The sequence below is a fragment of the Triplophysa rosa genome, linkage group LG7, assembly GCF_024868665.1.
Source record: "Triplophysa rosa linkage group LG7, Trosa_1v2, whole genome shotgun sequence".
Classification (NCBI taxonomy): domain Eukaryota; kingdom Metazoa; phylum Chordata; class Actinopteri; order Cypriniformes; family Nemacheilidae; genus Triplophysa; species Triplophysa rosa.
The window spans coordinates 4,934,938-5,451,476 of NC_079896.1; the positions used below are offsets into that span (position 1 = coordinate 4,934,938).

The following is a 516,539-nucleotide window of genomic DNA, read 5'->3' on the forward strand; positions in this document are numbered from 1 at the left end:
TGGACCCCAATGTAATCCATGTCAGTCAAAACTTTATTTATTTAATTATTTATTTGTTCGTATTTAGACTGAATTAGAAATTGTAAGACCACATCTAGCAAACTGTGTTACATCAAAAATGTTGTGGTCCTGTGTTTTTTCTCTCACATGATCTTTTCCAGGTTGGAGCTAGGTGTCAAAACAATATCATGACCCAATATATTTTATTTATTAAATAGTAACATAAGATACAGGTTTAATGGTTAGAGAGTCGGACTCGTGACCAGAAGGTTGCCGGTTCGAATCCCTTGAGCAAGGCACCTTACCCCTACTTGCTCCCCGGGCGCTGCAGTGATAGCTGCCCACTGCTCCGGGTGTACATGTGTTCACCACTTGCTGTGCATGTGTTCACTTCTCTCTGGATGGGTTAAATGCAGAGGTCACATTTCGGGTATGGGTCACCATAGCTGACTAATATGTCACTTTCACTTTTTTTTTTTTTAATTAAAGTCCCAGTGCAATCAAAAAATACAATTTTTATTTTTTCATGAAATATTGCAGCGTTTATAGTAAATAGCTTATCAATGTAGGTAATTTTATTTTAGAAATTCCTGTAGGCCCTACCCTCATAATCTTCAGTTAAAATCTGAAAATGCACTTCCGCCCTGAAATGACCATCCATCTCAATTGATGTAAATTAGGCGGCTTGGGCGGAGCATCCGTTAACTCCTCCCCTTCAACTGTCAGTCTGATGCTAGTTTCATTTCAAAATGCAACAGCTGTTTTTTTACATGCTATCAATTCGCTGTAAAAACCGCAAGCCACGCCCACTAATTTTCTCCTTTGAAATTCCTTTTCACGTCAGAATACGGAAGTAAAAACGATCGCAACTTCCGGTTCACGGGGACTTTTTGATTGATTTATTGTACAGTGACCTTAAATACGTTTTGAGCCACAGATACCTTCCTCTGATGTTCCCCTATAAAGGCACAAATCTTTGACTTTGTGACTTTTGAGGAGTGTCCATTTCACATTAGAGACAGAGATGAGCCTTCCAACAACGCTGGACATTGTATTGAAAGAGCTACTGGCGTTTAACAGATTTCCAGTGTCCCGTTGTCTGCGGTGGGTTAAATATAGTCCTGGAAGTGTGTGTGTGTCTCGGGTCAGTGGGGGTTAGGTGGATACACTTCACTTACTGCAGCTGTTTAACAACACTCCATCTATTTGGGCCATGGAATGCTGCCCGAATTTAGCAGGACACGTACGCCATAGCAGGGAAACTACTGGTGTCGACACATATACATATGTTGTTTAGAAGTCATTGATCTCGTAATTATTCGAGAAAATATTATAAATAAATACAGATGTATCTTCTTTAGAAAATGTGAGTGGTGTTTGTCTATATCAACAAGGTAAATTATTTTACTGTAATTAAGAGTGATAGAAATATAGAGATGCTTGTCTTAGTAAATGGTGTGACGTCACTAGATTGACAATATGGCTGCCATGTGGGTTCATAGTCACATGAATTCTTTCTTCCATCCCACTATAGAAAGACAAAACGGCTGTGTTCTCATCACGGGATGCAACACGTTGGGTTTTGCCTGTACTGTATATATTTGTGTTTGAGTGTGTGTGTCACAGTGAGATGTAAATTAGCACCTGTCAGCGCTGTCAAACCACTGCACAGTTCCGCCTGGCTAGACTAATTACTTTAATGGAATGTTTCCGTGGCGGACGTGATGGTAACCTGTGGGTAAACATGCCCTCATGACACTGGACTGGACACCCGGTTCAGTTAAAAGTGCCTCGCTCGAAGTCGTCTGGAGTGGGATTAGAGCACCAGAGAAGAATTCATTTATTTCATGTTAGTGAAGACTTAACTTGCGTTGGTCACATTCTTTCCCTTCATTAAGAATTCAATTATGTTTGAGATTTACAAATGTTTTAATTATAATTGTAGATCTGATGATCACTTGTGTTTCGTTATTTGTGGGATTTAACTTTATAAGATTATCCAACAATCTCGTGGCAATTCACAAGTATTTTACAAGGTAGCTAATATGCATAAATTAGTAGGCTACATCATGATCCGCTAATAATGATTACATTTCAGGACGGGGTTAGGGGTGGAGCTTCATTTTTCTTTTTTAATAATCCCACACTTTGTTACGAATCACATCGTACAATAATTATGAAACAACCCTGTTTTTGTGTGAAATCAGGTTAGAGTATATTTGCCATCCATACATGCTTTGTTTATTGGTTGCATTAAGATAAACTGTTTATTAAATACTTTTTACAAACAACCATTAAAACTTCCAAAAAGAAACTATACACTCATTTGTACCTGATACTTAGAAAGATGTAGCAATTGTTTTTTACATTTTGGAGAATAAAGGGTCAAAAAGTTCAAAAGATAATTTTGACGTATAAGAAAACTGGCTCACAATTATAATTACATCACTGTATACAATCTGGTTTCTATTTAATTTGCATCATCTCTGTTGAAGTAAACACAAACACAAAATACATGCCTTTGGGGAAAGAACTGTGAATTTTATGTTTTTCCATTTATTATTTTACAATACTTCTGAACTTTAGAACTCAACACATTTAAAGGGATAGTTCTGTCATGAATTACTCACTCTCTAGTTGTTCCAAATCTGTATAAATGTCTTTGTTTGGTTGAACACAGAGAAAGATATTTGGACAAATGCTTGTAACCAAACAGTTCTTGGACCCCATCGACTACCATAGTAGGAAAAATGACAATGGTAGTCAAAAGTGCCCCAGAACTGTTTCTTCCTACATTCTTTAAAATATCTTATTTTGTGTTCAACAGAACAAAAACAAAATTATAAAGTAATTTTTCCCACTATGGTAGTCAATGGGGTCAAAGAACTGTTTGGTTATTAGCATTCTTTCAAATATCTTTCTCTGTTTTCATCAGAACAAAAAAAATGTATACAGATTTGGAACAACTCAAATGTGAGTAAATGATGACAAATGACAGAATGACTCCAAATACACAATGAAAAAAAGAAGGTTTCCCACGGGGCATCAGTTTGGTTTAACATGACCCGGCCAAGTGACCTGGAATAAGTATATGCCAGGATGTAAGACAAGTTGTTCCATCAGTTTGTACACTTACTTCTTGTATTTCTGTTTCTTTAACATTTTTTGCATATCTGCTTATACAAACATCAATCTAAGATTAAGAGTCTTGTTGATATGTTGCAGAGTTTAGTATGCTTTGCCTCAGCAGTATAGCTCAGTTGACCGTACATCTTCACCTTATTTAAAATACAATCACCTGTGTCCTGCGCTGCAGGAAACCTAATAGTGTTTCATATTAATGCTCATCCCGTTCCCCATCAGTTCAGTCAGTTCATGTGCTGAATTGAGCTGTACGGGTGGAAACATCTCTTCATAATGAAAAGTGTGACTGAGGTCAAATACAACAAGAGATTCATCAAAAAGTGCTGTGAACCCCTCACCTGTTCTTCTGTAACCATGGAGACGGACTGATAAGAGACTGCTTTATTTTAATGCTGACCATATATTGTTTCTGTGTTAGGAGCTCCTAACTGTGTTATCACAGACACATGTGCTGAGAGAGAAACAGCTGATCTTTAGTAGAGAAAATCAAAACAAATGTCTGTCTGTCCATCCCTCTGTGAAATATTCTATACATTTTGCTTGGAGTTAAAGGAACAGTTCACCCATACTGAAAATTCTGTCATCATTTACTCACCCTTGTGTCATTCCAATCATGTATGACTTTCTTTGTTTTGAATTCCTTTAAAGTACATTTTTACAGTCCATGCTCTCCTTTGATTGCAAAGCTAATTTTGCAACAATATCATGTTGTTTTTTGAGTCATGCGTTTCATGTACTGTTTGTATGTGGGTGTACACCCACAGAGACTCTTTGACTTGGTGACGTATTCCAAACCATAACATATGAACTTTCCTGCAGCATGTAAAAAAGCATGTTTGCAAAAAATGCTTATATTACAATATCACACATCCCTTATGTAGTCTCATAGTGTTGTGCTTAATTTCCATATTTTGATCCCTTAAATTAAATTATATCATATATCTTTATATCATCAAAATTAAATTTAACTTAAATATAACTTATTAACTTCTGTTTGTTAAACAAATATGATTTTTATATGTACATTTTTTATTTAAGCGCTCAACTCAAATATTTTTAGTCAATGTCACATAAACTTTTCATTATAATATCTTTTCCAAGACATTAAGTTAACAGAGCCGAACAAAAGTTCAAGTTTAAAATATATATAACAAACTCTTTTAAATCTCAAAGATGAATAAACGTTAAACTTGCAGTAAAAATGCAGTGTAACTCTGCACATATATTTTTTGACAATACATTTATATAGTCCCAGATTGAATGGACTAAAGGGATATTTCACCCAAAAATGAAAATTCTGTCATCATTTACTCACCCTCGTCTTGTCAAACCTGTATGACTTTCTTCCTTCAGCAGAACACAAAATAAGATATTTTGAAGAATGTTGTTAACCGGCACCCATTGACATGCATTGGTTTTGTGTCCATACAGTAGAAGTGAATGGGTGTCGGTGCTGTTCGTTTACCAACTTTCTTCAAAATATCTTCTTTCGTAGTCACACAGGGTTGAAATGACATGAGGGGGAGAAAACTATGACAGAATTTTCATTTTTGGGTGACATGAAAAAACATGTTTTAAAATTGTATTGAATGTTGAATGAACTTGGACAAGTAGCAAAATTCTTTTTTTCAGTGACGTATTTGGCAAATAGAGTTTTGCCAGTCTTGCAGAGACAGACTCTGTTGCCAAAATAATGCCAAAAATCTAAACATGAGTTGTTCATGAACGAATGAATACAAAACATGTAACTGATAATTACAAAACCTTTTTTATAAAGCAGCAATTATTGCATTGACCTCTCAATACAAAAGATTTTGTATCATTTTGAAAACTAAAAGAAATGAACAACGACTAACACGCTCAGAGCTCGAACTTCAGCTCTGTTCCTCAACTTTCAGTTCATTAAACAGCAATGTGCTGAACTTCACCGGGGTCTCTAGTAACAAGCAGCTCTGTGGTCTCACGCTGTGATGGGAATCAACTTCAGTGCTGGAACGCTCCGTCCAAACGGGAGTCTACTGCTGCGAGATGGGCATCGGCCAACACAAACCACATTGGTACATTTATTTAGCAGGACTTCTTGAAATGAATGATTCTGTGGTATTCGACTGATCTGAACTGACCTCTTCAGTACACAGCAGGACTGGACAATATGGTGCACGCTTCATGGCACCCTTGTGTCCCGTTTATGTTTGTAACAACTGAAGAGTGAATGAAGATGGATAAAGATAGCAGAACCGAACCAAATGAGATTTCCTAAAAAGTCTCCTCTCATACATTGAAAACAACCGCACATGCACAAACACAGACCTTGACCTGGTGGCCACAAGGACCAATGTTCTGCCTCTTCAAAGCATCCGTACGGGGCACAAACATCAGGTTCTGTGTAATAATTACAATCCCTCACAGACTTTCTGATCGCTTTTGTTTTATTGTTTGTGTGCAAGTAGAGTCATCTATATTAAACTGGTTGTTTTGTCATTTAATGATGCACTTAATGAAAATATTTAGAAAGAAATGGTATACATATTTACAATAATAACACAATTTAACCACAAATGACAAACCACAACAGCCACTGCGCCACTGAGAAATATTGTGAAAAAACAGCACTCAAAAAAGATGGCATTGAAAAGTTGTTTGGTTCATGCATAAGATATTAATCATTTTAAATGATTTAATTTGTTTACAATACAGCAATAAAAGCCAAAACACCAAGTCAGAAATGGCCATTTGTTGGATCAGCCTGACTGAATTATCATTATCTTTATTTGATTGATCTGATTTTCACCCAGACTGTTCAGTTTTCAGCGATCTAATAAATGGATTAATATCCGTGACAGAACGGGATGTTTCTGAAGCAATGACTTCTTATTAGAGTTTCTTCAAAATACAGATAGCAAAGTTGGGAAAGCTATGGTGAGATTTTGGGGGTTTGTGTCCTGATTACGATTCGTTCCCAAAATACACTGGAGAACGAGGTGTGAATTTGTAAAAGGGGTTCATAACAACATGGAAAGACAAGCTGCTCGATACAAAACCCAGGAGATGATTCCTCAACTACAGAAGAGTGTGGGTACAACGGTCACAAAAACTGGCAAATTGTTTTGTGCGTCAGGGGAAATCACTCAAAATAATGAACAAACAGCCAAACTGCGTTAGTGAAGATGAGAGAGATGGATGTCAATCCCATTGCCCATCGATTGATCTTTGTGGAAAGTCTTGTAGCACTGAATAGATTTGAATGTTCCTTCATCTCTTAAATACTTTTTACACAGGCATAATTTAGCATCCCAATCACATGATTTCTTAGCTTATATTATTTTATCGTTTGGGCCATGAAGGTGACAGGTACAGTATCATGTGGTAGAGGTCTGTGTCACGCTCTTTTGACTGCTGTTACTTCGTATGGCACCAGTGCCCAAATGATTCCTAGATCTCCACTGCCTCTTACAGCCACAGTTTGACGCCGTAACACAGCGTTCCATGAGATCCCGGAAGAGATGGCCGGCGAAAAACATGTAGATCCAGGGGTTGCAGCAGCTGTTGAGGCTGGCCAGAAGCATGGCAATGATAAACGCCAAAGCTGACAAGACAAAAAAGTAGTATCAATGTTTCAACATTTGCAAAATAATTTACATGAGAATATAAAACATCATGGTTATGCACTGCCCTGTATTTGTAAATAACGCTTCCTAGAGTATGTGACGTTGTCATGTTTTTTACTTGTAAAGAAAAATGTAACCTTGATATCTTTAATGTTGACTGAGTATGGCCATGAAGATTTAATTCATAGTGACATTAACGATGAAATCACACTATGATGCTCCTAATCTCTGACGAGACTTTAGTCTGTATTTCAAACACATGCTTCTCTTCTTTTGCACTTATGTTGTAAGTCATCTGCTAATGTCATTCGCAGACATTGTCAGAGGTGTCATACCATGCGCTCTGGCGACACCTGCTGGTGCAACACGCGTACATGCAGTGAAAAAGATTCCAACGAAAAGCACACGATGTGTAGCATCATAGTAAATATAGATTTGTTTGCTTTGAATTTCTATACATTGTCATGGGTTATATGATATTCTCCCCAAAAGATGAAAGCATACATATATCCAAACGAGGGTGTTCAAATATGTTTAGGTAAATTATATTACCTCAACAAAAATTTGAGTGAAACATTTAACAACAAAAAAAATAATTCTTAGTATTTGGAATATTGCCTGTTTGTTTTTTTAGACATCTGAATCAGATATATGTTTTTAGTCTTGTTTGTTGGTTCATAAAGGGTCGCCCTGATCTTGCAAACTACTTAACTTAGCTTACAGTCACTCCAAAAGGTATTTCAGAGCTAATACACTTTTTTGACCTATGAATTGCCATTTACAGTTGTTTTCTACAAGCAATTACTATGAGCAATTTATTTAAGATGTATTCATTTTATTGCAAAACATAAAACCAGATAGTATACCTGGAAATAAATTATTTTAGACCTTTTCTCAGAGCAAGTGCACTTTCCTCAACAATTCAGGCAATTACCTTTAACCACCTGGTGCCAAAGTGATTTCTAGAAGGCAGATGTTCTCACACAGCAACCAGAGTAACCTTAACTTTTTACAGAAAGATATTTAATCGATTTGAAATTATAAATAGATAAATACAATAAATGTCCACGATGAAGACATTATGACTACTGTACCTTTTAACTTAGGGAAACATGACTATAGTTTTGATGTGAGCTCCACTAAAAATGACATTGGGGCCAGTATATTAAAACAAAAAGCAAAAAATGTATCTGAACATTATTGACAAAAGGTCTATTATCATTATCATTTTAATATGTTGCTTAAATGCAACCAAATAATAAACGCTAATTTATTTTATGTCCAAAGGCTTTTTTGGGGCCACTGTACGTTCGGCGGTGGGCAGGGGCGGTCTGACCAGTAGGACATTCTATCAAAGTCCAGAACGGCCGTCCCACTGACGTGACCAGGGGCGGTCTGGCCTTCTGGAGTATCGGAACTTATCCCGGTAGGCTGCTAATGTACGGGTCAGGAAAGGACACTTGGGCCGGACAGATGGACGTTATTAACGCGAATGCACGCACGTTACGTACCGATGTGGGCCAAAAACTCCAGGGCCGTTTTTGCCTCCTATTCCGCCCCTGGCGGTGGGACACATTTTTAAAAACATTTTATTGCCTGTTGATGTAAGCCTCACATTTACACAACATTTGCAGAACTAAAGCGCCCTCTTGCGTTACCTTCTCTTGGAGCCATCGGATCCCAGGCTGACCACATCTGAACGAAGAAGAACGGTGTCCAGCAGATAATATAAGCCAGGACGATCACAAACGTCATTTTCACTGTCCTGATCTTGGCCTTGGATATCAGTTTGACGCTACTGACGCGAGAGAGCGCAGGTCCTTTAGCGGGGCGCGGGGTCAGCGACAGACACTGTTCCCTCCGGGTCTTCAGTTTAAAATTTTGCCATATCTTATAACTTATCAGACCGTAACAAACACTTAGGATGGCCACAGGAATGACATAGATGGTTAGACTAATCCACGTAACGTACGCCTTCGCGCCCCAGGGCTGAATAAAATCTCCCCAGCAGTCGTACACCCCGTCACCAACCTCTTTGAGCGAGAAGATGTACACCTGGGGCGCGCTGAAAAGCAGGCTCATAATCCATGATGCGATCACGTAAAAACGGTCATTTCGACGACGCAGGGACCGCAGCGGCTGCCATATAGCCAAACACCTGTCTGTCGACATCAGCACCAGCATATAGGTCGACGCAAACATGCCAACCACCTGTAAGTACTTCACCAAGCGGCACAGTATATCCGGACCATAAAAGCGAAAAGTGATGTCCCAGATAAGTTGAGGGAGTACTTGAAAAACCGCCACCACCAGGTCAGCTATGCTCAGGTGCTTCATAAAATAATACATCCGCGACTGGCCGTGTTTGCTTGTATGAATAGCCAGAAGGACGCACAGGTTGCCAGCGAGCGCAAACAGTAGGATTAGAACTAGGACCGTTACTTCGACTTTAGCCACTTCTTCGTTACGCTTCAGGGGGTTTGTTGTTTGATTCAATCCAGCGCTGTCGTTTCCTCTGCTGGAGTTCACAAGAGAATCGTTGAAGGACCGGAAAAGCGCGTCTTTTAGGGGACTCTCCATCGTGCGTAAAATGCGCCTCCGAGCGCACTGCTCCCACGGGCCACGCACGCGGCTCTAAACTCTGTACGTTTGACACATTTGTTTAAGGATGTAGTAGTGTGCAACGAACAACTCCATATGTCGATGGTTCAAAAAGGAACAACGCTAGTCGTGTTTAACGGATCGCTGCAAAATGAAATAACGATACATTAGGTGCAGATATAATGGAGCAATAAAATAAATATATGGATGCTCACAAACACAAAATAGGGCTTTATGTTTATATTACTCACTTGATAAGCAACATGACTAGTAGTGTAGAATGAATTTATACAAAATATATTTCAAATATTTAGCAATGCCTTTCTATATGCATCTTCCAAAATTAAGGTAGGTCAGGAGCGCAGTGTGTTGTCTTACTCAGAGAGCAAAAAACCCTTACGAAAAATCAACCAAGATTTTATTCAAAGTAAAATTATTTTTTTGGCACATTGGTTACCATGTATAAACACAATTTTACAATAAATACCATGGTTAAATGATTGTTGCTGTAGCAACACCATTTACAATTTGTGTTGGTTTAATAGTAATCTTTTATAGAAACCATGGTTAAGTTTCGTAAGGACGAACGAAAATTAACATGAATTAAGAGATGGCAATCGAAAATCACCTACCTGAAAATCCTCCAAGTTCTGTATGTCTTGGTTTTGAAATGAGGTTTATGTAATGCAAAGCTATAGGATTTACTTGATCTTTAAGTGGTGCTCGGACACAGCAGCCGTCTGCACACGCACAGAATGCACAGGGTTGTTTTATCAGTGTACGAGGTGGATTTCACCAGTCTGGTTGCGCTTACACATTTCTACCACTGAGTGCCTTTGTGTTGCGCTGGAATATTTACATACATCTTTTCGCCATGCGTGTCATGTTTGGTATTTATACACAATAATGTGTTAACGATTAATGTGTTCACACCAAAATAGTTTAATAACATATTAAAGATTTACACATTTTAAAATGTCTTTCTTTCTTTCTTTCTTTCTTTCTTTCTTTCTTTCTTTCTTTCTTTCTTTCTTTCTTTCTTTCTTTCTTTCTTTCTTTCTTTCTTTCCTAATAACAGTAATTGTGATGCACTTTTGCTATGCACTTTCACATGTAGAACACTTAAAATCACTTATTAACCCTTCATTGCACCACAGTCCTGAGATTTCTCAAAATACAGGTACGGAAAAAGTATGCTAACCAATAATAAATGTGCAAATGTTTACACAGGGAACAATATTTATATGACGTTAATCCTCAATCAACCAGCCTGCTAATTTTGGCGCTTTGCAATTTTCACTGTATCAAAGTGTAAGTTCACTTCCATTGCACTGATTGCGGTTAATGATGTCATGACAGCAGTGTCAACATTACCCGGTGTACCAGATAGGTGTTTCCCTTTACTCTATTGGGTTTGGTGGAGCTGTATCAAAATTCAAAGAAATGTTGCTTCATTGAGTACATTGCGGCCATAAATAGACAATTGCTTGGATGGTTGAACTCACCCACTATATTGGGTGTGATCAGTATTAATTTTTTCCGAAAAAAAAGAGTTAAAAATGACACAGTGATTTAAAAAATCTCTTGATCACTGGTCGCATTTAAAATTATTGTTACAGTTTTAGTCCAAATCTTCATATTTTATGCTGCATAGCAATGGGCTGAAATGTTTCGCAATCTGTATTTGACTTAGGGGACGGCAATTTGGGAATAGCGTACATTTCAAAGGAAAGAGATTTCCCCCACAGATAAAGAGATTGACTTAACAATAGTTCAGAAGTTGTGGGAACGATTCACTTTGTCTCTCCCTTATTCCCCGTGCTGTTAAATGTTTTCATAAACAGCTTCGCATTTCAAAAGAAATCGAAGAAAGCCACTTTTCATGCAGTATTTGACAAATGTAGCACTTTGGGTATAAATGCTCTGTCCCTCCATAGCATACAAATGCAAATCTCGAAGCATTATGCCTCAGTAAAGAGAAGCGAGATTTTCTTATATCGTATTTCTTATATTTCGTATATTTTTGTGTTGTACACTGCGTGCAGGCCATAACCGGGTGCTGTTTTTTACTTTAGAAAGTGAGGGCTAACACACACACTGGCTTCTGTTCATTATGTCAACGCAAAGAGAATAGACAGGATAGAACCAACTTGCCAGAAATACGGTATAATTACGCAAGTGTAACTGTAATCTACGGAGTCCTTTGGGTTATGATGGTCATCATTTTCTTAAGTGGGAGAAAAACGCAATGTAGCAAGAATATTTATTTTCTTGAACACTAATGTTCAGACTGCTGTAAGCCTTGATAAACACAATCAATGAATCCATCTTCACCCAACCCATAACTGTCTGGTTCAGCACAGATATCACATGTGCAAAAGAAGACTTCAAAGCATTATCTCTTCTGAGGAAAGACTCATTGGCTGCAGCTTGACCTCCTTATGGGAACCTCACAACATCTTTTAATTATCACCTTCAAAAATGTGATGAATGACTTTCAGTAAAATCCAGGTTTTTCCTCTCATGGCCTCATCAGCTGAACTATATGTCTGAATGATATCAGCTGCACTTTGATCTACAGCAGACATGGGCACCAGACATACAGGTTCATTTACTGCACACTGATCCAGTCATTTACAAAACAATCCATGTATTTGCATATTTAGTTGAATTTATATATTCCCATTTGTTTAGATACACAACACGCAGTCCATATATACAAGGCCCACAATTATGTCTATCCTTAGTGGAACATGGTTATAGTTTATAGTAAATTAAAAAAGTATGTATTTCGGTAAAATGACCCTTTTTGTTTCATTCTGTGAACTACTAACAATATTTCTCCTAAATCTCAAATAAAAATGTTGTTTCGTTCTATTAGCGTTTACTTGCAGAAAATGAAAACTAGAGAAACAGGTCAGAATAACATTTGTTATAATATTTGTATATTTTTAGGAAAAGATTAATACATTTTTTTATGTGTTAACCTCGAGTGTTGTCAGTCTTTCACATTGCTGTTGGATGACTTTATGTCACTCCTGAGTTTTGATTTCGTTGTAATTCAACAGACACTGGAATGGCTTATACATTTAGAATTGCTGATAAAATCAAACATTCCAACATTTGGAATGGTCTCTTAATTTTTTTTCCGCGGTTGAATACATATTCAAAAGTAACTGCAAAAATTGTTTGGTAAAAAAATGTAAAGTTTCATTGTAAACCAAAAGCCATTAACACTTATCTTAAATGCATACATTGGTTATTGTACAATACTATATATTGTGAATATTGCATAATGTTTATTTAAGATATATTTATGTTTTATTTGTATACAGTATTGCTTATTTTAACGCAGTATTGTACATTGTGTGTATAAATCACACATACTGTTTGTTCATTTAGACTGCGAGGGCTAAGGCTAGTCCTAGACTAAAATGAATGTGTGACCTGTTTTAACTGAATATAATTTGCCCAGAAATATCTTAAATATATCAGTGCCATTGTTTTGTCTCAAGATGCAGCCCAGTAACGTATTATTCTAAGGCATTTTTATAAAAGCGACATAAATATCTTAATTCAACTAAGGCATAGTCCTGGCTTAAACTAAGCCGTGTCTGTGAAACCGGGCCTTAATGTGTTAAACTAGCAACAACAGCTCATAGGAAAATCTGGGGGCCTAAATCAGCGGCCGTAACAGATCCCAGCATGACATCAGTTTAGAGAGAGGGCATTATGGGAAGACTCCTGGCACTGAATCTTCAGTGGTGATCCTCTGATTTAAAAGTAATCTTGGTTTATGCAGATCTTATCATCACAATGTTAGTGTGTTCTATTATTTATTAATGAGTAGGTTTGTAAGTTTGCATGTTAAAATCTAAACCTCAAAGTTCAGGATGAGTGCATTATGTCATAGAAAGGTTATGCATTCCTCTTTTTCATTTATCAGATGTATCATATTGGAGAAGCCCTGAAAAAGTCAAGCCAGACAGGATTGCATGCACAGAATTGAATCACAGTTTAGGGTTTCTGTTTCTTTCTGTTTGAGATTTGCTGTAATTTACTGCCAAAGCTGGATTACAGCCAGGAGCGTCCTACAACACTCTTTCAAAACAAATATCTCTAAACAAGCATAACTCTTTTGGGGTTTTGACATTTAAAACTTTTTTGTAAACATCACCGAAACCCTGCCATTGGAGGATTCTGAGATATGTAACTTGAACATTCCAAAATAAACTGTGTTCAGATAAGGTTGTTTATGTTTGCTGTTTTTCTTTTTTCTTTTCATCATCATATACTTTTCATCAAACATAACAGTTTGCTAGCCCTTCGGGAATTTCAGACTTTTAGAAACTCAAATAGCCACATTTGATGTGCTGCATACAGTCATGTTTATACACCAGACAGACTCAAGAATTGACACTGTAACAAAAAGCCCAACAAAGTCATACTGATAAATCAAGCTTCATCTTTAATGGAAACATTAAAGGGGATTTCTAAATAATTAGACAGTTTTAAAATCTGTACTGTATAATGAAGGCTAGTAATTTGTTATAAGACTACATTATATGTATAGTGGTAATGTTGAAGTGATTTGGAATCAAGCCAATGAATCCCTTGTCATGCTTTAAACTGATACACACGTGTTTACTTTCATAACATGAAACAGAAATAAAGTTGAACAGAAACAGCCTCAAGAATGATACATCAGAAGAGAATGAGGAACGAAACGAATTTGACCTTCCCTGATGCATTTCACACTTAATCATTTGTTGGTTGCCCAGCAGATTCATCCCCACATTCTCATGGCTTCAAGCTGTTTCAACAATAACTCTACAATTTATAAATCAGTCCGTGAGATACCTCAAGAACTGTTAGCTAAAAGCAACAGAAGCATGACCTGACAGTAAAGGGAAAACCTATGATGTAATGTTGAAATATTTGTGGAAACCCAATGCTTGACCTGACTGTGTTTAATCAGAGCTGAACTTATGAAGACTCATAAAACTGAAACACATTTCAAATATTTAATTAATATAAATAATTAAATACCCAAATTCACTAAAATATAGGAATTAAAACTATTCAAGCTTTCATTCCTATTGAAGCTCATGGCAACACCATACAACAAATTTGGCAGTGACAATTTGTATCTCTGGATACCACAATCACATAACATGAACATGGCCACAACCACCTATTAAGTTGTATTTAGTTTTTAGATTTTCGCAATTCCTAGCATAATTAGAAAAATGTTAACATTGAAAAAAAAAACGAAGCCTCCTGAAAAAACAAGAGAAAGTCAGAAATAAGTGGAAAAAAATGAATAAGTCTGTTCTGACGTGCAAGTGCATTTTAAAGCAGTAGTAGATGTGTCTACATGCAGTCAGTGTCCATTTATCTATAATGGACATTCAGTTTTAACTCACCCCCACATTCAGTAAAAAGCACAATGCCCCTCTGCAAATGCCAAAGAACAAGTGAAATCTAATTACTGAATGTTTCTCCTTTGACAATGAATGAAGTAATTGTGTTCTTACACTTTCTGGTAAAAAACATGTAGTTGTGTGACTCATACTCTGAGGTTTCAATCTGTTCTTTGTTTTAAAGTACCAATCGCAGATCCATAGGTGCTTGGTGAGTCCAAACCCACACACTTACTTGATTTACTGCTTAAGTGTACTACCGCTGTGCGTAAAATGTCAATCAACACAAAAGTTATCTTTCTATTCAGTAGTTAGAAGTGTTTCATATTGAGCTGTATAAGTTCTGCATTACAAGAGCAAATGAATGAATCTTGGAGAAAAAGACCTAAAAATCCCACAAATGTCTCCTTTAAAGTTTAAGAAGAGATCTCAACAGTATCACAAACTGAGCTCAGATTTGCCAGGTCTGCAATGAAAAGTCAATATTATTGAAAATTTCCATGTGAACGCAAACAGTTTTCATCAAATTTGACCCAAATCCAGATTTCTTTCAATTCTATATTCATTTACACCTTCAAACTGTTTAAAAGTAACAACTGTCTAAGAAATGTTATGAAAAACCTCACAGAAGTTGATACTTAACCAAAAATTGTCAGTCCCTGTTTATTTATATTGAATGGATGGATACAAAACCAATGCAAGTCAATGGGGACCAACGTTTTTCTGTTACCAACATTCTTCAAAATACCTTCTTTTGTGTTTTGCAGAAGACAGTTAGTCATACAGGTTTGAAATGACAAGCGGGTGAATAAATGATGACATATTTTTCATTTCATTTCAATTTTCACATTCATTTTTCAACGACTGAGAGCTCCTTAAAATCTCTTTATGAAAAGCTATTAAAGAAAACTTCAGAGTAATTACATTTTCGTCCAGAATTTTATCTTTACTGTCAAATATATACAGTACATAGTGTAGCAAGGCATTTACATTCTTCCTTTGGAGAACACTCTGTGTGTTTGTGAGCAACATTTTCAGAGAGCAATGGTGGACAGTCATCTCATTTGGCCATCTAAAGAGCTGTAATCTGTTTAGGAACAATAAACGTGTTTCTGAACCGTTGGACATAGGTAGAGGTAACAGCTTGACCTTTAGCGAATGCTATCTATAGCTGCCCGAGGAATCACAGAAGACTGCATTCTATTATACATTGTGCAAAGCTGAAATTATTTTTAAGATTTTATTTGATCAAACCTTGCTTGAATAAGTAACGCATTTCCACATCTTAAGTTTGACAACCGCAATTCGCAAAGCTAGCCAAACACCAGATGTGGCAAACCTATAACCTGGCACTTTGCACTTTGATAATTAAAAACTATTCCGTTCTTCTAGAAGCAATTCCACACTTGCATCTTGACATGCGCCTCAGGCTTCCAATTTATCTCTCAGGCTTGCTTTTCAGTAACAGTAAAATGCGAAATCATCCACTGTATTTCCTACCGAGTAGCTCAACTGAAAATCGATACTGACCCTCTCATACTTTCCTGCAGAGACATTTGATGAATCCTCTTGGAGATTGGAGATCTTTTGAGAGTAGAATCAGTCATTCTTGGGCAGTTGTGCTTTTCCGCATGAGGTGGATGTAATAGAGAAGGAAATAAAGAAGTGTGTATTTCATTCAGTCACATTGATGACAGGAGTGATATATCTTCAGAATGTAGTGGCAGATGTGAATGGATGACGGTGAAGTAATCTGAATGGAGGAAGATAAATTGCAAACGTTAGAGTCATACAGAGGTAGAGGGAAACAAAAAGCAGAATTTGTAGTTGTTTATTGGTTTGGAGGAGGTATTAAATCAACAGAATATTGATAACAGCCTACAATTATTTTATTTTTTATAAAAAAATTAATGGTTTAATACATTTTTTTTACCAAAATTGCTGAAAATTACAGTGGTGCTTATCTGTGCAAAACTTGAAAGGGATACTCCGCCCAAAATGAAAATTCTGTCATGAATTATTTCCGTCCAAGGTGTTCCAAAACTGTAGGCTATACATTTCTTTGTTCTGTTGAACACAAAGAAAGATATTTAGAAGAATGTTAGCAACTGACATTTCTGGGACATCATTGTTTTTTTGAATGCAAATAAGATATTTTGAAGAATTTAGGCAAGCAGTTCTGGGGCACCTTTGACTGCCATTTTAATTTGTTCTACTATGGTAGTCAATGATATGCCAGAAATGTCAGTTGCTAACAACTCACCGGAATTCATAATACTTTGACAAGGTCACTAATTCTTATGAATTCATATGATCTCATTTGTACATTTTAGTAGAGATTGCTTTTGCGCCAGTGACGTTAGGGTGGGGCTCAGTGTTGGGTAAGTTACGCTCAAAAAGTAATTAACTACTAGTTACTAATTACATATTCAATAGTGTAATTAGATTACTGTACAAATTACTCTCTCCAAAAAGTATTTAGTTACTTATTACTTTCTATATCCTATATCAACCTTGATTAATTAAGTGATTCAAGGATAGGCATGAAAGGGCTCTTTCAATTCATTCAAATAAATAATATTGAAGTACATAAAGTACTCTTATTAACTGACCAAAGTATTACAAATGTGAGAATTATACATTAAAGCACAGATTTTAAAGTTAGACTTTGAATTTTGATGTCAATTCCACTATTGCACACACATATATTACACAAAGTATTTAGTGTAATTTCATCAGAAGTAACTGTAATTAAATTACAGAAAAACAAGAGTAATCCCTTACTTTACTTTTCAAGGGAAAAGTAATTAAATTACAGTAACTAATTACTTAGTAACTAGTTACACCCAACACTGGTGGGGCTTCAGCATTGCATTTTTATAATAATAGTTTTAATACGTTTAATACATTTAAATAGGCTACTTAAAATTCCCTTGAGATCACGTTGTAAGGTCTCTTTAATTCTCAAAACATAAAAAATACAATACTGAGTGAAAAATAATTAAACACCTCTCCTTCCTTTGATTCGAGGTATGATTCATTCATTGAGATTAGTCATTTGTCAAAATACAAGCAATAATCACAGTATACACAACAGATTACCACTAAATAAATAACAGCAATCCAATAATTATTGAAGTGGTATTTGTCTTTTAATTAGTGTTGCTTACTAAAAAAAATTACACATAGCCAATTAATTTTAGGAAAACAACAGGTTTTGAATACATTTTTGAAGAAAATAGTAACCAAGCATAACACATCACAATTAATCTGAAGAGTCTTTGATTTAGTGTTTATACTGTCAACACACATTTTCATGTTCAACTTCCTAAAGAACAAAGAACTACACAGGCAAAGCTTTGATTACAAAGTACAAATTGGTGGGTTGATTTTAGACCTAAAAGGGCAGACATCTATATGTTTAGCACCTGTGTAGATCAAACAGTATTGATGAGACGTGTTCCTGAACAGTATGTACGCTCTGAAGGTCTTTCTAAATTTTCAAACAGTTACTAAAACAGTTACTTTTATAGGTGCTTTGCTTCTCCGTTACAGCAATCTGTTATACTGGTTTGTGTGTGTAATAGATGCTAACTTTGATTCACAGCGCTCATTGTTCTTTAAAGGCATAACAAGAAAGATCGGGAAGTATATTACACATCACTGTGCATGCTGTAAATCAAATCTTCATCACAAATGGTTCGGCAAATGATCTGTCCTGCATTTAGACTTAACCGAGATGCCAAACCTTGAACTTCCTGTGATTCATCAGCAATTAGTTTTGAGGTACAGAGGTAAAACGAGAAGTTATAAATCCATCCAAGGACGTGCTGCTGAATCTGTAATAAAAAGTTGAGAAGAGAATAACAATGGAGAATGTGTTAAAGGGGTCATATGGTGAGAAAACGTGTTTTTATGTGTCTTGGGTGTGTTATAAGTTGCCCATGCATGTATTAGACACGTAAAATTGCAAAATTAAAGTGTCGGAACAAAAGATGCTATCTATCTAAAGGCGAGTGCTCACCCAGACCTGCCTGAAACGCCTCGTGTAACCACACCCCCACAAATCCACATCAGTTCGGGGTATGAGTTGACTAAGACCGCCCAAATGTTCAAATGCAAGACCGCCCAAATGCAACACTCAATATTGACGCTTTAGCTAGAAAACCCTATGCCTTCCAGTAGAACGATCCAATCGTCAATCGATAAAGCGATTCTCTGGGGCGGGGCTTATGTGAGGTGCTTGCCAGCCTGTGCGCATGCTGAAGTGACCTCGAAAAAGCCGCAATTTAAACTTAGCAAACCAAAGCTATGGTATAATTATTGATCGGAAATACGCTATTTAATTGTGATTTTTGACAACAATTTTAGAAATATCTGCCTTCCACCATTCAAGTAGATAGCACTGTTGACTTGCTATGACGTAAATAACTACCCAGAGGCGTTGCAAACATGGCCGCCGAGTGGCACGACTTACGTAAACGGACTTTGATTTTACTCACCCTAATGCCGTCCCAGACCCTAATGACTTCTATTCTTCAACTGAACAAAAATTAATTTTTGTATTTAAAAATAAATTTTTTACCCCATTTGATGCATTTAGAGAGAACTCAAAATGAAGCTCCAAAAATCACACATCCATTGTAAATGCTTTTATCTATAAAATATTTTTATTGATTGGTGTTGCTGAAAACTTTCAAATTTTCTTATTTTTATGCTGATTGTCAGATTATATTACACACAAACATTACGATAAATTATTATTATTCAAAAATATTGTTATTTTTCATTCCTTAGTTTGCTATTTACTTGGAATTACTCACATTCCTCAATGGTTTTTTTATGATTGCTTTCAGTTTTGGAGTTTTAAATCAGACATCTGATGAGGATGCAAACATCACTGATACAACAAGTCATAACATCCCCGAGGATTACAATAGCAGCAGTTTAGAGAAAGTTACGTAATGCATCGATGAATCATGCCGTAAATGACACCTCATATAACTTAAACCGTCACTCAGTGTCACAAGGTCAGGTCCAGTCAATCTTGGCAGAAACTATGCCTCATTTTTTCCCAGCAACCTTTTTTCTATCATATGACAAAAATGTTGTAATTCAGCTTGACTAGACGATACCAATGACTAGGTCTAAGCAACAGAGTAAAACAGCTTTAAAAGTTTATGTACAGTGGTAATTTAGAAGACACTGCCTTCAAAATTGCAGTAGTTTGTCTGGCTCAAGGATAGAATAATGATAAAAACACAAGCACACACATGAATGAGGCGCAGCAGGTATATGTGCTTTATAGGGTGTTCGTCTTATGTAATAAAAGTAACCTTGCATGCAACCCACATCTTGTGCAAATGTAGACCGTGCTGGTATTGCATTTCTTCATTAATTGGTTTCTGCTGCTGTAAGATATTCTGTTGTCAGAAACTGGAGCTGAATTTTAATGGAACAACGATGATGTCCAAGGCTGATTTAAAATTTCATCATTTGCAACATAGCAAAGTTACACAGCGTTTACCATGAATTAGCATTTTCTCCGAGGCTGTGTTTGCTTATTATCATTATACAAAAAGATGCTTACAGCATAATGAAGTCTATTTAAAAAGCGGTGTCCTGTTAAAAATGTTCACCTTGGCAGACAACGTCTGTAATTAATTACATTCATAAGTTATTTTGTTTCACAAAGAACCATCCAGTCAAAGGTTCTTTAAAGAACCACCTCTTTCTCATCTTTTTATAATCTGAAGAACCTTTTTTTTTACACAAAACCTTTTGTGAAACAGTAAGGTTCTTTATAGAACCATTTAGACAAAAAAGTTTTTAGACAAAAAACATTTAGACAAAAAAGTGTAGATATTTTCAGATACTCTTAAGATTTTTCACCCTGCGGGGTTGTCCCATATAGAAGCTTTGTGGACCGATATAGGAAATTAAATGTGATACAAAACATATTTTGAACATTACAGAAAGTTTGTTTTAAGTGTTATTAGTGCAAATTATTATTCAATGTTTTAAAAATGTAACTTTGGGGTCGATAGGTTGGATGAGAGTGTGAAAACGTGCAAATTTGTTAAACCTTTGCTTTAGAGGTTAGAAATAAACATGATATTCTTTACGCATGTAGAAGCCATCACCATTAAAACAAAACTACACTTTTATGGTTACAACTCATGGTGGTTTTTCATGGTTTGGGGCTATGGGGATACACAACGCTCTGGGTTTTAAAATCCAGCTGTGATGATACATGATACTATTATTGATAACAGTGCCTAGAAGGAAATAGATCAAAATGATTGTTTAATAGAAAATGATCATGGACTCTCTAATGAAATATGGCAAACTATTTTTTCAATGTATTTAATAATTAAAATACATTGCATTTAAATATGAAGCTGTATGTATTTTTATGTATCAGCGTGTTTAACAGCTCTGCACCAGTGTGTAGCAGAGGGGATTACTTAAAAAATTCATGGTCACTAAGAATAGCTGATCTATGTATCTTCACGGCCATTATTCAAATGTATTTCAGCAATTGCATGAATATAAATCAGCCGTTTTTCACTTTCCATGTGTTTATGTTTATTGTATATCATTATCTCGTTGAGATAATTGTGCACTGAATAATATCAGTCAGATTTTTTTTTTTTCAAATTTGCATGGACAATAATGAAATAAAGTATCTTCTACAGCACCTTATACTATATGTTATGCAAAGCATGCACTATAAAAATGCTGAACATTGCTATTTGTGTCACTGTTAATCTATTGATTTATTATTATTATTATCTTGCCCTGATCAAAATATTTTTTAAGCAGGTCCATTTTTTTATAATTTTTTATGCTGGTTAGTGCTGATCAAAAAGGAGCCTAGAATGGCAACACGCATGCTGGAGACTAAATAGAAAACATTACTGGTGCATAGCAATGCTGGGGCCTGATGTATAAACGTTGATATGTAATATTTTCATGCACATAAGGTTATAAAGTTATAAACTTACTGTAAATATGTGCACACCCAATGGAAAAACTGAAGGAAATGCTGTCAAACACACTGAAACTGACTCTTTCACACACACACACACACACACACACACACGCGCACACACACACACACACAACAAGAATCCTACTTACCCCTATATGGAAGTGGCTTTTCAAGGCTAATGTAGCACTCCTCTTCCATTTTCACATATAATTCAGCATCCCATCCACATAATAATCCAGAACTGTGTCTGAAGTTGCTGGTGCATTCTTTCTGTGAAGAAATCATCACACAAAGCACAGACAACAAAGCAAACCTTAAAGTGAGCTCAAAATGACCTTATGCTGTTAAATATGAAATGCAAGACAGTTTAGATCCTTCTGACCTGCAAGGCCCAGTCAAGTTTTGCTTTAAAGCTAACAAATGGATAATGTCAACGTCTAATAATGTCAAAAGTGTAAGGGTGTGTTTGTGTGAGGGTTAGGTGTAGGGATGGGGGAAGGTGATAGAAAATATAATTATCCTAGTATGCAGACAATGAAAGTCTATATGAGTGTGCGTTTCTGTTGCAAAGTGTTCTTTAATGTAAATTAAATTAACAAATGAAAAAACTGAGAAAGAACAGAGCAATGCAACTTTTTATGTTGATTCACGATATAATCAAGTTTGAATTACCCTGCCACAAAGCAAAGCGTTCGGTAGGAATGAGGATTTAAAGACATCCCACTTGCTTTAATATCAAAGTATGGAGAAGCACACTCTAAATGATTAAACCAGAAACACATCTAATACACATTGCTCTGTGTGTTTGCTATTGATTTAATCCAGATCATGATACGCATTGTATTTTCCTAGAATAAATCCAAATTCTGTTTTACTGACATAAACCAGGGTTCATTGAGCAGGAAGAGACCATTGCTTCATTTGATCGTGTAGGTCAATACCAATGAAATTATCCAATATCCAATGACATTCCAATAGCTGACCTTTTAACCTTCTGCTTCATCTGTGCATGAAGGTTTTAAGAGATTTGTATATGAGTTGATGAGCATGCAGGAGCCATGGATGCTCATGGTCCAGTGATGGCTCATCTGTAAACGATTTGAAAAAGATTCCCAATAAAAGCAGACATAATTACTACTGAAGGTTAATTTGACTTTAAAGGTGTTTTTTATGTGTGTTTGCTTAACAACTTGAAAAACAACGTAAATGAGTATATCTTTGAACACTTTAAACAGCTGGATTTATTTAGCTGTGAGCCAGATCACTATGATTTTGTGCGGAAAATCTAATTTATATTTTAACAAACGGACAAAGGTCTAATATGGGAAAAGATTGTCATGTTGCGTGAGATTTGTTTTCATCCGAGTTTAATTATTGTTTATATCCCGGGAGAGATTTCATTTGTTTAACATCCTGTTGGCAGATTGGCAGTGTTTATTTTCATCAGTCCCATTATTGCATCACAGATTTACTTACTCTATAACACCTTGGGTACAAGACTTAAATTTGTTTGAAAGAGAGGTGAAGAAACATTTTGGGGCGGCTTCCTGGACATGGATTATTTTAAGACAGGATAGGCCTTAGTTAAATTAGAATATTTATGTCGCTTTTATTAAAATGCCTTAGATAAAAATATTACTTTCTATTACTTACTATTAATTTATTTTCAGTTAAGACAGCTCAAACTTACATTTTAGTCTAGGACAAGTCTTAAGCCTTGTCTGTGAAACCGGGCAAATAGTTCTTATACTTTCTTTCATAAAACAAGACTAAATATCTTAGGTCACTTTTCTTGTTATGTAAATGTATCGTAATTTAAGAAGTTTTAAGTCGTTTTGCTAGAAAACAAGACCAATGTAATTTCTTGCATTGTTGCTGTGCTAATGCCAATGAGACCCTTCTTGCTCATTTTGAAGTGTTTTAATTTTGATTAAAGTAAAGTTTAACTCAAATTGAAAACAGTACTAATAGTAAAGTAGTATTTAGTAGTAATTCAATCTACAGTAAGTTACTGGCAAACCTGCTGCAATACTTAGAAACAAAAATGTATAGGATAATGCAATGTAAGTAGCTTTGGATAAAAGCGCCAAATGCATAAATATAAATGTAAATGTAAAATACAGCAAAGTTTTACAGTGCATTTTGTCAAAGGTTCTTTAAAGAACCATCTCTTCATACCTTTTTATAATCTTTTTTGCCACAAAGAACCTTTTGTGAAACAGAAAGGTTCTTCGGATGTTAAAGGTATTTTATGGAACCATTTAGACAAAAAAGGGTCTTTTATGGCATCGAAGAACCTTTTGAAACACCTTTATTTTTAAGAGTGTAGGCTTAAGGCCTTGTCAGTAAACTGCCCCTTTGTACTACGTTTACATATATATAATTCTCTTTTAGTATTATACTGTAGCATTTCCAGTCAAATAGGTGTTATTTCTATGCTATTTTTATGTTTTGTAAGATTTGTAAAAAAAAAAAATGCAATAAATGCCGGTCAAAATGAGTTCCCCTTTTTTAAAATAGGAAATAAATTCTGATTCACACATATACATCAACCTGAGTATCATCTTCAAATGTCACAAGCATGTCTTACTTTAACAGTCATGCAATCCCCATGTTAAGTGTTTTTAAGTGGACCCCAGTGAAAAGACTTGACTGATTCTAAGTTTAATGTACAATAAGGAAAGTTTGCTATTTTGTGTAAATGTTTTTTGTAATGTAAAAAAAATCTTCAGATAGCAGTTAAAAGTTATGTTTATATCTGGGTGTTAAAGGGTGTAGATTGTTTTAGTTTTGAGTAGTGTTGAATTGTGAGATCAGTATCTGGGATCACAGACCTGCTTTATCACCATTTTGCTTCTGAGCAAAGCAATTAACCAACGTCCTCCATGCAGCAATTAGTTTGTCGTAACTTGTTTCGGATTAAAAGCATCTGCTAGATGGTACGTAACTAACGGTTCTGAAGAGGTCACAGCTTTTTATAGATTTGTAAGTGCAGCGGTTCATGTAAGTCTAAAATACATTATTTTTTGTTTAATTAGTTTGTTGTAGCTGGGTAAGTTATCGAGGGTGTCACGACCTCTTTTAATCTAAAAGCTATATGTTTGTGTCAATGAGAATAAATCACAAATGAAGTCTGGATATGTTGACTTTCAAAAAAAAAATCATTTTAAGTCATCATTTAGGGGATGTCTGAAGTCAACTGAAAAACAAAGAAGCTCTTTTGCCCTAATGTTCAAAATGTCATTTTGTAAAGTCATTGATTAAGGTTGCATAATTTACTAAAGTATTTTACAAGGTAGTCATTATTAAAATGAGAGCACACAAACAGTTTGTTTTGTCTTTGTGAAATAGCACATTCACTGCAGTTGCTGCGCAGTTCAGTTTAGATTCCACTTCATAAAATTAGGCTCAAAAAGGGACAAACACAACCGTTGGGTTGTAAATGCCTAATGCATAAACCTGTGCTGGGTTATTTCAACCCAAAATGCATTGTTCGGTCAAATTTAACCCAACAGTAGGGTTCATGCCCTTTTGACCCAACGCTGGGTTAAAACAACCCATACATGCATGCAAATGTAAAACATTTAAGTGTTTTAAGAGTGAATTATTAATGAATTAATATCACTTTAATTCCTGAATAAAAACAGCCTGGATAACAATACAAAACTTGTCTCTTATGTCAAGTGCAATTGAAAAGTTGGTTACCCCTGGGCCCGGGTCAAGCCTGCTTCTGTGTAATTGGGATAAATGAGAAGCAGTGGCTAGAAGCTCATCAGTCATTGTCAACGTGCCGCCCGCCCTGATAGGATGTCGATATCAAGCCTTAGAGTCAAGCCATGGGGACGAGGGTGGTTTTAATTTCTAGAACCACAGCACCAGCAATTTCAATGGTGGATGCGATACATACTGAACCACAGACATACTAAAACAATGCAACGCTTTTAAAATGGTGAGTTTAATGAGTATGCATGTACGTCTCATTGTTGTCTTAAAGGTGATACTGTACATGCAATTTTCTCAATATTGCATTGCTTTCTCCTGTCCAAGGCAGTGTAAGTATAAGGCAAGGGTGCCTTCAAATTTATAGAATTCACACACTTTGAAACGGAAAAAGATATGAATGCATTCAGTAATTGCTTTAATCCCACTTTGCAAATATGGATTATGAATTAAACAAGCGAGACAGTGAGAAAAGAGAAAGACTGTGAAAGTGACTTTTCAAATCGGATTTAAAATGAATGAGGCAGCAGCTTCTATGTAGATCAAAACACAATAGCGGTGGAAGGTAGTTAGTATGGAAATGCAGACGTCTATAGGAAAGACTTTCAGACACAAGGCGCTGTCGATTTTACATCAGTAAGAGTTGTACTTTGCATCTTTGTGGCCAGAAATTTTTAAAGAATTATATTTCTTTTTTTGTATTTGGACTTAAGTTGATAACACTTTAGTTTACAATAAAATTGTAAAATTTGTTTGTTAACATTAGTTATGCATTAGCTGACATGAAAAAGCAATAAACAATATATTTTATTAATAATACATTTTATTAACAAAATAGGCATTTTAGCCTATTAATGTTAATTCAGTCTAATAGTTATGATAAAAACTTAAATAATGGCAAGTGTTAGCATATTATTTAATATCCTAAATTGTCAAAACTTGTGACAATAGCTGCGTTTCCATTACCCTTCAAATTGCAATACGCCCAATGGAAACAAGTACATTTTGCAAAAACTCCCATATTGCAACAGTTTTTACACTCACATAATGTTTTTTCAGGAAATTCGAAAGGAAAATTTTGCAAGACTGCAACAGAAACAGTTTCTGGTTCACAACCCATAAAACCCAAAGATTTTGGCAAAAATAACTTCTCGCAAAAAAAATTACATGCGCATAACATTGTTTCATGGAGATGCCGTCATTTAGCCATTTTTAATTTTTGACATTTAGAAAATGTCACATAAGTTTTGCACATATCTGTAATGGAAACCTGGCTAGTGTTAGTATTTCAATTTTGCCATAGTGAAAATTTGCACGTTTTCTTAATGAAACGCTGACATTTGACATCTGCGCTCTAACAAACACTTTAGACATAAATAAGCGACACAGTGCAACACAGTGTGTGGCTGCCCAAAGCTGTTGTTTGTTTACATGCTTATATATTAGACATTTCGTTTGTATCACATAAATCAATACTAACTTAACAAATCAATCTTCCCTGCAGAGACAGACTCACAGTTCTTCAGCATTCAGAAAAGATCCTCAGCCTCAAATAGTCAACCGTAAGGCACGATCTCTTACTAATGCATAGGTAGTTATTGCATGACATGGGGAAGATTAATAAAGCCCTATAGCAACCATTGCAATCCATCATCCAAACATCGTCGCCCATAAGGGTTCTTTGTCAATATAACAGTGTTGACATCTCATTAACTAGCCTTAAACAAAAGGGGGCGGAGTCAGGATAAATATCCCCTCAAGAGCCTGCCTACCACAGATACATTCAGCCCTGTTTAGCATGCAAGACGTCTTGGAGGAACCTAGGCGGCCAATAACAAAGATATTACAATCCGCTCCTTATCTCTGGCCGTATCTGTGAAAAACAACTGCACTGGCACTTCACACCATAAGCCTTCTGCTCAGAGGAAATGAAAAAGGGTTGACTGTTAAACAATGTGACCCGTTCAATTGTTTCCATCATCTATACATAATTCCATAAGAGAAACAATGGGGGACATGCATGATGTGGTGGGCAATGGGAGAACGGCACTGTTTACTTACAATGTGTGCATGGAAACGCTCAAGCATGTTGAATGTGCATATGTGCAGCCTTTGCCTTTTATATAAAATCTTTGCGATTTAAATAATATCTCATGCTTCACAGCAGAACAGAGATTAAAAAAATCTCTGCTGGTTTAGATGCCATTTAGGATCATTTTCAATCATTTCAATTTAATTCAACAATTTGGCATTGTGGCGAAGTTTTTTCCATCGTATAGTGACAAAAGCAGTTTTATCACAAATATTTAATTACATTTTTTAGACCACTTGATGTTTCTTATCCAAGGACACACCTTATGTCTTATGTCTAAAAAGTCTATATACGCATCAATCGTCATTTACAGTCATTTAAAAGTATTGAAAATTATTTTTCTAATGTATTTTATGTCTTAAACAATAGTCTGGCAACGCAAGCATGCCTAAATATGCCCTGTTGCATAATAATTTTGAAAGGTTGTCCTTTCCAATAAATTAATCTTTATTAAAGTTCGGATAACTGTTTGGTGATGCTTTTTTAAATCGAGTTTTAAAAATGAATCCATTGCCTACCTTTACACTCTATCCCTCTGACTAATTCAATAAAAATGGGTTTAGAATTGAGTTAATCTCAATCTTTTAAAGCAAAGGTCATTCTTTTATGGTTTAAGAAATGAATTGAGAGACGTGCAATATAGAAAGAGAGAGAGAGAGATGTGACGTTGAGTCATCGGCCCACCTGACAGCGTCACCCGGGGCAACCGCGATCAGCCAATTATGTTCTCAAGCATGCTGACATGGAAACACCTGCTCAACATTAGTTTGTGATAGGGAGTGAAGTGTGACATTGCAAAACATTTTTGTCTGTCATTTTCCTAATGTAATTAAAAACTGGAGAATCTAAAGCAACTCGAAGAAAGGAATTAGATTCCTTTCATTCTTTTAGACAGCAATGAGATTATGGAAAGCAAATAGAACGTTTTTCTCTTAATACTAAGTGTCATAAGTGAGCATTTCAGGCTCGACTATGTTTCCAAGTCTGCAATCAGAAAAAGATTCAGCATGAACTCAAATATTTTTCGTCAAATACATTTTTCCAATACAAAATTACATGCACTCTGCAGAAAACCTAGCAGGATGCGGGCGATCGAGGTGTACTATGCAGCAACATTGCTCAGATAATGGTATATCTCACAGCTTCTGCCTTCTCATTCTGTTGTTCCCTACACTGCCTTGAAGAGACATGCGGTTTGCTTCTCAGCAGTGTGCCGTGGTAATCATTCACTGCCCTACACGGCCTGCTGAGGACGACGCGCTGAGTTCTGGATGTCCGATGTCTGTTCGCACAATCAGAAAGCTATGCATGCATGCATAATGCTCGAAACGCTTTAACCTAGGTTATGAAAAGATATTAAAGTAAATTTGTACTCGTTTTACATGCGTTCTGGCTGTCTGGGATGCAAATTGTACATGTGGAAGTGAGGTTTTAAAGTGAGATGAAGTATTGCTATATACTGTAATGATGATATTCACAGCTTTGCATGATTAGGATTCGTGACCAGAAACATAAGGTCTGTGATGAATGTTATTGTAAGATATGTTTCTACACTCAAAAAAAAAGTCGTTGAACGAACTTAATTAAATTAAGGAAAACTTTTCCACGAAATTGAATTACATTTCTCCAACAAAATCTAATTTGTTTGAAACGATTCTTTATAATCTTGTTGTATGAACTTAATTTTTTTAGTAGTCTTGATTAAATTAATTTATGTGTCATATACATGCATATTTTACATAAAACCAATATAAAAAACCTAATTTTATCAATTAGATTATTTCAAAGCACTCACGATTTTTTTATATTATACATTTTTAACATTAATTAGACATTACTTCATTTAACTTCAATAAGAAGATATTGAGTTAGTAGAACTCAACATAAATGCAAATAAAGGATCGTAACCGCTAACCAAAGGCAACGCTTTTCTGAACAATGGTAACCACAAAACTCAAAAATATAACAAACTCTTCAAAACCTTAAAGATAAATGAACATTAAACACGAACAAGTGTTTCTTTGTAACTGAAAAATGCATAAAATAACACTTATTTATGAAAATAACTCTCAAAATGCAGTTATATGCAAAGTATGCTGGGAAATATAAATCCTCTGCCCAATTGTAACTGTTTTATGTTAACACAACACAACTCCTTTATGTTGTCCCAACATGAATGGATTCAGTTATATGACTAAACATAAAAAAATCATGTTGTGACCAAATTTTCCAAAAGTTGTGCTGATTTAACTTAAGCAAGTTAAGTAAATTGAACAAGCAGCAAAAATCTTTTTTTGAGTGATTGTCATTTGAATTTGCTTATATTGGTTTATTTTGTTCTCAATTAGAAAAATGAACTGCTGCGCCAGTCTTTATTTTGAGAAATGACAACGTGGATGTGGCAATTACGATCCGACAAACGCTCTTTCAGACATCCAATCAGCATTTTTTGTTCAATTGATTTGCTTTTGTTTTGCAGCATGCGTCAAACCACAGGTACGCTAATCAGATAAACGCAGGAGGAGAGGTGTGATTTGATTTGACTGTCTTAAACGTGAACCTTTTTAAAAGCGCACAACCACATTCTGGTCTATAGGTTTGTGGTCATGTGGAAAACCAGGACAAAAAGTGCTCTCTGTGTTTGAATTATTTTCTGCTTAGAATCATGTGTGGCAGGAGCTGTGGTCAAATAAGTTCAAAATGTACCTAAACGAAAACTATATCAACAGACGTGGCAACACAGAGCCTCTATAACAACAACACAAACAAATAAATAAAATCTTCAATAGAATTCCCAGTCTGAATCCCATGAAAAGCAGCATTTTGCTTTATTATAAGGTTATAAAGCAGCATTAAAGCAGCATTATAAGGTTATAAAAATGCAATGTCATATAAGGCTCAATCTTTGTGTCAGCTTCGTACAACCCAGTTGACATTTGAATTCTCTTTGATTCATGGCAACATTTTAACCAAGTTACTTGTAGACACGTCATTCTCCTCCCTGAAACCGGGATTTCATGGGCCATATCTTGCTATTGCAGAGCACAATAACATCATTACAATACAGAAATCTATATGCACTTGAATTGGAGGAAGAAGCGTTGAGAAATGACAGTATAATTACTACAGAGGCAGGACTTACTGTTCATTTACTTCAAATCCAGTAAGCTGCTATCTTGTCTATGATGAAAGTGGACGTGGAACAGGTCTACAAAGGACAAAAAAGACCATACAAGCATTTTACAACCAAGCATTATATTCCAAGTCCGCTATGTGATAGATAGCCATATGTTATATTTATGTGAGAAACAAGTAAAATCATTATCTTGCCAGTTATGGTCATCGTTCGGTATGAAAAATTGACATCTTTTGTGCGCCTGTTTTCTCTTCTCTCCGTTTCACGTTTTAATTGGTTTTCTGGTGCTTCTTGTTTCTGTCTTGTTATCTGCCGAGATTTCTGTGTGTTTAAGCCATTTGTGTATCCATTCCATTGTTCCAGTGGGGTTCCAATAACAGTTTGTGTCCCTGTTGGCTGTGACAAGAGTTTGTGCTTGATCTCGGAGTTACTTTACTTCGCCCTTCACTAAATAAATAATGATAAATATTGCATTTCTGGGACATCGACTACCATAGTAGTAAAAAATAACATGGTAGACAAAGATGCCCCAAAACTGTTTGCTTTTCTAGATTCTTGAAAATATGTTATTTTGTGTTCAATAGAACAAAAAAATACAATATTTTTTTCTGTTATGGTAGTCAATGGTGCCTCAGAACTGTCACTTCCAGATATCTTTCTTTGTGTTCATCAGAACAAAGAAATTATCCAGGTTTGGAACGACTTGAGGTTGAGTAAATGATTATTTTGGGGTGAACTTTCCCTTTAATGGCCTACAGAAGCAAGTAAGTCATGAGGGCGATTAAATGATGACGGGTAACACAGGCATATATAGTTCAATTTATTTTTTCTACCCTTATGAGCAGTCCAGTAATGGCCCTTAGGCAATCCCCGTTGCTTCTAAAGTATCTTACAGTTATCTTGTTCAGTCATATTCAATTAAAATAAAAAAAGCACATGAAGACAACAAAACATTAAAATATGACTAAGGAAAAGATACTTTTTGGTAAAGTGAAAAAGATAAGTTGCATGAAAGGTTAGGAAATAAAGGGGGGAAATCAAAAATAGCTGAAAATTGCAGCAGACGTTTTATCATGAAAATGTCACACACTCATTAAGCCAATTGTGAAGCAGAGAGGCCAGTGGACCATCCTCACAGAAAGATGGACTAGATATGTCAGGACGGGTTGTTTTAAACCCCCAAACTCACAGTACGTGTTTAACGTATAAAGCTATTACTTGTCACACCCCATTTTACTTTGCCACGCTATGAATGATATCACAAATCGCGGACAATAAGAGGACATGTAATATAAACATTCGGCTTTGAACAATAAGCATCTCTCTAGCCTCAAACAGCCTCCTAAAACAACATTGACTTAAATGTCCAACTTTTTTCCTTTCCTTGTTAAACATCTTCTTCGAACCGTAAAAACAATAAAGATAAAGAATCTTATCTTGAATGAAAGTTGAGTAACAAGTAATAAGCGGATTTCTTACCTGAACACTGCTTGCATTTTCTCTAATAGAAAAACCATATGGTTTTTGCTAAGAAACACCAATGAAACCCAATAATAAAGATTTTCAGAAGAAACACTTTCAGGAATGGAAACAGCTTTCCGAGATAATGGTAATGATCTCAACAGGTTGGCGATCTAAAAACCTTTTGTTTATAATTAAAATAATGGAGCTTTTTGGATGCTGTGATCCTATATGCCCTTTTCACAATGACGTCACTTAACTTCCGCCTTTTTGCAAAGCAGTGTATCTTAACATCCGTCTTGCAACAAACAAGAAGAAGAAGAAGAAGAACTTCCGTTTTGCGGTCGCGCTGGAATTTAACATCAGTGAGAAAAAAAACTGACAGAACACGTATTCAAGTACTTATCCTAGCACCTTCGCTAACACAAAAAGAAAACAAAACACTTACCTTCATAATCAAACAGGTACTGTTCAACGAAGAATTTGTTTCCTTTCCCTAGCTTTGATCTTGTCGTTAGCGAAAATTTGTCTGCAAGACGTTGTACATCATCTAGTATTTGTGGCAGATGTGCAAGCCACTTGGTAAACTCCATTCTGAGGCGCTAGCGGAAGTAACTTCTTCTTCTTGAGTTTTACTGGCGGTTGGCAAATCAGCTTATAGGTGCATTACCGCCACCTTATGAACTGGAGTGCTAGCGGAAGTAATGATACACTGCTTCGCGGCAGAAAGGAAGATGCGTGAGACAGTTTGAAATGGTAGGTTTATGACATTATATAATCTTGGCAAACTGAGAAGAAAATATGGCTCGGATGTGGATGTTTTCGTTTTTTTCCATCAATTGTCCTATGCTGCGATAAAAGTCTACACTTACTAGAAAAATGTTTGATTTGAAAATGAAATTTCTTTTCAGAGAAAGACCAAAGAAAGTCATGCCGTATTCTGTACATGCATGGATTTGGAACAACATAAGAGTGGCTTGAGGGTGAGCAATACATATTATATCATTAACAAAAGACGAGAACTATCTATGGCTTCATAAGGGGAAGATTGTGTGCTCATTCTAAGATGTTATCAATTCATCTGCATTCAAGCATCTCCAGCTCTCTCAGGGTAAAAATGGCCACATTTCTCCCACAGAATTTATCAGATCAGATTTATTCCCCATTTCTTGTGTCCATTGATTCAATTAGCAGGATCAAAAGACCAGTGCCCTGTTCTTTTATCCTCAGGCAGATTTCCTATACTTGCATCTAATGAGAAAATGTTCTTTCACGCCCTTTGAGAACTAGGTGTTTAAATGGCATGTGTCGTGTGTTTTAAATGTTTGTCATATTTACAGATAATTTATAGGGATGTCAATCAAATCAAATATTTAACCGCGATTCATTTTGTGAACATTCAGCTCCATCTTAAAAAGAGAAAACAAATTATGTTAACGTGGACAAGCATGATTTCCTTATAGTGTTGATTTTCCATTAAAGTGTGAAGCTATAGAGGGAAGAGCTCCTTTAAATAGCCAACAGGCATAACACAAAATGACTGTGGGTAATGTTTAAATAACATAAATTCAATTAATCTCCTTAACTAAAGAGTTGAATTTAACAGCCATAACCATTGGGTTTTTTCTAAGTAAATGAGATGTGTAATTGCTTTATTGCCTGCATGCCAACTTCAATGCACAAATTGAATTTATGAATTGAAATTAATGAGGTGAAAATGCTTTTTTTTAAGTAATTAAAATGCAATGTGAGTCTTACAGACTCATAGTCAGACAATCACTAACATGCATTAATATCCAGTTAGTCTGACTTAAAAACCAACAGGAATTGTTATTTAACCACAAATGGCATTGTTGAATGATAACAGTTGGAAAACTGCAGAAATCGTATTTACGGTTTGGGAATACCTGAGAGATGGGAAACTTGATTGGTCTTGCATTAGTTGGAGAGATGCCAATATAATGCAGCGTTATAATAATATTTTGGACAAAGCTCAAAGTTGGAGGGCATGTGAAGAGCAGAGGCGTGAACAGCATTTCTGTCATGTTGTTATGCTCCACTCCCAGGTTTTCATGTAAGTACATGATGAGCTGTCCTTGTTGACCATACTAAGGGAGTTGACAGATAATTAAACTCACATCACATACTCTATGGCTCATGACTTGAGGTGATAAACAAAAAATACAATTCACTTAAAAATGAAGTATTTAACAATATTTATAAACAGTTATTAACAATTATTAATAAACAGTAAATGATTAAGCATTAATAATTGTATGTTTATTTAATTACAATTAGTTCATACTTAAATATATTAATAATTCAATAAATTAAACAATGTACAGTAGAATTTGCTATATGATGTTAATATGTTCAAGTTATAAATGAATAAATAAACTAATAATTATTAGTGTATTGAATTCAACACAGTTTAATTGTATAAAACTGTAAAAATTTGTTCTGTGAACTGAACAAGTTTACAATTTGCTATTTATATCAGTTAGTAACTGTCTGGGCCTGGAGTGGAATTGATTTAGTTTATCTGTTTTTTTGGATCTGAAAGCTTAAAACTTTCTAGGCCACCGCTTTGACAAATATAAATTATTTTATTGTCTACAAGATGCATATCTGCCAATTACATTCTCTGTTTATTTAAAAGTAAGTTTACTGTTTGTTGTTGCAGAGTGAGGACATTTGAAAGATCCAAAACTTGAAACTTTCTGTGTATATTATTAAACCAGGTAGCAAGTAAATTCTTGTTTATGTTTTTGAAAGGGTGTAGCTGGATTATATCTAATTCCAAATGATAATGACTAAAAGTTCTCTAGATACTATTTTCATGTTTCAGCATGAAATGAAGTGTTCATTTGCAAAAAGAGAAAAAAATATATTTTTTACTATTTTCAAAAACAAAAATCTATCTTTTATTGTGTTATCAAGCTTTTATTGTGTTCTATTGTGTTAGTTAGCTGGATTTTGAGTTGATATTACTTGGAATGCAAAAACAAACATGATTTTTAAATTTAAAACTTTTAAAAACAGAGTTATACATTTTTGCAAATGAATTTTTCAAATAATATATATAATTTAATAAAATTATATTTCAAATATCTTGAATAATATCTTAACAATAAAGCAATAAGAGTTTTAAAGTCTATCATGGTTCCCTTTCTGTCGGTCTCTCGTCGTTGTGTCGAGACAGAATGGGGTTTGAACTTGAGAACCTATCATCTCTGATTGTGAGATCGCCTTAGCGCACAGCTGGCCGCGGACAAGAGGAAGTACACCTTGCCCCCAGTGAGCCTCCTTGCACAGGTCCTGTGCAAGGTCAGGTCCTGTGCAAGGTCAGGGAAGAGGAGCATCAAATCCTGTTAGTTTTGCCCTATTGGCCCAACCAGACTTGGTTCTCAGAGCTGACGCTTCTGACGACGACTCCCCCTGGCCGATTCACCTGATGAAGGACCTTCTTTCTCAGGGGAAGGGCATGGTCTGGCACCCGAGACCAGACCTTTGGAACCTCCATGTCTGGCTCCTGGACGGGATGAGGAGATCCTGAGTGACTTGAACCTGCAATACTATCACTCAGGCCAGAGCTACAGCCACTAGGCGCCTGTATGCCTACAAGTGGCGCCTCTTCTCATGCTGGTGTTCTTCCTGCGAGAAGATCCGCAGATTTGTGCGATCGGTGTCGTACTGTCTGTCCTCCAGGAAAGGTAGAGAGCAACCTCTCCCCTTCCACCCTCAAGGTGTATGTTGCCATCGCTGAACATCACACGCTTTTTGCCGGTAAGTCTCGGTCAGCACGACCTGGTCATCAGATTCCTGAGGGGCATGAGGAGGCTGAATTCTCCCCATCTGCGCTCCGTACCCTCTTGGGACCTCAGCGTGGTCCTCGAGGGCCTGAGAAGGGCCCCGTTGAGCCCCCGGGAGAAGCCGCTATACTTCATCTCACGATGAAGACGGCTCTCCTAGTGGCGCTTGCCTGCATCAAGAGGGTAGGGGATCTGCATGCGCTCTCTCTGTCCAACGAGTGCCTAGAGTTCGGGCCGGGCGACTCCCACATGGTTCTGAGCCCGGCTACGTGCCCAAAGTTCTCACTGCTCCCTTTAGGGACCAGGTGGTGAACTTGCAGGCGCTCCCCCCTGAGGAGGAAGACCCACCCCTGCCGTGTTGTGTCCAGTACACGCCCTGCACCTCTACTTGGACCACACGCAGAGCTTCAGAAGCTCTGAGCAGCACTTTGTCTGCTCTGGAGGACAGCACAAGGGGAGAGCTGTCCCCAACAGAGATTGGCGCACTGGATCGTGGTCACCATCACTCTGGCGTTCCGGTCCCATGATCTCCCTTGCCCACTTGCAGCGAGAGCTCACTCCACCCGGGGTGTAGCCTCCTCATGGTCACCGGCTCAGGGCGCCTCTCTGGCAGACATTGCAGAGCTGCGGGTTGGGTAACACCCAACAATTTTGCACCTTCGGTGGTCGTACGCCTGCAAAGCGCCTTCTCCCTTCATCAGGCGAGTCAGTGCGCTATTCAGCTTCCCTACGTTCCCCACCAGGCGAAGTACAAGCATCCCATCCATCACTAAGCACTTCTTTGGTTTACGAGCGAGGCGGAGCGGCCCGTATACCAAGCCCAGTATAGGCAGAGTTATCCCTCACGACGTGAACCCCTGAGCTAGGGCTCCACATGCAGTGACTTCCCCCTTGGGTCGTCCCGTCTAACGTTTCCTCACTCTTGGTTTCCCTGTTGGTGAACCTGTGACCTCCCCTCGGTGGACTCCACCGCTTCTGTGCACCCCTGGTTGGGGCCCCGCACTACTACTCCCATGAGATCTCCCGTGCGGCTATCTCGTCTCTAGGAAGGCCACCGCCTGTACGGCTGTTGGTAAGAGCCTCTCGTCGTTGACACACTCGAACTGATGCCTTACTACACCACTGGAGGGTTACGATTCGCAGCAGCGCTCACTTGTGACTCGCCCAGGCCAGTCAGTGTCGCTCCTCTGGAAGTCATGACGCGGCTCAGCGCCGTGCTGTTTCGTATAGGGACAACATTCTGTCTCGACACAACGTCGAGAGACCGACAGAAAGGGAACACATGCCACATCCTTCATGCCACAACGCTTCGACGTCCGCTGCAGCGACTGGGAGATGCCTCTCAGGTTCCTCAGCTCAAAAGGTGGGTGAATGAATGGGCATTAGGGATGTAACGATTCACTCAGCTCACGATGCGATGCGAGTCACGATTCTGATCTTACGATGCGATTTTTTCACGATTTACGATTTATTTTTACAAAATGAGTTGAAACAAATTAGAAATGAACAACTTCCCTTGCATTATTTCTTAAATGCTTCACGTTTCTTTGTATAATAAAATAATGTTTTATTTCAAATAACAAAACTAAACTGCAATTTTATAACAAATTAATAATAGAAAAAGTCTCTTTAATATAAACAAACTAATACTGTCTGAGTTTTTCTTGGATTTTTTTGCATTTAAGAAATATCAGCATGTCCACGTTTAGATTTGCAGTGAAAATAGCGGCCCCTGCTGTTCAAAAAATGTATTGCTATTCAGTTTACACCTCAACCGATTTGAATCGTCACTAATTATAACCGATTTTCAACCGGCTCATGGTGAATCGTTACATCCCTAATGGGCACGCCATCTTCCTTTTATACCCTTATGCACGGGGCGGGGACTGGCATGCCATGCCATTCGCCAAGTTCATTGGCCTTTTAAAAGTACAATCAGAGATGATGGGTTCTCAAGTTAAAACCCCGTTCTGTCTTGACACAACGTCTCATTCCCTCCATCAGGGAACCGAGGTTACAGTCGTATCCGAGGCATTTTACTGAGTATAAGAACATCTGCTTGAACAGATACTATAGGAATAATGGCATGTTGTGTCAGCATTCATTCCTCTACTGGGTATTGCTACTCTCAGACATAATTAAGAGCCCTTTGAAACACTTTGGCACATTACACTGACTCTCTCTTTATGAAATGACTCTGTCAAAACTTTAGAAACCTAAAAGCAGCAGTGACAAGAATACAGAGTGACACATGCAGCCCAAATACTGATGCACTTCAGTAAACAGATACAATTTAATTGCACAAGAAAGAAATTATATAAACAAGTGCATTTCCAAAATTATGCATGACCTTTAATGTGAATTAACATCAATTTGCTTTCGTTTAATAGATTTTTAATAGTTAATCCCAATCACTGTTTTATTGTAAATAGATAAAGTAATTTCTTGTTGAGGTTACAAAAGTGCAGCGTTACCACAGATGTAGTTCATAACATTAACTATGCACATCAAGTTTTATCAAGTTTGACAAGAAGCTGTCCAAATATGTACATTTGCATTCATTAATTTGGCAAGACGCTTTTATCCAAAATGAAAATGAAAGAGCACTGTCAATAGTTTTGTAAAACCTTACAAATGTATTTTTGTACATTTTTATTTTACCCTATTATTTTATGTTCAAAATCAAAACTAAAAGACTCATCAAACCTGTCTGGCTGGAAAGCTGAGAAAAGGTTTTATAATATTCAGCAATACTCTATCATGGCCAATGCACTGGATGAAAGTGTTCCATTGTGTGCATGCATTCACAGGGATATATTTAATAAAAAGTGTATTTAATTATTATATCAGAGATTTATTTGTTGGATTACTTCCTCCTTTACTTAGGTGTGTTAAGGGATATTAAATATTTAATAGAGCACATAAAATGACACTTTAATAAAACATGCCAATATAAACGTTGGTGATAGATGTTAAAGAACGGCCACAAAGTTAATAACAAAAATAATCTTTCCTTATGTTTTGTAACTAACTATCCACCCATCCTCCAAAACAGCGTGACCTCTGCAGGAGGGCTGTAAATGAAACATCACAAAGCTGGACATCACATTTGGCCACTACAGTGAGTCCCAATTTTCATAAAACAAATAACACAATTTAAACTGTACAAATGCAGTCCATTCATCCCAAATCGACCATTTAAAGATTGAAATATGCAATATGAAACATTTGAATAAATGAATAAAGCAGCAAAACTAGCAGAGGCTTGAATATGAAACTCAACATAAGTAAGGCTCAGCCGCCCCCTTATGGATTGTTTCATGCAACGATTTCCATCCAGTTCATTGAATAAAGTGCAAAAACATTTTCAACTCACTTTTTCAAACTTTTCTGCATCACAGTCACATGTCAAACATCCAAAAATACAACTCTGTCATCATTTACTCACCCCTAGTGTCTTACGAAACCTGCTTGACTTCCTTTTTTCTGTCTTACAGCAGATAAAGCTAGAATGAAGAATGAGAGCATTACACGTAACAGAGTTTGCTCATTTCCATACAATGGCATTGAATGGTGACCTCAGCTGTCAAGCAGGATTTTCAAGGCCAGATTTCAAGTGCATAATGACTTAAATCACTTACACAAAAGTGTTGTAGTTTAATATTTATGCATTTAGTAGAACTTTTAAAATGCATTCAAGGTCCTATGATACACATTTGACCAAATCACATACTGTAAATAACCTTTGGTGTAGTTATCACCATGCTTTAAGATGAGTCACTATTGTGGCTTTGAAAGAGTACAAATTTAGCTCACAATTAAAAAAGGCTTACATGGTGCTTTTTCCCTTTTTTGGAGGTTCACCACTTCTAGTCCCCATTCACTTTCAGTTTATAAGACACCAATTAGGACATAGGCTCCCTTCCTACATTTAAATGACATCGATCAGCGGCATTTATCAAACTTTATATCTAAAATGACTTCCTCTTCGTCATCAGAAATGTAGGACAATAAACCAGCACATACACCTATAATCTCCAAAAAATGCATGAGTAATGAAACCATTATACACAAATACCTAACATGGTTCACAACAAAAGATTTCTCAGGAAAACTCAGAGAGATGGACAATATCTCTCCACATATTTAAAACTAGAGTGTAATGAATATATTCCCTAAATAAAGATATAACAGCACATATTTGTAAACAGTGCCTATAAGTTCATGTAAAAAATATGGAGTATGTGGAGGTGCTTTCCAACATTTGATATCTCATATTCTTGAGAGTGTCATGAAATGTTGCTAAAGATATTGTGTGACTTCTGCATTTTCCACCCCTCGAGACAAAAACGTCAAAAGACCTCACTCATTCATTTTGTGTTTTATTTTATACATTTTTGGTTTTACAATAATGAAAATATCATTATACAAAGAATTAATATGCGGCCAAAGATGTTTTGATCTACTGTACAAAACTGATTTTAAACGACTTCAGATGTTATCTTTTATGTTTTTTATGATCAAGTTACCATAGTAACTTTTTTACACGGTGTATCTTTATGTGTTATCATATTAAGTCATCATGACTAACTTTCATGCTGTTTCTAAAACTGAAACGCTCAGGCTGAATGTCATGAATTTGATCTAAGCAGAAGACACGCCCGCTCCCTTCTGCTTTGTCGTAGCTGTGTGTTTCGTAATAAGCACTGACGTAGTTTTACTTTTGTTACAGAGGAGTATATGAGCGCTGAAACCAGCGGTTCTGCTCACACAGACACTCGTCATGTTCTGGACGGCTGCTCTTCTGCTGGGACTCATCGCACTTCTGCTGATGTACTCAAGACGCCGGAGGTAACACTATTTGCGATTTAACAAATGTGTTGCTAGATCTTTAAAAATACAGAAACTACAGGATAAAATATATTGTTAATACTTTAAACAAGGTTTCTATTGTTTTCATTTGTCTGCATTTTTTTATGTGATAACAATGAACAATGTTTCTACAGCATTCGTTAACTTTTGTAAATGCTAATTTCAACATAGTACATTTTAAAATCACGTGTATCTGTAAATTAAAATTAGCAAACAAAGAACAACTGTTACAATGAACAACTAACACTAATAAAACAAGATTAATAAATGCAGTAAAATACATTGTATATGTCTTGGCTCATGTTATGCATTAGTAATGTTATTGTAAGTTGTTGTCAATAAAATATTTGATGCCACTAACAAACAGATGATTTTTATTGACTTTAAAAATTTGAAAAACAAATTGGAAACATGAGAAAACCTCATTTTATGCCTGAAACCTAAAAACGTTGCTCAGGTGTATATATTCACCAAGCTAATGTCTACCTGTTTTCAGACAAAGAAATGAACCTCCTCTTGATAATGGGATAATCCCATGGCTTGGCCATGCACTCGAGTTCGGAAAAGATGCCGCTAAATTCCTGACACGGATGAAACAGAAACACGGAGACATCTTTACGGTAAGCTCCTATTATAGTACAAGTATTGCTATCGTCTCAGAAGTCCTCTACAGGACAACAAAACTGACTATTGGATCCCAGTGGACAAGTCACAATAGCACCAGACATTTAATTTTAAAGTTTGCAGACGGTTATCTGATTCTCATGTGTTTATCTTATGTTAAATAGCTTCCGTCAGTTTCTACAATATCGAGCTAACTTAGTGTAATATCTTTATTTCTACATTAAAAACACCTTTATTATTTTTAGCACTAACCTGACTAATGTGCTTTCAACCAGGTGTGTGTGGCCGGAAAATACGTCACAGTTCTGTTGGATTCAAACAGCTATGAGACCGTCCTGAAGGATGACTACTCTCTGGATGCGACCGGCTATGCAAAGCTCCTAATGAAGAAAATCTTCGACCTGTATCTGCCCAATCACAACCCAAAATCTGAGAGGAACAGAGCACACATGTATTGTTCTGATCCATGCATACAGTATCACTTTCATTTCTGTATGATAAATTCATTCTCACTAAACCGTGCATGCGTGTGTGTGTGTGTGTGTTGAGCAGACATTTTCAAGGGACCGGTCTAACCCAACTGCGCAGCTCAATGCACAACAACCTCCAGCTGCTTTTGACCTCTCCAGAAACAGGCCTCAACACAGCCGAATGGAAAAAAGATGGACTCTTTAGTTTTTGTTATAGTTTGCTTTTCAGGTATGCCTGTAACCTCTGAACTATACAATCCTCAGACTGCTATTTAAATGAGGAATGAAAATTCTGTTATTATTTACACCCTCTTGTCATTTTAAACCTGTATGACTTTCTTTCTTCTGCAGAACAAGACATTTTGAAAAATGTTGGTAACAGAAAAACGTTGGTCCCCATTGACTTGCATTGGTTTTGCCAAACAATAGAAGTCAATGGGGACAGTTTTTGGTTACCGACATTATTCAAAATATCTTCTTTTGTGTTTTGTAGAAGAAAGACAATTACACAGATTTAAAATGACAACAAGGTGAGAAAATGATGACAATATTTTCATTTTGAAGGTGAACTATTCATTTAAGGTAGTAAACTCTGACATCATTGTATTTTGCATATTCATGTTTATGTCTCCATAAGATGCCTTTAGTCTGTCTAGCGTCCCTTGGGTCATGCTGTAATGTCTGACATCTGTGACGCTACCTGAAGTTAAACTAAAAGGAACCAGAATATGTGTGATAGATTTAGCAGTCAGGAAAAACCTGCTTTAGTGTACAAAACAGTTTTGGGGTTTTTAGTGTTAAATTTCATGTAAATCCTCATACCTCTCGCTTTTCATCTGTCTCTGTCTCCGCAGGGCTGCCTATCTCACTGTGTTTGGCACACAGAACAATAGTGCTGAGCTAACAGAAATTTATGAGGAGTTCCGCCGGTTCGACAAGCTTTTACCTAAACTGGCGAGAGGCACCCAGAACAAAGGCAGGTTCATTTGAGATTACTTGGTTTATTGTCTTTGTCAATCAAAATTTCTTGTTTTTCTTCTAAACTTTGTGCATATTCACACGTTCATTAGAGGAAACAAAAGTGGCAAACTCGGCGCAAGGGAGGCTGTGGGAACTCTTAACTCCAGCAAGCGCAGACAGAAATGCAAAGGACCTGTCGTGGCTTCAGAGCTTCATACAACACCTTCAGGAGGAAGGCCTGGACTCTGAGACTCAGAGGAAAGCAATGCTTCTTCAGCTATGGGTCACACAAGTGAGTCCCTCCCTTTTCTATTTGTCTCTCTCACTTTTATATATACGCTTTCATGTTGCAAAATATTTTTTGCACGGCCTATAGACGATTTCAGTGGTAACAACATAAACAAATGTTATGTGGCCCAAACTTAACTTCCGGTACCTCGACAAAGAATCAAAAACTGTTGAGTAGTTTTCATTTAATTTAATAAAACAAATATACAATAAAATACTAATATAAGTTACTGTTAATATAAATTAAATATAAAATAAATTGTCATATTACTAGCGAATCAAAAACTGTTGAGTAGTTTTAATTTAATTTAATAAAATAAATATACAATAAAATACTAATATAAATTACATTAAATATAAAATAAATTGTATTACTAGCCACTAGCGCATTTCCCAAAAGCATTGTTAGCCAACTATGGTCGCAAGTTCTGTCGTTCCAGCATAGTTTAACGATTTAAGTGTTTCCCAAAACCATCGTTCCAACGATCAATCGCAAGCAGCATCGCAAAGTTGCGTGGTTGGAACTACAGGTCTTGAGCTGTGGTTAGAAGCAATCTTTCCGTTCTTTATTATTATGACATGTAGACTTACATGCATCAAGCTTTTGATCAAAGTAAGCAAGCAACATGCAGTGCATTCCATATCCATCATTCTAAATATATACAAATTCAATTTTACATCTTTTAGTTTGTCAAGAAAATAGAAGTCATTTTTTTTAAAAGAGCGCATGCGTGTGCCCTTGCGTGCTCTAGGACCCCGGGGAATCCCTTGGCGGAATGACGTAGGAGGAAACTTATAAACGAATGAAATATCGTGAAATAAAACGGTAGATCACAAAAACGGGATAACAAAAGTAGGCCTTAAATGCAACGTGTGTTATTTACAGCAAGAATTTGTCATGAATTCGATCTGAACGTATTTATTAGTAGACGTCATTACTCCACCACCTGTGTGGCGTCATCAAGTAGTTTGCTGAACCAACTTGGTTCAAACAATTGATCTATGAATATAATAATATCATGTATATAATTATTTATATTGAACCAAAACCTGAAATATCAACAATATCATGGCAAATCGTTATTTTACAATTTTAATATCAAATCTTTTTTGTATGTTTAAGCGCAATCTGCTCTCGCTCCAGTGACGGTAGGCGGGGTTAGGGGTGGAGCTTTATTATTGCTTTCTAATCATACATTTTTGTACGACTCACTTACTATTTAATCACTCAAAACTACTACTAGACATTCTGATGATGGCACACTAATACCTTGTAGGGCTGCACGATAATTTATCGTGATACCACGAAATCCTATTGAAATCAAGCTGGCTGTGATATGCAATGTGTTGGTTTTTTTTATGCGTAGCTTGTCCGTGAAGCACGTGTCTGGGATCAGTAGGAAATTCTGCTCGATCTAAAAGCAGTGCGAGTTTGAGTCGCTTATAATGTCCATTTGAAAAAGCAACGCCCGTCAAACATGATGATTATAAATATACTTTATTATCATAAAAATACCTGATGAGGCTTGAGTAACAGTGATAAAAAGATGTCCATAGGCGTTTCCTAGATTCTAGAACGTGTTATGGTCTTCTTCTGCAGTGCGTATTTGGAGTTTCCGCACGAGCGCGCCCTCTGGCTTTCGGATGCAGCAGCATTTTCCCGTACTTCACTCAAAAGCTGTGCATAAATCACGTGATATTTATTGTCGGTTTATCGCGACAGCCCTAGGCTGTTTGAGGGTGCCGTATGAGATATTAGCATAAACAAAAGAGCATGACAGCTCTGGAATGCACAAATATGTGGTTTGCACTTACAGAGTACAGTTGGCCACATGAAAGGAAATCTGACAAGCTGCCCAAAGCACACCTGAGACTCCACAGCCTGAGGCTAAAACACACTTACACAATGTTTTCCTCTGTTATTTATAAAAAGAATACAAAGGAGTTTTTGTTCCCGCATAGAATCTGAAATGAGTTTAAAGGATTAAATTACATGCAGATTGGATAAACCAGGAACAGAATGTAAAACATTACCTGTTGCTAAACTGGTGGAACATGGTTGCGAGTTCAGACTTTCAATTGTCTGGCTTGACTGCAACGTGAGTTGCTTTGGATAAAAGTGTCTGCTAAATGTAAAATAAAAAGAAATGCAACAAGGTACAGTTAGCGTAATAATTGCTTTGGATCTATAATTCCTCGCTTCTAAAGTGTCAGTCTAAATGAGGCAATACTTTCGGTGTCAGTGCTTTCGTTTAACCACATTGGGGCAGTATAACTAAGCACAAAAAGAAAAACATTTAATTATATATTACTTTACTGTAAAATGCAATCTTAAATCTCAACAAAAAAACTGTGATTAATCTATTTGTCATGCTGAATCCCCTTTGTAAATCAAAGCAAATAAGGTCATAGGTTTTATTCCCACATACATAAACCAGAAAAATCGCTATGAATAAAACTGTTAACCAGGTGCTTAAATGTTGCTGATGAAACTAGCTGATGTCATTATTTACTCACCCTCTTGTCATTTCAAACCTGTATGACTTTCTCTCTTCTGCAGAACACGATATATATATATATATTTTAATGTTTTATGTTGTATGTATGTAGGATGCATTATGTTGGTAGCCGAACAACAGCGGTACCCATTGACTTGCATTGGCTTTGTCAATACAATAGAAGTGAATGGGTACCGCCTGTTGTTCAGTTACCATCATTCTTCAAAATATCTACTTTTGTGTTCTGCAAAAAAGTCATACAGGTTTGAAATGAAATGATGATGAGTAAAACATGACAGAATTAAAATTTTTGGGTGAACTATCCCTTTAAATATGATGCGATCATATATGATCTGATTAACATGATCTCCATTAAATAGGAATTTATTATTTCACAAGAAACAGAGCACTTGGGACTTTCCACTCATATAAAATATTTCTAGATGCTTTCTCACAGTATCAGCAGGGTTTTGACAGACAGGTTCAGTATTTACAGCCTGTCTCAAAGTCTTCACCTCTCATTGACCTCGTCTGTCACTGAGTTTCTGCTTCTTCACACACACTGACTGCGGTTCTTCTTATGGCTGTGACTCGAAGAAGCACTACACTTGAGGTTACACCCTGCTGCATATTTACATGAAATGTAATACATTTTGACATATCAACATGACTCACAAGTCTGCTGACAGCCACTATCTAAGAGTCTTTAAGAAAATTAAACAAGCTGGGTTTTTAAACTAGACAAAGCTAACCGTAAACAGTGTGCAACATCTGCTGTTTTACCACACAGAATTGCAGAAAGATTGTTTTCTAACATGTTTTTGAAACACTTTGTTTGTCATTGGTTAAACAAACACCGAGTCCCACCTCAAACTCAAACAACTGGTTGAGCCAACAGCCCAATGTAGGGCCGGTCGAGATTCTCAAACAAACAGAGCAATCTATTAATGGCGCCACACAGTTGACCCTTAAAGGAACAGTTCGCCCAAAAATGTAAATTCTATCATCATTTACTCACCTTCAAGTTGTTCCAAATCTGTAAAAATGTCTTTGTTCTGTTGAACACAAAAAAAGATATTTGGAAGAATGATTGTAACCAAACAGTTCTTGGCCACCATTGACTACCGATAGTGGAACAAATTGCTTTATAAATTTCTTGTTCTGTCGAACATAAAAGAAGATATTTGGAAAAATGTAGGAAAGCAAACAGTTCTGGGGCACTTTTGACTATTATTTTGACTTATTTTCCCTACTTTGGTAGTCAATGGTGGCCAAGAAGTGTTTGCTTTCCTACATTCTTCAAAATGTCTTATTTTGTGTTCAACAGAACAAAGAAATTCATACAGATTTAGAACAACTTGAGGGTGAGTAAATAATGACAGAATTTTTATTTTGGGTTGAACTGTCCCTTTAATGTATAACATATTTTCACAGTACCCAGTTTGGCATTTCCAGCTTGTTATATTGTAATTTGTTTCTGTAAAATAAAAATGATTTATAATTAAATGCAAGTCATTTAAAGTATGTTGATGTCCTCAGGGAAACGCTGGCCCAGCGGCATTCTGGGTCGTGGGCTTCTTACTCACCCATCCCGAAGCTCTAAGGGCAGTCAGAGAGGAAATCAGAAGTGTGCAGCATCTCGCTCCGGGAGAGAGAGACACACACACTCCTGTGTTTGGTAGGTGACATCACCCGAGATTTAAATGTGTCAGACTGCAAGAACACAATCTCCTAAACAAGCACATGCCATAAATCTGATCTGCATATGATATCTATTTCCACACCGATTTAAGAAGTTCTATTAAGTGAATTACTAAATGAAAAGACAAATAAATAAACATGTCATTTTTACAGACAGTGTTCTTAAAGAGACACTGCGTCTAACTGCAGCCGCACTCATCACTAGAGAAGTCATGCAAGATACAAAGATTTCTTTAAGTGACGGACAGGAATACCAACTCAGGCGGGGCGATCGGCTGTGTGTTTTTCCTTTCCTTAGCCCTCAAATGGACCCACAGATCCACCAACAGCCAGAGGTACAGATTTCAGATTCAATCTTAAAGACTCGACCAACCAAATCTGATAAATAGAGTGTCACATCATTTTCAAAGAACTTATTTCACAAACAGCTTCTTCACAAAAAAGCTTTTTGACGTGACGTTGATGTAACATTGCTGACATCCATCACTGCGATAGAATTACATGCTGCACAGGTCAAAGGGCAAATCTAGCAAAATATCTAGAATGGACTATTTGAGTACCGTCATGCATGCAAAGAAGGTAAACAGGGGTAGCATCCGGCATTTACATGGGGCTTGGCGAGCCAAAAGGCTAACAATGCACACCATGGCACTTTTTATTGGCACTGTGAACTAAAGAACTGCTTCCAAGTCGGGCACACTGATTATTAATGAGTGGATTAACAGCACAGCACGATGCAAGCGAACACCAGACGTGTCTTATAAACACATCACACTAACGTAACGTATCGTTTCTCAATGTGTCATCAATCGTGTGCATTGAGACAGGCACTGTAAATAACGCTAGGAGGTGTTTCATTTCCATGCAAAAACACAATCATCAAAATGGTCAGAAAGGATGCCGTGCAAACAGTAATCCTGTTTTTCCCTGATGTTTCAGATGTTCATTTTTGAACGCTTCCTTAATGAAAACATGACGGAGAGGAAGGACTTCTTTAAGGATGGAAGAAGAGTAAAGTATTCCATCATGCCTTGGGGCACAGGAGAAAACAAGTGTCCGGGACGTGATTTTGCAATTAGCGCAATTAAAGAGTGAGTGACGCTATTCTACACTTACGTCACATAGATTTACTTATATACTTGTACTCCTATCTTGTAGCAAAATAATTTGAAATAATGATTATTGGAATTATTCTCTAATTTTCTATTCTCTTTAGGTTCGTGTTCACAATCTTGATTCGATTTGATCTGGAACTGTGCGAAGATGCAACCATGCCGTCGGTAGACACCAGCAGATATGGCTTTGGTATGCTACAACCAAGAGGAGATCTAGAGATTCACTACAGAACGAGATTTTGACATGCCAAATCTGATACACTGTATTAACTTTTCCTGATGTAAATACAATTTTCAATGAATGTCTTATTTATTGCATTAAATATAAATACAACATTCTGCAAGTTATGTACTATCTCTCATGGGCTGTCATTTCTATGCCATTGGATGCTTTTATCCAAAGTGACTTACATGGCATTCAAGCTTTAAATATTTTATCAGTATGTGCATTCCCAGGGGTTTAAACCCAAGACCTTGGTGTTGCTAGTGCCATGGTTTCATGCAGTAGAGATACATGAGATAAACAGAACACACACACAAATTTAAAGAAAAATAAATTTTGATTTTGAAATGACTACTTTAAAGACATTCATTGGGCTTGGGACAGTTACAAGAAAACATGAGGGTGAACATGAAATACTTATTTACCTTAAAAAGGTTTACCCAAAAATGAAAATTCTTTCATTGTTAACTCTTCCCAGTGTACTTTCTTGCTTCTGCAGAAGCTAGAAAGTACACATTGGTAACATTGTTAGAAAGTACTGCATTGGTAACCAAACAACAATGGCCCCCATTGACTTCCATTGTATGGACACAAAACCACTGAGACATTTCTCAAAATATCTTCTTTTGTGTTCCACAGAAGAAAGAGTCTACAGAAATGTGGAGATTAAAGATCTTTGTTGGGCTGTACGGTCCTATAAAAACGTTCACTTACCCTTTCTGTTCCACAAAAATACAAACTTTGAATGTGATTCAAAGTTTCTTTGGGGAACTAAAAATGGCCATTTGAAGACTCCTTTCTAGCACCTTTATTTTTATTGCTTCATCTCAGATCAATGAAAAAATAGGGCCTGAATGGCTCAACTCAAACATTACTTAACACCTTCACAGATGGTTCCAGAACATTACCAAAAAGCAGGCATGCCCTCTAACGCAAAATGGGCTAAGGACAACATTTTTATAAATAAAACCTACACCAAACCCCAACCCTAACCATAACTTACCCCTAAAATCAGAAGGAAATGATAAGTGAAAAACAATGGTCTAGAAGCACCTAACCCTGGTTGGAAGATTAAACTTAAAATAAACTGTAAACTTATTTCTGAAATCTGATTGGTTGATTTAAATGTTGTCCCAGGGTCAACATGATGTTGCCCTAAGGATATCAACCACATGGCAAAAACAGGAGAGCCATAGCCCTCTCTCCAGTCGCCATTTTCACGCAGGTTACTCTCTTAGCGACACACAAGGCGAGCCTCCAGGAGTCTTCTGCTTTCGGGTGGCAAGGGTTAAACGCGCCGTCTCTCTGCCATTGGGCGGTGAGGCTGTGGAGATCTAGTCATCTGCAAGCAAAGCAGCTGTCGCGTTCGACTTCACGCAAGAGACGCTGAAAACCAGTGAAGGAAAACAGTGTGGATTCACCACGGGACTTGTTGATCTCTTTCCTTAAGAAAAAAAAACGGGCGAGATGTACATGTTTGTAAGATGAAAGCTGTATACTGGCTTTATTTAAACCGTGACGTTCCTGCGTTTTCCCTATTTATATGCTTCATTTAACAGCAATGTCAGCTAGCCTATGAGCCATCGCATATTATGGTATGTATTTTTGCTAGCTTTACATAATATTTGTATGATTGCCAGATGTTATTGATGATCTTAATGAAAATAATAATCTGCTGATTGGAAAGTGACGATGTGCAGATGCGATAAACGCTGTTTGAATGCAGTTTATGCATTTCTCCTCAATGAAATTATTAAAGTGACTTGTTTTGTTGTGACGCGCCGCATGTCTTAAGATTTTTTAAATGCATGATGCATGATCAATACCCTCGAAAGCCACTCCTACAATGTTAAAATCGCATTTAATATGTTTGCACTTCAAGATGTTGACGAAGAATGTGACCTCAAACGATCTGCCGCACGTATTTAGTGACTTTTTCCTTTAAAGGATTTCTATCAATGAAATCATGTAAGCGCAGCTGCATTGACATCGATGTCAACGATGACTCCTTGATGCAGTTAATAATATTTCTTCCGAGAAAAGACGCGCGACGCTTAACCTAATCTATTTTACCAAGCGTTGTATTGTAATATTTGCTAAATCTGAACGTCTAACGATCATGTCATCATGTTTTTCATCTGTTTTGCCTGGAACACGCTGATGTGTTGATGCAGCTGTACGGGCGGGCTCCAGCGGATCTCGCACTTAACTCTTTAGTTACAAGGTATGGAAATTCAATATCTTACATTTAATGTTGTTCTCAAATAGATTGACTCTTTATACTGTAGTACATTAGCGTGAAGCAACAGAGTTCTTCAAGGACAGTTCAATGTTGACATGCTTATATTTGACAGCCTGATCACTTTTTACAGAATTACAGGTGGATTTCAAACGTTGTGATGCAGCTGAATGCATTGCTTGGTTTGTTTTTTTGAGAGGTAACAGACGAATAAGGGTTTAACTTCGGGACCTTTGACTCGCGAGCAGCAGTCGATTCAGCACCGCTCAAGTGGACAGCGACTTCTTGAGCGTTCAATATGTCTCTGCGGGTACGTTTCAGTTTTGCTTTCCCTAAATATGATTTACCCCAGCAATAACCCTTTTTTCTCAACAGCTCAAATAGAATGGATCCACTCGGAAAACGACAGGCAACACTGCCTGTCGCCTGGACACGTTTATAGGACAGTCACATGATTTCAGACGAACGAAATGGATAAGCCATCCGCGGGAATGAGTAAAGTTGGCTCTCGGTCGACAGCCTCTCTCCCCCCGGAGCCTGCGGATATTATTCGAAGTATGTCGTGCTACCGGCGGGTCAAACTGAACGTCGGCGGTCTGCCTCATGAGGTTCTATGGAGAACCCTGGACCGACTGCCACGCACGCGGCTGGGAAAATTACGCGACTGCAAAACCCACGAGGCACTCATGGACATATGCGACGACTACAACTTGGACGACAACGAGTACTTTTTCGACCGGCACCCAGGAGCGTTTACGTCTATACTAAACTTTTACCGCACTGGGAAGTTGCACATGATGGAGGAAATGTGCGCCCTGTCCTTCAGCCAAGAGTTGGACTACTGGGGTGTGGATGAGATCTACCTGGAGTCGTGTTGCCAGGCGCGCTACCATCAAAAGAAAGAGCAAATGAACGAGGAACTTAAAAGGGAGGCAGATACTCTGAAAGACAGGGAAGGAGAAGAGTTCGATAACACATGCTGTTCAGAGAAAAAAAAGAAACTCTGGGACCTACTAGAGAAACCGGGATCATCCGTAGCGGCCAAGGTAAACATCACTCCATATCCTTGACAGCATATCACTATATAGGCTCCTGATAAATAGGCAAAGGAAGTGGGGAAGTGAGGCATGCATTAGCTCAGAGATAAATAAGACACTTTAAATGGCCATACAACATTAATTTTCCAGCGGGCTCACCATTCTGTGTCAAACATCATCAAGTGCAACTAAAAAAAAAGCAACCTCCACATAACTGTTGGAAGCATATATCAACATTCAATTAGCTTAAAAGGGCAACGTAAAAGTGCATCTCAGGCTTCTGGACTCAAACCAAATTGCAGCAGTTGTGTGATCAATCACAATCTTTTTGCTTCTCTGAATTCAAATTTCCTTGTAAACGTTCAGAGCATGCACGTGTAAAGCTGTAAGCTGCTGTTAGACGCTGGACGGCCATTAATACCTGAAACTTTCACATTACTCATTTTCTTGCAACAATTGCACATGTTAGAGGTGCATCGGTTATCTGCCGACTAGCTCTCTATGTTTTGCTTTGTCTATGTGCTGACCAGGGGCGTAGCTACATGGTCATGATCTGGCCACCTCTGTTGTGCGAAGCAGTTTTAAGATGCGTGTCGGAGTTTACGAAGTGCTGCGCAGATCATTTAGCGCATGCACTGAAAGTAACGCGAGAATATCTCGCGAAACGCGAAACGCGAAAGTCTCTCGCGTTAATATGATGTCATACGCTTACGCACTGACGCAAACAGTCTGAGCGCTATTAGCTGAACAGCTGCTAACCTCTTCGCTTCGTGACAGTGTACTGTCTGCGTATCATGGAAGTTCATCGCGAGCAGAAGGCTCAGGGTAGGGTTGCACCAGCCATTCGTAAGTTCTTTCTTAAACGTGAACGTAAAGTCCACACTAGAGGCTTAGTAACTACTACTAGCTAGTTTGTAACTAAATCTGTATGTTATTCGGTTGCACCATTTGGTCTTAAGGCAGAACTAGTTCTTAAGCTCTCCGTAAAGTAATGCGTAGTCGCATAATATGACGTTTACCTTCAACAGTCCAATAGCAGCCTGTAAATTCGTGAGAAAAAGTTTTGTTGAAATGTTGTGAATTTCAAAACATTCTGGATTTAAACTTATTTTACCTCACATAACGGTAAAAACGGTATAGACTACCTTTCATGAATAACATTTAAAAGTAGATTAATAAACAAATGCTGTTTAAAACAATACAGCCTACTTAATGCAATAATAAATGACATGCAATATGGGTGATTTCATTTTACTGCCAATTAAATAAAAAGAAGATTATTTCATTTTGACGTGCACAACACAGGCAGATATACACACATGGAGGCGCGCTAGGACGGTTCGTGTTAGAGCCGTCAAAAATTAAATGTCATCACATAATGTTCTCTATTTTAAAAGGAAAGTGACTGTAAATGTCAGCATTATCATGTGTGTAAATCATTGAAGAATGTCGAGTGAAACAAGAGCTTATTCCGTTAGTTCAGAGAGTATGCTATTTTATTCCTACAGTTATTCCTGATAGGAGGCTTCCGTAGATATTTACGTAACATTATGCTTCAACTAAGTTGAATGGTGCAACTCAAAAATATTTTGTAGTGAGTAAGCTGTAACTTAGTGCCCGTTTAAGTCAAAACTACAGGCTACGTTGTAACTTACGCACAGCTGGTGCAGCCGGTGTAATGAAATCAGTATCAGAAACCGGTGTAAAAAATGCTAACTTACTGCAAATCATAGCTAGCAAATTATTTTAAAATAATGTTAGCACATGAAAGCATTGCAAATAATTTGTTTACGTTCTTCGTGTATGTTTTTGACCAGCAAACTATGTGTAATGAAGAATTGGTGTAAATTACAGTAGAAGTTAAAGAATTTCTGTCTGTAAGGATTTTTTGGTCACCCTAATAAAATCACTGGGTCTTACCTGGCCACCTCTAAAAAAAAGTTCTGGCTACGTCCCTGGTGCTGACCTTCTGTTTTTATTTGTTCTAGTTCTATACTTGTGTACCTGTGTGCTAATAGTCACATGGGATTGGGAGGGATATTTCAGTGCGAGACTTGTCCTTCCTGTTACCAGGCAACAGACAGATGACTCTATCACTTAAAAAGGAAGAAGTATAAGTCACTCAAAGGACAAAGTTGGTGTTTGCGAGCGTGTGCGTCTCACGGCTGAAGTGGACACGTGCGGCTTTTGTGCATGTGCGCATGTGGGTCAATGGCTTGCACTAATATTTTCGTCCGGATCTGTTCAATAATGCATAAAAAATGTGAATCATACACAATACTTAATCCTACCAGTTTTACATTTGTGAATTAAAATGAATTTTATTTCGAAATATCATTAAAGCTTTTTATGATTACAAGATTGGTAACTTTGGTTCATACATTGGATTTCTTGATTCTATCATTTCCCATATCCTTGTTTGTCATTGACCCACATACTGAGGACAGAAATCTGTATTTGGAGCAAAGTGTCACGCTTCTTTTGGACTCTCCGTCTTCCTTCTCTCCCTCCCTCTTTTATCATGCTTCTTTGCTGCACCTCTTGCTAAATGTCAGGCAAATGTCACATTAATTATCCTCCATGAGACTGTGTGTCCCATTCTGTTCTCCACCCCTCCTCTTCTTCCCACGTTCTCACTGGAACCGAGCTCTGTCTACATCTGTCACAAATCAGATTTCGCTGCATGGTCCTACCACACAATAAGATTATGTCAGACCACTGTCATATTGTTGCAAATTACCGTCTGGTCAAATTTGAAAGCTAGAATTCGGTTTGTCGCTAATATTGCCCTGCCTTATTTACTGGACACTGTTGATAAGATTTAGGTGGACAATAAGTCTCATGGTCATAACATTGTGGTGACGTGGAGAGGATGTTGGTAATTAGCACACTGTAAAAATGCTGGGTTGTTTTCAACTCAGTGTTGGGTAAAAAAGGGAAAACCCGGCTGTTGGGTTAAATTTACCCAGAAAATGGTTTATATTTGACCAAACACAGCACAGGCTATTTTACAACCCAGTGGTTGGGTTCGTCCCTTTTTGACCCAACGCTGGATTGAAAATAACCTACTTAGAGTGCTCATAAAGAGATAAATATAGATTTTAGGTAATATCATTTAGACTTGACTTTGATTCAGTGGCATTGGTGGTGAGATAGGATAATTTGGGACATTTTTATAAACTCATTTACACCCCAAAAAATGAGTTTCTAACACATTTTAAAATTAACACGATGATGCACGAAATCTCGTGTTATGTCCACGATTACCCTAATTCACACCCAAGTATAAACCAAGCAATGATGTACAATTTATGCATTTTAAACATGACCGTGAACGACAACCGGTGACAAATCTGTCGGTATTAGACTACTTACCAGAATGACAAATCACCCAAGATTAATTCCATTTAAAAGTGGTGCTGTGAGTTCAGACTATAAGCACAAACGGGTCATAAACTTAATTAGCAAATGTTCTTTTCGAAGAAATCTAATTTTTGATTTAGCCTGTCACGTTCACTGAAGACCCACAGTAAAGCTCAGTGCCTATAAGGATGTGGCTGCTTTCTGATTCTCACAGATGTCACAAACCAACACTTTTATTTACTGTGTCCATTTGAAATACAGGGCAGTAATCACTTACAGGACTGTAGTTGTTTACTGCCAATGCCCTTCCAGAAACCATTAAAGCTTGGAGATATTGAGAGTTACCTTGTGGTTTTTAAAGCCCTGCACATTAGCACTATACAGTATACAGGTATACTGTGTAATACAACACTATCTATATATTCAGATTATTTTCTCTCAAATGTATTTATTGTAAATTCTTGGAATCTATTTTAATTATGTTCATTCATTCTTATGGGAAATACAGATAATAAGTCGCCCGTTCCGTCAATGCAACATTTATGAGGATATCTGTCTAGAGCCTGTAAAGGTGTCTCATGTCAGGATAGCTGACCCCAAAATAGAACATATTTGTGATTTACGGACCAGAGCTGGGATAAATTTCTTTGCAACATCATTTAAATGAAATTCATAACACAATGGACTTTTTTTGTTAAGACTGAATGATTTGATGGTGAAATGCATTTGAATTTTGCAGCTAATGACTTCTAAACCTCCACTCTGTCTGTTAATCCCACAGTCAACACACAATAGAAAATGAAAGAGTAATTTTTATCATTTATTAAACCCAGAAAAGTCTAAGTGGTTTATTGAATAATAGTTACTAGATTGCTGAGAGCACCACTTAAGCAGATACAATGTAGCATACAATATGTACACTGCACGCACTGATAAACCTGAGAAGTGCTAATGTAATATATACAGTACACGTTATGTTGTTATTTCCCGAACCAAAGCAAAAAAGAGAAATGAAAACATTGTTATTTCGTTCTGTTAAAAGCATAGTTCACCCAAAAAATAAAGTCATACTTGAAATTAGAAGAGGGTTAGTAAATGATAGCAGAATTTTCATTTCTGGGTGAACTATCACTTTAAGAAAAAGCTATAGGTTTTTTTTAAAAGACAATGAATGTTGCTCTAATGTTGATCATACAGAAAATAAAAACAAGCCTAAATCAAAGACAATCCTTAAATCGTAATGTTCTGATTTTGTATTAATAGCACTATGAATTTTAGAAAAAAATGTGCTACAAACTTTAAATATGAACTTGAATGACCTCCTTTTTACACTTTCGTTTATTTTGTTGCAATTGTTTTATTTAATATAGTACATCATCCAACACATATCCCGTGTATAAAAAGCGAATGACTACTTTTATACTTCAACTGCAATAATCAACCAAAAGCTTTCTAAAATTAAATATCAGCCTTTAACATCATTGAAAAGGAAAAAGAAACACTGGCAGATTGTCAAGCACAAACTATACTCACTGCTGGCTCAAGCACATCATCTGTACTGGGTTCAGTTCTAGGTTTTGATGTTGTAATTTAAAACACCCGTTTTGATTATTTTAAGTCTATTTGATTCCAACCTGCTGTTGTGCATTAGATTCCTGTCTTTGTGACCTATTTCCGAAATGGATGTCCCAGTACTCTCGCTTGAACAGGATTCAAAACACTTATGCTGTTCTCGTTGAGCAGTCTCTTCTCTCCAGAACAACATTTTGTTGCTCTAAAATTACAGTAGGCCTGCTTTTTAAAAACTAAAGTATCATATCTCAAATTCCTCATTGATTTTATGACTCTGTATCCAAATAAATGTGGAGAGCTTAGCCCATACGGTTAAAGTTGGCTTTAGTTTGCAGGTTTTGATGAAAGATTGAGATGTTGTTGAGATCTTTCCTGAAAAGGGTAAAGTGGTAGGGACCACTGACCTTAGCAAAGACTTAAAACCCCAGCAGTTCTCTGTTGGATAACAATTTGCATTGGATAGCTTTGTTACATTACGTGATGAAATAAGTAGAAATGTTTATTTAATTAAGTTAAAGTGTTTAACTGTACATCTTTAGAATACGGTTCTAAGCATTACCATTAAAAACAACATGTAGTAAAATAGCAAATAGCTTAAGGTGGTTGATGCTAATCTCAAGCTTATTTTAATTTACTCAAACGTTTATGTTTATTGAAATCAAATAAAATATTGGCCTTAAATTTATTGTAAAAACTTAAACTAAATGAAAAATGTAAATGCTGCCTTAGAAATAATCTAAAATTGTAATAATTAACAAAAAATAAAATAAAAAATAAATTAATCTTATAAAGCAACATAAAAATAAACAAATAATAAAACAGTTATCATACAACTTCTAACATTACCAAGATAAATAAATGCTGTAAAAGTTTATCTATGTTAAGTATTAGGTATCGCTTTGACTTCTGTTAACATATACATCCTCACTGTAAAGGGTTACAAGATTTAGGTTGAAATCTTAGTAAACTTGCACTGAAGTCATGAGAGCTATGTGGTAAAAATGTATGTGTCTCATATATATTAATTTGCACAGTGAGTGTATTATTTTAAATTAGGGTCCATGTTACAATGTACTAAGCATTGAGTGAGAGTTATACAGCAGACGTTTAATCTGAAATTATTTTGCAATAGAGCTGGCAATTATGCATTGTTTTTATCATTAATAATAACTAATTATTTTGATAACTTATATTAATACTATAGATGGCATCCTGCCAGTATTATGCTAAAATTCCTTACTGGTCCTGGCAGCTTTTTTTTTTATAAAGCCCATCATATCACCTGGTCCTAACCTGTGGTTGCTTGTGATTAGGATAGCCTAATTACTCACACACAGAACTTCTAGTGGGAACTTTCTTATTATGAATCACATTATGATGAATCACAACAGTGTTTTATGAATCATCTAATGCGCAGTCAGCCTTGGATATAAATGCTTCCAGGAGCCATTTGGCTTGTTATTGTGCAATCAGGTCTAATCGCCCTACTGCACCAGATTGACCTTCTTTGTGACAGATTATTCTTCATATCTCTTTAAGAATAATACGTTTAACCAGTGACAATTTAAGTAAAGCTGCGCAATATGTAAAAATGTGCTGTTGACTTTCCTAAGTAGATGACATGGCGCTCGGGTCCGTCTTATTAATACCAAGTCATATATCTGCAAATATAATAAATCATTCTTTAATTAAACCTCATTAGAAGGTCATTTGTAGCATTTTAGGAGACCAGACCGTCTTAGTATCTAATGAATAGAGAAAAGTAATTATTTTTCAGATTCATCAGAGTAAGTTGTTGAAATGAAATGTAACTGGAACGCCCTAGAGAAATTAACCACCATCCACCAAGAGCGTAAAATAGTTATGAATCAGTCGAGCTTTAAAAAGCCGTCTCTCTCCCTGCTCCTGTCACACACACACAGTTCACAAAAACATGCCGCCAGTCGGGAATGCAGGTGGCTCATGTCAGTGTATTTACATGAACAGAAGTGACTTTTTTAGAGCATAGTGTCTGGCTTTGACATTCAAGAACAGGTTCGTACCGGAGTTTCTAAAGATACTTTCCAATATGAGAGGCATGCAAAAATGTTGAAGTGGAGAATATATTTTATTTATACACATGTGGGACAATTTTCTCATCTTTGCATACAAAATGAGTGTGGTACCTTGACATGACTTCACAAAGCTTTATGAAATACTAGAGGCCGACATGTGGTGTTTTACCCCCTAAGCATAAACAACAAAAGACCTGTAACGTTTATTAATTCATCATGAAAATGCCTCAGTCTCAAAAGGTCTATACATGTGTTAATCCATCCCTAATCACAGCATTCCCATTCACCTACACAATTGGCAGCAGAGCCTCTGTTGCCATGGCAAACTGCATCGGTTTCTAGGGCAATGGCTTGTCTCTGTGTTGAAGTAAGAGTATGTAGTGTGCAGTGAGTACAAAATGAAGATTACATTGATTTCCTCATTGAAACTTGCCAGTGCGATCAGCATGGCTTGCGCGCTGAGAAATACCGTATCTGAAAACTAAAAGACCGTGGTCTCGCATTCTTTCTCTATAGTGATTGCTTGTCCTTAAGGGGAGCTAATGTAATTTTGGGAATTTATACCAACAGTAGGGGCTAAGAACAATCAAAATGATCTTTTGAATAAGTTTCTTTTGTAACTCATGATTTTTTAATTCATAGCTTTTTGTCATGGACTGGCAGAAGAACCCAAATGCAGGCAGGCGGTGAAGGGGTTAACACAAAACTTTATTAAATCAAAACAAAACACCCACGAGGGGGTAACAAAGACAGGACTAAAAATGAAACGGAAACTATGAACTAAGGCACAAAAAGGAGGAATACAAAACAAAACACTTCCCACGAGGGGGCAAAAGACTAACAAAATAAACTCGACACAACGTCTTAAAAACACGGAGGAGAAAAATAAGGCAGGACACCAACTCACAGATGACAAACAGGCAAGGAACAGGATCTCGGACAAGAGCACGACCACGGTACAGGAACACACAGTACAGGCACCAAACACATACAATGCACGAGCACAAGACAAAGAAACAAGAGGGTATTTATAGGAAACACAAACGAGGGATAACGACATGGGGCAGGTGTGGAGACATTAAACACTCAGGGAAGATAACGAGGAAACGAGAGGAATGGGGTCAATGACAAGACACTGGAGAGAACGTATATTATTGTCAAGACTGGACAATAATATGTTTCTCTCCACACATAACCAAAGACTTTGTCATGGCTCTGCTACAGGACCAAGAAAAACATGACTAAGGAAGCAGAGCCATGACAGAAGCCCCCCCTTTAATGAGCACCTCCAGGTGCTCACCAAGGGGTAAACGGACAAGACAAGGCAGACCGAGACAAAGACAAAAACCAGACAAACATGGTGAACATGACAAGGGGTAGACAGGACAACAAGACACAGGATGGGGTGGATAACAAGAACATACAAACACGGGAGGGGGGTGGGGCAAAACAAGATTCAATAGGAGGTAGTCCAAAAGGTGGGGGATACATCCCACCCCGGGACCGGCCGGCTGACGCGGCTGGACGGCCGGCTGCACCGGACTGGACGCCGGCTGCACCGGCGTGGACGCTCCTCCGCTGCGCCTCTCCCTCCTTCTCCGCACCACCGGATCCATAGCCGACCTTGGCGAATCCGTGGGGACCGGAGGGAGTTCCGCAGCGGAGGAATCAGCCGACGTCATCCCCGGATCCCCTCCCTCCGCTCGCACCGGCGCCACCAGAGTGAACGGGGACCGTGGAGCTCAAGCCGGAGGGTACCGAGTCCCCCCGGGCAGCGGCAGTCAGGTCGAGGCCCTCCGGCGTGATCGACCGCGAGGTGGAAGTCCCACGTGGAACCCCACCCCCGGGATCGTCCCGGTTGGCCACGAACCTGACCATTGCCGCGAACCCTAGGGGACCCAGCAGCCTCTTCTCAGACGGGGTGAGGCGCTGAGTGAGGCAGCAGTTGAAGATCGTCTTCAACTCTGCCTCGTTGAACTCAGCCCTCTCAGCCACCGCCGAGAATGCCCCGGCGAACTCCCGATTCCCGTAGTTCCCCTGGCGGAAACCTAACAGCAAGCGGGCTTGAGCGGACCGTGAGGACGACGCCGTGCCGTCCATCTTGCTGCCCGCTGGGTTCTGAATTGGCTCGTGCATTCTGTCAGGATGCAGGTAGAAAGAACCCAAATGCAGGCAGCGGCGTGAAGGGGTTAACACAAAACTTTATTAAATCAAAACAAAACACCCACGAGGGGGTAACAAAGACAGGACTAAAAATGAAACGGAAACTATGAACTAAGGCACAAAAAGGAGGAATACAAAACAAAACACTTCCCACGAGGGGGCAAAAGACTAACAAAATAAACTCGACACAACGTCTTAAAAACACGGAGGAGGAAAAATAAGAGCAAACACACAAAACTCACAGATCAGCGAACTCAGGCATAGACAGGAACACGGTACAGGAACACGGAACAGGAACACAGGAAGCACAGGAACACAGGCAAGCACAGGAACACGGCAACACAGGAACAGGCAAGGCACAGGAACACAGGCAACAAGGAACACGGACAAGGAACACGGCAAGCACAGGAACACGGACAGGAACACGGACAGGAACAACATGTACAGGCACCAAACACATACAATGCACGAGCACAAGACAAAGAAACAAGAGGGTATTTATAGGAAACACAAACGAGGGATAACGACATGGGGCAGGTGTGAGACATTAAACACTCAGGGAAGGATAACGAGGAAACGAGAGGAATGGGGTCACTGACAAGACACTAGAGAGAACGTACACTATTGTCAGATGGACAATAATATGTTTCTCTCCACACATAACCAAAGACTTTGTCATGGCTCTGCTACAGGACCAAGAAAAACATGACTAAGGAAGCAGAGCCATGACAGCTTTTTATTTATTTCCCATGTATCCTCGTATATAACAAATCAAATTACTGCGCCTGTTTATGGGATTATACTTAACATTCCCATACAGTCGATGCATTAGATCAGTATAACTAAGAGTCTAGGGCTGAATAAAAATGTGTACAGTAATATATAGCTAAATAATGCGATATATATGATACAATAAAGTTTAAGTTTGTAAAATAAATTTATACTATATTCATATATTTAAAATTGGTATTTTATTTTGAAAATTATTATTTCTGATTATTGATCTTGATACATCTTACACACGTCAGACACAGTCTCTCTGCTCTTTGCTCAATACATACACGTGCAATATTTCAATATATTGTGCAGGCCTATAAGAGATATTTTATATTATATTTGTATATTATTTTTCTGTCTCCATTAAATCTCATTAAAATCATCCTATTGTATGAATAGACTATTGATACGGTATAGCATTGTTACACTAACATGAAACAAATTAGGTGCGACAACTGTACGTCGGCAGTGGTTCATATTCGCAGTCGGCCCTGGTCGACCTGTACTCTGTGTCCCTGATGACAACATGTCAATACTATGCTGTCTCAATACTGCGCCATGTTAACAGGGGTTGACTCATGGTTTCTCTGTGGCATCTGTGTCTAAGGATGACACTCCTGTCCAGACTGTTTCCAATACTGCTTCATCGTCTGAGCCTGTTCATTGCAATATGACTTAAAGGAACAGTTCACTTTCAAAATGAAAATTCTGATTCTGATTTAATTCTCATTTAATCCCCCTGTTGTCATTTTAAACAAAAATGTTGGTAACCAAAAACCGTTGGTCCCCATTGACGTCTATTGTATGGACACAAAACCAATACAAGTCAATGGGGACCAACGGTTTTCTGTTACCAACATTTTTCAAAATATCTTCTTTTGTGTTCTGCAGAAGAATGAAAGTTATACAGGTTTGAAATGACAAGACGGCATGTAAATAATGGCAGAATTTTCATATTGAAGGTGAACTATTCCTTTAAGTTACATTTCAAACTCATTTACAAAAAATAATTTTAACAGAAATACACATTTAAAATATGAAATTTCTTTCTTAAAAATGAACCATCTGAAAAATGAACCAAAAATAATGATGACTCATATATAATGATAAATAATGATAACCCCTTATATAGATTTCCATCCAAACAAATGCTCAGGGCTGCGTTTCCCTATAACGTTGTCTCTAAGCACGCTACGAAGACTCTTTTACGGTACACCTTAACTACAGTTATACCTTCTCTAGACGTGTTTCCTGAACTATACCTTAGGAGGTTACTTTCTTACGTCCCGCGTTACCAGGTGCTGTCCATGGAGGTGGTGCTGAATTAATGGATATCGATCGTTCGACAATCAATTATTGTATAAGATAGCCTACCTTTGATTATACCTGTGTTTGGTAACCCCTAATTTATATTATCATAATATATGTTGCTATAGTGTCATTATTTATTCAATAAAAACACAGAAGGTGGAACATATAATCATCAGCTATAGCAGGAAAAACACCTGAATTTAGGGGCTGCTCCGTTGAGTTTGTCTCGACAAAGTTAAACCAACAAGATCCAAAAGCTGCCGAATTTGCTGCCGTGGCAGGTTAACTTTTCTATAATTATAATTGCAGCATAAATTGTAGCCAGGTTTTCACGGATTAAATGCACTAAAATGCTCTGCGGATGGCGCCGTCTTTGATTTAGCAAAAACCTTTGCTGTATCGCTGCAGTTTGACTAAACTTCCTACCACAATCTTTCTCTTTAAATATATTCCAAATTCTTTGGTTTGCCAACTGATACACCTTTAGATAATATCAATAAAAAGCTAACAACCATCAGTTATAATCAATTATATTCTTTGCATCGAAACACGTCAATATACAGTCAATGGGCAGTCGTGGCCTAATGGTTAGAGAGTCAGACTGGTGACCAGAAGGTTGCCGGTTTGATCCTCAGGGGCGGCGGGTAAGGACTGAGGTGCCCTTGAGCAAGGCACCTTACCCCTACTTGCTCCCCGGGCGCTGCAGTGATAGCTGCCCACTGCTCCGGGTGTACATGTGTTCACCACTTACTGTGCGTGTGTTCACTACTCTCTGGATGGGTTAAATGCAGAGGTCACATTTCGGGTATGGGTCACCATATCTGACTAATAGGTCACTTCACTTCACATTTATACCGGTATATTTACCTTTATAATTGTATAGACTGCGATGTAAAGAAGCTTTTTTTTTCACAGTGGCTACTACGGAGTGAACTCTTAACAGTGATAAGGTATAGCTAAGAGCGCTCCAAACCAACCTTCCGAACGTATGACTTACAGAAGGCATACTTAACTAAGAACGTTTCGAGAATCGGGAAACACATATTAACGATAAGCTACAGCTTAAGGTAAAACTTAAGAACGACATAGCGTTAAAGGGGTCATGACACGGCTAAAACAAATATTATTGTTTGTTTTAGATGTAATGCAATGTGTATACATGATTTAAGGTTCAAAAACGCTGTATCTCTGAAAAGCGAGTTGGGCTATGATTGGCCAGTTAACCAGTGCGTAGTGATTGGTCAAATACTGCAAGCGTGTGACGGAAATGTAACGCCTCTTACCATATTTGGAACATCAGGTTCCAAAGCAATTGTACTGACAGGTACGCCCACCTTACTTGCGTATACATTTGGGCGGTCTTAGTCAAATCAGACCACCAACTGACGTAGATTTGTGGGGGTGTGGCTACACAAGGTGTTTCAGGCAGGTCTGGGTGAGCATTTACCAATAATTTAATTATATAAAAATGTTTATACATTTTTATATTTTTCTTAAATATATGCATGTATTTGTATGTTTTTATAAATACAACATTAATATGCACAGCACACAGACATATTATGTAAACACAAACTTTTATGGATTAATCGCATTAATCGCGATTAATCGATTGACAGCCTTAATCAAAACAAGCAAGAACTGCATGCACAATACTACCGTGCCATTCTTATACTGCTGAATCATTTCAAACAAAGACCCGCCGAACAGGAGATGTGAGACACATACAAATCATTTGCAGACAAAAAGCAATTCCAGCTAGTTTTCCTAAAAAGCTAGTTTGGCTAAAACAGCACCAGCCAGACATATTGCTTTTAACAGATTCTACAACTGTCACAGAGACAGGTGTGATTTCCCAGGACATCTATTTCTGTGATATCTGTCAAGTAGTATTTTGTGTGTGCTAATTTATGTGCGCTATTCCAAAAGCAAGTCTTACAGCACCTTTAATTGCCTTACATGAACTGCCACCTCCAGAAATGTATGCCTTTGCATAATGCATAGGCCAGCTGATTTCATAATGTGTAAATTGTCAAGGAAAATAAACAGAAGCGGCCTATCCGGTAGCAGCTCTTAATTAAATCATATGAAAACTCTTTTTTTCTTCAGAAAACCTTATTACTGAAAGTTGGAGTGACAGCGGACCTATAATAATGTAACATCTTTTTCTGTTGACATGAAATATTCTTAATCGGCCATCATACCCTTTTCAAATTATATGAGCCTCAAGTCGTATAGGATTTGATATATTAATTACATCTGACTCTCTATTATGGCCTTCATTAACATAATGTTGAATATACAGAGAAATATCAGAACATTAGAAACAGACCTCATCCCCCATTGACTCCCACAGTATTTATTTTCACTACTATGGCAGTAAATGGGGGATGAGGTCTGTTTGGTTACTGACATTCTTCCAAATATCTTCCTTTGTGTTCAGCAGACCAAAGACATTTATACAGATTTGGAACAACCTGAGGGTGAGTAAATGATGACAGAATTTTTGTTTTTGAGTGAACTATCCCTTTAAAGATGATATTTGTTTAATATGACACCTGGTTTCAATAGCAGATGCGTCTCCTATGCAAGCAATTATGAAACGATTAGAAAGTTCCGGCGCACATGAGAAGGCTAATCTTGAGAGAGATAATCAAAGACGGATGCGGTAAGAGTATCACAGAGGAACATGATGTCTCTTTTTCTATTGATGTCTTTCCCGGGCGGTTAACGCGCCGTTGAGAAATGAGTTTGACTTGTGTGTGATAATGAAATAAGGTGTACGTGTTAATTTGGTCTGGGAAGAATTTGACGTTCATATTCAAATTCATCTGAAACTTTTTGACCTTTGGTGAAATCTGTGATGCTGCTAAGATCTCTTTTCAAACAAATGTGAGATTATAAGGACATTTTTCACAGAAAGAACATCTGAGAAATGAGGCAAAATGCTCAATTTATTCTCAATTACATCTCACTGCTGTCGAGGAGAAACAAACTGATGTACTGAATAGATCTCAGCAGTGATCGTATGGGATATGAAACGGACAGGCTTGTTAAATCTCTTCCTCATATCTCAAAGGTCCAGTCATAATTTTCTTTTATCTTTTCACAATTTGGTTTCTTCACGGTCCGAGAACATCCATCCGTCTCTCCCTGTTGCATTAAAATTCCTTTCGAATGAGCAGCAGGCCAATACATCACAGAAACGGCACAACTAAGGGAAGCAACGTTCAAACCGTTTCCCATGTTGTCATTTCATTCTGTTTCCGACACTTTGCTTGTCACATTTAGTGGTGACAGGTGGCTCTCACTGTGCAATGTTATTGTCACTGCGATCAATAGATACGGCCGTAAAACACACTGCACAAGGCCTGCTGAAGCACGGAGGCCATCTTTAGTGCGGACCCTTCTCTGGGTGTCAGAGATTGAATTGCTGCCGAAATGGATCTGACAAGGAAGCAAAGGTCAGGGGTGTGAAATGAATGGCATGGAGGAAGTGCAAAGGTTTATCAAAATGAGAGTGTGATTCTGAGGCTTGTACAAGAGAATGAGAGACTGAGCCTAAAAGTTTTTCTAATAAAAGGCCTTTATTTTTGCAAGAACCATAGGGAAATAATGCCTCATTAGCAGCTGTTTCTATGGGCCGTTATGCGTAACTCCTCCACCATACTGGAATGGTTTGTGAATATTTGAGCGCAAGTTGACTGTGTGTCTGTAACCGCAGTTATATGCATATATGAATATCAAATGTTACGCGCTGTTTTAAAGACCCAAACGTTACAATTGCTAAACTAACGCAATAAAAAAACAAAAGCATAACTGTAGTTCAAAAGAACTGTAATATGAAATTAATACAAAACCAACATATTCTGTAAAAGGTTATTCCATTTCCTGATTTACAAATGCAGCGTTGTTGCAAATTTTATGTTAACTGTAAGTGACGACAACAGCTGAAATACTGACCATACCAAAATGGTAGACGTGTTGGCATATCTATGATATTAACTTGCTGCTTTTTCAAACAAAATTTCTAAGCAATAGTGAGAGAAACGGGTAGATTTTCTTGAACCATGAGAAAATTTCAATAACTACACTACCAGTCAGACGTTTCAGATCACTTTTTCACATACTATTTATAATATGCCTAACACAGTATTCATATTTTTTAATTTCAGACCAAATGTAAGCTCGTCAGCACTATGGAATAACCCAAAGGGAACTATGAGAATGATGGTGCAACTAAAACATCGTACATCGTACAAATTTTTTTTATCAAGCAGCTTCTGAGATACTTTTTAAACAACATCAAAAGACTTCCCATCTATTATGTGGATTGGATTCTCTTATTGGCTGCTCTTTTTTAATTATTCAGTCAAAGTTATCCATTTTAAATATTTTTTTAAAATAAGATTTTAGTGTGAAATGAAAAAAAGGTCATATTTACATGATTATACTTTTTTCTACGAAATTCATTTTGCGTTGTGTTCACACTAAACGCGAAGCATTGCGTTCATCGCTCTTTATTACTCGCGGGAATAGTTCGTTATTTTTGTGCGAGTGACATGAAAAACATCACGCGACGGGGTGTGTCAAAGGTGTCAATGAGTTCTTCGCGCAAATTTCTTGCTTGAGCTAAAATGTTTCACGTTCGCGTCGTTGCATTGACTTTGTATGTAATTTACTCGCGCAAATCGCTTGATTCGCATTTGGTGTGAACGCAGCATTAGACATTTAAGCATACAGCACACATTCAGATCAAAACCAGTTTAAGTTGAGAAAATTTTCACTCAAGTGTTCTAAAACTTTAGACCGGTACTGTAAAAAGGATATATTACCCATCAACATGCAGTGGTAATGCATTGAAATGCATTTACACATTACACACAACAGATAAGATCTTTATCCTGAACTAGTCAGTAGGTCACATGAACACTCATCCTGACAAGCTTGTGTAATCTAAGTTCCGTGTGTGGTAAATGAGAACCTCTTAATTACCTTCCCTTAACTAAAGTGTAATCCTGCATGCTATCTCTTTTCCGGAAGCTGTGTTTAAACTTTAAACATTCGCATCAAGACTCGGCTTACGTGATCCGCTCTGTTGCTGCAGTAGCTGACCTCTGACTGTCGGGTTGGGTGTGTATGCTGTGCTACGTTACATTCATTATAAAGTGCGTTCTGTGTTTTTTACCTTGTACACAAACTGCTCTTTACATCACAACTTCTAATCTTTTGTTTGTTGTGATTTTGTTTTTGTAAATGCTTTGGTCTCTTTTTTCCACAGACACACACTTGCGAACACAAACACACACACACACACACATTCTTTTCTCTCTGCAATGCTAAAAAGCGTGTCGTCATTGTCACCATAGCAACTGTGTCTTGTGCGACGCTTGAACGCACAGCTGTCTCTGCCAGGATAAGCAGTGAAGTGTGCGTGTGTGTTTACTTAGTGTACCCGATCTTTGTTTTGTGTTTGATCATTTGTGTCTACGTCTCTTATGATGTATTGTACATTTAATATACTAACAGGTGTTTGTGCATATACGCATGGGTGTGTCTCAGGGTCCGCTTTGAATGCCATTTGCGCATACGTGTATTTGTGATAAATATATGGCCAATTGAATGTTTGTATGAGCATCACTTCACACACACACACACACACACACACACACACACACACACACGCACGCACGCACGCACGCACGCACGCACACACACACACACACACACACGCACACGCACACGCACACGCACACGCGCACACGCACACACACACACACACACACACACACACACACACACATGTCTGGTTTATTATCTCCGTGGGGACAGTCCATAGGCGTAATGTTTTTTATACTGTACAAACTGTATATTCTATCCCCTAACCCTAAAGATCATTGAACACTTTTTGCAATTTTAGATTTTTAAAAAATATTGTTCTGTACAAGCTTTTTTGCCATGGGGACCTCAATTTTGGTCCCCACGGTCACACGAGTCCCCATGTGTTGGTGTGCATTCAGGTTAAGGTCCCCACTGGGATATAAAACATGAACACACACACACACACACACAGGTGTTAAATATTAGGACTAAACCGGAATAGTAAAAGAACTATTGCTTATGTTTAGGGTTAAGGGTACCACAAAGTTTTTGCAACGTATATGCAAAGTATATTTACATCGTCTCAAATTATGATCAGATTTGATGTCAAGAGCCTGGGGGACACAACATACTGTTTTATAGACATGGATTGAACGAGCCAATAGGCAGCCAGAACACCTTAGTCATTCCTTAGCAACCACCAGAACACCCTGGCAACCACATGGCATTGCTATTACAGTAACCACACACAACACTAGACTTTTCTGTGACTCTCTACTCACATTTTCTTCTGAAAACATACAAATCATACAAATTTGATAAAATATCCTAATAGCATAAAAATAAGAGCATGTTATATCCCAGTGCGCCATCCGCCAGGTCACTGTCTGAGGCGTGTGCGCGTTTGTGTGTGTTCAGAAAGCTTTCCGGTAGGATCCCGAAGCTGCCCGAATGGTGCTATTAATAACCGTGTTAGGGGCTGGGCAGGTTTATATATAGACTCTGCGACTGGATTTTCCTTCTCATTGCAAACAAATGAATAATGAAGGAAAAATAATATAGGGCTCTGCCAAGAACCAGTCGCTCAGGTCAGCCGGCTTTCTGTGTGTGTGTGTGTGTGTGTAAGGAGGACCCAGCTACAATTCTCTGTTGTCTCTCTATCTCAAGAGCTATCCACACAACAGCTGAAGGTCCTTTCCAGGATCGACCAGAACTGTTTTGAGAGACGTAAAGAAAATGAGAACACCGAAGTGTCTTCTTAGCAGTTCTTGAGGGATGGTATTTAGGGCTTGACGATTCATCAAGGATTCTGAAATGACTTGTTTGTATTTATAGCCGTGAAAATGCGTAACGCGTGTTCGAGTGCTTTGTCACGGCATCGCTCGGTGGAAAATGCAGAAGACACGGTCTCCGCTGGTAACCATGGCGACAGTGTCACTTTCAGAGGGATGTGAAGGGAGCTTGGACAACACTATCAGAATCCCATCCCATCTCTCCTCTCCTTCTCTGTTTACACACAACAATGGGCAGTGGGGTCTGTCTTGTTTTTTTTATTTCATTTTCACTGCATCAAACATTCACAAAAAATGCTAAATGAATGTAATAATCATTGGATTTATTTTCTTTTTTGAGAAGATAAACTTGATATAATGATGTAACGCTGGGGAATTGTGGGTGTCTACAGACTGCTTCTAGGAAGTGGTTGCTTGATGGCCTCCCAGGTGAAAAAAAGTGCACTAAAACACACTTAAATGTATTTAATGTGCTCGATTTTCACGCACTTATTTTGTGTACTCAACTGCGCTATTTTGAGACGTCATGAATAGAAGTATAGCCTACACTGAAGACTTTATTTTAAGTATATTAAGTACAAACTCAATGTGTGAAAATAGACCACTAAGTACACTTATGGAAGTGTACTAAGTGTAATTAAATGAAATGTAGTTTAGTGCACTATTTTTTCCCTGGGGTAAGTAAAAAGAGGCCAGCCTAACACCGTGTCTACACCGGACGCAATCCTGGGATTGTCGCGCCACATCGCAACAAAATGTAAAATTATAATGGGTTCTTATGCGTTCTATTGTCGCTTGTCGCGTCGTATTCGCTGCGCCGCATCCGTTGTAGACACGGTGTAAGTCTCTGATATCCCACAGACATATTGTATCCGACCATTGTGTCCTTCACGGTCTAAGTAAAGAAGGATGTATTTCAAGGCTAAATTTCGGTTAGAAATGTCTTTGACGTGTCCTTAACCTTCAAGAGATACAGCCTCTGGTGCTCATTTGGGTGATGCAAGTTTAAATCTATCTTGCAATAGTTTTTTCATCTTTTCACCGATCTTCACCCCACATTCTCTACAAACAGTGAATACAAGCTTTATAAGCTACCATGTAAACAGCATAAAATCCTGAAGTGGACTTGCTGCTGTGAACTGTCTGACCTCTGTATGTTTGTAAGTACCATGTTTTGAGGAAATACAAATAGATGCAATGATGACAAATGTTGCTAGGTCAGATAATGCGATGTTCATATAGAAATCTTGCTCAGATTTACCCATTTTGCTATGTTAAAATTTGTTTTGAAACACTAAAGTAGTACTCATTGCTGTCTATGTTGTTTACTTTTTCTCACATATTGCAAACGTTGTTATTTTGGAAATTTACTGCCATAGTGGGGAAAATAAGTACTACTGTGGGAGTCATTGGGGGACGAGATGTGCGCGGTTAATGACATTCTTCCAAATATCTTTGTGTTTAGCAGAACAAATAAATGTATACAGGTTTGGAACATGATGAAATGATGACAGAATTTTTTTGAAAATTTTTGGGTGAACTGTCTGTTTAAAGGTTCTTTATGGAACCATTTAGACAAAAAAGGTTCTTCTACAGCACCGTGAAGCACCTTTATTTTTAAGAGTGTATTAAAGACATCTCATTTGTGATTTCTCTTTTTGGGATGACAGGAAACTGAATTTCCCTTTACAGGATGTCCTGCTGCGCACAGCAGCTTTTGCTAGCGGGCTTGTACGCATACAAGTTTATTTGTCGTGCGTGTCCCAGGAGAGCATCATTTGTACGTTCTTGTACGAGCACACTTCTGGATGTGATAATGAGCCACTCACCTGTGATGACGCAGAAATCCCGGGATTCCTCCTTTTGCATCCTTTCCGTCTCTACGCGGGGAGCTGACCCTGTTACGCTCCGCTCAGCATGAGTGTGTACCTGCATTATTTACAGATTATCACTTGGTCAATGGCTCAATTGATTGCGCATGGGGAATTTGTGCCGAGCCCTCTTAAAATGCATTCACAGTTTAATGTCTAAGCAGCTGTATTTTTCATTGTCACTGCGCTGGACTGTCCTTTCAAGCTGCCCTTTTCACAGAATGCATTTATACGCATACACACGTTTACACACGTTCGGGTTAAAGACTGAGGAAATGACCTATAAATGAGGCTTTCTTACCTCAGGGGTTCAGAATCACTTTGTTCTGTAGTAAAGCACGATGGAAAGATGTCATTGCTAGAGAGGTGCTCTTTCTCTGGCACAGAAGACTTAATGGAGTTCTCGGTTGGCTCTTTTGATCATCAGGTTTGTCTCGGATGTTTCTCATAAAAAGCCTGTAGAAGATATACAAATAGACACAAATGAGACAATTTCTGGTATAGTAAGTGAAGACAGAAAATGAATATGTATATTTTGTTCCAATTCAAGGGGATATACAGTAGTTCACACAAAAAGAAAAATTCTGTCATGAAGTACTCAACCTCAAGTTGTTCCAAACCTGTATAAATTTATTTGCTCTGTCGAACACAAAGAAAGATATTTGGAAGAATGTTAGCAACTGAGATTTCTGGGGCACCATTGACTACCATTAAAATGGTTGTCAGAGGTTCTCTAGAACCATTTGCTATTTTCTTTTGTGTTCAACAAAACAACAAAATATATATAAAATATTTTTTATTGTATAAAAATATCTGTATGGTTACAAGCATTCTTCTAAATATTTTTAACAGAACACATTTTGGGGTGAACAATCCCTTTAAGACAATGTTGAAATCTATTCTGGATCTGGAAAGCAAATTTCTGTCTTTATCTCAGTAATGTATAGGAAACATAAGATATAAGATATGAAAGAAATGTCTTATCATTTTCTTTCATAAGGGACTTCTTGAAATGTTATTCTACTCTAAATGCATATTGTCTCTGATAATGGAGTTTAAGGACCAGAACAACAGACACTACCAAACACTTTGGACCAATATAAAATGTAAATCTTTACTACCAAATTCATAGCAATGACATTTTAGTCTTTTAATTGAGGCTCTAAAGAAAATAGGAGGGTGTTAGAAGTGCTGGTGTGCATTCGTAGGTATTGTTGCTGTTGATATCAATGTGGAAATAATGAGCTATGGCAGGTTTATAAATAAAGGGCTAATCTTTGCTGTTATGGCGATATATAATCTGCCTAACGTTTCTAACTTTTCCCTCATGACTCACATGACTGGAAGGTATCATCTCTTCTTAGACACCTTAATAAACCTGCACCTACAAAGGTGCTGAGTCACAAACACATGACCTTCCATACCATTCATAGGAAGGATGATTTGACTATCCTATATATACTGTAACAGAGATGATCAGGCTGAAATAGAAGGAAGGACGAGGTATATAATTATGTTACAAGATCATTCATACCAGTGTTGTCAAACCAGGTTTTCCAGTGTAAAACCAGTGTTTCTAGGGTAAAAGTTAACCACCACTCCAACATCGGTACATCTACCACCTACAGACATACACAACAAATGTCAGTTGCAGTTATTTAGGCAAACTGGTTCATCTAGACCCTACTACTTACAACTTTTTTTCTTTCATTTTCTTCATAAGTGCATAGTCAGTCTTAATTAAAGTCAATCTAAAATTCTGGGTTATTTTAAACCCAACATTGGGTCATAATGGGACAAACCCAAACCGTTTGATATTAAATGAACATATGCTGGATTGTTTTAACCCCAATTTCTGTGGTTTTAACCCAATTGTTGGGTCAACTATAAACATGTTTTGGGTCGATTTAACCCAGCGGTTGAGTTCATCTATTTTTGACCAAACGCTGGGTTGAAAAATAAGCCAGTATTAGTGTGTATATAAAGCCAACACTAAGCAAGGTCTAAGCAATTGCTGCATTTCTCTTTTAGTTAGTTAAAAGAGAAGTCAAACTATCACTACACCATTAAATCTTAAACAACATCATCAGTAAGTCAGATTTTTATAAGATACTGACAGACACACAAGTCTCAAGGTTTTTTAATAATGGATTTTGCATGTTTTGTCTTACAGATCTTGGCCATCATCTCTATTCTTTTCATTGTGCTCTCCACTATTGCTTTGTCCCTGAACACCCTCCCGGAGCTGCAAGACACAGACGAGTTCGGTCAGACAACAGATAATCCACAGCTTGCCCATGTGGAGGCAGTGTGCATCGCTTGGTTTACCATGGAATATATTCTTCGCTTCCTTTCCTCACCAAACAAGTGGAAATTCTTCAAAGGTCCCCTCAACGTCATCGACTTGCTGGCAATTTTACCGTATTACGTCACCATATTTTTGACAGAGTCCAACAAGAGCGTGCTGCAGTTCCAGAATGTCCGACGGGTAGTGCAGATCTTCAGAATCATGCGAATACTGCGCATCCTCAAACTGGCACGTCACTCCACTGGGTTGCAGTCCTTGGGTTTCACACTGCGACGGAGTTACAATGAGCTCGGCCTGCTTATCCTCTTCTTGGCCATGGGGATCATGATCTTTTCCAGTCTAGTTTTCTTTGCAGAAAAGGATGAGGATGACACCAAGTTCAAGAGCATCCCTGCCTCTTTCTGGTGGGCCACTATTACCATGACCACTGTGGGATATGGAGATATTTACCCCAAGACGCTTTTGGGTAAAATAGTTGGTGGACTCTGCTGCATAGCAGGAGTGTTAGTCATTGCCTTGCCCATTCCCATTATCGTTAACAACTTCTCAGAATTCTATAAAGAACAGAAAAGACAAGAAAAGGCTATCAAGAGACGTGAGGCTCTGGAGCGGGCCAAACGCAACGGCAGCATAGTGTCTATGAATGTTAGAGAAGCATTTTCGCGTGGTGCAGAGCTTCTAGATGTGGTGGTGATGGATAAGGGCGAAAGAACCCAGGACAACCATCTCTCACCCAGTCGGTGGAAATGGTCATCTAAGCGAGCGACGTCTGAGACCAGCTCGAATCGTTCCTTCAACCCAGACCAAGGTTCCCCAAACAAGGCGACGGCTTCAAGTCCACAAAGGCTTAACGCACAGAAACTGGAAGAAATGTACAACCAGATGGCTAAGACTCAGTCACAACCCAACCTAAACACTAAAGACAGATGTACATCTCGAGCAGGACATAGAAAAGATGAAATTGAGTTGGGGGCTTTGCCTGGTCCCGGAGACCCACTTAACGGAGGTCGTGAAGGAGTGGTGGACATGAAAAGTCTGTCCAGCATCGACAGCTACATAAGCTGTGCAACAGACTTTCAAGAGAACCCGCGATTTCCCTACAGTTCAGCCGGGGGCTTGTCCTTCCCAGAGAGCTCACGTTTCTCCCACAGCCCTGGTTCTGGCCTCTCCGGTCGAGTCCGTGCTAACCCAAGTCTACAGCCCACCATGGAGCACGAGACCATGCTCACACCACCGTGTTCAGGTGCTAAACCCCCTAACACAGAAGATTTACGCCAACAAAGCCTGCTTGGAAATGCTCATAAAATGCATTCAGTTAGGGTGAATCATCGCAACTGTGGGGAAACCAGCCCCTTGGGTGGTCCTCGGTCTGACAGCTCTATTCTTTCTGACCACTCCATCCTAAGTCCTGAGGTGTCGGTCTACACAACAGCCAGCAGCAGGACTCCACCTAAGACACCCGAGAAGAAGGGATCCACCGGTGCGGTCTTCACTTTTCACGACGCCTCCATCAGCAAGTACATTGACGCTGACACAGATGATGAGGAGCACTTGCGTGAAAGCGGCCCATCAGATCGCTTGCTGGGTGGCCTGAGCTCCAAGTCTCGGCTCACCAGTGCTTACCAGGGAGGTACCAACCACTTGGAAGCCGCCCAGAGGCTGTTAGGTCAGAACTGCCTATTCCCATTAGGAAGTAGCCCAGGTAATGCCTACGAGAACCATGTGGCGTCCGAAAACTCACGGAGACCCAAAGGGGACAGGGGATATTCCAGCAGTTTTGATAAGGGCCTCTGAGGCCTCAGGGTTGTGAGCTGGACTTCAGATGGAGTCCAGGAAAGGAAAGAAGGCCAAGTTCAGTCAAGGACATTGGAGGAAGCAAAGACTAAAGTGCAATGGAGGAATAATTTTACAGGCATTTGACCAGGGGGCCCACTCTGGTGACTTTATGCGGGAGAGTTACGTTACATCATTAATAACAGAGGTTATGTTACATCATTAAGGAACAGGATCTTGAGGATGTACCACTGCCTACACCTCTTGCCCTTTTTCATCTTCTGTAAACAAGCCTGCATTGGTGGGTCCCTGGGGTAGAAAAAGGCCAGAACAGATCTGGCGTACAGTTGTTAGTGACAAGAACTGGATTCATTCCAAAGCTTACCAAGCTGAAGACTGGACACTTACCGAACATTAAAGCGTCGATGTGTATGAAAAATCGAGGGGGACGGTCCTTCACTGCCCGTGTCAGCTAGTCACTGTCCAGAACCCACCTTAAAGTTTAGCATTAGAGTACGTTACACCCTGTTTTCTAGTGCACCCAACCCTTGTCCTCTAACAAACTAGCCTTACTGCAGTTATGGGTCTGCATACAGTATGAGCGGTTGTGTGCAAGAATGATATGATATAGGGAGGGCTGATGGTATGATAATGTGCACGTGTACGTAACTTACATTCCTGCACACATACTCGCTCTTCAAAATATATTCACATAGTTTGTGATTCTAACTTGCTTTATTTTTATATAGACAAGAAAATTATCTCTAGAAATAATGTTTTGTTTCATATTCATCAGTATAAGAATAAAATGTTTCATTAGAAGAGTCCAATATCTGTTTAAATTCACCACCCCCTTGCATTTAATGCATGTTTCTTGTATAGTCAAGATATAATTTGTTTAAAAGTTACAGAAGATGATACACCTCATGCAGTGTATTACGTTTTAATGCCCATGCCTTTCACATAGGATCACATATAAAAAAAACAGCACATGCACATTGGCAGCCCAAACAGAAGCAACAAGGAGAAATATGAACGGACAACGCATACCTCTCCCTATTGTTACCAGTTATTGCAAACCTGAAAAAGTGAAACGACTGAAAACTTCAGGTCAATTCAACACTTCGGTCAGATTGAACAATTTCATAGCAGTGGATGCTGTAACACACACGAATATTTCTGAAGAAATGAGAATAGATATATATTTCTAAAGTATTTTCTAGATGATCAAATGAAGTGTGGTAGGGGGTCTCATGTGAGAATGTTTATTTTGAAATGCTAATTTAGTACAAAGTCTTATGGGACCTTTTGTGCCCTAAATTGTTATTCAGGCTCAAAGTACATTACGTGACCAAGATCACTCAAAGTATGAAAACATTCATCACTTTTGATAAAGAGCTCTATAACACAGTATGTAACGCATGGCCATGTTTACATCATAGCTCTGATCCCTTCGCACCGCACAAGATTATTATTCTTAAAACATCCTAATATCCCTATCACCGTTCTGTAACCATACACAGTCCAGCATGTATTCACAGGTATGTAGACCATGTCCTGAAGACGACCATATCCAGTTTCCATGGTGACCACAAGCCCTCCCTGTCAGCACCAGTTTTAAAAACCGGGAAAGAGAGGGACAAATTAGATCAAAAATGCATCAGTGTCAACAAATACGATCACAGAAAGTCACAATGTCAGAACGGGCTAGTCTCTGGGAATTTCTATGTATATGTGTGTTATTTGGGGGTACAAACTCAGCCTCTCCTGAGACTCGCGAGTGTGTAAGCTTCCATCCTTGTCTCAACGATTTAGCTGAGTGAAACTGAAGTGTGAACGGAATACCAATTTCTGAGAGGAAGGTTGACATGTCGGTTAGGAAGAGAAACAAAAGAAGAAATGAAATGTAGCGTCCCTTTTTCTGCTCAATGTGGAATAATTCGTGATCGTTACGATCTGTACGGCAGAGAGATGAAGCTGCGTGCATGAAGAGCTTAGGTCGCCTGCTCTGCTTGTGGTCTTTCATTTAATGTGCACAGTACAGCATCTGTTATCCTTCGAAGCGTGAGACCCACATCCATTGCTCTCTTCAACATTATCACAACAAATTATTATAAACGAAATTTAAAACTCTTCTGTGTGTGTTAAGCTGTGCCCTGAGGTCAACATCAACCCTGTTTTTTTGTAATGATCATTGGGTGAATCTCACAAAGAAATATAACTGCATTATTATATAAAGCCATTATTTTCATGACAATTAAGCGTCTTTCACCATCATATGCCCATGTGTATGTACAATCTGGATGTTTTGCTGTTTGTAATTGTGTTTCTTTGTAATTCTTCGATTCTCAAACTTGATTCAGGTTACAGTAACAGAGTAATGAAACCGGGAACATTTTTTTTTTCTTGTTACAGCAACAAGGTGCCATATTGTCATGTAAATAACAGTATTTTATGTATGTATGTTATGTAGATGAGACATTATTTCTATATATACAGCTGGGAAGAAATTAAGAGAGCATTTCAAATTTATATTTAATCGGAATTTCTAGATGTATTGAGGCCATTGCAGTCTGTTGAATTTCAACAAAATCAAACCTCAGGAGCGACATAAAGTCACCCAACAGCAATGTGAAAGACTGACAGCATGACAAGACACACGAAAACTCTGATAATTATCACATAAAAAATATTTTTAAACATTTCCTTAATACATGTACAAATATTACTGTTATATTGCTTAAACGTGAATATGACCTTGTTTTTTCCAGTATTTGAGGTATTTTGATCTTTTCTATTATTTTCACCTGTTTATCCAGTTTTCATTTTCTGCAAATAAATGCAAAAAGAAACAATATTTTTATTTGTAATTTGGGAGAAATGTTGTTAGTAGTTCACAGAATGAAACAAAAATTACCATTTTACCTAAACACATACCTATAAATAGAAGAAAAAAAAACTGATTTTGAAATGGTCTCTTATTTTTTCCACGGCTATATATGGTTTTGTGAGATTCACTCCCATAGTCCATGTTAATTGGCCAATCAGAGATGTAAAAGATTAGCATATGTTGTGTTATTGTTGTTCATCAGTCATCATTCTGTCATGTCCCATGAGCAACACCCACAGTGCAGTGTGCTTAGACAATTTACAAAGATTAGAGTCTAATATATATAGTTATATATACTGTATGGGTGATTATTTTGGGGAAATTTTTTAGGCACCAGGCCACAAACAGTGATGACAATCAGTAATTTGAGTCCAATGTCAGTGTCTTACTGAAAGATTTAATGGCATTAAAGGTGTGTTGTCTAAAATACCCACTCACACATCAGTAACAGGTCGAAATTCATCATGGTTCGTTAATAAAATCTTTCGAATTAAATGGCATTATAACGCGTCAAACTGTGACAAACTGACGATGCTTCCAGCATCAACATGGACACATGCTAATTTTAACATGGCATTAAAAAAAACAAAAAACAATGATTCTAAATTGATTTTAGTTTTAGTTTACAATCAAAGATTTCATTCAGTTTTGATTTCATGGTTATTCAAAGGATTTTTTGTCATGACAACGGGTTTGTATGCATCTCATTTAAAATGGAAAGCACAATTAGGTGACTTCTTTCATTTATTGCATTCCTGTTGTTTTCTTCTGAGGTTGTACAATAACAGTGGTATAAAATTTAGGGAAGCATTTCACAATGAAAAGAAATAACATGAACATCCACACCGAGTTTCCAGGGAATTAAAATAAAAAAGGGAGAGTACTGTTTACAATCCCTCCCTCCCCCTAAATCTTCTACAATGTTGTTTGTAGGTCTAAAGGCTGTTTGTTTTGTAAACTTTCTACCTGTTGACTTTCTATGCCGTCATTTCTGTACGTGTGTTATGTTGTTTAATGCATGTTGTACTTCTCAAGTTGTAACTTGTTCTGTATGTGATTAAAAGGTAATTCCTTGTCTTGTATAGGAAAAAGAGCCAAAAATGCGTCAAAATGTACTGGAATCATTTGATTTCTTTGCAGTATGAAGAGATTGCCCCTCCCCCTTTGGTCGGCTGGAAATCAAATAAATGATACAGATTATTAATTATACCTGGAATGTATTATTCATTAATTGTCTACAATTGAACAATATATACAGTGGCCCAAAGCACATTTGGACACTAAGGCCGCATAGTTAAAGGAGATAGTTCACCCCAAAATGAAAATTCTAAACGCATTCCAAACATCTGTAGAACACAAAAGATATTTTGAACAATGTTGGTAACCAAACAACAGTGGCCCCATTGACTTACGTTGCATGAACATAAAACCACTGAGACGTTTCTCAAAATATCTTCTTTTTTAAGAAAAAGTCATACAAAGATGTTGAGGTACATAAGGGTTAATAAATGACAGAATATTTATTTTTGGTTGAACTATCCCTTTAAATGTCATACAATTTTCAAATTAGTTTCAAAATAATTTACAAAACGTTTTTGCTATTGCCAGGACTGTGTGAACTTGAGGGGAACCGGTTTCATAAATACACTATAAATGGCCTCGGGACTAGTATGTAATTGCAAAAATTGGCAAAGAAATGAAATTCATGCATGTTTACCTGTAAGTGTACTTTAAGGGGCGGTTCCCGGACAGAGATTATCTTAAAACAGGACTAGGCTTTCGTTCAATGAGCAAATTTAAGTCGTTTTAACAAACATTACTCCCTAAAACAGCTTTTTGAGACAACGCAAAGGCACTGATATATTTTAAGACATGTCAGTGCAAGTTGTTTTCAGTCCTAGACATTGATTTTAGTCTAGGACAGGACTAGTCTAATCACTGTCTGGGAAACCACCCCTAAGTGTCCAAATTCTTTTTTGGGGCCACTCTACGTCTACTCAAAGCAGTGATTTTCTTTTTACAGCTGTTAAAATGCATTATTACCTCCTAATCTGAATGAAGGAACAACTATTAGCCTCACTAAGAAGTCATTTATGAATACATTTCACTACTGGTGGTGACTAACATTAAATCTATTCTTGATAACACACTTTGTTGAGGTATTATCAACTGTGATCGTGAATCCAAAATCGTCTTGTATCTGCACATTGCACCATGAATTGACCCGGTTATGGCAGATTAAAGTGTGTGTGTTAGATGAAGAGAAAACTGTGTACAGTAGGGCAGGAACAGGAGTTTTGACGGCGGATCCGTCGCCATACCCCTCTGCACTGAGAGTTCCCAACGGCCTGCCATTGCAGAGATAATGTCCTAAGAGTAAGAGAGAGAATGTAAGATTGAAAGAGTGATTAAGAGCGAAAAAAAAGACAGATAGAGTGCGTGATAGGCTACATTGTGTTGTAGTTAGACACAGTTTCAACTGCATTCACAACAATAATGTTTAAATTACAAATAGCCTATTGGTTGTTACAACAACATTTTAGTCTTATTCTCAAAAATGATGAACTGGCAACAATATTAAAAGCCCCAATGTTGTTAACTGTGTAAATTCTGCAAAGATTAAACAGGTGACCTCTTACTTAAAAAACATTACACGACTCTGGAGTGTTTGAAACGAGTGCACTATCTTATTAGGAGAGTCTCAAACCAGCACAAGAGGTTTAATAACCGAGCTCTTGAATAACTTGCATAATTTGAAATGTCTGTGGTTCCCTACAGTGGCAAAAGATACAGAGTGTGCCTGGCCTATTCACTGATCTGCAGCTATCACATTTCGGGTAAACGTGATTTTTACCAAGTAGGACATGAAAATGGCTTTGGGGGATAGTATAAATAGCTCTGGTGAGTATAGACAGGTGAAATTAAAGTAACAGAAGTTAATATAAGGTCATATTTCCTACAGCGTTCAGCGTCATTACATCATTTTGACTCGTCCATCAGATCGTGAAACAACAAGATCGCGCTTACAAGCTGCACGTGAATGCATGTCATAGCCATGCGGTTAAATAAAAACCGTGCTGTTTTGAAAGTATAGCCACAAAGTTTAAACTTTAGACAAGCTGTTTTAAAAAGCATGATAAAATCGCTTACTACCCTCATTTTGATGAATTAAATTCAATCTTGAGTTTGAACTTCGCCGTGCTGATGACGCAACGCACGTATGGCAGCCGCGCGCAGTCGCGCACGACATGTATACTGTACAGAGGCACGACGTGACGTTGTTTACGTACGCTATTTCAAATGAACAGTTTTCAAAATTAGTTAACTCCGTATTTTTCAAAAATCATGTTTTTTATTATGTTATCGTGTTTTCATTGTGTTTTATTGTGTTAGTTAGCTGTATATTTTTTTAGTTATTATGGATTAAACCAAAACAAACCAACTGCAGTTTGATTGATATTAATTGGAATGCACAATAAAAACATGATTTTTGATTTTTTTTATCTCATTTTGGAAATAAACAATATAGTAGGTTTTAAAGTTAATTATGTTGATTTTTATTTTATTATTTTCTAACAGTAGTCTAATGAAGAAACACAGTCAATTTTTTTACTGTAAATACTGTCGCTATACTTGTAGTTTATATGAACAATTATTGATGCCTTTAAATTATTCATCAGTGCCTTGACCACTGACTACCATGGTAAGTGAATTTATATGTACACACTATTTGTTGCTTTATTTCACACGGGAAGAGTCTCCCTTTTTAATATTTCCCTCTTCAACAGCATGATACAAATTTTGTAGTTGTTTATTGTGTTCTGTTGAACTTGGAACATTCTTTAAAAAACGTTTTTTTAGGCCTGTCTGCTCTTACTTAACCGGGCCGGAGCTCTCGCCGTCCCCTGTGCAGTGGTGTTGACCCTGTGGCAGAGCTGGCGGCTGGCACTCCACACACACCTGATGCCCCTCCTTCAGGTACCTCATCCAGCGGGTGTGCGGACTGATGCTTCGCTGACAACCCACCGTCAGAGAGGTGATCTCAAACTCCACACAGTACCTGATACACATAAATGCACATTAAAATACACTTACAGCTTGTAAATATAACATTTTTTAAATTCACAGTGATCATGATCTTGAATTGCACAGTAACCATTTCCTTGTTCGTAACAACATTGTATGGTGGTACCATGATACATGATACATCGATAGTATCTGATGATAATATCTTCTTACATGCTGTAAAACTGAAAGACTACCGTATTATCAGAATACCATGGTACTACCAAAAACATGGCATTGTCATAGTACATGTCCAAAAAATTTTTTTGTTGTGGATTCGAAGATTTTACCCCATGATGTTGTTTGTGTATGAAATCTCCCTCTTTTTCCGAGCATTTCCATAGCCACCAGTGGTGATGAGAGCTGGGACTGTAAAAAATAGAAGACAGAGAAGTAGGTCAAAGGTTATATAAGAGAGCTTTTAATGCATACTTGTGCTCACATACATCCCCGTAATCTTATAAGAAGGTCACACTCATGATTCACAAATCAATAATTATTTTTAATGGCTGTATGACCTCTTCGGTATACCGTATGGTATCATTCCTTATGTTAGGGGCTTGTGCTGAAACTTAGTCACATTATTTAGTTGTGGAGCTGCTCTGTTTTTTTCCAGAGATATTCTGTCTATAATGTTGAAAATGCAAGGATGTTAAGGCTTACCAAGTGATTGCAGACATGTACCGTGCTGGTCTTGATACTCAGCGCAGCCTGCAGTCTGCTGTAAGGTTGGACAGAGTTCTCCACCATTACGTGCCTCCTGGATCACCCGCCTCAGTCTGGTGCGCACAGTGTGCTTACACGCCTCCAAACAGCCAGACCATACTCTCCATTCACTCACCACACATGGTACGGCTATAACACACACACATGCTGGGTTTCCATGTTTTATGGGGTCTTTTTGTAGACATAATGATTTTTATACTGTACAAACTGTATATTCTATCCCTAACCCTGTAAAAAAAGTTATTTTGCAAAATGTATTTTTTAAAATAAGTCAAAAATGTAATTACAGAAAAAGACCGCAAATTGACAAGAAAAATTAGGAAACGTATAATTTTACAGGGAAAAAACATATTTCACAGTATATTTTTGGGGTCCTCCAGCTGCCAGAAAATAGCATTTTTTACAAGATTTTTTTACAGTTTATTTTTGAAAATACAGTAAAAAAAACAAATTTGCAAGATTTGCAAGAAAATTGGAAAAACATGTTATTTTCCGGTTTATCTCTGGATAATTTTTACAGTAAACGTAACCCTCACATCATTTATAAGCAGTTTTCTTCATGGGTAAAAACGACCAGTATTATTTTGTGGGAACAATTTTTGGTAGTGTTTTGGTAAACGTAGCGTTTATCAAGAACACACACACATAAGGATTATAAAAAGGAATGTCAAAAATGGGAAAGAGAATACGATTAAAACTTGACTGTGTCCCACAGTGTCATGCCTTTAAATCCAAAACTTTTTCATGCAGCTATTTGGACCTCATAATAATTGAGGGAGATTAAATATTTATACTAAATTCATTAGTCACACCACAGGACACTTGAAATGAAAATGCAAAAAAAGGTTAATAAAAATGACCAATTCAGCAAAACTGAACCACAATTTAGTCCAAAAGCTGTACATTTCATTCCAGAGTTGCCTAAATGTGTTGGTTAAATAATAACCTTTTTATCATTTTAATTAATGCTACACAGCAAAATCGCCAGTTTTAAAAAGGGTCAAATTAACTCTCACAGTGTGGATTATATATACACTGTGAGTGTTAATTTGACTTTTTTTAACACTGGTGATTTTACTGTGTAGCTGAAAAATGTGAAATGCAAGAAACCTGGACAGGCAAGGTCGTAGTCATGACAACAGTCCAACGTCGTCTTGCATGCCTGGTCGCAGTAACATTCCCCATAGGAGGGATCTTCTCTCCAGCCTTCAGTAACACAAGAGCGATTTTGTCCAACGCAACAGAGTCCCGCGTCCTGACAGCCTCCGTTGCTCTGGGACACCAGCGTTACCAGCAGAGCAAGATAAAAAGTTATCCATGAGGGGCTAGAGCTGCCCGCTGCCATGATAATGGCCAGCCTGAATATGAGACTTCCCTTATCTGAGGAACTCATGCATGTAATTGACTTCTATATGTTCCGGCACCTCTGAGCTGGATCGTTTATTGGCCCAGTTTTTTTATGGCATGCTTTGTTTCTCTATAGTAAGGTTACTTATCAAAGTTTTAGCTTTTTATATGACAACGCGTCCACAGGCCTATACAAATGACAAGCTGTTATTCAGCCATCTAATCATATAAAGTATACTGGAATGGTTTGCATGTACAGCTTGGCTCTGTGATTCATCAGGGTTATTGTCTTTGTAGTGGAGGAGCCTCTTCTGTTTTTCCTTAACTGAGCAGCACTGCCCATTGATGCTGAAACATGTGAAAAGAGAGGATTACATTCATTTCTATAGCTAGAGGCTGTTCATGCACAAAGAGCAATACCATAGGCACTGCTGTAATGTCGAACCCTGATTCATATACATATACCCGTGCAGAATTTCTCAAATATCATTTAGTGTTTTTAATTTACAGTCTAATAAAATGCATCAAAGTATGAATCTGTAGAATGAATGAAGATAATAGATAAAATAATCTTGATTTGGGCAAACTCGATGAGAAAGTTTTTATAGCAAATCTGAGCTGACATTGTGGAGACCTCTTCTAAAACTCTAATGGAGACATTTGTGAGATTTCTGGCTGTTTTCTCAGGAGAAATATCTGAAATATAGGAGACTCCTCCAAAAGTTTGATTTTGCTCTCTATTTAATCGCAATACTGTGTATATTTAAAGGGACAGTTGGGTGGTCATGTGATATTCCTTTATGTCATTCTGGGCTCCTGTCTGCGGGCTGTCAAAGGCCCTATTCCAAGCCATAGAGGGTTGACAGATGCTAATAAAAGATTTGATGGGGGCACTGGGATATCTTTTCACCCTGGAGTTCACTAAATAGGACGAGGTGTTGTGGGACATCAATGGACAATCTAATGAGGATACGAGCATACGCAATGGACATGGTCTACTTGCTGAAGAATGAGAAAAAATCCTTACAGGTTAATAATAATGAACATTTCACATTCCTCCAACCGTATAAGGAATATGTTCAATACTCCTTTTCTGAAAATGGGAGCAAAGATGTCTTTGCTGCTCTTTTGATAGATCTTCTTTATAGTCGTCAGAGAGGTGTTGTTTCAAATGAGCAGTAGGCAATACAACCACAATGTGCTCACACAAGCTTCTTGGGATATAAACCAGTATTTATCTGACTCTCTGCTACTTGGGTCTTTGTGGCCACTTAGCATAAAGTTCTTTACTAAGCCTTACAAACACAGTAACTTGGCTAGTTTAAAAGGTGTTGTTTTATTAGCAAGAATGATTAAGAAACAACATTGCCAAATCATTAAAGCAGAGGTAACATGCTATATCATGCATTCTGACTTCTTTACACTGTTAAACTTGCTGGCTTCTCAAGCTTAACATGGTCAACTTGTCAAAAAACGAGTTGTATTAAACTGTTTTTATACTGTAATAAGGTAAAAAATGACATGTTTTAACAGTGAGGTCCTTAATCATGCATCAAAGTCATATTTCTCTGTAAATTATTCCCACTGCTACTTTTGTGTCTTCAGCATATTTTGGAAAATAATTATGAATTGTTTTGAATGATCACATAAAATGGTGCCAAAAGTAGCTATAGTTCACGATGCATTGTAATAATATGAATCGCAACTCAATTAATGTCAAATACTTTGAACACACATTGAAAAGCTTTCTGTAATGGTGTTTGCATGCATTTATTCTTTCAGCAACCACCACACAAACAAGCAGTGCAGTGACATCAGGTCCTGGGTCTACAGGTGATAAAATCGTTTAGAAATATGTTTCCATCCAAAGTTACGAATTTTACTTTTGTGCAAATTTGGAATATGGCATGAAAGTTAACATTTGCAATTAAAGCACTGTTTCCATCCAGTGGGTCGAAACAACGAAATCTTACTTTCCTGATAAACTGATGCCAGATCACTAAGGAAACGTTTCTCCAATAAAGAAATGTTGTGTTTTTTTATAAATTATACATAAATTGCTTGCGCCCCAATAAACGCGGTTTTCGGAGGCGGATATCTGCTCTTCACGAACGCAATCGTATATACTGTAAGACAGTTATGAGCTGTAGTATGGAACCATTTTCAGGACAGAATTTGACTGAAGCTTTTTAGAACAACATTCCAGATGTTGTGCAACGAGCCAGGACCGTCCAGAGACCATTAGTCCCATGCATAGAGACAAAGTCAAATTATTTCTTTAAAGAGCATCAAATAATTTATTCAGTATATTTGTTTCTATCTTAGTTTTTGCACATTTCTTATCTTTTAGCAACCACCATACAAACAAGCAATGCAGTGACATCAGGCATTGGTGCTACAACTGGTACAATCTCCACTACTGTTACCGGTATGTTATAGAATACCCACAATCAGACCTTAACAGAGAACAATACAGTTTGTATCATTTTATAGTAATATAAGCAGGGGTTTAAAATTGCATCATGATACATCAATCTGATTAATGCAGATATCTTGTTTTGCTGATTTTACAAGATGTGTTTTAGTAAGCAAATCTGTGCTATATGATTTCTTTTGACATCGATTAGGGTAGTTGTGAGTTGGACGATCTATAAAATTGTTATTTGTTCAGGTCATAAAGAAGATTAGTAAACGTCTTAGACTAAAACCTGAAACCATCAATACTGCAAACTGCAAAGTCATATTTCTCTGTAAATTATTCCTGCTGCTACATTTGTCTTCAGCATATTTTTGAAAAAAATTATGAATCATTTTAAATAATCAAACAAAAAGGTGGCCAAATGTATGATTCATTATGAATTGTAATAATTATATGAATCGTAATTAAATGAATGTCAGATACTTGCCCCAAGTCAGTATGCTGGAAAGTATTTTTTTCTTATACTTCACAAGAGTTTTAGTATTGAATACTCTATTTTTCCTTTAACAGGCATTGTACAGTGGCCTCGTAAGTATAGTGTTTCTCACATGTGAACGAATACCATAAGTGTTAAACGAAAGAATCTCAATCAAAGTTTGTGTATATTTGTGTTTTTCTGCAACACCAGAAATTTTCTATCCATTTGGTTTGGAGGCAGGAGACGTTGTTATTGCTAACGAAACCTCTGTTCCAGTTAACCTATGCAGACCATTTTGATTTTTTGGGCGCACATATAACCAGACCTATGTGAGAATTCAATTCTATTATTTGAATTCTAAATGTATATAAACAACGCCGTGATAAGCTTTAATAATTTGTTGTTGATTTGATTGATTTATCCGAATGCAGGTTAACAATAACAGACTTTTTAATTTCGGATGGTAATTCCTCCTTTATTTTGATGAACTGTGGTGAGTCATTGGTGACATAAGTGTAATAGACTTTCCAGTGGAGGTAAAAGAAACTTCTGTTTCAGTAACAAAATATTCAAGTTTGATTATCTTTATCGTTTCAGTATGTACAGTATAATATTTGTTTTTATTATTTTAAAAACATTACTTTGTCATACCTGGATCAAACCATGGCATCCTCATCCCCAATCTCAAAACAACAAGTAATGTTAACATTCCAGGACGTTGGGCTTTCTCTGCGAACCAAGGTAGGTGTGTCATCAAATGTATGTATTTGTGTCTTCAGAAAAATTTGAAAAACAATGATAAATTGTTTCAAAACAATCAAATGAAATGATAGGCACATTTGTGATTCATGAAACATTGTAATTGTAAATGTTGGAAGAATTGTAATCAAATCATTGTCAAAGGACATAACAGAGGTATTGTGTTCTTCTGTAATTCAACCTGAGGGAGGGGCTGTAATGTTGACTGTCAGGCTCTGCAATCACATAAATGTGATTTTTAAAAATATACAAATATACAAAAACAGAATTGAATACTCTCTGCTTTTCTTTAAACAGGTATTGTACAGTTTGCAGGTAAGTGGAACTGGAAGTAATGTTTCTCACAACCTAAACACACAGTGTCAAGTAAACATCATATTATCAGAGTTAGATGTAAACATCTCCAATGTTTGTACTTTTGTTTGCTTCTTCTCTTTGCAACACCAGAGACTTTCTATCCAGTGCAGGAGACGCTCAAACTGTTAATAAGTTTGTTCTAGTTAACCTATCCGGACCATTTTTGTTTTTTAGCCGCAGATACAACCAGATTTATGTAAGAATTCTGTTCCATTCTTAACAGTCTAAATGTAAATGACTGCAGCTATGATAAACAACTGTAACATTGCTGTTTGTCTGGTGGATTTTGATCGGTTTCACTCAAGGTTAACAACAAAGGATTCCTGTCATTCAGGCGAGAGATATCACATGCTGGCCACCTCCCTTTTCCTTACGCAGGTGAAGATTTAATCGCTCCACTATGGACTGATCTCGATAATTATGGATATGGTGCAATCTACTATCAGGAGTACACAACTGGAAATGTGCTCGCACGTGCCACTAAAGATATAAAACGTTATTACCCGGCTTCAATTCTACTTGGGTCTTTGAAGAAATTTGGGACGTTGAAACATTGGATCCAAATGTATTTTTACATCACTCAGCCCCAGTAAGAAACCTTTACAAAACTAGTAAATAATAATGTAGCTGTGCTCCGAACGGCTGTGACAATCAGTGTTTTGAATCTTTACATGCAATCTCGTTTCAAGTGGTTTTAATTTCAGACGGAGCTTTTCCTTTTATTCTGATGAACTATGGTAGTATTGGTGCGTTTTATTGTCCAGTGCAGGTAAAAGAAACTTCTACATCACAGTAACAAAATCTCTCTATATATACTTATTCATGTGTAGGCCTGGTACATAGAATTTATTTTTATGATTCAAAAAGGCTGGTTATGACACAATTTCGACCACACATTACTTTATCATTCCTGGGTCAACTAATTGGAACCTCGTCCCAAACCTCAAGAACACAAGTAATGTAAACGTACCTGGTCGATGGGCTTTTGTGGCAAATAAAAGTAGGTGTTTTATCAAGATCTATGTATTATCATCAATATGCATATTTTAGTTGTTTTATTATAGTTTTGTGTGTGTGTTTGTGTGTGTGTATCTTTCTATTAGATACTGTGATTGGACTTCAAATGAAAGTCACCTCATAATTGAACCTGAGTGAAAACGTAAATCACACTAACTGGGACTATTCAGGGAGGTTTCCCGGACAGGGATTATCTTAAACCAGGACTAGGCCTAAGTCTTTAAGTAGTTTTTTTTTACAAACATGTATTACAAAAAACAAACATTACTTGTGTGCATTTTGAGACAACACAATGGCACTGATGTATTTTAAAGGGGTCATATGGCGGAACTACGTGTTTTTCTGTGTTTTTGGTGTGTTATTATTTGCCCATGCATGTATTAGACACGTAAAATTGCACAAATGAAAGTGTGGGAACAAAAGATGCATTCTATCTAAAAGCGAATGCTCACCCAGACCTGCCTGAAACGCCTCGTGTAACCACACCCCGGCGAATCTACGTCAGTTTGTGGTATGAAGTGACTAAGACCGCCCAAATGTATACGTAAGTAAGGTGGGCGTACCTGTCAGTACAATTGCTTTGGAACCTGATGTTCCAAATATGGTAAGAGGCGTTACATTTCCGTCACACGCTTGCAGTATTCAACCAATCACTACGCACTGGTTAACTGGCCAATCATAGCACACATCTGCGCATTTCAGAGAGGCGGGGCAAAGAGGAGAAACAAACATGCACGGTATGTGGAAAATACAGCGTTTTTTAACCTTAAATCGTGTATACACATTGCATTACATCTAAATATAATATTCGTTTTAGCCGTGACATATGACCCCTTTACACCCTGTCCAGGAAACCGCCCCTCAATGTATAATATACTGGCAATAGACAGCCTTGCAAATGTAAAATGCAAGAAATGTTAAACTGTCTATCCATCTTTGTTTCAGCTAAAATACGAGCTGTTAAGACGCAAGCTGATAAGCGATGTGCAGCTGACGGCACGTAGAGTCCAGAAGATAAATCTGTAAAATGATCTGCATTAAAACCAGTTTAACAGGACAACTTTCTTTTTATCATATTGATTTATCGATTGTTTTAAACAATTTTTTTCCAAAATTTCCAATACTATTTTTAAACAAAAATCTCTGTTCACTTGAAACAATTACTTTTGTTCCTCCGCTTTTTTTTTGAGTTATCAAATGTCTTTGATTACTCAATGTGAAAAATTTAGCCTCGTCTTTAAACTTCAGGTTCATTTAGAGCTAAAGGTTCACTAGAACTAAAGTGAAAACAGATTTTTCTTGCACATTTATCTTTTAATCGCCCAAAATACTTATTATGGCATGTAAATTGCAGAAGGATAACGTTAAAATGTTTATCTATATCTTCTTGGAAAGTAGCTAACAGCTAACACTGAAGCGCTGGTTAAATTGAATAAAATCTATGAAACCCCTGCATGATTTTTTATGTTCTGGCTTAAAACGTAAATAATGATAGAAGTCATTCAGGTTGGGTCATTTTTCAATGCACTTTCCTTGATGTTTTGATACTTCTGCACTCAAAATCTGCATAGCTCTTCACGGTTCACAATTATCGCAGTCTTAAATCTCGATTTAAGTCTATACTTTACCTCAGCAATCCCCAAGAAACCTCAAACAGCAGAGATACTGCAGTTGATTATTGCTTTTTGTCTCCCCCTACAGGGAGAATGTTGAACTGGCACTGCTTCTACTAGAGCCCCTGTACTGTGTACTAGAGATGCACCGATATGTAAATTTTGGCCGATAACCGATAATTCTTTAACACTGGAAGCCGATAACCGATATATTGGCCGATATACAGTATCTAAATATGAATATAAAATTCACTGCAGAAAACAAGGTAACCATTAGTTCTCTTTTTTCACCTGAAAATCATGTACCAAGCCTACTTTACACTAGTTAACAATTCTTTAACCTTCAAACTTTTCTGGTACATTTTTTTATTTAATAAACAAATTCTAGATGTTTTTCCAGAGCAATCCAGAAAAATTGTGTACTGTTAGTAGCCACATGACTAACAGGTCTCAAGACCGAAAGCATTCAGACAGCAGTCTGATTCAAACAATCTGCTTTTGTTCCTATAATTTACACATTCATAAATATCTACATACTTTACCTACATCAACAATGTTTTGCTAATAGCAGTAAGTGAATGATCACGACAGAAAGACAGCACTGTACTGTATTTTAACTGTGAGCAGCGTGCAGCTGAAGAAGTTTAACAAGAGGAAATGATTTATCGGCTATATTATATCGACCTAAATTTTCTATACTGCTGTACACAGTAGGGATGCACGATAAATTATCGGGCATATCGGTAGATAAATGGTAATTTTTTATGTTAACTGTACCGGCCCATACCGATGTGGCTGATAATTTATCGTGCATCCCTACTGTGTACAGCAGGCATTGAATGTTATTCTCATAAATCAGCTTCTAGTGTGCATTCTCAGGCCGAGCTCACTGCCCCTTCATGGCCAGATCGCAAGAACAAGCATTGTCACCAACCGTGACAACCTCATCATCACCATGCCACGGTCTGCTCCTTTATGGCACCACATGACTCATGGCATTTGGAAATGATTACTTGTCATTATCTTGTCTTTGCAGTTTTCATGGTGACATCACTTTAAGGGTCCATATACATTTATCTACTTTACTATTTACGTTCAACGGTATGTCAATGTCATGTCATGTCAATACGTACATCAAATTCCACAAATTTAACACCATTTTAACCATCACCCCCAAAACACAGACAAGTTTTTGTTGTGCAAGAGGCACATCATTTTACTCGTACTCCATGAGGAAAAAGATGTAACTGGCAGAGTGGGCGGGGTCAACACTGAGAGGAGGATACATGAGTTTAACTGACAAGACTGTAGATTATCGTGCTTGAAACGTACATTCATCACATCTCTCTCTCACGCACGCACAGATGACGCTAAACACCACCACACGCTCTACACTAAAGTCACAAATCGTTTTTGTTTTGCGTTATGGTCGCCATACTAACTTAAAAAGCACTGGAGAAAAACCACCACAGCAGAGACGTGTTTGATAGCTTCATCATATCCTTCAGTGGGGTTTATTCTGCACTTCACAACAGCGCTAACAACAACCCAACTCACTGGGTTCCTATAATACAACATTTAAAATAATAATAATAATAAGAGAAACATAAAAGAAAAAAGGCATGACACTGAAAATATGACTTCCTCAACAACAAAGAAAAGTCTGTCTACTCAAGTCAAGCGTCACGAGTATCATTTAACAATTCAACAACGAAAATGAAACCACCACTTCACTGGATATGATGAAAACTTAGAACTTTTTCAAAGCCTTAGCGTTTAAAAGAAACCAATCGCGGCATGTGTACAATGAAACAACATCAAACCTCTAAACGTTGTGTTTAGAGTATTTTCACTTTGATTTAGATTTCATTTAGAACATTTAATACGATTTAGGCTCTTGTGAGCAGCCAATCGAAACTCTGCTTCTGACTTTTCTCTAGTGTTTCGCAGACAAAGCGACCAATCAGATGAATCGGTGGATTTTAGACTGTGCCGTCTAGAGTCTTTCCGATGGTGCTTGAGTTAGCCGGTTTCAGTAACGGGTCGCCCTCTATGTCTTGTTTGCTGCACCTACAGATAGGAAACAAGCAAAACAATTTTTTTTTAAATATTAATAATAAAAGATTCCCTGTTTTGGGAAAAATAACTGTAATAACTGTATGTAAAGCCAGCATGAAATGTCATTTGCAATGGCCCTTTCTACCCGATACTGACCCTGATATCTGTCCATTAGCTGTGCGATCACTCAACTGTTGGTCGAGCTCAGACAGAAGCTTCAAGATGTTCAGAGCAGCCTGTTCAAAGAGAAGAACAGTTCAGTAAAAAAAGAAAAAAACATGTTTTTTTTACATGGTTGTATATTAAACTTTGAAGCATCATATAAATAACATGCAGCTGCAGAAAAAAAATAAGAGATCACTCAAAATCAGTTTTTCTGATTTTAAAATGTACTATTTATAGGCATGTGTTTAGGTGACGTGATCCTTCTTGTTTTATTCTGTGAACTACTAACAATATTTCTCCCAAATTTCAAATAAAAATATCGTTTCTATTTGCATTCATTTGCAGAAAATGAAAACTGGAGAAACATGTCAAAATAACAGAAAAGATGCTGTGTGTTTATTCAGACCTCAAATACTGCAAAGTTCATATTCACTTTTAAATATTACAACAGTAATATTTGTACATGTATTTAGGGGAAGTTCAAAATTGTCTTATGTGATAACCAAATTTTTTATCACAGTTTTCATGAGTCTTGTCATGCTGTCAGTCTTTCACATTGCTTGCTGTTGGATGACTTTGTCCCTCCTGAGGTTTGATTTAGTTAAAATTCAACAGACGGTGTCGGAGCCTGTGGCTGTGTGGACAGTTAGGCACAAGCCGCGTGAGTGTGCCCTTGGAGTAGTGTTGTCAAAAATATCGATATTTCGATAAGTATCGATACTGAAGAATCTGAAACGGTTCCAATACCCATGTCCCACGTATCGATATCAGCTACGCGTTCCCGCTCTCTTTCTCTTTTCCGACAGTGAGTTAACACGCTGCACGTGAACGCATAACAACAGAGCCCCGCCTCCTCTCATAGACTTGACTCGTTTGTGGCAGTTAAATAGTGTTAATGTCAGAAAAGATGGCCAGTCTCAGTAACACATCTGGCGTGGTGCACGCTCGTTACGCTTCCCGTGTTTACCATAGCGATCCATGTATGTGCGCTGATCAATAATTTTATCCACTCGTTTCATTCGCCCTGGTTATATGTTGTTTATGTTAGTACAGAGTCTCCGCAACAGTTCTCATGTTTAATGCACGCGTTTCTGTCTATGTGCGCTCATCAATGATTTCATCCACTCGTCTCGTTCGCTCCGGTTAATTTGATGTTTGAAATAATGCTGGTGTGAGTAAAGTCTCCACAACAGTTCTCGCGTGTGATACACGTTTGCGCTCTATGTGTGTGCGCTGTTCAATGATTCATCCACTCGTCTCATTTGCTCCGGTTAAAAGTTGTTAATGTTAGAAAGATGCGGAGTCTCTGCAACAGTTCTTGCGTTTAAGTTTGCGTTTCTGTCTATATGTGCGCTGATCAATGATTACAGTATGGGCCTATGTGAATAAAAGCCAATTTAGCCAAGTCAAAATGTAGGCTATTAACTAACATTAACGAACAATGAATGAGCAATATATTTGTTCAAGTATTTATTAATCTCTTTTAAATGTTAGTTAAAAAATACAACTATTCATGTAAGCTCCCCTGTTGAAAAATCCAGTATATGCTGGGTAAGGTATGTTTTGATCGATGCTGGTTTGATCTTAAACCAGCTAAGAACCATCTTAAATCAGCATATGACCATCTTAAACCAGCACATGAACAGTTTAAACCAGCACAAACCAACATAGGCTGTTTTTTCAACAGGGTCTGATCCATTAATACTGACAAATACAACTTTGATTTTAAATGGTAAATGTATTTGTAAAATTAACATTAGATTAACAATTAATAAATAATGTAAAAATATATACCTCATTGTCTAGTCTTGTTCAATTTAACTTCAAATAAAAATTAAAAAGCCCTATATTGCTATTGCTTATTAGGGCCTTATTGCTATGGCAGTTTATTCCCCGTGGTATCGAAAATGGTATCGAATATCGATATTTTTTTTGGTATTGAATCGAAGTTAGAAATTCCAGTATCGTGACAACACTACCTTGGAGACCTGAGTTCGAGTTCCGGCTCGGCGTCCTGTCCCGATTCTACACCATTCTCCCCTCCCAATCACTTTCTGTCTCTATCCTCTAATTAATAAAAGGCAAAAATCCTCAAAAATATAACTAAAAAAAAAAAATGTCAACAGACACTGAACTGGAATGGCCACAATACATCTAGAAATGATGATTAAATGAAAATGTGGAATTTTTCAGCGACTATACATGTACATGAGCAGTAATTATTTAGTACTATACTATCAAAGTACTGTTTTGAACATGTTGAGGTTTGAGTAACGCTTACCATGTCGTGGCAGGACTCCACGTCTTTGCCGATGCCATGGCTGATCAGAGGTGGCTGAGAGGAGCAGTTTATCAGAGACACAAACTCGTTCTTGTTGTTTTTGGGGAAGTCTTTGTATTCAACCTGTGGCAGATTTAGAATTAAGATTCAGGGCGACTGCATAAACTATGTATGGGCACATGCGTGTGTGTTCATTATTACATCACATACATGTAAGCCCTGTACGTTAGCCAAGTAGCCGAGCTGTTCGGATGGTCTGGTAAGAGGCCCGTGGGGTCTGTGTGCCAAGCTGTTGTTGGTCTTCAGTATACTCTCTGCAGTCGGGGATGTGCCAGCGTATAGGAGCTCGTTGGCAATCATGGCTGTTACCGTGGCTTTGGCTGGGTTAGGAGCTACTGGGCGACCGTATTCTTTGGCGTGGGGTCCCTGGTTGGCACCCACTGCCTGTGCCACCTCGGGTACCATGGGTAAAATTCCGGCAGGGAGCTGCTGATGGCTGAAGAAGGGCATTCGGAAATCTTCCTCCTTGTTGACTACATAGAAATGAAAAAGTGAATACAGAGATGAAAATGCCTTAAAATAACAAAACTGAGTTTTAATCTGTATAATTATTATGCAATTCCTATTGTCCAGTTTTGAAAAATCACCTACCAAGGCTTGCCTTCTCCACAGAGCCTGGCTCAAAGAAGGTCACTTTTCGTCCATCTCCAGGTTTCTTAGCAGGTGGCTTTACAAAGATAAAAAAACATTTATATACAGTGGTGGTCGAAATAGAGTAAAGAGATGAACTATACGCTATATTTTACAACAAAATGCTCAGATAAACAAAAGTTTTTATCACCTTCTCCTCGGTTTTCAGTGCCGGTTTGGGGGGTTGTGGCTGAGGCACTTTGAAGCCAAGATGCTCCAGCATCTTCTCGGCTGCATTTCGCTTGGCCACTTTTTTACTAGGACCCATTCCCTCAGCAGTCTGCCCCGCAACAGACACCTGAGAGAGACAAGAGAGAGATAGGTCAAATTACTTTTACAGGAACATTTTTAATACAAATAAAACGTTGCAAGCTGTACAAGAAAATGATGTCAGGAGGTGCATGCTGTTATAACAAAATGTTCCCAGTGTAAACTGTTGGCTGTGCTCATCTCTGGTAGAGAACCTGCATGACAAACTCTCTGCGTCGGGGCAGTCCTCTCTCGGTCACCAATGTATACTCAGGCTCTTTTTCCTTCTTGGCTTGTTGGATTTGAGCTAGCCTGCTGATGGGGTTCATGCCCTGACCGTACTCTGGGCTGGTCTGAAGCTGAGGGGTTAGACAAGACAATGCACATTACACATTATAATCTGATAATCAGTGGATTTAGATTTAGAAAAATGTGATCTAAAGACAAAGTAAGGCTGTGTTCACACTTGCCTTCTTTTTTGATAAGAAAAAGTTGACAATGGCACTTGGTTAAAATGGTTACAAATAGCAGCCGGCAATGTTCAAAGATAGCATTTGTGCACGAAAGCAGCTTAGAGAGACAGGCTTCATAGGCAGCGTAACGGAAGTCTATTCGAATTATAAACGGAGAGCGTCTTTCTAATAACCAATCACATATTTAAAAACTACAATACTCATTTCTCGCTAGAAATACAATCAGAAGTTATTGAAAGTGAAAATTAAACTTACATTTATACAATACTATGCTCCAACGGGTGTTTTGGCCGGCATTTTATTTTTTCGAGCTGAATTCTTCTCGCTCGACGTAGGGCTTTTTTTTCCAGAAAAGTTGAACTTTTTTCAACCTCAATAGACAATCTGAGCTGCAGAAAGACGCTGGCGCTGCCGTTTAAAAAAGCGCTCAAGACTGTTTTTGAAAACATGGTTTACTCCTTAGGATTATAATGTAAAACAGACGCTAACAGCTTCAAAAAAGAAGTAAAGCGTGAACACGGCCTTAAGAAAGACAGATTTGGAACCTCTCAGTAAAGGACTTGGTATGGCTGGGTTTTGGACGTGAGTTCAATATGTGTAATAAGGAATATTTGAGTAATGTCAGAGATTTGACCAAAATGCTTCTATTTCATATCAATAGTCATATCAATTACCTCAATACTTATTTTTAGATTTAGTGAAATGAATCTCTTTAGTATGCTAGTTCACCCAAACAATAACTTTGATGTAAGCCATCAAACACATCTTCCACCTTAATAATGGATTTGCTTTTCTTTTTAATGCGTAGTGGCATCTTGTCCATGACAGGAAGTTGGGGTAGTTTGCGGAGCTCCTCCAGCACAGCGATGGCAGCCAGCTTTTTGGAGATTTTCTTGCTCTTGCCCTCCCCCTCGCCTGAGAACTCGCCCACTATAACTTTTACCATAAAGCTTTTCATGTGAGGAGGCCCCGCCTCTTTCAGCACCTAAGCGGACAGAGAGCTGGAAATAAGAAACTGTTCATAAGGATGTAATTGCTGAGCCGAAAAAATCTTTCTCTCTTTTCTCTTGAGATGTTTTGCACACAGCATCTTGGGTCCATCACATACCTCGAAATTCACAGACATGTTGCGTTTCAGAGCAATCTCAAACACTTGGCTGATCTCCGATTTGTTGAGGTTTTCTTCTTCTTCTGGTTCCTCTGTCATCTACGAGAAACAAAGCGAATCATCATTCGGATCACGTCTGACATTGCTGTATTTTTAGAAGAACAATCAAATGAAGACAAAATGAAGATAAATCCACTGGTTGTTTACTAGATGTTTCAGAGTAGCTTTCTGAAAAATCATTGTTTTACCGTACAGTAATTACATCATACACCATTAACATGTTTGTAATATGAGCTCGTACCTCTGCCACTTGCTGCAGTATTGGCTCTTTTTGCAGATATTTGATGGCTTTAGCAGCAGCGTCGTGTTTGGCTGCCTGTCTCGTGCGGCCCTTGCCGTGGAACTGCTGTCCGCCGACAGACAGCTCCATATGATACAGTACAGGCCCCACCGGGGGAAATGGGTAGTAATAACTTCAAGAGAAGAGATCACATAGCAAAGGTCAAGATTCAAAGCATTGTTCAGTCATTTATACAAAAACACAGCATTTTTCGCTTTTTTTCTAACTGAACACATAATTGAATATTCAATATAAGATAATTCAGCGTGCAATATTGAAGCTCCATTGTACCTTGCTATATTCAGTTAAATCTGAGTATTATGAAACCGAATTTGTTCAAAAGCACATGGAAATAAAAATAGAGTGTGCATACTGATGCATGGAGCGAGCATACGGGCCTGGTGCTCTGATGTTGTAATTGAATGCTGGTCTCATCCCCTGGTAGGTATCTATAGGTTTATAGATGGGCTTCTTGCCCAACTTCATACAAAGTGCATTTAGCTCCACAGTGTGGGTTACGCTGTCTGCAGAGAGAAGAATACTGATGAAAGGCAAGTACATACAAAAACAGTCCTACATAAGCAAAAAACTGTTATTCAACTGGGATCTTAAAGAAACAGTTTACCCAAAAAAAGAACAAAATCTGACAATTAAGATGGAATCTGGATTCACTTTTTTTGTGTGAACTGTCCCTTTAAATAAGATGGGAGTAAATACGCGTTTTACGACGTACACTCTGAGCCCTTGTAGATCCCACCTGGGTTCTTGCCTGGGTGGCGGGGGGTTCTGTGACTGGGTTTTGGCAGGGTGGTTTGGGTGAGAGCTCATGATGCTGCAGAGTGCTGGGCTTTTTTTATACTGGTCCCCTCTGCATCCCAGTGCTGGTCCCCCAGAGTTAACCGCACTGAGAAGATCTAACCAAGAGACACCATCAGCAACTGGGAAGAGTCCGTTTATATAGCAGGATATTGGAAAGGATATTGTAGAATATTACCTTGGAGTGGGCTGGTCCTGTTTCACTGAGTAGCTTGTATTCAGGTTGGATCTTATTGTAACGGGCTAACTCATTCACCAAACACATCGGGGTCTTCTCTTTAGGGTTTGCCATGTTAGAGACTTGAACAGAAAAGTTAAATATTTAATCAATAAGGAAACACATAAACCCATGACCCTGGTGTTGCCAATGCAATGTATGACCTGTCAAATGTGCTACAAGAACGCATGTTGATAATTAAATGTCCCTAAAATTTTCTAAACATTTGAACACCCACCTGTAGGGTTGCAAAAGGGAGTGGCTGAGGCAGATGGCAGGGCGGAGTTTCTAAGTGGGTGACTGGCACTCTCTGAAGGTAAGGAAGCCGTGGCACATGGAATACTGAACCTGGGTTGAGGCGGAGCCAGCTGTAATGGGGTGGCACTGGGTGAAGGGTTGACAGGTGCGTGAAACTGAAGCTGTGACATTCTGATTGGTTCATAGGAGGCGGGTTGATTAAATAACCAGGTATAGACTTTGCAGTCAGGAGAACACAATTTTATTATGAACAGAGAGAGGAGACAGTGTCGGTTTGAAGAATGAAAGATGACTGCAAAGTTCTACCTGCAGAGACAAAAAGAACATAAAACAACCATGAATAGTTATCAGATCTACATACATGCTTAATTAGAAAATGTTAGAATAGAAACTTTGAATTCAGTAGACAAGGAAAATGTACATTATATATTTGTTTCTCTTATTAGAGATGTGTTATATTCAGCCAAAAAAAGGGGAAAGGTTTTCTTGGAGATCAATTATAAAGAAAAAAATGTTTCATGAGATCTACACAAAACTGTAGAAATATGTTAATGTAGTCGCTCTTTCATAGCTCGGGAAATTTAGGAGGTATCAAATAGTTTCAGATGTTTCTGTTAAAATTTCTTAGGAGAAACAAAAATGGAAACAAATGAGGTCATTATTACAATACATTAAAGGTATGAAGATGTAAAACTATCTGGATTTAGGTATGTTTGATGAGAAATATTTCATATTAAAATATTAAACGAATTACATTGGACTGCAGACTTAGCAAAGCTGAAGCATTATTGAAGTCTCATCTGAAACTGAAAAATGGAGACATTTGTAAGAATTTCTTTATTTTTTTCTTTAAGAAAAACCTGAGACCTGGAGACCTAAGCATGTGAACATTTGATCTCCATTAAATCTCACTGATGTCTAGGAGAAATAACTAAGATACTACAGTTTTTCTTCCATATGGGTGTCACAGTTCAAAATGCACATAAATTCGGGATCGATCAAAACCCAATTATAAAACTGACACATTGAATGGTGAAAATTTTATTCATCAGTAGATTTTTAATTTCTATTCTTACATGAACTAAGTTCATAAATCTTAATATATGAATATTACAATACAGCTCTGCCTTGCAATGTAATGTAATGTATTACTGTACTACACTGTAAATAATAAGCACGGTAAAGTAAAAATTACAGTAACATGGCAACAAGCTTTGATAGGTTGTCCATTCCAGTAAACCTGATCAATAATACAAGAACAAAAGACAGGAGTTGTGAAAAATATCAAGTGAATCTTTAAAACATGCATTAGTATAACAGTACAAGCCACTGTCAATTAGATTCAATTAATTATTGCATAAACTATAACATCAGTACATGCCAGCTAATGTTATAATAAACCCTGGTTTATTATACATTAGCATGCCCCGTCTGTCCTTTGACATGGGCATTTAAACGATTATAGGCGTAACAGTATGAAACAAACACAGACAAGCCAGTCATTCGAACAGAAAAATATTAGTTGTCAAAAAAACTAGACTCCCCCCAAACGTTACACCTGCAAAGCATAAAGCCGTCGTTTATACACACTAACAACCACGCCACATGCAAATTATCCGTGCAAAGGTCATATAATATGTGCATTTTACTGCTACAACCTCTTGTGACAATATGTGTTAGCGGTCGATTTGAAAGGCTCGCGCTAACACAGCACTAGCTCGCACATCCTCGCAAACTCCGCCCGAATAAACCTCACCTCGGTTTATTTCGCTCCTGTTGCAATTTACTCCATGAGTTAAAATGTTAAAGAGTACTGTCTGTTCGATTTAGTCCTGGTTTAGGGGTGTTCTGGACTGGTTTAGCATGAAATTACGGGAGAGAGGTAGAGAGTGTGAACATAAACACGGCAAACACTAAAGAGAATAGCGCGATGTGTTCCGCCCCTGACAGGAAATGACATCACGCCGTTAATTTGTGGGGTTAACATTGTGGAAATAGATTTATTAGTGAATCATTCTTAATTAAGTAAACTTTTAGATATTCCTTGAAGTATTTAATAAATCGGGTTTTATAAATAATCTGCCTGCAGAGTCGGGTTTTGTGGATTGGCCTTGTTACAGTGGTGGGTAGAGGGGCTGGCATATTCAATTCTTTCATAAATATGAACATGACAAGTCTTGACTCTATTGAAATGTTGTTTATTGGTGAAATTAACACAAACTTGTCCTTTTTAATGCAGCAGTGTCCAAACAAACATTGCAGGGGAAACCAGCACACAAGCTTTGTCTGTACAAAATGAAAAAGTACAATTACACAATTAATAAAATAACTCTGCTTATTTTTGCTTTTGTATAAAAAGAGAATATTTGTAAAATGCTACCGTGTACAATTACAACATAATCTGTGTGTATAAACTAAAGTGGTCGTAACTTTAGGGAATATTATATTTAATACCAGTGCCTGAGGTGCAGTTAAAAGTGTATTTTTTTTAAAAACATGTATTTTAACATCACAACCATTATGAGTATTTAAAGACCTCTAATTGTCTCTGGTGTAACAAATCCATATCAGTAACTGATGCATTAGTGACTTAATTTCAGCACGTCATATGTACCTAAATAAATGTCTAAAGCCTTTATTTCTCACACACACACACGCAAACAAACCAACAGACACAATTATTGCTGAAGCATTTCTGACAGAGTACGTAATACTCTATCAGATCTTTAGTCATGATAGGAAAGATTTGGTAGGAGAATAGTCTTGCATAAATAAGAGTCCTGAGAATTGGGTGTAAAAGTTGAAGGTTTAAAGGTTGAAGGCCTGTCGGATGTTGAGAGTGTCCCTCATCATCAGGTCTCGGAGTCTCCACAATGCATCTGCCATCGTGGTATGAGCACCCTTGCTCTTCAGCCAGTGTGTAGGGAGACGGCTCTCTTGTTCGCGGGTAAGCCGGCAGTCTTTTCTTTGTGCTGAGGGAAATCATAAGAGAGTTTCAAAGTCATGTTGTTAAGAACACGGTGTATCATGATCTCGCTGCAAGTTAAACTATTTTTGTTAACAGTGTCTTGGTGTTTTCAGTCCCTTGAAAAACAAACGACAGTGGGCAGCAGCTGTGAAACTAGCACCATAAAAGAAGTCCATATGACCCTGTATTTATAGTAGTTTGAAGTCATACAAAGTGTAACTTTTGCAAAAACACTTTACAGAACTTGTGTTTTATCAAATGGAATTGAATGCATAAATCCATTTTTACCCTTAAGGCTCTGGTCCCACTTGCTAATAGTGGATGAATCGGCACTGAGTCCCTCTATATATTTCAGGTAAGCTTCAGAATGCAGCAGACGCTGAGGTTTTGGAGGCGGGGCAACAAAAATAGGTGGGGTTGGCTGATGCTGGCCTGGTTGACCTTGGACTGGATATGGAGGTGGAGCCTGTTGTCCTGGCCCATAACCCACCATCTAGAAATACAAAAAGAGAAGTAAGGACAAGAAAACTCGCATCTACTTTAGTGTCGATGCTAGAGATCTATACAAATCTGATCATTACCTGCATGCCATAAGGGTTTCCGGGACCAGGACTTCCAGCCATACCATTCATTACACCTGAGAAAGCAAAAAAACAGTGTGAAAAAATGCTTTACTATTTAATGCTCAATGGCACTGAATATTGCAGTCATTCATATGAGCGAATATAATCGATAAGTAGCCGTTGTTTATGTTTCTAACAGCATATAGTGTGAGAAACCACAGATTCAGTAGAGAAATCTTGACGAATCTTGTGTTCGTTTTTGTTGAGAAAAATAAGTCAGAATGTTAGTGGTGTGTGATGTGAATATTCTCACCCTATAGTCAAGTAAAAAACCAGACCATGCAGATATACAAACAGAATATGTACTGATATAAAGATAAATCAATTTTTGATCATCGAAAATTTTATATTTCACTATATATCTATAGTGCTGATACACATATAATGTCACAACTATTTATAACAATTTAAAGCAAGAAATGCAGTAAAAATCACATAAACAATGCGTGTTTTCTACACCTTTTAAGTAAAAAATCAAATCAAATAGGTGTATACCTCACAAATACATATAAGTATTAACTTAAAATATTTACTGACTTTTATTTTTACTAAAACATTTTAAAGCAGGTAAAATGACATGCTGCAACTTCTGCAAAGGATGAATTTCATACCACCAATTAAATATCTTAATATCAAATATATAAAAAATATGTTGCCCAGCCTCAAATCAATGTTCTCAAAACTCAATTTTGACCATTTTTTTTCATATTTGATCAATTTGCCTTGTTACTTATCAGATTATCTTCATCTTAATCAGGCTGGTGGTGTTTTCTGATTAATCAGGGTGCTTCTTACCCGGAAGGGGCATACCAGGGTACCCGGCCATGCCTGGTGGAAGGTAGTGCTGGGAGGGCAGCAGGGGCACCCCCATGGGATGAGGTGGTGTGCCACCCATGCCCATCATGCCCTCAGAAGGACCCTGCATGGGCATGTAGGGCAGGCCATAATTTCCCATCATGCCTTGGGTGAGGAGGAGATAGCACAAAAGATCCATGCATTGATGACATGCAGCTAACAAATCATGCACTACAAAACAACAGTCTTGTCATGTCAAAGAAAGTGCACGAATTGAAATGGGGTTAATCCAGGCTCATGGTGCACAAAAGAGCATCTACGTATTTAAGGGGTTAATATTAAAAGGTTGTCATGCAAGTATATAAAGACTGTGACAATATTCAAAAACACAAGAAATGCAAGTTTAAAATACAAACGGAGAAATGAACTACACCAGCACAAATGGGGCATGCTGTAGTGGTGGGAAAGGGCAGTGACATGACTGAGGAACGTTGATGGGCAGAGGTTTAGATGGTTTGAATGGGTGAGAATTGTCAGGGGGGCCCGGCTGCTGCATCGATCTCTTTCAGCAAGGGCTGGGGCAATTTGGCGTTACCTGGCACAGGTGGCATGGCCTGGTTTAGCATCCCCATAGCACTTGGGGGAGGTACCACCCCCATCATTGTGCCGACTGGAGTACCTGCTCTTGGGGAAGCCTGCTGCTGCTGTTGCTGAAGGACCCTCTCTCGTTCCTGATGCTCCACCAGTTTTGCGGCTCTTTCTTTAAATAAATCGAGATGTGATTTAGAGACCTGTCGATCAAACCATTTTGGCTAAGAGATGCCGTAACCTCACTGGATGATGTTTGGGCTTACCTTCATATTCTGCCTTCTTAGTAGTTTCCAGGTTCCTCCATTCTGTGCCCACCAGTCGGCTCAGCTCTCCGAAGGAGTAATCAGGGTGACGGGCTTTAATAAGAGACCTCACCTCACTGCTGAACAGGATGTAGCCACTCATGTTGATCTTACGCTTGGCTCCTTCTTTCTTGGACATGCCCTTAATCTTTGGTGTGGACTGCAGATTGCACACCGGATAAGAAAGAGTATGTTGGCTGAAGTTAAATGTGTAAAACCTGATAAAATTATTAGACATTTTCAACAAGAAATCTTTTCTGAATAAATCGTTAGTGATGTTTGCTGGTGCATAACTAGCCTAGAGTGTTCTGGATGGGTTTTAACACATTGCTACGCAGTTGCTAGGGTGTTGCCAAGTCAGAAAAACCCACCTAAGTCTCTGATATTCTAGTTTTTTTCGATGATGGATGTAAAATGTCATTTGTTGAAAATACCTGTGGTGGTGTATAAGGCATATCTATGTCATTTAATACAGATGTCTGACTCGGAGGCATTGAGGGCGTCGCTGCTGCCTCTTCATCATCATCATCCAGATCTTCCATATCTTCATCTAGGTCCTCCATGTCTGCAAACTTGGCCTCCAGTTCCTCAATCTTTTTATTCAGAAGGGGAGACGGCTCCTTTTGAGGCACGATTGGCTTTCTGAAAATGAGTTTAGATTACGATTTTTATTTTGCTTATTTTCCTTTAACTGTGACACTGTTGTGTTGAGACATACCCCACCCTCTCACCCCCTAAACAAACCTAAAGAAGTTGAATAACTTTAATCATCAGATTAAATTCATCTCCAGGTTATGAAAAAGAAAGCACAATATAAAGCAATCACACATACGCCACAACACGAGGACAACATGTAGGAAAGTAGTAGATACCTGAAGTAGAAGATCTCATCATCTACCACTTTAGCAGAAAGTGAAAAACGTTTAAGGCCTTTAAACTTCTTCATCTGCTTTTCGCTCTCAATGTAGCGACTCTCAAACATGAGCACATCTTCCTCTGCAAACTCAGTGGGTCTGCAGGACAGGAAATCCTTGAAAGACAACACCACGCATTTCCCTGTCAAAACAGACAGAAATGATTTCAAACAGGGGTGCACAGGAAGTCACCATGCAATCAAACAGGAAAATTCTAAGTGTTTTACACAGTGTGTCAGTGATTATTATAAATGATTTATCCGTGCACACCATTATTTTAAAAAAATTCATTTGCACTTGTAATCTTTTATCAAAAACGTTAAGCTCATCTCCCTCTCTCAACAACAACTCTTCACCACATGATGTCAGCAACAAAACAGAGGTAGGACTATACTCGCTGTCCAATGGGCAGGCATTTTTAGCCCTCCCCTCCAGGCCCAATTTACAACAAACCAATCAAAAAGGGAAGGGCAAAATAAAGCCCCGCCCTACATTTTTTTCTAATTTCAGAAGCCGTTTCACTCGGATACACGTCACGATACGGAAAAGAAGTCAATCGCAACTTCCGTTTCATGGTTACTTTAAGCACTTTGTGTAAATCTTGTCTGTCGGACCGGCTTCCACATAAAACATTTGCTACTGGATTTGCATACTTGTTTGACTTGGTTCTTTTCTCAGTCCAAGAGATCTCCTGCAGCTTCAATTCATACAGTATTCATACAGTAAAATTGCTTATTGCTTCCAATGTAAAGTGTTTTAAACATTATTTTATAAGGCAGGTTGTTGTATTGAGCGCTAAAAGATACACCAGTGTACCTGAAATACATGTCATAGGGCAGGTTTCCTCCAGATTGCTGAGGAACACTTCACGCTTGTAGAACATCTTTGTTGGCTCGTGTTCAGTCTCCTCAGGGTGGATGAAGATGGGTCCAAAGAAGAACGCTGCTTCATCTCGCACCCACATCTTCTCGATCCTGTCCATATAAACCAAGCAATTCATTTCACTAAAGCTTCGAACTACTCGCAGGCTTATTTCAATTTTCAGTAAACGAAAAGTTATTTGTGTTCAATAAGGAAGATCTTGCCCACCTGCCAACTCGAGGGCGCACTAGCCTGTGGGAGCGTATATAGACACAGTCGCCCACTTTAAGCCATATATCGTTGTAGCGAAGCTGCTCATAGTACTGACAACCCGGCTCCCCATTGGGCACTTCGACTTGGACGTCTTCTCGTTCCTGTGAACGTTAAGCACGAGTGTGTGAAGCGAACAAGCAAAAGAAGAGGCCTCCAACACAATTCAATCATTCAATTCTTACCTTCTCAATAAAACCGTCTCCATCAGGAAGGTCCAACAATTTGTCTTGATCACGTTTAGCAGTCATGAACATGGAGGCCACCCTGACCACGGGTAACGCAACATCTCGAGGGACTAGTTTCACAGAGCTTGCTGGCATGGACCACACCTTGATCTTCTTAAAGGTTTTGGTCCTGGCAGTGTACCGAGACTCGCAGACGTAAACATCTTCTGGTTTGAATCCTTCTGGTTGCGATTTAAAATAATCCTAAATGAAGAATGACACATACTAGTGACTCGATTGCAGCGTTATAGAGACACACAAAAGAATCCAACACCACATATACATACATCCTGACCGAGTGGATCGTGGCACTCACCTTTACAAACAACACAGCACATTTCCCCAGGATCTTGCTGAAGGGCACGCGGTTATAGTAGTCACTCTTGAACACCTCCTTCTCCAGGAATTTACGTGTTGCGAGGTGGAACGTCTCCGCTGGGCGATAAAACCAGCCACCGTACATCCACTGCTCACCTGCATAAAACAACCAATCACCAATAAATAGCCAATTATTACAAATACAGAAGAGGCTGGAAAATGGGACAATGTCTATAAACAAAGAAAATTAAAACTGAGACTAATAAAGGCAATATAAGAATGTTGCGCACCGGCTTCGTCCTTCCAGAGTTTCTCAATGCACACAATGTGAGGTTGCAAATTGGCTTCAGTAGGCTGCACATATACACAGTCTCCCACACTGTAGGTGTTGTTCTCAAAACTGCAGTCCTGACTGTATGTGCTTTGAGAATCCAATGACCACTGGCTTCCTGCGGGTCCCTCTGTTTTGTTCTCATCCGGAAGAGCTGCGAATCGTAATAGCAAATTACTCATTGATATGCATTCATGCAGTCTACCACTGCCAGGCATATTATACTGAAGAACCGTCCACTTAGACGGTGTGAGTCACCCATGTGTAAAGCTACCAATAATATTTACGACACTTCTGGGCAGCTACATCAGTCATATGAGACCAAGTCCTAACTACTTGAACAGGGAAAAACAGATAAAAACGTGTTTTGATCCCAATATTAAATCTGAACTATAAACTTTCTTAAGCTCAAACTGCACTTCAAACATAAATGACAAGTACTGCGAGTTTTGTAGTGCAATTTGAGAAAAGTTAAGAACGTTTATAGTACAGATGGTCATCATAGCATCATGATATGCATCAGGGGTCAGCTGACCAGCTCCCAAAGACCTGAAGTCCCAAAGACATGTCAAAAGCAGACCTTTCTTATCCTCCTCTCGTTTCAGTTGGTCTTCTTCTATCTCCTGGGGCAGTTTCTCTCGCTTCTCCTGGTCCACATCTGAATGCAGATGTTTGGATGTGTAGCTCAGCGCCGGACTGAGCAAGATTTCACCGTTCTTGCACAGCTCATCACGAATTTTCACAAAGAACTGCTGAAGCTCCACCGAATCCTCGAAGATCTCAGAATCAGTCCTGAAAGCAGACAGTAGCCCCCTTAGACACTTTCAAGCTTATGCTGACTTTTACATCAAATTTAATTTTGTTAGATCTTAAAGAAACAGTCAAAAATGGAGATTCTGATGTCATTTACTGACCCCTAAACTTCATTGGGAAAACAAAAATTTTGTTTAATAGCGTCAACTAATTTTCATACTCTTCAATGCTTACCTATTGAGCCGTCTAGCTTTCTCCAGCACCTCAAACACATGCTCCTGAAACACATCCAGTCTCCGGTAGCGCCCGTGTTCCAGGTTATGGCGAATGATCTCTAAACTGAGTGGAGGGTCCTCTGGGTCAGCAGGGTCCACAGCCGGCACCTCCGCCAAGGAGTCGCTGTAGCACCGCCCCTCATCATCCTGGTGCCCCATCATCGAAACAAAGAGATTACGAACGAGCTCGCGCACAAGAGGACCGACTGCCACGGTACCCAGCGTGCCTTCATCTCCTTCCTCTTCATCCTCAATGCGTCGACGGGCATCTAGAAAAGCTCGATGGAGCAGCAAAGCATCGCGGTATATGAGAGACTCTGGCTCGTTGTAGGTGCAAGCGTTGTTGAACATGAGGATGAAATCTTCCGCCAGAGAATCGATGTCTTGGTAGCGACCCTGTACCATGTAGCTGCGTATCCGCTCCATGTCGATGGGCCGCTTGATGGCGGCATAATAGTCAGGCAGCTCAGAGCGTGACGGTAGACGTAGAAAAACGGCACTGAGCCGACGCCCACGGTTGTCTGTAAAGTTGCGAACAGCTTCGTAGAGATCAGTGAGCTTTTGCTGAAGCGGTGTGGTCTGTGTGCGGGCCTTTTTAGGGGAGGCCGCAACTCCACTACGACCTAGAAAATAAAGTAAAGTAATGTAAAAAATTACAAAATCAAACTTGTGAAAAGTTTTGCATGATCTCAATAGGCCACAGAACGTACGAAGCTTCAGTTTTGGGGAGCCCATGTCATCCTCCTCTGGAGCAGGTCCAAGCTCCTTTTGTTTATCCTTAACAATCTTTTCCAAGATGTTTGCATCATTGTAAACCTGCAGGCAAAAATGGAAAATGTGAATGATGCATTTAAACTTTTTACTATATTGGCAGGATTTAAACATCCACATGTCAAACTCACATCCACATGCATTTTAAAATAACAGATTCAGTTTTGGTTTGGCTCTCACATAAAATTTCCCCCCAGCATTCCACATGAAGTTTTAAATAACAGATTCAATTTTGGTTTGGCCCTCACATAAAATTTCCCCCCCAGCATTAGGTTAAAGTCATGTGAGGATGCCCACCTGAGACCCCTCCTCGTTATAATGGCGGGCGTTGCGAAACATAAGCTTCAAGTCGTCCATGAGCGCATCCTCGTTTTTATAACGCTCAGTGCGGATGTTGTGCTCGATGGTGCGCAGGTCCAGTGGCTCTTGGATGATTTTGTAGTAGTCTGGATAATCTTTCTTGGAGGGCTTTACCATAAAGAGATCACAGAGGCGTCGTCCGGTGCCGGCTTCTCGTGCCTCAGTCACTGCAGCATACAACGCCTTCATTCGGTTCTTTTTGGTGTTCTTCTTATGGCTGTAAGAATGAGGATATAAAACAGGTGTAAAGAGAAATGCATTGAATTAAAAGTATTTATAGCCTTCAAATTACCTTTTTCTTTTACCACTTCCTGGGTCAGACACTGCAGTAGAAACATCTCCTTCATCCTCCACCCGAATCTCCTTTTTCTTCAGCTACAAGACAAATTCACCAACAACTTCACTAAAAAAGCTCTGCTTTTCTCGTTATATGTGAATAGCGTCAATTAAAGATTACATGTTTTATATGATAGAAAGCTGGAGTTATCAAAGCAGACCCACCTGCATTATCTGCTGCAGTCTATGTGCACGTTTGTATACGGTGGAGTGGGGCATGTTGAAGCGTTTAGCTTTCTCAAACATGAGCGAGAGGTCACTCTCCATCTGCTCAACTCCCTCATAATCCCCATTCTTCATTTTTTCCCTTTAAGGAAAAGCATGGATTGGTTCAGAGTTTGGACTGTGCAGATTTGAATCAAATCTATAAACGTACATTTCAGAGAGGGATTCTGGGACATTCCTACCTGATCTGCTGTAGGGAGACAGAGTTTTTGATCTGTTGGTAGTAGTCTGGGTATTCCCTGCGTGAGGGGAGCTGAAGAAACGGTTCGGCGAGAAGCTGCCCCGAAACGCTTCTGGCTCCACGCACAGCCTGGTACAGCAGGAGGATTGGGTCACCTGAACTGAGACCGCAGTCAGCCTCCATTTCTGCAGCGTCATAACGCACAGAGCCTGAAACCACGACGAAGAGAAGTACAGAGATAAAAGAACATTAGGCTTGGTTGTTTTTCATGCATATGGATCTTTAAGAGAATGCACTCTTATTTTTGTTATTTATGTCTTAACGACCTTGTGGAATTAAACTTTGAGTGTTGGAGCTTTTCGTAAACATCTTATTATAATAATACAAGTCAAAACAATCTACGCATCCACACACAGTATGCAATGTAACACAAGACAAAAAATAGAAAATCAGAATTCATGGTACAAACTAAAAGCTGTTGGCTTGCATCAAAGTTACCTGAAAGCAGGGAGTCTTCATCACTTTCAGACCCCGCCTGAAGCGCCATGGTGATGGCAGAGAGGCGGTCTCCTTGAGCAGACCTCCGATTTCTATAACTCACATAAACAACATTTAGGATGTTAAAATATATTTCTTCAATGTGACCAAATAAAGAACAGAGAAGTTACCTGATGCGGAGGCTGGATTTAGTGGGTTCAGCCTGCTCGATCTCTGCTTTTCTCTGGGCAAAAACCTTCTTAATTGTGTTTGCATCCTTAATACAAAAAAAACAAGCTTACATTACAGAGCTTAGTACAAAAACGTATGACGTATTTCAAAGAATGAATAGCTACTGAACAATATGAAGTGTAGCAACCTTGAAAACCTGTGAACCGGGCTCGTTGTAGGTTTTGGCATTTTTGGTCAAAAGATCGATGTCCTTTGCCATGGCACTGATAGATTTGTAATGACCCGCCTGAATCAGAACACAAAAATTAGCTTTTGAATAATTTAAAAAATTTAATTTAAAAATTTAAATCCGTCCATACAGACAGCTGGCCCATACAATTAAAATTTCCAAGAAACAATGTTTGTGCGTTTCTCAGGAGGTTTTGGTCAGTTTTGTGTGTTAGAAGTCTCCGGTAAACGCTTCTAACAATCTATTTATAGTTAGTTTGGATCCCATTTGTTGTTTTGATTTCTTAATATTACTTTATAAATCAATATGTTATGAAAGGTTTTACTATATACTGTATATACAGTATATATATATATATATATATATATATATTCATTCTAGCCTCAACATATGAAATAATGTCCAATCAGCATCAAAAACACACACCATTAAACAATATAAATAGCAATTTCCACACACCTGTATTCTCTGAGCCACGGCGCGGAGATCTATCGGTTCCTTTATAACAGCATAGTAGTCTGGGTAATGCTGAACACAAAGTTAAATAACAAAGTTTTAACAGTAATAAAGTAATAGTAATAAACTGCTAAATAAAATGTTCCCTTGGTCTAAATATATATTTAGATCTTACCAATTTAGAGGGAAGTTTCTGGAAGAGCTCACTAACAGTCCTTCCTGAAGAATCAGTGCATGACACGATGGCCTCCAAAAGCTGTTCCAATATGGCTTTCAGATAGCTTGGTGGTGTCTGATCACACAGAGAAACATCAATATCACCTCTCATTTACTAACAGAGAATGTCCGGGTGAAATGTCAAACCTCATCCTCCATGGAAGCGCTTGGGTTCTCCCCGTCTTCACCTTCCTCATCATCTTCTGCCTCCTCTCCATCACCCGCCTGTAGCAGATCGTTCTTTATGGATTGGAAGACATTAAAAAGCCTGCAGGCAGCCCTATACTCTGCGCTGTCTGTCTGTTGTCCAAAAGAGATACACAGGTGCATTGAAGTTTGGGTAATACATTACACACAAAATGATGAATAGCTGAAAAAGATATGGCAAATACTGCAAAATAACAGTCTTACCTTATAGTACAACTTGGCATTGTTAATAAGCAGATGAAAGTCAGCCGAGAATTGTTCTACATCCTGGTACTCCTCTGCCCTGAGCTTCTGCTGTATCTTCATCATGTCTATGGGTTGACTCACCACCTCATAATAGTCTGGCTGGTTCCTAGACAGGAAAGATGGTGTTTAGATTGGTGTTTACTGTATGTATTAAACTCAGTTTGGATTCATTTGCCAAGCGTTTAATGATCACTCTATATACCTCCTTTTTGGTGCCCGAGCAAACAGCTCACATATCTGTCTGCCCTGGTCATCCTTGTAATCTCTGACAGTGTTGTACAATTCATGGCAAATAGCAATCTGAGAAATGATAAAAGCATCACTCATCATTCTGACAAAATCAGTCATTTTATGGATGAAAATTTGGTGCTCAACACAATGCTAACTAAAGACTATGTTCTCACCTGATCAACAGAAGGGGCAGTGGACGCTCTCCTCCTCTTCCATCCACTGACCGGGGTGGATGACGTAGCATCGTCAAAGTCTCCTCCACTGTCACTGCTGGAGGGAGAGGTGGCCCGCCTTCTTTTGGACCCCATTGAAACGGTACCTGTAAAACACAACCATGTGATGTGGTTTACAAAACCACGGCTCAGATTGTCAGATTAAACTCTCTATAACACTGCTTGCAACAACACCAGGGTACGGCATGAATGAATTACATAATAATCAAATAAAATATACATTTCCTGTAGATTTTATAGATCGTTACAACCATTCACAGTAGTATTAAGCTTTAAGAAAATCCACATAAGCAATAATACAATGCTTACAGTGACCACATAAGCCACTATTCACAAAATAACCAGTATTTGACCTGTTAGGTGTCCAAACTTCCGCTTGTCCCCTCTCTTTCTCACATATACACTCTTTAAAAGTGCTGTGTTTATGTCACCTTATAACACAATGTTGCTACAATATATGTATGGTTAAGTACAGTAAGCCTAGCTGCTAACCTTCCGGTCTCGAACAGCCAATCCACGCGCGTACTTCAGTCAAACAAAAGAGCGGTGTCAACGGTGAGCTCGCGGCTCATTCGCTTTGCTTTGTTAAGCTTACTGAGATGATCGACGTATTTGGCGACAAAGGTTTACCACATAAGCTCTCTTACCCGTATTAAAATCTCGACTTTCTTGGTGTAATTAAGAAGTGTACCTCGGTTACAACGGAGTGCCAACTAGCTAGCAAGAAACGTTTACGCCTAGCAAACAAAGAAGTACCGCCTCCTTCGTCATTCGACACCGGAAGAGAATTTGGCGGAGCCCCGCCCCATGTTTAGTAGGGTTGCGCTAGGGGGCAGAACGACTTTACGCTGATTTGATTTTACTCGAGACGAATGTTGAGTTAAATTGTTGCTCATCGTGAAGAAAGAAATAACAAAGTAGTTTCAAAGAAAGAAAAGTAGTTTCAAAGAAAGATGTAAGAGCCTTTACATTATCCGTTGCTTTTTTTGTAGTTCCGCTAACGTTACAATCTGAAATGTATCATCCCACATGATTAAATACTGATACAGTAAACTGTCGTAAACACCACAGTTTTTAGGTAACACTAACGTTACTTCAATATTGTTTCATGTGTCGTATCGTAGTAATTATACACTATTGTTAGTATAACTTACAAAGCCATTAAATGTTAAAAGTGCAAGTTTTGTAAGCATGATGTAAAATCATGACGTGAAAGAGCACATCTACATTTTTTTCTATATTATGTGTGTGTATTCTCTATCGTGTTACCGGGAAATGTTTGACATTTTAATTGGTGACAGTTAAATCGGTGTTGTGTTTAGGAATGGTTGGGATCAGGAAGTTTACTGCCTTTTGTGTGGCAAGCCCCAGTCCGGTCTTTCTGATCATCTAAGAACAGCATGCATGAAGGAGAATGTTGATGCTCAGCTTATTGATCAAGAAGTGCTGAGGGCCAAAGAATCGCAGATGAAGTGGTCAAAAGAGGGAAGAATTATTAACATTGCAGAGGTGAAGAAGATTGTGAAGAGGGACGCTTCGTTCCGTGACTTGGCCGAGTATTTTGAGAAACAGGGATTTTTCATAACGAATCAGGAAAGGTAAAAGTATTCTGTGGATGGAAAGGGTCCTAATGTTAATGAATTACATAATGCAGTTTCTACTTTAACTCTTGTCTTTAGCTATCATATGTCGTTTATTTCCCATTAATGTATTTTGAGATTTTAGAAGGTCATTTATGTTGACCATACCATTTTTTAATGTTCCGTAGTTCCTCCAAGAAGGAGGTGATTGCTCTGGCAAAGGCCGAAATTGAAGATGTTTATAAAAGACTTGTTGAAAAAAAACGTGTTGCTAGTAAGAACCAGACAACCTTCCGCAATTATTGTGTGGCCACATTGATGTATATGCACAACCAGTCTCCTAAGAGCATTGTTGAATTCAAGGTGAGCAAGTGCTTCTTAACTTTTGCATCTCGACACACTGATTTGGATAAAGTCTTACTTGTCTACAGTTAAACAGTGACGGATTTTAGATTGTTCTTCGATTGTGCACATGGTGAGGCTTTTTTTGTTGAAATTTTTACATTTCATTCTTTATTTTGTTCTGTTTTCACAGGTACAGGATTGGAATAATAGAAGACAGGAAGGAGACAAAGTCCTTTTACAGCTTCCTAAAAAACACACTTTTAAACTCAGCAAGACAGAAGACATGGTAAGCGATTACACACTTACCAATTTATTAACAGGTCAGGCAGTATTAAGTGAATGTGCATTTTAATATGCCTCTTATGCCAAAGTTTTTAGACTGTTACTTCTGTAACATACGGCCTGGGTATTTGAAGAACAGCTACAACAAGAAATATGAGAACTTCTTCTTGACCTCATCAGGAGTTCCCCTTTCGAATCCCACTGCAGATGTGGATCACCTATGGAGGAAGTGAGTATTCACGTGAATGCAACAGCGCTCATATGCTTGTATGATTTATAACCTTATTGTCCAATTAATGGGAACAGATATGGATCAGTGGCGCAGAGAAGAGGATCCCCAACAGATGCAATGCCAGAGGAGCAACAGAGTGCTGAATGTATCTCACCTTTAAGTTTATGGTTTGCCTTCGAGGATAAGTTTCCTATCACATTGCATGGAAAAGCTCCTACACAAAAGCAGGCAACAGAAGCAGGTTTTGTGAAAAACCGTAGATTGTATTTCCAATGGAGAGGTGTGCAGTATAAACAGCGTGTGCAATATGTACTGGGTAAGATCTTTTTTTTTGCATCTTGTTGATTGCAACAAAGGCGTATTTGTATTTAAACATATCTGCCCAACTTGTACCAGAGCGCTTCACCAGGGAGACTGATGCCAAACCCAAGCCATCTCAAATCCAGCGCATCATTGATACGACCACATGGACCACTAACATTCCGACCGTGGATGACGTTCTGCTGGCATGGATCCCTCTTGCCCGTACGTCTCCTGCTCAGATTGAAACTGATGTGTCCACAAGAAACTCAGTCACCGAGCAGTACGTGGAAGAGCCGGCTACTGAAAATGAGAAAGGTCCGTAAACATATTTCGACTACACAGGCCTTTGAATAAGAGACATGGTGAAAGTGTTTAGTTTAGTTTTTTTAGTTTACTTTAGTTTTTATAAATTTAGTCTCCGAGCAGCAAAGGGAAGAACTTGTTATCAAAAACAAGGAAGGTACGTAAACAGATTTGGACTTTACAGTCCTTTACATCGTTTACAGTCAATGAATGTTTATGCTCAAAAACATGTTTTTACAGAGGTTGAAAATGATGCATCTGAAATTAGTTTAGTCTCCGAGCAGCAAGGGGAAGAGCTGTCAATTAAAAAAGAGGAAGGTACGTAAACAGATTTGGACTTACAATCCTTTAAATATTTTGAATACATGCATGTTTTTGCTCAAAAGATGTTTTCTTTACTTTTGTACAGAGGTTGATGATATATTTGCAATGATTTCAATCAGCAAGCAGCAGTGGAAAGAACTTGCTGTTAAAAAAGAGGAAGGTGCGTAAAAGTATAGACTTTACATTCATTTACATTATTTAAACCGTGAATAAATGCTCATGCTCAATAGCCTGTTTCTTTACTCTTCTACAGATGTTGAAGATAATGTGTCCTTACTAAATTTAGTCACAGAGCAGCAGTGGACAGAGCTGGGTATCAAACAGGAGGAAGGTGCATAAACATATTTAGACATATTTGGTCTTTTGAATAGTTATGAAATTATGATACAGTAACTGAAAGTGTATGCTCAACGTTACGTTTGTACAGAGATCATGGCCACAATGGAGTTCACTGCAAACCAGAATCAGTGTGACCACAGTGAAATAGTACCCAAACCAGACGCAAAGAGAAGAAGAATTTCACAGAGCCTTCATTCTTGAGGCAACCACCCAGTCAAGTTAAAACTGGTGACAATAGCCAAGTTTTAGATTTACCTTAAACTTTCTCAGTGAGTTCTTGTGGGTCTATGCTGTACAAAGATCATCCAGGGTGATGAATAATCTTCCTTGCTTGGTGACTTGTGTATATATCATATTGTGTTCTTGTGTATATATCATAAATAAAGATTGTGTTCTTAAATGCATTCTTCAGAAGTGACGAGCAAATGACTAACGTTGGTGGTGTGCACGACCTAAAAACAAAAATATACCTATAGTATACCTTTACATTTGGTCATTAGCTCAGTGTCATAGATTAGGATGATGTACATGGGAGGTCATGTGTGGTTTTTCACCGTTGAATCACATTTGGAACTGCAACTAAAGTGAAATAAGTAAGTTCTGTTTCTGTAGCTCAATTTGGTAGAGCATTATGTTTGCAGCACAAACATTCGATTCCTGAGGAAAACTGAATACCTTGAATGCTCGTTTTTAAGGTATCTTTGGATGAAAGTATATACAAATCAATCTAAATAATTATATAATAGTACAGAAATTAGCAGAAAAACATGCATATAAAGTTTATTGTAAATGTATTTTTAAGTATAATTTATTACTATTTGAAGTAATTTGGCCATTGCGTGTGATAAACCTCATTCCCAGTATCTTGCATGAAATCCTCATGGTTTTGTGAAGTCACTCGTGTGATAGTATGAGGTTTGTGTGAGAGACACTCCTCCAGACGTCAGGGTCGATCCCGCAACTCTTGCATCGGAGGAGAATTGCGGATAGACAAAAACGCCAGAAGAGGATCATCGGGAACAGACCATCAGGTATACCCTTTGAAGTTTTTTTAGTGAATGATTTACATTTAGCGACAGAATTTGTGTTTTTACCAATGCGTTACGTACTTTCATAAATGGCTTTATACAATATCCACATCGCGCATCAGGGGTCTATAGATAACAGGTAGGCTAATTTCACTACACGAATCGATTTGAAAAAAATACAGACGTTTACATGTACATCGCATAGGCTACGTGCTTTCGTGTGCTCTAGCGCTTGTGCTTTAGGAAAAGTCGTTTGTTTAAAGCGCATTGGCCAAATGACCTCGGCAGTGTTGTCGGTGAAAATCACCGCAGCGTTTGCCACGTCGATTTAAAAGAGATATTTGCTTTATCTGTTAGTTCATGTTATTGTTATAGCTTACTACCTCGCTGTTTGTTCCTAAAATATGTTAAGTGCAGGTGGCAGCAGACTGCATGCGCATCGATGCGCAGTGGACACACGCGAACAGTACGTGTCCGTTGACATAATTTATTGCTTATTCAATATAGCCTATATTCGGACCACTGACAAGTACTGGTAAGATTGCTTTGCATTACTTTACTTTTGTCTATGCAAAGGCTGCTTTGTGTAATATTGCGGTTGATTTTTAATTGTTGTAGCCACCTAAAAGACGTAGGCTATTGTGCTGAAATGGTATTTGGTGCAATGGGAATGGAGCGTAGTATGGCATATCACCATATGTTCCTTCAGTTGTTAAAGCAGCGCGATTGCTTGTGGGTTCGAATCCCATGAAACACACGTCTATATATTGAATGCACTGTAAAAGTTTAATGGATTGTTACGTTTTCGCAAATGCTGCTTGTCATATTGACTGCTCACTTAATCATATTTGTTTCCTTCTGCGATCTGTTTATTTCCTTTGTCTTGTGATGTGGTGATGTTTCATGCAATTCATCTGTCGGAAAATATCAATAAGTAGGCTATTTGTCAGTTGAAGAGTGTAGTGTCTGCCTAGAGAAATATTGATTGTCATGTAAATCAATTTAGATCCTTTATTAACTTCAAATAAGCACACTTGTGAATGTAGAGATTTTGAGAGGTTTTTCTTGTAGATTTTCTTCTGATAGGATTTTTTTGTTCGTTTCAAATTAAAATTTTATATGACAAAATTGTTGCAGTGTTTTTACCTTTAAAGTAATATGAATGGTTTGTCTGATTACCCATAAACCTTTGTTTTCTGATTCACTGGTAATGATTGATATGTTCTGTCTTTTTTAGATTCTCAGAATTACAAACCAACTGTACGATGCCTTTAGGAGAGGATGAAAATGGATGGAAAAAGAAGACAACTGATATCAAGGGGAATTACGATTTCAAGGAGGTCTTGGGAACGTGAGTGTTTGTGTTTTCTCATGGTTATTTGAACAATTAATTCAAGGGCTTCTTTACTTTTTTATTTTCGGATACATGTGGGCTTTTAAGCAAATCTTTATTTATAGTTCATACCTTCAGTATGCGTTGAAAGACATCAAAGCCCCATGAAACTCATCACTGCAGGAAAATCACATCTATTTTTTTTAATGCTGTATGGACTCATGACAACACAGACTTTGAGTTATGCCAACTATGTGATCAACAAGTAAGTCCATCTGTAGCTGTATATTTGCCCTCAAAAGATGTCATTTGTTTTAGATGATTTAGAATCACAATATGTCGTGTTGGCATTCATTATAACTGAGACACATCAGAAACAGAACTCATCTATGTACGGTATTTGGGGGTAGATTCATTTTTTCTCACTTTGCAGACTGTGAATAATAACAACTCAGAGCAGCACTTTGGTTGGCTGTCAATACCGGGAATTACAGTACATGCATTTACATTGACTTTTAAATTATTTCTAAATTACTTAATACAAAAATCATTTATGAGTGTCAGTTAAGCCATGGGTTAAGTTAATGAGTAACTAAGACTATAGAGATTAAGACACATTTTTTGATTTTATTTGTTGTTTTCAATTGGCAGTTCACTTAAAGTGATAGTTCACACAAAAATGAAAAATCTGTCGTCATTTACTCACTCTCATGTCATTTCAAACCTGCATGAGTTTCTTTCTTCGACAGAACACAAAAGAAGATATTTTGAAAAATGTTGGTAACCGGCACCCAATTACTTGCATTGGTTTTGGAATGTGAATGGGATCCGGCACTGTTTAGTTACCAACTTTCTTCAAAATATATATTTTTTGTGTTTTGCAGAAGAGAGAAAGTCATAAAGGTTTGAAATGACAAGAGGGTGAGTAAATGATGACAAATGTTTCATATTTGGATGAACTATCCCTTTAAAGGTCACGTAGCCTAATTTTCTATATTTTAATAAAACATATTGTCTATATACAGTATAATGTATAAAATAGATAAATAGATCGATTTAATAGATTAAATAAATAGATTTGGACATATAATTAGAAAAGTGCATAAATGTAATGCAGATTAAATATCGCTTGTCATGCTACGGGAAACATGCTGTTACTGCAATGCATGTCATGTCAACTGGCCATTAACTGCATCCTAAATGCAAGTTGACTAATGCAGTCTTGTCATAAAAATAGAAATACAGCTTCAACAATATATGCCATTATGCAAATTAAACAAATCAGATGTCAAACAGTTACCCTGTATGTTTACAAAATAGCACTATTCCCATGTTTGTTTTGATGTAGTGGGAGACTCGGCGATGCTTCGCCACATTACTCATCCGGAGTCAACATTCAGTCTACGTTGACCTTAAGTGCACTAACCTTTTTATACCGCAGACATATTTATACAGCAGACTGCGTAGGTGGAGTGCGTACGTTAACAGTTACATTTGCTGCATCCCTTGCGACTCATAACAGAGGGTGGTAGAGAGCCAGCGAGATATGTGGACAGATGGACCGAGTGGTCTGCCGTGCCGGATTTTAGTGGCACTTGTGCAACATCTTTCACGAGGCACGTGAGAGGGGGATGTTGGGCGGGAAGTAGCCCACCGACCTTCAAGGCACAGCTTGGGGGAAAGACACCAGTGTTAATCAGTGATGGAAACCTTCGGACGCCTGTGCAGACGCATGCACTATTCATCGGGGGTTACGATGAGTGTCTGTCCTCTCCCGTGGTCAGAATGACTGCTCTTTCAGATGGCATAACGTAATCATTTGGGCACGCTTACTTCAGCTTGAGTTCACATGGCCAGCCTCATGAAAATCTCCTTCTTTGGAAGCCTGCATTGCTTTGTGCTACACTAACCAGAGACACATTCTTTACGCCACTGTGAAATATCCTTCGATGGTTGTCAGTGTTGCACCAACAATCCTTAAAGCCTCTGTATTAAAGTTCCAAAAAATAAATGTGCCGAGGTTGAGACTGGGCTGGACTAGAGCAGTTAATTGTAAGTGCTGCAATGGAGCTATCCATGGCAATAATCCATTTTTGAATCAGCTTTTTTGTATGCAAACACAATGTATTCTACAGAGAGCTGAATGAATTGAAGCGGAGTGTGTAGTAGGCAGGATTGCTGCAACTGGGACCTGTCTGCCCCATCAGCAGAAACACGGAGAGAAAGAGACCATATGCACACATCCTAAACTTATCTTCTTGAGGTTTGTAATACCGATAGCAATGCAGAAGCATTCTGTAAATATTGGAGTGATATGCATGATAGGCTTTAGGATGATGGGGCATTAAATGGGTTATAAATCAAAAGTTATTAATTGTCTGATCTGATTATTCTCGCACATAATGCGAGACGGAAAGTGGAATAAATTCTCTATGTAGGGAAATTTGTAATCTATCTTTGTTTTTCCTTGTGAGAATTAGAGAGTAATGTCTCTGTTGCAGCTTTGACTATAGCCTGACAGAACTGCTCTGTTCAGAGGATTTGACTGAACTGTATATGTTGACAGAAAGCCTCTTTTTTAAAGAAGATTATGGAATTGGTTTACCCGTGAATTCTGTGAGCGGAATCAATTGATTTATTCTGAAGATATTGCATTCTGATCTGGGTAATCTGTGCACCTGGATTTTATCGAGGACGGTAAATATAAATGTTTCTAAACTGATGAGAATCAATGAGAATAAAGTTTCATTTTAGTCTGTGATGAAAATGGAAAAAATATATTTTACAAACAGGCTTGAATCATGATGTTGGTATTAATGTTGGTTTATACATTAATCAAAAATGTTGTAGGGTTGTCAAACGATTAATTAAAGTTTGTGTTTACATAATATATGTCTGTGTACTGTGCATATTAATTGTGTATTTATAAACACAATAACATACACATACATGAAATATTTAGATGTGTTTATTTTTTTCTTTATATTTACCAATAATTGAAATTATGTATAAACGTGCATTCATTTTTATATTTTATATTGTTCTTAATATACATGTTTGTGCATGTTTTTGTGTTTATAAATACAAAATTAATAAGCACAGTACACAGACATATATTATGTAAACACAAGCTTTATTCTGGATGAGATTAATCACAATTAATCATTTGACAGCCCTATAGTTTGTACCGTTTTCAAGGTTATTTAATAATTCTAAAAATGTAATTTCTCTAATTGCAAAAATGTAAAGGTTTCAGTTTACTTAAGATTACTTTCACAGACAAGGCTTAGCCCTAATCCCAGACTAAAATGCATGTTTAAGTTGTTTTAACTAAAATAAATATCTTTGAATATGTCAGTGTCATTGTTTTGTCTTAAGATTCAGACCTGTAATGATTTTTCGAATGTATTTTTTTTAACAAAAGCTGTGTAAATATCCAACTTTGTTTAAGGCTTAGTCCTGGCCTAACCTAAATGTGAGAAGTCATACATCAAAAAAATATGTTGTTTCTAAAGTATTTTACACAAATATTAAGACAAAAATAGATCATGTTTATATACGAGGAACAAAATGTTAAGCGTGGTGAATTATTTAGCAGGGTTAGGTTAACTATCATATGAGATCGTTTTTTTGTTGTTAGTAAAAGCAGAATCTAGTCTGATTGCTAATAGAGTCTAAAATGATTGAAACAGCTGCACAAACAACTTGTGACAACATTTGTTCTGGTCGGAGTGGATGAATGAGTAGCAAGAAGAAAATCAGCTTTCACAAACGTTTCATTATGACTATTGGCTCCATTGCCACTAACAGGACATGAATGGATTAATAACCATAATTATGCAGCTTTGTTTACAAGAGAGAAGGACAAAAAGTGAGTTCGTGCTCTGTTAAGATTGGCTGCGTGTTTTTTAGGTTCAGAGAGACTCCAAAGCTATGTGTAGCAATAATAAGCCATTTTTTACTAAAATATTTTTTACAAACTGTAAGAAAAAAACTATTAAAGCAAATCCATGTATACAATTGGCCAGGGTGTGTTGATTTTCAATTTAGGAGCAGGTGCAGACATTTGTAAATTGAATGTGTTCCGGTTTCATCCGCTTTGAGTTATTTTTAGCTGTACAAAACATGCAGCTTTTTATGCTGCTTGATGTCGCAAACTGGTATTTCTTATCAGATTTTATATATTAATTATATAATAATAATATTGTCAACACACAGGTTTGTTACTAAACAGTTGTACTTACTGTATAGCGGCTAAACCAGCACATTTTAAAAAATTACCTTTAAAATATTCTGCATTTCAAAATAAGGTGGACACCTACACTCTTAAAAATAAAGGTGCTTTCTTCACAGCGATGCAATAGAAGAACCATTTTTGGTTTCATAATGAACCATTCAGTCAAAGGAACCATTTCTTTCTTACCTTTTTATAATCCGAAGAACCTTTTTTTCCGCAAAAAGGTTCTTCGGATGTTAAATGTTCTTTATGGAACCATTTAGACAAAAAAGGTTCTTCTATTGCATCGTGAAGCACCCTTATTTTTCAGAGTGTACCAGAGAATGCTAAAATACTAGTAATCTTCTTGGGCCATCATCTTCTTTCATCATTTATTCACCCTCCTGTCAATCCAAACCTGTCTGACTTTCTTTGTTCTGCAGAACACAAAAGAAGATATTCTGAAGCACATTGGTAACCAAACAACACTGGCCCCCATTGACTTCTATTGTATGGATACAAAACCACTGAGACTTTTCTCGAAATATCTTCTTTAGTGTTCCACAGAAGAAAGTCATACAGTAATGACTTGAGGATGAGTTAATGCAAGGATTTTCATTTTTGCGTGAACTAAGCCTGGAATGTAAAAATGTTCTTATTCAATATATGAAATATCCTGTATTTCATTGACTCTTTTATTACACGTGTATAAATAATCGTCTTATTCAGAGACACAAACACCCACACTGTCCTTCTTGTATCATTTCCCAATCTCCGTTCTCCACATCTCTCATCCTCTTTACCCACAGGAAGTCATGGGAGGCCTTAATTACACCATCTCTCACTGCAACAGCGCTGCGCTCGCTCTCTCTGTTTCCCCTCTCTCTCTCTTTTTTTCTTCTCGACCTCCTTTTTACCCACCAACAACCCCCCCCCACCCTCCACTTAAGGCGCCTCGATAACACTGTGATTTGAGTCCATCAGAAAGTTTGTTGACAGCTGCTGCTCTGTATGAATGTTCCTTCTCAATAAACAACCCTGCTGTGACCATGAGTCACTAGCTTTGGCTTCCAGGTCACTGTAGAGTTCCATTTCATTTCAACAATAATAACAAAATATCACAATTTTAATTGAAATAGTCATCTCAGTCCTATATCTCCCGTTTCTTTCCCTGAAAAATATGTGAGATGTATTTGATTGAGCAAGTTGGTTACACAATGCTAGGATGTAACTAGGGCTATAGGGTGGTATGCAGTTGAATGATTGAAGTCGTACGTTGCTGAGGGGTTGCTATGGTGTTTTTGGTGGTTGCTAAGGCATTGTTCTAGATAAGTGGTTGCATATTAGCCAATATCTATAAAGCCTATACCCGAATTTTCTAGCATATTTCTTAGATATGATTGGAGATCCCTCCTTCTAAGACATTTAGGCAAAAAGCGTATGTCTAATGACTTAATGATTTGACTGCATCATGACAATAAATATAAAGCAATATCACCCAATGCACTTTGAACGGATGCTGTATATATTTCCATGTAGGTGATGTTATTTTTAAACACTTATAAAACAAGGATCAGTGAAACTGTTTGACATGATAATAAGAGCACTTATTAACACAATGTGACATTTTAGCCTTGCAAGAGAGGAAAAGAAGTTTCCTCTACTGTAATGTATTCTTTGTTTTTATCTCTTTTCCTCAGAGGCAAATTTTATGTTTAATTACTCCCTCTGTGATTAAGAAGGCTGTTTAGGGAGTGTGTGTTTGGGACAGCTAGATTATACACGACACTGTTTTAACACACAGACTCGCTATTTAAGCCAGTAAATGAGAATTAATGCGTTTGTCTACATCTCAGGGTAAAAACTAAAAATGATACTAAAAATAGACGAACACGCACTCAAATGCTGATACACACAAAATGTTGCATGGGTGAATAAACAGCTTGTTATGGTTGTCTTTTTTGGTTTCTTCATGTTCACCTTTGTGCGAGATGAGTCTCTCTAGAGGGTACAACCTCAAAAAAAAAAAAAAATTTATGTTGTCCTGATGAGTCTGACCTGCAAAAAATATCAGCCATTCACAATATTTCTGTTGCACAAACAGCAAAGCAATACAACTTTTGAAAATGTGTTGATGTTGGTTACACAATAGTCAGAGTTGAATTATACATACCATCATCTTTTTTTCAGCATTTTTCATAAATGATCATGAGCAACATCTGTGAACGAACTATTCCAGTTTTGTTATCTTATGTATGGAAGGTTTTTTTGGGGGGGGGGTTGTTTTTCTTGGCTATTCAAAATCTAGGTCTGGCAAACTGCTGTGGCAGCTCATATTTTACCTGCTTACCTGCGGGTAACATTATTTGCTAACATTATTTGGTTCCCAGAACATTCCCGATGTTTGTTTTTGGTTTCCAGAACGTTATTTTTAAGGTTTTGTTTTTTGGTATACAGGAAAGTTTTCTTAACAGGAAAAGAATGTTAGAAATCTAGAATATTATTTATATATTCATATAAATAAAATACCCAAATGCGAATCAAAAATGAATGTTATGGGAATGTTCTGTGTTTGCTGGGAACTTGTGGTGGTCCAATGTGGGTAGGATTTTTCGTACAGTATGTTGACTAATAACCATGCAGGCTCACTATCCTAATCTTTATTATGCTAGCTAAATATACAACAGCACTAACTAGTTCTTTTCTCTCCACCAGGGGAGCGTTCTCTGAAGTTTTCCTGGCCGAGGAGAAGAAGACCCAGCGACTCGTAGCAATTAAATGCATCCCTAAGAAAGCTTTGGAGGGAAAGGAGAACAGCATTGAGAATGAGATTGCTGTGCTACACAGGTCAGAAGCGACTCTCTCTAGAGCTTGTATGGTCATAAGAGATAGGTCTATATACTGTATATTTAAAACACAGTTTGCCTTAGTGGCCTTGTGGCACGTGTGCTCTGAAAAATTGATTCAGGAGATTTGGCTTTGAATCTGGTTTAAGAGATCTCTTTGTTTTCCTCTCAAAAAGTAACAAAATGAGCTAAATTTAACAGTGTTGTTTCTGCATTGCATTAGCAGAGCAAAGGTCATGGGTTTGAATCCCAAAGAACACACATACTGATTAGTATATCTTGTACTTTAAATACACTGTAAGTTGCTTGGATAAAAGCATTTTTGAGAACACTTTGATCACAGGGGCCAGTAACGGATAACACTGCGAGTTTTGTTTTTAGAGCGAGGAGCCGTCATGCAGTTAAGATGGGACCTTGACACTGTTGAGAACAAGCGGCAGTCAAGAAGCTGAAAGATCCGTTCGATTGCTCTCAGAGAGCAAAAAAGCTAAAGTGCTATCTGTGCGAGAAAAATGTGCTATTGCCTTAGAAATCATGGAAGTGTGCACCGGAAATGTCAAGAGTGCTGGAGAATAGTCCTATTTTTAGTGTCTCTGTTGCCAGGGTAACAGCACACGCAGCGGCAAAGATGGTATGGTGGTTCCCCGCAGCATTATTGTGAGAAAGACACAGAGGAGCGATAGTGAGAGACGAAAACAGAAAGAAAAGAGTTACCAGAAAGAGAATTCCACTACTGGTGTGAAAAACTGTAATTGCAGTGAAAGTAAGAGACTGAAGGAGTGAAGATGAAACGGGAGATAAAACAGAATATTGAATTAAAGGCTGATGAGAGCTTTGCTGCATGCGGCCGTGATGGTGTATGAAAGAGAATGAGACGGGGAAATAAAAATAAGAAAGTGGGACGGAAAGCCATAATGAAGAGAGAAAACCAAGATCTATTGAACTTTACCGAGAGCTTCCAAAGATGTTAGCATATCACATTTCCTTACAGACAGAAAATCAATCACATTAAAATATCAATGCGCTAACCAGTGCAGGTTGCATGCAATAAAATAATGTATGTTAAAGGAATAGTACGCCTAAAAAAAGGAAAATTTGACCCTGCTGCAATGGGATTAATGATAGAATTGTACATTTTTGGGTAGTTTTATCTTAAAGTTGCAATACGTTTTGACTCTCTGTCACCATCTCTGATTGAAACATAAACGTACTTTATGTGGGTTGAAGTCAGATGACATGAAACTCACATTTCCCATGAAATAGTACCTGACAGCTTAAAATATAAATGTATTATTGTAAGCTTACGTTGGGGTAAGGTAAGGAGATCCACCCAAAAATGAAAATGTTTGAAAGAATGCTGGTAACCGAACAATGGCGGTACCCATTGAATTGAATTGGTTTTGTGTCCATACAATGGAAGTCATTCGGTAACCAGCTTTCTTTAAAATATCTTCTTTTGTGGAAGAGAGAAAGTTATGAACACTGATTATTATGTACCAGTTCAATAACTGATTTTTTTTTAATCCAGAAAAACTATTTGTAGCTTTAAAGGGATACTTCACCCAAAAATGAAAATTCTGTCATCGTTTACTCACCTTCAGATTGTCCAAACCTGTATACATTTCTTTGTTCTGCTTAGGACACGGGAAGATATCTGGAAGATGGTCAAATCTCACCCCCATTGACTCCCATAGTATTTATTTTGCCTATACCGTGGCAGTAAATGGTGGGTGAGAGCTGACATTCTTCCAAATTTCTTCAAAGAAATGTACACAGGTTTGGAACTATCTAAAGGTGCGTAAATGATGACAGAATTTTAATTTTTGGGTGAACTATCCCTTTAAGTAAAGAAAGTACACAGAATATGCACTTCGTTTTAGATTTCTTCTGGTTAGATTTTGCTCCAGACTGTTTTCCAGTTATTTCCTCTGTTTATTAATCACTGTTTTTTTTCTCTCCCTTGCTTTTCTCCAGAATAAAACATGAGAATATTGTTTCACTGGAGGACATCTTTGAGAGTCAATCACATTTGTACTTAGTCATGCAGCTGTAAGTGTCTCAGCACTCACTTTTACATTAACCATAATGGCATTTGTACTAAAACAGTACTATTAGATAATGTTTTAATGAGGCACGGTTTCTTCTGAATGCTTATTTTATTATAGCTAAGGTGTCATTTATAGTGTGTATGTGCGTTCGTGTGTGTGTGTGTGTGTTTACAGGGTATCGGGGGGAGAGCTGTTTGACCGGATCGTTGAAAAGGGCTTCTACACCGAGAGAGATGCCAGCAAACTTATTCGCCAGATTTTAGATGCAGTCAAGTATCTCCATGATATGGGCATTGTGCACAGAGATCTGAAGGTAATGCTGAGATTTCCTTTCATTTTCACATTTGTTCTTCTTACAAGTCATAATGTGACAAACCTCTAGATGTAAAATTGCTTCTGTCCTCTTTACGTCACGAAGGGACATAACAACCAATTATAAAATATTATGTGTTTGATACAGCTAAACGAGTTGGATTTTGAACCAATAAAAACTGGTGTACTATGTATGCTATACACTTAGTGGTATGGTTGTATGCAATGACAAAACCGCCTGGTAAGGACCCAGTGTTTGTGTAAATGTTATCATAAGATCATTTTTAAATCTTTACTGTAGCTCGGTGGTTACAGCATGGCGCTAGCAACGCCAAGGTCATGGGTTCGATCCCAGGGGATTGCACATACTCAGATTTAATGTATAGGTAATGCAATGTAAGTCGCTTTGGATAAAAGCGTGTGCCAAATGCATAAATGTAAATGTAAAGAGCAATGTGGAGATTTTAGCGGCATCTAGTGGTGAGGTTGCGAATTGCAACCAATGGCTCACTCAACTTCCCCCCTCTATCTTTCGAAGCACTATGGTGGCTGACACTGCACAAGATGTTGTCACATTTTCACCTCTTTGCCGAAGGAGATAAAGTATTTACGAAACACGCTCTGTAGAGCAGTTTGTCCATTTAGGGCTGCTGTAGAAACAACATGGTGAATTCCATGTAAGGGGACCCGCGGTGTATGTAGATAGAAATAGCTTATTCTAATTAAAAATTAATTAAAAACATAACGCTTCATTATGTAAGGTCTTTATACACCTCTGAAGACATAGTTATTTTTATTATGTTGCATTTCTGTCAATTGTTCCTTCAAAAACTTACATACTGGACCTTTAAGAGAGCATCTTCAGTCGCATACATCTCAAACGAAGTCCACCAACTATTGCAGATTACTTTCTGTACCATCTGACTCGATTTAATTCAATTCAGGGGAAGTGAAGTTCAGCTCGGATCAATTCTTTCTTTTTTTGCACAGCCAGAGAATCTGTTGTATTACAGTATGGAAGAAGACTCCAATATCATGATCAGTGACTTCGGCCTGTCTAAGATCGAGGATTCAGGAAGCGTGATGTCAACCGCCTGTGGCACGCCTGGATACGTGGGTACGAGCGAGGGCTATTTTTGTTCTGATCTGTCAAGCCGAGTTCTGTAATCTACATTTTTAGCTTCACTTCCTTTATAAAAGCCACTGAAGTGTCTCTTTGATGCCCTTATTTTGTACAAAACTCAAACTAAATAGAAGGTTTGCTGAAATATTCTCTCTTTTAGCTCCTGAGGTCTTGGCCCAAAAGCCATACAGTAAAGCTGTAGACTGTTGGTCCATAGGAGTGATTTCTTATATTTTGTAAGTCACATTACATATACAGTATCTGTAAATATGTTTACATAAACAACAGCGGTCTAGAAATCAAGTGTTTTATAGTTTAGTCTGCTTTTGTATTTCTTTTGCAGATTATGTGGATATCCTCCATTTTATGATGAAATCGATGCCAAACTGTTTGAACAGATTTTAAAAGCAGAATATGAATTTGACTCGCCTTACTGGGACGACATCTCTGACTCAGGTAGTTCAGTCATGTTCAACAGTTTTGGCTTGAAAAATTATGGTTTGATAAAACAATTCTGAAGGCAAGAACACAAAAGAAGATATTTTGAAGAGCACTCACAACCAAACGACACTGGACCCGATTCCATATGAACACAAAACCGAAGAGACATTTCTCAAAATATCTTCTTTTGTGTTTCACAGAACAAAGAGTCATATACAGTTTTTGAACCACATGAAGAAGAATAAACAATGACAGAATTGTATTTTTGGGTAGGCCCTAATGTTCAAAGCGGTGTACTAGGAGGTTTGGATAGTAGGAAAGTTTTGAATATTGTTTGACAAACATATTTTCGATTATATCTCTTCTCAGCCAAGGATTTCATCAGTCACTTGATGGAGAAAGATCCATGTTTGAGATACACATGTGAACAGGCTTTACAGCATCCCTGGTAAGATTACGTAGAAATAAGTGTTCTGCAATTTTTTGCCTTCATTTCTTTTAACTATTATAATATCATGTTGCATCTTTCAACACAATTGCATTAGTAACCCACCCTTCCTCTGATATTAAAGGATTTCTGGAGATACAGCTCTGGACAGGAACATTCACGAGTCTGTTAGTGCACAGATCAAGAAGAACTTTGCCAAAAGTAAATGGAAGGTATCTCCATTTATTATAGAGATTTATACTGAAACATATCTGGCTGGTGTTGAAATAGAACTATAATTGCATCTAAATGTTCTCAGATGTGTATGTGAACTTTTTTGAGGCATGTTATTGCTGCTCGTGCCCTTCCAGCAAGCGTTTAATGCGACAGCGGTGGTCAGACACATGCGGAGACTGCAGCTGAGCACCAGCCTAGAGGGGCCGAGCCAAATCAACACCACCAGCTCATATCACAGACACCTGCTCCTCCCCGCAAAAGAGCTCGAGCAGGAGGAAGATGAAGAGGAGGAGGAGGAAAAGAATGGTATGGTTTAGCCATTGAGCTGTTGCTAATAGGTTTCCTTTATAGCCGTGTGAAAAAAGTTTTCTTTAATAAGCAATGGCATGTTTTAAAGACCTTGTTTTATTCCAGCAGTACCTGTTCTGGCCTGTAGGTGGGGCTGTTTTCAATCAGCAGAATCTGATTCAGAGTTTTCTCAGGTTTTAATCTTGTTACTCCATAATGAAACAATGTATTTACAAAGAAAATGCAGATAAAAATTCTACCCGTAAGTTAAATTTGTATAGACCCAACTCTACTTTAGACCCAAACTCTCACCAATACAGCTAAACATTGCACATCACATGATATACATCCTTCTTATTAAAATTATTTAATAACACAGAGAACACAGAGAAATATATTTGGACAAATGCTTATTACCAAACAGTTCTTGGACCCCATTGACTACCATAGTAGGATAAATTACTTATAAATACATTTTGAAGAATGTTGGACAGCAAATAGTTCTGGGGCACTTTTGACGTCCATTGTATTTTTTCCTACTATGGGAGTCAACGGGGTGCAAGAACTGTTTGGTTGCAAGCATTCGTCCAAATATCTTTCTCTGTGTTCAACCAAACAAAGAAATTTAAACCGATATGAAACAGCTAGAGAGTGAGTAATTCATAACAGAATTTTCATTTTTTGGTTGAACTTTCCCTTTAAACATTCTATAATAGTGTTCAATTTCATATAGGGTTATCACAGTTTCAGATTTTTACTTCACAGTTATCGTGGCCAAAATAATTCACAGTAACGATAATATAGCAATATCTATTTGAAAGGTTTTTGATGAATAAGTAACGCTATCAGCCAAAAATTATCTTTATTTTTTTGTATGATTTTTTTCTGGCCAAAAAAAATCACATTTCAAATTTGAGTGTATAGGGATTAGAGAGAAAGAGTTTGTAACAATTGTGGCTCTTAAGGCAAAATTTTAAACGGATGCTGAAGTATTTACGTTGTTATTATTATACAGTAGGGCCTATGTGTAGGAATAATGCAGTATCAATAATCGTGGTTTTTAATATCACGGTTGTTCTCAATATATTCCGGTATATTGTGGCACACAGAAGGGTGCTTGTTGTCTGGAGATGCATGCCATTGTATAAACTCTGATGATTTTATGTTTAGGTTCTCCCACCACAGACGGACGTCGGGGTAGTGCCGATAGAGAGAGTCTCAGAAGCTGTGCTTACTGCTGTCGACCAACCAGCAGGATCTGAAATAGATCTCTGAACCCAGCGGAACCCACAAATGCACTTCTATCGCACCAGTCTGACCCGGAACACAGAGAGAAGTTTCCTGGTAACATGCACTTGATGGAGCTAGTACTGATGGTGGGAAACTCAAATCAGAAATGAGACCTGTGGCTTTAAACAGTCAAACAGAAATTAACTCCTCTGTTTTAACCCTCGTTTATTTTGTCTGATTTATATTTACGTAGCACGACCAAAGAGAGTTTTAGTTGTGTATGGGTTATAATGTAAGTTCATTATTTTTTTAAAGAGTCACAAGAAGGCATAACACTTTCAGGTGTCGTCCCCGTAGCATTTTGGACTTTCTTGGAAAGCCACTAGTTGTAATGTCCAAATAAGCCCAACTTTTATAAAGATTTGCTTAGGCAATTTAAGATCAATTTAAAGTCACGTTGTCTTGTTTTTAATCTTTTCTCGCCTTAATCCGATGTGTTCTTTGTTTTGTGAGTTCTGTTGGATGTAGTTGTTTGAATTCTTGATTTTGTGCTCTGGTTTAGACTGGTTGTCTAGTGCAGAGTTTCTTAGGCTGGGTGCATTTTTGACACCCAGATAAACTACAGTCACAAACCTGGGTAATCTCTCTTTTCAATATTTTATTTCAGTCTAATTTTAGACTGTGGGCCAAAAACAACCCACTCTCTGAGTCCGAAGCAAGCCAAACCCAAGTGAGCTGCCTATTCTGAAAGAATTTTTACAGCACCTGGCACAAGTTAACTCACCAGGTTTTGGAACAAAGCAGTCTTTTATTTATATTATTTATTGATATATGATTATGAGTTTTTCCAGGTTGAGGTGAGGGGAGTTTGGACGTGGTGGTGAAATATTGTGGTGGGATGCATGTCGTGTGAGCTGGTCGTTTTGTAAAGGTTCTTTTGTTGGGTTTCTGGCCATAATCTGTACTGTTCTCATGTACAGAAGACGTCTAATGTTTGCATGACCTCGTAAATATGTTTACAAGAGCGATGAACAAAATAAAAATATACACATTACTGTCAGTAAAACTATGCGGATGAGCAAAATATGACAGATAATATTGCTCATAAAGTGATGTAGATAGAGGCATATGATATTTTGGCACTTGACTGAATCTGTATCTTTTGTCTTTTCTTTGTGGAATATAAATGTTATATTTTAAAGCGAAAATGCACATTTAAGAATATTTGGAGTGCGGGCCTAAACTGGATTTCTTCTAAAATAACAATGCAAGACCGTTTATTACCTTGTTTATCAGTATATCATATTTGTGCCAATGAGAGCACTACTTGAAGCCAACTGTAACCTTCTTTGCAAATTCACCCCTCAAAGTCATTTTTCTTGCAAAACTTGACTTAAAAATAGTAGTTATGATAAATATTGACATCTAAAAAATTCTGTTTCAACTCATAGTTTGTTGAAATATGGACATACCCAACCACTGGCTTAAATTAACCCAGAATTTGTCCATATTTGACCCAACCATGTTGAAACAACCCAGCATTGTTTTGAAGCGTAAACATACATTTTGTCAGAATATATATATATACTGTATATATCTCATCTTGTTTCACGTGAACGTATGCACACTTGGCGATTTCGCAAGGAAGAGGAGACACAAATACAGTATGTGTATTTTCCATGGAAGATGATGTATACATGTATTGTGTATCTTTTTTTGTAAAAGCTACAATGTATCGATGCAATGCATCATGTGTTATCGATGAAGTCGATAAGCAAGAGCCAATGATTTGTACCCTTGAAGATAAACAGGCCGTAGCACGTTATGAATAAACACTCCTTGTCTATGCATTGTGTGTCCGGTAAAATCTTTGCGTACAGTGCAAATAAAGGGCACATTAAAGTGCTATGCAAAGGGAATGCGATCAGTACTTTCAGATTCAAATGAACTCTTCAAACAAACAAAAACAGACTTCCAACTGTATGTCTCAAAATCCCTTTATTTAAAGACTACATATATAAAACACATTTACAAGCGAATTCTGTGTCTTTACTCCAGCACATCTGTGAGGTAAAAAATATGTGAGTCATGTCATCATATGATTCGAAAAGATGTTCACTTGAAATATTTTTAAACAGCTGATCAAAGTGAGAATTCTATTTGAATGCTTATGTTTGAAATATAAAACAAGAGTACTGTGTAGTGTGTACTATATATATACTACCCACTATTCATTTTAAATAGAATGTGAAATACTGTAGTATGCAAAGTCAAAAATTTAATGCTTTCGTATTGGTGCAACTTACTATGTCTTAATCAAAATAGTGTTTAAAACAATTTTGTAATACTGACTCAAAAAGTATATTACGCTTGACCCAAGCGTGCAGAAAAATGCATCATCATTTGTTATCATAATCTTCATTCAAACAAGTGTCCTGGTTGAATATACTGTTCTGTTCCCAGATGTTCACAGGCATCTGACGTTAACGTTAATGTAAACTGATGTTCAGTTGATGCTCCTTCTCCACAGTGCTTATGACGGCGGTGCTCTTCAGATTCTCTTTAACTCTGATGAACTCAGGTGCAGCCTGTGACATCTCACTCTGCTTTTCTGCCTCTCTCTCAAGCTGAGAACAAGTAAATCTTCGGTTATAGAAATCACATTTAGATGAGGGGTTTGTAGAGTATATTTGTATACAGTGTTTTTAAAAGAAGTGGAAAGATCACCAGATTTTGGATTTGGTATTTTACACACACATACTGTATATACATATATGTATCATTTAATGTTATGTTAACAAAATAAAGCATGTACTTTTTGATGATGTGGGATCACTGTATAGCTAGATGTAGCTATGAGGTACACGAAGACATTTCAATTTTATTTCTTTTAGAATGTGTACATTTAAAGTGATTTTTTTGTCATCATTTACTCGCCCTCTCTTATCATTTCAAACCTGTATGACTTCCTTTCTTCTGCAGAACACACTAAAAATATATTTTGAAGAATGTTGTTAACTGGCACCCATTCACTTGCATTGGTTTTGTGTCCATACAATAGAAGTGAATGGGTGCCGATGCTGTTCGGTTACCAACTTTCTTCAAAATATTAATTTTTTATATGTTTTGTGAAAGAAAGTCATACAGGTTTGAAATGACAAGAGGGTGAGTAAATTATGACAGCCTTTTCATTTTTATTCCTTTAAGTACAAGGCTAGATGACAAAATAACCAAACCATAAGCCCGCAGGAAATATCCAGGGCCGGGTTTCCCTATAACGATGTATCTTAGCTATTAAGGATGCTCTCTAAATGCTCGCTGCAATTCCACGTGCGTTTACCAAAATTGCACTTGGACGCGCGAGAACGAGTTCTCAGTGCTACTTAAGAGTCGCTGTCCATTTTCAAAGTGCTGAAATATAACCTTATATGGAATCGTATCCTGAACGTTTCACCTAATAATCGTCATCTGATGTAGATAAGCAATGAAGACACGTCTATATAAAGCACCTACCTACAGGCTGAGGCACTAACAAAATGGCTGAACAAAAAAACCCAAGAAAAGACACCTTTCAAAAAGATGAAATAAATGTCCTTCTAGAGGAGGTGGAGAAGAATAAAGACGTTATTTTCTCCAGATTTAAAGGGCACCATACAAATAAAGAGCAACAAAACATCTGTGAGGACATTGCTACCAATGTTTTCTATATGTAGTTATGACTCATCCCACTGTACAATGTCTTACGCAGGTCCTGGGGAACTGAATAACCCAAATTAATAAAACAATGTTGTTGCAATGTTTTTGATGTCCATGTGTTTGTTGAACCACACAAGGCCTACGGCCCTATGAAATAACATAGGGCCTAATGTGATTACTGAAATTGATGATAGGCAGTAGGATATGTGAACATTATCACAGCCTGATAACCTTCACATGGTTTCTTCAAGTAAGTTAGGATAGTATATAGAGTTTACAGCTCAGACTTGCAAAGCAAATCATAGCTGCACTACAGCGTGTTCTTCAATTGAGGGTCAGAGAAAGACAAAGACAGAGATGACCACGAAGTAGATTGGTGACATTAAATGCCTTTATCAGACAGCATCAAATCCCCTTGGATATCCTTGATGATATGGCTATTAATAAGGAGATACCGTCTTCCAAGAGGACAAAAAACCCAACTGCTGAATAGCATTGGACCTCAACTGATGCGTGCCACCAGGAGAAATGTTGCCTTGTCTCCTGACGTCCAACTCTTATCAGCCTTGAGATTTTATGCAACAGCAGTTTTCTCCAGGTACTTGGAGATGGCATCAGTGTCAAGAGCAGTTCAAGCGGTCACCACAGCATTACTTCCACTTGCTGTGGAACGCATTAAATTCCCAGAATCAAGACAGGACATCACAGAAATACAAGAGTAATTTTAAACGCATCATCACATTTCACAGGTCACCGGAGTGATCGATGGTATCTTGATCCCGATCCTTACACCATCTGTGGATGGCCATGTATATATATGCCGCAAAGGTTATGCAGCTGTCAACTGCCAGGTGATCTGTGACCATAAGGGTTTGATCACAGACATTGTGGCAAGGTGGCCCGGAAGCACACACTGGACTCCTTCATGTTCACCAATTCATCTGTGGGTCAGGAGGCACAAAACTCAGTGAAGATGAGAGTGCCCTTTCTTAACAGGGAGGAAGATGAAGAGGTGGTGGATGAGGAGGAGGACGAAGATGGCATGGGACCACACGATGGCCAACCAAGAAATGCACAATACATGACAGATTTTTTCGAGTTTATCCCTATTTTTCCCAATCTTTGAAGCATATTTCCTACATTACTTCTTTTATTCATTTTTTGTTCAGTCATTTAATTTAGATGTGTATGCCCTCGTTAAAAAAAACGAGTAATACATTGTACAATAAAGTACAATCAAAACCTTATATTATAATTGCATTGCACTTGAATAAAGTTAAATGTGTAATATGCCGATTGTCCTGCAGGTGACCTCAAAAGACAGAGGTCTTACGATGCACTTAGGCTTTACGATTACTCCAGAACACTCGTAGATCTATGATGATTTTCAAGTGCTACTTAAGTTACCATGCTTTTGGGAAACAGACCGTAATATTAAGATTACTCGTACGATCATTTTTACGATCAACTTACGATGCTTTTGGGAAACCCAGCCCAGTGTAATTTGGATGCATTTCCATTGCACAATGACCCCATCAGCATAACTCAAACACTATTATGCTATATATCAGCTATATAAATAGTAACTTCATCGTTTACCTTCTCTAATCTCGTTTGCCTCTTAAATAACTCCTGCTTCAAGGGAGACTTTTCCACATCCTGTTTTTTCTGCTGCTTCAGAGCCTGAATTCTGTTCCTTTGTTCCAGAACCTTCTGTAACTCGGGCTTCTCCTCCATCACTCCTCTGTTAGACCAGAGAAGAGTTGGTATCATACATTTGTGAAGATTTGTGGACTGAATTTATCATTTATCTGGTTCCAGGTTGAATTTTGCTAGTTTGTGAAAACTAGTCAACCAGTACGGCCTTTCTAGTGAAGGTGGTTGACCAAGGAAGCTTTGTTTGTGTTACTGACTAGAGCGACCAAGTTTGTCAACCTGGGGGGATTGGAGCCACTAGGGGGCCTCAAGATGACTTTTCTATAATTTTTTCTAGAGTTTGGATATTATTTAAATATACATTATTCTAGTTATGCAAAGGTCTTAATAGTAAGGGCACGGAACTTAAAATGTTGAACTTACCATTAGCTTTACCGCCATCTGCTGGCTTAAACATGTAGATGCAAAGAAAATATAAACGTAGCTAAAGGATTTGAAGCTTAAAAAGAAACTGGAACTGGGAAAGGTGATTAATAAAGTCTGCGACTAATCTTTTTTTCATGGCTTGTAGTCCCAATGTGCCTTGTTGAACAATATGAATATGCTTTCTGGTCAAATGTGGGTCAGTTTGCACCTCTTCTGTGTAATGTTCAGCTCTCTGTGGAGTTCCCGGTGGCTTTTGGATGCTTTGATGGGATTGGGGATCTTTTTGGGCCTGATGAGCTCATCATAGTAACCGCTGTGCGTTTGTTTGGGAAGCAGATGCCTGTGGTCAAAATCCTCTTCTGCACCCCACCTCTGATCAGAGTCCATCACAAATCCAAAATCAGATACTGGATCTGAAGGAGGTGGAGGGAGAGAACAATTCATTTTATAAGACCACTGACACTCGCATTTACTGTACTGTGTTCTGGTACCTTGTGTGTTCAGTACAAAATAAAGAATATCTAACTTGATTCACCAGGTCCCATAAGTGGTTGAGCACAGCCGGAATTCAGATTCTGATGGTTATGATCTGCCTTTGGGATAAAAACAGAATATGATTCATTATACATTTACCACAAGGACATTATAAAAAATTTGAGCTGTTAAATGATTAATCGCGATTAATCGCATCCAGAACAAAAGTTTGTGTTTACATAATATTTATCTATGTACTGTGCATAATAATTTTGTATTTATAAATACAAACACATACACATGAATACATATTTAGTTAATATTTAAATATATTTATTTATATTTATCAATAATTGAAATTAGAAATAAATGTTTATAAATTTTTAGATTTTTCTTAAATATATGTATGTATGTGTATGTGTTAATAAATACAAAATTATTATGCACAGTACACAGATATATATTATGTAAACACAAACTTTTATTCTGGATGCGATTAATCGCGATTAATCGTTTGACAGCCCTATAAAAATTCATAACAAAAGTATTTGGAACATTTCATTTTATTTTGCTTTTCACTAAAATTGTGTTGTCCTGTAAGGGGGAAACAGATAAAATACCGTGGTACCAACACAACCGTGTTTTACTATAGTAACCAAAGTTTTTTTTTTGTTTAATTTGTAATAATACCTAAATGTTACCAGGGTTTTACTCTAGTAACCGTAGTTTTTTGTTTTCATTTGATAAAAAACCATAGTACCAACAAATGTACCATGGTTTTACGTTTAACTGTGGTATTTGTAGTAAATGGTTGTACAAATGCTATTTAATCCACCAAAAAAAAAACAAGGTGATGGTGCTGTAAAATTCCTATTAATACAGTATACCATGTATACTCATTTATTTCGGACTATGACATAAATATTAAAAATTGTTTTCAGAACCATGGAATCACCTTGGTGTCATGCAAAAAAAAATGTCATAATACCCAGCACTTTACTATGAGTGGATCTTTGATATGTCTCATAATTATTCATCCAAACGTTGGATAATAATCTCTAAAGCTGTTGATGAAGAGGACAATAGGCCTGTGTGTTGAGAGAAAGTTGCACTAAGACAAGCGAGGCATTGTGGGCATGTGTGTGTGTGTTAACACCACGCCGGGTTGATCATGTTGGACTAAAATGGTTTTGGGACCAGCTGGCGTTTAGCCACCTCATTACAGGCCCTGCCAAACAAACTCTCCATTTTCTTTCCATAATCTGTTTGCTGTCAGGCTATTGTTGCAGGAAAGGCACGAGGAGTTCGTGGATTAAATCACTAGGAAAGTAAACCAGAGGTGAAAGAAAGCATTGATATCAGGCTAATGGTACAGAGTGTAACCAACTATACTATAGTCCTTTAAAAGGGTAAACACTGTAAAAACAGATTTATATCCTCTGATGTGGGTTCTGCCTGGGCGATAATCCAATAAACCCAAAAGTCCATGCAGGTTTAGTTTCTATAGCAATGCACTTAGATTTGATACATTCCTGAGACTGTTAACCAGAGTTAAAATACACTTAACACTCAACATTTTTGTGTTTTTATTGCATTTACAGTATGTCTTTTTCAATGACATATGTCTGATGCTCAAACTTTGTGATTGGAAGTTCCATGAAGAAACTTTGTGAAAAGGAGATAAAAAAAGAAAGGAAATTTGTCAGCTCAAAATAACTAACTCAACCTTTAATTAGTAGTAAATGAATCACATATTTTACAGTAAATACCTGTTTTTATGTTCAATCACAGTATAAACAATTGTAAACACAACTGATCCATATACATATAACACTTAAACAGACTTGAGATATGCATATCAGAATGCTTTCAGTCATACAGTAGCTGGTCAATACAAGATGAATTTGTGATATAGCGACAGACAGGTTCCCCTAACTTTAAAGTGGATTAGAATATTCTTACTTTCTTTCCATGGGTCACTCCCATGATTCCAAAGGTGCAGACCACTCACTGAAGCAGGGTCGGTCCAGAAATGTCTTCTGTAAGTAAAGGATTCCACCTGTCTTCACTGAAAGCAAGAGGAGAGATGGGATGGGGTCTCACCAACTGATCTCACAAACTAAACCAACACACACACACACACACACACACACACACGGCTCTCGCAGCCAGCTGAGCACGACCCCAGAGCGCATACAGAGCATGCCCCGACTACTACAGTTCAGCAGAGGATAGGGTGCATGAAAGAGTTAAAAGTAAAACAATAAAAAACAAAGAAAAGAAATCAAATAAAAAATATTGAAATATTTGGGGCATCTTAGATTTATTTACAGAACATTCTTTTCTACACAGTTAGATGCATATAAAGCTGTGACCCGAGCTATATTCCAAGTAATAAGTCCATTTCGTTGCTGTCCTTCTGAAACCTCGGATGTCCCAATTCACTGTTTTTTTCAGGAAATGGAAAAAACACTGTTGAGTTGTCAAAGTTGACAAGCACTTTTTAATACTTTCTATTGGTTAAATATTTGCAAAACCCAGTGAAAAACATAAAGGGTGACAAAATATAAAAACCACGAAATATGGAGAAAAGAGGTTTTAGAAGGAGAGCAGCAATATGACACTTTTACAATGTGAGCAAAATGAAATTTAAGCATTCAAATAGAACATTTATTTGTGTGTAGATTATTTAATTGTTTGCGTCCATTTCAAAATGTCCCAAACGTGGTGATCACTGAGTTATCTTGTAGATCTCTAGACTTTGGGAAAGCAGTCCATGATCTCCCCCATCTCTGGCCAGTCTCCATATGCATTGTTCTTCAAATCATTTTGAATTAGCTAAACATTAACAGAAAAACAAAACACAGTTTAAAATACAGTAAACCAACTTTGTTCACAACAGAAGATCTTAAAAAAGATACTGGTAATGTCTCTGCGTACTTGACTAAATGCCGATTATTTAAAAATGAAGGCGATTATATGTTCATTTGTCTTCTTTTTTTTGTGTGATGTGAAGTTATGAAAATCAAATTATAAATCTAATATAAAACACATAGAATTAATGCTAAAACTTTAACTGAATTTGCTAAAAAATACAGATTAAAACATTTGAGTTGAATGAACTATAAAACAAGTTGAGCAAACATACTTTTTAATGTTTGAGTCGAGTTAGGGCCAACTAACAAATAACACTTTGGAGACAGAAATTGAGTGAACGTAAAATTTCTGTGGAACTAGTTTTTGAAAAAAAAATGCAAAAGTGAAGTGCAGTTTATGTCCAAACCTTTTCAAAAGGACTAGCTTTCTTCATTCCATAAGTACCTGCAAATACCCAGCTATCCATAGGCTTCAGGGATCTGATCATAGTGCTTCCTAAACCAGCGAATATATCTTTAATCTCATCAGTCAACCTGGAAAATTCAAAAGTGCAGAAACAAGTCTGACCATGCTGGGACAATTTTGACATTTTTTGATGCGTGCGAAGGCTGTCAGATTTACTTTGTCTCGGGGTTGATGTGTGATGCCACAAGAATGATATTTCCTGGCTTTATTAACTTTAGATAGTCAAGCAATTCCTCGGGACCTTGAAGATGTATTGAATATTAGACTGAGCAAAAGTGTTTGCAAATGTGGAGATGTTACATTTTGCTCGCATGCAACAATTCACCATAAGACCTACCTACAGATTTCAAATTAAAGTAATTACTTCTTAAAATCTTCCCGGTTTGACCTAGGGTGACGAGTCAAGACAAGAAATGTACAGTCATTTACAAAATTGTCTGCAAAAGTAACAGTTTTAAATGAAGAAGCTAAAATACAGTTTGTACATAATTAAATAGATGTGCATGAATGATTTTTGAATTGTCAGATTGAAAATATTTTTGCAAAGTAAAAAAGTATTCAAAGCTGACCGTTTATTGTCACAATGTTGAGTCCTTGTCCTGAATTGTCCCTTACACCACCCATGATGCTACAGGGAAGAAACAGGGTATAGTTCACCCAAAAACAATCCAACATCATTATTTACATACCCTCATGACATTTACCAAATATGTGAGTGTAAATAAATGATGATAGAATTGTAATATTTGTAAAAACTGTTCCTTTATCTCCAATGTTTTTTTAAATAATTGCATCGTAAATAAACAATATGATGTTACACTCCTTACATAGTGTTGTTAAAGCAGATTTTTGGAGGGACCACGTTGGCTGCTCCGCTGCGAAGGTGAAAGGGGAAATGATCTAAGGAGCATTCCTTATGTGGACAGCAACCAAACTGAGATTTAAACAGACCTGCCCAGAGAAATAAAACGAAATCAGTACGATTCTTAAAGCAATCATACACAAATTTCTTTATATGACTGTCTCAAAAGTCAAAACACACAAACCCATGCACAGTATCCTACCTCGATTATCACAGTCTGTTTCTGAAGACTCTATTGAGCGACCATCAACTCCATCTGCAATACAAAACAATTCTAACTTTACGCAAGCTAAAAGATTTAAGTTATAAAAGTATATTGAAGTAATGTTATGTAATATCAAGCTGTAATGTCACCACCGTGTACATTACATGACCGTTTTGCAGCTTCTTGCATTGACCACCAGATTAAGATGATTATCATTGTTGTTAAAACATAGAGAAGATCTGAAAGAAATACAGAAGTACTGGAAACACATTTGTACACACACAGAGACTTCAAAGAAACTGATGTTTGTTTACCTCGAGATCTCATCTTTGATACAGCAATAGGTTCTTCTTTAGTGTCTGCTGGAAGACATTAAAATCATTGAAAATGTAACTGCTGGAATTAACGTGAGGAGATGTTAAAAGCCATCAGGACAAAAGCTCTGTAAAACACCCCGAACAGGATCTGGCTCAATGTTTGCGCACCTTAAACAACGTTTAAGCCAACTTTATGTTTCTATTTGAGGACTGTCAGGGAGACAGATGACATGTCTGTATGATTTTACAGTGTTGTGCTGATCCCTACTGACAATCCTTGAGAAAACACTGCACACAGGAAATATAAACACATAGTCTTTTATTTCTGCTCAGTAAAACAAACATTTTGTTCAACGTTCACATGCAGTTAAGAAGGTGATGCTCCTTTGTTACTCCATACGAAAATAGCGATAGATTTCAGTTGTTATTAAAAATACTTATTTCAATAGAAACACGCACAGGGCTCTGGTGCAAGGTTGCTTTGTCAACACTGTCAAACACAGCCACTGGTGAACACCAGATGTAAAACTGAGAGTTGTACGCCGACTGACCTTTCTCTCTTTAACAGATTATTACATATGCTACAGAGTTCAGTAAACGTATTTCAGTGAGACACAAGGGATATGCAAACTCAGCAGATGGTACAGTGTATAGTTGATAGGACTAGTCTGCACCAAAGGAATATTCAGATTGTGCTTCTGGTATTAGTGGCACTTGATACAATATCCAGTGGGACAACCCTGAGATGTTCCTATAAGGTCAGCAGGCAAAGATGTGCTAACGCACTCACGCACGCACGCACAATAAATAAAAAGGAAGAACAATTTCAAAAGGCTTAAAGACTTTGGTACAAAGTATCTTGCATAGAAGAAAAAACGCAGACTTCCTTCTTCAAGGAGTGTTGTAAAACTACATCCAAGTAACTTTATATTTCTGCAAACAAATATTTACTTTATAACCACCTTAAAAGGTATTTCACATATAAACCATAAATTTAAGAAATATTTTAAAATATTGGAATCAAGAAGGAAAATCTTATATATACAGTGACTCATAACATCCTTCAAAACAACACACAGAACCAGATTTGTTTATAAATCCTTATTTTAGAATTCGCTTCCTATGTCCTCTAAATGTGTAAATGCTGAGATACTTAAGACCTCCGCCCCATTAAACCAGCTAAATTTAACTGGTTGGTGGACGTACTGTATCTGTGTTGAAAAATGGTGGAACAATGATAAATATTTCATTAGCTCCTTTGGTTTGTAAATGGCCTGATCCCATGTGATGCTTATGGCCCTAAAATGTCACAGTTTTAAAAGGAAAGAGAAACTTGAGGAATACATTGTGCGCTGATTCATTCCAAAAGATCCTGGGGAAAGAAAAGTTTGAGTAAGAAATAAGAATGAATAAGAAGAAAATAAGGCCATTATACATGTAACTAATCACTTATACAAACCTCATCTGAGTCACTATCCTCCTCTGCTGCAGTGGCTGCATTTTGCTCTTCTTGATGACGCAGCACTGAGTACCTATATGTTGCATTACTGAAAGAGAAAACAATACATGTCCATTTATACATTTTTTAATCTTTAGATAGGGTGTTACCAAACAGTGACTGCAGTGTCCCATGGTGTAACATGCAATAGGGGAGAGGCTTGTTGTCAAACTCTTTTACATCATATTTCGCAGGGGTGGTTTATTTTTAGAGGTCGATTTCTGTAAGGGCACAACACTACTGAAAGCATTGAATATTTCCACTCTTTCCTTTTCAGGAAAAAAGTATTTGTGACAACACGTCCCTTTATCAGGGTACATCCAACTAAACGGGGCATGTTGTCACAATGGGAACATGCCTGTAAATAGATCATTTTAAGCTCTATTTAAATAGTTCAACAGTTACAAATCACAAAACATTTCGAGACATACAGGAAATACATGAAAACGTAAAATACAAGTAAAATCAAATAAAACACGTGACAATTTGCCCGCTTGACCCGAGAACACAGTTTAACCTTTCAGTATAAATGTGCCTACAATGTATGCCAATGCTGTGCTCAGCTTTTGACCCAATAGTTATTATATAAACATACCAACATCGACAAATTTCGTTTAATTTATTTTAACCTATAACCTTGATGTTATTGCTAGTGTCATTTAATCGCGTAATTTAACCTACCTCCGCGTACAGCAGTATTTCCTAACGATAAAGACAGCAGCGACGACTGCAGCTACTACAACGAACACAACAGATGCTATCACTCCAGGATGAAGTCTTACTGCCTAGTTAACAATGTGAAAAAACATTAAGTATGCAAACTGAAGTTGATGAGTTTTAGCGATGATGCAAATAAGGCGATGAGGAACCTGTTGATCGGTTGATGGCTTCTCTGAACTTCGCGCTTGCCTAGATTCGCTGTGTCCTGATGACGGTAAGGCGATGGCTAACTCTTCAAGAACACTGTATATAATCATAGATAATAACATATTTACGCAGTTTAACTTCAACGACTTTCTCGCCATGGTTGTTTACTTCCTGGTTATTTCAGCTGTTGCGTGACGTAAGGGACAACGGACATTTGATTGGTCGATATTGCGGCAACGTCAAGACTTCCGTCAACATTACGTCGTAAACACAGTGAGGTCATTTATTAAAAAAAGAAAAGAAATGTAAAAACAACAAAGGGATATTATGAATATTTTTTATTGTTTTGAGAAACGTACAGACCTGTACATAGAGTAAAGTCATATGACAAATTCACTTGACACATCAAATTCCCATCAAAATCATTGTAAAGTTAAATAGTTAGGCCTATATACTGTAAAGCACTTTAAATAATATTATTATTTAGTTGGAGTTTGAAAGAAAAACACATTCAGCAATATAGTTCTTTCAGTTATGATATCATATTTTTCTAATCTAATAACTTATTCAACTGTAGAGCACATTTATGTGAACAAACTGCTTTGATTTAATTTCATATTACAAACAATTCAAATAACTGTACATTTTAAATTCTATATATTAATCTCCTGTACATCTGTTGATCTAGTTCATTTAAAATCAGAGCAACTCGTAATATTTCCCAGACTGTGGATCAAAATAGCAATTGAGGCAGGGATCATACATCAAATTGAGAAACTCTTCCTCTCCACTGTTGTTGTGTAACTTAGACCCTGTTGATGGAGAAAACGTTACATGTAGAATAAAAACTAAATTATAGGAGAGCAGTGCTAATAGTCAGAAAAGCTATTTTGCTTTATAATTGTTTTACTATAAACTATAAAATAAAATTGCAACCAGTTAATTATTTTATTATATCATTTATGTGACTATACAATTACTCCAAAAAATGTAACTAAATATATTTTAAAAACCTATTTGAAGCAAATCTTCTGATGTTTTACCTCTTGTTGACACCTTGCTGTGGTCTCCTTTGCCACCTGCCATCTGTTGATTTGGATGAACAATCGGAGGGCTAATGACATCCATCCATTCTCTACAAAAGGATAAAACCGTAAATCATCTAAAAATGCATCATTTCTTAAAAAGGCCTATATCATAACATGTTAACAGACCAGCCCAAATGTTGAAGGTGCGGAGCATTGGTTTAGCATGAGAAAATAATGAGAAGAGCAAGAGAGGATATGTCATAGCTCCTTCAGATGTCTCCACTGTTCGGCTTTATTTTTTTTTTCTTACATGCGACATCGAAATGACTTGGAGTCTTTAAGCATGCATGTCTTTAGAGGGTAAGGTTTTGGCTAAGATCCCATACAACACTTTGAGGACCAGTTGGCAAAAACTAATAATTATTTACATTTAATTCTGCAATGAACATTTTAAATTGATCAGTTTGCATTATAATGATGTTATGGTGTTAGTGAATGTACTGAATGATACTTTCTGCATTCCTGTACAGCCATTGATAGTACCTCTTATTGAGAATGAAAGACCCCCCCCTCACTCTGCCTGTCGTTCTGTTTCATATTCTCTCATTTACATGACACTTTTGAAGACCCCATGTGGTGTTGATGGACAGGCTCCCCAGTGAGATGGGAGGGAGGTGGATGATGACCTCCCAGCGAGCTCGGCTACGGCGGTGACAGCTAGGTGACACAGACAAGCCTCTGAGCACATGCATAACTCGGCTTTACTCATTGTCCATGACAACCATGCTTAATTAATCATCGAGGCGTGCTTTTGTGGGCAGCTTCCCTTGACAGCAAAGTTTGGCGTAGGAAATTGAGATCCACTGAGAGCCACAGATAGTGAGATTGTAATATGAATGTACTCAAATTTGCCATTTTGGGGTTTAATGTATTGTTCTGTATATTCAGTAAAACAGAAATGAGGATACTTTTGTCAAAGATGTAGTGTTTAGATGGTCTGGGTGTTTTGTCATGTCTGGTACCCGGATTAACTGACACCAAATTTTGTGGAGTGCACAGCCTGTTCTTCTTTTTGTTCTCCGGTGTTCAAAAGTTTTTATGGTATGGAACTGATGGATTAACTTGCTATCAGGAGCCCTGCTTAGAGTTATGCCTTACAGTTATGATTTAGGGAGACAAAAATATACCTTTGTGGACTCTTACCTTGGATTGGAGTGAAGAAGAGGCATCATTTCTTTCTGGTAGTGTTGGCCCTGTTCAACTGGCTGTGGATACGTGTGGGAAAAGGTTTTACAGTTTAGCTTTTATCCAATGCAACTTACAGTACATTACAAGATATACATTTTATTAGTACGTGCATTTCTTCAAACCCGTGCACTGAAAATGCAATGCAAGATTGAGCAACAGACATGCAAAATGTCATTCAGTATTTTTGTGTTATTGTGTATGTTTTGTTTATGTGCTTCCTGATGGTGGCAGTATTGCACCGTTTTTCCTAATCTTTCAGTTGACTCATTTGCAGCTTCAGAGCACCAGGCCCACCAGACATGATTAGCATTTGCAGTTTATTTATGTAATCAACAACAATTGATGGATCGGGTCTGATGTTGCAGTGTCATGGGATGTTATTTTACTCTGACCTAATTTATAAAGTCTGATAGCCCCAGGTAACAAATCTTATTTGCCTTTTGGCTTTTGCTTTATGGATTATCCATACTGGATCAGCTGAGGCCAGGCTGAGGGTAGACTATCAACATTTCTGTAATGTGCTCAGGTGATGCCTGAGTTTAACTGCTGTAATTATAACTGTACCAATTATAACTGTACCTTTTGTGTGTGTGTGTGTTCATGTTTGTATATCCCTGTGGGGACCTAAACCTGAATGCACACCAACACATGGGGACCAAAATTGAGGTCCTCATGGGCAAAAAAGCTAATAAATTGTACAGAACAATATTTTTTAAAAATCTAAAAATGCAAAAAGTGTTCTATGATCTTTAGGTTTAGGGGTTGGGTTAGGGAATAGAATATACAGTTTGTACAGTATAAAAAACATTATGCCTATGGACTGTCCCCACGGAGATAGTAAACCAGACATGTGTGTGTGTTTGTGTGTGTGTGTGTGTGTGTGTGCGTGTGGGAAGGGTAAACCCTACGGTATGGGGACAAAATGTCCCCACAAAGATGGCAATATCCAAAATCCTTGTCCTTGTGGCGACATTTTTTTGTCCCCATGAGGAAACAAGCTTATAAATCATACATAATTTTTTTTTTTGAAAATCTAAAAGAGCAGACAGTTGTGTGTGACTTTTAGGGTTATGGGGTGGGTTAGGGGTAGGGAATATGATATACAGTTAGTACAGTATAAAAACCATTGCGTCTATGGAATGTCCCCATAAAACATGGAAACCCAACATGTGTGTGCGTGCGTGTGTGTGCGTGCGTGCGTGCGTGTGTACGTGTGTGTGTGCGTGCGTGCGTGCGTGCGTGTGTGTGTGTGTGTGTGTGTGCGTGTGTGTGTGTGTGTGTGTGTGTGTGTGTGTGTGTGTGTGTGTGTGTGTAAACCCACCAGCGGAATACACTGAGTCCAGGTTGAGGTGTCATCACTGCTAGCACTCAGACTGATGTTACAATGGTGAACCTGACAGAAGATAAAACATATTGTGGTAACGCTTTACTTAAAGGTGCCATTCCCTGTGATGCCAATTTTCAAACTTTAGTTAGTGTGTAATGTTGCTGTTAGAGCATAAATAATATCTGCAAAATGATAAAGCTCAAAGTTCAATGCCAAGCTAGATATTGTCTTTAACAGAATTCGCTTTTCAAGGACTACAGATAACGACTGGAATCGGACTACAGCCCTATACTTCCCAGGTACATGATGTCACTATTCAGAGTTTTTGGATAACCTCCGCCTAAAGGAATACGCCAAAAAAGGGGCTAGGCCTTCCTTAGAGAAGAGGAAGAGCCGCTGGAGTAGTGTATGGTCACCATTGTAATCATTTGACTGAGTAGCGTGCTTAATTACTTTCACTTTCATCACAGTCCTACAGCTGGTAATAAGAATTCAGCTACACACATTCTAAGATAACCAACGGTCAAATAACAGCTTCCATGACTTTAACATCGGCTGTGAAAGCTTTTCTGTGTAATACACTGATATTGTGTGTGTGAGCGCATACCTCTAAAACACTTCTATGAAACGTCCTTTGAAGTCCTGCTTGCAAATGTCTCCGGGTCAACGTGCTAGATTTATTATCCAATTTAGGTCCAAAATAAAAAGGCAAAACTAATGCTTCCGTTATTAGTGTTAACATAACCGGTCTGATGCCAATCGGTCCGGTGTCATTTCCCTCGCTATAGTGGGAAAAAATCACGATCTCTAACAAAGATTGAGGTTTGCACATGCACTAGCAGACCTCCGTTACACTTCGATCGATCCGCATGTTTTTATCTGATGAAGTGAGTTTGATGTCATTGTTACTGTTTATTGCTAAAAGCCAAAGCTTATGAATACACATGCACTGAGAGGGGGACCGACCAATCACAACAGCTGAGAAGCGGAAGCTCGCTGATATGTGCTGCGTCCCAATTCGCATACTATCCATCCTAAATAGTATTCGAAAATAGAATTAGTATGTCCCAAATCGTAGTATGTTGAAAAGAGTATTCCAAAGATTCCTGGATGGTCTACTACTTCCGGTAGAAATTCGAAGTGCAGAATGATGCACACTCTAACGGCTAATATTACCCACAACTCACCGCGAGTAGGCGGAGTTAAGTGACGCTCCACTGCATTAATAAAATTAAATAACTGATGCGTCACTAAATTAATAAATGTAAGCACAGAGTTAACATTACATATGAAAAAATGAATGAATAAATACTTAAATGGAAAGAAGAGCTGTATTTTGATGTGTGTGACAGTTAATGGCCACAATGTTGTCTAGGCAACAACGGCCACGTCCGTTTCCTGTTAGTATGTCCCAGTGTGTGCATATTGTTTTGCTACACGCTAAAATGTATATACTTTTCCATAACAAAAACAGTACATACTTTTAGTGCATAGATAAGTAGGCGAATTGGGACGCAGCAATGGTGTTGAACTTTATTGAAACTGGAAAAAATCCAATCGTTTTGTGAGAAGAGGGAAAGCGGTGAACAATAAACTTGATTAATGTGAAATATAAAGCGTTTTTTTAAACTAGAAATATGAACATCCATTGTTAAACACCCAAAAAACATAATCAAAGCTTCGAAAACAGCCAAAGAATGGTACCTTTAAAGCATATATGTATAATGCATTTTAAATGTAGTTTCAATGTATTAATTATGTGTTGTAATGCACCTTATAATGCATCTTAAGAATAATTTTAACTAAAGTTAATACGTTATAACACTTCTCAATTCATTGTTACACTTTGCATTTTGTTTATTTGGTTATAATTCTTTACAACAACATTTAATGTATTACAACACACATTATGAACAATTATAATGCATCATACCCTTTAATAACACTTTATATATAGTTAGAGATATTGGGTTTTATGATAAATGAGTGAATATCTTGAAATTGATTTCCCCTAAATCACGAAAACAAAGAATCAAGTCTGTTTTTCCACACTGTGACAGTATTTTTCTTGACAATTCAGCACATTCACCTTCTACATTATTTTCATTTCCATAATGCTAACACAAACAAATCTATTTTTAATGTAAACTGTATTGTAAAAGTATTTACGCATATAGTGTATCGTATTGACCTTAACATGTTATGATTTAAAAAAAAATTGCATTACAATTATTATGCATTGTTTTGTTATTGCAAACAATCTGTTTATATCTTACTAAAGCCCTGATGATAGAGTCCAGACATCAGAAAAATATTCATTTATGCACGAGTTTTCTGTTTAAAAAGTGGGAGAAATTAATGCGTTGTGGATATGAAAAAAAGGAAGCACGTTTTCAGGAGACAACATATTTTGTAGGATTTCTGTGAATTAAAATGTGCAAACCAGAAGCAATTAACAAATGAAAAAGGGATGGCTCTTTAATGACCACAAAATTGTTATTACATTTTAATTTTCGTTTGCCCTTTTATGAGGAATATGGACCGTTTATAGATGTGACAATTCACTTACCTGACTATGGAACTATGCTTTAAAAACCTATTTAAACCACCAAATATTGACAACTGGCCTATCAGTATGGTGAAAACCTTTGGTAAAAAAAGTTTTTTCATGCTAAGGTTGACTTTTGCATTAAAATGCCCAGTTTTATGTCTTTCTATGCAAAATATATTAGTTTTTCATTTTGTTTGGCATGCATGTTTTTTTATAAGAATCACTTATCCATCACAACGTGTTATCATGATGCATTCTGTCTTTAATTACGTCATTTTCCTTTACCTGTGATGCAGTAAGACCTGGACCGCCCGTGTCGCTGTTTTGCTCCTCCTCCTGTTCTCTCTTCAAAGTGGCCAACATTTGTAGCTCATCTTCCTCCTCCTCCTCTTCGCTCTTTTCACTTCTTCTCAGATCACACCTGCTGGAGCCCAAAGGTCGAACCCTCTCATCGACGCTCACCTGCGAGGCCCGAAAATCTCATTACTTCATCAGTGCCACTTTGTAATGAGAACAATCGTTACTGGCTATAGCTAATTAGCAAGCAATCAATCAGACATCGCAAGCTAATTGGCACCCGTATTAAGGCCAAGACATCTGCAGGGATGGCTGCCTGCTGCTCAAAAATCCTACATGTACCTGGATCTCTGAGAGACCTTAAAGATAAGCTCAGAAAACTTTGGCGGCATCAGAGAGACCTGTCAGCTTTAAATGGGGTTAGTGGTGTTATGGGGCATTCGTAAAAATCTTCTGTAATTCTTACATCTAAGCCATTTAAGTCAGGTGTACACTTTTTTACAGTCTGTTTTAATTGTTGCTTGTTTTGGAACAGAATTGCAAGCTCTTGAGCTATAGCATGAAAGAGCAACCTCTGTGTGTGCAAACGGCCAAAATACTCTCAATCGTGAAAAACAAAACACTGTGTCCAAGCCATTCACCATAAAGAGATGCAGAGGCACAACCTATTCTCCTCAATCTGAATGGATTCCGATTAAAATATCTGGCCTCTGGGGAAAATAAGTGCCATACCAGTTCTGAAATTACAATAAGAACAGAGGCACTCATAAACAAGCCACTCTGCCTGAGTGTACCAATTCATCTGAAGTATGTGCTTGATTTGATCCCCTCTAACCCTGCATGGATTGGATGCTAGTTACGCCTAAAAACATTTCATCTCCGTGAACATGGGTCATGTGATTTGTCTGGGCTTCGCACACAAACTCTGAAAAATGAATTTCTCGAAGGTTGCTCTTTCATAGCTCAGATGATCTACTGGAGTTCTCAGTTATGTTTCATTTAGAGGGGTACTTCACCCAAAAATGAAAATAATTTTATCATTTACTCATCCTCATGTTATTTCAAACCTGTATGACTTTCTTCTGCGGAACACCAAAAAATATTTTGAAGAATGTTGGTAAACCAAAAATCGTTGGTCCAGAAAAGGGTTGGTCCCCATTGACTTGCATTGGCTTTGTGTCAATACAATAGAAGTCAATGGGGACCAACCCTTTTCTGTTTTCTTCTTTCATTCATTTTTGGGTGAACTATTCCTTTAAGTATCAATTTTGTCATTGTCTGAACATGTTTTTCCTAAAATTGCTATTAGGATAAATTGTTGACATACATTAGGAATATGGAACTATACAATTAGATTTTGTCTAATAAGATTCCACAAAATTTTGGGGAAAAAGTATAAGAAATATTTGAATTTATAATAAAATCTTTAAAAATACATCTGTAATATGAAGATCTCTTCTAATATTTTTTTGATCTTTTTCTCGGGAGAAACATTAAAGATGCAAGGTAAAATTTTCCATTTGCTCTCCAATTAATTTCATTGCGGTCTAGAAAAATAAAAAATAAAAACAATAAAAATAACTAATAATAAAAACCAACAATCATATAAAAAATATTTACTAAAACATAATTTTAATAAATAATAATAATAAACTTTATTTATTAACAATTTATTTATGGTGTAAATTATTTTATTTATTATTATTATTAACCTTTAGAAAACAGACTTACGATTTGAAGACCAGAATTCTCAACTGAAATCTCTCGAACAGATGCTCTCTTAATAGATATACTGGTGTCTCCATCAGGCAATGTTCTACCAGCTCTGGAGCGGTCCGGTCTGTTCAGGTATCTGGAGTTGCTAGGTGAGAGGCAACGGGTTGGTGCTATACGCACAGCTTCAGTCCTTCTAGGGCCTTTAGAGACACGGTGTGTTGAGGTCGTAACCGGCTCAGGCGAAAACTTGGGTAGGAATGTGTGCTTTTGTATGGGAGGTGATGGTGGAGCAGTAACAGAATGGACTGCGTTTCTATGGATGAGGAACTCGATGTGCATTTCATCCTATTAAAGAAGCAGTGGGGAAAAAGAGATAAAAACAGTGAGAGCATGTTTGGAATTTCAATACAACATTTCTTAATTTTGTTGTGTCGGGTCACCCGGTGTTCTGAGTGTTTGCTATGGAGTTGCTAGCGTGTTGTTTATTCCCCAAAAAGCCAACACCAGATAATATTCCAATGTCTCAAGTCCCTCTTTCAAGATACTTTAACTCATTTATCGTATAAGGTACCCGAGGAATTGATTGTGTTTAAATCCCTAACAGAGACGCTTGGCCTAGCAAGTGATATTAATTATGAAAACCCAAGATTAATAATGCCGCTATACCTCAAATCACAGCATTACAGCCTGCAATAATAAAACAAGCTACGAAAGACATTAATAAACCAAATTTACTCCCCAAAATACAAGTATTACATTTAACCCCCCAAAAAACACTTGTGATGGACTCATTAAGGGAATGATGAAACCTTCTGCAAGAATCTCAGAGCCAAGAACACCAACGCTGTCACAGATGAAACACATTAATAGCCACGACGCGAGACAGCCTGACGCGGGCGGAGTAACATCACAGTTACCTGTAATTAATCAGGGCGACGCGGTGCCGGGAAAGTTGTCTGTCTCCGCTCTGTTTTGGAAGAGATAAGGTCTTTAAACTGGCGAGGCTTTGATCTACACTAATGGTCTTAAACAGCAAGCTTCACTCTAATGAGGACAACCTTAGTAAAAGGGCACGGACAGCCGAGCTATCAAATCAAGTTTTTTGTCGTCTTTCGTTTGGACATTTGAAATTTCTCTGTTTTTGGGGGAAACAGAGGCATCACTTCTTTTGATTTACAGTATGAAATATTTTGACATATGATAAACAGGAACATCATAAAAAATGTTCATGTTCAATCATCAAACTTAATCAATTGAAGTTGCAACTACAATAGTGATTTGTGTTAGTTTAACAAACAAATAAGTCCTTCTGAAACCTTGAGGTTTATTTAAACCAATAATTTGGTTTGTCCATATCTTACCCAACCTATAGGTTGAAACAATCTAGCATTTTGGGTTGAAACAAATGCGTTGTGTTAAAGAGGATTTTTAGTACATTACTGCTTCATCTATCTTTAGATGACAACTCCGTGGCATTAATGGAAGTCATTAGGTTCATATAATCACCTCTGCTTCCAGTGGAAATGATTTAATATCACGCAGGTGTGAGTTACAGCGATGCAAAACAAATATAACGTTCAGAATATTTAAACAAGTCATTATTTCACTTTCCATCTCCCTTTGGTAATAAGAAGACAAATGCTGACATCTTCTTCTTGTTGCCAAAGAGAATGGAAAATAATAAGAGTTAGAAACATATCAAGGGCGGGGAAGGAGAAATAAACAAACAGTAAAACTGTCAGCGGTATGAATCAAATATCTCTAATTAAGTGCATCAGAACATATGTATGCCAAAGATGAGGCTGATTTCCCGGGAGGAGACGAAGCAGACGCAGGGTAAATGAATGATGCGCATCTCAATGGACGGAGAACTGATGAGCACCATTGAGCTGAATGCCCTCTCGTAAGAAATGAATTGAACTGATGAAAACTGATGCTTTCTTCATGGACCTAATTGAACGGCAGCGCCCCTGCGGGAACCAATCAAGTTGTATATTATTAACGGAGGACTCTGCTAAATCATACATGATAGGAAACTTGGAAAGAAAAATACAACTGCTAGTATATTGGCATGTGCGATAAAATAATTGTTTCCTTATGCAGAAAAATCGCAGTGAAATTACTGATGTTGTGTTCTGCCAATGTCTATATGCTGCTATAGAAGAAAGAGTTGATTATTTCTACAGGTGTCTGAACAAAACCGTACAGGATCTCTGAAAAGTTTCTTCAAGGACGTATGCATGTAAACACAGCTGGATTTTTATCGGCTTTTGTTTCCACTTCCTGGTGGTATTTGCACAGAAAGATTCTAGTCAGTGACGTTTTCTATAATTATGTTTATATTTTAGACTTAAATAAGACAAACCCTTAGCTAATAAAAACAGATCTGTAAAATTATTATTATTATTATTTTAATAACAATTAATAATAATAATACAATCACAACGACGACAACGATTATTATTATTATTAATAAACATATAACATATACAATAATTTATTAATAATAATAATTGACCTTACTGTAGCTCAGTGGTTAGAGCATGGCACTAGCAACGCCAAAGCCATGGGTTCGATCCTAGGGATTGCACATACTCGGAAACAAATATATAGTATAATGCAATGTACTGTAAGTCGCTTTGGATAAAAGCGTCTGCCAAATGTGTAAATGTAAAACATAATAAATGATTCCGTAATTTATATTTTTCATGACATGCTGTATGGCCCTAAGGATCAGTTAACAGTCACCATTTTTACATTTTTAATGTATCTCTATCTACAGTATACAAAATTAAGAACTTGTTACTTTTTCAGTAACTTTTTTTACACACTTTTGCTTTGATTTTCTGTCTTCAAGTTCTGCTGGCTGTTTGACAACCAAACAGAATAAACATCAAAATTATTTAAGCAAGAAGTCTCAATTCATTTCTATTAATTTCCATCAGTTACAGTTAAACCCGTGGGATATGTTTATCTCAATATTTTAAAGTGTCTGAGAGTACCTCCTCACTCTCACTGCCGACAAAATCATCCTCGAGGCGCGCATCTTTGCGCTCTCCTCCTGACACCGGCTTGTGACCTTTAAGGCCAAAGGTCACATCCTCAACAGGGTTGCTGCTAGCCTGATTCCGTCTGGCTGAGTGAGGGCACGAGGAGAAAGTGAAGACTTCCTCTTCATATTCCTCATCGCTGAGAGAAAGCTCAGTTTCTGTGTCACAAAGGTCAGCATCATCTGTACTCTGTGCACACGCAGGAGGTGGAGAAGCGCACGGACGCTGGAGAACTGACCCAGATGTATCCATAGTAGAAACACTGTCTGTAGGAATGATAAGTCACTATTTGTTGTCCTTTTAAAGATATTTTACATTTTGGTGAATGTATACTTGTTTACCCTGATGAAAATTATATAGAAAACACACATATACTGTACATATGCATTCAAATATATATACATTTGATTGTATACTTATATCAAAAAGTTCACCCCAAATGATCTTTGCAAAAATAAATTAAAAATTTGCCCTGATTATAATATGCGGCACATCGAGAAAGCATTAATAACTTCTGCTTGGGTTACCCTTCTGGGACCTTGTATTGACTCATACAGTATGTCTCTATAAAAGATCAATAATAAAGATCTAATTAGGAAACATAATGTTTCATCTTTCATTTTTTATACGGCACTCATGTTTCTCGCCTGCGTTCTTTTTAATAGGCCTATGCAAATAAGCAGACTCCTCGAAGACCGAGATGAACTCGCGACGCTTGCAAACTGCGCGGATGAATTTATAAGACGCGTCCAACGGCTTTCATTTGTGCTAAATTTGATAACTGCGGCATTATGCTTTAATGATCGCCAATATTTTACATAAACGGTGAAGATGCATTGAAAACAATATTTAAAAAATGTGGATGGAAGGAATTTACATCTGCAGTCCTGAGAGAATAAGTGAAACGGCATTAACGTTCCATAAAAAATAGCATTATCTGTGTGTGTGTGTGTGTGTGTGTGTGTGAGATTGAGGAGGGGGGTACTCTCGAGCTGTCCCACTGGCACAAAAACAGCATCATTAGTAGATAGGGAGCAATGGTACAGTAAGATCATAATTCAGACGCTATGATGTGTGCCTGTGGGGTCTGCCTGCCCTCATACTAAAGAGAAGACACCCAGAGAGCAGGGAGCAAAAGACACCACAGAGACCAAATGATGAATTTGCAGTCTGAGAGTAGAACACTTTGATCTACTTCAGCAAAACGCACAGCGGCGAAAAGTCTCACTAAACTACTGTGAACTGTGAACCTGAGCTTTCTTCTGCTCACCGAGACGCAAGGACAAGAAAGGACATTGCTTTTGCTTTTAATCACTGGCAAAGTCCGGTAAGACCACATGCACGAGGTTCGATGTGGTGACATTTCCCTAATGATTGTAAGATGAATGGATATCAGAATTCCCAGTGGAGAAATTGTTGCTCTGAGGTTACTTTTCACAGAAAATAAGATTTATTTGAGTCTTCAGCACCAACTTTGTCTCAGATGTCTTTAAATGAATTGGGAAAAGCAGAAACAAATGAAGCAACTGCACAGTTTGAGACTGTATTGAAGGGATAGTTCACCCAAAACTCAAAATTCAGTCATTATTTATTCGCCATCATGTCGGTCAAAACCTGTCTGTGACTCTTTGTTCTGTGGAACACAAAAGACGATATTGTCTGAGTGGTTTTGTGTCCATACAATGGAAATGAATGGGGTGAAATCATCTTTTATGTTCTGTTGGAGAAAGAAAGTCATAAAGGTTTGGAATGACATGAGGGTGAATGAATGATGGAGTTGTATTTAAAAATCTCCATTTGTTCTCATTGCTTTGTAACACAAAGATTTTTGGTGATATTTCCTTTTTGGCCATACTGAATGATGGATTATATTAAGCTCTGTTTGTTTTGTTCATAGCAGGGATCATAAAGACTTTGTCAGTTGAACAACTGATTACATATTAATGTGAAACATGAAAAACCGCAAACATAATGACCATGTCAGATAAAGTGATGTAAAGGCTCTATTAAGCTCTTCACAGAGTCGCATTCAATCTAATTAAAGCATGCACGTTCACAGAGCACCTCTCGAGCGTTGCCTTCGCTCTTGTCATTCCGAGGGGTTTAGCATATTTCGATTCTTGGCACGTTTTTGAACAGGCCTATATTGTAATCACCTTTTCTAATTGCCCACAGTGCAGGCTTGCCTGAACCCCAGAGACATTGGTTCTGACCTACACAGTGTACTTAATGTCCCATTACAACTAATGAACTCTCTTTGCGCAGCTAAAGGGAAGTTAGAGTTAGGCCCGCTCTGCAGGGAAGGGTTGTTAGCAGCCGATCGCGTTCTCGGTCTCGGTTTTAAACCGTCCTTCGCTCATTTGCTTCGTTCGGTTTGCTAAACCTTTACTACTCTGGCGCAGGCTTAGCTGAATCATGTTGCGAAATATTTTTTAATGTAACTCAAACAACCTTTTTTATGATCTATAGAGAATTCACTTAATAGTCATCCATGTCCAAAAGTAATCCATGTCCGCAGCACAAATGCATTATACAGAAGTTTAAATTTAAGTTTAATACGGTTTCTATAAACCTCTAACCCGGACTATGAGCTATAATAAAAGTTTTACTTGCCGTAGCAGGCACTGCTAATAATTCTTTCACGTATGAGTTCCTATAGATGTCAGGTCATTTAATAAACTGAAACCAGCTGCTTAAATATCCCTACTAACATTTAAGGCAGAATTTTACTCGCCTCGCAGATCCGGATCAGTTAATTTAACCTCCGCTGTTGAATCTAAGTGCAGGGTTTGAAGTGAGGATCCTGAAAGTTTTCCTTGAAGCTCAAGCCCCTCTTGGTTTAAGCTAATTTTGCCATCTTCTTTATCTTGAAGTAAAACAGAAGACCGAAATATAATGACTTTGTAGAACCAGCAAAGGGTAACAAGGAGTTAATTATTAAGGGAGTGAATGTCTGAGAAATAATAATAAAAATAATTGAATTCTAATTTCTGGTGCACAAGTGCTGATTGTGATCACCAAGGACAAAATATCAACGTTCTGCGAAACCACGTATAGTATAAAAGCTCTCATTAAAATCCAATCAGGATGTCAAAATGGACCTATTTAAGAGAGACAACAAGTCGGACATAATTTGATTTTGTCTCTCTTTAAAAGTGAATGAGGTCAGTTCTTTACCTGTGTTTAATTTTTCTCTCTCTACATTGTGAATTCGCTGTGCTCTTCTGGAGCTTGTTCTCTCGGCTGATGGCTTTTCAAGTGGCGGTCGTGGTTGTATATTTTCATTTCTACCTGCATTTGGAGACAAAGTTGAAAACACTACTAAGAAAGATTTACCTTAATCCACCTTATCTGAACATATATAAAGACTAGACTATGGTTAATATAACAAAAAATGTTTAATTTTTAAAAAAAATACAAATGTTTCCAATTTGTCATGTCAAAATAAACATGCATTTATCTGCTGATATGTTGAGGCTCAGTTCAGACTTCGATCTGTCTGCTTTCTTGTTTGCAGATGTGTTGCTCTTCCTCGCAGTGAGCGGAGGAGGTCCAATGACCTTTGACCCGAACGCAATATGGGAGGAGTCCCGGGGTGTTGGTCCCCGTGTGATGGTTGCCTTGACAGCGCCTGTCTCCTCTAGCAAACAGACAAGCAGAAATCTCACATTATCCTGGCCAAAGTATTTTAAAGCATTACAACATTTGTCATTCGAGAAACAGACGATGTATTAAAGGAACAGATCATCCAAAAATTATAATTCTGTCTTCATTTACTGGCCACCATTGACCATAGAAAGAAAAAAATCTTTGTGAATTTCTTTGTTCTGTTGAACACAAAAGAAGACATTTTGAAGAATGTAGGAAAGAAAAAGCAGTTCTGAGGCACTTTTCACTGCATGCCATTGTAAATTTTCCTACTATGGTAGTCAATGGTGGCCAAGAACTGATTGGTTACAAGCATTCTTCCAAATATCTTTCTCTGTGTTCATCAGAACAAAGAAATTTAAACAGATTTGGAACAACTCAAAGGTGAGTAAATGATGACAGAATTTTTTGGGTGAACTGTCCTCCATATAATAACTGTATTTAATGTAACAATACCACAACGCGCTCTATGACAAAACAACTGCCTTCATATTCTGCTTATGTTTATAAAGCTTGTTATTGTGAAGCCCTTTCCATCTGTTGGTTTGAAACGGGCACATCTTCAATTGTTATTTACCACAACGCTGCAAGGAAAAGCAGTGTTAAGGTCGTGGCAACCTGGCAACAAAACACAAAATACTGCCATTTGTCATTTCAATATAACAGCCAGAAATCCAAGGCTGTTCGCTATGACTACAGGGCTTCATGGACAGGGCCCGCTGTTTTTTATACATTGTTGCTAGGCGATGAGCAAGAAAAGCTATGAATAATGTAGAATGATAGACGGCTGTGTTTTGTCACAGTTTTTGTATATGTGAAAACATTTTCAAATGAACGTAAGTGTCCAACACCTGAGGTCAGTGTTATATTAATATCTCGCTGGGGTGAATTTGACGTGTGAGGGCATTATGTGATCCAATTTCTGAAGTCGAAAGGTGAGATGACAACAGTCTGGCATTGTAACATGAGGCCAGCAGATGTCTGGATAAATAAAAAAACTGAGAACAGCTATGAAGGTCTCACTGGGCTTAAAGAATTGACAGGTATGTGACTAAAGACACATGATTAGAGCTATCTTGGCAAGACATGGCAAGAGATGTCTAAAGTCAGCAAATTAACAGACAAGAACTGGCGAGAGAGTTCTGCAGAGGTGCCTGACCTTCTGTTTAGCAAAGAACAACGTAAAAAAAGAGAACTTTCAGCTCAGTTCAACTTAAGGAGACAAATGCAAAATTGTGCAATGTAACCGAAGGGAATTATGGGAGACGGGTGTTTGCGTGTGGAACTGACCTGAATCTAAGTTCGCAGCCTTCAGATCAATATGTCCCAATGTTTTCATGTTCACCAGTTGGATAATATGCTGGACTTCACCGGGAAACTGACAACTTCTGGGAACCTCTTCTTTTGGACATTGACATTGAATGAAGAAACAAAAGGCTTAATTTTGTCCCATTAAATGAGAATACAATGCTTAACAATAATCCTGTACTGACAATAAATAAATAAATAAACAATAATAATAATAACAATAACAATAGTTGTTGTTGTTATTTTATTATTATTTAACCCATAACAATACTTTTTGTACAAAGTGTTATTTCATTATATTTTACAGAGGGGTTTATAATTTCTGGTTGGATTATTACTGCTTTCTTTTTCTTTTTAATAATTTCCAACAACATAAGGGACTACCAATGAAACCTGCCTTTGGGCTAAATCGGGTACATTTACATCCATAGATGTTGATTAAGATTGTCTCTTTTTTTTAACAAAATAAATCAATAAAAATAAATAATAAATAAATGAAAACATCCCAGAACGTTTTTACGTAATAATGCATGTACATTTGGGTCTCATTCACTTCCATTGTTGGTGACTTAATATAGCCAAAAGGTATACATCAACTACAATATCAGATGACTTTCTCCAAACCTCTATCCATGGAGTCCTCAGGTTCATTTTTCATCGTGAAGATGCGGCGTAGCTTACAGCAGGCGGAGATGACGATCCCATCCAAAGACAGGAAGCGCGTCCCTCTGAATATCTCAGCGGAGAGCGAGTCCAGATCAATACACACATTACACCACTGCACACAGACAGTAGCTCCTTATGATCCCAGCAACAAGAACATTTCCCAGGTCATTTTTCGTGGCCGTTTTACAGCGAATCTCGCTGAGTCAAACCCCATTGATTTGACCATTCTAGGTGACTTACAATATTGCGTCTCAGGCAGGTTAGAGGTATTCTCGCATGCAGAGGGGTCGCTGAGAGTTCTCTGTGTACAGTAGACAAGTAGAGTCTTCTCTTGAGATGTTCTTCATCTGTCACTCTGCAAGACAGCTCTGAAAGTTAACAGCGTCTGCTCTGCGAAGCAGATGGGAAGGATCTTTAACCATTTTCCTGTCTGCTTAGGGTTGCGTGGGAGCCATACTGTGTGAATTAGTTCGCTCTCCATGGTAATAAAGTCTCTACACTTTCACTGAATTTCATCTATGTCAGTCAGATCAGTATTCGGTAACTTTAAGACGTTATGCACTGCAGAAAGGAACAACAACAATGATAATGAAGTATGACACTTACAGAAATTCAGCAGAGAAGTCTTTTCCCAATGGAACATTGACCTGTAGAATGAGGAACCTTTGAATCAATCCAACTATATGAAAAAAAAACAGAAAATCAGAAGATATACAAACTGAGGACGGTATTGATTCTTCAAGGTAAAATAATATATTTCAAAATGACAGTGTGAACTGATCGTTCATTATAGAACATATAAGTAATTTTGATTAATCTAAGTCCTAAAGCTAGCCTTTCTCTTACTACAAATATGTATGATGTAAACAAAAATGCTGTGCATCTGATTTACAATGGCACTCACGTGCCATCTTGCCATCTTTTGGTAACTGCATTTTGTGTGTTTGACTGCTTCCATCAAGACTGTATACAAAACCCTTTACTTCTTTGTCAAACACCTGTTTAAAACAAAATAAAGCAAAGTCATAAAATAAACAGAAAGCTACAAATAATCTTACTTGGTTAGCAGTTCCCAAGAAACACATATAATGGTGTATACCTTGATTCACTCCTAATGCATATCTAAATTTAAATTCAATGATTATGTAAAAGACAATCTCAGATTATTTATATACCAGAATCTGCAATACTGTAACTGCATGAACATGAATAGGCTTTATAAATATATAAACAAATATACAGAATGTTAAAAACAACAACCATTCTCTCTTTCATTCTGTGCAATTACTGTACCTCATATAGGCTACTTCATACATACTTTGGTTATTGAAGGTTTCCTGCCAAATAGTTTCCATTTAGCCACAGGATCTTGTCCTTGAGCACTGAAGATATCAACAATGGGTCCACCCTACACGAGCAATAAAAAAAGCTTTGAAAAGACTTTTAATTTCTTAACCACGGTGTTTAGGTCTTACAATACCTGATAATCGTTTCTGAACATGCTTCCTAACGTCTCACGGGTAAAAATCACGTTTTCTTCTTTTTCTGTCTTTTTTAAAAAGGCGAAAAATGACTAATAACAGCAGCAGGAGTATCCCAGTGACAAGCTGCACTGTTGACAGTTGTTTTCATAATGCTAGCTATCTAACAGACGAACAGAAGGAACGATTTAACTTTCCCTCAGAATAACGAAAAACAGCATATAAACATGACTTGTCGAAGCTGTTCGTATTTTGTCAGTTGTAAACCCGCTTTATTAATTAAAAGTGGCAGCTTGTTAGCCCGTAAGCTAATAGCTGCAACCGCAACGGCATGTCGTTTCTATGGCAACGGGACGCTAGTCGTCTGTTTATTAGCTGCGATCGCGTTTCCAGATTTTTACACAGCCTACAGAAACCTTACAAGAAATAGCCTATTCCTTACAAGTGTAGGCTATGATATTCACATTCATATAGTGTTGTATTATGGTTATCCTACTAAAATGGTATTTAAGCGTAGCCTGTTGTTGAACGGTGACTGTCAAAGAATATCCCTAGAACTATCAGCTGTTTATCCAAATCCATTTCACATTTCCTTATGCTTATGTGGTGTGTTTTGGGCTTTATGGTGTTATTCTGTTGCTCCCCACCACCAGATGACAGAACCCAAAACATTACTAGGTCAGACCTGTTATATTTTCCGAAAGGCCTAAATTTTCCATTATAAACGATTCCCATTAAATTCATTATAAATCCTGGTATGGTTTCTATTTTTCCTTGTAGTTTCATGTCCTTAGTAAGATATTAAACTTTCACCATTTACCTTTGGGAAATGGAATACCAACAGAATATTAGTATTCATTGTGCAAATTTATTGAGCAAACTTCAAAATTATCTGGTGGGTTTTTTCACGGTAATTTGGAGAAAGAAGCGTGTCCTGCGTTTGTATGTGACAAAGGTTGAACTGTGTCGAGCAGATGGTGAGTCTTTACATGCATTTCAATACTAATGATACAGCAAACTACTCCCCAAATTGGATTTTGGAAGGTTTTAATAAGTCTATTACTAAGCAATGTAAATGAAGGCCACTGTCACTGAAGGTCAAATATGTAATATGATGACAGCTTGGAATATACCTGAAAAGACAGACTCAAACAATCAATAAGCTAACAACAAAGGCTGCCAGCTCATAATGAATGCAAGCAATCTGTTGAATATTGAAAATAATAACCTCAGTTTTCTGTAATTCTCCATAGGTGATAGGTGACCATTTCGCTGTCATTTCATATACACGTGTGTAAATTAGGCCTATGTATGCAAATAGACATTTACATAACCGTGTGTCTTGATAAATTTGCTGAATTTATGCTTCTATTAATATGATATGCATATTGTAATTTGCAATGCTTTTTAATAATATGCATAATTATTGTTCTTGTTGTTGTTTATATACAGTACCGGATCTACACATAAATTAAACATTGCACACCATAATTTAATTATCATTTGTGTGTGTGTGTGTGTGTGCGTGTGTGTGTGTGTGTGTGTGTGTGTGTGTGTGTGTGCGTGTGCGTGCGTGTGTGTGCGTGTGTGTGTGCGTGTGTGCATTTACTCACTATTACGTGGTATATTTTCTTAAAATACTCAAAGATCACATGCCTTTTACACCGAAACATTTCTACTACGCAAAAGTCTGACTGGTTGGTTTATTTTAATCACTGTATATTCATATCTACAGTAGGAATGTAAAGGCCAATGCCCGGAGAGTGTTGATGCTCAGAAACATTTACTCAGTAAAAGGTTGATTTTATTACTCTAATGAAGCTTAACTGTTTCTGAAGGGAAATTGTTTTAATACTGGAAAACATTATTGGCTGTAATTAATTATCCTATCATTTTCAAAAGCACAGAAGATAAATGTGACAAAAAAGATTTTAAGATAAGCATTCATAAGACAATGAATTTTATAAGCTCCCTGTAACAAGACCAGAATTATTTGTTAATTCATTTGTATTAAAGTGGCTATTGTCTTGGCTTTGTATTCACTTTCAACCCGTCAAGGTTCGGGTTGTTTTATCTGTATGAGATAAGAATCATAAACATACGCTAATTGGACTATTAAAGATTGTCTTTAAAAGGCCTAGCCAATGGCTTCAACTAACTTATACAATGTCGTGAGTTTCTTTGTGTGGCAGTAGCTTTTTTTTCTTTTTTAAGCAAACAAATTATAAGGAAAGTAATTGTGTTGTGAAACTATTTCAGATTGTCTGTCCCTTGATGGTGTTATATGGAGAGGAAGTTATTCACTTCATGCAGTACACATGTAAACAAGCTGCTAATAAACTGTAAATTATTCACTTACAGGCCATATGAGATTGGCTCAACAGGGAAAATGTCCCTTTTAACAATTAATCTGTGTCTCAGTCTCCGACTGAGGTGTGAAATTCTGCACTAATGAAAAGATGGGAAAGTTATTTCAGTCGGTCTGCTCCCAATGACCATTTACCCACTAAGTGAAAAAACATTTTAGTCATACAGTATTTTTGCATACTGTTTTTGCTTACAGATTTGTAATTGTTTTCCAAATTATTGGTCTCCATATGCCTGCAACACTGTAGAAATCTTCCTCAGTACAGTCTTTATGTACAGTGTGCACATGATCTGACGGCACGTACTTCAATATTTGAAATGAGTTTTGTAGTCAAATTAATCATTTTAATTGTACAAAACAAATTTGAAAAGTTACATAAATTTATTTTGAAATGGATGACTAAATGTAGAAAAGCAGACAAAAAAAAGAAACATTATATATGTGAGTGAAATTAATCTAAAAATGAGATGGAACTAAATTCATGCAGAGTTTAATAGTTGCAAAAAAGAGATGTAGTCCCTAGACAAGAGATAGTCCTAACAGTAGCGTTGTGAACCACTACGCAGACCGCAAGCTTGGGGCCCCCTAGTGGCCACAAGCGGTTAAATCATTTGATGATTGCTTTTGACGCTTTTTGGAGCGGAATGTGAGTTCACCATAGTCTAGAAAGCAAGCACTGAAATCTTGAGTGTTCTTTAATAAAATGAATTGCTATAACATTTACTTGATTTGTGTTCATGCTATATAGTTTAAATAAATATTGATTACTAAAATCATATTTCATTTTAAATGATCAAAATTTGCCCCACATTTTTTCGGGTAGTGATGCCACCCCTGGCACAGATACACAGTCATGAAGCGCGCATATCAAATATTTGATTCCAAAACAAAGTATGTTTATTCTTATACCAAACTGTCAACAATTGTGTGTGCTGTTATGCAGTTCAAAGTCAAATAAATCCAGGTTATATGTCTCACTAATTACATGTACTCAATATTACTGTTGTGCAATTCAAAGAAAAGCATGTGTGGGGTGCCCTGGGTCTTTACTTTGCTTAGGGCCCCCAAAAGAGTCCAAAGCAAAAGTACAATTGGCAAAGGAGCAAACAGGCAAGCTACAACTAATCCAATATAATAAAAGCCACACTATAACTGTAACCAAAATTCTTCAAAACAAAAGTATGACCTGGAAGGTTTATATACAGGACGTGATGAAAGTAAAACAAATTAAGTGTGCCTAATTATGGTCAGATCTCAGGTAAGTGCGCCCTCACATGGATGGGGCTGGAAACTGCTTCTTTCTGGACAGCATCCCTTTGTAATACCACAAAAAGCTACTGCATAAGCTTGTTTTCGCTTATTTTGAACTCATTTGTCACAGCATAATTTCCACTGTACCATTTGTGTTATTCATTAGTTTTAGTGAATTAAACATTGTGCTAAAAATACATAATAAATTGAATATGTTTTTAAAGTCACCATGAAATCAAACAGGAAAATTCTAAGTGTTTTACACAGTGTTGCAGTGATTATTAGTGAGTAAATTATTAAATGATTTACCCGTGAACACCATTATTATTTTTTTAATTCATTTGCAATTGTAATCTTTAATCAAAAATATTAAGCTCCTCTCCCCCTCTCAACAACAACTCTTCACCACATGACGTCAGCAACAAAAGAGAGGTAGGACTATACTGACTATAGTCCTGGTCCATATACTATGGACCAGGCATTTTTAGCCTTCGCATCCAGGCCGAACTTACAACAAACCAATCAAAAAGGGAAGGGCAAAATAAAGCCCCGCCCTACTTTTTTTAATTTCAGAAGCCGTTTCACTTTGATAGGGTAAGTCACAATACGGAAAAGAAGTCAATCGCAACTTCCGTTTCATGGTGACTTTAACACTGCAAAGTCAAAACCCTGGCTGGCAATAACTTAAAGTACAGGACATACCTAGAGATTATAATAAAAAGCACACAAACAATGTAATATGTTTCCATGCCACTAAGTGTGAACGTACTTGTACTCTGCAAGTGTGGGAGTTTTGACATTTGTTCAGCAAGAAACTGTGATAAAAGCGAGTCAGTCCTCGAGACTCAAGTAGTGCTAACTAGTATTAATGAGATGTTCTTCTACATCACGTCTCCTCCGTTTCCTCAAGCATACATTGCTCCTCTTTAACAAAAACGACCCAGATATGTCTAGAGATGTTAAAGTGGAAAAGACAATCAAGATACTTCATCATTTTATTTGATGTGTGATTTGTGCAGATTGGTTTTCCTTTGTATTAAATTCAGACAGAAATGGCTTTAATACCACAGCAGAAAGTGCACTGTGAAATCTATTAATTTATAAAAACCACAATCTTTCTTCCTCTTTAAATAAATGTAAGTCTACTGGTAGGCTTACTGGGAAGGCAGCTCAACATTTTGGAAATGTCAAAGGGTTGGCCGAGTGTAGTGAAAGGCCAAAAATACATTAGAAAGCTCTCTGACCAATCTGCCGTGACATACAATGTTAGAGGTCCTGCCACAAACTGCGACACATGTCATGGGCATCATTGCCAACGGAGTGAGTAGGTGATATCTCAATGTAATGACAGAACTAGACACATGTCTGAAAGCATGTCCAAGGAAAGGGTTATGGAAAAGTGTTCTCCTATTCCTATGGAATTTCGTTTTACACAGGCAGGGTGATGGGTAACGCAAATGTAAATAAATCCAAACCAACACATGACAGGAACATTACAAATGAACTCAAATAATTATGTTAATATACAAATAAATAAATGTTTTCCATAAATGTTTGTAAAGAAGAAAAATTCTTAAAAGGATTCAAAAGTTCACTTAAATGAAATCATTTGTTTTTAATGACTTCCGATTCTCGACAGCCGTGAAATGTTACCATGGTGACACCGTCTGAAGGAATATCCAATATGGCGACGCCCATTCACCTGAAACTTTCATAATACGTGACACGATGTATTTTCTCAGTCAAGAGTCCAATAGAGAATGTTGAGCAAGCATCGTAAAAGAAAAATTAGAAACTAAGAAGGAACTCTGGAGAAAAACAACGTTTGGAGCTAAAACTCTTACCTTCTTGTCTGTAAGTTCCCAGAAGCATTCAAGTCGTGTCGAAAAGAAGTTATAATGCTGCTTTCAAGTGCTCTCGGAAATTAGATAATTCCCACTTCAACCCTGGAAATAATTTTAAAAACGTGCTCTTTTAATGTTAACAGATGCTTGTAATGTTTCAATGCTACTAAATTATTTGTAACATTAATTTTTAATGTTACAACATCCTTCCGCGTTTGTGGTGGGAAATAACCCACTTCCGAGGTGTCTTGAACGCCGCATAAATTCGTGTTTGCAAAGTGTTTCGTATATCCAGACATTTAAACATCTATATGAGAGCAATCTGCGACTTCTTTGCGAGAGTATTGGAACTTTGATTTATATACAGTATATAGTAAACATTTTGTAGTTGTGTGAAAAGCAGCACTTTGAAAGAGGAGTGACAACCAGTTTGCTGTTGCAGTTTTGAAGCTTGGCCTTAGATAATTAATAGCACAGGCTGTTTGTTTTAATCTCTGACCAATGATCAATAGTATTGGAGTGCATGAATGTGGTCTACCTAAAATCTATTACATTAATGTGCAATGCTTCATGCAGGGGAGAGAACAGTACCATGGATTGCCTCTGAGTTAGCGCACTCTGACACGCACAGAAATCAATAAACAGCTTCCACTTCAGTTTACAGTCATTTAGTATAGACTTTCTTGTTCATTTCTGTCTTCTGACATTTGTTCTTTACATTTAATTTGCTGTACACATACAGGGAGAGCATTCAGTAATTTTTATTTATGTTTCTGCATCTATTACAAATTGTCTTGTTTGGCAGATTTGTATTTTTTTGTGGTTTGGAAAGAAAAACAAAAGAGAGAGTTTTTTTTGTACACAATTTTTGTGGTCTATATAAAAATATGTCAACAAATAATAAAAGCTCAAACAAAATACATTCCAATTTTGATCTGTAAATACAAAGATTTAGAATGTCCTTGTCCTAAAATATTCCTTTTTGCAAGAGGAAAAGTAGAAGAATATTTCTCCGCTTCTGTGGTAATGTATTATTAAACAAGGTACATGAAACGCTCAACAGACACTATGAGACTCTTTGAATTGCTCACGCAACAGTTCTTGGAAACATAGTAATGTGGTGAAAATATTTTTCAGAGACAGACATCATACGGGCATACACAGTATTGAGCTTTAAAGACTGTCATTTGAGAAAATGGAACTGTATGAGTTACAAACGGTAATAGATAGAAATATGGAAAGACACATTTTTTTCAGTCAACAAACTTCCCTATGTCGTCATCCATCTTACTTTACTTTCCTAGTTTGAAATCAATACGAACGTATGCTCTTGCCAAGAATGTATCGAAGAAATGGGGGACCAAATTAGAAATGTGAGAATAAGTCACTGAATAACCAATATCGATTTATTAGATACTGTTCAATTATGTCTAACATATAGAATATGTAATGTAATGTAGGTGTATCCACCATTACCAAAAAAGCTGGTCGTGATCCATTGAGTAACCTACCCAAAGCACATAAATGTTGCAAGATATTGTTCTTTATTAATAGGCCACTAAATATGGGATTCATTTTGTAGGTTCCCGAAATAGGACAAGGAAAGGTCACGGAAAAACCAATACGAGGATGAGGACATTAATCACAGATTTCTCAAGGAGAATTAAACTGACCTTTTGGCAGCCGGAAACACTGAAATTTCTGCTCACTCGACAGTCGCGTGAAATGTGCTACGGTACAAAACACAGCTCTAACAGGGACATTAACACTGGATTTTACTAAAAAATATTGTTAGAAAGTGTTTAATCATTTGGATGTGTTTTTAGTTTTGAATGTCAGTACACCTGCTAGTCCTCAATATGCAGAACATTTTGAGATTTAAAAGATTTACAGCTTGTACTTTTAGCAAGATTTTAGAATAGCTGAATTATTTACAAAAGTATCCGGTTAAATAGCTATTTGGCTTCTTGTGAACAGCATTTTTCTCAGACCTGCACAGTCTGATATCAGCAGTAAATAGGTGTTCTTTGGAATAACGTGCATCTATTTAGTGTGTGTGTTGAGATGCAAATGTGTGTCAAAGTGTCTGTTATTTGTTTTTCAGAGCTTACACATCTGACATGTTGAGCTATAGTGCCCACTAGAGACCAGGTTTCGAGTCAAGGGTCAAGTTCCCATCCTTATCCCCACCTTTCTTCTGTGCTGTCATTCTTAAGTCACCAATAAAAAATGGCAAAATTTCCAAACAAAGTCCAGATTAGTGAAAAAAGTGTGCAAAATGTTTTGAAAGTGAAATGGGATTTCAGAATGCTGGAGGCTTGTATCATATCTCTGCTCTCGTCCGACTTAATTAAGCAGGCCGGCACATCCGTCACTCTAATTCTCTTCTATACTGTTTTCCCTCCCACCAAAACCCCTCTACCCATCTCGAGCAAGCTGTCGAATCTGTCTCTCGAACACTTTTTCTCTCTTGTAGCGATGACTAATCCCTCTGTTTGGAGCCTCAGGCTTTGCGAAGGCTCCCGCTCACATACTGACCTTTTCCCGCTCCCATGGATTACTGTACACTTTTAGATTACTGTACAAAACAGAAAAGTATGAGAGTGCCGACTGCTTGAGGACCTTTGGCTGTGCAGTTAATGAGTTCCATTTGTGTTTTTCCCAGCAAGTCGTGATGGAATATAGAGTTGAAAAAGCAGACAAAACATTTGTCAGGTGCATCAGCTTTCTGATGGTTTGGAAAGGGGGGGGGGTGTTTAATACCTAAAAAGGAATTTTTGAGAAAGATTATTTATGCATTTTTTTTAAAACATTCATTTTCATTTTATTTTGCAGCCAAACTGTGATTTTTTTTCCTGGTTATTTTTTGTTCATTTAATTAAAGTAAATATGCTGCCAGACTTTAAATTGATTATGAATTATTTATCTCCAAAAACAAATGGATTTTTGAGAAAAATGATTTTTGCTTTTTTGTTTTGATTTTTTTAATTATTTTTTATATTTTGGATTTTTATATTTGAATGGGATTTTTCTGTGGTCAATTTTATTATATATAAAGTAAATGGGGACTGGTGCTGTCACACTTCAAAATGGCAAAACATCATGACAACATTAAAGCATTATAGTCTTTTGAAACCATATAGGTTATGTAAAGCTTTTATGATGCTGTTATTGTCATTTGGAAATTTGACCCCAATAATTAGAGGCAAAGCCTAAACCTAAACTTAACCCTTAAATCTGATTGGTTGAGAATGTTTTGGTCATACTTGATAAAATCACATGTACCAGGAAAAAGAGCATATTCAGTTTTCTTTTAATATATATTCTTGTCTTCTGCAGAAGACCAAGAAGTGGGATTTGGGACAACATGAGGATGGGCACATTAAAAAAAAACTTTACATTTTAGTGGGTTGAACCTTTTTAGTGCAATAGGAACTGTAGCCAACATGGTAATCCTTTACATTCAAAACCCCATAAAGCCAACATTGCCTAAATCTGTTTCTAACAGGCATGCATCCTCCCTTCAGCCTTTCCCAGACAAGTGAAAGAACAACTCCCATTAAAAGCAGTCATTTGAACTTGCCTCTCTCTTAGATCATTTATCTCACAAGCATGCATGATGAATACACCAGCTCACAGGCATGATGCATGTTTCTGACCTCTGGAGAATTACATTATCAATTAGACTTATCGGCCGCAAGGCAGCTGTGTGCACTCCATTGCACTGCGAGCCATAGATCTCATGATTAACTCATCGGCAACTCTGAACATTCATCTGACGCACAATCGCTGACCTTCTTCTATATACCTCTGTGGCGGAACGCTATCAGATTCACAAACACTCATAATTCATGTTTTTGTTGTTGTTTCACTGAGAGAAAATATAAGATAGAAATGAATTGCAGTCAATATTTTGTCGTTCATAGATGTCACAATTCCCGCTATAAAATATTGGTCTTTATTTAATATTCCCTTTCATTTAGAGGTGGAGGTATTATTCATTTATTAGTAATTTATTTATTTACGTGGATGTATATTGAATCTTCACCCACACTGTTGTTTGAAGAGGATGTGAGGTGTAATTATTGTTTAGGCACAAGATAAATTGAAGGCAAATTTAAATGGCATTTGAAGGCCACATTTGATTGTTCATGCAATTGCTACAAAATTTGGCTGGAGAAAAACATTTACACAGAGAGTATGTGCTGATATCTATTATATGTTGTTCATCTGTGAGATTTGACAATAACAATGTTTTCTGAAAAGCTCTGTAAACATTGACTTTATATCTAAAGCTCTTTCTAAAGCATGCAGCGTTTCAACAAATAACCATTCTACACACTGGCCGACAGACGGGGTTCGTCCCTGAGAACCAATCGCTTGCGACTTCTTAGAAAAGGCCAATGAAATTGGCGAATGAAATTTGCATGCCGGACTCTGCCCCCGGATATCCGGGTATAAAAGGGAGACGGCGTGCCTCATTCATTCACCTTTTGTTCTTCGGAGCCTTCGCTCATGATCAACAGACTTCGCTACAAATAGCAACTACAAGACTGCCGGTTCTACGATGTGGTGCAGCGGACTGTTCCTTCCTGTGGAGACTTCCCCTGGGCGTCTCGGCGGTTCCAGAAGTGTTCGAGTTTTTTCTCTAAAAGAGCAAATTTCTCCAGCATGGCATGTCCCACTGTTCTCGTGGGTGCAACACACTCATCGAGGAGGGGGACGGACACGAGGTCTGCTTCCAGTACGCTGGGGCAGCCCTTGTGGATACGTCCTGCCCGCACTGCGGGCGGTTGACGATTCAGACGTTGCGTCACGGGTGGCTGTGTTCCCACGGGACTCAGCCACCACCTCGTCTGCTTCCCGTTCTGTGACGGCAGGACTATGGCGGTAGGAAGTGGTCTCTGTAGTGCATCCCCCATTTGAGGAAGTAGCGCTTACCCAGTGGCCTTACGGTACCGGGCGGCTTCTCGCTGTTAGAGAAACAAGGCCGCCGCCTGTGAGGCCGAAGGCAGGGGCCTTCCCACCTTTCAAGAAAGCTCTGGGACCCCCTACCTACCCTCTGGTAGGTTACAATTTCACGGTAGCGCTCATGGCTGACATGCCCAGGCCAGTCACCGTCGCTTCGCCAGAGATTGTGACAGGGCACAGTGTTGTGGCATTTTCCATAGGAACCCCATCTGTCGGCTCGACACAACGTCAAGAGACCGACAGAAAGGGAACGTCTTGGTTACGGATGTAACCTCAGTTCCCTGATGGAGGGAACAAGACGTTGTGTCCTTCTTGCCACGACATGTGCTGCCCACTGCAGCAGTCATGAGAGGGCTCAGGCTCCTCAGAACAAAGGTGAATGAATGAGGCACGCCGTCTCCCTTTTATACCCGGATATCCGGGGGCGGAGTCCGGCATGCAAATTTCATTCGCCAATTTCATTGGCCTTTTCTAAGAAGTCGGAAGCGATTGGTTCTCAGGGACGAACCCCATCTGTCGGCTCGACACAACGTCTCGTTCCCTCCATCAGGGAACTGAGGTTACATCCGTAACCAAGACGTTGTATGGACACAAAACCAATGCAAGTCAATGCGTAGCGTCGTTGTTTGATTATTTACATTTTTCAAAATATCTTCTTTTGTGTTCTGCAGTAGAAAGAAGGTTTTAGAGTTTGAAATGACAAAAGGATGAGTTAATGATCACAAAAATTTCATTTTTGGGTGAACTTTTCCTTTAAAGTTTTTTTTAATGTTCTACGTTATAACGAAGTTTAAAATTGAACTTATTTGTTAAACAAAACAAACAGACTTGCATTTAATCCAAACCCATCTTTAAACAATCTAGAATTAATAAACTAGTAATTTTACACCCAAATTGTATTATTTGAACCATTGGATTGCATGTACTGTACTGTATTTGGATTTCTGTCCTGAAATTCATTCTGGTCTGTATAAATGTTGACGTTGCTGCAAGCCATGCACAAATATATATTATGTTGCGCTGCCCCGAAGAGATAAAAATGTGTGTAATTTTTCTCTTGCTGCCAGACACATGCGAATTGACGTTCAATAATAACTATGCCTAAAGTGGACTCATCCAAACATAGCTTCGGGGGGCAATTTTGCTTGAATTTTTGTGCAAAAGACAATTCTGGCATTGTCAAGTAGAATGCATTGTTTGATAAGATCGACTGCTTTTCCCTCATGCTGGTTCTCCATCTCACTTCTCGCTACAGTTAACTCGACTCACTCAACCGAATTGCTATGACACCATCACACTTTTTCTGTTGAGAAAGCATAATGCTGGTGTTGCTCCTGATTTCTTTTTTTAACGCCTGTTTGCTGTTACATAGCAGCATTAGTCTTAATGTTTCTCATTTAGAAGCATTTTTTGGTGCCGTTGTACTTGTATCCCTGTTTAGCTTGGCACTGAACTCACATATAACCAAATGTTAAGGCTGTTGGAAATAGATTGCTCTCCTGAGCAATGAAAAAGCAACCTTTTGCTGAAGGAAGTTACGGGTTTTTTTAATACATGTAAATAGACTTTAGAATAACATGCACTGATAAATCACAATAAAACCAGGAGTGTAAATCAAAGGCACTTTTTTTTGGTTTCACTTTGACTTTATGGATTCTTGTGAAGCAAACTGTGAGAACAGGTCATTGGGTGATTTTCATGTCATGCTGTCCTCTCATAGAGCTGTCTCATACATAGACATGCTCTTTCCGTCTCTTCATATCTTGGCATGCGTGATATGCATAATCAGCATGCATAATTACCCATCACAATCTGTCATGCCAGATTTTGTGCGAAGTCGAGTAATTAAGTGCAGATTGATAACAAGCCTTCGGTTTTTATTTAGCAGCCCAGTGAGAGGTGTGGGGTCAGCCGGGACTCTTCCCCGACTTGGACTGATACCGTATCCTGACTTTGGTGGGAATCAGACTTGTTACAAAGGCCCTGAGTGGTTTTTTTAAGATTTCTATCAAAAAGCATAATCTGTAAATCTGTAGTGAACTGAATTACAAAGAACAGAAGGACGTGAAAATCAATGCCGTGCCATGGCTGATTTTCTATTATGCGTTGAGTTCATTTGCTTTTTGCTTTTTTGCAATTACGATTTCAATGAAAAGGCCTCTTGATGGTAGTTATTGGGACTATTGCAGATAATGACAGTCCCATTCTGCTTAATTGATTTCGTTTCGGCAGAAGTATTTGTGTTTAGCACTGCAGCCTTATTGTTTGTAGATATTTCAATTAAATCATTAAACTTGTAAGAAACAGTCTGCCTAGAACATAATTGTTTGTGCACCAGTGTTGGATTCAGTTTATTTCGTTCACATTCTCAGGTACGATGTTAGTAATCTAAAGTATAGTTCTGTTTTGACACATGGTGTATGATAGTGTTTGTGCATGTGTGACGTACTATACATGTCGTCATTTGTAAATGAAGGTCAATTGAAGTTTTCATACTTTAAGTTTGCAAGTTTGTATAGACCACTTTGCAAAAAATAAACTCTGGTCTAGAAGTACTTCCGGTTTTATTTTTTTAATCTTACATATATAATAGAATAGTAAAGATGTTTGTTTAACATTTTGATTTGGTTATAAATGTTCTGTTGCTTGTATTTCTTATTCAATAGTTTGTGCAGTGTTAAACTTTGTGCAGAGGACCATTATTGTTGACATTTTGCAAAGTGGTCTATACTTTGCATACTTGTGACTGTACGCACACACTAGCATAAAAAACTTTAAAATTATAGTTAAGTCCACGTCTTCTTGAGAACTGTGTTGTTTGGTTACTTCTTTTAGTTGTCACACATTATAGCTGTGGCATCATTTAAAGTTTTAGTTTCTAGTATACGACTCTGCGTTCAGAATCACACCTTTACTTGTTTCAGCCTGTTGTTTCGCATTGGATCATCCTTCGTGTGTTGTTTTTCTTGTGGACTTGAAGTAATAAACAATAAGAAAACTACATTATACACATTATTAATTAACAAGGTGTGACAAGGAAGTTATAATAAACCTGCAAACGAATTCCATCCGTGAACGTGTGCATTCGTTTTTTTCACCGCTGTAAAAACTGCAAATCAAGTGCGTACAGGGAATGTATTATTCAAATCTATTTAAATGAAGGCAGAGTATTCAAATGGAAATAGAAATGGGCAGGTAACTCTGTCTGCATTATGCGTTAAAGTATGGCCTGTTGTTGCTGCGGTTTCTGAGAAAAAAATCACATACTGTATTTGTAAATATTTAAACATGTTGTCCTATAATGTTTTGCATTCGAGTACATGTGCACTGTATTTGATTCAGTGACTCATTTAGAGTCTATAGAAATTTAGAAAAAATGTCTTTGGCTTGTAAATAAGAGATGTTGAATGCTCTCTCATTTGTAGGATGTGGCTTAAAAGTGTCTGCCGAATGAATAAATGTAAAGCTCAGAGGTCTAATTCTAGGAGACCTGGAGTTGTTAGTTATATTTTGTATCAACTTTGTTTCAAATGTTTCGCCTAAAAAATAAAGAGTAAAAGTGCCATACAATGTTGACTACGATTGAGTTTTTTTTTATCTGATTTTGGTACTTTGGCAAATCTGAGCAGAAGAGTGGGATAGTTCACCCAAAAGTGCAAATTCTGTCATCATTTACTCACCCTCGAACCTTTATGACTTTCTTTCTTCTGCAGAACATCAAAGAAGATATTTTGAAGAATGTTAGTAGCACTGGCACTCTTTCACCTCAGTTGTATGGACACAAAACCAATGCAAGCGAATGGGTGCCGATTAACAACATTCTTCAAAATATATTTTTGTGTTCTGCATGAAGAAAGAAAATCATGCAGGTTTGAAATGACTAGAGGGTGGGTAAATGATGACAGAATTTGTATGTTTCAGTGAACTATCACTTTAAGCAAAAGACCCCATTTCATAACCATTTGTTCTCATTGCTATCTATGAGAAATATCTAAAATGTAAAGAAAATATCGTATTTCTGACCATATCAATGCATCAGGCATACCAACAAACCCGATTTCTTTTATCTTGCAGTTGTTGAATGATGCGTGCATGAGAGACATCAAGGAACCCATTACTGCTGAAGGACAGCAGAGCAGCCCTGTTAAGCACACATGACCTACATGGGACTCCGCCACCGTTTGCATGCAGATAAATCATTGATCACACTGTTCCATGGATAGCGGCAACCTCGGGGAATTGAGCGTCATTGGTACCGGGAAGGCAGTGGGGAAAAAAGAGGAAAGAATGGAACAAACAAGATTAATAATAGCTTGACACTTGAAACCCCTTTGGGGGATGAGTGCTAAGTGTTGTTGACAAAATGCAGGGTTGTAAGGCACAGATGAATAGGCTTCAGTAGCTCACACCATGGGGAGGGTTGCATTGTTGTAGTAATAGAAAAGCAGCCAGTGAAGCACCTGTCTGAGAATGGCCAACGTATGCAAATCCAATGCTCGAATCCCTCTCAAATATGCACTCGCCTATAAGGTTGGCACAGGAAGCCAATCATAACGCAGCATTTTGGTCCTTAAAAGACTCATTGCTAGGAGCAACGGAGGTACTTTGAATACTGTATGTTGATGTACTGCAACAGGTGAAGATTTGCGAATGTAGCAAATGCAGGTGAACTCGTAAAAAACAACCTTTTTTAGTAGTTAATTCTCCTAGACGTGTTCGAGATTAAAAGGAGAACAAATGGAACTTTTGCTTTAATTTGTCCTAAAAAGATCTGAAATCACACAATGTCTCCATGTGAGTTTCAGAAGAGATTATAACAATGTAACAAAATGAGCTGTGCTTTGCCAAGTCTGCACTCAAAAGTCTATATTATTGAAGATTTGAGCTCTAACATTTCTCATCAACTCTTTTCAAATCCAAATTATTTTACCTTTAAAATCTGTTAATTTTACACTTCATGGATTCTAACATTTTGTCTCATTTGTTCCTATTTTTAGTTCTCCTGAGCAATTTGAGAAGAAACATATGAAGTTAATACTTAAAACTCTACAAAAGAGCAAGAAACAAAGGAATCACTTCGTCACATTCATTCGTGCTTTCGTTTGACTTTTGTCTTGTCTTTTAAATTAACCACAGCATTTCCGCCTATGGGCGAACTTGAACCAACCATGGCTAAACACAAGGGAAGACGGGTCTCATAACCAGCAGACATTTATTCAAGAAAAACACACATTAACTGACTAAAAGTGATTGGAGCGTGACCACCGCTCCTCCCGGCCCGCCTCCTTAAGGCATGGCCTTAATTGGATTTCATGAGCTTTGCCTTCAGGCTCTCAAACGTCCCATCAGTCCATTTGAGATGATGTAGAATGTTAAACTGTAAAGTAGCATTCAAGTGGGCCAGTTACATCAGTCAACATCCAATAATACATTTTCACACCATGGCAATGGCGCTGTTCTAATTAAATCTGAAAATGGGTCCTGCGACTGACCCGGTGCATTCTGGGACCGCTTTTGTACCGTAGATTTTGTTTTGTTGAGCAGAACGTAAGAGCCTGGTGGGCGCCAAATGTTCTTTGACCTCGGTTACCTTCTGCTTCAGCCAGCTGCTTTGACGGGTGGGATGCCAGTGAGGCAATGATTTGGTCCAACTGACCTCTGATCTGTTGAGGGAAAACCTGTTTTTAATGATGCTCAGAATAAACTCTTATATGGCTCCACTCATATTCATATGGCTATGTTCTCGTTGGGGATGTTTTATGGCAGACCTGCTGCTGAGAAAGTGTGATTGTGTTTATAAAGTGACATTTTGAACTACAAATTCAATCTCATGGAGCTCCAGGGAACAGCATGTTCATGGTCTATTATTTTCATCTCTGCCTTATCACTTTCCAATATGTGATATATAGGTCAGAATGTTTACTGCTGGCAAATAAGTGCCAGAAAAAATAATGGATGATCTCATTATGTCAGTCATTCGCTTTATTTCAGAGCGGCAAGTGCGACTCACTTAAGACAAGATTTATTTTCTCAGTGTTTTGTTTGCTCATAATGTTCGCTTTGGAAAACATTTAAATGTTTCCTCGCAATTTATCTGCACGTAAGAAGATAATACTTCTAAATCCGAGACGGAACAGGATCGTGTTAAGGACAGATCAGGAGCATATGAACGTTTTGAAAAGAATAAACCTAATCAGCTCGGCTCATGAATATTAATTAGGTAATGTGACTGATTCGCTGAAAGGCAGGTAAGTGGGCTTTTGCCATTGCAGGCTTACAGTTTGCGTTCAGTCCACTGGTGATGCAACCGGGTTTTGTTTTTGGATCTAAAAAACAAAACTCTAGAAATATAAAGATTATTTCCCTGAAAGGTATGAGTGTGCTTTTTAGAAGCATGGTTGCTATGCTGAGAAAGATTATGATTCATTTCAGACTAAAAAAAATCTGTCTTCATTTACTCACCCTCGAGTTGTTCCAAATCTGCATAAATGTCTATTTTCTCTGATGAACACAGAGAAAGATGTATGGAAGAATGCTTGGAACCAGTGGCGTTGCTAGGCCCTTTTTAGGGGAGCTAAAGCCCCCCTAAAGTTCTAGCTTAGTCCCCCTAAAATATTGTGAGTAATAATGTAATCTGTACAAGAATTCGAGATCGCGTTTATGGTCCCCTTTAAAACTCTTATAATGAAAACGGCGTTAGGCTGCGTTATTTAGCGCATTCTTCAGTTCACAGCAGCACGTTGGAGTGAACGTCATAAGCAGAGTAACGTTACAAGGTGTGTACTTTAACATGACATCTGCATTTTTGCCATTTTTTGTTATAAATGCAGCTTAATATGATGCGGGAGCGATACAAGACCCTTTCCCATCCACTATAAAAAAAGTTTTGTCTGCGTTCACCCCTCGTTAACTAACGTTAGTTGTTTACGTTACCTCCAGCAAAATGAAAGCATCACTTCACACCAATGACGGCATCATGATGATATTGTAGCGCACAGAAATGTGTCATTCATGATGATGTGCTGTTTGATTTTTCTGCACCTAAGTTACAGAGAGTTGGTAGTTTTGACAGCCCCGGAAAGACGTCGACGAGCAGTTAGAGTTACGTTACTGTAGTTCAGCCTGGTGCGGCTGTTATTCATTGTTCTGAGATCCGAGGAAACAAAAGTGTACCTAGAAGCTCTTTGTCGTTTTTCAGACGCTTCAGTATTTTTATTATTAATTTAAAACATATTGTGGATGTAATAGATGAACACGCAGTCATGCACAGGACAGGAGTGACGGCGCTCGTGCTAATCAGAATGAATGGCTGGGAAACATATCAAGTTATTCCTACTAAATAATGATTCAGCAGTTGATTGTGACATTTATTATATGGATTTGTGGCTGTTGTTGTCACTTTGAATTATAAATGTTGCAGATTGACCGATTAATGTGATATTTATTTGAATAACAATAACTTGTCTTTATGCTTTTCTGCATATTCTTTCTTAATTATTTATTTTAGTAATATATACATTATGTGGTGCTTAGAGTGTGGCTATATATATATATATTTATATATATCCTCATTGGAGGCTGAGCCCCCCAATATTGAAAACCTATAATCGCCCCTGCTTGGAACCAAACAGTTCTTGGCCACCATTTACTACCATGATAGGAACAATTACAATGGTAGTCAAAAGTGCCCCAGAACTGTTTGCTTTCCTTCATTCTTCCAAATATCTTCATCAGAACAGAGAAATGTATACAGATTTGGAACAACTTGAGGTGAGTAAATGAAGACATAATCTTCATTTTTGGGTGAACTGTTCCTTTAACTACAATTGTCCGGATTTAAATCAGTTTGGTAAACCAAGAAAACATAAAACTGCAGTGCAGTGTTTTAAAATGCTTAATTAAAGAATGATCTGTGAATAACTGACAGTTAGAATACAGGCTGGTTTGAGAGTAGCTCACGCTGCATTTTGACTGCCTCTCTCCAAGACTTATTATACAGTCTGTGCAACGCTGTCCATGGATCAGAGCTGTATTTTATGCCAGGTTGCTGTTATGATAGGCTCCTAGTCGCATTAATTATGAGACCAAAACTGGACAATTCGTATGTTTTCAGTAATTGGTATGAAGCGATACATGCAAACAAGTCTTTTATTTCTAAGTAATGAAATATTGTGATGTTCAGGCCAGAACACTAATGAATAGGGTTGGGAATCGTTTCAATTTTATCGATTCCGATTCCAATTCCGATTCTGCTTATCGATTTCGATTCTTATCGATTCCCAGTTTCGATTCCACAGTTGAAGTAAAACATTTAGATATCAACCTGTATGGTCATTTAGCCTGCTTATTGACTTGTTTGCAAAATATATTTATATATTTATGAGCACCGTTTTGTGTATATTTACACATAGAAACACACCTTTTCTGATTTATTACAATTTGTATTATCATAGTTGAACTACATCATGGTTAAACTGCAGTTACTATAATGCAACTATGGTTAATTTGTGATTCCTGTGCTTTAATGCAAATTCTATAGCTAAACTATGCTTACTATAGTAAAAAATATCGATAATTTTCATAAGGTCTTTTATTGAGATATCAGCAGATCATGCAACGCGTGTACTTTTCTGAAAATATGCAGACAGGAATTGATAAGAGGAATTCAAATTTTAATCTCAAGTATCCGATTCCAATTCCTTTCGATTCCGATCCGATTCCTAGCCTTTCGATTCCGATTCCAAATTGGAATTGATTTTCGATTCCCAACCCTACTAATGAAAGTACTTGGTTTGAGAATTGTGAATGCAAGATCAAGAACCCTTATTTGTTTTCAGGAATCATTTCACACTGTAATTATACTTCAATGGTGACCCATATACAGCCTTTGGATTTCTTCAGCAAAGCATTTGACACTTTTAACACAAAGCTCTCACGGCTCACGGTCATTCTGATAATGAGAGCTCTTTTCCTGTTTTACACAAGAGCAACAAAAAAAAAACACCATGCGCAATGATAAACTCTGAGTCATTCATGTTTCCAAATGAAAGCTCACATTGTTTTCTTTAGCCTTCACCAGCATAGCATCAGATAAATTCAAGTTTTGGGTATTTGTAGAAATAATGTATGCCATTTTGAACTTGCAAATTATGAAAATGCATGTCTTATTACACTGTCAGAAAAACTGCTTTTGCTTTTACATGCTTTTTGGAAACAGAGCTCATGATGTGTTGAGGTTGGGTAATACTCCTATGATTTATAAAAAGGTAACTAAGATTCAAGAAGCCATTAAATGTGCTTTCAAAGATCAATGATCTGTCTTGGCAGCAGTTTTATTGTTTTTATTATTTGTAAGATGTTGCACAACAAGAAACCTGCCACTGAGTAAAGACAAAACATTTTTTTCTATGGTTTAAATGTGACCCACATGTCTTGTTATCTTACAGAAGTAATTCTAGCATGTAAACAAGTGGTACTAAGTGGTTAACAACTAAGCAACTGTTGAACCTCACACTTGGATTCATTCTAATTTTTTAAGCGTATTTTGGGAATAATACCAAAGTGGGAAAAGTGGTCCGTTCATTACCCTGCTTAATGTGGTGGATATCGGAAAAGACATAACTATAATTCATCAGCACACCTGTTTTAATGAGCACCTTATCCTGAACAGTTATTTTTACATCAAAGACATTGTTCTTTGACCCATTTTAAAACGGTAGTTCTTTGTGAAGCTTGTTAAAGTAATTTATACTCAGCATGTTAATATGACCACTGGGAAAAGCAACCTTTCTTTGCACAAATACCAGTTACAATTCTAGAAGTACAGACTTAGACAGTAGGTCATAATATTGCACATTCATGCGCAATGTAGTTCATTAAGAGCTGAAACATATGGCCTGTTATCAACATAGACAAGCCTGAAATGTAAAGACTATAAAAAGCTCATCAAAATAGATTTTATTAAGATAACCATATCATAATCTACACTCCAATGTTGGCCAGACAGAACTTGAGAAAATGTCAGAAAACATATAGATTATAGGAACATATATTATATATAGGAATATTCGGTAATATCGATTATATATAGGAATATTAAGAGTGGTAAGGACTAATTTACTTTTATTATGGTACTTTCCTGGTAATTTTTGTCTTTTTTGGAGGCTCATGGGTGGAGCTTGTCATAAATTGGCACCATGGTCATGTTGCGTTGACGCATTCGACAGCATAAAACGATAGATCATTTTCTTGGAGGTTATAGAATGCTGCTGTATTTCTAAGGAGTAAAATTCTGTCTGCTGTTTTTCTGTATGACAACCTCATAATTGTCAGACAGATTTGGGGAAGAACAAATATCTCATCTCCGAGTGGTAACTGTGAAAACGGACAGCAGAGCAAACACTCCCACGTAGCTGCCATCCGGTGCATAACGGTGATGATGATATACTGTCTCTTTGTTATTTTAAGAATTGTCTAATTCTTATGCTAACACATAAAATCGTTTGCATTTCTTTCTATTCATCTCTTTCATTTTAACTACATTATCATGCCGTGAGCTGCATTTAAAAGGCTTTTAATCTATATGCAGTTATTACTCAAACTAACAACTCGTGACTTGTTTGAGTATTATAGAAAGATGTCACATTCATATGTCCCCAATTAACTTGGATTTTTATATAATCCATGCAATTAATTCTGCCCTGTATTAGAGATGCCCGCCAGTCAAAATGTAACCTGTAGACAGACATTCACATGTATGGACACATTGTTACATTCCACGGCTGTGTAGTGTGTCCTCAAGCTGCAGCTTTGGTCGTTCACAAGCTTAGCAGTGAAAACAAGACACCAATTATGTCTCATTGGCTCTCTATGGGCAAAGATTTCTGTTATTCATTTCCTTGAAAATAAATTGGTTCTTTCTAATCCTGGTATGACCATTAAAATCCATCACTTAGAGCGGTCGTCTGCATATATTTTAAGGAATTTCAAATTACAAGTAAGATGGTGCCATACTTAATGCTCATAAATTCAAACAGGCGAGACTATAGATCACTTCTCGGCATGGCTGATGGTACATCTCCTCCCTATGCACTCCATTATCGGCGCCCGGACCGCACATCGCTCGACCTCTTCGCTAGCCCACTGCCACATCTCTTTCTCTCATTTACTCTCTCTTTTTTTCTCTTTTTCATATTTTTCCTCTTGCTTTATTATGTTTGCTGACAAAGCCATATTGTCACTAGAGTTTTTTAATTCCTAAACTTTTTCTGACCCTGCAGCTTTCAAGCTACATCCATCTACAAACTCACCATAGTCTTTTAATATGTTTTGACATAGTGTGCTGTGTTTTTAACTGGTCCGACTTATAGACGTTTCAGCAGCAACAACATAAAAGTTATGTCCCAAACTTAACTTCTGGTAGAGCTCCGCAAAGAATCATTAACTGTTGCGTAGTTTTAATTTAATTTAATACAATTAACATACAAAAAAATATTAATATTCATGTAAATTAAATATAACTTTGGGCCAGGCGGGTGCATCCGATGAAACTGTCTATAGTTTTCGTCTAGGGGATCATCAAAATTCTTTCATGGAATGTTTGAAAAGTTGCGAGATTGCGTCAAAGCTGTGCTAAAACGTACCTGCGTCTGATTGTCTGAATTTTGCAAAACCCTGGTAACCCTTTAAACCCCTTAAAAACATCACATATTAACCACTCAGGCCAGCTGCCTAGCAAACTTGCTTTAAACTGCTCAAGTGTTTCAATTACACAAAGCATGAATGAATAACCTTCAGAATTCAAGGCTTTTTAAGCGTTTACATCACCAACCTTCAGACATCAACGTTTATTTTGACAAACTTTATCTTTATTGTTTAAATAATCCAGTTTAAGCGTGTTATGCAAGGGAAAAAGTCAAGCAGAGGAACCTACAGTATAGATATAATGCATTTCGACTTAAACTGCAACTGTACTCGGCGAGGGCTGTGGAACTTCTGCTGACCTAAACTTTGGGCAGCAATCAGTCTTGTCCACTTAAGGAAATTAGTTTTCAATTAACTGTTGCCACCTCACATGAATGACTCTGTGTAATTAAGAATGATGATGTAATCTTGAAAAGCAATTTTACTGGCGAATAACTCTGAATGCCATCAATCAGTATCAGAACGGGAAAAGATGCCCAATGAAATGACCATGTTTAAAAAAGGCAAATGGAGTTTTAACCAAGTTCTTAAAGTTTGCTGGGGGATTTGTAAGTAAGAAATATAGACTGAAACAAGTGACTCAAGAAGTGAAAGGCGCAATCATGTTTTATAAAGATCTGTAACGTTTTGGTTAAAAATAAACAAAAATCAGGCAAGTATGTAAAAATCAGTGTTCGGTGTCTCTTTACCTTACTCATATTCACAACGGTAAGCTTATAATATGTTTCAAACAGCAGTTCTATGTTTTAAACAGAGATGGCGATGTCTTATATCTTGTGAAGTTCAAAGGTCAGTGTTTTTTTTATATATTATGTATATTATATTTGATATTAATTTTATGGTACGGTACAACTAAAGCACCACACAAACTTTGGACACAAAATGTACACTAATAAAAAAGCCAATTCTAATATTTTTAAATATATACGTATATATACTTTTAGGCCTACCAGTGAAATTTCTATATACATTGTAAGAAATTGCACATACTGTATTAAGGCAATTTAATCAAACGTCTGAGCCATCTAATACATGTTTTGATGATTAAAATGCGCTTACAGAAGCAGAATCGCTGGCACCTTCAGGGTAAGCAAAGGTTCCAATTAAGGCATGTTCATAAATCATTACAGCGTGCCTTGTCAGCATATCACAAACTTCAGAGAAGACATTGAGTTTAGAATTAGATTAGCAGGAGCTGGTGACAGAGGAACAAGGACATTTCAAAAAGCTTTGATAAGGTTACATATAGAGGTCCAAGGTTCAGAATCCAGCTGACATACTGCAGAGCTGCTCACTTCCATAACGTTTCCCAGAATTCTGTGCATGGCTTCCTGCTCAGGTACAAGAGAAGTATAATCACAATTCTGGAAACACATAGAGTAACTTGCTTAAACAAACAAACAATAAAGTAAATAAGAAATTTGTTTGTGAGAACAAAAAATAAACTACCATGCAAAAAAACTTTTAAAAACATTTTATTTCATCATTTACTCACTCTCATGTCATTTCAAATCTGTATGACTTTCTTTTTTTTTGCAGAACACAAACCTGGACAACTTTGGCCACCATTGACTTCCATTTGAACACAAAACCTATGAGACATTCCTCAAAATATTTTCATACAGTCATACAGGTTTTGAATGACACAAGGGTGACAATTTTTATTTTAAGGGGTAAACTATTACTTTAACCAACCATATGGTTAGAGTAATAGTTTACCCCTAAAAATAAAAATTGTAAACTTGCACCCTAAATCCAAAGATTTGAACATCTTAGATATATGATATAACAACAACTGCAAGATGCTTGTAGCAATCACAAAGTCACACACGCAGTAGCATCCTGCCAGCAGCGGGCCACATTCTATTCGGAAAATGTGAACGATTTAATATGTCTATTATTAATATTTTAACATTTCACACTGAAAATTATACTGCATTAGTGGTGCGTTTGACTTCTGTACAAAAATGAGCAGCCAGACAAATAAAATGTAACAATCCATTAAATATTAAAATAGCTTTTGTGATTGTAGACCTCCCTCTTGATTTCGTTCAATTGGTTGGACATGAATACAAGAAAGATGTGATTAACAAACCGTGACATACAAAGATAAAGTGGCTCTTGTTCAAACAGAAAGCCGACTGTCAAATGTAATTGAGGGTCTGGCAGAAATTAGATGATTAAAAGATTGGGGTAGAGAGGAAGTGCTTTTCTGTCACTGTAAAGCTAGAAGGAAGCGTAGCTGTTTTTCTTTCCCTGTGCTTGCCTTCTCGCTTCATACCTCATTTATCGATGGCTGACGTTTAACGGCATGCTTTACGACAAAAGTACTAGATGAGAAGTAAACCTTCTACTTGCATTGCATCTAAAAAAGATTATTAATGACAGGATAATGTTATTGCGTTCCAACAGAAGTATTAAAAGTTTAACATGTTATAATTAATATTTAACCATGAGGTGCTGATACCAAAAGTTGGACTTTTTCCGTTAAGCTCAGTTTAAAGGAGAGGAAACGTGGCTGCAAAACTTAGCGTGATCTGGTTTCTGTGATTTATCGTCTGCTCTTCTCCTGCGTTAATACAATACACCACAATTCGCTAATCAATTGATTCAGGAAAGACAAACACCATCCATTATAATTATAAGCGTATTGAAGAACTGTCATGGCTAATGTTCAGAGATGAACAGTTTGTCTTGAAATGTGTTGGCTCGCAATAAATCGCATCAGAACACGTGGTGCTTTCTTTCTAAGTGCTGGAGAGTTTAATAAAGTAGAATAAAGTAGATTATACTGTGGGTAGAAAATGGCCATTACTTAATATTTGGATACTGGGGCCAAAAAGATTGTTTAACTGATATTTTAATGTACAGTGCTGGATATTGTTAAAGCAAAACTCTATTTCAAAAGTAGTGGTATCATACGAAATATCTTTTGGAGATTGTTATTGTTCAGATGTTGTGCTTTCATAGAGTCTTAAAGTTGTTTAGGAGGAATACTGTAGAAACAAATGAGACAAAGTTTTGAGTTCATATCAGATTTATTATAGTTTTAGTTTTATAAATATTTAAAATTAGCTTTTATTTTTAGATTTGTTATATATTGATATATGTTTATCAATTTTGTTATATGCTTTTGTCGTTTTATTATTTATTTATTATTTATGTTCCTATATAAGATTAATTTATTTTTATTTTAGTTTTTTATAATTATAATGTTAGTGCCTGAAACTTATTTCAGTTTGGCAACATTTCAATTTGAAGTTCAAGTTTTTCCAATAATAGTAAGGCCAATATTTGATTTCAATAAACAGAAACATTTTCAAGCTTTTAATTTTAGTAAACTAAAATAACCTTGGTTCATATTGAAATCTTTGAATTTTGACTTTTGATTGCAGACTTGTTCAGTTTGAACTGAGACAGCTCAGTTTGTGACATTGTTGAGATCACTTCGTACACTGTATGAATACATTCGGAAGATTTTTGTTAGGAGAAATATCTGAGATATTAAATATATATATTATAAATAATTGAGTTAAGAGATTTTCTTATGGGTACCAATGAGCTGGTAAAGTCAGGAGCTCTCAGAATAGTTTTTAAGGTCACAGAAACATAAACATGAGGATTTTATATTTAATTTGCTTATTAAAAAACACTGATGTTATATGGGACTATAAAAAGTTCTTTTAGATTTGAATTTTTGCATAAGAAAACATCACAGGTTTTCCTGGCAAATGTGGGTAAAATCAGTGATGAGTGATGATCTTATTTTGGCTCTTATTCTTATCTCTGCTTGAGGTGTTAATTGTTTTTTAGTGCTCCCCTTTTCTATTGGGAAATGCAAGAACAACATTCATTATTCATTTTCTCAAGTGCAGTCATAAACAAATATAGATTGCGCATTAACAATGCATACATGCCAATGTCCTAGATTGCAAATTCATAAACGTCTTTCTCAAACTAATGTTTGGTAAAAACAGCATTCTGTGTTGAAATTTTGACAACCCTGTTGGCTCGGTCAGTGTGACATTGGCATCAATCTCTAGGCAGGTGTACCAATCGTTTCGGCTTAATACAGTGATAAAGTGGAAAGGCTGGCCAAAATGGAAGAATTTTGCAGATACAAGTTTCATTTCACTCGAGCAAATCACATCACATGGCTGTCGACTCTGAGTTCACTGAATTATTGGTCTTTCATAAAAGAAAGATTATATTCTAGTGAATCTAGTCAAACCTGGGGCAGATCTTACAAACTGATGTTAGTCGTGATTTGGAAGATAGACTACCACACCAGGCACTTTTGATAACATTCTGACCTAATTAAATTTTCCACTCGTACCCATATAATACGAGTGATTGAATTATTTATTCACTCATTTCGGCCTATTGATCTGAACATTAATACGCAAAAATGAACATGTCATGGTGCGCAGCTTTTTGGAAGAATAGTTAAATAATACAAAATAAACTGACCTCATTGTGGACATTCGGCGAGGGAGAGCTTTAAGAGTTGTGTCCGAAGCCCTGTAGCCATATATCAAAGGTTCATATGCTATTAAACTGATTTATAGCAGAACTATATTGTAAAGCCTCTGATTCTTGAACATGGGCCATTCTTTAACACAGAGTGGGAGCTCCAGCTTGCAAATTGTGCAAATGTAACTGTATTTTACTATATTTATGGCTCCATTTACATGCCTATTGATTTATACATTTGTGTATCGCACGTGCGCAGCATTTTCGAGTTCATAAAATTGAATCAGCACAGCATATTTGATCGCGTATTTAAGAGGCATTTCCTTTATGTTTGGCAGTTTAACGAAAACGTGTTTAGATGTTGCCCCGAACAGGAGCAGCCCCAGTGGGCCCATTTGGCAAAGCTGATATATCGAAATCTCAATGCTGAGTGTCCGTTCAGAGGACAGTAAAGGGACTTTTCTGGAAGCTAACCGCCTTCTGGCTTTTAGCTGCCTGCCACCATCAGCATAATTAGGTTGAGCGGCAGCATTTGACCCTTCCGTTCTCATGTCCTTGGGAGAACTGATGGTTACAGATATTGACAAACAGAAAGATTGCTCTGGGGCCGGTGAGGGCCGAGAAGAGAGAGGAAAGGGTGTTTGGGAGCGATGACACTGACAGAGCTTATAGATTCATTGACGGCCCTCTGTTCTGGAACAACTTTGACCTTTTAGCACGAGCTAAAATTGTGAGCAAAGCTTTTGGTGTGAAGAATCGAATTAACACACGGTGGCTGAAACAGTTTCAAAGCACCAACCTGATCTAACGGGAATTCGTAACTATTTTCCAAGGTGGCTAATTTATATGAATTTGTACATTGTTAATCTTACAAACAAAATGATTTCTAGAAAAACTCAGTTCTGAAGCCCCACCCCTAACCCCGCCCCTAAGCCTAATGTCACTGGCGCGAAAGCAAATCGTACAGAAGTGTACGACTGAGATTGTACGAATTAGCCAAAATTAGCCACATCTTAAAATAGTACTTTAAGGCACTTTAACGTATGTAATTTCTCTGAAAGATACACACTTTTACACTTTGGTCGCAATAGATACGCTGAAGTATTTGGACCCTTTCTGGTTGTCAAACAGAGTGGAATATTTTAAAGAACTATGGGCCTCATGTACAAAGACTTGCGTTGATTCCATACTAAAACATTGCGTATGGACAAAGCTGTAAATGTGCGTACGCACAAAAAAACTCATGCCAGACATGAAGTTGGTGTGGAGGAACGCACATTCTCTTGTTAATTTCACTGTTAGTACATCCGACCGTGACTGTGAAAGCTGGCGTACGTAAAGTTTTTGTGCGTACGCGGCGTTGATACACGAGGCCCTAGGTCACCCAAAAATGAATATTCTGTAAAAATCATTTGCTTACCCTCAAGTGGTTCCAAAGCTGTATAAAGTTCTTGTATAGATGTGGGAAACCACATTTATACAATGGTAGTCCCCCAGAATTGTTTGGTTACAAACATCCAAATATCTTTCTTTGTGTTTAGCAAACCAACGAAATTTATACAAGTTTGAAACAACTTGAGGGTGAATAAATGATGACTGAATTTTCATTTTTGAGCTAACTATCCCTTTAATGTTTTAAACTAAACCTGTGGTTATTCTGCAAGGGCACGTCTGTGATCTTGAGAAGAACTGACTTAATACATCAACAGAAAGACCTTGGGATAAGTTGGCTGAAATAACTTTAAAATAGTAAAGAAAAGTCGGTTATGACTGAATGTTTGCATCATGTATTTGACAGCGTCACTCGGTTTGATATCACAACTTTAATGCAATTACATTCAGTCATAATTAAATTTGGCTTAAGTATCTAAATGCGTTTCGCTTTTGTGCAGTTGCATTTTTAGCAGCTTTATAGTGGGAGACAAATCATCCACAGAGCACTCGCATATGCCAGAACAGCTCATTGCAGTGTTCAATACATAGGCAGGGTGACAAACATTGCCTGAACTGACACACTGTATATAGCTCTTGAAAACAAACATATTTTATTGCACGATATATAAATGTTCAATTTAAAAGCTGTCTAGTCAGAGTTTTAAAAAATGCAAAGCTTTTACCCCTCTTTCTTTCTCCACAGGTCAGTCTCTCTGATTTCCCAGCTTTGACTCCAGCGTTAAGCCTACACATCGATACCTCCTAAATGTTTAACCCACGCTGCCTGAGGCTATTGGCACACTGAAGCAGAAATGTAAAACAGACCTAGAACTGCAGTGGCACAGCAGATTTTTGCTGAAATTTAAATTCCCTAATCCCAAAATGGCCTAATTACGGGCTATGGCGTGTGAAAGCCGAGAAAATGCTCCTATTCTTATCTTCCACTTCTGTTGACAAGCCTCCTCAGGTTAGTCTCTGGTTGTCTTGGGCTGCGGATGTGATTCTGATAAGTAGATTTCCTGCGGATTGAATTTGCTGGTGTGATGATATAACATGTTGAAATTGCATATACATGCAAATGGGGGTATTTATAATATAAACTGATATGTGTCTCAAACCACTCAAGACCCCAAGGTATGTGTTTTGGCTCTCATACTGTATCTCATTCTCCACAAACAGGCTGCATTTTAATGCAGCCGTTCAGAACCTGTAGACGTTTTCATGCGCGACCTCTTTACCAAGTTCACAAATAACATATGCCAAACCATAGTGAAAAAACATCCAATTTGCATAATATCATTTTCGGAGTCAAGGCGGATTGATTGGCCTGATACATTCAGATAAGTCTTTAATAAGGGTTTCAGGTCTGTTTTTGATTTGTATCAGGCGAGATGATTCCCCACGCTGGTTTCAGGATCATTCGAACATCATTAAGAATTTTCTAACGTTCCTTTCCTTTAGTGTGACTTCAGCCATTCCCAATTGTAAAATGACCTTAGTGGCGAACATCTGCGCTGTTTTTCATAAAAAGCACATCTTCAAAGGATTCGCTCATCTTTTTAAACCTTTTTTAGTTATTTGTATTTTTTTAGTTATATATATATATTTTAGTATATCTTTCGTTTTATGCCTTAGTTCTCCAGCTCGTTTCTGAATGTGGTTTTCTTCGTCTGGTATCTTTTGGTTATGATGAAACAAAAAATGTTATTTTCAAAAAATGCCACAAGGCATCATTGCGGGGACCTTGATATTTTATCACTTGACCTCAGTCTTTAAACTTTTATGAACACCACCAAATCACGTAAAGCACTTTCTATGTTCTCTTATATATTTTCACCGTGCGCTCCGTACCATAAACTACGCTCTGGGAAGATCTATCAAAGCTGGGAATTACGACTACGCCTGAGATTTACAATGCACAGGGATGTGCAGATTCAATGAATTCCACAATGAAACGTATCGTCGTTTGCCTGAATAAATGCTACATAACTGATGCCATGTTATACAGCAACTGTCAGCATGAGAAGAGAGCATAAAGAACCGCTTTATATAAAGGACAAGGTGTGTTTGTGTGAGAAAAAAAGAGAATTCTTCCTTTTTGCAGGGGTCACCAGAGAGCGCTCCAGAAGTCTAGGCAGATGGCTCGCACCCTACACGTTCAAAACACTGTGACAATCCCCAACAGCTCCTCTGAGGAAAGGGTAATTAAATACAGAATTTAATCAGATTCTTCAAATTAAATTCCAGCTGGGCAGCTCTCCCATGCACCCTGCTGTTTTCTGTCCTGTAGCCTCTTTTGTGGCTGTCTTTGGGGAGAGAACTGTAGAGTGTCACACAATCACACTGGCTAGTGCACTAGTGAGAAAACCTGGGAGTGATAATTAGCGAAAAAGTATTCGACTCACAGCTCTGACAGAATGATGGAGAACCATTGGCGCGTGAGAACTTGACCTCACAACAAGGACAACATTAATTTAGTAGAGTAAAAAAAATTCTAGGAGTTGAGATACAGTCATTTTGGAGGAACAGGTCATTATAATTGTTACAATCAACAGGAAATTATTGTGGTCAAAGGGAGACTTTCTTTAGCTACACCTACATGGTAAAACACAAAGTTGTGTCAGGTAATATGTGAATGTGCTTTATGTGGTAACTATAGAAATGAACAGGTTTTATTAAGCCGAAGTAAGTCAAACATTTCGAGGCTTAATTGATTTGGCTACATTGTTACATGAAAAAGGAAGGCTCCCATCAAATAGAAATAGTAGCATACCTTGTATTCCTTATTGTGTCATCAAAAAAGTAAAATGGTTTTAAAATATTATAAGTACAAGTCTATTGAAGTAGCGGCTATTTGCATACTGTATCTCTGCTGTCCTTCTGAAACCTTGTATCTCCATATTTCGTGATTTTTTTTGCCACTTCATGTTTGTCACTGGGTTTTAAAAAGTATAAAAAAGAACTTGTTGACTTCGACGCCACAGTATTTAATCAAAACTACAGTGTGATTCCCTTTGCTGAAAAACTGTGAATTTCGATATGGGGTGTTTCAGAACAGGACAGCGATGATATGTTTATGATTTTGTCTGTAAAACATTGAGTACATTTTTATCATGATAAAATACATTTGACTCATGTTTACACTATTTGTAGACTTTTCTCAATGGTTTGAAAGTAGTTTTACAGAAAATGCTGCCCTAATTCTCCCAGTTAACAAGTCAAAGACGAAAATTGTCACGGTCCCACCGTCTTGTTTATGAAATTCTAGTCGTGTGGTGGGACCGTGACAGAAAATGGTATTTTAAGGATGTCCAAATGCTTAATATTATTATAAACCATTTTATTTATTTATTTGTTATTATTTATAATAATGTGTTGTCAATAATATTAATATGTCCATGTTCCATCATAGAGCAACTAAAGAGGTTAGTAATGCATCCCTTACTGTTGGCTAGTGTGCGACATCGATACAGAGAAAGCACCTGCACACCTGATGTACAAAAGATGCCGCGCACAGCCTCCTAATGTGTGACACTGACGTCAAAGGGTAGTCGTCAGCACCGCGGGGCTTGGCAAACTTTCAGCACCTTGGAGAGCGCCAGTGTCTGGGACCAAATCCCGAAGGGAAGACATGCATGTGTTTCTTAGGAAACAAATGAGTATGGATGCACAGTATTTTAAAGGATAAGTGAACTGTTAGCCTATGTGAAAATGAGGAGAGGTGAAATTTAAGAAGCACATTATATGCCACGTTAGTCGACGTCGCAGGGTAGTTTTGACACTCCCATTTCTCAATGAAGAGTGTCGTGTTGAATGACAATGTCATGCCTATTGAATTCCGCTGATTGCAGCAAGACATGACAGGATGTCTCCGCAGTTTCCTACATGTGTTTTTATAACATTAGGTGGAAAACGATGCGGAAACATGTGTTAAACCTTTGATTCACAAGCTTGCCGTTGCATTAACCCATCAAAAAACGATCCCAAGACCTCATGTAAACCCTATCGGAAGTGCAGAGTAGCATACGATATCAATTTAAAAGAGACATTATAAGAACGGATCCTTTGCTTTTCAGTTGTCCAGTAGCCAATCGTCGCCTTGCTTCAGGCTTCGGCGCTAGGATCCAGAGGGCAGGGCTTTGATTTTCCTTCCCGGCTGTAAACTAATTCCTCTGGCAAATCGCTCATATGCACAACTTCCCGGATAGAGAAGCGGAGCGCATTGAATGCGATCGACGCGACTGACTTTCTAGATAGCCTACGTGAGAGAGCCGCTGTGCAGAAGAGGATCTGAAGCGAGTGTTTTATGCCGCCTTAAACACGAGCATATTAAAGTGCGTCTGGCATACGTACTGGTTTGGATTAACTTGGAGAATGTAAAGGCGACGCTACAGAAAACAGAAGTGTGCGCGGATTGTGGGCTGCCCGAAATGTCCCAAGAAACAGGCACAAGATTGGTCGCTGGTCGTTATATCGCCTCGATCGTCTGAAATTGTTCGAGTTGTTCAAGTTAGTGCGTTTTCTTCGTTGACGCTTTATTTGATCCGCCATTCCGTTTTGCTCTAATTGCGCATTTTGGACATGTGGAGACCGCGAAGATCGTGTCGTTTGGGGATGTTGTGTTTGACTTTGTCAGCCCTTCTCATCCAACGCATCAGCTGTCATTCCGGTAAGTGGGCCTTCGTGGTTAATAATCGTAACGGTGATTGCGTTCAATTTGCAAAAAGTTCCAGACGGCGGATCTTTTGAACGACCATGCGTCGACCAGCATCAAAGATCATAAGACTGGTTTTGCATGTATTAGGGGACAGCTAAAGCGCATTATCTAGGTAGAGACGCGCGTTTTAAAGTATAATACCGCAAATATAATTACATGCTTTTAAGGATATGCACACACGATCGAATGTTTGGTCTTCTGGAGAAGGTTAGGAGCTCCGATGGTGTCGTGGACTTTATTGTTCCCAGGGTGATGTAATCCAAGCTGAATGTTGGATCCTTAACACTTTGCTTTAATGAACTGAAATGGTCGTATTTAATTTATATACCGTTGAATCACGTAGACTCCATATAAAAACAGGTATAGTAATCTGGCGCAATAAAAAAACACCTGAACTGCGAAAAAATAGTTTATAAATTCGTCCGGTTTGTGAGCAGATGATGTGGGATATGTGCTGTTCTAGCTTTGATCGTGCATTCTCTTGGAATGGTACCTCAAATGACCTTGAAGTATATATATAGTGTGCGTTTTGTAGTGTACAGTATAGACTACTTGATGGACTGTGCCGTGGTTTCGTTGGCTGTAAAGGCGGACACAGGTTGCTCGTGCCTTGCGCATTACATCAGTCTAAACTATCAAAATAACCGGTGCGCAGAGTAATAAGTGCGTTCATAGTGTGCTATCAAATTTTACGTATTGATTTATTGAATAATTGAATGAATCGCTTAATACTTCATTTGCTTCATTGGCTTGCTACTTAGCTGTTTGTTGTGCCTGTGGGCATTTCCTGGCAAATCATGTAGCAACCTTTATTTAATTTTGTGCACCAGGCAAGAAGCTTAGTTATTTAATGAAAAGGCCCTTAAGTGCCTACATGCATAGTTTAACCAGATTTTTTCAAAACTGGAAATTGTGATCCCATCCTCTACACAAAACGTACATTTTAAACATTTATATATTAAGATTTATTAAAGACTAACAGAAAGTTTTACTACTTAGTTGGCGACAGATGTGTTATTTGATGGCCGATTCTTAAATTATTACATTTGATCTCCCTGGAATCTTGAAGATGTGGTTACGTTTTTGTCCATAACCACCCCTGGTCATGTGATGTGAGACTATTATTTAATAATTGCGCCGTGTGCTCATTATCACATTACTGTTGCAAAGATGATTGTACAGAATAATTATGGCTCATGCAAGCAATTAAAGCAAAAACAGTCAGAGGACATAAAGTGACTGCATTTTAAGTATGCCAAAATTCCTTTAAATTTTAAATGGTTCGTAGATGATCCACAAAATTTTATTTGGACAACTTGAACAAGCCATGATATTAATGGAAATGAGTTTGAAAATATGTTGAGCCTTTATTTCTTAACAATGAAAGCCTGTCAGTTGATGGACAGAACATGGACAGTGATTCTTTCAGTCTTAAAACTTTTATAGGAGTTTAATGCAAGATGAATCTGTCTCTATAGGCTAATGGTTAAATGAAAGTTTAGCGGCGTATCATTGGAACAGTCTTAGCTAGTGCAATGGTATATGGGGAGAGGTTACACCGACTTCAAAATCAGTAGTGTTTTATGCTTATTGTTGACAGTCTGGCCAGTGTACAAGCGCTCAGCAGAGAACTTTCTGACCACAGACGTCCCCATTGTGTTTCCCAGACTTCTGAAAAATGAAAGGCCACTGCTTCATTTGTTTCAGGATGGGCTGGGATTTCCCATGATATAATTCTTTTTGTTTCAGAATTCCATTTGTGTTATATGTTGTTACTCTGTCTGTGTGCGTGCTTTTAAGGAATATACTGCAGACGGTCACAGACATTGAAGCCGGTTTTGTGTAATATTTAATGAACGCCCTAGAGCTATATCTCCTGTGTGTGTTTCTAGAGGTTTAAGTCTGTATCAGGTGTACAAGTTTATATCTGTGGATTGTAACTCTGAACTCTGGTAGCCACGTTTGTCAGGTTCTTCTTGTGTCCACACCAGGGGTGTGTTCAAAAGAAGGTTAAAGATCTCAGAATCCTGCCGAGGGTTTCTATCATCTCCTCTGGCTGACGCGCGGCCCGGCTCTACGGGAAGCTTCAGCTTGACATCGGTATCCATCAAGGGCGTCTTGTCAAAAGACACAGGCTTTTTAATGCGCTACTTCGGCCTTCGGTCTCTGTTGCGCTGCATTCGTTCTCCCCTAATGAGAAGTCTTTTCCTGTGTGATTGAAAGGCAGTCGGCGCAATAAAATCAGAAACGAACCCCTCTGCTCCTCTTCCTTTCTTATCCGCCTGTCTCCAAAATCATGAGCTGCATACAAAACTCCTGTAAATCGTTTAATTGAAGCGGAGAGTAAAAAAAATCAATACGCAGGAAGCATTAAAAATAATGGGGAGCGCTGATCCAGATCCATATTTCATATCCACAGATGGGTGTGACTTTTACAGATGTCACTGGCTCACTTTAGCGTGCATTTTACAGTCTTTTTAAGCGATATTGGAATTTTCACTGTGCTGAAGTGCTTTAATATACCGTTTTAAAGCTTTAGGTCTCTGGAAGATCATTTTTGTTGTAATTCTGGACAGCAGATGCTTTTTAGACTCAGTTATGGCTTGTTAGGCTAATGAACATGAGCGTTTCACGCTGTAGTTTGTAAATAACACTCTCTAGTTGAAGTACAAAGCAGTGTTTTTAAAATGATGGTTGTGGAGAGGAATAAACTGGAGTTTAGATATGGATATGGTTGTGTGAATTTGCATTCTGTTGGGTGCTCACGCTATGATGTGTGTGAGATTGTGTCAGCAGGATGTTGTCAGAATAGGAATGAATCAGGAGAAACATCAACTTGTGATATTAGAAATCTATTTTTTGGATCAAATCTACAAAACACAATTGATTGGTTGCTTGTAGACACACATAAATATTTCAAAAGTGTTACCAAGTTACTTTACTGACATGACTGAATTAGTTGTCCGAAAATGTCTTTGTTCTTTGACAAGCGATAGAATCTGTAAACAACAAACAAAAATGTGAACGGGGGCCATGGAAGTATTCTGGTTAGCCAATTAGAAGACGTTTAGACCCTTTCCACTTGTAAATCATTTAATGCACTCTTTTTTGCAAGAGAGATTTCGACTGGCTGACCTTAAAATAGCTCACCCAAAAATATATATTTTTAGTCATGATATGTATGGTTTTGGGTCCATACAATGGAAGTCAATGTGGGCCCAATGTTGTTTGGTTACCAGCGTCCTTCAAAATATCTTCTTTTATGTCCTGCAGAAGAAAGAAAGTCATACAGGTTTGAAATGACATGAGGGTGAGTAAACGATGACAGAATTTTCTTTTTTGGGCGAACTATCCCTTTGAAAGGTGTACTGAAAACTAATACACATAGAAGATGGTACTCCAATATCATAAATCAGCAAAGTGATGTTGGCCTTGCAGAGATATGCGTGTTGTATTAACATCTCAACAGCTTACCTTGCTTTTCTTGTAAAATAATCTTCTGCGTTTTGTTCTATTATGATGGTAAATTAATTAATATTTTACAAACAAAGAGATCACAATAAAGTGTAACCCTGCCTCCTTTTGGAAAAAAAGCTTTTCTCCTTTACCAGCTGAGTCGGCCAGAGCAGTCGAGATATTTACATTTTTATTAAATGTGCAGTGCACAACTTGAGCCTGAAAGCACGGGTCAGATATTCTTCAGCCACAAGCTGTGCGCGGGTCTTTTATCATACGTTTCCAATTGCTTTGGATTTCATGCACCGGTTGATGAAGGGCCTTGACCTGGTCATTCTTGTATCGATTACCGGCTGATGGTCCAATCACCCACAACAATGACACTAGCAAACCTCGATGAAAGGCTGGATGTTAGAAATGAAAGACTATGATTACTTCTGGTGGATCATGGCCTTGTTAGATGGTAGTACATAAGCAGCAGGTGAAAGGCTCAAATCTGTCTTTTCATGCGGTATGTGAATGAAATTGATCTAATTACACTTTTTGATCGACTTAATTAGTTGTCAGTTCATGTAACCCCTTTACAAATGATTCTTTTAATTATGCGTTATTTTAAGAGAGAGGTTATATTATCTTAATATTATGATTGATTAGTGCCCTTAATAGGCTGACAGCTTCTGGAGCTTTGGAGTGGATCTCTATTTCTTACGCGTTCTCTTTGTCCTCCTCGTCTCTTTTCAATTACTCTCTTTCTGACCTTAATACTTTTGAAGTTTAAAAGTAAAAAGATGAGTGTTATCTCACCGGGAGTTGTAGGAAGTCTATCCAAAATGCTCAGAAAAGTGGCTGTTTCCTCCCTTCACATGTAGTACAGATAGTTGAAGGTGATGTGCAAATAAGACACCCAGTTTCAAGCAGACACAAAGGTTTTTGATTTGAAATCATAATTGTGAAATCATGATTTTTTTATTATCTCAAATGAACTTAATAGTGCCTATTCTGAGATTGTTTTGCAGTTATTTCTTTCATAAGTACATCTGTTGGCGAGCTTTTAAAGTAGATTGAGAAAACAAGTTGTAACATTTTTTTGGTACATTTTTTTTTAACAATCATATTCAGCCTCAGCCAGGATTATTATAATTTACTAAAGATAAAACATTTCTGTTCATTTAAATCAAATAAAACATATGACTAAATATTATTTGAAATCGTTTGAAAGTGAGAAATGTTGCCTTGTTAATATAAAATGAAAACAACAATGAATAATTATGAATAAATAATTAATATAACGTGAAATTAATATAATCTGAAAATAAATAAAAAGTTAAAAACAGCTAACATACAAATAAATTAATAATACAATTAAAATAAATGATAAGTATATTATAGATAAATACGATAAAATGATGTATAGAATAAATAATAAAATTAAATTTAACTTATATACCAGTCAAAATTACATAAACATAAAAATTTTAATGTTAATTGTTCTATGAGCAGTGTGTTATATAAGTTAAAAAAATGTAATGTTAAACAAAATCAATAATACACTAATAAAGATGTCCTGTATTTTCTCAAATAAGAAAGCACATTTTTATTTATTCATGATTTTTGGAATTTTGGTTCAAATTTGGTAAAATCTTGGGAATATACAACTGTATGCCATTGAGTCAAACTCAGACCCATCTTTCCCAAATAATCACCTCTAAGTTCTACTACTTTAATTTAATGTGTTACATTTTTTATTATAATTATAGTTAAATGAACTACAGTAAAACGATACAGCCTCATAGATTATAGAAACTTGGATTCAAATCAATAAATGGAACTTTATAATACTGTGAGCCCTTTTAAAGGTGGTTACACACTCACCCGATTGCTTCATAATTAGAAAGGAAAATGTGTTTGCCCTTACCTTAAGCCTATAACATGTGATTAATCCAGCTAATGGATTTACCCAAGTCTTTGATAGACTTAGTCAATGAAGCGTTTAGTTATAGCAGGTAAGTCCTCAGTGTTAGCCTTGGCAGCTTTGATGATGGCTACCGGTCTGAGAGACTAAGTCTATAGGGATCCTCATTATTCTGTAATTATCTTTCACACCAGGCAGATGTTAAAGGCATTCTCTGCTCTTTATAGCCTCAATGGAATTTAACCTTGTGCAGTCTACTTTGCCATTTTCATTTTATTCATGAATTATCATGTGGAACCCTATGGAGAACTCTTTAAAACAAACTGAGCTTCTGTTTCACCGTTGGCTTTTCCACTGAGGAAGTTGTACTGTGTAGCTGTTTAAAATAGGTCAGTCCTCGCACCAAACAATGAAACAATAGACCATCGCCAGTTCCATAAATACAGGATAAAGCCAGGATGTTAGTGGTTTGCGTACACAATGTGGGCTGGCATGCTTTGACTCCAGTCTTTTATGGCATGGGGGTTCTGCCTATGGATAGGATCTATTTCCTTTCGGCAGTGATTGGGAATTAAATGAATGAGCATGTAGCGCTTGTATTTTAGATCTTATTGAGTTACAATAGGCCATCGCTGTGCATGCTGAGGTTAAGGAAGTCATCCCACCCGCTTTCCTGTTTCTGTCCTTCTCTGGAAGCAGTTGACTGATATTTAGTGGCGCCTGCTGAGCTATTGCTATGCTTTTCACCTAGACATTTAGCATGTAACTCATCCCACATGGTTTGTATTACAGGTAAACTTTGCAATTGTAAGTAACTAGAGTTGCTTCTTTTGCCTGACGGATGAAAACATTGCATTGATTTAGATTGAAAAAGCCTAATTTCGAAATCAGAATATCATGCCAAGATATTGAGGAAAGATGTTATATTCAATTACTTACTAAAATGCGATATGCACCATGAGTTACGATAATGTATGGAGTCAAGTGTTTAAAATCTATTTAAATTGTATTAAAATATATTTAGAAATTATATGGACTGTTTTGCAAGACAAAAACAGTACTGGTCCAGAAGAATATAATTAAAGGTCCAATGTGTAATTTTTTTAGAGGCTCTATTGACAGAAATGCAATATAATATAGCCACCGTAGTGCTTCGAAAGCTAGGAGAAAGCGGTGGAGTGAACCGTTGGTTGCAATTTGCAACCTCATCGCTAGATGCCGCTACATTTCATACACTGGACCTTTTAATGTTTTTAATCCTTTTAATCATTTTTTATGTTTTGATGGTTGTATTTAGGGGCTATGGCCACTAGTACTGCTTCTATTGGTATTCTTCTTTTTCTTAACCAATGGGAGTCTATAGCAGCCCTATGAACCGTACGTAGGAAAATGATGAAACTTTGCAAACTCATAGTGGTGGTCCTCAATTGTCATGTGCCCAAGTATTGGGTCTCTAGCACTCACTCTATAGCACCACCAGTAGTTCAAAAATTCACTTTTCAAATGGCTGTAACTTTTGAACCCATTGATCTACAGAAATTCTACTCGGCACATGGCATCCACTCCTCACGCTCATCGCATTCCATGTGCTACATTAAGACTCTGCCCATTACAGTAGCGACCATCTCGAAAAGTACAGTTTTGCGTTTTTTCGTTTCTAGTCCTAGAAATTGTTATTAATTGTTATGAAAATTGGCCCAGATGATCTTTGGACTGAGCCGCACAGACGGGACCCAACAGACATGCGATTTTTGCCGTTGTTCAAAAGTTACGACGTCGCAAACTTTTCAAAGTTGACCCAAAAATGGATCTGAGGCCATATCTCGGCCATTCTTCGATCTATCGGTACGAAATTTAGTATGCTTCATCGACACCTTGGACTGGGGGTCCATGGCAAATTTGAGGACAGCGCCAAGGGTCGCGAGATTTGAAAAATGGCTGTTTTCTCTCGTAACTTTGGATATGTTTGTCAGAAAATCGTGATCTCGGTATGGTCACGAATGGATGATCGTGGTCCGCCATTTTGAATTTTTGTCATAAATCGTAATATCTTTTGAATTGTAAGATATATCTGCACCAAGTTAGGTATGCGCCATTTAATTACAGTCCCGGAAGTACACGTGACGTTTCAAGATCGCTCTTGTTTCGTAGTTCGTGGCCCATGTCAATGTTTGAAGCTCTGAAAGCTCTCCTTGGGATCCTGGGTCAAACACGTTAACTGAGTGGCACAACTAGATGAACCGACACAAGAGGTCACGGGTTCGAAGCCCAAGTTGTGCGAGTGTAGTGTTTAAACGTTAAGTCTAAAATTGCATTTCATTCTCTTTGATTTGTCTACAGTTTGATTTCATTCTCACCTACTCTTCATATCCTGTTTGCTTCTCACGGACGTTCGATATCTGCCGGTTTTTGCTCTTGTTGCCCTGTGCTGCTCTGGCTCTGTGCTGATATAGTTCCAGACAGCGCTTACTTACTTACAGCACAACTTGTTAAACCCACGCCTTGAAACTTCGAGGTTGGTGGTTCGAACCCCGTGTGTATAGCACATGTAACGTTTATATGTGAAGTCTTCGATTTGATTTCGTTCTCACCTATTCTTCAATAATCTATTTCCTTCTCACACACGTTCTATATCTGCTGGTTTTAGTTTCCGTTGCTCTATGCTCTATGCTCTATGTTGGCCCCATGTCGCTGCTTGCAGCTATATTTTGTTATAATGATTGTGTAGTGTTAAAAAATTTAATGTGAACTGGTGTTGTTAACATCTTGCAAAATGATCTATAATCAAAAAATTATATCCACTATTTGTATTGACCTAAAACTTTGACTATATATCATTTTTGAAAATTTAAAATTATTTAGTTTTAGCAAATGATAACAATATGCACATTTGCCTTATTTCTGTACTTTTGATATCTTGCAGTCCTACATAGCGACTTGGCAACCGTTTAGTACGCCCTAGTAACCACTCAGTTGGAAAAGTTAACAACAATGTGTTTCAGAGTTGACAAAAATGGAGGTTGGTTAATAAGTATTCAGTGTTAAGAATGAGGATTCACTTCTGTCTCTCTAAAGTTGTGCAACTATATTCTGAAAATGTTTTTTACTAATTACAGATTTTCTGTTCTAGTGATTTCACTGCTTGTAAACTGGTTTCACCCATGAAGACACATAATCTCGGTCGGCTCTTTAACCTTTTTAGACAAACTCCACCGGGTCAACAAGCAAGTGTAAACACAAACCGCAAAAATAGATTATGAAGCCGGAGCAGGAAGCAGAGGCCCAGTTAAATATAACTTGAGACAGAAAGAGAGAGACCATTGGCACTAATTTTTTCCTTTGAAAAGCTACTAGAACGAAAGCAGATTACACTTCTTTGTGGACGCAGGGAAAAATCACTCACATGTCAAATCATTTATCAAAGGGTTGTCAGTGCACACACGGAGCCCGTGAGCGAGGTTTATATCTCGGTGCACGTCAGATGTTTAGGTGGAAGGGAGGAGCCCGAGCATCCATTATGCTTTACTGACCTTTCCCGCTTCCAGGTCTATGCGTGGCATGTTTGCCCTTTGAGGACTTGCTTTGGAACACCGTGTAAATGTCCTCCATGCCATTTAAGGATGTTTGTGTGGCGTATTTAGAGCTTTCAGTAAAGGTTGAATAAGAGAGGTATTGCAAAGGAACTTGAGTAGTGCAGACCATAGACTCACCTGCTGTGACCTGTGTGGTAAATAAGGATGGATTAAGAAATTCCCACACGCTTGTTTGTTTAATGATTACTTGTCCGTGCGTGCACGCAAACACACGCATATGTTGCTTAGATTGTATTATTTTATCTCGCTGTCATAACCGTATTGTTCTTTCCTAGTGCCATTTTCGCTGTTTTGCTTTTATCAGCCATAAAAATGTGCAGGTAGGGGCTAGTTGTCACACGAGCTGTTTTTCTCTATAATATCTATATAACTGTAATGTCACTTAACTACTACTTAACTTTGTTCATCACCTTTTACATATTTAATGGTATGTTTTTTTGTCACAACTTACCCCATATATTGTGACACGATACTGCACTTGGGGCAAGTTGTCACAAAAGCTCTTTTTACTGAATTGTTTCCTTTTTCCTGTGCAACAAGAGTGGAAATGTAAATAGATTTTTGTTGCCTAGTGTCATGACCGTTTTTTTAACACAGGCCTTAAAATAACCAGCTTGAATTTACCTGCTTGATGTTTGCGGTTCATAAAACCTTTGTACTTTCTAATCAGAAACATTTTCTGAAACTGTATCCTGTGACTTGTTTTTTAAAAGACCGCCAGAGGCACACATGATATCCACATCATCTAAGCGTCTATTCACGTTAAAGTTTTAATTGAAATTATACACACTGCCCCACACAATTTTCTGCCTATACCCTGCAAACATTTCACACTTCTTCCCAGCGTGCATGGGACTCGGAGACTCAGATGTCATTAATGTTTCATCGTAACTCTTTTGATTTTGTTCTTGTATTGACAGCCCCCCATTCATTACTTTGATGCTTACCCATTTATTATATACACATACAGTAATATATATTATATACAGTATTATGATATATTACAATTCTCTCTTTAAAATTGTAAAATGAGGTGTTAAATGTATTTTAGTAACTTTCTCTACAATGTGTACATCTACAAAGTGTACATCCACACATTGACCTGATGCATATTCTTTATTTAAAGTGGACGTAACACACGCAGTTTCTGCCAATCTCATATTAATCTTAAGTACATATAACATATTTTGTATCTTCGAAGAGTCTATAGTTTGCTCACATTTATAAAAGACAGATACAGCTGTACGATAATTTCTGAAAACAGACGTTTTCAAGTAGAATGCATGAAACACTGTGGCACCCCACCTTTAAATAAAACAATAGCACTGAATGCTTGTCAGATCACATCATTTAGTAAAACATTAACGTTAATAATGATTCATTCTTAAAGGGATAGCTTACCGAAAAATGAAAATTCTTCATTCACTTCTATTGTATGGACACAAAACCAATGCAAGTCAATGGGTACTGCCTGTATCGGTACTGCCAACATTCTTCAAAATATTTTCTTTTGTGTTCTGCGGGGGTTTGAAATGACATGAAATGACAAGATCATGAAAATGATGAAAGAAGTATCGTTCAGCATAGAGCAGTTTCTTCTGCAAAAACTTGAACATTAACTATTATAAGCAATATCGTGTGTATATAAAAGTCTATGCAAATTAGACTGAAACAAACACGGATGTCTCGTTTGAAATAATAGAATTCATATAAACAGTTTGTTTCTATCTCATGATTGTGTGTTTCAAATAGCAATTATTATGAATTCTCTGCAACAAACTTCTCTGTACATTATGTTTGATGTCACGACACATCACAACATCACCGTTTTCTTCTTGCTTTAATGGTGGGTGTTTTGGGCCTAATTAAACCTTTGAGTTGTCATGTTAAAGTGAGATGGGCTATTTTCAGTTTCTCTTGTGGGAGTATGGGTTGTTTATGTATTATGGCGGAGTCCGCTGAGAAGCTAATGTGATCATGGTAACAGTAGCTGTGTGTTGTCCAAGGTAAATAAAAAGAACATCTGGCAGGTTGGTGGTTTACAGAACAGATTAACAAAACTAAATGCAATGTTTGATTTAGTTTAGTAACTGCTAGAATGTTTAAATTTGAACAAAGGATATGGGAATTCGAACAAAATAGTATTAACCGTACAGGCTTAAATCGCCTTGCACTGTTTTGTCTAGACATGAATTAGACTGCAATTTGTGTGACTTGTAGAAAAGAATCGGTGCTGTTATAAAAGTGATCAGAGTTACGGTTTTGGGGGATGCTAAATTGACAAAACAATCAAACGACTTACAGTTACTTTACATAAAAAGCATTTAGCTCGAGATATCCATGGACAAGATTGTACATTTAGTCAGGCATGAGCTCAACCATACTGATCTGAATACAGTGACATCACAGGAAGACATGTAATGTTGGGTTTTAAAAGGGCGCTTGCATCTGCCATCACTTTGCAAGAATCTACCCGTTTACCCTCATCTAGGTTACCGCGGTTACCCGGTACGCTGATATTTGTGAGCTCAGAGGCAGCATTTAATCTTTAAAGTATTTGGCTGCGCACCTGGTATCACAATATGCCAGCGCACATATTGCCTCCCTCTCGTATGCCTCACATCAACACACACGCAGCCTGTCACCTTCAGCAAACCATCTTCCCTTCACTTTATTTGCTCTTTCCCTCCTGTGTCACACCAGACATGCAAACACATTCCCTCTGAGAGCCGGTCTGCCGAGGTGGCACCTGCTGATTCGTAGCTACTGTTGTGAAGGCCCATGGGAAAGTGCTTTAAACAAACCCTACTTAAGCACTAAACGACTGAGTGCTGTATTTTAGATCGAAACCCAATATTTACCCTCTGTAACAAGCATTGGAAAATCATTAGTTTACTCTTTAACATTGATAAACGGTTTCTGATAGCGGAAGCTGATAATACTCAGTCTACGTTGCCGTCCGGCTGGGATTAAACAATGAACAAACCCAGACAGGTAGCTAACCAATGAGAGCGGTTTTAATTGCTTACTAACCAATAAGAGTGGACGTAATTGCTGCAATGGAGAGAATCGACTTAGTACAGCCACTAATTAATCTCTAAAGTAATGATGCAAGTGAGGGCAAGAACCAAGTGAAGGATCGGAAAATCAAATCTGTTTATGCAGGAGAAGCAGCCGTGCCGGGTGTATTCACCCGCGAGACCAAGTCACTTTTAAGCACTTTGAAGTGAGATAAAACGAGGAATTGCACTTCAGCTCGGAGACGGAGACAGTGTCATTTTAAATAAAAGGGAAATGCTTTATTTAAGCATACGCAGATGCATTGCGTTCTACATGAAAATTGCTTATTTAAAATACAGTTAACTCAAAAGTTAAACATTTTGTGTAGCTTTTTGATGTTTGACAGTGTTTGTCATTGTATGCTGTCATTGTACGGAAAAAAAACGGTGTGCACGTTCTCCTTTTGTAGCTGCAACTTTCGTCTCTATATCGCCATTTGTGTTTGAAACTTAAAATTGCAGGTTACTTTTTACGTGCATTGAAGTCAAATGTTGTCAAATGATAATCATTATAATAACCTGAAAAGTTAAAAAAGAAAAATATATAATTTATGGATTTCTGCTTCAAAGGTCCAATTTGTATTTTTTTGGAGGATCTATGTACAGAATGCAATAATGAACTATTTCTATCTACATTGTTTCTACGGTATCCCTAGATGGACAAACTGCTCTACAGAGCGCATTTCGTAAATACGTTATCTTCTTCGGCAAAGAGGCGAAAACTTAACGACATCTTAGCCCTATGTCAGCCACCGTAGTGCTTCGAATGGGAGGGGTGAGCGGTGAAGTGAGCCGTTGGTTGCAATTCATAACATCACCACTAGATGCCGCTAAATTTCATACAGTGGACTTTTAAGGAAAGTGTCTAAATTAATCTTGTTTTATGAGGTAACATTTAAACTTACTTGGTCAAAATATTTCTAAATATAGCCTGCATATATTTCTAAACTGAATACATTTGTTTATACCAGTAAAAGTATTTTTAAGGGTCAAATAAGGTAGAAGTCGTGTAGCTTATTAAGGTAACCACAGATTCGTCACTTTGCACAAAGACCCAGATGTACTGATAACAGCTTCTTCCTGACATGTGATCAGCCATATGGTTCAAAGGCAGGAAAACGGAAGCTGTTCAAAACTACAAAGTTGAGCATAAAAAGGCCGGTGTTATTCAGACTTTTTTAATTGTCTCATGGAAACATGGGGGGGCGGGAGTTCTCACCAGGAAGCTTTGAAACACGGAGAGCGAGATAAGCAGGACCTTTCCAAAGCCAAGTGGAGAGTAGCAGAGCACACCAGGCACAGCGGGAGAAACTTGTACTTTTAGGGTACTGGCGCTTGAAATATTTATATGTCTGGAGGTGAAAATCTATCCTACGCAACCCAGCATGCATCTTTCTGATGCACACCAGGAAGTGTACACTTCAATACTTTTGATTTTATCCCATCATTTCCAGCAGTCTGTGGTACCGTGAACCACTTTTCCAACTTGTTGTAATAATATACAGGGAAAATATAAGGACTGTTAAGGGATAAAGAGATGTTTATACTAATTAATGATTCATCTTAGATTTCCCACTAACATAATTAACCTCAGGTTATTCATTTTAATTATGCATTAAGTTCTTCCGTAACTTGTTGAAACAAATGATCTACTAAAGATTTTTCAAGTCAAATTCTGACAGTTGAGTTTACACAGATGAAGAACATTTGGCCTGAAGACCTGCATCATTAAAATAACTACAGCATTTTTAAGTATAAGCAATCATTACGCAGGGTGCGAATCTGTCAAGCAGCTGTGAAAAAAATGATAAAGACTTGCTCAGATAAGTTTGACTCAATAGCTAACTGCTGTACATTATATTAAGAACTCTTCAACTGTAGTTTGGAACAAATGGATGAAAGGTTTTTGTAAAGTGCATGGCAAAAAAAGTTAATTTGTGATTGCTCACCGAACAAAAAGTCCACAAGTCCACCACAAAAAATAGTCCAAATAAAATTTGGAGAAAAAAAGGGTCACCATTCACCTGATCAGTGGAGAAAGTGTGTGTTTGATCAAAAAGTAAAGCTGTTTTTGAAGTGCAACAAAATGCTGAGAGAATCACATTGGATGTTCATGCAAAGAGCAATTTGTAGAAAACATTCTCAACAAGACTAACATTTACATTTATTCACCCAGCAGCTTAAAATCAAGTTATTATTTTTATTTCAAGCAATTCATCGTTTCACTTTCATTGCTGCTTATTTTAATAGCTGGCCAGAGAAAGTACAAAGCTAGAGTAATGTGACATTACTGGCTCATTTCATTATCTACATGCACACACACACGCACACACACACACACACACACACACACACACGTGTTGGGTTTCCATGTTTTATGGGGACATTCCATAGACGCAATGGTTTTTATACTGTACTAACTGTATATCATATTCCCTACCCCTAACCCACGCCCTAAACCTAAAGATCACAAAAAACTTCCTGCTCTTTTAGATTTTCAAAAAAGTGAATTCTATATGATTTATAAGCTTGTTTCCTCATGGAGACAAAAAAATGTCCCCACAAGGACAAGGGTTTTGGATATTGCCATCTTTGTGGGGACATTTTGTCCCCATACCGTAAGGTTTACCCTTCCCACACACACACACGCGCACACACACGTTTGATGTGATGTAAAGTCTCTGCTTTTTATTCAAGTATGTTATTTAACATATTAAAAACAAGAATTTATGTTGAATTTAGGTTGCATAGGTGTGAATGTGGTGAGCATTTATTATATATTGTACTGTATATTATACATATTGTTTATAATATATTGTTTATTTGCAGAAACTTGAAATGGGACAAACTGGTCAAAATAACAAAAAAGTCAATGTTTCAATGATCTTATATACTGCAAATATTTATGTGTATATATATGTTTAAAAAACACTCATGTTTTTACATGTAGTTAGGATCAGTTAAAAAATGAACTGGAATAAGCCGTTTTTTCTTTCATTCCTCTTTCTTTCAGTCTTTTACATGGCTGTTGGGTGACTTTGTCATTCCTGGCGTTTGTTTCTATTGAAATTGAACAGACACTGGACTGGAATTGCCACAATACATGTAGAAATTCAGATTAAAGGCAAAACTGGAGCATTCGCTTTAATTTTCCCACACAGCTGCATTCTGTGTATGTGTAATTTGAATAAAACTTTGTGATGAGGAAATTATTTCTGATGTACTTTAATTATTCAGTAGATCCATTCATGAACTCGGCGATCAAAAGTAAACTTTCTGTTTGTCAAGCATGACCTGCTATTACCCGTTCAGAATTACAAATTCACTTCTTTGGTAATTATAGCACCCAGAACTTTAGCTATAGTGTGATTGTTTGAGGGTCTGGAGCCCTGTTGTGTGGTCTTTAAGGGTTATTATTAGTGCTATTATTACTTTTGATTACCTCATCGAGAGTCACTGCATGTGAGCGTTTCTTATGGTCTGGGTTTTGAGGTAGGATTTCTACCTTCTCGAAGTACTTAAGCCTGCTCTAAGCCAAAGCAAGAAGATGTAAATTACATTATGAGAAATTTAGCGGCATCTAGCGGTGAGGTTGTAAATTGCAACCAACGGTTGATCCCTCCCCCCTCCCTTTTGAAGCCTTACGGTGGACTAAGAGATGTCGTCACGTTTTCTCTTCTTTGCTGAAGGAGATAACGTATTTACGAAACGTGGTCTGTAGAGCAGTTTGTCCATTCAGGGCTACTGTAGAAATAACATGGAGAATTTCATGTAAGGGGACCCGTGGTAGATAGAAATAGTTCATTTTAAGGTAATAAAAACATAACGCCTCATTATGTAAGGTCTTTATATACCTCTGAAGACATTGTTATGTATATTATGTTGCATTTCTGTCAGTAGATCCTCTAAAATGTAAAAATTACACACTGGACCTTTAAGTGCCACATCATCTTTTAATCAGTCTCACAATGTGGAATCACAATCAGGATTGTGGAAACAGAGATATACGTACAAAACATCCATCTGTGCACCTACACACAAATAGACTAACATGAATTAAATTTAAATGTATTAATGTTACAGAATTGGAACAGTAATATTGGCTATATGTCAATATAACGAGCGTTTACCATTTAACACAATGCAACTGTGTGCAAAGTGACTTTTTGGAGTCTGTTTTGTACACAATGTCTGTGTGTATTTGTGTCTGCATTTATTGTTCAAGCAACTAAGTGTTGATAACCATGTTAAGGTTTATTTTGCAATAATAACTTTACATTATCTACCTCAGCTCTTTTCTTATTGACAATAATGTGTTGCATTGTTTGCTTCAACGGTTTTTGGAAGAGTGTCCATATTATGGTGTCCTGTGATTTATCTCCGGCAGTTTCATGTGTGGAAACAGAGGGTCATGGCATCTCGGACACCCAAAGAGAGCGGAGGGCAGCTGGGGAACCCTACTGGGCGTATTCAGGTGAGTCATGTTTTTCTTTACCCAATAAACAATGCTCGTGTACCCGCAGCGCCAGGAAGCAATAGCAACATTGTTTACTCAGCACAAGCTTATCTGTCCGTGATGATTCAACCCTGTGGGGAAATTCAATATGTATATATCCTTTGGAAAAGCTGCAGGTGGATTTAGTTTATTAGTTTAGGTTTTAACAGCAGAAAAAACTACATTTTGGAGGCAGTAGACAGAATCAATGATAATATTGAATGCTTTATCTCAGACCGGGCATTTTTACATAACCTATAACTCATCTAGCTCAGTAGATTTTACTGGAAATGATGCTGGATTTTTTTATTGCATACCTCTTGAGCATTTTTGAATGTTATAAAAATGAATCAATAAGTGACAGGCATGAAGTCAATAATAACTGTTCATATCGGTTCACTCTTTGTCTGTCTTTTCTCTCCAGCTCATTCTTTGTCGTTTTACATTTTTGTCTTCTTATTTCTCTCTCATCCCTCTGGGCTGTTCGCTTCATCAGCTTTGACAGATCAATGTTGGGTAGCTCTTTGCCAGATTTCTGACTTCTGTTGGTGCTCAGAGAAAAGAAGAACATTTGTGCCCGTGGTTCCAGCAGCCCTTCAGCATGGAATGATCTTTAAATGGTGCTTTTCCTTTCTCTCGCGTTTCCTGGCAGCCATATGTGTGTTTATGATGTGAAGTCGTGCGACAAGCCCTGCGAGGCTTTCTCCCTCGGCGTGCTCACTGTAATAGGCAACGCAGCATTGTTGAAATGTCGTTTTCGTGATCCAATGATCTATGTCAAAGAGAAATTTCTTTGGTTGTTATTCAAGTCTTTGTATAGGAAATGAGATTTCTTGAAAAGCATGGAATGTGCCAGCATTTGTTCATAACGAGAGCAAACCGAGACTTTCAAGTGTGCCTCCTGTTTCCCAGATTTTCTCCTGAGAGAAGACTGCAGTAATCTCAAGTGTGTCTTCTCTAGAGCTACAGAAATCTTAATGTGTGCTCAAAATTGACACAATACTCTGCAATCAACATTATACTGAGAGGTTACAATAAAAATTCAACATTTTTCATTAAATTCATCAAAATGATTTGGGTTGTGCTATATCCACAGTAATAGCTTTATACTTTTAAGGCCGGTTCACATCATAATAATAACAATATGCAGCCATGGAAATAATTTAGAGACCTTTTCAAAATCAGTTTGTCTGATTTTAAAATTGACCATTTATATGTGTTTAGGTAAAATGATCGTTTTTGTTTCATTCTGTGAGTTACTTACAATATTTCTCCCAAATTTGAAATTAAAAGTTTCTATGAAACTATGAAAATGAAAACTGGAGAAACAGATCAAAATAACAGAAAAGGTGATCTGTATTTTTTCCAGACATCAAATACTGCCAAGAAAACAAGTTTAAATTCACTTTTAAGCAATACAAGAGTTATATTTATACATCTGTTTAGGAAAACATTTGATATTGACTTTATATCTGGTTTGATTTTGTTGAAAGGCTACATACACTAGACTGGAATGACCACAATACATCTAGAAATGCTGATGAAAGGACAATTTGGAATGGTCTTTTAATTTTTTCCGCGGCTGGATATTAAAATGATAACTATAACAGCGTCCACACCAACAGAACTACATTTGAAGAGTTTGGTTCCAAAATGAGATAACTCCGTTTTTCAAATTTTTCAATAATCATGTGTTTTTTATTGTGCATCCCAATTAATATCAATCAAACTGCAGTTGGTTTGTTTTGATTTAAGCCAAAATAACTAAAAAAATACAGTTAACACAATTAAACACAATAAAAACATGATAAAAAAACATGCGTGAGCCCCTTTAATTGAAATGGATTTCGATTTGCTGTCAGTGTTTTATCATTCATTAGGTGGAACGATCGCTCTGAAAGTTATCCCAACAATATCATTTCCCTGCATCATTATAGTCGTGGTTTAGACTGGAGAACCAATTTTTTAGTTGTTTGAATTTTAAGTTCATTTTAAACAAATCTAAAATAAACATCAAACATACAGTAATACAGAACTTTAGTCTCCTCGTATATAAAAGATGCACAAATGAGCAATAAAATGTTCATCTGGGTTTGAATCAGGATTTCTCTCTATATACAGTCTTTGGAACAGGTTGTTTTTTTACTTAAGGATTTTTCTGTTGCTTTAATGAGGCTGTTGTCAGTATGAAGGGTTTATGATTCAACTCAGAAGCAAGCAATAGCTGCCTGTTGTATGTGGATTCATATTGACTTTTTCTCCACTCTCTAGTCACTTTAACTGTCACTTTTTCTTTTTAGAATCAATTTCATTGTTTTGCAGCAGGTTCGTGTCAGAGAAATGCTTTGTGTTTTAACTGTCAAGTAAAACCTTTTGCCAAAATCACCAGGTGGTCTGACTTCAGCACATGTGATTCTTCAGACAACAGAGACAGCTGTCTACATTTTAGATACTGTTGTGAGGGTTTATATTTTTAAAGTAATATTTCACGCAAAAATGAAAATTCTGTCATTTACTCACCCTCTTGTCATTTCAAACCTGTATTACTTTCTTTCTTCTGCAGAACATAAAAGATATTTTAAAGGGGTAGTTCACCCAAAAATGATTTACTCACCCTAGGTTGTTTCAAACCTGTATAAATTGATTTGTTCTGTTGAACACAAAGAAAGATATTTGGAAGAATGTTAGCAATGTTCAGTTCTGGGACATCATCCACTACTATAGTAGAAAAAATATATTGTATATATTTTTTGGCCTTTTGAGCACAAAATGGGATATTTTGAAGAATTTAGGAAAGCAAACAGTTCCGGGGCACATTTGACTGCCATTTATTTTTTCCTACTATAGTAGTCACTGATGTCCCAGAACTGAATATGCTGCTAACATTCTTCAAAATATCTTTCTCTGAGTTCGTCAGAACAAAGTAATTTATACAGGAATGAAATAACATAAGGGTGAGTAAATGATGACAGAATTTTCATTTTTGGGTGAACTATCCCTTTGAAGAATGTTGGTAACGAACAAATGCACTAGTATATATTCACTTCTATTGAATGGACAAAAAACCAATGTGAATGGGTAACACCGTTGTTCGGTTACCAACATTCTTCAAAATATCTTCTTTTGTGTTCTGCAGTAGAAAGAAGGACATACGGGTTTGAAATGACAAGAGGGTAAATTATGACAGAATTTTCATTTTTGAATGAAAATCCCTTTAAAGAAGCAATCAGATTTGTTTTGGTAACAAAGTACATGAAAAATAAGTGCTCCAATGATAGATATTTACAGTTTAAGCTGTCTGGTAAGTTTACAAAAATGCCATTTGACTTTAACCCACGTAAAGAAAATAATGAGATGGTGACAGATGGTGCAATTTTGAAACGATACAGCTTGAGTTTCTCAAAATGCACTTTGTAGTTTTGTTAAAAAATCTCATGATTTGCTGCCATATTTGTTTCAGTCAGCAACAAACAGAAACTTCAAATTATTGTATAGATAATATGTTGCAATTCATTTGCACTTCATTAAAAAATAACATAGTTTGACTGTTGGTCTTCGATGTCTACACCCAAGTGCTTTTCTAAACAATCCCTTAATTGGAGCCACTAACTTGCGAGTGATTTTTCAGTCAAACCCCCAACATCAGTCAGCACGGCTAACAGGCTGTTTATGAAAGCTGCTCAATAGCTCTTCTCAGTTTAGGCTTTCATGTTCTTTTAAAATTGGGTGACTACTGAAGCGTCGTGCGTTCTTTTGAAGAGTCGATTTGTTTGCGTGTGCCTGTATCGAGTCTAACCGGAATGCACTCGAACCTTTAATGCTCGCACAATCATTTCAGCGCCAGAAGGATTCCGCAGGCTTACCGCTTTACCTTTTCCCTCCCATAAACCTATTTTCACAGCGAACGCAAATCAAAGCTTGACAGGTGCATGAACAATTACAGATTGCCAAAACCGCCTTCTATCTAAACTCTATTTTAGGAGTTACACATTTGCATTCTGCAATTTAATGTGAAGAATGCAAGTATGAAAATACGAAGGTGAAAATAACATGGAGATTCGGATGAAGTATTGGTTTCAAGCCTTGTACAGTTCAGTGTAAAGTGAACACATGAAACAAGTATATTAATATTTGAAAATGCTTTTTTCTAAAGTAACTTAAAGATCATTTAAGTTTCATTTTATCAGTAGCATGTTCATAGTGTAAAGGAAACCTGTGATGAAATCATTTATTGGTCAAAATATGTGATTGTCCCATTTATTGGACTGTGACCGAAGCGAATATGATCATAAATCTACTTTCTTTTTCATCTTTTTTCATCCTTATCTTTACCACTGTTTATTCCACCTTCATTCTCTGCTCACATTATCAGTGTTACTTCGTGTTGGAAACATGAAAATTAGGTGTCTGTTTTTTCCCAATGCTTGCAGAAAATAAGCATGTTTTCACGTGTGATCCCATGGGACTTTACATGGGATTCACATGGAAAGTACCAAAATGACATTTCACATGTAACCGTATGTTTGTGCACATGTGCCGTTCATTTGGATTTCTGTATGCGTATAGTCATTTCAAATAAATAAGCATTGTTTTTTCAACTTTTAAAGGCTCTAATCTCATCAAACTCTCTCTCTGTCAGCTACAGGCTGGTGTGGGTAATATCAAAGAAACACCAAACAAATATTGATCTGGAGATACTAATAAGAAGCAGGGTCAGCCTTTGCTTTCAGAACAGCTACCTGAACAATTTCAAATGGAATATTGCACCATTTTTCAAGTAAAAAAGCCTCCAGTACTGTGCGGGGTGAAGCAGGTAGAATCTTTTTCTCACTGTGTGCTCAAGAACTTTTGGAAAGTTCAGTGATGCCTGCTGAGTCAGGTGTTCATTAACCAACACTTTGTTTAACATTTATAGTAATATGCTTCCGTTATCTTCCCAATACATGTTTGCAATGCATGATGGGACGGTGTTTGCATTTTTACAGGCCCATTCTATGGATGGCTTTCAAATTCTTTACAGAGCAATTTTCTCCAATTAGATTTCTATCTTTAAGATTCCTAATCTTCATTTTTGAGGGTTGCAGTTGAGAACTAGACATGTAGCTGACGCTTTTACACAAAGTGACAAAGAAAACTTATCGTAGGGTTGAGAATCTTGCTGGAGGGTAAAATGGTGAGAACCCCTAAGCTTCTACTTTTTGGCCCCAAGCTTTAGCCGCTACACCATTTAATACAAGTAACTTTCTTAAAATCAAAAGTAACGTCCCTCGGAAGTGCCAACACAATCATACGATTTGTACGTTTTAATACGATTTGCTTTCTCGCCAGTGACGTTAGGTTTAGGGGTGGCATTATGGGAGGGGCTTCAGTATTGTTTTCTCCTAATAATTAGAGATGCACCGATATATCGGCCAATAATCGGTATCGGCCGATAATTTAATAACAGCCGATGATCAGGGCTGATATAACCTGTCAACCAAAAGAGGACAGAAAAATGCATTGAATTTGTTTTCTGTATATAGGAAATGTTAAGAAATATCACCAGTTTGATGTTCAATGTTAATAGTCATTATAGGAATTAATACCATTCAAAAAGGTAGGAAATTTTAATTTAATCTTTAGAATTTAGTTCATGTGAGTTAATATAACCACCATACTATCGGCATCGGCATATATCACTCTGAATAATCGGCTATCGGTTTCAATGGAGAAATGTAGTATCGGTGCGCCTCTACTGCTAATCGTATGTTTTTGTAAGATTCACATTGTACAAATTTTTATGAATTAGCCACCTCATCCTGTGAGATCAGGTCAGCACTATGGAGCATGCAGGGTTAAATCTTTTGGCGAAAATACTAAATCACGGCAAGACGGAGAGGAAAAAGGCGAATCGTTTAAACATATTACTTTTTCCTTATTGCTCAGGGGTCCTGGATTTATTTCTACTTATCTTGGTGTTGGCCTTGGATACAGAGAGTTCCAAACAGCAGCTTTGTATTAAGTTTCAGTTTTGTGAAATTCTTTATATAAAGTTATTGTTGAGAGTTTCATCGCAAAGGCTGCCGAATCAATTCGGCGGTAATCTCTGAGGCTGTACGGTTGTATTCATTTTGTTTTATTTCGGCTTTTCTGTTGTTTTTACTGTATTGACAGAGTATACGTTTAATATGAAAAGCAAGAAAAGATGGGCAGAGTATCAGCTTTGTTTTGAGATATTTTCTGAAATGATGTATTATGTATATGTCAAAATAGACACAAATGAGAATTGAACTTGCATTTCTCAGTTGAGCACCACATCGCAACATGGTCCAGCACGAATGTTGCAACCACGAGACAACCGCTGAGATGAGGCTGTTTCTTTTTACATTTAGCAAATTTGTAGTAGTTTCAATAGCTTGGATGCCATTTCCCCTGGGTGATGCAATTTGTCAGCGCCTGACATGTGCTGTCATAATTTTATAGACTCTGTATAAATAATATTCCCTTTTATGACAGACGCTTTTGCAATTCTGCCACTGACAGTTTGATCTTTTTGCTATTTAGTTATGCAACAAATTGACATATGAAAGTGCCAATTGTCAAGTGTTTTTAATTGCAGAGGCGTACGGCTAATTGCCTGTCCACCTCATGCGACATACCTGTGCCTCTGTATTTATTATTTAAATTACTTTGTAAATGACGTTAAATGTGTTAAAAAGGTAATTTAACATAATTTACATTTATATAAGAAGACAAAGATTATATATAAGCACAGCAGGGTGTATATATGGCTGAGGTAGGAAGCCGGGAACCGTCTCCAAGGTGAGATTTGATTATGCGTTATTTAAAATGTGTGCACTGAAGTATTTTTCAAGAAAGGGACAGATAATATGCCACACTGTAGGGTTTCCCTCAGGAGGTATGAGCACACATCATTACTCATATTTTTCTCTCATATTCTGCCAGATTTTAATTTTCTTCTCGTTCCCACTCTCTCGCTCTCCGTCGCTCCATCATCTATTTCTTTTCCTCCCGCTTCGTCTTGCTATATCTGAACAAATATTCACTTTGTGCTAAAAAGAGAATATCTGCATTTGACAGACATCCATCGTCACAGCATGCCATTATTACAGGAACCATTTGCAAATTTTGTTTACACAAACACTGCGACGTTGTAGGGTGCATCTGGGCTGTTCCGGCTGTAGTTTATAAAGAGGAAATTTGTTCAGAATGAATTATTCTGCAGGTTTAAAAGCCGGTTAAGGATTTTATGATTGTTTCCTATGATTTCAAAGATGTAGAAGAGAGCCTGCTGTGGTTGGTTGCTTAAATAAATCGGATCAGCGTTCCATCGCATCAATTTAGGCTGTCCCTGGCAACCCTGTGATTGACGGGTCAAGATGGCAAACCTGCATGGTTATGCAAGAGAACCCTGGTAATTTGCAATGATAAATCGCTAAGACAGGAACCAATTTGTGCGCGAAATCCAGCTCATATCATCCCCAAGCTTTTGGAGGCAAAGTGCCTGTTATCACTGAGGAAAACTTTTTATTGAGAATTCAAATAGGAAAGGATGTGTTTAACATAATGGAATAGTGTAACAGAAGGAAATGCTTAGAATGATGTGTTCAGGTTATTTAGAGAGACTGAATGAGAAGTTGGGAGAAATAAAGCACTTGTCCTTTTTTTGGTCTGAGGTTATTAATTATTTTCCATGTGTAATCAAATTCAAAATGAAGAGAAAGATGTTTGAGTTGAAGTCAATGTATTGGAAGAGGAGCAGGAGCTATTGAGAGAGTTTGGTCGTGGCGCAGTATGTTTCTGGCTGTGTCTTGTACCAGAGGAAAATATTATTGCTCAGAGTTTTCTGTTTTACAGGTTGAGTGTACAGGGCTCTAGACTAACATTTCAGAGAGGTGGCACTGGTGCTACAAAGTTATTCAGTTGGTGGCACCAGCCCTTAATTTGGTAGCACCTGAGTCGTGGGGTGAGGTAAGAAAAAAAATCACTAAAACTTAATTCAAATGTGTTTAAAGCGGCCCTAACACACGCGATTTCTGTCAATCTCATATTAATCTTGAGTACCTATAGAGCAGTATTGAATACTTTGTATCTTCGAAGAGTATTTAGTTTGATCACATTTATAAAAGATAGATACAGCTGTACGATTATTTCCGAAAGCATACGGCTCGTGCAGGGGGGAGGGGTAGGCTGAACTAAAGCACGTGCGCACCCATTGCCAACAAAACACAGACATCAGTTTCACTCACCGCATGCGGTTCATGTCTGGCATCTTTTAGCGCTGGGACGGCTCTATATATCAGTTTCAAACGATCTCCAAATCCAGCGTTATATCCACCGTTTATATAACATTCATCACCCAAATGCAGTGAACAAACAAACACCTGAACTTCGCGAACATACTCTCTCTCTCTCTCTCTCCTGCGCACATGTGAAAGTGACGTCTTCGCATGCTCCTTCCCCTGCTCTCCTTGCTGCCGTGTGAGCATGCCACGTGCTTTTCCGGGAGAATTGTCCAATAAGGGTCTAAGAAAAATTGTTACGAAACAGTTTTATATGTTCGAAAAAAACTTTCCGAAACCTGTACGATCGCTGGGGGGTGTATCGAGCACAGAAATACTACGTAATACGCCCAACTCGTTTTTTGACAAGTTGACCATGTTAAGCATGAGAAGACAGCACGTTTAACATTGTAAAGAAGTCAGAATGCATGACACACCGTTGCACCACCCCTTTAATACATTAATAAATAAACTAGAAATGAATACAAATCATTGTTTATGATTTAATTATTTTTATTGTATATGTAAACTCTCTTTCAACACTTTACCATATTTAAAGCACATCTTTCTTAAAGCTACTTTCTTCCTTTATTTGTTGTGAACAACTCATATAAGAGAACACAATTCCTTTGCCAGGGGAAATTCTTGTATTCTGCAGGTTGCAAAACATATTTGAGTTGCAAGATTGAGCGCGTCTCGTTTGATCTGTCAGTCCTTCCACTTCATCATAGCATTAAATGCGCCTCTTTTTACACCCGCGTAATTACATTTTTGGGGGAGGTGGGGGCACTGATAGATAAGAGAATGATTAAAGGAGGGGAGACGAAAATGAGTGACTGAGTGCGCTGCTTGTGCAATATAACATTTCTGCGCATTAAAATTATAATACTTAAAAATTATATATTGATCAGTTTGGCAGTCGCACCGGTGCGACCATTAAGAAAACCTGTTCGCACTGGCAGTTAAAATGGCAGTCTAGTGGTGAGGTTGCGAATTGCAACCAGCGGCCCACTCCACAGCTCACCCCTCCCTTTCGAAGCACTATGCTGGCTGACTGACACAGGACTAAGACGTCGTCACGTTTTCGCTTCTTTGCCGAAGTAGACAACATGTTTACAAAACGCACTCTGTAGAGCAGTTTATAATAATAATAATGATTCTTTACATTTATATAGTGCTTTCTGGGTACTCAAAGCTCTTTACATGGAAGGGGAGAATCTCCTCAACCACCACCAATGTGCAGCATCCACCTGTATTTATGAAACGCGCTCTTTGGAGCAGTTTGTCCGTTTAGGGCTACTGTAGAAACAACATGGCGAATTCCATGTAAGGGGACCCACGGTGTATGTAGATGTAGAAATAGCTCATTCTAAGGTAATAAAAAGATAATGCTTCATTATGTAAGGTCTTTGTACACTTCTTTAGACATAGTTATTTATTTTATATTGCATTTGCACAATTGCACAATATATGTTAATGTAGAGTAGATGTTCTCCCAAAATGCAATAATAAAACTAATATTTATATATAAAGTAGGCTATATTTTACACTATTTTCACAGTCCCCTTGCAACCCAGCGGTTTTGTAATCGTGACCCTGGAGTAGGGGGTGGGTGGATGTTTGGTGACACTTTCCTTCTCCACCCATAACGTCGTCTCCGCAGACAATGGATGTGATCTTATCTCACCGGCTGCACCGGAGGTGAGGAAATGAACACATCGGGGGCTGGACTGTACAACAAGTAGTTACGTTCTGTATGCACTTATCTGAAAATGCCAGATGATTATTGACCTTTTAATTTAAAGTTTTTCTTGAAGTAGATTTTCTTCCGTTTGAAAACTTTTTTAAAGCGCCTGAAGCTACAGTCATATCCTTGACTACTCATAATCCATGATATACTTGCTGGAACCATGCAAGGATGTATATTTAAAAAATAATGTCATCACAGACTGCATGAAAACTCATTCCTGCCTCCCGTGTACCACTAAAAAACAGTGAAGCTACTGTATAGAACAGAGATTGCTATTGCTTCCAGTTGTTTTTTTTTGCTAAATTCATGTGATGGAGACTCACGCACCCACGTCACAGTTTTAGCGGGTTTGATGATCTTACATAACTGGCAAATCACGTTCCGAAGAATAACACATTTTGTAATTTATTGTGATGTTTAAACCACAGGAAAAGCATCCAGTACATGTTTACACACCATAAACCTGGACTTATTATTTTGTATAATTTGTATCTCATAAATACGATATAGTTTATATCTTTCTAGGCACCATCTCTGTGACCTGTAATATAATCGGTTTTATAATGGTATATATTATATATCGTTTGCTATAAGATTGTTTTTTTAATTTTCAAGATCATTAGAATACCCTTTTCATATAAACATCATAGGAATTGTAAATTGTGGACTGAAACATATATCGAGTTTATAACTAAAAAAAATCTTAATCTTGAAAGAAATCTTGAAAGAAGCTTTTCCACCAAGAAACCCGAATTCTCTTACTTTCAGCCTCCTAAATAAAGTTCCACACAGGGTGTGGAACAACATCCATTTCACGTTAACTCCGTAGAAGTACTCAGAACAGGAAATAACTTTTTTTACACAGCAAAGTACCATAAGCTGGAAGTTGATAATACCCGAGGAGAACATTGTTTTGTCTGGAGCGCCACTCGCCATCTAATTAGACCCAAATAGGCGTTTGATTTATCATTTCCTGTCTTGCCTTGTTTCACCATGCAAGTGGAACACAACCAAAATGCATTAGAAGAATAGGTCAAAGATTAGCTTTCTAGAACATACTGTTCTTCATATATATAAGAAGCTTTTCCACCGTACATTTAATGCATTTTATACGAGTACAATGTGCCTTACTTCTCCAGCAATAATGTTACGGTGAGAAAATGAAGTACAAGTCACTTCTTAGATAAGTTTTTTCAAGCTTTTTGCATTTGGTTATTGTAAAGTCCTCACATGAAGGGTGCATCCCAGAGGGAAAATATTTCTCAAAGAATTTGAGATTTGATTGAGTTATCGTGTAATTTCATTCAAGTTTAGTCAACATATTAGTAGATGTTTCTCCAAAACTTGCTAAGGAGACATGAAAATAGAAACATATGAGACAATTATTAAAAGTCCACAGATAAGTCAAACCAAGCAGTATAAAGATTGTACAGACATTTTGGGGAGACGTGAGATCGAAGCAGTGGGTGTTTGGTATACTTGCGTACAACGTACATCATGGGATGTAGATTTATTACTGTGTGGGCAAAACACAGTTAATCCTAATACACGGGTGGAGACAGCAGTATTGGGTGTAATTTAGTACGAAAGGTATCAATTAATGAGTCTTGTTCTATCTCACCGTACAGCAACAAAGCCTGCTTTCCTGTAACACATTTTTAGCCTTATGAAGATTACATAATGTGTTTAAAGGTATTCAGGCACAAAGTAGGACATTTCAGCTACTTGGAATTGCTTTGTGTTGGATGTTCTGTTGTGTGTTCCAAATATGTTTAATGTTGTGTCTGTGTTGTTATATTAAGGGTAACAATCACCCGGTAATGTTGTCTTGAAATCTGACATTTGAAGCCCATGCTAGAGAAATGTGTGATTGCTAATTGTAGAGCAACATAAAACAGTTTTTTAGGATGTGTGCTGTGTTTGTTTGTGTTGTGGGTAGTTGCTGAGGTGTTGCTATGCAGTTGGTATGGTGGCTATGCTTGCTCACGTTGGCTTGCTTACAGGCCAGAGTGTCAAAAGTCTATCCCCATATCCTGGTTTGCCTTCTGATTCAGTGGTGGTCTATGAGATTTTATGATTTAAAGGGATAGTTCACCCAAAAATTACAATTCTGTCATTAATTACTCAACCACAAGTTGTCCCAAACCTGTAGACATTTCATTGTTTTGTTAAACACAACGGAAGAACGTTAGCAACTGAGATTTCTGGGGTACCATTGACTACCATAGTAAAAATAATTATTGCATATTTTTTGTTCTGTTGCGTTCTGTCCGAACATAAGAGAAAATATTTAGAAGAATTTAGCAAAAAACACACTGTTCTGGGGCACTTGTAGTGATAGTCAATGGTGCCCCAGAAATCTCAGTTGCTTCCAAATATCTTTCTTTGTGTTTACCGGAACAAAGGAATGTATGCAGATTTGGAACAGAGAGTGAGTAATTCATGACAGAAATTTTCATTTTTGGGTGAACTATGCTTTTAAGGGCTAATAAATATATAATACTATGATATTTAACATTTTTGTACCCTAAGAGTTTATAAATTACGAAACGGGGCCTTTAAAAAGCAGATAAAATACATGAAGTAAGATGCATATTGTTTACATAAGAATAATGTGTCCTAAATGTTCGATGTCATCTAGCTTAGCAACTAGTCTTTTATTGTTGATAAAACTGTGAGATTCAAGGCTGTGACAGTTTTCTATGACTGAAAACGGCCTCAAACTGCAATCCTCTTCCAAACATTTATGGTAAGAAAGAGACACTATATTGTGCATCTCTCTTTGTATTACAAAATGCCTTTTGAGGTATATTCTGCACATTACATTCTTTCGTGCCGCTGTTGTATCTTAGTGAAATTTTGTGGGCATTTAAAGAAAACTGTCTTGGTTACAAAAGCCGTCACAATACATCCAAACAGCAATACCTTTGCTATCATTAAGAGAGGGGGTTTTGTCATTTACCTCTTCAGGAATCAAAATATGTTAATACCCATGTTGAAAAAACAGCATATGCTGGTGAGGTATAGGTTTTGAAGCATGGTAGCTGGTTTGTGCTGGTTTAAGCTGGTCCTTAGCTGGTCATGTGCTGGTTTAAGCTGGTCCTAAACCAGCTCAGGACCATCTTAAACCAGCATAGACCAGCTACCATGCTTTAAAACCTACCTCACCAGCATATGCTGTTTTGTTTAACAGGGACGTGTGTATGAATCCTCCTTTGCATTCCAAACTGTGCACTTCATTTTTTTGTTTTTCAATTCTTTACATTTGTAAAAGTATGTTCTTTTTAAAGCTCCATCATTAAGGCAGTGTTTATTGTGTCCCATTTCTCTTGAAATTGGGGACATTCAGCTTATTTTCTCTGAAATATTAACATGTGAAAGTTCCAGTCATCCATTTGCATATCTATAATCTTCTCACAAAAGATTTTCTAAATTCTTTATTCCCGTAACTAACATGTTTAATTTTCTTTGAAGCGTAACAATTGTTTGTTTGTTTATTGTTAACCAGTCCTTTTGTGAAGCTCACAGTAAACCTTACTTATTCAAAACACAAAGCCCAAATAATGTGTGATTGCTAATGCTAGCATCGGTGACTATATTTAGACAGCAAAAGAGTTATGATGCCTGTTTTATGTATTTTTGGCAAGATTTACATCAGCGCTGTTCAGCCAGCTTGTTTCGCACCACTTGAAGCTATCAATGACCCAGCAGAAGTGGCAATAACCGCAGGTCTCCCATCCAAACCCCAACCAGCTTCGCTGTCACTATCAATCGTGTCAGCGTCGCGTGTTTGCTTCCTGTCGACCGTATGCGGTGCGCAGACCGCAGAGGGTTAGATTGAACACGACTGGTGAGCGAAGCCATGCCAAAAAGTGTGACGGCTGCCAAGGCGTGCGCTGCGTGTCCCGTTTTCTCATTGGGGTACAAACAGACATGACTAGGCAATCACGCAGGCAGCGTTCCCGTGACAACGGCAGTCGGGTTATTTATCTGCAAGGTTAATAAGATTACCGCTGGTAACAAAGATAGTAGATTGAGACAAACGTGTGCCCGTTTGACTGAGGGGAATGTGATGGAGAGTGCTAGCTGTTGAGCTAAGTGACTCAGCTAGCCTTAACAGATGGTGCTCAATACATACACGGGTTGTAAAACAGTTTCATGGCTGGCGTTCTTGGTTTTGGCTCCAGAAAGGATTTGAATGTGGCACTGCATATTTGGCAGCGTTTATATCATCTTGCATGCCCGTGTTTTTATTCACAGTTGCTTTTTTGACACTTTTTGTTCTGCTTCTGTTACATAACGCAATTACCTTTGCCAGAAAATGTTTACTTTTACAGTTTTTTTTCTCATAGAACATTGTTGCAATAGGACATCCAGGTCGTGTGGTGCCCTCCTAAAGTCCTATGTGTTTTACTTATAACCTAATCTTTGGGACCAGGGCAGAGAAATTTCATATTTGCTAGAAATATGTGTTGTGTATTTGTTAGACTTTTAAACACAAACTTTACCGAGGGTGTTGTACTGATATTTACAGAGACCCCACGCGTGTTTTATTTTTACAGCAGGGCAAGTCAAACCTACCTGAACTTTTCATAACAGCAGAGTCCAGTTACACTCTTATCAAGAGGCAATTATCACAGATATGCTCTTAATTCTTTCTTTTAAGAATGCATTGCTTTTACTATTGCTTATAATTCTTATCATCTTAGCAACCGAATAGCAATGAAAGGCAACCGCTCAGAATTTCATTAACATTGTGATTTCATTTTTGTACTGTATATATAGTTATGATTATATATTTTATATAGTCCGTTTTTTTGTTATACAAAAATAAGAGAATGTTTTAGATAATGTTACATGAAGAAATCCAGATAATTATTTTTCTATTACACTTCTAGTAGTATTTTTAAACTCTTCTCCAGTCCTTCATTATCTATTTAAATCCTAAATGTAAAAGCGTTAGGGCTTGACACAAACATCAGAATAATAATAGATATTTTAATCAGCTTCTGTTGTCAGTCAAGTTAGTCACATATAGTTGTTTACAGTTCGAGTATCCAAATGTTTACAATTAAAGTTGAAAAACAGCATCCAGGCCTGAGACGGAAGAGCTAGAAAACAGTCGCTTTGTTCTCATTATCATTATCTCGCTCCTCCTGTCTCTTTCTGGGAATCAGATTACGCAGAATTAATCCAATTAGTGTCTCTGTTAATTAGTCTGCTATCCAAGACTGAGATATAAATTAGAGCTTTCAAATTGTTTGGTGAGATTGTTTTGAACACTAATTAAAATGCAGTGAGAATCAAGAGTTTGCTGAGAAAGAGAGAAAGAAAAATGTAAGGGAAAACGACGGAAGGAAGGAAGAGAAGAGAAGAGAAAGAAAGAAAGAAAGAAAGAAAGAAAGAAAGAAAGAAAGAAAGAAAGAGAGAAAGAGAGAGAGAAAGAATAATGAAAGAAAGAGAGAGAGAGAGAGAGAGAGAGAGAGAGAGAGAGAGAGAGAAAGAATAATGAAAGAAAGAAAGAGAGAGAGAGAGAAAGAATAATGAAAGAAAGAAAGAGAGAGAGAGAGAAAGAATAATGAAAGAAAGAAAGAGAGAGAGAAGAATAATGAAAGAAAGAAAGAAAGAAAGAAAGAAAGAAAGAAAGAAAGAAAGAAAGAAAGAAAGAAAGAAAGAAAGAAAGAATGAAAAATGAAAGACAGAAAGAGAGAACGAATAATGAAAAAGAGAAAGAATAAACAATGTGAAGGAAGGAAGAAAGAAAGAAAGAAAGAAAGAAAGAAAGAAAGAAAGAAAGAAAGAAAGAAAGAAAGAAAGAAAGAAAGAAAGAAAGAAGTTGTCATAAATCTTTAAAGTAGATTATGTTAAGTTTTTAACATTTCCACTGTGCACTGCGATTTCATGACACTTACAGTACAGCGGCTATAAAGTAGAATATAGTATATCAGAAAAAAAATGATGATGAGCTGTACATCCAAGTAATTATATAAATCAATACATTCTACATGGCTATAAGTTGTGTGTATATTAGGCATAACTGTGCTTCACAAAAGAAATCCATGCATTTAACTGCATTAAGCACTTAAAGGGAGGAAGTGTTGCACGATAATTGCATCTCTCAGGGAACAGTTTGACAACACACACATGTAGTGCACGGAGTCTCACGCTGCCTTGATGTCGGGGTGTCAATAAAACATTCAAAAGGGATTTGAGGCATATAATATCATAATATCAATCTACAGTGAAGCTCATAAATGCTTTTGAATGTCTTCCAGGGAATGCTCTCAAGAGCCGCTAAAAGGTAACGAAGCCGCCAGAGCATAGTTCTTTCATTTAGTCATGAATAAGAGTGAATAGGTCTTTAATTTCTTGAACTGGTGTGAAAAGGTGTAGTTTTAGATAACTCTTCTCTTGACCTTTTGATCTGAAGGGGTATGTTTAAATGTCTGAAATTTATTTTGTGGTTAAAAATTATAGTTGTTGAAACATATTAGTTTCTTTCAGTGCAAAGTAATTTTTTTATTAACGAAGGTTTTTAAAATGAATAATGGAGAAAAAGCAGTTCATAATAAAGGTAAAGAGGTTGGCCGATGAAATGCTAGGAGACTCTTGTTTCCATTTTTAGGCACAGGGTGACTACACCGATTCGAAAATATAACAGTTTTGGATTTATTTAGGATTTTTTAGTCCATAGTTAAGTTTGTGGAAAAAAGCTAGCAACAGTGCGCATTAGCATGTTAAATTCAATTGTTTGTGTATACAGTAGTATTGATACTGCGTTCAGTATTTTTTTTTAGATGTTGACAGGCTTTTGTGTAAAAGAGTAGCTTTTCACACTACTTCCGTATAAGAACATTATATTCAATTCAGTTTTATTTCTATAACGCCTTTCTCTTTTCGCATTGTTGCAAACCAGCTTTACAAAAACATCATGAGTTTGCGACACTATGAAAGTCCATTATGACACAATTTATAATTTTAGCATTCTCTTGTCATATGTCATATCAACCCCTCACAATTTTTTTTTCTCATTCTGTGATTCAAAGTTGATAGGTTAAACAATCGTTGATACTGTGAAAATTGTTTGCGCTTTTAGACCACGAGACATGAAAAGATGCCACAAAACTGTCAACTGTCTCCGCTCCATCAACACGTCCCTTAGTGCGATGCGTTGAAAGCTGTTGCATCTCTGTAACTTGTAAACCGCATTGTTACGGTGACCATTCGCCAGCCATTTATACCGCCCTCGAACAAACAAATTGTTAAAGCGACAGCCGCATAAAATTGCTCCTCACAAGGAGAGCAATCCACCCATTGCCCTGTTGGAGAGGACGCGGTATCACTGTCACATCTGGAGACGCAGACAGAACCAATTGTTTCGTCTGTGACGAGAAAAGATTAAACCGTTCAATGAAGATTTCTGGAGTGTCAGATAGACGGACAGCGCAAGCGTGCAGGAAATACCGCAACCTGAAAGTTTAAGATGAGAACGTCTTGGTCTTTCAACAAAGGAGCTAGAAACCCAGATGACTAATTAATTAGGAGATCAGAGTGTATGGGGAATTCGATCGAGCTTTGCGCAGGTGTTTCAGATCCGTTTCGGAGAAGACAGTGACCTGCATTTGCTGTGGGGGATTATGTCAAAGGGAGTCGAATTTAGAGGAGAGATTGAGCATGTCTGGTGAAGTTTCTTTGTGTGCATATCCAACTCCTGCCGGGACGGAAGCTGACAGCTGGTTCGGTGCATATCGCTCCGTGCCAGCACTAACAAATCAGAATGGAGAAGTCTGGCCCAGGGAGAAATCAATGGGGAGGTGGAACAGGGTAATCCGCCATTCATCTAAGATTCATATTAGCGCTGTGACTGGGCAGAAGAAGCAAGTAGCTGACTGTGATCTCAAACATTAAGCTAAAAGCACAGACTCAGAATCCTGAGGTGGTACCTTGAAAGGCTTCTGGATGTGTTAAAGTGGCCTACCTGATAGCGCACATACATCTGGGAGACATTGATTTGATATCTGCATTTACATCTGTAAGATGTATTTTTTATTGTTTGCTTATCTGCAATACATCTCCGAGACGTTTCCTGTCAGATGTCATATAGATATCTAGAAGATGTCTGTAAGATGTTTATGATTTAGAATGTATGTAAAACTGCCTTTTTAAGGCGTTTATCGGATGTTTTTATACAGGAGATGTATTCCAGATCTACACATCTTTAGCAGACATCTTACAGATGTGCCTGTGTTATCTGACCCTGATAGCACACATACATTTGGCAGACGTCTATTTGATGTCTGCATTTAGGCTACATCTGCAAGACGTATTTTTTGATTGTTCGCTCATCTGCGATATGTCTTTGAGACGTTTTCTGTCAGATGTCATATAGACATCTAGAAGATGTTTGTAAGATGTTTATGATTTAGAATGTATGTAAAACTGCCTTTTTAAGACGTTTATTGGATGTTTTTACACAGCAGATGTATTCCAGATCTACAGATGTTTAGCAGACATCTTACAGATGTGCCTGTGTTATCTGACCCTGATAGCACACATACATCTAGGAGACGTCTATTTGATGTCTGCATTTACATCTGCAAGACGTATTTTTTGATTGTTTGCTCATCTGCTATATGTCTTTGAGACATTTCCTGTCAGATGTCATATAGACATCTAGAAGATGTTTGTAAGATGTTTATGATTTAGAATGTATGTTAAACTGCTTTTTAAGACGTTTATTGGATGTTTTTACACAGCAGATGTATTCCAGATCTACAGATGTTTAGCAGACATCTTACAGATGTGCCTGTGTTATCTGACCCTGATAGCACACATACATCTAGGAGACATCTATTTGATGTCTGCATTTACATCTGCAAGACGTATTTTTTGATTGTTTGCTCATCTGCTATATGTCTTTGAGACATTTCCTGTCAGATGTCATATAGACATCTAGAAGATGTTTGTAAGATGTTTATGATTTAGAATGTATGTTAAACTGCTTTTTAAGACGTTTATTGGATGTTTTTACACAGCAGATGTATTCCAGATCTACAGATGTTTAGCAGACATCTTACAGATGTGCCTGTGTTATCTGACCCTGATAGCACACATACATCTAGGAGACATCTATTTGATGTCTGCATTTACATCTGCAAGACGTATTTTTTGATTGTTTGCTCATCTGCTATATGTCTTTGAGACATTTCCTGTCAGATGTCATATAGACATCTAGAAGATGTTTGTAAGATGTTTATGATTTAGAATATATGTAAAAATGCCTTTTCTAAGACGTTTATCAGATGTTTGTACACAGCAGAATTTTTTCAGATCTATATATCTTTAGCATACATTTTACAGATGTACCTGTGTTATCTGGACCTGATAGCACACATACATCTGGGAGACATCTATTTGATGTCTGCATTTACATCTGCAAGACATTTTTTATTGTTTGCTTACCTGCAATACATCTCTGAGATGTTTCCTGTCAGATCATGTCATATAGACATCTAGAAGATGTCTGTAGGATGTTTATGATTTAGAATGTATGTAAAACTGCCTTTTCTAAGACGTTTATCAGATGTTTTCACACAGCAGAGGTATTCCAGATCTCCAGCAGACATCTTACAGACATACCTGTGCTGACGTGTTTGTTGACTTGGAAAAAACAACGTAGCATTGGATCACAGAGTCAAAGTATACTTGCATAATTTTGGGCAGTACAGTCCCAAAAATATTTTAAGAAACCGGTTACTTTTTAATTGTTGAAAATAGTGGATGTCAATTAGCAGAGCTCCAATGAGATTTCAGTCCAGTGCAGTGGGCCAAGCACTTTGAGATGACCTACTTGTGCCCTCATTAATTGGGTAAAAGGAGTAACCTTTCCTTTAAAGTGAAGAACTGTGACTTTATTCTCTCCCAATGGAAACTTCTCTGGCCTTATTCTGTCAAAAGGCCTCTCATGGTCTCTGTGAGATATTGACTTTTATTTGGTCAGGGCATCTCAAGGTCTGTTCACACTTGGTTTGATTGCTTGCTCTAAACCACAGTTCAATTTCATCCATTTACATTGTACTTTCGGGGTCCGAAGCGCCACTGTGATTTCTGTCACCCCCTCCGAATATCATCCGGACGTCACACTGGCAAAATAAGTGGTGCTGATCTGAGTTGGTATTTGACAGACCTTTGGCGCAAAAGATTAGAGTCAACATTCTGTGATCAGACCTTCAAGCCCGAGGCCAAATCTGATGTGCAGCTGGCTGTGAACCCGTGGCACATAATAATTGCTCTAAATGCAGGCTCTATTTTGACTACCCGTTGGATTTATCCACATGGATTGACACAGGTCGGTGTGCGTGTGAGATAGCGTTGTGATGGCAACCGAGTACCTTTTAGACCAACCCCACAAGGCTTTATATTCTTCTCCAACTTGCCGCTATCCAGACTGCCAGGAATCTCGGAGCGGATGGCCGTGATTATAAAATTACAGTGGTTTGTTAGATTTCCTACCTTGTTGTGACTAAGGGTGTTTGGTTGTCATAGAAACGCCTATTTAATCTAAATGTGGAGATCACAAAATTGAACCTTCAGGCACCTATAACTGAAATTATAATAACATATTACTGTGTACATTTGTCCTTGCGGGGACCCAGAAAATGATGATTAAAACAAAATTTTCTCTTAGTATTGGCATATCTAAGTTTCATAACTAAATTTGTTACTGGCACAGTTTTGCCAAAGCGGAAAGGTGTTCATTGTAGATGTACTGTATAAAGATGCAATTTCTACGCCTTCGCCAATACGGTTCATTGATTTTTGTGATATCATTCTGCACTTCATCTTTTCATCAGATTTCAGGCTGTGAGGTAAATTAAACGCGATTGTCTGTTTTAAAAGAAGGAGGAGCCACTCAGTATGTCCCTCCCTAACCTTCTATTTCAGTGAAAAGTACGCCAAGGCTTTGAACAAAGCTGCACATTTCAAGACACTTTAGTGGGTCCTTAAAGAGACAGTACATCCAAAAATGAAAATGTATCATCATTTACTCACCGTTATGTCATTACAAACCTGTAATGTAAAAAGAAGATATTTTGACTAACGATTTGAACTTGCACTGGATTGACACAAAAGACATCTCTCAAAATATATTTTGTGTTCCATAAAAAAAAGAGTCATGTACAGCTTTTAAACCACATAATGGTGAATAAATGATGAAAGAATTTTTATTTTTGGGTGAACTATCCCTTCAAGGTTATATTTAGTTCCCATCACCGTAATCCCATCCCCACGTTTATTAATTTACCGCAGACCACTCCATTTCACAGATTATTGTTCTTCATATACTGTGTGGGAGATTTAATTTGATGTGCCAACCATTAACCAGTCTTCAATTTCCATAGACTATTTTGATATGGACTGCCCCCACTGGTAATGAAACCATTTATCAGTTCAGTGCTTGGAATTTGCCCAACATGTGTGCTCATATTTTCCCATCTTGGTCCAACCATATTACAGAGAGGGATTTACTGTAGCTGCAGAAGTTTGTGTTGACTTTGTTTCGCTAATTCAAATTTACATTGCAAATGTGGACTTGACTGAGACAGGCAAGCTGATGTTTAGACAGAGGAATTTAGATTTGCCAAATGTTATTATAATGTTTTTCTATAACTAAATGTCTCAGAGACAAAAACTAAGCAATTAATTTAAATGTGTTTTCTCTTTTATCCTTTTGCAGGAACCTATGGACCTCGAAGATGGGCATCCGCCTACCCGGAGTGCGGAGACAGGAATCAGTCCCCAGTGGACATTCTGGATCAAGATGCTCAGTTCTCTCAGGAGTGTCAGGAGCTCACGCTAGATGGCTTTGAAACCAAGTCATCAAACAGAACCACCATGAAGAACACAGGAAAAACAGGTCCGTCCAAAAACAAAAACTGTAATGATTTTTAGCAACATAGAAAAAATTCATGCTCTTAGCCTAAGGCCGATCTCAAATGTTTAACTATATAAAAATAATCATATACAGAGACTGCCGGCTTTCCATCGTGACAGACCATTGCATCAGATCTGGGAGGGTTTGAAAGTTCTCTGCTTTGCTCAGCCAAAGTCGAAGCCCAAACAAATATCAGACACGCGTGTCCACAAAGTTTGACACCTCCCCATTGATCTGTGCTTCCTTTTCTAGTCTCACTAAATTTCTATGCAATTCCACTGGATTGTGCTCTAATGCCTTTACATCTGTTGTGGAAATCTGAACAGCATTATTTACGGCTATAGGCCATAAATTATTATTTATTATTTTTAATTATTTTCCACAATAATAATAATTGTTCTTAATTATTAATTACTTATTATTAATTAATATAATAATAATTATTATTATATGTATTCTTATTATTGTTATATAATTTTTAGTCTTTTATGAGCAAAAGTTTGCACAAAGATATAAAAAATAAAAATAAACAAAATTGTCAATTTTTATACATTAGGGATGCAATGCAGATAAAAGCAAAATAAGAATGTACATACTTGAGTGAATTTCCTAAATGAATTGCAGGAAATTGGCTACATGGCCAAAGTTGCCTTTTTGTATTCATGACACTATTTCTATTTCTCTTTTAAACGGCATTTAGTTTTAAAAAGATTTGAGGAAGCTGACCAGGACCAAAACACACAGTGTTGTAAAAACAATAGGAATTTTACAAACTGTGTCCAGAGCACAGCGTGAGATCTTTTAATCCGCAGCATCATCAGCCTCTCCTGAGTATACCGCCATCTTTTAGTCCAGTGTGTACAAACAGTGACGTGTGTGTATTTACCAAAAGATCCATCTCTCCACAAACACTCCTCTCATCCTCCATAATCACTTTGTTTATTCTCATGCCATCCCTTTAGTTTGCTTAAGAATTAAACGCAGATCTCCACATGAGGGCTTTTGTGATACGAGGCTCGTATGAGTGGCTCTATGCATTTCTTCAGAATGAGTCAACACTCAGCGAGACACTAGAATACTGAATGTTTTATCCAGATTAATATGTTGTGGTGTAATATGCCGAAGTGCCATAATAAATGAAAACCAGTTAGCCGTTTAAAATCTTGTAGACATAATGAATTTAAGTGCCCTCAGTATAAATCCACTGTGACGTTCTACCCATGAGAAACGGGGAAATTTTTTGAAATATTTTGCACTTCCTGATTTACCATTTTACCTGAAGTCAGATTCACAGCTACACAGATGCACTCTATGCTATAAAATGTCATTATCTGCCCGGTGCTATTAATTCAAATGAAGATCAAATGATAATCTAATGATGGAGACGTTTCCCGTGATGCCTTTTAAAATCAGTAATGCGGAAGTAATGAAAGTTGTTGAATTCTGTTAATTTGCTGTGGAAATCAAGTCTCAGCTCAGCGCAGTGACACCTTTTATTCTTGCGAGTAGTTATTCTTTTTCAGCAGAACTATCAAAAGCGTATCTAGTGAGGTGACAGATATTTGAAGTTGTTGACCAATGCATTCATTAAAAAGACAAGAGGGCAATTTTTATTGTGGTTTAATGTGTCAAGATGTGTCAGGAGAGCCCATGAAACCCATCTTAATGTGTCCATTTGGGACTGAGGAGAGCATACTCTGTTTCATTCGTGTCATTATTGATTTAATAAGTCCTTTGTCAACATAAAAAGAAACAAGTTTCCCTCTGTAGTATTTTATAGTTCTCTCCAACCGAAGCTTATAAATAAGACGTGTATATGTGTATATACTGTATAAAAATTGACAGAGTTAAAGGAATAGTTTATCCAAAAAAAACTCAAGCTGTATGTCTTTCTTTCTTTTGCAGAACACAAAAGAAGATATTTTGAAAAATGTTGGAACTCAAATGACATTGGCCCCATTGACTTCCATTGTATGAACAGAAAACCACTGAAACATTTCTCAAAATATATTCTTTTGTGTTCCACAGAAAAATAAACTCATACAGGTTTTGAACAACATGAGGGTGAATAAATGATGACTTTTTTATTTATGGGTGAACTAACTGTTCTTAAATGATATCTGAAAGTATTTTAACATTGAAAAAATGATACGTCTCATAACTTGTATTATTTCCCTTATAACTCTTAATGGTTGATAATGTTTGTTAATGACTTTCTCTATGAACACTGTTTCACCCAATCCTTGATTCTTTTCCCCTTATACAGTTTCTATCGTACTGAAGAATGATTATTTTGTGAGGGGTGCTGGTCTACCTGGTCGCTTCAAAGCAGAGAAGGTGGAATTTCACTGGGGCAGCACCAATGGGTCAGCCGGTTCTGAGCACAGCATCAATGGAAGAAAGTTTCCAGTCGAGGTAAATCAATCGAGTTTCCTGCTCAAAATATTTGATTAGGATGGATTGAAGAGGAGGAGGTTACTAAATGAGTTCAAGGATTCCACCTTGACTTGTGAAGGTTGAAAGAGGTGCGTTAAATGGAGGACCTTATAATGAATCGCAGATCAATGCGTTTTATTGACTTACCGCATTTCACACAAGACCAAGGATATTCAGCTTTCTTTTTGCCCTTTTGCAATTATTTGTTGATCCCCGAGTAGTCCTCTTCAGCAACTCGACTTAGTCTGAAAATTAGCTGTATCATTCTCGTTTTTCAGGCAGTATTTTTTCAATCAAACTAAGGTTGTTTATAAACCGAATCCTAATGCATTCTGTTGCTTTGAGAACAGAGACACGTGTCAGAGCTGGTCGTGAAAATTCACTCGCCTACATGTTCTATTCACTTCACAGGGTGCATTTCAACATTTGCTCTATTTTCTACCTTCTTCCATTTTAAATGTTTCTCCAGATATTTTTTGAGCGTGAATAGTATTAGCTTGTGTTTGCAAAATGTCTGTAGCCTTGAAAACGTTGTATATTTGAGTTTGAGAGCACTTTAAAAAAAAGTTTGAGTTGCTTATAACGTGCATTTGAAAAAGCAACACCCGTCAAACTTCATCATTATAAATATACTATAAATATACTTTATTGTCATGAAAATGAGGAGGAACAACAATAGAAAGATGCCCATAGGCATTTCCTGGAACTACGTGTGTTATGGTACTTCTTCTGCGGTATATTTATTTGGAGTGAAGACCCAACAACTGAATGCCATTAAAGTCCGTTGGTTTTCCTTAACAAGACTTTAACTTTGTTCTTTATTCTCTTTATTAAAGGATTAATTCATTCCTCACTCCTTCTGAAGACGTCTAGACTTAATTACTGTGTTTAGAGGAGGGCTGTTTTTTCTGTTCACTTGCTTTAGCCTGAGGTGCCCTGGGGTCTTCAGTGCCCGCTGCCTTGCCAGGGACAAAAAACTGTAACTGCACTTTAATTAAATGCATTTCATTTAACTTTTGAACAATGTTAGAATGCAAGATTTAAAACAAGCTCAACTGAGCCACAATTTGACTTCCTTATAACAACGGCTTACATACAAAATCTATCAGCAGTGTTTTCTTCCCATCAATACGACATCTACAAAACAACAATTTAAAGGATGGGAAGAAGAGATCATTTGTATTCATCAGTCTGTGGTTGTTAGAAATTAGCTGGCACGGAGGTTAGTGGATCTGTGTTGGTTCCACCTCTCTGGCAGCATTTTCTCATTAGACGAATCGACTCCGGTCTATAAATCCCATTCTACACGAGGATGCAATTGACGTGCATCCATACGACGGCAGATAGCTGCTAAGCGTTATTTAGCGATTTAAAACCTCAACGCACTCCAGTCCAATGGCTGGAGGAGATTCATCCAATTATCCGTCTAACTTCTACAGCTGACCTCCGCCTCAAATCTGGTTCAGTAATTTAGATTAAGACAGCAAAAAAAATGTTTTGTCTTTTTTATTATTTATTTATTGCCATTTTGCTGCTGTAATTAATATTGCTTGCAGCAGCGAGTTTGTGCTATAAACATGAATGATACTTTAAACTGTGTGGGTTGAGGAGATGTGTGCTTTTGCTTTTCTAAGTGACTTTTTACTCCTATGATGCTTTTCATATAACGTCACAAGAAGTTAAGGTAATTATTTACTTAAAAGTCAAATAAAATAAAAGGTAATAAAAATTAACTTAGATAGTTCCCATAAGAACATTCACAGATGAGATATATCTCATTTTTTTCTCCGTGACATCAATGAGATTTAATGGAGAGCAAATAGAAACTTTTGCTTGTGATAGTTCACCCAAAAATCATTTACTCACCCTCTTGTCATTTCAAACCTGTATGACCTCCTTTCTTCCGCAGCACACAAAAGAAGATATTTTGAAGAATGTTGTTAACTTGCCCCGTTCACTTGCATTGGTTTTGTGTCCATACAATAGAAGTGAATGCGGGCCAGTGCTGTTCGGTTACCAACTTTCTTCAAAATATGATTTCTTCTTTTGTGTTCTGTGGAAGAAAGAATGAAAAGAGGGTGAGCAAAGGATGACAGAATTTTCATTTTTGGCTGAACTATCATTTAATGTCTCTTGTGTCTCAGATTTTCCTCCTGAGAAAAGACCCAGGAATCTCACAAACTGAGCTCAGATTTGTCAAGTCCGCAATGAAAAGTCATGACTATTATTAAAGATTTCAATAGGAACTCGGACATTTCTCATCAAATATACCCAAATCCAGATCATTTTTAGGTACGATAAATAATTTTACAGCTTTATTAACAACTGTCTCATTTGTTTCAGTTATTTTACTCCTTGTCAATTTTAGGAAAACCATCTGAGACTACAGTAAGTTGATATTTAAATAAAACTCCATGAGCTATAAAAGTACAACCTCTGAGCAATACAATTTTCCTCTGGGTTTAGTGCAGATTTTAAGAATCTAATGAGAAATGTGTTTCAAAATATTAGAAAGAAATTGCAGGTTTTGATGTCTTGACAAATCTGTGCACAGTGTGAGAGATTGTTGACATCTCTTTTAAAACTCTAAAGTGAAAAGCCTCCATTTGTGCTCCATTGTTGTTCAGAAAAAAAAACTATTGATGTTAAAGACATTTTTTCTTGTCTGTGTTTTTGACAAGTCTGTCCTTGACAAGTTTTTCACCGATGTAGTGTAAGGATGTTCTAACAGCGGGAAAGCGAATAGATTTCGTCGTGTTGGGTTTCTTACACGCATCATTAAATGACCGGGGAAACGTGCTAAACAATTTCCACAGTAACACGGTGAGCGGGAACAACATCGGCATGCAAATGCTGTCAGAACACGAGAGGCTGCCACGCCAGAGAATAAGCTCAACTGGAACGTGACCGTCATAAAGACACTTATACACTCTGCGTTTCAACGATCTCTTTCACTGACCGTTCGGCTTCTGCAAGCCTTGACGTTCCATTCAACTAACTTTCTTTTTCTCTCGCTCTCTTTGTGCGGTCGTCCCTGTTTGTTCTTTAATAGTAGATTTAGCATTTATTTGACACGCGGAACTTTGTGCGTGTTTTCAGAGGCTATATTTAAGGCAACAAAGACGTGTTGTTTATTGCGCGCGCTGAGGGGATTTGGTTCCGAGGTTCACTTTCTTCCTAAAGCTGTCCTCAGAGCTCGTATAATCCTTACTTGTCTCGCACGTCAAAATATGGAACGATGAAAGAAGAGGGATACAACAGATATGTCGTCGTTGTGTAAGCGCACACGAATGAGGAGAGGAATATCAATCCGTAGAGATTTGACAATGTACTGTACTCATTCTGATCCCACAATGCATTGTGTTTAACTGGAAAGTCAAGGGAGAACATTAGTGTGAGCTGTTTCACTGCCTGTCAAATAAAAATGCTGGTGTTCAACCCTGTTCTCTTCTTTGTGCTCGTAGATGCAGATTTATTTCTACAATTCTGACGACTTTGACAGTCTGAGCACCGCGATAAAGGAGAGACGCATCATTGCTGCCATGGCTGTCTTCTTTCAGGTGAAGAAATTCTTTTATTTTTTTATGTTTACCAACCAAAAAGTAATACTTTGTAGATAATAGTACCTGTATATGACTGTTTCTTCTAGGGAACACAAAAGAAGATATTCTGAGAAGCGTCTCAATGTTTCTTTGTCTATACAGTGGAATTAAATGGTGTCCAATGTTGTTTGGTTTCCAACATTTTTAAAAATATCTTCTTTTGTGTTCTGCTGAAGAAAGTCATACAGGTTTGGAATGACATGTAGTTAAAGTTTGGAAAGTTTGGAATGACAGGGTTAGTAAATGATAAAAGATTTTCACTTTTTTTATCCCTTTAAAGGTACCGTTTGTAACAATTTTGCAGTAAACTACTACTAGCCAAGTGTTATATATTTTTTTCAGTTGAGTACTCACAATATCTCAAATGTTTCCAATTACTTGTAAATAGTAAGATAAATCACTATTTTAAACAGTGACACGGGGCCTGGCAGTCGCCTGTAAATGGCGTCATATCCCGTTACCCTTTGTTATCGCCTTTACTGACGTAGAAACATGATTTACATGATTTCTCATTCCCGTCTGATTGATGGCCATTAGCGGTGGAGTTAAAGACAACAGATCTCATCATTCCACGCTCCTTCACTGCGTCATCACGCTACGCCATTGTTGTTGTTTTGAACGTGCGCCCTCTAGCGGCAGATTTTACAAACAGGGGATTATCAACCTTTTCTGTCCAAAGTCATATCCAGTCAAGGTGTGACTGTGTAAAGGCAGTAGGCCTTATAACCTCTACGCGATACGATGGACATAGATATGAAAAAGGGACGCGATGTAACCAAGGAGATCTATAATACCTGATAAAAGCTGTGTGTTAGCGTTTCCATTTGTGTCAAAGACTAACTAGCAAAGTTTGACGTCTTGAATGTGTATTCACTACTGTATCTTCAATATGCCGTGTACATGAAACAAATTCAACCCACAGAAAATAGGTCAGTTACGCATCGAAAAGTAATCCCACCACTGGAAAGATAAAATCTTTACATTTTGTGTAATTTGCATGTTTCTTTTATGAGTTAAGCCCATTGCACATTGAGTCCGAAATTTGCGTCCTAAATTTCCGCACGTTAAAAAATAAATGCGACCTCACTTTGTGTCAATCACATTTACACACCGCCTCCGATATTTTCGCCCGTCATTAAAAAATTCGGACTGGGTTCGATTTTCTGCGTTTTCGCATCCGTATCAAGCATTTTGAGTGGCCTTTTATAACAATTCAGAGACAGCGTACAAACAAGAGGCAAATACGAAAAAACGCATACGAAAATTTCGGACTGTATGTGCAAAGACCTTTAGTCTGGAAAAGAAGATCTGTGGTCTATTCCTTTATATAAAGCCGTAGAAAAAATGAAGAGACCATTCCAAATTTTCATTTTATCTGCATTTCTAGATGTATTGTGGTTATTCCAGTCCAGTGTCTTTTGAATTTAAACAAAAATCAAACCTCAGGAGTGACATCAAGTCATCCATCAGCAATGTGAAAGACTGACAGCATGGCAAGACACATGAAAACTATGATAAAATCAAGGTTATCATATTAAAAAATCTTTGAACTCTTTCTAAATATATTTCTGCTGTATTGCGTATAGGTGAATATGAACTTGTTTTTTTTTTTGCCGTATTTGAGGATCTGTAATAAATAGCATCCTTTCTGTTCTATTGACCTTTATCTACCATTTTCATTTTCTGCAAATAAATGCAAATAGAAACAATATTTTTGTTTAAAAAATAGGTTGAAATATTGTTAGTAGTTCGCAGGATGAAACAAAAAGGGTCATTTTTACCTAAACAAATACATATAAATAGTATATTCAGAAAAACAGAATATTTTTTAAATGGTCTCTTTATTTTTCTGTGGCTGTATATAGAGCACAAAAAGCGGGTCAGTATCAGGACCCGTGAAAATAATATAAGCTTTTTCTTTCGCGACCACTTCACACCCTCATATACATTTTTACAATGTGATGTGACAGACCTATTCTTCACGGCCAAAGTGGAACGCAGGTGTGTCCTATGTTTATCCACCGTCAGACGGTAAAAAAATAACCCACGTTGGTGGACTTAAACATTTCCTCCCACGTGTGACAGCGTTATGGCTTACCGCTATTAGCGAGGAGACGAATGGTGTCGGAGAGTTTGACATGTCCGTTCCTCGGGGTTTGGTATTGTTAATCGATGCGTCGGAGGTCCCGTGGGCTCTTTCATTACCACTTCGTTCAGCTAAATGAATCTCCAGGGAACACAAATGTGTATATTTCATATCTGACCTGAATGAGATTTCCATCAGGCCGGATAAAAGGCGCTTATGTCAGCACGCTCTAGTTTTTAATGTTGCGTAAGCGGGAAACTTATGTTTGATAATAGCGGCGTGTAAGTGTGGCCCTTTTTTTCCCTTCTTCTTCACGAGGCTGGAGAAATGGGATAATTGCTCATTTCATGCTGTGTTTGTCTGAATTTTCTAGGTGGGGAAAAAGAACAATATCGCAGCTGAGCCCATCATCGCAGGCCTCAAACGGGTAGTCCATCATGGTAAGTTTAACCGTGTTTACAACTTAAAAGCATACAAGTTGAGTTCTTTAGTAGCTTCTTTAGATCAGATTTTGTTTACTTTCTCAGTAAAGTGAAGTCTTTTTGGGTTGTTTATAACGACCTGTGATTTGTCTGTGATTCAGCGCCTAAATTATTCCCCTCAAAAAATCGCCCCAAATGAAGCCCAAACTAGATCAAGCAGTGGAACTGAAGTGTAGAGAACAACTGAAGTGAAACAGACTACAAATGTTCAATTGCTGTTGTTTAATAATGTGCTTGTTATTTCAAATAAGTGGAGTTTTTTAACGTGTGTTAACTTTCTATTCTATCTCATTTGTAAAATAGGCCTACTGAAAACAAACATGTTTAGCCTCATAGTACCCCTTTAGATGACATCACTGGGTTTTTAAAAGTGTTCCTTCATTGTCTAACAGAGAAGGAAACCAATATTGGTTCGTTTATATTGAGGGATTTATTGCCGTCGTCTTTGGGAAGCTATTACCGCTACACTGGCTCGCTCACAACACCGCCCTGCAGTAAAGTAGTGGAGTGGATCCTCTTCAGTCGGCCGGTTTACCTGTCCTACCACCAGGTTAGCACACACACATGTGCATGCTTACGTGCACATCACATTTATATGATGATGTATAAACATCACCTCCAGCTGTGGGCGCTATGCTTGAAATTGGCTCATGTTCATTGCACTGTATCAGATTCATGCCGTCTGCACACGTGTATACTATCACACTAGTGAATCATCTGTACATCTGACACAGTGCAGAACATTATATTTTCACTTATTATATTATTGCATAACACGTCCATATTTAACACTAGAATTATAAAAACATATTGTGTGAGTTATGATATTGCTGTTGTGAGTCATATTTCTGTTCCAATGTGTCTATCTGTATTATTATTATTTTCTCTCTCATACTCCCGATTTGTGTTTCTCTGTCGGTCTGTCTCTTTCACTCTTTCTGTCTGTTTCTCTCTTTCTTTTTCACTACTGGTACGTTTTTCTCGTTTCGTCTGTCTGTCTTGATCTAGTTTGTCTCACTCTTTCTCACTCTTCCTGTCTGTTTCTCTGCACTTCTCACTCTTTCTGTTTGTTTCTCTGTACGTCTCACTTTTCTCATTTTTGCTGTTTGTTACTCTGTATGTCTCACTCTTTCTCACTCTTCCTGTCTGTTTCTCTATCTGCCTTTCTTTTTCACTCTTTCTGTCTGTTTCTCAGTCTGTCTCGCTCTTTCTCACTCTCTTCTCTGTCTGTCTCTCTCTTTCTTACTCTTCCTGTCTGTTTTTTCCATCTGTCTCTCTTTTCTCACTTTTCCTGTCTGTATTTCCATCTGTTTTCTGACTCTTTCTGTCTGTTTCTCCTTCTGTCTTTCTCTTTCACGTTACCTGTCTGTTTCTCCATCTGTCTCTCCCTTTCTTTTTTACTCTTCCTGTCTGTTTCTCTGTCTGTCTGTCTCTCTCTTTCTCACTCTTGCTGTCTGTTTTTCCATCTGTCTCTGTTTCTCTGTCTGTCTCTCACTTTCTCACCCTTCTCGCCTTTTTTCACTCTCCCTGTCTGTTTTGCTGTCTGTCTCGCTCTTTCTAACTCTTCCTGTCTGTTTCTCCGTCTGTCTCACTCTTGCTGTTTGCTTGGCTCTCTTGTTCTATGTCATTCTTCCTGTCTGTTTTTCTATACTGTATTTCTCTCTCTTTCTCTTTTACTCCTCCTGTCTTTTTCTCCATCGGTCTCTCTCACTCTTGCTGTCTGCTTGTCTCTCTCTCTCACTCTTTCTGTCTGTTGCTCCATCTGTCTCTCTCTCTTCATCTACCACTCCTGCTGTCTGTGTCTTTGACTGTCTCTTTGTCTGTGTTCTCTATGTCTCCGCTGGTGAAGTTGGAGGCGTTCTACTCGATCTTCACCACAGAACAGCAGGATCATGTGAAGTCTGTGGATTATCTGAGGAATAACCATCGGCCCACTCAAGATCTGGACAGCCGGCAGATCTTTAAATCAGCTGTGATGGATGCGTGGCTGCCTGACCTCATGACAGAAAGCATGGCCAGCGCTGCAGACACAGAAACCTCTAGAGGTTAGACATATTTGAGTTAAAAACTAACTGTATCAAAACTGCAGAATTATTAAACATTTAAAAATATATATTTTCAAATTCCCCTTGATCTTCTGATACAGAGTTTGAATGTGCTATAAAAAAAACACTGTACTGTAATTTTTAAAACATATTTCTCCCTCAAAAAGTTATCGAAACTAATTTGCAAGACTGGTAGTTTCGTCATGAGGACATATACATAACAGATGTATTTACACATTCACGAAACATTTTGTAGCACATTTACAGCATTGAACGCTTAAGAACAGCTCACCTGAGACTGACGTTAACACAAGTTGTACACTGCTCCATAGCTTTCCGAAGAAAGCGAACATTTGTTTAACCCTTTGATTTTTTTCTGCCAGTGAGGGTCTTTATGAATGTAATATTGGTACATTTACCACTGGGACTGTGGTAATTTCTCTTAGGTAAAATTACAGTTCAGTTTTTCTTCCTAGATGTCTTGTTTGGAGCTTTTCTCATTCATCTCGTGCATAAAGTGCAAAGCTAGTTGTTTTCGGTATATCCATTGCTCCTGAGACAGAAGTGAATAAACAGGATTTATTAATGCAGTGACTGCGCTCTCTGAGCTGAGCTCGGTAACTGGGGGAATGTGTACGCTGTGTGTTAATGATAGTGTTGTTTTCCTCTCCTACTGAGGGAATTGATTGCTATTGGTTGTGATGAAGTCGGGAGTGATGCAACACAGCCGAAAGGCGGAATAATCATCATTAATATTTCCTCTGAAATGAAACTCGCAGAAATGAACAAAAGCAATTCTGCCGTTTTTGAAGCAACTAAAATGAGTTTTGAAAAACCTTTTGCAATAATACTTCACCAGGCAGTTTATTTCTTCGGCTTCTGTTTTTATTGTCTTTGTGAAATTGTTTCTTCTGTGCTTATATGGCACTTTCTATTAATCGGTTACACTTTAGTGCACCGTTATTTCTTTCAAAACCATTAGAGGCCAAAATATGGTCGTTTTTAAGGATTAAATATGTTAGATAAACTGTTATCTAACGCAAAATGACCTAGCATGAAGAGTAGCTAGTTTAGTATGCTGTCTTGCATTAGAGGTCTTGACCCCCTGGACTGTATCCAACAAATACAATTTTACCGATCTGTTCAATAAATATTTGCATAGTCGTTGTAGAGAAAACTGTTTTTCTTGTCTATCTAGTGCCATCTCTGTTAGAAACTTAAAATTACTGATTGCTTGACATACTTATTTTTATGTTGGTTGAAGTCAAATTAAGTCAAAATTGTAAAATCGCATCAGAAAGCTCAACATTTTTTATTTGCAATACTGTACAAACCAAAAATTTTGTCTCAAACTATGTACTACTGAAAATTAACTTAAATTTAGGCATTTGCAACTCTGTCAGCCGTTCTGTTGTATTTGTTATTTATTTATTTATTTGTATTTATTAATTTATGTTGCTCAAAAAATAACACAAATCAGGATTTGAGTGGTACTGTAACACTCCCGTTTGTCCCTAGCCTGGTTTTTCCCTGTTTTGCCCATGGACGTTCATTTGTACACGCTCCCTCATCATGACTGTTTCACCTGTTCGTCGTCATTGTCTCTGCACCTGCCTGTCATCAGACTCATTACGCTGACACTACAGTATATATACACTCACCTTGCCTTTGTTCTTTGTCAGGTCTTTTCGTAAACTGTATCGTTGTTCATGTTTTTGCTTACCTCTGTTTATTGTTCCCGTGGATGTTTACATGTTCTTCGTTCCGTCTATAAAGTGGATTATAGTTACTCTGGTGGTCTTCGTGTCTGTCATCCGTGTGTGTGCATAACAGAAGATCTGACCTTCCAGGAATGGATATAATCCGCTCTTCAGAGGCTTCCCTGCTGGATCTGAGGCAGGATGGGCGGCCGTTGGAGAGCTACGTGGAGGAGTTCACAGGTCTGTGCTACTGGGTGAGTTGGAGCGATTCCACACTTAACCACTTGTTTCTGACTGGCCTGGATGATGATCTGCTCGTCCTTATTCTGCTTCCCTACGTGGATGAGTTTCCGCTGGAGGACTTCATTAATCGAGTCCTCCTAGCGATGGGCTCTGCGTTCTGTGTCGGGAGAGCTGATGAGGACTTGAGCGATCGTCATTCAGAGTCATTCAGGTCTATAGCGGGGAATCGACTTCGGCTCACCCAGGATACACGACTCACTCCTCCACAACCCAACGCCCTCCCGGAAATATGGAAGGCCAAAAGGGATAAAACTTCCTGGACCTTATGGACTTTTCCACTCCCGGGTTACCTGGCCTGCCAGTTCACGAGTTCTCCAGTGGCTTGAACCCCGAGCTCAGCCTGGTGGACCGGCTGTTGCTGATGGACTTTGCCCAGCCGCCAGAGCCCGCTGCCCAGCCGCTCTCGTCCGGCCATCCAGAGGTCTTCCAGCCGGTCCCGTCCGGCCTTCCCGAGATCCTCGAGCCGGTCCCATCCGGCCCTCCGATGTCCTTCCAGCCGGTCCCGTCCGGCCTTCCAGAGGTCTTCGAGCCAGTCCCATCCAGCCTTCCGATGTCCTTCCAGCCGGTTCCATCCGGCCTTCCAGAGGTCTTCGAGCCGGTCCCGTCCGGCCTTCCAGAGGTCTTCGAGCCGGTTCCGTCCGGCCTTCCAGAGGTCTTCGAGCCGGTCCCGTCCGGCCTTCCAGAGGTCTTCGAGCCGGTCCCGTCCGGCCTTCCGATGTCCTTCCAGCCGGTCCCGTCCAGCCTCACAGAGGTCTTTGAGCCGGTCCCGTCCGGTCTTCCAGAAATCCTCGAACCGGTCCCATCCGGCCTTCTAGAGGTCTTCCAGCCGGTCCCGTCCGGTCTTCCAGAAATCCTCGTGCTACCGCTCCAGGCCTCCAAACCGGGGAAGCGCAGTCCTGCTTCTAGTGCCGTGGTTGTGGTGACGTTAGGGTGCCTCCTTACCATGACCACGGCATCCATCAGCCCCTGCTTCCCCGGCAACACCGCCACGGCATCCACCAGCTTCTGTTCCTCGTCTTCTGACGTCATGACCACGGCGCCGTTCCCTGCTCCTCGCCGCAGGGCGCTGACGTCAGGGCCAGGATAGCCGTTCCCTGCTCCCCGCCTTCGGACTCCGACGTCACGGCCACGGTGGCCGTCCCCAACCCCATTGACTGTCTGGCTCCCGGAGCGGCCGTCGCCCTCCAGGCCTCCCGGAGCGGCCGTCGGCATCCCGGAGCGGCCTGTCTCTGCACCTGCCTGTCATCAGACTCATTACACTGACACTATATATACACTCACCTTGCCTTTGTTCTTTGTCAGGTATTGTCGTATCTATCAAGCCACACGGCGCTGTGGCAGTTTACCCAGCGCTCGCAACATAGCTTGTTGACTACATAACCCAAAGATCTACCGTGAGAATGGAATCAATTTGAATCATCTGTGTCTGTGTTATCTCTGCCGGACAGTAATGGCGGCAGTCATTAGCATGCTGATGATTGAACTAATGAAAATAATGGGCTCTTGCTGAGTCGCTCGTGCTAACAGAGCTCTTGAGGGCGACTTTCACAGCAGATGCCCTTTTGTCTAATCACCCCCTCGTCCTCGTTTCACTCCCCGATCTGCCTCTCTCGCACAGATATGTTTATCACAGGCTTGTTGACAGGTTGCTAATGCTAATACACGCATTAAGAGCAGAGGCTTTCAGCATAATGACCTTATCAAGCGGCACTTACGCGGTCCGCCCAGCTTGATGAAAACACGTTCCACCAAACGATTTGCGCGATAAGTGACGTCAATCGTGCAATTGCATCTGTTCGTCTTTACAAAGGGTTCGCAGACATCATTAAAGACAACATTTTCAGTATTAGGGGGGTTAAAAAGATATGAATTCTGTGGGAAAACGTGAAGTCTGAGCTGTGGTGCTGATGTTGAAGCTTTGACCACTGACTTGGTGCTCACACAGGCAATCTAATTTCATGTTTGGCTTGCTGTACAGTGCACGTTTACAAAAATGTGTATTAAAAATGCAAAAACGTTTATCTTTTGCTTCTATACCGCCATTTCTGTTTGGATCATTGGTTACTTTACATGCTATTTCTTACCTGGGTTTTGGTAAGAAAACTGACTTTTTCTACAGAATCGTACCTGACAGCTCAAATTATAAATCATTATTCTGCTTTTTATTGGGAATCAGGTGAATCAATTGTACAGATTTTTGTACTTGATTAATAGCTGATTTTTGTTTATTTTTCCCTAATAGTGCACATTCATCTCTGAGATGTCTATTTGATATCTGCACAATGTATTTTTTGAGTGTTTACTCATCTGCAATACGTCTCTGGGACGTTTCCTGCCAGATGTCATATAGACATCTAGAAGATGTCTGTAAGACGTTTTTGATTTAGAATGTATGTAAATCTGCTTTTTCTAAGACTTTTATCAGATGTTTTTACAAAGCAGTTGTTTTCCATATCTTTAGCGCATGACAAACTGTTCAGTACAACCCAAATGAACTGTAAGTGTCTTCGGATAAACGCATCTGCCAACTGCATAAAATGTAAATGAATGCTGAACTATATTTTTAATGTCACACAAAACAGCAGCAATAATGAGTTCATCATAAATACGCATTTGAAAACCATAGCATTGAAACCCCATTGTAAGTTTGTTACACATGATATCCCTCTCAGTGTTTGCGCTGATGGTTTAGTTCAAGAGTCAGGTCAAGTCCACCTGTTAAGCGAGCACCATCAGTTAGACGCCTCTCCAAGCTCAAAGCGCACATCACGTCCGCGGTATTACACACGCACACATCATACTTCCAACTGGGTCCAGAGAAATACACACGGCTGCAGACATGTATGCGTGTGCTCGCTGCGAGGATGTTTGAAAGCCTGAAGGCAGATTGAGATGAGCTCATGTATTATTTTCCACTTTGAAGCAGTTTCTAGTGAGAACGCTTTGGTGAGTCAGACAGCAATAAAAGATTTAGCTTCACCTCCAGGCCTGAGACAGGGACCTCGTGCGTCAGAGATCTGGCTCTTCTCCCATCGCCGTAGAGCCACAATTCGGCCTGTTTATCTCACGTCACGCATCCCTAATCAAATGAGCGCATCTTTACCTTCTTATCTACAGTGCGAAATGTATTATTAATTATTGTTTGTTTTCCCTTGTTTCATCCAGTCTGCAGCAGCATCCCTGACAACATGAATGTCCATCCGCTGAACCGAACGGCTCTTGTGTTGACCTGGGACCGACCGTCAACTGTCTACCACCCGCCTATACTGGGATTCCTGGTCTCCTACAGCTGGGTGAAGGACGAAATGCCTTTTGAGAAAACTTTCACGCAGAGCTGCGAACACAGAACGGTGAGCATCCCGGCGACTAAACAGGCCGACCGCTATTCAAGAGCACATTTTAAGCATCGAGCACCACTAACCGCTGTTAGTTTTAGCTGTCATTTTATTCCTTGAGATAGGAAAAGGTCAACTGGTTAAATTAATCTGTAACTGCAACTGTAACTGTAACTAGCTTTCCTGTGGCTCAGTGGTTAGAGCATGGCGCTAGCAATGTCAAGGTCATGGATTCGATCCCAGGGATCTGCACATAGAAACAAATGTATAATACAATGCAATGTAAGTCTCTTTGGATAAAAGCGTCTGCCAAATGCATAAATGTAAATGTAAATGTAACTGGGATGAGGTCATAGATATTTGATTGATGTTCTTGTGCTCGTCTCGCCTCTGGCTTTCTCTGATTTGTCCAGATTGATGTGCAAAAGAAGGAACTATTAGTTTAAAATTGCATATTTGACAGCCATAGGAGTCGTGTCCAAATTATTTGTCTGGAAACAACAATGACAACGAATTTAAAACAAATTTGAATTTGTGTCGATCAAAAAAGCTAAATAATGATTTTGTCATAGGTGCAATAAAGTATCATTCTGTTATAAAATATTGAAAATACAGTTTAATAGCCAGTGAGAAGTGTTTACTGCCTGAAAACGTTTCACCCATCAGAGACAGCTGTGACGAAAGTTTAACATTTAAAAACTAATGCCGTCAGAACTCGCTGGCGATGAAAGACCAAATCGTCCCTCTTGGACAATCTTTTGGTACCCTGCGTTAGTCCTCACAAGACTGATGGATCGATGGCTTTCATCAGACTTGATGGATTTAGACAGCGTTTGCTCTTTTTTTCTCGCCGCTCAAATGAATGACTTAGGCCCATTCCTGTCCGTCACTTTATCGGGGCAGCTTTATACACTCCGTATCCATGACAACAAGAGAGTGTCCAACGAACTTGTCCTGTTGAGCCCTGTCAGTCTTTTTTAAGCTCGGTCAAATTAGATTTGGATTCAGTTGAGAGATATAACTGCCACAGTTAATGTCCAATTACTTTCTTTCAGTCTGCATACCGTCATGACTCTCTCATCTTTTCGGCTTTACATTTACATTTTTATTTCGATTTCGAGCTCAGTCACAGGTTGTGCTAGAGAATCAGGACCAGCTTTGGGTATATGAAATTTAAATGAGCCCGTCTGTCTGTTTCTGGGACATTGAGGATTGCGGAATGATGAAACGGGATGTTTCATACAAATAATAATGACAGATGTCAAATTTGCTTTGACGTGTGAGGTTTGGAAACTTTCGGTGTTGTGTAATGAGGTTTTTGGGTGTTTTGATTGTGTGAGATTTGCGAGCAAGACCTTATTTTCCTCATTTAATGACCTTGTCAGAGTTAGAATTGGAGTCCATGTCAATTAGCTTTGATGCCATCTTTTCACCTGTTTATAAATCACACTTTTTTCTGAATAAAAACTGAATTTCTTTTCTTGCAGAACTAACTAAACATATTGAGGACACCATTTGTTTGCAGGGGCATATGCCATTTTTTATAAAAATTGTCTCTAAAATGATCATTTCTGTCCTGTAAGCCATCTGCCACCAATACTAAGTAGTGAATCATACTTTTGCTGTGCTCTGATGTAGAAAGGCTACTGGCTGTTTATAAAAAGAAGAGCAAGACCTTCTAGATGCACCAACACATACTGTACATCAACACAAGAAAGAAGTTATTTTTGGAGTAGTTTTTTGGAGTACCCAAGTATCCAAAATCTGTCAAAAGTCCAGTAAAACTTTACAGAAATACAGAACACACACACACACGCACACACAAACACTGCACAATTTACAATATACTGCTTGAAATGTATTTAAATAATTTGTGACGGTATAAAAATGCAGTAATCAACTTAAAAGCTTTAAAGTTGTAGTATGATAAACTGTTATCACATGACCAAAATACATTGCATGTTTATTTCAATGAGCACCATTTTTCAAAAATAAAAAATACAGTTTTGAAATTTAGTATAAAATTATATCAAATAAAAAATTTACATTTTATATTTATGTCTTTATTTATTAAGTTTTTAAACACACAGACAATAATGGAAATTGTGTATTTGATAACATTGCATCATTGTAGATTGCATGGCACATTTTGGCAAATGCAGTAGATCATCCAAGTATTGAATGCATTCCCAAATACTCATACATCCACAGCATGCATGTGCATATGCCAGCATCATCGTGTCCGATGTGCATGTATCTGTTATTGAAATGTGTGATGCGTTTTGTATGTCTCCTGCAGAGGGCAGTAATCCCACTGGTGTCTCCAGATGTCCTGTATCTGTTCAGAGTTCAAGCTGTATGTCACAGAGACCAGCGCAGTGACTTTAGCCAAACACTTTTATTCAAAGGTTTGTCCAATAACCTGGATTTTGACTGCTTGTGTGTCCCTGCTGTAAAATTTAGAAATGTGCTTTTATTGTAATTTAGATCCATTGAACTGCTGCTTAATATTGATACATATTATGATTGTTTTTCAAGCAAACACCACAAGGATCTTTGAGGGGACGAGGATTGTAAAAGCTGGAATGGTGAGTGACACTGGACTAGCTAAACTGCTAGAACATAAAGCTTGTAACGTCAAGCTCATGGGTTAAATTCCCACTAATACCTACTGTATGTGAATCTTGAATCCACTGCAAGTTGCTTTGGATAAAAGCATTTATACCAAATGAACATCTAAATGTGTTCTGTCCTGTTCTAGCCCACAGTTTCCCCAGCATCCTCTGCCGACATGGCCCCTATAAGTTCAGGCTCGTCCACCTGGACCTCCGCCGGGCTCCCCTTTTCTTTCGTTTCCATGGCAACAGGAATGGGGCCTCCATCCAGCGGCGGGCAGGCCACCGTAGCATCTGTGGTGACCAGCACTCTGTTAGCAGGACTGGGCTTCAGTGGCAGCATCATTTCCTCACTCCCGGGATCCCTTTGGCCCACCCACTCCACAAACTCTGGCCCCACGCCCACCCAACACCTCCCCACTCCCTCCTCCGAACCGGTCCCGCCCGATAACAGCATCCGCCCTTCTGAAGACATGACAGAGGCGAACAATCGTGACGAAGAAGAGAGTGAAAGAGAAGAGGAAAAGGACGAGGAAGAGGAGAAAGAGGAACACAGCGAAGAGAAGAAAAAAAAGGAAAAAGACGTAAAGGACGAAAAGCAGGAGAATATATTATCTCAAAAAACAACAACTCCTGTGCCGACGTCAAAATACAGGGAGAGGGGTCGAGAGAGGGCTGATTTTAACAATGAGAACTTCACATTGGCCCCTGAAATAGAAGAGCAGGTATCCGCGGCCACAGAAAGACCCTCAGGGGAGGATTCATCCAAACCGGCATGGCTTGAAGACGACGACACCACAGACATGCAACTTCCTGCTGGATCGACCGAGACCACTAAACTAACCAATGAGGAAAAAGCTCACTGGCCGTACTACATTCAGACCGGTAGGTGAGCTATGATTGACCTCCGCAGTCTAATGGGCTCGCTGTCTAAAACCTCATGCAAACAAAAGAGCTAATTTCCCGTGAGGGAAAATGAGTAATAGCAGCAAGACAGGGACAGAAATACTTTAGCATAGAAAAAGATGAAGTGACACAAGGCGTTTAAAAATACATGTAAAATAAAATCTACACTGTCAAAAGGTTAGACACATTTATATAGTAAAGTGTCAAGTGATGAAATAAGATAAATGGAATGTTATGCACATTCTGTTCACTTCAAGCAACTTTATGAGGTACATCTAAGAGTTCACCCAAAAACGAAAACTTGTAGTTTCAAATCTGTATAAATTTCTTTGTTCCGTTGAGAAAGATATTTGGAAGAATGCTTGTAATCAAATAGTTCTTGGCCACCATTGACTACCATAGTAGGAAAAATGTATTTGTTCTGTTGAACACAAAAGATATTTTGAAGAATTTTACATACTTAACATACTTATCTTTACTTTGATTAAAGTCAAATGACATCAAACTGACATTACTCTGCAAAATGGTGCCAACAGCTCAAATAAATCGTTCTTGTAAGTTTACTGTTGTGAATCGGGGTAAGATAAGGATAGTTTTGAATAATTTATTTTTGTTTATTTTCAACCATAAAAGGTTACAGATTGCAGCTTTGAATAAAGTTTTGTAAAAAAGTTTATACCCAGGTACATTTATAGTTCTCTACACAACAAATTCCATATAAGCGTAAGCCTTTAGATCAAAATTGTTTTTTTAATTGCATAAATTATAAATTGAAAAGTGTGTTTGAACTTTGATCGGTGGTAATAAAATAGCTAGAAGCAAGATGTCTCGTACGAAACCTACAGAATAAATCGCGTTTAAGTGTGGATAAAGTTTAAGTTCAATATATAAAGTTTAAAGGGATAGTTCACCAAAAAAGGACAATTCTGTAATCATTTAAAGGGCTAGTGCACCCAAAAATGTAAATTCTGTCATGAAATCTAGTTGTTTCAAACCTGAATGGATTTCTTTCTTTGTTTGAACACAGAGAAAGTTTTATTTTAGGGTGAACTGTTCCTTTAAGTTAAGTTGTATTTTGAAGAATGTGGGAAACCAAATTGATTAGTGCCTCAGAACTGTTAGGTTACAAAATAAAAAAAATTGTTGTGTTAATACAACGAAATTGATACAAGTTTAAAACCACTTGAGGGTGAGCAAATGATGACATGTTTTTATATTTGGGTGAACTGTCCCTTTAGGTGTTGATAATAATAATAAATTGTGCAAAAAGAACATAAGATACTGCAATACCTCTGAAGTGATTCGTATAAATAAAAAGTGCATTGCTAAGGCAGAAAAATGTGAATGAGAATACATGTACAATCGGTAGTGATAACACTGTTTTGACCCAATTGTGACCCTCTATAAAATAAGGGTTTGTGTTGCGTGATTTCCTGGATTTCCTTTAATCCAATAATTTGTTACCTTACTCTTCTCTCCAATGCCCATCATACAGAGAGGAACAGCATATCCACTGTCACCCGAGACCCGTTGTCCCCATCCAGCAGAATGGAGTGGATCATCCCTCTGATGGTGGTCTCGGCCCTCACTCTCCTCTGTCTGATCATGATGTTGGCTGTCCTGGTCTACTGGAGGTAAGACACTGTTGAAAAAACCACAGTTTACAAGACCAGCACAGCTATTCATGCGACAAACATGTCGACAGTCACGCTTTCTATTGGACAAATGCACCCTATACACTTCCGTTGTCTTTTGGTATAGCTGTATTTTCGACCACTGAGATCATTATTGCCAGAGCTACCCAGCACAAGGCAACAAAAATAGAAGCCAACCCACCAACAAAATGTCTTGTTGTGTTTGCGGCGGGTTTGTAAATGGTATAAAGGCCCTCTGATCCCTGTATTCACACCTCATCTAGCTCTTTCCACGCATCTAATATCTCTCCCTCGCACTGGCCTTTATCATCCTCGCTCGGCTCTCTGGAGAACGCGAGCCCCATCTGCCCACCCGCTCACAGACCTGTCTCAACCCTGCGGTAACCGATCAAAATCTTCCTGGCAAATACCACCGTCCTCCTGTTCTGTCTTGTGTTTGTTTGTGAGCTAAGAGGTTGCGGGCCCCCCGGGGACCGTGAGTTTCGAGCGGAGGGACCCAGCTGCGCTCCAATCTGTGAAACTGTCTGGTCGAAGCATATCATTAAAATGTGAACGCAAAAGCGTTGAATAGTGCATTGCATTTTAAAAGATAATCATGACTTTATTTTTGTTCATTGATAGTAAAAGACCGGTTCAGTTACATTATGCATTTTTTTCCATAGGTACTTTCAGTGCTTTTATGAGTGCATTTCATATAAAATCAGAAAGTTTTCATTTTCTTGGAGTTTGAGCTCGTATGAGTGTTTACTGCAAAGCATGCTATTATTTGCTGAAGTGAAGTTATGGTGTTGCCAAGGCGATAGGCTAATGAGAGGTTTATGTAGGCAGGGTTCCATCTGGATCGCTCCGAGCCTGTTCAAACTCACAGATGCCCATTACAGAGTAAAGATGCGGCACTCGTTTCCACGCTTCTGCATGTGCGCACGAGATCGCTTAGCAGTTAAAACCATTTCAGACTCGCGCAGATAGAGGCACAGATGGGGAACGATAAGAGGTTATTTTTATCTTATCTTGCATTGCTTGAGGACCAAACCGCAGGGTGCAGAACTTCACCGAAAGACCCTTACACGCTATTAGTCTTGTGTCTCCAAACACATGCCAGAAGATCCCCAATCGTGAAAAGGTCATTAGTGCAGGGTGCCAACCCCCACCCCATTTCCCCAGCATCCCCCGCCCTCACTTAATGTCTCATTGGGACTCAACCTGCATTTGCCTCTTTGTATCTCACCTCCCAAGAATGAATAGCATCTGCTCATTGCTCTGCATTAAGTACAGGTAGGGATGCTTTACCAATATTTACATAAATGTGAGTGTTTATTAGGGTCAGAGGAGGGTAATATTTTGTCTTGGAATACTTTTGTATATGGAAAAAAAAATGTAAACAATGCAATGCGGAGAGGCTACAGATTCAAGGGACATTTGAAGTACAGTAGTTGGGTTGGTTGTTCATTTATATATTATATACCGCATATTTATGAGTGTATTGGCTAATGCATTAAACGGCAATCTTTCAGTGGACATTTGTTTGTGCATTGTAAAGTATCTGCCTAACTTTGTTTTAGTGATAATAAAAAGTGTTAGTCACATTATTGTTGCATTGGTTGCATTAATAAACAGCTGTGTTCAGTTGTTAGACAGATCATTTTATTGCACAACATACTTAGTTATATTACAATTTAAAATAATTACTTTATAAGTAAATTCAGTTATGCAAAAAATATTAAATAAATGTAGTTGTAATGAAATATTAGATATACATTTTGTACATGCATTTACTGTTAAACAGAAAAATGATAATTTACATCTATTTAATTGATTGAAATGAATTTTAAAATGTTTTTAAGGGAATATTGTGAAAAATCTATGCATAATATGTACAATATTATAAATATTATGCAATTTCTGCATAATTAAGACTGCTCATGTTATATTAATTTAGGTTTCTGCAAATTTCATATACATTGCTTATTAGGATGGTCCTCTCTGTTTGTAGTCTTTAAACATAATTTTACTCTTTTGTGTTTTCCTTTTCATGTAAAGCAGCTTTGAAACTATGCAACATTGCGCTATATAAATAAACTTGAATTGAATTGAAATGAAATAGTATTATATTTTAGATACATGTCAGCTTTTATGAACAAAAATCCTCCCGCACTTGAACTCGCCCTAAATGATTCAAAAACCACATGCTTTAATACTTGTACTCTAAAAGTGATGACTGAGATTGAATGGAACAGAAAACAGAGCAAAGCCGCGCTCTACAGCCCTATACAAACAGGAGCAGACTGCTTGACTTTCAAAGTGGTTTGTAAATTGGACTGGCGGTGTTCTGAGAATACACAGTAGCAACTTTTTAGCATCCAGGAGGCTTCCACGGAAATAGACAATAGCTCCCTAAAAGCATCCTGTTTACCTGAAGCGTGCGTCGTGTACCAACCAAAAGGCTGTCGGTGCAATTTTGAGCTTTTCCGTTGTCCCTGTTTGTATCTAGCTTTCTTCCTTTCTGGAGCATTCTACTAACCTAAATCCTTTTTGTTTACAGGAGATTTTTCCAGACTGCACATTTCTACATCGAAGACAGGAGCTCTCCGAGAGTGATCCGCAATGATAGTATTCCCATCCTTTCTCCGGCAGGTCAGTCAAAACTGCCCGTCGCCGTGATGCTAGGCTTTTGTGGATGGTTGTCAGGGCATTGCTATGCGGTTGCTAAGGTGTTTTGAGTGGTTTTACTCTGTTGGTAATCGTTTGGGTGTTCTGGGTGGTTACTTGCTGACAAAAGTTCAAAGGTCCGGGACGGTTACATGTGTTTTTAGGGACTCGAACGCTTACCTTACCATTGATGCACTATGAATTGTAGAATTAGCAAGCTAATTTAAATTCACTGTGGATATGTTCCCCGTTTCAACCTCAAATCCTTAAAGATTTCATCTTAACCTATACCTTGCAGTTTTTTTGGGGATGTCAAGTGGATACATTTGTAACATTTTTCAAAGTGTCATTTTGTTTTTTTGTGTGTTATTGTTCCTCAGTCGGACTGATTGCTTAATTTGGGCAGCGCATGATTTTGTATAATTGCTCAGTTTTTGTCAGCGTTGTCCGCTTTGCATTTCTCTCTCTCTCTCTATGCATATGCCTCTCCCACTCATTCTTCCGCAGGCCGGCTCTTGACTGACAGGTCTATATAGCTGTACGCCCAAGAAAGTAAAACCAGCCGTTAATGTTTACGAGAACCCCATCCGAGCTGATAGTTTAATGTCCCCGCCATAATGGAGAGCTCATCAACAATCCCTGTTAAACTGAGAAAGTAGTCTTTGCGTGCTTGTCCTGGGTTTAATAAGACTAAATCTTTGCGGTTAATGATGTAGACGTTGAACACAGAGCGGGGGTTGGATTGATGTGTTTGATCATCCATCGCCATGTCAAAGCGGTAAATGCCCCAGAGGATTCTGGTCTTTTTCAAATGTGGTCCCAGCTGTGTGGTTCCCTGGGCAGTAATGAACCATTTCTTTATATGGCCATTTTTTGCGTGACAATAAAACATCACGGCAGCTTTTTTAGGGATATATAACTGATTAGCTTTTGATGACACAGATGTGCCCCGATATCATGACTCAGAAGGTCAGAGCACAAAAATGAAGGCGTGTGGATTGTGGTGCAGACTGTATTGCTTCTGGAACAGATGGAATACAACAGAAAGTTTTATTTTCTGTGGTTCTTAACTGAATGTTCTCACATGTCAATTCAGAAAATACAAGATGGATCATTGGAAGAATGTATGAATGAAGAAACATACAATATCGTCGCTGTCCTTCCAAAATCTCAGATGTCCAAATTTGCTGTTTTTCAGGAAATGGAAAAAACACTGTAGTTTTAAAATGATTGAATACTGTGTTGTCAAAGTTATCAATCATTTTGTTATACTTTTTATTGGTTAGATACTTGCAAAATCCAATGACAAAAATAAAGGTTGACAGGTATAATAATAATGATTTATGGCAAAAAAATCACGAAATATGGAGATACAAGGTTTCAGATGGACAACAGCGATTACAATTACTACACAAACTTGTTGGTTACACAGTAACTGATTTGAATGTTTTAATGGACACTTTATAATATCTGATAAAATATAATATTTTAGCATATTTAATAGGACTGCATGACACTGAAAAAAAGCTATTTGCAAACTTGCTAAATAATGAAATATACAATATGCAATACAATAATGCTTTTATTTTTGGGGGGGCAAATAAATGTAACCTATATTTAAATTTTTTATTGAAAAAATCTTAAAGTAATGATACCTGCATTGATCTAAAACTTTGACCATAACTTTTTTAAGTATTAAAATAGTTTTGTATTTGTGAACCATTGCGACATGCACATTTAAAATATTTCTATAATTTTGATATATTGTGCAGCCCTAATAAATAAAAATAAATAAATATAATTAAAGTGATAGTTCACACAAAAATAAAAATCATTTACTCACCCTTTTGTAATTTCAAACCTGTATGACTTTCACAAAAAGAAGATATTTTGAAAAAACTGGACCCCATTCACTTGCAATGGTTTTGTGTCCATACTATAAAAGTGAATGAGGTCCAGTGCTGTTCGGTTACCAACCTTCTTCAAAATATCTAAAATAACACAATATGCACACGTACTAACACACATAGACACACACACACACACACACAAGCACACACACAGACAAGCACGCACAGACACTCACGCGCACACACACACACAGACACGCACGCACAGTGAAAGCACACATTTAAGATAAAGGACAGAGAAACACAGGTCAAATATTAAACAGACTATAAATTCCTATATGCAATACTAATTAAGTAAAACTTTAAAATTCTAAACTAAAATATTCTATAAACTATCACTTTAATTATATTTATATATATAAAATAACAATTGGTAATAATATTAATAATTATTTGTATTTACTTTATTTAAAGGTATTATAATATTATAGAATTTCTTAAGTATGCTTTCTATCCTATTTTGCACTATACGTATTAAACCGCTTGGATTTGATAAGCAGATTTAGGACGCACGTGTGTGGTTTATGCATTTCAGATGATGTGGAGGCCCTTCCAGTCAGGCAGTTCCTCAAACATATCATGGAGCTGCATGCCAACAGCCAACATGGCTTTTCTCAGGAGTTTGATGTGAGTATGGTCTTTGTAGTAGGAGTGTGAGTAAATGTGTGTGTGCTCCCTGTACATATACCGGTGTTCCCAGTAGCACAGAGGCACAGATGGCTATGGGAAAAGGACTAATTAAAGAGGAGAGCCTCATTAAAATCACTCCTCTAGCTGGAGGAATCTGTGCAGGAATGCAGGATAACTTGAGCCCGGTTCATGCCCAGCAAACATTTACATTATCAGAATCCAATATGGCCACATTCACAGGCCGAGTGAAGGAAATTAAGGAAGACTCGCATTAAACGATGACAATTGCCAGCGTCATGCATACGTTAGGAAGATGCTTTACAGTAGGTAGCAATTTATAACAGAGGTGCTTTGATTTGCAGTTATAGAGAAACAAAAAAGATTTGATTGAAAGATTAATGTCTGCTTCATTACGGCACACTGGGAGCTCATTATTGTGCTTCTCTTTGAAATGCATTAGGAATTGCATTGATGTGACGATAATGAAATGATTTGGACAACTGGAGCTATTTCTATACATTCTAATCACAGTGTTTAATTACTGGAATATTTAACTTATTATTTTCTAAATGAGTCCTAAAAATTTACCAATAATATGATCAACTAATGTTCAAATGTAACAAAACAGAGTTCCGACAGAACTATTGCTTGCTTACTGCTTATTGTCAGGACATTTTACATCAAAATTTTATTTTTGTAAAATTCTGTAGGAATAGTTCAATCATTTCTCTAATGATTTACTTACCATTATGTCATCCCAGATGTATGACTTTCCTTCTTCAATATTTGTCCATTTTTATACATGCAGTATATAGGTCTAAACTTGTTAAAGTCCGGGTACAGTGACACTAAAATATGTGTTCTGAGTTTCACACAACAGAAAGTGTGTTATTAACCACCCAGCCAAATTTGAATGTAGAAAAAAACATCCAAGTAAATAAAATTTCAAAACTTTCTGCTCTCAAACGCTGGGGGTGTGTCCGCTGTTGTCGCTAAAGCCACGCCCACTCGCGTCGCTCAACTTGAGTCCCCAGTAGGCTTATGTGAAGATTTTTAAGGGAGGATTTGAATTCAAACAGTCAATGCGCACAATATTCATCAATAGATAATCACTGAAGCACGTCTTAATCACACGCAGTGATCCTCCTTCCGTTGGCGTTGTTCCCAACCGTCCATTCATGTCTGCGTTACCATTTGCTTGTTATTTGGCGTGAGATTTGTTTAGTTGGGCAGAGTGAGAGCCTGAGAGAGCCTGAAAGAGTTTGCGTGAGAGCTTGCAACCCTGAGCTCCCGATTGAGCAGATGCCTGATGCAAGGCGCTCTAGTGATAGGGGAGGGGCCATGCATGTTCGGACGCTCAATTGCATCTTCGATCCACCGTTTTAGACCCGCCCAAAAAAACGGTTTAACTCCACAATTCAGTACTACATACTTCTGAGTGTTTGTAATGTGTTTCAACAATACATTTCTAACATCTACAATGTGTTTAGAAACAATTCTCAGAATTCTCTTCACCCGGATTTTAAGCTCCAAAAGCTCATACAAGCACACCTATCATTAAATAATTTAAATAAATTAATATTTTGAGCTGATTTTGATTTTTTTTACCAAAACAAATCCATAATAGTGCTACACTGAAATACGATGAAGTATGATTGATGAAATCAAATCTCATTAGTTCTCGCATGTCTCGTGATGAAATCTTATTGACAACTAGACATGAGACCTGTTGCCATATTTCATATTTTAACCATATTTTAAAGATTTATTTTTATTAAAAACGTAATGTTTGACTATAGAAAAGACTTTTGGTGAACTATTCCTTTACGTTTTAGCACAATTAAATATTGAATATATTAGTTTGAGGGAAATTTGGGGATTTTCATCACATAGGACATAGAAGGCCAAGCTGTGTGCATTGCATGGCGGGATGTTGTTTTGTTGTATACTTAACTTTCTCAACTACTTTTGGTTCACAATCTTACATTTTTTGCAGGAGATTCAACATTGCACATCTGACATGAAGATTACAGCAGAACATTCAAATCATCCAGACAACAAACACAAAAACAGATACATCAACATTGTTGCCTGTGAGTTGTCAAAAACATGTTCCTTCTTATGAATTCCTATGTGATTTTATCCTGCTTGCATGCTAGCAAAGCATCCATGATGGAGATCAAAGCTAATAATATCCATATGTTAGTCTTGCGTACACTTCTAGCATTTCTAATTCCATTACATATCTATGGTACATCATTTATTATGTTTTAATTCCCAGATGATCACAGCAGAGTGAAGTTACAGCAGTTGCCTGGGAAAGACTCCAAGCACACTGACTACATCAATGCCAACTATGTGGACGTAAGTATATTTTATTGAATGTGTGTGTGTGTGTGCGTGTTTGTCTTCTTTATATCTGTTTTATAATTATATCCGCTCTCTCTCAGGGTTATAAAAGAGCCAGGGCTTACATAGCTGCTCAGGGGCCTCTGAAGTCCACCTTTGATGACTTCTGGAGAATGATTTGGGAACAAAACTCGAGAGTGATTGTGATGATAACTAACTTGGTGGAGAAAGGCAGGGTGAGTAATCAATAACCACCTCACTTTTAATTGGAGACTTTAATCAGAAATGTAAACCTTTTGAACGGTCTCGGTCACTACACGCCTACTTTCCGAAACTCCGCCCTTCAAAACATTTTAGCCAATCCATCCCAAACACAAAATGATTCACAGGCAGATAACATTTCTGTTTGGTTAGTTTTAGATTAAGTAATTCGCCGAAAAATATCACTCATGATTTACTCACCCTCATGCGGTCTCAGGTATGCCTTCAGTCGAACACAAACAAAAATTTGTATCTAAAAATATTGCTAACTTTATATAGATGGTTTCAGCGGTAACAACATAAACAAATGTTATGTGGCCCAAACTTAACTTCCGGTAGACCTCCGCAAAGTATCAATAACTGTTGAGTAGTTTTAATGTAATTTAATAAAATGAATATACAATAAAATATTTATATGAATTTATATTAAAATTATTTAATTATAAAAAAATTATATTATAACCAAACATAGACCGGAAGTTAACTTCGGGCCAGGCTCATACATCCATGATACAAACAATCCCAACAACTTCATTAGGTTTTGTCTTCTGAAGGTGTGTCCGAAATTTAACCAAATTGAAACTGAAATTTCTCAAAATCGCATTGCTTTTTGTGTGTCTTGTGATAAAATATCATATGGCAACTAGTCACGAAACACGCACGTTGTTTGAATTTCTGTAATGATGACTTTTATGATGATGTACTGTATGTGCTTTTTGGACCCATACATGGACATAAAGTGACGGGTATTTACATCTGGTGTAGCTTGAGTAAAAGTAAATTATGAGAGAATTTATTTATCTGTGAACTATTTCTTTACAAGTGCTTTATCTAACTTTATTTGTGAACAGATTAGTTTTGCCCCTGGTGTGATACATTGCTTTGATTTTAATGCTAAAATGTTCTCTCGGCGTGAGTAAAATCTCTAAAACAAATCTTTAAAATCTGCCCTTTAAAGATTTTATGTTGACTCAAGCTTGTTTTTATTGGTTTGTCTCCAATGCATTACTTTTCTTTAATCACCTGAAGGCTTCTGTTTCACGCTGTTTTACTATTCAAACACACAATGCCAATACAAAAAGTCTGGTACAATAACGGCATTTGTGTTGTTTTTACAGAGGAAATGTGATCAGTATTGGCCTTCAGAGAACAGTGAGGTATACGGACACATAATGGTGACTTTGAAGAGCACTAAAGTGTATGCATACTACACACTGCGCCATTTCATCATACGCCACGCCAAAGTGAAAAAGGTTCGTATGAGAATTCTTGGCATACTTTGCCAAACATTTTTTCTTCAACACATGCTTTTCTCGCTCTCTGTGCCTGTTTTAGGGTCAAAGGGGAAAGCAGAATGAACGTCTAGTGGTCCAGTATCACTACACTCAATGGCCAGACATGGGCGTGCCCGAGTACACACTACCGGTCCTCAAATTCATCGCCCGCTCTACAGTGGCACAGACGCCAGGCACGGGCCCCATCCTAGTGCACTGCAGGTATCGTCTGCTATGAAAATTGCACCCCCCCCCATGCTCGCGTGTCGTATGTTATGTCTGTTTCCTATGGTGCACTTTCCAATACACCTTTCATTTAACCATGAATTATTGCTGTGACCGTTGTGCAAGTTTTCACAGTCCTGCGTCATTTCCAAGAGGGTGGTGGAAAGTGTGCGAGGCTGTGCTTTGTAGTAAAATGAGATCTTAATATTTATCAGACCCTCTTTGTCTGTGCCCTGCAGTGCCGGGGTGGGCAGAACAGGCACCTACATAGTCATAGACAGCATGCTTCAGCAGATTAAAGACAAAGGTACTGTCAACGTCCTGGGGTTTCTCAAGCACATCAGAGCCCAGCGGAACTATCTCGTCCAGACTGAGGTTACTACACCCTTGATGTTCACATGCGCACATTTAAAGGGATAGTTTACCTAAAAATAAAAATTCTGTCATTATTTATTTACCTTCATGCTGTTTAAAACCCTTATGACTTTCTTCTGTGGAACACAAAAGAAGATATTTTGATAAATGTCTTTGTGGTTTTGTGTCCATACAATGGAAGTCAATGGGGGCCAATGTTGTTTGCTCACCAACATTCTTCAAAATATATTTTTTATACTGTAGAAAAAAGTCACGTGTTATTTTGCACGTTGCCATATTTCGTTAATTATTCATAAATATACTGTGCAAATGTCACCTAGTTTGTCTTATTAAATAAATATATATATATACGTGTGCGTCACACAGGAGCAGTTCATCTTTATCCATGATGCATTAATGGAAGCTGTGCTTAGCAAGGACACAGAGGTACCTGCCTGGCAACTCCACAGTTACGTCAACAACATCCTCACGCCGAGCCCTACGGGACAAACACGCATGGATAAACAGTTTAAGGTCTGGACTTGATGACTCTGTTGTGCCTCTGTGCATCAGCATTAAGACGCTCATTTTTTCACAGCTAGACGACTCACTTGCTCCATCTTGTGGACGCTGTCGTTTGTTTCTCTAGTTGTTGACGCAATGCAATTCTCACCTGGCCGAGTGTTTGAGTGCCCAGAAGGACTGTAACAAGGAGAAGAACCGCACGTCTAAAGTGTTGCCAAGTGAGTCGCAAAACCTTCAAGACTGATATATCAGTGTATACAACACTCCAGCTTCATTGCCAATATGGGCATTGCTGCATTCTCAGTGTAGCACGGATAATATATAACAGCCAATGTATGTGCAGTGTAGAAGAATGAACTGGAATTTTTCCTCTACAGTGTGATAATACTGGGGTTTTATTTTCGTATAACTTTTTGAGGTTAATGAGATGAAGTGATCATTATAGGTGGTCAACAAGAACAAGGACCCATTGATTTAAAAACGTATTGTAAAAATGTACTGTATTAGTTTTGCCTTTTTTTACTAAACCACAAACCCAGTGTTGATACGTTGCTGAATGTGCCTGGTCATGTGATCGTATTTTGAGTTTTAGTATTTGGGGTCATTGGGCCGTTGAACAGATTTTGTTATGCAGATCTGGGAACCCTGCTTTTAATTTGGAAGAATGAATCGTAGTTGAATGATCCAGATTGCTTTGTAGTCATTGTAGGTTGTTTGTCATTGTTTTTCTCACAGCGGAGCGAGCTCGGGTGGCCCTCTCTCCCCTCCCTGGAGTAAAGGGAACAGACTACATCAACGCCTCTTACATTATGGTGCGATGCTTTGTGTTTGGCTTTGCATTTGTGGAGCATATTAAACAACGCAGGACACGCTTTTGACTTTACTGGTATTCTGCTGGTTTCTCCATGCCGTGACTTTTTTACAATGATATGAATGTTTAACCAATCACAGGGCTACTACAGGAGCAATGAGTTTATCATTACCCAGCATCCTTTGCCCCACACAACCACAGACTTCTGGAGGATGATTTGGGATCACAATGCTCAAGTGATTGTGATGTTGCCGGACAACCTTGGCCTTGTAAGTACACCATTGATGGTTTAGATAGCATTAACAAAACATGTCAACATAGGACCAGTTCTTGGGGAATTTTGCATCTTCTACAAAACATTTGCATTCGCTACAATATGTTTACATTTGCATGTACAAGTTTTGACCGTGGAAACAGATTACAATCCATATTGAGCCTTATATGGCAAGATTTGTGTCTATGGCATGGCTCTGTTCTTTCTTCATAGACCGAGGATGAATTCGTGTACTGGCCCAGCAGAGAAGAGCCCATGAACTGTGTGGCCTTCACTGTCACTCTTATCAACACTGACAGACTCTGTTTGTCGAATGAGGAACAACTTGTCATCCACGACTTCATCTTAGAGGCTACACAGGTATCTCACTCCCCTCCACACATTAAAAACACATTAAACAGCTCTGCAACCATAGGACTCATGTTCTGAAAATGTGTTGCATTAATAATTCAAAGCCACATTATTGATGGCATCATGCCCGCGTTATGCCCTGTTTGCTGTGCAGGATGACTATGTGCTAGAGGTCCGACATTTCCAATGTCCAAACAGGCCCGACGCATCCATTAGCAGCACCTTTGAGCTCATCAACATCATCAAAGAAGATGCCATGACAAGAGACGGTCCTACCATCATCCATGACGAGTGAGTACAATGGGCCATCACTTACATTTCAGGAAATAAAGACGGGGTACCACAGCATCCCCCATCTTCTTCCATCCCCCTCAGCAGCTCTAAACCAGAATTTTCTGAGCGTACACAATGAATACTTACAGATACAGATGTGCATGTGGGGTTTACTGATTGTGTGTTTCAGGTTCGGGGCGGTGTCTGCCGGAACATTTTGTGCTCTGACGACACTTTCTCAGCAACTGGAGAGGGAAAGTGCCGTGGACGTCTACCAAGTAGCCAAGATGATTAACCTCATGAGGCCTGGTGTCTTCACTGAAATCGTGAGTTAACTAAATGAGACCTCATTACAAAATTTATGAAAAATTGTCTGGACAGATGAAATTTAGAGCGAGGTCACGATCTTAGAAATGTAGTTCTTCGAAGTGCCAGCAGCTTGTAACTTGTAGCTTTAGGTGAGGTTACGGCTCTCTTTTGAACAGAGAATAATGCGCAAAGTATAAAGAAATTCTTGAAAGGTTTTTTTGCAAAGCTGGCAACCGACAGACAAATTCCATGCAATAAGCAGAAACACCTTTTCAACCCAAAAGTTGGGTGCATGCCTTTTGATCCAACAATGGGTTGACAATATAGTGTAGGCCTATATACTGTACATGCAATAATTGTAAAAAACAGTTTTCTATTCCTCCATTTAATTTAAGTACTTCTCTTTCTGTTTTTGTAATTGTTTTAGGAGCATTATCACTACCTTTACAAAGCTATGCTCAGCCTGATCAACAGTAAGGACTTCAGACTTGGCTTCACCTACGTAGACAAACTTGGTGGGATTGTGGTAACAGATGAATCTAACCAGGCTGAGAGCATGGAGTCTTTGGTTTGAGGTTCCCAGAACACAGACAGAAGAGACAGAAGAACTGATTCCTTGAACTTTCCATGAGGCCTTTTTTCCCAGACTCTTGACGAAATGAAAAAGAAAACAAGAGCTTTTATATATGGAAAAAAAAATTCTTTTGATATTTATTTTTGCTGCTTTTTGTTATCCTGCTGAGCGTCACCTGCTCTCCGATACACATGCTCACAGACACACACACAGCAACATGCAGCTGTCTATTTTGCACTACACGTTCAGTGTTACTTCTTGATGCCTAGCTGATTATTGATAATTGTGTTGAAAACGTTTTTGAGTATCATTACATTCTTATTGCGAAGTCTGCAGACTTGAGAGGGAGATCGGCGACGACGGCACGTTAACACACATCGGCCTCATACCTATTAAAGCTGTACACAGAGAAGCTCCACATTTAAATTAATGCTCAACACTATGCGACTTTTAACCGTCAGGCATTGTGACTTGTTAGAATATGTTCTTTTTTTATTTATTAAGATATGCCATTTTATGTCTAACTTATATACATTTTTTCGGTGTGGTATCATAACAGCAACTGTGAACATATATTGTTATCAGTAGCATTTCTATTGTTTTGTAATAAATAAAGATATTGATCAAACTGTGTTTCTTTTCATTCTTTTAGTTGAGTTTTCTAATAGTGTTATTACATTACATCAATTTTACTTATATTTAAAGCATCTTTGCGTCATTACACTTCTGACCCTAACACATGTGCAGAATGAAAGTTAGATAACCTTTTAACTTTTCAAGCATGACTTATAGAGAAAGATACAGATTTTTATTAAGCATCAATGCCAAAATTCAGAGACGACAATTTTACAGCAAAACTTCACACACAAGAAATTCCTGCAGCTCCATATGATAGAGCATTCTGTAAAGCTTATGGGTTCAATACCCAATAAACACATCGATTACAAAATGAATAGATTGCTTGATTCGCTTTGGACTAAAAAGTCTTTTCAAATGCATAAATGTAAATGTGATTGAATTAGATAAATATGTCTGGAAAATGTCTTAGATTGAGATGTAATATAAATAACTATAACTGGTTACAATGTGTGCGTTCCTATTGTAAATGTAACAAAATGCCTTTTTAACTATACACAGATTAAAAACAACAATGTTGTAGTGTTTATGTAAAGGTACGTTTTAGTGCAGAAGACAAACCTATTTATTACAACGCCGTAGCACTCACTGTACATTGCATGTACTCATGATCACCACCAGAGGGAGCTATATGTGGTTGAACAGCGCACTAACCTTAACACACAGGGAATGGTGATTTTTCTTTCACAGGAAGTGTCTATATTATACAGATGACAAACCCTTCTTTATGGCAACTGTTTTGTTTAGTAAATAATAGTTTATTTCATTGAGTTATATGAGATTATATAAGGAGCAAAAAAATGTTAGTTTATCTAAGATGTTTGTTTTGCTTCGCTCCACCCCCGTAGATGAAATATTGAGCTCTTCCAAACAATGACGTATTTCCTTCATGACTGAGGTATTGCCATCTTGATACAAAAACAGTGTTGCATGAGTTGTATAAACAAAATATGTTCGTCTTATTGTTGCTTACAGAAATCGGAATTGGTTTATTTTGATCAGCGCATATGAAACTAAAACGAAAGAGCGATATAGTTATCCACTTAGAGGTTTATTAACTGGCTCATTCATCCCGGGAGCCACATTTTATTTTCGGAAAGAGAAAAGCTGCTGCTGCTGGTGACGTTAACAAAGGACTATTTGGATCCGAGCAGTCGTTTATTGGTAACGTTCTTTGCTAATTTTCACTACTGTATAGAGCCTAATATTAATCCTTGCTTTATTTTGGCCATTTAATGGTCGATTAAGGTCATATTTAGCCGTTGCTAAGCAATAATCGTTCGTTGTGGGTCTCGCGCACGGTCGACGGCTCACGTTACGTTTCTTGTACTCGCGAGCAGCTCGATTGAGAAGAGATGGCAGAGATGTACATTCGCGTAGCGGAGGAGGAGAACGAGGAACCGATGGAGATACCGTCGGAGGACGACGGCACGGTGTTGCTGTCCACGGTGGCCGCTCAGTTTCCAGGAGCGTGCGGCCTACGCTACCGGAGCCCCGTTTCTCAGTGCATGAGGGGAGTGCGTCTCGTGGACGGAATTCTGCACGCCCCCGAGAACGGCTGGGGAAACTTGGTCTACGTGGTCAATTATCCTAAAGGTAGACTATATAATAAACACTAGTACCTCAATATCTCAATGAATAAAACGTATTATCATGTGATGCTGTACGTCATGCATTTGACAGTGCTTCTCAGTTTAGTGTGCAGTGCAGACTACATTACTGAACTAATCTACTATGACCAAGTGCTTGGTTTACAGTATCACGTGACATTACCGTTGGACACAGTTTGTAAAAAAACGTTCTTGAATGTTTGTTTACATTTGCTGTAAGTAGTAGTAGATCAATACCTATATTAGAATTTTTCTCAGGGTCTGTTGTTTATGGGTCAATCCCACAATGCATTGCGAGTGAAATACAAACGGCCCTTTTATATAATAATATTATGAAAATCTACATCTGAAATGACTAAAATCACCTTATTTGAGGCTTCTCATTCATTTATATATTGCACAATTTATATTTTATTCTTCTCGTTGTCAATTCTTCAGCCTTGAGTTAAATCTTTGTCTTACATTTTAATTTGTATCTTGTATAACATGTTGCACAATGTGCAGAGTTGACCACATTTGCATTTCATCAAGATTTACATCTGTTGTATATTTGAATAACTCGTGTGTGTGTGTGTGTGTGTGTGTGTGTGTGTGTGTGTGTGTGTGTGTGTGTGTGTGTGACAAATACAATTTTGAATCAAGTCGACTAGCTTGCCATTTTTTTGTTTCCCTTTGTCTTCACTGTGCCACACTGTTTTGTTGTTGTGTGCATGTTCAACACTTTTCTCAACTTGTCTATTCAAGAAACCATACTACCAGATAATAAGAGGAAGATGGATGAGATCGATGCTTCATCTGCTACAAAGATCAAGAGAGGTGACCAGAAAACGTCAGATCTGATCGTGTTGGGTTTGCCTTGGAAAACTTCAGAGCAAGATTTAAAGGACTACTTTAGTACGTTTGGGGAGGTCATCATGGTGCAGGTAAAACTACAGTTTTCGACAGCCTTCTGTGTTTTGGTGAACGCAGAAATCCCTAGAAAAGCCCATAATTACTGTTTAATGCTCATAACATAGTCTGTATATATACATGATTTTGTGTGAGCAGGTTAAACGGGATGTGAAGACTGGAAATTCGAAAGGATTTGGATTTGTAAGGTTTACAGAGTGGGAGACTCAGACTAAGGTGATGTCACAGCGGCACATGATTGATGGCAGGTGGTGTGACTGCAAACTGCCAAACTCAAAGGTTAGTGGCTGATGTTTTTGTTTTCTTTTTACATACACTTACACTAAAGTCTAGCATGAAAAGAAACAAATTAACCACAATGCTACAGCCAGTATTTAACAAATTGGTGTCATGTACTATTAATTAGCGGTTATGAAGTGAATGTAAGATTCTTATGTTGTGAGATGATGATCTCATAATCTTTCTCTGACCTTTAACAGCAAGGTCCTGATGAGCCAATGAGGAGCAGGAAGGTGTTTGTAGGGCGTTGCACGGAGGACATGACGGCCGATGAGCTTCGTCAGTTCTTCATGCAATATGGGGAGGTCACAGATGTCTTCATTCCCAAACCCTTCAGAGCGTTTGCTTTCGTCACCTTTGCAGATGACCAAGTAAGTCGCTATTGTCTGTACATTGATCTTGAAAAAAATTTAATTGGTTTCAAGTTGTTTGAAACAACACAACATTTTGAAATCTTCTAGGTCGCTGCGTCACTGTGCGGAGAGGATCTGATCATCAAAGGAGTCAGCGTCCACATCTCTAACGCAGAGCCAAAACACAACAACACTAGGCAGATGATGGAGCGGGCAGGGCGCTTCGGGAACGGGTTCGGGGCTCAGGGTTTTGCAGGAAACCGTAGCGCCATGGGGGCTAGCTCCAGCAGTATGGGGAATTTTGGAAATTTCAACCTTAACCCGGCCATGATGGCTGCCGCCCAGGCAGCCCTGCAGAGCAGCTGGGGCATGATGGGAATGTTAGCTCAGCAGAATCAGTCTGCAGCGCCCGGCACCAGCACGAGTGGCACGAGCACCGCTCGGGACCAAACCCAATCATACAGCTCGGGAAACAGCAACTACAGCAGCAGCTCTGCCGCTCTCGGTTGGGGCTCCGGGTCTAACTCGGGCACCCCTGGTAGTGGGTTTAACTCAAGCTTTGGTTCTAGTATGGAGTCAAAGTCGTCGGGGTGGGGTATGTAAGTTGTGTTTCGTTTTCGGTTTTGAAGTGTTGTTATTTCTAGTGTGTCTGGTAAGTATTTTACCAAGAGACTTATCTCGTCACGTTTGTTTGGGAGCGGGGATAGGTGAAAAGGGAGTTTGGAGACAAAAAAAATCGAATGTTTTGTACATTGAATGCTATTTAGTGTTTGGAGTGAGATGTTAACCAGAGTGTTACTCTAATGTGTATCATCTTTGGTGTTATGTTTTCCCCAATGTTGTATTGTCTTGGTTGATGCAACTGAAACATTTCAACTGGATTCTTATAATGCATGTGATATAGCAAAAAAAATGCATGTGGAATTGCATCGTCATTAAAGGACATTTATCGTTTTGTTGAAAGAAAGGAACTTGCATTTGAAAGAATCTGGTTGAAAAATATTTCCGTTGAACTTGATTTCAGTCTAGTTGTATGGAACTACTTAAAAACAAGCCTTCATCAAAATCTCTTCTGCAGTTGACATCTGTGAGGTTTGCCTGGGAAGAGCGCCCTCTATGGCAGCACAGTGTGGCTGAGGTCACTATCTCACCTTCCTCCCCATGTCTGTATGCTTTCATCGCACGGCTCTATGACACGGTGGGTGTCCACTTTTTTAAAATCCACTTTTTATGACAAGAACTGCGCAGAAAGTGACGTTTTTTAAACAACCCTTGAGTGCGATTGGTGATGGCGAAGAGTGAGAAGTCTGCGAGTGAGCGAAGAGAGAGAAAAAGTGTGGAGCGCACGAACGCAATAAACTTGCGAATGCAATGAAAGAGCCGAATTGTGACTGCGTTGGTGAGCGTGTGAATGAGAGCTGCTGAATCTTCCCAGAGTCCCATTAATTGAGCCCAAAACGTCGGACATTTAGTTCACATGTACCTCAAGGATTTATTTTGTCTTCCTAGGTCCCCTATTTTGCTTTTCTCCTCTAGTATACTGACTTTTGTGCTTAAATAGTTGAATGTTGTGATGATGCATATTTTTGTCTTGCTTCTATAATCCCATCTGAATGCCGTACGGTGTGTGTGCTTTATTTCCTTGTAACTTGACCTGTAAGTGTGAACTTTGATGTGGATGACATCTTCAGTGGACACTGAGGGGGGAAACGTGAGTGATGATGCAAGTGTGACCTGTATGTTGAGTGCTGTGGATGTCTGTGGAAGTCCTCTAGATAATGTTGCTCAGTGTTTTCAAAGGCATTTTATATGACTTGTCAAATGAAGGGAGTGCTTCAATAAAACTAATTTGAATAGATTGCTTTGTTTTCTCATGCTGGTTTGTCACATGATATTTGAGAGTAAAGATTAAAAATCTAATTGAATTCACACGTTTAGGGGCCTGGAATATGGATGGCCGCAACTGAACCCCAGGCGGGAAGTCCGTTTGGGGATGGAAGAAGATGGAGGATGCTGTGGTACCCCATTACAGCAATAAAACCTCTGGTAATGGACATGGTGTAATGTGGCAGAATTTATAGGTCCCTTAACATGAGTTGCTTTCTAAGTACATGCTTAAGTTTAATGAGAAAATTGCTTTTTGTCCCACTTAAATCCACCTAAATGTTAACTGAGATGCAATTGGATTTGATCTGGTTTCAATACAGTAGCAATGACATTGAGACAAAGTCATTTTCAGGTCAAAGTATTAAATTTTTTACAATATCTACATTGTTTTATTAGAAAGCTTCCTATTGAACACGTATGCTTTCAGGATTCTTTATTACAATAAAACGCAACCAAACACTTGTTTGTTTGAGTAATTATTCAAATATTTCACTCTGATGTAAAGTTGGTTGATTCGCACATTTACCAGCCGAATCTGTAAATGTTAATGATGCCTGTATATATTTTGGTCCTTTTCCATTAGTCTTCAACTTCATTGTCTTCCTCGGGTTCCATGTCTTTGCTCTTCCTCTTTGCAGCAGTCTTCTTTCTCTTCTCCTTCAGTTCTTGGTTGTTCAAAGCCAATTCTTCGCTTTTCTGCTGAATGTAGTCGGCCTGTGAAGATAAAGGGCACAACTAAGTTTCTAGAACTGTAAATATATTTAGAAAAGCAGATTTGAAAAAAGTAAAACCACTGCAGGCGTCAAAATGTCAAATATATTTGAGGTGATCCTACCAATGCTGTGGTTCTCCTAGCCGTGAGCTTCACATCATCTACTGTAACCGTGTGTCGTTTAGCATGCCTGTATAAACCCAACAAACATTTACGTTACATTTTATTTACTACATTTCACTACAAAAGTAAAACAATTCATTTGTTTTTGGTTCGTTTTAAAACGCGTACGATATGAGAAGGGTAAACATTTACCTCGCGAAAGCTTCCAGGTCCTTGGCAAATATGTCTAACGTTAGAGGTAAGAAACATGACTAAAGTAATTATCATATTTAATCGTTTTTATTTAACTCAATTACAACATGAAAGAGAAAGTCTCACCACATTGTCTGAATGCAGTCTCAGCTATAGCTGCTATGGTTTGTTTGGTGATTTGTTTCTCGCAGTCTGAGGCAATGTGTTGACAGTGATAGCCGACTGTGTAATGAATAGCAGCTTTAAGCCTCTAAAAGAGCAAAAACAATTACCGTGTGACTGCTGCGATGTTCAAATATGTCAAAATACAGTGTATTTAATCATGTAGACATTACACATTAGTTGGTCATTTTACCTGCTTTTGTGCGTCATTGTCATCCATCTTCATTAGATAAATGAGTCGAACTTAGTTCAACTTCACGTTTTTATTTACTTGAAATTGAAAATTCCGCGAAATATGGTTTACTCGCGTTGTAATGCTTCTGACTGTCTTTTCGCATCAACGCCCCCTACTGGTGTGGAGCGGAAGTGACCTTAGAATGACCGATTTACTGGTGTGATTTGCATCTGTTCACTTTTAAGGACATTTGTTTGGCTCAAATTCAAACATTAAATTCAAATTCTATTTGCTTTACCATGTGCATTTATTTTCTGCAGTTATTATATATCTGCATATAATTATTTTAAAATATTGATAAAGTGTCATATAGGCAAGTGTCAAACGTTTTCAACCGCAATTCTGAACAGTTCTTGGGGTAGGGTGTATTTGCTTAGCATGAATTTATAATTATATTTGTTTACCATTATATACAGTTCATCAATAAATTATTTTGCTATTTTTGCTACCATTACATTTTTTTGCTGTTTTAGACAGTTTTACACTTTCATTTGTGGAATACAGTTATTTAATGCCAGATTCCATTTTGACAAGGGTCAACGTGTGTATTGACCTGTACATTTTTACTGGGAAATTGCAGTCCAATAGCATTTTTCTACCCAGACAAGCTGTGTCTATACAAACATACATTCAAAAGAAAAAAATATATGCTGCAGAATGTGCTTTATTTTTTATAGATTATTATGTAACAGTTATATAATAGTAAATCATTTGTTGGAGCAACATTTCCACAAACAGCAATGCATCTTGACATTCATGAAACCTTTTGAGGAACGTTGTCATATAAAAATCATCAAAAGAAATGTTTAAAATGCCATTTATGATATGTTACATCACTGAATCATTAAGACTAACTCACTCAACATAATAGTTAAGAATCAAGCACTTCTTTTGTATGTTTGTTTGCAGGTCTGGTCTTCACATTTAAGCTCCTTAAGAAAAAAGTTGAAGAGAATGGTGGTTAAACATTTTATATCTTAACTACATTGCATGCATTTTTTTATTCCTATGTCATTGGGCCTACATTTGACTTACAAGGTAAAGATTATCTCCGTCTATCCAGTGCGTCCAACCTCGGCTCTTTTTTTCACCTTTCTGCACACACACAAGTTTGTCGTTATCCCAGTTGACTGTTGTCTGTCAAAAAAAAAACAGATAGGTATTTCTCGATTCTGGCACAAAAACTGCTCTTCTAGACTCTGACCGCACAACCTTTCATTGCCATGCTGTGGTTTTATTGTATGTTGTTGTGTATGGGTTAACCTGGCATTTTCTGTTATCCAGTCCTTTGGTGACCTCCTCAAATTCTTCGCCGATTTTGAAAGAACATGAGTAGTTTCGGAAGGCTGTTAAAGTTTTAATATTGAAAGAGTCTCCATCTTGCTCAATGATCTTCTGTGGCTTGAGCATGCCCGCTATCTTTCGTGTGGCGAAATCAATTCCTGTATTTCCAAGTTTCAGATGAAATCCACATTCTTGGTCAATATGCACACACCACAATTTCATCTGACATTATTAAAATAATAAGCAAAATAAAAACATGGAAATATCACTACTATTTATATACGGTTTATTTAATGTACTGTTGTACATTTTAAGCAAAACAAATTTTTTGCTGGTAAATACTCACCAAGAGCCACCATGTAACCTTCCAAGTTTTCATTGTCCACCATGTCCCAGGTTCCCCTGTAGTTCATAGGCATACTCAAGGTTTATCCAGAAGTGTCACTTTCACACGGTTCTAGTTTCTGATTGAACCAAGAACCTCGTATTTAACTTTATATATGTGGAAATGAAAGAAACAGATGTGATGTGTCGTATTTCAGTGGATCTGTGTGTAGTAATATGGGTCAGAGGTGATTCCCTAGAACACAAAGGCTATTTTAAAGGCATGTTCAGAGGGGCTGTTCTCCGGGGCGGAACAAAACTTTTGCACACTTATTGCACATGTCTCTTGGGAACCAGACGAGAACAATGCAACTCAAAGGCACATGTTGCTTTGGAGTTAATAGTTTGGCAAGCATTTAACAATGTCAGAGATCACTTATAGTTTGCAATAATTTCTTTTCATTCACAACCATAATTTAATTTTTTGTAGATTTAAAGAACAAATGTGGAACAGCGGAGTGACAAATGGCTGGTGTATTTTCGCATTTTCTTTAAAAATAAGAATGCTAGACATTTCCCTCAAAATGGAGTGACTCGGACAGCCATTTGTCCAAGAAATTCTCCTCAGCAGGATGTAGAAATTGACAGTGATGTTCCCCCCACCTCCCAATATTTTGTTACTGGTTAAGAGTTCTGATATGGTACAAAGAATAATTTACCCAAACATCTAATTTAATTCATAATTTACTCACCCTCATGCCATCTTCCTTTCTTCCTTATCGTCTAACAAAATCTGAGTAATTTTAAAAACAATATCTGGGCTCTTCATATTGTTGTAATGGCGCTCTAAAAAGCGCACCCATCCATCCATAAAAGTCATGCACAGGATTCCAGGGGGTTCATGTCTTCTGAAGTGAAAAAAAAAACATATTGAACATAAAAGTGTTATATTTTCTTTAACCGGGATGCAAAATCATTCATTACATTTTATTATGGTAAGTTATGGTTGACATAAATAATAAACAGCTTTACCAGTCACTTTATCTATTTATCCCAGACTCTAACTCTCTGTGTTCTGTATTATACTTTATGCTACTCTGAGGTTTTCTGTATGTAATGCCCTGTCTAGTCAAGCTCAGTCTAACCACTAGATGACGCCTTTTCACAAACCCAGCAAATCTTCTCTGTTTGCCTTGCTTGTCGTCAGACATACAGGCAAGAGACCTTCTGGTAAGTACTGTCAGTGTGCCTCTCTTTAATGTTCATCACCACAGCAATTTTCCAGTGATGTGTATAAGTTTGTAGTTGTATGTCACAGCGACATCTACTGTAAGTACAGTACAGAGTCATCTGGGAGGAAAGCAGGAGGACCATGTTTCATCACTTCTTACTTCATGCAGCATTTCAGACCAGCAGGTGGCTTCCAAGAGACCAGAGGTTGAAATTGTAAGACAACAAAACTGTCTGTCTGTCTGTCTGTCTGCAGTTAAACAGTATGCCACATAGCCTACTATTTAATCTTAATTGCTCTGTTGATAGGAAAATTGCACAGATATAAAAAATGTTAACATTGTGTCTCTCTGGCAGTCAGATCGTTCTTTTCATCTTTGTGGTGCTTTTCCTGGCACCACAGTTTTACGTCTTGTGCAGGCAAGTGCAAATGTGTCTATGCAAAGTTGATATGATATTATTCTTGTATTCCAATCCGACCTTTGACATATATCGTAGTTGCGTATGCATGTTTATCAGGGTTTGTCTAATTTTCTGAAATGTGTTCACAGGGCAAAGTCTTCACGCTATTGTGAAAAGCCACTGTTAAACAATTTAGTAGTCTTCATTGTGTTCTCCTTCATAGCAACAGGTAGTCTTTGATTATCAGTACTTTTTAATAATATTTTTCTCTATATTCTATTTTAATGGCACATTATCAACCCTCTCTCTTAATGAAAGGTTTGGCCGTAGCTCTCACCCTCACAGATCCAGTTCCCAAGATTATCAGGGTGGCGTATCACTCATTCGGTTTGTTCTCATTTACCTGCGGCCTCTGTACGGCCATTCTTACCCTGACTGCACCTCAATGTGTAAGTGTGCTTTATAATAATCTTAATAAATGTGGTTTTCTGAATATGCTTATTTTCATTTTAAACCGAATATCCGATTTATACATCTGATTTTAATCTCCAATCTCCTTTGATTTTTGTCAGGCGAACACCACCCCAGAATTGTATATATTTTCTTTGGTGGTCTCTTGGGCTTGCATACTCTCAACAGGTAAAATTATATTCTCAGTTTAGTAATTCAATAAAGTCAAGAGTTTAAGAAAACAAATGGAAAACATAACCATTGTTCTTTTCCCCAGCTTTCTTTCTGATCAGAGGAGGTATTTTCCTGATCCACAGATTATTTCCTCATTGGTTATAGGATACTTGCCTCCGGGGTGGAATATGAGTCAGTCTGTCTGTATGGCATTCTGCTGACACTGAATACAGGTGCATCTATTATTTAAATGGTTTTACGTGTTGTAGACAGCGGCTAGTCGCAGATGGAGTCCATTCAGTGCACACCCTTTTAATAATACTAACATAGCTACAAGCGAGAAGAACTATGCAGGCAGAATCTTGTTTACTTAAGTGAAATTTAATCAGCCATTGTGTGAACTCTGGAAAATACTTGAAATCAGAGATATGTGGTGTTTTTTTGTGTGTTTCTGGCTTATATTCATGATGGGAAATTAAATGTAAAATCATGTATTCAACATAGGCATCATGACAAGTTACTTTAAATGGAACAGCCAGACCTTGATCCAGTGTCAGTTTAGAAATGTGTTCAACCTGTCAGCAAGGCAAATATTTAGTTTAAATACACACCATCATTCAATTGTTAAATATTAATTTATATTATTCAGATATAATTTGCTGTAAGGAAAACAAGGCACAGTTAAATCCGACATGAAACACAAGGATTTTAATGTATGACTATAAAATCCATGCATTTTTTTTAAACATCAAACCATCCTTGTGTAATATAATGCTATTATTCAGTACACCTTTTTCAAAATGGGTTACTATCCGACAATACTGCCCAGCTGTTTAAACAGAACTCCTGCAGCGTCTCATAAAACGTATAAAATTTAACACATCGCTGCTGTCCTTCTGAAACCTCGTATCTCCATATTTTGTGATTTAATTTTTTTACCGCAAGTCATTATTAGTCACTTTGTTTGTCGCTGGGTTTTGCAAATATCGAACCGATAAAAAGTATCAAAGAGTGCTTTTCAACTTTGTAATCATTTAAAAAGTAGTTATTTTTTCATTTTGTGACAAAATTTGGACATATGAGGTTTCAAAAGGAAGGCGACGATATGCTTGTGAAAATATAGTCATAGCGGTGCATGTTTAGATATAAAACCAATGTAAGCCATTATGCCATTTGGTTAACATCTATAAATTGTTTTAAGCTATTATAAATAATTTGAAACAAATGCACTCTCATTCAACAAGGTAGTTTTGGAATGACTTTATCAAGATAACAGTAGAAAAATGTACACTGAAATTGACAGTATGACATCATAGGTAATAGGATTTCTGGACATGAATGTATGGATCACTATTTGGTCTAAATGTTTTTTGTAAACAAGTGCTTAATTTGGAATGCATTCTTGTATCATTACTGTTTGTTGAATTATTAATGGTCAGATTTTTGTGAATAGCAACATTATATAAAAATATAAAATTTTAATCGAAAACACTTTTATTACTCTAGGCTACAGATGTTCCTGAGATTCAGATTTGAAATGCACAATCATTCATAATCACAGTAAAATTAAAGGTTTGCAGTCACGGCACTAAAATAACACATGCACTCCAATTCATTCATCACACTTAAGAAATGGTATGATCCTCAATACAGCATTTAATTTTAACTAGAGGCCTTGATAGGTGGCTTTATTGATACTGATATGTATCTACCCTAACAGTGCATCATAGTCTATGTACCATGTAAGAGTGCCATTCTTTGGCTGCACTTTGGTTATGGGATACTTGGGCGATTCGCCTTTAATACGGCTGAGCTGACTGACAAGTTCATGTTTACCTTTTCCCATAACCAAAACACCTACCCTCCGAGCCTTATTGATGGCTGTGAATGTGAGGCTCATCCTTTGGTGAGGTTTAATCGGACTTTCCGTAAGAGTTACCAATCGTTCGTCATCGCTGTCCAATTTGGTGTCTTGGAACAGCGATGCGGTATGGCCGTCATGGCCCACGCCAAGCAGGACGTAGTGGAAACTGGAGGCGTTGATGAACTGCTTGATTTCCTGCTGGTATAGTTTGGGACCACCATCTTCCTCCACGCAGGACCGTTGGTTTAGCTGCACCGGCATGGGATGGAGATTAAAGTAGGGTATGCGGATATGGTGAAGCAGTAGATCGTGAAGGGAACGGAAGTTAGAGCCGGAGTCTGTGTGTGGGATGCAACGCTCGTCCACTTGCCATATGTGAGTGTCGCTCCATGGAAAGGTGTAGAGGTCCAGGGCGAGTGTGCGGAGTAAAGCCACCGGGCTGGAGCCGCCAGACAACGCTAGATGAAACTGTCCGTCCTGTCGAATGGCCTCCTCAGCAGCCATCAAAAGATCAGATGCCAGCCGCTCCACCAGTTCCTGCGCCCAGGCTGACACCATTTCAGAACTTCTGTACTTGCCTTGCATCACCTGGAAGTTCTCTTCCGCGCCCGGCTTGATGATGTTGACCACGGCCTCCTGGCTGAAGGACACCTGGCGTCCGCGCAGTTGAAAGTTCAGCAGGTTGCTGTTGGCCACACCACCGGGGTACAGACGTGGAAAGACATGAGCCAGGCTGTGGAGGAGGGGAGTCCAGAAATCCCAGGAAGCAAGTAGTCCCTCTGTACTAATAAAGCTGTCCTTGCGTCCAATGACGACCTGTGAGATCAGCTCGCAATAAGGTTCTCTGAGCGCAACCGGTGTCTGGATGTAATAATCATGGAGTGGTAACCCCAGCACATTTACATCTTTGTTTTCTGTGACCTCTTTCCAGTCATGGCTCGCTAGGTCTGGTTTGAACAGGTTCTTGCTCACAAGAATTGCAGGGTACTGAAGGTTTCCGTGACCTAGATAAAATATGATCTGCTTGGCTTTGCATTGGATATCTGTGGGATCCTGGACGCAAAATGTGTCACTCTTGAAAATTACACGAGCGTATGCAACCCGTTCGTCAAGCGCCTTGCCAGACGTCATGAATATGGGGATGCCATCATACTTTGCACTGTTGACATGAATGACCACACCTGTCAACATAATTACAGCCATCAAAAACAAGTAAAAAACGTAAATTTACCAAAAACATTATCGAAAAACGTATTGTGGTACACAAAAGGCAATTATTTTAAGGTGAATAAGGAATATCGTGCATATGATGTTTATGGTGGATTACGTTTTTTTCTTGTCCAAGAATTGTTGCTATATGGCAAGAGTTGTGTAAAAATGTTTTAAACATTTCTATTTTGTGTTCCACAGAAAAAAGGATACTAAACCTAAACAGAACAATTCCTTTAAAAATTAGGAATGAAAAACTTCTGCTCACCGGCGAATGTGGGGGTAACACTGTAGTAATCCTTCGTTTTATTGAGCTCCTCTTGAACTTCTCCATTGTACGCTTGATACTGGCCTATGACTGCATTGCTTTTATCTATGTTTTGAAGGGAAGCCAAGAACTGAAGTTTGTTTTGAAGTATCTCGGCACTGTTGGACTGGTTTGCGGGAAGGTTCATTAACATCAGGGTCATGACTTCTGTGAGGTGGTTCTGGAGCACATCCCTGATGACACCATATTGGTCGTAAAACTGAATTCGACCTGTGAATATATGACAACGGTCGAATTCTTTCAATGTCAACATAAAATACAAAAAGAAAAGCTATATGGTGATTTAATACTTTATATTAAAAATTAACTTGCAGTACCTTTTGCATCCAGTGTTTCCTTTAATACAATTTCTATTCTCTCAATATGGTGGTTGTTCCAGATAGGGTCAAGAAGTTTTTTATTCTCTTTCCTAAATGACAACACTTTAGAGACAACCTTTGAGACACAAAAATACAGCATTTATTATTTTACAAAGCTCAAGAAAAAAATCTATAATGTGTTTATAAAATCACACTGTACCTGCTTTCCTAAATAGTGATCGATCTTGTACATCTCCTCTTCTTTTAGCTTGTCTGAAAGTTGTTTGGCAAGAAATTGGGCGCTACCAGTGTCATGCCCAAACGGCTTCTCCAGCACCACCCTCAGCCAAGCATCCGGTGCAGGGCGACAGGTGTTATTGATCTTTTCTGCAATGTCTGCATATGTGAAAGCTGGGACGGACAAGTAGAAGAGCCTACCTGCCTCCACCATCCCCTCCTGCTCCATCTGCTGTCTGATGTGCTGGCTGAGCTTCTCATAGTCCTCGGAGGTGTTCAGTTGGCGATACTGAGCGAGGTGCAGGAACTGCTCTTTGACCAACGCGCAGCGCTCTGCGGAGAGCTCCGGAGGGCAAGCCAGCTCCTTTAAGATCCCAAACAGCAGAGGAGTGGCCTTCTCATCGGGCAAAAGGCCCCCGCCGTAAAATGAAAAGGTGTGTCCTTTGCCCACCTGGTCTGTGTAGAGCTGGAAGAAGCCTTGCCACAGGTACTTCCTGGCCAAGTCACCAGTTGCACCCACGATGACCACAGCCACATGACCAAGACTTTGCTTTGGCTCAGCAATATCTGTGTGACCTCTCTGGCAATAGATGACGGCCAGTAGCAGCAGTTCCAGTTTCATTCTCAGCATTGTAATGCCAAGCACTGACCCTTTAAAAATAAAAACATTTTTGTGTTTAAAACAGATCTCAATTACTTTCATGAAACTATTATATGGTTTTTAATCAAACTATTATGAGTAAAAAATATACATATATATACAGATGTGCTCAAATTTGTTAGTACCCCTCCCCCTAAAAAACGAACAATGCACAATTTTCTCTGAAATAACTTGAAACTGACTAAAGTAATTGGCATCCACCATTGTTTATTCCATATTTAATAGAAATCAGACTTGCTTCTGATTTTTTCTTCAACATAATATTGTAAATAATAAAACAAATGAAAATGTCTGAACAAAAATAATGGGACCCCTAACCTAATATTTGTTGCACAACCTTTAGAGGCAATCACTGCAAGCAAACGTTTTCTGTAGCTCTCAATGAGACTTCTGCACCTGTTAACAGGTAGTTTGGCCCACTCTTCCTGAGCAAACTGCTCCAGCTGTCTCGGGTTTGATGGGTGCCTTCTCCAGACTGCAAGTTTCAGCTCTTTCCTTAGATTTTCGATAGGATTCAGATCAGGACTCATAGAAGGCCACTCCAGAATAGTCCAATGTTTTGTTCTTATCCATTCTTGGGTGATTTTAGCTGTGTGTTTTGGGTCATTATCCTGTTGGAGGACCAATGACTCGCTCCAGAATGCCTTGATATTCTTGAGATTTCATTGTGCCCTGCACAGATTCAAGGCACCTTGTGCCAGATGCAGCATAGCAGCCCCAAAACATAACCGAGCCTCCTCCATGTTTCACTGTAGGTATGGTGTTCACTTCTTTGAAAGCTTGATTTTTTCGTCTGTGAACATAGAGCTGATGTGACTTCCCAAAATGTTCCAGTTTTGACTCATCTGTCCAGAGGACATTCACTCAGAAGGATTGTGGCTTGTCAATATGAATTTTAGCAAATACCAGTCTGGCTTTTTAATGTTTTTCTTTCAAAAGTGGAGTCCTCCTGGGTCTGCATGGAGCCCACTTTCGCTCAAAAAGCGAGGGATGCTGCGATCAGAAACTGACGTACCTTCACCTTGGAGTTCAGCTTGTATCTCTTTGGCAGTTATCCTTGGTTCTTTTTCTACCATTCGCACTATCCTTCTGTTTAATCTGGGGTGGATTTTCCTCTTGCCGCCGCGGCCAGGGAGGTTGGCTACAATTCCATGGACCTTAAACTTAATAATATTTGCAACTGTTGTCACAGGAACATTGAGCTGCTTGGTGATGGTCTTGTAGCCTTTACCTTTACCATGCTTGTCTATTATTTTCTTTCTGAGCTCCTTAGACACCTCTATCCTTTGCTTTCTCTGGTCCATGTTCAGTGTGGTGCACACAAAGATACCAAACAGCACAGTGACTACTTTTCTCCGTTTAAATAGGCTGAATGACTGATTACAAGATTGGATACATGTGTGATACTAATTAAAGAAACTAATTAGTTTGAAATATCATTATAATCCAATTATGTATTATCTTTTCTAAGGGGTATCAACAAATGTGTACAGGCCATTTTAGAATTTCTTTCTAGAATAAGCAACAATTCATCTCTTTCCACAGCTTCTTTGCTTTATTCTATGACATACCAAAGGCATGAATTTATACATGATACAATAGCTTTTAATTTCATCACTCTTCAGGAGGAATGAAGCATTATTTCAATGAGCTGTAAGGGTACCAATAAATTTGAGCACGTCTGTATATATAAAATATACAATTATAAGTATATATTAGTTTTATTGGACTGATAATAACTTCATTGGCTTGTTCAGTAACTTTGTATAACGTTAACCTTATGCAAATAGTTGCCTGATGATAACAAACCTCTAAACTTACAAAAAAAACTCAGGGGTCAGCAATGAGACTTAAAAATACAAGTCATATTTAAACAGAATCACAAATTTCAACTCTAAAGAAAAATGAAGATCAAGCTGCAGAATTTAGTTTACAGACTGTTCTTGCTATTTAAAAAAACATTAAAATGTTAAATAATGTTAATTAGTAACATCAAGCATGTAATGCAGTAAATACTAAACACAAATAAATCAGTATAATAAAAAAAATATATATAGCAGGTAACGTTGCTGTCTAACATATAAACAGTTGCAACATCAGTTGGTGATTTCTCAGTACAAAAACACACTAAGTTCAGTAGTAATGAGTCATGTCTACAAGTCATGGTTCCTTTATAATGTTCAACGGTCCGTGAACATCCTTTTCTTATCTAAAAAGTTAGATCCTGAATTGTATTCCGCTGAACGTTCGCTCTGCATACATTCAGAATGTGATGTCATTGTTTTACTATGAGGCATAAGAAGGCCAAATATCTATTGTGTGTGTAATGTGTATAATAAAAAAACAGTGTAGCATACGCAACTGTCATACCTGAACCATACGGTTTACTGTCAAAATCAAGGTTACGCCAAGAGCCACAAAACAAACAGAGCACATTTACGGTAAAAAGAATAGAAAAAGATAGCAAAGGTTACACAACCCCGGTCCAACAAGATGAATTTTGAGATATTCCAAAAACCTCACTGTAATCCTGTCATCCAAAGAGGAAGATATTTGTGGTATTGTTTTAGGTTGTAAAATAACACCACAGATATCCTCATCAAAACGTGTAACATGCCACGTTACTTCCAGACAAATAAAGAATCTGGGCTCCCTAGTATAAAACTTGTATATACAACCCCGTCTATGTAAATTCATAATACTAAACGTCATGAAACTTTAATTTATAAAACACTGATTTGACTAACTTTATGAATTTAGTGCAAGTTTTTAAAGGTTGATGTTTTTGCAATCGTCTAAATAAATTTCAAAGAAAACAGTTAAACAGAACATGTCTTATGTTATGCGAGAAGGCAAAAAATGACTGAACACACACAACCATTATGCTTGGACAGAGCAAGCACTGTTTACTTAATTGGGTGTTACAAATGGCCAAACATTCAGGTAGTATATATATATATATATATATTTACATATAATACAAATTTATCAGTGTTTATAAAATACATTGCTTACTGAGGTTTGGGTTGTCTTAACAAAATTGCATATGAAGTTATTATGATTAAATATTTCGGGTTTAATATTTTTGCCAGTTTATTCTGACACATACTGCAGAGTAGGACTATATTGTATCTATTTTGCTATACAAAAGTAAAAGTGAAAGTTTCTGATCACGTTTTACGTTTATTAAGGTGAATGTACTTTAGACAACTAACGTTACTACAGGCTGACGTGAGTGAGCAAAGTAGACGAACAGGAACTTGACAGCACCTGCTATAATATTCTAGACAAATAAAATCCCATCACGTAACGATATCACATCTTAAGCGTACATATGAAAGCTGTCCCGGAATGACAAATGCATACTGACAAAAATGAAAACGAAGAGACGGTGTGGACATACCTAGATCACCTCAGGACAGAACGGTGACTGCACGAGCAGCGTGGACTACAAACAAACGCTTCCAGGAGATGGTCACGTGATCACTGGGCGGGTTAATCTTGTGGTTTACATACGTATGTATTTAAAAAATATATTTACATTTATAAAGATAAGACATTATATTTATAGCACTGTGTCTTGGTGCCTGGCAAACTTTAAAATAATCAGTTATTCAGTGCAGATACGTTATTGGTGTAAACTATTCAGACAGGGGTAATTTAGAAATGAGCGGGCGATGTTCAAACAAACAATTAAATTGCTTGATGGTACCGGTTTAAAGTCCGTGTTTAGAAAGCATGTTATCTGCTTATTCAAAAACTATTAGTGCTGAATTTGGAGTAATGCACTGCGTGTTAAAATGAGAAATTCGAATTTGTTTTGAGATTAAAACGTTTTTTTAAATACATACAATGTAAAATTACTGTGTTATACAGGTCGGTGCCCAGAGGGGGGCAATAGTTGCCAATAGGTTTGGAATCTGTTTCAAATGTGGCCTTTAATAAAATTTACTGGTTGTCAGATTATGATCTACTTTTATACTATAATGAAACAGGTAGCTTATTTGAAATTTGTCAAAAAAAAACATGTCACAACCCCACATTTAAGACATGGACCCTATTGCACTGCATATTTCACAATAGCTTGAGCAATGAGTTTTCATCAATGTGTTATCAATGTGTAGGCCTACATGTGTGTTTCTCTTCTTTACAACACATTCCTGTTTTTCTTTACAGAGAGAGAGAGAGAGAGAGAGAGAGAGAGAGAGAGAGAGAGCAAGTGCTAGGCAAAGTAAATTCAAAAGAACCACTGACCTCAGGAAACATGTAAAATCACCCTTTCAGTCTGGTTGTGAAACTTTCAGAACCTATTTTAGACAGCACACCATGTCTCTTCTTGCAACTATTAACCCTATAAGAATAAAATACATAATATCATGTTCAATTACTTGTATGGCGACTAAAATCAACTTTATAAGGTCCAGCTATGAAAGCGGTTCATTTTAGTTCTGCTACCATGAAAAGCATCGAGTTCCTTGGATCTTGGTTTTGAGACCTCAATAAATATGTCTTGTTCTGAAGATCTGGTCTGGATTTAAAGGAATAGTTCACCTTTAAAAAGAAACTTCTGTCATCATTTACTCGCTCTGTTGTCATTTTAAACCTGTGTGGTTTGCTTTCTTCTGCAAAACACAAAAGAAGATATTCTGAAAAATGTTGGTAACCAAAAACCGTTGGTGGCCATTGACTTTTATTGTATGGACGCAAAACCAATGCAAGTCAATGGCGACCAACGGTTTTTGGTTACCAGCCTTTTTCAAAAAATCTTCTTTTGTGTTTTGCAGAAGACAGAAAGTCAAACAGGTTTGAAATGACAAGAGGGCGTGTAAATAATGACAGAATTTTCATTTTGAAGGTGAACTATCCCTTTAGGTTTTGCCGTATGTTATCTGCCCATATTTAGTGTATAACCATTACGGAGACCTCACAAAAATTCCACGACTATAAAAGTACATTTTTTTGAATGCGTATGTATACCTTAAAACATATTATGAACTTATAAAGAAAATCAAGATTTGATGTTAGGATCTGATGGATACACTAATTGCCTTCTGTCTAATTCTAAGTTGCGCTGTAATGTCCAAATAATGAAAAAATACAATACAAATATACTAAATAAAATTGCAATTATGAAATTAAGCACAACATGATTTTTTTATAAAACCATTTGAATTCAGTTTAATGCGACCATTTAAGTAAGATTTTATGAACAATTTACACCAAACACAGAATTTACACAGATGTGCACCTTCACGCACACACACACGCTCACACTTAAACTCACAGCTGGGACCACACTAAAACTGGCCTCCCAGCTAGATCACCAGTTGAAGTCAAAGTGTGATGTAAAATGTAAACAAGGTGACAGAAGTTCCTGTTTGTGTGACAAGTGTTTGTGCTGTAGCAAGTTTGAATGTGTTCCATGAAGAAAAAATCAGGGAGCTCATCTGTCACCTTTTTAACGTGCAGCCAATGGGGCCACGTGTGATTTGTGTGTGAGTGTGTTAAAGACTGCTCGGAGTATAGGAATGGTTGAGGCACCAGGGGTCTTATTGTGTGTAAGATCTCCCACACTTCTTTCAATCATCCACGCTCTTTCCATCACCCCCTTTCTACTGCCACCCTGACACTTGTCTTCCTTGGATTTAAGTGCTTTGTTCCTTTAATTCCTTTGTTCTTACGCCAGGACAGCATTCCAATCAAGCTGAGCATACAAACACATGCATATGAATGTGTGCCATCCTCTTTATGGGGCTCTTCACCAACACACATTACATTTATCATCCCTCTAAACACTGCGCTGACTAATTTAAGGCCCTGCTTGCTCCTAAGTACTCAATACTACTAGATTAAGAAACTGAATGAACCCTGTTAGTCAAGTAGCAGATCAAAGAAACTGCTTTTAAGTAGAAGCAAACTGGCGAGATATAAGTGGAATACAATTAACAAGTGTTGAAAAGAAGATACAAGTATTTATTTCACGCCTCTCAGAAGTACATGTTTGGTCAATCTCAGCATACTGTGGTCAAATATTTCATGTAATGGGAAACTATACAACAGATTGTTGTCCCAAATATTTGATGGCACCCATTGTTAATGTTTACTAAAAATAAATGACCTCAGAGATTTATATTTCATCACCAGTTTTGAGATATTGAGCTTCAAAGTTTTTGCATTCCATTTGACTTTGGAGATAGAACCTTTTTGTTTTCTAAAAAATTTTTTTAAAAAAAGTACACAATGTAAAGAAAAAAACATCACATGATGTAAATTAGTTGTCAGAATATGAAATGGACAAAATTTTGTCCAAAATGTCATATAGACCCTTATCAGAAATTTGAAGGTGACGATTTATTCAAGACATGTTTTTTCACTTATATCAGATTTATTCAAGACTTATTTTTTCATAAATGTGATTTAACAGAGGTAAATGATCAACAGTCTATTTGGTGACTTTCATTATTTAAATTATTATTATTAGTCATCCTTTATGTTGGTCACTGGATTGTATTCAATAAAATGTTTTTAAATGTGCTTGTCAACTTTTAAAACACATTATTGAATCATTTAAAAATACAGTGTTTTTTCTATTTCCTGTAAAACTGAGACTTTGGACATCTGATGTTTATATATTGAAACTATATAAAAAACATCTGGGTGATACAGGGTGGTCCACTTTTCTTTAGGGCCTTGTGGTCTCTGTATTTACACCCTTTAGGGTTTATTCACAATAACCGGAAAGCTGTTATCTCTCATGTTACACTTGACATCAAAGTTTGTGAATGGATTACTACTACAATTACTTCTACAATGTTACACATAGTGCACACAACAAATTGTTTGTCGGTTCTGATACCTGATCAAACAATCCATGTTCCATTGTTTTGAAACAGAAGTGCTTAGATTTTGATGGGAACATTTTATGCCAATAGAAATCTGTATACAAAACTAAATCTACACATATTAGCCTCTTTTATGATTCAGAAGCATGACTAGTTTTGTTAAAGTTGCATTAACAGTGCGTTAACTACTTGCCATATGTCACTGGCACACATCCCGCGACAGCGACTCTAGTAAAAGGATTTGTGTAGGACCGGCACTGTTAACAAAGCCTTTGAGGGCCAGACAGATTCACCGGAACCCACAATGGAGGGCCGCCTCTGTATTTGCGTTTTTGACGAGAGGTGGGGACGAGGGTGACGAGAGAGTGTCGAGGGGTGGATGAGTTGAATGACCTGCAGCAGTGGTCTCACTGCAGATCCGTGACCCTCAGAGTAAAGGGCCAGCCTCCTGGCGTGAAGTGCTTTGTATTGATGGTTGGGTGGAACAGAGTGGAAGGGTGCAGGGGGGTCGATGGGAGTGGAGAAGATAATTCAAGCCTCCTGCGTCGCACATGGCCCGTGAATGAAAAGGGTCCTCTGCATTGTGAGGGCATCTCAATGGCTCTAGCTCCTCATTTGTTGAAGACAAATGTTCCTCTGAACATAAGTGTCTTGTGCTTGCACACCAAACAGAGCAAAGTCATTAATCATCCATTTTATGTGGCCAAGAGCTTGTTCCAAAAATTAAAAAGCATGCTCAACTTTTCAAGAAGTTCTCTGGCAAGATAAACAAGGCTTTTCTTTGTAGAAACATTAACGTACGCACACAAATATACACAAATCTTCCAGTTTCTTCAGAAAGGTTGGAGCAGGGAACCTGCTTCTCACTCTTAATTCATAATTGTAATTCATCGTAATTCATAATCACTCATAATTGTGGAGACCTTTGCTCTAGAAACACCAAACAGTCAGGTTGTTAAAGTTATAGATGCTCTAAACACAACTTATTCTTGGGACAACTTGTTCACACCCCTTTTTTGCTATGCAACCTAATTTAAAGTAACAAAGGATGACCACAATGTTTTCTTTTCTGACAGTTTCTTACACAATTAATATTAACCCCTAACTATGAGAGTTGATATTATTTTGATTGTGTCTGAACATGTAAGATTTCAATTTGAAAAACATGGATTGTCTATTTATGATAGTATCTAGTTTGTTTAGTTGTAGTTTCGGGCCGGTATCTTTTCTTTCTGTTTGGTTGGTTATATTTTTATATTGGCACTCTGCTTGGAAGTTATCTGTTAACACATTCCTTAGACCAGCTGACGGAAGATATTCCTTTCTTGAGTCATCTCTTGGTAAAGGTTTTGGAATGAAGGGTCTGGTTTTTGCTTTTATGTGTGTGTGTTTAGTCACCTCACTGCTTTTCATGTGTATTATGGTGTCTTTTTTACGTCACCATACACCTTGGAATTACAAATTTCTATCTGACATTTTTGTCAAAATTGAGTTATTCACATATTATTTTTCTGTAAACGTATATACAGTACATTATGTGACGTTTTTGTATGTTGTGTACATTTTGGTTCTATCTAAAGTCAAATGGAATGCAAAAACTGCTCAGAATGCAGATAAACCTTATAATTCCAAGGTGGTGAATTTTATATAGAATTAAGAAAGTCGAAGGGTTTGGTGAGGTATATTGCATTAAACAAATATTCAGTTCAAGGAAGGTTAACTTGTTTCATTTTTGTGAAATAACATATCGTCAATTTTGAACAAATAATTAATGTTTTTGGTTTGCAATGTGTTTTGTACTTTTGTAGGTTTGTCTGTAAGTTAAAGACTGAAATAAATAATAAAAAAGTAGCTTTTAATGCTTTTAATGGCTGATATTTCATCTAGCCATCTAGTGTTCTGATTCTCCTGTCAGTTAAACTTCTTTATTTTGTTCAGTGCCCTGGTGCATAAATCTCCGGTCAAGTTTGTCCAAAATTAAAGCTGAAGTCTTTTATTAACCCTGCATGTCTAATGAATATTCATAGTTGCTCTCACAATGCAGGCAGCTTATAGCTCTTGAGAAGAAGTCAGCTTGTTTTTGACTCCCAGGTCATAGCATTCTGGCAGACTGTGGCACAAAGGAGACTTGACTCAAGCATTCCTCTGCGTTGCCCGGCGATGCTTTTGTTTGCCGTGTTTCGCTGTCTACATATTCATACTCCTTCAAGTCATTAGTAGTTAGTCATTCATTGAGGCAAGCCCACTTGACCCCTTTCTTTTCCTTGTCATGGGAAAGACATAGTGACGGTGGGCTTGCAAAACATTTGAGTGTTTTAGGTTAATTCAATAACTAACTATTTTAATTTAATAACTAGCTCATCAATCCCTCATAATAGTGTGTTAGTCTAAATTTAGGGTTACGAGCTTCAGCCACATTAACCTGTAATATGTAAAAAAAAAACATAGTATTGGCTTTGTAAAAATTCTGTTTTATCAATGAAATCCAGTGTTTTTTCACCGCTTCAATTGTTGGGTCGTTAAAATGCTTTTTTTATATACGTTTTATTGGACAAAACTGTCTACTAAATAAAACAAACGTCGGCTGAAGATGAAGGAAGTTCATTGTATAATGTCTGAACAGATTAGCTAATTTAAGTCAAATTCACGGTGAATACCATCTTTAAAGTGGTTTCAGTCCAAATTACCTCGATATTATCTTAAAAGGAAAGGAGCTGAAAAGCGCTCTCTTTGAACTGAGACCGTGCCCAATCGTCTAAAATTACTATTGTGCAAATGAACCTGGGCAAACTTCCGAAACACATTGAACAGGTGTGGTGGCTGTCACTCAAAGCACCCGGGTCCATGGCCACGCCCTACCAGCTCCATACATGGAGCGCATTCCAGAGGGCGGAGTCACTTGACTTCCCACAGCCATGAATGAAACTTGTCTCCACTTTAGTAAGTTCCAGTTTCTCGTAGATGTCGGAGGAATGTCGTGTGGACCAAAAAACTTTACATTAAGGAGGACGATGGAATACCGCCGCACTTCGCTTCGTTTCTTATTTGTGTATTTATTTGTTAACAACGTATTTATTGTGATCCAGTCAAAAGAACGTAAGTAAAACTGACTTTCTTTTTTTGAAAAGTGATCATTACTCAGTATAGAGAACATGACATGCCGTTTTTCAGATAAGTTTGTTTTCTATTTGTTTTTGATATAAATGGAGAGATAAGCATTTTATTTAAATTTTATTGACTTTTAATTTAAGCATCATTTTTATCCAGAGCTTTTTTTATTTTATCAACTCATTTAAGCATTATACGGTTATTTAAACGTGCATTCATTTTTATATAGCCTAACTTTTTTTGTCATGATCTAGATGTGCTGCTTGATATGAAGGCTGCCGGAAGTGAGTTGGGTTGGTTGACCTGGCCGAATGAAGAGGGGGTGAGTTTTTCATTTCTATTTCTATAAAACAGTAATGTAATTATTCAAATTGGCTCCATTAAGTCTCCCGTTTGTTTGCTGTACATCAAACGTTTACACGCACATGAGTCAGTGTCATTGAGTTTTATAAAACACCTCTGTTGAGTCATATCCTCAACCCATTACAAGCTTTTACAGCCATTAAAGTTATTAACGTTATGTTCCTTGAGTAAGACAAGTCGAGGTTTCTTTGGCAACAGGCCATCTGAATATTGTAATGTCATGAAGTAAATTTATAACGTGGATGTTTAGATTTTCATTTATCTTATTATTACGTTACAAAAAGACAGTAACATTAAATGTGCAATATACTGTAATATGGAAATGTCAAGGACTTTTATTGTTCATACCCAGGCAAATAAGCTAATGACAAAAGTTTTAAAGTTTGTTCTATAATATTACATTTGCTTAAAATTTGTATTTGTGTGTGACATAATTTTTTTGAAATTCTAATTCACAAATCATGAATGCATGAGCAAGTAATGGAAATGACATACTAAATACAAGAGAAAGCAAATAGGTTCTGCTTGGAAAGCGTGTTTAAATATTTCCTTTCTGAAGATTTTGAATAAATCGGGTTTGATTTGAGGCTGTGCAGTAAGCACACTTTGAACCGTTGTTTTTTTAAGAATCCACTGCAAATTCCTCTCCAGCCACACTAAGACCACTTGAAACGTACTGCTGTGTCCAGCCGCTTCCTCCTAGCATGTGTACTCGCACACTAACTTGCTTAATTAATCTTAGAGGTTAGATCTGTCAACTTTCATTCTCCTGATGTTGTGAATGCTTTCCATCAGTCATCTCTATGCTGCTGTGTTCAAAAAGCCTTTTGAGGTCATGGGTATTTTGTGAGCTTTTCCAGAGCTTTTTGAAGAGCCGAGTGAAAGAGAATGTTGCAAGGGAGAAATAGAGTGAGCTTTGTGGGAAAGAGGAGAGCTTTTCTTTCACAGAGGCCTGCTTTTTGTCCTCTTCCACACCCTTCTAATGAGATACATTTACAAAGGTGTGATTCCCACATTCAGTATGTCTTGTTGCAACAGACATTTTGAAATAAGATACTGGAACAGGATATGTATTGAAGTGTAAAAACAAAACAATGTGTTTTAATGAAGATTGTAATGAAGTTTCTCTTTCTCTCTTTTTCAATGTTCCTCAGTGGGAGATTGTCCAGACGGTGGTGAACGGCTCTCTCCTGTATACCTACAGCGTGTGCAATGTCGCCAGTGACGTCGAACAGGACAACTGGCTTCGCACCACATTTATCCAGCGTGGGCTCGACATTTCTCGTGTCACCGTAGAGCTACGCTTTGTGATCCGGGACTGCAACTCATTCGGCGGCTCTTCACCATCTTGTCGAGAAACCTTCGGCCTCTACCTAGGCGAAACTGACACGGATGTCGGCACAAACTTTCGCAAAGGCCAGTTCAAAAAAATAGCAACTGTAGCGCCGGATGAAGTAACAGCCAATCGCGGAGGGGGCCGAGCCGATCTGCGGGTGAACGTTGAGAGGCGGAGCATCGGACCCCTCTCCAGAAGGGGGTTCTACTTAGCCTTCCAGGATCTAGGGAGCTGTGTTGCTGTCCTGGGTTTGAAGGTTTTCTACACCACCTGCCCAGCCATGATGAGAAGCCTGGCCGCCTTCCCCGAGCAGGTGGCATCAAGTGCCTTGGCGGAGGTGGAGGGCACCTGTGTGAAGGACGCAGTTGTGGTTGGAGACGCTACTCCACGAATGTACTGCACTTCTGAGGGAGAGTGGGTCGTTCCTGTGGGCCAGTGTATCTGCCGAGCGGGATACCAAGCTGTTGGAGAAACCTGCAAAGGTAAGCTTTTCCAATATGATATGGGTCGAATAAGATGGGTTTTGTGAGAAACCAAGATGAGATTGTGATAAAATCACTTCAATTGCTAATCGGCCCAACCAGTCGCTGATTATCTCAAACAAGCCAAAATCGGCATTTTTTTGGTCTGGCTGGTGTATTCCTCTGTCACTAGGGTGGGATTCAGTATTCGAATCTTGAATGCACAGAAATGGAACTGAATAGCAAATGCAACCCAGGAGCAACTGCGGGTCATTGTGGGTGGGCAGATGGCAAGTGTCTTTGCGGGTGAGGGTGTGTCTGGGAAGCCTGAGAGATTTTTGTGGTTGCCACAGAGCTGTCTGAGGAGTTTGTGAGATGACTCGAGTCGAATGGAATGTCAGCCGGCCCCACACCCTCTCACCTGCCGGTGTATTATTTCTGAATGTTTGTTTAGTATTTCAGGAAGGAAGTGCGAAGATACAAGGCTGCCACTGAAAAGGAATATACGTGCATATTAACAGTTGCATGATTTGCATTCGTTGGTTTTTGCCCTTCAGACATTCTCACACTGATTTGAATAGAAAGAACTTAAGCTACAAGCTTGGATGACAGGGTAATCTTGCAAAAGATTAATTGAAGAATGATAGTTTATTTGTGTGTTGAAATATGTCTGTTCGGAATTGAACGAAAAGGAAAGTTGCCTTGAACTTGCACAAGCACGTTTGGAAATGGCATCTGCAGTTTGATACTAAAAGAACTAACGTCACTTTACCGAGCCATTTTTGCAGTGACTTTTAACCAAGTTGTCCTAAGGTGACTTAAAGGAACAGTTCAGTCAAAAATGAAAATTCTGTCTTCATTTACTCTCCCTCAACAAATCTGTATAACTTTCTTTGTTCTGAGAAAGATATTTGGAAGAATGCTTGTGATCAAACAGTTCTTGGCCACCATTGACTAGTAGGAAAAATTGCTTTAGAAATGTTTTGTTCTGTTAAACCCAAAAGAAGAGATTTTGAAAAGTGTAGTAAAGCAAACAGTTCTGGGGAACTTTTGACTACAATTGTCATTTTTCCTTCTATGGTAGTCATTGGTGGCTAAGAACTGTTTGGTTACATGCATTTTTCTAAATATCTTTCTCTGTGTTCATCGGAACAAAGAAATGTATACAGATTTGTAACAATTCGAGGGTGAGTAAATGATGACAGAATTTTCATTTTTGTTTGAACTGTCCCTTTAAGTTTGAACTTTATGTAATTATTTACTATGACATTTTTTATTTTACTAGAATAAAAAAAAGTGTTCTTTCTTTTTTCAAAATAAATGACACTTGGTTTAATATTTTGTAATTGAATGCATTTACATCCATACATTTTAAGTGTGCACTTCAAAACGTTTTGGGGAAACTTGACTATCTTTATGTTCAAGGTTTTTATTTCCTGATAAAATTCCCCTAGAGGCTTATCTCTGTTTTCCGATATCTCCCAACAGCTGATATGACTCAGTGGGCCGGGCTGCCATTACCTGATTTACTTTGCGTGTGTAAGCGCGTTACCATGACAACGGCACACCACAGATTACAGAGAAGGTTTGGCATGCTTGAGGTCTGTCTGGGATAGTTATCGTGTAATTAAGGGTTATCTCGGAACTCTGTACACCTTTTGTACTTGTGAGAAAATGTGCTTTTATGTTGACACGCTGTGAAACTCCAAATGCAACATTTTTGGAGTTTATTAAAATCGTTATTCTTCGGCAAACAACCTCTAGTCTAACAGCAGGGTCCAATTGTTGTATGGTACAGCCGATAAAGTTAACACACAGCCTTATAAAAAAGCCACATATTAGAAACCATAAGGAAGGTCAGTCTCGGGAAGAATGTTTTAAAGACCTTGACTTCTGGACGTCCGACAGGAACCAGCACCTGAAACGGACGTTGGAGAACATCAAGGGGTTGAAAAATTTTCGTGGCATTCTGGGTTAGTGGAAAAGGGCAGATTCCAAACATTTCCTTTATTATGCAGTTTCCAAGAGACGTGCTAAATGTTTTGACACCTTTGGAGGAAGCGTGATGAATGATGACCAAATGAAACTGCCTATGTAATAGAAACTGACTAGCTTCCTTTTTGATGACATGTTTCAGGAATGAAGACTACATGTCCAGACATCCCAAAGAGTTTGGGTTCTTTCTGTTTCCCATCCTGACATTTTTTTCCAGTAAACCATTGTTTCAATCTATAATTTCATCATCCGCTCATCTCTTGAAAGCCCCCGTAGGAATGAACAACCTACAGCCTTTTGATTTAAATTGGTGATGTTTTTTCACCGTGTAGAGTGAAAAGATGCCTCAAAGCATTCGATGTAAAGGAGGGTTTTTAACCACAAACAATCACGGAGACAATGGCGTTGCTGTTGTCATTGTTTTCAGGGGAGTTTTACGAGTGCCTTTCTGCGTGACTGCTGCTCTGCTGTTCGGCTTATCGCCACCTGCCAGTTTTTGTGGGGGACAATTGTAGTTGGGCATGCATGGGGGAAGGGGTCTTGCTTAAATGGCCGGCCAGAGAAATTGAGAAGTTTCATGGGGAAATTCCCAGCGTTCCGATGTATTCCTTTTGGGGAAAAGTTTCAGCAGTTTTTGACCGTAACATCATTATCAATGCTGGTAGATGTTGAAAGAATGTGTGAAATTAATTCTTGAGCAGTTGGGTACTTTTCATTGCTAGTTTTGTTTCGCCTGATATGGGTTTTTCAATGACATACTGAAACCGATATCTTGAGAATGGTGTAATAGAATGGCTGAATATTAGGGCAGACAAACGATTAATCGCGAATAATCGCATCCAGAATAAAAAATTGTGTTTACGTAATATATGTCTGTGTACGGTGCATAATAATTGTGTATTTATAAAACCATACACACGTACATGTGTATGTATACATATTTAGGAAATATTGACATGTGTTTGTTTATATTTACCAATAATTCAAATTATATATAAATGTTTTATTAATTTTATATTTGATATTTTTCTTATATATATATATATATATATATATGCGTGTATGTGTTTATAAACACAAAATTAATATGCTCAGTACACAGACATATATTGTGAAAACACAAAACTTTTATTCTGGATGCGATTAATCGTTTGATAGCCCTAATAAATATATGTGGGTAGTTGACAAATATACTGTAAATGTGTCCTATGGTGTGACAGCAAACATTAATTAATTAACTCTCACGCTATTTTATATTATATATATAAATAAAATATATTATTAACAGTTTGGCTTCAAAATTTTGGCTGTCACACCATAGGACACATGTATGGTATATTTGTCGATTTTAATTGTTAAAGTTACTTTTACTAAATTTGCTTACATTTGAAAAGCAGCCGTAGCGAAACTGCTATTCTAACCGTTGACCTTTCCACCCAAAGGGCATTAACTATTCCCTTTGTGCATTGTGTCCACCAGTCAAACACTTGGGTCTTATCAGCCTTCCAATCACTCGTGTCATGCATATTTCAGCGAATGGGGGAACACAAACGCAGTACAAGTGCGCAAAAAAGGCGTTAGTCAAATATCTCCACTTCCTCCATGTGCTGTCGCTGATGGAGCTGTGACACTCTCCACCGACGCAGCTTAGCCCTAAATAGCTCCCTTGTGAAATTGGTCAGCCTGACGCATAGACGTCTCCTGTCAGCTTTTCCAGAACTCCATATAAAATCCCCATGGAAACGACATCAACATATTAAATAAGACTTATTACTGAAGCTGACACTCTGAAGTTCGGATTCAGAGTTACCAATTTCACGTTCGATGCCCACAATCGAGACGATTAGAGGATTGTAGTGGGAGTTACCCCATTCTGGTTTCAAATAAAATGGACAAAGAGAGGCTGCTTTTCTTATGCGCACCCCCTCCTCCCATAGACGTCCATCCTTACAGCAGAGCAAATACACAAAACCCAGTGTAAAATCCCAGCGGGAGAGCCTCTGTCAGCGTTCCTTACGCACCCATTCACACTCACTCACCTCCCGCCTGTCGTCAATCTGAACCTTGGCCCTTTGTTGGTGTGAGGGACTAGACCCGGGGGGTGGACATAGTCCCATCAAAGGACGTGTTGAATCTATATTCACACTGATTTTTTGAGCCACTGAGTTTCTCATGCCTATTAAAATGAAAGCGCACCAGAACCGGAGTGAGCTTAGGTCCGAGCATGTGATTCTGAATCGTCCCCTTCGGCTCTCTTTGTTAATGATTGTTATATCACCCCCCCATCCTTCTTTCCGGAGTTTCATCCTTTGTGTTTGTTATAGCATGTCCTCATCCTTCAGCGGAGGAAGGAAAGGAGGAGAAGAGAAGGTCTGAGTACTAACATATGCTTGCAATTCCAACATCCTGTTTTGTCCAACGGACATCCACATGCGCCCTATAGATCACCTGTCGTTATTTCATTTTTTTCTTACTTCTTTCATAACGAATTGGACAATAAGTTTGAGCTGTACAAAAGTTAAGCGACCAGTTTGACTAGTTAGTTATTTACATCCGCCTGAAAATCTTCCGCATGGCATTGTGTGTTGCATCGCTCAATAGAAGCAACATTGCTTTTTCTGAATGCCTGTTGTTATGGCTCGACTGTCTGTCGCGCTGGCTTCATTGGCTCTTGTTGTGCGGATTTGCGATGGCAATGAAAGATCGGCTCTTCCTATAGTTCAGCGGTTCCGCCCTCGCTGCGCGCACACAATGGCAGAAAATTAAAAGGATCACGGGGTGGTTATCGAAACTGCATTTTTAGCTAAAGGTGAATCTTTGTCCTCATTTGTTGTTTGCTCACCTGTGTTTTTCCTGTGATCTCTTTCATAGCATGTGAACCGGGCTACTACAAGAGCACAGATTCCAGCCAGCCATGTCAAGCGTGTCCGGATAACACCCAACGCTCGGGTCACGGAGCGCTCCTGTGTCCATGCCTGGAAGGCTTCTACCGGGCCCCGACGGATCCCAACTCTGCACCCTGCTCTGGTTAGTGTGGATATGTTTGTGATTAAAAGTTTGAAAAGTATGTGTGAACAGTTCACAAAATCGCATTTTACGCATGTTATTTAACGTAATTACCATTTTTACTCGAAAATCAAACAAACAAAAACAAAAGCGCTTTTTTCCTTTAGCTCTTCCTAGCCCACCCCGAGACATAGTCTACGCCCCCCTTCTGACAGCAGGGAGTTTGCAACTGACCTGGCGCCCCCCAGCAGACACGGGCAGGCGCAGTGACATTACCTACAGCGTGGCATGCGAGCGCTGCGAGGGTGTTCTGTGTTTGCCGTGCGGCGGTAGGGTGCGATTCGAGCCCACGCAGACGGCCTTGAAAGACCCCGAGGTTGTGGTTAGTGAGCTGGAACCTCATGTTAACTACACGTTTACGGTGGAGGCTCAGAGCGGTGTGTCTCAGTTCAGCCGGCAGAAAGCCACGGCTAGCATCACAACGGTGCTTCATTTCACAGGTTGGACATTTTAAGAGTTTGAGTTTTTTTACATTAGCGGAAACAAAAATGCATATTTGAGTGTCAAATAGAATTTTGGACCAAGGGGGTTTCGCTGTGGGGCGGGGCTAGAAATATTATTGAACATGTCATGGTGATATGGTGTTGCACACTTTCATCCCATTTTTAGCTGAAATACTGATGAATCGTGGTTTTGGTTTCAGATGGTCCCAGGGTGTTGTACCTACGAGTGGAAGATCGGACCACCAACAGTCTGACTTTATCGTGGGTTGTGGACCACCATGTGCAGAACCATGTCACCCCCCGCTATGAGCTCATGTACCGCAAGAAGGTGATTACATTTATTTTTAGTGGGGTTTCCTAAAGAGGAAATGCTTTAGAAGTTTGGTAACACTTTACAAGGTTAACATGGTTTCAAAATTTACTTCAACATTTTTAAAACCAAAAAGTTATAACTGTTAACATTAACACGAACCCTTGTATTGACATCAGCTAACATTAAAGTCCCAGTGAAATTAAAACTTACAATGCCTATTTTTTCATGAAATAGTGCAGTGTTAGTTGTAAATAGTTTATCAATGTGGGTCGTTCTCTTTTTAAAATTCGTGTGCCCTCATAATCTTCTGTTAAAATCTGAACATGCACTTCCGTCTGACTATCCATCTTAAATGACGTATGTTAGACGGCTTGGGCGGAGCATCCGTTAACTCCTCCCTTTCGACTGTCCGTCTGCTGCCAGTTCCATTTCAAAATGCAACTGCTGTTTTTATTCTTCCAATCAAATCGCAGAAAGACGAAGCCACGCCCACTATTTTTCTTATTCAAAATTCCATTTCACTCGGAAATTTGTCAAATCACGGAAATAAAACGATCACAACTTCCGGTTCACGGGGACTTTAACAAAGATTAATAAATGCTGAAAAACTATGTTGGTTATTGTTAGTGCCTGTTAGTTAATGCATTTACTAATGTTTACAAATACAACCTTATTGTAAAGTTTTACTTAAAAGTTTTTTCAAACCTAGCATGTGACTGTTTGGAGATGTTTTGCTAGTGCCTTTAAAGGGGTTCAGACTTACGGTTTCCGCCTGGCAGACAAAAATATCTCAGACTCACATTGAAGGATGGATGTTGAATTTTAAATAGAAACTTGGGGTGGGCTTATTTGAATTGAGCCAGTGTAAACCCACCTAGAACACCCAAGCTCTCTTTCTCTTTCTGTGGCCTTTCCATGTTTAACCATTTAGACTAAACTTTCAATTTCCTCTTCCCATTGTTTCATAGGAGGATCCCGGAGAGCTGGATATCACCACCTACAACGTTCTGGTCTTGGAAAAGAATTTCGTCCAGATTAATGATCTCTTACCGGGCACAAAGTACGTGTTTCGCGTTCACACTCTCACGGCAGAAGGTCACCCTAGCAGCCACAGCGCAGAACTTGAGTTGGAGACATTGGCTCTCGGTAAGCACTCGTCTGCGTGCGAATCCATCCGTGGGTGTTTTGTTTTGTCTTACTGTTTGCCTTCACATATGAAAGTGCGTAACTTTGATGTGTGCGATAGGCTGTGGGTGGTCAACAAGTGAGAGCGTTTGTGAATGCTTTTATTTTTTTGTTCTCCAACAGCCGAATCTCAAACTCAGAATAGTTCAATGGTTGTCATGGGAGCCATCGCTGGGGGTGGAGTCATGTTGTTGATCGTCGTGGTCATTTTGCTGCTACACAAAAGGTTAGAGAACTTTTCTCTGGCTTCACGTTTTCCATTCCACGCACTTCTTTATCCTTATCACATCTCTTTTCAAATAGGAAGACAGGATTTCCCAACGTTCCATTCGGTTCTGGCGTAGTCCCAAACTGTTTACATTCTTGCTTTGATGTGTAATCATTGTCAATTTAGAAATCAGGACAACGGCTTAAATTAGTCTCCTAATGTGTTGTTGAATTCTCTTTCATCAGGTGACTGAACTCGCATGTTCGACAGAGAGTTGATGGAGATTACTTCTCATGTCCAGGTACGGAGCGGATTTACAAATAAATCTTTTCCACACAAATCTGATCATCCCCAAAGCTGCCAGTATTCAAAAGTTACAAAATCTTTCTCCGTTTGTTTTACAGAAAAACTCCTTCCTTTGACTACCTACATTGACCCCCATACATACGAGGACCCCTGTGCAGCCGTCCTCAAGTTTGCAAGTGAAATTCCTCCTAGTCATATCACCAAGCAGAAGGTCATCGGTGCAGGTATTCAGATAAAAAATACCATATTTACTTTTTGACAAACAGTGTTAGACTTTGATGTTTATAGGACCAAATGTAACAATTGTGTTTCCATGTTGTTCCCTAGGAGAATTCGGTGAAGTTTTTCGCGGTTCTCTGAACGTACCGGGACGCTCTGAAGTCGCTGTAGCCATAAAGACGCTGAAGCCCGGCTACACCGAAAAACAGAGACAAGACTTTCTCAGTGAGGCCAGCATCATGGGACAGTTTGCTCACAAGAACATAATCCGCCTGGAGGGTGTGGTCACTAAATGTAAGCGCCAAATATCTTATAGTGTGAATTTAATTTCATTTTTAATCCATTTAAATACCAGTCCCAAAGTGCATATTTTAACACTGTTCTCTTCTACTTTCAGTCAAACATGCCATGATTATTACAGAGTATGTGGAGAACGGAGCTTTGGATCAATATTTAAGGGTATGTTTTATGTTTCAATCAACAAATGGGTAGTTTACAGACTGATGTGCAAATCTGTCCGGCAAACATTTAGAAACAAAACTAACAATGACGATAAATCTCTCTTACGCTATTTTATATGATAAAATAGATTAATAATAATAATAATAATATAAAACCATGTCATATTAACAGTTTTCACACCATAGGACACATGGACGATTTATTCGTCAACTTCCTAGATGTTTTCCTTTTGAAACTTTTGTCACAATGTATCAGATGTATTTATGCTTTCCTTTGTGCTTCGCAGGACCACGATGGCGACTTTTCCTCGTATCAGCTCGTGGGCATGCTCAGTGGCATAGCGGCGGGTATGAAATACCTCTCCGACATGAACTACGTCCACAGGGACCTTGCCGCTCGCAACGTCCTGGTTAACGGAAACTTGGAGTGTAAGGTCTCCGATTTTGGTCTTTCACGAGTGCTGGAGGACTTTCCTGAAGGAACCTACACAACCACAGTAAGCAATATAAAATCATAGAACCATAACATTAATTACATTATTGTCATGATTTGAGATCGAGGCATTAAACAAAATTGCAAGCACAAATAGTAATTCTTTACTCTTTTTTTTACTCTTTCAGGGAGGCAAAATTCCTATTCGTTGGACGGCACCAGAGGCGATAGCACACAGGAAGTTTACGTCAGCCAGTGATGTGTGGAGTTTTGGCATAGTCATGTGGGAGGTGATGTCATTCGGAGAGAGACCCTACTGGGACATGAGCAATCATGAGGTATGTTTCTTTCCAAGAAAGCGCATTTTTCACATTTTAAGATCTTCTGGTTTTCAAGGATGGAAATTAATTTTCTCTTTTACTTTTGGTCACAGGTGATGAAATCCATAAATGAAGGCTTCAGGTTGCCGGCGCCAATGGGCTGTCCATCTGCCGTCAACCAGCTCATGCTTCAGTGCTGGATGCAAGACCGCTTCAAACGACCACGCTTCGTTGATTTTGTCAACTTGCTTGAGAAGCTGCTTCGTAACCCAGAATCCCTCTCGGCCATCGCCAGTATCGATCCACGGTAGAAGAACTGTTGCACTTCAAATACGGTCACTTGTGCTGTTTTTCCAATAATATGTTTTCATAAGTTAATCGCCAGTTCTGTTCCTCGCAGGGTCTCAATTCGGTTACCAAGCACAAGTGGTAACGATGGCGCCCCCTTCAGGTCAGTGGATGAATGGCTGGAGTCGATCAAGATGGGCCAGTACAGAGACACCTTCGCCCGTGCTGGAATTAAAACTGTGGAACAAGTGTTGTGCTTGAAAATTGAGTAGGTATTCCTTTACATTATCAAAAATGTATGACAAAAACAAAACAATCATTTTGATATGGATGTACATTTATGATAAACCCCCATCTAACCCAGAACTTTTTATTTGCTCATAAAGGGACATTAGGAACATCGGTGTGCGATTGCCGGGCCATCAGAAAAGAATAGCATACAGCATTCTGGGTCTCCAAGACCCGGCCTTGGATTTGTTTGCAGTGTGACCGTCCGATGATGCACAGTTGAGCTGGCTCACACTGGATTTCAAAGCTAGCTATCTTCCAGGATTCCCTTTGGAAAGGAGAATGTTTACTGATATTTCAATGATTTTTCATCACTTTCTAAGCTTTTTTTTAGAAATGACTATATATAAAATTCATTGTACATGGGACCCTTATTTTTCTCTTGTCACTTTTTAAAAGCCATATTAATAATGTGGGCGTATGATGGTTTGGTTCGAGTACTGTAACTGTTGTCCTCAGCTCTGATGATCTGACAAATGATAAACTGGACTGTTTTGAGCGATGATACTATGAAGGGTACGTCATAGTAACCTTGAGGACCAGGTTTTCATGCCTTATTGGGCATATATACAAATGCTATATGAATAAGTCCACATATTCAACAGAGTTGTTATGTGTTGAAGTCTGTAAAATTACAGTTGTATAAAGGTTAGTAAATGTTAAATGGTCTTTGTTTTCAGTCAGCATGTTGACTGCCTGTTTTATATTTAAAGATAGCACAGGAAGTTTACATGTCTTATTATAGCTCTTTTTTTTATTTAATATTTATTTTTTTATTTATTGTCTGTGTTTGTAAAGAAAAATGTGTACTTTATAGTATTAAAATATTTGGAAGTCTTCATCTTGCATCATTTTTGTTGTTCTCTATGCACCTTAGTTGTCTCCTGTGAGACAAATGAGCAATGAAAAAACATTAATGATCAGTGAGTACAATAAGTAATGCATAAAACGAGTGAAAAGCATGAAAAAAGAATGTGGGCTGTAATTTTGTGTTTTATATAACAGCAGACAGACATAAGCCCTTAATTGTGCATTATGACAGGTGACCCTGTAAACTCATGGTTTAAGCCGTCCCCATCAATAAAAATAAATTAATTTAAATATATTTAATATCCAATAACTATAATATTCTGGCCAATGCTATAGTTCTATAGTGTCTAATAAACACAGTATTTCATGTTTCACAACAAGGATGTAATTATAGTTTCTTGGAGGGATTTTTGAGTATATTCATATATCATGATATATTGTATATATATTCAAGATGTACCACCAGATGTGTTACATACAATTCCACATAATTTAATGTTCCGGTGAGAAACGATTCTCATTTCATATCCACTGTGAACCATACCCTGATAATAATTATCTACATTTAAATAACCATGAAAATGTGTTGAGTGCGAGTTGTAGTCTTTAAAAACGGTACTCAGCGCCATCTGGTGGATTTATATTGCATTGCATTTGTCATTTTGGACCCAAACTGAAAACTAGGCACCCCTTTTGTTTTATCTTGCAGAACAAAACCATTTTTTTCATGTTTTTTATAAACAACCCTTTTACAAAAGGCGTCGACATTTATTAGAAACAAAAATATTCAAAATATTGTGACATATAACATACCGTTAAAAAAGGATGTTTCATTTAAATATCTTAAACGTTGGGCGAAGTAAAGACAAGTCCCTGCGTTCCATTCCGATGTGATCATCTCTATGCCCTACTCCCTTCGAAGAGTAAAGCTCTTGATGTGTAAACTCTATTATATCGCAATCATATCTCTTAATGTGTCCGTTTAAAATTCACTTTGCAAAAGGAGCAATAAAAATAACGTCATTTTCTCTTTATTTGGAGCGACGTTTTGTGTGGTCTCGCGTTCGGAGGGCGATATAAAAACATGTCTAACACACTATTCCTCTCGAGTCCAATAGAGGGCGCCATAGCAAGTCCGCCTGCATCCGTCAGCCAGTAAAGATGGCGACTTACTACTGAAGCGCACCATGCTGTGTTGTTGATAAAGCAGTACATTGTCATTTCTAAGGAAAAACTTGCCTGTGGATCGCAAAAATGTCAAGGTTAATTGTTAAGAATCTCCCAAATGGGGTAAGTATACGCAATAATGTTAAAATAGGATGCAAACCTGTTGTCAAATAATAGCTGTACGAAGATTTTGCAAACGCTTTAATTAACGTTACATGTTTAGTATTTTATGTATTTACTAACAGTGAAGTGTAAAAAAGTATTACGGGATTACTAGTGTTTTATTTCAATTACCCTGGGGTACCATACGTATACAGATAACTCAACTCAACTTTATTTATATAGCGCTTTTACAATTTTCATTGTTACAAAGCAGCTAGGTATAATAAGGTGGTAAAACACGGTACCGACATAGTACTGAGTAGATTATTCATATCAGTTTTATGTTTGCTGCTATCACGATTTTAATAATGTTTTGCAAGTTGAATAACAGCCATGTTGAAAGAAATCGTTTTTTCTACAAATACCATTGTGAACAATCACCTGTGTTTACCATTAAAACATGATATGTCTTCACGTTATTTTGCTAGTAGGATTTAATGGTGTTCTATTGGTTCCCATCCACCAGATAACATTCCACCAACAGAACACAACACATTACCAGTAGACCCACAGTTATAACGATTAAAATGTTTATATATATTTTTGATTGTGTTTATTGTTTTTCAGCAGGGCAGTCAGGCCATTTAATGCAATAATATCTTAAAATGTATTTAGTCCCGTTTGAAACATAAATAAATAAATGACTATATTTTTAATATCTATTTTTTTACGTGTCTACAGATGAAAGAAGATCGCTTCCATAAGATGTTTGCTGATTTTGGGACACTTACGGATTGTGTACTCAAATTTACCAAAGATGGGAAATTTCGCAAATTTGGATTTGTGGGTTTCAAGACTGAAGAGGACGGACAGAAGGCTCTGAAACACTTTAATAAGAGTTATGTGGACACGTCACGAGTTACTGTAAGTCAAGAACTTTCGGAGCATCTATACATTTTATATGTATTTTAATGAAATTAATAAATGAATAGCTGATCGCTGTGTGTTGCTATCCTTACCGGTGTGTTTCTTACTGTGTTTGAATAAGGTGGAATTCTGCACAGATTTTGGTGACCCCAACAAAGCCAGACCCTGGAGCAAACATTCACGCCAGCCATCATCAAATAAAGACAAAGAAGAAAAATCACAAGACGAAACGGTTGAAAAGGTTTTTGTCACTTTGCCGCTTTCTGCACTGAACTAAGTGGGGCATTTACGATGTGATTTTTGAAAATAATGTTATGGAAAGTCACACTGATTCATGTGATCACGTTGTTTCAACAGAAGGAGAAGAAAAAGAAGAAACCTTTGAATGTTATTGGAGATGTAAGTTTCCTGCTCATACTTTCCTCTAACTGCCTTGCATAAATCATATTCAGTTTGACTTCATACAAAAAATGTCATTTGTTTTCTTTTATAGCAGAAGTCACCAGCCGTAACTGCAGCGTGAAATCAATATTTAGACTTCTTTATTGTTAAACCTTCTGACCTCCTTATGTAGAAAATGAATTGTGCATATATCAAGACTATAAATATTGCATCGTCTTTTTTGCTCCTTAGCTTGAACAAGACAAGAACTTCCGGGAGTTTGTCGCTGTGCACCAGAAACGCACGCAGGTGCCCACCTGGGCCAACGACTCTGTGGAAGCTGCGTCTGATGTTGCTGAACAGGTGAAGAAGGAGAAGAAAAAGAAAGTTAGTGATGATTACCTGAACTTTGACTCGGATGAGTCTGATGAACTGAGTGATGCTAAGGATAAAGACGATGATGCTGAAGAAGAGGACCAACCAGGTGAGAAATCTATTTAAAGGGCTAGTGCTCCCAAAAATAAAAATTCTGTTTGACGTTCCAAATGTCGATGCTGCTTTCTTGATTTACATGGAGAAAGGGTTTAACTGGAACTGACAGGCTTTGTGTGTGTTTGTACTAGATAATAATAAAGAAGCGTTGAAGAAAGGTCTCTCCGACATGGACTATCTTCGCTCTAAAATTGTGGCCAAATCCGACTTGATTGATGAGGTAGAGTTGGAGAAGGCAGATGAAGATGACAGTGCTGAGGCTGATGAGGGTGATGATGATGATGAAGAAGAGGAGGAGGACAAGGACGAGGAGTCTCCAGTCCAGAACACAGACAGTGCATATGAGAGCGGTGACAAAACAAGCAGTCTGAAAACTGCAAAGCCAGTAGAGCCCCATAACAAGGTTTATTTCTTAAAAAACTGAGTGACAAGGTTTGACATAGGATTGTTAAGATATTGGAAGTTAAATTGTACTGTTTATACACTGTGGTTATAGTTTGAGCCGAGCACAGAATTCACAGTCAAGCTACGAGGTGTTCCATTCAAAGCTAATGAGGTGAGAGATTTTTAGTTAATTTCTTCTGACAATAGCAGAAATTGCGTTCTGGATTTCTAGTTTTATAACCATTTACATTTATTCATTTGGCAGACCCTTTTATCCAAAGCGACTTACATTGCATTGTATTATACATTTTTGCTTCTGACTATGTGCAATACCCTGAAATTCCTCTTCAGTTTAGTTTATTTTGTGTTTCTGTCTGTTATTTGGTCAATGAATCGCACTCAAAATACAAGTGTATGGAGGCAGAGAGGGAGTCTCTTAAAGAAATATTTCGCCCAAAAATAAGAATTCTGTCATGGTTTACTTGTCCTCGAGTTGTTCAAAATCTGTATAAATTTCGTTGTCCTGATGAACACAGAGAACGATATTTGGACAAATGCTTGTAACCAAACAGTTCTTGGCCACCATTGACTACCATAGTAGGAAAATATACGATATAACGTAAATATAAACATATAAATATAAAATATAACGATAGTCAAAAGTGCCCCAGAACTGTTTGCTTTCCTACATTTTTCAAAATATCTTTCTCTGTGTTCATCAGAACAAATATTTTTATACGGGTTTGGAACCACTTGAGGGTGAGTAAATGAAGGCAGAGTTTTTATTTTGGGAGAACTGTCCCTTTAAGGTAAAATTTTGAATGGGTGCTGTATAGTTCACAATATTCCGATATGTGTAGAAATAACATGATATCAATAATCATGTTTTTTATTATCATGATCATTGTCAATGCACGTATATTGTGACACCCCTGTTGTATTACACATTTATGATTCTGATTTGCCACTTTACTATAGCAACAAGTGCGAGAATTTATGATTCCTCTGAAACCCATGGCCATTCGATTTGGCAAAAACAGCGATGGACGCAACTCGGGTACAAAATGTTACCTGTTATTATCAACTTTTGATGTTTAGAAAACGCCAGAATTGTGCAAATGAATCGATGTTGAATTTACTGTGTTAAGGTTACGTGTATGTGGACCTGCGCTCGGAGGAAGAGGTCGAGAGAGCCTTACGCCTTGACAAAGACTACATGGGTAAGCAGTGTTTCCTTGATCATCTGAGGGCAACTCCAAGTTCAGTTTGTACTTTGACATTTTAATGGAAACCGAAATATTATTTCTTATCCATCTCCGAGATTTATCAAGAGCATTTTTAGCTACTCGAACTAAGAACATGATGCTATCAATGCCAATGTTCTAATGCCAACTCCTTTTACTTATTTTTAAAGTGTATTATCTGTGTTTAACCACAGGGGGGCGCTACGTTGAGGTCTTCAGAGTGAACACTTTTAAAAACAAAATATCTGTGAAGGAAAGCAAAGAGGAGAAAAATTTCATCCGTGAGCTGAGGGATGACGAGGAAGAGGAGGATGTGGCCGAATCAGGAAGACTCTTCGTCAGGAATCTGCCTTACACGTGCACTGAAGATGACCTGAAAGAACTCTTCATTAAACATGGTGGGTCACATGACATGTTCTTTCACATGCAATGTGCTCAAAGGCCACCTAGCAACCGCATAGCAATTGCTTAGCATCATGATAGTGTTCATTTTTGTCACGTGGTTAATGTTTTTAAACTTCTTTTTTTTCCCCCTCATGTCTCTGTTAGGTCCTCTTTCTGAGGTGCATTTCCCCATCGACAGCTTGACCAAGAAACCCACAGGCTTTGCGTTTGTGACATACATAATACCAGAAAACGCAGTTTCAGCATTGGCTCAATTGGATGGTCATGTTTTCCAGGTATAGAACCGTTTCTTTCAGCTCATTTTTTGACTATATTGTATTATTTACATGCTCACAAGTGTTTGGGCCCTCCAGGGCCGGATACTGCACGTCTTGGCCTCAAGGCTGAGGAAAGAAAATTCAGATCAGGGGTCCAATGCCCCCGGCAGCTCATCTTATAAGAGGCAGAAAGGTGCTAAAGACAAAGCAGCGAGCAGCAGGTGAGCGTTTGATAAACCGACTCCATCTGTACTGAGCTGAAAACCTTTAATGTACATTTTCCAGCCATGTTTACTGTTTCTCTGTTTGACGTGCAGCTCTCATAACTGGAACACGCTGTTTTTGGGCACGAGCGCGGTGGCCGATGCCATTGCTCAAAAATACAGCACAACCAAGAGCCAAGTTTTAGATCACGTGAGTGTTTTAGGACACAAGCGAAGCTCTTTTGTTTTTGAGAGAGGTTCAAGAGATGTGTGTTATGTTTGTAGGAGTCTGAGGGCAGTCTGGCTGTGCGGATGGCCCTCGGGGAGACGCAGATCGTACAGGAGACCAGACAGTTTCTCCTGGAGAATGGAGTCTCTCTAGACTCATTCAGTCAGGTATAGTGTGTGTGTTTTAGATCCACATCAATAAACAAACAAAAAATCAAATTAAAAAGGCTCCATTGATAAAATGGAATCTGTAACTTTTGCCTCTGTCGCCACCTCTGTTTGAATCATAATATTGCAGCTTACTTTATCTTTATGTTGGTTGAAGTTACAAATTATTTTATAAACTTGAACACAGTTTTAGTGTACTTGCTATAGACTTTCATCTTAACAACATACATTTTAACAAACGTGACTGCGCATGCGCGCTTTCGTGGACTGCCGTTAACTTCCGGTACACATTCGCAAATAATAGTGCCTGTAGATTATTTCTAATAACAATCCCAAGCAAGAGAGAGGAACTGCTACTTGACTAAAATGGCCTCTTCAATATTTTGAATTTAGACTGCGATACCAAGCTCAACCACTAGATGTCAATGTCCCATACAGTTTCTTTAAATGCGACAAAACTTCAAGGACCCCTTCAACAATTTGTTTATATAATAAAATGAATATACAACAAAGTTCAACAAATTGTTTATTTAAAACAATTATTATACAATAAAATAATAATGTAAATTAATATGAATATAAATTAAATAAAATATAAATAAAAAAAATTGTATAAATGTGTAAATGTTTAATTATAGGCACGGAGATTGTGTGTTTAATACATTTGTGTTTGTTTATAAAGTGTTTTATTAATAAATTAAATGAGTTACAAAAACTCAAATACCTTAAAGGAGTTAGAATACTATTAATCCTTAAAAAACGTAAAACTGCTGCCCAGTGCTGTGCGTGCGTGCGTGCGTGTTAATAATTCTGTAAAAATGTTCTTGTCTGTGTGCAGGCGTCAGGCCAGCGCAGTAACTCAGTGATCCTGGTGAAGAACTTGCCCTCGGGTGTGCAGCCGGAAGACCTGGAGGCTCTGTTCTCACCCCACGGATCTCTGGGAAGGGTGCTACTGCCCCCGTCTGGCCTCACGGCTATAGTGGAGTTCCTGGAGCCCACTGAAGCCAAACGGGCCTTCATGAAACTTGCATACACAAAGGTGAGCATGAGCATGAAGAGTGACCACTGAGCTGCTTTTATTGTTGTTAAAGAAATGAAATGCTGTATATTTATCTGTAGTTCCAGCATGTGCCCTTGTATCTGGAGTGGGCCCCTGTAGCCGTCTTCACAACTCCAGGAAAAGCAAAACCAGGTAGAACTTTGAGAAAGTGACATTGCAAGCACTTTATGGTCTTACTCTAATGTTGGATTTTTCTCATTCTGTTTATTCAATAATCATCGTTCCTCTCAGCACCCGTGACTGAAGATGCTGCGGCTGAGGATGTGGCTAAAGTGGTGGAAGAAGAGGAAGACGATGAGGATGAAGAAGAAGAGAGTTTGCCTGGTTCAACCCTCTTCATTAAGAACCTCAACTTTAGCACCACAGAGGAGACTTTACGAGAGGTGAGCTCCGATGTTTAAGGGGCATGCAAGACTAAAAAAAAACTGAGAATGTCCTTTAAATTCCACTTTAGTTCTTTCTTTGTATTTTGTGGTGGATGCAGAATTATATCTTAGAACTTACCCATTAACTTGTTCCTTTGACAGACGTTTTCTAAATGTGGTGTGGTGAAAGTCTGCACAATATCAAAGAAGAGAGATAAAACCGGTTTGATTTTACAGACACGCATATTTACAATGTGCATTTGTGTATATTATACATATGTTGCATGTTTCCGTCATTTTCTCATTTCGATTTCTTTGTCTCTTGCTCTCTGGTTCTGTTATGTGTCTGTCTCTCTCTCAGGTAAATTGTTATCTATGGGTTATGGTTTTGTGCAGTACAAAACTCTAGAGGCAGCGCAGAAAGCCATGCGACAGCTGCAGGTAAATGACCATCTGCCTGTATAATGATGCTTTTTCATTGCGATATTTATGCACACTTATTATGCACAAATATTCATGTGATTAAATTAATCCAGGCATATTTTTTCACTTTCCCTGCAGCACTGTTCAGTCGACGAACATCAGCTAGAGCTGAAAATATCAGAAAGAGACGTCAAGTAAGTTAATGTTTTGGAATGTACATCTTACATACACATCTCTTAAATGCATAAATATAGTATAATAAATATCAACCCTCTATTCAGTGATAGATAAATAAATTAAAAAATACATTTTCTAAATGAACTAATATGTTATTTTGCATGGCACTACTAGTCTTGCACATACTGTTCGAATCGAAGTAAATAAACAGTTGTCTTCGTGTCAATCTCACAGGTCTAGTGTGGCACAATCCAAGAGAAAAAAGCAGACAGGGAGGAAACAAACAACAACTAAGATCCTGGTACGAAATGTCCCCTTCCAGGCTACAGGAAAAGAACTGAGAGAGCTCTTCTGGTGAGTGTCGCTTTCATATTTAACAAACAATTGTGGTTAAAAAAACTTGTATTCCAACAGTACAGTTACGGATATTCAGTATCAAGAATTGACATGGTTAAGGAATTGGCAAAGTTAACTGATGTTTAGCTGGGATACTATTAATAAAATGATTATAATTCGTTTTAAATGTTAAATGTAAAATTTATATTAGTTACATCTATTTTAATATTTGTCTTAAATGTTTTAATATTATGACCTCTATTGTAAGGGGTGTAAAATGCAGATGTTTTTTATCTCCAGTACGTTCGGTGAGCTAAAGACAGTCCGCCTGCCAAAGAAGGGGATTGGTGGATCCCACCGTGGTTTTGGCTTCATTGACTTCCTCACTAAGCAGGATGCCAAGGTTGGTGCATCTGGCTTTGGTCCCTCCTGCTCTTCTTGTTTAGACCCTCTGCTGTGACCAGTCGACAGGGATCTTTCTACTATTCATCACTCGATGCCAGTTCTAATGCTAACATAGGCTAACACTGTGTCTACACCGGACTCTGCGTGACGCGACGCGATAAAAGACAATAGAACGCATTTGAACCCATTATAATTTAAATGTTGTCCACACTGGATGCTGCGCAGCGCAACACGGCAAACTTATTAAGAACAAGATGTTGTCGTGTCGCGTTACGTCCGGTGTAGACACGGTGTAAAAGTTTTGTTTTTGTATGTCCCTCACAGAAAGCGTTTGCTGCGTTGTGCCACAGTACCCATCTTTACGGTAGGAGGCTTGTGCTGGAATGGGCAGATGCAGAGGAGACCGTGGACGATCTGCGACGGAAGACTGCTCAACACTTTCACAGTAAAAATGAACTTTATACAAATATAGCAGACACTAAGCCTAATAAAACACTACTAAATTCATTTTCTAATTCGTTATTCAAAGTAGTGCCACAGTAGCTCAGTTTTCAAAATACTGCTGCTGTTCTTAAATAAATGGGTAGCTTTAATAATTTTCACAGTTTTTGTGGGGAAAAAACATAAACAAATCAGTTTATCTGGATGACTCATGCCAGTAGATTCAAAGATTTCATTCAGGTCATCGCTCAGGTTTTTTAGAAATATGAGTAATATTGATGTTTATTCTTATTTTTGTTTCAGCAATATTGGTAATGGTGTTTATTAAATTTCTTTGTTTCTTTTTTCTTTTACCTATATATATATATAATACATGTTGTAATAATTACTTGTGATTATACATGTTACATATTATAATAAATATATAATATTTAATACACATTTTACTAAAATATTTAATTTATATATAAATATGTGGTTTGTTTGTTGCATCATTGTAGACAGCTTTTTTGCTATTACCTTGCAGCCTATCACAATTTTCCGAAAGGGAAGTTTAAGTGTCATTTAACTCATTTTAATTATGAGTGGCTTGTAACTTGGCAAGGTAGCTGCACTTTTTGAATGTCTTGGCTCCCTTTTTAATTTAATTGATTAAAACGAATCGCTGCACAATTTCTCATGTCTTCTCTCTTTGTCAGATGCTCCTAAGAAGCGGAAGAAGGCGGAGATTTTAGAGGGAATCATGGAGCAGATGGAGGTCGGGCAGGAGGACGGAGAGTGAATAGTATCCGTCAGTCACCTAAAGCATCAATACCAGAGAAAATCATCCAGTGGAACTCCATTTATCTCTATTATGACTGCGTCTTAAACAGCTGCTTCACAGTCTCTTCAGGAATCCTTCCTTTTGGCCCCAGATGCTCCCAATTAGCTTTTTATTATATGCTCGTACATCATCCCTGTTATTGCTGTCAATGAATTAAATACAGCATTTCCCCACAGACCGACACCGGTTGAAGGTGAACTCACCACCCGAGTCCTTCGCAAAGATGCCCAAAGGCCAAGTTTCCCTTAGATGTTTTTAATCGGCGCGGAGGGCCGAGACATTTCATGCTCTGGTGTTTCGGGGGTGACTTTGAACAATCGTGGGGTGTGATTGACATTTAGATTCTTTGATTCAGAAAATATAGATTGACTATACATTTTTGATGTTCATTTTGACACCAGTTTGTCAGTTGTGTTAATGGTTAAGAGTAATTACATAATAATGTAAAGTCTGAGTATATAGATGCTTTATAAATTGTATACCTTTTGTACTGTTTACAGGGTTTACCTGCATTTTGTTGTTTACTACAACAAATCACAAATGCTTTCATATTTTTCGGATCATACTGTATTTATTGATGGAACAATAAATAGCTTTGTCTGGAAAAGAAAATGTTCCAAGTGTAAGGTCTGAATCATCACATACTAGAAACCGCACTTTGTAAAATCTTCTATTTGTACAGTTACGTGGTCAAAACAGTCTTGGTCTACACAGAGACTTCTTACATACCCCGTAGTGTACATTCTGCGTTCTCAAGATTTTTTTTTTTTCAGAAGAATGACATGACATCATGCTAACGTTGCTTCAAACCAACCTGTAACATTCTAAGAATGTAATCTTGAAATTTTCAGTTCCAAAGGGTGCTACCCCAAAATGAGATTTTTTGATTGTTGTTCACCCTCATACGTTTCTAAACTTGTATGATTCTTCCGTGGAATGCAAAAAAGTTAAGCAGAACGTTCATACTTTTTCATACAATGAAAGCAGACTGTGACCAACGTCTTTAAGGCTCCAACAGGACAAAAGCAAGAATGCAACTGAATTACTTTTTTTAACTAAATTAAGATCAACTACAAAAATCTACATTAAATGCTTAACAACATAAAATGGGTACAAATTGTTTTCTCTCATTTTTCTTCAAATAAGTCATACAAAGGTCAAATATATGTTGATTGGTGAACGCCAGTTTTATCACAAGAGGGGTGTGAATGAGATTTGATTACAGCGGAATGCAAAATTTGTTTATATTTTTGGAGTTCGAAAGCATATAAGTTAGTCATGACGTGCATTCACTGTTTGAAAAACAAGTCTTTTACAGAATTGTTATACAGGTTAAGAACAACATGAGGGTGAATGAATAAACTGATAATGATCTTTATAACCTACACCACCATTACAGCTTACACACCCAGCTTCCAACAAAACGTGTGTAGTCGAATGCAATATATATTTTTTATAAATGTCGTTTATTTTTTTCTTCCAGTATAAACAGAGAACCTTGGAGGAGAAAGGAATATGGTTCAATAAATGGATTAGTTTAATGGAAAGCACTGGTTTTGAGAAAGACCATTCTGGCTATGGTAAACACACCAATACACAAATCTTCAGAAATGAACGACTGCGTTGTGTCCGCTTGTCAAGTTATCAGTTATTAATGATTTAAGATGGAAATGAATACATCCACATGCAGAGCCACTTTAAGCTAAGAAACGTCTATTTTCTTTTGGATAAAAACCAAGATGAGTTTGTAGGAAACATTGACGTTGTCCACTTAAATATGAATTATCTGGAATATACAAAAAGCATTTACATATACTTTTTTCACTCAGTCGTGGATCACGTGTCCCTTTTTAAGAAGTACGTCTACTGTTTGCGCCTCAATAAATGACAAGCTACTTGACCGCACCAGTCTCACATGGCATTTAAAAAATGCAGAGCCTGTAGCCCCTACGGAAGTAGAGGTCACACACACACACACACGTTGTATTGCCTTCAAACAATGAATAACAGCATATGGAAGCAATAAACTCGCCCCTACTACAAACCCCAACCTGAAAGGAAATTTCGATGACCCCAACCTCCTGTCATAACTAACCACTCACAGCCCTGGCGTCCAGCACTTAACTAGTTAACGCTAAGAAATATGTATTAAGGCTTTTTTGAGGACCTGAGGAGTTTAAAACACAGAGCACAGGCACACACAAGGCAAAGAGCTCTAGATGCGTTACAAAACAACAGAGAAGCAGAGGATGATGGGGATAAAAGACAACCACGCGAATGTCCACGAAGTTTGAAGTCTGCCGCTGACCAGAAAGAAGGGAGATGACGAAGACAAAAACGGCCTTCGAAGACGTCAGCCAAGGCCTCGTAGCAGCATTCGCTCGAGTTCCTGTTGTCCATTTTCCATCAGACGTGATTTCAGTGCAAGTATATTCCTGTGTCGTAAACAGTAAATAATCCTTGGAGTTTCTCTGCTTTCAGAGTGACCTCGAAGGACCGTCCCCTTAAATAAGTTCATTTTCAGCCAAACGTGTCTTTCTTTAAATATTTAAGGTTGAAACATCTGCATTCTCTTACAAAACATTGTACGTGACATGCATCTAAAAGCTCGGGGAACAAACGGACCGACCAACTCAACTCAAAATAAAAAAGTGGTACATACAAAATAAGCACGCGACATATTTCTCTCCCGCCGTTTTTTTAAAAAGCTGCTTTGGTAACATCGAATTCCGTCCCATTAGCCTTCAACTTTAAGTCGGCTACCGAACCACGCACCCGTTTATTCCCTTCATTACAAATGAGTTCCATCTATTTATCTGAGTCACTTTTCTCAAAGTCTTCTCTGGAGGAAGAACGTCTCGTATGGAGTCAGCGGCCCGCGCTGTGTTCTGTCATAAAGATGTCCGGGCTGTGAGGGATAGAGCTATTGTGCTGAGGGCTGAGAGAGTGGACACGCTGGACGCAGAGCCGACAGCATTGGGACCTGAGAGAGAACCAAAACAAAAACAAATGTCAATTGCTAAAACAAACACAATGTAACATCACAGCCAATGCAAATGAATAGCTTGAGCTTCAAGAGACAGTTCATTAAACGTCGCTGTTTAATTATTCTTATGTTGAGTAGAATGTCTGAGCTGCTCATTTAAGGGACATTTCACCAAATTTTAAAATCGGACATTATTTACACACCCTCATGTCAGTTTTTTCTGTTTAAAATGGGAGTTGTTTGTGTCTGCCTCTTTTCAAGACTCAAAACAATGCAGATATGTTAAATACAGACTTACATGGATTACCCTTTACAGGGGTTTTCCTGACTCAAAATGAGGCGGAGGTGGTGCCATCCTGATCTTGTACACACACGTAGGCCTACCGTACCTTTAAGTGGCTTAACCAAGTGACTTTGACATATTAAAAGTTCTAATAAAATTAGATGAAAATGACAATTATTAAGTTATATAATAACTTATAAAGTTATTAAAGCTTTTTTATAATTTTCAAAAAATTTACTTTTCAGCCCACTTTAGCCAACTGAATTAACCAGTCTTACTAAATGAGCAAAGCTCATTCACATCTTGCATTCTCTGTGGTTCACTTTAAATGATTCAAGTATCTCTTATATTCGCTAGTGACTGAAAAGTTCAATAGTTTAAATGAATCGGTTCAAATGAGTCATTCGTGTGCGAGTCGTTCGGAACGCAATGTGCGTTCATACTGGCGAACTCGCTGTGTACAGTATACGCTGATTCAACGATCCAACTGCACAGCTAAAGACATTACAATGATGTACGTCATGTTAATTTAAGAAATTAACATTTCATGAAATTAAACGTACTTGGATGCAAAACAAACAGCCGTGAAACACAGAGGCTGGCTCTTGTTCTGCAACTCTTTTTAGCGCCTCGGTGTGCTGATAACGAAACAGCGCCTCCACTGTGGCGTAGTGTCGCAACTGCAGTTACAAATGACAGTCTGATAAATGCACGTAGCATTTCTTGTGAAGACACCCGACATAATTTTGGCGCGAGTCTGAGGTGGCACGACATTTGACGGAGGCGGCCGCCTCCAATTTCTCTAAGCAGGAAAAACCCTGCTTTAGTTTGTTCGTCTACAAACAATTTTGTATGACTTCAGGAAACTCATTGAGTTATTTGATGAATATTTTGAATCATTTAAAGCTTAAAAAACAGGCAGCCACAATACACTTCCATTGTAAACAGAAATACTGGAACAACACTTTCCATTCTGAGTAATAAAAAAGGCATAAAGCGTTTGAACGACGTAGTTGAGTAAATAATGACAACAATTTCATTTTTATCCAAGCTAACCCTTTAATAAAAAAAAACGAAATTCTCTTACCTGATATTCTGGGAATGGTGATCTGCCGGCTGCTGCTGCCCTCCCCACCTTCCCCAAATGGTTTGATCTGGATGATGTATTCCTCATCTGTGGGCAGGGAGAGCTCCACAGACGTGGTGTTGGTCTCCATGACGCTAGGCCTGCTGAATCTGTTGCGCTTGTACAGGACCTGTGTAATTCCAGCAAGATGTTTTTTTGAGACAATCATCTCCCACTTGATTTTAGGTGCATTAATTAGTGGTCGACCGATAAGGGAATAACAGCTAGCGCTCAAATGAAGATTGCAGTGGGGCCGATGGGCAATACAATGCAGTTTGCAAATTAGACGCACAGAAAATTGCTGAAATTAGTCTAAATGAACCATTTAATTCAAACGAAATTCACCCGAACAAATGTAATAACTAAAAACTTTGCACTTAAAACTCGCAAGCAAGTAAGTAATGATCAAAATTTGAGCTTTAGAACTAACACAAATGGGTAACACTTCTTTTAATGTGAATAAAGCACAGTTTTGGCAAATAAAACAAATATTAAATGATCATATCGCTGCTGTCCTTCTGAAACCTTGTATCTTAATTTTGGCCATAAATTATTGTTGTTAGTCACCTTTTATGTTTGTCACTATTCTGCAAATATCTAACTAATAAAAAGTATTAAAAAGTGCTTGTCAACTTTGACAACACAGTGTGCAATTATTGTAAAAGTTCAGTCCTGAAAAACAGCAAATTTGGACATACAAGGTTTTAGAAGGACATCGACGCTATATTGTTATATACTGTAATGGGTCTGGCTAATATTTTTAATATTCACATATCTTAAACATAACTAATAACAACTAAAGCTCTTTGTCATTTAAAAAAAGCAATAAGACAGCTCACCTTATACCCCATGACCTCAGACTCATTTTCTAGAGGTTTCACTTGTTCCCAGTTTAGAATAATTTTGGAGTTTGACGTATTCCACATCACTTTTGAAGGAGGTTGGCTGGGTGCTAGAAAAAGATAAAAGATCTTTATTTCCTGAATCTATTTTATTATCATAAACTCAGAAACAAAGGTGTTAACTTACGAGGCTTTTTGGTGGTGACGTTGACCGGCTGGCTTGGTGGTCCTGTACCTGCAGTGTTATAGGCCCGTACAGTTATATAATAGGTACTGCTGCCCTTCAGGCCTTGAATAATCGTCAGTGTCCGATTTCCTACTGTTCTGAGTACACTAGCTGTATCTTCTTTCTCATTCTTCTCCCAGTATCTTAACTACAGAGAAAGACAAAATAGACAATACAGCAATGAAACCCGCAACAAAAGATTATTTATTTAATTAGGTTTTTTTTCAATGCATGCATAAGGTGTTTTGATCAAAACATTAAAATAAGATATTATTGTGCAAGCTACAACACCGTGTGAGCTTTCTGACTATTCTCTATGGCATGTCTGATTTTTCCAAACTTTCAGCCGGTGGTGGGGGGTACTGTGGTTTGGCTACTGAAGTGCGGCAGTATTGAAATGAACCTGTCACAGGAAAATCATAATGTACAACTGTCAGCTTGACTGATAAACCCTTTCCCCATCTAACGTCTGGACTGAAAGTCAGAGATGGATGACGATACAAACCTCATTTGTATTTGTTCCAGAACTGTTAGCAAAGGACAAAAAGGTCTCAGTGCTTCATATTTATGATCTCAGCAGATGGTTTCTTACCAAAGTGCCTTACAACACAGTGCTAGAAAACACAACACTAGACTTTATTCACCTAGAAAAGGCGCAAAAAGATCTTAAGCGCTTTTTAACGCTTCCAATAATATTTTGATGGACATTCACTATATGTTTTATCACAAATGAGAATAAAAACATAATACCAGAATATTCTGTATAGTGTGCACAGAATGCATTTTATATTTGCATTGACATCTGGATGACTTTTGCCAAAATGTGCGGTATACAACTGAGCGCACTGCATGCAGTATGGTATCCCATAATGCATTGCGCTCAAAAATCCTTTCACAGAGTCAAACATCTTTCTTTAGAAGAAGGACCTAAATAAATAAACTTATTGAATAATAATTTGAAGCAAAAAACATTCATTATAATACAACAATAAACACAAAACATTTTTTAAAACTTCTGTCCCACACAATAAATTGCAATTATTTTGTAAATAATTCATACATTTGAATAGTAAATGTAATAAAGTTTATGGTAAAGTTAAAGTTTATTGTACCTCATATCCCAGAACACGTTTCTTGCTGGTGCTCCAAGGAAGAGCTTTCCAAGACACCTCCACATCAAACGCCGAAAGACTTTTGGCTCTGACTCGGGAAGGTGCTCTTCCGGGCTCTAAATGTAAGTAAAAATCGTTCGATTACTTCTATGTATTCAAACAAATCTTTCTAAACACGTTTCTTTAATAAAAAACAAGGCAGGCCATGATTAATAGGTTCTGGCACACTACACTTCAGTTAACATGGCTCCTATTAACTTGCTGCTAAATGTTCCACAGCAAAATGTCAAAAGGTGCATTCGACTTTAATTTCTCTGTTGCACACAACCAAACACTGCAGTTAATGCAACTGACCCTCCTCAGCGGAATAAATGGTGACCACGGGTCCGAAAGGTCCTTCCCCCTTGTTATTGTAAACCCCCACTTTGACTTGAAAGGGGGAAAAGGGTAAGATGGTCTCGTTCTTGAAGACGTATTTGGAGGCTTCGGCAGATGGAACGGCCGCTTGCATCCACCCGGTGGCGCCAAAGGGCCTGAAAGCAACAACGTAGCCGAATCCCGCTCCGTTCTGGAGCTCCTCAGGAACGGGCTGTAATTTAAACAAACCACGCACAAATAAAACACATACAGTCAGATTCAGTCGGCTCTAGGTGCATTTTAATATATTATTTTTTATTATAAATTACACTATTAACATAACAAAGTGTATTTTGATATAATAAGCAGCACCAAGTAGGCCTACCTTGTTGTTTGTACCACTATATTATTTTAGTCTGATACTATCATAGTGTTTTTGTAAGGGATGTTATTCTTATAACTAGTTTTACACACAAACGCCTTCGTCCGTGCAGAAGATGGGTTTTTATGACTGTCCTGAAAGCTGTCAGGCATCAGGCGCCACATTCCAGCTAATCTCCACCACGACACGGTCTGAGCCAAAAGCTGTCACCTCGTAGGCTACTCTTCAGCGAGATCATTTTTTTCACGCTTGCACACTTGTGCGTTCGCAATCTGCTGGGAGAGCTTAATGACTAAATGAAAACGTACCTGTAATCAAGCTCTCGCTCCAAAGCCTGCTGTGAAAACAACAATTTGCCACGGAGAGACCACAACAAATGGGCTGCGTTGTGAAACCTAGCGAGTTGCCTTGCTGTCCACAACCACAGGCGCCATACGCACTAAACACAAGTTCCGATGAATTAAATTTAAATGAAAAAATATTTTTTTGATATATTAATTTAGTAATAATTGTATATATATATATATATTTTTTTTAAAATAATTTTACAAAAGTCATGAACTAAAATATTGAAACATTTTTAAAGAAATATTAATATATTAATATTCATTTTATATTAAACTAAAATATTTAGATGCTAATTATTTAAAGATACTGTGTTGTTAGTTCAAGATAATATCTAGTTCAGTGGTCGGCAACAGGCCCGCCAGCAATAATATCTGACCCGCGCCAGCAGCATTATTTTGATTATTCTTCCCGCAGCTGGTTCTGAAATAGATCTGTCACAATCACGTCATTAGTGAATTTGCCTTCAAAATAAAAGTACAAGAACGTTTTTGCAGCAATGTTTTATTTCGAAATGAATTGAGAGCTTTTAATTTGGAAAGTTCTGAAAGATATTCTAAGGAGTCTGTCGATCGCTAGACACACTTCTAAAATAGCCGTCATGAAATATGGGGTATGAAAAAACTAACAGTGAAGCATTGAAACGTTTGCTTATAACGCGGGGCCTCAGCGCCAACACGTGAACAATAACAAAGCAAATTCAGCTCCCCCCCTTTTTTTTGAAGGTGCCGTGCTTTGTCTTGTGGTGATGTCTAATATTATATTCTTTGCAAACAGCGATAAGACAAACCGGCTTTGCATTCACAAAACTAGGTAGGATGAATGCATAGTTGTCTTTCCATTCCTCTTTGTATGCCCTATTTTCGCTGTCAACTTTCCTCTGTAGACTCTTTGATAGTGCCATTTTCTCTCACCATCTAGCTATCTTAAATGTTAACATCACTCTGCACACGATGTAACAGCGTACCCCCAGCAGGCAAAAAAAAAATGCAGTTTAGTACGTGAGGAGTGTAAAAATAGGCCACGTTAAATAATTATATTACTATTATGTAATTGTATAATAACTATATTTTTAAAGTAGGCTATTGTAGTTGCATTTTTCATCAATTAATTTCTTAAATTATCCTTTGACTATGTTCAGGCCCACCATCTAGCGGCGAATGTGTTTTTTTGGCCCGATTTTTTCGAGATATTAACTCTTTTTTTGGAGATATCAAGTTGTTTTTTTCAAGATAATACACCATTTTTTCAAGATATTAATGAGTTATTTTGCTACATTATGTCATTTTTATAGATAATAAGTCTTCATATAATAAGTCAAAGATAATGTGACTTATTATATTGAAAAAAAAAACATAGAAGGCTATGTCGAAATAACGAATTAACATATCAACATTTTGTCAGCCATATTTGATAGACTATGCTTTTATTGAGCTTGTTGCAATGCATTATGGAATTATCCTCTTAGCAAAGAAAACATGCTAGGCTGCCTTAAAATTTGATCAAAAGTAGGAACCTTAGAAGCCGGCAAAATTAGGAAGCATGAGCAACTTTATCTCACGCGAGAACAAAATTTTACTAGATGGCGATTTCGTATGAATTCAAACTGCGCGACTGCGTGAAAAATGTGATTATTTGAAAAAGCAAACATAACTCCAGAACACAACCATCACTGAGTGATCAAACAATGAGATCGTACAAACTCATACAAATTATCCACCAATTCTCTAAACATAAAATAGTGACAATATTGTAGTTGTGAGATTGTGTTGGCCAGACCTTCCTGCACTGGTGGAACAGGTGCTTTTACGGTGGAAAAAAAAGACATGCAATTCTCCAGTACAAAAGATGATGTTCTGCTGTATACAGGCTTTTATCTCAAAGGCAACAATGAAGAACTCTTGAGTTTCAAGTTTCCTTTGACAAACGTCTACCTCGATAGATAATACGCCCGTTTCAGTCGACTCTCAAACCAGAACAATATTTCACGCCTCAGAGAGATACAGAGAGAGAATGTGATCTATGAAAAGTTCCACGCAAATTTGTGGGTAACTCCATTTAATTATCTCGGCACAACTCCTTGCTGCGTTTTCTGTATGACAGCGGCAGTTATTGCTGCTCAGCTCTGGAAGAAAATGAAATGTCATGTGTTGTGTGTATCTGCTTTACTATGATTAATGAAAGCTTCGCGTGTAGGGAACAATGGTGTCTAGCCAGTCTGTTAAAGGAGACTGTATACAAAAGACTCACTAAAGAAGTGAAAACACACACACACTGAGAGCGGCGAGTGCAGTTCGCTGGTTATCTTACCTCCCAAGTGATGACTAATTCTGATCGACTGCCACCTCCTCCACTCACATTGGCTGGGGTGATCTTGGGAACTGCGGGGAGGAAAAGATTTACTCAGTCCTGCTCGGGTCTGTCCATTTAACACTTAAACTTATGTGTAGGATTGTAAAGTGCAACAGGGACACTTGAGAAATAACATTTTAGACATCTAACAAAAAGTACATCTTGAATAGTTACAAGCTTTTGCTAAAATTTTAAGTATAAACATTTCTCTATAACGTCTCTATAATCATAATATGAGGCCATAAATCCGCATGCACACATGCTATGCGCAGACTCGCTCACTCACGAGTTTCTTTCGTCCTTGCTTTCTTTGAGGGTTTGCTGGGCTCCCCCGTGCCCACCGCATTGCTTGCCAACACTCTGAACTCGTACTCCACCCAGGGGTTGAGCTCGATTACTGTTGCAGTCAGATGCGAGCCCACCACAACCTCCGGCACTGGAACAAAACACAACAAAACACACACTTGACTGTGAGAAGGGCCCCCTCGTGTGCCTACGCGGGCCCCCCACATTCTCACACAAACAGGAAACACACAGCGCTGAGATAATAAGCTCTGTAGGTAAGGTACAGAAACCGTGCTCATCAATACCTGCTTTGGAAGCGGAGGTAAAAATATACACCCCACGACTAACATTATACAGTGTAATCAACATTAAAGAGCACTCATTACTAGCATTACTGACAAACAAATGAGAGATTAACAATGTTTGATTTTATTGCGTATGTCATTGTATAGTAGATATATTTTGTGTGATTGCTCTACCACGGCTCATTTCTCTTAAACGCATTAGCTTTTCATTTGTGGATTTTAGAAAAACAAGATTTGAAATACTTATTCTACACACCAATAAAATATGATTCAATATAATATCCAAAATGTACCGTGATTTTGTTCTAGCAAAATAATTATATTCTCACTATGAGACTATAATGTAATACAATATAATATCATTTAGTACATTTATATTTTTTCAAGATATATTTTAATTAGGGCTGTCAAACGATTAATCACGATTAATCGCATCCCGAATAAAACATTTTGTTTACATAATATATGTCTGTGTACTGTGCATATTAATTTTGTATTTATTAACACAAAAACATACTGTATACATACTTAGGAAATATTTAGATGTATTTATTTATATTTACCAATAATTGAAATTATAAATAAACTTTTATAAAAAAATATTGCATATTTTTCTTAAATATATGCATGAATATGTATGTGTTTATTAATTCTAAATTAATATGCACACTACACAGACACATATATTATGTAAACACAAACTTTTATTCTGGATGCGATTAATCTCGATTAATCGTTTGACAGCCCTAATTTTAATATATTTTCTATACAAACACAACAGCTATAGGTTTGTTTTGTTAGGCATCAAAAACAAACAATGCAAAACACACACGGTCATCAAAACCAGTCACTTCCCGATGCCAATTTCACAAGGTGTAAATAAGCAAAAACAAACACCAAAGAAACAAAATTACAGACATGAATTGTCAGTAGATAATAGGGAGGAAAAAGCAAAAGGACAGGGAAAAAAGAAACTATGGAGGAAATGTTTTGATCAGTGCAGGCTGGTTAGAAGCCCCACCTGTGCTAACAGCTTGCCAACCCAGGGAGAAAGGGGTTCTAGCCTGGATGGTGTAGGCAGTAATTGGACTGTGATTATCAGGACCAGGCCTCCAGGAGAGAGTAGCAGTGGTATCTGTGATTTCTTCCACATGGATGCTGGTAGGGGGGCCGGGGGGACCTGCAACAGAACAGCCATGCAAATGGCACACACATACACACGCAGACATGTGGTCACGCTTGTAGCCTGCATATAAACTGTCGCCTAAAGCATGCCAGTGCAGCTGGTTGAGTATGTGCTACGTGTTTTACAGAGTTTAAAGCTCGAATTTGAGCTTTTCTCACTTGACCAAATATTTGTAATGGACGTGTGTTTTTTGTGTGTAATTTTTGTTTTTAAGATGTGATGCATACCACGTGAGTGCGTTTCATAGATTTTTTACCTCTAACAATCAGGTCAGTTGCAATAGAGCTGCTGTCCACCTTGGTCTGCACAGCACACGTGTATTTGCCAGCATGGCTTAGCTGAATGTTTCGGATCATGATGTCACCTGCCGAGTGCTGCTAGAGGAAAAATAACAAATGTGGGGGTTACAGCCTAGGAGATCAATACAATTGTACATTGAGACCACTGGTGCATAAATGTTTTTATTCTTCAACATGAATTTTGGAATTTCGCTTTAATGACATAGCAAGCATGCAGCTGGTATACGTTTGTGCAGATTATGTGATGATTTATGATGCAAATCTGATTTTTAATCTCAGACTTTTAGACCCTCATCTATGCCTTCATTTTATTTTTCACCCTACATTTTTCTGCTACAAAGATGTGGGGCTATTTTGGTACCCATCTGTGTGGTTATTTGAAATGACTTAAGCAAAGTCTAGTAGGTGGATTTTTCCAGGTCTATACTTTTCCCACGTCTTCACTCCAAAGTTTTAAGTGCTGCAATTAATGCACATCACTCATGTTAAATCATAGTAATCATATAAAATAATACAAGATTGGTGGGTTTTGCACTGAAACTAGAGCATTTCCATTTGGAAAGTTCTTTATCTTTGGTTGGCGATGGGGCGCCGATGGATCACATAATGAAATAATGACACAAATTCCCCCCCTCACCCACACACAATAAAAGAGAAAATATGCACTTTTAATGAAAAGAGAAAAAGTGTAAAGCTTAATTGCACTTAAGATTAGTACAGAACGGGTTCTCTTATCAGACTTTAAAAATTCTTAAACGTTTAATGAAAGGATTAATGGGATTATTTTTTACAATCCAGTTTTGGCAAAATACCTGCAAGTACAAATTTGAATCGTCTATAGACTACATTTGTTGTGACAGTGTGCAGCTTTATTAACTTCCCTGTTATCACCTAATCTCATTAACCTCTCTATTATCACACACATTTACTTGTCAAATAAATGAATCCACACTGATAAGTGTCAGTATGAATGCACTCCAAAACAAAAATGAGCGCATCTTTAAACATTTTACGATTGCTGTGCTCTTACTCCTCCGACTTTTTCAAAGTATCCTCCATGGCTGCCAAAGTGAATGAGCTGCTCGTTGAAGAACCAGGTAAACTTGAGCTCCAGTGAGGGGTCGTACGACACCTGACAGGGTAGAATAATGCTCTCGCCCACAGTCACATCCAGCGTGGAGGGGGTGGTTGTTATGATCGTTGGTTCTAGAAAAGAATGTAATGATGAGCACATATAGCAAAGTGTCAAAATATGCCATTAGTTTTACTGACAAGGGTCCAAAAACTGCTAGGTTCATTTCAGCACTTCTTTGTAATGTTATTCTAGACAAAAACTTACAAATGAGGGAGTAGTAAACATATTGTCAAAATCAACATTTGACAGTTGATTAAATGTTCATTTTAATCATTTAAAACAATGATTAAAATGAATGTATACAAAAATATCCTACAAAATAATCAGAATGCTGTACATCTTTGTACAGTATGAACCTGGACTGAACAACATTTAGAATTTAAGAGCTGTGCTTTTTTAAAATCTTGGCCACACCCCTAAAAATGTTGATTTTATTTATCAAAAAAAAAATGTACCTGAAAGATGACTTTCATTAGTTTTGTAATAACCAAAACAAACACATCTTTCATTTTTATTAATTCCTAATATGAATATCAATAATAATAATATATATTTTTTCTACTATGAACTTAATAATAAATCCACATGTGAGTATGACAGCATAGTATATTATTACTAAAATTAAAATGTTTTTTTTATTCTAATTAGGAAAACAATCTCTGTTTAGTTCCTAAAAGTGCACAACCTTGGTAGTAAAAAGTTCAGAGCTTTCTTACAGGTGATGGACAGCTTACGGGAGAATGAGTGAAAGTGGACGGAGAGGTGAATATCCCAGGAGCGGTCTCTGAGCTCCACCATGTGTGATTGTCTGATTTCTGCTAAATCCCTAAAGTCCCATCTGCTCTCCCAGAATGGACTACAACAAAAATAAAAAAGATAACACACCAGCCCCAGCAGGGCTGGTGTCCAAGCTCACTTTCTTTCCAAGCCTTTATTCAAGCAGAGGCTGGTGCCATTTCACCAGGGAACAGGACAAGCATGCCTGCTTCTCCACTTTCAGCGTGCAGAACAGGTGCACGAGGGAAATGATAAGAGAATCCAAAAAAGCCCCCGAAAAACCCTGCAGTACGTGTTTCCACCTCATGAGGGCGCTGTGTGTATTCCACTGAAACGTCCATTGTGGTAAATTAAGCACGGCAAACGATGCTCCAGACAGGCGCAAATTTATGCAGAAAGCATCAGCCTGCACAAGTTCCAATCTATGTCTGAGGATTCAATTCTGGAATTATAGGTGTGCGACACGTGATACCACCTTTCGCATCTCGTCTGATATCAAACAGCTTTAGGCAAAGCTAACAGGTGCATCGCTGCGGGTTTTTGTGCGCAACACAATGAGGGGGCCGTCGGATGAGGCTCGCTTCCTTTATTGCTTGGATGAGATCCCTCTTCAACTGTCTGTCAGATTCACACAATGGGATGACAATACACCGCAGTCTGGTATTCTACTGTCAGCCCGTACCCTGGATGTTAGAGGCAATTTAATTCGGAATTCAGCAGCGCTGCTTGAAAGCGCAGAAACATTCGTGTTCCTCGCACCTTTCCTGTAGGAACAGCAATGTACCTTTCATTTCGGAGTCTGAGCGATCTCCCCCGCCCACCCCCTCAATTCCCATCTCGACACTTTCATCCTGAGTAACTTTCTCGTGTTATTGTTTGTCGCTCGTAGTAGATTGAGATCCCATGGTTGTCTTTGTTCTTGCGGCAGTTGGCTTGGGGTCTCTATATATGGCAGGTTCCTAAACAAGCATCAGACATGTGGGAATTTCATACTAAGTCGAACAGGTGACAAATTACCATTGTAAGCAAATGAGAAGCTATTAATATCTCCTATTGTAGAAGGACTCTCAATGTGAGAGCAGGTTGCGTGTTTCGGCTGATGCGCTCCGGCGTGGAGCTAGCAGAGCGAGTCTCCGCAGCCCAGAGCAGAGACAGGAAAATCTCTGAACTGAAACCTGAGAATTCATTCAAGGCAAAGCTGACACTGCTAACTTGCTGTTGAGGTTGTATAAGCGGGGGAAATGCCCTTATTACCTGCTCCATCATCATGAGTTCTGACAGATTGCGTAGATAACCTCGTTTTCAAAACCCGGCCGGCACCCCCAAGCTCTGTTGGCGTAATTTGAGCGACACCCATCTTGCATAATACCTTGTAACTGTTAGCATCTGTCATTGCAATCGTCAAGAGAAGAAAAACTCCCTACACTGTCGATCCGAGACAGAAAAATCAGAGTGCATTTACACACATCACGGCTATATCCATATAGAAAACTTCATGTAGCGACTAACAACACGAAGGCCGAGCATAGTCGGTAGTCGATCTGAACACACTATTCTCCCATCGTTTTTACCTGAATAATGCAGTCTTACAGGGGTCACGCGGTGCAGGAGGTTCACAATGATCTAGCACTATGGGAACTGAGAGAAACCAATGCACAGATCCGTGCGACAGGCCTCCATTTATGCTGAGGTCAACTAAGGTCAAACTATTAGCAAAATTACAATTTGTAATAGCATAACATTGCTTCCCTGATTTTACACATACATCTGGGAGACGTATATTTGATGTCTGCATTTACATCTTAAAGACAATTTTTGGGTATATTTTTATTGTTTGCTCATCTGCAATACGTTTCCGAGACGTTTCCTGTCAGATGTCATATAGACATATATAGACAGGTCTGTAAGATGTTTATGATTTAGAATGTATGTAAAACTGCCTAAGACGTTTATCAGATGTTTTTACACAGCAGATGTATTCCAGATCTTTAGCAGACATCTAACAGACGCACCTGTGCTATCTAAAATAACTTTTTAAAATATGATAACCTGTGTTTAAAATATGATAATGTATTAGATGTAGGGCTGGGTACCGATTCTGATGTTCCGATTCCGATTCACAAGCTCTCGATTCGATTCGAGTCAATGATTATAGATTTAACACAAATCCTACAGATAATTCTAAAAAAAGTATAAATATATATATAAATATATTCTAAAATCAGTAAACATCAGATTACAATGGTGAATTAAAAAAAAGAAATGAAGAGCCACAAACCTGTATATTAAACTATATTTTTGGGTACACTTGGGTATATTGAAACAGAACAGTCACGTACCTTGATCAAACAGGATCAGGTTATTTTACATTTAAGATATAACAATCAAATTTTTACAAAATTAGCTGTAATAGAGAGGCTGCAATCATATGAACCGCTGCCTTTTTTGTGAAGGTGATGTTATATTCGACGACACATCCGGCATGTTAATTAAGATATGCTCCCTGTTGTAACATCCACCCGTTGAAAAAAGAAAAGTGACATCTAGTGGATAGTAGTAGCAATAACATTCACGTTAATGAATGTTCAGTGCTTGCGGAAATATGAAAGAAAAAAATTGATTCACGGCTTTTGAGAATCGATATCGAATCGACTGCATTAAAAAAAATGATTCATTGATTTTTTCGATTTTTTTTGCCCAGCCCTAATTACACGCATTAGCCTACATCATTGCTTTATATTGCTATGTTTATTTAACAGTATTTAACATACATTTTTGAGGTTAAGTCATAGCACCTAAATTAACGGGGCCTATTATGAATGATTTGATTTGAATACATTAGATTACACCAACAAATATATTTTTGACTGTTTCTCAACTTAATGTTTAAAATCACAAGATGGTGCATCACGGCCTTGTGTATCCTTATAAAATCACATAAACTTCATAACACAAATGCACTTCTTCATTCTACTGCATTACCAAACAACACCAAGTGGAGCATTTTGCCAAGAACAGAAACAACTTTCAGGAAAGCATTATCACTCAGCATCAATCTGAGTAAAAATAGATAACACAACTACAGTAAATGCTTCTCAGTCAGTCTGTGTGTTTTATGAATCACTCAAAGTGACATCAAAACTGTTGTGTTCAAGAAGAGCAACAACTAAGACACAAAACAGATCCAGATTGGAGAGATGGATTTATTTCCACAGTTAAATGATGGTGGTTTTAAATTTTATGGAAGCTCAATTTGTATTTCTTTTTCGGCCCATATGCAACTCACATTTAAAGGTTCCCACAACAAGGAATCAAATCAACACTATATTTTCCTCAAACCTCTGAACTCTAATGCAGTTTAGAAATGACCAGGGCTCCTTATCTTCACTCCAATGCTGCTACAAAATCACACCGAAAGGGAACTGACAAAAGAACTGACCACTGTCACCTCTTGCAATTGAGTTTCCACCCTCTGTGATAACCCCGCGGGTCTCGCAATCCCTTTTTTGAAGCAGGTTCTCAGACAACGCCGGTCGAAAACATCAAAATGTAATCATTGAAATAGAGCCGCTTTTGCCAGATGGAGACGTGTGCGGTCTAACAGCTTTACTCCTTTTTCAAAAGGCTTTTCTTTTTTTCACAATAACAACAGTGTGTTAGTACTACTGTTATATTAACAAAGAAATGAATGGATTTTTCTACAAGCTCACTGTTGAAAGTAAAACTTTTCAATTAAAATTATTTAAGAAATAAAGAGTAACCCAAGTGAAACAGGTGGTAATGAAAGCTATAAAAAGTGGCTTATGTTTTACGGCCTCTTTTACATTGTAAACCTATTTGAATGTGAGTACAGCATTTTAGAAATAGAAATCCACAATAATTGATTTACCCCAGCATAAATTCATGTGGAAAACACATGTTTGGAAAAACATTTTTTGTGCACTGTCTCTTTAAGAATGTGCCGTATTGACTGCGGGATAATTGTGTACACTGGACACAACAGCGAGGGAACTCATTAAGAGAATCTCTCAACAGCGCTGATATCATTGTCCAACATCCCAAACACATAATTTGATCCTCGGTTAATCTCTGTCCGGCAAAACCAATTTCTAATTAAGACTAATTAATCTGGCTAATATCCTCTCAGCGTTCCCATGATTGGGACATCACAGGAGATGACACGACGCTCAGATTCCAGCCGCTGTTTGGTGGGGGGTTTACGTACAATTTAACCAAGAGGAAACTATTGTGACAGGTATTTTTTAGACCTCATATCGCCGCAGTCAATTTTAATAAACTACTGTCATCTCCCGTAAGGGCCGTGACAGACGCTGATGTACACAGGCAAACCAGGTTTCCACTCGTAAATGAAATTGAAGATGTAAATGACCCTGTTTTAGCCTCAGAGCCTTATCGATAGTGACAGTTATGTGCTAGATCATATAGTGGTACATTTGTGCGTCAGCCATTGGCACGCATCCCGCACGATAGAGACTAAACGCTTAGGGTGGGTGTCAAAAAGATGCCCGTGACTCCTCTCGCAAATATAAATCTGAAGATAATCGCGCAATTCATCTGGACGGAAAAAGATGCATCTTTCCTTACGTGCCAATTGATAAACAATTTAATGGGCCGCTCTCCATCCTCAGACACATTACAACGTGTCTGGATGAATCTCATCAGTAGAAGCAGAGCGGACATGTTTGAGGACAGCATTAATGAAGAAAAATAATGAAACTGAAGGTGCGCGATGAGTCAACGAACAAACAAGACGACAGTGACTTGATGTAATGAGGCGGGCTGAGAGCCAATCAGCTGTTAGACTTTGTTTCCTCAGTAGGCTTTAGAGATGAAAAAGCATTTATTGATGTAGTCACTGTTTAAATACAGCAAATGAAAATGAAAACAAGATTATTTAAAGCTCAAGTGTGTCATTTATGCAACTCAGTTTTATGCAGTTTCCCATCTCCCATTGGTTGGCAAACTGAAAGTCCCGCCCATAATTAACTTTAGCCATTGTTTGAGATTACTGTTTCTGGTCTGGATGTTCAATGTCAGAAAACCACATCAATTACACTTTTCAGGGGAATCTGCAATGTATATTGAAGGATAATAAATACATTTCGTCTCATTAATAATCATAGTGTGATTTTTTTTGTACAGCATGACAAACGTATGGAGCAGATTCAACATAAAAGACTTAATTTTCCAATCACATCTATTATCTATAATGCAAGTAATGCATATTTCAATTATTCATTAGCCTATAGGAACACATAAAATGTAAGATTTAATAAGAAACTGGCAAAGGAAAAATATTTGAAGTAAAAAAGATCTGATCTGAGCCGCAGTGTGAATTATTCTGGGTGAATTGTGTTCTGAGCAGTGTTATGGATCGGTCTAAACATAGAGGAATCAGCCGCATTAAAGAATAATGTTATGACTCATAAAAAAGACATTTGCATCTTAAAAAAGGCCAAATGAAACAATCAAAGCGGTCACTATAGCAACCATCAAAAGAAGAGCAACCTCCAAGGTGCTTTATTAGAAGGCTGCCTCAGAAGACCCTACTGGAGAGCTAACGCGAGGTAGATAAAAACTGATTGAATCTTAAAGTGGACGTGACAGCATGCTCAGTCAAAAAGAGTTGTTTTTATGTCTGATTTGAAATTGTATGTCTAAATTCAACAAAGAACCAGCATGCATTGTTCAGCTCAACAGTATTCTGAATAGTATTCTGAAATAGAAACATGCTTTTTTACAGTTGAAAAGAAATTGACATATATTTGTAATATCAAAGGTTATGGCTTCAAGTGTTACATAATATAAAGGAATTAAACATTTAATCATTTCAACTTTAAAAAAATCCAATAAAATCCCAAATTTGGGATCACAGGATATAAACTTTCCTCTCAAGGTGTCAAGATTTAATCGTATGGTGGAATCATGGGTGCCCTTTGGCGACAAGGCACTTGCACGCCCATCCGACATACTAATGGAGAGAAAATGGTGGTTGACATATAGTTGCCAGTGGCACATCACTTCAGTTGACATCTTTGGCAGGTTAAAAGTGACCAGCCTGCATCTACCTATCTATCAAGTTTAAGGTGGTCTGGCTCACTTCATCCATCTCCAAACAGCATTTACTCAGGCCATGTTCCCCTGCGTCGTGTCAATAGCTTGATAACATAATACAAACGAATATAAAATGAGGGGGATCAATGTTTATTGAGTTTTTGATGGATCTCCCCATCAGACAATGATTTGAGGTTTCAATGCCCGGCAAAGGTTAATGAAGTAGACGAAACCATGCTGTTTGAGAAATTATTCACTTTTAAAAGATGTGAGTGAGGATATATAGACCATAGAGTTTTATATAAACCTGCACTTTTGTTAACTTAACTATAGTCTATATGATTTCTTTTATATCTTTTATTTGCAGTGCGTTTCACAATTCACCTTGTATGAATGTCTTTCTTCTGCAGAACACAAAAAAGATATTTGAAAAGACCAAACAACTTTGGCCCCTATTGACTTCCATTGTATGGACACGATCCACTAAGACATTTCTCAAAATATCTTCTTTTGTGATCCAAAGAAGAAAGAAAGTCATACAGGTTTTAAATGACATGAGGGTATATAAATGATGCCAGAATTTATATTATATATACTGTATATTATACTTAAAAAAACAGCGATAGACAAACCATTTTGGTTCCCCAAAGAACCATTTAGTCAAACATTCCTAAAAGAACATTCTTTCTTACTTTTATATAGTCTAAAGAAAAATGTTCCACAAAAATGACGTTTTGATCATTCAGTCAAAAATGGTTCTTTATGGCATTGTGAAGCGCCTTTTTTAAAGCCTCACGAAACCGCCCCTTTCAGCTACATTCTACCTCACTGTCGTTTTTAAAAATGCAATTAAAATGGGCGTGAACGCTGTGAGAAGAAGAGCCGTTAAAATCCGGCGAAGGTTCCGGCATGGGAGACGGGCACTCCAATCACAAGGCGCTGTCATGAACAATTAGAAGAAATGTCTTCTCATTGGTCAAGAAAACACAGTGTCATGAATAATAATGAGACACCGACGCGTCATCGATGTACTATAGTACATCGCCACGTCACATCTTTTTACTTCGGCTAGATGAGGATTTTAAACCCGGAAGGCAAAAATAGCGCTTAGGTTTCGTGGCGCTTTAAGAGTGTAAGGTAGGGGTCATGTATTCAGTTTTGGTTGAACAGGAACCAATCAGTGATCAACCATTATTCATTTGGTAAAAGCATGCATTTTTAAATTTCTAAATCAAGTGATGTTGATTCCAGTGGTCTGGGTTTTAAATAACTACATAATAATAGAAAAAATAAAAATAGAAAAAATTAGAAAATGAGTTTAGGTACATATACTAAAGTATATAGGAGGCTTGGCCAGGTCCCTTAATTCCCCCCAAAATGTTGAAAAAAATCTAAAAAAAAGCATTTCTAGCACAAAGCAAGGTCCATAAACCAAAGATGAAATGAGTATAGAAATTGAATGGCTTTCAAAAAACTCCACAGAGCACCTTTGGGATGAATTCGAAAACGCAGAACTGGACCCCATCTCCCAACACCAGAGCCTGATCCCACAGATGCTCTTGTGTGTGATAAGTAGAAAATCCCTACATGTTCCAACATCTAGTGGAAAGCCTCCCAGAAATGTGGAAGCTGTTAGGGAGGACCAATGGTTTTGAATTTAAATGCTCGACAAGCACACATTGGCAAAGCGTTTGGGTTTCCAAATACGTACATAGTGTTTTTGTAATCGGTGTAAAAATGTTAACAAATTACCACGACTGAATCAAGCTGGCTACTTTTCATAACACCACTATAAGTCATTTTTACAATATTTTAAATCATGTAGAGATTGCGAATTAGCCCCTGCACAGTTTTACTTAATACAGCATAAGAGACAGAGAGAAGCGAAGTGAGACGAGGGCGGTAAAACACACACGTCGCAGAGGGTGTGGAATCCTCCAGTGAGATGTGCTTGCATGCTGAAAATTCCCCCAGCTTTAAAGCACTCCAAAGTGTGCAGCGCACCCACCTCTCATTCATATTTAATACAGCGTAATAACTCACTGCTCCAGTGACTCAAAACAAGCGTGATCTGGGTCCCTCCGGGTCCCCCATGCTGATGCTACGACACCGCACTCCTTCTTCGTCTCATTAGGAAATAAAAGGATTGCACTTGGCTCAGATCAGATAGCTGTGCAAGGTATGCTTCTCTCAGCCATACTGCTGAGCGTGCAGGAAAAAAGTGTGTTGTAATTCTTTTAATGTCTCGGGAGGACGTATAATGTCTTGTTTGATTTCAAATCATTTTTGCACCAATTGTTGTAACGAATGCGACTATAAAATAATGTAAAGATTTTCTAAAGAAAGAAAGAAAGGTGGTTCGTCACTAGGACGTTGCTCTGGGATTACATTTACATGAATGCATTTGGCAGATACTTTGATCCAATGAAACTTACAATGTATACAATGTATTTTATTAGTATGCGTGTTCCTCAATTCTATTATATTTTTCACACAATTTATCATTGCAAACCCAAAATCTTAGAAAAGCATTAAGCAACTTTATTTAAGCAAATACCTTTAACAAGCAGGTTTCCTGAGCTGCTCGCCACTCCAAACTGGTTACGGGCAACACACGTATACGTCCCAGCATCTGCTTTGGTGACGTTGGATATTCGAAGGGCTCCGGTTTCCAAAATAGCAACTCTGCAAGACAAACAACACTCACGTCAATATAACTTCAGAGTGCTTCTGTGACTTCAAGCCAGCAGTCAACAAAAGCAACTGCTTCTCTGACAGCATAAAAGCAGGGAGAGAAAGACCGCGCGGTTTCACGGCTGTTTAAAACTTGAGATTTGATGTAAGATGAGCTAAACATTCTTAAAAAGGCAATTTTGGAAAAGGAGAGCAATTCTGGAACAGTTTTGAAGGTTTTTCAGCTGCTGCACATCGCTATGAATCTTTGCTCCTGACGAAAAAGTTCAACTTTCAACATGGTGCCGTCAACAAACATCCAATGAGGTTTTTAAGAAGTTTGTTTCCCTGCAAAAAGGTAGTTAAAATACAAAAAGACTTTCGTTACATGATTCATGCACAAGTGTACATGCTGGCAGAATATAACCCATGCAAATAAACACTTTAATGGTCAAACATTCAACCTTGAACAAGAGAGCCAACATCAATAATTAACACCTCTGGAATGTTCTAATGCTTTAGGAAAATCATTTGTAAAAACCAATGCCTCGTGGTCTTCACGCATGGACGGGTCTAAAAACCACATATCCTCAAAGAAACAGCGAATATGGAGACCTTGAGAATAATAGCAAGAGCTTCAAAAATTCATAGTGGTATTTTAATTATTTCAGCCACGGCGGTAGGACATATACTGTACGTGTTATACAGTGTGTAGTACAGAAAGGGTTAAAACTTGTAATTGTGTTGTTTTGAGAAGTGCAGATAGCTTGGGGTAAGAGTGTGTTTAATTGGTGTGGACGAAATATTGGAAATAAAATAATCCATTTTCACGAACTGTGGATTTCATTAATGACTTCAGGGGGACCCCAATAAATAATATATTTCTAAATAACACCGCTGAAGGGTGTCAAAATCTATTAATTTACTGAAAACTAGGTGTACACAACTTGGACAGATATAACATTTTCACACACTTGATCACACTATGCATTATCTGTGTAAAATGTTGTAAACAGACCAAAATGATTTATATTTACCAAGTACTATGAGTATAAGCCAACCTGATCTTTCAGAAATAAAATACATTTTATGATGTACAAAATCCTATTGTTTTTAAAGAAAAAGCATAAAGATCCACTCAAGCCTTACCACACTACAAAAGTTAAGTTAAATCAAATTGGCTTCATAAGTCATAAATTTAGTTGTTTTTCACTAACTTCTCAAATAAAATTGAAAGGTCTAGTGTGTAATTGTTCTATTGACAGAAATGCAATATAATATACATATCTATGTCTTCAGAGGTGTATAAAGACCTTACATAATGACGCGTTATGTTTTTATTATCTTAGAATGTGCTATTTCTATCTACATACACCGCGGGTCCCCTTGCATGGAATTCGCCGTGTTGTTTCTAAAGTAGCCCTAACCAGACAAACTGCTCTACATAGCGCGTTTCGTAAATACGTTATCTCCTTCGGCAAAGAAGAGAAAACGTGATGACATCTTGGTCCTGTGAGAGCCGCCATAGTGCTTCGAAAGGGAGGGGTGAGCTGTGGAGTGAGCCGTTGGTTGCAATTCGCAACCTCACCACTAGATGCCGCTAACATCTCCACTCATATAGACATCTAAATGAATTCAAACTAGCCACCTTGTAAAACAAATTGCCCTAAAATTGCATTGGTAAAAATGAACTAAGGCAAGTAAATCAAGCCTATACAATTATTTAAAAAACACAGTTTAATGTGGCTTTTAAAAATATTTATCAGCAGGTGATGTATAAACTTCCTATTGGACCCTGAAACTGTCCGTTGCGGCACAGATGGGAAGTAAATCATCATGACATGTTATTTAAAACATGCAATTCCAGGTCATAACAAATCAGGTTAAACACAGTTTATCAATGAGAGCGGGAAAGTTTTTCCTTCTCATTTGTACCTGCGCACTTCACCTCCAGAGACTAGCAACAAATAGGCCAGCGCATTGTCTTATCTAGATCAAGGCGTGACCTGCTTTTGTGTGGCTCTACTGGTTTTGCAGCTGTTGGTGATGTTTGAGAGTTATGAGCTACGTTTGTTTTCCCATCTCTTCCTAAAGCGACTCCTCCGCTTTATCTTCACAGTCACGCAATGCAGAAAAACAAACAGAGCGCACATGGCGGAGAAATTCTTTACAATTCTTTGACATCTAGGTTGTGCATGGATTTCGGATCCTGGTATCAGATGGTAACATAAGCCTGTCTTAAGCAACAACATATTCTGCTGAGAGGAGCAGAACTGCTGGGCATTTGTTGTGTTTTGAATGCTAGATGTAGAAGTGTGTCTCAATTATTTCTTATGAAGGCAAATGGAGTGCTTAGGTCTCATGTTTCTAAAATTTGTTTGTAAAACAAGACCCTTAACCAGTATGACCCGGAAGTCTAAACAAACCTCACACATCAATTCTAACGTTGATAGGTTTAAGCAGAGGAGACTCCTTGGGTCGGTGGTGCACTCTGTGGTCTTGAACGTTCTTGGAGAGCATGTCTATTCTTGGCCGAGCACAGCAGTACCTCATCGCAACTCCAAGTCCTCCATCAGGCCTGTTCGAATGAGGACGTATCAATAATTCACCAGTGAAATGAACTTGAGTGCTGGTATCCTCATCTCCAGATCATAACGGCTAATGAGGATGGCCGCTAAAGTCCTACTAGGATACAAGACTGCATGACACAGCTGAGCGGCTCAAAGACCAGAGAATGTTTTAGGGAATCCTCAAATCCCTCCTGAAGTGCACTTAAAAGAACCATTATATCTTTTTATTTTTTTGCGGGGAGACACATCAAATATGTTAATAATAAACAGTCTTGTGATTTACTCTGGAAATCATAAATTGGCATAAAAGCGTGTAGTCTCCACTGGATTTTCTCAGGCCAGCTGGGCCAAAAGTCTTTGCCAGACACCTTTCGGAATTGGCTGAAATCATAATTTATGTGTTGATGAATTGGTCACTGCTTCTCCCATGTGCGTCCTTTTTATTTTCTGTGAATGTACGAATGTGACAAAAGGCGTAATTGTAAAAAACTTGTAATGTGTAAAGGAACATGACCTTGATATTTGTTAGTGCAGTTCTTTCGTTTCGCACCATTTGCTCTTGAAATGGAACCACGTGTTGAATAATAAAGATGATTCTGCATAGGCTTTTGCATTCTGAGCACAACACTTCAATACTTAAACAAGCTCTCCACAATGTCTTCCACTTAACACATGGTCAAGAGGAACAGCGGTGAAATGGGATTAAAATGTTTGTACACACAATGCTAAATGTCAATGCTGTGAGTGTAATTGACTTTAAGAATCCAAAACTACACGATGTTTCTAATGATTTTGATATTATTCATTTGTTTTAGTAAGATTTGCTTTCGTGCCAGTGACGGTTAGGGTTGGGGATTTCACTTTTTCTAATGTATACGTTTTTGCATGATTCACATCGTACAAATTATACGTACAAATTATATATTTTGTTTATAAATTAAAAAAATAAAATAAATATACATTGATTGAATTGAATTAAATATTCTACATAAATAAATAAATTCAAAATAAATATTTAGAATTTCTACCAATTAAATAAAAATGTATAAATACATAAATTCAAAATAAATATAGAATTTCTGCCCTTTTAAGTAGCTTTTTAAAATTATGTAATGATTAAAATGTATTTTTGTATAAGCAAAAACTTGTTTGAAAAACGTGTCGATTTTTCTGTGTATAATACATGTATATTTATTTTATTATTTATGAAGTTTTGCTATATACTGTATATTAATATATAAAATTGCTTAACAGTAGTAGTTGTATACTTGGGAGTGCTCCATGTTGACCACAAAGATGACCCAGGACAGCATTTAAGCCGGCCGCGACTCTCTGGCACTAACCGGCTGTGTCTGACCTACCTGCAGGTTGTGTTCCTTCAGTACATGAGATGTTTTTTTAAAAACATTTACCGAGGGCCCAAGAGGCAGAAGGGTCATGTAGCGGGGTCAGGCATCATCTACAGACAGATCAGATTGGCCATTTTATCCCCCACGCGGGGCACGGGGGCTGACCTATACCTGAAGGGCTGATCTATGTTGAGGGCTACCCATAAGAGAGGCGCGCGAGAAAGCTCCTGGCATTAGCGAGATGGATCATGCGCTCGTATCTCAGTAGGCCTTCTGCTTGGAAGCGCGTTTGATAAACTGACGACCTTGTCAGCTGGATAAATAAACCTGGAGAGGCAGAAACAGGTCATTTTAGATCACGCCCTGTCAGAGGATCTGTTTACGGGGAGCCACCTTGATGAGCACAACTCTGCTTTCGGCTCCTCAACCTCAAGGTTAGTCGGCAATTACGGCCACGAGGAAAAAAGGTAGCCTTCCAATGAGTTTCGCTGTTATCGCTAACAACAGAGCAATCACTTGTTGGTCAAGGGAAAAAGAGGAGAGGGGAAAAATGGGACATTGGAAAGGTTGTCTGTTGACACTTTTCCAATAGCCAGGTAATTGATATTGATTTTTCCTTTTTTTAGTGTATACAAACCAATGGTTCTTAAGACATAACATTCATTACTAACGCATGTGACACTCAAATATCCACATCAAACTTTTACATTTGCCGTAATGGATTACAGCGTCTGTCCAGTCTGATTTACAGTTAATGCGGTAAAGTTGCATTTATAATGCAGGCCTTATCGATTCGATTCTGTGTACAATAGGAAGAAAGGCATTGATTTCTTGAGCTAGTCTGACATACAAAGGAGATGGACAGCAAAAATACAAAGCGAGAGATGGATGTTACATGTATAGGTGTCAATACAGGTCATTTATCCTCTTATTTCACTTTTTGAAAACCTTAAAGCAATGTTAACTTTATTGAAAAGTAGCTACTTACATGCTGTTGTTTTTTACATGCTTGTTGCTCATTTTTACATTAATCTTTAAGGAAAGGAGTGCTTATAGGTTAACGTCTGGGGTCTCTAAATCATTATATAGCAAATTTCGCTGGAATTGGGAACCACTTTGAAATTTTGGTATCATGACACCCCAAACAGCAAGGCAATTTTAAAAGTGGCACGGGCTCGACATCTCCAACGCGCTCGACATTTGTGAGGGTATTTACAAGAGAAACAGGCGAAATTGGCTAGTTTACGAATTACCCATGGCTTTAATCTAAGTCTTCAAGACGGCCGTTATTTGGTTTGTCAGTCAGAGGAGGCTCTCGGGTTTAATAATGCAGGTCTTGCTCGCACCACGGGTGTCCAAAGTGTTTGGTAATTCCGATATAATGATAAGATAAGAGATGATGGACAGAAGCGTCTGGGCACCTACCCCATGCTCAAAGAGCAGACGCTTTCAACAACCAGCTGTGTACAATAGAGCTTTTCCTCTTTCGGTATTAAAACAGCAGAAGCGCTACAGGCTAAAGCGAGTGTGACATTTCCTGCGAGCGTTCAGCACGTTGACCCCTGTCCGTTGGGAGCTAGCATTAAGTTTCCATGGCAATAGAGAGATTAATAAAAATAAAAAGGACAAAGAGTAAAGAGAATCTTTGAGGAAGATGTAATAATCTCTACTTTGAAAACAAACCATGCACAGGTTCCAGACTTTCACTCATGTCGGTGAGGATGACAATATGGATGTCCTGTTGCGTCGCCGCGCCACTTATCCTGGGGTAATTTTCTTAACACATTCTACGCTGTTCAATTATTCATTGTGCTGATTTAGTATGGGTACATTTGGCTTCTGCCACTTCTCGAGATCACTTTAAGTCGTTTCTCAACCCGAAATAAATCAACATGGCACCAGCTGCCGTAATAATTTAGCTCCAAATCAGTTGTGTGCGAAATGGACTTAAATAATATGCTATGAAATGATCTGTTATGTTCTGCTTTAAGCCACGTATATTCTACATATAAATCACTGGTGTCTGAATGAAGAGGCAAAGTGTCCTTAGGATTTGGTTTGGGTCCAATTATAAATGCATTTTCCAGTTCCATTACAGCTTACAGGTTAAAGACGCATAATTATATTTAAAAATATTTTATATTAAAAGGGATAGTTCACCCAAAAATGAAAATTCAGTCATCAATTACTTACCCTCTTGTCATTTTAAACCCATATGATTTCCTTGAAGAACGTTGGTTACTGAACAATGGCGGTATCCATTGACTTGCATTGGTTTTGTGTCTATAGTAGAAGTGAACGGGTGCCGCTGTTGTGACCCTTTGGAGTTTACTTTGTATTTAGTCCAACTTTTTATTTTTGAAATAGTTTCACAATCAAGCACAGATTTGTGAACATGATAGGCGGGTTTATCCCATTTAGAGGAAAATCAGCCAATCGCTGACAACACCGCAGAGGCACCCCTGTCACGGTATTGGGTGGTGAGACAAAGACACACAGGAATGGAGGACCCAAACGCAGACGGCAGGTAGGGTGTTAACACAATGCTTTAATAAATAATAACAAAAAGACAAAACAAAAACCCACGATGGGGTAAAACAAGAACAAGGGTATTCACAAAACCAGGTAAGGAGAACCACGAAATACCTGGACACCCTACAAAACTACAGATAACAATCACATTGGAGTACGAATAACTAAACTGGACTAACACAGACAGGAACTCACCCACATGAGACGAATGACAATAAACCAGCACAGGACAGAAGACTCAAGGGCATAAAATAGGGAACTAAATCAAGAGGGGACAGGTGCGGGGCATGAAAACATTAACCATCAATAATGGGGAAATGAGAGGGCGGGGACAAAGACGAGACCGGAGAGTATGGCAGGCCATCCTTGCCAAAATATCTCTCTCCACATGAAACATGGGGTTCTGCCATGATCTAGACCCACAGAAACATGACAAAAAGCGGCATAATCATGACACCGTCTTCTGTCACGTGACATTACCAGCTCTTTTCGGGAAGGGATGTACTTTTCTTGCCTGCAAAAAAAGATATGGAACAAATACAAAAATCTAAATTGTAAGACTCAAGTTTGCAGCGCACAGCGTATTTCTCGCAGTAATCTAGTCTTTTAATTTCTGCAGTATCTATCCCCAGGGTCAGCAGATGTGCGGTGAGAAAGAAAGGAAGAGGTGCAAGAAACAGCGTTTATCAGGGCCAAACACTGTGGGCTTATAGGTCTACTCGAACCTCGCTCCTTTAATCACAAATGGCTCTCCAGCTTCATTCTTTCACTCTGATATTTATCTCTTTTTCTCACTCTCATATGCACACAATTCCTTCTAGGAATAAAGAGCAACGTGCGTGCCGCCCGAAATCTGCACGGGGACCAAGATGGATTACTGGTGCTGCGCTGGCAGATTCTTTTCTTGAAAAAAGATATTAGCCTGCGGTCCCCTAAGATAAAACTAATCCCACTGACTCTAACATGGCTCTTAGAGCAGTAAAGAGCACGGAAAACTAATCAAGACCAAACATCTCGGCATTCATTTGCACACTGCGTTGAGTTTTATATTCGCACATTGAAATGATTTCTCCTGAAGTCATTACTGCGTTAAGAAAGATGGGAATTCCTATATGCAGGTAGTGGGGTCTGAAAATAGGTATTGGAAAAATATGAAAATAGGTTTTTCAAATATCGTTTTTCGTTACATAATATTTAATTAATTAACAATTTGACTGAAAACCTGAATTGATAAATTCACCTGAATTTCACTTTACAATAAGGTTGTATTCAGTAATCTTATTTAATGCCTTAGATGACATGAACTAACAATGCACAGTATATTTTATAGAATATTATTATTATTTGGTAATGTTAGGTAAAACCAATATAGCTATTTACTCTTCGTCCATGTTAGTGCATTGTGCGTTTCTAATGGTAACTTTTCTTACTTCAAATTCATAAATACTGTTCATGTTATATTTTTTAAATCCTAAAACTTTTTTTATTTCCTTCCAGATTTTCAAATTAATCTCCTGCGTGGAAAGTGTAATTAAAGCTGCGCGTCAATTGTGTTGGAACGCAAACATTAGTGGCAATCGATGTGCTGTCCACCGTCTTGATTGACCAATTGTCTGCCGTACAAATCTATACCTATAGATTGTCTGCGGCAAAGCCGCACCGCATGGCATATCAAATTATGCTCTCCTAGTCTTTTAGACACCATTAGCAAAACACAACCATAGGAGGTTAAATAAATGACATTCTATTTAAAGGGTGGGTAATATGTTGATAGAAACCCACCATGGTTGGGATTTTACCAAGAGTTTGAAGCTATAGGGCATGTTCCATATCTCTGCTGGTGGGCCCATTCCCCTTCAGCTGACATTCCTCCGAATGACACCGCCTAATTTCCCCAGGTGAGAGAGAGAGGAGTATGAAATTAAAATAAACCATATGAGCTGGCAACATAACAGTTGAGACCATGCCTTGAGGTGGGCTAATGAGGAAAGGTATTCTGTATTTTTGGCGGGAGACGGCATCGCGTTTAATCTCCACGTCTATGAGACAGCAAATTCCAAACAGATGTTGAATTAGATTAAAAGGACAACCAGAACAATGGGCTTTAGCGGGAAAAAATAGAATGCGACGTCAAACAATAATAAACAACATTTGGTTTTTTAATAAATACGAGAGTATGCTGTCTACACGGTGTCACTTACTTTGCATTTCAGTGCCGTTTTAACATGATTATGAAGTGAGAGTGTTTATTAAAACATCTGTTTTTGAGGGAACATAATGTTGTGATAGTTGCAACTTTGTGCAGTGGCGAAACATCAACAACCTTCGCCTACAACTCTTTTTGATAACAAAAATCAAGAGATTAATTCCAAAGTAAGATAAGAGAAAGTAGCTTTAATTAAATGAGTAAACGGATCCCAGCCCTCACACGTGTCCTATATCAGCCAAGACAGCGGCGCTGCCTGCCTCGGCAACCTCTTCTATCCCTGAGCTTTTGAATTTATATCGTGCCGCCGTTCATTCACCTGCAACGCGGTCTTCTGTGGCAGATGCGCTTTTAAATGGAAATCATCCTGACAAGCAATCACTTCATAGAGTGTGTACTCATCCCACTCCTTTACTTTTTGCTTCATCTTTTCTGCTGCTCTGTAAAGACACAAACCGCATCTACAAGTGGAACGAAGTTAACTTAAAAATGTTAGCGCTTCCTATATTTAAATAATTATCTGTATGGGTGAAAACATGGCCAGGACATTGTACCTCAACCCAAAAGAATAAAAAGGAAATGATTTGCCTCCATTCTTGTTAATGTATCTATTTTTGAGTTTACTGTAATTTCCATTTTCACTGTAATGCAGAGATTTATTGTAATACTTTGTTTTTTTTTTAATCAGCACTGACTAAAGAAACAAGCATTAAAATGTACAACAACATATTAATTTTAATTTGATTCATTAATTTACTTTTTTAATAAATCGAAATAACACTTTATTTATTTACTTTAAAAAAAAAATGTATTTCATAACGAAATAAAATGTTGAATTATTTAATAATTAAAATAGTTATTAAAATATTTAATAAATATTAATATTTAACTAATAATAAATAATTAAATGTAAGCTTTATATATTTACATTACAGCAATAACATTATTCCACATTAATGAAATCTTAATTTTATTGATTAATTTAATAAATATAAATAATATTCATTTTTTATGTATTTCATAATAAAATAAAACATTTAATTATTTAATTATTAAAATATTTGATAAATAATTAACTAAAAATAAATAATTAAATGTAAGCTTTTTTATTTGCTTTACAGCAATAAGATTTTTCCACATGAATGAAATATGTAGTTGGGTGCAAAAAAATTACGTCGCAATATAAATTTGTTAGTATTCTTTAGTATCTTAGGCAAAACCGAATGTTTCACATTCAAACAAGCTTCAACAGATTCCCCCTTATACATTTGTCCCTGGTTTTTCAATCAACTTGCTGTGCAACAGTTCAGAACCCGAAATTTTACCAAGATCAAACGCAGCCAGACCAAATTTCTTCCAAAACTCATTCCACCATATACACCAGGCAACCTTTCATCTTCTTCAAAAGGCTATTCTTTCGGAAGAGGGACCAATTTCAGCCACAGCCAAGCCTCCATTAGTTTGTCTTTTACAAATTAGGCCTTGGCAAACCTTTGATCCATTGTGTTAACTTAAAATCATGTACTTAATATTGTCACCTAATACAGATTTTAAAATAAAAACGGCAAAAAAAATCACATTGTCCCCGGAGACAAACCTCTAGGTGTTTGCTAATAAATATGTTCAATGCAATTAAACAACATACCATCCATAAACTTATGTCCACACTTGCAGCAACCAGCACACAACACAGAAACATCATTTATCATCTGCAGTGTTACATATTCAAAAGGACATACGGTGGCCACAATTGTATCCACAACTGGTGGCTGTACAGTAATAACCTCCCTTGGGTTGGGGCAAGCTGCGGACGAACTTATTATATCCTACTGTTTGTTAAACAAGCGCACATCAGCAGAGCGCAGGCAAAAATTAGCTGTCAAACAGAGCAGAATGATCCCACACCAGTCATGTACAATCATTTCAGAAGCAACCCGGGAAACACGCACGGACCAAGCGTAGTCAGCTCGGGAATGTCAGCCCATCCGCTAACCTGTCCTACATTACAAAAGAGCTGAGCGCATGGCTAGAACAGCTCTGTCTTCTCTTTTTATTTGTTTCTCCTGTGGGTTTTATGTATTTTACAGCATGCATGGCTTTCAACATTTTTTCACACTGACGTCAAATAAGTAATGTCCAGGTATATGCAACTATTAAATATTGATCTAAATATTACAACTAAGCATAGTTTATAAGGAAAAAGGACATCGCCAAAGCATCATATTTGATTTATACAGTTGACTTATATTGAAGCTATATATTTTATGCTGGTATCCATGATCTGAACCCATGACCTTGACATGTTCTACAAGCTACGCTACCCCTTTTTTTAATAGTAAAACCATAGTAACCACAAAATTTACGACATCTTACCACAATGATGGTTTAAACTACATAAGCAATAGCCTTATTTAAAATACTATGGTAATAAAAAAGGTATTAATTTTCCAATAAGCATGGTAACTGCATGGTCATTTTTCCTAAGGAGCAGAAGATGCAGAGAAGAAGATCAGTCCTGAAAGGACACGAGGTAGCAAAAAAGGCGCTTTTTAAGTAACTAGCTACATCGCTTTCAGGAAAAGACAGTAAACCTCCCTACCATTCAATCTCTCTCTCTCCTTCTCTCTTTAGTAGAGAAAGGGGACTGCTGCTATGAAGATGGATTATCCTGCCGGTGAAACCGGCTCCTCTCCTTCTCAGCTGTCAATGAGAACTTGCACAATTATGCCAATTAATCTTACACAAAAGCAGTTCAAATGCACCCTGCTTTGATTAGGTCTGGCTCCCAGACAGGTGCGTGCACTCAGCATGCATCCGCACACGCGCATACGCTAACGCCCATATGCATAAAACAATACATCTGATTATAAATTAGTCTCTAATGGCATTTCCACTTAATGAGAGTGGTGTCTTTTTACCTGCTGCTGTTTACAAGGTTAGCAAGACGCTGACGGGGATGTTACACAAATAAGTGGATTGATGCAGTTTATTGAATCTAAGATAAAGTCAAAGCGAAGCGGCCGGTTTTGTTTTGTAATCAGGCATATTACAGTGTGAACTGGGTATACTCAATGACAAAAAGTAGGGCGGGTTGTGTTTTTAATACATTGTGAATTGATTGGATTGTACTAAAATGTCAAAGGGTGGATAAAGGGCAGGGGATGAAAAATAAGGGGTCTTGGAGACCAGCGAGAAAGGAAAGTCATTTAGGGGCGGAGCAAGGTGATATGTTTTGATAAAAGATCACAATGAGTATCTGACAACCAAGAAAGTGTATTAGGAAAGAAAACAGAGACGATTTTGCTCGTGTTGAAAAATGGGGATAGTTCACCCAAAAATGACAATTCCTCATTTACTTACCCTCTTGTCGTTTTCAACCTGTATGACTTTTTCTTCTTCTGCAGAACACAAAAGAAGATATTTTGAAAAATGTTGGTAACTGAACAACGGCAGTACACATTCACTTCTATTATGGACACAAAACCAATGCAAGTCAATGGGTACCGCCGTTGTTCGGTTACATTCTTTAAAATATCTTCTTTTGTGTTCTGCAGAAGAAAGAACGTCATACAGGTTTGAAATGACAAGAGGGTGAGTAAATGATGACAGAACTATCCCTTTAAGAAACATAAAGAGAAAGTTTTGGTGTATATACAGTAATGCTACTCATACAGTATTTATGAGGAACAACAGGAAGGAAAGTGTGTGTCAAAACGTGTAAGCGTGTGTGTATGGACAGCAGTGTGCGTGGGCACAGGTGTGCAAGGCAACGCCAAAGGGGGTTGAAATAAAGTCAGCGTTTTCTAGAAATACATTCAGTTCTGTAAAAATTCCCTGGCTGCCTTCCACTTATTGACAATACAATCAAACATTCTGGCCACAATACAGCCTGGGTCATGTGGATGTTCACTTGTGATTTATCCATTTTTCTTTTTAATTACCTCTGTGTCCAAGTTAGGTGAGAAGGGGTGGATGGAACACGTTCAAAATCAAAATAAATAAAAGCACTATTTTGTTCCGAACCAGCCAGAAACAGCCGCAGCCGCATGCGGCATTAAAATAGATGGTTTGATTTCATGAAGACTTCACATTTTTTGTCTTTGACTGCATAGGCAGAGTGGGAAGATTTAATATTTAAATGTCCGTAGTTATGTATGCTGTTTAAAAGAAAAGAAAATGAATCAGTCAAAACACAGCAACGTAAACATCCGAATGGCTGCTTCAAATTCAAAAAAGGCCCTTTGAAATCTTTGTAAATGTGAAACACTGGGTTCCCCAAAAGAAAAGGAACAACTGCCTAACGTGACTTACAACAAAGTGTAGTAATGATTTGTATCCACGGCAGTTTGGTTGCAGCTAGAACTAAATACAATTTTAGGTAGATCAAAAAAGCAAAGCCAAGATACAGTGAACCCAAAAAATATTTGGACACGGCTTATAATAAGAAAGCTTATTATTTTAACTGCAATTAATAACAAAATATCACACCGAGTGGCATTTGCAAACAAATGATGCTTGACCTTCTCCCAGAAGTTGTTTTTGCCATTTTAAACCAACTACTGAAGTCCCAAGATACTACAGACAAGTTTGACTAAGTTTGACATTCAGAAAGTCTCCTATTAGCCTTTGTCCTAATTTTAAGAGTTCTTTTGTCGTAATACCCAAATCTTAACAAACTTGAAAAGTGGCCTCATTTTCAAACCTTTCAAATAAATGCCACTTGATATGTTATTAAATCAATGGCGTTTATTTTATGCATCCCAACTTTTATAGGGAGATTGGGTTGAATCACACTTTAGGAGCTGTTTTGAATGACACATTGGCGTCACACCATTTGTCTAATAAATACAATTTCTAACTGAACAAAACGTAACATCATACCGTTTAAGAGAATAAGGTCAAGCCTGCAAAGATGCAAATCAGTTTTCAAGAAATAAAACGCCTCACATATCAAATCAACGTCTCGCCCCCACATCAAGAATTCTTCTACATTGCTTTCCGCTCACACATAAGGCTGAAGGACATTGGCAGTATAACCCTTATGCAAACGGCCTGCCACTCTATTTGATGAGTACCAACACCAACTTTGTATATGTAAATGACGGGCAAGCGTGCTGTGCACACACCGACAGATGCACACACAAACGTGCACGCAGACACGTTGAACTTTATCCCGGTGTGGTCAAATACAACCTCTCTGGTCAGTGAAATACAAAACTTGTATCAAGCTGTGTCTGGCTGCCACTCCACAGTTTAGACAGGGACATATGGCTGTTTATAAAGACTGGTCTGGCATGGATATTGACCCCATGCTAAGAGTGCAGAGAAGTTGATTAACACCCTGCTCTTGCTCGGGAGGGGTTAGCGCCGGTCACCCGATAAACCCGCAGAGCCCAGTTATAAGTGACTGTGTGATACTTCCTGGTGTTCTTAATAGGAACATCAAGCTGTAGTTTAATAATTTAGCGCATGTTGCCTTTCTAAAATCTCCAAATGCTTTAATTTCAACCCGGTTTAATATTAGTCATGTGGAAACATAATTAAAAAGTTCTCAAATCCGTTGACAAATAATACTTGCATTTGCAGTTGCATTAATAATATTGTGAGATGCCTTGCTGTCTACAGGCAATACTTCAATAAGCAAAAAAATATGATGTACCCTACAGTATTGGGTAAACAGTCAATGTTTTATTAGATTGCACTATTTTTATGGATACCGTACACCTACATTGAAAAAAAAGATATAGATATATTTTTCCCACAGAGATTGTCGAAGTGCATTCTGGGATTGTCTTTTATGTGAAGAACACACACAAACAAAACAAAGGATTTTTTGCTCCCCTCCGCATGCCTTTGTTCTTTAAATTATTCTGTAAATGTGTTTTGGACACGTTTATGTGTGAAAAAAATGTATTCGCTTCAAAAATGTTCATGTGCATTTAAAACCCCTTCAATATTCCTAAATGTGCATGAAAATATGTGAATTGAAACCCTGTTAACGCCAATAAAAAACAAGACGTTCCAGAGGCGTGCATGGGGTACATCTGCAAATAATGGCCCCCGGCGAGGCCCTTGTGCTTTGGCGAAGTGTGCAAATAACAGAAAGAGATAGTAAAATGGGAAGAAAGAGAGGGAGGCACTTAAAACCGAAACGCAAAGCCCACTAGAGACATATCTTTGCGGCCCTTAGCAGAGACGTGCTGAGACATGCTGTTTCTCTGGCTCCCGCGCCAGCTTGCCAAAGGCAGAGATGAATGGCCAAAGTCGGCAATGGTGCTTTGTTGCTGTGAATAACAGAAATGATTTGACAAAGACATTATATCAACAACCGGATCTGGAGCATGACCGCGGTGTCGTGTTCTCATCCCACAGCCCTGCTGACTCTTCCTGGATCAGACTTTAAAAGCGGTGATTTTTAAGAGGATAAATAAAAACAGACAGCAAAAATATGGGCAAGGCTCTGCAGAGATGAGTAATGACATGAGAGCAGGATAAGGTGGCTACCTGCTGCTTTCTCGGAGGGCGTCGTTGCCTTTGCGCCAGGAGATCGCTCCACGCGGAGACATCTTGGGCTTGCATTCAATCAGAACATCGCCGCCCTCTTTCACCAGAGTGTGGCTCTTCAGCAGGTTCTGAGAGAAATCTGGGGCGACAGCTGCGACAAAAGAGCGAGTTTTAGATCCTATTAAGAGCAAGCGTCAACAGAAAGCACATTTCTGTTAAACTGTTTTACATTTGGGAGAAGCATCACAGCTGAAACGTTTACTTAACTGTGGCTGTTTTCTGAATTACTTTTTACCTGCGCACAGTATGTTGTCTAATATTTTTAAAGAAACAGTAAGACATTATTAGACAACAAACATTTTAGACAGTAGTATGCTACGTTGTTGTCACATGTCCTCATCACATTGCATGATTTATTCATGAAAACAGTTACAAACCGTTATTTAAGCATTTTTCGTCCATTTTGTGTAAACATGTTCAAACATTTAGCAAAAGTTCACAACACACATGAACTTGGTAGTGGGTTACAATCCCCAGCGAACACACACTGTAAAACACTTTTTGCCTTAAATTAAAAAACTTGATGGCGAAATAAGTATTTTCAACTTACGTTTTTACAAGTTACAGCAACTATGATGGTCAAAATTTTAAACTATAAGTTGAAATGACTTGTAATGCCAATTTGATTGAACTGAAAAATGTAAGGTATTTACAGTGCCAAATGTGTAATGCAAATGCAAAAATGTACAGTAAATGTGTCATGTGCAGACGGAATTGTTAACTTCTCGATCTCTTTCAACCACATTTACCCACAGCTTCCATTAATTTTTGTTTAACCATAAAAATTCTGCGGCCGAGAATCTGATCTCACGTGAAAATAATTGGCAAGTAATATACATTACATAAATGTAATGTATATTAATGAACCACACCTAATGCTATAATGCTAATGCTATATGGTATAAATTAAAACGTCAAGCAAATTGCATTGTGGGATACAGAATTCTATGCATTATGCCAAACATATTTGGTACTTGTTGCTGGTATATAAAGCGTAAATCAATGCAAACAAGCAACATTGAATTTTCTACAGATTGTCGGATTGAACGCTTCAACTCCCCCCAAAGACCATCATGCATCAACGAGCCACAGACTTTTCCTTTCATGGTCGACCATAATTACAGGTACAGTATGCAGACGCGAGGATTAAAGGCTATTTAGAGCACATCCTCTTTAATCATTGTGCTTCAAAAGAAGATTTGCTTGTAGGTCTGGCGTGTATGATGTCGAAACAGAGATGGCAGAGCAGAAGCTAGGTGAAAGTGGCACTCTTTAATTATCACGCGCTCCTTTCTCCGTAAAGGAAAACAAAGGGAAAATGTCACGTCCTTTTCCTCGACGTTCCCCACTCAAATGAGTTTTTATTATGATAATTTCTCCGGCTCGACAGCCCTCACACTGTGTCTTTTAAAAGGCACTTCATTTTATCTGTTTGAGGGACTTGCCAATTATTTTCACGTGAGATCAGATTCTCGGCCGCAGAATTTTTATGGTTAAACAAAAAATAATGGAAGCTGTGGGTAAACGTGAATGAAAGAGATCGAGAAGTTAACAATTCCGTCTGCACATGACACATTTACTTCTCGTAATGGTGAGGTTTTTACTAAATAAACGTTTAACTTAAACAATCTTTAATCCAAATGTTGCTTAAAAAACATTTTAAATGTTGTGACGTGTCTACTTCTGCATCAACCAATGGCGTCGGACTACCTGTTTGCTGAAACATTTTCAGGTGTGTTTTCTGGAATTCACACAAGTAGTGCTAAAATGATGTCTTTTACTTTTAATAAACCTTGTATGTTTCATCAAAGTACAAGAAATCCCTTTTGCAATTTGGTGCAGTGAATGCAATGTACAGTATGTAGAATAAAAATGAAATGCCCACTTATACATGCAAAAGCCAAATGAACACTATAAAAAACAAATAAAATTTTGACTCATACGTGGCCACTATCAGTGGATGTGCATATATTTTAAATAGACAGCGTAAGCTTTATTAATGCAGTCACCATCTTGGATTTTAGCTGTAGCATCTGACTTTGCAAGTAAAATGCGATTCATCTCCACAACTTACCGATAACTCTGAGCTCAGTGTTGGAATAAACCTCGCCGTACTTGTTTCCAGCCACGCATTGGTACATTCCAATATCCGACAGCGCCAAGCGGGTGATGGACAAGGCTCCATTAATGACCTGGACCCTCTCCTGTGGAAAACAGGATATCTCCGTTAAGAGTCTTTTACCGAGATTGCTTATCTGCATAAAAGCACAAGGTTGTCTGGGAAGGTAAATTATGCTCGAAGGTTGATAGTCATAAATCCGAGCATTCATTACTAATGGGAGACACTGCGTAGGGTGGCCGCACAAAAAATGACGGTAATAAATCTGTCTGTTTATGAGATGAAAATAAAAGTCTTAGCTGGTTTACTTCTTAACCAGAGCTCTGTATTCGTTGGAGAGTTGGGTGATGTTTGTGATCGTAAATGAGGTAGGCTAGTATCTTTATACTGTAGCATTTATAATAAATGGTGACATATCGATTGCATGTTGTCTGATATGTATAAAAATAACATAACAACAGGTAAACCAGGATAAAAAAAAGACCTGGATACTTCAATCAAATCAAACAGAAAAAACTTTTGTCACCTTGAAAGCACATTGAGCTTCCCCCTCATGTTACCTTCCAAAAGGCATAAACAACAGTTTAAAGGCTTGTAAAAAAGCCAGGTTCATATAAAAAATTGGCATGAAATATCAGAATGCTCTCTGCTGCGCTTTTCACTTTTTTGCCCTTGAACAACTCTGTTCATAGTCCTTGCTTTTAAAGGGCCAGTTTACCCCAAACTTTTTTTTACATTTCTGGCATTCTGACATTTCAAACCCAAAAAGTATTTTTTTTGTTATTTACTCATCCTCATGTTGTTCTGAGCCTACATCGTTTTCTTTCTTCCATGAAACACAAACTAAAATGTGAGACAATGTCTCAGCTTCATTTTTCTATACAACAAAAGTATGGCAATTTCTACCACCAAGTTTCCAAAAGGACTTCAATTTTAGTGTTCACCTCACACAAAGCTATCATCTGGCTTGTCAGAAAACTTGAAATATATCTCGAAAGCCACTTTTGTCATGTGCTTTTTTGTCTCTTTGGAGCTTGACAGCACCAGTCCCCATTCACTTTCATTATATTGAAAAGGATGGCCAGGAATTTCTTTGAAAATGCACCTTTCTGTTATAAAGTAAAGAAAGAAAGTCATACGGATTTAAAAAGAAATAAAATTGATCTCGAAATAAATATATCTCGAAAGTCATTTTTGTGAGGTGCTTTTTTCATTTTGGAGCTTGACAGCACCAGTCCCCATTCACTTTCATTATATGGAAAAGGATGGACAGGAATTTCTTAAAAAAAACAAAAAACACCTTTTTGTTTTACAGTATGAAGAAAAGAAATATTCATACGGATTTCAAAAGAAATAAAATATATCTCGAAATAAATATATCTCAGAAGCCACTTTTGTGATGTGCTTTTTTTCCATTTTGGAGCTTGACAGCACCAGTCCCCATTCACTTAAAATGCACCTTTTTGCTATACAGTATATAGAAATGACCTCATATGGATTTCAAAAGAGGAAACGCAAGTAAACGATGGCAAATTTACATTTTTGGGGTGAACTGTTCCTTTAAACTGTTTAATGGAACTATGGCTGGTGATGCTAGCAGGCAAATCAAAATCAAACATGAGGATAATCTAGTGCGCATGAATGAGATTTGTGTCAGTGGTTTTGGTAAAACTGACACATAAAGGAAAGCAGGAGGAGGGAAGCAATGTACATTATGAGACAGACATCACATGGTGGCGTACAGCAGTTTGCGTGAGGCAATGATTGACTTTACTACTGTACTAATTAGGCATGAAGTTCTTCTGAAATCAGCAGTTTTGCACACGGCCGGACCTGAGGGGGGACGGGCGGTAGCATCTGCACGCCTGACGCTGAACTGCTGTGATTGGCAATGTCAGTACTCGCAATGCAAAGGTCAGTTCAAAGTACACTGAAACCTCCATGGCCACAATTCAGCAAATCTCGTCAAATAAATCTCGTAATAAAGAGAGATGGCGATGTAGAGGCAAAAGTTATGGATTGCAGCTTTAAAGATTGCAGCTAAACATTTCATCTGCTACTACGGTATACATTTCGAATCAAACTAATATGAGCGTGATTCAGACAAGTCTGAAGACATGGGTGAATGAAAACATTGACACGTTTATGACCAGATTAGCTAAATCACGCCTCGCATCACAGCCTAATGCTTATTTCTTTCTTTTAGCAATCTCGATGAGGACGGCACAAAGACATTTTTTGCCGCTCACCTTCGTTCCAATAAGCCAGAAAGAACATGAAAGGTCTTCATTGATTAACCGCGGCAAAAATAACAAATGGTAGAAGTCAACAACCCGTGCTTTCGCTACATCAATGACCTTTAGTTATACAATTGATTAGAGCCTTGATGTTGATTGTGACATTTGGAGATCGTAATAATTCTACACTGATTAATTCATTTAACCGGGATGCACTGAAAATCAACATTTCTGAATCGAAAGGTAAGGTAGGATTCAATCAAACGATTGTGTTTTGCCCTTGGGACATTAGTTTTACAGCACAAATGGCCTTGTGTTTTGTCATCGCTCAAAGAGATTTGCCCACGCTGATTGTGGAAAAGCACAAGGCGATTCCTTTCAAAATCTATCTTTTTTCTTTTCACAAAAGCCTTTATTGCATTGTTGAGTCAGGATGTCTTTGCACACAGGCATACCTGTAAAGCATTGATCATTATGCTAATTCAATTTGCAAATACAAATTCACTCAGCTAATGTAATCTTAACCAGCAAATCTACATAAAAGAGGATTTTCAGAAGTCCAACAGATATGAATTAACTTTAACCTTTCAAGAGACCGGAGGGCAAGGGATAGTGCGCTATTTATTAAAGTGCGAAACGGAAATATGCTCAATGAAAAGAGAAAGAGCACAGACTGATCACATAAACAACCAAATATAGTCTCTAAACGGATCAATATCCTGTGTTTGGTTTGCACCCAGATCACACAGCCAGGCAGATTTGCATAAAATTTGCTTATTTGTTTATTCACAACACCCTAGTCGCGGCGGAAGTGCTAGTAGTCACTAAAAATACCCAGCGTTGCTAGACTGTGAGTCAACAAACATTAGCCACCAAGTGCCTGGAATTCTGGGACAAATGCTCTCGATGGAAATAGGTTGTATATAACACAGTGTCGAGACGTATAAATGTTTATCGCCACTTTCACTATAGTTTAAATGGATATCAGAAGGAGACAAAACAATAAGCTTGTCTGCTACACAGTAAAGGTTTATAAGCCTTCTCTTAATGGCCTTTGAGAAAACGGGTTTAAATTCAGCTTTTTGGCACAGAGATTTAATGGAAGATTACTGTGTCTATTGGATCTGGCGTCCACAGCTAACCATACTAAATCAGCATTTAATGTCCATAAAATTGACTTCTCTTACCCGGCTGAAAAACCAAGCCAAGGTACAAGTTGGAACATGATGGACTGCATTATGGGTTATTATGATAGCATGGGTTTCAAACCAGTAATGATGTTTATGGCAATAAACAGTTACAGGCTAGAAGTGTTAGAGAAATTAGCATGTTCCTTTCTACATCCCATATTATGAGAGACTTTGTTTGTCATGAAAACAAAATTTTTTTATTGTACAGTAATCTCAAGTAATTTTTAAATCATAGACTTTACTGTCATTTACAGTATTTTAGCTAATGTTGCAAAAGTTGGACCGACCTCTGACCTCTTAAAGGGAAAGTTCACCCCCCCAAAAAAATTCTGTCATCATTTTCTCATCCTCAAGTTTTTCCAAATCTTTATACATTTCTTTGTTCTGATGTACACAAAGAAATATATTTGGAGGAATGCTTGTAGCCAAACACTTCTTGGCCAGTATTGACTACCAAAAATGACAATGATAGTCAAAAGTGCCCCAGAACTGTTTGCTTTCCTACATTCTTCAAAATATCTTCTTTTGTCTTCAACAGAACAAAGACATTTATAAAGCAGTTTTCCCTACTATGGTAGTCAAGATCTGTTTGGATACGAGCATTCTTCCAAATATCTTTCTCAGTGTTCATTAGAACAACGATTTGTATACAGATTTGGAACAACTTGAGGGCGAGTAAATGAAGACAGAATTTCATTTTTCATTATCTTTTAAGCAGAACTGACCTCAGTGGGCTCCAGGTTCTCTCCGTTCCTCATCCATCTAAAGGAGGGTTTAGGTTTCCCCGTGGCCTTGCATTCCCACACCAAAGAGTCTTCGATGGCCTTCTGCACATCCTGGGGCTTTTCAATTAGCTGGGGAGCAGCTGCAAAATCCAACATCAGAGGTAATGATTATACACAACTTTAACCTTGGTTTTTATCTTTTACCTGTATATGTCCTTTAAAAAGGACTAGCAATACATCTGAGAAACAGTGTGATGTAATCCCATCTATGCATCTATAGAAAACCGCAGTGGTGACAGCTGCAGGTATTTATATGAGCACATTAAGAAAATCACATCTAATATATTAACACTGTCCACAACGTAGTACTATAAACTATCTCAACCAATACCATTAGGGTAAATTATGGCTTAATTATACACAAGTTGTATTGATTTTTATCTTTTAAATGCACGTAACTCAAACCTAGTAAATAATTGACCAACACCCAGGAGTGAATTCAGTGCATCATTTATGGACATTTCAACCTAAAAGGAGAACAACAGACAAGTAGGTAATGGTAGAAAGCATGCGATGCAATGAACAATTTAAACACACAAAGAAAGTGTGCACATGTAAGGTCACTGAGACCAAAGTTTATACTGTAAGAACTGTAAAAAACGTATTAATCAGTGTTTTTGTCCTGTTTTCAGAAAAATATTTAAAACTAATTTACATGTCCTCAAAGTGTGTATTTTACGTTTTCTGACCCCGCTGGCAATTGTTTAGGTTATTTAAAAGTATATACTTTATTTTGTTAGATAAACGCTTGAATAAAAAAGAATAATTTGGCAAAAAGGCAAGATAGATAAACTTAAAGTCAAAGCATGTCATTTCTGAGCCTATGAGAAACGCCAAAGGGAACTAAAAAGTAATAATCATGTTTCTTGAACACTTGTTGGCTGCCTAAGCAAGTAGTCCCGTCTACACCACAATCACACCTTTTATACTTTTTGGGAAAAATCAATCCACTGATGAATTACTTTTCTATATTTTAAAAGGAGACGAAAGAAAGTATTTTAACACATCACACACTATGCTAATATCGCTTACTTCTTTTTGTATCTGACATTACATTATGTAAAGACATACAGTATACATTATAATACATTATTATTGTTATTATTATTTATGTTTTGCAGATGACTGATTTCTAATGCATTCTGGGAACTCTTAATTATAGTCTCTTGCTGCAAGCTGGTGACACCCCAGTCGCAAACTCTCAACCTTCTACTACTAAAGACCATTCACTGCTGTTTTTTCCTCACGGTTTGCTCGGTCATTGCAACTCAGTCGATCTCTCACTCACTGGGGAAGTATTGACTTTTAAACCCCACTGTTTAAATGAGAGTAAGCAGTCAGACCCTGACTTAGCCTTGCCTACAGGGCACACAATCACGCTCAACATTTCACACCCACAAGTCAAACCTGAGAGACTTAAAGAGGTCAGAAAAGCTCTCACCTGCATCCTTAATGCACACTGAAAGCGTGTTTGAAGTTCCTAGCAATCATTATTGACTCTCGTAGAACATCTGCTTTTGAAAGATCTTCAACTTTTGTCTATGAACCATTTCAATAAATCTATTTAAAGATGCTGTGTGTAATTTTATGAAGGAATCTATTGACAAAAATGCAATATAATGTACATAACTATGTCTTCAGAGGTGTATAAAGACCTTACATAATGACGTGTTATGTTTTTATTACCTTAGAATGAGCTACTTCTATCTACATACATACACCGCGGGTCCCCTTGCATGGAATTCTCCATGTTGTTTCTACAGTAGCCCTAAACGGACAAACTGCTCTACAGAGCGCGCTTCGTAAATACATTGTCTCCTTCCGGAAAGAAGCGAACACGTGATGACATCTTTGTCCTGTGTCAGCCACCGTAGTGCTTCGAAAAGGAGGGGTGGGGGAGCCGTTGGTTGCAATTCGCAACCTCACCGCTAGATGCCGCTACATTTCATACACTGGACCTTTAATTTAAATAAGTGTGATTTAAAGGGTGAGCGTGAGCACTAGAGCTACACCAAGTAAAGAAAAGAATTAACAAAGGCAACAAAAACATTTAGCAGAACGTTAGCAGAAAGTATGAAAGACCCCGAGTGTCTCCCCCTGCTTTGCTGCTGCCAGTAGAAGTGATAAACTTGAGATACACTTATCGATCGCCTCATTCCTCTGCTCTGCTGACGAATGTCTCGTAGGCCTAATTCCAAGGGACTTCAAAATAAGATTACAGATTTTTATCACCTGGCTGGCAAAGGGAAAGACGGAGGGGAAGAGAAAGACATACGGCAAGGAAATTGAGAGGAAGGTGGAGAGAGAGAGATCCGTGTGGCAGTGAAGAAGTCTATCCGTAGGCTAATCCTGCCAAACAAGGATCCCCAAAGCCGCAGACGGGATAAGCGTCTGCCCGCCATCGTCTATTTACAGGCCCAGGGTATAACTTCGACGTGTGTCGTAAATAAAAGCAAATAGCTTAATGCAGGGGTCGGCAGCCTTAGGCACGGCAGCAATTAGAGCGAGAGAGAATAATTATTTTCACATTTATTTAGTTGTTTATTTTAGAAATATTGAACTACATTTGCATGCCAAACTAGCTCTGCACTAATCCTCTTTTATTGTACATGGCTTGTTTGCATACGCAGAAACTAAACACTCATTCACAAAGTTATACACGTTCATGATCTTCATGAGTAGTATATGGATCCTTATGACAACACCGTGAGAAGTAAACTGACACTACATTTTGCTCTCGGAAATGCAACATGTCATCGCGAGAGACAATTTAAAACAAGAATCTCGGCAGAATAAGATGACAACATCATTTTCACAAGTAATAATGAATTGAGACGTTCAAGTATGGATGGTACTTTACATTCCATACGCAAAACATAGTGATGGCGACACTCACATTCACATCATTAAGGGAAAAGATGCTCAGTTTCAAAACCTGTCTATGGAGACAGCATTAGAGGTTTAATAATTCTACCTTAAAAACGTATGTCAAAAAAACTTAAAAGCAAAATTTAAAAGCATTGTAGGCATCATATTGGAGAAAAATAATGCCAGGATGTATTAGTACAAATTTAGAAATATAATATAAAGCTGAATTACAAAACAAAACATTATTCTTATTAATTACTTTAATTAAACTTTTTTACTTTTTTCAGCACAGATTGTAGTTAAATATTGATTATTATATGTGTGAACTACTATATTTTCATGCTTATTATATTATCCCATTATCCCATGGCATAAATCACTGTTATAGTCGCTATTTGTGTTTGTCACTAGGTTATGCAAATATCTAACCAATGAAAAGTATTTAAAAGTGCTTGTCAACTTTAATAACACAGTATTGAATCAGCAAAAAAGTAGTGTTTTTCCATTCCCTGAAAAAGAAGTCAGAGGTTTCGGAAGTACAGGGAAGATATGACTCTTTCTTCTGTCGAACACAAAAGAAGATATTTTGAGAAATGTTTTTGTGTCCATACAATGGAAGTCATTGGTTAACAATATTCTTTAAAATGTCTTTGTGATCTACAGAGGAAAGTCATACAATACAGCTTTGAAATGACATGAATTTTCATTTTTGGGTGAACTATCCCTTTAAACCATCATGTCACTATAGAAATAATATTATACTACTTGTAATTATTTTTACTTTTTTATTTTTATGGAGTATCCAGCATGATGCAGCACAGTGACCCTTAAAAATAGCACATATTAAAAAGTTGTCAACCCCCGGATTAATGCATCGACTGATTTACTGTACTGTACAGGTGACAGCAGCTGACCTACATTATAGTCAAGGCCAATTCTAATAAATACCACACCTCTTTAAAACAGAATGGGGTATGTGTGCCAAGGAAGCCAGACCATTAGTAAAACACAACCACACCCACAACAAATCTCTTCCTGGCTGAATTACATTAGCTTTTACAAATCGCCCATGTTATTTATCTAATTAATGCACGTATAAATCAACGCTGCGGTGCGCATCTGGAAAACCCATTATGAGAACTTTCCTTTGTCGTGAAACCTGCCCCCCTATTTTCCGCATTGTTTGGAATATAAACAATGAGACAACAAGCATAATAAAACATTCACCGAGCTCCACGCAGGCTATTCCTGTAAATGGGCCACTGGGTATGCGGCTACAGCATTAGCGCCAGTGCAAGATCCCATAAGGGGAGGATAAATCCCATTGCTCTCTAGCCTACAGGTACTTACTTAATAGGAAGCTGTCTGTATGAACAATGCAGCGCAGCCGACACGGCTGTGAAGGGAAAAGGTTATGAACTCGTCATTTTAAAGTCCATATTAAATATTCGTCTTTTCATAAGACTACGAGTCAGTATACACTAGATGGGAACCCGGGTCTGGACATTTGGGGTTTTATTTTACTAGTGATGCCAAATTGGACTTGTAAACAAGGCCAAGGTGAAAACATAATTAATAGAATGCAAATGGGATGGTTTTATTGCTACTCCGTATCTACTCTAGAATAGTACCGGATTGTTTGTGAAGGAAGAATTGAAGCAACACATCATCTCATAATGTCAAAATGTCACGCGTCAGACTATGAGATCTTGAAAGAACACTTGAGATAAATGCAAATTTGCATTACAATTCTGCATCCTGTTTGCAACCTCGATTCAGATTCAGGAATTAATCAAAGTATATCAAAGCTGTATATCAAAGTACGAAAAATAATAATAAATACGGGAATACCCAATTCACAACCCTAATAAAAACAGTTAGACAAAGAGATAAAGTGTTTCGGTAAAAACCAAGTAGAGAAGAATACAAATCCTATTCAGTTTTCATTCTAAAGCTTGAAATAAAAATCCTTTTCATGTGACAGGTGGCAAACATATTACTGTCATAGAATTAAACTTGAAACGATTCCACACAGATAGATTTCACAGAGCTAAGCCTTTGATTTTCAAAATCCGCAGGATAACTTGGCCCAAAAGTTAATATTTATTAACATTTGTTGGTGAACACAAAAACCGGATGTCATCCACGATCCAGATGCGGCCGGCATATGCGCCCCTCATCTAAGTATAGTAAATTTAACAGCTTTGATCCGGAATCAAATTGGATCCCAATCACAGAGCCATCTGGTACAACCCAACACACACGCATACTGTATGCACACACAAACGCACAAGGTCATCCTCTCATCTTTTTAATCTGGATAAAAATATTAGAGACATCACGACTCGGAGGCTTTAATCATTTTGATGCACTGATAAAAAAACAACATCTCGGTCTGAAGTTCCTTGTGGTTGGGTTGAAGGCGGAAATGTGAAGTTGTGCTTCATTTCCTTCACGTAAGTGAAAGTGACATGTGGCTTTGACTGTTCAAATATTCATGCGTCTCGAGACAACTTACCAAAGAAAGACAGCTTTCCTTGCACAGAATTTCGACCTTTTGTGTTTTCCGCGACACACTCGTACGTGCCCGAATCCTCTTGCTGGAAGTATGGGATTTCCATGACGCCACTGGTTTTTCTCACGTCCACTTTGCGGGAGAACGGGACTCCGTCCACTCGGCGCCAGCTTATGGAAGGTACCGGACTGAGGTGGGACGAGACATCACAAATATTCATTTTAGTGATCCTACAGTCAAATTACAGTTACCAAATTGGTTTTCTCAAATAAAGATGACAATACTTACTTCCCCAATGCAAAACATTCTAGTCGAACCGTCGAACCTTTGGCCACCTGAACAACTTCTGGAAACTGCACTTCAATCTTTGGTTCATATTCTCCCATGACACCTACAAAAAAGTTCAATCATCATTTGCAAGCAGAGCGAAAATCATTTCCAATAAAAGCTATCAATTATTGCAATCAGCAAATGCAATTTCAAAACTATCTGTAATTCTCCTCTTCATTATTACCGTCCGATTTATTCCGAACCTCCCTGAAAGGCTTTTAGATATGAGGAAGGTGTGATATCTCCTTCTGTGATTTTGCGAGGTGTTATCGGACCAGCTACTAAGCTGAGTGTGTCAAAAGAGATCTTATCTTGAATGTCAAACGCTGCTGTTTATGTCAGCGCTGCCAAATGGGAAAGGCTGAAGAGAAGCAATCATCTCATTCTGGAACATCCCAGGTAGAGAGACGTGTACAATGAGTTCTGAAATTGTACCTGGAGCTCACACTGTGACAGTCGCCATTGAGTGGCTCGTGTTGGACATGCAACGCTGATACAAACATCAGGTTATATTGAGGGAAACACATTTTACACCAAAATTCACACAAGACACCTGTAGGACTTCAGCCAGTTGGATTTTAAAAATCGTTTTTCAAAACGTTTTATTTACTGTATATATGTGACCCTGGACCACAACACCAGTTAAAAGGGTCGATTTTTTAAAAATAAGATTTATACATCATCTGAAAGCTGAATAAATAAGCTTTCCATTGATGTATGGTTTGTTAGGATCGGACAATATTTGTCAAGATACAACTATTTGCAATCTGAAGGTGCAAAAAACAAAAATATTGAGAAAATCGCTGTTAAAGTTGTCCATCAGAGGCACTGTAGCAAGCCGCTGTAATGCAGCTTACCGCTGTAATGATGTTGTGGAGAACAGATGAAACCGAAGGCTGAAATTCTAAGCTTTACATACCAAACTTGAGTGGGTAATTCCCAAAAAGCGGGCAGCAGCGATCGATGTTTGTAGGCGTGTTTCCGGCCATTTTTGTTTGCGATTTTGCTGCATCCACTCACAAAAATAACGTTTTTATATATTTACGGTAGGAAATTTACAAAATATCTTCATGGAACATGATCTTTACTTAACATCCTAATGATTTTTGGCCTAAACGAAAAATCTATAATTTTGACCCATACAGCGTATAGTTGGCTATTGCTACAAAATGAGATAACTCAATTTTCTAAAATCATGTTTTTTATTATGTTATCATGTTTTTAATGTGTTTCATTGTGTTAGTTAGCTGTATTTTTTGAGTTATTATGGCTTAAATCAAAACAAACCAACTGCAGTTTGATTGATATTAATTGGAATGCACAATAAAAAAACATGATTTTTAACATTTTTTAAAAACGTAGTTATCTCTTTTTGGGAATAAACTCTTCAAATATACCTGTGTGACTTATGACTGGTTTTGTGGTCCAGGGTCGCATATTTAATATAAAATAGATTACAGAAAGGTTTCAACAATGCAATATAATGCAGAATACATTTACTACGAATAAACTGTTTAGTGAATTGCAATGTTCATAGAGATGCTGTGTTGTTCTTTTTTGGTATCAGTCAAACAAATACGATTCTGTTTGTCTCGTGTGGAATCTGACAGTTCGTTTATATCCCTCTAGTACATGTGTGATCAAATCATAAGCCCAGAGAACCAACAATTAGATCGGTCTAAGACAAATGACCTTTCAGTTTCAGGACCTTTGATAATGCCAGCCCACAGGCACCAAAACACGCTGCTACAACATCTTAAAATTTGCAAACAGCTCATTAACCTTTGAATACAATCAGTATACAAAAAAGTCTCCTATGCTTTATTAAAAACATATGTCATTCTTTTGAATCTGTTTGTAGTTAATTTACACAATATACAATGGAACCCTAACATTATTAAAATTCCTAAGATCCGCTTTTTGCAAACTGACTTGCATTAAAGGGACAGTTCAAGTGAATATAAGTCATTTATTTACTCTCATGTCATTTCAGTCCTGTATGACTTTCTGTGTTCTTCAGAATACAAAGGAAGATACTGTATTTACTGTAATTTACAAAACAATATAGTTCCCCATTGATTTCTATTGCATGTACACAGAACCACTGAAACATTTCTCAAAATATGGTCTTTTGTCTTTTACAGAAGAAATGATTGGTTGAATAAATGATGACAGAAATGTGTTGTGCTGTAAAGACATTACTGCCTTTTCATGATTATGTCCCTTTGTGAAAGTAAGTTCTCAGCACTTACTAACATACAGTCTTACAAATATAACCAAATATTTTATTAATAAATGTTTATTCAAAATTCTACTATTTTGTGAACTGCATCTGTTGCATGGTTGTAATATTAACATGATTAAAAAAAAGATTTCTTTCTCACCGTCAGTGCGCAAAATGAGAGGAGTGGGCGGGCCTTGGACACGTGTCTTGGTGACGGTGTTGGTCACGACGCAGGTGTAGTTGCCCACGTCGGATGGTGCGACTTTAGCGATGTATAGATTCCCCGTCTCCTGGGACACGAATCGACGGGAGTCCTGCTTCACGAAGGACGGGTATTCGTTAAAAATCCAAGAGAACGTGAGAGCTGCGGACACAGGACGGAAAAAGAGAGAAAAGCCCGTCAACGTAACACATGAGTAGAAAGAGGTCAACCCGCTGCCCAGGAACTACATTTGCATAAACATAACTAGAGTACATAGTGACATTTCCTCCCTCAGCAGAGTCTAAATGGCATACGCTGGCTCTGTTCATGAATCTTACGCCTCCCCAGAGTTACTAAATTAGCATTGGGGCTACATGCTAGGGTGCAAATTAATCAGCCTGAGGAGGGTTGTGTGGCTCAGGGGGTGAAAATTAATGACAGAAAAGGAAAACCAGTGCCCCGTGATAAGCTGGACGCTAGTCAAGTGGGGAAGTAGTGCTATGTAACCAATGTTCAAAAATCCAGAGCTCGATTTATTTCGCTCGGTCTCACACTCAGTTTAATGTCATCCCGACCGTTGTATGGTTGCGTCATCATCTTATGTAACACCATGTGCTGTAGTGGCAGCTGTTTATCTCTGTAGCTAGGTAACTTCTCAGGAGGAAAGGATGGCAGTTTCACTGTGTTATTTAAGCATCTTTCTCTATGGAATTACCAAGAAAAAGTTACACGCAGAGAACGGCGCTCGCATTTGTGTGCCGCTGGTGTGTCAGCTTTTCTGTTGCTCAACTTGTAGAACATGGGGCTAGCAACGCTAAGGTCATGGGATTGATCCTAGGAAATGCATATATTTATAAAAGAATGCACAATATGTATGGACAACACAAATGTGAGCGTTTATTGCATTAGCTGACATACTTGTGAATGTTGTGAATATTCCTGTCCTTAAAGTGATAGTTCACCCAAAAATGAAAATTCTGTCGTCGTTTTCTTTCTTCTGCAGAACACAAAAGAAGATATTTTGAAGAATGTTGGAAACCGAATAAAGGCGGTACCCATTCACTTCTATTGTATGGACACAAAACCAATGCAAGTCAATGGGGACGGCTGTTGTTCGGTTGTCATTCTTCAAAATATCTTCTTTTGTGTTCTGCAGAAGAAAGAAAGTCACACAGGTTTAAAATGACACGAGGGTGAGTAAATGATGACAGAATTTTCCTTTTTGGGTGAACTATCACTTTAATAGGGGACATACAATATATTATTGCTCATCCTGTGAATAGGAATGTTTTATCTAAGAATATCACTCAAAAATGCAGACCAAAAACAGTTTAAAGCCCTGCTGAGATGAATGTTGTTGACTTAAAAAACTTCCAAAAAGTTCTTGGCGTCTGTTCCTGTTTGTGAAATGTTGGCATACATTTAACGTCACATCTGTCAGTGGTACTGTACTGTAAGGTCTCTCTAGAAATATAGAAAAAAGAAACATTTTAAACCTCACCTCCAGGAGTTACAATTGTTTTGCCTTTTGCTGATTCAATTACCCACAATTCCTGTCATTCTCAGAGTTACGCTGACAAAAATGGGCCAAGAAAAGCGAAAGGTGAAACAGGCGGGGACGTATTATGCTGGTATGACTTGAAAGAAAATGGTCTTTTCTGTTAATAAGTCCTTTTTGGACCAACCTGTGACCTTTGCTAGTTCGTAATTGGTACCCGGGAGAAACGATGTGAGATCTCTTAAATATCTCAGTTATTTCAATGGGACAAATTGGATATTTCTGTTCAAGTTCATATATCGTTCCCAGAGTTTCAGAAAAAAAATCTCAGAAGTATACAATCAAGTCATAAATCTCAATATGAACTCCAACATTTCTCACCTAGACCACTAAACACATTAATTGTGTTTTCTGTATTTTCATTTCTCCATTAAGTCTCCTCAGCTTTAAAAAAGCAACAAATCGTTTTCCTCCGTGTATAGTCCCATCTAAAACATTCTATCTATAGGCCTAGTCTAAAAGCTATAATGTAAACTGAACACCTCTATAAGGGTTTTGCATAAGTCCAAATCAAACCGTTGCTCGTAACAGCAATAAAGAAATCGGTTGTCAATCCAATAAGCGAACTCACAATCGAATCAACCAAAACCACATCTGTGAAGGACCAATGCACTGAAGCATTAATAAGCCAATGTGTATTTCCATTCGCCCCCCTTTCAACGCCGCTGTAAACTCCGGAGCACGTCTTATTCAAACAAACCACTTTGTGGCTGCCTGGACACGCTGGCATGTGAGCATTCCATTTGTGCTGTCAATGGTAAATCCATTTGCAGAAGGTTGTAATGTTCTACTCAGCAGCTCCCTGGCAGCGCATTTAATCGACAGACACGTGGCATCTCCCCGGCTCAGCCCAATCAAACCCACTCACTTGTTAGCTAATTAAACAAAACAGTCTTGCAGGATTCCTGCCTGGGAACCGGTCATTTATCACAGTTTGATCTAATCCATTGCCATGGGCTTCGGCTATCTCGAGTGCAGGAGGAGTCTGAGCGGCTTGGTTTTCCCCCTTGCTGAGCCCTGAGAGCTAAGTTAACATCATATCTTCTGTTAAGGCAGGGGTTGAGAGACAAGGTAAGAATCGTGTGGCATTAAGGGAGCAGGGAGAGGTGCCGGATATCTCCGGTTCTTGTTAGAGGCATGCCTTGCAATTGTTTGATAAGTTGCTAGCAAGAGATACAATACCTGCATACACAGGTATACGGGAATCGCGTCAAGGGTTGAGAAGCGTAATGAGATTTTGTGTTATCGCACATTGCAAACGGTTTTTGACTTTAATCCTGCCATTCATACGATCGATGAATTCTCACAATGTTATTCATTTATTTTCTGAAGCAAAAATGTAAGTTGCTATAGTACCGCAGCTGCAAAAGTACAGATTTAAAAAACGAAATAAGGCTTAGGAATGGCAAATAAAAGTCTTTTTATTTTTTAGATTTATGTTTTTTATATTGTTTGATTAGTGAGGTCCTGAGAAATGAATCAATGAATTAGAAAAAAGTATTATAGTACATAAGCACTATACATTTGTACATTTCCCCCTGTGTAACCTCCCTAATAAAGCCAATTTTTATGCTGGTTTTCTCCCAAAAAATAAAAGATTAAAAGAGATTATAAATGCTACGCTGAATTGACCTTACACTATGTGAAATGTTCAAGGTTCACTTTGAAATTCGGCGTGCTCTGTGAGAAGCCACGACTCTTCAATTTGAAGGGTCCCTGGAGGGGCCTGTCAGACGCTGACAAAACTCAGTTTGCATTATACCAGGAATGCCGGGCTTGCAAAAAGCCAGCAGAGGAGTCAACATAAAATGAAAAGGGAACAAATACACCTTATAGGATTTGTGCAAACTGTACGGACACATGGAGAGTATTGAAGATGAGTTTGAAAAAAACTTTTTGGGTATCAAAGGGAAGGGGTTTCTTGAAACTCAAGGTTTTGTGGAGTTAACATATACTGTACAGTTATCAGTTTTAAGCTCAAATGGGAAGTCTAGTGAGACGGCTATCAGCTACCTTTGTTGTAAAGAGTAAAGGCTGTATTCCTCAAGTCTGTTTCACAGATGGCTTCAAAGAAAATGGCAAGCTATTCTTCATATCTCACCAGTTATATGCCAATGTTTAATATTCTGACCATATAAGTCTTAGGAAAAGACAAAAATCGACATATTTTAACACAATCTTATGGCAAAATCTTAACTATTTTATGAGGTGGCTCATTCGTATGTTTTAGTGTGATTTGCTTTTGCACTTGATGTTAGGTTTAGGGGTGGGGCTTCAGTATTGCCTTTTTTCTAGGGCTGTCAAATGATTAATCGCGATTAATCGCATCCAGAAAAAAATCTGTTTACATAATATATGTCTGTGTACTGTGTATATTAATTTTGTATTTATAAACACATACACATACATACATATATTTAATACAAATATAAAAATTACTAAACGTTTATATATATTTTCAGTTATTGGTAAATATAAATAAATAAAAATATTTCCTAAATATAACATGTATGTGTATGTTTTTGTGTTTATAAATAGAAAATGAATATGCATAGTACAGTACATATTACATATATTATGTAAACACAAACTTTGATTCTGGATTCGATTAATCGTTTGACAGCCCACTTTTTTCTCGTTATCGTACATTTTTGTGCAATTCACAACATACACATTTATGCAAATTAGCCACCTAGTGAAATAGTTAAGAATTCCCGCTGGATCATTTTCTCACAAATTAAGCAGCTATAGACTCATCCATAACAAAAAATCTATATTCTTTCCACTATTACCATTAACATAAAATGATGTTGTAATCTGGCTCAAAATAATCGAAGGCGCTTCTACAAGTACTGCTCATGTGTGACAGAGTGATGAGACCTACAATTAAAAGAAAAGATGTTTCAGACCTCAGGCTAGGTTTCTCGTAGCCCTGCTGATTAAACAGTCTATCTGCCAAAGAGTTCTCTTCCTCCCATATGCATCACCAACACAAAGAGAAACAGTCGCCTTCATCATATTTATTGCAGCTGTAAGAAAGCATTATTGCAAAGGTGATGAAATGGAGAAAAAATATCAAAGCAGACGAAAGACGCCATCTATCATTCCAAACGCCAGTTTCAGTTCCAATCAAAGAGACCCATTCATTATGTTTCTGCTCTGCCGTGCCGCGAGCAGGAAATAAACCTCTATGAAAAGATGCACATATCCGCCTCTTAATCGTGCATTATCGATGCAAGCGCTGATGAATTTTAATAGCATCACAGCTGCCTGATCATCGCCTGTTAATAATACATGAGACTTGTTGTGACAACAGTATGCATTTTTAATTGCCATGTCTGGGATCACATAAGCTTTATGCTTGGCAAAAATATCAAAAAAGTCCCCCGATTAATTAATCATTACTTAAATAAATAAATGACCAGTAAATAGGATAGAGAAGAGAATCCTGTCATTTTAACTTATGACTCAAGAGATAATCAATTATTAAATATAATGATTAAATATCAATATTTTTTCACGCCCTGGCATGGGGAGTCACGAATAATTGTAACAGCATGTGTAGCCTTAAAAATAGACTAGATTAACTTGGCAGATACATGTAGCAAATAAACTCATGACTCAGCTTGCACTATGCAGATTTCCGTCCAATCAAATTCTCTCTAGAATGGGAATGTCACCTAATGCCACCTGCAACCAAGTAGCAATCACAGCTAATAAATAAACTTATAAATAATGAAATAATGAATTTGATTCACTGAAAACAATTAATGTTTAGCATTGTCACACAGAAAAGGCAAAACCTGAAGGTACAGTCTGCATTTTGCTGAAGGCCTAAAGAATATTACATCCTCCTGTTCTCTGTTAACAGCTCCAGACGGAGCGCATATGCTCTGTGCTCTTAAGAGCCCGCAAGATTGTGGGGCAGATTCCATCCAGTCCATTGTTAGCACGATTGCAAAAAGAAGCGATTTCAGCCTTCGCTACACCTGAAAGGACCGATCTCCATTAGGAATCGAGGTCAGCTGCACCACATTCCCACACTAAACATAGTTATTGTGTAATGCGATGCTGAATCAGTGGAGTGTGGTGCATTTCTGGGTTTGTGTTTTTATTCCAATAAAACTGAATGTTTCACCTAATGACAACACGGTTTCTGAGACATACAGAAGACCCGCACACCTGACACTGTAAACCAAACCCAGACTGTTTTATATGATCATCTAGAGTAACATCAAAGTCTTGTTAAATTCCACTTCAATCATTTTACAATTAGGCGAGGACACAGATCACAAAGAAGACTTCATTAATATCTCAAGTGCTTCTTCGAGATAACAACCCTAACAAAAGGATACGTTCGCTGTTTTGCTTTTGAAGTCTTCTGTTTCTCAATAAAAAATCATTCAACTACATTATCTGCTGATGTCGAAATTTGGATAGTGTTACTTTAATATCCCTGTTTGGATACAAATTTAGTAATAATTGTACATACAGCTGCGGAAAATATTATGAGACCATTCCAAATGTTCATTTAATCATCATTTCTAGATGTATTGTGGTCATTCCTGTCCAGTGTCTGTTGAATTTCAACAAAATCAAACCTCAGGAGTGACATAAAGTCATTCAACAGCAATGTGAAAGACTGACAGCATGACAAGTCACATGAAAACTGTGATAGTTCACCCAAAAATGATAATTCTGTCATAATTTACTCACCCTCTTGTCATGTCAAACCTGTATGTGTTTCTTTCTTCCGCAGAACACAAAAGAAGATATTTTGAAAACTGTTGTTGACCGAACAGCGATGGCAGCCATTCACTTGCATTGTCCATACAATAGAAGTCAATGGCTGCCACCGCTGTTCGGTTTTCAACATTCTTCAAAATATCTTCTTTTGTGTTCTGCAGAAGAAAGAAAGTCAAGGTGGTTTGAAATGACAAGAGGGTGAGTAAACGATGACAGAATTATCATTTTTGGACAAACTATCCCTTTAAATACACGTACAAATATTACTGTTGTGTTGCTTAAAAGTGAACATGAACTTGTTTTCTTTGCAGTATTTGAGGTCTGAAAAAATACAGAGCACCTTTTCTGTCATTTTGACCTGTTTCTCCAGTTTTCATTTTCTGCAAATAAATGCAAATAGAAACTATATTTTTATTTGAAATTTGGGAAAAATATTGTAAGTAGTTCAAATAATCATTTTACCTAAACACTATAAATACTAAATTCAGAAAAACTGAAATGGTCCCTTAATTTTTTTTCGCAGCTGTAATTATAACATTTCTGTAACGTCGATTATCTTTTCCTCCAAGTCTCTTGCCTCAGTTAAAACACCCCCGGCCTGAATTACGTGGATGGCCTCTGTTTGCAGAGAGCTGTGAGCTTTCTAGTCTGAAGTGGAGGTGGCAGCCGCTCAACTGCTTGTGCGTGACTGATGTGACCTGACTGAAGGAGCCAGGAAGTCATGATTTGGGTTTACGCTGCACATTTCTGAAGGAGCGGGGCGCTTTTGAAGTCACTCGCACAAATAAACATTTACTCATGCCCGTAACGCCTCGTCCAGCGATGAAGGATGCGTTTTTGTAAAGAATCCTGACAGTTCTCAGTTGACTCAACCTCTAGAATCGTCGTACAGTGTGTGCTTTCCGGATACGCAAGGATGTGAGATGATAACCCGAGGAATGGAGGACAAAAGATGATGTCTTGTTGTACTTTGTAGTAAATCTAAAACTCCTACACTGTAAAACTTTGCTGTAATTTCGCAGCAGGTTTGCCAGTAACTTACTGTTGATTTAATGTACAATTTTGTTTTAAGCATAAACTTACCTAGTTTATATATTATTCTTTCATAAAACAAGACTAAATATCTTGGGTCACTTTTCTTGTTATGTAAATGTATGGTAATTTAAGAAGTTTTAAATATTTTGACAGAAAACAAGAGTAAAATGCTTAGGAAGAATGTCATTTTTTGCAGTGTTGCTGTTCTAATGCCAGTCTCTTCTTGCTCATTTTGAATCTCAAAGGTCAAAGTGTTTTAATTTTGATTCATGTAATTGAAAACAGTACTAATTGGAAAGTATATTAAGTAGTAGTTAAATCTACAGTAAGTTACTGGCAAACCTGCTGCAAAAACTACAGCAAAGTTTTACATTGTAGAAGCCATTTTTATCAGCTCTCTATTAACACACATGCTTTGTCCTTGCTAACTTGTTTCTCGTGCACAAATTGTGTCATTAGCGCTGCCTGCTAAAGCAAAACTTCTATGTATGTCGTTTAAACCAGCCTAAGATGGTTCGTGTTATTTGCAAACAGCACTTGCAACACATAAAAATCATGTTGTTATTAATACGCTGCTGTACTATTCAATATAAAGGGTTCAATGAAACAGAGGTAAACTGCTTAAACACAACAAATGAATGCTTTTTCATAGTGACTGCTTTGAGAAATTTCATTTACAGACATAATGCAAGGCAGACAGCGCTAAGCATAACTCCTAAGTCTCCTAATCTTAAGCCCAGCAGCCTAACGCATAATCAGTTGTTTTGTTGTTAAGAATGAGTGGCAGAGTATTCCTGCAGGCCTGAAGTTATTCCCACAAGAACCAAGAGATCGGCGTACGGGTGGTTGTGCGGTGTTTGTTAGCAGGAGCCGTGGGGACATCATAACGTGTGACTGGTGTCCAGCTGAGAGGGAAACGCTGCTTACTGGTACACATATAGCAACGTAAGACAGGAGCTAATTCAAGGTTTCTGCAGATTTGAACCTTACAAACGTGGCAGTAAAGATGCACGTAAACTTTTTTTATTCGCGCTCTATACAGCACTTGCTCTTTTAGATGAATTTGATATGGAGGAGCTGCCTGCTGATACTTTATGGATCCAATTTCAAATGAATAAACTGAAGTCAATTCTGCATTAGTTTCACTCAGTATTAGAGATGAGAGTAGGTCGAAAGCAATAACCAATAACTATTTTTATGTGAAGGCCTACAAGCAACGTTAATACAACGTTATATAGATGCTTTTTTGTTTGAAACAGTTTTATCAATAATTCAGTGTGAATTCAGGCATGACAAACAATATAATATAACGTAAACAGATAAAAAACTAAAATTCGGTCATCATTTACTCACCCTCGAGTTGTTCCAAATCTGTATAAATTTGTTTCTTCTGATGATCAGATAAATATATTTGGGAGAATGCTTGTAACCAAACAGTTCCTGGCCACCATTGACTACCATAGTAGGAAGAATGACAATGGTAGTCAAAAGTGCCCCAGAACCGTTTGCTTTCCTACATTCTTCAAAATATCTTCTTTTGTGTTCAACAGAACAATCAAATTTATGAAGCATTTTTTCTTTTCATTTATGGGTGAACTGTTCTTTTAATATAGTTAAACCTAAAATGTTTATCACCTTGCTTTGTAGTATAACTGACAGATCATCACATGAAAAAATACTAATACTAAAATTCATAGATACTACAGTATAGCGTTTTTTAACCTTACTATATAAATACAATAGTAAGTATACTTAAGTCATTTTTCATCTATACAGCAGCTACAGTACTACATTTGTTCCTCATAGCGCAGGGTGATTTTCCACACTCTCTGAATGTAAGAGACTTTAATTAATCTGTTCACAGCATGTCCAGATGTTAAGTAGAGGGCCTATGATGAAATACTCTGCGAATGATGTCTTTAATAAAACCCCATAATACATGGTACCAAATCCCTTCTCATGTATTCACTGTTCATACTGTATTTATAATATCTTACATGTTAACGCTTACAGAGAGATATCGCTATTTAAAAGGAGAGGTTCGGACAATTTAAATGAGGTTCATGAAAGAATTCATCTCAAAACACTTCTGTAGATCTTAATGGAATTCAGAGTTCTGTGAAAAATCTTTGAGTAGTGTGAAAAGTCATCAAGTATTCGGAGAAGTTTAACCCTGTCACTACAAAGAAATACTTGAGAGATTTTTATTACTGTCACGATCCCAGTCCGTGTTTCCCCTGTCTTTGTGAACTTTTCTGTCACTTCCTGTTGTGTGCCATGTTTGTAGTCCTTTGTAGATTTTCTTGTTAATTAGTTTCCCCAGGTATTTCTTGTTTCCTTGTTATCCCGTATAAGCCCTAGTGTTTCCTTTGTTTGGTGTCGGTCTTTGTTTCATGCTCCAGTGTCATGCTTTGTGTCTCCTTCGTTCTGTGGATTACCTTGGTTTGTTTTTGTCTTTGTTTATTTAATTAAATGTCTAAACTGCATTTGGATCTACTCTCTGCCTGGTTCCTCTCACGCCATAGAAAGACCGACCACTATGGATCCAGCAGTGTTTTGGCACCCAGCGATGTGCCTCCTTATGCTCCGCGAGAGCTCCCGCTCCCTTGAGAATCATACCCAGGACTTTTTGGATCTCGTTCCACAAACCCACTACCCAGATAAGTCACTCATGGTGTTTTACCGTAAAAGCTTAAACGAACCCATTCAATCACAGCTTGCCCCGTTTGATTCTCAAGGGAGATTTGTGGACTTTGTAGAGCTGGCCGTGGCGTTGAGCGGGTCCATGTGGGCAAGGTGGAGGAGGAGGAGGCTGCCCCTGAACTTTTTTTGGAGGGGGCAGTAGGCCTCGGGCTCCGATGGCCAGTCCAGAGCCCGCTCGCAAGATGGTCGCCAGTCCAGAGCCTCCAGCCGTCATGGCCGCCAAGCCAGAGCCTCCAGCCGTCATGGCCACCAAGCCAGAGTCTCCAGCCGTCATGGCCGCCAAGCCGGGAACCAGTCCGGTGCAGCAGCCGGCGTCCAGTCCGGTATCAAGTCCGGTGGTCCGAGAGGTGCCTGCTCCTGAGGTCCTGTTCTGGGAGTCTGCTCTGCTGGTGGTGGCTGCGGCGTTGGGATGTGTTTGGGTGGTGTACTGCGCTGCCACACCTTCGCCCGCTGCAAAGATGGCTACCAAGCTCGGGCTTCCAGCCCTGCCAGTGCCTCCGTGGCTTCCAGCCCTGCCAGCGCCTCCGTGGCCGCCTGACCATGGCCCAGGTCCACTTCCCTGGCCGCCTGACCACGACTCAGGTCTGCCTCTGCTCTGCAGCCCAGGTCCAGTTCGTCTGGAATCCGCCCTTAGATGGGGGGACTCTGTCACGATCCCAGTCCGTGTTTCCCCTGTCTTTGTGAACTTTTCTGTCACTTCCTGTTGTGTACCATGTTTGTAGTCCTTTGTAGTTTTTCTTGTTAATTAGTTTCCCCAGGTGTTTCTTGTTTCCTTGTTATCCCAGTGTATATAAGCCCTAGTGTTTCCTTTGTTTGGTGTCGGTCTTTGTTTCATGCTCCAGTGTCATGCTTTGTTTTTGTGTCTCCTTCGTTCTGTGGATTACCTTGGTTTTTTTTTGTCTTTGCTTATTTAATTAAATGTCTAAACTGCATTTGGATCTACTCTCTGCCTGGTTCCTCTCACGCCACAATTACCACAGAATCCCCATTATTTTTTGTATGTGTATGAATTTAGTATAAATATGTTTTAAGGAGGTCTACAAAATTCACATTTAGTAGATATAAGCATTCACACCTGACAATCAATACGGATCAACGATTTTTAAAACATCATTCTGCTTCCCATTAGATTCCAGGCTGGGAGGTAAACTAATTACTATTGGCTATTTTAAAAAGGGGGAATGGCCAATCAATATGTCCCTCCTACACTCCCTTCTTCAGTGAAGCTGTGCATTTAAAAACACCTCAGTGGGTCTTTAATAATCCTTTTTTTATATTGACTTTAACCTGTTAAAATGTTAAAAATATCTAAGTAGTTGAATTGATCTTTTTAAAGAAACCTTTTTATTCCAAAAAATAGAGCAGAGCTTATTCATCGCACTTTTAATCCGTGGTCTACACGTTCACAAAACCGTTAGCTCTGAAATTGGAAAGAAATATGCAGATGATTTGGAAAAGATCCGTTTTGGTTTTACAGTCTTGAGTCACAAGCTCACAAATTTATACACACTCGGGGGGTCTGGTGCACTAATATGCGATCGACGCTCTTGCGCGTGGACGCATGTGTCATCGCATTTGTATTGGCGAAGCGTAACAGTCAACACGCTCTCTCTCTCCATCTCCCTTGCCAGTGGATCTTATACAGCTCAATCAGCATGTGTAAGCGCATCTTCGGCATGCAGCAGGCAGCATAAGGAAGCGGGGGGCCAGCTGTCTTCTTCTCCGTATGTTTCCCCAGACAGTTGCTCTGGCAGGGAGGCCTCTGCTCCTGACGAGAGGTTCTCTGCAGCGTACGAGCCCTTAACGCCGCAGCCAGTCATTCAGACCGCCAGTGCAGAAGGCAATAAATAGCACTACGCCGCCGTGTTCATTCGTTATTGCGCCACCCACAGACTTTGCCAAGTGTGACTATGGAGGATGCTTGGGGGAGAAGCAGACTGATGGCATGAATAATCAACATTATCGTCAGCTGTCAAAGTAGTCACTGTTTTTGAAAGAGGACGCGAACTGGAGAGCACATTTGTAATGGGTATTGATGAAAAACTACAGCGGTAATTATCCACGACTAAATTAGAACCGCACTAACGAGAATTTCGATGAGTGATTGATGTGTTGATTATTTTTACTTAAGTAATTAGATATTAAACGTTCTCCTGTAACACGTAGGAATGGAACATAGGCAGGCATTACACGGACTGACGCAAACCCGACCCGGAACTGAAATTAGGACGACAGACGACTCGTTCACGTGATTCAGAGTCGACTCCTTTTGTCCCAAGCCAATAACTTTGTTATTCGTTCACTTTCGGCTTTACAACTCTGCAGACTGCTTACATTCATACATAGCAACATTACACACATGAAATGTAATTTTAAGGACATTGTAATATTTACTCTTTAATTGATTGTTTTTTCTTTCTTTGTTGCACGTCATGATCGTAATGTAACTCCCCCTCCTGTTCATTGTTATAAACTAATGCAAGGGACTTTCAACGCGACCTCACGGGAAAACGCAATAAGTGATTATTTCGAAGGAATTTGTATGATGCACAAGAATGAAGATCGTACCAACACAATCTCACAGCAATCTCATCCGTACGTTTTTGTACAATCTGCATTCTCACCACGAACAGGTAATCGTTTTTTTTCTATTAAATATGTTTTGTACAATTCACTTAATACAAAACAGATATTTTGTAAAAAATCCAGTGAGATCAGATTGGATCATTCTAAACCATAAAAAATGGCCAAATGGGATCGTGCAAATTGAAACAAATTACTTATGAATTGCCATGAGATTGTGTTGGGATTTCTCCCAACTTGTATGCTTTGAACAACTTTCTCCGATATCGCTTTGTGGCCACCAACTACTTTTTAGAAATAGCTCTCTTACATTCGTATGGAAGACTCTTACGGCAAACTCTTTAGGATTATTTTTCCTCTGTAAAGTTAACACAAGAAGCCGTGCCTTCTTCCACCATACTTTTCCTTCCGTGGTGCCACAAAAACAAGGACATAATAAAAGTTAACACGCAAAAGCCTCCTTCCTGTTCAAACCCAGATGCATTGCGCTTACACGAAAACTCAGTAATCACAGTTCCCTTCTAGACAGTTCCGCTCTCCCTTTTCCTTCTTACAGGAGTCAAAGATAAATCGCGCTCCACCACCAAAATGTATTTTCATCTCATTTGTGAGGACAGCTGAAAGCAAGCTTTGACGAACCAGCATCTACACAGTGAGAAAAACACCTCAGTAAATGCAACACAAGCAACAAGTTTCTGAACTTCACAGGATTTTTGTGAACCAGTATCAAAGGCAAAGAAGAAAAGCAAACGTAGCGACTGCAGATTCTGGATTTTTTTACTGGGAGTCCACATATTTACTGGTAAAAAGAAAACATGGCTTGTCCCACATACGAAAATTGGACATCTTTACAAGCTGCACTTTCAAATAACACAAAAAAACAGAATATGACAAAAAATTTGAAAGAAAACAAAGTTAAAGGTATCATTCATAATTTTGCACCAAACATAAATAGTGAAAACAGGCAGGAATATTACTGTCACAGCTAGTCTGCAATTTGATGTATATATTGCACGCACAGTGCTGCAGTTCACACTATATTGTAGACCAGCGGTTCTCAATCCTGGTCCTCGCGGACCCCCGCTCTGCATATTTTGTGTTTCTCTCTTGTTTAACACACCTGATTTAAATCGCCAGCTCGTTAGAAGAGAGCTCAATGAATGAATCGTTCCGATTGACGTGCTCCCTGACCAGTGTTCATTGCTCTCTACTCACTGCACACAGGAAATCGGCTGAAGTTAATTTAAGAACACGAACACAGCGTCCTCACACAGACAAAACCTACTACGGAAGTTTGAAGGGTTATTTAACCGTAATCTTGAGATTTGCGTAGTCACGCTTAGTTCCCTTTGGATGGAACATATACGCCCATTTCGAACTGGAATTATGGCAGAATATCTAGTGATGTTTACTTCGCAGGGCTCTTACGGGCATATTGAACAAACCTCCGAAGCGGTAGGAGAAGCATACAACATATGCAGAGCGGGGGTCCGCGAGGACCAGGATTGAGAACCGCTGTTGTAGACAACATGACAGTATTCAAGGAACTGTAAATATGTACAGGGCTAAATGTTAAAATGAGTACAGAAAAGGAAAATGGCTGAGATAGGACTCTTGTTGCATCACCACTAAATCAACGCATTATAATCTCTGAATAAAAAATGACAACAATTTGAGGCTTGGCACATGAATGGGAAAAATCCATTATGTCCAATTATCTAACTTGCTAGATCTTTCCCACTAATCTGGTTTCTTTGTTGGCTCATTGCTTGCTGAAGCTGCCAAATTTAGATCGTCTAACACTCGCCTGCTCACCTGCTCCATTTTGGATTAGAGTCAAAAACTCTTTAGTAAGAAACTTGATTAAACTTCTTGGAAATAAAGACTAACTCTTGGTCACATCTACTACATTCAAAATAGATCTACAAACATCTTTGAACCAACCACTTCCTGTTCAAGCATTAAGATCTTGGCACTTTTAAGATATTAGTCTGAAGAAACTTGTTGCTAGCAGATCAGGAAACTGTTAATTCACCCCAAAATTTTAATTTTCTCATTTACTTACCCTCTTGTCATGTAAAACCTTTCCAACTTTCTTTCTTCCGCAGAACACAAAAGAAGATAGCTTGAAGAAAGCTGGTAACCAAACAGCACTGGCCCCATTCACTTCTATTGTATGGACACAAATCTAATGCAAGTGAATGGAGGCCAGTTAACAACATTCTTCAAAATATCTTCTTTTGTGTTCTATGGAAGAAAAAATTCATACAGGTTTGAAATAACAAGAGGGTGAGTAAATGATGACATTATTTTTGGGTGAACAATCACTTTAAGAGATAAATTATACACGATATTCAATAGTTTTGGATTATATATTGAATTCATCCTAAAATAGATCAATATAGGCATTACTAGCATATATTAGTCAACAATAAACTGTATAATCTTGATTCTAATCTCTTAATATTTTAATATCAACATTTACCAGAAATGCTTACGTAAAGACATTTGAAACAAGCATCTGTGTACGTTATTTTGTGTTCCTCAAATAATCCCCATGTCAGTCTAAATCTGAAAGCAAGGGATATTTGTAAATAATATCAATTTTTAATTTTGTCTGTTCTGCACCATTTCCATTATAGAGCTAAAATACCTTTAGATCCCATGAAGTACAATAAATGTCAGAATATTACAAATATGAATATTACAACTAAACTGTACATCCGTTGTAACACATACGTAACTGAAAAATACAAAAACAACCAAAAACAACTTTCTTTTGGAAAAACTGTGTTTGAGTTTTTCAGGAAACCCCCCTTCACACTGTTAATTAGCTCACATTACAAAAAGGCTTTGGATCCACGCCACACTTCAAAAAGGCCACGTGAAAAAGCACCTTTTCTGCAATAAACGCTAACAAAGCATTTCCTCTAACAAGCAACACTGTTGGCACCATTAATAAGCAGTTGAATCACATGCCGCTGGTTTAATTGATGGAGGCCATCAAAGTGATGGCAGAGTTAATGAACATTTCATGTTGGAGGTAGAGAAGAATTGTTCAGCAGAGATTTGGGAAACTTAGAGGGAAATACATGGGAGGGGCAACCCAGCGAGGAGGAAAAGATTTCATGTCCTTCCAGCTGATGGTTCAGGGTATTTAGGTCTTTTCCAGAACCTAGTGATATACCTCCATAGGCAGCATTTTAAGCCATAATAGACCAAAAAGGCCTGTCTACCAAGATACGCTGCTGAGGCAGCATTGCATTCATCCTTTACGGAAAAAAACAATCCCAGAATGCACCGCAACAAGCGGACAACACCACTATATCATAAATATCAATATGTTTATAAAAAGTGATTATTAAATTAATAATGAAACTTATTCATATAATAAAAACAGTTTATAATTAAACAGAAATTGTAAACATGTTTATTTTAAAACCAAGAATTATTATATCAAGAATTGTTATGTTTATAAAAAATAATTATTAAGTCAATAATGAAACGTATTAATCCGATAAAAAAAATCATAATTAAACAGAATTTGTATACATGTTTACACAAATATTTTTAAATCAAGAATTTGTGTATATGTTTGTAAAAATTATTATTAAATCAACTATGAAATTAAATCCAATTAAAATGGTTTATAATTAAATAAAATATTTTTTAATAAATCAAGAGTTTTTAAATCAAGAATTTCTGTACGTATGTTTATAAAAATGATTAAATTAATAATGAAAGCTAAATATTTTAAAATCAAGAATTATTAAATAAAGATTTTTTTAAATTGTATTCATTTGTATAAATGTTTAAAAAATATTTTAAAATCAAGAATTACTAAATAAAGATTTTTATATTAAATCAATAATGAAACCTAATTTAAAAAATCCAATAAATTTTTTTGTGTTGAAACAAAATTTGTGTGTTTATAAAAATATTATTAAATCAATAATCCAATAAAAATCAGAATTTGTGTTTGCTATGTATATTTATGTTTATTACACTGACCAGACCAGAATCGTTGTAAATTTTACAAACGCCTGTGCCACAAGTTTTGCCACAAATAAAACATGTATAAAAAACACCAGCTGAGCCAACCGAAAAATTTCGATGCAATCATTCACTAGAACATTTTGGGTCATGTTTTTTTACAGTGTCATGTTTTGGGAAAAGTCCTCGGTTATACTGGTGTGATTTCGCAATTTAGCTTAATTTGCAAAAGTTTCTTGGTTAACCTGCTTTAAAAAGCACAAATGATTTTAAAACAGCACAAAACTCAATATGTGACTAAACTGTCATGTGACTAACAGCAGGACAGAGTATTGTGTCATTCCTGTATCGGTGAATGGAGTCTCCCATACGCTTTGTGTGAAAAGCTCTATTTGTATGAGTAGCTGCATATGTAGTATATCCAAATCAATCACTTATGTTGTCCCATTACAATCAGAATGCCGATACACATAAGTCAGCTACCTCTCACTAGGTTTCACAGTCTTTGTGTAATGCAGGAAGATAATGATCATGATGTATGGATTTTTGACCTGCATCCCTCATTCTGTATGGGGAAAGATGCTACTTCACGCTATAGGGAGGTAGGTGAAGGTGAAAAAGGGCAGACACACAAACAGCCCTGTCTCCAGAGGGCGGCCGGGCTTGCCTACACATGCTGTCAGAGAATTGAGAGAAGCTGATGGGATTATATGATCTGTGTATTGGACAGCCGAGTACCAAGGGACCCGGAGAAACCTTTCCTCTGGAACCATGAGGGATGGGGAGAGTGGGGTAAGCTGCACCACTTTCTACTTATAAATTGTCCTCTAGGCAAGGGAAAATGAGATAGAGGTAAAACTAATATTCCTAATTATAATTTAACATGTCTGCTATCAACTGAAATTAGAAGAAAGCGTCTATTAAATAGGGCCATAAAAATATGACTTCGCCAAAAGTGGCCGAGCGCCACAATTCGGGGCGTAAATTGAATCCTGAGGAAATATATAAATGATTTACATATCAAATAAAAAGATGAACATAAATGCAAACAGCTCTTTCCTATGTCTTAATTTGCAGCAAATTATTCATCAGCGTGGAAAAAGGTTTATTATACAAAACGGTTTAATTGTGAAACAGTTATTAGTTGGCACATCTTACCCCAAATCATCTGCCATGCTTTACAGCTACTATTTGTACAAATATCAAGAGTAGCAATTTACACATTTAAATGCTAAACAACATTCATAAAACACAGACACATCATTCATATAAACACAGTATATATCATTACATGATATAAAACATTAAAACAAAAAATACTGAAAAGAGACACCCACTGACATACAGTATATTAACCCATTAAATAGAATATGAAAGGTGAACTGAAGTGCAAGAAGAAGAGAAAAAGATAAGAGGGGTGCGAATACTGACCTCCCGAGTGAGGGGGCGGGCCGCAGAGAAGCACCACCCCCTGCCCTTCCCTGACAGACACAGAACTCCGCCTGTGGGTCTTGAAGTTTTCCAAGTCTGGAAGAGAAAGAGCGAGGGTGTGAATGAGAGTTAAACAAAGATAAAAAACAAATTCCCCAGTTCGTCCCAAAACATATTTCTGTTAAGATGCAGAATTGCATGTCAATTAATGAAAATATGTGCAGTGCGCATGACATGGTTTTATTTTTCTTCAAAAACAATTTTGCGCTACAATCGGTGATCCACAAACTTGGGGCCTTGGAGGAGGGTGTATAAAGACATGATAAATAGCCGTTAGCTGTACTGGGGGCTATATCACCACCCATTGTGTTTGTTTAGTGTGTCTAAGAAAAGTCAAGCTTTATACTGACTTAGATTTGAATAAACGGAAAAAGTTTGGGGATGAAAGTTAAAGAAAAAGATGAGGCCAAAGAGACAGCCACTGGGAAGGTGGGGAAGTGTCTGGCATGTATTACTGATATGATTCCCCGCTGTTTTTTTGAAGATCAGAGTGAAACTAGATTTTTTCAGAAGAAAATGTGAGTGGCCTGCCCATGCAAACCTCAACGGCACAATGCTTAGGTGTTAGGCACGGTTGCCAGGGTAGGATTATGACGTTGCTATGGTGTTTGAGGTTCTGCTATACAGTTGCCAGGGTGGTTTCAAAGTCACTTTAAGACAAGTACACCTGGAGGTAGTTTGACCAGACTATTTTTCCTCATCATTTAATATCATTTATAGTATATTTGTAGCACAAATGTGAGGGATGAATTACACACCCAGTTGTTGTCCCAAAAATGAAAATTCTCTCATCATTTACTCACCCTCATGTCATTTCAAACCTGTATGACTTTCTTTCTTCCGCAGAACACAAAAGAGAATATTTTGAAGAACGTTGGCAACCAAACAACATTGGGGTCCCATTGACTTCCATTGTACAGACACAAAACCACTGCAACATTTCTCAAAATATCTTCTTTTGAGTTTCACAGGTTTACAGGTTTTGACTGACATAAATAAATGATGACAGAATTTTTATTTTATGTCAACTTTCCTTTTAACACTAGCGGTTGTTAGAAGGATAACTTCTCTGAAGAGCAATGAAAGCACCCTGACAAAAGTTAAATTTCAAAACAACATTTATAATCACCAGCGATGACATTTTATGAGGGTTAACAGATTAGAGGTAAATGTGAGGACAAAATCAATGAGTCCCTCCAAACAGAAGAGCGCTCTTGCATTCCGCTGCGCCCCAACCGCGGCGACGCTCCGTTCAGCGCGAGCCACACACGAGTGATTTTAATAGCTCCTGCGGTTATCAGGCCCCCTTTCAGTTTTATTCATCACAAAATGCGCCGGCAACCATTACAAAGCCATTCCGAAAGTGCATCAGAACCTTAAATTCCCTTTCCTTTGAAACTAATTTATGTTTGACAATTGACAGAAAACAATAACAAGTCAGAACAGCTTCCTGCTCGTTCCCCTGCGCAATTGTTGTCGAAAATCTTTGGGAAAGGTAATTCGTACAGGCAGATCGAATGCATGGATGGGCGCCTTGCGAAGTCTCAGGTGGGGACCGCTGAAAAGCGCTTCATTTCAGAATCTTTTATTGTTTTTGGAGACAAAATGAATAACAATTATACAGTAGAACCATGATACAACTATGAAAAGATCGGTTTTGGACATATAAATTACAACGAATGCTTTGCTCTGTAGATTTCTAGATATACGTAAAAAATAGTGCCGTTTCAGGAACTTTTCTGTTTAATCCCAGACTAAAAATGAAATCCACATCTATACTGTTGGGTCACCACCCAAAATTGGGTCACAGGTCATTTGTGATGTGAGGCAAAACAATGCTAAATGTAAATAATAAAATGCAACTAACCATATATACTCAGGCGCGGATTAACCTAGGCTGCAGCCTAGGGGCCCCACCTGTTTAGGGGGCTCTGATTGGCAAGATTTTTGATTTTTGATTTACTTCAGCGGGTACAAAAAATACACCCTCATTGGCCCATAAGAAATATAACAAAAAATAAGCCGTTGATTGGACAGATGTGACATTTGGGTCATATCTGTCCAATCAGCTGCAGGTGAAATCATGTCAATCATTTTCATTTACGTCACTGCTATTGCTAGACGGCATAGCGGCAAAATGTCTGAAAGAATGTACAAAAACGGAAAATACAAAGGTTAAAAGAACAACGTGACTAAGATAGCAGAAGGAGGACTGGCAGCTCGCATTGGCTAACATCGGTGCTGCGGTTGAAACAACTGCAGCGGGATCCTTAGCTGTTGCAGAAATTAGCTCATCATGTCATTGGTAATATTTCAGGGAGTTATTCTACAATGACAAGCATATTATACAGGTTGGTTTTTAATTATGGCTTTGTTTTATACACAGTTTATGTAATGCACAGTTGTTTGTGTCTCAGTAATGTTTTAGGGGCCGTTCATATTTCGTGTATACTTGTATAAAACTGGAGCTTGCGTTCTCGTGGTGTTTGCCGTTGCAAAGTAACCAGGAATGTAGAGGAAACACTGTAGTATTTGATGTGTGTGTATCCGAGTGCGATTGTTCTGACAGCCCTCGCTGCGTTTTGTGTCTCAGCTTGATTCTATCGAACCCTGGCACGTTTGCATTCATCTTACGTCATCACGAACGTGCATGACACATGATAGTAAACAGAACATGGGTCAATATATTGTGTTTTTTATTCACCTGATGAGCCCTGCGTTGAGAGCGAAAAAAAAAACGCCAGCTGCTTGCGTTTTCAAAAAACGTGCCTTTCCATTGGAACAATTGAAAAAACACACCGTACCCCGGCAGAAACACCTCAGTGGACACAGCCCCTCTGCTTGCAAACAGACTATTTATAATTTATTTTTAAATCTGGAAACATCGTATTACCATTCATTTGTCGCTCTGATTCCACTCGCAACGCGCAAAACAATGCAGGCTCACTCTTGCTCAAATCCAAGGTAAATTATAAACGCTATCATCTCTTACATGTGTTTTATTGAAGTAAATACATTGTAATCGGCTAATGCACATGGTTCGGTTCCCTGGTGCGCACCTGATTTTGCGTGACAGCTTTTACATTTTTCATGCAAACTGCAAACTTGAAAGGCACCTGAAAGCCACCTAAGGGGGGCCTCATCCAAAGAGCAGCCTAGGGGCCCCTGACCACCTTAATCCGCCCCTGCATATACTGTAACCATGTATCCCTATGACAGCAAAATGAACTGGATTATCAACTTTTGAAAGGGTGAAAACCTTCCATATCTTTTGATGTTGGCTTCAAAGGCAGAGCGTCCAATCAAATGCTACTGATTTTTTGGCGCAAATTCATCTGTCACTTGGTAGAAGCTAGCCAAATTAGCCAGATGCCAACATAGACAGGTTGGATGACATGAAAAATGTTCGCACGATAATTAAAAAAAGCTGCTAGAAAATTCAGCTTAAGATGTGTTTTTGAACATGGTAGTTTCAAGCTGGTCTAAGATGGTCAAAATAACAAAATAGATGCAATGTTTGCAGATCTTGAATACGGCAAAGAAAACAAGTTCTATTTATGTTTTAAAAAACACAATACTAACGTTTTTACGTGTATCTTTTAATAAATGTCTTAGCTACTTTTTATTTTTAACTTTTATTTGTAGTCAGTGTCAATACTACTTATTGTCAGGCAAATGCTGTAAATTTTAAATACGCTGAAATGTTTCTACAATCTTGGCACCGTGTTGGGTCACCACTCCATGTCCAATGTAAAATCTGGGTCCTGAAGCAAAACTGGTCTCTAACATCTGAATTGGGTCATGGAGAAGGGATTTTAATGCCATCCGTGCTGCAATTCGAGGATCAAAAATACAGATGCTGATGTAAAAAATTTTGCGAGACCAGCAAGCTTTTGAATTCGAAACAGTAAAGTCAGCTTCACCAGCCCCTGCTGTCATCTTGCTCAAAGTGATTGTACATCAAAGTTCAGCATGCTGTTTACTCGAATCACTCATGTTCAAGAAAAAGCCTCATCATACAGCTTCTCGCAAAATAATTGCGTGCTTCTTGACTATGGACACTTCTGACCCTGTGAAACATGAACATAAACTCTCTTCAAATGCAATTTTCACACCGTCACTAGTTAATTTAATGTGAAATACATGTGTTATATGAGAACTTTGTCATTTCTGAAAGTCACAAACATTTCAATCTCTTCAAACACTTCTACTAATGTATTTTACTATTTGAAATGACAATGGTAGATTACATTTAAAAATATTTGAGAATAAATTGACAAAACGTTCAAAAGTTCATTTTAAGAACCTAAAATAAATCAAAATGTCTTATAATTTATCACCTTCAACATAGAATAGATACATTTTTATGAACCCCAAATATATCAAAATTTCTCATAATTTATCATCTTCATTATAGAATTGATAGAAATGTTTCATTCAAGTCATTCATTTCTAAATCATTTTCATTCAATAAAGTTTTAATTGTATAATTTTATTCTAAAAATAGGTTTGTAATGAATCAAACTTATGTTTGAACAATTATATTTTTATGTAAAAAACTGATTCCCTATTTAAGCATATGTCTACACTCATAAAAGTTATTTATGTGTTATATACATCATGTGTCATTTCAACACATTCCGTGTTTATTTTGCATTAAATAAATAAAAGGGACACCTCAAATTGAGTTAAAAATAACACAAAACGTGTTGTTTTTAACACAACTGTTTTTAGAGTTAAAGACTTTTACATATACAGTAAAAAGTACTATTATATAATAATATTTTAAGCATGTCAGCATGATTTGGTCAACTATAACAAACTATTACAAACAAATATATACAAACTATTCTGTTTAGAAATTTACTTCACAAATAATTTTTATTATATGAATATATTCTATAATATATTTATATAAATATATTAATAATATTTACTTCATAAAGGAAATTTACATCACATGTCTAACACTTCATCCCAATCATGCTCTTAACTGACACGTCATCTCCCTTGTTAACCAGTACAAAACTCTTAAAAATATGAAATCAATGAATACAATTTTAGTAGGGAAATTGCATGCTGTGTTGGACACGTCGCCACAACTTTGGGACCAATTATCGAGAGCTCTATAATAAACTGAATATTCTTGTCCATTCTAAACAAGACTGTCATAAGCAGTGGTAACTATTATTTCTTAATACTTACACCGCACGCAAGAGACATTTATTGGCACATATTGCACAAATCAGAAGAATTAACCCACATTAGCCTGGCCTCTGATGGCTCTGCGGTGTCACCCGGAGCACAGATGCAGTGAAGATGCTCTTTATGGGCCAAATCAATGCTAAATCTTCTAGACTCCCCGCTACCACTTAAGCCTAAACACAAGCCACTGATTGGTTCTGCTTCCGGGATTGATTTAAATGTGAAATTATGGAGCCTGATGGTTTATAAAGAGAACTATAAGGTCAGCAAGGATGTGTCATTTTGGCTAGAGGACAAGTCTATTAGAAGGCTTTGCCTGATTATTTCTTAAAACATAAATTTCCCTTTAACCCCATGGAGCCAGAAGCAATCTGAAATACAAGTCTTCTATTACGGAAAGCAATTCTCTGGCATTTTCCACATTAATATGTGACTTTGCGGTAAACCTCATACACCTCTGCAATGAGCGGTTCGTAATGAAGGAGTAATTTCTGTAATTGCTTTTTCACCGGGCTAGTGAGAGAGAGAGAAAGACAGCACCAATGAGCTGTTGAAAACATGCTGGTTATTTTATTTTGAACGCTTGATAAAAAAAGCGATAAGGAATTAGACTAAATTACAATTACGCCCGTGCTGATTTCAAACGTTGGTCTAAGTTGTGTCTTTAAATGTCCTTTGTGCTGGAAAATACTTTTATAATGCAAGCAGTGCTTAAATTAAAATTACACATCAAAATCTGTATCAGGACAGCTGGGCCTTTTTCCCTAAAGCGCACCAAATGCTCGGTTTACAAAGGCCATCGCAATGAATTCAAGTCACAGATGTGTAATGAATTGTATAAAGCTTATTGACAGATTGTTAATACTTGTAATACTTGCAGGCTAATTAGCCTTATGAATGTCGGGGCACAGCCGGGAAGGAGGCTTGCTAATTATTCATCATTTGTTCATATTAATGTGACACAATGTCACACTTCTTTGTTTTCTGCGGAAATTCTGTTTCTTTCTGTTTTCGGTATCTGTTCGAATCTACTTCACGTTATTTTTATTTTATTTCGGAAACTCGAAATGCTGCATACAGCAGGGATATGAACTAGGGACGCAGGTGTGTGGGAGATACAAGTGAAAGTGAGGCCTTGAATTTCACATTCCAGAAAATGATTTGGGTTATGAGTATAAAATAATAACAGTACTGTAGGGTGTGGGCGGTATGACTAAAATCACAATATGAGTAACTTTATGTCACAGGAAAGGTGCATCACACAATTTAGTACGATGAACAAGTTTGTATATTAAATAACCCGGTGATTATGCTTATCTCTGGCTAACCATACAGTAAATACATTTTATTAGTTGTCTTTTTACATAGAACTGGATGCAAAGCAAAAGAAAAAAAATGTTCAAAACAAATAAGGTTGACAGCAGAGTGAAAGCAGCTTCAACATTTTTAACTATTAAATTAAGTTGAAACACACAAGACAAATGAAAAATATTATTAAACAATAACACTTCTATTGCATTTTAAACACTATAGCAAGATGACACACATTTTAGCACCATGCATGCCATGCCCAGCCCAAGAAGTGTTAATATTACGTTGCCAAATAATCTCAAAATGTAGTATCATTCTTTAAGTTAAATGTGACTAAACTTCAAGCAGAAACCCAATGTAAAAACTATACAACGAAAAACGAACAACCAAACCCCCCCCAAAAAACAGCACTTGGGCACTCATGATTATAAGCCTATTGGATTCAATCTCGGGATGATGGGAAGGCAACAAAGGGCCAGACTGGCACTTTCATGTCAATGAAACACAGGATGTTAGATAAAAGCCAAACAGAAGCCATAAAATTGAGAGCCTACAAGAACAAAGTGGACAAACACATTCAACATCTAAGGTAGTGAATTAATTTGAGTAGAGAAAAAAAAGAATGTCTTTTTGGGTATATTTTGGATAGAGATAAAAGCCGAAGTGGTTTTGAGAGGGGACATATGGTCACGCGGAGAAAGTGCGAGGCGGGCCGGTTCACATCGCTGGAGGTTTACCTTACTGACAACTGCATCTTCATGTGACTACATTTATTTATTTATTTTGCGTGTCTGTGGTGGGGGGTTACAAGAGGTGCTGCTGGCTATTCCATCTACGCAAACCAAAAAGAGCAAAGGGACTATTGTTGTTTAAAGTACTCAGGGGGCTGTTTTCCTCCGGATAGCACGCAACTGAAGGGTTTTCAAAAGAATGGCTGTGTGCGGTACAAAACAGAGAGAGGAGTTCATCACATGCTTCTTTCAATACTACACAGCTGAAAGCATTCCCTTCTCTAGTTCCCCTGAAGAAATGTGCCATAATGCATGCAGCATCAACCACTTGCTTGCAAGGACAACTTTACAAAAGAATACATCCCATCGCCGTTTGGGCTGATCCAGATGGCATCACTGAGGCAGCTCATGCTAAGAAAATGCAGTGTTACACAATATCAATGTAGAAAACGCATGCACATAACCAAAAATCCTTATAATTACCATGATAGATAGATATTTGTTAAATGAACATTTTACTTTGTGAACAACATCCAAAGTAGGTTTTGTGAAATATTACTTTAGCTTACTACTTTACATCCTACTTTATTATACTATAGTTTACTATTTAAAAGTATATAGTATACTGTACTATTTACTATAGTTTAATACTATGTATATCTATCCTCAGAGCAAAGCTGCAGTAGATAAACTAGAAATATCCTAAATGTAAACTAGAAATATACTTAAAATTTACTATAATTATATGCTATGTATGTATATACTAGTTTACTATTAAAAGTATAGTATACTGTACTATTTACTATAGGTTATTACAATTCTGCCCTTAGAGCTAAGCTAAACTTGAAATATACTTAAAAATAATAATTAATTTATATACATAAATACTATAATTTACATTATATTTACATTGATATATACTATATACACATATATATATCTATTACACAACTTGGTACTTGACAAATAAGCCATCCTTTGTGTCCTGGTGTGACAGCAAACGTAAAATAAAAACTCAAAATTAAGACAAATCTCTATCATGCTATTTTATATTATAACTGTTTTTTTCCACATTTTTGCTGTCACACCATAGGACACTCTGGACACTTTATATACATACCTGTATACAATTTATTCATACCAACCATCAGGATAAATGGTGACAAAATTAAAAAAGTAAATCTACTGTACTTTCAATCAGTCCTTGAGAAAAAAAAAACTGAAACACATTCAATTCCCAATTCACTCTACAATTCCCAATTAAGCTTTGGCACTTATCACATTATAATAATATTCTTCACCTGAATAACAGGTATGAAACAGATTTGGAAATAAGAATGAGAAAGGTTGTACTGTAGCCATAACCTAACGTCACATGTGATATTTCCCATTCTGCAATCCATAACAGCTGAGAATGAAGAAAAACGAGGCCGCTGAGGAACCTCGAGCTCCTCCAAAGCTATCTGACGGGATGTACAGTAATCCAAATGAACCTGACTATCATATGCCGTGGGCTATTTTTAAATGCCAGCATAACTTATCGTGCTTCTCGTAAGCCGCTGTGTCTTTATGAAGACTGGTGATTCACACGACCCTCCCACCACAGGAAGTACATGAAACGCTCTCATCAGACTGCCAGGAAAAATCCAGCTGTTACTCATTGTCAAATGGGACAGAATAAAAGGAAATCCTTGAAGATATTCTGCGTCTGTTGATTAACAGTGTCTCAAGCTCTCTCTTTCCCTGTCACTCTTTGAACTCCTGTTCAAATTTCTCAGAATACATTTATTTTTGAAAGACCATTTCTCTATTTGTTCATACTTTGAAAAACTTCAGCTACAAAAAGCTATTATCCCAAAAAAATGTCACTTAATGTTTAAACCAACATGCAAAAAGTATTCATACTACGACTGGACTGTCGTAGTATGAGAGAGTTGCAGCCTCTGTGACAACTTGCCCCTGTGACAACTAGCCCCTAGTATCTCCAAAAAAATAACAAATGAGATAAAGTTGCAAAAATGCTCTATTCTTCCTGAGACCAAAATTTTTGTTATAATACAGAATGCATAACCTTATTTGTCACAGGGCCTTTAATTGCTATGGCACATTACAACCGGGGTCTTCTTGAAGACCCCAGAAAATATGAAAACGAAAAAGCTGTATATGTGAAATACGATTAAGACGCAGCACACGGTCGTCTCTATCAGTGGCGTTTTAATTAAAAACATTTTGCAATTCCCAGAATGCAATTACTGCTTTAGGGACCGTCGCATTGAAACTGACAATTTTTCTCATTTCCTATGCATCTACTGACAAGCCTTTCAATATCTGCTTAATTCATCCAATCCTATTCAGAGGGAATGAGAAAAAAAAACATTTTATAACGTTCAATGAAAGTCTCTTTTATAACCTGTACTATTGATCAATTGAAAGCACACAAAAGCACCGTACAAGCTTACACCAAAGTAACTGTAAACGTATTTTCACACATTAAGTGATTTTCAACAGACATTTATTCGGAAAGAAAAGGCAGAGCTGTTTAGAGACAAATGTAGTCTGTAAGACACAACCAGTTCAAACACTACCTGTTATTTTCTTAACTCAGCACTAGCAGAAAGCTGCCAGTTGTCTATTTACAATAACTTGATAAAATTGATATTTTTAATTTAATGGGAATTTTTATACAGTATTTTATTGGACTAACAACTGGACACGCCCATAAGTGCAAGACGAGTCATCGGGCCCTATTTTAACAATCTAAGCGCATGGTCTAAAGCACATGGCACAGAGCGCAAGTGGGGGTTACCGAATCCACTTTTGCTAGTTTAAGGACAGGAAAAACTGTCAGCGAGCCAGGCGCATGGTTTAAAAGGGTTGTCCCTATTCTCTTAATGAATCATGGGTGTGTTTTGGGCAAAACGTGCAGTAAACCAATCAGAGTCTCATCTCCCATTCCCTTTAAGAGCCAGTTCGTTCGCGCCACGGCGGATTTGCTATTTACATGGCGGAATTTGCAAGAGCTAAGACCGAACGCTTCTCCAGAGAGGAAACGCATCTGCTCGTGCGTGAGGTTAAACCGCATGACCAGACCATTTACAGGACAAGCTGGATTTTTTATCCTTATGTACATGATAATAATCTTGTAGTCCATTTATTTTTAATATTTGGCATGTTTGTGTGCTGCTGCGTGTCCCTCTGTGTGTAATGAGCAGAATGTACGAGCGCTGTGCACGCACCTATAGGCGCATATTACTATGCGCCTATTACTATGCGCCTATGCTCTTTAAATAACCAAAAACATATTGTGCCATTGACTTTAGACCAGGTTTCAGTGGCGCAGTCTATTTCGGTTTCCTCAAAATAGCAACGTGCCAACAATGCGCATGAACACACCTCGTTTTCAGACCAGCATGCCCATGGGCGCAAATGCATTTGCTACGATAACTGCGTCGGACTGAAACTAGCATAATACGCTCGCGTCGCTCCTGGCGCCTGGATCGCGCCGGGGGTGTACGATAGGGCCCATCAAATTCCAAACGACACGTAGATGACCTTAAAATTTAAACACATGGACTAAAAGCCGCAAAACTCAAGTTTGATTTTATGGGCTCTCTAAAAGCTGCTTTACGATGTGGTCTAAAGCACCGAGAGCTCCGTCTCCACTTTACCACATTAGAACGTTTGAAGAATTAAAGTTGGTGATGTGACTTCTCGACTTCACCTTTACGCATTCTCATGCACGCCTTCGCCTCCGACAAATTCTCCAGCATTAGACACCAAATTAGAAAATATCCCATTTAATAACATCAGCTGCCCTTTAAATTATTCTCTTGAACCCGCAGCACTCCATCATGCGGCGGAGTTAATTAAGCTATGGAGAGCGTAATAAAGAAGATGGATGTGAAGCTGTAAGAGACACGTGCCCCCACCATGCGACAACAACCGAAGCTTAGTAAGGTCAGAGACAGACGATTGATGGATCTGTCAGCCAATCGTCTTATGTTGTCAGTAACCCCCCACCCTTTCCTCCGAGGAATTGGATTGTTCCTGCTCGGGGATGCCAACACCGTCGGATCAGAAATGGCCTTGCTGGGAATGCGGCGAATCAGAATTCAATTGGAAAGACCAATCGGTTATTTGTTAGTGATGCTGTATGCTAAGACGAGTCAACCAATCGGTGCAGATTACACCAAGACCGATAAAGGTAACTGACAATGACTATATTAGTATTTACACTAAACAGTATGCTTCACTGTTGTCACATGATTTTAAGTTGAATGCTTAATTTGGTGGATTTTACTTTAGTTTTATGTTAGTATTTGGCTGCCAGTCATGACTTTCAAAACAACCGTAACAAGTGGTGCAAAACCTGAACCTCATTTATTTCATCTCATTATCCGTCTCTATAAATGGTGACTGTGACACTGAATCTGGCCCTTGAACAACCTGAATACAAGTGTGTGTGTGACAGAGCGATAAAGAAAAGGCCTATCCAGTATGCCAGGCTCTCCTTAGGGATGTACATGCATTTCCATTTTTACCATGTTATCTGCAGGGAAAACAAGGGCCAGCATACAGGTTCACACTGTCAGGTCTTGATGTTCTGCTGGTTTGATCAAAATCAGAGACTTACATGCAAAGGTTAGACTGGCCTCCCTGCTGACGATAGTCCCGAAGGAGTTGGATGCGAGGCACTGGTAGGTCCCAGCGTCCTCATCTTTGTTGAGATGGGAAATGCGAAGGTTGCCTCCAGAGAGGCTGTGGTGAGATCCAGGTTTAGGGTTGATCAAGGTTCCATTAAGTTTCCACCTACAAGGCAAGGGAGCATGTTTTAGATAAGAGCTGGAGAAAGGAAGAACTGCAAATATCTACTGGGAAACAGAACATCTGGTGAAACTACCTGTAGGAAAACGAAATCAGACAAATGTTTTAAATGTCTCAGTTGTTCAGACAGCGGTGAAGATTAAATGGGAGAAAAAGGAAGCCCCTTGCGTCTTAGATTTTACTCTTGAGAGAAGTTACAGAAGAAGTCTCAGTGATGTCTTAATCTGTGCTCAGATTTACAATGATACCAAAGTATGCCATCAAAAGAATACAACGCAAATATTTCTCCTGACATTTTTCATTTCTCCATGAACAAATTCTTAATACAGCTAAACTGCTGTATAATAGGTCTAAACTCTTACTGTGTGTCAGTTAATATTTAATTCATTTCTATTCTTCTCAGAAATTTACGTTTATGAATAAAATATAACTGGAAACTATGAAATATAGTCTTATAAACTAACTATGAGTATTTGGACATATTTATGTCATAAATGAGATAAAGTGTCACTTTTTATAGATAAAATATAACTTTTATAGATAAAAAGTGGCATTATTAAAAATGATAAATTAGGCACCTAGATTTCCCCAAAAGATATCTGTTTTTTTATTTAAGACAATAAATACAATTTTGATAGTAATTTGAAGTACGTGACATTTTTTAGGCATGGCTTGGTTGTCCAAAAACCTTTGAGGCCACGGTTCATAATATTAAATGAATATACCTTATTTCTGAGTAGCTATTAAAAATGTTGGCTGCTAAAATAATGTTACAAAACTTGTGGCTGAGCTTTACTTAAAAGTAAAGTTTAATAAGAAAACATATGGCAGGAAGCAAGCACTGCGGTGATATTAACATTCGAGCGAAATTGTTTTGCATCGACGTGCCAATCGAGTGCTGGCAGCCTGGGTACAAATCTGGGCTGGTGAAACAAAAGTTCCGAGTGTGATCCAACGGGAAGACAACTGGTGAACTCCACAGAGTTGCTAAGATCCACACGTATCATTAGACCAGTGAGTAAAGCACTTAGCACACTACACTAACTCCAAAGGGACTGTCCCTGCAATTAGTTCACTGTAAAATAAAACACAGTAGCATAAAACTTGTTTGCTAAATGAAAAGAAACCAGTCCTGCAAATCCAGAGGCCTGTTGGCCTTCCTATATTAAGATCAATGCCCACAATGCCACGGTTTGTGACAATTCATCTTGTTGGACACCAAGTCGCACACCATCAAATCTGAGCTTCATCATTGCAGAAGACCAATTAAATGAAATACAGGCAGCGCACACCATGGCATTGCACTTGGCGTGTCATCAAGGTGGGGATTTGCAGAGATTATTGAAGGATATACTGTATGTTTAAAATAACAGTTGAAGACACACCTTATCAGAAAGCCATATTAATATACACAGTCAAATTTCAGTGTTTCATCTTTCTAGAGCCCTAAACCCATGGTTCATATATAAACCGGTGTATGAAATATCTTTTCACTGTTGGCACTGGTAGTGTTTAGTGGGTGAAGAGGATATATCGAAGTGTGTGTGTGTGTATACATGTTTGCCTTGAAAAAGCATATTATTAAATATGTCCACACTAATACACTTAAACATATTAAAATCAAACTTGGGAAGACATCTGAAGTGCTCCTTTCTATTTGAAAGGCTCATAAATCAAGTTTTCTGTTGAATTTAATAATAATCGACAGGATTTCGTGTGGAAGTTTGGAGGTAGGATTAAGGGTTGGGTATGGTCAATATTATTATCTTAATATGAAAGCCATGCATCTTTGAGAGGTCTGCAATAATATAGCTTCTAATATATTTAAGTGAGTGTGTGCATATAACTTATGACAAGAAACCGATTGATATTTTAAAAATATGATTAGTTAGTGTTGCCTTTAAAAAAAAGACAAAAATGTTGAATGCTGTTGTATGGAGCAGTGCCAGAAATAGAAACATTTTATTGATCTCCTTGCATGGTTTGTCATCAATAACTAATACATCATCTCTCTCACATCCTCCCAATGGAACATCTCACTTCCTCTGTAAGTTTTCCTCTCTTCCTACTCCGTCTCTGCTGAAATAAAATAAATGTTTAACCCAGCCTGGTAAAACAAACAACCTTAAACTGCATCCTAACCAACTGTAATGCAAAACAACCATTCACAAATTGGTGAATTTCCATTTTGCATGAACTATTCCTTTAAAGGTCCAGTGTATGAAATTTAGTGGCATCTATTGGTGAGGTTGTGAATTGCAACCAACGCTCACTCCATCCCTCCCCCTTTTTGAAGCACTACGGTGGCTGACACAGAACCAAGATGTCGTCACATTTTCCCTTTTTTGCCGGAGGAGATAACGTATTTATGAAACACGCTCTGTAGAGCAGTTTGTCCGTTTAGGGCTCCTGTAGAAACAACAAAAATTACACACTGGAGCTTTAACTAAAGCTGAGTAAGTCAATGCTAAAATATCCAGTTCAGCATGTGGTACATTGCTACTGGACTTTCCTAAATGGCGTTTGCAGTTCCACGTCTTGTTTTCTTTGCTGGTTTTCACATTTGTATACAAATGCTTCTTATTTTCCTAAACAAAACAGAATCTCCCTAATGCCCCTGTAAACAAGGTCATTTACACACGATGACTCTTCACATCAGGAGGTTCATGCAGGTGAAGGTTAACCTTATAAGTAATATGGATGCAGCTCTATATTGTTTCTTTCAATATTTCGTCGTGGTCTCCTGAGGCTAATTTGAATCTCCAAATCTAAGATGGTGCATTCTCATTGTTGCATTTCAGCAGACCTATTGTTTTCCAATGACAAAAACACAAAAGACACTTCAGCCCACAGTCGGTAATAGACTTTAAAAAATGGCAGTATTGGAATAGAAGGCTTTATAAATTGGATGCTCCTTAATAATTAGGGTTGGCGAATATATAGAAAAGAATCTATTTTAGTGATTTGGTTGATGACATAAAAATAAGCAACCTCAAGATATTCTCATGTTTCTAATGTTTGTTTTATGAACTACTAAAAAAATTATTTTACATCAGTATTTTACTTCTTGCCTTACACAATTCAAATAGTGACAATTCCAAGCTTTCTGAGCTATATTGATATACAGCAGCGAATAAAATACGAGACCCTTTCAAAATTATTTTCATTTTTTTTCATTCTGTGAACTACAAACAATATTTCTCCCAAATTTCAAACCAAAAGTTTCTATTTGCATTTATAATGAAAACTGGAGAAATGGGTCATAATAACAGAAAAGATTCTCTGTTTTTTTAGACCTCAAATGTTGCAAAAAACAAGTTCATGTTCAAAAACGATGTATTTTTATCACAGTTTTCATGTGTCTTGTCGTGGATGACTGTTGGATGACTTTATGTCACTCCTGAGGTTTGATTTTTAAGGTCTGTTGAAATTCAACAGACACTGGACTGGGATGGCCACAATACATCTAGAAATGCTGATTAAATGAAAATTTGGAAGGGTCTCTTAATTTTTTTCCATGGCTGTATATTGAGATATACTGACATATATTCGAAACATGTCTAAAAACACCAAGATATACTTTATTGCTGATTTCTGTTAGTTTCGGGTTGGCTTTTTCAGCTCAATGTAAGTTCTTAGTAAAAATAACCCAAATGTCTCTTACACTAACATTTCTTGAGTTTCTTGTTGAAATACTTTTTTAAGAGCAGCTGGTGGTTTTTGAAGTGTAAAAGCATGCTTAGAATTAAGAATAATGACACCACAATATCTGTGGTGTGATTAAACTCGCAAAAGAAATGTTGCAATGTTACATCGGTGCAATGACATCTAATTATATAAAATAACATTGCATAGAGAACAAGAGAATGTTATGAGTGCATGTCAACAGTTATTACTAACTCCCGCCCCTGTAAGAAATGGAAATTTCACCACCTACAGTCTCCATCTTGAGTGACAAAACATCCAGTCCGTGTCACAGACAGCCTGCGTTGTTTTCTTTATCTCCAAGTTTTTTTGTGTGTGTGATACATTTGCATGTTCACACTATGACAATACTTCATTCTTGTTTCATCATGGGGCCAGAAATATCACCTTCTTCCCTCAGAAATGTTACAACTTCATTTCTAAAGATCAATTATCAGCACCCAAATGAGAATTCTGTTATATGACAGCATGTCAAAAACTGTTTGTATCCGGTAAAAAAATATACCCGTATCCCATCTGCTGCTATAACTATGGCTACGGGCAACACTTTGATTGACAATTCTTCCTTAACTTCGCGTGGAGGTGATGCAAGGATACGCTGTAGCGTTCTCAGCTCTCTTTCATGTCTCGCGCCGAGGTATAGAAGAGCAGTGAATCAGAAGCTGTCTGTAGAGTGAGGGAGGAATGTCTTAAGTAAAAGGAGAGGTTGGCGTTTTCAGATGAAGTGAGCCTGGCAGTATAATTTACAATAAGTTGTTAAACTTCAATTATTCCGCCTCTTCACTGTTCTCCTACAGACGCAGTGGGTGTTACAAGGCTCAGATCAAGAGTCTGGCATCTTAGGACTTCTGTGGTTTAACTTGTGGTCTTAAATATAAATGAATGGTTGACAGATAGATAGAACACAATAATTGACGCTCTGGGCATTCTCTGAACCAACTTCATGACATGCCACCTGGGTACTTTTAAAATGGTATTGAAGGAGTTCTCAGGTCTGGAAGCTTGTAGTCTGCTTTCCATAACATTTAAGCTGTTCTTAAAGCAGAGTGGCGACAGCAACGCAAAATCAAGGGTTTGAAAAAATGAAATATATTTATTGAATGTATAGGGTCTTAAATGCACGTAAGTATATGCAAAAGTATAAAAGTATATGCAAGCTTTAGTTTAAATGCATTTAAGCATACATCTTTCCATCAAAAGGTTTTCAATGTAAGAAACATAAATTCACACTGGTAGTATAATAAAAAAAAGACATTTCATTTAGGCCAATTCATTTCTATTTCTGACAAAATTCAACTTTAAAAGAACTAAAAACTTATTTAATTTTTTTAATTTTTAAATGTAATAAACCTTATTAATTTTAAAAGGGGGCTAATTTGTACGAATTTGTAGAATCCCATTCAATTTTATACATTTTGCTTTCATGCCGGGTGGGATTAGGGGCGGGGCTTCAGTATTGCTTTTTTCTACCAGTCATACATGTTTTGTACAATTCACATTGTAGGAATTCATACGAATTAGCCACCTCATGAAATAATTACAAATAAATCAGGCTGAATGTAACAAGATAAATAAAAATGCCATTTCGATGATCTGTGCAAGTGTTCACAAAAGATTAAAGATAACACTTTATAAAATGACCTGACAGCATTAAGTTACACCAACAAAAGTAATTCTTTAAGGGAAACTCGTCATGAATTACCCCCCCCTAGTTGTTCCAAACCTGTTCCATACATGTCTTTGTTCTGTTGAACACAAATAAAGATATTTGGAAGAATGTTAGCAACTGACAGTTCTGGGACATCATTGACTAGCATAGTCAAAAGAAAATTAAATGGAAGTCAAAGGTGCCCCAGAACTGTTTGCTTTCCTAAATTCTTCAAAATATCCTATTATGTGTTCAACAGACCAAAAAATATATTATGTTTTTTTCCTACTATGGTAGTCATTGGTACCTCAGAACTGTCAGTTGCTAACATTCTTCCAAACATCTTGCTTATTGTTCAACAGAACAAAGAAATGTATACATTTTTCAAACAACTGAAGGGTGAGTAAATGATGACAACATTTTAATTTTGGGGTGGAGTATCCCTTTAAGGGTTAGATTCATTTGGCAACAAAATAAAACAAAGGCATGATGACAATATCCCCTCGCAGCCACGACAGCTTTAACCTGACGCTCCATTTACTGAGCACAGACTTTTACGTGCTCGTGTTCAGACATCGCTCGGCGCTGAACAACACCATCTGCCTCAGGAGACGTTCTGAGGATCTGTTGCGCACATTAAATCTTCCCGCATAACACATCCCTTACTAAAACCTTCTTCCAAGAAGGGGGCCGCGTGCCAGATGCCTCTGCTCAAAAACTACAGTCACAGCTTTGATTATCCTCGGGGCTTGTGCGCGAGCTTAAATAACGTATAATGAAACAGGCACCAGGGAAGGACGGCCTAGGCTTGCAGTCTGAATTAGACACGGCGCAGGATGAGAGCGGTTCGGGAGGATGAACTTAATGCACTTTGAAAGTGATGGACACTAGACCTGCCAACAGAGGGACATCCATCAAAAGGCTCCATGATTCAACCGTCCTGACAGGAAACAGGAAGCCCTTCATTAGCCTTTCCATTAAGCTTGATCAATTCGGGAAAAGCACATGGATCTGCAGCCCGGGAGGTAAACGTTAATCTGAAGCTATTGAACCAGACACTTCATTAAAATACAGTAGTAAGGAACATACAGTATTTAACTATTGATAAGTCACAAAGGTTGTGTGGAAGAATAAAACTAGATTTTTTATGAATATGTATGCATAACCATAATGACCTTCAAGGTATTTCGGTTAGGTCCCACTGTCTGATTAGGATTTATGTAATTATGCAAAGCACTTTTTTATCTTTATCTCTGTTTAAAGCTGCAATCTGTAACTTTTGCCTTTTTGCCATTTCTGGTTAAAATAAAATTTCAGGTTACCTGCATAATAGGTAGCGTATTTCTGAGGGGTCACTATAAACAATCTGTCTGCCGAGTCAAGGTGTACAAAATAACTGATTTTAAACTAAAACCAGAAAAAGAATAACATATAGATAAGTGGGGAATGTCATTTTAAGGTCCCTGGTCATTTCAGTTTGACCTTTACAGTTAACAAGGCACATTTCAGCATGAAGTGTTTTCTGAACCCGTCTTAATGTAACGCATGCTTTGCAAAGTGCCTGTTATTGAAAAACCAAGCGAATCTGACAGCGAATCTCAACCCATAAGTCAGCACTGTTATTTATTTCATCTGCAAATAGGGTGTTCTACTGTACATTTACTCACCCTCAAGTTGTTCCAAATCTGTATACATTTCTTTGTTCTGATGAACACAGAGAAAGATATTTGGAAGAATGCTTGTAACCAAACAGTTCTTGGACCCAATTGACTACCATAGTAGGAAAAATTACTTTATAATTTTTTGGTTCTGTTGAACACAAAAGAAGACATTTTGAAGAATGTAGGACAGCAAACAGTTCTGGGGCACTTTAGACTACCATTGTAATTTTTCCTACTATGGTAGTCAATAGGGTCCAAGAACTATTTGGTTACAAGCATTTGTCCAAATATATTTCTCTGTGTTCAACCAAACAAAGATATTTATACAGATTTGGAACAACTAGAGAGTAATTCATGACAGAATTTTTATTTTTGGGTGAACCATCCCTTTAAAGGTACAGTATATGGGTTTTCTACTACACCAAAAATGCAAAGAAAAACTAAAAGCTCAAGTGAAATAAAGCATACATTGATTATAATTTTATCAGTTATTAATATTTTGTTGATGCCTTTTTGTTTTCGACTATAGCAGTCATTCTCCCGGGCCTTGAATCAGCAAGCTGTGTTATTTTTTGCCGAGCCTCCTCAAATTCTTCCCAAAGCTCAGTTAACACTCCCAAGCAGAACCATAACACAAATACACATTTGTTAAAGGAATAGTTCACCTTCAAAATTCTGTCATCATTTACATGCCATCTTGTCATTTCAAACCTGTAAGACTTTCTTTCTTATGCAGAACACAAAAGAAGATACTTTGAAATAGTTGGTCCCCAATGACTTGGCATTGATTCCATACAATAGAAGTCAATGGGGACCAGTGGTTTTTGGTTACCAACATGTTTTAAAATATCTTCTTTTATGTTGTGCAGAAAAATGAATCACACAGGTTTAGAACGACAACAGGGTCAATCATGACAGAATTTTCATTTTGAAGGTGGACTATTCCTTTAATACATCTATAAAAATACACTGTCTTTGATTAAAAAGACAGTTTTTGGAAAGTTGGTGATCATTTTTGGCCTTTCAGTCCAATGTGCACTGGTACAAAAAACATCTTTGCAATTGCAAAGTGTCTGCATCGCAATTTTCTAAAGCATTGATGCAGACGACCAGACGCTAGTGTTTTTGTCACCGCATTTAACTCACCTGTAAAAAGGAGGCGGATGACCTTGAGCTTCACAGCTGAAAACCACCTCCTTGTTCTTCTCCATGGAGTCTACTGGAAACACGATGCTGCCCGGTTGCTTCGTAAACACGGGGCTCTGCAGAGTGTTGCCTGCTGAGAGACACAGAGAGAGACAGCGATCAGCACGCTCCACTTACACAGACACCCAACCTGCTTGCAAAACAAGCTATTAGCCGGTGGCGTTGAGCGGGCCAACGCTGGTAAGCCATTAAAGAGTCAAACCACAAGCAGACAAAACATATCAATTAATTCAAATAACGGGACTGTAACAGAATCGTGTTGATTGATACAGAACAACATTTCGAGGATGCGTGCTCATCGCTTTTCATCAAGACCCGTGGTCTGTTTTTAGCCTTCGCTATAGAACGCAGTCAATCGCAGGCAATTAGACTTGCGGTGAGCGGCTCTCAGTTGCGATCTGAGATCTTCTTGAGAGGTGACTCTCTGTTGGAGGTGCAATTATAAAATGCTGTAGTGATATCAAGTGGCAATCTATGTGATTGTGATAACATAGGAAAAAAATAGCTAAATTCCACACATTTTCTCTTCAGCAATGTGACGAAAAAAACTATAATTTAGATAATTCAGAAAAACGGCTGCTTTAAATCAACACTGTAAAATAATTAAAAAAAATTTGTAAAGTAAAATTCTGTTGTCACGGTCCTACCTTCTTGTTTATGAATTCCTAGTCATGTGGCAGGATCGGGACAGAGCCCTTAGGTTTTATGTGAGAAAGCCATGAGTTGTTTATGTTTTTTACTTCTCATGTGTTTTCTCGTGTCTCGTCATTGGTCCCGCCCCTCTCGTTTCATGTATCGCTTCCCTGCCATGTCTAATGTTTCTCACCTGCCCTGTGTCATTATCCCTCGTTTGTTAAGTGTCTAAAGGGCTATACAAATGGACATGCAGGATTGCTTGTCATTTTCCACCAAAAACTGTGTCCCCAGAAAGAGAGTATAAAGGAAATTTCACTTGCTTTTAAAATAATAATTTACATAATATAAAAACACATCTAAGGCGAATTTGTCACTTTTACAAAACGCTCCAAAATCTCCATTGTTGTCCACTTAGAGCTTGATGTGCTAATTAATGAAACATTTATCATTGTGTTAGGTTGACCTTTACAACCTTGATCTTCGCCCAAATAATCTCCAACAAACATTAAAAATAAACTGTAAAATTACAGGAACCAGAACTGAGCCTAACTAAACCAGACTGCTGCAGACATAAACCCCTCTAAAGGTCACCTAGCTTACTAACAAGCGCCAAGAGCGAACATTTTCACCCCGGCCCGGAGAGCATCAGCCGTATTTCAGCCTCCAACAAACTGAAAAGCGTTTTTTAGCAGTAGGGGGTAATCTGTGTATCGTAAATAAACACAAGAGGCTTCAGAAAACACATTATTCAAAACATTATTTAAACAAGTAGCATAAAGGGAAAAAGCACCACGACCGTTTGGGGCTCAAAGTGGTCTTTTTGTTTTCTGAGAAATCCATTTAATTCCATTTATGTTCAGATTTATTGAAACCTTCTCTGCGGTTTGTGAACAGCTTGCATTGCTCGCAGGAGACAGAGCGAGAGATTTCAAGCTTCCTGTTCAGAAACCAAAATTTTGTTTCCTGGGGTCTTTTTCTAAGCAAGTCTTTCATTTTAGATGGCTGCAGAATGTGTTTTCGCCAAAAGCAATGTAAATATGTTTTGTACCTCCGATAATATTCAAAATGTTTTAGCCAAAGCAAACCCAATATAATAAATTTACAAATAATTTCCAGATTTCTTCGGGATATGCAAAATTTCAAGACTAGATTAATCTACATCTATTCAAAGTTTTAAACTGCTCTCTACCCTGTGGAGATGGGAAAACAGTATTTCAAAAAGGACTATAAGATAATAAATAACTTTTGCAGTGCCATTATTATACAAATTCTACATTTCCTCTATAACATTTTATACTAACTTTCCTCAGGAGCATTAACTAACATTATAGCGTTTTGCAAATCTTAGTCACTTTCAATCCATAGTTTTAAATACCCTGAAACCAATGTAAAGAAAATTGCATATGGTTTATAAATCATCGCCATGGCTCTTCTACGGTGCTTTCAAAGACTGGCTTCATATAATAACACTTTTAAATTTTAATATTACATTCTGAAACTATAATGCTAATAGACTCCATAGTGGGTAATGATAATAATAAAAAGCCTTGGAACCAGAGAGTGCAAACAATATATAAATGTAAATAAATATATATTTGTATGCATTTGTACGAAAATAACAAACTAATCAAGTGGCTACCTGCTGGGAAATCTAAGCTGAGAATTTGTATAAATAATTTCCAAACAAAAAGCTTTGTAACGTGATCAAATATAAAAAAGACAGCAATCTCCAGTGTGTTCTTTCATCTCAAATTTAGTCAGTCAGCATTCACCATCACAACTTCTAGTTTAAGTGGATGCTTATAACACTGTTCAAGTGTGAATTACTTCAAAACCTTTGTTTGGACTGTGAATGCAGTATGCATGTGTGACCAAGTACGGATGGCTGTCTAGATGCAAGCGGAGTAGAATATCATCCACAGAACATGACACAAAAGGGATGCGACAGAGCAAAGGTGAGTGCGTGTGAATCACTGCCACATGTTCGGCTGCCGTCCCTTGTGCTTTAATTGGGCTTGTATCGCTTCCCATCATACAGCGAGATGCTTCATCTCAGCTCCAACTGTCTGCACTAATTCCCCCTGTGACATGACTATGACAGGCCCTTATTTCACTGTCAAAGGCACTATGATGCATTCCCTCTTTACCTGGAGATAAACGCCGCCCGACAAACATTCATCGGATTTGTTTGGTAAAAATACACAGCCTATACACAGAGCGTTTTTGGGTTGGTTTTGATATTAAATTCAACGTGAAATCACAATGGACTTTTTAAATACACGCTATTTGTGTTATTGTGCACAGTTCAGTTAATGCAGATAAAAAGTGATTGTCTTTGTAATTCGGAGCCATCTTTTCTTTTAATCCATTCTCTCTAACAACTTCAATTCTGATATGTACATTTTCACTATCCAGTTCAATTGAAGGGACAGTTCTTCCAAAAATAACAAATCTGTCATCATTTACTCACCCTCGAGTTGTTCCAAGTATACATTTCTTTGTTCTGAAGAACACAGAGAAAGATATTTGGAAGAATGCTTGCAACTAAACAGTTCTTGGCCACCATTGACAACCATAGTATGAAAAATTACAATCGTAGTCAAAAGTGTCCCAGAACGGCTTGCTTTCCTACATACTTCGAAATATTTTCTTTTGTGTTCAACAGAACAAAGACATTTATAAAGCAGTTTTTCCTACTGGTAGTCAATGGTGGTCAAGAACTGTTTTGTTAAAGGGATAGTTCACCAAAAAGTGAAAAATCTTTCTTCATTCACTCACCCTCACGTCATTTCAAACCTGTATGACTTTCTTCTGTAGAACACAAAAGAAGATATTTTGAAGAATGTAGAACCAAACAACACTGGCCCCCATTGACTTCCATTATCCGTACACAAAACCACTGAGACGTTTCTCAAAATATCTTCTTTTGTGTTCCACAGAAGAAAGGTACACAAACTGAATAGGTGAATAAAAAATGAATAAATGATATATTTACATAATGCATGAATGGTTTACTTAAGAGTTGTCTCTACATATTAAACTGGGACAGGTAAAACATTTCATAAACTTTGTTTGAAAAACTTCAAGGTTTTGCTCATTTATCAACATTACTGAGAGACCAATTACCTGTACAAACACACAAACAAGATCTATCCAGAGGACGTATAACATTTGACATAAAGCATGAGACACGTTTCAGAAGCCTTGCATCATGTCTCGCTCCATGACAACACAGAGCCACAAAAACAACCCCACAACAGCCGACGAGCTCGGCTTCTCTACGCGAACGTCCAGAAACGTCTGTTTGCAAGCCATTTGAGCTATACAGAAAAGAGTGAACTAAGCTAACATTTTAATTACAGCCACAATCTTAAACAGTGAATTAAATGGTGGCACCGGAACAATTATTCAAGAGCAGGTGCGTGCGCCCTCTGGGACGATGTACCGGCTTGAAACTGCGAGAGTGCACCTCCTGTTCTTCAACCAGCATGTGTTTTGATCAACCGCATATCCCAGACAGTCAATTAACAATGCATACTCATTAAAAGATCCCTACTGTGTCAAAAAAAGAAGAATGGGAGGACGGCATAGAAGCAAACTTTAGTTTGTCGCATCTTCTTTGGTGTTTCTTATTTCTGCAGCCATCAAATTACGGAAGCCCCCCAACCCCCAACAATCGGATAAACTAATATTTCAAACTCGGTTTGTTCTACCAAAACATGTTGTGAATACCACAAATTAGGTTTAGGAGGAAGTCATTGAGAGGTGTTGATCGAGAGAGAAGAGGAACGCGACGGAGGCCGGTTTCTATGAATAAAACATTTATCGATATATGCATATGCAGAGGAAAGTGTCGAGCAAGCGCAACCAAAAACAATATGAAACGGGTGCCAAAATGGGAAACTGCAAAACAAAAAGGAAGAAAAGGTAGAAAGGAAAACAGGGCTAGCAGTGAATCGCTGACATCACCAATTAGCAAGGGCTTGCCTGCGCAGCCGTCTGGGGACGCGCGCGCCTTCGCGCAGCCACGAGAAGAATAATTGCATCCCTGGAGATGGAACAGGTGAGTCCACCTGGAGCAGAACAAGGGCTTCTGCTACTCAGAAACAGTCTTGGCTTTCATCAACAAGAAGTCAGCGCCTGCTAATGTCATCATCAACGAAACGCAAGCGAATGAAATGAAAGCTAATGGACGCTTTAGCGCAGTCACTTTAGCGGACTGGCATCTTAGATTATTTTTCACAAAGTCAGGAGGTTCTTGAAATATGACGAGCGCTGGAGTGTCTCAGTAAAAATTGATTACTTGAGGCTTCTGGTCTCCTTCAAAGTCCAGATGGAGAGATTTCGCCCGAGGATGGAAAACGAGGATCAGGGCCAGGCTGCGGACCGAATGTGGATGCAGCTGCTCTCCGCTGGTTGGTTTTACGGAGTCAGTAGGGCTGTGTCAATAGGGCACTACCACCGTTGGCCTGGCAACGGGACACTGGGTGGCACAGAGCAGATGTTGCTGTCCAAAGATTGTGCTCTTTTAGACACTTAAAGGTGCAAAACAGTGGCGCATGAAGAAAAAAGATAAACAATAACAAAACAAGAGGATCTCTTATGTGATCTACTGTACTTTCTGTGGTTCACATTGATTTGCGATAAAGGAACAAAAATAACTTTGCACAATCACACAGCAGTATATAATACACTGAAATTTAAGTTTTTGTGATACTGTAGTTCTTCATGGTAAAGTGCGTCATTTTTTTCGAGGTGAAAACGCATTTTCCTACCCTGTCTAATATGCAGGGACACCTTCAAAAGAGCTTAAATTTGCATATTAATAAACAACAAACAATTTTGGTAATACAAAAAATATATAGTAATGGGTGTATAAGTGTAATTTGGAATTCCCTTCTCACCTGTCTGTCCTAGTTTAGTGGTTCTTTACATCTAATAACATTAGCATTTTGGCCGCATTGCTGGATCAATGCAGGAAGACTCGTGATTGGTCGGTTCACTCCACACGCTCCAACCATTGACCAACACCTGAAAATATACGAGCAAGAATTCCAACGCGTATTGAAGGCTTTCATAAATCTGCTTCTAAGGGTATTAGTTCCGCTGTGCTGCTAAATCATGGACTGTCAATAATTCAGCTGAAATAATTAACTTCTCAAGTGCTTCTGACAGCCAAAATATATAACAAACTATGCATGATAATGGGCAAAATCATCAGTGGCAGATGATAATTCTAGTTTATTTTTGATTAATGAGGGATTAATTAATCTTAACAATGCGCTGCTCGTTGCAATGATCGAATGGCTTCTAAATCTTAGCTAATGCCATTGTTATTAATAAAAAGAGATGAATTAGACCTACAACCGGGGTCTCGAGACCAGGTCCAATTAATTAAAGAAGCTGTTAAACTTTTTGCTCATAGGTGTCATTCCATTTTAAAATGCAAAATAAAATAATACAATTAAATAAACGTAAAATAAAACTAAATGTAACAATATATATATATATATATATATATATAAACTAAAATAAAGTCAAATAAAACAAAACAAAACATATCAATGTATTACTTTTTTTACATTTCACCATAGTAAAACCATACATTTTGGTTGTACCATGGCAATACCATGGCACTCGATGAAGTACCGAAGAGTGCCATGTATAAAACATGATAAATGAGGATGGGACTAGGGTAGATATCATTCAGTGTAATTGTTGATTTAACCCATAAACTATGGCCAAATACTGTACAAATGATGAATATTTCATAAAAAAGTAATATAGCAGGGAATACTGCAGATATGCAGAACAAATACAGGCTTTACATATGGCTCACTAAGTCAGATTTTAGTCAAAATTCAAGAGTCATTCTATAATCACAACATCTGATCTGGGACTAGGTTATGACCAGACTTACACAGATGACATTCCCAAGTTTCCCAATTCATCTGTTCCTTGAGCTGCCACTAAATGAAAAGTGACAGACATTTAAAGGACATGAACGAGATGATCTTAAAATAAAACGGCTTCGGTGTCTGTAACCATGACAACATAGAGTACCTTCAATTGTAATACAGTCTGCGTGTGAGGGTGACCTAATACGCTCCGTCTCGGAATCACACTTGGCAAAGGGCTGGAATCAATCAATGAGTAACCAATCAAAAACTCCGGTTAACTTTCTCTCTCTCTCGCTCACTCTCTTATTCTCGTCTGAGTCTGGATTCGCAGATTAAAGTGTTAGTCATAAAGATGAAAGGCCTTCTAAAAAAAGTGCCTTCTCAAGGTGAGAACATCAGACTGTGTTTGGTCTTTCATATTGAAGACAAATGCCTTCTTAGCATGTTTACTTCAGCGAAAATCTTATTTAAAACATATGCTTGTGATGGGCTCGGCTATATATCGAACAACAAACAAGCCCAAATTTTCCTAATTTATAGACGTTTCTATATTTTAAGAGCTTTAATGTGAATGCTGACCTGATGCTTTAGCGTTAGCTGCTTTAGTTTATCTTTTGATTCAAACCCTTTAAATGACTGATAACCATACACATCCATACAATTGGTTAAAAGTAAGAAAAACAGGAAGAATATGTAAAAAAATTGCCTTAATGTCGTTTTCAGGAACTGCCCAAAACAAATGTATCCATGTCGGTGAACCCAAAAGCCATTTAGGATTACAACTTTAACATGCTTCGCGAAACAAATCAAAAGCACAAATCGCAATCTTTGTGGCCAGGTAAAAGTAAACAAGTTTACAGCTTTTACCACAAACCACTGTAAACAGAGAATAAATCACAGCACACAAGCAAAATGGAAAAAACTACGGTGGAAAATCCAAAATCTATCGCATTCATTTCCACACACTTTAAGTCATGGGCAGAGCAGCTCCTCCATGCTCGGGTCTTCCAGATACGGGCAGATAAGTCTGTTTAGAACCAGGACTTGAAACCAATTGTGCAGTTGTTCTCCCTCGGGTCTTTGCAAAGTTAAATTTAGAGATACAGTCTGGTCTTTTTCTGCAAGGCGGCGGGATATCTGTAAATCCAACCGTAACAGACGACACATGGCGTGCCCCGATGAACTCTCAAGAAAATGTATTCTTCCATGCTCGATGGGGCCCACACCACTTCAGATCATGCGTTTGTGGGAAGGGATCGACAGAGAGCTATATAAATTGGTTCAAGGTCAGGGAACGAAGAAAATGCCGCTCGCGTCGTTCATGCTCCGTGGGAGCTATTACAGTGAATGAGGTTTTGTGAAATGGGGCTAGCCTGACGCCAAAAGGGAATATTCATCTTTGGTTTATAAATGATAATGGAAAGAAAAAGATAGATATGAGTACTTCACCCACACTTGGATACGACTTGGGTTAAATATTGGTATGTGGAAATAATGCAAATGATGATGTAACTGGGGGAGTTGTATGCTGCTTTGAGCATATTCCATCTTCAAGAAGTCTGTCTTAAAGGGAAAGCTCTTTTTTTACATGAAACAGACCAGCGTGTGCTATATGAACTTTGTTCATATTGAATGAAAACTCAAACCTATACTGTACATTACAGTTAACATTCTTCTAAAATCCCCAAAAAGTCATCCCAAGCCTCTTCCATTGACCGTTTGGTCTTCCTTTTTCAACTAGTTTGTTTTAAGGGTATGACCAGGATACCAAAAAGAACAAATTGCACATCTACTAAAGCTCTCCTGTTTGCCCTCTTTTTCCACCTCTACCTCCCATTTCTTTCAAAGTTGCAGGTCTGCGAGCAACATTTGCCTGAGGCGAAATCTACTGGCCTTCCCACGAGACCCAGAAAGTTGTCCGGAGAAAGCGGCTTTGTGATTTGCATGAAAGCCACGTCTCCCAGCCACAGGCTCGACGCAAATCTGCAAGCAAAACCACACAGACCCCAAACCTGACACAATAGCTGTATATACATAGATGCCTGCCCTCAGAACAATGGGTGAGAAAAGATTTTACTGAGCCACCACCAAGAATTCAGAGGAAATATAAAGACAAGAGCTGGGATTGTGGATGAGTGACAAGCATATTTTCACTATACAGAGGAGCTTGGCAATGGCATCTGTGTGATGAGTTCAATTTGTTTCAGGGGTGACAAGGGATTTGCATGGGGCCAAATGTTGGGAATTATTTGCATAGAATCCTCATGCCACGGTGACACCTTTGATTTCGCTCAACCTCTTCTTTTCTCTCGCTTTCCCACCTTCCCTATTTGTTTCTCACCTGTTTTTTCTCTCTCATCCATTTCACACAGCTCACCAAGGTCATTATAGTTAAATATAGTTGTACACAAAGACACCATACATGTGCACTGCAATATACTGTATGAATAGAAATGGATTTACACAGAAAATTGTGTTGTTCATTATTTGTGCACTGACTACAATATGAACAAAGAATTTCACAAAATGGTCTTATTTATTATTTATTCTCCGAAGATTGACGAATCCAGTCAAAAATATCTATCCAAATTAAAAAAGTAGGCCTTCTAAATGACCTCTACACTTTTAAAAATCAAGGTGCTTGAGAGGTTCTTCACAGCGATGCCATAGAAGAACCATTTTTGGTTCCACAAAGAACATGCAGTTAACGTCTGGCATCTTTTAGCACTAGGACCGCGCCATCTATCAGTTTCAAACGATCTCCAAATCCAGTGTTATATCTACCGTTTAAATAACATCCATCACTGAAATGGCGTGAACAAACTGACACACCAATATTTCACTATCTCAAGAGTAACGAGCTGCAACACGGCGCAGCCCATCTTGACGCAGCGCAGATTACCTTGATGGTAAGCGGGTCTCGCTCGTAGGTTGGCTCATGGGCGGGCTCTTTCTTTCGCCTTGCCGTGCTTTTCCGGGAGAATGGCCAACAAAAGGAATATTTCGGAAAGTTTTTTATAATGATGACACGGGGATCCAAAATGATAAAAAACTTTCCGAAACAAGTTGGAGTGCTGGGGGAGTGTTTCAAGTACAGAAATACTACTTCATATGCCCAACTCGTTTTTTAACAAGTTGACCATGTTAAGCATGAGAAGCCAGTAAGTTCAACAGTGTAAAGAAGTCAGAACGCATGACATAGCATGATATCCGATCTTTAAGAGTGTAAAACAACCAATCACACTTCACTTTCTCATCATGATGTTTCATCAAAAACTGATGACACTACAAAAACAAACTAGCCACAGCTCTGGCTAGAACAAATTATAGCACAGCAGTTTACAACCTGCAACAAAAACTAAATTAGTCTAGTTAGTTGATAACGGTCTAAAACAAAACTCTTATGTATATTTATGAGACGCAACTATGGCAAACCCAGCAGCTATTTATGCTTTGGTGTGGGCCATCTAACACAAGATCCGAGCTGATCCTATCCATAACTGCTGAATCATAAATGCCCTGGAGATGCCAGAATGATGGTAGTCACAATTTACTGCTAAATGTAGCATTTATTGCACATTTCATTGTCAGCAAGTACTGTAGGCGGGGTATTAATTTTTAAATGAAACGAGGGTATTGATGCAGTTTCTGTTAAATAACAGTGTCTCAGGGCGCTACATAATAGGATATGAAAACGAAAGCTAAAATAATTAAGAGACAATTTCAAAAATATTTTCAGTTTTTATGAATTTACTATTTATAGGTATGTGTTTAAGTAAACTTATCATTTATGTTTCATTCTGTGAACTACTAACAATATTTCTCACAATTTCAAATAAAAATATTTTTATTATTTTCTTATTTGCAGAAACTGAAAACTGGAGTAGCAGGTCAAAACAACAGAAAAGATGCTCTGTATTTTTTCAGACCTCAAATACTGCAAAGAAAGAAAGTTCATATTCACTTTTAAAGCAATCCAACAGTAATATCTGTACAATATTTGTGTTTAGGAAAAGTTATTATTTTTTTATGTGTTAGCCTGGATGTTTATCACAGTTTTCATGTGTCTTGTCATGCTGTCAGTCTTTTACATTGCTTTTCTATGACTTTATGTTACTCCTGAGGTTTGATTTCGTTGAAATTCAACAGACACTGGACTGGAATGGCCACAATACTCCTAGAAATGCTGACTAAATTTCATTTTAAAATCTTATTTTTGTCCGTATAACAAAGTATTCTAAATTACTTAATAAATAAAGTTACTCAAGTAAAAAACAAAATGCAAACCAAAACAGATTTACATCTATAATAATCATGCCACCAAATTGCATGTGAAGTTGAATCCCCAACATGCAAGAAACCCAGACCTCTAACCAAACACTAGACCTTCAGGTCCACACGAGAAAGACACAGCACCTCAAATTTCTCTCATCAAATAGACACAGGATTTATCCGCTCCCATGCAACTCAGTTTCTGTCCTTTGCAGATCAATAGAGTTTATGCCATGTGGACTTAATCCGCTAATATGGATGTGTGCAATCTAATCCGATGCATAAAATTCTCGAGTGTCACTAGAACAAAAGCCACTGATGTTAGTACAGCGGTTACTCAGAGTTTCATCATTCCAATTTCCATGCGACGCATCAGATAAGAATTTATCAAATGTGATTCACAAATGACTCAAAGGCTGCCATCACACTGCATTTAAATGTGCTCCAAATCTGAAATAAAACGTCGTATGTTTCCAATTTACTTCTACTTCGAAAAGCAGCCGAGATCAGAACTGACAATCTAACATTTGTCATAAATGTTCTCCCGGTCTACCCTTGTGGCCATTGTCTATTATCATAATTTCACAAACACAAGATTTACGTTGAGAGCGACGGATGTGCTTCAAATCCTCACCAATCACGACGATCGACCGTGGTAGCGCCTGCTCGCAGATGTACGTACACAGGCAAACACGCATCTACACGCACGCAAAAACAATTACGTTTCACATTACCAATACATATTCATAAGGAGAGAGGTGTGTGAAATGTGATAACATATGATGAACAGCTCAACGTCTACATCTTTTATTACAAGCGGAAAGTCAAACACTATGTGCGTGCTCTACAACCTTACGGTACGTGAAAAGCTTTGGGGGAATCTGATTGCATAGTTTTTCAATATGGAGAGTCGTGAAAGCAAGTAATTTTGTGTTCTATTAGCATTTGTATGTGCTGTGCCAGCGGTAGGTCGGACAGACAGTGCTTTTTAGAACATAACACCTCGCGGAAGGCAGAAATTGTTTTGCGAAAATGCTGTTTACAGAAACCCCACTGGGCATCGCCTTTACAAGCCATGAATAACTTGGTCACCAAATGACGGGTTTCTGGGCCGCGCTGTCTGCCTTTTCACCTGTGAGAGGTGTTCACAAACCAGACAGCGAAATAAAAGCGTCGGATGAAGGCTGCGTCTCGGTTGATTGCTATATCAGAGTGACCTGCCCCTAAATGAGAACAACAGTGGAGAGACATCTCCTTATCCTTCGGCGTCAAGTTTACCAAGTAATGGGAATTCTGTCATCATTTATTCAACTTCATGTCGTTCTCAAACACATATGAGTGAGTTTCTTGCGTGAAATACTAAACAGAACATACATTTAAAAACGTCAATACAAAATGATTTGAGAGATTTAGCTTGGAATGATATTTTCAGCTAAATCATTTAATTTCAAGTCTTCTCCTCACAGAGAGCTATAATATTATAGACTACTTCTATACTCATTTTGAAAGCTTAGCAGCTAAAGTTTCGCACTGTTTTGTTGAAATAAAAGTGTAGATTAATATCTCGATTCAAAATAGAAGAAAGAATTCATTGAAGCAAGAAAGCTATATGGACATGAGGACAAGGATGGACAGAAATGTCATTTTTGATGTGACTGTTCCTTTAGTACTAAATTTGAAAGCATTACTACTTAAAGTCGCTTCTTTTTGGACTGAAGTGATTTTTCAGAGGAGCTTGACTCACACTTCGAAGAACTTTGAGCAACCAGTTCTATCACAAAATAATCACAAAAGCAGAAAATAAATAAATAAATCCTGATTTTTTTTAACAATTTAAGATAAAGAACACTGCACTGAAAGAAAATTGTAATCAAAAAAGAACAAGGTGGGCAAATTAAACATCTCAGCCGAGGGAAAATGTCAAGTGTTTGTAATGCTCACGCGCTAAGCTTCCTCACACGAGCTTCATAGAAGTCACTGAGGACGAGAACAGAACATCTCAGGACCAAAGTTCAACTAACCTGTTGAGATGTTGAAGGCACATCGTTGTGGCAACACCCTTTCTCCAATTTCCTTTCATTGCATCATTTTCTGTTTTGATTTACCTCGGTGGAAAGCTATGTGACTGCTTGACGGACAAAGTCCAAAATATTTGAGGATTGCTTAATAGACGCGTGTTTACCGAGCATGTCAATCAATTAAAAATGGCAATTGAATCAATAACGCGATGTTATAATGAGAAGCAGTTAAATCAATAACGAATCAATAACGAGAAGCAGTTAAATCACAAATAACTGCATATTAATATTTTTAGAGAAAAGCCTCAGATGATGATTTAAATACAAAATATAATAAATAAAATAGTCCTCGATCCAAGAAAACACAGTAAATATTTACTTTGTGATGCACTTTAGGGTGCGTTGGATAAAAGTGTCTGCCAAATGCATAACTGTAAATATAAATGTAATGTGCATATGAAAAGATAACTCTACATTTTTTTTAAATCATGTTTTTTATTGTGCATTCCAAGAAATATCAATCAAACTGAAAAGTGTTGTTTTGTATAAAGTAATAATATCTAAAAAAAAAAAACAGCTAACCACTACAAAAAAAGCATGATAACATAATGAAAACATGATTTTTAACAATTTTTGAAAACAGAATTACCTGCTTTTGCAAATAAACTTCATATGCAGACTGATGTGTTTGGTGCTGTGCGTCAGCTGGGTTTGTGCAGACTACAGGTCAGGGGGCATCATTAATTGTGTTAATGTTTTTAATTGCATAATTCTTCCTTATAATTAATCTAGCTAAATGAATGTGCCAAACCGACAGCCCTGGAAACTGAAATATCAAACAAACAGTCAGGCACCCTGTGCACCAGAACAAGAAAAGCAGAACGGAAATTAGAATGCAGCTTGTGTTCTGGTGCGTGTGACGCTAAGGTAATCACATGCTAACTGGGTGGGCGATCGGGGTGGAGTGATGTGTGTGCGCGAGTCGCAGACAGCTCGCCCTGTCACTAGCGCTGCTGTGAGAGAACAAAGAAAGACGCCTAGCAGGGGACGAAGATCATTGCGGACCCCTCTCAGCATTCTGAGCAGTCGCCCTGCCAAGCTTCGTCTTTTGAGGGGCAAACCTTCCTCGTCTGTGCCATTCGGTAGGTTGCGCGACCTTTGCTGTCAGTTCCGTGTTAAAAAGGAGTACAATCCTACCAGTTCCACCCACCACTAACTGAAAATACAAGCGAAGAACAAAGATCCCTCATTGCAAGAGAGCCACGAACACACAGGCTTTTCTGATCCAATACAGGGAGGCATAGCATGTGTTAGTGGATAATGCAACTGAACAGATTAAAAGGAAACTCCAAGGAAGTTTTGATCGTTGCATACAGGCGAGCCGTGACACAATCTGACAAACGTTACAGGTGGCTGCAGTTCATAGAATTTTGACTGAATTTATTCTTTTATCAGTTAAAACGTTACATTCCTTGAGTTCAATTGGTAGACATGTTGCGTTAACGATGCAAAGGTCATGGGTTTAAGAAATCATACACTTAATAAAAAATGTATAGATTGAAGTGCTGTACGTCACTTTGGATAAACGTGTCTGCCAAATCAACGAATGTAAATGTAATGCAAATGCATTAGTAATGTTGCCATGCACACGCATACAGAACATGGCATCCCCATGGAGATTTATTAGCAACACAATGAGGCATTTAAGCTCAGCTGAGAGAAGAACACATACACTCACAATTAAGTCTATGGTGATAAACATCTGTTTTGTACTTATAAAAAAGATTTGTGCAATCTGGCATACTACAAGCCCAGGAAAGGTCACGTAAGGTTTGCTTTTCTTTTCCATTTTAATGGCCCATGCTAATATTCAAATCCAAAAGAAACAAAAAGCATTAAAGTATTGATTGTTTTTTAAATCATAAATAAAATGCCCAATAGGAAGGCGGCCAGATGTTCTAACGTGGCAAAACAAGCACTGTCATAAAGAAATACTGGGGCTAATTCGTTTAGCCAATACATAAATTAAATAAAAAGCAATTTAAAAGGAGGCAGAGATCTATAAATCAAATCAAATCTAGTGGCTAATGCATATATAAAGTGGGGACAGCGTATGTTTACTTATTAACAGCTGACAGTTGCACTCAAAACTCCATCAAAACGAATGCATAAAATGTACACTTACAACAAGTGTGTGACTTCTCTTAATATTAACTGGATTCAATATTGGACAGAATATCACTGTATGCACTGTAAAAAAGGAATTTCTCATTATTCCTTGTCAAGTACATGTGTCTTTTTTACAGAATTTGTAGACGTTTGTACTAGAAAACAAGACAAAAATGCTAAATAATAAATTCATTTTTTGCAGCGTGTGGTCCAAACCAACTACAAATTATTATAATTGACTCAAATGACCGTAATATATTTAAACTGTACCCTAAAAAACTCCTGCACTGGACACAATTACCTCTTGACTGATGGGAGTCCAACTACAGACAGATGTAAATGTGACTTTCAACACACAAACTTTTCCAGAATACTGCTAGGAAGTTTGCACCGTGATCTTGAAATGTATTCAATCACACACCACATGATATTTCCTGAATATTAAGGAAACAATGAGAAAGATGTAACCTTACAAAGTTCTAGTTAATGAAATACTTCAGAGAAGGTAAATTGTGTTAATATCAATGAGGCAGTGTTTTAAATATGAGAAATGAAACCTCATAATCAGATTATGATTGATGTGAAAGATCCCTCAGGTAAAAACAGACTAATATAGATAATAGGCACCTTAATTGTTCCTTGATGAAAAATTAAATGAATGTAAGATAGCTTTGAATGAATGCGTATCACCAATCCCCCTCGTTTTACGTTAATTAATGACAGTGGCTTTAGAGATAGATGATGGTGGGGGGCAAGTTTTACTTCCCTGGAGCCCTAATTTTCTCTTTTAAGATACGGAGAGGGAAGGATCATGGATTGAATAAAGTCGCACAGTATGAACTTTATAGGTTCACAACTGGGCAGAAATTAATAGAAATTCATCCCATATCAGAGGGGGCTTTACAAGTTGAGCTATTCACAATATTCTGTGCATTGCTTAAATGACCTAAAAAACACATGAAAGGCAATTTGGAAAAATCTATTTATCAATCTTATCAATTTGATGATCTAATCTAATTTATTGGAATGGCGAGATGCAAGATGAAGTCAACAAACTGTTACATAGACTCAAAACTACCCATCATGCTGTATTACACAAAGTAAAAAAGTAATTGGCTTTTTGTGACAAGTCATTTTGAAATGTTCTATCTGGAGCACCTTTGGGTCAAAAACGTTCACGTGAATTTAATTTCAGATTGGTATAAAATACATCCGTCTGCCAAAGAATAAAGATTCAGTTTTCTACCTCCACTTGATTAAATCTCACATTCTTTGCTATCAGTATATTCAAATTAATATTTTTCATCTTAGTATCCTATCGTACCAGTCAATCACCTCATTTATATTCAAAACTATCAGGCAAACAGCAGACAGCCCTTCCTGTTCAATCTCATTACCTACAATTCTCTCTTGAAAGTATACAGCCCTATTATTTGTAACGTAATTTAGTTTTTCTGTAATGATTACTATTTGCCAGTGTCAAACGTATTCGAGTTGGTTTCTCGATCAGGTCTTAAAGGGGAGGTAACATGCTATTTCATGCATTCTGACTTCTTTACAGTGTTAAACGTGCTGGCTTCTCAAGCTTAACATGGTCAACTTGTCAAAAAACGAGTTGAACGCGTGACATAGTATTTATGTGCTCGATTCACTCCGCCAGGGTTCGTACAGGTTTCAAGTTTTTTTCGAACATGGATTCCCATTTCGTAACAAGGGTTCATAGTCCCTTATTGGACAATTCTCCCGGAAAAGCACGCTCACGCGTCATCCAGCAAGCGAAAGAGCACGCCCACACGCGAGCGTGAGAGAAAGAGCACGCCCACGCGTCAACCAGCCAGCGTGAGAAAGAGCATGCCCATCAATGCTGCTTCACTTGGCTGACGGAAGTTTAGTTTGTTTGCTCACTGCATTTCAGTGTGTCAGATGAATGTAATATAAACGGTGGATATAACGCTGGATTTGGAGATCGTTTGAAACAGATAGATGGTGTGGTCCCAGCGCTAAAAGATGCCGGACATGAACCGCACGAGGTAAGTCAAACTAAGTCATATGTCTGTGTTTTGTTGGCAATTGGCGTGTACGTGCATAATGTCAGAGGTGGACGAAGTACACAACTTCCATACTTGAGTGAAAGTACAGATACTACTGGTCAAATATTACTCCACTACAAGTAAAAGTTGTAAAGACAGATTCTTACTTGAGTAAAAGTACAGAAGTACGTGCTTTTAAAAGTACTCAAGTATTAAAAGTAAATTTCCTTTATGTCAGTTGTGCATTGTTTTATTGTCGTATACCTTGTGCCCCTGAAGCAACCTACTGAATACACAGAGTAGCTCACAGTATCAGTTGTATTAACACTTACATTTAGTCATATAGCAGACGCTTTTATCCAAAGTGACTTACAGATGAGGGAAACAATGGAAGCAATTGGAACAACAAAAGGACAACAAAAAGCATAAGTGCAACAAAAGAAAATTGGTCTCACATAGCCTATCACAGTGTACAGAGCTAAGTATTAAAGGAGTAGTTCACTTCAAAATTTGCCCCCATTGACTTTCCATAGTCATTTTTATTCCTACTATGCTAAAGTCAATGGGGCAAATTTTGCAGTGAGCAACTCCTTTAAGAGCTTTATATGTTTAGCACATATATGTTTAGTTAGCAGCAGTTTTAGCAGCAATTTACCAGTAAGTAGTAAGGTTCTTGTATATAGTAAAGTGTAGAAGCCATGTGTTTGTTGGATTTATTACCATTTGTATTTCCATAATTTAACTACAAACATAAACTATAGCTAGTATAATGAAACTATGGTATTTTTAGTTGCTGTGGTTTTACTAAAGATTATTAATTGGAGTATGGTTCTTATATATAGAAAATGGTAAATTTGTGGATACTGTGGTTTTTACTGCAAATACCATCCCTGCTGAAAAAAAACAATGAATTTTTTAATTAGAATGAGATTTTTTAATTAAATTCCTCTTTGTAGTGTGTTTGGGTTTTACTCCAGTAGGATTTACCATCCCATCAATAGAATCCATCACATACAACTAGACAACAAGTATCCATAGTACAATTCCCATTATAACCATTAAATCCATTACATTTTATGTTGTATTTTGGGCAGGGTTCTATTGTTTTTATTTCAACAGGAATACTTCAACTATAGTTACTTTAGTAAAAACATCATTCATTTTCCAAATCGCTTTAAATGATATATCAGCAGATCAGAAGTTAACATGCACGCGTAGCTCAAGGTGTATGTGATGCTTATTTACCGTTTAGCCGTTATGCCGATCATTTTCATGACAATGTTTCAACGATCTTTGACTGATCGTAACCCACAGATGATTACACCACACTTTAACATGTGCCTTTTTCGTCTTTTATTGTTCTATTTGCCTTTTTAGAGCGCTATCAATAGTGTAGCAGCGCCGAAGTTTACATTAGTTTAGCGGGGAAGATCCCAGAGTTGCCAGATTTGCGTAAAAAAAATCTGCCAAATGGCCATTCAAAGCTTGCCGGAAAACCGCGAGCTTAGAAAAACTGAAATACTTGGCAACAGTAAAAGGTCCTGGCAGATCACAAGCCAGATAAATTGCGCACACAGGAAACCCCGCTGCATAGAAACCATTTTTTACTTTTGGACCTTTTTATAAATGTAGTGGAGTAAAAAGTATGATATTTGTCTTTCAAATGTAGTGAAGTTAAAGTACAAGTACTCAGAAAAAATAATACTCAAGTAAAGTACAGATTCTCAAAAAGTGTACTTAAGTACAGTACTCAGGTAAATTTACTACGTTACTGTCCACCTCTGCATAATGTAAACAACACAAACTTATAGTGAATCAAAAGTTATGGATTGTTGTATTGTGTGCTCGTGCTGTAGTTCCGCCCACCCCCCTGCATGCCTCCAGGAGCTCTTCTTTTTCCGGAAATAATCGTACAGCTGTATCTGTCTTTTACAAATGTGATCAAACTAAATACTCTTCGAAGATACGAAGTATGCAATACTACTGTATAGGTAGGTACTCAAGATTAATATGAGATTGGTAGAAACTGCGTGTGTTACCTCAACTTTAAATACCGTCCCCTGCCCTAAATACACAGAAATATGGGGTCAGACTTCACAAAAAGCAGCTGCCAGACGCATCAAAAGTTCTTAATAAGATACTTTTACCTGCGAGGCACCCCATGAATGACTGCAGCAGCAGCAGTTTCCATAGCAACTTCATCTTCAGTTTGGTTCGGTCAAAGTCAACTCGCATCCAATCAGGAATGCAGGGAGTCCTCTCTGTGGTTTCCTGATCTTCACTCTGCAAGGAACACAAAAATGAGGTGCTTAGTTCAAGTCAACATGCAGAAAAGCTACTGTTACACAGTTACGCTTCATTACGTAGACTTAGTCTGTATGTAGAAAAATAGGGATGCACCGAATGTTCGGCCGAAAATAGCAAAAAACGCATGTTCGGTATTCGGCCGAATATGTGAAATGGCCGAATAAATTTTACCGAACATGACTCGAGAAACGATCACCTAGCAACCAGCGCAGAGAGAGAGAGAGAGAGAGAGAGAGAGAGACGTGCGCTTTATTAATGCCGCAAACATTTTGGCAGTGTGTGTGTGGAGCATTTTAAGGTGTCAGAGAAAGACACAGCACGGGACTTGCCGCACGGAAGTAAATTTCCGAATGAAAGCGTCTTTACCGGTCGGTAACTTGTGTACTTCAGACGGAAGCGGGCTGTCTGACAGTAGCCCCGCCGCTCGCGACATCCTTTGACATCATACAGTGGTCGCGCGCACACAGTTCCCTGTACTAAACAACTTGTCAAAGTATGTTCTGTGCATCCCGGCCACGAGTGCACCAGAGAACAGTCAGCTTCTGTGGGCGGAGTTTGGAGGAGAGACGTGAACTGATATGGTTGTCAGTCAGCATCAGTCAGAATTGCTTGCGTTCGATGTTTTTTTTTCTTCTTAAAATCATTTTGCAACGTAGCCTATAATAATCCAACAGTTTTAGTTTATTCGTATTTTTAGTTTATAGGCCTAATGTGGAATGACACTTTTTAATGAACTGTTTTGTTGTAGGGGTACAGAGTAACTTACATTACATTCTTTTACCAGTCAGTTATAGGCCTAATTAATATAGGCTATTCAATTTTTTGTTTTGATGTATTTTGTTTTGCTCAATTTTATATTAAGTTGTATTGTATTTTATTGAAAAGCAAGACAAATTTTTAAAAGCAAATTTTGACTATTCAGTTTGTGCAATAGTGAAAAAAAATAGCTTAATAAATAGAAGAAATGCAAAAACCATGTTCGGTGTTCGGTATTATTCGGCCTTCGGCCAAGTGTTTCACATCATGTTTGGCTTCGGCCAAGAATGTTAGATTCGGTGCATCCCTATAGAAAAATCTCAGGGACTGTCAGAAGAGGGAAAATGAGTATGTGGATGTTTCTTTGAATATTGCTGCTGTGCTACTGAAACCTCATATCTACATATTTTGTGATTTAATTTTTTTTGCCATAAATCATTTATGTTAGTCACCCTTTATGTTTGTCACCAGAGCTGGGTAGTAACTGATTACTTACGGATTTACGGATTACTTAATCATATGACAAAAATCAAGTACTTGTAATTGAATTGTTACATTTTAAAATACTCGTAATCAGAGTACAGTTACTATTTTATTGTTACAGATTACATTACATAGATTATATTACATATTACTTTTTAATTTTTTGGTAAGCCTACCACTTTTACTGTTAGACAACCAACTAACCCACGATAGCAAGTATAACATGTTTTTGTTTACAAGCATTTTGTTTACAACCCACGATTGCAAGTCTGACATGTTTTTGTTTACGAGCATTTATGTTCGCTATGTATTGTTCAAGAACAGTGTTAATCTTCACAATCTAGCAACAACAATACTATGATTTGCGCGATTAGTGTAAATCACAACATTCATTCGAAACAGCATTAGTCATAAATCCAGATATATTTGTGCTGCTGAATTGTCCATGCCCAGCATTCACAGGGGCGGATTTAGTGATTTGGGGGCCCTAGGCGAATCCATGTATGGGGGCCCCAACTATGCGCCATTTTACTTAACTGCAACCCTTATTTTTCTTCCTCATCAATGCACACAACTTTTCACCCCCAGTCAAAGTGACAGGGGAAAACTAAGCTTAATAAACGCAGATACTCACTAATTAAAAAAATTATAATAATGATTTCTCAAATGAAAAACATGGGAAAAAAATACATCTGCAGGGTTTTTCCTGGCTCAAAATGAGGCGGAGGTGGTGCAACGCTCGTGTAGGCCTACCGTCCCTTTAAGTATCTTAACAAAACAGTTATATTAAAGTTCTAAAAAAATTTGATGAAATGAAAACTAATAAGTTATATAAAGCATTACATTTATTCAATCAAACAGAAAAGTTGAAATTTTTAATATAAGCCTTTTTTATGAGACTTTTTAAGTAACCAGTCTAACTAAATGAGCAATGCTCATTCACACCCTACGTTCTCTTGTAGATCACTGAGCTTTGAACGATTCACTGATCTCTTACATTCTGTGTAAACAAATTGGTTCAAAGGAGTCATTTGTTTGCGAGTCGTTCTGATCGCAATGTGCGTTCATACTGGCGAACTCGCTGTGTACAGAATAACGCTGATTCAACGAGCCAACTTCACAGCTAAAAACATTATAATGATGTACAGCAAGTTAGTTTAGAAAATCTTTTCAAGAAATTCAAGAAAATGTAAACACCTGAACAGCCGTGAAACACAGCTAATACAGCTCCTAATATAGCTCTTTTACTGAACTCTTCAGCGTCTCACTGCTGGTAACGAAACAGCGCCTCCATTGTTTCGTAACTGCAGTTACAAATGACAATCTGTTTAATAATGCACGCAGTGATTTTTGTGAAGACACTCGACATATTTTTGACTCGAGTCTGAGGCGGCACGAAATTAGTTTGAGGCGGCCGCTTCCAATTATCTGGGATTACTATATACAAAGTGTGCCCTCTCTCCGTGTTTTTTGTGGTTTACGACCTTTCATGCATTTAAATGTGACCAAATATCTGTACTAGTGCGTACAGTACGAATCGTTAGCACTGTACTGACGTTATTATATTATGTCTTTATGTGCCCATCGGTCTGCGCAGCGGAGTCAAACAACCTTGAACTGGCCCTCTCCTACCAAGCGCACAGCGCTCTTTGTTTGACAGATGTTTTGGTCGTCAGTCATTATAACTGTTGTCGGTGTTCATGGAGAAATACTCACCGGCACATTATCATTGCTCGTGGCTGGGAGAGTGCTGTGTCTGGCGGGAGAGAGAGGTGCTGCTGCTGTAGGAGCAGCGGTGGAGTTTGTGTGGGGAAAAAGCAGAGACTTTAGTGTAGCTGCGTTTCTTTGTTGTTTTATTTCCCTGCGACTTTAACTTCGTTTTGCAGCTAATGTACCACACAATGACACTCTCGCTGTGGGCAGTTCTACTAATTCAGCCGCTGCGTTAACTTTCTCTAGCTGGTGTCGAACTCGTCTCGCGCATATACGGTGCTAATGGAATGGTCCACTCTAAGCTATAATGGGGGGAGTGCCTTCGTACAGATGTAATAACGTAAAACGTTAACAGGGATATGCCGACAATTTTGATGATTACTTGGGGCTCTACGTGGCTGCTGACATGGCTTATTGGTTAAGTCCACCCCTTCCTTTTGGGGGACCCATGGTAGCTCGGGGCCCCAGGCGATTGCCTACCTTTGCCTAATGGTAAGTCCGCCCCTGAGCATTCACAATATATATTTTTTGTTCACAAAGGTAATACATGTGAAAAATATTGATATATTCTCTATTGTTTAAATTGGATTTTGTATAAAATAATCACAAGCACAGGCGGGTGATAAATGTAATATTTCACAATTTGATTTTGTGATTGAATTTAACAAGAAAAGTGTATACACCAGATACACCAGGTAAAGATAAAACAGACACTCCAAAAAAAGTAACCTAAATGTAAGAGTAGTCAGATTACGTTGTGTAATGTGTAATCTAAGGGATTACGTTACTGACTACACATTTTGCAGTTGACTACAAATTTTGCAATCAGTTACTGATTACAATTCCCAAGTAATCGACCCAGCTCTGCTTGTCACTAGGTTTTAAAAATATCTAACCAATAAAAAGGGCTTGTCAACTTTGACAACATGGTATTTTATCATTAAAAAAATCACATTTTTTTATTTTTTTTGAAAACATTCGACATCCATGGTTTCAGAAGGACAGCGACGATATGTAGGTTTATTCAAATTAAAAAATATATAATATTTATGTCAAAGTAGATGATTTTAATAAACACTACCTTTTTATTTTATGAAGGACACAACTATGTTGGAAACCTATTGTCATGTCATCATCATTTATTATTGCCTCTTTTAAATTTTCAGTTACTTTTCAACTTTTTCAATTTTATTGTTTTGTCCAAAGATTTTTGAATGACATTTTGATTCACGAGTAAAAAGGTGTCAAGACAGTTAATTGTTTATTTGATATACCTTAAAGCTATTCATTTGAATTGAATGTCGGCTATTTCATCCCAAAAACTGGAATGTAAATTGGAAAACGTTAATTAAACATTATCTATTTTACTCCTGCAATGTGTCATATTTCCAAGAAACACAAACAAACACATACTTTTAAAAAGATGTCCAAAAATTAGGACAACAGCAAAACAGTCGCTACAGAGGCGAATTATGAAATTGTGATGAAAAATTCCAAACAAGCATATTTTTCTACAAACCACATGCAAATCATTCATAATATTCCAAGTGGCATGTTAAGAACATGCGAGGATGCCATTAGTATCCATTTTTAGACATTTATTTAAATTCCCCTCATTCACATGAAATTATTCAAATTAAAACTTGGTGCTTGATTGTAGAATAAACCATCGTGTCTGCCGTCATCAAGGTATTAGTTATTATGAACCCTGATTCAATAGTCCTAACCGCAGAGCAAAGTTTCATCCCGCAGAACCAGAGAGGCTAACAACAACAGAGGCTGAGAGATGTTTGTTGTGGGAATGAAGGGTGGGAAGAGAGGAAGAGTTGTGTCTGAACCAGGTTCTGTTTTGCTTTTCAGTGAAAGTCCCAAGAGAGTTACTGTGAATCAGTCCTATACTCAAAAGCACACATTGCGTCTAGGAAAGGACTAATTCTCCATGTTTCCAGGCTTTGTGAAAGCCAAAGCACAAGTATAGCTGAAAAAGAGTTGGATATCAATGAAGTCCCAAAATCCCCAAGCGGAAATCCTTTTTTTGAAACCGGCTGAAATATAGAGCAACAAACCTCATTGTGATTAATTTATATTCTATGTAATGTTATATTCAGGGCACCAAAACTATTTTTAGAGGTAAAAATATTTCTATAGGTTTATTTCTATATGACATTTAAAATAAAAATTAAAACTGTCATATAGTATTTAAACGAGGCATAAAAAAATAAGAAATTACACGTTACAAAAATAAAACGAAGCTTTTTTAAAGACATTTATTAGTCTTTCAAGACCTCCTGTAAAGATCTTTAAGAATCTTTGCATTTCTTGTGACAATTAAGCACATGTAAACAATGCAATTGATATGATAGTTTGTGTAAAATATAATCTTCTATATTTTTTCCTTGAAATTTAGGTTTAAATATAACTTTCGTATAAAGACACTGGCTCCAGAATCTTGGCAAAAATAAACAAACAAATATGAAACCTCAGTAACTATAACCTGCAAATATATGTAGAGAACTCAATCTAGTTTTGAGATGTACATAGATTCCTCTGTTCTGTGTCCATTCCCAAATTCCCGTTCAGCCTGGCTGTCTTGGGGGTGAATTGTGGGGTATTCGGTTCTGAGAAGACGGATGTAAACAAGACGCAGTAGTGTGATTTATGCAGCATTTGACAGAGCGAACAGAGAGAAAGCAATCGTGAGGGAAGACGTGTCAAGAGTTGCCTTGAGACAGCCAAGCTCTGCTCTACAAGGAGCAAACGCAGAAATAAAAACGCTTCGAAGGCGTGACGAGCAGTTTGCGGTTTATTCATTCAGTAGCGGCCAAACTAAAAATATGCAAACTCCTTCCTGCGAATATCCGGTGTAGCCCTGAGGCGTAATTTTCAAAGAGCTTTCCAGATCGAAATCACAAGGGTTGTTGAGATTGAATCCATTTTATTTCCTGAAATGTAACGTCAACAAGTTAAGCTAAGGATTTGTCGACGCAGATCGTGTCTAATATCTTATCTCTATTTCAATCAGTGCAATCTCCAGTCATGCCACCACCCCCAACCCACCCGCCCGCTCCACCTTAATCTGCTCTCTGATACCAGCTCTCTATACCTGTGAAACACACTTTTATAAAGAAACCATGAAACAAAACCCAAACAAGGCAAAGGTCGTGGGTTCGATTCCGAACAAACATACTGATAAAATGCATATCTTGAATGCACTGTAATTCTCTAAAACGCATCTGCCATATGTAAGTTTTACCTATTTCTGACCAGGGTCTGCTTGAAATAAAAAACATTTACGAATAGCATACTATGACTGCACAGTAAAATCGCAGGTGTTAAAAAAAGATCAAATAAACACCCACTGTGTATATAATCCACACTCTCAAAGTGTGGATTATATAAACACTTTGAGAGTTAATTTGATATTTTTTAACACCTGCGATTTTACTGTGCGCAGAAAATAATTTTAGGATAAATGACTTTTTATTTATTCATTTACTACAATTTATTTATTGTACCTGACACTAAGATGTTTTAACAGGCCGGTGAAATCACCAGTGTTACACAATTTTGAGAGTGTGGATTATACAGCATATACACTGTGAGTGCTAATTTAACACTGGCGATTAACACTACATCATATCTTTCATCAAAATACGCAATTTGCACATCGGCTCTGTAACAATGTCTCGTGCGCATGCTATTTTGGAGGTCTCTATTAGTATGCAGATGTCAGGTACAGGTTAACAGTGTGATTGATTTGAAATGAGAATGTAAAGGAGCCAATGACACATTTACACAGAAACCCTCTAAATGAGAGCCGTTCCTTTGTTTTCGAGGGGTCAGGAGACAAAAACAGCATTTAAAAGAGAACCGTTGTGCTTAGTAATCAAGGCATGCAGATGCAGGTTTAATTTAGAGATGATACTGAAACATGACTAACAGGGCCAGATGAACCACAGGAACAGGCGACACTATTAATCTAGCGGCTGACGGGGTTAATGCTGTATTTCAGATCATGCGTTGATCAAATGTGGCACAGATACATCCCAAATTACACTGCGAGTTGTTTTACTCACTATTGTTTGTTCACATACTGATGGAAAAGGTGGAATTATTTTCATTCTGTATCCAAGTCCAAATTCTACTGGAGCATCGTATTTTACCCGGGGCTAAAGTAGCTATTAGGGTTGAAATGAAAATTGTGATGAATTACGTACTCTCATGCCAATCCAAATCTGTATGATTATGTATCTGGGACACAACATTACTTTTAATTATTTCGCAATATGTACATGCTGCTCTTTCCGACTATCAGGCTCCAAAAATGACAAACATCCATATCCATCCCCTATAAGCCAGGTGTTCTACTGCCATTATGCCATATGATAGCTTTATGCAAACACTGAAATTGCACTTGAATTTAAGTCATCATTCCAACACTCAAAAGTTATTAATGATGTCAGATGCCATTGGCTCTGACAGGTCTTGTGACCGACTGCCAAGTTCAAACGTATCTTTTTAAATGATATTTGAATGAGTCACTTCTATATACAAGTTACAAAAAGGCTTTTCCTCCAAACCGAGGTGAGAAAGTCACAGCAGCATCATTCGGTGATGCAGGATAAATATCGCTAAAGCAACCCTTCCATCGCGAGCTTTACACACTACCACGCTTTCCTTTACTTTCCAAAACCGACTTGTTATTGTATAGACATTGTAGGACTTTCGATAACTGTTATCTACTCTCTGATGAACATCCAGTTTTATTTTCTGAACACAACACACTTTTAATCAATGCACTTTGCATGAGTGTTCAAAAACCAAAAATGAGTTTCTTTTCTTTTTTGTGTTGTTTTCAAAAAGGGTACAGTATATGCAGCTAAAGTGACATGCCTCCATCTTTCATGCTTTTTTGGACCAGAAAATCCCTCTCTCTAAATGAGAAAGAAGCCCAGGGTGCTAAAGCTCAGGCATGCATTGGTGCATCAATGACAAGCACTCAAGATGGGCGAGGGAATATATGGACAAAAAACTAACAGCCGCTCCACGGGGCTGCAGGCAATGGGTGAAATATAGAGAGTGGCTTAAAACGTCTTCTTACGGCTTGCAACGCAAAGCCACACAAAATTCTTTCCACTACCTCTTTCTGAAGCTGAGCTCTGTGTTGGATGTAACCTTCATGGCTCAGGCACTCTGTCTTTGCCAATCTCCCTACAATGTGGGGAGTAAAATAGGATTTGCTGGTGAAGGTTTCAGCCTTTTTTTGCTCTCCTCTATACTGTACTGTCAGGCCCTCAAACCACTCTCTCTTCTCTTAAAACTCAACAATACTTCCCCAAGTATTGGATGTTACATACCAGAATGAATCCACGAAAGAAGAGGTCCAGAAAAAAAACACAGATGCGATCTCTTTTATGACTCGGATATTTCTCCTATACATAAATGAGATTAAATGGAGAGCAAATGGCATATTTTGCTTAAGGCTCGGATGTTTCTCCTGACAAAAAGTTTTTTGTTTCAGAAGATATTTCGACAATGTCACAAACATGAGCTCAGATTTGCCAAGTCAATATTAGTGAAGATTTCAATATGAACTTAAACATTTCCCATCATATAACCAAATCCAGATTGTTTTGCCTATACAATCTACATTTATTTTACAGCTTCATACCCTTAATGTATTCAAACAATTGTCTCATACACTGTAAACCCGGATAAGTTGGCAATACTCAAACGTTTAGAGTTTTAGAGGTTCTTGGTTTAAGTAAGCAGAACTTTCAAATTGTGATTACTGTTAAGTTAAAGTTCTTACCAAATCTTAGCAAGTGCGACTTAAATATTTAATTGATCCTTTTTATGAATTTAAGTAGACAGAACTTAAACAAATAAGTACACCTAAACTGCATTTTTAAGTTAACTTAACTAAATTATTTCAGTTTCTTTATTTAACATATTTCTTAGTCTTAATATGCATAAATCAAATACCTTGATTTATGCAACCCAAAATGAGCAAGAAGAGACTGATCTCAGAACTGGCATTATCACAGTCACTGCTCACTGGTAACATAACACGTTGCAGGTCAAATGTAGCTTCGCAGAGCCTAAGCACATGCACCACTCTTCTAAACAATGGTAACCACAAAACTGAAAAATATGTCAAACTCTTCTAAATATCTAAGAGAAGTGAACATTAAACACTAACAAGTCTTTAACTTTACTAAAAACATAAAATAATCATATATTTTTTTAATTTACTCTCCTAATGCAGTCTGACGCAAAGCATGCTGGGAATTGGAAATCCTTCTTGACCAATTGTGTTGAATTAACATGTTTAAATTAAGTAAATTGAACAAGTAGCAAATCAACTTTTTGAGTTTTAGTCAAAACTTCAAGTTAATCAAAAATAATCATTATACTTTACTCAAGTGTTTCAGGAACTTAAAATATTTAAGTAAGTAGAACTTTTTTATGAAATGTTTCTTGTTTATTTCTCTTCATTTTAGGTTAAGTTGATACTTAAATGAAACACAACTAGAATGCCATCAAATGCAATAAATATTTCCTTAAAAAGTAAAAGAAAGATTTGTGGGACAAGGACATATTCACATTTCTCACTATTCCTCATATTCGCTTTTTACAGTGTTGGGCTAATGTTTATCTTATGTTTAAGCACTATTTATACAGCATGTTTTTTAGGGACAAAAATGACTTCATTTGAAAACACAAAAACAGGAAATACACCATAAATACAAAATAAAATTCATTAACTCTAAAGATATACAGTACCATCATAATTTCAATTGTACTGCAAGATTTATGAGTGGTAGCCCAGAAGTGTGAAATTGCAGTCAGTGTGCCTTAACTACCAAACAAGATCTCACATCGACAGCTGACAAATGCCCAAGGCTGAGTTCTGGTGCACTGGACACTATTTGCCATAACAGAATCTTCAGCTGACAACAATAAATCCACAACTAATACGCTGCAAGTCTACAGAAACCGTGCCACAGATCTGCAGAAAACACCAAGCAATCATAATGAACATTTATTAAGCTTAACGCAATGAGGTCATAGAATGAAACCTCACATTTACGGTGAGGTCAGAGTCAGAGCTCATACAGTACTGGCATCAATACAAGGTTAAATGAGGGCTTGAATCAATTAGGTTTTCCTTTAAACCAAATTACATGAAAATACAAAAGCAGTGTTAACATCGCTATGCTACCACAATCTCAAAACGGATTGAGATGTTTAAACATTTTCTATCAATGTCTCAGAATAATGATACGTTTTTTTGCAAACACCTTATTATGTTACAACAAAAAGATGTATGAGAATCACAGCGTGCATCTTTCTTCCTGAAGCTTTTCATATTTTAATTTACTAACACTGAATCATGCGCACTTATTTATCGTGACTCATCCGTTTATTATACTGATTTATGTAAACAAACACATCTTTAAATATGTTTCATTCGACTTATATCAGCGACGCGAAGGCTCACTTTTTTTTGTTCACAATCATAGCTTCATCATAATAAACCAAAAGTAGCACATTAAAAGTTTTAAAACAATTCCTGCTGTCACCTTATCATTACTACCAGTTACCAAATTTTGTCAATGAGCTACAAAGATATCAAATAGCAGTGCATTGTATTTGACTAATATTAAGTTGACTGGAACACTTTGATGTTGGAAGTGAGGGATTTTGGGCATAACAAACTTTGACTTTGTCTGCAATGCTATTAGAAAGTGTGACAACATCACGGCAGTAAAAAAGGAAAATAGCGGACACAAGAAAGTCATGTGACTTGTGACCTAAAGTTACACAAGTTTAGTGCATTTTGCATACTGAGTGTATGTTCGAATGGGGACGTTTTATTTTAGAAAACTGACATTTGCATTCGTGTGTGAATAATTACACAGCGGTAACACACCTGTCCTTTCTTTTATCTGCGAGCAGATATACAGAATATCATTCAGAACAATATAAATGACACAGACAACATAACACACAATTTATATTCACATAATAATATTTGTAACAAAAGCTTTGGAAAGCTAGATCTGTCAGAACTGTGATCATGTGATTTCTATATTTTATGTTAAACCTGATGTTTTTCCATGATTTTATTTATTTAAAGGGGTGATATGACAGGGTTGAAACGAATACTATCGTTTGTTTTAGATGTAATGCAATGTGTATACACGATTTAAGGTTAAAAACGCTGTATTTTCCACATACCGTGCATGTTTGTATCTCCTCTTTGCCCCGCCTCATCTGAAACGAGCGGATTTTTTACAAAGCTCATCGCTCTGAAAAGCGAGGTGTGCTATGATTGGCCAGTTAACCAGTGCGTAGTGATTGGTCGAATACTGCAAGCGTGTGACGGAAATGTAACGCCTCTTTCCATATTCGGAACATCATCCCAAATCGTTCCCAAGCAATTGTACCGACAGGAGATAAAATACATTCCTTATCAAATCGAGCCCGAATCTGATCCGGAAAATGAAGATGATCAAGCCGATACATCAACTTTGCCAGCGCGACTTGATCAGGATGTAAATGATTGGTAAGGTTTTTAAAAAATATATTATGTTAAATAGTTAAAAACTATAGCTAACTGTTTTACCTTTTATATACGATGTTATAAAGATTTGCCGTTAGTGATCAACCAGTGTTACGCCATGTCTCATCGCGACTCAACAAAGACAATAAACCCCATTATAAACACGACATTTGTTGCCACTAGTTGGAATATATCTTTTTTCACGTTGCCAGCGTGTCTGCATTTGCAGATCACACAAAGAAACAACATGCGCTACAAACACACGACAAACTCAACTCGCGTTAGACCGTAACAAAGTCTTTTACAATGAAATTACAGGCTGCGAATCTGAAGCGCCAGACTGTCCTTGCGAAGTTGTAATAGTTGAAATTGCCCCACTTTTTAACAAAAGCATTCGTGCACAGCCGGCCTTGATCTCTCCCAGGTTCATGAAGCGATCATCTGTGAAATGCGCTGCACACACTTGAATATTCAGATTGTACTGTTCTGGAACAGTATTGTAAATAAAATGTAACCTTTCGTTTTTAGTTGTCTCATCTTTTGGAAGGGCAAACAAAGAGGCTTTCTTTTCGCAACGAAACACACAGCGTCTCCACGACATGGCTGCGGCGGCGACGATACAATGAGATTTACAAGTACGCCCACCTTACTTGCGTATAGATTTGGGCGGTCTTAGTCAAATCATACCACGAAATGACGTAGATTCGTGGGGGTGTGGCTACACGAGGTGTTTCAGACAGGTCTGGGTGAGCATTCGCTTTTAGATAGAATGCATCTTTTGTTCCGACACTTTAATTTTTGCAATTTTACGTGTCTAATACATGCATGGGCAATTTATAACACACCAAAGAAACAGAAAAACATGTATTCACGCCATATGACCCCTTTAAAAAGAGCAAACTGAATAGATGAACACATGCAGAGAATATAACCTAATAACTAAATGTATTATCCTACAATACAAAGTTATTGGTAAAAATAATGGTCAATTAAAAAAAACTGTCAAAGCAGATCATTTATAAGTCATCATTTTCTGTCATATGAATTGTTAGGCTTTATGTCCATTGTGACTATTTGATGTACAGTAATATGTGTTTGGATTTGAATAACCAGAAATATTATGCATGTGAAAAGGTTATGCTTTCAATGTGCTGTGTGTTGATAAATCCAAGATAAGTCTATACTATTTTAATACCAATAAAAAAGGCAGTCTTTTCATATATTTTCTATCTTGATAAACATGATACAATATAACTATAGGATTACATGAAGTATATTGTTATGCTGCAAAAACACATTCACGAGAGTTAGTAATAGTAAACATAAAATTGGCACTGGCTGCACGTAGAAACAGCTAGAAAGATTGTAACAGATTGGTAACTTTCATTTGCAGTGACGCAACACTAAAAGTAATGCTTCTTTATGTCCTAGACTCACACTGCATATCTAACTTTACATTATTGTCACACACGCAACATCGAGCGATATCACTTTCACAACACATCACAAACAAATGCTTCTGAAACTGTGACATTCTGTGCACCACAACCACATAAATGCACTTGGTATGAGAAAATTCTGTCTTCATTTTTAAGTGAACTGTCTCTTTAAAACACACAGCCGAAGAAAAATTACAGCACAAGCCTTGAGCGATAAACAGCTTAACACCAGCACCATGATATCATCATAATCACAGGAACAATACCAATTCTTGTGCCTCTCAAACTCTTTAGCACTGAGTCACTGATGAGCCGGATTGGCTAATCACTTACAGGGGTCTTATAGAAGGCAGCCTTGTTTCTGAGAGATGTTTGCCAGTCAGACTGCCCAAACCAATGCAAAACAATCCTGTTCTTTTGTGACAGAACGTAATGATACAAAAATACATAATAATCACTTTTAAAATGCAAAACTTTGAGATTACGATGCTTATTCTATAGACATTATTTCAAAAGAGATGTGTATATGATTCAGAGCTATTCGAATATTCCTACATGTCATCAGTACATTTTGAAATAACTAATACATGTTTATTTTTATGTTTATAATTATCTTGTATTGCTATTTTTTCAATATTGGATATGCTTCTTCATTCAGCATTTATTGCAATGCATTTTAGCATCCTAATATTGTAGTAGTTTAACTACTTAATTTATGTCCAGATAATAAAATGTCCTTACAATGGCACAATAGTAACAAATGTAAGTCGCAAGACTCATTTCACCTTTTTTTTGTAAAGTAAGGTTAAAGGGGTCATATGGCAGGAATACGTGTTTTTCTGTGTCTTTGGTGTGTTATAAGTTGCCCATGCATGTATTAGACACGCAAAATTGCAAAAATTAAAGTGTTGGAACAAAAGATGCATTCTATCTAAAAGTGAATGCTCACCCAGACCTGCCTGAAACGCCTCGTGTAACCACACCCCCACAAATCTACGTCACTTCGTGGTATGATTGGACTAAGACCGCCCAAATGTATACGCAAGTAAGGTGGGTGTACCTATCAGTACAATTGCTTTGGAACCTGATGTTCCAAATATGGTAAGAGGCGTTACATTTCTGCCACATGCTTGCAGTATTCGACCAATCACTACGCACTGATTAACTGGCCAATCATAGCACACCTCGCTTTTCAGAGCGATGAGCTTTGTAAAAAATCTGCGCGTTGCAGAGAGGCGGGGCAAAGAGGAGATACAAACATGCACGGTAGGTGGAAAATACAGCATTTTTTAACCTTAAATCGTGTATGCACGATGCAACTATAATATTCGTTTTAGCCATATCATATGACCCCTTTAACAAAAGTTTGTTAAAAATATTCTCCTTACTCCAAAGAAGATTTTTTAACTGCTTTTCATAATAGTATTATAAATTTAAAACACTACAAATTTTGGGTTATTTTAACCCAGCGTTGGGTCAAAAAACCTAAGTTGGGGTATACATTAACCTAGTTGGGGTATACATTAACCTATGTTGGGTTGTTTTAGCCCAAAAACCTGGGTAATTTTATTTTATTTTTGGGTCATATATAAACATTATGGGGCGGTTTCCCGGACAGGGATTAGTCTAAACCAGGACTAGGCCTAGTTAAATTAGGATATTTAAGGCGTTTTTAAAAACATGCTTTACAAACAAACATTACAGTGTGCATCTTGAGACAAAACAATCGCACTGATATATTTTAAGATATGCAAGTGCAAGTTGTTTTCGATCAAGATGCCACTCATGTATAAAGTAGTCTGGGATTAGGCTAAAACCCCGTCCGCGAAACCAGCCCTAAATGGGTTAATTGCACCCAAAAGTTGGGTTTGTACATTCTGCCTCAATGCTGGGTTCATATAAACTCAACATTTCTTGTATGTAACCCAAAATTCTGATTAAACCATTGCAAGCATTGTTTATTCAAGTGCAAGTTTAATTTAATTTAAAAACCACACTGTATGTAGTGGATGTATGCATACATAAAGTACATACCGTATGCCATCTGTACCATTCATATATTCTGCAGCAGCCTACCGTAACATTTAGGCAGAAAGTACTCATATGTGTCTCGGAAAGGGCACTTGTTATATAAAGACTCAACGCTTTTGATAGGCACACTCACTTTTCTGCAAGATAGTGGCCTACATTCAAGCATCAGTCCATCATTTCCACCCTCAGAGACAATGCATTTTTTAAATGTCATTTTTGCACAGCTTGTCTAAATTGTTGGTTTTAGAAAACTCAAGCCCTGGATCCCATGCGTGATAAAGAAATGCTCTGTGGCTCTCTGTCAGACCGTCAAATCTGTCAGATCAACTGCTGATACATTATTATGGCCCGACTACAATTCACATCAAGGCGACTTATCTGGCCAACTAAGATGAGGAGACAGCCAATCCAACATGGTAATATAATTCAAAGCTTTTTTAGGGGTAGAACTGGCCTGCTACTTCTCAAACCTGAGTTATCGGGAGAATTGCCTTGGGCCTTCGAAACATATTTTTTGAGAGCCAAAAATTATGTATTTTGGAGTAAAAGGTGCCACGTTTCTATTGCCGGTAAGATGTGAAGGCCTGAATATTGCTTCAGAGCAACAATTTGTCAGAGGTGTTCAGAAAATTGGAGTAATCTCTCACGTCTGAGAAGTCGTGCGAGGACACACAATGGCAGGGGTACCGCATAACCAAAGAAGACGGTTACAATTTATAGTAGTACTAGGGCTGTCATGATTATTAAATAATCGTCTCATCGCGATTGTTTGACTTCATCGCGATGGTTTCAGATCATCGCAATTATTGCACATCTCTATAGAAGACACTAGGGGGAGCTGTAGTGCATCTGCATATTTTATTGTATATATTGTAACTAAAGCATGGTAATACTTGTAAAATGTACCACCACAACACAATAAATTCCTAAAATAGTAATTAGATTATAGTTCCAAGCCCAGGTAACTATACGTTACAGCTGCGTTACATCGTTGCTGTTGTATCGTTTTATCATTTAAATTGTAAAAAGCGAAATAGCTTTTTCAAAGTCTGGATGCCTGCCTGTCATCAAACTGAAACGCGCCTGCGTGGGAAGTAGTACCAAAGCCACTCCATGGAAAGCCTGCCACCTTAAGCTAAAAACTTGTAACGGCCAATGCTATCGCCACGTGTAACGCAGGCAAGGAGACTAGACACCGGATATGATTGGCTGAGGTGACTCTTGTGATCGATGTTAGCCTTTATGCTCCAATTGTAAGTATTACAGACCCATACATCTCCCTATCACAAGACAATCTTTGGTACTACCAGCGAAAACAAACTCAGCATGGAGAGAGAAACGTATGCGTTCTGTAGCTGGAAATACAATCATTATTTTCAGTTTATTTCTGTTAAAGGCAAGAACATTGTTGTGCGTTGTCGGTCATGTGGAGGTAGGCAAAACCCTCTCTCCCGCAAAAAACAACCTGAAAGGGCAGTACAGCGCGGTTAAACTTCTGGAGAAAGTAACGTCACCGGGCACGGAGAGAAATGAATCAACTTCTATTGTCGAGTGCCAGGCTGCTATTAGTAACATGTTATGATTTGTCAGACTAGTTTTTGCTGCTCTAACGTTGTTATATTTGTTAAATGACGAAGAAATCATCATAGAAATATGCAGAAGCACTAGTTAAGATATACAAGTTAAAAGAAACTAAGGAGAGACTTTTTACATTATGGAGTATGCAGGTTTAGAAATACTAGTTAACATATGAAAAAATGTTTTAAGTTAAAATGTCACAGAGTTTAATTATTATTATGATTTATGACAGGCTTTAGTATGGAATAAGCAGAAAGAATGTGTTAAAAGAATTAAAGACGAGATAGAGTAGAGTATGCACTTCCCAGTAAAGTTTAGTCTTGAGAAGGCTAAAGAGGTTATTTTGTGTTTTTGAGGGGTGGGGGGTAGTAATGTAACGAGTAGTGTAACTAATTACTTTTGAAATAAAGTAATCAGACCAGTAACTTGATTACTTTTAAAAGGAGTAATCAGTAATTTAATTACATTTCCAGAGTAACTTGCCCAACACTGATCATTGAAGTGCTCTAGGTGAAAACGTGACATTGGAAATGCTCACAAATAGTTTTAAGCAACAATTTGAAGGAAGATGCATTTCTCTGGACTATGTCATATAGCCCTCTGTCCTATGAGGTTATATGAAATATGACTGTAATATTCCAGGTTTGATATGAGCAATGAAGGACCCAATCTAACATCTAATCAATATCTAATGGAAGAAATACATTTGAATTCTACATAACTGTTCTCTCAGTTCCACATCAATAAGCAATGAAGATTTGTTTTATAACCAATCACTGCAGTTCAATTACAATAAGCAGTTTATTGAACAGTTCTTTTTCATATGACAGATAAATAAGAGGGGCAGTAAAGTAAAAAACGATGGGTCATAATGTCGTTCATGCTTTCTATCTCAAACGCATTAAACACTAATGGAGCAAGCTATATAACAGTGAACCATATCTACAGTACAACACTGGGCAACAATGCATAATTAGTCTAATAGAATACATTTACTGTATAGTGTGTGTGTGTTATGACCATATAACCATGTAATTTTTTGGAGGATCTATTGACAGAAATGCAATATAATATACACGTCTTCAGAGATGCATAAAGACCTTACATAATGAAGCGTTATGTTTTTATTTCCTAGAATGAGCTACTTCTATCTACATACATACAGTAGCCCTAAATAGACAAGCTGCTCTACACAACGTGTTTCATAAATAAGTCATCTCCTTCGGCAAAGAAGCAAAAACGCGACGACATCTTAGTTCTGTGTCAGCCGCCGTAATGCTTCGAAAGGGAGGGGTGAGCGGTGGAGTGAGCTGTTGAGCAATGGACCTTTAAATTAATATTTGACCAAACAGCTATTATAATGATAATAACTATACAGTTATTATAATTGTTTTTTTTAATGGCGAACACAAAAATTATGTATATTCTGTCTATTGTTTTAACACTACCCTGGCCTATTTGAGATCAGTTTTCTAACTTTTTTAAAATGTTACATCATGACATCTCCCAGAGGACCACTGGAATTCAGCACTCATCTTACCAAACTTTCATCCCTCCCAGTCTATTCCACACGGACAGAAGCCTCTTGTCTGTTTTCCAAAGTAAAAAAGTAGCAGAACATTTTTAGCACCGAACTCCCCTGAAGACTGTCATAGAGTAGATTTCCCATAAACACTCGAAAACACACCCATGTGGTTTGGGGCAGCACTTTGCTGATTAAACAATTTGCCCATCATGCCCATTATGAACACACATCATGTAAGCCGCCTCTATCTGGCACCTTGGTTTACTGAAGGGAAGAACTGTAAGGGAAAATATTAATGGTAAATAATGCAGCCGGCATCACAGAGCCAATTGTTCCGTAACTGTCTTATCATGTTATGCTTCTCTAATGAAACCCACAATTAGCCGTATTCCCAAAGGTAAAACCATGTTGCACCATGATTGCATAAGCAACAATAGACAATAGGTCTGTAACACATTTAGAAACGGCACATAAGAATAACAGTTCAGTGGATTTGAACTAATTCCAAAGCAACGGTTATTAGAGACAGATGTGTTTGTTGTTCAATCATCCTTCAGTTACTTACCTTCCTAAATTAGCATTATTTATTAATTTACTGTACATATATCAGAATGCACTAATCACTGCACTATAGAAAAAGCACAACATCTATTATAATATGTTGTGTTTTTAAATGCATATACCATGCAATACTACTACTTAAAGGAGTAGTTCACTTCAAAATTTGCCCCCACTGACTTTCCATAGTAGGAATAAAAATTACTATGGAAAGTGAATGGGGGCCAATTTTGAAGTGAACTACTCCTTTAAAATGAAAATGATGTTATCATTTACTCACTCTCCTGTCATTTCAAACCTGTATGACTTTCTTTCTTCTGCAGAACACAAAAGAAGATATTTTGAAGAATGTTGGTAACCGAACATTGTATAGACACAAAACCAATGCAAGTCAATGGGTACCACCATTGTTCGGTTACCAACATTCTTCAAAATATCTTCTTTTGTGTGACAACATGACAAGAGGGTGAGTAAATGGGTGAACTATCCCTTTAAATATTAGAACCTTACATACTGTGGTAATATACCATCTGATACCCTCACTGTACCATAGTACTGCCACTGTAACCCAATTACAAAATGTTCCATCCACAAAAAAAGAGGCGAATTTGCTACGGCCGTCAATCCCAAAATAAAATAGATATATTTTAATGTGTCTGCAGCTCTGTGAAATTGTCTAAAACAAAAGCCGTTCACAAGTCCATTCCCATAACTGGACATTAAGGCATAATAAAAAAGGCACAACGGCGCTGTTATTAAAATGAATGATAGTTCTGTTTGTGACAAGTCTACTTGCAATCATGTATGAGGATCGTTACATTACTACCGAGCTCAAAAATACAGCTCGGAGACATTAAGTGGCAGGAATAACAGCAGAATAAAAGAAAAGTGCTGTTTTAATGGGATTTCTGCAAGCATGCTGACTGAACACTGGGTGTATCCACACCACCCAGTATTTTGCATATTCGCCCAAACATTTGCTTTACACTGAGGCGCGCAGGCATGTTGTACCCCGTACACAAAAACAGCCCCACGGATTTGATTTTTTTAACACTGAAACGGTAATTCATTGTGACAAAGTTAAGAACTAAAAAATGTGACAAAAAACAACTATATAACTATTCCTAACCCTCCATTTTCACCTGTCTTCAAAAATCGGTCAGTTTCTTCAAAGCAATTTCTCACGAAACACTCTATTGTGGGTCTGATCTCATCGTGGCAACAATACAGCTTTGAAGTAACAGTTCCTCAGTTACGGTCCTGAACCCTTAAAAAAGGTGCAATAGTGTGAAAGAGACTTATATTGTGCTGTCAGCTTTCCTAAACCTCAGGCCAATGTGGAACATGACGCGTTAGTACGAACAACAAGCAAAAGTTCACAGATCTGCCTATGAGATATAGCAGACCGAATGTCTTCGATTCCTTTGCCCTTTTAGCCGACAATGCTACTGCGGGCCTCGGGAAGACTATAAATAAACCATCTGACCCAATGCATCGAGACTGTAAGGATGTGCGGCGCATTCAATATACCCTTTTCACACACTCAACAAAGCAAGCCGAGATATAATAATTCCCAGCACCAGAGGGATTGTTTTTCCTAATTGACAGCCATCTTAGATCCATTAGTACACTGCTGTCAGTACACACGCCTTTGATCTGCTATGTCACCTGGATCGATTTCAATGCCTGGCAAACATGCAAATAATTCTGTAGCAAAGAGGTGTCAAAAGCATTCAGAATATGCTGGTGCTAAGACACCGACTGCCTCACGATAAAAAGCAAGAAGGGGGTGGAGGGGAAAAAAGAATGTGACTTGGAGACTCGACGGCTGGATGGGGAAAAAATCATCTTAATACAACACAAGAGGCTTACAAGTCCCTGCATGCGTGGAGGCAAAAGAAGTATCGTGGGTCCGCAGCCTTTCTGCGCATAATAATGCTTTGAAAAAAGCATGCCGCTGTTTGCTTTATAAAACCAACTCGAGGGGAGCACATAAAGAGGAGTATTTTACTGGAGGAGGCAAGGCGGGCCACACAGAACATTTGTCTTTATTTGCCGGGCTTTACCCTGGTTTGCAGTCAGTGAGAGAGGAGAGACGCTAGACGAGACGCTAACGCACTTCACAGGACTCGTTTCCAAAATGCTGCTTTGCTTGACCGGGGAGCGCCCAGCTGCATTCATTGCACTTGAATTCCCAGTTACGCCTCTTTTGCCTTTTCATCCGGGCCGCCCACTAAGCATTCGTCTATGTTGACGTAAAAGTTGTAGTCACTTAGGAGGATACTGTGACAACAGAGAGGTCCTTAGGGAGTCTGTAGGTCCCTGAAGAAAGCGGTATTGCATAAAGCTCAAAATGAGAACTCAAAAATACGAGGAACTAAGCAAAACGTAACTAATAACACGGTATGTACCGATTCTCCGATTCGTATTTATGACAGAACGTGCCTCAGATTTGCATGCTTCTTGTTAAAGCTGAGAGTTGAATTATAAGTAATATTTTCACAAAAATATAATCGGAGGTATCACAGCCACTTCTTAATGTTACGATTAACGTCACCAAGTTTTATTTATTAGTCTTCCTTACGGGTTTGTTGCCAATTAAAATGATCTGTAAATAAAACGAAACGTCTGAAACATTTTTTTAACCCTCATTAAACAGACATGAACCACAAAATCTCACACAATGACGGAGGTTTGGAGTGAGTACGTACTACTTTGCTATACAACTTTTCATAGACAGACAAAACGTATACATTATACAGAAGTGTCCTTTTGGATACGGTTCATCTATACTTCCCCCAGCAGAAACTATCCGATTAAATTAAACGCAACCACCCTGGAATCTTTTTAATGTCACTTGTACTACATCACTTTTGACAGGTCGGTACGCTGCTGCACTTTTTGCATGAAACACTTTCTCCCTCTCTCTCTATCTCTGGCTATGTCTCTTGCCCTCTTCCTTTCTTCTTGACGTAACACTGAACACTGATAACTATTTTTGTCCAGTCCACATAGTATATCAGATGACTTAGTGCACTTTACACAATGCCAATAAATAATTACCCAAAATAACAAATCATATTTTCCCATTAGTGGTGTTTTGACAATAGATGTTAGTCTGATATGATATACTGTGTTATAAAAAATCGTGTTTGCATGCAGTCACGCTTAAAGGGATACTTCACCCAAAAATGAAAATTCTGTCATAATTTACTCACCTTCGAGTTGTTCCAAATCCGCATACATTTCTTTGTTCTGAAGAAACACAGAGACATATATTTGGAAGATGGCTTAAAACAGACAGATTTTGCCCCCCCATTGACTACCATAGTAGGAAAAAATACAACGGTAGTCAAAAGTGCCCCAGAACTGTTTGCTGTCCTACATTCTTCAAAATGTCTTCTTTTGTGTTCAACTTTTATGATAAAGTATTTTTTCCTACTATGGGAGTCAATGGAAGGCAAGATCTGTTTGGTTATAAAACATTCTTCCAAATATCTTTCTCTGTGTTCATCAGAACAAAGAAATGTATACAGATTTGGAACAACTCGAAGGTGAGTAAATGATGTAATCCCTTTAACTTTTGCAAATGTTGTAAAAAAACAGGTCGCTTAAAAAGGAAAAGCGGGAATTATATAATGTGGGCCAAAGATAATGGTATACATCATATCCTGGGTTGACAACCTGACCAGTGATTAACATTTAAATATGATCCACATAAAACCTCATCTGCTTGGCCACCGGATGAGATGAGATTGGTACCAACCCTGGGAGCTGCAGACTGTGAGCGACGTATGCCTGATAAATCTACACTATGCAACCTCATGCACAGTGTCTATGCACAGTGTCTATGCACAGTTCAATGTTATTTAGGACTCTGATCTCAACAACACCCAAACAGCACTGACAACATTTTAATAACAAACTGAATAGCAAATAAAAGAAAGTTATGACTTTAACATTTCATGCAGCAAAGCAAGGGAAATAAATAAATAAATTCTGAGTGGTTTATGGAAGTGCTGGACAGCAATAATCAGAAAATCCAGCCGGATTAAGCGATGGAGGGGTTTAATAAACATCTGTGGCGGCTCCAGTCTCCAACATGGGGCTCTCTAACCGAATCAAACTCAGGGCATATCAGATCATTAACCCCAGCGCAACATGTCTGTAAGCGTCGGTAATGCACACCCGTCCTGACGTTAATGCGCTCTGTACGCAACCCATCACGGGCGGTTTCGGTAAGTAAAATCAATTCGAGTTCGAGGTTTGAAAAGTCAACAGAGATGATGATTTAACCTGCATACATCAAGAAGCGTGTCACTTTCACTTGGCTTTGTGACAAAAGAAACAACATCGTTGCATTGCATGAATTTCTAGTCTGAAGAAAATAAAACACGCTAAATTACTATACTATGACATATATGCTGTAAGTACTATTAAAGTAACCATAGTCAATTTGTAATAAAAGCATAGTAGAAGCAAATTTACTAGGTCTCGTTACTATAACCACAGTTTCACCGTTGTATTTGTAGTAAAACTATGGTTACGAAAAGGCTTTGGAATATATAACAGCTACATGTTATGTTTACATTGTCACTTCAACTGGTGATAATTCTACTACTGCTAATGATATAAAAACGCATTTGTCGTCAGCGGTTTGGTTGTCGTAGTGCACACAGATGAAATAGAGACACGTCAAAGTAAGGGGTCTGTCCCTTCTCCAAGTAAAGGACTCAGGAAAACGTGTCGCCAGCCGTAAAAAAAACCCCGAAACGAGCAGCATCATACTCACTCTCCAGATATCATAGCCTTCGTTAGATGAAGTACAACATTATAAACCCGACATCAGTCTAATAGGTCTCTAAGTACAGAGCAACGCACAGCCGATAAGTAAAGACGCACTTACTATGATACATCGAGTACCCTTCCTTTCCTCAGGCTCACTGTGAGACACTCACTGAACCGAGCATCGGAGCGGAACCAAATCTTCCCGGTTGCCTGAATAAAACAGCCCGAATCTCCGAATCTGACGCTCAGTGGGCAAATATGCGCGCGCCGCCGTTAAACTGGATATATTGCGCTATCCTCGCGCGGTCCCCGCTGATTCACGCATCAGCACTGAGCCTCGCGCTGCTCCGAGTGGCACGGGGTGGGCACCTCCCACATCCTGACTCCCAAAGAGTCAGAGACATCACAGCATCTTTTTTAGTCACGAAGGATTTAACGTGAGGGATACGAGGGCACGGCTGATATGACAGAAACGTAAACTTACAGTAAAACATGAGATGAAGCATTCATTATTCATTGTGTATTTTGAGAAGGCAGGCCGCCCAGTAGCAACTGCGTTTAGAGAAGTCAATGCATCGGATCTGCCAAATTATAGGGTGTATAAACGTCTTATTTACGTAATAGGAAACGATTAGTTTGTAGTTGAGTCGTTTTGAATAAACACTGGAGCGCAGTGGTTTTGCATTTGACATTGGCTGGTGACCCAATACAAGCATGTCCTTAATATTATAACCATGGTATTGTTGACAGAAAAGTTGATCATTTTGGTTTCTACAGTAAACGTGGCTTGAATTTTGATGGGTCTTGACAGCTCTTGACACCCCATAATCGACCGCACAAAACAAGCTGCTCGGCACAAAACATGTGCTGCAAGAGAACCTGTATTTAATTATTACCCCATTTATTTGACTTCACAGAGTATTTTTTGATGGTTTTCAAGGATGATGGCTTATCACGCAACATGTTGTCCTTGTTGCCATTTACCAAGTTGGCAAGTTACTGCTGTTGCTGAACTGGCAGAGCATGGCATTTGCAATGCCAAGGTTCAATGCCATACTAAAAAATGCATTAGTGCCTGCCAAACGCATACAGTAAATATACTTTGTACCAAGTGACACATAATGAACGCATATTTTAATTGCCTTTATTTTGCTATATTGTGTGCTCCTCCTGTCTGTTACCTCAGACCTATGACTCATTTCGAGATAATTTATGTTGCTATATGATCCACTTATTTAAAAGGGAATGGTCTTGATGAGCGCTTTTAAAAGGAACACTGGAGTCCACCGTAAAACACTATTGTCTAATAAAACGTTAGGGAAATCCTTACGAAGCAGCTGCATTATACCTGCTAAATTATGTATATCGCTTTTAATGAGATCACATTTCTCTATGTCATGATTGGAGTTCAGACTCCCCTACCTCCTCCCCCTGCTATTGCATTTTCCTCAATTAAGTTGGATCAGAGGAATGATCTATCTAGGCACCTGCGCCGGGGGGGTTATAAGCTGTTCACTAAGTGTCTTGATCAATGGTAGGGGCTTATTGACATGCTTAACTCCCGATGGCACTCTCTGTCTGCTGTGACACAACAGCGTGGGGAAGAGCGTGACATGTTTTGACATCAGTGTGACAGAGGTGTGTGCGGGTAGGTGTGTGTTGCAATGTGACTATTACTGCTTTGCATATGTTTGTGCAATTCAAAGATAGAAAAATGGATGGGTCGCATGGACTTGAAAAAAAACCAACAGTGCTATTTCTCATGCACAGCTGCTTGAGAAATAGATTTACATTAAGTGTCTTGCTTAGCACTCACATGCTTACCAAAGAGACGGATTGCATTCGCATCCACTGTTAGCAGATGCTAGATCCTTATTTAGCACCTATGAAGTTTAAATACAGCAAAATTTCCAATCAGTGAGACTGTCAGGGGAGCAAATCAATGGTTTGTTATTAGATCTTGTAACATCATGTCCACGAGGAAGGTGCTAATCCACTAGGTGGCACAAGCTAACAAGCCTGTTGTCAAACACAGCCTTTTAAATCAGGGTAAACTGCCAGTATCAGATGGTTCTTTGGAGAAAAATATAGTGCCACTGATAGTTTAGAAGCATTAAATTTAGGCGGCCAGTTAATTTTTTTATTTACATAATTATAGCGGCACTCCGTTTTACATACCAATCTCTGAATGACACCGCAAGCAACGAAATTAAACAGATACAGGCCCCTCCACATATGAATTCCACCTTTGATCCTTTACAATTTTCATTATCCGCACATAAGCCCTAATTATAGTAAGTGGGATTTGAGAAAATCTTCCCCTTTTAAAATAGTCAATGGGAAAGCGATAATTAAAAGAGAAGTGAAATTGAAATCCTGATGGGATTAACTTGCAGGAAAGACGGCAGAGAACTGAACAGCATCCTTGAAGAGAGACCAGCTACGGATACGTCTTTGTGCATTTGATGTATTAGTGACTTTCATAGTGCAACAGATCTAAAATGAAAAAAAAAAATGCATGGACATATTTAAATAAACCTTAAATAAACCTTATTATTTTCAATAACTTTCAATCACACACCCAGTCTGAAAAGTTATTTTTTCATGATTTACTGTTCCTTTTTTTCATGAAGTAAAGAGTATATTGTCTTTGAAAATATAGCCTTGATATCTTTAATATTGACTGAATAAGGCAAAACATTGAATCCATAGTGAAATTAATGGTTGAAATCCAACTTTGATACTTGTTATCTTATATAATGTAATGTAATGTAATGTAATAATATAATATAACATAATATAATATAATACAGTGTAGTATAGTATAGTATGATATAATTTAATATAATATAATAACAAATGGAACATAATTGACCAGTCCACTAGTTTGCCCTTGCTTGGACTAAAAGATAGCCCCGCCCCAAACTCATGCCATTGGTTGAACCAAGTTTCTATAAAATCAACTTTATTTGTACCTTGTACGCAATATTTATTGTATAGTTTTGATAGTAGAAAGTATTTTACAATGGAAAAATTCCACACATCGCCTTTAAAGTCAATATAAATGTACTCTTTAAAGTCCTTTTTATACAGTACATGCGCTCAGCTGCAGCTTGTTTAATTTAAGAGAAGTTAAATACTTCCATTCAGTACTTCTTATAGATCTATAGTTCAGAATCCCTATAAAGTAATTAAAAGGACGCTCAAATCTACTTTCAGTCTTGCAGCTACTGTAGTCTCTGAAGGTCTTTTCTATTGAATCTCTCCCAGAGTTCAAGGCTGAACATTGTCACGCGATCCCCCGGCATCTCCCGGGCTGAGCTCAATGTACGGGGACTCACGTCTGCCTGGTGTCATCTAAAGCCACTAATGACTCACGGACAGAGGCGTTTTACCTCAGACGGTTAAGTAAAACCTCTGCAGCGTGAAATAAAGTTGCTGCGCACATTGTGTTGACTTTTCTCGTGCTGAACTCGGGTAAATCAATTACCTTCTGAAGCACAGGGTATCCGAGGGGTATTGATATTCAGATTGCATGGGCTTTGTTGGATCTTGATAGCTCATTAATACATAATATTCCCCATCCACTAAAGGGTTTATATGATTAAGACCAGATCTCCTGATCAACAGAGATTATAAACTGTGCAATGCAATAAAGAATATAAATGATGAGCGGTGCGGAGCTGCTGGTGCATTTGAAAGCATCATACAGAGTAGTTCTAGACATTAGACCGGCTTGCTTCAGGAAGAGAAGATTCGGTCTTGAATACACAGGAAGCTTGAAGTTATCTGGCCTTTTTATCAATGACCGCAGGGCCACTTCGAATGATGAGAACTGTTTCCTTTCCATTCAGAATTACATTACGGCTCTTGACGGCGAGTGCTGAGTAACACAATAGTTTGGATTGACAGCATGGCAAAACAAATCTAAAGTTTGACCTGCGTTCTGTATTTTGACTTGGTGGGGATTTTAGAAATATTTAATGATTTTTGTGGGAAATGAATTGCTCCTCAAGGAAAGCGTGAGGATCTGCCACGCATTATGTGACTTTTATTAAAGCGCTCTCTAAAATTATTGATCCTGATTGGTCAATTCTGCTGTCAAATATTTTTGCCTAATGACAAACTTCTGCACAACGTCTCTCGTAGCAAACCCCAGTCTGTTTTCGTACACAATAACGTAATTGAACTGAAATCAATATTTCACATCCATTTATTTTCACATTTGGTAAACAGCCGTTCCATAAATGTAATCAAGTACCAGTTGGTCATTATCACCAAATAAAACCCTTAAGGATAATAGGAGAGTCCTGCTCACCCTGTCTGGGTTGAATGACCGTCTGACCGTATTATGCCTTGCGTAAGGCTCTTCAATCGAGCCTTTTGAAAACCTCATCTATTTAGCTTTTACAAATAGGCCCGTTCAGCCCTAAATGCTGTCATGTTTTGGCTGTTAAGAAGGTAGACGCTGTTCACTGGCTTAACAAGACCCACAGCGAAAATATCTATTGTCAACTAGAGCACTCTCGTTGGCATTTTTCACAGAGGTATTAGCATTGAGTGCCGTTCTACAATATTATCATTTCCTGTAATTAAGAAACTATTTGAGACTCGAGCATCGGAATGAAATATATCCCAGATTTTTCTCTCGACGCGTGTGCCGCGCATATAAAATCTTCCGTGGAAAACAATAAACAATGAGGACAGTTAAATCTCTATCTATCCCTGGATGGAGGAGATAACCACCTTTTATGGCCAGTGCAGCAAAGAAGAAAATTAGTTTCTGAAAAAGTCATTAGCAAGTTGCCTGCTTTATGGGTTGACACAGCCTCTTGTGTCCAATATTGCCCGGTTTCTCCTGGAATCCTTTTTTTTTGGCTGAGACCCAAACAGGGCTAAATCCATGCTGAAAGATTTCTCAGCACAAGCTGGCAAAACTGTCTTGCACGCACCTGTTCTGACTCGATCAATTTCAGACTTCTCCGCTGTTCTCTTAGCTACTCTGCCAGATACCTATAGGCTGATTCAAAGTCAAAGAAATTTAATATTTACAGTATATGACCATTCACCCAAAAATGAAAATCCTGTAATCATTTACTCACCCTCTTGTCATTTCAAACCTGTATGACCTCCTTCTGCGGAACACAAAAGAAGATATTTTGAAGAATGTCAGTAACCATAGACTTCCATTGGTTTTGTGTCTGTACCATAGAAGTGAATTGTTACCGCCGTTGTCCGGTTACCAAAATTTTTTAAATATCTTCTTCTGTGTTCTGCAGAAAAAAGAAATTCATAACTGTATGTATTGTATACATCTGTGTGAAAAGAAAAGGATCAAATGAAGATAGACCACTTTTATGTAGGACAAAGTAAATAAAGCAACTATATTAAAAGATCTTGCGGTCAAAGACGTAGATCAAAGAGTCTTTCATTTAAATCCCAGCAGAATATATATAGATGTGAGACGAACATGGTGTTTTTTGTGAACTAAATTACAGGGGTGTTTTAATTGCATTTGTTATGTAATCAAATGACGCGTTGTTGGCTATGCGGTGCTATTAATATAACATCTACCCCCACACTCTGGCTTTTAGCAGGTGTGGAGTCGAACGGATAGACAGATAACAGCAGAAGTGGGATACGGAAACAACCGCAGGGAGAGAAGTAAAGCACAAGGTGCTGTTCTGACAATGTTACCCACAAGGACACAATTAATTCGGGATCCTACGTCTACTACAAAAATAGTAGAAAAGTATGGGCTTGGAAGAGCAAATCTAATGACTGACTCAGAGCAGGACACAACACAACACAACACAACACACTTATTATGACTCACAACTTTCAACATGTTTAAGAAAGTCTTTGTAGGGACGACTGACAATGTCCGGTGCTCTCTTAAAATGGTTCTTAAAGGGATAGTTAACTCAAAAATAATAAGTTTATCATTTATTTACCGTTATGTTGTTCAAAACATGTATATGACTTGCAACAATTGTGTGCAACAATAAAGAAGATACAGTATTTTGAGAAATGTCTGTGGTTTTGTGTCCATACAATGGAAATCATTGGGTCCAATGTTGTTTGGTTACCAATGTTCTTTTTTTGTGTATAAGAAAAAAGTCATAAAGTTTGGAAATACACAAATTTGAATTTTTGGTGGAACGGTCCTGTTAAGTGGCTCTTTATGCAGGGTATGGTTCCACGAAGAACCTTTAACATCCCTGCATGGAACCTTCCCAGTGCAAAAGTTTGTTAGACTATGAAAAGTTGAAACTTTAGGCAACCAAAACGTATCGTCTATGGAACTGAAAACCCAAACCAGCCCATTTTAACAGTATGAAACTGGCCGGAGAATAGTTGAACTTTATTCTCTATAAATATTCGTATATTTACTTAGAATTATTGCTTTTCACAACTGACCCACAAATCTGGGAAAGGTCATGGTGCTGTCAGCATCTTGCCCCTGGCACCTCTGCCTGGACCACAAATATTTATTACGTGTGAGACACAAAAAATTATATAGCAAACTTTCATGCCACTTTTCCCATCAAATTAAGGTCCAAGGTAGTACCTGTCGAGCTTTAAAACTGACTTTAAGGTGAAAAGCACCCAAAATTGTCCTTTAAGTGATGTGATGGAGAATGAATGATGACAGAATTTTAGTCCATTATCCCTTTACCAGAATGCAATTTTGTTTTCTTAAAGCACCCCGAAATGAAAAACTACAATGCATTTAAAGTCATGAAAAAAAAAGCTAAATGTTTTCGCTCTATATTGAAAGACAGTCGGAATAAGCTTGCAGAACAAATGAATACAACAAAAGATTCAATTTCTGTGTTTGGAACCAAATACCATTTTATTCTAAATTCTCATTCAGAACACTGGAGCTCTGCATTGATGTCAAGGAAAATCTTTTCAAACCTTTGCTGACATACTGTTACTGTACAATATTTTATTGTTTTGCATTGAATTGTTTTAGTATACTTGTTAGAGCAACGGTACAACGGTACAAAGTGTTTCCTCGTCAAAGTAAAATCATTGTAATTGTGATATCCTGCTTAGATTAAAATGTTTTGTTCAGAGAAATGTGGAATTTTTCTTGCTTTTTTCTTTTTACATTTTTGAAAACTTTATGGGATTGAGCTCTTCAAAAACACTTGAGGCTACCCAAAAATCAACAAACGCCATCAAAGTCAGCGCTTTATGATAATTCAGCATCCACTAACATTGCATCATATGATCACAATCTGCACAGACCAAGGCTTTGATGTTTGCATCCCGCTTATTATTTTCCGTTGTTCCAAAGAAAACCTATTAAATCTGCATGAGAGTTTTTGTTATCTGTCACCTAAGAAGATCACACCCCATTTGCTTCCGAAAGAAACACATTTGAAGAGGAATAGAGCTCTCCTACACTACTCTCAGATCCATTCCGAAGGCACGATGAGTAACTCAGAGTTCAACCGCACTGTGTCTGCTAAAACATTGAAATGAGCAGAAAAAGAAATATTCTGTATTAGTCAATTGAAATGGAGCTGTATTGATCAAAACAAAGTGAAACTTATGTTGGGCAATTATTCGAATGATGAAAAAGCAAATCACTTTTATTTAAAGGGATACGTCACCCAAAAATGAAAATTCGGTCATCATTTACTCGCCCTCTAGTTGTTCCAAACCTGTATAAATTTCTTTGTTCTGTTAAACACAAAGAAAGATATTTGGAAAAATAGTAGCAACTATTATTATTTTATTTTTTTGTCAAGTTTGTGTTAAAAACAAAACATTTTGTGTTCAGTTAAGGACAACACATGAATGTGTTATTTAAATAAAAAACCACAAAACAAAGTGTTAAAATTAACACATCCATTTTAAGAGTGTATGGTTAATGATGTCCCAGAAATGTTAGTTGCTTACATTGTTCCAAATATCTTTCTTTGTGTTCATCACAACAAAGACATTTAAACAGGTTTGGAACAACTTGAGGGGGAGTAATTCATCACAGAATGACATTTTTAAAATTGGAAATTACACCCTTGTTTACTCACCCTGACAAATACTGTGCAGCATAATGACTTGTATACAACCCTCTCTTTCTGCATTCTTACATATGAAAAAAAAAACATAATGTGGTATGATTCAAATGCTGATTTCCTTAACAAAAACTGTCAAAAATGACTAATATTACTATTTTTGTGGGTCTCCAAAATGTAGAGTTTACCAGGACCATGCATACACATGCAAATACATTGAAAAACCCTGAAACACACCATAAAAATATCAGGATAGCATGCAAAATATCCCTGTAGGTCAGTTGGTAAAGTATTGTGTTTGAGATGCTTGTTGGTTTAATTCCTATAGGCAACACACATAAAACAACACATTCCCGTATATGCACTGTAAATCACTCTGGATTAAAACAAATGAAAATGTAAATGTGCCATGGTGCTAAAGTACTGTATATTAAAAGTATTGTGAACCATGTGATAGCTTTGCACGAGGAACACGTTGAAACGTGGTTACAGTCTTTTGTATTTCACTTGACACGAAACAGTGAAAATGACTACACAATTGTCATGTTCAGATGAGCCACCCATTTAAGGCTAACTTCAGCACATCGAGTTTCCTATAAGAGCGTTTCGTTAAGGAAACGTGAACACTGAATCACAGATTTAAGGCTCCAGGCCAGAGAGAGACTGCTGCATCCGTGCTGGATAAACCCATGTCGCACCAGCGACTACAGTGATGGTTTTTAGATTCTAAGAGATTATAAAAAAGCGGGAAAGTGGAGGGGGATAGACCGCAAAGAGAGAACACAGCACTGCGCCTGGCTCTCGCCATCACCCCCGAGTGCCACACACTCATCCTCATTTCCCTGCTCACTGTAGCACATCTCACCACATCAGACCGTTCCAGGTGCTGCCTCGAGTGCCTCGTCCCTGGGGTTAGACACTCGCTGGTACGACATCTAAAGCAGAGGACGTGCTAACAAGGATACGTGTAAAGAGTACACATGCACTAATGCACATAGATATAACCGGGGAAATTAAATCCACTGCCCCTCAAGAGAGAACTTCATCGCAGCTACCTGCAAGCAGATCACCTTCGCAGCTCATCCTTCTAAAACACGGGGACTACAACAACTCTTAGATTTCTCATTTAAATAGAACAAATGCTGAGCTAATGACTTACAGTACGCTCCTGACAGCTGAAATGTAGTCATTTGTGAGTCATTTCCCCAACGGCCGAAGTAGACTCTGTCGTGGAGGAGGCAGACAGGAAACAAACTAAGCAAGCAATATTTTGGCCGGGTATGGAAGAGCGTCATTAAAAAGTCATTGTGCATACGAGGAACAACCTTGTGAACCCTTGTAATTAGTCTGCAGGGAGTTTGCTCACTGGTATCAACAGGATTCATTTCCCAATGCCATTAATGTGAATGACACAAATAATCATTACTCTCCTCTTTACAACCACCAATAAACTCATGCCCATGAACTACAATATCAGGTCTTATTTACGGCAACCGTAATGGGCATGTCAACCCGCAAGAGATTTGTTATTGAAAAGCTCGTTGTCGGTTTTATTTGTGCTGTATTTACAAGTTGGTTTATGGCAAAGAACATTTAAATATATCTATACAGACGTGGAAAAAATTAAGACAAAATGAAACCTCAGGAGCGACAAAGTCATCCAGCAGCAACGTGAATGACTGACAGCATGACAAATAAAACAAAAAATCGAGGATAACATTTAAATATATATTTTGAACTTTTCCTTAAATACATGCAGAAATATTACTGTTGTATTGCTTGAATGTGAATGCGAACTTGTTTCTTTGCAATATTTGAGGTCTTAAAAATACAAAGCATCATTTGTTATTTTGACCCGTTTCACCAGTTTTCATTTTCTGCAAAGAAACAATATTTTTATTTGAAATTTGGGAGAAATGTTGTTCACAGAATGAAACAAAAATAATCATTTTACCTAAAAACAAACCTATAAATGTATTATAATATATAGCCGGAATATAATTTTGAATTCATTAAATTAAAACCAATTTACAGATAAATTACAAAAGGTAGATATTATTAACTTATCAAATTATAAATCATTGAGAACAAAATATTTGAACGTTTCATTTTGTATTTGTCCCTTTTACTTTAAAAATTTTTTTAATACAGTAAACAGAATTAATATCACAAATTTGATTAGACCTACAAATACGGCACATTATAACAGATTATTCTTTTACAGACAGACAGACAGACAGACAGACAGACAGACAGACAGACAGACAGACAGACAGACAGACAGACAGACAGACAGATAGATAGATAGATAGATAGATAGATAGATAGATAGATAGATAGATAGATAGATAGATAGATAGATAGATAGATAGATAGATAGATAGATAGAGATAGAGACGTAAAAAATGTGCCTTAAGATATAGGTTTTATGATCATTGCATTTTTGCTAAACAAATGAGCTAACAATTCATAAAACTTTAACATTAACAAACGTTATAGAACCGTCTAGGGGAACAACTTTTCAAATATATTTCCATTCAACACATAGCCAGTCATGCCACAGTGTTTTTATCTCCATCAGGGTCACTATTATCTCAAGGTTCAAGTTAATTGCACTCGCACCAGCACACGCGAACAACTCACCCAGAGATGTTTTGCCTTGAATGTCCAACCCACCGCCATCAGTCTTCTCCTAACCATCCCAGTCACATTTTCAAATGTCCCTGCGTCGAAAAAGAATGAGTGACATCTTCTTGTGAGCCAGTCTGAGATGGCCTTAATGGTCCAAGATCATGTTCCTCCACTGACACACCATTAAGTGCTAAATGGTCAGAACCGCATTACTGCAACCTCTGAGATTAAGAACGATAACGTAAAGAAGTATTTCCTCTGCCCTTCCATTTCTCTATCTACTCCCTCGCTGCATCCGTAGCTTTCTAGGAATGAATTATTCATACCTCCAAATCATCAGCTGCCCAAGATAAAGGAGCTCTAACCACTTCTCAAACGTATTGATTTCTGTACCATTCACATGATGGGCGCAAGAAATTGTGTCCAGCAGAGGCTGAAACACGAGACCTTTAGATAAGTCAGAGTAGTTTTAGCGGAGTTCTTTCAATACTTGTAATACGGCTATCAAGGACATGAGGCCTCGAGACAGGAAGTTTGATCTAGAAAGCCTCTCGTATTCGTTACAAGGGGTTTGGGCTGGTGTTGTGAACACAAATGGGTTGTGATGTGAGTGTCTTAAAATCGAGCAATATCAACATTGTGTCAGACGCTTTGAGACGTCGAAAGCCATCTTCTTACAATCTGTCGCAGGAGCCAGTTAACATCTTATGGAGCATTAAACACATTAATCATCATTTGTCTGTTGAATTTCAACAAAATCAAACATCAGAAGTGACAAAGTCATCCAACAGCAATGTGAAAGACTGACAGCATGAAAAGACACGTGAAAACTGTGATAAACATCTTTTATCACATAAAAGAAATCATTTTTGAACTTTTCCGGTACATGCACAAATATTACTGTTGTATTGCCAACTTGTTTTCTTTGCAGTATTTGAGGTCTGAAAAAACACAAAGCATCTTTTCTATTATTTTGACCTGTTTCTCCAGTTTTCATTTTCTGCAAATAACTGCAAACAATATTTTTATTTGAAATTTGGGAGAAATATTGTTAGTAGTTTGCAAAATAAAACAAAAATGATCTCTTAATTTTTTCCGCGGCTGTATTTTTTATGATGAGTAAATGTAACAGTAGAAATGTATTAGAAAGGTATTAGCAGTCATATCATATCATCCCATCTCAATTCATAATTTACTTACAGGGTTGTATTTCATATCATTTTGACATAATCAATAATGGGCCTTAACTAAAAAAACAACATGAGGTCATGTCCAGAAGATAAATCCAGCTCTCTGACCTCATTTTAGTTTTAAGGGCACGTGGACGACTGAAATTAATTTTATTTTGAAATTTTATTTATTTGCATTGATTTATCTATCTCATTGAGATATTGGCTTTAAAAGTTGTGTTGTAAACAAAAAAATCACTGCTTCATGTAAGTGCAATCTTTGAGAACACAGGACAGACAACCTGAAAACACAAGTAATCTTGAAGTACTGTGATAGTTATAAACGCAGTTGCAAAAAGCATGTCACACTATGCCGATTGCCAATTAGCAGTAAGCATCAGCTTCAAAAGAACTCTGACAATAAGAAGCTTGTTCTCATTTCTCACTAGTACTAAAGTGTTTGTAAAATTAGCGCACATCTGTTGGAAAGGATAGGAAATTGTTAGGTAGCGGAGCGAGGTGTGCAAAGTATTAAAAGCATATAAGGAAAGTAAAACTGCATTTTTATACACATTACCCAAAACCCAACCAAACCCAGAGCACCATTAAAAACAGTATTAACTGTCAGGAACATTTATCCTACTGTATTTTTCCTACAATTACAGTTTTTACAATGACTACATGTCTACATGTCTGAAGAATATCTACAATATTCAAACAAAAGTTTGAAACCACATGAGCAAATAATGACAATTTTCATTTTGGGTGAACGGTTCCTTTAAATCCTCTGGCTATATGCTGGTTCACAGAACTTAAGCACGTTTAGTCTTGCGATATTTCTTTATCTTCATCAATTACCTACTTAAGAAGCTGTCGACTGATCCATGAGGCCGATCAATGTTTTTTTGTAATGTGTGGGAGTTCAGCAAAGGTTTCTGGTCAGGCTAACACGCTGTGCTTTTCATCCACAGACAGGACTCACTCCAAAGCTAAAGTGATGTGACTTTGGGTTTAGCCTCAAGGACAAACAAAACCTCCTCTAGCTTTATAATAATGTAGCGCTTGCCATCACTGTTTAAAAGTAAAATACTGCACACTATTTTATCTGGGAAAAGGTTAAGTTTATTTTATTAAAAATAAATACAATTTATTTTTCTGCACGTTCATACAGTATGGTTAATTAATAAATGAGAATTGCTTAAAAAGTTAATTAGTTAATTAGAATATAAACAGATGATCTGGTGAGATCATTTGTGCCCATTTTTAAGAATATAAGAATATACTGTACATTTGAAACAATATACCGTAGAGGAGGTTAATATAATTGCTCTCTATTAAGTTTCTAATTAAGTTTATTCTGGTCAATCTCTGTACCGTGTTTGTACTTGATAAGAGTAATTTATTTAAAGCTCTAATCCATAACTTTTTTTATTTAAAATAAGAAATTTATTGGGCAAGTACATAAAAATCAGTGTTCAAAACTATCTTTAAACTCCGTTGTATATCCTGATGTGCAAAGCTAAGCTTATAATAATGACATAAAAGTAGAGCTGTCACGTACGATTTTGCGGTAAATGTCAGTTTGACAAGAACAGTGCTGATCCTAGACATATAGGGGCCCTGAGCAAGCCTTTGTGAGGGGCCCTTGTCAATTTTTTATTAAATGAGATATAGCCTAACTGTAACATAACTGTAAACTATAACACCGTGTCTACACCGGATGCGGCGTGATGCGTCAAAGGACAATAGAATGCATTAGAACCCATTATAATTTAAAATTTTGTCCACACTGGATGCGGCGCGGAGCAACGCGACAATCCCATTAGAACAAGTCGTGTGTTGTGTCGTGTTGCTTCGCCCTGGTTGCGTCCGGTGTACACACGGTGTAAGAAATAAAAAATAGGCACTTAACTGACAGTAAGAAGAATTAAGTGTCAAATTTAATTAAATTTTTGAATGACATGTAAATAATTCTTTACCTATAGTAACGTTTGCTCTGGAACCATCTAGCTGTCAAAAAAACTATAACACGCAAATGCAGTGTGTTTTACTAACCAAATGAGTGATTTACTAACAAAAATAAAGCATGATAAATATAGTTCACTTAAGACAGCTAAGCATACAAAAACACTTTAATAATTCTCTAAATGTGATGGCACAAACTAATAATTACATATTATGATAGGCAAATACAGTGGACAAACACTAAATTTGTAAATCTGACATTGACATTTCGTCGCCTTGGAATTATAAGGTTCTGAGTAGTTTTGAGATATTGAGCTTTAAGGTTTTTGCATTTCATATAGCAAAAATGATATAAGGAACAAATCTCTTTTATACATGAAAAAGACAGAGACCCATAATGTATTCCAAATGTGCACTATCAACATTTTCTGAAATTTGTAAATGGGTTTTTTTTGGAACAGGTCAAATGCAGATAGAACCTTCTGATTCTGAAAAATCACTTTCGGTTTAGAATTATAAGGTTCTACCTGCAAAACATTCATTAAAGCATTACATTTTCAAGCAACACAAACAATTTACTTATAACTTTTGTTAAAACATGAAATTAGTGTATAATAATGTGTAAAAAAGGTACATTTACATGGTTTTTATAACACTTATTTCATATTTTAGGATGCTTTTTCTTGTTCAAGTTAAGCATAAAAGGCTGTGCTAATTGTTGTATCGATGTTTTATCCACAGAAGTTGGGACGGATCAAATTACTTTTTAGAGATGAGTATGGCTGAAAAAGCATAATAATGTTTATTGTTGTAATCAAGACTCTTGACGTCGTTGACTATTTGGCATTATAACTGCATTATGAGAGTCTATGTAAACACAGGTATTAGGAAGCTAGCGTTGTGTCTATAAATATGAAAAAATGAATCTCCTCAACAAAACCTAAAACAAAACAAAAAATACTGTCGTTTGAGTTGCTCTCGTTGACAAGAGTATCAATAAAACAGTCAACCTTGAGGTTTCTTTTAAACATTGTTTCCTCAGATATTCCCCTGTCACTGAGGAGTCCGGTCACATGACAAAGAAAGCTGATCCGGATTGGTCCTCTTGTGTGCATTCAAAGTGCTGATTGGCTCTTGCAGATAGAACCTTAGCACCACATTATATTTCATAATTGTCACAGAATAAGAATATGTGAATGACTCAATTTTGACCAAAATGTCAGATAGAACCAATTCTAATCTGACGATTTGACATTTATGCATTTGGCAGAAAGCGACTTACATTGCATTATACTACTTGTTTCTAAATACGAGCAATCCCTGGGATCGAACCCATGACCTTGGCATTGCTAGCGCCATGCCCTTACCCCTGAGCCACAGGAAAGTCAATCCACACAGGAGAATTGTTTTGTCACAATTTGGCAAAACTAAATTAGACTTTAAAATACTACAACAAAAACACATGCCTTTCTATTCTTTTGCTTTGCGTTGTTGGCATTTTTGCTCCAGATGGATAGCTCCGTTTTAAAGCCATGGCCATATGTAAAAACGCAACTTGCGTACTTTGCGTATAGGAAGGATAGGCTCTGGACAAGAACATCAAATAATCTGCCTTTTAGAGATGGCGACATGAATGCAAATTGCACAGGAATTGCAGCTTTTTAGTTTCAGCATCAGCTCCCATGCAAAAAACTGCTCTTGTTGTTGCATTTCATAGCTAATAGCCACAAGTAGGCTATTGAGCTCTAACCAATGAGCACCAAGCAAACAGCCTGCGGTTAGGCGAATAAACTATATGACTTGGCAGGAGAATTGTTTACACTGTATGTAATCTTAATAAATAATTTACAGTATTATAGGGATTTCCGCAAGGTTACTGGGGCTTCCACTTCATTTGTGCCTTTAAGACCACCCCTATAATCGCTGTTTTATTCTAGCCAAAACAATAACTTGATAACTTTAATTAAATGCATGCTTTAAATATTTTAGAGCTAACTTCATGATCATACAAGAGCATGTGACGTTTATTACTTGTAATTGTAAGAAACAACAGAAGACCAGTAACTAAAACCGTTATGTGTCATTTCACATAAAAACACAGCTTCTTGCGAAAACACATCGTCTGCTCCGCGGGATAACGAAGTCTGTTGGGACTGTGGGTAGGATGGTGTGCTTCACTGGAGCTTTCAGAGGGTAAGTGGATCGAGCTTAGGGGAGTCTTAGCGATGCAGAGAAGCTTTGGCCTCTAGATGAGCTACTCCACTGGACACAACACACCCAGATCAGTCCACCTGCAGCCAGCATTCTCAATAACAGATAAGAGCCTATCTCTATGAACCAGATACACAACCAATTTAACATATTAGGTGGTGGGCTGCAGAAAGACCTCGAACTCTCTTTTTCCGGCTGCTCCCATCAGTAAGGGATAGCGGGCTTGGTGAGTGTATCGATTCTGAATTTGTTAAAAAAAAAAATTACTCGCAAGGGAGCTTTGAAATTAATTACAGGAGAAAAGCTAACAACCAAAAACAAATACGCCTACTGCGGATCAAGTTATTATATCGCTTGATTTTTTTCAGCCAGAGCAGAAACAAACACGCCATGACATCTATAGAAGCAGCCTAATAGTCCCAGCGAGATCGTGCTGGCCATCATATGTACATCCGCATTGTTTTTTAGCGTGGACTTCTGGGATTTGATTTAAGATCCATCTGTTCTCAAAAGGATGGAAAAATGAAAAATAACACAAGTGACAAGTTCACCAATTAAAGCGCAGATGGCAGATTGTGGCAGCTGCTACCTGCGCTGGGCGAAACAGCATATGCTGCCGGACGGAGTTTACAATCAAGTTTATTTGAATGTTTTATTAGCACAGCCAGATCAGGAGCCACAGTGAGAAGCAACAATGCGTGTACATGCAAAACGTTGACTTTGGCCTTCAGGCCAATTCAAAACAAGAAATGGATTGCAATATTGTTATTAGTATGGATGGGATTTTTATTTTGGCGTATTTGTTTTTAAACAATTTAAAAATGAAAAGTAAACTACTGAAAGCATACAATCCTTTAATCTTGAAATTATGGGTTGCCAGTTCTGTAGTTTTTCTGAGGAATAGCGTTATTTTTAAAGGCACCATGAAACGGAAGTTGCGATTAACTTCTTTTCCGTATCGTGACGTGCATCCGAGTGAAACGACTTCTGAAATTAGAAAAAAATGTAGGGCGGGGCTTTATTTTGCCCTTCCCTTGTTTTGTTGTAAGTTGGGCCTGCAGGGGAGGGCTAAAAATGCCTGGCCATTGGACAGTCAGTATAGTCCTACCTCTGTTTTGTTGCTGACGTCATGTAGTGAAGAGTTGTTCTTGAGAGGGGGAGATGAGCTTAACGTTTTTGATTGAATATTACAAGTGCAAATGAATTTGCACTGATAAATCATTTATAATAATCATTGCAACACTGTGTAAAACACTTAGAATTTTCCTGTTTGATTGCATGGTGACTTCAAACTGCTGATGCAGGAGGTTTTTTATTCCACGGGTTAAAAGTGGTAGTATTTTGTTCATCTGCTGTCTTTTTTTATAGTAAGATAAAGTTATTCCTGAAAAACAGACTGTTTATGACAACTTCTATATAGTGATTTTAAAGAAGTAATTGTTTGTAATGGATAACAGTGTTTGTAAAATATGTATTGTAAGTATAGTAGAGACAATTTGTTGAGTTTGGAAAAGGGAATGGGGTCATTGTGCTAGTTTTGGGCTAGTTTTGCCACGCAGATCTGGCAACCCTGTTTAAAATACACGATGATGTACCTGCACAGAAAAATAACAAGTTCTTTACTTAATCGACAAAGAGGCCGCTGGGCAATTCCAACGTTTTGGATGTGACATTTTCAGTCAAAACTTGAAAAATAGATTCTCGGAGAATGTTTTCATTATCAATATATTGAATCATCTGTTTATATTCCCTGATGATAGAGTCCAGACATCAGAAAATATCCGTCTATGCACAAGTTTTTCAAAAGAGGGAAAATTAAAGCACTATGGAAGTGACAAAAAAAATGACGCATGTTTTGAAAGACAACATACTTTGCAGGATTTTTGTAAATTTAAATGTGCAAACCAGAAGCAATAAAACCCAACAAAGGAGAAGGGATGGCTCTTTATAGAACATTAAAAAGTTATAATATCTAGCACTAATACAGAAACCAAAATTTCAGAGGTACCAGCCGAAGTGTAGATGAGTAGGCTACCTATTCCTGTGACTTTGAGATGGCTAGTGTACATTGAATTGTCTTTATGGAGCAGCATGTCGCTGCTGGGTAATGGAGCGTGATGAGCGCTTTGTGTCAAGATCAGCTGTCCTATCAGATAAGGCCTAAACCGACACTAACAGCTTGTGTCATATTTCCACCTCGGCATCGCAAAGAAAGTACATACTCGGCTACAGTACAGTGCAGCGTATCTAATGTTATTATTAATAATCTTGCGTACCTCACCTGATCACAAATCATATAAGAAAAAAACATAAAAGGCAACAAAGAAGGGTCAATTTGTCAATGTCACTTTGTGTCAAAAGAGACAAATGGCTGAGATTGGATTTCAGATGCTCAGATTTGTTCTTTCTGGAAATTACATCCGCTTGTACTTTTTTGTCGCAGCGTCCACGGTCAGTTTCCCGTGGAACAGAAAGCAAACTCAAAATACTCCTTATAACTAAATTGTTAAGATGTTCTATGTCTTCCTGCATATGTTTATCTGTGCTGTCAGCTGTGGTGGATGTTATTTGGAAATTTACCCCCAAATAAAGTTAGAAAGGCATGAGGTGACCTGAAAAATTGCATGCGGCCATTTTGCCCACCATGATAGAAAAGGGAAAATTAATTTTTGCTGTGCCACCCAGCCTGAGCTGCAATTAGCAAAACTTAGCACTCGTACTTTATTACAGTGATTTATTATATCCATGACAGGCTGCTGTTTGAGCCCAGAGGAAATTTCTTTAGCCTCCATATGGTAGAGTTAATGAAATTCCTCGGGACTGTTCTGTTGCATTGACATCATGAACCTTTCTGCAATTACATAAAAGTTGCATTGTTATATGCAATTTTTTAAAGGAATCATACAACACTGTATCTAGGACAATACTGTTTCAATAAAAACAAATCATCAATATTGTTTTATTGAGAACCATGAGTTATTAATCGTTTTTATGTAATAAATTACACTTTGTGAAAACATATAAAGGGTAAAAAAAGGAATTTATGTATTGATTATGTTACACTGCAAGCTTTTTTAAAAAACAATGATGTAGCTGGTGGGTTGCTCTAGAAATAGAATCCCTAAGTTTTTTTCCAAGTTGTATGCATACATCGTCTTGAGATAAATAATGCGCCCTCCACACAAGAATGCAAATGCTGAATTCTCTTCTCTTGGGATTTGAACAAGTTATTTCATGGTTCTTCCCTCATATATTACTGTTTGCTTAGGTGTTCTGTAAGATTAAGTTACAGGGAAGGTAGGATAAAAATATTGTTTGGGTTACACGTTTGAAGGTTTGTGCTCCTGCATCTATGAAATAGAAAACGCACCTGCTTTACAGGCAGAACATAAATGCAATGGATTCTTTATTGGATCAGCACTAAGAAGTTCTTAAATGGGGAAAAAAACAAATTAATGGCATTTGCCCGATCTGCCTCTGTCCTGCTTTTGTGAAAGATTTCAACCAGAGCACTAATAAAAGCATTTCAAGGCAAACTGCCATACATTAGACATTATCTGTCTCCAAATGACTGTATATGAGCATTACTCATGACATACTGCATGCTCACTAAGTAACAACAGAGACTATTCTGTACTTTACCGATTGTTTTTTGCCCTCGGGCAGATACAATGTGGTGCATTGAAAAATAGAGATTGGCTGGATGCGGTACAAATAATATATAAAACACATACTACTGCATTAAATCAACATATCAACCTCAAAAGCTAAAGAAGATATTTTTGACACTTTTGAGAGTATTCTCAAAAGTGATTTACGTAATATATTTTTTAATGAAACAATTTACACTTTAAGTAAATTTTAAAACTGTAAAATCAATGAAATATTGTTTAAATTGAGTAAATGTAAGTAAAAATTTAAATAAATCTAAGTTACTCAAATGTCTATTAGAATTCACCAAACAATATAATATTTAGAGAAATTAACTGTTGGATTTTTAATCAATTTATTATATGTCACGCTCAAAAAAAATCATTTAAAGTAATTTTTTAAAGTAAATATAGCTGTTTATTTTTGTGATGTTAACTAAGGATTATTAGGGTACTTAGGATCATTAGAGTGTAAGTAAAAGACAGGCAAAATAAACTACATATTTTTGGGGAAACATTTTAAAATACAATTTTTTTTAATGATTCAGATAGAAAAGTTGTTATTTTTTAACCAATTCACTTAATTACTTTGAATAGGTGGAAATAAATGCTAAATAAAAAATAAACTTACCAATTCTAATAACAGTTTTTGTTTGATTGACCAATGACAGAGAGGAATGGTTTAGAAATCTAATTGACAAAAGAAATGTCACATTTTACCTTTACCTTCAAATAAAAAGTGCATTAAAATCGTTACAATATTGACACTTGTGCTTAATTTTACATCAGCAACAAAATAATCCCAAATAGTTCTCTAAATATCATGTGTCTATTCACTATATGGCCCAGCCTTAATATGCATAATATCTAATGCCACTTGCAATAACAAGAGCTTGTCATAGTCCCAACGTAATTACAACCTCTGGGGCAAATTCATAACCACCGTGACATAGAGCAGCCCAAATAGAAGAAGATGAATATTCTCACAGCAGAAAAGTATCAAAAATATTTGACAGGAAAAGTTTGCAAAGTTTGACCGACCCGCCCTAGAGGAAGTGAGGCAGACTAAATGATCTCTCACCCCGTTGACATTTATGTCCAAACTGTGCCATCACAAGCATGCGTATTGTCCAAGCTAATAACAGTCCTCTCCATAACTGCAATAAAAGCATCGGGCAGATTTGTCAGAAATATGGCTGCACATCGTAGCGAGAAAAAAAGGTGAAAGTGTGGGTTAATTACAGGACAGTGGTATACCTCTTCAGGGGAGAGGAACGCAAATCAGCCTGGACCGAGTGGGAAAATGCCTGGCAGATTAGCCGTAGGCGACAAGGTCCTGTATAGGGAAAGAAAGTGAGCCAGTGAGGGAGGGAGAGAGAGACAGAGCAAGGCTTCAGGGTGGAAGATAGGTGACTTGCGGAAGGATGAGGTTTTGTGTCACGCTCTCAAAGGAGATCCATGCTGATGATGCTGACACTGGCCTGTCTACCACTCAATGAGCCAACACCTGTCAAGAGAATGCAATCAGAGTGAGACAGGAAAAAAAGAGAGGGAGAGACAGAGTTGACTTTTCAGTTATTGCTGGAAACGGAGCAGATTTCAAGGAGAGAGAGAAAGAGACAGTGTCCATATGCCCCTTTTGTTATGGACAGTAATAGTTTTTTGCGCCAATGAGGACATTGTCCAAATCGATTTAAGGAGGTATAAATATGACAAATGTCAGGTCTATAAAGAATAATAATTTAGGAAAATAAATAACACAATTTATTATTATTATTATTAGGCCTATTAGTATAAAAATAATGGTAATGGTAATAATAATAATAATTGTTATTATGGATTTATCAGATGTTTAAATACGAAGTAAGCGATAATTACTTATGAAAAAAATTGAGTCAATGAGGGATGAGATCTGTTTGGTGACTGGCATTCTTCCAGATATCTTCCTTTGTGTTTAGCAGATCAAAGAAATGTATACAGGTTTGGAACAACTTGAGGGTGATTAAACGATGACAGAATTTTCATTTTTGGGTGAACTGTCCCTTTAAGTCTTTAACATGTGATTCAGTTCTAAACGTTCTGTGGATTGTATTTTGTTCAGTCCTTTGCGTAGTGTTAAAAAACGGAAACAGGAAGTGCTTTTTGTGTTGTTTACGTCTCGCAAAATGGTATAGAAAATATGCATTCAAACACGTGTGTTGGGTGCTTGCATTACAACGTCTTAAGGATTTGAATCCATTTTATATTACATTTCAAACTAAAAAAGGATTTTTTTTCAGAACATTCGTTTCACGCTCAATTAAACGTACATTCTATAATGTCTTGCGACTACGAGTCTGTATCTGCGTGCGCTGAACTTTCTTCTAAGCAATCAATAATGTACAGCAATGTGTCTACCTGCCTGTCTAGGTAAAGCACTTAGAAAGTGCTTGAGCAAGCAAGAGCCGAGCTCAAGGATGACTTCATAAGAAACCGTCACACAGTTCAGCTATCACACTCAACTCGACAGACTCGGGAACGAGCCATCATGTGATGCCTCACAAATTGCTTTCTGTGTCCTCTATACCCTGAAATATCCAAATCGTTCTATCTCCACCGCCAGAGTCGAGTAAAGCCACTCCTTTCCTCTTAGTGGAAGATAATGAGAACATTCAAATGTGACTTATTCCGTTGTTATGGACATGAGGAAGTTATCAGCTCTATCTCTCTCTCTTCTTCTGCCTTCTCACCGTCTCTTAATCAGGTCTCGGGGGAGAGCTGCTCAATTGTGTGAACATTAGCGCTCGGCTTTGACATTTAGCTATTACGTCGAGCTCAACTGAGCAAGAAGAACACTGGTATTTTAAGATTTTCTCTCTTTGGCTCTCGTTGTAAACTAGGGACTGGCCATATTTCCTGTGGGGGTACTCCAGGCATTCGTGGAGTTCATTTAGCCTTTTGTTATCGGAAGAGCTGACGGGGGACATAATCTGTATTATTATCCACTTCTGTTGTTTTAAGTGGTTGGTGTTTGCCCTCTATGGCTCGGTGGCTGATGTCTGACTTATTGACGAAGCTAAAAACAAGAGGATCAAGAGATACAATTACCCTTTTATGGAAAGAGTATATGACTGTATCACGGTATTATGTCAATCATCTAAATTATCTCATGCCTGGAATTTAAGACTATATCCTTTCAATGTCCCTGTTCCTTTCCCATAAACCCATGATTAGACACACCCAGAATCCAAAACTAACACTCTTAACGCGGCACATTTGGTCTTCTGTTCTTCCTATTGAGCCACCAAAATAAATTACGCTGAGAGAAGTTTTTTTATTTTTTTATTAAAATAATGCAAAATACAATTTCATGGTGAGTAAGAAATATTTATGGCTATTGGCAGCCGTGGCAAAAAGTTAATTTTGGTCCCAGGACACACCTGAATTAGGTCCCTTCTTTAACACCTCATAGCACTTCTGTCAATCTTTCTTTTCTCTCGCCGTCGTCGCGAACGCAATCTTAAGAAACTGACCTCAGGTCATTAATATGCAAAAGAGGCTGTGTTTCTCAACGGAGGACTTATTGGAGCATGTCGCCATGTCTTTACGAGTACAATAATGTGTTGCCTGTGACATTCAGTATGTTCTAATCGGCTGGCAGGGAGGAAGCAGAAGGGTGCGGAGAGATGCGATTGGAACCGGCCCCCTGGAGGGTAAAAGACAGAGTTAGCACGTTCTTCTAGGATCCCAGCAAATCTTATAAAGGATCCGTGGCCTCTGGGGTTGAGGAAATGAAAGTTCGCTTCCACTTTTAGAACACGTGCTGTAACTTTTAGGCGATGATAAGTTAAACATAGTCTGAAGGCTGGCCTAAAAACACTAGGTTTTCAAGGGAATTGCAAACCTTTGAATAAATGTCGCCGAAGATTTTTTTTGGCAAAGAATGTAAAGTTATACAGCGTTAAAGGGATGGTTCACCCAGAAATGAAAATTCTGTCATCATTTACTTACACTCTTGTCATTTCAAACCTGTATGACTTTCTTTCTTCTGCAGAACACAAAAGAAGATATTTTGAAGAATGTCGGTGACCAAACAATTCCGCTACCCATTCACTTCTACTGTACGGACACAAAACCAATGCAAGTCAATAGGTAGCCCCATGGTTGGGTTACCAACATTCATCAAGATCTTAAAGATATAGTTCACCCAAAAATTACAATTTTGTCACCATTTACTCACCCTTAAGTTGTTCCAAACCTGTATACATTTCTTTGTTCTGTTGAACACAAAAGAAGATATTAGGAAGAGTGTTCAGTTCTGGGACATCATTGACTACCATAGTAGCAAAATTATTGTATTTCTTTTGTTCTGTTGAACACAAAATGAGATATTTTGAAGGATTTAGGAAAGCAAATTTCTGGGGCACCTTTCATTTGTCGTACTAGGGAAGTCAATGATGTCCCAGAACTGAACATTCTTTCAAATATCTTCCTTTTGTGTTTAGTAGAAACAAGTAATATATACAGGTTTGGAACGAATTGTAATTTTTGGGGATATATCATAATTTTTTCACAATGATTTAAGCTTTAGAAATGATTAGGTTATGAACATTTGATAGTGACATTTGTATTCTGTCAGGTGGCCTATAAAACTAGACAGACTTATATCTACCAATACACAAAATGTATAGATTAAAACAGACTATTCAACTATTCTATATGAACACATTTAGCCAAGTAAACATTTAGTAAAGGCAAAGCAGAATTCATAGTGTTCCCGGACGGGTTTCACAGATTTCTGCATATAGCCGCAGAGAAGACTAGTTCATTTCATGAATCAAGGATACATAAATAGTGGAGCAGATGGAAATTACATTTAGCTCTTTTCAAAAAACATACTTTTCACATGGCCGCTCTAATAAAAGCAATTCAGCAATGTTATTCGCTAAAGTGAATTAGCAGGCTTGCATTTGCTCATTTACCCTTGCCCAAAGGCAAGAGCTTATCTCAGTTTGATGTGTCTAAGCTTACATCGACACTGCATTGTGCACGATGTTATAACGGTCACCTTTAAGCCAACGCGCCCGCATAAAGCTGTTTGTTGGAATGGCTGCTGATATATATAAGTGTGTGTGTGGTTCTGGTCTCAGGTAGTCTTTAAAAGGAGTGAAGCTCGACTTTGATTGACAGCTTATCTCCATCGCCCTCCGAATGTCACAACAAAGACAGCCCAGGCTGGGTCTCAGGTTCAAAACAAAGATTCAGTTCCAAATGTGCCCACATTTATCGCCTATTTGAGGCAAGGCTATATCTCCCCCGAGTCATTTCGTAGGTGCCTGTGCGTTCGTGAATGCACGAGAGCCCCCGTGTCAAAGGAAGCGGGCGCATCGGTGGCTACGTCGGCGGGCTTACGTCTTACCCTTTATCTTCTCTGTTGTGACTTCCTGACTAGATTTCACCTGGACAGCAGAATCACTCCATCCCTCGCACATTTCACAAAGAGTCAAAGGTGATGCTAGAATCTGGTATATATTGATCGGTGCGACCAACAGGTTTTTTTTAGCGTCGCTCTAAGATCGAGGTCTTGGAGTCTTGGCTATTAGTTGCTTGCAATGGGGTAATCGGTCACATGTTGAAGAGATGGAGTGGATTAGAACTGAATTGGTTGCCCTTTTATAAGACTAATCTTTTTGTGGATGTCATTTTTCACTCATTTTCTTTGGAAGCCACTGACAGGAGCACACAGCCTCTGATTACACCCACCTCCTGACCACCAGTGTCAGAATTCAGCCACGAGTCTCTGGCTGTGGTTCAAAACCTAGCGAGATGCCTCGCTGCCTACATAGAAGGCATCCTAACAAAAAGGTGAATCATTTGGAATATGATGATTTTGTAAATAATTAGTATCCGCCTTATGTCCCTTTGAGACTTCAAGTGGTGGTATTGCAGCCCTCTCTTCACCTCCCTACAGTTACTGATATTTTACAGTATGTGTCATTCCCAAAAAAGAAAAAGATTTATTTGACCAAAAACATCATTTTTATTTTGAACTTTTCATCTTAAATTAATATTACGATAATATTGTTATTGTGAATTCTTTTGACACTATAATGTGAAAATGATATTGTGACATCTCTATATTAGATGTTAGCATATACTAAATAGTACTTTATTCTAATATGCATAAATGGAACATAAATATTGGGCAATAATATATTTTTGATTATTTCACAATGCATTGCTTTTTACATAAGAATACATGCAATGCTGCTGTGAATTTCTCCAAAATGAGGTAAAAAAAGATTTTACTGCAACTCAAACATTGCCTCAACTGTCCTTATTTTACAGTAATTCCCAACCTGATCTCACAGGAATTCGTTACAATTTTACGTGGTGACTTGTTTGTTAGTTTTTGTATGGTTTACAGTGTACAATTACTAGAAAAAAAGCAATACTGAAGTCAATGGCGCGAAAGCAAATCGTATTAAAATGTACGAATGAGATAATACAAAATTATATTTGCTATAGGCAAAATTAGCAGCATGGTAAAATAGTTATTTTTATTGTGAGATTGAGTTGAACATTTCTTCTATAAAAAATTCTGAGAGAAACATCTGAGATGTTTGAGTTTGGTTCCAAAATGAGATAATTTTAAGTTTTTAAAAAGTTTTTTTATTGTGCATTCCAATTAATATCAATCAAACTGCAGTTGGTTTATTTTTATTTGAGCCATAATAACTAAAAAAATACAGCTAACTAACACAATAAAACACAATAAAAACAGGATTTTTGAAAAATTTTAAAAACGGAGTTATCTCATTTTGGAACCAAACTCTTCACTTCCCTCCTAAAACTACACTTCAAGCTCAATTATGATGTCATAAGACATGCTGCCTATGTAGGCCCCTCAAAACATTTAGCAAAGAAGCTTCGGTCTCCTTATAAAGCTTCTAGCTTTAAACATTCCAGTCATGGATGGGCAAGGTGCACGCTGTCAGTTTTATTTATAAACCTGGCTGCCCCGGTCTTTCAGACGGACATTGGGCCGCCAACCCCAATCCCCCCACTCCCCGCACACACACTGAGAGAACGGCAAGAAGGCAGGCAGAGACCATTCACCTCTGAAAAGCACACAAATGCTTCGGCGGCCATGCGACCCACCTATCGGTAATGAGACAGCGTAAGCAGGGTGTTAAGAAACAGAATACAATGAGGCTGAATGGCTGGGTTGCACACAGCGTGAACGGCATTCAGCGACCTGGTGCCACCAGCTTTTATAAGATTCGCTCTCATGGTGAAAGACAGTGAAGCTGTGAATGTTTGAAGGCACCTGAGGCACAAGTAAAAGCGTTATGACTATGGGCTTTGATAGACACAAGCCAAATGATGATTCTCTCGGCAGGTGGGAGCACAGAGAGGGAACGCGAAGAATCTGTCGCAGGGGCACCAGACAACTCAAACTATGTATTAGTAAGACATAATGGGGCCAGCGTTCCTCTTAGATTTCAGTGGCCTAATCAACTCTGAATGCGTATGCTGATGTCACTCATTAAGGCGATATATTCATCCGACTCGATGTGCCGCGCGTTTCACCTCGTAAATTGTGTCAACCTGTGTTACGTGCTGCACATTAATGTGAAAGAATAGGTATAGTACATTAAGTATTGTGTGTAGCGTCTGAATGCTAATGCTATTAGCTTTAATTAGACCTCTTCATTTGGCAGAGGATTATAACTCAGCCGGCAGGAACATGAATCATAGTTATTCAAATTTATAAGCCACGGTGGCTGTTAGCAAAACAGCAATTAAACACAAATGTAGAACATAGTGTACTCAGTTCACAACAGATATATTACAGAATTCTGATCTCACTTTCTGACAAAAGTCAAAGACTTTGTCATGACTGTTTATGACATGAATGAAAACAAATGAATGGAATGCCAATAATACATAATCAAACCTTTTCATCTCTTTTGCTCTGAAAACATTTCCTCAAACCAGGTTGAATAATCATTTAAAAATAAAATAAATACATTTATTTGTAATAATTATGATTATAATAAGTTTAATTAAAGTTTCTTTGAATAGGCTACTACACCAAATGTTGAGTAGCCCCTGTCCATCCTCATCTCACATGAAAACGTAACTATTGTACGAGCTGGTGGCTTTGTATCAATTTGATGTAAAATAATAATAATAAATATGAAATAAAATATAAATAAAATAAAATGTATGAATGAAGTTCGTTTGAATTCACATGCATTAGCCACTCTTTGGGTAAAATGTAAGATGAAAAATAAAATGTAAAAGATTAAGAATTACCGTATGTTGGTCTGTCTATGAACAACTAAAACCCAGTCCCAAAGCAGTTCGCGGCATAGGCACGAAATTTGGATTATTGATTCGTGTTCATGGACACTTTTTCGTGTCACTCAGCACGATTTTCAATACACAGACCGCGTGTGTATGTACATTTATATATTTATAACCTGATATCAAAAGAAGTCGTACATATTTAAGGAGGTGAAAGATATCGCATATTAAAATACGTTAGATCGAAAGTCGTGCTGACTGACACGATAAAAGAGGGAAATTCGTGTCCATGAACACGAATTAATAGATTACAGTTTGTGACAATGTCACGGATTCCCGTAAGACTGTGTTGAAAACTAACATGCTATAGTGTTCGGTGTTCTTTACCAATCTAAAGACTTAGTCCAAAGAGCCCACCTCATACACTCATGGCTAAGTAAAGACAACGCAGTGTTGGGTGATTTTTAACCCAAAAGTGTGTTTTGTCCAATATTTACCCAGCATAGGTCAAAAATAGCCCAGTACTTTTTAGCATCATGTATATTACTTTCTAAAGTACTCGACTGCTATTTTCTCGCAAGTGAGCACCATGTAGGTGGGTAGATGCAATCCACAGCACAACAGAATTCAGGAATGCCAGCACGCCTTTGCCATGCACCAATTGCCTTAGTCTGCCTGTATGCGGCCCACTGGCTGCCGAGAGCCTATTATTGACATTACTGAGTCTCGACCCTGTTCAAATCAACCTCTGCTGTGATGTAATGCACATCTTTATTCCGGAGCTGGCAAATGTAGGTCCTCGTTTAATATTTTATAAGGTAAAGAATTGGAAGCTTTACAGCAACAAAAATGTTCAATATCTATTGAACTGCTCAATGAAATAGCATGTGATTAGAAAAAAATAATGTAGGTCAAAATGATTCCTGTCTGACTTTCTGTCTGCTTTGCTTCAAGCAATAAATCATCGTTCTGTGAGCAACTTTGAGATGTTCTTGTCAGTGAAAACCAGTCACAGCGAACACAACTACACACGGTGCCGTGCAAGTGTGCAACAATGGCTGCTGTCAGTCACACATTTTTTAAAATTATCAAAATTATCAATACTAAGAGCTAGATATGTAGAGACAGCATACAGGTACATTTTTTTCATGCAGATTTATGAGCAGACTAAAACACTGCGGTAAGAACGGGGTGGGCCTTTCTGGTTGTCCACCCAATGGCAGACGACAAGAGAGTTCTGAGTCAAAGACCCATGTTGCGTCCGAAATCGCCTACTTCTATACTATATAGTAGGCGAAAATGAGTATGAGTCATGAATAGTATGTCCAAAACCTCAGTATGCAAAAAACAGTAGGCGAGAAATACCCGGATGGTCTACTATTTCCGCCGAGATTCGTGAGTGTGGATCGGATGGACACTTCTCTATCCCATGATACCATGGGAGCTGAGCAACGGTCAAATTTCAAAAGTAAATCAAATAAATAAAGCAGAAACCTTTAAGGCAGACGTCCGTTTTTAATGTAAGTGCCAATAAATGAATTTCTCGTGACTGAATTATGTTTTTATCAACCCTCACGTGTAGGTTGTTGTTAATACTGTACGTCATAGGTCAAAGAGCATACGGGTCACATGACCATAAAACATGGCAGACGCAGTATGTCCGAAATGTATTATTCATACTACTCCCACTCATACTATATAGAATGTACTGTTTTAACGGCCGATAGGTAGGTACTTATTCACATTCAGTACGTACTGTCACAGTATGCGATTTCGGACGCAGCCCCAGTCTGTGAAAAACCAACTAAAGTCAGTTTTTGTGATTTACCGTTTTCTACAAAAATAATGTAAAGAACATTCTGTGAAAACATACCCTTGGCTTGATCCCTTTAAAATTGAATGAGTAATCCATGTCACAGATTGAAATCATATTCAAATTAATTGTTGAAATCAAACTCAGACTGGGTCACATATATTTGCAATTCTGTTATGCTAGTGACCGAAAATGACACTTTAGCTTAAAGAGAAATGTTCCTTGCGTCTTTCAGAACCAAAAGAATAAGCAACTCCTCACCATGCAAACCAAGCTCTTCCATCGAAACCACTAAATCAACACATGCCATACACCTACAATAAACACCATCTGCACTAGTGCTCATGCTTGGAAAGGCAAGTATCACATGGGGCGTACGGTTATGTTATGCGCATCGAGTACTTTTGAAGTTAGGAATCTCCTTTAGTGCAAGCCAACTGAGAAATTTTGCAAGAGAAATCTTCAGAAGATGTCCCTCTTCAGGCTGCCTCCATACAGTTGCTTCTACAAACTATACGAACATTTCTGGCGAAGCAAATCCAATTCTGGTTATTCTAAAATTCACCCTTTTATTAGCCAGCGGGCCGCAGATTCTACTTCCTATAACAACAGTTAATATATCCTGGGTTGGATGTATTTGCTCAGTGATGCATAAACAGCATTTACTGCCTTCCCAGTCCACACGGCATGGTAGCCTGAGGGAGGACTGTCGTTCTGAAAGCCTTCTAAATGTAGCCCATCAAGTTAGCACTTGTTAAATTAGTGGCAACTATATATTATAAAGGGGGAGAAGAAATCGAATAACTCTGTAATTCTACGAGAGCCGCTGGATTTAACTGTGGCAAAAACACAGAGGTGTAGCAAAAAAATCCTTCAGCGCAATTCTTCCAGCATTTACATGAGATGAGATGAAAATACTATTACACAGCCGTGATTAAGTCGACGATAAGACAGTATTCTATTTTTCATCCGTTTTATTTATTTACCCATCCGTCCCCAACAATTCCCTCTTTATTTGCGCAAATTAGACTGATTCAAATTGCTTTACGAGCGACTGTATGAATGGTAATGCAGTTCTGAGCGGGGGAGATGCGAAATTGGAACATTGAACATGGAAGCGTTCAATCAAGTGACACGTCTCAGTCAGAGTCATTTGTCACTGTCACATTTCTTTATATTTGATCAGAGAGGTAAGAGTGTTATGCAGACATCATTTATCTTCATCAGCTATGAGAGTTGACTTTAGTCTGCTGCCCACTGAGCTGTCAGTCTCACGGTCCCTCGGAAAAACTGAAAACTTGTCGCTTTCGCTGCTGATGCGTGCTCGGCGGTTTCTCTGTGGCGAAAGGCACTTGAACGTGAAGTAATCAGAACTCACTAATTCAGAATGTGACAAAGTCTCTTTAAGGAACGTCACTTGGCAACTATATTTGCAATGCCCCAAGGCAGCCTTTTCAGTCATGAGACCAAATCCTATCCAACCTCTAACTTCTTCGAAAGTCAAAATAAAACAACATAAAGTGTCTCCGACCAACTGTACCATACATTTTGTGTCTTAAAGTTTAATCCCCAACTTTTGACTCAAAATCACCATCTCTGTTTGGAACATAAAACTGTTACTTTACGTACTCATCAGGGCTGTCAAATCGATTAATTGTGGTTAATTTATTCCAAAATAAATGTTTGTGTAGAGTATATAACATATATATATATATATATATATATACTGTATATGTGTGTGTGTGGTGTATATTTACTGTATATCTATAGATAAATAAAAAACATACATGTATATATTTAAAGGTGCAATGTGTGGTTTTAAGGAGGATCTATTGACAGAAATGCAATATAATACATAACTGTCTTCAGAGGTGTATAAAGACCTTACATACCCTGTTGAAAAAACCAGCATATGCTGGTTAGGTATGTTTTGATGCTGGTTTGTGCTGGTTTAAGATGGTCCTTAGCTGGTTTAAGCTGGTCAACCCAGCATCAAAACATACCTAACCAGCATATGCTGGTTTTTTCAACAGGGTGAAGCGTTATGTTTTTAATAGCTATTTCTATTTACATACACCACGGGTCCCCTTACATGGAACTTGCAATGTTGTTTCTACAGTAGCCCTAAAGGGACAAACTGCTCTACAGAGCGTGCTTCGTAAAAATGTTATCTCCTTCGGCAAAGAAGCGAAAATGTGACGACATCTCATCATTACAGCACCTTTAAATCCAATATATAGTATAGCACGGTGTTGTTTTTAAACCAGGTCTGCGCCAGTAATTGTTAAAAATGAAGCATCATAGAAATGCCAGTGAAACTACACTGTGTTAAATTTCATACATTTCTTTCTTTCACACATCACACACACACATCCGGTTATTTCTTTAGTGCTAATGTGTTAAAGCTGCTGACAACCTGGCTTGAGATTGCTCTTCCACACATCTCTGCATTCGCTTCTGTATAAAGAGGATTTGGAGAGATGAATGTTTGCTGGAATTCTGGTTAGTCAGGTGGAAAAATTCAAACAGTGGTCATGCCTTCTTACTACAGCACTAATACCAGACGTGTTAGGAGTTAGTCATGAATCAGAGCACCAAATAAGAGCCCCGGGTCAAGCACTTTAGCCCACACACAGTTGGCCTTCGCTTAGCTATATCTATCCATATTTTCACATTCGACACAGGGATGCAAAAGTCAGCTGGTTCTTTTTAAGTAACTTGGATAGTTCAGGCTCTAAATTCTCACGCCTGAAGACACTTTAATGCAGATAATACAGTACATCTGTGACCGCATGTTCTACATTAACACATCAAGTCGCTGCAGGTTTGTTGCTTGGAAACCGCAAGCAGCCTACAGGTAATGAACTCTGATGCTTGATGGAAGAACTGTGAATTCTGATCATGATTATTATATTCCACTGTCTATTGACATGTGGTGTCTTTTATTATAGAGCTGTCGAAAGCACGAATACACCACAGATCTGTGTTACAATGATTTTACCATGGTAAAGGTGACTCTGGTTGCTTATTTCATTTTTTTAACTTCTGCCATTATTTATTTACTGTCATCACCATACAAGGCTGCACGATTTAAAATAAAAATGCAATATGCAATAACTTGCTAAAGTTATGCAATATACATGTGATACAATAATGCTTTAACCCTTTCAAACATGAATTTACGAACCTCGGTCAGATTTTTTTCTTTCTTTGTGTTGACATTGTTTTTAGGAAATGTAAAAAGTTTTCAATTAAAATATTCGAAAACTAAAAATGTTCAAACCAACATACTGTACATGTTTCACATTCCTTCTGATTGTTGATCATCTACCAGACATCAGTCCCTCTGCTCTCTGAATTATCATAAAACTTGGACTATACATCACTTTTCTAGTAATAAAATCATTCAGTTAATGTAAACCATTGCAATATGTATACTGTGATAAGCACATCTGCAATATTTAATAATTTCAATATATTTTGATACCCTAGACACGATATCCTTCTAGAATTGTCTTCAACAAAAGAACCCTTAAAGGAAAATCACATGAATTTCACATTTTTCACATGTGATCCCATGGGTTTCACATTGGACTTTACACACAAATAATAATAAAAAAAAACATGTGGAATTCATGTGGCTTTTCTGTGCGGAAAAGAAAGTCAACTGGGAATTTTCATTTTTTATAAAACTATTTTTTGCAAAAGCCTCCTACGTACAAAGAATATTCTTTAATGGAAGGCGATCAGCAGAGAGACCACCACAGTGGATTTGTCACAGTCCCCTTGAACTGAATTCTCGAAATGCCCACAGAGAATGATCAATATCCCGGTCTCCCACAGAGACTAATTCTCTATTCCCTCCACAGAATTGTGGGTACCGTTGGTTTGGAATTAGTCTGAGATGCCGCAGTCCACATATCTCAAAATTGGAAATATGGAGGAAACCTTTTTCACTGGAGTTATGATTATGTTATCACGAGGCAGAGGTAACAAGACACGCAACAGATTAAATCCAGCTTGTAGTCGGTGGAGGTTGCGCACCTTTCAGACACCGAAGAGAGCGGTATTAATTGAGGTCAAAGTGTTGGGCCTCACACTCCATTTAACACAATTTCCCAAGTAAGACCCGTCCTGAACTGGCCACACAGCCTGAGGAACTCACGAAGAGCGGCTAGAAATGAGCTTGTCGTTCCAGGCGGCGTCCCTGGGATGTGGCAGTGGTATATTGGATTAGGGGAGGGTTAGCACATGCTGCGTGTCTTTGAGTGTGCGTGCACATTTGTGTGTGTCGCCCCATGCCTGCTGGCAATAATAAAGACTAAATGCCACGTTACGAATGTGGTGTCATTAATCTCTGGGTGGGTTCCACCCAATCAATGTCTTTTTCTCAGAGGAGCCGAGATTGATATTACGAGTGCAGCCTTAACTCTATAATCAGTGTGAATACACAACCCACCCTCGTGACATCACTCTTTAGAAGTAACACGCACTGACGGACATGGAGCACGGCAGTATGGATGCTTTGTGTTCTCCATCAAAACACTGTTTGAGAGACAAATGATTATGCTTGTTCCCAATGTTCGAGACTATTAATAAAAACATGTTTTTGCATTCTTTTCTAATTAGATACAAAAAATCATTAAAAATGACTAATCAGCATACCGATTGGGGTGAAACGTGTAATTAAAATAGTTACATGAATTCTGAGTATTTTGCATGTCCCCGGTTTGCTTTATTGACAGCATCATTAAATCATGCTATCCCAGCATGATTTGAAAACACTCTTAAGAGCATCTTGTGTCCCTTAATAGCAGCTAGAAGATATGACCTTTTGTATAAAGGAGTAAACATGGCCAATGTCACAGATTTACTTACATTTTCAAACATGTTTCAATTACTGTCAATTATATAAGCATTCAAGGTAAACATTTTTTGTCAGTGTTTGCGCTGGGAATCAAGCACATGCCCCTTGTGTTGCCGACGCAATGCAATACCCTCAAATACACATATGAATACTCAGGGCTGGAAATGGGGGGACGCAGAGGGGGTCCAGGGAGTGAATTTCAAGGGGGTCGGATTTAGAATTTACAGAATTTCCATCTTGTATGCTTGAAATAACCTCAAAATGCGGTGTTTATTTCACACATACATTAAGTGGTATTTTCATCATCTATGGTTTCAAAATATATATGAAATGTCCCCAACTAGAGTCCCCCCAATGAATCATGTCCATTTCCAGCATGACTTTCAATATGGTATACGATTTTTGGACCATACCGTTCTACGAACCTCTTTTTGTGATAACTTCATTTTTTAAGTGCTGCCATTGCATTTTGTCAACTTTGCAAAATGTAATTTCATTGCAATGTATAAAACTAACTACAGGAGAGAAAACATTAATTTCCGTCCTATTGTTTGCTTGTGCTGCAATTTTTCTCCAGGCATTAGCGCACATCTGTACAATGAAGACCAACAGGATATTCTGTTCTGCCATGATATAATGAGGTTATACTATTTGTCTGCATAGTGCTGGGATTGTGAAAATATTTTCTAACCGCAGTCCTTTAACTGAGTTTGGAGGCAAGGTGATTGGATGAGTTGCTGTGTTAGGTGAAATATGTCTAGGTTATAGATGACGATCATCTGGCGTAATGGCAGTAAACCATTTGATTTAATATTTGTTCATCAAAAATTCATCATGTACTTGTGAATTAAGAGGTATGTGGCATTTGGTGGCCCACTTTTAAAGGCTAAATGTAACAATAATATTGCAGTTAATAGGCACTACAAGTTTTTGGAAATGACTGAAATTTAAGTGACTTTTTACTGGCATTCATTACTCTCAAACTTGTCTATGGAGTCTTGGAGATACAAGGTTTCAGATGGACAGCAGCGATGTGCAGAAGAGCTCTTGAGAATTGACAACTTCGATATTATCAATAAAGAAAAATAAGTATATTGTAATATTAATAAACAAATAACATTAAATTACATTTTTAATGTAGAAGACCAAAAATACACCTCCATCAAATTCTCCAAATTTTGTAGCTGGTTACATTCTTGACAAATTATGAACTTCTAGACCTGATAGACAGGTCAGCATCACTCTCTGTCCTGAGCCAGAGATCTGCCAAATTGAAACAGAATGGCCCAAAAGGGAGAAAGTACTTTTCACTCATAATTTACTCTCTTTCAATCACGTTGCGGAATAAATCTCCCACGACTCAGAGCGACTGACATTTTGACTGGTCGAGGGACGTAGACACAGTACAGGCAAAAGCAAAAACTTTGTCAGATAAATCCTCAGAGAGGCCGTACTGCCAAGCAAACCACCTTGAGGCCTAGTCATTTTTTACAATTTGAGCAGGTCTACTAGAGGCCAATGTCTGGCATATGCCAACAATATGACTTTATTAATACTAATGTCATGGATCAAACCAACAACTACGGTAAAGGGCAGTAACCAACGAGATGAAATTACGGCACATTTGTCAGTAATTCCCAGACTTGTAAACAAATCGATATTCCATGAAGTGGATGCTTCACGCAATTCGGCAAAGTCGCGACTTATCTGCAATAACTCTATTGAAAGCGAGCGTCTGAGGGGAGATGTCGAGCTCTGAATGAGGAGGCTGGTTCACGGTCTGCTGCCAATGATAAGCCTCCTGACTATTATTCATCTTCACAGAGCAATAAGGGAGCAATTAAGAGCTTTAATTTACAGAGCAAAGCAGCTTCGAGAAGCCATACATCACCATGTTCCCCTGCACGCAACACTTGTTTGCTTCATCGTCTCTGATTGGTTGAGTGATCCCGGACTGCATTGAAATAATGAAAGATGTGTAGCATTCGATCTGGATGTTTTGCGATATTATTGCATTACGGTAATGAAGCTTTTGGAGTTTAAGAGGTCCTAACAAGCTAGCGCTAACTAGCGGAGACAAATGAACGAATCTTGTGCTCATAAATCTCTGCTCTACATGTTCTACAACGCTAATCCCATCAATGGGGTCAAGACAAAAAGTCAGTCATGTTTAATGACCAATGCGATTCGGGGCCCGGCTCAGAATTACCAGAGGAAATATGGCGGCCCAATACTTATTTGATAACGTCTTCGGAAAAGTTCAGATCAATGATCATGACCTGTTCATTTAATATGCTGTTTTCCTTGCAGCACGTAAGAGTTGTAAAACACTGGCCTTCAAAAATATTGGATAAAAACGAATACTGAGCAGGATGTGATCTCATATCTCTGACAGATTTGTTAGCAGTGGTTCTAAAGTGCGGTTCTTATGGGGTCACAGACTGTAGATAAAGAACTATGCTAAATGCAAAAAATAAAATGCAACTGCCAATTAAACATATAGCTTAATTGTGTATTAAGATGATCAAATAATTTGACCTATAAATTGACTGTGATATGACTATATATATTAATACATATCATACTGAAACTTACTGAGCCCTGGAACGGACAAAAATGGTGGAAAAAATATGAGCAGGGACAGCGACCTCAAGATGCACTTTCCTGCAGAGTTTACCCCTGTTTTAAAGCTTTTGTGTTCCCTCGCAAAACGTTTACGTTCTTTCATAAACATTTTTGTTCCCCAGAGAACATTTTGCATTCTCACGTTAGCAAGAGAACACAAAATATTCTCAGTGAAATGCAAAACTTTTGCAAGAGAATACAAAACATTCTCACAGGAACGCAAAACTTTCACGAGGGAACTCGAAAATAGAATTTTTTTTCTTCCTTCTCATAAATTTTCGACCTCCATGACCCTTCCAGGGCTCAACAGATTTGAGGGCTGTCACAATGTCAGGTTTTCTTTACACACTGATTAATCGTATAATTTTCTTAAATAAAATGTTTACACTTTGAAAACTTTACAAAAGTTTTACAAAGTGTGTTTCCTCTTTAATGGCCCATGAATCACACTTAAAATACGAGTTTAGGAAGGTGGGAGAGAGTAGCTTTTATGATTCGTTAGGCAAAAGGTTAAGGGTGCAATGTCATCAACACACTGTAAAACTTTGCTGTAGTTTTTGCAGCAGGTTTGCCAGTAACTTACTGTAGATTTAATTACTACTTAATATACTTTCCAATTAGTACTTTTTTCAAATTAACTTTAATCAAAATTTAAACACTTTGACTTTTGAGATTCAAAATAAGCAAGAAGAGACTGGCATTAGCACAGCAACACTGCAAAAAAATGACATTCTTCCTAAGCATTTTCCTCTTGTTTTCTGTAAAAATATTTAAAACTTCTTAAATTACGATACACTTACATAACAAGAAAAGTGACCCTTGATATTTAGTCTTGTTTTATGAAAGAAAAATATATAAACTAGGTACGTTTATGCTTAAAACAAAATCGAACATTAAATCTACAGTAAATTACTGGCAAACCTGCTGCGAAATTACAGAAAAGTTTTAGAGTGCACCTATTATGTTGGAGTGTAAATCAGATGCTGAATTATTTACAGTATAATCATATGTGTACTATTAACACAATAAACAATGTTATTATTATCACAGTTAATGTCAATGCCTTGATAGTGCGTCTCCTTGATATCAAAGTCAATTCATAGATTGATAGACTGACAGACAGATTAACAAATAGATGAACAATTAACAAAACTATGCAAGGTAAATGAAAACACCACCCTGTCTAAAACAGACGTGGGCTACCTTGAAACGAGGACACAGTTCGCACAACCACAATGTGTGCAGTGAATTATTGGCTGCCGAGAGCATGAAACCTTAGAAATTTAATTTTGTAAAATAAACAATTCTGAAATTGTGTTGGGTTGCCACTTTATCTGAGTCCTGCAGCAAAACCAGAGCCACAGCAAAATGTACACAGACTCTAAACCTCTGTGTAATTCTTATAAAAAGAAATATCCCCCAAAATACATGTTATGATAGCGGCCAAAAAAACTTCATCAAGCAGGTCCATATTGTACCAACTATTATAAAAAAATAACAGCTTTCTCTGTAACTGTACATTGTGAAAAAGCCACACTGGAAATGTAAATAAAGCTTATTTCAATTCTTAATTAATAACACGTCAGCCCTAGTCTAAAAATGCCACTTATTTGACTTCCCATGGTTACTAGGTGCTGTTGTGTAAACAGTAATCTACAGCTAGCGGCCTGCCATGCCGTACGTGTCACAACGATGACAAAGAACGTAAACCACACTTCATTGCAGATAAATTATTCCATGTTATTGATGCTCAGCGCAATCAGCTCTTTCTCAATAGCATTTGATTCCAACATTAGACGTTCAGAAGAGCTGAAGAGCTGCCAGCTGCTGAGAGGAGATAGGGCTCAGACCTTTTTCTCTTCTTGTTGCACAAACAGGATTACTTTAATCAAGTGTCGTCGCTGGAATATTTTACCATCTCAGCCTTGGCACGTCTCAGGTTTTACGGCGCGGTTTTAGAAATTATAGATTAGGAGGCATTCTTACAACTTCCATGCATTAATCTCCATAATGAAAAAACAAAAACACGTATACCATTATGAATACAGATACGTTTAGAGCCTAAACGTATTATGACAACTGTAGTCAGGTATATAATAAAAAGAGAATATAGCAGAGAATACAAATGCCAAAATATTGTAGTCTGCTTTTTGTGCCTTTGGATAGATCTACGTGTTTTTCTATACGCTTTGGCTTTCCATGCACATGTAAATTATGTAAAATACAAAATAAATAAATAGCTGTAACTGTAACTGTAATAAACAGGGCATTCAAATGTTGTTTTAAATTAACCTGGGTTTATGTGATGTTTTTATCATATTTCGATGTTAATCAAATTAAGTATTTCTACAGAATCTTAAAGGTCTTATGTGTAGTTACTATTGACAAAAATTCTATATAATTTACATTACTATGTCTCTTCAGAGGTGTATACCTTACATAACGAAGCGTTATGTTTTTATTACTTTAGAATAAACTATTTAAAACTCTTTCTATACACCGCGGGTCCCCTTTCATAGAATTTGCCATGTTGTTTTGACAGTGGGCCTAAACGGACAAACTGCTCTACAGAGCATGTTTCCTACAAACATTATCTCCTTCGGCAAATAAGCGAATATGTAACAACATCTTAGTCCTGTGTCAGCCACCGTAGAGATTCCAAAGGGAGGGGTGGAGTAAGCCATTGGTTGCAATTCGCAACCTCACCACCAGAGGTGGGTAGAGTAGCCAAAATCTTTACTCAAGTAAAAGTACAAGTAACTAGAGAAATTGTTACTCAAGTAAAAGTAAAAGTCACTATTTTAAAAATTACTTGAGTAAAAGTAAAAAAGTATGCAATGAAAAAACTACTCAAGTAGCTAGTTACTTAGTTACTTTGTATCTGATTATATAGGCCTACTACATAAAATTAATATTAACGCCAATATTTTAATATTACATTTTAATCAATATTTTTAATTATCATAAACAGATATCTTTGCAATATACTAGAAAGACTAAAGAATAGGCAAACACAGAAGAGACAAGCATTTCTGTAAATTTAATCTAGTCCTGATGTCAATGTAGTTTACACAACTTATTTAGAATAATAGACCGTGTCGAACTAAAGCATGAACTAAACTCAGAGCATTTCCTAAGATGATCTAGAACATCTGCAGTGCTCTCTTACATGAAATACACATTTTTGAACAAAGCTTATTTTTTCTCGTGTTGTGTCACGTGTGTGTTGTGAAGCGCTCTTACTTGTAAACAAACAGTAAACAGTGAACCACACGCCCATCAACAAGTTTTCTTCCTTCTGTTCTTCAAATGTATATTTCTGCAAGCCCACGTCTCTGTGTCTGACAGGTAACGCGCATTGCTGTGTCTGACGAACAGGTCGCGCGAGTGCGCGCATATGGCGGGCATTTATCATTGCTGGCAAACAATATGACACATTTGCCGTTTTGATTGTATAGATATAGATTAATATCCACTTCATCCAACGCTCTTTGTGTTCTGCGTGTTCTTAAATTTCGCGCTACGAGGAGGAGTGAGTAATCCTGCTTCAGATGATTCAGATCGTGCTGCGAACTGAACAAATCATTTGAACTGATTCGTTAGCCTATTCAAATGGTTTTGCCCATTGTTCAATTAATGCTTTCAAAAGAATCGACTCAAAAGAATCGATCACTCGGGAATGCCCGTAAAAAGAGACGACGACCTTGAAATAAACAACGCGTTTTAAAAAGCATATTTTAAAATGAAGGAACGAAGAAACGTCACGCAATGCAAGTTATGTAACGAAGTAAAAGTACAGATTTTCTATTAGAAATTTACTCAAGTAAGAGTAAAAGTACACACTTTTAATTTTACTTAAAAAGTACATATTTCCCAAAATGTTACTCAAGTAAATGTAGCGCGTTACTACCCACCTCTGCTCACCACTAGATTAATTTAGTGGCTTAATACACTACACTCAACTTTTATTTATGTTGTTGCGCTTTTTACTATTTTCATTGTTACAAAGCAGCTGTACATGAAAACATGTCAACTATAAGCGATACATTAAATTGATCAAATAGAAAAGGTATCAAGAGCAAAGTGAATAGATACACTCTCATTCACACAAGACAAGACACCTAAAATATGCAGTGCGCACACACACTCACACGAGGCAGAAGGACACGCGCTCACACACGCTCCGACCCAACGGACCAACGAACCAGACTGTATCACAATGTATGATGGGTAATTATGTAAAGTTGCGTTACGCAAAAGGGATTGTTTTGCTAATGGCTCCCTGTGACAATGTTCAAAGTAAGGAGGCGGGAACCGGCGAACGTTAAACCAAACTTTTAATAAAATAAACAAACAACAAAACGAAAGTAAAGTGCTGACAGCTCCCTCACAGTCGACTGCCGGTCACACAAACACAATAAAACATAACATAAAATCCAGGCCTGGTTCTCTCTCGTCCTTCTCCTCCTTTTATGCTTTCCGAGCTCCGCCGTGAGAGACGCGAGACAACGCGCAGCTGACGCTCATTATCACTCGCGTTACCAGCTGGAAAATAAACAGATGCACTCTGACCAATCGAATGAGAGTTTACTCGCACGTGACTTTTATTAACAAAGTTTGGTCCATTTGGAAATATTGCCTTTTGAATGCGAACCGAACTAAAATAAATTTCTATAATTGTAGCGATTTAACCCCCGGTTTCGGAACAAAGCAATCGATACACAGGTGTGAAAACGCCCTAAATGATATATTGCACACTTACATACAGTAGGCCTACATAAATGCATGTGCATCAAACACAAACAAACATGTTTACTAAGCATACAATTTGGTTTTGCACACATTTTCTTTGTCATTTCTCTTGTGAATTTATTTCTCAAATATTTGTGAGAGATAAAGCAAGCTTTCCTGTGTTGTTATTTGTGCATTTATATTCATTGTCAGAAAAAGTCTACAATTCTGAAATATGAACTTCTCAAGAAAGACAACAATGTGTTACATCGAAACTTGAATAGTTTTCAATGAAAGATGCAGAGACGTAGATATTTGCAGATGGATTGTCTGCAGTAATTCTAAATGTCAAAATGATGGGATGCAACCCACATATTGAGGACAAATGTGACAGGAGTCAATACATATATTATGACAAAATAAGCCACAGGCTAATATTCTTTCCATCTGTCTTGTTCTGTTGCAGTACTGACAAATATTGATCAGATAAAACACAGTACAGCTCAATATGAAAAAGACCAACCCATGTGCCCCGGGCGACATCTTCAAATCATCTGTCTCGTGTTCTGGCTATTACGAATGTAAAAAAAAAGCAGATAATGTTGATTATATTCTGAAGAACCCTGTTTAAACTGAGCCTGTCAATGGCTTGAAAATAAAATATCCGATTGCTGAAAACAAACTCTTACCCACCTTTAGGTTCCTTAAAGGAATAATTTATGTGAAAAAATCTGTCATCATTGTTTGCTCACTTATTGCTTTTCCCTATGAACACAAAAAGACAATTCTAAATAGTTGTTGCTGTTTTCATAAAACAACTCAACAACCTCCAAAAAAGAACTGTAAAACCACCAAAACATGTATTTAAGGCTGAGTGAATCATAAAATGTAGTGTATATCTATGTAGAGTGCTTCTCTGAATGCTAAATTCTATTCTTGGTTCAAATCGAGTTCATGGCTTCAATGGCAGGTTCAGCTTAGAGGCTTATGAGAGCGGTCATGGGCAAATCAGGGATTGTGGGTAAAAAACGATATATTGAGAGCAATGTGACCAGTCTCCCTTTGGACTAAACTTTCAAGGTTAAAAGGCTGTCAACAGTGTTTTATGTAAATACACGCAATCTGAAATTACACACATACGTGAGATTGACAGAATGCAGGGAGCTACTTTTGCTGTACTGTATATGTTTATCATTACCAGCTTCATTTTATTTTTCTGTTTTGACATATTTCCCATTAAAACAGGTTAGGGTGGGACATATGACTTGGCAGGCAATAGCCTGGTTTTGTGTCATTGCTTGCAATAGCCATTACTAAAGAATGGGGAAAAGACCTTCCAAATCTAGGCAGCATGTTATTGGACAAAAAAAAAACCTGTATACGTCTCTCAGTGAGTTAACCATATTTTTACAATGCAATATTTAACTGTATAACATGGCCATATTGCATCCAACATCTCTATACAGTTTAGAAGTCATTCATAAACATTTACATAAAGACGGCAAGATCACAAAGAGGCATGTCAGGCTTTCACAAATCTATACGAACATCTCTCAGCTATCCATCTCTACAAAAATCACATGGTTAGGACAGTCTTAAAGTGCCATATGGAGAGCGCGAGAAAGAGAGAGAGAGGGAAGAGAGATAACCCTGTATACTGTCAGTCATCTTCTCTGGTTCTTTGGGGGGGAGAAGGGCTTCCAGTTTTTTTAATTCTCTGTGAATTCTCTGTCCATCACCACACTTTATCCCTGCTTTAGAGCTCGGCTCAGACTCATGCACTGTCACTTTTTGACAAACTACACCTATACACAGGCAGACGTCACAAACTGTCAGAAAAAAGGGAAAAGAATCTAACCCGACTCTTCTGAAGAGTCGGAGAGTTGCATCCCTGCAGATAACCTCAATCCATTCGATCGCCTAAGAATCACACACTCGCAGTCGAGACAGCTGAAAACAATACAAAGTGTTCACGTATAAAAGAGAAGCAGTTAACTATCAAAACTTGTTACAAACAACCAATGAGAGACAAGTTTTCTGATGAACACAGAGAAAGATATTTGGAAGAATGCATGTAATAGTTCTTGGCCACCATTGACAACCATAGTAGGAAAACTTACAATGAAGGTCCCTCAGAACTGTTTGCTTTCCTACATTATTGAAAATGTCTTCTTTTGTGTTAAACAGAACAAAGACATTTTCTAAAGCAATTTTCCTACACTTTGGTAGTCAATGGTAGCCCAAAATTGTATGGTTACAAGCATTCTTCCAAATATCTTTCTCTGTGTTCATCAGAACAAAGAAATTTATACAGATTTTTTTGTAACATCTTGAGGGTGAGTAAATGATGACAGAATTTTCATTTTGGGTGAACTGTTCCTTTAAAACAAGTTTATGAAACATTGCCTTATGGGATAGAAAAGTAAATGCACACTTCAATGCCATGTTCCTGTCAGTTAATAGAGCATTGTGTTGGGATCGCAAAGGCTATGGATTCCATATCAAGAGAACATATAATGACAAATGACTAGAAGTTATAACCAGTTCAAAAACGTGAGGCTGCCCACCCCCACCAAAAAAATTGTGGGGCCAATAAAACACCATTTGCACGCCTAAATTAGGGATTTTGGGAGTTTTGTTGTTCAACCTCATTTTTGGCTTTTAATAAACCTGGTAAATTACTATGAATTAGACTCTTGGCAGAAAGCTGCAGGTAGACAATTCATGTCAAGGTTTTTAATTTGACCTAAAATTAACCATGACCATTTTCCAGGGCTTTGACAGCACCCTACATGGATTAGCTGTTTTAATTATCGCAAATGTCAAGCGGGGCTAAGAACCTGCGCACAACAGGCAAAAGACACCAGACAAAACAACCCAATGCATGATACCTGTCTCCTGGGGTGAACATAACCCCACGCTACAAAGAATTCCCTGCCATATAAAAACCTCTAATGGTTGATAAAAAAATCAACAGAGTGAATAGAATAGGCTTAGTTCCAGTTTGTCAATTTCCTCATGACAGCATATGATTTTCTGTAAAACAGCTAAAGAAACAAATGCATGGAGAATATGGTATTACCATATAAGGCGTGTTCGACTTAAGACGCTGCGCAGAATGATCGGTATATGACATCAATTACCGCGAGAGCGATATCGAAACACGTTCGCGATACTTTGATGTCATTCGATCGATTTGTGCAGCAACCCATGAAGTACCAACAACAAATAACAATCTTGTGTACAGTTGTTCCCCTTAAAATACAGCCACTTAAATGAACGAGCTTGACAAATCCTCGAACAAACATGTTGAACTCCGTTCGTCCAACCTAACACGTCTTTTCAATTTGACATCAATTACCGCTAATATTACACGAAAATATCACCAATAATTGTATCTGACTAAATTTTATCTAGTAATTTTATCTGACAGGACAGAAAAAGGGGAGAACCGACATAGAACACCGCAAGAACAGAATCACGTTGGCAACGTAAATACTCACGTTTTCAGTCACACAGGCAATGACGTCAGTTCCCGGAGGATGATGTCACTAAGGTGAGGGCTGTTGTTTGTTAAAGGGATATATTGTAGTCTAATGGAAAGTGATATTGAATTTTAAGAATACAAAGAGAAAAAAAAAACTTCGTAGTTATTGCGCACCCAGGGTCATCACAAAAATAATAAGTGAAGATGTTTAAAAATATCCGATTGTGATATTGTAATGACAAACAAAAAAATGAACACAAATTTTTAGGGATGCACGATAAATTATTATTTTTATGTTATCGTATCGGCTGATAATAAAATTTAGTCCGAAATATTGTAGCCGATAAATCATAAATCATTTCCTCTGGTTAAACTTCTTCAGCTGCACGCTGCTCACAGTTCAAATAGAGTACAGTAGGCTACTCTTTCTGTCGTGATCATTCACTTACAGCTATTAGCAAAACATTATGTAGATACAATATTTATGAATGTGTAAATTATAGGAACAAAATCATATTGTTTGAATCAGACTGCTGTCTGAATGCGTCTTGTTAGTCATGTGGCTATTAATAACATTTTTCTGGGTTGCTCTGGATGAACATCTATAATTTGTTTATTAATTAAAAAAAATACCAGAAAACTTTGAAAGTTAAAGAATCGTTAACTAGTGTAAAGTAGCTTGGTACAAGTTATTTCAGGGGGGAAAGAGAACTAATGGTTACCTTGTTTTCTGCAGTGAATGTTTTCAAATAAAAGCAGTTTTCCACCTTTTGCCTTTTGTTTCAGTCTTAGGGAATTTTATATTAATATTTAGATACTGTATATCGGCCATATATCGGTTATCGGCTTACAATGTTTAAGAATTATCGGTTATCGTTATTGGCCAAAATGTACATATCGGTGCATCCCTACTAATTTTATTAATATTTTACCATTTTTAAAAAGATTTTAAAACACGTTTAATTAAAAAACATATACAATGGATAAGTGAGAATGGATTACTTAATAGGACTGTACTGTACTGTAGCCTACTGTGTAGTATTTCTTGTTCGAGCGATATCTTTCGAACTATGTCTCTGTTATGTTCATGGATAAGCAGTGGCGTAACGCAAACTGCGGTGGCCTTCCTGCAAGAGTGGAGGCGGGGCTCCTTTACCGTATAATCAAATCAGTAGAATTCATGTGTCAATCCATTTTGTGTCAAAACTATTGGACTACTTGCACGTAGCCTCGTGACGTACACCCAATTTGAAATGGTATAAGGATAAGGAAAATGTGCATGCTTTGAAGAATTTAACTGAATCTCAACATTAAGCCCATATAGTCTTTAGGTAACATTTCATTTGAAATAATACAGTATTCATAGTTCTCTATAGTTGTTAATCATTTCATGACATTTGATCATTTTTTGGGCATTCTTAATACCCATAACGTCAAAAGTAGTCTCTCTGAGCTGTTTCGTTTAGTTCAGTTGACAGGTGAAGTAATGGCCCATCTTTCCTCTGACTTAATCCTGTTTACTCTTTTCCTTGGATGCGGCCTTTTCCACAGTTTGCAGTCTGGGGACAAGCTTTGTAAATACGCAAGCATCTCTATTCATGCCAATTTACAGGCCTAGCAGCCCAAGGCTCCGCTTTGCAGATTATGAACGCTTTAACCTGGCTTTTCACACCTCTTGGTAATTTCATCTGGTTTATCTTCTTCGGACCACATTTTGCAACCCTCGCCCCTTTACGCGTGACACTTTTGCGCGAATTTACATATATAAACATTGTGACGGCGTTGGCACCGTAAAACACAGAGAGGGCCTTTCTAAATGCCAGCCGAGACATTCTTCCTTCTTGATTTGCTTCCACATCATTAAATTCTCCTGGTGTGGAATAGCCAAATTAAATGATTAGTTTTGCATAGCAAATAAAGGCGTGATCGGTTTGATTGAAGTGGTTGGTGATATTTTAATGCACAGGGAAATAAAAAAAGGACAGTTTGTCCTTGGCATCCATATGTCTCTTTTGCACTGCGGCATGACATGTAAGTAATGTTGGAAATTAGGAAGTCATGGCAGTCTCACTTCAAATCAGGTGCAACGTGTATTTAATTGATAAGGGGAATCATTTTTGTGAATTCATTACTGGAGTTACAGAGCTGCTTATACAGTTCTTACCAACTATTGCAGGTAATTCTACGTAATATTACACAATATATGGCGTACTGGTTTAAAAGAGAGACGTTGATGTTGTTTGCTTTTTGTGATATACCTCAAAGTAATATTTCACCCAAAAATGAAAATTCTGTCAGCATTTTCTCACCCTCCTGTCATTTCAAACCTGTATGACTTTCTTTCTTCTGCAAAACACAAAAGAAGTTATTTTGGTATCTTATATCTTATATTTTTCGGTTACCAACATTTAAAAAAATATCTTTTGTGTTCTGCAGAGGAAAGAAAGCCATACAGGTTTGAAATTGCATTAGCATGTGTAAATAATGAGTTTGACCTGGCTCTCAATGTTTATTTTGGGGTGATCTCTTCCTTTAAGGTTCAGATGTATTACTAGACATACCCTGGTGGTAAAGTTTGCTTTATTGCACTTGAAACTATAGCCAAATAGTCTGCCAGGTCTCTCATAACCCTTTAACGCTAAATTCTTACTTCTCAACCTTTCCTTGTAACACGAAGAACTTCCAAACCATTCATTATCTCACCAGTTCCCCCCACGTGCCACCGCAGCACTAACAAGTGAACTATGACAGCCCTATTCTATCATCGAAATGATTAATTTGAATAGCCAAAGGTTTCTTCATGATTATTTCTCCATTTATATATCCGAGAGCCCTTTAGAAACTGCTGTGGCTATCTATGAAGAATCTGGGCCATATTTTCTCCATTCATTTTTGCATAAGATCCATTACATCGCTGCGGGGTGGAATTTTTAATCTGCCCCACTTCAATAAGGAGATCTCTTCATACCTTGAAAATATCATCAAAGAGGAAGGTGGTTTCTGTTCATCGGCGCCCGTATTGATAGAAACGAGACTGTGAAAATGCAAAAGATGACGTGGAGTACTTCCCTCCTCCCAGTGGTCTACAAGTACATTTCTAAATTTTAATTTTAGTTTGAATGTATAACACAACAAAGGAGTAAAGTATTTAGTTAAGTGTGTGACATTGACCAATGGTATGGTTTCCTTTCTTCAATTAAACCACAGAAGACGCTTTTTGTAACGCCCTTAACTCATATCAGCCTGAATGAATGGAATGAATGAAGCTTCACACAGACTTGTGGAGTCCATACAAGCTCGAACGCATGCTGTCATTAAATCAAAACAAAAATATGCCATCTAAGAATTTCAATTTCATTTTTCATTTCAATTTATGGCATGCTGATAATAGAATTTGTACTGAAAACAATGAAAGCAAGTTGTTTTACACCCCAACGTATCTCTATAGCACATATTTCATGTTTTAAAGCAAAGAAAAAAGGATTTAACTTTCTTTAAAAGACCATAGCCTATAGTACAAACGTGTCAGACACACAATTTGGCATTGCGAAGGTAAACCTCCCTTTCAAAATGAGCAAGGGTTTATTACAACCACCATTTTGTGAGATTATTCAGACACATTGGGCTGCCAAAAGTAGTCATTAGGAGGCAGCCTTCCCATGTCTCGCTTCCATATGGGTCTTTACAGCTCCACTGAAGCCATTCATTTAGGAGGATCAGCGCGAGAAATATCAGCACCCACCCAAATGGGGTCGGAATCGCTGGCGTGCTATTGAAGGGCACCAAATGACATGCAAGAAGAACTTCAAAAAGACTACTCTGACTGTTCGCGCTTTAGGTCGACTAGTATTTACCGTTAAATCCCCCGGTAGCCCAACAAGTCGGATCAGTTCTCGGGAGATTACATCCTTGTTCGCACTTTTACCTGTCAGTGTTCCTGACAAGCGTACTCCTCTGAGCTCTCAGAATAAACTCGTACCTTCCGTGTGAAATCTACTTGAGCAAACTCCATTTCACACATCGACAGTAACCCGGTTTCATAACTTAAGTGTCAAACGCTGGTATTGTTTTTTCAGCATGGTTCATATCGTGGTAGGCCTATCTTTGGCATGACGCAACGTTACAATGTCATAAATATCACTGCTGGATTTTTTTTGCCATAAATCATTATTATAAGTCACCCTTTAGGTGTTGCAAATATCTAACCAATAGGAAGTATAAAAACGTGCTTGTCAACTTTGACAACACATTTATTCCTTTAGCATTTTTTCAATTTCCTGAAAAACAGCAAATTTGTACATCTTGTTTTGGAAGAACAGCGACAATATATAGTTGAATCATTTCATTAATATAAACAAACACATTGGCCAGTTTTTCCAAATAGATTTTGTTTCAAATAACTTCCACCATGTAAGCAGGCATCTGTACAGTACACTTTGGTTAAGCAGAGACTAATCTCATCCTATTGATAATAACCAATCAGTATGCACATCTTTGAAGAAACGGTCTCCAGGCAACCATATAGATCAGCCAAGCTCTCCTCCATTCATCAAATTAGAACGACACCTTTCCCCCCAGATAAGAAATGCTGTTGTGTGTGTTAGGGCTATTACTGATACTCTAATCACATTCTGTTTCACATATATTTCAATATGAAATTGTATTTTTATTACATCTCTCAGAGATTGTACAGAATTAATACAAAGGTATTAAACAGCTCCAAATGCTTACATAATAGCAAAGAAAACACCAGACAAATGTGTTACATTTATAAAATGCAAAATTAGGCAAATTAAATAAGAACAATGTAGATACTACTCATGTACCAAGTAACAAAAACATACAAATACAAACTAATACAAAGTAAATACAAAGTTACTGACAGAAAATTGCATTAAAATACTTCTTTTAGTCAATTCTGATACTCCATTAACATGGCCGAGTTGTGATGGGTGGCGTCTAGATCTATTTTTTTAAACAGACAAACTCAACAGACGTTTAAAAGACAGATTATCAGACATGATAAAGCATCTACTTTATATATCGTATCAGGGAAAAAACAACTTTTTATATCTGTCTTGGTGTTTATTCCCATAGGACGATCAATGATGACTGACAAGACAAATCTTATCACAAGTAAACTGAATTATGAATATGTGCTAAATGTAAATAAAGTCAGATTGTTATCAAAACTGCTTACATTTAAAAAAATAATAAATACCACTAAACTAACTGTTGAAAATATCAGAGCAGCAAGAAATCTGTGCAATGGTCTACATACTAACCCAAACTGTCACTAAACCGCAAATCAATACAGTATCTCTTATTGAAGTGCTTAGGCAAAACAACTCAATTCACGTATTCTAAATGTCCTTTTTATACAGAATTATAATTTCTTTGACTAACCCAAAACCAAGATCACCAATTCTTGGAGACCCAACGTTCCACGTCACTACTGCATTCCATGATTTAAGATTTAGAACATCTAAACAAAATGAGTTGCTACATGGCAAAGCCTGTTTTTTTGCATATATTCCACATACAAAATACAAATAGCTCTACATACAGGTAAAAACAACATTATAACATAAGGCGATGGAGAAGAGTCACCATTTAATATCTTAATAAAAGTAAAAGTAAATAAAATGTAACCACATCCAGTTAATCGTTGTTTTGTTAGTGAGCGTCAAGTAAAGGCAAAGTTTTACGAAAACATCCACGACAACATCAGAAACACGACCGCGTGAACATGGGCCATCTTGCTTGCATCTGATCTGAAGTATCCTTTCGAGTTCAGACCTGTGATGACAAAACAAACCAAAAGAAAAGATATTTGTGAACTAGAGTTGTGAATATTTGTGAATCGTTATGAAACTTTGTAAATCATGTCTGTAGGTAATGTCATAGACAACACTCCTGTGTGAACCTAAAGAGAAACTGACTTCATGCATCAAATATAAATAAAGTCCAGTTGGTTAAAATCAGTTGTGCAGATTTAGATATATAAAGCAATTCAAGTCATATGTTTAAAGTGTAACCGAAAGGCCCCAAACTGTCTTGATAAGCCAATGTTCTTGATAAGCTCACGTAAAGTCTTACTTGACATCTTTGGTATAAGTATAGGACTGCTGCTACTGCCGTCTCCTCCATCACTCAGGGCTTTGATCTGCACCAGCAGATCCTCTTCCGATGGCACTTGAAGCTCCACAGAAGTCCTGTTGGTCTCCACTACACTGCTTCCCCTGTGCCAGTTTTGACGATACACAACCTGCACATCACAAAGACGCGTAAGTGGGTCAATGGGCTGAAGCTAGTTTGCGTCAATTAATTTATTACATTTCGGCTAATTGGCTCTTCGAGCAAGTCATAACTAGGATATTCAGTGAAGTACAGACCCTCTTCTAGGGTCTGTCAAATTGAATTGAATTAAGTAGATTTTCATTTCTTGAAGGAAATAGCAGTGTGTGCAAAGCAGAAAAGACGTTTTTTTGTGAAGTCTGTAAGTTTTGCCTCTCTAGCGCCATCTCTGTTTGAAACTAAAACTGCAGGTTACTTAATGTGCTTCTCTTTACATGGGTTGAAGTCAAACGACATCAAGCTGACATTTACCGTGAACTCATATACGACAACTCAACTTAAAAATCATTAATATAAGCTTATCATTGTGAATCTAGAAAGACTGCTGAACAGAGCCTAATGTTGACTTATAAAAGTTTAAAGGGGTCATATGGCGTGAATATGTGTTTTTATGTGTCTTTGGTGCCCATGCATGTATTAGACACGTAAAATTGCAAAAATTAAAGTGTCGGAACAAAAGTTGCATTCTATCTAAAAGCGAATGCTCACCCAGACCTGCCTGAAACGCCTCGTGTAACCACACCCCCACAAATCTACATCAGTTCGTAATATGATTTGACTAAGACCGCCCAAATGTATACGCAAGTAAGGTGGGCGTACCTGTCAGTGCAATTGCTTTGGAACCTGATGTTCCAAATATGGTAAGAGGCGTTACATTTCCGCTTTCAGTATTCGACCAATCACTACGCACTGGTTAACTGGCCAATCATAGCACATCTCGCTTTTCAGAGCGATGAGCTTTGTAAAAATTCTGCACGTTTCAGAGAGGCGGGGCAAAGAGGAGATACAAACATGCACGGTAGGTGGAAAATAAAGCGTTTTGAACCTTAAATCGTGTATGCACATTGCATTACATCTAAAACAAACGATAATATTCATTTTAGCCGTGTCATATGACCCCTTTAATCCATTCTGTAGAAGTTTAATGCTTACAATGGTTCAAAACTAATTTCAACCAGAATTCTGGATGAATATCAATAAATTGATCAGACTTGTGTAGATTTGACTCCGAAAGTTTGACAATCCAAAGTTTCCCTAAACAGATCTACAACAGCGGCACTAAAAACTACACGAAAGTCTCATTTACATTCTGTGCCATCTCCCCGCTATTAACGCTCAATCTGAACAGCCGAATAAAAGAGGGAATACAAATGTAAAAATCTTTATCAATTTCAAATTTAAAATCGATTTTCAGTGACAGGGTTATAAGCATGTTTGGTGACGCATCTCGCCGAGAGAAAAAAGAGGTTCCGCGATCCATAAATCAATTCAAATTTTTTAGACTGACAACGCACGACGAATAGCCGCCAACCTGATATTCTTTCTTACTCGTAGGGACTAGAAAACATATGATTATTGATTGCATTATTCTACAGGCACCTCACTGCGACTCTGTCTCTTTGGTGAGGCCCAGCTAAGCTGGAGGTTTCAGATGAAGGATAGCATTAAAAGCCATCCAGCTGTTCACCGACCCCGCAAACCTCCGCGTTACAGAGAGGCCGTCGTCAATTAGCCGGCAGCACACGCTGCTAATTAATTTGTTCAAAAGAAATGAATCACGTCGCATGATTTTTAATCCTTTTTGTGCAAACTCATATGCAACAGATCACTGCGATTCCGCGGCGGGAGAGCTGAGCGTGCTTTTTTTGTGAAATGTAAAAAAGGCTGGGATGTTTCTGAACTGTATCATTGACCTTGAGTGTGGAACTGCTTTTTTTGCCACTCGCAAATGAAATTAGCGAAAAATATTAAAATGCTTTGCTGTAATTTATTCACTTTTATAATTTATTACTTGTATTAATTTGTTAAGGGTTAATTGATTTTATAATAAAAAATACGAGAATATTGTTGGTTCTTTCTAAACTGTTTATGCAAATTAGATTTTTATCCAATCAGATTGATGCATTAAACCGTGTAAACAACACAGCAATGCAAACTATATATATATAACTATAAGCTAATACTTAAAGTTGTAAAGTTTCATGTTTCATATCGCTAACTTAAAACAAAAAATATTTGAATAGCATTTTTTTATCTTAAATGTAATATATGTTATACCATATATTTAATATATTTTTAAGAGCTTGATTAGAAATGGCTGACAGATGTTCTAAGGTTGAATTCCTTCCCAAAAAATGCATGGCTAAAAATGCTCGGTCAACAGAAAAACACATTATTTGCTTGTACTGCTTTTAAAGTTAATGTTCTTAGTTATGTATCTCAAAGTTGTCTTGACGCCAGACATTAGCGTGATATAATCTGTTTATCAGAAAAGCAACAGAAGAGGAAAAAGACTTTACCTTATACCCGGTAACTTCTGACTCGTTGTCCATCGCCTTCACATGTTCCCAGTTCAGAAAAACCTTTGAGTTTGTCAGGTTCCACTCAATGTTCCCTGGAGGTTGACTCGGAGCTACAAGACATAAATCATATTCTGATTTAGTTCCAACCTGTGTAATATGACTGAAAATAAAATCTCATGGGTCTATTTTGTCCTTTGCGGTCCTCACAATCGGAACTGTACAAGATGAGGTATCACCCAAATTTGAAGTTTTCACTTCAAATTTGCCATTTAATAATAAGAACAATTCAATACATTTATATAGCGCTTTGAAGTTTTCACTTCAAATTTGCTACTATACATGGAAACTTCTGAATAATCATGATTTAAACATAAAAGTCTAGTCATATAAAAAACATCGGTCACAATGTACAAGCCATTTAATAATAATAACAATTCATTACATGTATATAGCGCTTTTCTGGATACTCAAAGCACTTTACACAGAATGGGGGAATCTCCTCAACAACCACCAATGTGCAGCATCTACCTGGATAATGTGACGGCAGCCATATTATGCCAGAACACCCACCACACACCAGTTTATTGGTGGAGATTTAAGGGAGAGTTCAACCAAAAATAAAAATGTTGTTTTTAGAAACCCATATGACCTTACTTTCTTCCATGGAACACAAAAGAAGCTGTTTTTTGATACACAATGAAAATAAACGGTGACCACAGATGTCCAGCAAGATTTACACGTTTTAAATGACAATGAGTGAGTGAATAAATGAATGTAATTCATTCCGTTCCTTATATAAAACTATAGTATAAACATGGCTTGGAAATAGGATTTTTTTCTGAGCAGCCTTGGGTCCCCATTCACCTTCATTCTATTGAGAAATATTCTGTAAAATTCCTTACTTTGTGTCTCCCAAAGTAAGCCATGTGAGTACAGATTTTTATTATCATTTGACTATCTTTGAAGGATCGAATTCTATTTAGAATCAAAAAATTGACACCAATAAATTAGCTTGTATCTACTTACTAATTAGTTAATAAAGAACAACAGAGAAGTTAAATGATAAAAATAACATCTGAATACATTCAGATTCTTTTAAATTATAACAAAAATCCAAAATGAACTTTCCGTACTTGTTGTTATATTGTAATATTGATGTGCCGAAAATGTAACACCGCTTGTGTTATATGCCCTTCTTGTCACTGCTGTATTTCCAGAAAAGACCCTAACAGACTATATACAGACCCCTGATCTACATTTGTTTGATTAGTGTATCTTTTTTTGTCATTTCATAAAACAGGTTACATTTTCCACAACATGACCTCAAATGACAAGAAAACAACAAAAGAATCATACAAGAATGCTTCTCAAATAGCTGCTTTACAAACACAGCAATTCAGGCTTTAAACACGGTTTAACTGTAATAGAGTAGAGCCAAGAAAATGTGACCTCTTTTCTCATCAAATCTCACTGCTAGGACTTCCGTGCTTTCTTTTGCTCACAGTAAAAAAAAATTGAAGATGATAGCTATCGTAATTTGACCCAATTTATTTAATGATTTCAAGCCCACCGAGTCTTCAATATCTGCTATTATGATAACTCTACTAGATCATAAAAGCAGTCAGTAGTTTAAGAGTGTGTTTCGTCAGAGAATCTAGCATATAAAGAGAAAAAGAACAATTGTCTCAAATACAAAAAAGAAAATTGTCAAGCTCTTTATTTTAAAGAGGCTTTAATTGCTTGCTCGGTCTATTAGCTGAAAATTGCCATAAGGACTATTTCTATAGTAATGTCATGGTATATCTGATCGTTCTCGGGCTCACTTAAATACAGCATTTTGTTCCTCATTATTGGCATCAGATCATGATCCTATTACGCCGCGGTAGATTAACAGAGGCCACGTTAATCTTTTATAGTGTTAAGATCATACCTTACTACACGTATGTGGTTACATGATCAATTGCTATACTTCTAAAGAGTACATTAAACTTTGTTCTCGTTTTGGGCCGTATTATCCATGTTTTTAATAGTGTAGCCCAGATTAGCATTTGTTTTTGGATTGTTTTGGTTTTAGTGGTTGCTGCCTTCTTAAAAGACGCCATGGTGGGATGTACTTATAAGCTTCCAACAAAATTTCCTTTTATGATGCTGATATTATGGCTTGATTTTCGATTATTGTGGTACGGTGGTCAGAACCCATTTGGGTAATGGACACATAACATATTTGCTTGCTTTTAAATAATGACTTTAGGTTAAAATGTATAAAGGCACCCTGCTGAAATAACAACAGCAGAATCATTACAGAAATTCCAATGGATTCCATTCAAATACCATTATGAACAATTCGTTTTTTACTATTGAAACCATTACAAAAATGCGTTAGTGTGTTTTAGGCATTATTCAAGTAGGATTTGATGGTGTTCTATTGGTTCCCATCTGCCAGAAAACATTCCACCATTAGAACCCAACACATTACCAGTAGAGACCAACAAAGACTGGTATAGTTTCCATTAAAACCAAAATAATTCCCATTATAACCATTAAATCTAAAAGAATTTCTGTTATGGTTTCTATTATTTTGTCTATTAGATGTTGTGATTGGTCACCAATGTGTTTTACCATTTTTGTTCACCTGTTTACCTCAAATAAATGTTAAATATACATCGTACATACATACAACAATATAGAAATATTAACAAATTAACAAAAATGTACGACTCACGTGGTTTTTTCGTGGTGATGCTGGCAGGGACGCTGGAGGGTCCCGTGCCTGCGCTGTTGTGGGCTCTGACTGACACCAGATACGGCGTGCTTCCTTTCAGACCAGTGATGTTGACCGAGGTTTCTGTGACCCGTACTCTCTCAGCATCACTCTCTGGGGACCCATCCTCCAACCACTGCACCTGTTGCTCCAAACACAAAAACCTCATTAAACAGCAGCATAACCACAAAGAGCCTCTTAAAGAAACAGTAAGACATTTTTGTAGTCTTTGAATATAAGATTCGTTGTTTACTCATAAATATCATTGCAATAGAAACATGTCCACGGATGATTTTGTCAGCATGTGTTTAGGATGTAATATGTTTGCGTGATAGAAGTGGTGATCTGGTTCATTTTAAATCGCATTACCCTATTTGCAAACAACCCAATTCATATTCATAACCAAGTCTTTGCCATTTCGAAGTCACAAATGACTGGAGTCTCATATGAGTGTACATACTGTACATGTACATCAAAGTACATTATTTTTAAAACCTTTTTACTGAAAACAGGAAAAGCAACCTTAAAAACTTTATGGTTGTGTATTAAGGTGCAACACTGTACTGTAAATCCAAGGCGCTACGGCTTTTTTTTAATACAGCGGTCGATAAACATCTGCACACATCAGCAAGGGACTACAAGCTTTTGCAGATTTTCATAGGTGCTTTTCGCTACCCGAAGCTGCGAATGACTTTGAGGTTTCACCACGAATGACCTGAGATTTCTGGCGGAGGCTAGCTCGGGTTGGTAAGAGAGAAACGGGCAGGATCCTGTGGGGTTCGCACGCGGTGAGAAACGACCTAGCAGCTGAAGTGTTTGCAGGAGGGGGAATTGATGTATGATGTCCACACATCTGAAAGGTGATTTATATAAGTGCCCAGAATGCCTTGGTAAAGGCGCTCCCCCGGAGACAGAACCAGCTGCGAGAAGACCTCTTCATTCTGCAGATGAGATTGTGAAAAATGTGGCCGGGGGATCGTGGACTCTCGGCGCAGAACAGGAAATTGCACGGCTTGCCATCAGCGCGGCGCATGCATTACGAAGTCTGATTGAGGTGACGTGGTGTGAGTTAAGATCTTTTTTAATACCCCTTCATTTATGGTGTTTATGTACCTCGTAACCCGTTATCTTTCCTTTGCTGCCGGTTTGGTGGATAGGTTTCCAAAACACCTCGATTTCGGATGCTGAGAGGGGTCGGACCCATACTCTTGAAGGGGCTACAGTGGGTTCTGTCCAGAGAAACACAAAAACAACATGGTTTAATAAGAGCAGATGATTTGAGACAGATAGTTTACAGGATGCTCCCAACATCAGCTTGTCGGTGTTGTTTGAAAAAAACACCTGTTATCAACTAATTGTGCTGTTATCTCACTTGTATGTAAACAAAGGAGTGTAAATGAAGATATTACAATCAAAGCCCAAGAACACAGCTGTAACGGGCGTCTAATTAAAACGTGTGGTGCATCCATCAACATTTTGTTGTTCGTAAATGATAATGTCCTTGAACAATTTTCCAAATAACACAATTCCTTTACAAAAAATAAGTTTATCAGAGTTTTATTGGTGTAGTTCTTTTCAACTAAAAGTAAGATTTTTTATGTTTTTCTCTGAAAACTTTAGTATACTTTTATAAGCACAATTTTATAATCGAAAAAGTGAGCCAATTAAAATAGTATTGAAATAATAAACTTAAATGTAGAGATGCACCGATACCGGTATCCGATTATTCCGAGTGATATCTGCCGATGCTGAAGATTAAATGAATATTTCTTAACTTTCTGTATGTTATTAATTCATATGACTATTAAAATTGAACATCGAACTGTTTTCTTAAAGGGGTCATATGGCGCGAATACGTGTTTTTCTGTCTTTGGTGTGTTATAAGTTGCCCATGTCAGTTCGTGGTAGACCGCCCAAATGTATATACAAGTAAGGTGGGTGTCCCTGTCAAGTACAATTGCTTTGGAACCTGATGTTCCAAATATGGTAAGAGGCGTTACAATTCCATCACACGCCAATCATAGCACATCTCGCTTTTCAGAGCGATGAGCTTTGTAAAAATTCTGCGCGTTTCAGAGAGGCGGGGCAAAGAGGAGATACAAACATGTTTATGAACAAATGATAATATTAGTTTTAGCCGTGTCATATGACCCCTTTAACATTTTTCATATACAGAGCACAAATTCATTGCATTTTACTGTCCTCTTTTGATTGACAGGATATATCGACCGCCCTGATCATAAACTGTTTTTAAACTATTGGTTACATTAATAGTGTGAAAAATAGCTTTTATCGACCGATGCAGATTATTGGCCGATGTATCGATTCATCTCTACTTACAAGTATACTAATACTATATAAAAGTTTACTTAAAAATATACTTGATCTATGCTTAAGTGTACTTAGTAAAATAAGCTTGAAGTAAATTTTTTTTTGTGAGAATACAAGTGTATTAACCTTCATCTGCTGAATATACGAAGACCACTGGGCTAAATGGTCCCTCTCCGACGCTGTTGTAGACGCCCACTTTTCCTTCAAAGCGAGTGAGTGGAGGTAAACTTTCGTTTTTATAAACGTATCGTGTCGCGTCGGCTGAGGCAATTATGCTCTGTTTCCATGTCATGCTGCCAAGTGGACGGAATGCTACAATGTAGCCGAATTTTTCTCCATTTTGGAGCTCCTCAGACACAGGCTATGGGGAAAAAACAAGAATTAAAAATTTGTTCAACTACATTTTTTTTAAAGAAAATGTGCATAGTGCTGGTCAATGCAAAACTCTGGGGTTCCAGGTCAAACCTTGACGACAATTTTTTTTTCATTTATAACAAAATTGAGCAAACCCTTCTTCAACAAACTGTCAAATTTTGATCATAAGTGTTACAGACTTTCTTAAGTATTAGTAATATTACAAGTAATGCATGCCTCGCTGTTTTAAACTGTATTAAAACAAAATAATTGACATAGCAGACTGTCATGGTCTTACAAGACAAGTGACAAGTGATTTTCTTTGCTACTTTTACATTGTTCTCCAAATAAGCTATAAAATGAATATAAGTAAATAAAGTTGACATCTTGAAGCACTACTGTGTCAGTCAGGAAACCCCTGCACTTACTCAAAAGCGCTCAGTTTTTTTTAAAGTAATACTGTATTTAAACAAAGCGCAACGAATATCCGCCATGACAGCCTGTGAGATTACAAGTAAGCCATTGATAAACATTGTCGTTCCAGATTTAGCAGTATGAAAGCAGTCTCATATCTGTGTCTTCATTATGATTTACATAGCACAGGGAGAAATCCCACCAGAGCGCAAAAAAAACGTTGATATGACAGCGCTGGCTTTTAATTAAACCCTGTCTAATTTAAACCACACCACCGTGGAGAATTTCAACAGAATCCTGTTCATGACAGGGAAGAGTGATTTGAAAAGTCTCCTGTCGTGTTAAAAGTGCTCGTATGAGTCGGCGAGCTCACCTCCCAAACGATTATAAGTTCACCTCGGCTGCCGCCCCCGCCGCTCACATTCGCCGGAGCGACTTTCGGATCTGGAAGACGGAACAGACCGCAGATACAAAATAGGTTTTACCTTTAAGGAATGCCTACATCATACTTTATTCGCTGTTTCAATCAAATCTACCTCTGAATGAGGTGTAAATTGTATGTGGGTTAAGCAAAAACTAAAAAAAAAAAATACGTTTCCTTATGTAAGGTCCCTGAAGACATAGGTATGTTTATTATATTCCATTTCTGTCAATAGAGCCTTTAAATCAAAACTACAGAAGCAAAATGACATAAACCATTTTGTTTCTGAAAAAAGTCAAAATATTTGTATTTTGGGATCAATGGGATAAGAAAAATAAACTGAATTCAAATGTATTTTTCTTACCCCCAAGATATATTTTTATGTTTTAAGCATAAATTTAGATTTTTCATTCTGAAAGAAGACTTTTTATCTTAAGTCACTTTGCTTCTCTTGTAAATGTACAGTACAGTATCTTGATTTGGGAATTTTAGATATTTGTATATTGGGAAATAAGACAAAAGCAAGAGATTCATATTTTGCAATGTAGTTCCTTTATTTTGTTTAAAAGCTGGCTAAACAGAAGAAATTAGTGATATTTTTCTTGATCAGACATCATATTATCACCACATCTCAACATTTATTCAGTGAATGTAAAGAATAAAAAAAAATTAGAATAAAACCAAAGGCCTCTTGCTATCGCAAATATCTCAGCTAGCATTTCTATGTAATTACACACCGAAATATTTTTGTGCACGTTTTAAAGAAAAGAAAAAAGGTGCATAATCCAATTTCCAACCTAATCCAACACCTAAGGTAACCAAAAATGGCCAGTAGCAAAAGGAACCCCGTTGTGTGTCGTCTTCACATGAGAAATCTCTGATGAAGTCTCCATTTATTCATGAATCAGTGATTGAGGCTGTTGCACATGGTACCTGATCTAAAAATAGAGACTTTTAGGGCTTATTGCCTCATAGAACACGGGGGAAGTCCACTCTCAATTCTTATTGATGTTGACATGAATTATTGATCGCTGCATTTCCTGATTGCTGATGTCCAGCATCTAAGTGCTGCAGGGTTGGGTTTACAACATCTAATCTTGCCTTAAAGAAAACGACTACGTGAGCAAATTTACATGCAAGAAGCTGCATCTGAAAAGCCATTTTCTTGCCGTTTCAGAATAATTAACTAAAACTCCAGCCCTCCTGTGACGTCCGTCGGATTTCCACACCTAATTTGGATCCTAATTGTTTGTAAATTATTCGCTAAATCGTGCGATGCCCCGAAACGCGGAATGGACGAGTGTTTATTTCTCATGCCTATCACGAGGTGTCACTCCTGATGATCTAAAGTAATTATGGGATTAAATTATGTTTTCTCCTTCCTGATGCATTAGAGATGATAGATATGGAAACAGGAGGGATGGGGCATACCTGCAGCTTTGGTGCGGACGGGTTTGGACGGCACGCTGGGCTCTCCTACCCCCACGCTGTTAATAGCCACAACTCGAAATTCATAATCTACCCACGGATTCAGATCCACCGCTGTTGCATGAATCATCTGTCCAGGCACGGAGTCAGGAACTAGGAATAAAGACAATACGTGAATGCCAGTCTGTGTGAATTCCCAATGAGTAGCCTGACATAATTATTTAGCAATTACTTCCTAATATGTGCTTGTTTTTTATCTTAGCAATTTTTCATTTCCTTTATTGTCTTTCGCAGTGCATTTAAAAGAAGACTTTGCAATTACTCTCATGAAGAGCCAAAGTGTGGGATTTAAAATGACTCACTCTTAAAAGCATATGAACAGTTTTTTTAACTTTAATATTCTGTTCTTAAAGAAACAGCTGTCCGAAAATGACTACTTAGTATTTTGTCTTGTTTTGTAATACAAGTCTAAAACATATCTATGTTTAATACCGGAATATTTTATATAATTTATATGTATTTGACAAGGAAAGTAACCAAAGATATTAATCTTTAAAAATATAAAAATAAATACTTAAAAATGCAAAAATATCTGCCAGTGGGGTAAAAATAAACTTGAATTACATGTTACCTCTTTATTAGGTAAGGTAAGGTAATTAAGTCAAGTTTATTTTTTTAACCCACTGACAGATTGCTTGTTTTAAGAAAAAAAACATATTTATTTGAAATTTTTATATTTATGATAAAAATATCATTCTTATATTTTACACTGTATTTATATTTATTAATATGTTCATATTTTTAAAATATTTAATTTTTATAATTAAAAAAAAAGATTGGACCACTTTTAAATCTTGGCATCCCCTGGTAACCATTTACTTTCAATATGAACAGAAAAGGAAAGCATTAACATTTTTCTACACTTGATAGATAGAGACGCTGTAAAACATTTATTTTAGTGTAATAAAATAGAACATCATGCTGTACCAGTTTTGACCGCCTGCCAGCCGATAGAGAATGGGGTCCTGGCTTGCACAATGTACAGTGTAATGGGACTGTGGTTGACAGGTCCAGGGCCCCACGAGAGCCGAGCAGTCCTGTCTGTGATGTCCCCCACCAGCACGCCCACCGGAGCACCAGGGGGCCCTGACAACCCACCACCCCGGAGAGACAAAAAGAAGTCAAACTTGAAAAAACGATACAGTGTATCTTTATCGAAGAAAGGACGACCAAGGTGACCAAGTATCTTGCAATGTGACACAAGCCTTGCTGCATGCTTAATATTCAGAACCAGGAAGAAAGATCCTTCAAGTTGATGATGGAAATACAAAAGGTTGGAAAGAGCACGAAGCAGGGAATTAATGCATTGATTCCAGATACTCCTGTAGTCATTACTTCAAGAGCAGAATAACGGAATAAAACTGAAATGGCGGGGCGAAGCGTGAGGCGCTTTTAATTTATATTTGATAAATGCTCAGAAAAGTGTAGAATACTGATCACCTCATTGGTTCGAGCGGCACATACCTCTAACAATCAGATCCGCCGCAGCCGAGACGCTGTCCACCGCTGTATGCACCATACAGACGTACTTTCCCGAGTGCTTCAGTTGCACGTTTCTGATCATGAGATCACCAGAGGATCCCTGCGGAAAACAATGTATTATGACAAGACACACTAAATATAACATTGTATATGTGGAATCAGAGACAAATTATATTGCTCAGAGGTTGCTCTTTCGTAGCTCTGGAGACTTAATGGAAATATCGGATATTTATCATACAAGTATCAAGTTTCAAATCAGAATATTGCTTGGGAGAAATTAAAAGAAAAACAAATTACATAATTGTTAACACATTTTCACAGGAGAAACATCTGACATGGAGGAAGGAGAGAAAAAAGAAAAACAAAGAAACAAAGAAAGAAAAAAAGAAAAAAAGACAATCTGAAGTGGTATAAATTACAGTAATAAAGAAAGAAAGAAAGAATGAAAGGAAGGAAGGAAGGAAGGAAGTTAGGAAGGAAGGAAGGAAAAAAGGAAGGAAGAAAAAAGAAAGAAAGAAAGTTAGGAAGGAAGGAAGGAAGGAAGGAAAAAAGGAAGGAAGAAAAAAGAAAGAAAGTTAGGAAGGAAGGAAGGAAAAAAGAAGGAAGAAAAAAGAAAGAAAGAAAGAAAGAAAGTTAGGAAGGAAGGAAGGAAGAAAAAAGAAAGAAAGAAAGAAAGAAAGGAAGTTAGGAAGGAAGGAAAAAAGGAAAGAAGAAAAAAGAAAGAAAGAAAGTTAGGAAGGAAGGAAGGAAGGAAGGAAGGAAGGAAGGAAGGAAGGAAGGAAAAAAGGAAGGAAGAAAAAAGAAAGAAAGAAAGTTAGGAAGGAAGGAAGGAAAAAAGGAAGGAAGAAAAAAGAAAGAAAGAAAGAAAGAAAGGAAGTTAGGAAGGAAGGAAGGAAAAAAGAAAGAAAAAAAGGAAGGAAGGAAGGAAGGAAAGAAAGAAGGAAAGAAGGAAGGAAAGAAAGAAAGAAAGAAGGTATATTAGGTACCACTTGGCTGTATTTACACAGAACTTTAAATAACAAAATAAAGTGATGGTATCACTACAGGTCATTTTTAAGTGTACTGGACCATCCACTCCATGATACTGCCATCATGTTGGAGCCCAAAAACAATAACATTACAGTATTTTTAGAATAATAATGATTTTACCTTGTGTAAGAGATACTCGAGAGTCAGAAATCGTATATGTTTTCATGTCTATAGGTAGGACACGTTTGAAAGACATCAGGAAGCAAATGCCAATGAAGTAGCAAAGGTCAGACTGCCTCTCATATTTGACTGGCTACCCAGCTCAGATAAGGTTCCTCTAAACATGCTTAGACAAGCAATCCTTAGCCACAGCCCTGTCGTCTGTGCATTTGATCATCGCTCTCTCCAAAGAAATACTTGGCAACCTGAAAGAACTCAATGGATGATGTACGCAGTCAGAGAGAGGGTATAGCTATTTGAGGTTCTCCGTGT

The 516,539-nt window shown here is 37.8% G+C and overlaps 21 protein-coding genes and 1 long non-coding RNA gene across 39 annotated transcripts in view; 9 read left to right on the forward strand and 13 right to left on the reverse strand.

The window, feature by feature from the left end:
• Nucleotides 1-5,634: 5,634 nt before the first annotated feature.
• Nucleotides 5,635-10,390, reverse strand: oxtrb (oxytocin receptor b). The gene is made up of 3 exons (XM_057338083.1): nucleotides 9,986-10,390; nucleotides 8,411-9,497; nucleotides 5,635-6,730 (listed from the first exon to the last, which is right to left on the reverse strand). The coding sequence occupies exons 2-3, from the start codon at nucleotides 9,330-9,332 to the stop codon at nucleotides 6,504-6,506; spliced, it is 1,149 nt and encodes a 382-aa protein (XP_057194066.1). The 5' UTR covers nucleotides 9,333-9,497; nucleotides 9,986-10,390; the 3' UTR covers nucleotides 5,635-6,503.
• Nucleotides 10,391-14,953: 4,563 nt separating this feature from the next.
• Nucleotides 14,954-32,899, reverse strand: LOC130556971 (uncharacterized). Of its 2 annotated transcripts, XR_008963259.1 has the most exons (5): nucleotides 32,628-32,899; nucleotides 30,725-30,790; nucleotides 21,920-22,040; nucleotides 18,525-18,615; nucleotides 14,954-16,529 (listed from the first exon to the last, which is right to left on the reverse strand). It is a non-coding gene; the product is annotated as an uncharacterized LOC130556971 (long non-coding RNA). The 2 variants fall into 2 exon arrangements; XR_008963258.1 differs by lacking the exon at nucleotides 30,725-30,790.
• Nucleotides 32,900-40,723: 7,824 nt separating this feature from the next.
• On the forward strand, nucleotides 40,724-48,858 carry ptgis (prostaglandin I2 (prostacyclin) synthase). Its single transcript, XM_057339049.1, has 10 exons — nucleotides 40,724-40,842; nucleotides 41,360-41,483; nucleotides 41,763-41,938; nucleotides 42,040-42,186; nucleotides 42,812-42,933; nucleotides 43,028-43,209; nucleotides 47,243-47,381; nucleotides 47,558-47,739; nucleotides 48,344-48,495; nucleotides 48,621-48,858. Exons 1-10 carry the CDS (start codon nucleotides 40,775-40,777, stop codon nucleotides 48,760-48,762), a joined length of 1,434 nt encoding a protein of 477 aa, XP_057195032.1. The 5' UTR covers nucleotides 40,724-40,774; the 3' UTR covers nucleotides 48,763-48,858.
• A 1,122-nt stretch (nucleotides 48,859-49,980) lies between these two features.
• kcnb1 (potassium voltage-gated channel, Shab-related subfamily, member 1) lies at nucleotides 49,981-80,299 on the forward strand. Of its 3 annotated transcripts, none has more exons than XM_057338790.1 (5): nucleotides 49,981-50,337; nucleotides 50,917-50,966; nucleotides 51,115-51,291; nucleotides 51,357-52,027; nucleotides 74,196-80,299. In XM_057338790.1, exons 4-5 carry the CDS (start codon nucleotides 51,452-51,454, stop codon nucleotides 76,122-76,124), a joined length of 2,505 nt encoding a protein of 834 aa, XP_057194773.1. In that variant the 5' UTR covers nucleotides 49,981-50,337; nucleotides 50,917-50,966; nucleotides 51,115-51,291; nucleotides 51,357-51,451; the 3' UTR covers nucleotides 76,125-80,299. The 3 variants fall into 3 exon arrangements, with proteins under 3 accessions (XP_057194773.1, XP_057194772.1, XP_057194774.1); XM_057338789.1 differs by having other exon boundaries at nucleotides 51,179-51,291; XM_057338791.1 differs by lacking the exon at nucleotides 51,115-51,291.
• Nucleotides 80,300-81,245: 946 nt separating this feature from the next.
• si:dkey-7k24.5 (somatomedin-B and thrombospondin type-1 domain-containing protein) lies at nucleotides 81,246-85,177 on the reverse strand. The gene is made up of 5 exons (XM_057337024.1): nucleotides 84,895-85,177; nucleotides 83,722-83,913; nucleotides 83,349-83,427; nucleotides 82,871-83,053; nucleotides 81,246-81,363 (listed from the first exon to the last, which is right to left on the reverse strand). Exons 1-5 carry the CDS (start codon nucleotides 85,175-85,177, stop codon nucleotides 81,246-81,248), a joined length of 855 nt encoding a protein of 284 aa, XP_057193007.1.
• Nucleotides 85,178-92,120: 6,943 nt separating this feature from the next.
• On the reverse strand, nucleotides 92,121-102,366 carry stau1 (staufen double-stranded RNA binding protein 1). The gene is given in 15 exon segments (XM_057338659.1): nucleotides 92,121-93,844; nucleotides 93,989-94,068; nucleotides 96,279-96,401; nucleotides 96,489-96,811; nucleotides 96,930-97,005; nucleotides 97,120-97,266; nucleotides 97,433-97,576; nucleotides 98,463-98,675; nucleotides 98,799-98,897; nucleotides 99,100-99,271; nucleotides 99,512-99,662; nucleotides 99,872-100,052; nucleotides 100,133-100,254; nucleotides 100,410-100,735; nucleotides 102,186-102,366. Coding segments are annotated over 14 exon segments (2,109 nt in total). The 5' UTR covers nucleotides 100,600-100,735; nucleotides 102,186-102,366; the 3' UTR covers nucleotides 92,121-93,756.
• A 245-nt stretch (nucleotides 102,367-102,611) lies between these two features.
• Nucleotides 102,612-114,748, reverse strand: pbrm1l (polybromo 1, like). Of its 3 annotated transcripts, none has more exons than XM_057337591.1 (30): nucleotides 114,510-114,748; nucleotides 113,958-114,103; nucleotides 113,756-113,853; nucleotides 113,512-113,659; nucleotides 113,248-113,400; nucleotides 113,060-113,176; nucleotides 112,888-112,956; nucleotides 112,387-112,485; nucleotides 112,199-112,284; nucleotides 112,029-112,120; nucleotides 111,532-111,739; nucleotides 111,290-111,431; nucleotides 111,081-111,163; nucleotides 110,726-111,005; nucleotides 110,368-110,473; nucleotides 109,617-110,280; nucleotides 109,210-109,421; nucleotides 108,589-108,783; nucleotides 108,297-108,454; nucleotides 107,939-108,184; nucleotides 107,712-107,857; nucleotides 107,439-107,596; nucleotides 106,581-106,764; nucleotides 106,143-106,350; nucleotides 105,670-105,868; nucleotides 105,411-105,575; nucleotides 104,816-104,980; nucleotides 103,979-104,034; nucleotides 103,686-103,890; nucleotides 102,612-103,401 (listed from the first exon to the last, which is right to left on the reverse strand). In XM_057337591.1, the coding sequence occupies exons 2-30, from the start codon at nucleotides 114,090-114,092 to the stop codon at nucleotides 103,238-103,240; spliced, it is 4,941 nt and encodes a 1,646-aa protein (XP_057193574.1). In that variant the 5' UTR covers nucleotides 114,093-114,103; nucleotides 114,510-114,748; the 3' UTR covers nucleotides 102,612-103,237. The 3 variants fall into 3 exon arrangements, with proteins under 3 accessions (XP_057193574.1, XP_057193573.1, XP_057193575.1); XM_057337590.1 differs by having other exon boundaries at nucleotides 112,029-112,126; XM_057337592.1 differs by having other exon boundaries at nucleotides 105,495-105,575; nucleotides 114,510-114,747.
• A 92-nt stretch (nucleotides 114,749-114,840) lies between these two features.
• Nucleotides 114,841-118,122, forward strand: LOC130556512 (uncharacterized). 2 transcript variants are annotated; one of them, XM_057337593.1, is made up of 11 exons: nucleotides 114,841-114,972; nucleotides 115,340-115,615; nucleotides 115,786-115,960; nucleotides 116,133-116,228; nucleotides 116,314-116,453; nucleotides 116,531-116,772; nucleotides 116,853-117,074; nucleotides 117,303-117,380; nucleotides 117,472-117,546; nucleotides 117,640-117,717; nucleotides 117,814-118,122. In XM_057337593.1, coding segments are annotated over exons 1-11 (1,497 nt in total). In that variant the 5' UTR covers nucleotides 114,841-114,970; the 3' UTR covers nucleotides 117,927-118,122. The 2 variants fall into 2 exon arrangements, with proteins under 2 accessions (XP_057193576.1, XP_057193577.1); XM_057337594.1 differs by lacking the exon at nucleotides 114,841-114,972 and adding an exon at nucleotides 115,014-115,095.
• Nucleotides 118,123-118,621: 499 nt separating this feature from the next.
• camk1a (calcium/calmodulin-dependent protein kinase Ia) lies at nucleotides 118,622-135,103 on the forward strand. Of its 5 annotated transcripts, none has more exons than XM_057337729.1 (13): nucleotides 118,622-118,756; nucleotides 119,991-120,104; nucleotides 127,018-127,149; nucleotides 129,123-129,197; nucleotides 129,371-129,509; nucleotides 130,499-130,625; nucleotides 130,792-130,867; nucleotides 130,975-131,087; nucleotides 131,442-131,520; nucleotides 131,645-131,732; nucleotides 131,871-132,042; nucleotides 132,151-132,218; nucleotides 133,195-135,102. In XM_057337729.1, the coding sequence occupies exons 2-13, from the start codon at nucleotides 120,019-120,021 to the stop codon at nucleotides 133,297-133,299; spliced, it is 1,260 nt and encodes a 419-aa protein (XP_057193712.1). In that variant the 5' UTR covers nucleotides 118,622-118,756; nucleotides 119,991-120,018; the 3' UTR covers nucleotides 133,300-135,102. The 5 variants fall into 5 exon arrangements, with proteins under 5 accessions (XP_057193712.1, XP_057193710.1, XP_057193711.1 ...); XM_057337727.1 differs by lacking the exon at nucleotides 118,622-118,756 and adding an exon at nucleotides 118,778-118,892 and having other exon boundaries at nucleotides 133,195-135,103; XM_057337728.1 differs by lacking the exon at nucleotides 118,622-118,756 and adding an exon at nucleotides 118,778-118,892 and having other exon boundaries at nucleotides 132,154-132,218; nucleotides 133,195-135,103.
• A 161-nt stretch (nucleotides 135,104-135,264) lies between these two features.
• Nucleotides 135,265-142,224, reverse strand: LOC130556589 (protein FAM107B). Of its 3 annotated transcripts, none has more exons than XM_057337737.1 (5): nucleotides 141,469-142,224; nucleotides 139,568-139,625; nucleotides 139,241-139,445; nucleotides 138,550-138,694; nucleotides 135,265-135,881 (listed from the first exon to the last, which is right to left on the reverse strand). In XM_057337737.1, exons 1-5 carry the CDS (start codon nucleotides 141,490-141,492, stop codon nucleotides 135,744-135,746), a joined length of 570 nt encoding a protein of 189 aa, XP_057193720.1. In that variant the 5' UTR covers nucleotides 141,493-142,224; the 3' UTR covers nucleotides 135,265-135,743. The 3 variants fall into 3 exon arrangements, with proteins under 3 accessions (XP_057193720.1, XP_057193719.1, XP_057193721.1); XM_057337736.1 differs by having other exon boundaries at nucleotides 139,559-139,625; XM_057337738.1 differs by lacking the exon at nucleotides 141,469-142,224 and having other exon boundaries at nucleotides 139,524-139,628.
• Nucleotides 142,225-142,233: 9 nt separating this feature from the next.
• On the reverse strand, nucleotides 142,234-146,781 carry si:dkeyp-67f1.2 (uncharacterized protein LOC556106 homolog). 3 transcript variants are annotated; one of them, XM_057337735.1, is made up of 12 exons: nucleotides 146,600-146,781; nucleotides 146,412-146,515; nucleotides 145,692-145,779; nucleotides 144,230-145,604; nucleotides 144,068-144,154; nucleotides 143,913-143,966; nucleotides 143,676-143,799; nucleotides 143,418-143,476; nucleotides 143,186-143,236; nucleotides 143,005-143,089; nucleotides 142,790-142,916; nucleotides 142,234-142,344 (listed from the first exon to the last, which is right to left on the reverse strand). In XM_057337735.1, the coding sequence occupies exons 4-12, from the start codon at nucleotides 144,240-144,242 to the stop codon at nucleotides 142,261-142,263; spliced, it is 684 nt and encodes a 227-aa protein (XP_057193718.1). In that variant the 5' UTR covers nucleotides 144,243-145,604; nucleotides 145,692-145,779; nucleotides 146,412-146,515; nucleotides 146,600-146,781; the 3' UTR covers nucleotides 142,234-142,260. The 3 variants fall into 3 exon arrangements, with proteins under 3 accessions (XP_057193718.1, XP_057193717.1, XP_057193716.1); XM_057337734.1 differs by having other exon boundaries at nucleotides 144,080-145,604; XM_057337733.1 differs by having other exon boundaries at nucleotides 144,068-145,604.
• Nucleotides 146,782-146,976: 195 nt separating this feature from the next.
• cfap20dc (CFAP20 domain containing) lies at nucleotides 146,977-164,971 on the reverse strand. Its single transcript, XM_057338311.1, has 16 exons — nucleotides 164,917-164,971; nucleotides 164,755-164,844; nucleotides 164,341-164,434; nucleotides 164,043-164,115; nucleotides 163,677-163,791; nucleotides 163,395-163,548; nucleotides 162,753-162,863; nucleotides 161,269-161,454; nucleotides 160,992-161,105; nucleotides 157,767-158,080; nucleotides 154,780-155,109; nucleotides 153,037-153,213; nucleotides 150,195-150,266; nucleotides 148,829-148,890; nucleotides 147,641-147,732; nucleotides 146,977-147,409 (listed from the first exon to the last, which is right to left on the reverse strand). Exons 1-16 carry the CDS (start codon nucleotides 164,935-164,937, stop codon nucleotides 147,297-147,299), a joined length of 2,118 nt encoding a protein of 705 aa, XP_057194294.1. The 5' UTR covers nucleotides 164,938-164,971; the 3' UTR covers nucleotides 146,977-147,296.
• Nucleotides 164,972-197,128: 32,157 nt separating this feature from the next.
• On the forward strand, nucleotides 197,129-270,721 carry ca16b (carbonic anhydrase XVI b). The gene is made up of 29 exons (XM_057338398.1): nucleotides 197,129-197,630; nucleotides 214,086-214,172; nucleotides 235,963-236,142; nucleotides 238,427-238,575; nucleotides 242,061-242,156; nucleotides 244,658-244,724; nucleotides 245,159-245,316; nucleotides 246,616-246,811; nucleotides 251,980-252,164; nucleotides 254,449-254,557; nucleotides 254,688-254,737; nucleotides 254,911-255,649; nucleotides 257,166-257,304; nucleotides 259,868-259,959; nucleotides 262,420-262,511; nucleotides 264,511-264,607; nucleotides 264,796-264,878; nucleotides 264,965-265,099; nucleotides 266,243-266,377; nucleotides 266,460-266,620; nucleotides 266,863-266,998; nucleotides 267,365-267,511; nucleotides 267,627-267,720; nucleotides 268,238-268,314; nucleotides 268,454-268,582; nucleotides 268,801-268,947; nucleotides 269,093-269,229; nucleotides 269,402-269,537; nucleotides 269,948-270,721. Exons 1-29 carry the CDS (start codon nucleotides 197,543-197,545, stop codon nucleotides 270,092-270,094), a joined length of 4,188 nt encoding a protein of 1,395 aa, XP_057194381.1. The 5' UTR covers nucleotides 197,129-197,542; the 3' UTR covers nucleotides 270,095-270,721.
• A 908-nt stretch (nucleotides 270,722-271,629) lies between these two features.
• Nucleotides 271,630-274,600, forward strand: tardbpb (TAR DNA binding protein b). Of its 2 annotated transcripts, XM_057337877.1 has the most exons (6): nucleotides 271,630-271,894; nucleotides 272,071-272,326; nucleotides 273,085-273,263; nucleotides 273,388-273,528; nucleotides 273,729-273,899; nucleotides 273,990-274,600. In XM_057337877.1, the coding sequence occupies exons 2-6, from the start codon at nucleotides 272,086-272,088 to the stop codon at nucleotides 274,482-274,484; spliced, it is 1,227 nt and encodes a 408-aa protein (XP_057193860.1). In that variant the 5' UTR covers nucleotides 271,630-271,894; nucleotides 272,071-272,085; the 3' UTR covers nucleotides 274,485-274,600. The 2 variants fall into 2 exon arrangements, with proteins under 2 accessions (XP_057193860.1, XP_057193862.1); XM_057337879.1 differs by having other exon boundaries at nucleotides 271,630-272,326.
• Nucleotides 274,601-275,819: 1,219 nt separating this feature from the next.
• cenps (centromere protein S) lies at nucleotides 275,820-277,652 on the reverse strand. Its single transcript, XM_057337882.1, has 5 exons — nucleotides 277,151-277,652; nucleotides 276,922-277,045; nucleotides 276,796-276,829; nucleotides 276,604-276,670; nucleotides 275,820-276,482 (listed from the first exon to the last, which is right to left on the reverse strand). The coding sequence occupies exons 1-5, from the start codon at nucleotides 277,181-277,183 to the stop codon at nucleotides 276,348-276,350; spliced, it is 393 nt and encodes a 130-aa protein (XP_057193865.1). The 5' UTR covers nucleotides 277,184-277,652; the 3' UTR covers nucleotides 275,820-276,347.
• A 155-nt stretch (nucleotides 277,653-277,807) lies between these two features.
• Nucleotides 277,808-279,059, reverse strand: rbp7b (retinol binding protein 7b, cellular). Its single transcript, XM_057337881.1, has 4 exons — nucleotides 278,823-279,059; nucleotides 278,456-278,634; nucleotides 278,228-278,329; nucleotides 277,808-278,124 (listed from the first exon to the last, which is right to left on the reverse strand). The coding sequence occupies exons 1-4, from the start codon at nucleotides 278,893-278,895 to the stop codon at nucleotides 278,071-278,073; spliced, it is 408 nt and encodes a 135-aa protein (XP_057193864.1). The 5' UTR covers nucleotides 278,896-279,059; the 3' UTR covers nucleotides 277,808-278,070.
• A 141-nt stretch (nucleotides 279,060-279,200) lies between these two features.
• LOC130556668 (uncharacterized) lies at nucleotides 279,201-285,125 on the forward strand. Its single transcript, XM_057337880.1, has 7 exons — nucleotides 279,201-280,246; nucleotides 280,388-280,450; nucleotides 280,582-280,661; nucleotides 280,751-280,881; nucleotides 281,005-281,071; nucleotides 281,160-281,289; nucleotides 285,025-285,125. The coding sequence occupies exons 1-6, from the start codon at nucleotides 280,173-280,175 to the stop codon at nucleotides 281,219-281,221; spliced, it is 477 nt and encodes a 158-aa protein (XP_057193863.1). The 5' UTR covers nucleotides 279,201-280,172; the 3' UTR covers nucleotides 281,222-281,289; nucleotides 285,025-285,125.
• On the reverse strand, nucleotides 281,704-289,134 carry h6pd (hexose-6-phosphate dehydrogenase (glucose 1-dehydrogenase)). The gene is made up of 5 exons (XM_057337876.1): nucleotides 289,058-289,134; nucleotides 284,977-285,644; nucleotides 284,775-284,892; nucleotides 284,398-284,667; nucleotides 281,704-284,101 (listed from the first exon to the last, which is right to left on the reverse strand). The coding sequence occupies exons 2-5, from the start codon at nucleotides 285,622-285,624 to the stop codon at nucleotides 282,765-282,767; spliced, it is 2,373 nt and encodes a 790-aa protein (XP_057193859.1). The 5' UTR covers nucleotides 285,625-285,644; nucleotides 289,058-289,134; the 3' UTR covers nucleotides 281,704-282,764.
• Nucleotides 289,135-295,421: 6,287 nt separating this feature from the next.
• On the forward strand, nucleotides 295,422-308,094 carry epha2a (eph receptor A2 a). The gene is given in 17 exon segments (XM_057338899.1): nucleotides 295,422-295,592; nucleotides 295,859-295,926; nucleotides 297,122-297,785; nucleotides 302,631-302,786; nucleotides 302,933-303,265; nucleotides 303,469-303,596; nucleotides 304,550-304,727; nucleotides 304,890-304,992; nucleotides 305,220-305,275; nucleotides 305,379-305,504; nucleotides 305,608-305,793; nucleotides 305,897-305,958; nucleotides 306,248-306,457; nucleotides 306,582-306,731; nucleotides 306,827-307,020; nucleotides 307,114-307,269; nucleotides 307,388-308,094. Coding segments are annotated over 17 exon segments (2,997 nt in total). The 5' UTR covers nucleotides 295,422-295,468; the 3' UTR covers nucleotides 307,491-308,094.
• A 1,149-nt stretch (nucleotides 308,095-309,243) lies between these two features.
• On the forward strand, nucleotides 309,244-318,701 carry rbm19 (RNA binding motif protein 19). Its single transcript, XM_057338900.1, has 24 exons — nucleotides 309,244-309,389; nucleotides 310,110-310,292; nucleotides 310,417-310,536; nucleotides 310,653-310,694; nucleotides 310,929-311,160; nucleotides 311,300-311,571; nucleotides 311,665-311,724; nucleotides 312,531-312,609; nucleotides 312,701-312,772; nucleotides 312,991-313,194; nucleotides 313,346-313,476; nucleotides 313,555-313,679; nucleotides 313,776-313,872; nucleotides 313,947-314,057; nucleotides 314,896-315,096; nucleotides 315,177-315,249; nucleotides 315,349-315,500; nucleotides 315,645-315,705; nucleotides 315,844-315,923; nucleotides 316,044-316,099; nucleotides 316,317-316,436; nucleotides 316,719-316,821; nucleotides 317,148-317,268; nucleotides 317,963-318,701. The coding sequence occupies exons 1-24, from the start codon at nucleotides 309,354-309,356 to the stop codon at nucleotides 318,043-318,045; spliced, it is 2,814 nt and encodes a 937-aa protein (XP_057194883.1). The 5' UTR covers nucleotides 309,244-309,353; the 3' UTR covers nucleotides 318,046-318,701.
• Nucleotides 318,702-318,816: 115 nt separating this feature from the next.
• On the reverse strand, nucleotides 318,817-452,042 carry cntn4 (contactin 4). 3 transcript variants are annotated; one of them, XM_057338898.1, is made up of 23 exons: nucleotides 451,815-452,042; nucleotides 428,097-428,232; nucleotides 408,865-408,994; nucleotides 400,514-400,689; nucleotides 388,574-388,669; nucleotides 370,483-370,686; nucleotides 368,057-368,159; nucleotides 367,772-367,956; nucleotides 362,326-362,465; nucleotides 358,129-358,258; nucleotides 355,995-356,145; nucleotides 340,718-340,845; nucleotides 331,204-331,379; nucleotides 330,131-330,251; nucleotides 329,710-329,868; nucleotides 328,385-328,534; nucleotides 328,057-328,127; nucleotides 325,017-325,251; nucleotides 324,663-324,778; nucleotides 323,512-323,698; nucleotides 323,322-323,434; nucleotides 322,444-322,612; nucleotides 318,817-321,070 (listed from the first exon to the last, which is right to left on the reverse strand). In XM_057338898.1, the coding sequence occupies exons 2-23, from the start codon at nucleotides 428,182-428,184 to the stop codon at nucleotides 320,979-320,981; spliced, it is 3,120 nt and encodes a 1,039-aa protein (XP_057194881.1). In that variant the 5' UTR covers nucleotides 428,185-428,232; nucleotides 451,815-452,042; the 3' UTR covers nucleotides 318,817-320,978. The 3 variants fall into 3 exon arrangements, with proteins under 3 accessions (XP_057194881.1, XP_057194880.1, XP_057194879.1); XM_057338897.1 differs by having other exon boundaries at nucleotides 330,131-330,248; nucleotides 408,865-408,997; XM_057338896.1 differs by having other exon boundaries at nucleotides 408,865-408,997.
• Nucleotides 452,043-501,863: 49,821 nt separating this feature from the next.
• LOC130556632 (contactin-4) overlaps nucleotides 501,864-516,539 on the reverse strand; it is an 86,584-nt gene continuing 71,908 nt past the window's right edge. The window contains exons 13-22 of the mRNA XM_057337820.1: nucleotides 515,061-515,178; nucleotides 514,524-514,682; nucleotides 513,540-513,689; nucleotides 512,061-512,131; nucleotides 511,046-511,280; nucleotides 509,702-509,817; nucleotides 508,550-508,730; nucleotides 505,825-505,937; nucleotides 503,267-503,435; nucleotides 501,864-502,966 (exon numbers count right to left, since the gene is read on the reverse strand). Coding sequence (XP_057193803.1) covers nucleotides 502,872-502,966; nucleotides 503,267-503,435; nucleotides 505,825-505,937; nucleotides 508,550-508,730; nucleotides 509,702-509,817; nucleotides 511,046-511,280; nucleotides 512,061-512,131; nucleotides 513,540-513,689; nucleotides 514,524-514,682; nucleotides 515,061-515,178 — 1,407 coding nt within the window. The 3' untranslated portion in view covers nucleotides 501,864-502,871. The remainder of the gene's footprint in view (nucleotides 502,967-503,266; nucleotides 503,436-505,824; nucleotides 505,938-508,549; nucleotides 508,731-509,701; nucleotides 509,818-511,045; nucleotides 511,281-512,060; nucleotides 512,132-513,539; nucleotides 513,690-514,523; nucleotides 514,683-515,060; nucleotides 515,179-516,539) is intronic.

What these genes read in the sequence shown, in the direction of transcription:
- LOC130556668 (XM_057337880.1), top strand. Translation starts at nt 280,173, where the DNA reads ATGTTTCATCACTTCTTACTTCATGCAGCATTTCAGACCAGCAGGTGG. An exon ending in GTTCTCCTTCATAGCAACAG is followed by an intron (nt 280,662 to 280,750) that starts GTAGTCTTTGAT and finishes TCTTAATGAAAG; the next exon opens with GTTTGGCCGTAGCTCTCACC. An exon ending in CCCTGACTGCACCTCAATGT is followed by an intron (nt 280,882 to 281,004) that starts GTAAGTGTGCTT and finishes GATTTTTGTCAG; the next exon opens with GCGAACACCACCCCAGAATT.
- ca16b (XM_057338398.1), top strand. Translation starts at nt 197,543, where the DNA reads ATGTGGAGACCGCGAAGATCGTGTCGTTTGGGGATGTTGTGTTTGACT. An exon ending in CCATGGCTGTCTTCTTTCAG is followed by an intron (nt 242,157 to 244,657) that starts GTGAAGAAATTC and finishes TGAATTTTCTAG; the next exon opens with GTGGGGAAAAAGAACAATAT. An exon ending in ACTATCTCGTCCAGACTGAG is followed by an intron (nt 266,999 to 267,364) that starts GTTACTACACCC and finishes TGCGTCACACAG; the next exon opens with GAGCAGTTCATCTTTATCCA.
- rbm19 (XM_057338900.1), top strand. Translation starts at nt 309,354, where the DNA reads ATGTCAAGGTTAATTGTTAAGAATCTCCCAAATGGG. An exon ending in TGGACACGTCACGAGTTACT is followed by an intron (nt 310,293 to 310,416) that starts GTAAGTCAAGAA and finishes TGTTTGAATAAG; the next exon opens with GTGGAATTCTGCACAGATTT. An exon ending in AAGACGAAACGGTTGAAAAG is followed by an intron (nt 310,537 to 310,652) that starts GTTTTTGTCACT and finishes TTGTTTCAACAG; the next exon opens with AAGGAGAAGAAAAAGAAGAA.
- si:dkeyp-67f1.2 (XM_057337733.1), bottom strand. Translation starts at nt 144,242, where the DNA reads ATGAGATCTCGAGGTAAACAAACATCAGTTTCTTTGAAGTCTCTGTGT. An exon ending in CAACATTGTGACAATAAACG is followed by an intron (nt 143,237 to 143,417) that starts GTCAGCTTTGAA and finishes TCGTCACCCTAG; the next exon opens with GTCAAACCGGGAAGATTTTA. An exon ending in CACATCAACCCCGAGACAAA is followed by an intron (nt 142,917 to 143,004) that starts GTAAATCTGACA and finishes TGAATTTTCCAG; the next exon opens with GTTGACTGATGAGATTAAAG.
- oxtrb (XM_057338083.1), bottom strand. Translation starts at nt 9,332, where the DNA reads ATGGAGAGTCCCCTAAAAGACGCGCTTTTCCGGTCCTTCAACGATTCT. An exon ending in TCCGATGGCTCCAAGAGAAG is followed by an intron (nt 6,731 to 8,410) that starts GTAACGCAAGAG and finishes TTGTCTTGTCAG; the next exon opens with CTTTGGCGTTTATCATTGCC.
- cntn4 (XM_057338896.1), bottom strand. Translation starts at nt 428,184, where the DNA reads ATGCGAGTTGACTTTGACCGAACCAAACTGAAGATGAAGTTGCTATGG. An exon ending in ATTCATGGGGTGCCTCGCAG is followed by an intron (nt 408,998 to 428,096) that starts GTAAAAGTATCT and finishes TGTGTCTCTCAG; the next exon opens with CAGGCAACACTCTGCAGAGC. An exon ending in AGAACCTGGAGCCCACTGAG is followed by an intron (nt 358,259 to 362,325) that starts GTCAGTTCTGCT and finishes TGTTTTCCACAG; the next exon opens with GAGAGGGTCCAGGTCATTAA.
- tardbpb (XM_057337879.1), top strand. Translation starts at nt 272,086, where the DNA reads ATGGCAGAGATGTACATTCGCGTAGCGGAGGAGGAGAACGAGGAACCG. An exon ending in GGGAGGTCATCATGGTGCAG is followed by an intron (nt 273,264 to 273,387) that starts GTAAAACTACAG and finishes TTGTGTGAGCAG; the next exon opens with GTTAAACGGGATGTGAAGAC. An exon ending in GCAAACTGCCAAACTCAAAG is followed by an intron (nt 273,529 to 273,728) that starts GTTAGTGGCTGA and finishes GACCTTTAACAG; the next exon opens with CAAGGTCCTGATGAGCCAAT.
- cfap20dc (XM_057338311.1), bottom strand. Translation starts at nt 164,937, where the DNA reads ATGTTCAGAAACGATTATCAG. An exon ending in GGACTCAGTGTATTCCGCTG is followed by an intron (nt 148,891 to 150,194) that starts GTGGGTTTACAC and finishes ACGTATCCACAG; the next exon opens with CCAGTTGAACAGGGCCAACA. An exon ending in CTTCTTCACTCCAATCCAAG is followed by an intron (nt 147,733 to 148,828) that starts GTAAGAGTCCAC and finishes ATCCTTTTGTAG; the next exon opens with AGAATGGATGGATGTCATTA.
- cenps (XM_057337882.1), bottom strand. Translation starts at nt 277,183, where the DNA reads ATGAAGATGGATGACAATGACGCACAAAAGCAG. An exon ending in ACAATGACGCACAAAAGCAG is followed by an intron (nt 277,046 to 277,150) that starts GTAAAATGACCA and finishes TTGCTCTTTTAG; the next exon opens with AGGCTTAAAGCTGCTATTCA. An exon ending in CTAGGAGAACCACAGCATTG is followed by an intron (nt 276,483 to 276,603) that starts GTAGGATCACCT and finishes TTATCTTCACAG; the next exon opens with GCCGACTACATTCAGCAGAA.
- rbp7b (XM_057337881.1), bottom strand. Translation starts at nt 278,895, where the DNA reads ATGCCTATGAACTACAGGGGAACCTGGGACATGGTGGACAATGAAAAC. An exon ending in AGGTTACATGGTGGCTCTTG is followed by an intron (nt 278,635 to 278,822) that starts GTGAGTATTTAC and finishes TTGGAAATACAG; the next exon opens with GAATTGATTTCGCCACACGA. An exon ending in ACGGAGATAATCTTTACCTT is followed by an intron (nt 278,125 to 278,227) that starts GTAAGTCAAATG and finishes TTTTTTCTTAAG; the next exon opens with GAGCTTAAATGTGAAGACCA.
- h6pd (XM_057337876.1), bottom strand. Translation starts at nt 285,624, where the DNA reads ATGCTGAGAATGAAACTGGAACTGCTGCTACTGGCCGTCATCTATTGC. An exon ending in ATCACTATTTAGGAAAGCAG is followed by an intron (nt 284,893 to 284,976) that starts GTACAGTGTGAT and finishes TGTGTCTCAAAG; the next exon opens with GTTGTCTCTAAAGTGTTGTC. An exon ending in TGTTACCCCCACATTCGCCG is followed by an intron (nt 284,102 to 284,397) that starts GTGAGCAGAAGT and finishes TTATGTTGACAG; the next exon opens with GTGTGGTCATTCATGTCAAC.
- camk1a (XM_057337727.1), top strand. Translation starts at nt 118,843, where the DNA reads ATGGCTTTATACAATATCCACATCGCGCATCAGGGGTCTATAGATAAC. An exon ending in GAGATTGCTGTGCTACACAG is followed by an intron (nt 127,150 to 129,122) that starts GTCAGAAGCGAC and finishes GCTTTTCTCCAG; the next exon opens with AATAAAACATGAGAATATTG. An exon ending in TTGTGCACAGAGATCTGAAG is followed by an intron (nt 129,510 to 130,498) that starts GTAATGCTGAGA and finishes TTTTTTGCACAG; the next exon opens with CCAGAGAATCTGTTGTATTA.
- pbrm1l (XM_057337590.1), bottom strand. Translation starts at nt 114,092, where the DNA reads ATGGGGTCCAAAAGAAGGCGGGCCACCTCTCCCTCCAGCAGTGACAGT. An exon ending in ACTCTGGAAGGACGAAGCCG is followed by an intron (nt 108,455 to 108,588) that starts GTGCGCAACATT and finishes TGTTTTATGCAG; the next exon opens with GTGAGCAGTGGATGTACGGT. An exon ending in CCCTATGACATGTATTTCAG is followed by an intron (nt 106,765 to 107,438) that starts GTACACTGGTGT and finishes CTGTTTTGACAG; the next exon opens with GGAAATGCGTGGTGTTGTCT.
- si:dkey-7k24.5 (XM_057337024.1), bottom strand. Translation starts at nt 85,177, where the DNA reads ATGAGTTCCTCAGATAAGGGAAGTCTCATATTCAGGCTGGCCATTATC. An exon ending in TACACAAACAACATCATGGG is followed by an intron (nt 83,054 to 83,348) that starts GTAAAATCTTCG and finishes TATGTGTATCAG; the next exon opens with GTACTGTGTGGAGTTTGAGA. An exon ending in GAGAGCTCCGGCCCGGTTAA is followed by an intron (nt 81,364 to 82,870) that starts GTAAGAGCAGAC and finishes TCTTACTCTTAG; the next exon opens with GACATTATCTCTGCAATGGC.
- kcnb1 (XM_057338790.1), top strand. Translation starts at nt 51,452, where the DNA reads ATGGATAAGCCATCCGCGGGAATGAGTAAAGTTGGCTCTCGGTCGACA. An exon ending in GATCATCCGTAGCGGCCAAG is followed by an intron (nt 52,028 to 74,195) that starts GTAAACATCACT and finishes TTTGTCTTACAG; the next exon opens with ATCTTGGCCATCATCTCTAT.
- LOC130556589 (XM_057337736.1), bottom strand. Translation starts at nt 141,492, where the DNA reads ATGGGAGTGACCCATGGAAAGAAA. An exon ending in GAGTGACCCATGGAAAGAAA is followed by an intron (nt 139,626 to 141,468) that starts GTAAGAATATTC and finishes TTTATCCCAAAG; the next exon opens with GCAGATCATAACCATCAGAA. An exon ending in CTGAACATTACACAGAAGAG is followed by an intron (nt 138,695 to 139,240) that starts GTGCAAACTGAC and finishes CTGGTCTAACAG; the next exon opens with AGGAGTGATGGAGGAGAAGC.
- ptgis (XM_057339049.1), top strand. Translation starts at nt 40,775, where the DNA reads ATGTTCTGGACGGCTGCTCTTCTGCTGGGACTCATCGCACTTCTGCTG. An exon ending in GAGAGGCACCCAGAACAAAG is followed by an intron (nt 42,934 to 43,027) that starts GCAGGTTCATTT and finishes CACGTTCATTAG; the next exon opens with AGGAAACAAAAGTGGCAAAC. An exon ending in AGATCCACCAACAGCCAGAG is followed by an intron (nt 47,740 to 48,343) that starts GTACAGATTTCA and finishes CTGATGTTTCAG; the next exon opens with ATGTTCATTTTTGAACGCTT.
- LOC130556512 (XM_057337593.1), top strand. An exon ending in GTCAATTAAAAAAGAGGAAG is followed by an intron (nt 117,381 to 117,471) that starts GTACGTAAACAG and finishes ACTTTTGTACAG; the next exon opens with AGGTTGATGATATATTTGCA. An exon ending in TGCTGTTAAAAAAGAGGAAG is followed by an intron (nt 117,547 to 117,639) that starts GTGCGTAAAAGT and finishes ACTCTTCTACAG; the next exon opens with ATGTTGAAGATAATGTGTCC.